The 576,716-nt window shown below is 34.7% G+C and overlaps 1 protein-coding gene, 1 long non-coding RNA gene and 1 pseudogene across 4 annotated transcripts; 1 reads left to right on the top strand and 2 right to left on the bottom strand.

Moving 5' to 3' along the window:
- Positions 1–143,569: 143,569 nt before the first annotated feature.
- Positions 143,570–413,222, bottom strand: Sema3e (semaphorin 3E). Of its 2 annotated transcripts, XM_047562567.1 has the most exons (18): positions 412,500–412,546; positions 305,309–305,359; positions 266,349–266,509; positions 244,137–244,196; positions 241,876–241,995; positions 199,824–199,917; positions 188,110–188,229; positions 186,889–187,031; positions 185,334–185,448; positions 184,847–184,916; positions 181,995–182,139; positions 178,338–178,560; positions 175,369–175,460; positions 172,544–172,585; positions 171,402–171,568; positions 166,724–166,791; positions 165,120–165,259; positions 143,570–148,084 (listed from the first exon to the last, which is right to left on the bottom strand). In XM_047562567.1, exons 3-18 carry the CDS (start codon positions 266,442–266,444, stop codon positions 147,632–147,634), a joined length of 2,148 nt encoding a protein of 715 aa, XP_047418523.1. In that variant the 5' UTR covers positions 266,445–266,509; positions 305,309–305,359; positions 412,500–412,546; the 3' UTR covers positions 143,570–147,631. The 2 variants fall into 2 exon arrangements, with proteins under 2 accessions (XP_047418523.1, XP_047418522.1); XM_047562566.1 differs by lacking the exon at positions 305,309–305,359 and having other exon boundaries at positions 412,500–413,222.
- On the top strand, positions 399,713–400,593 carry LOC124991782 (60S ribosomal protein L5-like; annotated as a pseudogene).
- A 134,985-nt stretch (positions 413,223–548,207) lies between the features above and the next one.
- LOC124991859 (uncharacterized) lies at positions 548,208–554,171 on the bottom strand. 2 transcript variants are annotated; one of them, XR_007109966.1, is made up of 5 exons: positions 554,086–554,171; positions 552,859–553,013; positions 550,464–550,678; positions 549,411–549,486; positions 548,208–548,283 (listed from the first exon to the last, which is right to left on the bottom strand). It is a non-coding gene; the product is annotated as an uncharacterized LOC124991859 (long non-coding RNA). The 2 variants fall into 2 exon arrangements; XR_007109965.1 differs by having other exon boundaries at positions 549,411–550,678.
- Between the last annotated feature and the right edge of the window lie 22,545 nt (positions 554,172–576,716).

Below are 576,716 nucleotides of genomic sequence, written 5' to 3'. Positions count from 1 at the left end.
AAAATTTATCCCAGCACATATTTATAATAGGTATGGTTTCTGTATGAATATAGATTATAGCATATGTTTTAAAAATTTCAAGAGGGCATCTATTTCTTACCAAGATAAAGAAATGGGAAACAAATTTACCCTATTGCATTGAATAAACAAAAAGAGGACAAAATATATATGAATAAATGGGTTTCAAGACATTAGACATTAGTCAATTAAGGACAGAGAGACCTAAGAAAAAGTCAACATTCTTACCTCTGGTGTTCCCTGTTTAGTGCCTTGAGAAAATTTCCAGGTCATAGCAAACGGAGGAGAAAACCAGGTACAGCCCAACAGAGCTTAAAATCTCCATTTAAAAAAAAAAAGTGCCCATAAAAATCTGATACATGTGATCAAGGAACAACAATTTTAAGAGGAAAACTTATTCCATACATAGTCATATTGTATTCAGGTTTCTCCCAGTAAACTGTGGACTGATAACTATTTGTTCTTCTTGGTAAGTCACTTCAATCTCTCTTTTGTAAAAATGAGAAAATAATAGCAATTAATTCATGGGTTATCTAGGAGTAAGTGAGCTACAAAATTAATAGGTAAAAGTTCACAGAATATAGCCTGGCATACATAAATAGAGGCCAGAGTTAGTAGTGGTACATTGGATTGTTATCTAGGTTCCTTGCAATCTACTCTTGAGAAACTTAGAGGTTATTTGATGGACATCAGGAGATATTGATATAAAATCAATAATTCCAATTCATTAATGATATGACAAAGTAACTTGCAATATGAAAATATGCAAATGTTTAAAAATATGCAAAAGTTCAATATGAAAATCCACCTATAATTTACTCTCAAATTCTTAATGGAGAAATATAAATACTGATATACTGTGTTAGCTTTTCATCACTGTGATCAAAATACCTGCAAAAAACAACTTAGAGGAGAAAAAAAATTTATTTTGGCTCATATTTTCAGAGGTTCAGTCCATGGTTGGCTGGCTCCAAGGCAAAAACATCATAGTGAAAAGGCACAATGGAGCAAAGCTGCTCTGCTTGTGGCAAGCAGGAAGCAGGGTGGAGGGTAAGGAGAAGATAAACCCTTGCATGGCAAACCTCCAGTGACCTACTCCTTCCAACTAGATCCCACCTCCCAGTAGTCTATTCAGCCAATGATGAATTAATTCACTTATGAGGTCAAAGCCCTATGATCCAATCATTGCATAGAACCCCACCTCTGTACTTTGTGCAATGGGTATCATGCTTTTAACACATGAACTTTTGGGGTACACTCCAGACCATAACATATATTATGGTAAGAATTTTCTGGGATGACATCTAAAATAATGGTTTTTTTGTTTGTTTGTTTTTGTTTTTTGCCGTTTTTCCTTAAAGTGTAACATATCTTCACTATTCTGCTCATACTTAGAAGATAAATTATTTGTCATGATTTAGTGGGGAAAAGCACACCTGTTTAAGGAAACAACAATGGATAGCAGTCCCTTTTCTGGTCTCTTTTGTAGAGACAAAAGAAGATGAATAAAATTTTGTGAGAAAGACTCTGCTGGTTATATAACCATATTGACATATGCTTTTGTCTAGAAACCTTGGAACCTTTTGAACTGAAAGCTTAGCTGTACAGAATGGATTAGCTGACAGGCAAAAGCTGCATGTTGTACTTGTTTGGGCATCTATGTAAATAATAAAATTACAAAGATTTGCTAGGTCCTTTAAAATAATTTCAAACTGTACATGAGGTTGAATGCTTTCGACATGAAGTGTTTACTGAGATTTGTTAGGAATCATGACAATGTATATGTGAATATAAAGAACTGAACCAGACTAATAAAGACAGCCTTTAATGTCTGTCTCTTCCCAGGAGATAGACAGATGGCTGTGTAAGGCTTTAACCTGGCACCGCTACCACTTATCAATTGTTGAGACTTTCAATTCTGAGCTTAGTATTAATCCCTTGTGTAAACAAAAGGGATTCTCTTTTGTAATTATACTCATATGTAATCTTCAGCTCTATTTATATGTAAAGGTTACCTGAAGATCCTTTTGAAATTATTTTTGTCAATGGAAGGCATTTTGAAGCACATAGCAATAACAAGAAAAATTAGAAAACATTTACTGTTTTTGTAGATAAAATCATATTGTAAGCTAATGTATTTCAAATATAATTTTTGTTTGTTGGAGCTATTTTAATGCTCTAGTATATAATCCATCATAAATGTGTTTTGCCAATTTAACGAATTCATTGGTGAATCCTCAAAACCAGATATAACCTCAGAAGTACTCATCTAAAAATATAATAATTCTATTTAAAGAATATGCTGGTGGATTTTTTCAATATAGATACTTGCTTCTCTAAACTCATTATATTGTGGAGTCCCAGTGAGGAGAGAATGTGGTTATTAACAGTAAGAGAAGCAAAGTCAAGGATGTCACAAGAGCAAGGAAATTTTTGCTTATTGGGTAGAATTGTGTTCATACTAATTGGACAATGGTCCCTCTGTGTAATGGAGTGATATATATTTTCATTTCTTCTCCATTCACCTATACTTCTAATCATCCAGCTGGCTTCTGCCTCAACTTCCCTAAAGAAATATTTGTCTTATGGTCACTGATGGCTTCCCTACTCAAAATTAAATAACTTCTGCTCAATTCACAATAGCTAGATTGTGGACCTAAACTAGATGCCCTTCAATAGATGAATGGTTAAAGAAACTGTGGTATATATATATACAATGAAATATTACTCAGCCATAAAGAAGAACACAAGTATGGCAATTGCAGGTAAATAGATGCAGTTCAAGAATATCATGCTAAGTGAGATAAGCCAATCCCAAAAAAACAAAGGCCGAATGATTGCTCTGATAAGTGGATGATGATACATAACAGGGAGTGAGTGGGAGGCAAGAATGGAGGAAGGATGGATTGTATAGAGAAAAAAGAGGGAGGGAAGGAAAAATAACAGAATGAGACAAACATCATTACCCTATGTATATGTATGATTTCACAAATGGTGCGACTCTACTTTGTGAACAACCAGAGAAACAAGAATTGTACCCATTTGTGTACAATGAATCAAAATAAATAAATAAATAAAATTAAATAACTTCTCTTTAGAATCTTTTTCCATGTGTTCTGTGATATATTCAATTCATTTCACTGAAAAGTGGTTTCTTTGGAGTGTATGACCCTGTACTACCATGACAAATACTATTTTGTTAGTTTTTCTCATCTCATTAAAAATTATTTGTTTTCTGTCTGATTCCCTTTTCCACTTCCATATAGCCCACAATTCTGTCTCAGAACTGCCATTTCAATTCTCTTCCTTACATTTCAGTCACTATGCATTCAAATCCCATGTTTCCTTTAACTTTCCCCAAATTTCTGTCATCCATAATTGAAAGTACATAAACTCATCTTTCCCACTTTCCTTAAAATGTATTCAATCACAAAGTCTTGTCACATTTTACTTTTATCTATTTCATCCTCTTTGTTCCCACTGAAATGACCTGAAACTGGATAATTTTCTAGAACCTAAAACACTAAGCATATTCTTCACTAGGTTCCTAATGTCAATCTCCCTTACAATCAATCTTTATTAAAAAATAATCCTCTATGAATATTTTCACATTTCTCCAAAGTCTAGACTTTCTGAGAAGAGTACTGACAATCTAGATTCAAGAATGACTGAATGTAAAGATGCCTTGGAAGTTAAAGATAATGAATTGCTCTGGAAAGATTTTAACATGTATTGCTATGGTGTGAACACTTGTGTCTCTCCCAATTTATACGATAAAATCTAATCTCCAGTGTAATAGAATAAAGAGGTTGGGGTGCTTACAAAGTGAATACGTCATAAGTATAGCTAGCACTATCATGAACAGAATTAGCACCCTGAAGTGACCCAAGAAAGCTTGTTTTTTCTTCTGCCAGTGAATATACAGTGAAAATGAACCATCTACAAATAAGAGTGATCCCACACCAGACTCCAAATCTGCTGGCACCCTAATCTTGGACATTTTTAGTCATAAGAAATAAATGTTACTTTTAAATCACACAGTCTAATGTGTTTTGTTACAGCAGTTGAAAGGACTAAGACATCTCTCAAAGTCGTTTGTTCACAACCTAAGGATAGTAAAACCTAGAGTGCTTTTTCATTCTCCCTCAGAATCATGTGCTTACTTCCAGAATAGTACCCTCCTTCTTCTTGAGAAGTATTTGTTTACTTGTTTTCATTAAAAGTTCTCTCTTGCTTTCTCTAAAGGAGGGATGGATGTGTTAGACTTCTTATAGAAATTCCAAGTTTCAGAATTTTGGAGTTCCTTCCTTGTGATGCACATGGTGCTGCATACACAAATAACATCGGGTGCTGCATATGAGGAACTGCAGTGTGGCACTGCTAACCAAGATGCTCTGTGAGGAAATGGTCTGCTTTCTGATCCATAGATAGACATCATGTTTCCTGTTAGGATGTTTGTTAATTAAATAAACTTGCTACCTTGAAAAATCTTGCCAAATAAATATTGTTTAAACAATAATCTTAGCCAGTTACTTCTTTGCATCACAGATTTGGTGCGTAAGCATCTTTCTCTTTTTACTAGTGTGCTTTCAAAATCCTCGCTGCTCTCCAACATGATTATATTAACTCTAACTCCAGTTGGTTTTGTGTTTCACAAACAAACATTTCATACTACTTCTTGGGAAAGTATCTATTTCCCTTTAATATGTGGTATTGTGCTAATAACATAGACTTATGTTTTTAAGGAAAAAGATAAAACCTGATGTATAACCCATATCATGTTCAGGATAAATAAATCAGAGAATTAAATGTAAAAAAAGACACAATAAAAATATCCTAAGAAAATATGAATAACTTCCCTGTGTAACCTTAGATTTAGATAAACTTATCCAACTATGATACAAAAGTTGAAAGAAATAAATTTAAGAAAGAAATAAGATTAAGAAAAATAAGCATATCAAAGGCATGCTAAGCAAAATAAAAAAAGTAAGAATCTACATTAAATTTTTATCTACTTACAAAGGTTTAATATTTCTAATATATAAAGAACTTTTGAAAATCAAGAAAAGCAAATATACAAATGAAGAAAACTTAGACAAAATATTGACAGGAAATGTATAAGCAAATGCTTTTTAGTAATATAAAATTGTTTATTCTTCATTGTCTCTAATGAAAAGCAAATAGTCCTTCATATTATTCCCTGTATTTAATGTCTTTTTTCCTTATGATTGCTTTTAAGATTTATTCCCTTTACTTTTTAGCAGTTCTAATATTATGCTACTATTGCAGTTCTTTTTATTTATTATGTTAATAGTTTAGAGTTTCTCTGATCTATGAGTCAGTTGTTTTTTTTTTTTTTTAACTCAAATTTGGGAGTTTTGGGCATGTTGAGTTTTTAATAGAGTTTTTCTTTTTCTGTACTAATCAGTACCTTTTTCCATCAGTGCCTCCAATTACTTATATGCTAAAGACTTCTGATATTGTCTGCCAGGTCTTTGGAGCTTCATTTTTTTTTTTTTTTATATTTTCAAATTTAATAGTTTCTATTGTTTTGAGATAACATTTGTTATTTTTTCCTATTTCCATCATCTGTTACGCTCTTTCAGTGATGTTTTCATTTTTTATTATTTATTTTTGACATTTCCATTTGATTTGTTTTACTGTTTCCATTTTCTGCCCCAATTTTTTTTATATTTATTTATTTTTTTTAGTTGTATACAAATGGGATACATGTTGTTTCTCTATTTGTACATAGAGTCAAGACATACCATTTGTGTAATCATACGTTTACATAGGGCAATGATGTTTATTTTTTTCCCTTTCCCCCCACCACTCCCACTCCTCTTTTCCCTCTATACAGTCCTTCTTTCCTTCATTCTTACCGCTCTCCTTATCCCTAACTCTAAACCTAACCCTAAACCTAATGCTAACCCCTCCCACCCCCCATTATATGTCCTCATCCACTTATCAGGGAGATCATTCGTCCTTTAGTTTTTTGAGATTGGCTTATCTCACTTAGCATGATATTCTCCAATTTCGTCCATTTGCCTACAAATGCCATAATTTTATCATTCTTCATTGCGGAGTAATATTCCATTGTATAAATATGCCACAGTTTCTTTATCCATTCATCAATTGAAGGGCATTTAGGTTGGTTCCACAATCTGGCTATGGTGAATTGAGCAGCAATGAACATTGATGTGGCTGTATCTCTGTAGCATGCTGATTTTAAGTCCTTTGGGTATAGGCCAAGGAGTGGGATAGCTGGGTCAAATGGTGTTTCCATTCCAAGCTTTCTGAGGAATCTCCACACTGCTTTCCAGAGTGGCTGCACTAATTTTTTATTAATAATTTAATAATATTTTCCTTTAATTATTTTAACATATTTATAACAGTCAATTTCAAATATTTTGTACTAAGATTTTTGCCTTCTTGGATTTGGCTTTTATTGACTAATTCTTAGTGCCTTTAATATGTCTCTTGAATTTTTATTAAAATCACTGGACATTCAATAACACATTGTAATAACTGTGATCCAATTTTAGTAGGAATCTCCTCAGAAAACTTGGAATGGAACCACCATTTGACCCAGTTTTCCCACTCCTTGGTATATACCCAAAGGACTTAAAATCAGCATACTATAGTGATGCAGTCATATCAATGTTCATAGCTGCTCAATTCATAATAAACTATGGAAACAACCTAGGTGCCCTTCAACAGATGAATGGATAAAGAAAATGTGGTATATATACACAATTTACAATATTATCCATAAAAAAGAATGAAATTATGGCATTTGCTGGTAAATGGAAGGAACTGGAGACTATCATGTTAAGTGAAATAAGCCAATCCCCCCAAAACCAAAGGCTGAATGTTCTTTCTGATATGAGGATGTAAACACACAATAAGGGATTGGGGGAATCAAATTTCACTGGATTAGACAAAGGGGAATGAAGGGAAGGAAAGGGCAAAAGGAATTGGAAAGACAGTAGAATGAATTTGACATAACTTTCCTATGTTCATATGTGAACACACGACCAGTGTAACTCCATATCATGTAAAATCATAAGAATGGAAGTTATATTTCATGTATGTATAATGTATCAAATATACTCTATTGTCATGTATAACTAAAAAGAATAAATAAAAAATTTAAAAAACACAATTTCAGCTGGAATCTGACTTACAGCAGGTCGCTTTGTACTTGAAAAGACTTGAATTTATAACTTTGTGAAACTGAATCTGTGAAAAGCCCAAGAAGTATCCAAGTTTCCTAAGTTGGTGGGACAGATTCAGCCTTCTAAGTGTCTCTCTTCTGGATCTTATTAAGACATTTTTAGGTTTTATTATGTGGAACTAAAGTAGGCACAGAACTTTGGTTCCTGTGCTTCATGGACAATGCTGAAATCTAATGTGTCCAGAGTGAGCACATTTTCTCATTGTGTACACTCTATTCTTCACCTCCTTACGTTTCTGGTGTAGTGTTTCTTGTCATTGCCTGCTTCCCATTATATTCTTTGTTTCTTCCCACTCAGTTATGCTTTTAAAAGATATTAAATCCAGCATATCTGTATCATATGTTTATCTCTAAATATCTAATCTGTTTCCAGAGAAAGAAGGCATCTAATTTCTTGGAAAAAGTGGTGCTTGCCATTGGGTAGAGTCTTGTGCTGGTTCAGAGCTTCCACATAATTCTGGATATCCAGAAGAGACAGAATTGGAAGGCACAAATGGAACTGGAGTTGAATATTCCTTGAACTAAGTATAGATGCAGATAGGGAAAAAAACAAAATCAACTGAGAGTTTAGAAGGGGCTGGAGTCAGGCAGAAACATTTTCTTCTAGTGAGAAAATGCATACAGGACTAGAATTGCAGTAGAATAAAAGAGAGCTAAGAATCTGGAAATTACAGTGGCAAAATTTTCTGCTAATTATTTGCAATATGTATTCTTATATAAAACCACAAAGACAATCTTGTTTAATTTTTTTCACCCTCTAGTTTTTGCATATTGTCCTGAATTATTTTTTCTACAGTTACTTTCTTTTTCTGACAGCTCAAACACATATATCTACACATGCCTATAATTTACCAATGCATATAACATTTTTATCTTCATCTTCTATAGTCTGAGGGAAGCTATAAACTCTCTTGAACTTTGCTTTTCCCATATATAAACTGAAAATAATGAAAACTTCCTAGAAGGATTATTATGAATATTAATGAGAGTGTGTAAAACTCTTAGCACAGTCAGCACAACAAAAATGGTAGCTACCTCTGTTGTTTCCTTAATGAAATTAAACATGATTGTGTACTATATTCTTCTAAATAGCAAATCCTAATTTGGAAAAAAAACAATAGACACGGGAAATATTTTAAAAAATTGTGACTTCTTAACATTCCTTGGAGTTGCTCCTACATCTATGTTAAAATTTCCTCTTAATTTACAATTTTAAACTTAGATATTTTGGGAGCAACTTCTTACCTAACATGATTAAATCAAAGGGTTTAGACCCAGAGGAAACAGAAATTTTATAACCCAACACATCTATTTTATACATAAACTGCCACTCAGAAAGATTTTATGTACTGCTGAGGAATTCCTATTTAGTCAGTGGACAGACAAAACTGGAACCATTTCTCCTGACTCTCTTTTTCAAAGTGATTTTCACTCCAAGGGGCTATTTCTTCTTACTGAACCCTAGCATTCATTCCATGCAAAGTATCTTCTGGCGTTAGCAGATTGCACCCACCAGGACAAAATACCCAAAATAATACTGACAGTTTTGTAGATTACAGGGGTACTGCAACCTCTACTAATATTCTCAGTGGAGCGTAAGTGATAAAAGAATAACCATTAAAGTTAATTATCTTAGAAACCTCTATAAATACTAAGAAAACACAAGATAACATCAATGGCTTATGCATAAACTTTAGCAATGCATCACAGGCATGGTGCAAGTGTTAATTTAATGGTATATATTTCTAAATGTAAAGCCAGATTCATTATATATAAATATTATAAGTGTTCATCCATTCATTTGATTTGGTTCCTTCATACATGAATACCTTGTGAATATATCTCATTTTCTAACAACAGTAGATTACACTCTTACAGGAAAAGTGGCAGTTCAAAATCATTTGTTGCTAAGGAGTACTCATAGGACCCAAAATGAAAAGGCTTACAAATCAAAGTTTACTGCAGATAGAAGTATCTTTGATATGAAGTAAGGCTATGCTTCACCACAAGGGTTGAGATGCAAGTTTCCATTTTCCCCTCTGTAAAGACATACTGGATACACTTATTGTTTGGATCAGGACCACTGGTGTGTATTCAGAACATCTCAAAACCAATAAGCCTAAATAGAGTGTCAGTTGTGGTTATCTTATAAACTGTGCTATATAATCAGACTCAAAGGCACAACTTTGTGAGGGGTCTCACTGAGACTAAATGAAAATAATCAATATTTCTGTGATCAATAAACAGAACTTAGAAGATGGTATAAACTTCTCTGGAATCCTTAGGATTGTGGTTACAAACAACTCTATTAATGTTCTTTTTACTTCAATAAACTAGATCAGGATCATTTGTGATAGAATTAAGCCTCAGAACACTATGCACTTCCTTTATTTGTGGTCAAAACCTTTTATGACAAAATAATCATTCTAATTTGGCAGCAATTACTTGCCATGCAACATTTTCTGATTAGATGGCATCTATAAAATACAAGTAACATACATATTCCAATTGTTTATAACAACCAGTGATGAGTTATATGAAGTTAAGCAGACAACAGAACCATCCAATATCAGCATAAATTTTCTCAAAGTTTTGTATTAACCTTGATTTCTTTTTACCTCCTTGATCTATATATATCTGCACATTAGTGTACACATTTGCTGAACAAAAATGATTATAATCAAATTATAATTAATTTATAATTAATTTATAATCAGTCAGGTCTACATTTCAGGCCAATTCTCCTTTAAAGCGATAATGTTCTGAGGGAGTTTTAATTTAATCTCCCAATACATTTGATCTTCAACATTAGTGATCATAGGTTTTATCAGGTTCTTCAACATTAACTTTATATATGAGCTCTGTACTATATTATATGGGTATTGAGCCATATTCTGAATTTATGGTTACAAAATAAATCAAATATTATTGCAATATAGCAATTTCATTCCTTCAAATATATTTTACCTTTTTAATACATCATATGCTATTTCTTATAGCAAATTAAAGGTCACATGTTAAGGCAGATTATGTGCCTCCAAAATGCCTATGTAGAAGCCCAAAGTCCAGCACTTTAGAATGTGACTCTATTTGGAGACAAGATCTTTAAGGAGTTGGGTAAGCTAAAAAGAGGCTGTTAGCATAGGTCCAACTCCAACATGATTGATGTCTGTCTGAGATAAGGACATTGGAACACTTAAGAAGACACTAGGGTTGCACGTGAGAATACCACATGAGTGCACAGTGAGAATGCAGCCATCTGCCAGCCAAAGAGAGAGGACTCAGCAGAAACCAAACCTGCTGACACCTTGATTTTATAATTAAAGTTCCAGAATTATGAGAAATTTATTTTGTTTAATTCACTTTATATGTAGTATTTTGTTATGGAATGACTAGCAAATTAATATACCTTGTCTCTGTTATTTTAAGATCCCAAACATCTTGATGAAATAACCAAACTTCTTTTGTCAGGTTGCATGGTTATCAAAGATTTATTCTTAGCAAGAGAGGGCCCAAATATCAAGATCTCATTTACCTGCCACAAGAAGCACATTGGTCCTATTCAAAATTCATCTGATACACAGGAGTTGAACAGGCATAGAAAGAATAGTTAGCAACCATTCATGGTCCTAAAACTATTATAGAAAATCCTGGTTAGCTGTGTTTTCCAGTTTAAATTTTTCATGGACTGGAAAGTCCATTAATCTCCTATAGATGCATACCTTGAGCTTCTACTGTGATAATCCTTGGGCGTTGTTCTTACTATAATCTCAGGTTCCATCTGAATCAATATACCTAAACATCCATCTTGTGTTAATGTGCAAGATCCTTCTATTTGTCATTTTAGAGTCTGCTATAATTAAAGGGCCCATTTTGTCACCATTAGTTTGTAATTCTAGTTGGTGTGTCTTGGACCTCCATTCTGGAACAGGATCATGGCAAGGTGACCTATTTTAATGTAGGCAAGTTTTGTTTTCCCCTGCAATATTAAAACCAACCTCCAAAAGGCAATTACTTAATTCTTGTTTCTAATCTTTAAAAGCTCTTTGATTTTTTTGAACAGGCCAATACTATTTGAACCATCAAAAGTGATGTTGCCATTTGGTACCAACCACTACAGAATGACAAGGAAATAAATTTAGGTCCAAATTTGTTGAAAGCAGTAGGACAAGGTCACCTGAGTAGCAGTCACTTTGTAACACTTTCCATAATCATTAGCATTAAAATTGGCTTCTCATTCTCAGGAAAATGTGTTTACCACCCATATTTAAATTGTTTCCTTTGTCAATTCTTTAAAACCCATTTTTCCACCACTTCTGGGTTTCCACTTATAATAATAGGACAAACTGCTAGATTTTCACTTAATATTATGACAAATGGGATCTTCTACTGTTATTAAAACTTCATGATCACAATTAATGGTCACACAATGTTAATTCAGATCATTATTAATTTGTACTTTCCCAATTCACCTGAATTCATGCTCCCACTGGATGCTTCATAGCACAGGTCCTTGAATAGAGTTATGCTTTGTGCAATGAAAACCAAAAAATATAGTTACACTGGTATGGCTGTATACAGCAACAGTCAGAGTTTCTTTCTATTTATTCACTGAGGCTATAGGCCACTCCAGAAATTATTCATTAGATTGGCCATTGGCCAGATCATTTCTTGATTCTTTAAAGGAAGAAGAAATTTTAGCAAGCAATGTTGTTCATCTCAAAGCACTTTTGAAGCTAAGTTAAGCCATTCTTTTCTTGTTCTAACGTCTACAGGGTTCACATGTTAGAGCTCTTTTTTAAAAACATATTCATTGTGTCTTCACTTGTCTTTTCTTTATCAATAATCAGATTTTCTTCAATTTAGTATTCATTTTATTCCAAACATTTACTCCTGAAGAAAGTACCCCTGATTTGGACATTGGTGAACCATATTGCCAATATCAAGATATGTTGAGCTAGGACTTCCATTCTGATCCATTTCCTATCTTAGGGACTCAGAATAAACATGAGAAATGAATTAGACATCCCCAACTTACTGTTATGTGGAAAAGAGACAAATGATTTCATAACGTTTTTTGAAAATTTTCGATGATATTCAACCCTGAATTTTCTTTTGGAATATTACCTGCCTTTGAGGTCCTTATATTAAGCTCAGTCCAAGGAGTACTAGGTGTGACATTGACAATAAAAAGTATGCTGAATTAAGAAAGATTTGTACATCAGTTCCTCTGTTGTCCCTTAGCTCATGTTTCCTAATTCTATCACAAACACAATAATTTATTGAATGGAGATATGTTTTTTGTTTCCTCAATTGAATTTGTTGGCAGAGTGTTCAACATTTGTAAAACAGCTCTTCAATCCTTTACCACCCCCTATATTTTTAAGAGGTTGTCTTAATTGTCCTTTCTCATTTTCTGTTCATTTGTTACAGTGAGAAGCACTAAGGAACAGGAAAAGACTATTGAATATGTTTTTTTTTCACATGCTAATGCATCATGTAGGAAATGAAATGAGTGCCTTGATCTAATGAAACATGAGTTGGAGGGCAAACTATATACAAAATTTTTATGTTACTTCCTTGATAATATTAACAGCACAGATTTTAGTTACTAATTTTGTACAGACAAATCCCGAGTATATTTTTTAAGACCTGTCAATATCCATTTTTATCCACCAGAGAAGAAGGTAAAAAGCCAAGGCAATCTATTTGTCAGCTATGGGCTAGACCTGTCTTGGAAATATTTCCCAGGGCGAACTGTAAATATTGTCTTTCATATTGGCAAACAGGGCAATTTTAATTAACAGATAGAGTATTAGCAGGACACAGTGATAATGTATTACTTACTTGGCTCTGCCTGGATTTCTCTCATTTGCACTCATTTCATAGACCTATGGTTATGATTTAGGTTAGGTGTTCCCCAAAATCTTATGTGTGAGACAATGCAAAAAAGTTTAGGGGTGAAATGATTGGGTTAAAAAAGTTTTAACCTAATCAGTGCATTAATGCCCTGATAGAAATTAGCTTGTTGGTAATCATAGACTGGTGGGGTGTGGCTAGAAGTAGGTCACTGGAAGCATGCTTTTAGGGTATGTATTTTGTATCTGGTGAGGGTCTCTCTCTCTCTCTCTGCTTCCTGGTGTGATGTCTTGAGCTGCATCCTTCCACCGCAGTCTTCTGCCATGATATCTTGCCTTACCTTGAGCCTCAAGGAATGGAGACAGCGGTCTATGGACTGAGACCTCTGAAACCGTGAGTGCTAACATAAACTTTTCCTTCTATAAAATTGTCCTTGTCAAGTCTTTGAGTCCCAGAAGCAAAAAAGATGATCAAAACACCTATCTTATCACTTCAAAAGATAGAACAGGGATATGAACTTGATTCAAGCACCTTCAGATTTACGCATAGTTTCTTTTGTGAACATCAACATGACCCTATTCCATTTCCCCTTAAATTTTCCATACCATGCCCCAGAGGGTAATTTCCTACCTGGAAATCCCTTTTATTGTCCAGCTAACTCTGGGCTATTTTCCAGTCTAAGTTGTAGGAACCACAATCCTAAGTTGTAGGATCTGTATAGATAACCTCAGATCCAAGGAGCTCAGGTGATGGTTGCATATACTCTGCTGGTCCTGTAGGGATATTTTTGTTATGTATGCAGTCCCAATATCAGAACTCTCAAGAGGTCTTACTGAGACTTGTTGAAAATTATCAATCTTACTTTTATCAATAAACACTTTTGACAAGCAGATATAAATTTTCCCGAAATTCTCAGGCCCATGATTACAAAAGAAAAACTGTTAATCAGTATATTTATGTTTTGTCCAGGGACCGTATCTGATATGTTTCTTATTTCAGTAAAACATCTGTTATTGTTTGGATCTGAAATGTCCTCCTAACCTTCATGTGTTGAAGGCCTCATCCCCAATGCAGCATTGTTCAAAGTGGGACTTTGGGAAGTGATTGGATCATTAGGGCTCTGACATCATCAATGAATTACTCCACTGATGAATTCATAGCTTGAGGAGCTATTGGGAGGTGGTGGAATCTTCAGGAGATGGGGCCTATTGGAGGAAATAGGTCACTAGGTATATGCCTCTCAAGGGTATATTTTGTCCTGACTTACTCCTCCCTCCTCCCCACCTTGTTCCCCTCCTCCTCCTCCTCCAACTCCTCCTTCTTCTCCTTCCTTCACTTTTTCTGCTACCATGAGTTGAGCAGCTTTTCTCTACCACACCTTCCTTTCTATAATGTTCAACCTTGCCACAGGTCGACAGGGGCTAAGTGACCATGGTTGAAGGCCCTGGAACTATGAACCAAAATAAATCTTTTCTCAGCTGGGTGTGGCAATGCATGCCTGTAATCCCAGTGACTGGGGAAGCTTAGGCAGGAGGATCACGAGTTAAAAGCTAGCCTCAACAATGGCAAGGCGCTAAGCAACTCAGTGAGACCCAGTCTTTAAATAAAATACAAAAAAGGACTGGGGAATGTGGCTCAGTAATTGAGTGTCCCTGAGTTCAATCCCCTGTACCAATAAATAAATAAATAAATAAATAAATAAATAAATAAATAATCTTTCCTCTTTTAAGTTGATTTTCTTGGGTATTTTGTAATTAATACCCTCTTCTAATCCCTCAATCTAATGATCATTAAATGTAATATATTATACTAATGTACCCTGAAAACTTTCTTGTCATAAGAATTATAGTAAGAAACTCATTTGACAATAAGCTACATTTGATGATAATATTTCAGGTATTGGCATACACATGTAACTTTTAAATGTTCTCTTCATTCTAGGATACCCATATCTAATTGTGTGGCTATTAATCATGTCACCAATTATGGATGACAGTGTGAAGAGTCTTTTTCATTGATACAGCAAAACTCATTCTGCTTTAAAATGGTTTGATGCACTACTGTTGGGAGTTCTATTTTCTTTTCTTCTTAGATATATAAGTATTTTAGCATTTACTGTATATCTTCAAATTCCTTGCCCAAAATATTTACTAAAAAATTTTAATAGCACATACAAAGACTTGGAAAATGTGCTCAGATACCTGCTCTTCTGGATGTCTTAATTCTAATCTTTTCTCTCTTTCTGCTTCTTGTTTTTTTTTTTTTCTTCCTCAAATAATATAGTCACTTTTATCCTTTTATCTTTTGTCTTAAATTAATATCCAGTTCATGACAACCATTTCACTTATGAAGTATGCCTTTATTGTGGGGTTACATAGGCACATTTTTTAAAAATGAGAACATCTAAAAAACTGAATAGTCCTCCTCATCATCTCATCTTTAACAATTTATAATAGTCAACTTCACCTTTTTCTTCTGTGAATTTCTTTCTGTTCTTATCCATATAATGTACCAATCCCTAACCTAGTGACTAAGGCAACCAAGGCCAAGCACTATGATTGACCAGGTTTTCCCCAGGTGACTGTTCCATGGTTGCCATAGTCAAACAACTGGGAATGGTTATTTGCCATTTCCATGGATAAATTTGCTCATAAAAAAGAAAGAGTCTGTGCTAGGCAGCAAAAAACATAGTTTCCATGGCTCTGTATATATAGTAAGATTGTAGTAGAGAGAATGTAGGAGTAGGAAATGAGATATGTTCACAGTAGGAAGATACTCAAACAAGTATTTGGGGTTTTGTCTTTTGTAATCCTATAAGTACTAGCTTGAAACAATAATTTTCTAGGTTTGACTTAACCTTCCTCTGAATTCATTTCTAAAGGAATAGTGTCTTTTTATTATCTGAAAAATAAAAAATCCTTAAATAAAATTTTAATTTTCTTATTAAACTGAAAACATGATGCAGATCATGCCCTGAATTAGGTATCACCTTCTATTTCACCATCTTTCATTCCTTACTAAGTACAGGACACAGAGAAGCTCAATGGAAAAAGACTGTGGAGTGGGGATGGAGGTTTGGGGTGGTATGGGGAAGAAAATGGGGTGTCTTATTTAGTTATTCAAAATGTATTTTCATTTTCTTTTGCTAACTTTTCTTGTGATTCATTAAAGAATTTGTTGGAAGGGGGCAACTGAATTATGGGTCTTGAACTGTCCTGTGACAGAGGCAATGCCTCTCTTGGGCACTCTTAATGTGAAGGCGTCAGTTTGAGACTGCCCAGTTGCTGTGGGGACGCCCTGTTCAGTAGGAGGTTCTGTGCCAGCCACAGAGCTATTTAGTTTGTGACCTTGAGGTTCAGATGCTAGCTGCTCAGGGGTAGAAAGTTATGGGCACAAGCTAGCTGATAATCATAATTGGGTTTCTCATACTCATGAGCACCACCAAGACCCAGCTTTTTCTCCATTTGTCTTTTCTCCATTCCCTCACTGCTGGGTCTGGGAACCTTGAATTAATGGTCATGAAGGATGTAATATTTGACATGAATTTAAACTTGAATTTAAACATGAATTTAAACTATATATGGTCTATAAGGGGTTTTATTATTTATGAAGACTATTACTTGAATATGATAATTGAAATTTATACCAAGGAGAGGAAATTAAAAAAGAGTATGGATTTTAAAGTAAAGCTTATAAACCATTGATTGCTTGTATACAAATATATATTTTATAGTAGCTTGAACAATATATTTTTCAATTATTTATTGTGGTAACATACACATTACATAAAGAAACCATTTTAAGATTATAGTTTAGTGGGAGTAAATACACTCCTACTGTTAGATAACCGTAACTACCATCCATCTCCATGACTGCTTTCATCTTGTAAAATTGAAACTACACTCATTAAACAACATCCCCATCTCCCTTTTTCTCCAGCCCCTGGCAACCACCAAGCTACATTTTGACTACTTTATCTCATATAGTTACAATATTTGTCTTTTTTGTGACTAGTTTATTTCACTGAGCATAATGTTCTCAAGATTCATGCCTAGTATAGTATATGTTAGAATGTCCTTCCTTTCTACACCTTGATGTGGTATTTCATTATAGGTATATAATACATTTTGCTTATTCATTCATCTATCAATGGACTCTTGGGTTGTTTTCCCATTTCAGCCATTGTGAATAATGTTGCCATGAAGATGAATTTAAAAACATCTTTTAGTAATTCTTTGGTGTATACCCAGAAGTGGATTATTTGCCCATATAGTTATCACATTTTTAACTTCCTGAGGAATTGCCACTCTATTCCCCTAGAGGCTATGCCATTTTACATTTTTATCAACAGTGCATAAATCTTCCAATTACTCCACACCCTTAACAAAACATTATTTTCTTTCTTTCTGCCTTTCTTTCTTTCTCATAGTAGTCATTCTAAAGGGTATGAAGTGATGTCTTCTTATAGTTTTGATCTGCATTTCCCTAATGATTAGTGATGTTGAGCATCTTTTCATATGCTTATTGACCATCTCTATTTCTTTTTGAGGAAATGTCTATTTAAGTCTTTTATTTTAATTTGGATTTTTTAATTTATTTGTTTGTGTGTTTATTTTTGGTACTGGGGATTGGTCCCAGGAATGCTTTGCCATTTAGCTATATCCCCAGTGTTTTCTACTTTTTATTTTGAGACAGAGATTTCAGAGGTGACAGTCTATGAGCTGTTAGCCCTTGTTATTTTTAGGCCTGGGGTGAGGCAGTACACCACAGCAGGAGTGTGTGGCAGCACAAAACGGCTCAACTCAGGAAGTTAAAGAAGAAAAGTAAGCAGCCTATGTATGACTATCTTCTTTGAGGACACTTCCCCAATGTCCTGAAACTTCTCAGTGGGCCCCACTTCTTAAGGTTTCCATACCTCTCGATAGGACCAAGCTGGGGTCCAACCCTTTAACACATTAATATTTGGAAGGCACTTCAGATCTAAACTATAGCAGTTCAACTGAGTAATATGCCATTTGCTATGAAGCTTTCCTAAATCAAGTGGAAAGAACATGGGAAAGAGATTGTGATTTGAGTTATTTCGAATCCTTTGCTCACCTAATGGGAAAATATATTTTACAGTAAAATTTTACAAATAAAAATAATGCTAGTTCCTACTGAAGAGTATGAGGCAGGAGGATTGGAAGTTTGAGACCAGACTCTTTCATACATACATACTCATATTTTTATATTTTCATTTATCTTTCATATATATACATATTCATATATATATATAATATGTATGTATTTCATCCAGTATTTTAGTGTCTGCATATTTCATCCAGTATTTCAGTGAACCATAGACTATTTATCCATTTACCTACTGAAAAACAACTTGGTTGCTTCCAAGTTTGGGTAATTATGAATAAAGTTGTTATAAACATATGTGCAAGTCTTTGTGTGGACATAAGTTTTCAACTTTCATATTGTCCTCTCATGTTGTTCTTTTCCCCACAGAGAATTGTGTTGATATAGAACAAAATATTAAGAATTCTTGGTTTTTAATTAAAACAAATCAACACCATAGAGACTATCTAGAGAATATAAACCTGGTTGCTGGAAAAGAATGCTACCATTTAAATAAGGAAAGAGGAATTAGAAGGGATAAGAAGGGATATATCCATATATATATGTGTGTGTGTATATATATCCTGGTGTATATCAATATATAACTATATGCTTGTGGATGTTGGTGTGTATATACACACACATAAATACACACTAATAGGGAGAAAGACATGAGTAATGATAAATTGACAGCTGAAAATATTTAACTGATGAATTAGGAAAATAGTTAACACATTTTTCCTGTTTTCACTAATTATAAGCATTACAACATTTCTTAGAACACATAAAACCACAAAGCAAACATTGAAAACTTACATAGCATCAGGTTTAAATTTTTTTAAATACAGAGATAGACATTTGCAAATCCATCACCTTTAATCTTTTTTATAATTTTTTAAAATGACAACTTGGTTTCAGGGTTTTTCAATCCTAATATTATATCCATTAATGCCACAAAAGAAAAACAGAAGCTAAAGAACCCTGTCAGAAAGTACACTTCTGCTTGCTAACATATTTTGGTTCATTTTTGTTGTTGTTGTTTTTGCCTTTTTGTTTTTTGTTTGGTTTTTTGCCCCTAGTAGAAGCTAGTAGCTATCCTGACCTCTACTTCATGATTAATGTATTATCTATTGTTCATCTGCAGAAATGAAGCACAACCTTGCTGCCTTTTTTAAAAAGCATAAAAATGGTTTCAGAGAAGAATTAGGAAAACCTTTAATAAATCAAAATAGTGAGATTGTAGACACGAATTTTAACTATTAGCAGCTTTTCAAAACCTGGAAAAAAGCCTCAAGAAACTGCACTCCTTGGTTGTGCTTATGAGGCACATGCCATGGAAGGAATTTACCTGCAGCTTTCTTATGAGAAAAAGGAAAATGAAGACAATCCTCCAAAGGGAATTTTCTTCTCTTACTTCTGATTCCAATTGACCCTTTTGACCAAAAGTCTTAGAAGAAAATTTTCTTTATTATTTATATTGTTTTCCTTAACACTTGAATCTACAATTTTGCAGTACATATCTGTACTCTTACAGCCTTCGGTACCAGTTTCCTCTTAGTCTGCAATAACAGTAATCAGTATCCACGTGATTATATACTCCCCAAGTCATATATCAGCACAAACCAATATGCTGAACAACTATGAGTATCAATTTTTAAAATAAGAGGTAAGAAATATTTTAATTTCTGTAAAACTTTGCAAGCAAAAATAGATTCTTATATATTAAACATTATTAAGTCAAATAATTTGTTCATTGTTAAATTGTGGTTCACAATTGATTAGTAATTACATAGGATGATTACAAAACTTATAATGAAGTAATATATCAACATAGCGAAAATTAAAAATCTGTATGTTTTAGGAATTACCTTACTGCATCTTCAGAGGTAAAACCTTACTTGTCTGCTATTATTTTAGGTGGAAAATGGAAACAATTTTTTTTTCACTGCCAGTGCCTTTATTAGGAGAGAATCTGTAATGTACAATATCATGATATTAAACTTTATTCTATTTTCACTTCGGTAAATGTTTTGAAGAAATTATTATCATGATCTTTTTATTGTATTTTTCTTTCCCATTCCAAGAAGGTAGCCAGATATATATACATATATATTTTCTATGAAATTGAAAATAGAAATTGTAGGAGTCTATTTTCTCATAAGATATTAAACTTACTATCACCGTAAAAAGCTACTATCTCTCTAAAAAGATAGTTTAATCATCCTGAGAATTTGAATCACAGTCAGTGATAGTCAAAATATGTCTGGGATCTCTGAGGGTAGCTGACACCTTGTAAGAATCCACAAGTTCATGAGATTCTCTTATTAATAACTACATGATAGGTGATATAGTTAGCTGGACCATAAATAGAATGTTTTTGCATATTCTTATGCTTCAACATTTTCTGTTTTATGATGTGGTAATTATTGATAAAATAGAAATTGCTTAAACAAACATTCTTTGGGTTCTTCAATAATTTTTAGGAAAGTAATGGAAAAGTATGATAACCACTGTATTAGGTAATCCAGAAGAGGAGGGATGAGATTGGAGTGTGTTTGTGGGACTGAGAGGAGTTAAAGTGAAAAAGAAAGCAAATGACAGGAAGTAGCAGAAATCAACTTAACCCAATTCCCTGGCTAGGTACCTGGAAATTGAGGTTGAATACTCAGGCCTAAGTATTCTAGCCCTGCCAAGAATTCCCTACCTTTATGAAAATAGATGGAACTGAGCAACCTGGAATATATATGAGCATTAAAATATATATAACTACCATGATGTATTAAAGTACAGAAAGTTTTTCTCCCTTTCTCAGATGACCTCTTTTGTTTATCCGATGACCTCTTTTATTCTTGTGAAAAATTTTTTTTCTGGTTTGTCTAGAAAGAAGAAGATTCTGGGTGCCTAGTCCTCACTACACAAGTTAGAGCTCCCCTTCCCTTTTATGCTGATCTGACCAGGAGGTAGTAATGAGACTAAGGTCTAAAAACCAGATGCTCTCTCCTGGGATTGTAAGCACTGAGTCACAGATACCAGGATGGAAAGACAATTTGGAGAATTTACATCATAGTGACTCTGCTGACAGTAGCAGGGGCAGTAGATGTCCCAGCTGCTGTGCTTCATGACTCATTTCAGGATTCCCTTTTGTCCAAGTCAAGTCTGCAGCCCCAATTTCCCACCTCAGCATTCCTCTCATAAACTCCTTTTTGCTTAAGTCTGTCAGAAATTTCTGTATAAGGTATACAGCCCTAAAGGGATAACAGCCATCCCCATTACAAACAAGCAAATACAAACACAAATTCCCAAACCATGGGCATCGAACATCTCGAACACTTTTATGGATGAGGACTTGGAGCTGGACTAAATTAATTTTTTTTTTAATTCTCCCTCTTTTATTTGTTCTTTTTAGAATACACATGACAGTAGTGTGATTGACATATTATACATACATGGAGTATAACTTCCCATTCTTGTGATTATATATGATGTGGAGTTACAGTTTTATTTTTATTATTCTCTTAAAATTTTTTTTGATTCATTATACACAAATGGGGTACGACTATAATTTCTCTGGTTGCACACGAAGTAGTCACACCATTCGTGTAATCATAACATGTACATAGGATAATGATGTTTGTCTCATTCTATTATCTTTCCTTCCCCTCACATCCTCCCCATCCCTCATTTCCCTCTACGCAATTCATCCTTCCTCCATTCTTCCCTTGTCCCCTCCTCCCCTCTGTTATGTATCATCATCCACTTATCAGAGAAATCATTTGGCCTTTGATTTTTTGGGGGATTGACTTACTTCACTTAGCATGATATTCTCCAATTCCATCCATTTACCTGCAAATATCATAATTTTATTCTTCTTTATGACTGAATAATATTCCATTGTGTATATACACCACAGTTTATCCATTCATGTAATCAACAATGTGAAGAGAGAGTCTACAGAATGGGAGAAAATCCTTGCCACACACACTTTAGATGAGCACTAATCTCCAGAATTTACAAAGAACTCAAAAAACTTTACAAATAACCCAATCAATAAATGGGCTAAGGAAATGAGCAAACACTTCACAGAAGAAGATCTACAAGTGATCAACAGATATATGAAAAAATGTTCAGCATCTTTACTAATAAGAGAAATGCAAATCAAAACTACCCTAAGATTCCATCCATCTCACCCCAGTTAGAATGGCGATTATCAAGAATACAAGCAACAATAGGTGTTGGCAAGGATGTGGGGAAAAAGGTACACTCATACATTGCTGGTGGGGTTGCAAATTAGGGCAGCCACTCTGGAAAGCAGTATGGAGATTCCTCAGAAAGCTTGGAATGGAACCACCATTTGACCCAGCTATCCCACTCCTTGGCCTATACCCAAAGGACTTAAAATCAGCATACTACAGAGATACAGCCACATCAATGTTCATAGCTGCTCAATTCACAATAGCCAGATTGTGGAACCAACCTAAATGCCCTTCAATTGTTGAATGGATAAAGAAACTGTGGTATATATATATATATATATATATATATACACACACACACACAATGGAATATTACTCAGCCATAAAGAATGATAAAATTATGGCATTTGCAGGCAAATGGATGAAATTGGAGAATATCATGCTAAGTGAGATAAGCCAATCTCAAAAAACCAAAGGACGAATGATCTCGCTGATAAGCAGATGATGACACATAATGGGGGTGGGAGGGTTAGTGTTAGGGTTAGGGTTAGGGTTAGGGACGGGGGCAAGAATGGAGGAAGGAAGGACTGTATAGAGGGAAAAGATGGGTGGGGGGAAGGGAAAAAATAACAGAATGAATCAAACAACATTACCCTATGTAAATTTATGATTACACATATGGTATGCCTTTACTCCATGTAGAAACAGAAACAACATGTATCCCATTTGTTTACAATAAAAAAAAGATAAAAAAAAGAATACAAGCAACAATAGATACGGATGTGGGGGAAAAGGTACCACATTGCTGGTGGATTGCAAATTGGTGCAGTCACTCTGGAAGGCAGTATGGAGATTCCTTTTTTGACCCAGCTATCCCACTCCTTGGCCTATACCCCCAGGACTTAAAATCAGCATACTAGAGTGAAACAGCCACCTCAATGTTTATAGCAGCTCAGTTCACAATAGTTAGATTGTAGAAGCAACCTAGATGACCTTCAATAGATGAATGGCTAAATGTAGTTTTTAAAAATAACATGGAAAATACCATTATCTATTAAATTATGTATAAAAGGAAAAACCTACCAATTTTAGTTGATTTTTTATTAATTTGATATTTTCTGTCAACAAATAACCTCTTTTATAAATGTATAGTTTCTGACTTAAATTCTATTTCTTAGACAATCCTTTTCTTAAGTGAATATGAAGATTATAGAACCCTGAATTAAAGATATATAACAGGGTAGCTGGAAAGAAGATATTCAACACACACACACACACACACACACACACACACACACCCTGTTACTGCTACTTTGGGCTATTTTCTTAATTTATCAACCTTCAATTTCTTTATATGTAATACAGCAATACCTATGCCATGGAACTTAAAATTAAAATAAGATATACATATCTACATATATTTTAGCTATTTTAATAGGGCTTAAAAGGATTCCATTAATGAGCATCAACATTCCCTTTGCAGTTCAACTATTACTAAAGCCTTTGAACTACTTTGTGATGGTTTTAATTAAGGTTCACTCACAGAGAAAAGGGACAGATAAATCCAAATGCAAATTCCTAGAAAGTAAAAGGCGCTCTATCAGATGACACAGAATGAACAAATTATTAATTTGGTTTTGGTACAATTTGAAAACCATTGAATTATAAATAAGATTTTTTTTCTTCTATTCTATATTTGAATTATATTATTTGAAAGGAATCTTACTAAATACTTATGAAAAGTAAGATAATTATTAAATAAGAAAGGTCATTGAGTAGGAAATACTTTGCATTCAGATTGGTAAAATTTTCTTGAAATTTAATAAGGAATAAAAAACAGCATCTTGTTGGTAAGATTGAACCATTCTTTTCAAAAAGAATTTTCTTTTCTTTTTAAGTAGAGAGAAATTTGAATGACTCATGAAGAAGCAATTTGAAAGAACAAAAAGGAGAAAAATGTCTTTGCTGAACTGAATAAGAAGTAAATTTTGAAAGAGGAAACAGGAAAAGATAAAGGTTTCTAAAATTAAAAAAATGTGTAGATCTGAGAAGGCTGGAGACATAATTTTCAAATTCAGTAACTTCTTAAACTAATTCAGTATAAAATGTAAGTTTTGTTACTAAATAATGTCAGATAAACTCTAGTAATATATGTGCTAGTATATGTTAATGTTATGCTTGTAATGTTATATCTTTGAATGACCTTAATACTTTTCTATTTGGAAATAAAAAATTATAAATCAGAATTAGTTGCTATGGAATAATACTATATTTTAATGCTTTTGGATTTCAATAAAATTTGATAAAATGAAGAAGCTATTCCAAAGTTTTCAGTATTGCACAATTTACTTCCAAGAACAGAATTAATGAAGTATTTACACAGTACTAATACTGTATTTATTACAGTATTGGAAAGACTATCTTTGGAGAATTTTTCATCCAGTGGAGATGGATATAGTCTAAATGTCAATTACTCTAGACCGGACAAGCAAAAGTATAAATACTAAAATACATAGTAAAAGCAAAGAGAGCAACTAACACAAAAAGGCTAAAAAAGAACTGAATCCCAATGATAGATAAATAGTCTTTGTGCTAACACAGATCTGTGCTCTCTACTTTTCTTTTCTTTCTGGAAGATTGAGCTTTCAATAGGCAGAGGAACTCTGCCAAATTAAAGAGAAACCAGAGGACTTTCTAATAGTGATGTGTCAACGTGAACGACTGGAATAAGTAAGAGTCCTAGGACAGTAGATCTCTTTGCTCTCCTTCCAATCCAACTATATGGGTCTTTTACTGAATGCGGAAATGCATGGTGCAACAAACACTTTGGGGTCTTGACTAGAAAGCAGAGAACGAATCTCAGGTTTTCTAATTCTCCAATTTTCAGCTGGAGAGACTGAGACTTGCAGTATATACAGTCTTAATGTCTTTTGAAACAGGAGGTAAAGTGAAAATAATTATGGAAGTAAGCTAGCTCAACTATTGACTGGGTTGGATCAAAATAGGTACTCATACTCAGTGCCCAGAAGAAGAAAGTGAGTGGCCATTTATGGATGAAAGTAATAGGTTCTTTTGGATTTGTTAAATGTAATCCCTCTTCCCCAAATTAAACATTATGAGATATAGTAAGGATCAGGAAGCCTGAGCAATAATCAAGAGAAAAAAAACTGAAAAACTTGACAGGTTTCAAAAAGAGTCCAAAATTTGGAATTATTAAAGATTTTAATATAAACATTTTACATAAATTATAGCAAAAATGAGGTTAAAAGGAAGCAAAGTAAAGAAACTCGAAAGAATTATAGTAAAACAGTGATAATAATAGTACTAACTAAACATACTAGAACAGAAAAATGCATCATTCGAATATGAAAACGTATTGGATATATATAACAGAAAATCTGACACAGTAGAAAAAAATCAGAATACTATAATACAAGGATAAAGAAATTTCCCCAATGTAAGCATACACAGAATAATGATAATATATCTAGCAGAGTAATGAAACAAACATGAGAAACATGTGGGATAAAAATCAAATGTTATGGTTTGACTTTGGAATATTACCCAAAGTCTCGGAGGTAGGGTGTTGGGGAAGTAACTGAATCATGAGGTCTGTGATCTCATCAATGGATTAATTCATTGATGACTCCATGGACTACTGGGAAGTGGGATCTAGTTGAAGGAAGTAAGTCTCTGAGGGCCATGCTTGAAAGGGTTTATTCTTCCTTCAACTTCTCCCCTCCATCTCCAGGATGACATGGACTGAGCAGCTTTCCTCCACAGCACTCTCCCATCACAATTTTCTGCCTCACCTCAGACCCAAAGCAATGGAGTCAAGCAACCACAGACTAAAGCCTCTGAATCTATGAGCCAAAATAAGTCTTTCCTCCTTTAAGTTGTTGACGTCAGGTATTTTGAACACTACAATGAAAAGCTGACTAAAATGTATTTTTTATTGTAATTCCATGAAATAGGCAAAAAGGATTCTTGAAATATTAATAGCTATATGTCAATATTGATGAAGTAGGAATCCACACAGTGGAGAAATTGAGTAAACCTCATCAAAATGAATTCAAAGAAAACTACACCTGGGACATTCATAGTCTAATTAGAGAAAAGAAAAGATACAAAGAAAATCTAAATGCAGTCAAAGAAGGAAAGACATTTATGGAAACAATGATAAGAATAACTTCTGACTACTCATCACATATGGTGGAATCCACTAGACAATGGAGTGCCAAATTGAAAGTGTTGAAATAAAAATAAAGACAGCCTAAAATTCTATACAAGAATATATAAATGAAAATAAGTACCTATTCAAATGAAAAATATATGTAAATGAAAATTAAGTAAATACTCAAAAATCTCCCAATGATAGTAGAATATACATTTTGTTCCTCAAGTACACACTAAACATTCTCCATTTTAAATTAAAAAATTAAGACACAAAAATGTCTCAATATATTTTTAAAAGATTGACATGATACGAAGTATCTTCTTGGACCACAGTGGAATTAAATGAGAAATCAGTAATCAAAGGAAGTCTGGAAAAAGTCACTAATATGTGGATATTAAATACCAAAGTGAACTGATAGATTAAAATGGAAATCACAAGAAAATTAGAAAATACTTTGAGATAAATGAAAACAAGAACACAGTGTACCAAAATTTATGGGATGCAGTGAAATCAGTTGTGAAGGAAATTTATAGATATGAACACCTATATTAAAAAGGAAGAAAGATCTGATATAAAAATCTAACCTTCTACCCTAAAGAACCATGAAAAGTGAGTAAACTCAAGGAAAGCAGAAGAAATAAAATAATAAAGAATAAAATGAAAACTGTTTTTTACAGCTTTGTCACTACTAATGGCAGCTCAATAGTATCAACAGCACTTTTGCCATGACTGGTTCTTAAATATACCACCAGTTTAAAGATTTTAATTATTTACATAATAATTATTTACATACTATCTACTCATATATATATAAATGTGTAACAGGCTCTATTTGTACGTTTTGTTTATCATGTGTGTTTAAAATATTTGAAGCCCTCAATAATTAATCAAGCTAGTTGGGCCTGGTGGTGTACCCCTGAAATCCTAGAGGCTGGGGAGATCCCAAGCAACTCAGTGAGACCCTATCTCTAAAAAAAAAAAAAAAAGGCCTGGCTGGGGATGAGGCTCGGTGGTTAAGCATCCCGGGTTCAATCCCTAGTGCCCTTCCCAAATAATAATGATTAATTAAGATAAATTTGCCATCAGAACTTAAATATTTAAGGGAATTTAAGATTCCATCATTGCTAAATATTTAAAAATTTGTTTTTAAAGTTTGATTTTACTAGATTATAAATTTGTTAGATCATTAGCATTAAACAATATGTCAATAGTCCCATTCCTTTTCACATGAGAGTACTCATACAATATGGAAAAGATCAGTATTTCAGAATGCATATCAGAGTTTAAAGGGTACTTTATATCTCTTTTGTTAAGAGTTAACTGTTCAACTCATCATTTCTTGAATCTATATATCCATCAATGCATTTAATTTTTTCCTAGGAAAACTTCACATCAACAGAAGACACCTTTTGAAGTATTGAAGACCATTCTCCCTAATCTGTGTTCTGATACCCTGTCCTGGATATGCACATTCTTCCACTAAGGTATCATTACCTCACCACCACCATTACTCAGAGTAAAATTGTAAATAAATTGACATATTTTGATTTCTAAATATTGATTCTTTTTCCATGACATAGAGAGATCAACCAAAATGAAACTGGAGGGTTAATAAGCTCTAATGTACTCAGAAGAATTCATTCTTGATTTTATAGCTTTAAATTATATGAATTCAATACTTAAAAATAATGCAAATTGCACACTGACATAGAAACTTAAGATAGTATGAAAAAGAAAATGAAATGATAGTCTCCTTTCTATCACAGTACTTCATTGTATAGCTCTACGAAAACTGGTAGGTTAGTATTTGTCAATATTCTTCAAGACATGTTCAATATTCTTTAAGAATCATTTGGTTCAGCTATCCCACTACTAGGTTTATACCCAAAGGACTTAAAATCAGGATACTACAGTGATGCAGCCACATCAATGTTTATAGCAGCTCAATGTACAATAGCTAATCTATGGGACCAACCTAGATGCCCTTCCACAGATGAATGGATAAAGAAAATATGGTATATATACACAATGGAATATTACTCAACCTTAAAGAAGAATGAAATTATGGAATTTTTCAGGTAGATGGGTGGAGTTGGAGGATATCATGCTAAGTGAAATAAAACAACCCCCCAAAAATAGGCCAAATGTATTTTCTGATAAGCAGATGCTGATTCATAATGGGGGAAAGGGGTAGGGAAGAATGGAGGAACTTTGGATTGGACAGAGGGGTATGAGGGGAGGGGATGGGGTATAAAGGTGGGAAGGATAGTGGAATGATATGGACTTTATTACCCTAAATACATGTATGATTGCATGGCTGGTGTTATTCTGCACCATGTACAGTCAGAGGAATGAGAAGTTGTGCTCCATTTGTGTATAATGTGTCAAAATGCATTCTACTGTCATGTATAACTAATTAGAACAAATTTTTAAAAAAGAATGTATTATATATAGTCTTTGTACACATATTGGAGAGTACTATACTCACTATATTTCACTTTTCTTTACTCAGCAAAATATAATGAATGACTTTCCATATTTGTATATAGTTTATTCAATTTTTATAGCTGCACAGGATTCAATTTTGTGGGTGCCCATTTTTTAAAAATATCAATCCCTAGATATTTGATATCCATCTATTGACATCCAATGAAGTAAAGATACGTGGTAATTGGTTAGTAGCACTCTTATTGTAATTTCTTAAAACATTGTAATGGTTAATTTGAATTGTCAACTTGACTGGATTAAGAGGCTGCTGGGTTTGTCAATGAGGGTGTGTCTAGGAATATTTGGCATGTGGCATAGCCAACTGAAGTGGAGACCCTCCCTAAGTATGGGCAGCACCATCCAATAGGATGGAGGCTTGAATGGAATAAAAGTTGGAAGAATAAGGAAGCAGATGCAGATGCAGGTTCGACTCTTCTTGAACGGGTTCTTGATTGCTGCTTCGATCATCTGAAGATATCAGACTCTTGCTTCTTCACTCTTCCAAAGCGGACTCTGCCAGTGATTCTCCAGGTAGTTTCCAGAAGCCTTGGTCTCAGATGAGGGTAGCGCTGTTCATCCTTCTTGTTCTGGGTCTTCCGCCTCTTGGACTGTGCAGCTGCTGGTTCTTCCAGCTCTCCAGCCTGCATATGGCCATTGTGAACTATTCAGCTTCTCGTTGTGTAAGCCAATCTAATAAATCCCCATTTATAATCATACTTCCTCTAGAGAACCCTGACTAATACAAACATTCTATTTCACATTTGCCTTTATCATATTTTAATATGACAGAAGCAAACTATGCTCCTTAAATGCAATTATTAAATTTGAACACATCCATAATATTTTAGGAAGTATGTTTGAATTTTTTGGTTTGCATCTAATCTTATTTTTTGTAAACATAACTATATTGAAATATCTCTAAAATAGAAGAAAAGAATGAGACAATGGACCTATGGACTAACTGCAAACAGTTGGGTTGGAAGGAGAGAAAATTAGGACTGTGCTAATAAGTTGAGTATGAGAGGCTGAATAGAGAGAGATCTATAGTATTTATGAGAGCAAAAGTGATGGTGGGGTTGCTGCTCTACCATGGAAATAATATTTTGAAAAAAGTGAAAAATTTGTGATTTTACATTCACAAATTTAAATCACAAATTTAAATTTAAGTTATTTAAATGGAAAAATACAAGAACATGGAAGTCTGGGGTGGGGGGAAACTTAGGAATGAACTATAAGGTATGGCGGGAGGGGAGCATGTGGTGGAGAGTCCTTTATACTGACAGAGGTCTACCCTGTCCTTCCTCTGTCTTCCTTCTTAGCAGCCAGGTTTTCCCTGGGGAAGTGACATTCATACTAATCTGTCTCTACATTTACCTAATGCTGTGACAGCCAGGCTGTTCGGGTAGGAATGAATTCACCCTTGATTCAGGGAGCAGACTATTTTTCCTAACTAAAGGACCCGTTTTGGTAACTCAAGACCAACAAACCAGCATAGAAATTGAGACTTTAGGCAGGAATACAATGAATGTGTATGTCCACCCTGCATGGGACACAGGTAGAAAGCCGAGAATTGCAACAGCCCGCAGCAGCCTTGAAAGGTGTCTCCAAGGCTGAAGCAGCACCTGGAGGAGTGCACTTCATAGGAGTCACAGTGAGCTGGCGCCAGAGCTCTGCTCAAACCACACCTGCTTGTATACATCCTTGGGGACATCAAGGCATCTAATCTAAAAATCCCCTTCATATTTCAGTCAGTTCGGTTTGTGTTGCTTATTTCTTAAAAGGGAAGGGAGGTGTGAGTAAGTGATAGGGAGGAGAGCAGGAAGTTAAATTTGACCTACTGTTTGCATTTGTTTATTTAGAAATTCTCTTGAATTTTTTGAAATAATTCCTCTTAAAAGGGACAGGAAAACAAAATTCTACTTACATGGCATATTTCTGAGTCTGCTTCTGTATGTATCTCTAATCTCCCTCCCTGTTTTTCTCTCAGAGCTGATTCTCAGGACTTCAATTTTTTTATATTATTTCCTGTGCATGTGTATATTGTAATGGAGATAACTCTGTAATTTTTCTGATTTTATTCCCTGTCAGATTACCTTAGCTTTCTATTAATTTGATCACTTTTCTGCCTCAAAATATTAATTGAAATTATAAGTTATGAAATCTATTCTATAGTAATCAACCAGTTTAGTGATACAATGGATGGAATCAGAAGAAAGCAACCTCAATAGTAACATTTTGCTATGCTTTTATATTTTGCTAGTAAGATTTTAAAATATGAATCATGAAGATGACCATGTAATAAAGTGGTTTATACACTGCTGAAGGGAGAGAATACTGAATATTTAAACAAAGCTTTTAGGACGATTTTCAAAGTTTCTGCACTTATAATGTGCCAAAAAGAGAAATGAAGATCCTCTGAGGAAAGGAAACCACAGAATTTAAAACTGGAGACCACTGCCATAGACTCTTGAGAATTATAGAAGAAGAGGTGCTTTCCAACTAGCTCTGCCTTCGACTCCAATGAATAAATAACATCCTCATGAATTTCACCAAGAAGTAAACAGAAAGAGTCTTTGAAGAATGAGGCAAAAGTGTCAGCTGTACTCCACAATATTTATCACTAAGCATTTATATTCTACATTTGTCAGCAAAGGTATATAGAAAGAATTATATTTTTTTGTTTCTTTGCTGTTGTTATGGAAAGTGTTATGATGCTAATACTTTTTTGATGATAATGACCTTGCATGACAAGAAGTAGTACAAACATGTCACAATGTATCCAGTACTGTTTCTGTATCTGCTTCTGTGTCCTTGTGATCAGTTATTAGCTGTGTCTCTTTCACTTTTAAGCATTCCTGGTTTGGAGGATAAATTATATGGTCATCCTGCTTAGGGGAGTTAATATTCATATATAAATATAAAGAAGGACAGTTAGAGGAAAGACCAATAATTGCCTAATAGAGGAAAGATGAATAGATACATAATTATCCCCTTTTTTATCAAAGTAATCTCCAAACAAATTATGCAACCATGGAGTTTACTGACAACTGAAAATCTTCATTCCTCCAATTTTCCTTCTGGGAAAAATATTTCTTAATTTTTATTCTTTATTATCTTAATACATGGCAAAGTACCAATTTTCTAAGTTAAAATAGTCAACTAGTTCTTGATTGAGTTAATAGTATGAATAGAGCCATCAAAGGAGGTTAAGAAAGGAAGGAGGATAGGAGGAAGGGAGGCAAGAGGAGTAATTTTAGCATGTAATCCACTAAATGACCTCATCTTAGTAAGCAACTTTTCAACTGTGATGAATAATAAAATAGTGAATAGCTCAGAGATAACCTAAAATGAGAACACATCCTACAGGAAGTGTTTCTTCATCTGATGAATGTTTGTACTCACTGTCAAGTGCCTAGCAATTTCCCCCTGCTTAATTAAATTGTACCCTGCAAAATTAAAACTAATACACAGCAGTTGTAATATCCCTTTGAGTCTCCTAACTCGAATGTATGTCCTGAGGACCTCCATCAAAACTTTTGCAGGTCACATGCGAAGCCCGGATGGAGGCTGTGGACAGCGTCTTCTGTGGAAACTCTATTGCAGCTAGTTTGTGTCTGTGTGTGTCTAGGAACAACATCCACTTGTACAAACTGAAATTTTATGAGTAACACATTGTACCCCAGGCCATGGATTTTATGTGTTTTATAGCTTTGACTCTTACACTGAAGATTTCACAATCTGTTTTATTTGTTAAGCATATTTCTTCTGTTAATCCACATTGTGGAGTGCATCCTCATAAATAGAGCTGCTACGATAGTCTTCCCATTTTACTTTCCCTCATTTGCTTGTATATATAAACAGAAGTAGGATGGAGAGCCACGAAATGCAGTGCTGCTTAGATGCCTGAGTGGCTGAAACGCTAGACTAAGGATGTTGCTAGGAAGCTGCGGCTGCGCCCACTGTAAATCAGCCACTCGTTACAACCAATCAGATAAACAGTCTTACACTGGATGACTAGGGGATTTTGAGCTCTTCATATTATTTGCTGAAGATTGCTTTCCTAGTCACATTTCCTTCCATTTGATTAAAATGCATATATTTCTCTCATCAGCTTATCTTGTCACATATTTCTGCATTGCTAAGAAATTGTCACAGAATCACAGGAAGGATGATGCCCTTAAGGAAGAATATTCATCCCATGTTTTCCTCATTTCTTTTAGCTTTGTCTTACAATGTAATTTCTCCCAAATCCTTGACCCAGTATTTGTGTGTGTGTGTGTGTGTGTGTGTGTGTGTGTGTGTGTTTCTCACCCAAGAAAGGTGTCTGTAGTTGAGTCAAAATTATTCTATTTAAGCCTCAGCACTGCTGCTTATGTGAAGTTGGTGAGTCAGCCAGCTGCTCGCTCCCAATCCTCTAATCTTAGGAAGGGTGACAGTGACATTTCCTGCACACTCTACCTTAACAACTCATTCTCAGAAAAAGAGGAAGACATTACAGGAAAAAGAATTATTGAAAAATATATAGTACTAGAAAAATGGAAGGTACCACAATACAGTTTTTGTATTTGCTTTAGTTCTTACCTTCTGAGCTACAGCACTGTGCAGTAGGATTTTCAGCAGTGATCACAGGAGCATTTGAAAATGTGACTATTGGCATGTGAAATGTGGGGAGTGTGAGTGAGGAAAAACATTTTTCGGTTTATTTAATTTTAGCTGATTTAAATTTAAATGAGCACATAGAGCCAGAGGCTACCAGATTGGACAGAACAGCTCTAAGGCACACAGAGGTTTTATTAGTTACTGTTTCAAACACCTGCAGATAATGAACCATGAGCCTAATGTGGTCGAGTCCAAAAGACATAGGATTTAAAGAGACCTAGATCTAGGTTTCTCTGGGGTAGACCATTTTAAAAACACCTCAGATTAAGAGATGCTAATGATCATATTTACAACTGCATTGTTAATAAAGCAACTCTTTATACTTGACTCTCATTATGAGAATACGTGTAAACACATACATGAAATTTATTTATTTATCTATATAGTATATTCTATTAGGCTCAGTGTTTAAAGTGGAACAGTGTCTGAGGCATCGAACTCGGGTATGAAGTTTTGACAATGACACTTTTACATGATGTTCTTTGATTTATTCTTCTCAAACATTTTCAATCATTTCCTCTCAGAAATAGAATGGAGTCCTGACTCTTCAGAATCTTCAAAATCTACCTCCTCTACATTCTTCTCTTTTTTTATCACTCACTAAGTCTTGATAGGCAACTTGACTATTTCTTACCTTTTAATGTGTTCAATAACTAATCGTCTGGAACCTACCATGTATAAGACACTTGGCTAGGTTAAGAACATACTAATAAAAAAAAGTACTGTGTCTGTCCCTCATGGTGATTCCACTCTAATAGGAAATAGTGTGAAAAAATAATTACATAATTTCATGCATAATATGAAGTTGGTATTCTATAACATAAAAATGAAAGGACTGATTGGAAGTCACACTGGTGCAACTGGTTTGTGAGAGTCCCAGAAGGTCTCCTCTTTGAGAGTGTCAGCCAACCCTGAAAGTGAGCAGCACTCAACTGGGATGAATAACACAGCATGATCATGTGATGGTGCTGCCTTTGCCTTTTCCTCCTTCTGAACATGATGAAATCCTGCTTGAATTCACATACTGACTCCTTTGGAAAAACGTCCCAGAACCTCCATTGCAACTAATCTCTCTGTGTCATAGCAGCATCACATTCTGACACCTTACATCTGCTTGTATTTCTGTTAATCTCCTTAGACCTTGAATCCCTCTAGAGAAACATTTTCATGTTTGTATTCTCTAGCATTTATTTCTTGTAAAGCTCTGAATACATTTGAGGGGAGCAAGAATGAATAACATAAACCCCTTTCCCTTTAAGATTTCATTAGAAAGTGGAGAGAGATACTGAAACGAATCTGTTATTCTACTTGACACAGGCTTCCATAGAAGCCTGACAAGGTGCAGTGGAATAATGAATAATAGCTTTTGAGAGGTAGAAATGGAGAGAAAAATAAGAAGCAAGTAGTCAAATAAATATTTTGTATATTCTGATAAAATTTAGTCGATGATGATTTTAAAAAGAACTAGTAGAACGAAGATGGTTAGAGACAGGTGAAATACAATAGAAAGATGTAATAAAAAGTAAAGGTAAGAGTGAGTTCAATATCTCCATGGAAATAAATCCACTGTCAATATTATTGTGTCCATCAAAGACAGCATTTCACTGTTGCTAACTAAATTTATAGCATGGGCAATCACTAACTTGATCCTGTTTCCTCTTCCATAAAATGCAGAGCTTAGATGGATGTAAGCAGTATTTTCTAAATGGTCTTCTATACAGCTTTTATTGATGTTAATCTTAAAAAATAATTTTGTGAAATCTGAATTAAATAGAATTCAGTTAGCTTCTTTACAATAGGTGTTCCTGGAATCTATCATAGGCTAATGAACAAAGTGACTCACTTCAGGGATCCATCATATGCCTCCCTCAAATGTATTTGAAATAGGAAGCTTGTGCATCATTTGTATACACAGTTATAGGTTATGATAAAAAGAAAGAAATTGGGCGTTATGCAATAGAATAACATAACATAACATAACTTAGGTTGTATGGCCTAGGAATACTTCTCTGAGCCTAGAAGTCTGATATGAAAAATGAAGCAAAATCAGTAGAGGAAGGGCAAATATTTCAGAATAGGCATAGTATGTGCAGATGCTCTAATGATAATAATTAACTTGGTTCATTCATTTTAGGTACTCAATGACCACAGTGAAATTGAGCCTTTGGAGCAAAGGACAGTGTCAAGAAAAGCAAAGTGACATAAGTAGACATAGACAAAGGGCACTCAGAGCTATTGTGCTTCTGGTTATTCAGTGCACTCCTTTCTTAAGTGAGAAAGTCTTGATAGAAAAAGAAAAGGTCAGCTGAATTGAACGGTGTACTTAATGATAGGATTGATTTTTTTCCACCTGTCATAAGTATATTATGTTATGACAAATCCATAAAAACAGTTCATAGTCTGTTACTTTGAGTAACTCCAGGAGCCTTAACTTAATTCTGAGGGCAATGGAAAGTCACCTAGTATACTTAATCAGAAAAGTAATATTCATTATGTAAAAATTCACTGTGAATTTGATTTAGAAACCAGAGGTGGATGTTTTTGCCCTAATGTTACTTGCCTTTGCAATCTAAAATGTAATGTTACCTGGTTCTGTTGACAAGTTGGACTCTACTTATATCTAATAGGAATGAAAGAGGAGTAAAAGATTCTCCTTTCCACAGTTTCAATGCCCATTTAAAAAGTAGGTACATAATGCTCAAAATTACCACCTTAATATTCCTATTTTTCATTTTCCCTTCATTTTTGTCTATACTGTTTCTATTCTATTCCAAAGTGGAGTGAATAAGATTCCTCTGAGCACGATCTTCTGTAGTTATATATTCCTCTTGACTATCCGACATTAAAATTATTCTAAAGCATGAATTTTAATTCTTGTATTTATTAGGACACAAGTTTTGAGCTTGGAAAGTTTTTCTCCTTCGATTTATATTACACTTATATTCTATATCGCTTTCCAATAACCTGGAAGCAAAGTGTTACTGTTCAAGAACTATGCCACGGTCTTCTATGCTTGTTTTTTCCTAAATAGCGCCATCTTGTGACGAAGGAAGTAATTGCTTGTAGTGAGTTGAGTATCTGCACATTCACACAAATTATCTGCACATATTTCACACAAAAATATATAAAGTCAGTGAGCAGTCGGGAATTTATATGATGTCTTGGTGTTTTATGTTATTTTCCATAAAACTGAAGTTAAAATTAAAAACAGTAATGCTTGCATTATTCAATGTTAAGAGCATTCAAAAATTTATAAACTTTATACTCAATAATATGCTAGATCAATGTGAAGGTAAGCTACAGGTTATATCATGCACTTAAGAATTTAGCATATCCAATGATAAAGTTTCTAGATATTTAATTTATTTTTCTTTAGTCTAATGACATCATAATCATGACACTTTCCCCAAATTCCTCCTCTGCAAGGAAGCTAAGGATATTTTCTTCATTGTCAATGCACAGTTCACAGTTTGCATGCAATTATTTTCAACTAAATACTTGCATTGCTTTATGGCATGGAGGAATTTCTTGCCTTATATGCTTTTGAACACAAGTTATGATTTAATTACCATGCTCCTTGCTCTGCTTAGCACCTTTGAAAAACACATTCAGAAAGGATTTAAATATATTTTGAATTCTACCCAGGAGAAATATTTCTGTATTAAAAATAGTAGAAAACATCTTATGTTAAATATTATTGAATATATGCATTATGTGTAATAGTCTTCCAGATTTTGTTATTTTAGTCACAATGATCTCAAATGCTGATATAAGAAGATAGCTTGTTTGGGCCTTCTAAAAGAACTGGATGGAATGGGTCAGCATTCCCCATTGAGTAAATTTTTAGTGAGTACACTGAAAGAGGAGGAGAAATTTCAGAATGTGCAAAGTGTTGACCATGATAACAGGAATGGTCGCTGGGTGCAGGCCTGTAATCCCAGCAGCTCGGAAGTGTGAGGCAGGAACATCGGGAGTTCAAAGTCAGCCTCAGCAAAGGCAAGGTGCTAAGCACCTGTCTCTAAACAAAATACAAAATAGTGCTGGGGAGGTGGCTCAGTGGTCAAGTGCCCCTGAGTTCAATCCCCAGTACCCCCAAAAAACAAAAAACAAAAGAACAGGAGTGATTGAAGCATTTTCCATTCTCTGCTGAAATAACATAAATCCTGATTAAATAAATAAATCTGATAACATTATAATAAACAATATGTTATAATTTTAAAGATATATTTTTATTAAGGAATGATTTACAGGTCTAAGACTTTAAGGAAAACAGCACAGGAAACTTCAGGAATCCTATGAGATTTTAAAAGAAAATTTTGATCTAACATCAAGGAAAAAATGTAAATTAATGCAGATCTATCAAAATCATTTTTGTAAGTTCCCTGGACTCTGGTTATTTCTTCTATACCAAGAAAAACAGTAATGCATGTATTAAAAAGTTCCTTAATTTCTACTCTTACACTATTTGTGGAGTGGAATTTTCCTATACAAATAAATGTGGGCTCTGCTACAAGAATTGAACAAAAGAGCACATTTTTCTAAAGAATTGCTTACTTATGAAGTCTTTTGATAATTCAGACATCTGGACAGCTGTGTTTAATTTGTACTTAGTCTAACTCTACTTGCATTCAAATTTTCTATAAAAAATTCAAAATGTAAAACATGCATACTTAATTTCATCTTTAAAAGATTTAACATTTTAATGAATCAGCTAATTTAGAAATGCAAGAATGAAACCTGGATTTAACTTGCAGAATTGCTGTAGGCATTCCTGTAGTTCCTGGGGGAAGAAAAATGATATGTTGCCCATATCTTAATCAAGCTACTAAAAGTTACCACCATGGTTAACAGTTGCTTCAAGTGAGAATGTAAATATCAAGTTTATAGAAGTTTAAGGCAGTGAGATTCTTATTTACTAACATTTCTACATAATGTAATTTTTAAATAATTGCAAAGCATGGACCCAAGAAATCTTTGCTAAAAAGCAACAGCTAAAAATCCATTGCTTTTAGGCAAGCAAAATCTCTTATAAAAGTGCAGATGTAATTATAATGAGCACAGTGAACTGAATGAGTCATTCAGTTTATCACATGAATTGATTTAAGGTGGCTCTCTCCAGTTATAAGAGTGTCTGCTCATAGGCAGCACATAAGACCGTCCCATCTGGGGTGTTAGGAAGCAGCAGCAGTAAGCATCCCTGGGCTTGGGAGTAACAACAAAGAGGTTTGAGGCAACCAGAAGTGTGTGGGATAGAGGTGACAGAAACAGAAATTGCACCAGCTTTCTGTCCGGTACCTCTGAAAGCCACTGCCTAAATTTAAACCCTCCAGTCTATTACAGACCAGAAAAAGCCTCCATTAGAAATTCAACTGTTTTTACAAAGAAGGAAGGGAAGGAGGAAGGAAGACATACAGACTACTAATATTTCATCTTTAATTATAAAGAATATTTTAAGCATCCTAAATGAATAGAATACCATGGGATTTGAAAACCAAGATAAACTCTTGACATTTCCCCTACACTTGTCATGCCTTCTCTTATCTTCAAAGATTTCTTCAGCTCTTTCCTCTGAAAGGCTTCCCAAAGCTTCTTATCTCCTTCGACTGGTCAACTTCTGTATTGTGTGAAACTACAGAATAATGACACATACTCCGTAAACCGGAGGGTTCTTCTTTACAAGAAGAAAAGTTTTGCACCTTTTACGTACATCCTAAGTACTGTGTAATCACTCCATCAAAATACATATCAGAGGTCTTCCAATTTTTACTCTTTAGGGTCAACACCTAGCACAGTGTTGAATGAATAAATTCTAAAATAGCCAGTATTTCCTAAGGCCCATCTGAAGGACACCAAAGTAGAAATAGGTTGAAACTGCTTCATCACAGTTGAAAAACTTAAAGTTTTTTCTATGTAATGATTGACTCAGTTATCCATCAATCAACTGATCCGTGACACCAAACTAAGGTTGATGTGGTTGGAATACTTGTACAACAATGTACTTAAATTTATTGATTTATTTTCTCTTCACAGATACTTACTGAGTTATTATGTGCCAGGCACTGTACTAACTACAGGACATATAATATTGAATCAAACAAAGTCTCTTTGTTCTTGAAATAAGTGCATGGGTCATTTTGATATTGCAGATTCGCTTGACCTGAATTTGACTCTCTTGAAAAAGTAGATGTAATTCATAAGTGGAATAAGCAAACATGCCCAATCTTTGGACTTAACAGTCTTCTCATATACTGATGGAATAAGAAGAGAAGAAAAATGCTCTTATGGATTTGATATACTTGATTTGTTGATTTTGGCTTATTTTAATTGGGTTTGGAATTACACAACTCATCACCAAGGCAACTTACTTGTGGGGTTACACACACACACACACACACACACACACACACACACATACACATGGTTAATAGTTTGAGAATATTAAAAACAAAGTATCAATATCTAGTCCTTTACATACTTATAATAAGAAAAATAGGTTTAAGAACAGGTTAACAATTTTACAGAAAATGAAAATGCACCAGTATATGTGCCCACAAGCCTAACAAAATCTGTCAAAAGATATTAGGAAAAAAATGATAAAAGACATGAAAAAATATAAATTATATTTTTAAACTGAGAAATGAGTTGACAAACCTCAGGAACAGAAATTTTCTAAAAAGCTGGAAAATGAAAATGAAGAAACATAACATGTAATGCCTTCAGGGAAACAAAAATTGAAATATTACTGTTAGTAGGGACAAGAAGTTCTAATGGGCTATTGCACAGCAGGGTGAGTATAGATAATGATGAGGTACAGTACACTCAGAAATCTAAAAGGAAGTATTTTGTGAGTTTTCATCATAAAGAAATGGTAAATGAGGAGACAGATTTAACCTGATTTAAATATTACACAATGTATATAAACATCACATTAGCCCATCAATATGTGCAATGTTTAAGTTTTTTGTGTATTGGTTAAAAATAAGTTTTACTTAAATTTAAAAGTTAAAATATTTTAATCTTAAAAATGAAGCAGATCCAAAGAAATTAAAAAGAAAGTATATATATTAGATGTATATATATTAGTAGTATATATATTATGTCTATAATATATATTAGTACCTATATATTAGATGGACAAAAATCTTAGGAATAATAGAAATCCTTGAAGATATAAAACAAAAGCAAAAGCAAAGAAACTAATATTAAAACTACAGTTCAAGGAAACATGCTTGAATTAAAAAAAATTTGTAGCTACTTAATAAAAGAACACTCTGCATATTTGAGAATGTTACTTAAAGTGCACAATACCAAGACATAGTTTATAAAATCACTGGGTATTAAAGGAAAGGAAAAAAATTCTTTTAAGTATCTAAAGAGCTCTTTGCTTTTGCAAAACAGCAAATGAGTCATAAGGGAAATAAAATTAGCTTGTCATCACTTTTCAACAGCAATTCTTAATGCCAGAAGAAATTAGAGCTGTATATTTAATTTACTAAAGGAAAGATAATGTGGACAAATGACTTTATGTGTACTAAAATTGACTTTCAATTACAAAGGTCATAGATAAACCTTGATCATAATGTAAGTCCTCAAGGAATATCTTTATCAAGAATCCTCCTGTGGCATTTACTAGAGAGAAAACCTCAGAGAATCAAAACAACTAGAGAGTCACTATGGAAAAACTTAGTGTTAAGCATAGAGTTACTAAGGGAATTAATACCATATAAGTTTTTTTGTTGTTGTTGTTGGTATGGGGGATTGAACCCAGGGTACTCGAACACTGAATCACATCCCCAGGCCTGTTTTGTATTTTATTTAGAGACAGTGTCTCACTGAGTTGCTTAGTACCTCGCTTTTCCTGAGTCTGGCTTTGAACTCTTGATGCTCCTGCCTCACCCTCCCGAGCTGCTGGGATTATAGACATGTGCCACTGTTCCTGGCAAATACCATATGAGTTTTAAAAGTGAAACAGTCATGTCTATATAAACCAAAAATACAGAGTATAGCTATTTTCAATGAACAGAAAATATCAAGATGTTTTATTATATTTCAAAAGTTTAATTTTTTTTCAGTAGGCTTATTAGTGGTTGTAGTGTTAGTACTGCCATTCTAAAGTAGTTGTGTGGGCAATGTTATAAAGCATTAATTCTAGGGAACTGATTCCTTTCATTATTGTATCCTTGAAAACCATAATTCCTGGTTGGAAAAATGGAGACATAGATGTAATATGGAAGGTTACATCAAAATGGGATAGTTCTGAATTTGAGCTGGAAAAATAAACTCATAAGATTTTTAAATTTTAATATTATATGAGTGTGTGTGGGTACATGGGTGTGCAGGTATGGTGTGGTGTTTGGGTTTATGTGTATGTATACCCTAAGATTCTTGTCTTGTCTATTAAACCAAACAGTAATCTAGGTTTGTGAATGTAATTAAAGTCCCAAAGAGAAGTCCCGGCTAACTAACCCAATCACATGAGCACTTTAAAAGCAGAGTTTTCTTCTGCAAGTTGTAAAAGATGTTGAAGATAAAAATATCAAGGAAGTTTTTGAGATGCCATTGCCATTGCTGACTTAAAGATGGAGAAGGAGACATTGAAAAAACTAGAATGAGGCCTGTAGGAGCTGAAAGTGACCAAAAGTGAAGAGATGGCAAGGAAATGGGGGAACTTGGTCAGATAGCCTGAAGGAATTGAATATGTCACCAACCTGAATAATTTTGAAAGCAGATTCTTCTGTAGGCCCTCCATATAAGAAAATATTATCATGCAATTCCTTTATTTCAGACTCCTTAAGACCCTAAGCAACAATCCCAGCCTTCTATCCTGGACTTCTACATTATGGAACCATGAGATAATAAATGAATATTATTGCTGACACATAATGGGGGGTGGGAGGGGTTAGTGTTAGGGTTAGAGTTAGGGTTAGGGAGGGGGGCAAGAATGGGGGAAGGAAGGACTGTATAGAGAGAAAAGAGGGGTGGGAGGGGTGGGGGGAAAGGAAAAAATAACAGAATGAATCAAACAACATTACCCTATGTAAATGTATGATTACACAAATGGTATGCCTTTACGCCACGTACAGAGAAACAACATGTATCCCATTTGTTTACAATAAAAAATAAATAAATAAATAAATAAATAAATGAATATTATTTTAGAATATGAAATTTGGGATCTTTGTTAGCAAGAGGAAACTAATTCAAAGTTGGAGCATCTTGTTACTCTGGAGAGAAAGGATGCCATCTGACTACTAGAGTCATGTTGAAAAGACTCAAGATCTAACATGAAGAAACTTCACTAGCCTAAGATGTGATAGAGTTTTTAATAAAAAACATAGTTGAATGTAGAAATTCAGAAAATAAATCTAAATCCATGTGAGCATCATAATAGTAAATAATTATTTATATGCAAGGGAAGATGGGGAAACAATTTCAGTTCTGTTTCTCTTTCAAGGAGAAAATCTAACATTTGTCTCCTCCCTGTATTTAAAATCTGTGAAAGAAGTAGATGAGAGAAGGAGTCCCTTTATAGAAATTTTTATGCTAGTGAATTATAAAGAAAGGATAGTATTATAACATCACTGTTTTACTACCTCCTAATGAATTACACATTGACTAGCAACATCTGCTAACATCATCATGCAAAGAGACAAGAACACAATGTTCCTGATGAATGAATATCACACTATCTATATAGTCTTGTCAAAGAGATTGGACTTGAGTCTAATCAAATATGTGGATCCAGTTGCTAACTATCAGGAAATACAAAGGACATATCAATGTGATGAATTGTACAATGAATTTCCAATCAGTAAAATCTAGTCCATGAGATGTTTTAAAATCAATTGGTCTGAGTGTTTCAGCAGCTAAACTGTAAGTAAATAAAAAAGATGTAAAGGGAAACTGAAGATTAAAAAGGAATAGAGACATGTTTAAATTTTAATATAATTCTTTCAGTAACACCAAACTGTATTGTAGAAATAGACATAGTAGATAAGATTGTGAAAGAAAGTTATAATAATAACTTCCTTGTATGTGTATGTGTGTGTGAGTCTGTGAGTGCATGCAGAGAGGGAAAGGGTGGTTATCATCTTGGGCCATAAGGACAGGCTTGCTAGCTAATTATAATGATATTTCCCTTAAAAGAATTCCTTAAAGCCTACATTTACTTATTTCCTTGGTGGTATCATATAAATATATATATTTATAACAAAGCAAACTTAAAAGACAGAGAACCTTCCTAGCATCCATTTCATTTTCATGTGGGTACATGTGATTGTCACTATGGGTATTATTGTATTTGGGTTGTGTCTGGGTTACAATTAAGAAAATAACTGGTATTTCCTGCCTACACATATACAAGCTGTGCCATATTGCTGATAACTCCAATTTCAGATTTCTTGCTGATGTTAATATAATTCACCTATCATTTTCCATATTAAGTCACATGTACTAAACATGGATAGTTTGATGACTAGGAATTTTTTTAAAAACAGGATGACATCTTCTGTTGCCTGCCCCTTACCCTCAGATTCCTCTGAGAAAAATAACCAAGTCAACCTGGAATTGCTCCAACCTTACTGCCTTCCTCTGTAATACAACCAGTTTTTAAGAGTTGTTTCCAATCCAAAAGACAAATCCCAGGACCTGGCTCAGGACTAGGCTGTGATCTTGTGTTTGACGAGTGGGACATTCTTAGGTTCCTCTGCAGTGTGTGCTACCCTTTCCATTCAGTCTAGTAGTGACTTCTTTAAAGAAGGTTCAATAAAATGTTTCAACCCTGGCTGCTCATTAAAGCCAACTGAAGGGACTTTTAGAAAATAGTCATTAGTCCTGCCCCAGACCAATTTAATCAGAATCTCTGTGGGTGGTAGTTTGTATTCTTTTTCAAAAGATCCTCAGGGGGTAGGTTTTGAAGTGAGTTATGACTGTGAACTACAAGACCAATTAGTTGTAAGAAAATTTGTTAATATAGCTAACTCTTTTGTGAAGTAATAAATTAATTTTTAAAAAAGGAACGGATTCTTTTATAATTTATTTGTGTTAACATTGTGCTTGTTAGTTACTCTTAAAGGAAGGCATCTATTAATATGCCAATATATGTTAAGTTGAAAGTACAGAATGAGACAACTAAAGAACAGGGTTCATTGTCTTATGGTTATATGGTTAAGTCTGAATCACTGCCTGATCAGAAAAACCTCAGGAGTACTCATATATCTTTTGCAACAATATGATTTAATTTATATATTCTTCACTACTATGAAAGATTAAAAAGATTTTATTTTCCACTTTGTTATGTGTTTATGGTCATGGTAACTAATTAGTACTGTAAAATAGAAGTATTGTGGTAAAGCAAAGCAACACAATTGTGTTTCTTCTTTCTTGTTAGATCAGTTGCACTAGAGAAGAAACAAATTTGATTCAGATTGCTCTAGAAGGCTCACCAGGCAACTTCTAGCTGGTAATCTGAGATAAATAAATTGAATACAAGTTGGATCAGTTAAGATACTTTTAGTAGAAAATAACACATTTCTGATTAAAAGTTACTTAAGCAATAGAAGTTTAATAGGTGACATGACAGGAAATCCAGAAGAGATTGTTCTAGACAGGAGTCAGTGATGTCTCACTTCTGGCCTGGCTTCTCAACATTTATTTAAAGTTCACAAAATGACTACCAAAGCATCATAACTTACCTGAGAGCATTCAGCGGAGGAAGAAAACAGTTTTCTCACTGCATACATTTTTGTATCACAGAAGAAACTCTCCAGGAGAATTCTCAATTTTCCTTAAGCAAAATCAGTCCAAAGGTAGAGAAAAATGAATCTCTTCATTTTTAATCTTTAAAAAGAGAAGTGACCTCCAACAGCAAGGAATTAATGTGATTGAAAATTGTGCTCAGTAGGCAATTGTGCTTCGTCTAAAATACAGGCCTTTAATAGTCAAACTGTATAAATTGAGTAAACAATTTTCTGCAATAATAAAAGTAAAATCACCAGCAAATTATAAAAGGAAACCTGCAGTGTCAGACTTTCTGCCTCTATACATCCATGTTTCTCAAACTTCAAGGTGCAAAGTACTTGTTAATGACTCCTGCCTTAGAGATACAAGCATGCAGCTCAACATAGGGAAGACTTCTATCAAGGTCAAGAAACAGATGGTTGTTCATCCTTAGCCCAAATTTTGAGAACTTTCTACACTTACGAATGTTAGATAGTAGCTAGCAATGAACAATGAAACACATGGCAGGATCACAAGTGTTCTTTAAATTAACTTAGGGTCTTCTTTAAACTACTTTCAAAGTAGATGAGAAAGAAAAGGGTGGTAGTTAATTTGTAGAAAATAAAGAGAAGCAAAGGAGCTAATGGGAAAATATGTCAAAAGAAAAGGATTAATGGAACTAACTCTTGACAGGGTCCATTGATGTTGATGTGAAGCTAGGAATTGTGGCTATAGGTCTCTCCATTTTTTGGAAGGAAGTTGCCCACACTAACAGGATTGACTTGTAGATAAAACCCTCACTAAATAGGATAGTCATCATGACAGTTCCAGAGAGGACCAACTAAGGTCAAAAACTTCAACACCTGACATGAAGGAGTTGTTGCACACCCGATTGGCAGAGTACAGAAGGTGATCCCCAGCTCTTCTGGTAAATATCAAACAGTAATACACTGGGAGACAACATGGTGTCCTTTTTCGTTCTCTGCTCAGAGATGACCCACTCTCTTTCTTGAGAGTGGTCTCTGCTTAAGCCTCATTTTCTTTTATTTTACTTTAACCTCACTTTCACTTATAATAAAATTCTCTTGCATGGCTTTTGGCATCTGACTTTACATTTTTTTTTTTTCCGTCGGAACACAAGAACCGAGGTTTAGAGTTTCAGCTCCCTGCTTTCCTGTGACATAACTACTGCTATTCCCAAAATAACTAACCTGGATCTTTTGACCTGTCTCTCAAGTTGCTGAAAACCTCCTTAACCTTGTTTATTCTAACCTAGTAGTCTGTAGTAGTCCCTGAAGTGGTTTTCATTTGCTGTTAGAGTTTACCCATAATTAGTTAATATGCCACATCACAGAGACTCAGTCATTCTGATTCAGGTAAATCTCTGAAAAACTGGTCACAGACCTGGAATGCTTCTGGCCTAATGCCTTACCATTATAAACAGAAAATGTGTGCTACCCCACTCTCTCACAAGTTTTAATTAATTGAAAACACCACAGTCCTCAGGAAGTCATATGCTCAGCATGATCCTGTGACAAGACAACTTATCAAATGACCCTCCTCCTTAGGAAATTTAATTCACCATACAGCCAAAATATTTTCTGTTCTTATTTCAAATGCCAATTTTTTCCTATTCTGTCTAATATAAGATGCCATAAAGGTCTCAAATCTGTGTTATTTAATGGTATAATCCATGAAGCATATCCAATGATTCTATGAAAGAAACAATTTTCTCATAATAAACAAATAAAATTACATCACTGACTTCAAAAGTGACTTGGCAAAGATGCCATAAAGAAGTTCAATCCATTTTCAGGCCTTACCACTGTGGTCCACTATTTTCAATGCCTCTATTTCAAGGTCAGCTGTTTTTCCTCTTATGTCTGTTATTCTAAATCCTGAAACTATGTATATGTTATTCATCCCTTATCCAGTTAGTAGTAACTTAGTAAACATAAATATTTTAATGCCTCATACTCTTTCCCAAAAGGACAATGCTCAGGAAAAAAAAAAAAAAAAAGTTAATTTAATTATGTAATCCCATAAAGAAGAGTTTTTTATGGACTCTAATGATCTATAGATTTCACAATTCCCTATGCTGATAGCTACCATAGTACTCACAATACCATCTTATTCTAATTTCACTCTATAATTGGTGCTATTACAGTGAAAGCAGGCATTATCTTTCATCTCTGTACCTCAATGCACAGCACACTGCCTGAAATTTAAATATTCACTCCAAGTCTTCCTCTTCTGCTTTTTCTTCCATGATGCAAAAATATTTTATATCATAGGAATTAATATTGTAAATATTACTGACTCACCTGTTTTTAGTTTTATTCTGTCTCAAAGAAGTGTATAATCATTTTATGAAAATAATCTAATATCAAGGCAATAAAAAACTCAATTTTATCTGATTTTGTTGCTGAATTATGCAATTTTATTTACTGTGCACAAACCAGTTCCCTAAGATTAGCTCAGTAATAACTTCTAAACTGCCAACTACAGGTGAGCTGCTTTTAGTTTTGAAGAGTCTTAAATTGATCACCACAGGATTTTTTTATCTTATTCATATTTAAATTTAATACTCCCATTTGTCTGATGAGCAAGAAATTAAAGTATTATTAGGCAGTGAGAATGCTACTAATCTCTGTCAGTTATTTTTTGAATTATGATTCATAGATTATTCACAGAATTCAATGGTAAAAAAATAGATTACATTGTTGAATGTGTAAAATACATTATTGTTAAGCAAAAACTAAACCCTTAGAAAAACCTGCAGGACTGCGTAGCTTAAAACCTGTGAACGAACATTTTAAAACTCTAACGTGGGTGAGAATATGTGGGTATGCAGATGATAATCTTGCATGCAACATGTCTACATGATGAGGTCAGTAATATATTGTAAGTGATTTTACTTAAAAGAACCCTTCAGCTTCTCTGTTAAATCATTGAAAAAAGTACTTTGCTACTAAAATGTGTTCTAAGAAGAGACAACAGCCCAAGGTTGGGGTGTAGGCAAGTTTTTCTGTTTTGCATGCCTGTGGGGACACAGCTTGGGTAACTGGAAACTTTCTGCCAATAATCCTAGGGTAGCAAGATTACGAGAAAGATTGGAGCTGGTTAAGATCAGGAAACAGGAAATATGGTTCCTTTCCTTCTTTCTTTTGTGGGTGTGTATGTGCATGTGCACTCGCACTGGGGCTTGAACTCAGGGCTTTTTCTATGCTGGGCAAGTGCCCCACTACTGAGTTCCATCCCCAGTTCAAGATGTATCTATCTTCTAATGTATACAACTATTAGACCAGGGCAGCTTCATGAGGAAGAAATTCGAAAAATGCCAGGATGACATTGTTCAGGAGGAAGAAGTAATAATAGATAGGTCTATGTACTTAATACAGGCAATTACTATGAAGATGTGATTTTCATGACTTGAAGGAAAACAGTTCCAACCTGAAATATGCAATATGCAGTCTGTATAAAATTTCTTTCTTAGTTTTGGAGGCAACCACTGAGGATGAATAGCATAAGTTGCTATTATTAATTTGACTAAAATATTGGATTTGTGGGTCTCTAAGTTACTTCTCTGTGTGCATATATAATTTGTAATTGAGAGTCTTCATAAAAGTTTCTCAAAGTACAGTTCTGCAGTCACCTATAGTAGATTCCCCTGGAAAATTCTTTTCAAATACCTATTCCTTACTTAGACTTGTGAAATTAAAAGTTTTGAGGGTAGGCATGGAAACCTGCATGGAAAACCTACATCAGAAAACAAATCATTCATGAGACTTAGAGGTTAACAAAGTTTCTGAAGAGACTTTTAAAAACAGAATGATTTAAAATCATTAAGATGGCCAAATGAAGACATCAGTTTGTAGTGAAGTCTGTACTGGGGGTTGGATGGAGAAGAGAGGAATGATAAAGTAAAAATGAACCAGGTTTTCTTGAAAGTGGTTGTGAAAAACACAATTTTTCTCTTTTCCTAGGGGGAGAGTGTGGGGACCAGATAGGGCAATGAAGAAAATATACCTGAACAAGTAGTGGTGGCTGTGGTATGCATGCTTAGGAGAGTTGATGGCTGTGACCCATTACATAGTTCCCTCTGTGAAAGAAACCCTACTATGGTGTTTGTTTTCAAACCTATTATGAGAAATAAGAACATATAAAATAAAATATGTATTTAAATTTGACTGATTCTTTAAGGGAAAAAATTGGTGTTTTAAGAGTGTGGTATTATCTTTGAGCCCTCCCCATTCAATGACTCATTATTTTGCATAAGTTTTATCACCAGTAGTAACTCTCAAAACAATATATAAGTTTAACTTAACAAACTCTACCAATCAGGTTAAGCAATTTGAATAAATTTGAATTGTACCTAATATCTCATATGCAGTTCACAATGCTCGTGAAGCTTCAGAAAGGTAAACACATTTTAAATATACAAAATACATAGCAAAGGTATTCTACTCCATTAAAATTTGTCACTGATGTTAAAGTTTTCTATTAAAGAGAAAGTGAGATAAAGGTGGTCCTGGGGGTAGCAGATCACTTGACATGTCCCTTATTTCACAGATTGATAACATCTTTTTTAATGTTAAATTTTAATTAAAAGTTAACCATATCATTAAATATAAAGAGTAATACTATCCAGATCATATTGCTCATTCTACTTACTTCTCAGGGGATTTTTACAACTGAGGAAAAAAGTCACAGATCTAAAATACAGCTATATAAACAGCAAGTACTTTTGTACCAGTACATATTATTGCAAAATTTTACTTTTGAGTAAGTATCCTTGTGAATGCTTATCCTTTCAACTGGATCAATAACCAAAAGGTATAAAATGGAAGAGTAAAAATGCTCTTCTGATTCCTACTAAGTTCCTCTTATTGAAACAAGGTATATTTTAAAAATATCTTCAGATACTTTTATATATTCTTATTTTACTTAATTTTTTCTAGAAAATAGATACAAACAAAATGAAAAATACAGACTTATTTCTTAATAAAAAATGGTTATATATGCTATTTTGAATCTTACATGTTATTTTAAAATCAACTTGAACCCAATTTAAGCAATGTTTAAACCAACTTAACAAACAGAATTTAATTCTAGAATAATAATAATAAAGTTCACAAATAAAACAGTAATGTGTAGAAAAATGCATCAAAGAAATTAATTTTGTTGGTGTTTTCATCTTCTTGTTTTTTCTGATTTATTAGTAGAAATAATAGAATTAAGAGAAATGCCCATAGTTCTGAAAATTTTCTTCCTTATATGAATTTAAAAAGAAAATTTTGAATAATAGCTGCATCCTTCTTCTATGTCATATTGTCTTTTCTTTGTCTCCCGTTGATCAGTCTACTCTTGCAACTAATATATTTGGAATATATCCATTGACTTGAGCCATTTTACAACTGAAAAAATTGAAGACATTTTTGTTTTAGATATCATACTAGGAATTGAGATTACTACTCAATGGTAAACTAAATTTTTTCTTTCTCTTCAATGTATACTAAATGATCCAAAAACCATAAGTGAAGAGTAAATTTATGTTGATCATTTTTAACAAACCATTTGAATTGTAAAATTTTCACAAGATATATTCACCTAAAAAAGTTACAAGATTTCTATGACAAAAAAATCTTGGTTCAACTTAAATGTCACTGTAACTCATTATTATATTTACTTTTATTTGTTTATTTTTCTTCATTTAACAAAGGAAATCTTGCTAACTCAGAGAAGAAATCCTTTCTATTCACTTCATCAAATCTATACACCCACATGATTCAGTATTTTATAGTCAGAAGGTGGTTCTTACTCTATCAAATATGAATATTTCCAGATGCCTCTGAATCCCTTCCAATTCAATTTTACTTCCTCTGACTTCATCTCTGTTTTGTATCATTATAGACTCTCCCTATTCACTGGATCAGTCAACATGCTCCCATCTTTAGAAGAATGCACTGAAACCCCCTCAACCTCATTCCACTGTCTCCATGTTGACCCCATATTTTAATTCAGCAATTACCTAGTTCTTTTTTACACTTTAGAGCATAATTTGGTACTTGGTCTTCTTCTCTGACCTCATCCATTTTCACTTTTTCTCCAGGAAGAAAACCCTTCAGCATACCTATTTCCATTTTATTGTTGAGTTTATCAAGACTTTCTCATAGAATCCTATCCCCTCTTTAGAATGTTCTTTCTTGATCTATTTTCAAAGTCTCCTTTCTAAGATATTTGTTCTCAGATATTATCCTTCCTTGAGTATCCAATGTAAGTTACACTCTCCTCCAGTTATCTAACATAAAATTTGTCCGGCCCTTACCACAATCTCCAACTCTCAAACTGATATCTTACTTTTTTTATATCTTCCCTTCTAGAATGTAATCTCCATGACAGAAATTTCTAGCACTTACATAGTGCCTACAACACTGAACAGATTGTTGATCTGCGTTCCTGGTGCTGTGCATGCAGAAAAAACATAGTCCTCTTTCCTCCAATATTTGCTAATATAAATTAAGGTAAACACCATATACATAACATACCTGGGCAACACAGAGGAGAATCCCTTACTATCACATGGAGTAATCATAGAGCTATGGTTTCTATTCTAAGTTTTGTCCATGAACTGAATTTGAGCTTCTGAGTTTGGAGAGTTCCAAAAATAAATAAAAATATAGCTAGTATTTTTATTTTGTTTTAAAATTTTTATTATTGGGAAGATTCTAGGCAAGAACTGATCAGAAGCATAGAAAGAGTTAGCAAGAACTACTTTAAGGCCCTAGAGATAAAAGTGTAGGTATGACTAGAGAATAAAAACTCAGTTTGAGGTCTAAACAATCATGGTGTATGAGTGGTGTTATCTGTGGCTTTGCAGCCAGCAGAAATGAACATATGAGAAACAGAATAAGAAAGAAAGTGGGGCAAAGACTGTAATGATCATAGTTGATGGACAGGTTATAAATATACATGAAAAACCCTTTAAGTACCTCATAGAAACAATGGTCTGACAATTTAAGAGGAACTTATTTCCAGTAATTAAACTGGTGAGGGATAAAGTTGTCTTAATTTATTAATTAAAATTAAGTACTAATGTGTTGGGAGGAAAGGGCTTAAATAGCCCCAAAATGTAAAGTCTATGGGCTATGCTGGTTAGGATCAAATCTAAGGCTCCAGTTTTATCTTTCATCTTGGAACATCATGACTTGTTTTCTTTGCTATTTCTGAGTGTGTTGTACCATCTCTTTCTTTGATCAATACATCACTATGTTAGTGTCACTTTTCTTGGAAAGGTCTGTTCTCTAAGGTTATCATCCTGTGAAAGACCAGTTGAAAGCAGAATTTCTTGAACAGTAATTTGTTACAAATGCTTATGTCTCAAGGAAAATTCTGGTAGGAAATTTGTCCTTCTGCCTATAGATCATTTTCTTCTATGTCTGACACAGACTTTAATGGAAGTATTTTCTCACGTTAAACTTTCCAAATATCCAGCAGATAATACATGAAAATCATTAGAATCTATCTTTAGCTTCCCATATCTGATTTTGTAGTATTTTTAAATATGTCAAGAATAAAACTGTTAAAATTTTAATATGTTCTAAACAAAGACTAAAACTGACAGTTTTTCTGAGAGTAAAAGAGAGCTGTCATAACCATGAAGGTAGAAAAAATAGGTATATGTAAATCCACATTTCATATAGTAATAGAATAACTATAGTTTAAAATATATAAACTTCATCATATTTAGCAGAGATAGTTCATATACTCACACTGCATAATTTCAGTCAAAATAATAGCTTCCTGATGCAGCACACAGAACAAAACTAATTTATACCCAGAACATCTACATTCACAATTCAAGAACAGTGCATCCATCTAATTAATGATGTAGAAAAAGAGACTGATCAGCTCCTTTAACTACACGATAAACATAAATTATGAAAAATGCTCTCATGTACGGTTTTTAATTCCTCTGGTTTTTAAAGATCTACAGGGTCTGCTATTAACTGGTCCTTCACTTAAAAGAGACTCATTACATCACAGTGTTCTCAAAAGAATAAAGTGTGTTGCCTCCAGTAAGATGCTTTTGACAAGGTATTGAGGGAAGAACAAGAGATAGATTATAGTCACAGTGAGCTAAGAAGTGGCCTTCTCCCTCTCTTAAAGTTTTCTTTAGAAAATGTTTTCAGCAGGATTGTTGGAAAGATCTCCTGAAAAAATGCCTAAAAAGATAGATGATACATAAACAGACCCAAAGGGAGTGTCAAAGATAACAGTGTGTTCTTTTTATTACAAGAGGTGGTGTACTTGGGGGCATTTATTTTCTATTGTGCTTTATTTCAAATAAACATATGTTTACATGTATATGTGTCTTTCCTACATTGTATACAATAATTATCTCAGAGTAACAAACTGAAAAATGAGAATGCAAAATTACATTACATATTAAAATTAGCACTATTTATAAACATCAATAAAAAAACTAGAAGGAAAAATACCATGGTGACACAATAAGTTGTAGAAATATAGTTGGGTAATTGTTTCTCTTGCCTTTAAATACTTCTCATAGTTTCAAATTTTCTATGCTATTTTTTCATATACCATTTACTTATTTGTTAACAGAAATGCAAAAATGAAACTGAGCAATTATGTCCACATAAAAAAACAAAAACTATGAATACATAAAAAGCTTTACACACTTGTTCATTGTAACTTTATTTGAAATAGTCAAAAACTGGAAAGACCCTGACTGTCCTTCAATTGGTGAAAAGTTAAAAAATGTTGTGCTCAAACAGAGGGATAGCACTCCAAATCAACAACATCAAGAAAAGATTGGGTTGGGGTGTAGCTTGGTAGTAATAGGCCTACCATGCATGAGGTCCTGGGTTTAATCTGTAGCATTGCAAAAGAGTAAAAATGAAAAAAGAAGAAGAAGAAGAAGAAGAAGAAGAAGAAGAAGAAGAAGAAGAAGAAGAAGAAGAAGAAGAAGAAGAAGAAGAAGGAGAGGAGGAGGAGGAGGAGGAGGAGGAGGAGAGGAGGAGGAGGAGGAGGAGGAGGAGGAAGGAGAAGAAGAAGAAGGAGGAGGAGGAGAAGAAGGAGAAGGAGAAGGAGAAGGAGAAGAAGAAGGAGAAGAAGAAGAAGGAGGAGGAGGAGGAGGAGGAGAAGGAGAAGAAGAAGAAGGAGGAGGAGGAGGAGGAGGAGGAGGAGGAGGAGGAGAAGAAGAAGAAGAAGAAGAAGAGAAGAGAAGAAGAAGATAAGAAGAAGAAGAAGAAGAGAATAAGAAGAAGAAAGAAGAAGAAGAAGAAGAAGAAGAAGAGAAGAAGAAGAAGAAGAAGAAGAAGAAGAAGAAGAAGAAGAAGAAGAAGAAGAAGAAGAAGAAGAAGAAGAAGAAGACAAACTATTGATGCCTGCAACAATCTGGATGCATCTTAAGGTCATCATGAGCAATGAAAAGCCAATACCCGAATAATTCATACTCTGTGATTCCACTTAGACAACAGTCCCAACATTAAGGAAGGGGTTATAGCCATCAAGAGCATATTCAAGGTTTCCAGCACTAGAGATGTTAGTGTGAATGACCATCAGGGGTGGCATGAGGTGATGTTCCTATGATGCTTTGTGTCTTGATTGTGGCCATAGTCACAGAATGCTACATGTAACAGCACAACACAAATCTATACACACTCATTAGTAATGTCAATTCCTGAGTTTATATTATGCTATGATTATGTAAAATGTAAACATTGGAGAAAGTTGGGTAAAGGGTATAAGAGACCATTCTGTACTATCTACTTTCTTTGCAATTTCTGTGTAGTTATAATTATTTCAAAACAAAAAGTTCACATTTTTTTTTGTAGTTCAACAATTTCTATAGTGAGCATTTCTTTCCTACTGAATAAGGTTTAATTTTGTTATTTAAAAAAAGGAAATTTAGTATGGAGAAACATTTGATGTTTTTCTTCCTTACTTCCTATTCTGGTTGTGACTCAACACAAGCAAAATAGAGTTAATTTAAAAAATCCATCACTGTATCATCAAGTTGAAATACATTACCATGACCAAGACTAATTTTGTTGAAACTGTAGGTGAGAAATAAATGTGTTTGGGGCTGGCAAATTACTCTATGCGAGAGTTATAATGATGAATAACACAGATTGTGTCCCTGATCTCAGAAAGCTTAGAGTATATAATTAAATAATACTTGAAAATGTTCATACCATCCATGAATGAAACAGAACTGAGATAATAAATCACAGGGGAATCCTAATTTAGGATGGGGCAATCAGGGAAGACATCTCGGGGGAGATTATATTTAAGCTGAAATTTGAAGTAGTCAGTCAGACTTTAATTAAGACACTCTCCAGGACATTAAAAAGAATTCTGCCTTTATAGAATGTGGCTTTGCCACAAGGCAGGAACAGATATTTGACACATTTCTGCAGAGTACTGCTCTCTCTCCCACATCTCAGAGTTCCTGGCACATGGTACACATGTGTGTTGAATAAATCCTTGAGTATTAATTCCATTTGTAAGCACATTACAGATGTGCAGATAGGAAAAAAATAATGAATTTACATGGAAAAAACACCCTAAAATTGAAATCTAAAATTTAAAAATATTTTACATAATGACCTCACACAACTGTTCTTATTATATTTTTATTTAAACTCTTTGCCCCATCTCAAATTTATTATTATTCTTTAAATAGAATCACCTACATCTGTCTTTTGGCTTTGCACTTCAAATAAAGACACAATGCAGTGTGCCATTTTTCATGGATTTCAATCTAAACAGAAATGTTATATGTATCTATCTATATAGATAGATGATAGATAGATATAGATAGATAGATATTTTTAATGTTACCAAGAGACAGCATTTAAACCCTAAGACAGAGTGCAAGGATATTAGTAAAACTGGTTATCTACTATTTATGTTAGGAGACAAATTCAATGCTAGGCCTGTTGGCTACTCATTAGTCCCCTGTCCCCAGTTCTTGGTGTCTACTTCTGAGTCATTTTGTCCTGGATCTAGAATCTTGCCTGATGATAAATCACTAGAGTTCAAAAATGTTGCTCACTCAGCTTCTGACTTACATTAAAGTGATGAGGATCTTTCAGACTCTGCTTTAATGCCAACTTTTAAAAAGAATGGGTCCTTGTTCTATTGCTAGCGGATATTTTTCTCAGTGAAAAATCCAGTCTATTGTGCAACTCCATTTAACAACTGGAAATACAGAAGTAGATTAAAATCAATAAACTTTAAACAAGTTGTGCCTCCACCTAGAATAATAACCTGATTGTTACTCATAAAAGAATTATAAGATTTACTGCCTATGATGCTCATCTAATGGAGGTATAATAAGCATGTTTTGGAAATTCATGTCACAGTGTAGTTAGTGCAGCTTACCACCCGAACACCACCACTGTTTCTCATTTCTCTCATCACCAAATACAGTAAGAAATGTTAAGAAAAATGTTAGATTGGAGAAATAATGTTTAGGAAAAGAGGATTTTTCTCCATTTTTACTTCTATAGTCTATTAGAGCCAAAACCATTTCTTTATTCTTGAATTTTTAAAGACCAATATTGTTTTTATTAAGCAATAAAGAGATTGGAAAGTTAACCTCACAGATTACTCTGAAAGCATCAGCACTTAGAGAAAATTTCTAAGAAAAAAATAGTGTAAGCAAATACAAACTAGAAATAGAAGGCAAATATAGAGGAAAATAACCATTCAATGACATTTTTACTCAGACATATATTACTTAAACCATGTAGCAATGGTTATTTTTTATGTCTTTTAATGTACCAAAGTGTTCCTTGTCAATAATACATCACTATCATCAAGCAGAAACACAAAGGAAAGAGGAGAGGTGATATTGGCTGTATCCTCCCTAATGTGATAGACTGTAAGTTCTAAAACAAGCCAACTTTAAAAAATATGCGTTTATGCATTCCTAAATAATGTAATATACTCTCGTAGTCCAAAAATAATCTCGTGTGATGATTTTACAACATCAGCATTTATATATAGATTACTGATTTAACAGTGATCTTAAAAATAAATCTAGAAAAGTTTTCTACTTTTTCTAATCTCATATATGACTTAAAGACTATTGAACAGAGTGATCAGAGTAAAATATCAATCTATCTCTCTAAGGCATTTAACAGAGTGTATTTTCTAAGATAAATTACTGGTCTATTAAAACCACATTAATACAGATAAAATAACTTTCTTGTTTCCAAGCCAGTTAAGGATCATTTAGGGTCAATTTACAGAACATAGTTTGAAGTGTAAATACCCTGGGGGATGAAAAGTGTGTGTACCCACAGTGTACAATCCTCTTATAGTTTTCTGTATTTTTTGAGTAAAAAGACAATTTAAAGCCCACTGAATATGAATCACAAACAACACACTTTAAAAAAATAGCTTATTGATTTACTGCAGCATGATACAACACTCAAAAGAAATGGCTCAAAAGGTGTCAGTGTCTCTTCCAGGGTTTGGACTTGTGCTGTGTTATTCTCAGGAAGAATAAGGAAAGTAGGGGCTAATTATTGATTGAATTCTATCAAGAATTGCAGCAATTCAGCAATTTATGATTATGAGGTGAAGAACAGAGAGGGATGGGGGCATTGGTGGAGAGAAGACAGTTCTAACTCAGAGAATTAAAAAAAAAAGCCTGGTCATTGCATACCTGGGAAAACATGAAAACATCATGTTCTCTTGCCCTTGCCCCTGTCCTTTTGGAATCATTGTTGATATTTTCTTAAGAATATTATAATCTGAATGATTACCATGTTACAAAACAACTCATTTTTATCAAAGCTCTTGTCCACATCCTTCATGAGTCACAAAATTGCAACAAGAAAACCAGTGGCAATTGCACATTACATAAATGATTCTGTAAAAATGGAACTAGATAAAATGGTTTTTAATATTAAAGCAAACCTTCTAAATGCATCATTTGTACCAAACTATGTGAAAGAGCAAACATAATTTTTATAACTCCATTGTCCTGACCTAAAGAAAATTACTTGTCCAAGATATAGTGCTCCATTTTAGAAAATGAGGATAATTATATCCACCTTGGTCATATTTCACAGAGTTAAAATAAAGTTAAAGAATCAAAGACCTATAAAGGATAAATACAATAATGATTGGATACTTATTTAGGTAATAAATATAATTGTAAGTATTTACACTTTGCCCTGAGAACTTCACATATATTAATTCATTTAATGCTCATACATAACTATTTTCTCCTGATAAAGTTGAAGTAACTTGCAAAATCATAAGCTAAGTGGCACACATGCTATTTAGGACAAAGATGTCTGTCTCCAGAGTCCCTGCTTGCTGAAGTTACAGATAAATGAAATCTGTCTCCTGAAAAGTATCAAAGGTACATATGTCTAGAGTCTGGGGCCTTTGTCTTTGTGATTCATTTCTAGTGAGGGATATAGTGTTGGAGTAAATCTACCTTAGACTTTAGACAGTGTAGAGAAATCTCCAACTATTTTCTCAGACTCAGCTATAACAAAATTATTGAAGTCTATAAATTACATAACTGTTTTTTCCATACATTAAGTCATGGAGTTGGGACTTGGTTGAGACTTTTCAGGAAGTTGGAGGTATAACATATACGGAGGGTGAAATACTGGATTTAATTTTTTCCTAGCATTCCCTTTTCACAATCTTTTTAATACAGACCATTCTATTTCACTCTTTGAATGGAATTTTATAAATTTTTGTTATAATTACAATAATACATTTTCTAAGAAAATTAGAATTTAAATAATATGACAACCAATAAGCATAAGGAACATTTGTTTTCCTTTATCTTCTTTAAGTAATTCAACTTAAAAAAATAAAGAAAATTGGGATGATAGTGTGCTATTCTATAGCAACTGCTTATTGAGCACCCCATTAAGTACCAGAACTTGTTCTAGATTCAAGAGAGATACCAAAATATACTCAAATCTCACATTCTTATGAGGAAATAGATATTACACAAATAATGATGGTAAATTAATACTATACATTCATAGGAACAAATAAAAGATGTATGGAACTGTCTTAACCCATTGGGTTCCAGAGAGAATATCTCAGAAATGGGTAACTTCTAAACAAATTTTTTTTTCTCACAGAAGGAGAGCTGGGGAGTCCTACATCAAGGTGCTGTCACTGTCCCAAGAGGACTCATTTCCTCAAAGATGGTGTCTTCCCATGGTGCTGGTGTCTTCCCATGGTGCTGGTGTCTTCCCATGGAGAAAGGGACAAGACAACTCATGGGGACCTCTTTTATAAGGACGCTAATCCCATTCCAGTGCCCTCAGGACCTAATTGTCTCCCAAAGACCACTCCTTCTAATATCATTGCCTTGGTGATTAGGAGTCAGCATATTAATTTTGAGGGGACATGGACATTTAAATCATAGCAATACCTAAAAAAACAATCAAGATTTGACATTCAAGGAAATAAACAAGAGGAAGGCAAAAAGATTTCCATGAGAAGGTAGCATTTGAGATGAGTGTTAGTGGAAAAGAATGAGGAAATCACTCAAAATCAAGAGAATTGCCTTCCAGAGAAAAGAAAAGTCACCTTTGAAGTCCTGAATCATCACAGTGTTGAACATGTAAGAAGGCCAGTGAAAGACTGAAAGAGCACTGGAGATGGGGCTGGAGAAGCAGGCAAGTTCCATAGCTGGCAATAAATACCAGAAACAGACGCTGCTTGGTGTGCAAGGGGATCTGAACTGCAGGCAGAGGCAATAGGGAAAGACAGAAGATAATTAACAAAAGAGCCTTCCCTTGCTGAAGACATGGATATAAAATATTCTGGCACAGCAGAGCGATATTTCCTAGTAAAGCTAAGTGATTTTTCTTACTTCTCTTAAGGTTCTAACTTATTGTCTTAGAAGTCCATATTCATAGCAGTTGGCAATTGGAAGCTGAAGAACATTACATAGTCATAAAAATTCATCTGACTCAGTTATTTTTAAATATACTTTAAATATAATTTAAAATATACTTTTAATATAATTTTAAATATACTTTTAAATATACTTTAAAATATATTTTAAATGCTTATTTTTAACATTTCTATATAAACTGTAAGATTTATAAGATAAACAAATATTCTGCAACATTTTTATAACAATAATTTATCCACTACAATGCTTGAATGCAAACAACAAAAATCAGAAATTATTTCCAAACTGAAATATCACCATTAGAATTTTAAAAACACCATTTGCAATGATTTACAACATAAAGCTAATAACTATCTACAAAACTGTAACTTTGCAACTGTTAAATTTGATAGTATTGCAAATAGAACAAGAATTATATAAAGACCTAATTACAAAAATATAGCTTTTTCTAAAATAAAGAAAACAAATTTTGTGGAGTAAACATAAAATAATGTATGAATTACATGCATTTTTATTTTACTGCTTATACAAACATTACAACATCTGGACCATCAACAGAAAACAAAGAAATGTACAATAATTTACCAATTGTTAAAAATTTTCCAACTTTCCATTTCAGTTTTTCAAAAATAGATATAAATATTTTGTTATAAATACATTTATCTACTTAAAATGATATAGTTTATTTAATAGTTTACAATGTTATTTATAACCACTAAATATTTGGATCCAGGACCTTGATATGCATACTTGTCTTAACCTCGCAAATATTAGAGGTTGGACTCAGGAGACCATTTATTATTTTACTGCTCAAACTAAGCATTTTAAGTGAAAACAGGCACTATTATTAATTATAGAAGAAATTCCAGGCAGAAATTAGGACAATCCCAAGCAAATTTGAGCTTTTCTGTGAAATCTGGCATACATTCACCTTAGCTATAAGCCTGGTAAGTGAAGGAGGTGGGTATTGTCAACTTACAATACATTCTTAAGGTTTCTGCATTTGCTAAGTAGCTTCAACCATACACTCCTTCTACTGTAATAATGCTCTTATTATTTAATGGTAGATTTATTTTCCTTACAAATTAATGTAACTTTCATTTTAGTACATCTGAAATCCATAATGAATAACCTAAAGTTAATGACAATATTTTATTTGAAATTTAACCTTGTTTTGTAGTGCCTAGAACACATCAGATGTGAAATATATGTTTGGGTAAACAAGCAGGAAGAGATGGGGGAACAAAATTGTATTCCTAGTATATTTGACACTGGTGGGAAACTGCAAATTATTTTAAGATTCCTTCAGTGACAAAGTTATTTTCTGTAGCAATTATGAAGTGAAGTCAATAAAATAATAGAAAAAATAGTATAATTCTTTTATTGAAATATGTATTACAAACCAATCTCAAAAAACCAAAGTACGAATGATCTCGCTGATAAGCCGATGATGACACATAATGGGGGGTGGAAGGGAGGCAAGAATGGAGGAAGGAGGGACTGTATAGAGGGAAAAGAGGTGTGGGAGGGGTGTGGGGAAAGGAAAAAATAACAGAATGAATCAAACACCATTACCCTATGTAAATGTATGATCACACAAATGGTATGCCTCTACTTCATGTACAAACAGAGAAACAAGATGCATCCCATTTGTTTACAATAAAAATAAATTTTAAAAAAGAAATATGTAATATATACAAAAGATATTTCCTATCATTCTTTACCCTCCCTTCTTCCATAAATATATGTATTTATGCATAGATATGAATAAATGAACACATAAATGAATAATAAATACCAAGTGCAAAAAGGAAATAAAATACTGATTAATATATCTAATTAATTCATTTTTATAAAATGGGGTTATGTATACCTACATATCAGTTCACTGAAGTGAAAACAACTCTACAGCTTAATAATGAGTAAGAACAAATTTTAAATTAAATCTCAACTTTAAACATATTACTTGAATTCAATAAAATATTTTATTATTGAACTAAAATTTTCACTTACTACAGAAAAGCATAATGCCATGCATTTTGCACACCTGTACTCCATTTCAGTGTTTAATTCTAAACAAAAAATAATTCCGAGTGACCAGACCCACATAGAATGACAGAACTGAAGAAACTCAAGGTTGTTTCCATATCTTTACAATAACTATTGTCACTGCTTATTTTGAATCTAGTGTTTCAACAAATAACTATTTCACATTAACTGGAGATGGAAAGGGGAACTGCAACTGAAGCCAACTTAAATGATACCCAATCATTATAAGCTTACTGTCCAAATGAAATCATATAACTGAGTCTATGTATGTATAAAGTGGGAGTTTTCTCAAGTTCCCTGACACATAACCTATAAGGTTTTTAAAAGATGAGAAAAAATCGAGCTGATTCAACATTTATTATTAAATCTGAGCAGTAAATACATCATTCTTTAGAATGTAGATCAACACAATCTTTTATCAAAGAAGAATAATTTACCACATTTTTAGAACTCATTAATTTTCAGAAGTGCAGGTGTATTGTGATTAAAAAAATAAACTAACTTTGAGTTGGTATTATTATTGATTTTATATAAAATTTACACCTTTATTGCTTGCACCTCAGCAGACTACTTTCTTTTCTTGACCTTTGGTAAACCATTGAAGAGAGGGAAGCAAAGAAAGAAGATATAATGAATGACAATAATCTTAATTAGTCTGTTCTGATAGACTGAGACCAAGAGCAAAATAAACACTGTAAAAGGAAGGCAGTGTTTTCCTCTATATCAAGCATAGCAGGGAAATAACTAATTCTTGAGATCTAAAGAGTTCCATGTTGAAATGAAAGCATATGTAATGTAATGCTGATTTCCTAATGAAATATATTTCTATATTGGTTTATTCCCCTGTGGAAAACAATCGGCATAACAGAAAGTTACTGAGTCCAATACCAAGGTTGATACATATGATTATGCACCCACATAACAGATTTTTGAACATTATGTCCATTTTAACATTCCTACTAATAGAAACAATAACTATGCTAAGACAAGGGAAGGAAGTAGCTGTTCAGATCAGTTTCTCATGGGATGCATTCCTAGCAAATAAAGTAATTATTTGCATATAAAATATAACATACAGCCTTTCGTATTTTAACAGTTCCTACATTCTTCCTTATGTCTGGAGATTTTATTTTCTTTTTCGTGGTGCTAGGGATCAAATTCAGGGCCTTGGACATACCAGGTAAGCATTCTACCACTGAGCTATACTCCAACCTGAAAATTTGCTTTTTAATCATGAAGAAAATTAAATATTGCTCACATCTGTGCCTGTAATCTAATTTTATGCATTTTGAGGGGGTAGATGTCACATAAAAGTATCAAGAATTTGTTTAAAATATAACAAAGTTTATAGGAATTAACGATTACTGAAATGGTTGCAAATTTTCCAAACAATCTGTGATAGATTATCAAAAATATAATCATAGTAATCTTAGATGTCATTAATTATAATACTTACCTTTCAAATTAGCCATAAAATGGTTATATGCTAATCAATTAATGAGTAATAGATTGAAATAAATAAGAGATTGAAAGTATGTGTCTGTCTTGTGGAAAATTATTACTAAAAATTTCCAAAGACAGGTATTTCATGAACATTATTCTATTGTCACCCAGATATCAGCTATTCTGAGAACAAGATATATTGACAAAATATATTGAAGACATAGAACAAAGACACCAAGATGCTAAGATTTTCCACCATGATCAAAATGATGAAAGACAGATATGAGCATTCATAGATCACAGCAGTCATCTCTAGGTATCAAATTTTTTCTTGCTTCTGTCTGCCAAAGGGTCAAGCTCCCATCTAAATCTGTCATCAATCACCGCATGATCACATGAATCAGACCTCAACTCCAAAGAAAGAGACCACTTTTTAAAAATCATAGTCAGATGTTTCATGCTGCCTCCAGACTTGCCCAACAGGAAAATGCAGTTGCTCCAGGGCCCTTCTACCAGACCACCACAGGACAGGGAGTGCCTAAGAGATCCTGACCTTCGGGAAGACATTGACCTTCCCAGGTACACAGACCTTCTTTAAGTAAAGAAGTGAACAATTCCAGCCCACTTACAATATCCTTCCTTCAACTTCTAGGTTTCATCTAACCCCAAAACCTCTCTGTCTGGGACAGTTTTACCAGTTTTGACTTTTCTACCAGGTTTATGGATTTGGGGAAGCTTCAATTTTCTGTCCTGAAATTCTTCCGTTCTTCTTTTGTGTAATCTTCTTAGGTGATTCATCTAGTTTTATGCTTTAAAGGAGTGCAAGCCAATTCAAAGTGCCTCTGACTGAAATCTAAATTTTAAAATGAATTTAAATTAGTTTATATTAAGATAAATTAAAAATTTAAATTGAAATTGAAAACTATCTGAGTGAGGAATTTAAACTTGATTTAAATCTAACAATTTAATTTAAATTATTTATTTTAAATTAAATGAAAATTCAGAAGCATCTGAAATGAGTTAGGAGTTAGCCAAAATATTCACCTCACATATGAAATGCTAACATTTCTAACAAGCAGGAGCTGAAAAATGGTTTGACACAAAGTTCAAAACAGCAGGGCAAGGTGGTACACACCTGTAGTTCCAGCAACTTGCAGGGCTGAGGCAGGAGGATTGCAAGTTCAAAACCAGCCTCAGTAACTTAGTGAGACCCTAAGCACCTTAGTGAGTTCCTGTTAATAATAATACAAAATAAAAAATAACTGGGGATGTAGCTCAGTTTAAAAGTACCCCCAGTATAACAGCAACAAACAAACAAAAAAAAAAAAAAAGAAAGAAAGAAAGAAAGAAAGAAAGAAAGAAAGAAAGAAACAGCCCAAAATAGTACACCAAAGCAAGATGACCAATAGGAATTATTTAAATGGGCAGCAGGATTATGACCTCAAATCAGATTTGTATTAACTTCAAAAATGAAATTGCATTTTGTGCAGGGGCATCGTAAAATAATGTAAAGTGAAATCTATTTCTACAGAAATAATAGCAATTCACTTACTCATGACAGTAACACAGTAACATATTATTCTGAATGTTTCCATCATTTCAGCTGCCCCCTCTGCGGCTGAACCTTGACTGCCACTGCAGTGAGATCCACAGGCTGGTAAATGCTCTTGGTGCAATTCCTCTAGCCCATACCATTTGCCTCATCACTAGGCACTTCCTGAGAAAGAAGTTCCACAAGGAATTTTCCATTAAAAACTGTAGTTCACTCCTTCTGAAGAGACCACTAAGAAAAGTTCATCTAGTCTCAAATCCCTATTCATGTCAGTCATTACCAGAAGGACCAGCCCCTTTGTGCTCTTACCCCAGCTCTCATCTCTAAATATGCAGCCTCCATCAGGAGTCCAAAGGCCAATTTCTTAAAATTTTGCTAGTTCTTCTGAAATTATAGTTTATGTTGAACAATACCTATTGGTAAACTATTTCCCTGATTCAGTGAATGGTTTCATCCTTCTTATCTGGTTCTTCTCTTTCTCCAAGAGACTCCCAACCCAGGGAGTACCATGCCTGGGGACTCTCCTGACTCAGGGATGTTTAATTGCCTTGATGTTTTAATAATCCTGCAGGAGAGTTGTCCTACCTAGCAAAGGTTTACACTGAGGAACATTGTGAGAATGCAAGTCGCAAAGATCCTATCTTCCTGGCATCCTTTTCATCTGCTCCTTGTCTTTTTGTTTATAATCATTATTTTGTTTATTCCATTTCTAGTACCATTTTGTTTTACTCTTGCTACTGTGGTTTGGATATGGTTTGCATCCATCTCCCTAAAGGTTCATGTACTAAAAGTCGGGTCTCCTATACCATGTTAAGATGATGGGGTCTTTAAGAAGTTTTGCCTCATAGAAGGTAATTACCTCAGTGGTGATGCTGCCCTCCTAAGGGATTAGTGTATCTTTTGAGGGACCCTGGTCAGTTCCTAGAAGAGGGGATTGTTATAAAAAAACGAACCTGGCTCATCAATCTGTCTTCCTGTCTTAGCATGTGTTAAGGTCAGGTTTTGTGTCCTTGTGACCAAAAGATCTGACAAGAACAACTTAGAGGAGGAAAAATTTATCTTGGCTCATGGTTTCAGAGGCCTGTCTATGGTGGGCCATTTCCATAGCTCTGGACTAGAGGTGAGGCAGAACATCACAGCAGAAGTATGTGGCTAAGGAAAGCAGCTAGGGACCTGGCAACCAGGAAACAGGAGCACTGCTCATCAGGAACAAAATATAAACCCCAAAACCATGCCTCCAGTGACTTACTAGAGATTCCAATTTCCTACCAGACCTTTCATATTTTGTTTCATGGAAGAATGCATGTCTTTATACATTTAATAAAAGAATGGCCTGACCTAAATTTACTATATTTTGTTGATCTGAAAAAAAATAAAATAAAAACAAAAAACCCTGGAACACCATACAAAGGGACTAATAAACTGTTGCTTATCTCAGCCTGCATGACTGTTTACTTAGTTTCCCAAATTGGGCAGCAAGGGGATTGGAAAAAAGACAGACATAAAGGAAGGAAAGAAAGAAAAAAAAAAAAAAAAAAAAAAAAAAAAAAGGACCCAGTGAATCAGCTAACTTCTGATAGAAGAGTGACCATAAGCAAGCTCAGTACATTTATTTAAACATCAAAAGAATTTATTGTGAGAAAACTTCTTCAAGATAAACTAAACAGAAGTCGAGGGTAATTCAACTTTATTAGGGCTTATCAGCTTATGCCCATAACTCACTACTTCCAGGCAGCTGGCATTTGAACCCAATGCTATGAACTAATAAGTTCTGTGGCTGGCACAGAATCTCCCTTAAGCAGGGAGTCACCATATCAATTGGGTGATCTTCAATTGTGCTTATGCACCAAGAAATTCCTAAGGGAGGTGGTCCCTTAGGAGGAGGGCAGTTCAAAAGACCCATGATTCCTCTGCCACTCCTGACAATCGCTCTATTCCAGGCACCTTAAATATTTTTTTCTGCCTAACTCCTTAAGTGACAAAATTCTAAAAATTTACTTTTCTTGTTTAAAATTTATTTTCCAAGTTATTGATTCTTTTGACTAATTCTGCCCTAAAAATAATTATAATGATAAATCAATTCATAAAATAGTTTAACAATTAACACCTTAGAACTAAAGATAATTTTAAATTTATATGTACATTTTTTGTTAAGAAGAGAGTGTTACAGTGATCAACAAGATTTCAGACACATGTTTATATAATATTAAAGGTCAATTCTAGAAGAAAGAAAGAAAGAAATATACAAGTTTGAGTTGGAAATAAGTGCTGTAAATTTCTCATGTAAAGAAGACCTTGTCTATGTACCAATGAAAGTTTTGGATTCCACTGGTTAGAGTGATATAATTGTTTCTTTTGAAACTTCCATACTACAATATGATGAAAATCTCAAATTTCAGCTTGAAAGTATAAGAAGAACTTTATGATTCTTTATATTCCAAATGCTGATCATGAACCAGCTATAGTGGTGCACACTTGTAAACCCAGTGATTTGATGGACTGAGGCAGGAGGATTGCAAGTTTGGGTTGCAAGTTTGGATAGCAAGTTTGGGTTCAGACTCAGCAATTCAGCAAGGCCCTGATCCACTTACTGAGACACTGTCTAAAAATAAAATTAAAAAAAAAAAATTGTAAAGAGCTGGTAATATAGCTCAGTATTAAAGAGCCCCTGGGTTCAATTCCTAGTACCACCACTACCACCCACCAAAAAAAGAAGAAAAAAGGAAAAGAAAAAACCAGGTTAATCTTTATTAAGTACCTATTATACACTAAAAGTTTTAAACTAAATTTTGTTTAGAATTCGAAACAAGAGAAAAACTAATTATAATGAGAATTATTTTTCCTTTCAGGAAAAAAAAAAAAAAAAAAAAAAAAAAAAAAACAGGGCAGATAAGTAAAAGTTTCCCCAAAATCTCCTAGCTTAGCAGTAGCACTGAAAGTCTGGGCAGGGAAACAAGTTTAACAACTTCAAATCCCAAACTACTTCCATTAATGAATACTGGGTTCTGCTTAGAAGAAAGCACAACCTGTGTTCCATCCTAGAGATTAAAGTACACTTCCCTCTGAAACAGACCAGCTTCTGCAATATTAGAAGGGAAAGAAAAACAGCATAAATATTTTCTGTACAGAACAAGGTCTTTGGGGAAATGGAAAAGGAATGGTCTGTGTTATGGTACCAGTGACCATCTCAGATCCCAGTTTTACCACTCAGTTCACTTCTCAAGCAGAGCTTTATCAACCTGGCTTTAACTCCATAGGACAGAACCACAATAAAAGAGTAAATTCACTCTATGCAGGTGGCTTGCTCCAAGTTTATCACTCCTCCAAAACCTTTCTTTTGCTCAATCTGCAGAGCCCCTGGGTAGTCTTTTTAATATATTTTGTACAATTTATAGTTGCTATTTGCAGAAGGATTGATTTGTCAGGATCTCAAGCCTTCATCCAGCAGTTTTTTTTATTTTCACTTCATCTAGAGATGATTTCCCCTAGGTCATCAGAAAATGTTCTATATTTCTAACATTTGAATTTCTATTTTCTATTAGTTTGATACTATTGTATTGTAAATTAAAATTATATGTGTGATCATGCATGTGTATTTTGTGTGTGACATTACATATATACACATACATGTATATATCTTGATTATTAAATCCATTATATTAATTTTTGTATGTATATTTCCATTATACATTTTATTACATAGAATAAGTAGATTCCAATCACTTTTTCTTCATATTTTTATTTCTATATTTTGAATCAGATTTCTTACTGGTTATGGTAGTTGAAATAATTTTACAGAACACAAATATTTCTATATAAGCAAACAAAATATATTCAAATCATGCCAAATTTTATTTCTCATTCTTGACTCATGGAATTAATTTTAATCTTCATACTATTGTTTAATTGTAGCAAATATAGCAGCTTCTTTTTTGTATTTATGACTTTAAAAAGAATATTCTAACTAATATTACCTTTATGGTGATTTTTATAGATAGCTTTTGGGGTTTTTCTTGACAATTTATGGCATTGTTTTGGCCTGTTTAACCATTTATGTGAGAAATGAAGGCTAAGTGTGGCCAATTTAGCTGTCTTTAAAATGATATACCTTTCTCTCCTTCAATTTAGTAATGTGATAAATTATATTAATGGAATTCCAATTGTTTATTATTTATTGTTTGGAATGTTATCCACATGCTAGTCTTGGACAAAGTCTTCTTTGTCATTAAGTTTTATTCTTTTAATAACCTGCTGTACTGGTTTATAGACATTTGACTTAGAATAAGTGCATTTGTCCCTCCACTCAGAAGAGTGGATGAAGGGTAGAAGAAATCAATTAAGGATTTAACATGACGAATCTGCCTATCTTTCCCACACTTAATTCTAATGCTACTATTTTTGAGGCAAGGAGAGGTGCCCAAATCCTGTAATGTGCGGTCTGCCATATCATTTTGGGTCATATATATTTCTCTGACCCAAAATTCCACTTTCCAAATTGTCCTGAAGGACTGGGATGGGAGACCTCAGGTTTGATGAGGAAAATTTCTACCGGTTGGGAGAGGATCTGCTCTAACTTTATGCTCCTTTTTTCTTTTCTCACAGTGCTGAACAGAATCAGAGTCCACAGACTTGAGGACACTTTGCAAACTCAGTGTCCATATTCTCTGATTAAATAACGTATTTTTCCCCTTTTGTCACTCAAGGAAAGAATTTGTATCCTGGAGATAGGTGACTTAAAAACTTTTGATAAGGAAGAATTAACTGGGTGCTTTGAGTTATGAGTCGGGTAGAGTTTATTTTAAAAATGTGCCTGTAGTTTGAAAGGTTACTTGAGAGAGCAATAAATAATCCTTTTATGAAGAAAATTCCTCTGTTTTGCCCATTTCCTTATAGAAGGCTGGCCCTCCAGGGAAGAGTCAACAGGGAAAAAAAGTAGATTAAGAGTAGTTAATTTGATCTATAGTATATCACAATTGGAATTTCAAACAAGCAGACTGAGAGATGAAGGATTTGCTAGGAACTAGTATAAAGAAGACAGGGTCTCTTCAAAGGACAGAATTCTGAATAAGAAGCTGGTGAGAACAGGCCCCTCCAGGAAAGACCTGAGTTTTAGAGAGAATATCAGAGGTGATAGGAGATATATTACTCATTTGGGCAACAGCAAAATGACTTTTGAGCAGTTATATCTAATGTGAAGTCTAAGTTTCAGGGGGCTATGCATTAACTTATGTCTTATTGCCCAATGGAAAGACTAAGAATGTGCTTACAGATGTGTACAACAAACTGCACTCAAAAAACATAATCTTAAATATTTTAATATTTGTTTTGTTTTCTAAAACACTTCTGGGAAAATACACAAGAAAAAGATAATAAGGGTTGACTTTAGATAACAAGAATATAGTTGTATGGGAAAATGCAATGGGAAGGAGAATTACCCTTCATAGTACACTTTTCTCATCTTTAAACTGTATCCCTATGTTTATATACCTATTAAAAATGTTATCATTGCTATTTTTTCTTTTTCTTTTCTTTCTTTTATTATTTTTATTTTTTTTATTTTCATTTTTCCAGTACTGGGGATCAAACACAGGGCCTTACACACTATGAAAGTGCTCTACCACTGAGGTACACACCCAGCCAAAAATAAAATAATTTAAAAAAGAAATCTAGATAGTTATGATCATGATGGGAATAGTGATAATGATGATAGTAATAATAAATTTATTGGGGCTGGGGAGATAGCTGAGTTGGTAGAGTGCTTGCCTTGCAAGCACAAGGCCCTGGGTTTGATCCCTGGTATCGCAAAAAAAAAAATAAATAAAATAAAAATAAATAAACAAATAAATAAATAAAATAAAATAAAATTATTGTATGCGATGACTAGAGTGTAAGTAAGTGTTAGATGTCTCTTTTCTAGCCCTCTTTACTAGCAAGTAATGAAATGAGGACATGGAGGTTATTATAAAAACATATCATATAGGTGAACCAGTGCTTTGTTGAATTTCATCTACTAATTTAATTCCCCCCTCTCATTTAAAAATGCCTGGTTGGGGAGAGCAGCATGCAATTTTCACTGGGACACTGCATTAATCCGTCAGATAAAGAGTGTGTGACATGACAGCTTTGTTAATGGTAGTTTCAAGAACTAAGGAAAAGGGTGGTGAACAGGTAAGAGGCAAAACCTCATGGAGAAAGGGTAAGAGCCTCACTGAGCAAACCAGGAATGGAAACTGATAATTCAGAAAGAAAGCCAGGCAAACAAAACTCCCTTAGGAAAACTCAGAAATCTCAGGAAGTTTGATGGATTTCCTTTACTCCCTTAAATTGAAGCTTGGATTGGTTTATTATATCAAAAGTGATATTACATGGCTGAATGATTTGAAGACACTCAGCTTATGCTTGTTTTTCCCTTACTTTAAAATTCTGGTTTATTTTTCTGAAGGCAAACCAGTTTGTCAAAGTTTCTTGTCACTAGCAGAATTAATGATAAATTACAATAAATATGCTCTAAATGGTACAGATCACATGTAAATTTTATAACACTTGATCTAAATATGGCATTTTAAAAATGTCTGCTATATTTTCTTTCAAACACTCCATAACACACAAAGTATATTAAGCTTTTTCTCCGATTTAAAATGACCTCATTCGATTAAGCTTATGTTAAATATTTGGTCTCCTACCATCACGATGTCTTTTTCACCTGAATTTCTACGAGTAAGATTACTTCATCCATATACTTGCATAGAGTTACATATTGACATCAGTGAGGAGTACATATTATCTTGCCTATCATTCTGTTGAAATCATTTTCTGTATCTTGTTACCCACTTACCTCAAAGGGTTGCAATGAAGATCAAATGAAATAATAAATGTAGAGCTATCTAATGTGTGACATAAAATAAAGATTATGAAAAAACTTTTTTAAAAATTCATTTCTCCATTTTCTGAGGGAGAAGTTTTAAGACAGATACCAGATTAGTCAGATGACTTGTTTTTAGTGGCACTAATGACTGAAGTTTCCTCTTTGATGGTTATACAAGCAGAATACTTTTATCAAAACTCTTGTTACTCTATTGACCAGCACAATGGTAGCACTCAGGAGCTTGCTAAAAGTGAAGAACTTCAGACCTTATCCCAGAATACACAGAATTTTGACTCTAAAAAAATTCCCCAGAAAATTCAAATGCACCTTAAATTAGGAAAGCTTGAGAAATACCGCTCTAGAAATTTCACTTGACATTTTTCTGAAAATGAAGTTTTTTTGTTTTTTTTTTTAACTTCATTTTATGTTACCTGCATATTGATATTGCTTGACTCATTCTCCCTTAAGCACACATTTCTTTGGTTTGGGATTTCTACTGAGTCACATGATCTCTCTGCCTTATTTACTTCCTTCAGAAACTGTATTATGTATGCAGTATGTGAAAGGTCACCCTCATTTTGCTTCTTCAGGAATGGGCTTAGATCTGTATTGTACAATTTTTATTTCATAAACCATCACAAGGCTATTGCATTATTTGTAAGTATAAGAGGTTTTAAAAATATCTAATGTATTATTTAGTATCTTGGAATAATTTAAACACTTGTAATTACAATCTATATTTAGTATAGGGCTCTTTCAATATTCAAGAAAATATTCAAAAATGTATACTCCCTATTGTGGCATGAGTGTATCTTCTTTGTCTACTTTCCCACATTTCTGTGTGTTTTGTGGCAAATACTCATCTGGAGTGTCTGAAAAACATTCTGGGTCTAAAAGGATACAAAACTTACCTCTTGAAATTTTGTGTGAGACTACCACATAGCAAGATAGTGCAATCATCTCTTACCATTGTTCATTTGGTATACCATTGTTCATTTGGTATAGATTTATTAGGTCCTTTCATAGTGGTTTCAGCTGTCCTCTCCCACCAGCCCTGAAACCCATTCCTGGACTTCTGGGGTTTTACCTTTTGTTTCTCTGTCCTCACCTCTGAGATCTTTTGACTTCCCCAACAGTATGTAAAAGTGACATGGAAGTGTCTACTCCTCTCTCTTCTCCTCCAGGTTCAACAAACCTGTGTAACTGTCCTTAGTCCTTGGGAGATAATACAGGGGCCACTTATGTGTCCTCCCTAAACTCTTTAAACAAAAGTATTTCCCCTTCTGCCAATAATGGAACTTGCTGGTTTTCTAAAAGATGTAAATGGTGATGACCACACAGACACAAGCCCTAGAAACACCACAAGTCACTTCCTAAGGAATACTTTGGGCCTTAAGGACACAAAGACCTGGTTACATTTACTGGGGAGAGAGCTGGGGAAAATATTTTGTTACAACCTGAGGAGTTTATAATAGTAAAAAACAGAGTTCAAGGTGATTTCTTAATTATCTTTTTCATTAAATTATCAATAAATCACCCAGTATTAGCTAATTTCTAAAATGCTTTGCAAATTTATAAGTGTATTAAAGAAAGTTGCATATTTTTTTCCTGGTAGGATTTCAAAGGCAACAAATATAAAAGTATTAGTCTTCTCTTAAAAAAATGAAGTAACCAAATACCATTCTTTACATTATATAGGTTACTACTATGCTTTGGATAAGTCCATATGTTCAAAACTTGGAACTCAGGATGGCACCACTGAGAAGTGGTGGACATTTGCAGAGGTAGGGACAAGTGGGAGGTCTTCAGTCATTGGAGAATAATGGAATTCCAATTTCTCTTTTCTCCTTTTTGGCTTCCTGGTTACCAGGCAGTAAGCAGCTTGCACTTATACATACTCCCTGCCACAATGTAATACCTTGCCACAAGCCCAAAAGCAATAGGTCCCACTGATCATGGACTAAAACCTTTAAACGTTGAGTCCAAGTAAACCTTTCCATTTTTAAACTGGTTATCTCAGGTATTTTGTTACAGTGATGGGAAGTTAACTAATATAGTATTTTCCTTCTTAATATATTTAAAGTTAATAGGATTCAAATTCCAATACATTTCACACTAGTTCTGAATCTCCCAGGCAAGGTCCAGACAGCTCAGCTACACCTGTGTCTTTTTAGTGCTTCGAGCATTCTCTCACATGTTGGTGATTCCCCAATACCACACCTACATCAACACTAGTGAAAATAATAACAATATTTCCAAGTCCTCTTTTAATGTTTGCTTTAGAATTTCCTTAATTTTAAAAGACAAATAATTTCTACTTTATCCTAACACTTATAATCACCTGTTATTATAATTATTATTTTATTATACCTTCAAGTACAGCAATGCTTTATTTCTTCTGTTATGGTTAAGCTCATTGAAGATGAGTTATATATCTGATTCCAAATTGTAAATACAGGGTATCTCAAGAGATTTATGTTCTATTAATTGGAGTCAGGGGAGAAAGCAGGTGGGGCACTCAAAAGGGTTAACTAAAGTAGATTAATTTTATATGTTACCTACAGAGATGTTGACAGAGTTTGAGAACCAAGAAGGGATGGTAAAATACCAAGGACTATGACAGGAAGGAGTTGTATGAGCTGTTACCATTCATAATCTTGAAAAAAGCAAAGAATTCTAAAGCATGGTGCTGCCAGAGCCCAGTGGATCTATGGAACAGGGACCACCTGATTGGATCAGTCCCCCACAGAACAACACAGCCTCAATAAGACCAAAACCTCAGTATGACAGCAGGAAAGGGGACTTCTCCAATTAATTTTCTAAGGTTCCAAAATCATTCTTTGCTCTTGCTCTCAGTTGTTTGACTGGTCTCTTCATTGTCTTCTAAAGATGAATTCTGCAAGTAAGTTATCAAGAATAACAGTGTCTGTTTCCAAGACCCAAGTATTCTTTATATGGGGTGTCATAAATTTGCTGCTAGTTTTACTACATCCTATAATTCAACAATCCAATCTCACAGGGTATTATTCCATGGTTGGGGCACTATTGAGACTCCAGTAGACAATTCCATTCTTCTGTTGACTAAGATGTTTCCAGGTAATGGAGCACATAATAACACTGGAGATTTCATAAGCCTGACCTCACTGCTGCGCATCTTTCAACATACCCTCAGATCCTTGATTGGAAGATATGTTGTAGAGGATTCCATGCCAATGACCGAAGCACTCTAAAAGTCCTCAAATGATGGTGCTGGCAGAAGAATTTTAGTTAGAAAAACCATATTGTATCAAGAATGCACATTTGTTCTCCTGAACTAAATTAATGTCCCCTCCATAATGGAGGTGATCCAACATAATAAACAAGGTACTAGTGGCTATTAACTACCTGAAAAATGGTGTTGAATCAGAGGATCAGCATTAGCTTTTACTAAACTAAAGGTAAGCAGTTAGCAGTAGTAGTTGCCAAATGAGCCCAGAAGAGACTGCATAACTCTTAATAGTCATTATTCTCACTTATACCAGGGAGATTAATTTCATGGTGATCTCCCTTCATGTCATTTGCAAAAGATAAATCCAGAACTTTTCCTGGATGCTTGTGCTCCTCTCACTATAGGAAGTTCTAAATGCCTTGGTAAAGAAAGGGTTCTCTTAGTCCTTCTAATGAAAATGATCAGAGTGTGGCTGAGCAAGCTGTACCTGATAGATCTGTCTTATTGACCTAAGCATTAGACTACTTTTTACTTGAAAAGTTCCATCATTCCATTTCATTGATTTTAGCCACTTCTATGAGTAGGATTCAAATAAATAGCACAATGGACATTTAAGACTACTCTAAGGTATTCTAGCTAACACATTAAATCTTGAATTCTGGAAAAAAAATCTTCATATTAAGAAGTTGAGTGAAATTCAACTTACAGTTTCCTTATTCTTATATCCTTAGGATATAATCCTACATAGGCATCCCAGTGTGCTGTAATTATGCAAAGTTGATCTCACAAAGGTGGACAGTAGATTACTGGTTATCAGAGTCTGGGGAAACTAGACAGGAGGGAGGGATGGGGAAAGGTTGGTTAACAGGTAGTAAGTTACAGTTAGGAAAAATAAGTTCTGGTGTTCTATTATACAAATGGTCACTCTAGATAATAATAACCTACTGTGAATGTTTAATAAGGTAAAAGAAAGTATTCTGAATGCCTTCACCAGAAAGAAATGATAAATGTTTGAAGAAGGAAATATGCTAATCCTGATTTTAACATTACATAATGTATACATGTATCAAAACATCACATTAGCCCACAAATATGTGAAATTTTATGTGTTGGTTAAAATTATTTTTAAATCTGAAAATAAATACAATGGTGTAGACTAGCAAGATGCTTCATCTTTCTGAATCATCACTATCTTCCTGAAGAAAGCATCACTCTTATTTTTCAGGACTATACCAGAAACTAACACTTGGAATTTGCCTTGAGAAAATAAAGAATATTTGATCATATATCTGGGAGGTGTCTGTTAATTAGAATAGTTATACTCCTGAGATAACTTATTTTGGTGTAGTCATGTAAAGTGTTTGAGTTTAATTTCAATTCTGAATCTGTTGAAATGCTTTTATCATGTGCCTCATGGTACTGCTTTCCTTATCAACTAGTGTCCTATGTTAACACAGCATTTCTCAAATTTTGTCTCTCATTCCTTTACTATTTTAAAAATTACTTATAACCTCAAGGATCTTTTATTAGGGATTCCCAGTGGTGTCCAGAGTAAAAATTGAGAAGCGCTGCCTTAGCACAGGAGACAAGATATGGTTGCATATGAAGCTAGCATCATAACTCTGCAACATAGGCAATCAAGTTTGGAGGCAGGATCTTCATATTTACCTGTCCTGGAGTCATAAAAATTACAAGATTCTTGGTCATTATAGAGTTCTTATTTTCTACCCATGCTTTGAACTGGGAGGTCAAGGTCCTAAATTAGTATTTTCCTTTTTTAATATCCCCAGTGCAATAAGAAGTAGTTATTCAACCCCATTATCTCTGGAATATCACTTTCCCCATGGAAATGAAATATCACAACCTCCTTGACTATTCGAGGTCTCTTTTTCTTCCAGATGAAGTTCATGATTGCTTTCTCTATTTCTATGAGGCATGTCATTGGGATTTTAATTGGAATTGCATTGAATCTGTATAGTGCCTTTGGTAGAATGGCCATTTTGACAATGTTTTGACAATGCCTATCCAAGAACATGGGAGATCTTTCCATCTTTGAAGGTTTTCTTCAATTTCTTTCTTTAATGTTCTGTAGTTTTCATTGTAGAGGTCTTTCACCTCTTTTGTTAGATTAATTCCCAAGTATTTCTTTTTTTTTTGAGGCTACTGTAAATGGAGTAGTTTTCCTAATTTCTCTTTCAGAGGATTCATCACTTATTAATAGAAATGCATTAGATTTACACATATTGATTTTATATCCTGCTACTTTGCTGGATTCATTTATTAGTTCTAGAAGTTTTCTAGTGGAGTTTTTTGGATCTTCTAAATATAGGATCATGTCATTAGCAAATAGTGACAGCTTTAGTTCTTCTTTTTCTATTTATATTCCTTTAATTTCTTTGGTCTTATTGCTTAGAACACTAGAAAAAATAGGAATAGTAGGAACATACCTCAACGTTGTAAAGGTTATCTATGCTAAGTCCACGGCCAACATCATTCTTAAAGGAGAAAAACTGAAAGTATTCCCTCTAAAAACTGGAACAAGACAGGGATGCCGTCTTTCACCACTTATATTCAACATCGTCCTTGAAATACTTGCCAGAGCAATTAGACAGACCAAAGAAATTAAAGGGACACAACCTCTTGATTTTGAAGTACCTTGCTATTGGAAAAGAGCTGCTGCACTCTTTGACACAGTATGTGGTTGTGACATCCAAAGCATGCCATGGATAACCAGAGTCCCATCTTCCCTGGGAACATGGCTATTCTTGTGCTCGTTAATATATAACTAGCCCATTCCAGAATTCCAATCACTGGGCTTATTTCCTGGAGCCACTCCTGGTACTGTATTAGGCAGCAAACTGATTAGGAAAGGGAAGGACCACTCAAAATTGTTTAACTGAAGAGAGTTTAATTAAGGAACTATTGTTCAGAGGCATGTGAAGAATTAAGAGAAACCTCTGCAGGGGATGAGACAAAGGTTCATCAGCACAAGAAGCATAGTTACAGAGCTTGGTGAGAGCTGGAGCTGAGGAAGAGCAGTCATAGGTCTTGTCCTATGAAAAACTTCAGAACCACAGCAGAGGGGGCAGAAGGAAGGATAACAAGTGACCTCAAACTCGCAGCTCCTTTGCTCTGACCTCCTTTTGTTGCCTATGTTTGTTTGAAACCACCTGGAAGCCAGATGAGACAGTGGAGCCTCTGTAGTGAAGCAAGAAAAAAAAAAAAAAGTAGACACAGCTTAAATCTCTTTATGGATGAAAAATTTAAGGTGCAATAGGCTCAAATATTTACATGGTAAAATGGCACTTTTAATTCAAGATCCATGGTGGACATAAAAAGTCTTTATAACTGTAAATATAAAATAAGTAAAGTCCTTCCAGTATAATTTTCATTTTCTAGTAATATTCCTACATAAGGTAAAAATATCCAAATAACCCAATACTGACAATGGTGGGGGGGCTTTAAGAATTGAAACTATTTTTTTTTTTTTTGCGGTACTGGGGATCGAACTCAGGGCTTTGTGCTTGCGAGGCAAGCACTCTACCAGCTGAGCTATTTCCCCAGCCCAAAACTATTTTTAATAAAATTTAATATCTTAGGGCAAACAACACAGATAATTTAGTCCTCCTGTGATTGTGCAAAGTGCAAATTCCTTGCTGGTGGCATAAAACAACGAATGGTTCAATGTGATCTTCTATTTGTTGAATGATAAGGACTTTTAGAATAAGAAACATCAAACACATTTATTAAGCCTATAGGTATTTAAGCAATTATATTTATCAAAATAATTTTGTATATTCTGTGCACTATGACTGATTATAAAACTTAACAGAGCACAGTTCCTCTGATTCCTTTCATGCTGCTATAACCTGTAATTGCAAACTTTCTGACAGTGAAAGGCATCACAGGTAAAAATCCATAAAAGGGATCCATGGATCATAAAATACTCAGAGACAGCTGGTTTTCCAGGAAGCAAAGAGCTGTACTACCTATTAAGATACCAGATTTTCAATATCAAAGTTGCTCTCTGGGCTAGAAATAACTCTCCCAACAGGTGTCCACCTCACCATTTTTGCTTTTCATATGTGATGAGTACAGAGGAAGTCAATAAGTCAGTGGAAAGAGAGAACTGTGTTTTACTTTCTTGGGATGAACAACTTTGTCAGCCTGACTCAGAGTTTTTACTGGAGTTCAAATTTAATTTTAAATATTTGTCAGAATAGGTATTTGCTATAAATAAAATATGTGATCACATTTTGTCAAGACTGAGTATGTTGAGTCCTTGGAGAGATTGTGCAGGTTGGTTTTATAGGTGCACAATAACACCACCTCCAACAACAAAGATGAAAGCAATATATCAAGAGAATGTTATTGAGCAGGTATCCAAGGGAGATGTTGAGAAAATGCTTGGAAACTACTGTTGAAAGAGAAGAGTTCTTAAAAATGTTTCCAAGTAATGATTTCTGACATCATAAGGGGTCTAAATTTACTACAGGGTAGACATCTTTGAGCCCTTTGTATCTTATTTAAGCAAAGTGCACAACAGAGTTTTGAAGAGTCAGTCTCTCTCTCTCCCCCCTCCTCCCTCCCTCCCTCTTTTTTTTAAAATATATTTTTAGAAGTTGATAGTCCCCTCCCTCCCTCTTTCTCTCTCTCACTCTCTGTCTTTCACAGAGGAGCTTTATATAGTATATCTCCTTTCTATACTCATATTGAATATCTTCACTGGAAAAGCCAAAATATATCTCACTGTCCTATACATGTGCTGAAGACAGTCTCACCTATATATGGTCACTAGAACTGGCCTCATTCACTTCTCAGGGAATGTCTTTAAAATGCTTAGAATGTTATTCTGTTCTAACATCAGGCCTTGCATTTGCTTTGAAACCTCAAGTAGCATACACTGCCTACACAAATGCCCCTTTGCCACCTGGCTCCAGCAGATCTTTTCAATCTCATCTCTCATTTTTACCCACTTTCATGTTGTATTCTAACAACAACAAATTTCTATAGAAACTTGAATTGAATACAAACTTCCATTTCTCATTTGTTAAATTCTACACAGCTTTTCCAAAAACTCAGATGCTTCTGATACATTTTACACTAATCATTGGATTGTTGTTCAGATCATGAACTACAAATTGATATTAAAATGTGATTAACTTATGTTCAGTATTTGTAACATTTTTCATAGAAAAGCTATTGTTTTATGAATTATAACTGCTTGGAAACAGGACTCTGCATTTCTATTCATTTTTCTGATCAGTTTTTCTACTTGAGATACTTTTCCAATTGTAATGTTAATAATGATGATGATGGTTTCACTAAAACCTTTATAAAATACTTTAGGAAGGGAATAAGCAACCAAACACATATGAAACAAACAGTTTGGGGGACAGAGATTCTGATATATCAATTAGATTGTATTTTTCATGTGCAGACATTCTATTGTCTTTGTGTATGTAAAAAAAAATTAAGGGCTATATTAATCAAGCATCCAAAAGATGCAAAGAAACAAAGAAAGACTTTAATTCATTAAATTTATTCTCTTTATCTTTACTCTTCTTATGATGACCATTGACTTTCTTAAATAAATGACCTTGATTTATTATCTATAAAAAGAGAAATTTAATTAATTCAAAGGTCATATAGTTTTTTTTCAGATACTGTCCTTACAGTAAAATCATGACTAAACAAGACAATTAGGGAGCATAATTATATGTATATGCACTTCTGGTGGGGAAAAACACAAAGCAAAAGAGAGCTCATTAATGAGGGACAGATGGTGACCATTGTCATCATGAATCAATCTTCCTGTGTTAGGATCTGTTGATGTTTCATCACATATATTGAGTCCTTCAGAATGGATATTTAAATTTAAGACTGTTTTTAAAATCTGTAAGCTGATTTTCTCTTCAATAGGTACTACTACAAAATATCAATTTAATGTCTATAACTTTCACCAGATATCTCTCTTAATTACACCCTTTAAAAACACAGAAGTCTCTGATAGGTCTGTTCAATAATAATAAGAGAGAAAAGAAATTAATAGCATTGAGTGACAACAACAAAAAATATTTGTGATGGCATAGCCTCTGCATCTCAAACAAAAATATACATTTAATCCTTAGACTCTGTAGTTATCTGTTCTCAGATACAGAGACAGAGAACAATGAATCATTGTCTCTTAGGTTACTCACATCATCTAAACAGTTTGTATGAGTGTGTGTGTGTGAGAAACACTGACATTGCTTAGGTTTTTTGAAAGGAAATACTGTCAAACACTTCACTTTGCTTAAATTTAAAGTATTTAACTCTAGATCTAAAGATATTTAAACTATAATAAATCTTTTAATTTACTACACTGTCAAGTAAGACACTTTCAAGTTTAAATATCATAATGGGTTTAGTCAACCAAGTTTGAAAATCAGCCATGGGTAGGTTCCAATGCCCCATCTTCTTTCTTCCAAAATAATGACTCAGTGGTTCAATAGGTATGTCCTTAGGGTACCTGAAGTACCCTAAGTCAGTCATTTTTCTTGACTGACCTTCACTTAGACAAATCATCCTCCATCTCAGGACTACTCTCTTGCAAGTAAAAAGTTATAATAAACATTTTTCAAATGATGCTCCAAATGAGAAAATTATATTCTCAAAGACTTATCAAAATGAGGTTGGACCACTAACTTCAATGTTAAGTACAGTAAATTCAAACTACCTCTGGTTGTGCATGAAAAGGACTACAATTTATTCCTGAGGATAAAAACAAGCTGCCAGAAAAGAAAAGATACTTTACATTAAAGCACCTATGGTAAAACTATATTAAAATTACTTATAGCACTGGAGCTAAGCTCTTTGAAGAATATCAACTAAAAAAAGGAGGACTGAAATAATAAGTGTTATTCCCCAGATACAAAACTATGAGACAAAAATGGTCATTTTGCATCACTACATGTGCCTTCATTCCTTCTTCACATTAAAAAAAAAAAAAAAAAAAAAAAAAACAACCCTTGGAAGTTCTGTTTATATTAGGCTTTTATCCCTACCCTGGCAAATCTACTTTTCTATTTATTTCTGGTTTAGTGTCACCAACTTACCTACTTTCCTCAGTGGGAAACTTCAGTCCTGTTCTGTTCTAGCTGTCTGTCACACTGACATTCAATCAGCCACTAAATCCTGTTGCTTCTGCATGGATCCCAATGCTACAACCTCATTTCAGGCCCTAATCATCTCTGCTCTGCATTATTGTGCAGACCTCCTATAACCCAACTCTTCACTTCAATCAAACCATCTGAGTTCTTACTGAAAATATTAATATGGCTGTGTCTTTAATTCTTATAAAATAAAATAAAATCTCCTTGGTATCACTTTTTTTTTCTCTCTTTTTAGTACTGGGAATTGAAGTGAGGGCTGCCAACATGCTAAGCAGATGCTCTATCACTGAGCTGCTTACTTTTTGTATCTAACCAACTGCCTTGTCTTTTCTTACTACTATTATTCTGCACCAGAAATAATGAGTTCACTATTGTTGCTATTATCTGAGCTTTCAAAAAACCCTAAAACCTCTGTTTTTGCACTTATTGGATTACTTATTTGTTTGTTTATGTCCCTGTTTGTCCCACTAGAATGCGAGTCATTTAATTTCAGAGACATTCTTGCTCCTATTTTTATTTTCTAGTCAGTACAATTCCTTATACATAACTGGTTCAAAGTACTCATGTTTTCATAATGTAAAAACTTTGATTTGGAGTCCCTTTTACTTGTGTTCATCATCCTATTTCATAACAAGTTCATCTTTGGCTGCTTCATTTTCCTTTTTATACATTTTTCACTCTGGCAACAAAAGGAAGTACAGCAATTCAGGAGGTAGTAAGTAAAAACGTAGCTGTCGGTGATGCTTTGGAGACAAGGCAGTGAGTGTTTGGTATAAATTAGAGAATTCAGTGAAATCCAGAGTCAAACTCCCTGACTTTGAAAATTAATTCTACAATTTGTCATTATTTGACTTGAGTGGGTTACTTGGACTATCAGTACCACTTCTTATTTTTTAACTGAGGAACATAAAACTTTGGAAATGTATGTATTAGGTCCTATTCTAAGTGGCATTGATGGACTGGTGAAGAAAGAAATTCTATGCCCTTGGGCATTTTGCATTCTAGTAACTAACTCAAAGATTCATTTGGGGAATTAAATGATATTATGCATATAAAGCACTTAGTACAGTGCCAGGTACATTGAAATGCAAAGCAAGCGTTATCCATCATTATCACTACCATCAACTAGTGATAGTGGCATCATTATTATTATTTTTTAATTGACAGTCTTGGTATTGCAGTAACAATGGTTTGTGTCATTTGGTACCTGTACTCCACACCTTCTATCCCTATTTCCAGGTATGCTTGTGTTCCCTTTTCTGCAGTTGGCTCTACCCACAATTCTTCCCTAAACATGGGATTAGCAGCTTTGATAGAGAAGTTATAAGAAGTTTTTGGCAGACACAGGAGTATTACTCAGAACAAGTTTCCTTGATGCTGAACCCATGCCTCTGCTTCATTTATGGTGCCTTATTTGGTGCCTCTGGGTTCCTGTAGGCAATGCTTTCTGCCTCAGTGTTCTGCCCCGTCTTTAACGTTATATACCATAGTTCCCCTCAGCAGGAGGTCACTGCTGATCCTGACCTCCACTATCTATGGTGCTTGAGATTTTGTCACTGCTTTGATTTGAAAACACACACTCTCCTGCAGTCTTTTTGTGTTTAGAGCACTGAATCAAAACGCTCTAGGTGACCAACGGCCAGTGTAAATTAAGTATTATCAGGACCCTATCATGCCAGGTGCCTACTTTAACCCTATTTTCTTTTAACTCTAATAGTAGCACTAATTGAGAGTTTACTTTAAATGCTGTGCATATAACAAGAACGCCTGTTAGGATGTAAATATTAGAGTCAGTTCATGACCTCTTGCTCAGGCCTTCTCTTAGGGCAATTCCATGACTGAGAACAATGAAGACAGTAGTGTCTGGTCAATTCTCCCCCCACAACTTTATCAAGATATATGGGTGTACAGTGAATGACACATAATTAATATATATAATTTGTGAGTTTAAACATATGTATACACTAATATCACATTGTTCCAGGATAATAAATATACATAATTGTGACAGCATTCCTTTGATGTAGGCATTATTAGTATTCCCTTTTTACAGAAAAAGAAACTGAGGTATAGAAATGTTAGACCATTTGCCAAAATTTTACAGTAACTATGGTACACAGGAGGAATTTGAATCCATTCAGTCTGACTCTACAGCCTGTTCTAAGCCCTTATGAAATACTGTTTCTCATCCAAAATGAGGATAACAAAATAGAGTTTCACAGCTTAGATCTTACACATAGTTCAAGTGTGTTTCATTCTATCAAATGAGTGTTTTAAAATACTGCCAGGCATGGTAGCTCATGCCTGTAATCTCAGTGACTTGAGAGGCTAAAGCAGGAGGATCACAGGACCAAGTCCAACCTGGGCAACTTAGTGAAACCCTGTCTTAAAATTAAAAAAAACATAAAAAGGGCTGGGGATGTTAGTCAGTGGTGAAACACCCCTGAGTTCAATCCCTAGTACTGCAGAGATATGAAAATCAAAGTACTGTATGGTAGATATTTGTCATTTGGGGCCATCTGGTGTCCATTTGTGTTTCCTCAAGCACTGTGACATTTTCTTCATTAAAGGAAGTCTTCTTCAGCTTGTGCAGTCTTAGAAGGAAAATGAGTGAGCATATTCTGACCTCCTCTTCAGCTGCTAAAGGCTTTACAATAGTCTTTTTTTCTTTCGTAAGCTTTTAATTTACTTCATTGATAAAGCCAAGGCATGCCCAGCTGACCTCAACTCCCAAATCAAATTCTCTTAGAGTTTTGAAAGTTGAATAAAATGTCACGAATTGAGGAGAAAACAAAACAAATAATCCTGTTCATTGATTTATTCATTCTGGCAGTGGTGCCTGAGCGAAGACCCTCCAGGGGTTCTTGCTGTGGAGACCTTCCCTTCTCCAAAGGAAAGTCCCTTTCCTCTCAAGTCTGGTTTTTGCTCTCGTTAGGTTCTATGCACGTGTTCATATCCTTATGATGAATTCTCTTCCTACTCAAATTATACAGAGCTGTTTTCTTTTGGTCTCCACCTGCTATATATTGTAGGTGGAGAATATCTAGTAAAGATAGGACTGCTGAGTTTCAGCAAGAAGTATTTTTCATTTTTTTACGATTCTGTTCCTTTCTTGGATTATTGATATTGGCTGCTTCAAGGCACCATGTGATTGTTTTGAAAAATTGGTACAGATAAAAAAAATGATACCAGATGAGAAGAAAGATCAATTTGAAAGATATATAGAATATTTCAGACACTAACACATGAAAAAAAAGGAAAAGGAAACAACCTCCGTGGTTATTTGAAAAACTGCAGTCCTGTTTTAAGCAGCACCAAATAGGAAATTCAGCACAATTCAATTAAAATAGCATGCCATGAACCTAGATCTATATATGTTCAGAAGAGTGGGTGTTAAAATGGCTTTCATTTCTGGAATGTGAACTCCAAATTCCACACTGGGGAGCAAATTAGAAATCCTCCAACTGTAATTAGAAAAGTTCTAACCACAGAATTCATCATGATGAAGCCTCCGTGATCAGACAGAGTAGTCTCCCTCCCCGTCTCCCTCAAAATGTTCATTATTCAAGTTAAGCACAGAGTAGCTGTAATCCAATGCCTAGAAAAAGGTTCACTTGCTGCTCATGCCAATGCCCTGAGCTTGTCTCAGGCCGTGGGAGCAGCACAGAGCCTCCATCCAACCATGCCTAAGTGACAATGTTCAAAGGATTAGTGAATATCTCTTTTAAAAGGCTTTGAAGAGGAGGCAGTTAAGAGCGAGTTATCACTCCTTAGAACTTCTGTGCGAACTCTATTGTCTTTATATCTTGGATGTCATAAAGTCCCCCTCAAGCAAAAACTATATTTGGTTCCTAAAGCATATCGCCCACTTAGAAATGAAAACATTAAAAATGAACATGACACGATTTAGGCATTAAAGTAAGAACATGAATATAAACAATTACACAAGTACAGAAATGCACAATAAATTAGAAACCAAGTTATAATCATAGATGAAAGGACTTTCTTATCCAATAATTTAGAGCTTCCCTTGTAAAAGGATGACTTATTACATACATGTATAGATGTCAGAAACATATTCAAATATACCACTTATTCAATAGGTACATTTATGTCTATGTGCAAAAACCTGATTTAAGGGATATATGAATTTATAAATATGACAAAGGAAAGTTGAAGAAACTTAATTCAAGGAAAAACAAAATTATTGGCATTTGTATAAAACAAATGATGCTACATGATATATAAATGTGGGTCTTGTTGATCTTTTTTTTTTTTTTGTAAATTTTTGGAGAGGATAGACAGTGTCATTCATGTCTACATTCTCAGTGCATCTTCTATATTGAACATTTAAGAAATCTGTTAAATATTTTATATTTTATACATAGTAAGGGTTATGATTTTAACATTAATTCAATCTACTAACCAAAATTTAAATAAATCAAACCATCAGAACTTACATGCAAACTCTATTTTTATAAATTTACTAGAATAATATATAAATGGATTTAGATGACAACTGTCACCTTCTTTTACTGTGGAACATAGACCAAGTCATACACATAGTTCTATGGATGAGAGAATCTAGGTGTTTAGACCCTAAAATATTGAGAAGCAGATCCAGGGAACTATGCTCCAAAGTTCATATCACAGAAATTCAAATATAAGACTTTAATATGCCTGGGCACAGTGATGCATGCCTATAATCAATCCCAGTGGCTCAGGAGGCTGAGGCAGGAGACTCTCAAGTTTGAAGCCAGCCTCAGCAAAAGCGAGGTGCTAAGCAACTCAGTGAAACCCTGTCTCTAAATAAAATACAAAATAGGGATGGGGATGTGGCTTAGTGGTTGAGTGCTCCTGAGTTCAATTCCTACTATCCCCCGCCAAAAAAAGACTTTAATATGTGGGTCACATTATGTTAAATTCTTTAACTTCACATTCGTTAAGTTCAGAACACTAAGTTACAAATATATTGAATTGTGGAAGATTTAAATTGAACTATAGATTTTTGTGGGTCACAAAATAGTCAAATATAAACAATTTCATTAAAGTAAGAAGTCCTGATAGAGAACAAAAGAATAACATAGAACTCTGAGTGGGAAAATTCTTCACAATATTGTTTAAAAAGAGAAGAATCATTTACCCTTGTGATTCAATAAATATATTTACATCTGTATGCATAATACTAATTTAAGGTATCTACAAATATAAATATGACACAGGTAAGTTTCTTACAACAACTCAAGAAAGAATATAATTATTAGCATCTGTATAAAGCAAGTATGAGGCACTTGACAGCACGATATGAATAGTCTTATGAAAAATGCAAACCCAAGTTTCTGTAGATGGGAAAGGACCACACTGAGCAGCTGCTATAACAAAGAATCTTGTTAGCCCATAGAAACATACAGGACCATAAATTGTGCTATGTGAAAATAAAACACATGATGAAGATGACAACCAATTCTTATCTAGATCAGCTTTGGACATCCCTTCCCTATAAGAAGAGGGTTGGGAACTCAGAATCCTCCTTCTCCACTAATAGACTTTTAACAGATTTCTCATTCTGCCACTTAGTCTTTATCTAGGGAAGGGATGCTCATGAATTTCACAGAGCTGAGTCACAAGTGCATTCTGCAAAGCAACTCTTCCTCTTATCTGACAGTCACAAGGCACTTACTCTGGAACCAGTTTCTGGTTCACGCACTTTCTATTATGATAACTGGGAAAATAAGCAGCTCATTACAAAGCCCATTCACTGGAAAAATTCTCAGCCAGACCCACTGATTAAACCACAGCACAAGGAGGGCTGCTCTATTTCCTGTACTTAACTCACTCTAGGTTATATTTATATTTCAAATTCAAATAATCTCTAAATGAAAAAAGTGGTATGATGTATTTTATAGAGGTCTATGAAATATCTATTTTAAAACATTAATAAACAAAACCTTTCAAAGGAATAAACATGATCATAAATGTTCATTTTGCAAAACTTTTATTACTGAATATCAAACTGGTTTATTACCAGTCAGTGGGAGGACAGATTCAGCTTAGATGCTTTAGAAACTGCAGGTGAGTTTTATCTTAGAAATATGCATCAAATATTGACTGTATTATGATTTCTTCTCATCATTGCTTTTCCAGGGTTAAAAATAGTAGCACTCTGACTGAAATTCTATTTTTGTTTGGTAATGGGGATTCAACGTAGGGGCACTTTACTACTGAACTGTATCCCAGTCCTTTTTACTCTTAGGCAGGGTCTCACTAAGTTGCTAAAGGTCTCACTAAGATGCTGAGGCTGGCCTTAAACTTGTGATCCTCCTGCCTCAGTCTTCCAAGTTGTTTGGATTACAGGTTTGGGGCCATCACACTGGGCTCTGAAACTGCATTACTGCCATATAAAGTCAACTGCTTACTTATGAGGGATTCATAGTCATTAGTTTTTTTAAATTTTTATTTGTTCTTTTTAGATTTACATGACAGTAGAATGTATTTTTTACACATTATATATACATGGAGTATAATTTTCCATTTTTGTGGTTGTACATGATGTGGAGTCACACTGGTTGTATATTCATATATTCATATATGAACATAGTTATGTTTGATTCATTCTACTCTCTTTCCCATACCCATCCCCCAACCCTTCACCAAACTCTGTCCTGCCCAATACAGTGACCAGCCTATTGTGTGTCAGCATCAGCATATCAGAAAGAACATTTAACCTTTGGTTTTGGGGGATTTTTTATTTCACTTAGCATGACAGTTTCCAGTTCCATACATTTACTGGCAAATGCCATAATTTCATTCTTCGTTTTGGCTGAGTAATATTCCATTGTGTATATATACCACATTTTCTTTATCCATTCATCTGTTGAAGGGCACCTAGGTTGATTCCATAACTTAGTTATTGTGAATTGAGCTGCTATAAACATTGATGTGGCTATGTCACTGTAGTATACTGATTTTAAGTTCTTTGGATATAAGCCAAGGAGTGCGATAACTGAGACAAATGATGGTTCCATTCCAAGTTTTCTGAGGAATCTCCATACTGCTTTCCAGAGTGGCTGCACCAATTTGCATTTCCACAAGCAATGTATGAGTGTACCTTTTTCCTCACATCTTTGCCAACATTTGTTGTTGCTTATATTCTCAATAATTGCCATTTTGATGGGAGTGAGATGAAATTTGTGTAGTTTTAATTTGCATTTCTCTAATTACTAGAGATGTTGAATGTTTTTTCATACATTTGTTGACCAATCATATTTCTTCTTCTGTGAAGTATCTGGTTCTATGCCCATTTATAGATTGGGTTATTTGTTTTTTTTTGGTGTTAAGATTTTTGAGTTTTTATATAGCCTGGAGATTAATGCTCTATCCAAGGTGCAGGTGGCAAAGATTTTTCTCCCATTCTGTAGACCCTCTCTTCACATTCTTGTTTCCTTTGTCCCAGCCATTAGTTTTAAGGCTGATCTTTACATGCCATACTGAGAGGAAGATAGATTTTACTCGGCAATGCATGTTAGCCATCAAATACTGAGGGAGTCAAATCTGGGTCTAGGGACTGAGTCTTACTAAGTTTTCACCCTTGCTGTTCTGTCACCTGGGCACATCCTTGAATCTTGCTAATCCATTGTCTTCCTCTGTAAAATGTGTGGTCAAAGTACCTCTTAGTGTGGCTGGGAACATTGAATGAGATAGTTGCTTGTGTGGGGTCTTGTTCATTGCAAGTGCTAGCCTTTCACAAAGAACTTCTGAGCATACTTTCACATAATACCCTTTGTTAGAGATGGGCACATCTAGGAAAACGGAATTATTTTCCTTTTATTTTTCTGTCATTTTCTAAGTGAAAACTCCTAATGAAACAACTTACCTGGGCAAATGGATATATGAAATATGCAAATTTTTCTCTTCTAAGGAACATAAGAATTTTGACAATTTTAATTAAAATGCCTAGGGGGATAACTAAGTTACTTTGGTGGGAATATGAAGAAAGTGCTTTGTGTCAGGTAGAATATCAAATCAAAAATATATCTGTCTGCTTGTTTTGCTGTTGAGGGCTTAAAATGGGAGGCAATATTATTTTTCCAAAGCCAATTAGTTTTCATAGAGATACCATCAAGCAACCTCAGTTAGAAAGAAGAAGAGATGTTTCCACTGGGTGTGCTCATGTTCATATGATAGTGACTAGAACCAGGACTGGACCAGAAAAAATGTGGGGCAGAGACTGGAATCAGCGTTCAAGGTAGAACATATTTCACCATAGCCTCTATTTGAGTGGGGATATTATTTCTAACAAAACACCTTGAGTTTCTCACTCATGATATCCTCTGAAGTCTTCAGGACTCTTTATTAAACTCATAATTTAAATTGTGAACAATGGAAGCTCCAAACACAGCAGCTTAACTAAGATAAAATTTTATTTCTTTCTCACATGAAAGTTCAAAAATGAAGAGTCCAGAACTAGGGAGGTATGCTTGCTCCTCTCAATATGAATTCCAGCCAGGAGTCCATGGAAGCAGATCTAATGTTTACTTCTGCCAGCAGGAAAAGGAAAGAGGAAAACAAACAACATCCTTTCTAAGGTAACTACCCAAGGCTTTGCACATAAAATTTCAACTTCTATTTAATTAGCTTCAGAGAAACAGACTGTCTGCAAGGCAGTCATAGCTACATATACAGCAACATGTGAGAGGATTCTATTATTCAAGGAAGAAGGGGAGAGTGAAAATTGGGGATGAACTCCAATTTCTAGGACAGGCTCCTTCCACAGTTAATGACTCTGTTTTCTATTACATCATACTTGCTTTGCTCAGTCAACTCTCTATGAACCAGTCTAACCAAGTTGTCACAACAGGTAACTGCACTGAACTCCAACTCATTTTACCCTTTATATTTTTGCTACTGGTATTCTTTCCTTGATTCACATATATCTTTCAAATTCCAGTCTATGTTTTGGTCAAGATTTGTAAAGGATTATGTCTACACATGAAATAATCCAGGACCTGGATATAATGAAAAACAATATGGAAGTGAAGCAAACCAAATGGAGACCTGCTTATCAGGCATGGCAAAGAGCTGGAAGTCTGCCTAGGGAGGGCAGTCAGACAATCCAACAAACTACAGAAATATCAGAATCATCTGTAGTAAAGAGGCATAGTTATAGGAGATCATGGTACTGTGGCTGTGTCCAATTAAAAAGTAAGATATAAAGTCTGTTGAAACCATGAAATTTTCCCTTATAGGATGAACCCTATGAGGAGGAACGGGTAAAGTGCATAACATTAGGATATATAAGATTTCAGAACATACACCATTATCGGCAGCTGGTAAGAAACAAGGCAAAGTAAAGTGAGCAGAAATTAGGATACTATACTATACTATAGTCTGAATGTCCCTCAAATTTTATGTGTTGTACCTTAATTGTCAATGTGGTAGCATTAAGTTGTGGGCCATTAGAAGATGATTAAATCATGAAGGGTTAGAAACTTTATAGAAAGACCAGAAAGAAGGAGCTTGGTCCCTTTTGCCATTCCACCTTCTTCCACAAGGATGACACTGCAAGGTGTCATCATGACCTCATGACACTAAACTGGCTGGTGACTTACTCTTGGGCTTCCCAGTCTCGAGAATTATAAGAAAATAAATTTCTGTTGTTATACATGATCTACTCTCAGGTACTTTGTTGTGGTAGCACAAATGGACTAAGACATGAGGAGTTGATCACAGGTTCAGGTATTGGTATCAGAGACATGAGAAGCTGAGGACCAAAGACAGAAACAGCATAGGTATAAGTGACCCAAAGACCTGAGAATTTTCTACTGATAATTCTCATATCCTTGACCTTCACATCTATCCTTTCCACTCTCTCTTGTCCATGATCTCAGTCCCTGATCTCAGTTCCTAGCTCTTCCTCTCCACCCCAATGGCTACTTTTTCACAAGTGCAACCCTTTAATTTTTTTAAGAACCATTTTTCACCACTATTCCTGACACTAGTTGATTTCAGCTGACCCCACTCCCTTGCTATAGCACTATAAATGTCCACTTCTGTTTTCTGAGAATACCTTTTCTGAGTCTTCTTATATCTGAGTTTTAAAACAAAAACTATGCCTCAGTGCTCTAAATTATTCTTCTATGCTGGTTAAGCAGACATCTAGGACTCCTATCTCAGAGGACTGTGGGTGTGGTTCAAAGTAAAAGGGTGGGAGGAATGATGAGGAACATGATCCACATACTCCATCTTTGGCACAGGTCCCACACTGGGGAGAATGACCTCATTTTTAAGTCTAAAAGAAAGTGGGACAAGAGAACCAACACAAATTCCTACTCTTGCCAGGATCTATTCATAAGGTGGTAACCTTCACTAAACTAGGGAAATCTTGAAAATGAAATAGTCCCATGGAGATGACAAAAAACAAAACAAAACAAAACAAAACAAAAACGCTCTGCACACAATAGGTTTGATTAATCGTTAAACCTTTACATTGAATCTAGGAAAACTTTTTGAAGCAGACACATTTAAAAGGTCTTTGAAGAAGTTTTGATTTCAACACCTTAAGATAGAAGAGAATAACCATAATGGGAATATTTTTCAAATATTAAAGGACATGTTTTAACTTTACCATTGTCATCTCCCACCTCATAGTATGGGTCATCAATTATGCCTCCAAGGCAGATGAGGTGGGTATGTGTGTTCTTTGACAGGCTCTAAAATGAGAAAATACAGAAGCTTGGTAACTTCCTAAGCTTCTGTGTCAACCAAGAAAGCACAATACTCAGAACTCCATTTAAACTGCAAATAGTAGAGTCAGCCCATGATCTCTTGCTACAGTCTTCTCTTAGGGCAACTCCATGACTGAGAATGATGAGACACTAGTGTCTGGTCAATTCTTTTCTTCCCCCACCCCAGATTTATCAAAGTATAATTGGTATACAAAGAATGACACATAATTAATGTACATAATTTGTGAGTTTAAGCATATATATATATATATATACTCATTTAAGCATATATATATATATATATATATATATATACTCATTCCAATCAGGGTAATAAACATGACCATCACTTTAAAAAGCTTCCTTGTGTTCCTCTCCCCTCAACTCCTGTATTTGTTGGTAGGAATACTGAGCATAAGATCTACTCTCTGAACAATATTTAAGTACATAATATTATTGTTGACCATAGGAATGTTATATGGAAGATCTCTGCAATTATTCATCTCCTAAAACTATAACTTCACACCCATTTAACAACATTTCCCCAACCCCTCCTCCTCCCAACCCTTGTTAACTACTATCTAATTGTCTACCTCTATACACTGGACCATTTTAAATGTCTCATATGAAAGGAATCATGTACTATTCTTCCTCTGTGTGGCTTATTTCACTTAGCCTATTGTCTTCCAGGTTCACCAATTCATCATATATGGTAGGGCTTTCTTCTTTTATAATGCTAAAATATATTCTATCATAAATATATGTATATATACCAAATTTATTTACCCATTAATCTAATAATGGCATTTAGGTTGTTTCTATGTCTTGGCTACCATGAATATTGCTGTAATGAATATGGGAATGCAGATGACTCGAGATATAGATTTTAGTTCTCCTGGATATATGACCTGAAGAAGGGCTGTTGAATCATATGGTCGTTCTGTTTTTCTATTACTAAGCACCACACATACTGTTTTCCTTAGTGATTGCACAATTTTACTTTCCCATCAGCTACATAAAAGGGATCCTACTTCTCCACAGCCTTGCCAATACTTCTTACCTTTGTAGAAATATATATATATAAATATATAAATGTGTAATATATATGATGTCCTAGAGGTGTGAGATGACATCTCACTGTTTTCTTTAAAAGCTTTACACTTTTAGATCTTGTTAAAGTCTTTAATCCATGGAGTCAATTTTTGTGTGCTGTATAAATTGAGAGTTCAGTTCATTCCTTTTTATTCATTGTCCCAGCACCATTTATTGAAGACTATTCTTTCCTTGTGTTTGCTCTTGGCATCCTTGTTGAAGATCGGTTGACCATATATGCAAGGGTTTATTCCTTGGATTTATTCTATTCTAAATTGTACATCTGTTTTCATACCAGTGCTACACTGTTTTGCTTATTATAGCTCTGGAATAAATTTTGAATTCAGAAAGTGTGATGTCTCCGGCTTTGTTCTTTTTGCTCAGAATTGCTTTAACTACACAGGGTATTTTGTGGTTCCATATGAATTTTAGAACTTTTTTCTATTTTTGTTGAAAAATATCCTTGGAATTTTGAGAGGGCTTGTACTATATCTTTGAATTACTTTTAGTGGTATGGACAGTTTTTAACAATATTAATTTTCCAATCTATGAATACAGAATTTCTATTTATCTGTCTTCATTAAGTTCTTTCTTTAATGTTTTATAGTTTTCAGTGTACAAGCTATTTACCTCCCTAATTATGTGTATTTCTAAGTATTTCATTTTTTTTTAAATTTGTTAAGAAATAGCAATTAAAATACACTTCATGTATAACTTGATGATTTGATATATATGTATATATGTGTATGGGTTATATATGTATACACATGTATATGTAAACATGTATATGTTACATGTATATGTAAACATCATGGTCAGGCTAATTAAAATATCCATTAATTCATACAATTAACATTTGTGTGTGTGTTGAGAACATTTATGACCTACACTCTCAGCAAATTTAAAGTATATAGGACAACTTGTTAACTATAGTCACAATGTTGTACATTAGATTTCCAGAATGTACTAATCTCACAGAACTGAAATATGTATTTTGTTCTATTTGCATTTTATTTTAGTTTTTAGTGTGAGTGTAACTGGGATTACCTTAATTTTCTTTTTTTTTTTTTATTATAAAATTGTAAACAAATGGGATGCATGTTGTTTCTCTGTCTGTACATGGCGTAAAGGCATACCATTTGTGTAATCATAAATCTACATAGGGTAATGTTGTTTGATTCATTCTGCCATTTTTTCCCTTCCCCCCCTCCCCTCCCACCCTTCCCCTCCATCTATACAGTCCTTCCTTCCTCCATTCCTGCCCCCCTCCCTAAACCCAACTCCAACCCCAACACTAACCATTCCCACCCCCCATTATGTGTCATCATCCACTTATTAGCGATATCATTCTTCCTTTGGTTTTTTGAGATTGGCTTATCTCACTTAGCATGATATTCTCCAGTTTCATCCATTTGCCTGCAAATGCCATAATTTTATCGTTCTTTATGGCTGAGTAATATTCCATTGTATATATATACCACATTTTCTTTATCCATTCATCAATTGAAGGACATCTAGGTTGGTTCCACAATCTGGCTATTGTGAACTGAGCAGCTATGAACATTGATGTGGCTGTATCTCTGTAATATGCTGATTTTAAGTCCTTTGGGTATAGGCCAAGGAGTGGGATAGCTGGGTCAAATGGTGGTTCCATTCCAAGTTTTCTAAGGAATCTCCACACTGCTTTCCAGAGTGGCTGCACTAATTTGCAGCCCCACCAGCAATGTAAGAGTGTACCTTTCTCCCCACATCCTCGCCAACACCTGTTGTTGGTTGTATTCTTGATAATTGCCATTCTAATTGGGGTGAGATGGAATCTTAGGGTGGTTTTGATTTGCATTTCTCTTATTACTAGAGATGTTGAACATTTTTCCATATGTTTGTTGATTGCTTGTATATCTTCTTCTGTGAAGTGTCTATTCATTTTGTTAGCCCATTTGTCGATTGGATTATTTACATTCTTGGTGTAGAGTTTTTTGAGTTCTTTATAGATTCTGGAGATTAGCGCTCTATCTGAAGTATGATTGGCAAAGATTTTCTCCCACTCTGTAGGCTCTTTCTTTGCATTGCTGATAGTTTCCTTTGCTGAGAGAAAGCTTTTTAGTTTGAATCTATCCCAGTCATTAATTCTTGCTTTTATTTCTTGTGCTATGGGAGTCCTGTTGAGGAAGTCTGGTCCTAAGCCAACATGTTGAAGCTCTGGACCTACTTTTTCTTCTATAAGATGCAAGGTCTCTGGTCTGATTCCGAGATCCTTAATCCATTTTGAGTTTAGTTTCGTGCATGGTGAGAGATATGGGTTTAGTTTCATTCTGTTGCATATGGATTTCCAATTCTCCCAGCACCATTTGTTGAAGAGGCTATCTTTTCTCCATTGCATATTGTTGGAACCTTTGTCTAGTATGAGAAAATTGTATTTATTTGGGTTTGTGTCCGTGTCCTCTATTCTGTACCATTGATCCACCTTTCTATTTTGGTACCAATACCATGCTGTTTTTGTTACTATTGCTTTGTAGTAGAGTTGAAGATCTGGTATTGCGATACCCCCTGCTTCACTCTTTCTGCCAAGGATTGCTTTAGCTATTCTGGGTTTTTTATTCTTCCAGATGAATTTCATAATTGCTTGCTCTATTTCTGTAAGGTACATCATTGGGATTTTAATTGGAATTGCATTGAATCTGTATAGCACTTTTGGTAGTATGGCCATTTTGACAATATTAATTCTTCCTATCCAAGAACATGGGAGATCTTTCCATCTTCTAAGGTTTTCTTGAATTTCTTTCTTTAGTGTTCTGTAGTTCTCATTGTAGAGGTCTTTCACCTCTTTTGTGAGATTGATTCCCAAATACTTTATTTTTTTCGAAGCTATTGTGAATGGGGTAGTTTTCCTAATTTCTCTTTCTGAAGATTCATCGCTTATATATAAAAATGCCTTCGATTTATGTGCATTGATCTTATATCCCGCTACTTTACTGAAATCACTTATGAGATCTAAAAGTTTTCTGGTGGAATTTCCTGGTTCCTCTAAGTATACCATCATATCATCAGCAAATAGGGATAGTTTGAGTTCTTCTTTTCCTATTCGTATCCCTTTAATTTCTTTGGTCTGTCTAATTGCTCTGGCTAGAGTTTCAAGGACGATATTGAATAGAAGTGGTGAAAGAGGGCATCCCTGCCTTGTTCCAGTTTTTAGAGGGAATGCTTTCAGTTTTTCACCATTTAGAATGATATTAGCAATGGGTTTAGCGTAGATGGCCTTTACAATGTTAAGGAATGTTCCCACTATCCCTGTTTTTTCTAGTGTTTTGAGCATGAAGGGGTGCTGTATTTTATCAAATGCTTTTTCTGCATCTATTGAAATAATCATGTGATTCTTGACTTTAAGTCTATTGATATGGTGAATGACATTTATTGATTTTCTGATGTTGAACCAACCTTGCATCCCTGGGATAAAACCCACTTGATCATGGTGCACTATCTTTTTAATATGTTTTTGTATGCGATTTGCTAAAATTTTGTTTAGAATTTTTGCGTCGATGTTCATTAAGGATATTGGTCTGAAATTTTCTTTCCTCGATGTGTCTCTGTCTGGTTTAGGAATCAGGGTAATATTGGCTTCATAGAATGAGTTTGGGAGAGTTCCCTCCTCTTCTATTTTCTGGAATACTTTGAGAAGTATTGGAATGAGTTCTTCTTTAAAAGTTTTGTAGAACTCGGCTGAGAACCCATCTGGTCCTGGACTTTTCTTTGTTGGTAGGCTTTTGATGACTTCTTCTATTTCATTACTTGAAATTGGTCTATTTAAATTGTGTATGTCCTCCTCGTTCAGTTTAGGCAATTCATATGTCTCTAGAAACCTGTTGATGTCTTCGAAATTTTCTATTTTGTTGGAGTATAGGTTTTCAAAATAGCTTCTAATTATGTTTTGTATTTCGGTCGTGTCTGTTGTGATATTTCCTTGTTCATTCCGAATTTTAGTGATTTGGGTTTTCTCTTGTCTTCTCTTTGTTAGTGTGGCTAAAGGTTTATCAATTTTGCTTATTTTTTCGAAGAACCAACTATTTATTTTGTCAATTTTTTGTATTGTTTCTTTCGTTTCAATTTCGTTGATTTCAGCTCTCAGTTTAACTATTTCCTGTCTTCTACTACTTTTGGTGTTGGTCTGTTCTTCTTTTTCTAGGGCTTTGAGCTGTAGTGTTAGGTCATTTATTTTTTGAGTTTTACTTCTTTTATTAAATGCGCTCCATGAAATAAATCTTCCTCTAAGTACCGCTTTCATAGTGTCCCAGAGATTTTGATATGTTGTTTCTTTGTTCTCGTTTACCTCTAAGAATTTTTAAATTTCCTTCCTAATATCTTCTGTTATCCATTCATCATATAGTAGCATATTGTTTAATCTCCAGGTGTTGGAGTAGTTTCTGTTTTTTACTCTTTCATTAATTTGTAACTTCAATCCATTATGATCTGATAGAATACAAGGTAGTGTCTCTATCTTCTTGTATTTGCTGACATTAGCTTTGTGGCATAATATATGGTCTATTTTAGAGAAGGATCCATGTGCTGCTGAGAAGAAAGTGTATTCGCTCTTGGTTGGATGGTATATTCTATAAATGTCTGTTAAGTCTAAATTGTTGATTGTGTTATTGAGATCTATGGTTTCTTTGTTCAATTTTTGTTTGGAAGATCTGTCCAGTGGTGAAAGAGGCGTGTTAAAATCACCTAGTATTATTGTGTTATGGTCTATTTGGTTTCTAAAATTGAGAAGGATTTGTTTAACATACATGGATGAGCCACTGTTTGGGGCATAGATGTTTATGATTGTTATATCTTGCTGATTTATGCTTCCCTTAAGCAGTATGAAATGTCCTTCTTTATCCCTTCTAACTAACATTGGCTTGAAGTCCACATTATCTGAAATGAGGATGGATACTCCAGCTTTTTTGCTGAGCCCATGTGCATGGTATGTTTTTCCCCATCCTTTCACCTTTAGTCTATGGGTATCTCTTTCTATGAGGTGAGTCTCTTGCAGGCAACATATTGTTGGATCTTTCTTTTTAATCCAATCTGCCAGTCTATGTCTTTTGATTGATGAATTCAGGCCATTAACATTCAGGGTTATTATTGAGATATGATTTGTATTCCCAGTCATTTGGTTCATATTTAAAATTTTTGACACATCTTGGTTCCTCCTTTATTTGACAGTTCCTTTAGGATAATTCCTCCCTTTGCTGATTTGCTTCTTTGTTTTTTATCTCTTCCTCATGAAATATTTTGCTGAGAATGTTCTGTAATGCTGGCTTTCTTTTTGTAAATTCTTTTAGCTTTTGTTTATCATGGAATGATCTTATTTCATCGTCAAATTTGAAGGTAAGTTTTGCTGGGTATAAGATTCTTGGTTGGCATCCATTTTCTTTCAGAGCTTGAAAAATGTTGTTCCAGGCCCTTCTAGCTTTTAGGGTCTGGAAATGAAAAATCTGCTGATATCCGTATTGGCTTCCCCCTGAATGTAATTTGGTTCTTTTCTCTCACAGCCTTTAAAATTCTGTCTTTATTTTGTATGTTAGGTATTTTCATTATAATGTGCCTTGGTGTGGGTCTGTTGTAATTTTGTGTATTTGGAGTCCTATAAGCCTCTTGGACTTGATTTTCCATTTCATTCTTCAGATTTGGGAAATTTTCTGATATTATTTCTTCAAATAGATTGTTCATTCCTTTGGTTTGTTTCTCTAAGCCTTCCTCAATCCCAATAATTCTCAAATTTGGCCTTTTCATGATATCCCATAGTTCTTGGAGATTCTGTTCATGATTTCTCACCATCTTCTCTGTTTGTTCAACTTTGTTTTCGAGGTTAAATATTTTGTCTTCAATATCTGAAGTTCTGTCTTCCAGCTGTTCTATCCTATTGGTTATGCTTTCTATGGAGTTCTTAATTTGGTTTATTGTTTCCTTCATTTCAAGGATTTCTGTTTGGTTTTTTTTCAATATCTCTAACTCTTTATTGAAATGATCTTTTGCTTCCTGAATTTGCTCTGTTAACTGTCGATTGGTGCGATCGTTCAATGCCTGCATTTGCTCTTTCATCTCATCGTTTGCTTCCCTAATCATTTTAATTATGTACATTCTGAACTCCCTTTCTGTCATTTCTTCTGCCATGCTGTCGTTGGATTTTATTGATGTAACATCTAGATTTGTTTGGGGCATTTTCTTCCCTTGTTTTCTCATATTGTTCAGGGATCAGTGGGTCATTAAGATATTGCAGATTTCCTCTATCAACTTATAATGTCCCTGAAGATTGCTAGTATATCCCCTCTTATCCTTCAGTAGCCTGAAGTCTTGGAGGAGGTTGATAATGCAGAGCTCCACGAAGAAGCTGCCTCTCTAGGTGTGGTAACCCTCAGGTGGCGTATATTCCCTGCTAGTGGGCGGAAGTGCCTCCACTTGTTGACCAATGGTCATCCAATGGGGAAGTAGACTGTGGGCTGAGGCAAGGCCTGTTTGTGCCTATGTCTCTGGCTTTACCGTCCCTGTGGGAAAACCTCCCCCGGCCGGGAAGAGTCACTCGGTGGGGACGTCTCGCTAGTCAGTTGCCCTCCTAGAGGTTCCCCTCAATCTACAACTACCTCCTGGGCTGGGCTGTCTTCTTCTGCAATGATCCCAGGGGCCCGGACCTACGTCCTGGGCCTGGGAGCCTCACCCTTCGCAGGCGAGTCTCCTTAGGCTGCCTCTCCCAGAGAATCTGCCCGCAGCCCTGGAAACTTCGCTCCGCCCCTAGGCGTGTCTCTGTGCGGCTCTTCCAGCAAGAAGCCACCTAGCTCCTGGGACCCTGCTCTGCACCAATCGCCTGGCTATGCAGCCCCTCCCCTGAGCCACCACCTGGAGCCCCGTACAATAGCTCCGAGACACAGAGACCCGCCACACACCTCCTCCTCTGGACAGCCGCCCGATTTCCGACGCAGTCACTAGGAATCCAAACAACTCACTTCGGGTCTCCTCCTCCCGCCAACCACCCGTAGCCCTAGGCAGTCACTCCAAGTCCAAGTGACCCGCCCTGTTTCTCCTCCTCCTCCTTGGGGTAGCCCCCCAGGTGTTCAGGAACGGTGGCTCCAAGACCAGGTGACTCACCACGCTCCTCCTCCAGGCAGGCCACCGGTGTTCAAGAGCGGTTGCTTTTAGTCCAATCAGCTCACCACTCGCCTCCTCCTCTGGCAACCGCCTGTGGTTCTGATGCAGTCACTCCCAGGCTAAGCATCCCACCGCTCTCCTCCAGGCAGGCCACCAGTGTCCTGGAGCAGCTGCTCCGAGTTCAAACAGCTCGTCACGCAGCTCCTCCTTTGGCAACCGCCCGCAGCTCTGATGCAGCCACTCCCAGGTCAAGCAACACGCCGCTCTCCTCCTCCTCCTCCGGGCAACCTCCCGGCACTCAGGAGCGCTCGCTCTGGGTTCAGACAGTTTACCACGCAGCTCCTCTTCTGGCAACCGCCTGTGGTTCTGATGCAGTCACTCCCAGACCAAGCGTCCCGCCGCGCTCCTCCTCTTCCTCCGGGCAGTCCCCCGGCGCTCAGGAGCGCCCACTCTGAGTTCAAACAGCTCGTCACGCAGCTCCTCCTTTGGCAACCGCCCGCAGCTCTGATGCAGCCACTCCCAGGTCAAGCAACACGCCGCTCTCCTCCTCCTCCTCCGGGCAACCTCCCGGCACTCAGGAGCGCTCGCTCTGGGTTCAGACAGTTTACCACGCAGCTCCTCTTCTGGCAACCGCCTGTGGTTCTGATGCAGTCACTCCCAGACCAAGCGTCCCGCCGCGCTCCTCCTCTTCCTCCGGGCAGTCCCCCGGCGCTCAGGAGCGCCCACTCTGAGTTCAAACAGCTCACCACGCAGCTCCTCCTCTGGCAACCGCCCGTGACTCTGATGCAGTCACTCCTAGACCCAAGCGACCCGCCGGGACTCTCCTCCTCCTCCGGGCAACCCCCTGGTGTTCGGAAGCGGTCACTCTGGGTCCAAACAGCTCGCCATGCAGCTCCTCCCCAGGCAGCCACCCGGAGCCGCAGCGGCTGCTCGAGTCCAAGCGCTATACTGAGCCGCCTCCTCTACGATGATCCCAGTTGTCCGTGTTTACCGCTCCAGTGGGGGGAGGGGCGTCTCGCCGAGCAACTCCACTTCACAAATTCCCTGCGTTCCGGGGCTACCGCCCCATCCGGGACGCCTCCCCAACAGGAGAGACTCACCCGGCAGCTTTGAGTTGGTCCCAAGTCTCTCACTATCTCCTCTTTTGAATCTTGCGTCCTGGAGCAGCGTGAAATGCAGCCGCCCTCTAGTCAGCCATCTTGGCCCGCCTCTTAATTTTCTTTTCATATCATTTATTGTTGAAACACAGTCACTGATTTTAAAATTTTATTACTTATAATTTTACTTAATTCCTCTATTACTTCCAACAAGTGATTCTGTTGTTATTGTCATTGTTGTTTGTGGATTCTTTGGGGTTTTCTGCAGACATGATAATGTCATCTGCAAACAGGGGTATTTTTTCCTTCTTTCTTCCTAATTGCTGTCTTCTATTTCTTTTCTTACCTAAGCTCTGTGGCTAGGACTTTCAGTACAAAGTTGAACAGAAGTGGTGAAGGTAGTCATCCTTGCTGTATTCCAGTCTTAGAGAAAAAGTTTTCAATTTTTCACTGTTGAGTCTCATGTTAACTGTGGGTTTTTCACATATGTCCTTTAATATGTGCAGTAAGTTCCTTCTATATCATTTTTGCCAATAATTTTTATTACGAAAGGATGTGCTGAATCTGTCATTTGGCTGTTTGAGAGCTATAGTACAGTCAAGAGACTCTTAGAAAGGTTCCTTTCTCTCTTCCTGTCATCCTATGATATACCCATGTCAGGCCAGTGATCATACTTTTAAGTTTCCACAAAACTTTCAAGAACCATATATGGAGAAACACAGCATAGGGAAGATATTCCAATCCATTGCAAAATCTTAGCCTAAGAGACTTGTGAGAATGAAGGAATATGTTATACAGGGTAAGTAAAAGTAAAGCTCATTCCATCAGGCATGGCAGATTGTGGATAGGAGAGGATGTAGGACATTTGAAGTATAAGGAAGGCACACGAATCTTCTGTTGGAAGAAGCAATCCAGTATGGGACAAAAATGTCCCTGCATGTTCTTATTAAATGTGGCAAGAATGCAAAGCCTTGACTATATTCCCCTGGTCTATTTCTTAGTGTTGTACTGGCTGCAAGAAACTTTGAAGGATTTTATAATGTATCCTACTATACAAAGTTTAATAGAAAAGCAACAGATTCTGGCCCCAAAACCAATATGTCTCAGCTATGACTCAAACCCAATGAGTGCTCAGTACTCATCTGGGCTATCTTGGGTCATTACCATGGAACTTGGGGTTGCGGAGGCAAGAGGAATCAATATCAAAATGATACTCATGCTACTTGCCATGTTATAATTCCTTTGTCTGATCTAAGAACCTCATGTCTTCAGCCAGCATCTGTGATAATAATAGGCTATTTTAATTAATTTGTAAGTTGGATAAAATCCTAGATCTAAAAGCTTTTTCCTTTCTGCTGTTACAAGCCCGGAATCCTGGCAACATGAGTAATTAGAAGAGGTCTCTGTGGGTGGAAGAACCTATATCCAAAATGGAAGAGTTGGAGAAGGTGTTTTATAAATTATTCATACATTGACTTAGAAAGCTATTAACATACTAAGTGGTCAAATGGACAGAGATGTGGACAGTCTCAACTCCCAAAGAACGCATGAGACTATATGAGTTGAAAGAAATGGTCAGAAATTCTTGCACTCCCCATGGAAAGAATTGAAAAGAAATCAAGAATGCAGGTCAAGGGACTGGGGTTGTGGTTCAGTGGTACAGCACTTGTCTACCGTGTGTGAGGCTCTGGGTTCGATTCTCAGCACCACATATAAATAAATAAAAAATAAAGGTCCATTGACAACTTAAACAAAAAGTTAATAAAAAGAATGCAGGTCAATTAACTTAGAAGGAAAGATAAAGGGGTACTACAAGTAGAATATCTGCACTAAGCTTTGAGTGAGGGGTATAGCTAGATCCCAGAGTAACTAAGCACCAGGGATTATGAAGGTTAAATCATGGAAGCCTTGGTAGAAGATGAAGTTTTTTTTATTCTACTTTCACATAACTTTTATTTTAGTTTCATATATAAGACATATGATACTTTTTTGTGTATGCCTTTCTTTCCTTAGCATTACATCATCCAATTCCCCCTATTTTGCTTACCATTACAGGATTTTGTTTTCATTTATGGCTGGGTAATGCACCATGGTGAATATATAACATACTTTCTGATGAATATGTTAAATTGCTTACCTACATTGCTGATTTTTCTCTTTATATGCATTGTTTTTTATTTATTTTTTCTATTTTTTTCTATTAATTATACATGATAGCAGAATGCATTTCAATTCATTATACACAAATAGGTTACAACTTTTCATTTCTCGGGTTGTACAGGATGTATAGTCATACCATTTGTGCAATTATATATGTACATAGGGTAATAAATCCATCTCATTCCACCATCTTTCCCACCCCCTGCCCTATCCCCTAACCTTATTCCCCACTGCCCAATCCAACATTCCTCCTTTCTTCCCTTCCCTTCCCTGTTATGTATCAGCATCCACTTTTCAGAGAAAACATTTGGCCGTTGGTTTTTTGGAACTGGTTTATCTCACTTATCATAATATTCTCCAACTCCATCCATTTACCTGCAAATGCCATAATTTTATTAATTTTATTCTTCTTTATGGCTGAGTAATATTCCATTGTGTATATATACACCACTTTTCCTTTAACCATTCATCTATTGAAGGGCATCTAAGTTGGTTCCACAATTTAGCTATTGTGAATTCAGCTGCTATAAACATTGATATGGCTATGTCACTGCAGTATACTGATTTGAAGCCCTTTGATTTTAAGACCACGGAGTGAGATAACTGGGTCAAATGGTGGTTCCATTCCAAGTTTTCTAAGGAATCTCCATACTGCTTTCCAGAGTAATTGCACCAATTTGGAACTCCACTGGCAACGTTTTAGTGTATCTTTTTCCCCACATCTTGGCCAACATTTATTGTTACTTATATTCCTGATAATTGCAATTCTAATTGGAGTGAGATGAAATCTTATAGTAGTTTTGGTTTGCATTTTTCTAATTACCAAAGATGTTGAACATTTTTTCATATATTTGTTAATTGATTGCGTATCTTCTGTGAAGTGTCTCCTCAGTTCCTTTGCCCATTTATTGATTGGGTTATTTGTATTTTTGGTGTTAAGTTTTCTAAGTTATTCATAAATTCTGGAGATTACTGCTCTATCTAGTGTGTGTGGTAAAGATTCTCTCCCACTCTGTAGGCTCTATCTTCATGTTATTGATTGTTTTCTTGGCTGAGAAAAAGCTTTTTAATTTGAATCCATTCCATTTATTGATTCTTGAGAAAATGAAGTATTTTAATGGCAGTGTTAATTCAAGTGAAGACTCAGCTCAGGTTGCCCAAGGACTGTCCAAGGCATGTGATATGAAGGCACATTCATAATGACTCATATTCAAGTCACACAAGATCACATATGTCTCTCTTCCCATATACTAATAAGTACTCTCACTCTCCTTCTGAGAAAACCTGAATACATATAGCCATCTGAGACCAAGCACTAGAGTCCAAAGGGGATTAAAGCCAACCTGAAAGGAATGTTGAAGTCATTTAATCACACTAAATTGTACTCAAAAGGGTTAAAATGTAGTTTTCCTGGTATTTAGATGTTGGGAGCTTTTTTTGTGTGAAAAAGGTTTAGGTATCTTTTTTTTTTTTTTTTGCGGTGCTGGTGATTGAACCCAGGGCCCTGTGCTTGCAAGGCAAGCACTCTCCCAACTGGGCTATCTCCCCAGCCCAGGTTTAGGTATTGATAAAGATAGTAAATCATGTTTCCTCTTCTTATCCAAGTTGTAATATGAGTGGATTTGTATCCCTATTTTATCACATGCCAGGAAATGAGAATAGCAAGGTAAAAAGGCAGATTTGGTGAACTTTCTCAGTTGTTACAAAACATTAAACATTTGACAGATAATGTGGGTGGGTGTCATGTTAGACATTTTGTCTAATTCTGTACAGAAATTGATTCCTTAGAAGTTATTCATTAGGAGGGTAATAAGAAAATGAGCTATTCAATTTGAAATTCCTTCAATTGAAATGTATATCTCTATGTATCAGTGTATCCTATATATAGATGTATGTATACACGTATGTATGTATGTATGTATGTGTTGCCGCCCGTAGGAACAATCTCATGGTGATTTATCGGAGGTGAACTGGAACTGAACTACTTCTATTATCTTTATCTGGGTTATTTCCTTGTTTGCTTGCTTATTCTACTAGTTTATAGAGGAAGAGAAACTTTGCTTACTTTTAGTTTTAGAGGAAGAGAGGCTTTGAGAGGATGAAAGACTTTGGTGAGAGGAAGAGAGACTTTGCTTAGAGGAAGAGAGACTTTGCTTGGAGGAAGAGACACTTTGCTTAATTTTAGAAGTGCTACTCTTTCAGAGAGGCTACGCTTATTGAAGGTCTACTGCTTCTTCTTAGAGGTGCATCCTGCATCCTGCGTCCTAAAGGTGCTTGCTAGAGGTAAGTGCTATCAGAGGTGCTTTCTATCAGAGGTGCTTCTTATCAGAGGTGCTTCCTATAGGTGTGTGTCTTATATACCTAAGACAGCCAATCAGTTTAGGATTAAGTAGGATGTTTGGAGCATGCGCCACAGTACCAATTAAGAATGAGGAACATCTGTTGACCACTAGAGCAGAGGAGACATTAACTGATCAGGCAAAAGTAGATCACGCTGTGTTAACACTAATTATGTGCCACCTCTTGGCCCAACGCCAGCCGCCATCCTAGGGCTACCTAAACATGTCTCTGCATGTATGTATCCATCTATAAAGTGTTAGAGAATGACATGAGGCAGAAGATTAATATTAAAAGTCTGTGTTGGGGCAGAATTTTGTTATGGGAATAATTTTTTTTTTGTAATAAAGAGAGCACTTCCCTGAATCAAATACGATATCTACCAAATGCCTCCAACCTGAAGTATGAAGGTATGTATGCAGCATACATAAAGTATCTCAGACTTCCACTTATGAGTTCTCTGAAAATATTCTGTAGTACTTTTTCTGCTATAGTGAGTTATATCATAACAATGTGGCCAACTGAATGTAGTTTCCAAGTCTTTTGTTTAGAAATGCTTTGACTTCTAGCCTACATATAGTGTAGCGAATCAAAATAAATAAACCTGCAGTGTTCCAATGTGTGTCCTCTTTAAATGGAATTAATAAGTTGAAGAAATGAGGCATTCTCACATTTAAAAATAACCTCCAAGTTGATTTTCAGATTGCTACCAAGAATGTATCTTCAGTATCACTCCTGATAAAATAAAAATAATACAGCATCCATTTATGCATAATTTTTAGGGATTAGTTTGTATGGGACACATTCTAGTTATTATAACAGTGTGGTTAATAAAATAAATGATAACCAAAAATGGGTTGCAAATTCTAGAAGATAATATTTCAGTAAAATATATTTACACTAAAATTATTTTGCATAAATTAAGTCTTCGAAGATTTAGATGATATTTTATGATGATATGACACAGAAAACCCTCCAAACCAACACTTAACGGCACAGGTTGTATTCTTCTGCAAGCTAGTTAACTAAAAAATGTACCATTCTTAAAAAAGTAATGTAGCATAAAACTACTGGATAACTTTGAGACCCACAAGAGACTTTTTGAGTGATATGCCCTGAAACATAGTCACCTATCATAACTAGGTTGAGTTGAGATCACATAGCACAGAGAGGAGGAGAAAGGCAGCTTTGGGTCATAGGTGGGCATTAGGAGACATGAAATGTGCTATAGAAAGCACTTTCAAAATTCATTTCTTTTTGTGAATAAAAAGCAAAACAAATACTGGGAAAATGATATAAAAAGACATTTGTCTCTTTATTTTTTTCCCTTATCCCTAGGAACACATTTCTTCTTTGTTACTTTAAACCTCTCAACCAAAATCTGACTTTTCCCATTCTAAAAAGATCAATAGCTCTTTCCTTTCATCCCTCTACTTCCCTCCTCTGCTCCCAACCCCAACCAAAAATGTGATTTTAACTGCTGAGTCAAGGTGACCCCAGATATTGCTTGTGTTATTTAAGTCATCTCAATTATGCAAGTCATGTGCGTTTTAAGGAAGGCAGAATGATAAATAAAAAAACATTTTTTTGACAAATTTTTAAAGAACTGAGTAAAAGGCTTTTATAATCACAGAATGTTTCATGCTTTGGGACAGGAGTAGACTATTATGTCTGGGAGTTTTGCCTGGCTCAGTCAACTAAAATTTTTTATAGTTCATTACTTTCATCAAAAACGGCCAGTGCAATTTCAATGGGAGACTCATCTTTTTAACAAATGATGCTGGGATAGCTGGATAACCATTTGCAAAGAAAAAAATCTTGAGAGTTCCAGCATACCCAAAATTAAATTCAAATGTGCTGTAGATCGTCATTTAAGAGTTAAGATAATAAAGCTTCTAGAAGGAAAAATTGTGGAAAAATGTAAATAATTTTGCATTTGGTAAAAATGTCTTAAATTCAACATAATATGCTTGAAAAGTCAGTAAACTGGATTTTAAAAGTTTGTTCTTCATAAGACACTATCATCCAAATCAATGAAAACACCCCAAAATGGAGAAATTTTTACAAAATCTATGTCCAACAAAAGCCTGTATATACAACATATAAGAACTCTTCAATAAGAAGGTGAACAATCCAATAAAATTGTACAAAAGAGTTGAACAGTCACATTTCCAAAGAAGATATTAACAGATGCTCAACACCATTAGTCATTAGGAAAATGTAAATTTAAAAAACACAGTGAGATGCCACTATATACATAACAGAATGGCTGAAATTAAAAAAGATCTGACCTGCCAAATATTGGTGAGAATAAAGAGAAAACAGAACTCACAAACATTGCTGGTGGGAATATGAAACTGATTGATCATTTTGGAAAACCATTTGACAGTTTCATTTAAAGCTAAGTACATATCCAGTATACAATCCTAAGTCTTCTCCCAAGAGAAATAAATGTATATGAGAAGTTTTATTTGTAATAGAAAAAAATGAAAACAATTAAAATGTCCTTTCAAGTTTTTCTTTGTCCATTACACTGGAATAGTACACAACGATAAAAAGGAATCAACTATTGAGATACTCAAAAACTTGGAAGAATCTGAAAATAATTATTCTGAGTTACAGAAACTAGAAAATTAGACGACTTGTTGTATATTGCCATTTTATACATTTCTACAAAATGCAAACTCTTACTAGCTTCAGAAAACAGATGAACAGTGTCTAGGCAGTGGGTGGAGGAATAGAGAGAAAAACTAATTTAAAAAGGGCAGGAGGAAACTTTCAAGGATAACAGATTCATTCACTGTCTTGATTGTGGTACCTTCCCAGAAGTACACCCCCCCAAAAAATATGCAGCTTATTACTTCTCATCAATTATATCGATAAGTCTGTAAAAAATATTTAAAGGGAATGCAGTTTGTTCTCCACACATTTAGTTTGATTTTTCTCAGAAAATCTTTTAACATGGTCTTTTCATTGAAATCCCATTTTATTAGATGAAAGTTATAAAGTATCCAAAGTCATCTAGTTCAAACACTTTATTTGCCTATTTAGGAGTTAAAATATGTTTTACCCGTCTTGAAGGAAAGAAACTAAGTGGTGTTTCTTGTTACCAATCAAAATGAGAACTTGAACTCAGATCTTCTGACTCATGCCAGGACTCCTTGCACATACTCTGAAGATTCTGTTGTATGGTCCTTGAGGCCAAATGTCCTAATGTAAACAGTGACAATGTTGCCTGGGAACAGAGAGTGCTCCATAAGTGGTTCCACTTCTGCCCTCTGTTCTCTAAGAATTGTACGAAAAGAAAAAAATGCTTTCTGTTTCGTGTCCATGTTTCCCCGTTTTTGATGCCATTGTCTCTAATGAATCCTTATCCACAATTAAACTATCTGCAGAAAGTTGACCCAAATATTAATGTCATCGTCTCATTAACTCCTACAGCAGAATTTTTTTCATCCAAAAATAGTAAGCGTTTAATTTAAAACTCTATATACTTAAGAAAAATTATTCAAGGGTGAAAGATCATAAAGAAGAAAATAAACACTTGCAATATTCAATGAGAAAGACCACCACTGTTAGCATATGGGTGTATTGCCAAAGGTTTTTGTTTGTTTCTTTTTTTGCTATCAAGTCTTTTTATATATGTTTATCTCTCTACATATCATGTGCAAATGTGCACTTTTATTAAATTGGAGATTATGTTATATATATTGGTATATGCAGAATTTTGAACATGTAGAATTGGCAACAAAATTACTAATATGTTTTACCTTGTGTGAGTATAACATTTTGCCAACATTTTGATTCTTAAGCAGGTAATTAACTCTTGTCAGTTCAGGAGATGGAAACACCTTACATGCACCAGTGCTGCTTAAATTTTCATTTTCAACCTACTTTTTCTCTCCTCAACAGATGATGTCTGCAGAAGATCCTGCTGTTTTTCCACTGAACAGCTGTCTCTTCCTCTCTCTTTCTACTAGGTATATTTGGTCTCCTAATATGGGGCTAGAAATTACCTTTTCTAGGTTCCCCAACAAAAGTGTTGACTCAAGTCTGGTGTGGACATCTTCCAGGGACTTCGTTGTGGTTCAAGTGATGATGAGCAGGTCATCTTCCCTGAAGTACAGTCTTTTGCCCCTGTTGTGTGAAAAATATAGATACTGAATATCTGCCTGAAGACAAAGACAATATTCAGACAGCAGAGGGGGAAGATGGAGATTACCTGGGTTTTTAAAAATGTCGCTCTGTCAAAGAATTAACCAACCCAGGAACTGCCTGTCTTTGAATTTCTATTATATAAGGGAACAAATATCCACTTCATTGTAAGAACTGCTTGGTGGGTATTTTGTTACATTAGTCTAAATGAGGCTATCCTCTGATTGATTTGTTCATTCATCCATTCATTCAGCTAAAGTAACAATTTTCTATGTTCACTTTGGGCTTAAGGGACAATGAAATGAGCAATCTGTAAAGATGCTATAATGAATGTGAATTTTTATTGATTGTAGTCATATTCTAATGCTTTGCCCAGATATATTAAGATATTTTATACTACATTTCATTTTATTGGAGGTACATTGTATCCTTTATAAGAAAGTGCAACTTTGATAATCTGGACTTTCTTTTTATTCTACATCTTCATTTTACCTTTAAAAAATCATACTGGTTATGTGTCTTGATCCATAATTTGATGGATTATACTAGCAGAGTTGTTCTTGAACTTTGGGTCAATGAAGCTATTAATAATTAAAGCTATGGATCTTGCTTCAGAACAAAATTTGGATACAATTTCAGGATATTCATGAATCATTTCAGGATAATTATGACTTAATGGGTTTATTTATTCATAATATAATTGGTTATTAAGTATCCATGACCAGTTTCTAGTACTAGATCCAGGGACAGGGTGGATCAGGTAGTTTCTGCCTGTAAGAAGTTTTCATAAAGTAAAGCAGCAATCACAATTCATTGCTGTAAGTGCTATGATAAGGATGACCAGAGTGAGCAATGAGACCACAAGTGATGATCACTTACTCACTTGGGGGATTAGGAAGGGTCAGGGTATTGAAAGCAATCCAGGAAATTCCAGCAGGAGTAAGGCCTCAGGTCAGAGAGGAAGACAAGGGAAAACAGAAATAAGTAAGGTAAAGATGATGGAGGGGAATAAATATGGCAGTGATTTAAACAGAGTTAAGTCAGGAGAGATCGTGAAGCCAACTTTAGGGGTTTGGGCTTTATACCATTGATACAGAAGCAATTGAGTGGTTTTGCAGAGGGGTAGGATGGGTCCAATTTGAGTTTTGCTTCTGGATGATGAATAGCTGAGAAGAACACAAAAAGACCATTGAGGAGTGCTGTCATTCAAATTCAGGAGAGAAATTTTTAGCATAATTTATTATATTTTTATTTTATTATTTACCCCAAATTCTCCCTTTACTCTTTCTGCCCTTTCAGGAAATGTACCATTTTGATTTATTAAGCTATTAGTTAAAATAATTTAGTCAATGTCATTTTTATTACATATATAATTATGCTTTCAAGCAGAAAAATACAAAGTTGGGAATTGTGATAATTTTCTGTGTATATAATATTAATTTTTCTAGGAAAATCTGTCTTTGGTTCTGATATATTTTCAAAAGCAATTTGGGAGTGCCAAGGGTAGATAGAGAGTCTATAAGGAAACATGGAGATGAAGATGGCAAAGCCAAGAGCTTAAGGTAATCTTCCTAGGCCCTGGAACCTAATGGAAGTTGCCCCACAGGATTTTGAAACTGCTATGATTTGGCACTTCCATTTCACCTACCATTTTCTCCATGTTTCAACTAGAATATTTATAAACTATTACTCTATGCCTGTCCCATCATCATGTTGGAATAAATAAATTCTCCTATACCTGATAGGTCAACAGATGGTTAGGAATCGGGCACCAGGAGTATATCCAACAAATCATATTCAGGGCTTCATCTGCACCTAATTTAGAAGATGTAGATCAGAAGAGTTTGGACTTTTGAACTGATTCTGCAGTAGGATGAGACTTCTGGTGACCTTGAGATTGGTAAATACAGTTTGCAGTTGGGAAGGACATGAATATTTGAGGAACAGGGGATGGACCATGGAATCAATGTTAGGAAGAATAAACCCCAAGTATGAACACAAGTTAATCTCTAAAACATGTAAATATGTCACGTTGCATTGCAAAAGGGACTTCATAAATATAATTAACATTACAAACTTAAAATAATGAGATTACCCCCTAGATTACCTAATTGAGCTTAAGCTAAATACATGAGTCATTTAAAATAGAAAACTTTCTGCAGATGGAGGCAGAGAAATATATCATAAGAGGAAGTCGGAAAGATTCTAAACATTGGAAGGCTTCAATCCTCCAATGCTTACAATGAACATGGAAGGGAAAAGGAGATTTCAGTCCAGAAGCACAGGGAATAGAATTTTTCAAGTATCAGGAAAAAAATGGAAACTGGATTCTTCCTCAGTGTTCAGCCAATTAACACATTGATTTTGGTTTGAGAAATCCTAGGCCTAGACTTCACCTGACACATGTTTCTAGACTCTAACTTTTAGAAATATGAGGTTAAAACAACAACCTGTGTTGTGCATTAAGATTCTTTTTAAAAACATAATTAAAATTAAAAAAAAAACCTCTTCAAGTATTTTTTTCAAAATAGGTTACATTTATGGAATCATCTCCAAGGGCTAATCCAGCTTTTTTGTTGTTGTTGTTTTGACAGGGAGAGTTGAAAATTGAGTTTATAATTTTGTTTTCCCATTTCTGAGATTGTTGCTACAAGTTTACAATCTCGGTAATTTACAGACTATTTTTCAACATTTTTCCCACATACCACTGTTTAGTTAACTTTAGTTATCTTTAGCTATTTTAGAGTACTTGTTTGTAAGCTCATTTTCAGTGTTCATGTTCATTCTTAATATCTGTATCTTCCTCTGTCTTTCCCCTGTGTGCTAGTCTGCTTGGGCTGGTATAACAGACAACCATAGTCTGGGAGGCTACGACAAACATTTATTTGTCACAGTAATGGAAGCTAAGAAATCAAAATCAAAATGTAAGATGATTCTTGGGGAATACCCTTTTCTATGCTTTCATATAATTTCTTTCTCTGCTTTCCTACTTTGACCTCACACGGCGAAGGAAAGTGTTCTCTTTCCTTCTCCTTATAAAGCCACTAATCCCATTGTAAGGGCCCACCATAATGACCTCACTAATCCTAATAATCATCCAAAATTTCCATCTTTAAATAGTATCCACTAAAGGATAGAGTTTCAACACATGAACTTGAGGAGGGGGATAGGGTTGCACAATTCAGTTCATAGAACCTGGCATGGGGATAGATTGTGCAAGGTCAGGAAGAGTAACCCCAACTAGGTCCACAGGTTATCTTTAAAATGTGCAAACATGTTATGTCACATGGTAAAAGGGACTTGGCAAATATAATTAAAATTACAAATTTTAAAATAGTGAGATTAGCCTCGCTTATCTGGGTGGGCTCCATCTATATATGTGAGTTCTTAGAAACAAACTTTTCTCCAGATGGAGGCATAGAGGTTTTACTTTTGCTTCTACATCCTCACCACACCCCCTGTACCATTAAATCAGAAAAGGGTCTTTGGCTATTCTGAGCTGCAACACTAAAGATGATATGGGACTAACACATTCTAGCAATAGTGGGACATGGATAGAAATAAGGAGGAAAAAGGGACGAGGTTGGTTTTGAGAACTGGGATGAGTCTATGCTCTGGCCTTACATGGCTTTACATGCAGCTTCAATTTTTCAAAGACTCAACCAACAGTAGGTACTAAGATTTCATGTTTCTGCAGCTTCCCCAAGCTGACACTTCCTCTAATGCCCACTTGGCATGTGCCAAACATTTTTTTTTCCATTTTGCAGAATCTAGGGGACCTGTTACCACTACTTTCTGATAGACATATGTCAAGTAGTCCAATCATTGCTTTGCATTTCTGTTCCATTGCTGGTCCATAGAAAGGATAACCTTCTTTTTTGTTCTCTCTCTCTCTCTCTCTCTTTTTTTTTTTTGCTTGTTTCTAACTCTCTTTCTCTGTCCATACCTCCCCTCCACACACACACTATTCATCATTGCTATATAATTGCAGCTTCTCTGAATCAAAGCACAGCTTTTCAATGCCTTCCTGATCAGGAATCTGAAGATGCATTATTAGAAGTACTCTTGACAGCATTATAAATAGTTGAAATACATTTTGTAAATAATGCTTTTGTTGTATTTCATGTTGAATAAATTAAAATGACAATTTGGAATTTTTCCGATAAATATTCTTGGAATACATACAATTCAATATGTATTTATCTGTAATACTATAAGATTATTAACACTGCTATGCTTTGCAGTGCCTGGTTCAGTGCCTCACATACATTGTTCTCATTTTTATTTCATTTATTATTTCATTCATAGATTAAAATATAATAATGTACACATTAATGGGGTACCATGTAATGTGTAATACATACATATACTGTGTAATGTTAAATCAAGTTACACATATCTATCTCCTCAAACATGGAGGCACCATGGGAAGCCTTGGGACTATCCCTAGGATCATGGAAGTTGCCTGAATATCCAGAGATATACAGATCTAGTTCCCAGATGATAATAGCCATGAGCAGAAGGCTGCTAGGATAAGTTCCCTGAATACTCAGGAAACTGCCAACATAGCCAGAGGGAGATCAGTTAAAGTTAAAAATTATCAAAGCCAAGGCAACAGGAAGTGGCCGCTCCCAGTTTTAACCTGCACCCATCCTGACCTGTGATCACAACCAGTGAGTGAAAGGACATTGTCTGAATACTGTCAGGACCTTCCATCAGAAATAGTCAACAGAGGCAATCAATGCCCTCCATTCACAACCCAGGGCAGTGGAAACTAGAACCCAGGTGAACCACCTGAATCTCTTCACTAGAGTACCCAGGGAGCAGGTACTTCTGTACCACTGAACACCCGTGGAAAATCCACAAGCAGAATTCCTGCACTCACAGGATCTTTACCACCACTAAAAGGATCCTGTAGAGGGGACCATGTACATAGTGACCCACAGCAATCACAATGACACTCCAGAACCTGCATCCTAAACTTCTGTACACAACAGAAACAACCAAGCCACAATGCTGCACCCTCCAGTAAGTCTGCAGCAGGACCCTGAGTTAACAATCCAGAACTGACTGGTGGGAGGTCCATGGAAACTAGGGAACTGGCTCCAGTGCCCCTGAACTTGGGAGAGATCTAGAATGATGGACATCTGCTAGATGTCCAAACTCCAATGAAATCCAAACCAAGATGCAACAAGAACTTTTTTTACCTTGGATGGTTTAGTGTAAATAACTGTAACATCAACTTTGATTGCATAAACAACTACTTAATTTGAATGACAGTTGTTATCCCAATAGCCAAAAACTTACCTCAACCCATTTGAATGTATTTCATCTAATGGTTTAAAGCATTGATTAGAATCAATCTTTCTATCTCTGTTTTTCTAGTTCTAGTTTATGCTTGTTCCTCTTGCCCCCTATTCATCCTCTTGCATTATCTCTACTATCTCAAATACCCACCATCCATTTCTCCTTTCCACCTTGGTGTAAATTTTTGTTTTATATATTTTTTCTCTCTCTCTTTCTTACTTTCTGTTTCTCCTTTTCCTTCTACTTTTTGCCCAATCTCCCTTCTGCCCCCTCTTTAACCCCTTCAAGTTACAGTAATTTTACTAAATTTAAAAACTAATTTTTGACCTATTCCAAACTTTATTACAAGTTTATACCTGAATTTGAGGGACTGTAGAGAATAGTAGCATCAAGTTTTTGTTTCTCATAAGATTGGACAGTACGAGGCTTGGTTCTGAAGTGATATAGTAAATAGGACTCAGTAGCATCTCTTAAAGTGGTGCTGATATTGGGATTGACAGAGGTCACTCACTGACTTAAAATACCAGTATCTGGATATTTATTCAACCAAGGGATTTTTTTCTGTGATTTTAAAAAAATTGTTCTTTTTAGATATACATGAGAGTAGTGTATTTTTACATATCATACATACATGCAGTATAACTTCCAATTCTTGTGGTTGTACATGATGCGGAGTTACAATGGTTGTGTATTCATATGAATACATTCCTTGTTCCTTTATTTTGAAGAAACTTTTTAGTTTGACACCATCCCATTTATTAGAAAAGTTATGTATGATTGATTCTATTGTCTTTCCTTTCCAATTCCTTCTCCCTTCCCTTCATTCCCCTTTGTCTAATCCAGTGAAATTTGATTCCCCCCACCCCTTATTGGGTGTTTACATCCTCATATCAGAAAGAACATTCTGCCTTTGGTTTTTTGGGATAGACTTATTTCTCTTAGCATGAGAGTCTCCAGTTCCATACATTCTTTTTTTTTTTTTTTTTTTTTTTTTTTTGCGGTGCTGGGGATCGAACCCAGGGCCTTGTGCTTACTCTACCAACTGAGTTATATCCCCAGCCCTCCAGTTCCATACATTTACCAGCAAATGCCATAATTTCATTCTTCGTTTTGGCTGAGTAATATTCCATTGTGTATATATACCACATTTTCTTTATTCATTCATCTGCTGAAGGGCACTTAGGTTGGTTCCATAGCTTAGCTATTGTGAATTGAGCTGCTATAAACATTGATGTGGCTGTGTCACTATAGTATGCTGATTTTAAGTCCTTTGGAAATAAGCCAAGGAGTGGGATAACAGGAGCAAATGGTGGTTCCATTCCAAGTTTTCTAAGGAATCTCCATACTTCTTTCCAGAGTGGTTGAACCAATTTGCAGTCCCACAAGCAATGTATGAGTGTACCTTTTCCCCCACATCCTTGCTAACATTTATTGTTGCTTATATTCTCAATAATTGTCATTCTGACTGAAGTGAGATAAATCTGAGTAGTTTTGATTTGTATTTCTCTAATTGCTAGAGATGTTGAGCTTTTTTTTCATGTATCTGTTGATCAATTGTATTTGTTCGTCTGTGAAGTGTCTGCTCAGTTCTTTTGCCCATTTATTGACTGGGTTACTCGTTTTGTGTGTGTGTGTTAAGTTTTTTGAGTTTTTTATATATCCTGGAGATTAATACTATCTGGAATGCAGGTGGCAAAGATTTTCTCCCATTCTGTAAGCTGTCTATTCATGTTCTTGTTTCCTTTGTTGTAAAGAAGTTTTTAGTTTGATATCATTCCATTTATGGAGTCTTGATTTTACATTTTGTGCTTTAGTAGTTTCATTGAGGAAGTCCATTCCTGAGCCAACATGATGAAGAGTTGGGCCTACTTTTTCTTCTAGTAGGGGCAGAGTCTCTGTCTACTGCCTAGGTCCTTGTTTCACTTTGAGTTTTGTGTACTAACCCAGGGATCTTAAGAGAAAGAAGCTCACAAAATAGTCCCTTACTTAAAAGAAGAAGTGAAAACTATCCCAATAAATGGGTAAACATAATAACAATATGAAAAAGCAAGGGAACAAACCATCCAAAACTGCCCATAATGCTTCAACAATGAACTCCATCGACACCACAGTGAAGAAAATGTCAGAGAAAGAACATTAGTGATTCATGTTAAAAAGTCTTAAAATCATTTCTTCTAGAATTTTGAAAAGATTAATATGTTATTGTTATCTATAGTCACCCTACTGTGCAATAGCACATGAGAACTTCTTCCTCCTATCTAACTGTAAGTTAGTACACATAATCAACCTTCTCCCATGCCCCCTGAACTCTCCCTGGCCTCTGGTACCACCATTCTGTTCTAATATTCTACACTATTTATCTTTATATGCATGGCTTATTTCAATTAACAAAATAGCTTCCAGTTCCATCCACGCTGTTGCAAATGACAAGATGTCATTCTTTTTTGTAGCTAAATAGCATTCCATTAAGTTTATGTACCACATTTTCTTTATTCATTCATCAGTTGATGGACACTTAGGTTATTTCCATTTGATAGTTGTCAAGAATACTGCTGCAGTGAACATGGGAGTGAAGATGTCTCTTCAACATACTGATTTCATTTCCTTTGGATATATATACCCAGAAGTGGATTGCTGGGTCATATGGCAGATGTTTTTAATTTTTTGAGAAATCTCCATACCATTTTCTATAATAACTGCAGTAATCTGCATTCCCGGCAGAATGTGCAATTATTCCCTTTAACTTGTAGCCTTGTGAGCACTTGCTATCTTTAGTCTTTAGATAATGGACATTCTTCTTTTAAGGAATGTCTATTTAGATGTATTGCCCATTTTCTTATTCAGCTTATCTATTTGGGGGGTTCTTTTTCTTTTCTTTGGCTACTGAACTTTTGGTACTCCTTACATATTCTGGATATCAACCCTTTGTCAAATATACACATTGCAAATATTTTTTCCCACTCTGTGGGTTGTCTCTACTGTGCTGATTGTTTCCTTTGTTGGGCAGAGCTTTTTAGTTTAATATCATCCCACTTGTCTATATTTGCTTTTTTTTCCCTGAACTTTTGGGCTTTTGTCCACAAAAGAATCCTTGTCTATTCCTATGTCCTTAAGCCTATTCCTCTATTTTTTTTTCTAGTAGTTTCATAGTTTCAGGTCTTATATTTGAGTCTTTACTTCATTTTGAATCAATGTTTGTAACTGGAGGAGGGCAGGCAGGTCTAGCTTCATTATTCTGTATGTGGACATCCAATTTTGTCAATTCCGTTTACTGAAAAGACAAACATTTCTCCAATGGATGTTCTTAACAGGTTTGTTGAAAATCAGTTGGCTATACATGCATGGCCTTAATTCTAGGCTCTCTATTCTGTCCCACTGCTTTGTATGTCAATTTTTATGCCAATAATGCACCATTTCTAATACTACAGCTTTGTGTAGCACGTTTGAAGTCAGGTAGTATAATGTGTCCTTCTTTGTTCTTTTTGCTCAAGATAGTTTGAATACCTGGGTGTTTTGTGGTTCCACATACATTTTAGACTTGTCATTTTTCTAGAATTTTCTAGTATTATAAAGAATGACATTGGTAATTTGATAAAGATTGCACTGAGGGGGCAATCCAAGATGGCGGCCTAGAGGGAGACTGCACCCCCAGTCGCTCCAGAACCCAGGAGTTAAGAAGGGGAGGCATTGAGAGACTCAGACTGAAATAGAGCCACGGGTGAGTCTGCCCACTGGGTAAAGCTCGGCCCGGGTGGCAGGCCCAGATAGAGGTGGCTTATCGGAGCCGGGCAGGGCAGCTAGAGTCTTCCACAGGCAGTCCTGCGCACTCCGGAGGTGGGCCCTGCACACACAGCCAGCTTCTCCAGGTTCCCGGAGCGGGCCCGCTAGTGAGAGCCTTTCTGACCAGAACAAGCTCCAAGTCCCAGAGCCAGTGCAGCACAGTGTACTCTGGCACACAAGCAGCTTCAGGGACCAGGATAGGGCAGCCAGAGACCTCCCCAAGTAGCCTGGACCCCTGCGGTGGGAGGTGCCTTTCAAGGCTAGCTTCTCAGACCAGACCGCCCAGTGAGAGGTTTTCTACATAGAACCAGCCACAAGCCCCCGAACCAACGGAGAGCTTCGAGCCACAAGCAGCCTCTGGGATCAGGGCAGGGCAGCCAGAGACCTCTTCAGGCGGCTCTGCCCACTCCGGCTGCAGGCTCTCTTCACGGGGAGATCCAAGATGGCGGCCTAGAGGGAGACTGGAGTTGCTCCAGAACCCAGGAGTTAAGAAGGGGAGGCATTGAGAGACTCGGACTGAAATAGAGCCACAGGTGAGTCTGCCCACTGGGTAAAGCTCGGCCCGGGTGGCAGGCCCAGATAGAGGTGGCTTATCGGAGCCGGGCAGGGCAGCTAGAGTCTTCCCAAGGTAGCCTTCCACACTCCGGCAGTGGGCTCCTCCCACACAGAGCCAGTTCCAAACCGTGGAACCAGTAGGGGGCTAGGGGCAGTTTTCTTCGGATGTGCTGCTTTATCAGATTCCTCCAAGACATCAGGCTACTGAAGGCTGGGAGGTGATACACTGGAAATCTACCGGGACACTATAAGCCAATAGCGGAAAACTGCAATATCTCAGGGTCCCACTGACAGCTGACCAATATGAGAAAACAAGGGAAGAAAATGTCCCAAACAAACCTAGATACTACATCAATAAAACCCAATGACAGCAGAGCAGAAGAAATGTCAGAAAGGGAGTTCAGAATGTACGTAATTAAAACGATCAGGGAAGCTAATGAGGAGATGAAAGAGCAAATGCAGGCATTGAAGGAGGAGATGAAAGAGCAAATGCAGGCATTAAATGATCGCACCAATCAACAGTTAAAAGACCAAATACAGGAAGCAAGATATCATTTCAATAAAGAGTTAGAGATACTGAAAAAAAAAAAACAAACTGAAATACTTGAAATGAAGGAAACAATAAACCAAGTTAAAAACTCCATAGAAAGCATAACCAATAGGATAGAACACCTGGAAGACAGAACCTCAGACATTGAAGACAAATTATTTAATCTTGAAAGCAAAGTTGGCCAAACAGAAAAGATGGTAAGAAATCATGAACAGATTCTACAAGAATTATGGGATATCATGAAAAGGCCAAATTTAAGAATTATTGGGATTGAGGAAGGCTTAGAGAAACAAACCAAAGGAATGAACAATCTATTCAATGAAATAATAACAGAAAATTTCCCAAATCTGAAGAATGAAATGGAAAACCAAGTACGAGAGGCTTATAGAATTCCAAACATACAAAATTACAACAGACCCACACCAAGGCACATTATTATGAAAATACCTAACATACAAAATAAAGACAGATTTTTAAAGGCCGGGAGAGAAAAGAATCAAATTACATTCAGAGGGAAACCAATAAGAATATCAGCAGATTTTTCAATCCAGACCCTAAAGGTAGAAGGGCCTGGAACAACATATACCAAGCCCTGAAAGAAAACGGATGCCAACCAAGAATCTTATACCCAGCAAAACTTACCTTCAAATTTGACGATGAAATAAGATCCTTCCATGATAAACAAAAGCTAAAGGAATTTACAAACAGAAAGCCAGCATTACAGAACATTCTCAGCAAAATATTCCATGAGGAAGAGATGAAAAACAGCAATGCAAATCAGCAACAGGAGGTGCTAGCCTAAAGGAATAGCCAAATAAAGGAGAAACCAAATCATGTCAAAAACAAATATGAGTCAATTGACTGGGAATACAAATCATATCACAATAATACCCTGAATGTTAATGGCCTGAATTCATCAATCAAAAGACACAGACTGGCAGACTGGATTAAAAAGAAAAATCCAACAATATGCTGCCTGCAAGAGACTCATCTCATAGAAAGAGACACCCATAGACTAAAGGTGAAAGGATGGGGAAAAACATACCAAGCACACGGACATAGCAAAAAAGCTGGAGTATCCATCCTCATTTCAGATAATGTGGACTTCAAACCAAAACTAGTCAGAAGGGATAAAGAAGGACATTACATGCTGCTTAAGGGAAGCATAAATCAGCAAGACATAACAATCATAAATATTTATGCCCCGAACATTGGCTCATCCACGTACGTCAAACAAATCCTTCTCAATTCCAGAAATCAAATAGACCACAACACAATAATACTAGGCGATTTTAACACACCTCTCACTGGATAGATTTTCCAAACAAAAATTGAATAAAGAAACTATAGATCTCAACAACACAATCAACAATTTAGACTTAACGGACATATATAGAATATACCATCCAACAAAGAACGAATACACTTTCTTCTCAGCAGCACATGGATCCATCTCTAAAATAGACCATATTTTATGCCACAAAGCTACTGTTAGCAAATACAAGAAGATAGAGTTACTACCTTGTACTCTATCAGATCATAATGGATTGAAATTAGAAATAAATGACAGAATAAAAAACAGAAACTTCTCCAATACCTGGAGATTAAACAATACACTATTATATGATGAATGGATAACAGGAGACATCAGGAGGGAAATAAAAAAATTCTTAGAAGTAAACGAGAACAAAGACACATCATATCAAAATCTCTGGGACACTATGAAAGCAGTACTTAGAGGAAGATTTATTTCATGGGGTGCATTCAAAAAAAGAAGTAGAAATCAACAAATAAACGACTTAACACTACAGCTCAAAGCACTAGAAAAAGAAGAGCAGACCAATACCAAAAGAGGTAGAAGACAGGAAATAGTTAAAATCAGAGCCGAAATCAACGAAATCGAAACAAAAGAAACAATTGGAAAAATTAACAAAATAAATAGTTGGTTCTTTGAAAAAATAAACAAAATTGATAAACCCTTAGCCACAATAACAAAGAGAAAGAGGGAGAAAACTCAAACTACTAAAATTCGGAATGAACAAGGAAACATCACAACAGACACGAGTGAAATACAAAACATAATTAGAAGCTATTTTGAAAATCTATACTCCAACAAAACAGAAAACCTCGAAGACATCAACAAATTTCTAGAGACATATGAATTACCTAAACTGAACAAGGAGGACATACACAACTTAAATAAACCAATTTCAAGCAATGAAATAGAAGAGGTCATCAAAAGCCTAACAACAAAGAAAAGTGTGGGACCAGATGGGTTCTCAGCCGAGTTCTACAAAACCTTTAAAGAAGAGCTCATTCCAATACTCCTCAAACTATTCCATGAAATAGAAGAGAAGGGAACCCTCCCAAACTCGTTCTATGAAGCCAATATCACCCTCATACCTAAACCAGACAGAGACACATCGAGGAAAGAAATTTCAGTACAATATCCTTAATGAATATCGACGCAAAAATTCTCAACAAAATTTTAGCAAATCGCATACAAATATATATTAAAAAGATAGTGCACCACGATCAAGTGGGTTTTATCCCAGGGATGCAAGGTTGGTTCAACATTCGGAAATCAATAAATGTCATTCACCATATCAACAGACTTAAAGTTAAGAATCACATGATTATTTCAATAGATGCAGAAAAAGCATTCGATAAAATACAGCATCCCTTCATGCTCAAAACACTAGAAAAAATTGGGGTAGTGGGAACATTCCTTAACATTATAAAGGCAATCTACGCTAAGCCCATGGCTAATATCATTCTAAATGGTGAAAAACTGAAAGCGTTCCCCCTAAAAACTGGAACAAGGCAGGGATGCCCTCTTTCACCACTTCTATTCAACATCGTCCTTGAGACTCTAGCCAGAGCAATCAGACAAACCAAAGAAATTAAAGGGATACGAATAGGAAAAGAAGAACTCAAACTATCCCTGTTCACTGATGACATGATTATATATTTAGAGGAACCTGGAAATTCCACCAGAAAACTTTTAGAACTCATAAGTGAATTCAGTAAAGTAGCAGGTTACAAGATCAATGCTCATAAATTCAATGCATTTTTATACATAAGTGATGAATCTTCAGAAAGAGAAATTAGGAAAACTACCCCATTCACAATAGCATCGAAAAAAATAAAATACTTGGGAATCAATCTCACAAAAGAGGTGAAAGACCTCTACAATGAGAACTACAGAACACTAAAAAAGAATTTAAAGAAAACCTTAGAAGATGGAAAGATCTCCCATGTTCCTGGATAGGCAGAATTAATATTGTCAAAATGGCTATACTACCTAAAGTGCTATACAGATTCAATGCAATTCCAATTAAAATCCCAAAGATGTACCTTGCAGAAATAGAGCAAGCAATTATGAAATTCATCTGGAAGAATAAAAAACCTAGAATAGCTAAAGCAATCCTCAGTAGCAAGAGCGAAGCAGGGGGTATTGCAATACCAGATCTTCAACTCTACTACAAAGCAATAGTAACAAAAACTGCATGGTATTGGTACCAAAATAGACAGGTAGATCAATGGTACAGAATAGAGGACATGGACACAAACCCAAATAAATACAATTTTCTCATACTAGACAAAGGTTCCAAAAATATGCAATGGAGAAAAGATAGCCTCTTCAACAAATGGTGCTGGGAAAACTGGAAAACCATATGCAACAGAATGAAATTAAACCCCTATCTCTCACCGTACACAAAACTCAACTCAAAATGGATTAAGGACCTCGGAATCAGACCAGAGACCCTGCATCTTATAGAAGAAAAAGTAGGTCCAAATCTTCAACTTGTTGGCTTAGGATCAGACTTCCTTAACAGGACTCCCATAGCACAAGAAATAAAAGCAAGAATCAACAACTGGGATAGATTCAAACTAAAAAGCTTTCTCCCAGCAAAGGAAACTATTAGTAATGTGAAGAGAGAGCCTACAGAGTGGGAGAATATCTTTGCCAACCATACCTCAGATAGAGCGCTAATTTCCAGAATCTATAAAGAACTCAAAAAACTCTACACGAAGAATACAAATAATCCAATCAACAAATGGGCTAAGGAAATGAACAGACACTTCACAGAAGAAGATGTACAAGTAATCAACAGATATATGAAGAAATGTTCAACATCCCTAGTAATAAGGGAAATGCAAATCAAAACTACCCTAAGATTTCATCTCACCCCAATTAGAATGGCGATTATCAAGAACACAAGCAACAATAGGTGTTGGCGAGGATGTGGTGAAAAAGGAACACTTATACATTGCTGGTGGGGTTGCAAATTAGTGCAGCCACTCTGGAAAGCAGTGTGGAGATTCCTCAGAAAGCTTGGAATGGAAACACCATTTGACCCAGCTATCCCACTCCTTGGCCTATACCCAAAGGACTTAAAATCAGCATACTACAGAGATACAGCCACATCAATGTTCATAGCTGCTCAATTCACCATAGCCAGATTGTGGAACCAACCTAGATGCCCTTTAGTTGATGAATGGATAAAGAAACTGTGGCATATTTATACAATGGAATATTACTCCGCAATGAAGAATGATAAAATTATGGCATTTGTAGGCAAATGGACGAAATTGGAGAATATCATGCTAAGTGAGATAAGCCAATCTCAAAAAACCAACGATGAATGATCTCACTGATAAGCGGATGAGGACATATAATGGGGGGTGGGAGGGGTTAGCATTAGGTTTAGGGTTAGGTTTAGGGTTAGGGATAAGGAGAGCGGTAAGAATGAAGGAAAGAAGGACTGTATAGAGGGAAAAGGGGGGTGGGAGGAATGGGGGGGAGGGAAAAAAATAAACATCATTGCCCTATGTAAACGTATGATTACACAAATGGTATGCCTTGACTCTATGTACAAATAGAGAAACAACATGTATCCCATTGGTATACAATTAAAAAAAAAAAGAATGAAAAAAAAAAGAATTCAAACAATATAACTTAAGTATAGTAAAAAAAAAAAAAAAAAGATTGCACTGAATCTGTAAATTGCTTTGGGTAATATGGATATTTTAATAATAATTATTCTTCCAATACAGGAGTATGTATGTCTTTGAACTTATTTGTGTCCTCTTCAATTTCTTTCATCATTTTATAATTTTAACTGTAGAGATCCTTTATCTCTTTGGTTAATTTTATTCATAGGTATTTTATTATATTTTGTAGTTATGGTAAAAAGGGTTGCTTTCTTTCTTTTTTTTATTATTGTAAACAAATGGGATACATGTTGTTTCTCTGTTTGTACATGGAGTCAAGGCATACCATATGTGTAATCATAAATTTACATAGGGCAATGTTGTTTGATTCATTATGTTATTATTTTCCCTTCCCCTCCACCACTCCCACCCCTCCCACCCCTCTTTTCCCTCTATACAGTCCTTCCTTACCATTCTTACCACCCTCCTTATCCCTAACCCTAAACTTAACCCTAACTGTAACGCTAACTCCTCCCACCCCCCATTATATGTCCTCATCCGCTTATCAGTGAGATCATTCATCCTTTAGTTTTTTGATATTGGTTTATCTCACTTAGCATGACATTCTCCAATTTCATCCATTTGCCTGCAAATGCCATAATTTTATCATTCTTCATGGCGGAGTAATATTCCATTGTATATATATGCCACAGTTTCTTTATCCATTCATCAACTGAAGGGCATTTAGGTTGGGTCCACAATCTGGCTATGGTGAATTGAGCAGCTATGAACATTGATGTGGCTGTATCTCTGTAGTATGCTGATTTTAAGTCCTTTGGGTATAGGCCAAGGAGTGGGATAGCTGGGTCAAATGGTGGTTCCATTCCAAGCTTTCTGAGGAATCTCCATACTGCTTTCCAGAGTGGCTGCACTAATTTGCAACCCCACCAGCAATGTATGAGTGTACCTTTTTCCCCACATCCTCGCCAACACCTATTGTTGCTTGTATTCTTGATAATCGCCATTCTAATTGGGGTGAGATGAAATGTTAGAGTAGTTTTGATTTGCATTTCTCTTTTTACTAGAGATGTTGAACATTTTTTCATATATCTGTTGATTACTTGTATATCTTCTTCTGTGAAGTGTCTGTTCATTTCCTTAGCCCATTTGTTGATTGGATTATTTGTATTCGTGGAGTAGAGTTTTGAGTTCTTTATAGAATCTGGAAATTAGTGCCCTATGTGAAGTATGAGTGGCAAATATTCTCCCACTCTGTAGGCTCTCTCTTCACATTACTGATAGTTTCCTTTGCTGAGAGAAAGCTTTTTAGTTTGAATCTATCCCAGTTGTTGATTCTTGCTTTTATTTCTTGTGCTATGGGAGTCCTGTTAAGGAAGTCTGATCCTAAGCCAACAAGTTGAAGGTTTGGACCTACTTTTTCTTCTATAAGATGCAGGGTCACTGGTCTGATTCCGAGGTCCTTGATCCATTTTGAGTTGAGTTTTGTGTACGGTGAGAGATAGGGGTTTAATTTCATTCTGTTGCATATGGTTTTCCAGTTTTCCCAGCACCATCTGTTGAAGAGGCTATCTTTTCTCCATTGCATATTTTTGGAACCTTTGTCTAGTATGAGAAAATTGTATTATTTTGGTTTGTGTCCATGTACTCTATTCTGTACCATTGATCTACCTGTCTATTTTGGTACCAATACCATGCAGTTTTTGTTACTATTGCTTTGTAATAGAGTTGAAGATCTGGTATTGCGATACCCCCTGCTTCGCTCTTTCTACTGAGGATTGGTTTAGCTATTCTGGGTTTTTTATTCTTCCAGATGAATTTCATAATTGCTTGCTCTATTTCTGTAAGGTACATCATTGGGATTTTAATTGGAATTGCATTGAATCTGTATAGCACTTTTGGTAGTATGGCCATTTTGACAATATTAATTCTGCCTATCCAGGAACATGGGAGATCTTTCCATCTTCTAAGGTTTTCTTGAATTTCTTTCTTTAGTGTTCTGTAGTTCTCATTGTAGAGGTCTATCACCTCTTTTGTGAGATTGATTCCCAAGTATTTTATTTTTTTCGATGCTATTGTGAATGGGGTAGTTTTCCTAATTTCTCTTTCTGAAGATTCATCACTTATGTATAAAAATGCATTGGATTTATGAGCATTGATCTTGTAACCTGCTACTTTACTGAATTCACTTATGAGTTCTAAAAGTTTTCTGGTGGAATTTCCAGGTTCCTCTAAATATATAATCATGTCATCAGTGAACAGGGATAGTTTGAGTTCTTCTTTTCGAATTCATATCCCTTTAATTTCTTTGGTTTGTCTAATTGCTCTGGCTAGAGTCTCAAGGACGATGTTGAATAGAAGTGGTGAAAGAGGGCATCCCTGCCTTGTTCCAGTTTTTAGGGGGAACGCTTTCAGTTTTTCACCATTTAGAAAGATATTAGCCATGGGCTTAGCGTAGATTGCCTTTATAATGTTAAGGAATGTTCCCACTACCCCAATTTTTTCTAATGTTTTGAGCATGAAGGGATGCTGTATTTTATCAAATGCTTTTTCTGCATCTATTGAAATAATCATGTGATTCTTAACTTTAAGTCTGTTGATATGGTGAATGACATTTATTGATTTCCGGATGTTGAACCAACCTTGCATCCCTGGGATAAAGCCCCCTTGATCATGGTGCACTATATTTTTAATATATTTTTGGATGCAATTTGCTAAAATTTTGTTGAGAATTTTTGTGTCGATGTTCATTAAGGATATTGGTCTGAAATTTTCTTTCCTTGATGTGTCTCTGTCTGGTTTAGGAATCAGGGTGATATTGGCTTCATAGAACGAGTTTGGGAGGGTTCCCTCCTCTTCTATTTCATGGAATAGTTTGAGGAGTATTGGAATGAGCTCTTCTTTAAAGGTTTTGTAGAACTCGGCTGAGAACCCATCTGGTCCTGGACTTTACTTTGTTGGTAGGCTTTTGATGACCTCTTCTATTTCATTGCTTGAAATTGATTTATTGAAGTTGTGTATGTCCTCCTCGTTCAGTTTAGGTAATTCATAAGTCTCTAGAAACTTGTTGATGTCTTTGAGGTTTTCTGTTTTGTTGGAGTATAGATTTTCAAAATAGCTTCTAATTATGTTTTGCATTTCACTCGTGTCTGTTGTGATATTTCCTTGTTTATTCCGAATTTTAGTAATTTGGGTTTTCTCCCTCTTTGTCTTTGTTAGTGTGGCTAAGGGCTTATCAATTTTGTTTATTTTTTAAAAGAACCAACTCTTTATTTTGTTAATTTTTCCGATTGCTTCTTTTGTTTCAATTTTGTTGATTTCGGCTCTGATTTTAACTATTTCCTGTCTTCTACTACTTTTGGTGTTGGTCTGCTCTTCTTTTTCTAGGGCTTTGAGCTTAGTGTTAAGTCATTTATTTGTTGATTTCTACTTCTTTTGTTGAATGCGCCCCATGAAATAAATCTTCCTCTAAGTACTGCTTTCATAGTGTCCCAGAGATTTTGATATGATGTGTCTTTGTTCTCGTTTACTTCTAAGAATTTATTTATTTATTTATTTATTTATTTATTTATTTTTTTTTTACGTTTACATAGGGTAATGATGTTTATTATATTTTTCCCCTCCCCCCCACCCCTCCCACCCCTCCCACCCCTCTTTTCCCTCTACACAGTCCTTCTTTCCTTCATTCTTACTGCTCTCCTTAGCCTAACTCTAAACCTAACCCTAAACCTAATGCTAGCCCGTCCCACCCCCCATTATATGTCCTCATCCGCTTATCAGCGAGATCATTCGTCCTTTAGTTTTTTGAGATTGGCTTATCTCACTTAGCATGATATTCTCCAATTTCGACCATTTGCCTACAAATGCCATAATTTTATCATTCTTCATTGCGGAGTAATATTCCATTGTATAAATATGCCACAGTTTCTTTATCCATTCATCAACTGAAGGACATCTAGGTTGGTTCCACAATCTGGCTATGGTGAATTGAGCAGCAATGAACATTGATGTGGCTGTATCTCTGTAGTATGCTGCTTTTAAGTCCTTTGGGTATAGGCCAAGGAGTGGGATAGCTGGGTCAAATGGTGTTTCCATTCCAAGCTTTCTGAGGAATCTCCACACTGCTTTCCAGAGTGGTTGCACTAATTTGCAACCCCACCAGCAATGTATGAGTGTTCCTTTTTCACCACATCCTCGCCAACACCTATTGTTGCTTGTGTTCTTGATAATCGCCATTCTAATTGGGGTGAGATGAAATCTTAGGGTAGTTTTGATTTGCATTTCCCTTATTACTAGGGATGTTGAACATTTTTTCATATATCTGGTGATTACTTGTACATCTTCTTCTGTGAAGTGTCTGTTCATTTCCTTAGCCCATTTGTTGATTGGATTATTTGTATTCTTGGTGTAGAGTTTTTTGAGTTCTTTATAGATTCTGGAAATTAGCGCTCTATCTGAGGTATGGTTGGCAAAGATATTCTCCCACTCTGTAGGCTCTCTCTTCACATTACTAATAGTTTCCTTTGCTGGGAGAAAGCTTTTTAGTTTGAATCTATCCCAGTTGTTGATTCTTGCTTTTATTTCTTGTGCTATGGGAGTCCTGTTAAGGAAATCTGATCCTGAGCCAACAAGTTGAAGATTTGGACCTACTTTTTCTTCTATAAGATGCAGGGTCTCTGGTCTGATTCCGAGGTCCTTGATCCATTTTGAGTTGAGTTTTGTGTACGGTGAGAGATAGGGGTTTAGTTTCATTCTGTTGCATATGGTTTTCCAGTTTTCCCAGCACCATTTGTTGAAGAGGCTATCTTTTCTCCATTGCATATTTTTGGAACCTTTGTCTAGTATGAGAAAATTGTATTTATTTGGGTTTGTGTCCATGTCCTCTATTCTGTACCATTGATCTACCTGTCTATTTTGGTACCAATACCATGCCGTTTTTGTTACTATTGCTTTGTAGTAGAGTTGAAGATCTGGTATTGCAATACCCCCTGCTTCGCTCTTTCTACTGAGGATTGCTTTAGCTATTCTAGGTTTTTTATTCTTCCAGATGAATTTCATAATTGCTTGCTCTATTTCTGCGAGGTACATCATTGGGATTTTAATTGGAATTGCATTGAATCTGTATAGAACTTTAGGTAGTATAGCCATTTTGACGATATTAATTCTGCCTATCCAGGAACATGGGAGATCTTTCCATCTTCTAAGGTTTTCTTGAATTTCTTTCTTTAGTGTTCTGTAGTTCTCATTGTAGAGGTCTATCACCTCTTTTGTGAGATTGATTCCCAAGTATTTTATTTTCTTCGATGCTATTGTGAATGGGGTAGTTTTCCTAATTTCTCTTTCTGAAGATTCATCACTTATGTATAAAAATGCATTGGATTTATGAGCATTGATCTTGTAACCTGCTACTTTACTGAATTCACTTATGAGTTCTAAAAGTTTTCTGGTGGAATTTCCAGGTTCCTCTAAATATATAATCATGTCATCAGCGAACAGGGATAGTTTGAGTTCTTCTTTTCCTATTTGTATCCCTTTAATTTCTTTGGTTTGTCTGATTGCTCTGGCTAGAGTCTCAAGGACGATGTTGAATAGAAGCGGTGAAAGAGGGCATCCCTGCCTTGTTCCAGTTTTTAGGGGGAACGCTTTCAGTTTTTCACCATTTAGAATGATATTAGCCATGGGCTTAGCGTAGATGGCCTTTATAATGTTTAGGAATGTTCCCATTACCCCAATTTTTTCTAGTGTTTTGAGCATGAAGGGATGCTGTATTTTATCAAATGCTTTTTCTGCATCTATTGAAATAATCATGTGATTCTTAACTTTAAGTCTGTTGATATGGTGAATGACATTTATTGATTTCCGAATGTTGAACCAACCTTGCATCCCTGGGATAAAACCCACTTGATCGTGGTGCACTATCTTTTTAATATATATTTGTATGCGATTTGCTAAAATTTTGTTGAGAATTTTTGCATCGATGTTCATTAAGGATATTGGTCTGAAATTTTCTTTCCTTGATGTGTCTCTGTCTGGTTTAGGTATCAGGGTGATATTGGCTTCATAGAACGAGTTTGGTAGGGTTCCCTCCTCTTCTATTTCATGGAATAGTTTGAGGAGTATTGGAATGAGCTCTTCTTTAAAGGTTTTGTAGAACTCGGCTGAGAACCCATCTGGTCCTGGACTTTTCTTTGTTGGTAGGCTTTTGATGACCTCTTCTATTTCATTGCTTGAAATTGGTTTATTTAAGTTGTGTATGTCCTCCTCGTTCAGTTTAGGTAGTTCATATGTCTCTAGAAATTTGTTGATGTCTTCAAGGTTTTCTGTTTTGTTGGAGTATAGATTTTCGAAATAGCTTCTAATTATGTTTTGTATTTCACTCGTGTCTGTTGTGATGTTTCCTTGTTCATTCCGAATTTTAGTAATTTGAGTTTTCTCCCTTTTTCTCTTTGTTAGTGTGGCTAAGGGTTTATCAATTTTATTTATTTTTTCAAAGAACCAACTATTTATTTTATTAATTTTTCCGATTGTTTCTTTTGTTTCGATTTCGTTGATTTCGGCTCTGATTTTAACTATTTCCTGTCTTCTACTACTTTTGGTATTGGTCTGCTCTTCTTTTTCTAGTGCTTTGAGCTGTAGTGTTAACTCGTTTATTTGTTGATTTCTACTTCTTTTTTTGAATGCACCCCATGAAATAAATCTTCCTCTAAGTACTGCTTTCATAGTGTCCCAGAGATTTTGATATGATGTGTCTTTGTTCTCGTTTACTTCTAAGAATTTTTTTATTTCCCTCCTGATGTCTTCTGTTATCCATTCATCATATAATAGTGTATTATTTAGTCTCCAGGTATTGGAGAAGTTTCTGTTTTTTATTCTGTCATTTATTTCTAATTTCAATCCATTATGATCTGATAGAGTACAAGGTAGTATCTCTATCTTCTTGTATTTACTAACAGTAGCTTTGTGGCATAAAATATGGTCTATTTTAGAGAAGGATCCATGTGCTGCTGAGAAGAAAGTGTATTCATTCTGTGTTGGATGGTATATTCTATATATGTCCGTTAAGTCTAAATTGCTGATTGTGTTGTTGAGATCTATAGTTTCTTTATTCAATTTTTGTTTGGACGATCTATCCAGTGGTGAGAGAGGTGTGTTAAAATCGCCTAGTATTATTGTGTTGTGGTCTATTTGGTTTCTGGAATTGAGAAGGATTTGTTTGACGTACGTGGATGAGCCAATGTTCGGGGCATAGATATTTATGATTGTTATGTCTTGCTGATTTATGCTCTAAGAATTTTTTTATTTCCCTCCTGATGTCTCCTGTTATCCATTCATCATATAATAGTGTATTATTTAATCTCCAGGTATTGGAGAAGATTCTGTTTTTTATTCTGTCATTTATTTCTAATTTCAATCCATTATGATCTGATATACTACAAGGTAGTATCTCTTATCTTCTTGTATTTGCTAACAGTAGCTTTGTGGCATAAAATATGGTCTATTTTAGAGATGGATCCATGTGCTGCTGAGAAGAAAGTGTATTCGTTCTTTGTTGGATGGTATATTCTATATATGTCCGTTAAGTCTAAATTATTGAATGTGTTATTGAGATCTATGGTTTCTTTATTCAATTTTTGTTTGGAAAATCTATACAGTGGTGAGAGAGGTGTGTTAAAATCACCTAGTATTATTGTGTTGTGGTCTATTTGATTTCTGGAATTGAGAAGGATTTGTTTGACGTACATGGATGAGCCAATGTTCGGGGCATAAATATTTATGATTGTTATGTCTTGCTGATTTATGCTTCCCTTAAGCAGCATGTAATGTCCTTCTTTATCCCTTCTGACTAGTTTTGACTTGAAGTCCACATTATCTGAAATGAGGATGGATACTCCATCTTTTTTGCTGTGTCCGTGTGCATGGTATGTTTTTCCCCATCCTTTCACCTTTAGTCTATGGGTATCTCTTTCTATGAGATGAGTCTCTTGCAGGCAGCATATTGTTGGATTTTTCTTTTTAATCCAATCTGCCAGTCTATGTCTTTTGATTGATGAATTCAGGCCATTAACATTCAGGATTATTATTGTATTATTGTGATATGATTTGTATTCCCAGTCATTTGACTCATTTTGTTTTTTGACATGATTTGGTTTCTCCTTTATTTGGCTATTCCTTTAGGCTAGTTCCTCCTGTTGCTGATTTGCATTGCTGTTTTTCATCTCTTCCTCATGGAATATATTGCTGAGAATGTTCTGTAATGCTGGCTTTCTGTTTGTAAATTCCTTTAGCTTTTGTTTATCATGGAAGGATCTTATTTCATCGTCAAATCTGAAAGTAAGTTTTGCTGGGTATAAGATTCTTGGTTGGCATCCGTTTTCTTTAAGGGCTTGGTAAATGTTGTTCCAGGCCCTTCTAGTTTTTAGGGTCTGGATTTAAAAATCTGCTGATATTCTTATTGGTTTCCCCCTGAATGTAATTTGATTCTTTTCTCTCGCGGCCTTTAAAATTCTGTCTTTATTTTGTATATTAGGTATTTTCATTATAATGTGCCTTGGTGTGGTTCTGTTGTAGTTTTGTATATTTGGAGTCCTATAAGCCTCTTGTACTTGGTTTTCCATTTCATTCTTTAGATTTGGGAAATTTTCTGTTATTATTTCATTGAATAGATTGTTCATTCCTTTGGTTTGTTTCTCTAAGCCTTCCTCAATTCCAATAATTCTTAAATTTGGCCTTTTCATGATATCCCATAATTCTTGTAGATTATGTTCATGATTTCTTACCATCTTTTCTGTTTGGCCAACTTTGTTTTCAAGATTAAATATTTTGTCCTCAATGTCTGAGGTTCTGTCTTCCAGGTGTTCTATCCTATTGGTTATGCTTTCTATGGAGTTTTTAACTTGGTTTATTGTTTCCTTCATTTCAAGGATTTCTGTTTGGTTTTTGTTCAGTATCTCTAACTCTTTATTGAAATGATATCTTGCTTCCTGTATTTGGTCTTTTAACTGTTGATTGGTGCGATCATTTAATGCCTGCATTTGCTCTTTCATCTCCTCCTTCAATGCCTGCATTTGCTCTTTCATCTTCTCGTTTGCTTCCCTGATTGTTTTAATTATGTACATTCTGAACTCCCTTTCTGACATTTCTTCTGCTGTGCTGTCATTGGGTTTTATTGATATAGTATCTAGGTTTGTTTGGGACATTTTTTTCCCTTGTTTTCTCATATTGTTCAGATGTCAATGGGACTCTGAGATATTGCAGATTTCCTCTATTGGCTTATAGTGTCCCTGTAGATTTCCAGTGTATCACCTCCCAGCCTTCAATGGCCTGAAGTCTTGGAGGAACTTGATAATGCAGTGCTTCCGAACAAAGCTGCCCCTAGCCTGCTACTGGTTCCAGGGCTTGGAGCTGGCTCTCACTTGGGGGGCCTGCTCCAAGAAGCTGGCCCTGTGGAAGGAGCCCACTGCTGGAGTGAGCAGGGCTACCTGGGGAAGACTCTAGCTGCCCTGACCTGCTCTGATAAGCTGCCCCTATCGGTGCCTGCTGCCCAGGCAGAGCTTCACCCAGTGGAGGAGACTCATCCTGTGGCTCTATTTTAGTCCAAGTCTCTCAATGCCTCCCCTTCTTGAATCCTGGGTTCTGGAGCGACTGGAGATGCAGTCACCCTCTAATCCGCCATCTTGGATCGCCCCGTGGAAAGAGCCTGTGGCCGGAGGGGGCAGGGCCACCTGGAGAAGTCTCTGGCTCGGATTGCTTTCTTGATTTCTATTTTAAAGAATTGGCTATTGGCCTATAAAAATGCTACTGATTATTGTAATTTGATTTTATATCCTGAAACTTTGCAGAATTCATTTATTAGCTCTAACATATTTTGGTGGAATTTGGGGGTTTATATGTAAAATGATGTCATCAGCAAGTAGTGAAAATTTAAGTTTAACTTTTGTTTTCCAATTTGAATGACCTTTGTTCCTTTCTCTTGCCTCACTGCTCTGGCTAGGACTTTCAGCACTACTTTGAGTAAAAAGTGATAAATGTGGGCATTTTTATTTTGTTCCAGATCTTGGGGAGAGAGAGTTTTCAGTTCTTCACCATTTGTTATAATGCTTGCCACTGGCTGATTATAAATGGTCTTTATTATGTTGGGGTGCATTCTTTTTATGCTTAATATATTCAGTTTTTATCAAATGGCTTTTAACATAGATCATATGGATTTGTCCTTCATTCTGTTGATATATCACATTTATTCATTGGCATATACTGGCATCCCTGGGCTGAATTCTACTTCATCATAGAGAACAATGTGTTGTTGGATTCAGTATGCTAATATTTTGCAGAGGATTTGTGGCCTATACCTTTGATTTTATGTTGTTCCTTATTTGATTTTAGTGTCAGGGTAATTATGGCCTCACAGAATGTGTATGAAAGAATTCCTTCCTCTTCTATTTATGGGAATAACTTGAGAAGAATCAGTTTAGCTTTTTACATATTAGGTAAAATTTGGTTGTGAAGTCATCTTGGTTCTGGGCTTTTCTTTGCTGGGAAGAATTTTATTCCTCATTCCATCTGGTTACTTATTATTGGTCTGTTCAGTTTTTCCTATTTCTCCATGATTATTCCATGTTTTATAGATTATTACATTTATTGGCGTGTAGTTGTTTGTAATAATCTCTAAAGATCTTTTGCATTTCTGTGGTGTCAGTTGTAATGTCTCCTTTTTCAACTCTGATTTTATTAGATTTCTCTTCTTTTCACAGTCTAACTAAGGGTTTTTCTATTTTGTCTATCTTTCAAAGAACCAGGTTTTGTTGTTGTTGTTGTTGTTTCATTGTTCTTTGGTATTGTCTTTTTGGTATCTACATCATTTATTTCTGCTCTGATCTTAATTCTTTCTTTCCTTCTATGAATTTTGAATTCAGTTTATGTCTTCTCAGTTCCTTGAGATGCACAGGTAGATTATTCATTTGAAATCTTTCTACATTTTTGATGTTTGCATTGGTTGTTATAAACTTCCATTTTCGTATTCTTTCTTGCTGTATCTCATAGGTTTTGGCATGTTATAGCTCCATATTCATTTATTTTAAGAAAATTTTAATTTCCTTCTTCATATCTCTCTTGAGCCACTGGTTATTCAAAAGTAAAGTGTTCAATTTCCATATGTTTGAATGGTTTTCAAAAATTTTTGTTACTGATTCCTAGTTTTATTGCTTTGTGATCAGAAAAGATACTTGATATGATTTCAACTTTAAAAAATTTGTTGATGTGTTTTGTGTCCTATCATATGATTTATCCTGGATAATCTTCAATATGCTAATGAGAAAAATGCGATTTGGGAAATTGTTGAATGGAACGTTCTGGTTATGTCTCTTAGGTTCATTTGGTCTAGAGTGCATTTTAACTCTGCTGTTTTGTGTTGATTTTCTGTCAGAATGATCTGTTACTTAAAGTAGGGAGTTGAAGTCCCCAACCAATATGTATTAAAGTATAGCTCTCCCTCTAGGCCTGTTCGTATTTGCTTTATATATTTGAATACTCTAACTGAGTGAATATATATTTAGAATTGTTATTTGCTATTGTTGAACTGACTCATTGTATAATGATAATTCTTGTCTCTTCTTAAAGCTTTTGCTTTAAAGTCTATTCTGTCTGATATAAGTATGGCCATTCCAGCTTTCTTTTGGATTTCATTTGCATGGAATGTCTTATTATATCCTTCACTTTCAATTTATGTGTGTCCTAAGAGGTGAAATGAATTTCTTGTAAACAAGATATAGTTGAAATTGTTTTTTAACCATCAGTGACTCCTGTCTTTTAATTGGAGAAGTTAATCAATTTATATTCAAAATAATTATTGATAGTTTTGTTGTAGTTCCTTTCTATCTTTCATCTCTATGACCTTTCTTTATGATTAAGTAAATTACTTTAGTAGTGTGTTGTGATTCCTAGCTTATCATTTTTCATTTGTCTATGACAGATTATTGCTTTATGGTTACCATGAGGCTTACAAAATAAAAACACCTTTTGATTATAACAAGCTATTTTTAAATAATTACAATTTAACATGATTGTAAAAAACAAAAACAAAATAATAAGAGAAAATAAACTAATAAGAAAACTCTCCAGTTACATTCCATTCCTCCTGACATTTTGGTTTCTGATATCCCATGTACATCTTTCTATATTACTTAGTGCTCAAGATAGTAATGTAGTAATTATTTTTAAATGTGTTGTTTTGTAGTCTTAGTACTAAATATATGAATGGTCTACACAATGCACTTATAATATTGGAGATTCTGAATCTGTTTGTATAATTATTCTTACCGGTAAGTTTGATGCTTTCTTATGCTTTCTTACTCATTAATCTTTCTTTCAGTTTAAAGAACTTCCTTCAGCATTTCCAGATCCATTCTTTCAGCTTCTATTTTTATAACAAAGTCTTTATCTCTTCCTTATTTCTAAAGGATCGCTTCACTGTGTATAGTATTATTCATTGATCAGTTTTTGTTTTATATTTTTTCCCTTCAGTGTTGTAAAAAACTCATGCCACTTTATCCTGTTCTGTAAGGTTTCTGAGGAGAATTCTACTGTCAGTGAACTGGGATATTTGTTTCTTTTATATTTAAACCTTGAGAATCTTCTCTTTATCTTTCACCTTTGCGAGTTTGATAATAAAATGTCTTGAGCAGATCCGATTCATTTGCTGGTGGCCTCTGACCTTCCTGTCCCTGGATATTTGTATCCTTCTCTAAGTTTTAGAAGTTTTCTGTTATTATTTCTTTGAATAAAGTTTCTAACCTTTGACCTAAATTACTCTCAATCCCCAATAATTTGAATCTTTGCTCTGTTCTGCTGTCCCACTGTTCCCATAGGCTTTCTTCATTCTTCTTTTTTCTTCTCCAACAATGTATGTTCAAGTTCACCAATTCTTTCTTGTTTGACCTATTTCAATTGATGACTTCTACTGTTTTAAATTTTTTTAAGTGTTTTTAGCTCAGGAACTTTTTGGGTTTTCAGATTGTTTTCAGTTACTTGTTAAGTTTCTCTTCAAGTTACTCTGTGTTCTCTTCAAGTTCACTGAATTTATTTAAAACCATTGTTTTAAATTCTCTGAGTTCTTCCAGATTGATCATAACTGGTCACTTTCTGGCACCTTATTTTGAACATTAGGTGAGGTTATGATTTCCTAAAATCTCTTGATGCTTCTTTATGTTCAGCATCATCTGTGCATTGAAAAAACTGGATAATACTTGGGTGTGGTGGTGCACACCTGTTATCCCAGTGGCTCAGGAGGCTGAGGCAGGAGGATTGGAAGTTCAAAGCCCGACTCAGCAAAATCAAGGTGCTAAGCAACTCAGAGGGACCCTGCCTCTAAATAAAACACAAAACAAGGCTGAGGATGTGGCTCAGTGGTCAAGCGCCCCTGAGTTCAATCCCTGGTACCTCCTCCCAAAAAAAAAAAAAAAAAAAAAAAAAAATTGGATATTTATTCCAAACTTCCTCATCTGGCTTTGTTTGTGCCTGTCTTTCTAGACATTCTAAATTGACTGCTTTTTTCTCTGAGTCTATAGTCACTTCTACTCTTTCAGCATTAAATCACACCCAGGTCCAGATTTGCCAGGAGTCTACTATTATTTGTGTTGCACTGTTTCAGTACTAGGGGAAAATATAAGCCCAGATTTGTCCAAAATATGCTGTTCATGTACTGTTCAAAAAGAAGCAAAAGAGTACCTATAAAAAGTAATCTGTCCCCACAGTCTCTTCCTAGGGTCAGAGTAGGCCCAGATACCACAACCACAGATACTGACCTATGGTCACACATTGCAGGATTCTGCCCAATTCTGAGCAGAGTCACTGTGGATGAACTAGCCCTAGGCTTTTAGCTCACACCTCTAGCCACCAATGCTGCCAAGCTGAGTTACACCCTAATGTCACAGTCTGCCAAGGCCAAAGTCCAAACTACAGTGGACTACCTATTGCTGAGGTGAACTTGTGGCCCAAGCCTGCTGCAACCAACCACAGGTGATGCTAACTAGAAGACCAACAGACTAAGGCCACATGCCTTACTCTAGCACTGGAGCGATACCAGGTGGTCTGTTCACAGGCAGGTCGGGGGATTGGGGCTGTTAGGGTCTGCTCACTGTTGTGTCCCATGAGCCTAGCCCTAAGTTCCAGGACAAATTTTTATGCTTGAACCCTGTCCCACCTCCAGTAAATAGGATCTTGCACCATGCTTGCTGCTTGATATTGGGGTAGTGCTGCTGAAGACAGCTCCTTGGCTGCCTAGGTTGACACTGAGTTGCACCTATGTCTCACAGCAGCAAGGCTTTAAACAGTCTTATGAATGTACTGAGGTCACACCATAACTGGTTATGAAGAACACCCAACCATAAGTCTGTCTCACTGGAGTGCAGGTCTTTGCCTGGTCCTAGAGTAGTTCTAGAGTACCATCTGTGATCAGTGGACTTGCAATTGCTGTCCTGTGGAGGTCTGGGGATGTGTGGTGAAATCAGACCCTTTGGGCCTCCAAAGCTGGCACTAAGGCTGAGTTATACCTGAGAGTCAAAGCTGCAGGGGCTGAACAGTCTCTGAAGGAAGGCAGTGTGTTCTGTGTCCTTTCTGTAATGGGTTGACATATTTGACTCCACGGAAATGTTATAGGCCAGGCTACATAGGCAATGACTAAACAGACTCCATTTTACCTTGAGACTCCACTTAATGTAGGAAATGCTTCTCCCATGGGAATGCCACACCTCTGTACTCAACAGTTGCTTAGCATGACTTGTTTGGCAATACAAAATGATGAAATGGCAATTCTTGTATAATGAAAAATTATTCTCTTTTTAATTCCTAGTTTCCTAAACAATGTACCATGTTAAAGGTGATGTCAACAGTGATTGTTTAGATGTTAGTAACCATTCTTTAGTTTGTACCTAAGTAAGGTCATTTTGACCCACTTCCCCCTCTAATGATTTCAGATCCCATGATGTTAGTTTGCAATTTTGAATCATAGCAACAGACGCTTATGATTGATGTACGGATTTATGGTATAAAAACCCCTGCAACCCTATGGTTGGGGCTGTTCTCCACATGCCTTACTTTAGCACTGGAGCGGTACCAGGTGATCTGTTCACAGGCCATTTTTGGGGTATTCTGAGACAGGCGGTCAGCTTAATAAAGACTCTCAAATTGGGACTTCTCAGTGGTGATCCCTGTGATCTTAAGTTGCGCCCCATAACACTTTCCAAGCCTGGAGCTGATGTAACCCAAACCCTGTTCTTTCCCACCAATGCTCAGGTTTCTGCCTCATGACAGTGAGGCTTACAGGTTCCTTGTGTGAACTGGGCCTGTCTTTGGGGACTTTGGTTTCTAGTGGGTGCTGGGTCTCACTGTGGCGGCACGGGTACTAGGCTTAGAGATAAAGCCTTGTGCTGGCTTTCAGGACGCGCTCCCCAGCAGGTGGAGCCTTGCTCTCTGGGCTCAGGGAAGTTAAAGGAGGAATGGCGGAGGCTCTTCGCCCCTGCCCTGACCCAGTTCCAATGTCTCAGTATCCATCTGGTGGTTGGGGTCGTGGGTCTCTGCCCAGCACCAGGTTTCACCATGGCGCGGGCGAGGGCGGTGTCTGGCACCGGGTGTCTGGCATGGGTCTGAGGCTGGACGCAATTCTCACCCCACCAAGTGCAAGGCAGCTCTTGACCCTGGGCCGCCGCGTTGTGGGAGCGGCAACTCTCCTTCCTGCCTTCTTCATGTGACTTCTCGTTTTATTACTCCAAATGCCGGCAGTATCGTCTCTCACCTGATTTCCTGAGTTCTTGTGATCAACACATTTGGTGAGAGAGAGATCTCCGGAGGCTCTCCTCAGTCGCTGTCTCGCTCCGCCTTCCTCAAGGACTGGGCATGTAGAGCGCATGCCCAACAGGTGCGAGGCCCCGTGTGATCTCCAGTGCAACAAGAAACAAGAAGACGGTTGCATGCTTTCGTTGCCTTTGGATAATAGGCAAAAAATTCCTAGTCACCATAACTGCATCTCTCCTTTCTCTTTGCTAAAGATAATATGCATCTAAAGAAGTGTTGCTTAGCATGATATTCTCCAACTCCATCCATTTACCAGCAAATGCCATAATTTCATGCTAAGCAAAATAAGCCAAACCCAAAAAACCAAAGGTCTAATGTTTTCTGTGATATGTGGATACTAATTCACCATGGGGGAGGGGGCTAGGGAAGAATAGAGTTACTTTTTATTAGGTAGAGGGGAGTGAAGGGAGGGGAGAGGTATAAGGGAAGGAAGGATAGAGTGAAACAGACATTATTACCTCATGTACATATATGATTGCATGACTGATGTGATCCTGCAATATATATATAATCAGAAAGATGAGAAATTACACTCCATTTATGTATGATCTATCAAAATGTATAAATGCATTCTACTGTCATGTACAACTAATTAGAACAAATAAAAATTATTTTAAAAAAGAGGTGTTGCAATGCTTTCATCAAATACTATACTAAATAAAGTAGGCCTGTAAGTATAGAGAATGAAAGTTTGAAATATGAACGCATTCAAAGCTCTCAGATACTATCATGATCTTCTTTCAAAGTATTGTAACTACTTAACAATTAAATTTGTTTCAAAAACAAAACTCTCAAAAAGAGGTTCATTTAACACTAAACCTCCTTTGACTAGTCTCCCTATGGTTTTACAAAAATATCAGAGAAGAGTAATTCAGTAACATTAAAATAGAACTTGAAACTTGCAAAAAATCATCAACACTCTAATAGCATTTTTAAAGCATTCATTTTCCATATCTCTTGAAGGTTGGGAGCTTTGATGAAGTTTTCCAAAGGAATTTCTGGCTGTTGGGCCTGGAAACATGGTGTGGTATAAATACATCGAACTGCTGTAAAGTAACGGGATTAATGAACCTTTTCCTTCTTAGGAAAGAAAATTAAATTCTTTTCTAAATTCTTTTAAAAATTGTTGGTCTGGCATTTGTATGTTTACTTTTAGGCTCAACATAACATATGAAATAAGTTCAATTGGCAGAAATATATAAAATACTCTTCAAACAGCATTCAAAGATTTGGTGCATATTTATTTCTTTTTCATCTAAGTTGAACCAAATAGAAATTGGATGTAATGGTACAAATTGTGTGACAGATCCATGTTATAGTCAAAGAGACACATTGCAATGGTCCCTGCAGCTTCCACCAGATGATTGAAAGTCTCATGGCTTATAATCAGTGAAAAGAAATAATATGGTACATGCTGTTATGGACCCTGCCAAGAAAATTGAAGGATACCATAGAGACAAAATATCCCAATACAGTGCTCCAGCTTATAACTAAGCCACTTAAACACAAACAGAACATGTTCAATTTATAACCTAAGTCAATATATAAAGCTATGCTCCTAACGAAATAAAACAAACATATGAGCTTAAATAACACTGCTACAATCAAAAACCTGTTCATGGGATATCTATTATTTATATTTAATTAGAAGGTTGCAAAATAAGTACTTCTTTTAAAATGTAACTCAACATGATTTTTTTTTGCTACAAGGGAAAAAAATACATGTACTCCATATTATCATTATAAGTATGGGACTTTCTCCTGGGATCCCAAATACAATATTAAGCACTTTTCTTAATAGGCTAAAGATGTCACAAAGCAGTTCATTTTTAAGGACAACAGTTGCCATGTTTGTTTCATGCCTAACACTCAAAATGATTTATTGTACTGTACACATTTTATAAATATTTATAATCACTATGAAGACATATAAAACCCTCTACCTGATAGCAAATATTAAACAGTCAGCAAAAACATCCAATGAGTTAACTAATTTGGAAAGGAAAAACAATTCTCTAGTGTGTGTTGTAGTGCTCGTATACACACATACGGAATTGTTTCTTACTAAACAGGCAAAGACTTTGTTTCCCCTTTTCTATATACTTTCTAGCGTTCATTTCCATGAACCTCTTCTCCAAATTGATAGGTTTACACCGAAATATCCAGTATATAACACAGAAGAAAAATATGTCAATGTAGAAAGTTAGCCATGGAAGAAACCTCGTAAGTAACAAAGTAAAATCCCTTTAAATTGTAATCCTAACTTATCTGATCTCTAGCTCAGTGGGTAACATTGTGTTGAGAGAGGAGACACCTTGTCTCATGTGGAGCATGTAAAGGTTCCCTCTCTTTGTAGGTCCTCTCCTGTAAAAGAGTAACACAGAAAGGGTGTGAAGAAGCAGGAGACTGACTACATGGAGGTGCCCTTTGGAAGAAGATTGGACGGCTGTGATTCCTTATCAGCTGATTGTTCCTAGAGGGTAGGAGTTCTTTTCTTCACCAAGCTTGTATCTGAGTGGGTCAATGTGAATCCTTAGCTCCTCCAAGCCTTGCAGTTGTCTAAGTATGTACCCTTCCTGAACTCAAGGAAGAGGAACCACTGATCCATTCATTTATAATTTTCCAAGTCTGAGCATTTCTCAAAGGGGAAACTGAATTTCAACTCAAATCCCAGACAGAACAAAGACCATAAACACGTTTTGTAGTAGTTTCAGGGCTCTCAAGAAAGAGTAACATAGATTAGTTGTTTTGTATTTTGTATTTAATTTATCTTAAAGTATGTGAGGTTTGAGTGTGTATGTGCAGGTGTGTGTCAGGGGACAAAGAGGGAGAGATATTAAGGAAATGAATGATGGTGGACATGGAATGTTAACCCTGGAAACCGTGCTCTTGGTCACTTCCTCTTCTTTCCCAGTTCTCAAGCTACTGCCATAAGTGAGTATGTGGCAAGATAGGTGGTATATGAAAAAAAAAAGTATATGTATATATACATATATAATTTGAATATAAATTTACATATATATATAAATTAATGCCCTCCCTAAATTTAGACCCGAACCCTCAAAATTGTCTTATCGGATTTATTTCAAGCTAGCATTTGCAACAAGTTATCTTTGGGTGGGATTTATTTTCCCAGAATCACTTTAAGCATTTCACATAAAATGTTTATTTTCTCGTTAAGAGTCATCTTATTTTAGCAAACATCCTGCATGTACATTTAACACTTAAGCAACTTTGTGAGATCCTGTCTCAAAATTTTAGAAAATAAGTGAAAAATGTCTGGGGATATAGCTCAGTGGTAAGGAAACCTTGGGTCCAATCCCTGGTATAAAACAAAACAAAACAAAACCCCACAAAACCTCATGTTATATGAAAAGAAAAGGCATTTTATCAGTCTTATTGTTTCAGTTGCCAAATATTTAATTTACAAGTGAAATCATCATCATCATTAATTGATTGTGTGTACCAAGATTAAAATAACTACTTATACCATGTCTACCTTACTTCTTTAAAAAAAAAAAATTCAGATATAGGAGAAAATTCTGCTTTTCCATGTCATGTGTTAATAGGAGAAATTTTTCAATAAACTTCTCTAATGAAAATATTTTTGCTTTTTTGCTCACTCTGAGTATTTCAGACACAAACTTTGCCAACGAACATGTGATCTGTGTTGATGGTTCTGTTTCTCCGAATTGGGTAGATTTTTGTTGAAATACTGTTTTTCAAGAGTAGCTTTCCATACAAGCTGTTTTCAATTATGGTTGGTGGGCAGCAATGACCTCCAGTGGATTTGTAGGTAAATAGCAAGAGGATTTTTCAGATGTCAATTTTCCATTTGCATTTGTTGGTGCTTTTGGAAGTTGGAGGTTTATCTGAATGAACTTTTAAAATTTCCTTGAAATATATATATATTTATTAATTTAAGACTCAAACTGTAAGCCATTGCAAGTACTCAGCACTACCTTCTTAATTATATAGTTAATAACTTTGAAACTAAAATAAGTATTATTTATATTTTTTAAATAAATGTTCACAATTGTTTTTATGTGAAATCCACTTGCTTTTACTTTTTATTTAAATGAAACATCTCATAAAATTCCTATTTCAAAAAGATAACTGGTAGATCTTTAAAGTAGAAAAAGGAAAGACTTTAAGAAATAAATATTTTCCAAAATACAAATTTTGGCAATACTTGTAAGACAAAGATAAAAATGTTCTGAAGATTTCAGTTGATAAATGAACTCATGAAACAATTTTCCTGTTAATAGAAAATAGAAAAATTTGATATCTAAGCGCAAAATACTCCCCCCCCGCCCCCCAATAAAACATTTCCAGAATACCTTCTAGGTCAGGGAAGATTCTTTTGAAAGCTTCAAAGTTTAAGTTTAAAATGAACTTTAGTAATGCTATATTTTAATTTTTGATATTAGCTCCATCTTAAAGCATGCCATAAGTATTAACATTGTTTTATTTCGGTTAGTTGTTATAATCTGCTTTCAAATCTTTCCTAGACAGTGAGGAGAAAAACAAGTATTAGGAGAATATACTGTTTCTTACCACAAGAGGGCAGCAAAAATCTTCTAGTTATTCTAACGCTTTGGTCTTTGTTACCTTCTTGAAGTTATCTTAGTTTCCTTCTTTCCACATTGTAGTAAAATGTAAAGAGTTCGTTTTCTTTATAAAAAAAATGGGTTTGTGAATGTTTCATGAAGGGCCTCAGCCTCAGAGTGATATTTTTCTTTCATAATTTACAGCAATGACAGCACACCTGCTACATATATATGTATGCTTAGACAACATTAATGCAATAATTCCTAAAAACTACAGAAATTCACATGAGAATGTTAAAATATATGATAGTCCGGGCATTTTATATCACTGTAGAAAGGAAACATTCAGAAAGATTAAAACATTTATATTTCTCATGCTTATGAAATTCTCTAGTTTTTCTTCAATATTCTAATAATTTTAAGTCTTCCAAGGGTAAAATCATAACTTCCATGGAAAAGTGGCTCAAACTCAAAACTACAGCTATGGTCATTTTTTTTTGATAAATATAATGTGAAGCCATTAAGCAATGCACTTCTTTAAAAAATTAGTTCCAGTCAAATGAGTATGTAGAATAATTTATCATAACACCTTTATAGTCATTTCTGTACTACAGAAAACTTAAGTAATGGAAAGAAGGTGAATGCCCTCTCTCTATCTCTTTCTCTCTCTGTCTCTGTCTCTCTCTCTCTCTCTTGTTTCAAATATAAATTCTTCAAAGCCAGCAGGTGATCCCACCCCATCAGGAGTCCAGCGTGTGCCTCGGTAGGCGATAGTGCTCCGGCTTGGAACGGAGCTTCTTTTCCTGTGGATTGGCATACTTCCACTTGGAGGGTGACATTTTAAGTTTTTTCCTCTTCTTATCGGTGCACCATACCTTTTCACAGTATTCTTCTACTCTTTGGAAGTTGCTGTAACCAATCAGCTGCAAGAATTCCTTATACCATGGTTTCGTTCCCTGTGGGATACTGCTTTGGGCAGGACATGGCATCCTGTGAGGCCCGTCTTCCTCATAGTCTTTATTAAACATTTCCTCCACTCTCTCCTCTTCCACCACCTCCAAGGTGATTTTACGGACGGTATGGACAAAACTGTGCTCTACTGTCTGGCAAAAATAGATCCCAGCATCTGATTTGCGTACCCTGAGGAAGAGTAAGCCCATCTCCATCTTAACCACTCTGTCATCTGTCTTCACCTGCAAGAACAAGAATGTAAATGGCACTTGAGTATTAGGAAGACACCAACCTATCATCCTTTCTGGAGGTTTTCCTCTTCATTATCATGCCATGAAATTTTAAAAACCATATAAATATACACATATATATGCACATATACATACATATGTGCACTAAGTAATTAAATCAGGTGTGTGTGTGTGAGTGTGGGTGTGGGTGTGTCCTGAACTTATTTGCATAGGAAACCACTTTACATCAATGTTCTTGAGGTCATCTCATATCAATAGATTTAAGAAGCAAAGGGAGAAAACTTTCTTCCTAATTAATTCAATCATTAGAAAAGTAATCCATTTCAGTATGGCACTCCAATTAGAGTGAAATACAGACACTTCACATTTATTTTTTAACATCTGTTTTTCAATGAACAGAGCAAATAACCCTTCAATGAATAGAGCAAGAAACAGGGACTCCTATGCCATCCAGATCAAAATGACTAATGTTTCCAAAGGATCTCTGTTCATTGACTCTCCTTAGGAAGGAAGGAAGGAAGGAAGGAAGGAAGGAAGGAAGGAAGGAAGGAAGGAAGACCCCATCAATGAATTTAGCAAGCATTCAGGCCATTTCTACAAGGTTGCCCATTAATGGAGATGAAACCTACTGTAAAGGACCCTACAATTTAGTAAACATTGTTTTAAAATATATTCAGTGCCCAAATATATCTTTTTTGTGTTTTTGACCTAATACATTTATGAACATTATGTCTATAAAGAAATAATTATAATTCAGGTAAGAGAAGCACAATAAGACTTTGAAGGAACAGCTCACATTTTGTCACCAATAATTATACTACTGATATATAATTTCCTATTAGGCAGAGCTAAATTCAAATATTGGTACCACCATTTATTAATTGTTTGATCCAAGGTATTTGTGTTTTTTCTAAGCTACTCCTATAACTTGAAAGATTTCTGTGAAGGTTAAGCAAACTAACTGAGGTGAGGATGCTTTGCACAGTATTATCCATGGTTACCTCTACCTTTTCTATGTACATTCTTCTAGCTAAACTTAAACGTGCTTTATTGCCTAAAATCTTAGATAATGATAGGGAATTCACAGTATACTGGCAGACTTCCTCTTTTAAAATACAAAAGTGAAAGAAATATGCACCTTTGTCAATATGAAAGGAGTTGCAGAGGCAACAACTACAATCAGTTGGCAGTAAAGGCCACTCATGATGTTTGTGATCTAGTGGTGTGTCCTGGCAGGACTGCCAGTCTTGATCAGACCTGCATAGCTCAAGGTGCAGTATGATTACCCAGGTGTGAAAACTGCTCACTTATAATGTGTAAAATAGCATAGTATAGTAAGAAATTGTATGGCTATAGACATTAACTCAAGAACTTCTCCAGTGAGGAACCAGGCAGACGCTCACAAAACCATTTTCACTGCATGAGAACAGTCTGTCCTATTGACAGGTTTGCTGATAATACCCTCAGCACCTGCTCAGGTCAATAAACTCTTAAGGGGCCTTGCCACACCTCCTGTCTAGGCCTTTGTGCAACTTGCTTCCACTATGGACCATCTCCATAAATTCACCAAAAGTTCTGTTGCAACCAGTGACCACAGCCTTCCCCGATCATGCTCACTCTGAAGAACAGCCTCCACTATTTTCAAATTTGTGACTGCATTTGATATGAATGGACCTGACTCCTTGAACACCCTTTTTGTGCATGTGTTAGACAAGCCGTTACACTGTCCTGGTTCTCTATTTTATTTCTTCTTGGTTTCTGCAGCAGATTTCCCATTCCTTCAATGGCACAATTCTCCAGTCTTCACTGATCTCAAGTTTCATTTCCATCCTTTTGACAACACCTTCTATTTCATTGCCTCCACCTTCTTCCCTAAGATGGTGCATCTTACATATAGAGCAGCCAGTGTTTTTTGTTTTATATTAATTGAAACACACACACACACACACACACACACACATACACACACACATACACCAAGACTTATATGATCCTTTACTACCTATAATTGGGTGTTTTTCCATTCAGACTGCCCTCCTCCATTTTCTATTCCCAGAATTCTGACAATAGGACCCCTATCCCCAAATGCTGATCATATGCACTTCTCTCTCCCTATGTCCTCAAATCCAACTCATCACAATTCATATCAACATTTTTTTCAGTACTGACCCTGGAAAATACTCTTTCTTCATTAGTTTTACCACAACATCAGACTCTCATGACCACGTCTTTGACCTTGCCTTGTAAGAGATTCCCCCACATATTCCTCTTCCCTGTTCCTACTATAAGTTCAGCTCACTTCTGTTTCAGGATCTTGCCTCTGCCTAGAGGGATTTTCCTAAGACTGGTTTCCTCTTATCCTGAATGAATGAACCATATGTCATCTTATCAACCAGACCCCCTCACACCCCTGTAAAAGTGTCTAACACCATGATTTCTCCGTTAACCTTTACACACACGAGCATGCAACAATACATGCGGATATTTAACAACAGTCCTTCAGTTAATTTTGTGGCATCTTTTCTCTTTCTTTCAATAAATGAGGCTCAACTTTAGAGCTCATTTTCCTTCCTCTGCTTGTGCACTTATTCATATCTCTACTGCTTGTCCAAGTAGATAAGAATTGGTCATTTAACCAGATCTTGCCTTTCTAAATCTAGAGCCCAAACTACCTTTATGCAGTGCTTCTCAAACTAGGGTTAGAGAGATGGGTGCTTTTCTGGAGACCAATGAGTTTTCTACAAGAATGTCTTATGTTAGTATGTTTATTATCACAATAATCAATATAAATTAATAAAGTGCAGAAGACATGTTTGGGTAACCCTAAGATGGCGGCTGGCGTTGAGCTAAGAGGTGGCACATAATTAGTGTTAACACGGCGTGAACTACTTTTGCCTGATTAGTTAATGTCTCCTTTGTGCTAGTGGTCAACAGATATTCCTCATTCTTTCTTGATTGGTACCAAGGGGCGTGCTTCAATTGTGCTAATCCTAAGCTGATTGGCTGCTTTAGATATATAAGACACACCTATAGGAAGCACCAGGGATAAAGGGATAAGCAGCTAGTAGTAGGGATAACCGGATAAGCAGCTAGCAGGACGGATAAGCAACGGTTAAGCAGCAACTCTGAATGATGGCAGAACGCAGGTTGCAGATTGCAGAACGGAGAAGTAAAGCCACACCTCTAGATAGCAGAGTGAAGGATGCAGGATGCAGGATGCACCTTTAAGAAGAAGCAGCAGAACTAAGAAGATATAGATCTCTTAGTAGTAGTCTCTCTCTCTTAAGCAAAGTCTCTCTTTCTCTCTTATGTAAAGCCTCTCTCTCTCTCTCTCTCCTCTCTAAGCAAGTAAGCCTCATTTCCTCTATCCTCTATAAACTAGCGAATAAGCAAGCAAGCAAGAAAGCAGTGCACTAAAGAGAAAGATAATAGAAGTAGCTCAGTTTCCAGTCCACCTCCGATAAATACCCGCGCAATTGTTGCTGCAGGCGGTAACAAATTGCCGTGGGCAGCGACAATAAAGTATATTTGAAATCAATGGATGATGAATCTCAGTGTTAGTATTTGTATTGATCATAATTGTTGCACCATTTCAAAGTTTTAACGTTATCCAGATACTAAGAAGAACAAAGGTGGATTTAATATGTCAATGACACATTCCACCTAAATGAAAATAAAACAGCATTCCTATGGTGTAACATACATAAAAAGTTAAGAAGTCACCTGAATAAAATGTTGGGTACTGAGTCATCAGTGCTACAAGAATAAAGTTTTATACACACACACACACTCACACATGGTAGTCTGTGTTCAAATTATGTTCATGGAGATAACTTTCAATGAAAAAACCATTATATTAAATAAGCATTTTAAGGATGTGTAGATTGGTTCTTTTTTTGTAAATTTATTTTTATTCTACATTTTAATAAAAGCTACAAACATAAGAGTGTGTGCATTGTTTATTTCTTGTGATTTTTTTTTTTTTTTTTTTTTTTTTTTTTTTTTTTTTGGTTTTGGTACCTGGGATTGAACCCAGGGGCACTTGACTACTGAGCCACATCCCCAGTCCTATTTTGTATTTATTTAGAGACAGGGTCTCTCAGAGTTGCTTAGTGCCTCATTTTTGCTGAGGCTGACTTTGAACTTGCCATCCTCCTGCCTCAGTCTCCCAAGCTGCTAGGATTATAAACATGCAGGCAGGAGGATCTTGAGTTCAAAGTCAGCCTCAGCAAAAGTGGGGCACTAAGCAACTCAATGAGACTCTGTCTCTAAACAAAAATACAATAGGGTTGGAGATGTGGTTCAGTGGTTGTGTGCCCTGAATTCAATCCTTGGTGTCCACCCTATCCCCCCAAATTTTCTTCTAGACTTAGTTAAACTTTCACTTTCTTTATAACTACTTTCCTTAGAGCTCAAAATGATATTACATTTCTCTTTTTAAACTCAATTCCACTCACATTTATAGTATACAAACTGTTATTTATAGTCTTTAAATAGTTTTTCTGTGAGCCTTTCATCTTTTCAGCCATATTAGAAATTTTTCCAGGCAAGGTCCTATCTTCTTATTCCTCTGAGTTATTGCATAATGAATAAAGTGCTCAGAACACAGTGAAAGAAGAGAACATATTAATTGTTCACAGGCCATAAACACTCAGGCAATGGGGAACACCCCTAAGAGTGTATGTGAAAGTCATTCACATCTTCTGGGTGAATCTAATAATAATTTGAAGAGGGAGAAAGCATGATTTGAAGAGCAGTCAGTAACTGGCTGTTTCACACACCCATAGGAAAGTATGGATCCTTGCTGTCATCTGAAAAAAATCTGCAAACAAGCTCAGTGAATAAGATCCTTGGTTGCCTCTCTTCTCTACTGTATCTCTTGTGAGAGTGAATGACATATGAGAAAAGTCATCTAGTCCAGTTTCTGGCATAAAGCAAGCAGTGTGTGGAAAAAAAAAAAAGAGAGAGAGAAAACTAAACTAGAAGTAAACACATATCTTTGACTACTGGAATTAAGGGTGCTTTTTTTGTTTTTAATTTTTTGAAGTCTGGTATAAAAAATATTTCTTTCATAATTGGAAGCTCAAGTTTGAGAAACACTGCATTATATGCATGTAAATTCGAGACTGGCCCACAGTCCAAGATTTGGGAACATGACAATCACCATGGGAATCACCGTATGTCAATTATTTTCACATTAGAAAGGGTGTGTTTTTCAGAATTTCAGTCTCCCTTCCTGGTTACAGTGCATTCACATTATAAAGTCAGGAAGAAGAGTTATTTTAACTCTCAGTCTGGTAGACCATATATTGTATAGTTTAAATCACCTCGAAAGTTAAATAGCTGAAAATAAAAAATAACTTAGAAATTTGTATTTGAAGTCCTCCCAAAACTTGATCTCTCCACTTTAGTTAATTTAGGTACCTCCAACATCAACTCTTGATTACAGAATTGTTTTCATACAGCTTGTTTCTTCTATGTCTGCAGACCAGATTTCCTTGGTCAAGAAGATGGTACATAATATATCATTTCTATCAAATATTCTTATACGCAATCTATATAAATACAGAATTTCTTACTGAAAGTGGTTTTAATATTCTTAACTATAAAGATTGATTCAGTATGTTCTGTAATGTTAAATAAAAAAAGTAATTGAACAAAGAACTTTGCACATCTGGTAGCTAGTCAGGATGAAGCAGCAATTTCCATGTGGATCTACCATATGGTTCCAAGCTTTCCATAGGAAAGGGACAGACACAGGCCAGGAACTGGTTTAATTCAGAATTTTTTGTTTAGTAATGAAATCAATTTAGTCAAGAAATAAAGTCCAGAAATTTATAAGTTTATTTCTTGTTTGCTTATCTGACCTCTCTTCAATATACACAATGGTTGACTTGCAAAAAATGTATTTAATATGATGGCATAAAAATAATATTTCTTTTACTGAAAGAATTTTCTACTATGAATCTGATACATACTAGAGGTGTTACCTCGTAGATACAGGGAGAACAGCTTACTCGTTCATTTGGGGAAATCTATGTGGAAAATAAATGTAGAACTGGAAACATTTTTGATTCAAGAGGATGCTGAAAAGTCAACATGAATAACTAAAAACCATAATGTGACAAAAATGTTACATTCAAAACATTTAAATACCATGCATGTGTGATTATCTCAAAATGAATCCAACTATTTTGTATATCTATACAAACATTAAAAACATCAAAGAGGAAATACAGGATATGTATATTAAAAATGAATTAATGTCTAGAAAATGTAAAAAAACCTGAGGTCAACATGCAGAGAAATAAATGAGGAAAGCATATAAATTGGAAATTGTTTACTAAGTTCTCAAATTCACATCAATTTTAGTAATGATCTTAGAAATAAAAATTTTAAAAAAGACACCACCTTTTCCTAGAAGACAAACAAATATTAGAGAAGTAGATGATACCAAATATTGGTGAAGATTTGGGGAAATAAACACCCAAAGGAATGACTTTGGAAATGCAGATGGTGCAAACCTCTGAATGCTAGTTGACAATACTTTAGGAAATAAACAATGTTGATTGCAGTCAGATCTACAGGGGGTTATTTGCAGAAATGATCACTAATCATGTGATAATAAAAGTTAGTGACATGGCGTGCTTCCCCTTAGGGGAATGACTCAATTAAGAGCAATGGGTGTGTGCTATAGGATGTTAACTGGCAGTCAGCAGTAATGAAATAAAGACCAACAGTAAAAGGGATGAAATGTAAATCATAGTGTTGAGTTTTAAAAGTAAGAGTAGAATAGGATACATAAAATAATAGATTTAGTTTTACAGTTCATGCACACTCCCATGTTGTATACCTGTTCATTATTGCTCATTGTTCATTATTATTCATCATAGAGGTGGACTCACTCCAAGCATTACAGTGGACACAGGGGGAAGCAGGTAGGCAAGTAAAGGAAGGGATCAGGAAAATAAAACCAAGCAAGACAGGAGGAGAATTTTGCAGACAGTTATGACACTGTGCCACAAACTAAGCAGTATGATTAACTAAATTACACATCTGAAGTAAACAACAAGAACCACAAATAAAAATTTAAGTTTAAAAAATCTCTAGGTTTTTGTAAAGATTAACCTGGTTTGGTAACAAAATTTTCTTAGATCTGTTCAAGCTTTAATATGCTATCATCACAGGATTAAGGATTTTAGAAATTCTGATCAAAATACACTAGTTTAAAGGGAAAGTTTTATTTAAAATTTAAAAATTTTTATTTAAAATTTGTATAGTAAGAATTCAGAATAAAGGGAAATTAAGAGGAGAGAAGACGGAAGTAAAGAAAAAGTTCAAACACAAAAGTGCACACTAGAAAACACTGTATAACTACTGTAACTGAAATATAATTCAACGTTAAATTTCCTAGTGACTAAATTAACTGGGAAAGTATGATAAGTCTAAGATTAGAAATGTCTCTAAACTATACTTTTAAAATGACTCCTTATGACAAGTCTATCATTTTTGGTATTGAGATCTCAGAAAAAATCTGTGTGTGTATTCTCATGAAATGAAAGAGAGGTGGCCAATGGAAGCAACACAATAAGTACATTTCCTTAAGCCAATATCTCAGTTTGAGGTGGAGATCAGATACCCAAGTGCATTGGCCCACAAGCTACACCACGTGGTTTAAACAATCAGGTCCAGATATACAGTTATATACTGCACACATTTTTCATTTTCTAGACCATACAACCAAAATTTAACCTGGAACAAGAGGAATTAGCAAGTGGACAGAATCAGTACTGGTTGTTTACTGCATCTTTGTGTACAGCTCTGGCCATATCATTATTTTACCTCATTAACTCAAATGTCCAAAATCAGAGCATTCTAGTGGGAGAAAATGTAGCTCTGTATCTGCATCCATAAGTCCAGGAAGATATATTTCATTTAAAAAAAAATACTTTGTGTTCTCTTGGAAAACTAGCAATTAAAACTCTATACCCACTTCTTAGAGCAACCATTTTCCATTACACTACAGGAGCTGTGTCTTTGCCACTACAAAGGGGAAAAATGAAATTAATGGGTTAATCTACTAATTTATCCAGAATGGAAAAGAATATGTGGTGTGTGTGATATTATAAAAATATTTTTGTCAAGGCTAAAATATGCAAATTTGGAATATTTAGTGATTGTAAAGAGATGCTAGCTTAGAAAAAGATGGGCATTTCTTAATAGGCTGAAAACAGAAGCATTAAAGCTACTAAACAGATGTTTCAAATGAGGCACTTTCTGTTATGAAAATAAGAAAAACAAGGAAATAATATTCACGTGGAACAAGCCCCCATGCTTTCAGCGCATTTGTATACAGACAGAAATGTCAATTTATGGCTCTTACTGGTCCCTCACACTCTTGACCACAGGTAGACTGCAGTGAAGACAAGGAAAACAGAAGCCATCTAGCAAATAAGATGGAAGAATAAAAATGAGATTTTACTTCATAACTTTCCCAGCTTGAATGACATAACTTCAATATTAAAAGGTATAATTAGTGAACCACATTAGTTTTGTTTTATTTTCAGAGAAGAACTGTCTCCATAATGCACTAGATTATCAAAAAAAAAAAAAAAAAAACCCAAAACAACAACAACAAAAAAAAACTACGTTTTAATTTAGTCTGTTTTAATTTAGTCTGTGCTAACACAGAAGCAATGAATTCTAAGTTAGGTGGAAGGAACCGCTGACTGATAGGATAACTAGACCTATTAGATTTCTCAAAGTATTTAATTGACTTTGATGAATTTAGTAGGTGGTCTATAAGCAGAGGTGAGAAGTGACATTTGACATAGAGTAAAAAAAATGAATTGAGTTAATTGCTATTGAAATTTTGAAGTTTTGGTGTCAATTTACACTTTCTCTTGGATTTTCCATAATAAACATGCACTTTGTGGCTTCTTTGAAATCTACATAATGTATTCAAAGGGTTATTTTAAAGTGATAATACTTTTAAAACACACAAATGTGTGGTTTCCCTTAAATAAACAATTCACTAAGGAAATATTAAGCAGTATCAAGTAGAAAGCAATTCTTCCACGCTTACCAAAGGATCAATATGATAAATCAGGATTCTGATCTTATGGACCAGCAGCTTGCTTAGTTTTCTTATGCCACCCTGGTATAGGCATACATATATTACAAATATTTGGTTTCCCTCGAATTTCTCCACAGGATATTTATGTAAGCTTGTTCAACTCACTCCTTGAACCCAAACTTGTTATAGTGTCATTAGGCTATATTATGATTTTGTCACTAAATAGCTAAATGCAAAAGTTCAGAAGAATGTACTTCACGAAATTCACATTATTTGGTCTAATTGAAAATTCACTACAATGAAATTTTAGCACTTAGCAAAAAATTTTAGCTCTTAGTTTTTCATTAATAGTTTTTTTCTCCAAAAATGGAGGTGCTTTTCAATAATACTAATTACTAATTTTGCAATAATATTTAATTAGGCTACAATGTACATGAATTTTCATTGAGTCCTTAAGTAGGGCCCCAAACCTTTCCTGTAATGAGCTATATAATGAATACTTTGGGGTTTGTGGGCCACATGGTCTCTGTTGTAATGATTTGACTGTATAATTATAAAAAGAAAATAGCCATAGATACTTGGTAAGTAAACGGGCATGGCAGTTTTTGAATAAAATTTTATTTACAAAAGAGGGAGAGAGTTAGATTTGAACCCTTTAATCCATTGTCAGAATCACAGAAAACTATGTGCAGGTTAAAAATAACATACTGCAAACTAAGAACATTCAAATTGTGTATATATTAAAGTGAGAAATTATTTACTAAACTTCCAAGTAGCTTGAAGAAAGTCGGGTTTTCCTTATGATAACTAAAAACTGGACACAATGAATTAACAAATATTTAAATCTCAGAAAAAAAGATGCACATTAAATTTCCCCTCATTTAGTCAGTTTGAAAATGTAGTATTTGGGCACTTTAAGGAAAGAAATATTTCAATTGTTTAACTAAATGCCTTAACAAGAATAAATTTCTTTTGTTAAGGATACTTGGATTAAGTTCTCACAATTGTTTTAGAGGCTTATAAATTTAAGCTTATAAAATTGTAGGAAAAGAGAGTTAATAAACTATGATAAAGTGCTGATTTAGTTGTATTTATAACAGTTTCTTCTGTGAACACACAAAAATAGTAACTTATGTGCTCTTCATGTAAATAAGATTTTGGGTTGGTATTTCAAACAAAATATTTGTAAAAATTTATGTGGCCACCAAATTGAATTAATGATTTAAAAGATCTTTGGAACAGCTAAACTTGGTTTCTAAGCATGAAATTACCTTATTTACTTCAATAAACTATTTTCTGTTCCCCAAATTCAGAGAATGAGGGGGTCTTGGTTGTTTCTAGAATCTATCCCTTAACTTTGGTCTGTGATTATATTCTCTCTCACATGCTTTTGATCTTGCTTCATCAAGTAGCTGCACATTTTCTTCTCTCTGATTAATTCCCATCAACCCAGCCACGTCACTCTTCTAAAAGTAACCGAATAAACCTTTCTGTTCCTTTCATCTCCCTTTGTGGACCTATTCTTCTTGTCCTAATCTTTTGGTAAGGTACACGACATGATGGTCTCATTCAGCACAGTCACATTTATCCCTTAATCTATTGCTACATGGCTTCTTGCCTAACCATTCCACTGAACTACACTCACTGGAGACTGGGGATTTATTTTCTGCACTTTTCAAAGGATACTGTTTATTACTTTATCCTATTCAATTCCTTGTCCCTAGATTCCATTATCTCATAATTCCCTGCCTTCATTGTTTCTAGGTACTTAAGCTATACTGCACTAAAGGTACTGCCAGTTACTTAACTTCATCTTATTAATGTACCTCATAATACTAACTTTCTTAGAGAAATGTTATGTTTTAAATAAGTTATTACATATAAAGTACTTAGAATAGCCCAGAACATGTACTAAGCACTACATGAATGTTAGCTATAATTATTACTTGTTTTCTAGTTTTGTACCATCTTTCAGAGTATATCACCTAGCCTTTCCTTCAATATAAGAATTTCCCTTGCTTACAGCATTAATTCAGTTTGGTCCTTAATTATCTGTTCTCCAAGGTTACACTATGCCAAAGGAGGCATCAGTTATTGTGGCCAAATTGAAACCAGCCTGTCTGGGCTCAAATGAAGGCTCACTTCATAAGCTATATGATTTTATACAAATAACTCAATCTCCTTGTGCTTCAGGTTTTTTTTTAATCTATAAAGGGGACAAGGTATCTATATCATAGGACTACTGCCAGGATTAAAAATATAAATATACATATAATGCTTAGGACAATGAATGGCAAACAGTAAGTTACACTATTCTTTGCTACACTATTCTTTCTTTTATTATATCCTTAAACATAATTAGTACTGCTTTCCTGATATCTATCAAACATCTCTTGCCATCTCAAATCTTTCTACTAATAATGGATATATCAGCAGGGAAGCTCTATGTGAATGCTGTAAGGAGTTCCCAATTGAATTGTGTCAAAAAATGAATTTACCATCTTTCTCCCAAACCTGCTTCCTAACCCCAGAATATCTGAATCATGTTACTGTACCATCAGTCACACAGTCACCAAACAAGGAACATGGGAATAATTTTTTATTGCTTCTCTTTTGCCTCAAATATCAAATTCATTCAATGTTGTGTAAAAATTTAAATCTGTCTTCTCCCTTCCTTCTATCATGTTATGCCTCCTTTTCCACCTCCTCTTCTTTTTTGGGGGTATAGGAAAATGAACTGAGGGTGCTTTAACACTGAGTTAGATCCTCAACCCTCTTGTAACTTTTTTTTTTGAGACAGGGTTTTATTAAACTACTAAAGCTGGCCTCGAATTTGTAATCCTCCTGCCTCAGTCTCTCCAATCACTGGGATCACGGGCATGTACCACCACACCCAGCTGGTATTACTCTTTAGTTCGTGTTGACAAACATCTTTCTTTGATATATCTTTCCAAATAGTCTTTTTGATATCTTGCTTATCTCCCAAATGTACTAGCTAGTTTCTAGAGTAATTTAAAGATTCATCTAAGGTGTTATCCTTGGTTTATATATAAACTGAAATGGATTCCTTGATCTGTTTACTCAGTTTTGTATCCATGTTTCCAGTCATGAACTCACACATAACAGTGTTTCTCATCTCCAACATATGTACTGTTTTCTCTGGTAGGTACCTTTTGCTTATCCTTTAAGATCTGGTATAAATATCTTCAAACACAACTACTGGTTAAGATGGTTTTCTTTTCCTTTGGACTCAACAGAACTGAACACAATATAATTATCTGTTCACATTTCTGTCTTCGCTACTAGACTGGGGGTTTCAAAAGAGCTCCTTTATGAATTATTAATCATCTACTAAGTTAGTTTTCAGTGTACATTTTTGGGTTCAAGACACCAATTACAGACATCTAAAGAGAAAGAAAAGAGCAGAAGGTTGAAAAAGTCTTCCATCTGAGATGTTAAATGCCTTCACAGTCTTCAGTAACATTGGAAATCAGGTGGCAAAGCATTCAGACACTTCGTATGTGAGGTAATCATTTTTATATCACTGAGTATTGAAGGCATGTGGCATATCAGAGCCACTGTTGTGTCTTAGAACATGAAGATTCATACTGTAATACCATATCCCTCAATGATTTCTTATTTCTACCCTCATCACTACTCTCACATATTATGTACTTACAGCAATAAAACAATATCCAAACTGATTGTCTTTTTGGTACAGAGGATTAAACCTAGGGGTTCTTTACCACTGAGCTACATGCCCAATTCTTTTCTTTTTTTATTTTGAGACAGGGTCTCACTAAGTTGTTGAAACTGGTCTTGCAAAGATGACAAGACTGGTCTCAAATTTGTAATCATCCATCTTCAGCTTCTTGAGTTGTTGGGAATATAGGCATGTGCCACCATGCCGGAATATAAAATGATCTTTTTAAACCAAATCCTGACACAGATTTGCTGACATTTACCTAATGACTTCCTATTTAATTCAGAAGAAATACCAACATCCCCTTACAATGACCTACAATACCCTGTGTAAGCTCTACCTTACCTCTGTGACTCAGGGTCATTTATCTCCCTATTGCTCACTCTCCTTCAGTCACTCTGAAAAGTCCCTCCACTTTTGTTCTATAACTATACCAGGTGCACTCCTACCTCAGAAGCCTTTGGCAACTACTGCTTTCAACATCTAGAAAGTCATTCCATCCTGTCACATACCCTATTATTTCTTTTCAACTTTCACACTCTTGGTGACTTTCTTGAGAGATCTTCCATAACTACCTCTTTAAAATTGTGATGTCTCTCTGCAAATAACCCCTCTTGTATTTTTCCCTTTACCACTACCTGATGCATGAAATATTGTTGTTACTTATTAATAGTAGTATCATTCATTATCTCACAAAATATAATTTCTATGAAAGCAGGATATAGAGGCATTTGATGAATCCATTTTAATTGATGAACTAAACATGTTTGTGGTTAAAAATCCAAGAAAGTGAACTAAATTGCTCTGAGTTTTATATCTACAAAAGATCAAATGATACAGCACATCTATTGTGACATACATGCCTCCTTCTACCCAACAGGTACAGAGTAGAAGCTTGAAAGGCACTCTGAGAAAAGAGATCTACCGACATGTAACAGTGGTTCAAGGCATCATAGCTTAACGTGGGGGCTGCTCAATTATGCCCGGGTTCTCAGACATCTAGACATGAGGAATAGTGCCCTTGTCACCAAAATCACAGCATCAGGTTCCACTAAACTCCAAAGAAGAAACACAGATATGATGATCAAGCTGGTACCAGGAACATTTTTCAAAGTCAGACTCCAGAACTTCTGTTATGAACAGTTTTCCATTTGTTCCCTGCCCCAAAGCATCTGAAACTGCATTTGGAATTCTGGTTTTGGAAGGTTTTGTGGGTTAGTAGAATAAACATAGAGGCCTGGATCTGAATTTATTTTTACTAGTGTGAGTAACTAGAAAAATTGTTAAACATTCTGCATCTCAGTTATTTCATTTGTAAACCAAAAAAAAAAAAAAAAAAAAAAAAAAACTAGAATGAAATGGTATATTCTATAAAAGGCACATAGGTATGGTTCTTGATACTTAAGATAATGAATGAATGTAAATTGTAAATTTGCCCAGTCTTGGATTCAGGAGTATTTGAGTTCAAACCTCAGGGGTATTACTGACTTTGTGTACAAGTTATAACTCTGAATTTTAGTTCTGCATGGATAAGATGGGGATAATTATGTCTAATATTCAGTTGTGACAGAGAGGGACAAGGCAAGGGGCCTACCACAGTTTCTGTTGCAACAGGTTCATATTAAAGAATAGTCACATCAATTAAAACTATTGTCTCTTTCCCTCAGGATATCAAAATAACTGATATGATTTGTAACCCCTCATATATTTATACTTATTTAATTTATAATTAATATACTCATAGCAACTAATTATAACATCATAATTAACCAGGTCATCCAGTTAAAGGAAGATGCATAGAAATATATCTATGCATAGTACATTGAAAATCAAAGTCCATAGAAAATCAGATTTTCAAAAATATTTATGAAATTAATAAAATACATAAAGATTGTGTTCCATATGTTGTATTTAGGGAAACAGGAAGCTATAAAATGAATATTTGAGAGAAATGCTTCAGAGTTTGCTCTAATGCTTTAGAGTTTATAAACTAGATAACTAAGTTTTTAGATGCCTTCCAGCAATTCAGTTATATAGAGTTTCCAAAGATTAAGCAAAAATTTTATCCACAAGAATAAGTTGTTTTTGGGTAATTTCAGAGAACCAAGTCTAATAGGCTTGGAGTAGAAGCTTGAGACAGGAACCCTACAATCAAACATTTCAACTCAATAAGGGGAAAATGCAAACACTCTATGGTCTGCAAATTAATGACTTATGGTTTGTAGCATCATTATTTTGAGCCTTGGTGACCCTTTTCAGGAGTACTCTTAAACAGACTTTCCCATAGGAGGTAAGAATTGGGGTAGGTGAACTTGGCCTTCACAATGGTCTAGATTTCATAATTTGACTACCTTATATATGCCTCACAGTAAATGAGGCATAGAAATGATAATAAATGCAAAATGGTCTTTAAATAAAACTTAGGACTCCCTTGAAAAATCATTCTGCTTTGAATATATGGCATATTCAGCCTTTGATGAAGTCAGCAATTTGTGATATGTATTGTTTTAGTTTGTGAATAATTTAATACACATATTCCTATGTCTATAGAAACCTGGATAATCTGATTATTATATAACTTTATGCAGAGAGTTAACAGGAAAATTCAAATATCTGCATGTATTTGTCAGTCAGGGAAACTTAAATGCAGTTGAAACAGGGACTAAGAATTATTGGAAAGGAGAACAGATTATATCAACAATATGAGAAAGAAACTGATAATTGAACATTGATGGATGCAGCCTGTCAAAATGATTTTGGTAAAGATTTCCAAATGAGGTAGATTATGGTGAGCTCAAAATTAGAAACAGAACGTACTGAATGAAGAAACCCACTGATGAAAGAATTACTTCTCTGTCTTCTGAATTCATTCAACTGGAGAAACTATGGAATATTCTCAGAGCCTCTCCTGCCAAGTGAGCTATACTGGAATTTTAAAAACCATTTTACCTCAGATTTGTGAAATGGAAAATACTTTAACACTAAATGAACAATTTAATTTAGCACAATAGGGTATAACATTTTTGAATATGTGTTTATTCTAATGATGTCATGAAAATGTAGGGGAATTTTCCTTTCCTGGTTGAATTTCTCTAATGTCTCCAATAGGCCTTGTTAAGGTGAGGTATCTTTCTCTCTAATGACCATCCCAGAAATCTAGGATTTACAAATTTAATCATCTCCAAAAATGTATTATGAGTGTACACCAAAAACATGTTGGATTTTTAGTTTCAGCAAAGACTATAAAAAAGTAATTTTTGAAATTAGTAATTTTGGCTTCTAATGATAAGTATTTAATCACTCATGCTAAAATGAAGTAGAGATTTCATTGCTTCACTGTCTATCAGAGATACACACTTATTTGTTCTCCCTTCTGCCCTATAACATGTCTCTAGAATTCCTTTCCCTTATTCAGCTTGCAACTTTCTCTTTATAAGAGGACTTTTCTCCAATATTCATCATGATCTATCTCCTTTTCATATAAACAAATGTTCTTCTACTTGCTATTTTATAATTCTACTTTTGTGAAAACTGAGCTCAAAATTCAAATCAACCTTCCCCGATTGCTTTGTGCCCTGGGTCTCTCCTTCTACACAGCCAGCTCCTTCCACACATTATTTTATTCAGTAACTGCTGGCAGACTAATCCATACATCTGCCTTATATGCCACCTGTCCTTCCTTCTCTAAAGCACTTAAATCTTTCTTCTCCCATCCTTTAGGTGATGTTGGAAATACTTCCTCCATCACTAAATCTACTTAAATGGATGAAAGAACTGATGCTTTGCCTTTCTTGCCAGTAGAACCTTTATATTAATGTCTCATATATGATTTAAAGTTTTATTATACAACCTGTTTAATGTTGACACGGTTGTTGTTTTAAACTTATTTTTCATATGTCTTAGTGATGACCAAGTTTTCCATTTCTCTGGAATATTGCCTTGGCTGACAAAATTTAAGACTATAATTTTGACACCAAGATCGCGAAGTTCTAAGTACTTCCTGAATAGAATTCCAATATCCAGGATGTTCAAAGTATTGATTTACAGACTCACATAAAATAACAATCTATATGTATATTTATTTAACATTTTTGTATGTATATATAAATCACACACAATAAAGAAAACTGACTTTTAAAACTACTCATGTAATACAATAGTTTCATTTTTAAGTACTTCAAATGATCTATTTACTGATCACGCACTCACAGCATACACTGTGATATGAATGTGTAGCTATGAATTACCTCCTCTTTTCTTGTTTCACGTCCTTTCTGTACAAACCAGATGACTTTTGCTTGTAAAGATCGTGGGGTACATTCCAGCAAAGTACTGTTGTTCTCTATGCCGTAAGCCAGTTGCTCTTCGGTTTTATCCAAAGCATCTCCTACAACAGGAATGTGAATACCAGACCTAAGACTTGATTTTACTAGTAAATAATTTTTAAAAAAAATTCTTTAATCAAATCCTTGCAACAACATGAATAACTAATTATCTACTGTACTTAAATAGAGAAAGGAATTTTTTTAGAGAGTGGCATACAAAATCTAGGCACTAAAAAGGCAATCAGACAAAAGACAACAACTGGGAATTTGGTTCCAAAAAGATGGGAAAATAAGGACAATGAGAAGGTGTATCAATGTTAAATTTATAAGAAATCAACAGCAGCATTCATTGATAGGGCAGGGAAGAGAATGTGAGTACCACATGTTCTCGCAAGGCATAAGACCAAATTCCTGGCTACAAAAAAAAAAAAAGCAGAAATCAGAAATCTTGTGTGATCTGGTACTACAAAATCACAAATGTAAGTGATATCCTGACAAGGGATCGCACACAGTATTGGGCTTCTCTGTAAGAAGAGAGTACACAACTGAACTAAGACCTTTATGGACTAGAACTTCTTGATTATATTTTATATCTTAGACTGCAACAGTTGTCCCAAGATTTGAATTCAAACAGCATGCAGGAAATTGTACCTACCTGCAATGGAGAATAAAAGCAACTGGATTTTTTCTTTATCACCAAGATTAATTCAATAGCTAGATACCAGCATTTTCCCCTATATCTGAGTCCTCTCACCTTCAAAATTGATCCCTAAATTTTCCCAAGATTAAAGCCATATCTTCTTTTGCCAGTGTTCCTAGGATTTGAGTCTTACTGACTCTTGAGTCAACCTGGGTCTAAGTTGCGCTGGACATGATCTCTGAATGTGGACGGAGCCACTACTGAGCTCCCAGTCACAATGCCCTTCCTCCTGTTACTTCCTGGTGAACTCAGCTACAGGAAATGCAGCCTGTTCATCATTCATCATAATGTGAAGAGCAGGAGAGTGTATTTTGTCTTGTTTAACTCCCTTGCATTTGCCTAAAGCTGAAATTTCCTCTCATTCTTAACCCACCAGACCACCACTCTTCATGGACCACTAACACTAGTTGTACGATTATTCTACTCCAGGAAATTTTTCCACTTTATTACAAACTTCATAGGCAAATTGACACAAGTTGTATCACATTTGATAAAATCAATTTTGAGATGAAGAGATGACTTCTGCAAATCACTATTCTAGTAGCGACATAAAGTAGACTACATTCTTGTTCTAGGGCTCCCTTGGCTTTGAGTTCTACTATCAAGTAGTCATTCCGATGAAATTTATTTTCTAATTATGAAAAATATCATATATCAAGTCCAAAAAATTTTTACGTCATGGAAGAAAAAAAAAAAACAGAAGCTTTCAAGAACATTTTTCTAGTACATACACATCACAAAGAAAGAGACACAGTTTAAGAACTGTACAGTTATCATCAATATACACTCCAAGTTACTCATAACAATTGATTTTTTTATGGATTACCAACAAATTGCTGTCCAAAGCATTGCTGAGCTGCATTTCCATGCCGCACATCTTGTCTGCGGAAGCGTCTGTAAGAAAGTAAATGCATTTTAGAGGATTTTCAGATTTCAATTTTCCAGATTTTAAAATATACCCAGTCACATTAAAGATTCAAGTAGTATTCTGCTATTGAAAACCTAATCAGTCTTGCAAAACAAGTATAAAACCCAAGTTTCCTCTTTCACATTTTTTCCCTTAATATTTTTCAATAGTAACATTCACCTAACACTGTTTTTTAAATGCTTACATAAGATTGAATTCTGGTTCCCTAAATAATAATTTAATGTTTCTCTTTAAATTATGTTAAAATTTTAATTCCACAAGACTTCGGTTTGAAAGGAGTGTCTTGAGTGGCAAGGGATATGTGTAGATAGGACAATAGGATTTGAAGCAGAATATTTATTTGAGTTAAAAATGTCATAAAACCCTTACATTGAATAAAGTTCATGTTAAAAATGACATTTGAATCACAGTATTTTATTCTAGTGCCATAATGATGAATTGGCACAAATGTGGTTTCTAGCAAAATGAGATAAATTTATAATATACTCAGCTTCCTCTTTTATTCAGATACCATAGAAAGTACATGCCTCTATTCAATATACTTGTGTGTTATACAGTTTAACTGGATATTCTGCATTTAGCAGAGTTAAAAACAATTCTTTTTTTTTCCTTCAATATTCCTATTAAACTAGGATCAATTCTAATACATTTTCTTATTGTATAAATTGTTTAGATACATAAATAAAATGAGCACAACATTCTAAATTCATAGAAGATTTCTAGGTTATATATCAAGTTTAAATTTTTAAGCATCTGAGTCATTAAACAATGGAAATTATCATTGTTAGTAATGGAATTCTAAAATCAAGATCTATGGTATATTTAAATTAGAGATTAAAATACAAGTATTAAATAAAGGTGGAAAATACTACTTGCTTCACATCATGGCACTTTTTCAGGCTTGAGGGGAAAACAGAAGGCAAAGCAGGAGTTTTCCCCCAGCGGGTAATGGTAAAGCTTTCAAAGTGACAATGAGGTGCTTTGACCACATGCAGTGATTGAACCAGAGTCACATCCCAAGGCCACCACCAACATATGTACCTTATTGTGTGTATCTCTTCCCTTGCCCTGCCCTTTTATGTCCTCGTTTGTAAAATGGAGTTGGTTAAATGACACCTATTGCTGTCTCAATTTTATTTTGTTCCAAAGTCTTCAAACAGGTGCTTTGGGTGGTAAATTAATGATAATGGATGCCATTTCAAGAGAAATGACTCACATAAGAATTCTGACCTTTTTATCCACTTAACACACATCAAAAGCTAGGGTGAATGAACATTTCCAGTCAAGTTTCAGGATTAGGAACTATATACAAGAGCATATTTTGTTTTGTTTTAAATAAAGAGATTGCTGGTTAGAAAACCTTCCCTAAGGGCCTGGGATTTTACAGATATCAAAAAGTGCCATGTTGAACATTCTATTGAGCTAGATTGGACAAAAGCTGAAGTAGAAAGTTTTATGCTGTTATATTATTCATATTAGTATGTACCACTATTATACAAAAGATAGCAGATCTAGACAAAAATTAAACTGTTGTTGCTAATTCTATATTTCACTGAGTATTACTTCAGTACTGGAAATCTAAAGCTTGCTGAATAATCATAAATAATGGAGCAAGGGTAAAAAAATGAAATGGGAAATAGTTCCCACTTTTTAGAGATGGTGTTTCATCCAGATTATTATTCTAGTGATGTGAGAATAAAGGGAATGGTAAGAGTGCAAAAAATTGTTTAAAATCATAGGAAACGTGCATGTTTAAAAAAAAAAAAAAAGACATAGCTTCCAGCAAGGTTTTAGTTCATTTTATATTACTACAATACAATTGCCCTTTATTTTAGCATTTTAAAAAATGCACATATTCATATCAGGGGTTGGAGAACAAGCAAAAGTTGCTTTTCAATCTCAACGCTGCATATTTTTCTTATATCTCTAGCCTTACAGAAACTTTTAAAGAGAACACTGAAAATAGACAAGCTGTAAGAGCAAAGGCGAGATAGAGACAGAGCTTTATAAATTATGGTGGGTTTTGGAAGATCATTCTAAACAAGTGGTTTGGATTGTGAATTAATGTTTTTCCCCTGTTGACTCATTTTCACTTTGTGAGCAGAAAAGTATTTATTTTAATGACCGGTTTTCAATTTCAGCTTCTATTCAGGTCTGAAGCAAAAACGATCTGCTATAAAAGCAAACTATTTTCCCATCATGTGCTGGAACTTATCCAAAAAATTCTCCTTCAGGGGTGAGTGATGGTTCAAAAGAACACTAACCACTGATAGATCTCCATTATGTGTCTGAACTAAATCATTTGTGAGCATGCTTCTGTCTGCAGTCTATTACTTCTGTCTAATATTTGCCCATTCCTTTAGCTTTTTCTAAGTTCCTTTATCCTTTTTAAAATATTAGCAGCCTTGCGGCTGCACAGTCTTAAAAGATGAACCATATACCAAAAAGTGTTCATCTATGGAAACTGTTCAGTTAAAAGTCACCATCACTCATACAAAACCTTGTTATTAAAAGCATTAGGTGCAAGGCTTATAAACATTTTTATTGTTCCTACACAATAATTGGTTTTATCAATTTTGTAAATTACCTTTATAAAATGACCTTTCCTAGGGGAACTACAGGAATAATAATGGACTATGTGTGTCAGAAAAAGAAAAGAATTTTTTATCTTTCCACCATAAAGAAATAGTAACTGAGGAGATAGATGTGTTCACTCTGATTTGATCACACAATATATGTGCACAAACATCATGATAACCCACAAATATGTACAATTTTTAGGTTTTTATGTATCAGTTAAAAATAAATATAAATAAAGATAAAAATATTCACTAGTATTAAATCTTTTTTATAAATTACCTTTTCACCCTGGAGTCCTACTTTTTCTTCCCTGAATCATGGAACTGCATAGTTTTCTCTAAGCATCTGTGCAAGGTATAGACAATTGCTTTTAACTTGAATCTCCTTATATTTCTACCTCTAAGACTGAGCTTACAGACTGGGCTATTTTGAAAACTGCATAAAGTATTATATTCCTGCACTAGGTCTGGAAGCTGACATGTTCAATGGTGAACTACGACATGGTTATCTGCAGTTCTATCCTTGACCTTAGGTTCTGATTTACTGTGGACAAGAGTCTGTGAATGTTTCTTCATAGCCCTTGCACATGGTACCATAATAAATCACTATTCAACATTGTCAAATAATAATATGGCTATATTTCTTCAAATATCAATAAGCATTTTATAAAACCAATTAATTTGCTCAATCCTTTTTTTTTTTTTTTTTTTGGTACCAGGGATTGAACCTAGCAGAGCTTTACCACTGAGCCATAGCCCCAGTTTGTTTGTTTGTTTTTAAAGTTTTTATTTTGAGACAGGAACTCGCTAAGTTGCTGAGGCCCATCTTGAACATGTGATCTTCCTGTCTCAGCCTCCTGAGTGAGTGGGATTTAATTTGCTCAATTTTTTAACATGACTGGCAAATTATTTAGCTCACTAATGTTGTTTGAAAGTTTCATTTCACTACTGGCTTATCATGTCTTTTCTTTTAATATTCTCTGGAATGTTAATTTAGCTCAGGTAAAATTAACAAAAGTTTTCAGTTAATGGAGTTTTCAAATGAGATTCTACTTTATATGTGAACCTATAAGATATAATTACACTAAACTGGGTTAAATTAAATCTGAAAAACATTTTTAAAAAAGTAACCCAAAGTTAAGTAGTAAGAATAAATGAAATTAATACAAACTACTTTTTAGTAGGGAAATTTTATATAGTTCTATGTTTCGCTTTATTTTGGTTTGGTTACTTTATCATGAGAAAAAACACTGCTTATTCTATAAGAAAAAAAAATATTTTTATTTATTTATTTCCCCAAAGTATTCACTATTTCATATGGCTTGAATGGAAAAAAAAATCTTTATTTTTCAAAGTACTTACTGAACCTAGAGTTCTCCCGTTAAAAGAATCCTGGATTTACCTTCTCTAACAAATGCCAATGACCTCATGAATTGCAGACCTTGGAGCTTGGAGGTCTTTTAAGTACCTTTCATTTGTGTTGAATTAAGTCACACATTTCATTAATTATACAGGTCATGAATTTGCCTAGGAGTTAAAATATTCACTTTCAAAATGAAATAAATGAAGACCAGCTGGTAGAGAAGACATGGGGAAACCTGGAGGATGTATTTCAGAATTTATTTATTTATTTTCTTTTTAAGTCTTTGAATCCTTCAAGAGTGGTGGCCTGCCATTTCCACATTTTAAGTTTATCTAAACTTCTTTCAAGTCTTCCAGCAAAAATTTTAGAAGAGGGAAGAGTTGATTCAAACCCAGGTGGAAAAATAAAATTCCAAAAGCCTATTCAACTAGTCCATATATACAAAAATGCACGAAAGTCATTTTCAGGAGTATTTCAAGTTTTCAAAGTTTACATTATGATCAAAATATATATATGATAATTTATTTAAATAAAAATATCATGGTTATTTTCATGGAATGGGTACAAAAAAGGCCAAATAAGCCTTAGTATTTTTCTGAACAATAGAAACACTCCATCAAGAAACATGTCCCACCTTTTTGCATGTGTGCCTATTGGGTAATACCGGGAACAGGATATGCCATCCCAGGCACAGTAAGGGTCTCGAGCCAGGCAGCAGTCTGCACAAGCACTTCCATACATGTCACAATGATGGAACCTGACTTGAGCCACAGCAGAAGAAGATCCAATATATAGCTGTTGCTATGGAGAGTAGAGAAAAGTCACTAGCAGAAATGGACAGCACTTAAACTGAGCTATTATACCCAAATTTCCACATTTATACAGTCACCTCAGTAAAAGCCCAACAATTGCTCTGAATAGATCATGGAAAATTGACACTTTCATTTTGCCATAATTTGAAATACTTTTACAGAATTAAATGCAGGAGTAATAAAATTGCTAGACTGAGCTTGCCAAGAACTCAAAAATTGTCTGTTCTTTTATTGGTTATCTAAGCAGAAAGACTCTTACACTATCTAACACTCTAGGTCTCCTTTTAAAGATCTATAAGAGCATTCAGTAAGAGATTGTATAAATAGTCCTTTAAATATTGATATAAACATTTAGAAGAGTAATGTGTCTGTGTGTGTGTGTGTGTGTGTGTGTGTGTAATGATAAAGGATAAGTTGTAAAATACACTAAGTGAGAAGGACAACCAGCAGCACATTTAATGTAATATGCTCCCATTTGCTAAACATGAAAGATTATTGATAAATAAATTTGAGGCAATATATGCAACAGTAGTTTGTTTAGAAGTTCACACCAAAAACTGAGTCCAGTGAATAGAAGGCAAGATGAGTTTCACTACACAGTTGTGTGTTATCATTATTACCATTAGTTTTGCAAAAAAAAAAGTGAAAAATAAACAGGGAATAATGTTTTATCATAAATGAGCATGAAGTTTCAGTCAAGTAAGATGTGTAAGCTCAAGAGATTTGCTGTATAACACTGTGTTTATGGTCAACAATGGGATATCGTACACTTTTAAAAATTCATTAAGAGAATAAATCTCATGTTAAGTGTTCTTACTATAACAAAAGAAAATAATAAAAGAAGAAAACTACAATTCATTCATATGGATGAAAAGTACTAATGTTCTTATATCCTTTGGCCTCAACTAATTTACAGAACTCACATATACACGTGAGTATACACATATACACATACACAACTTACTCTCTTAGAAGAAATCTCCATAGAAATAATGGGAACTGGATCCTGAAAAAAAAAATTCCTTTTTAAGAAAGGAAACAAAGGACTTTCTACCTTAACATGGTTATAAATCACCTGAAATCAAATTAGGCATAGGAGTGGTTCTATGCCTAGTAGCCTATTAGCTTTCATTTTAATAATTCAACATGTAAAGCCAACTAAACTAAAATACAGTTTTTAAAATTTTTTTCATATAGTGGAATAGATATACAGATGAGAAAAGCAGTGAAAATTTTAGCTGGTTTACTGTTTGTCTCTGGAATGTACTTTTTGCCTGTGTACTTGAATACTATTTGCGCTTTTTAACTCTAGTATCCTTAAATAAAATAATGAAGTCAGAATGTTCTTTCTTATAAAGTACATGAACCATTAAAAGTGAAATAGTTTTATTCCAAAATAGCTGTGATTGCTAGTAAACCCCAAGCCTAAACAAAACACTTTCTTGTTGGAGCAGTCATTGTGAATCGGTACCAATCCTGGATTCTTAGAACAAGATGAATAACCTCATTTTCTTAGAATTGCACCAAAGGAAGGATGACATGTATTATAGCTTTGAGAGTCTGCATGTGGTTTTAGCTGTGTTGATTCAGTGCGACTTTAAGGAGCACTTCGAAATTTCAATCAGTTCTCTAAGAGAAGGAATAATGGGCAGATGGAATCCAATCAGGATAGTTATCCTTTTAGGAATTATTTTTTGAAATATTTGACAGTCTATGTCAGTGGATTTTTAAAAATATTTTAAACCACAGAACGCTTTATACATGTGTGCATGATGCATTTATTCATTCAGGCAATGATGTTTCTTAAGAGTTTATATGAAAAACTATGGCAATGGATGCTGCAGATAATAGAGCTATGGACCCTCTCATAAAATGAAATCCTACAAAGAGGCTTAAAATGTAAAATAAACAAAAAGCATAGCTTCTCTGGCTAAAATAGGAGGATCATTAACTTACTGTGTGACACTGGGGAACATGGTCTCCAGACAGTCAAGGCAAAATGTACTTCTTTTATTAATAAAGTGTTTTCACATATATCCATCACCTACATATATGGACAAGTCCCATATTTGTCGATACTCTATTTGCAAATTCTCCTACCTATTAAATTAATTAGTAATTTCAATATCAACACTTGTTGGGACTCTCATTTATAGACATGCACATGCACAGTTCAGATGGTGCCCTTCTCGACTGAAATCAAGTTTCAGTTCCCGGGATGTAAATAAGTGACCTTTGCACTATTTAGTGCCATTTCTTTACATACTATGCTTTTCGTTAGTACTTTGCTGTATAAAACGACCTCCAAGCCCAGAGCTCAAGTGCCGTTTAGTATTTCTAAACTCAAAAAGGACTACATTGCATTTTAACATAGAAAATGTTTTCATACAATAAGCTTCATTCAGGGAATTATAGTGCTATTGACAGTAAATTCAGTGTTAATCAACTAAGTATATAAACAGAAAGGTATATTTTAATAGAAACATATATAAAACAAGTTTATTGATCACTTGAAAATGTTATGATCAGAAATTTGCAGGAACCTAACTCCATATTTCCCTTAGAAACAATGTGACCTCAAAGACCCCAAGTGCTGAAGAAAATGAGTCCTTTCAATGTGTATTTATATAATATATATTACATATGCACATATATACATATATTCATATATAATTGTTTTAGTCCTGTATAATCTTCAGATTGTTATTTCCTTTTTTAAATTTTATTTTATTTTATTTGTTCTAATCTGTTCTACATGACAGTAGAATGCATTTATACATTTTGATAGATCATACATACATAGAGTGTAATCTCTCATTTTTCTGATTATACATATTGCAGGATCACATCGGTCATGCAATCATCCATGTACATGAGGTAATAATGTCTGTTTCACTCTATTATCATTTCTTCACCCATACCCCTTCCCCTCCCTTCACTTCCCTCTACCTAATATAAAGTAACTCTACTCTTCCCTATCCCTCACCCCACCTCACCCTCCCGGCTTATTGTGAATTAACTTCCACATATCAGAGAAACATTTGACCTTTGGTGTTTTGGGTTTGGCTTATTTCACTTAGCATGATATTCTCTAACTCCATCCATTTGCTAGCAAGTGCCAGAATATCTCATTCTTCTTTAAAGCTGAGTAATATTCCATCGTGTGCATATATATATATATATATATATATACACACACACACACACACACACACATATATATACTACATTTTCTTTATGCATTCATCTGTTGAAGGGCATCTAGGTTGGTTCCACAGTTTAGCTATTGTGAGTTGAGCTGCTATAAATATTGATGTGGTTGTGTCACCATAGTATTCCAATTTTAAGCAGGTTGTTATTTTCTATTCTTTAGTGAATACTATATGTAGTTAATATTAAAATTAATTGTAATTAAAAGCAATGTGCTTGTCCTGCCACAATGTCCACAATATGAAAACATATTATTTTTTGTCAGTATTGATAGTATATTTGTACAAGATGTGACTTTGCAATCATCACTCTGTAATTCCTATGTAGTATCAGTGTTAATTTTTATAGTAGCAGTTTGTATATTAAAATTATTTTCATGCTACATGAAGACAGGTCTCTTCTTTTGAAATGTCTATGACAATGAAATACTGAAGGAATTAGAAATTTAAATCATTCCTCACTTCAATTTGTTCTGAATTCACAGCACACTTATTAGGGAAAAAAACTGACATCTTTCCAGTGTCTAAGTTGTAACTGTCTACAGTACATAAACTTGGGTATGTTATTTATTAAAAATACCTTGAATATCTGAAGTTCTTCCAAAATTACTTCTTCCATGGATTCTGTTTCTTGATTGTAAATTGTGATTATTTTCAGTACAATTCCAGTATCTGTAAGAGCAAAAGAACAGATAAACTAGAAGCTATGCCACAACCTGATTTTCAAATAGTTAAAAACTATATGGGATATAAATTCAAATAAGATGTGAAATCATAGACACATAAAACATTTAATTGCTGCCAGTTAAAAAACATTTGACTACCTATATATCCATATTATAAGTTAGAAAAATTAAAAACTTTATATGCCTGACTAAAAAAATAAACCAAATTCCCTCTTCACCTCTCTTTCTCTCTCTCTCTCTCTCTGTATATATATATATGTGTATGTGTATATATAAAAAAATATATATAGCAATTACCTAAATTTTCCACTACCTAAACAGAACAAAAATATTATTTTGAAAATACACACACACACACACACACACACAGACACACAGACACACACACACACACACACAGACACACAGACACACACACACACACACACACACACATATATTCAAGTAGTTTGATCCAAAAATTCAATATGTTCAGAAATCAAAATGTCTTTTGGAATTAATAAATATGCAAGATGCCATATTATTCTAGCTTCTTCTGAGGTGTGTGATGCAAGAAAATATTTTACTTAGGCTACTTTCATGCTAGGAAACTATTGTTTTAATCTTAGGAAACATTCTAAGCAATACACTATAGAAATAACATACACTTTTTGTTTGTTTGCTTTTAGGGTGTTGGGAATGAAACCCAGAACCTTCCGCATGCTAGGCAAATGCTCTACCACTGAACTACACCCCCAGCCCTCAATACACTTTTAAATTAAAAAAATCAAGTGTACACCATTGATAAAGGATATGAGTACTACCATACCAACCATTTAGCTTTCACAAGTGTACATTACTTTATAAGTTTATACTTATGCTTTAAATTTTCATTTTATATTTATTATTCATTATATTCTAATCTTGTTTCTTCCAGTGAAAACTTTAAAATACAACTAATTTAGCTACATAAATAATTTGATATAGTGTTGGAAATAACAATTCAGGGGAAAAAACTTTGGAAGTATTGATGGAAGGGTTTTTATCATATTTGAGTCATTTGTTGAAAAATTATCAAATCCTGTAACTGGGTTAATAAAACTGGATAGTAATTGAACTAGTGACAATTACCTGATTTTCCACTAACGAAATTTTGAAAACTAAGTGCATATTAAATAGTCCTCAATTATTATGTCAGGCGAATAGCAAAGATGAAGTCAGATAATTCATTTGCAACTACTAATTTTGCAATAATGACTATACATGATGTTGTATTAAAGCCTATGTCTGATAAGTATTGGGAGAAATAACTACTAGTTGTAAGATTTTCCAGTCTACTCATCACATACTCGTCAAACATTTTCTTTTCTTCTGAAAACTGGTGTTTTAATGTGATGCTATCTTTCATTTAAACATGGTATATATAATAGCACAACTATATATTTGATATTTCTGGAATCCTCTCAAATATTTTTGGTCAATCTGCAAGAAAGTAAGTCTTGGATTGTTACATTTATCTTCTGCTTTCCAGGGCATTTTAAAATAACATGCTTTGCTTAATTTTATCAAATATGCATCTTGTTTATGGAACCCCACTTTTTTTTTTCTTTTTTAACCTCTCTTGGAAGTCACTGTGAGTGAACTCATTGCCAAATAATTTTAGGTTTTCTAAAGAAGTATGGTACATTGATAATCTTGAATCCACGGAGCAGAGCACAATATTAACATTAACCTCTTAAAATAAGTAGATAAAATATAGCTTGTACCAGAGATCAATTTCTGGAAATAAGATTTATGCTTCCTTGCTTAAATCTTTCATTTTTTTTCCCAAAAAGGTATTATTGGACATGCCCAAGCATGGATATTAGTAACACAACTTCGTTCCTGTTTTAAGCATATGCCAATATCTCTTCAGAATTATATGTCTGTGATGGAAGTTATGTAGTGCAGAATTCTTACTCCTTTAAAGAGCAACTACTATAGCAATTATTATGCTGCATAAGAAGAAAGAAAAAATGATGGTTTTAATGAGTTTTACAATTACTATAAACCTTTAAAGTGTTTTTCAGAATTTGTTTCATATTACTCTGAATGTGAAATCTAGGTTCTTTTCCACAAGTTAAAGCAAATGTATGGCATTAATTGAAATTATAAACTTATTTGAAATTTTCACTTTAGCGTATTCATTATATTTCATCTTGTTAGCCCAGGATATTATAGCTTTGGAGGTAACTGTTTATCTGTATCACAGGTAAGATTTGGCCCCTTTGGTACAATTTTTTTTCTGATGGAGGTTGATAAGCATTTCTGTGATTATGGACTTGTGTGGTGTTACTATCCTAAGTTGTTTGTAGATTCATAAGCTCAGTAAGTTCGGTAAACTGAGCAGCTAAAGGCAAGAAGGGTGCTTTGGGACTCACAGGAGAACCATCCTTCCCATGGTACCCTTCTTCCATTATGAGAAGATTCACTGCAATCAACTTGTTCATGAACATCAATTATTCATTTCTTCAATTATTTCACATATTTGAATGTATTAAGTATTGACCATGTATCAGGAATTACATACTATAATAGCCCTAAATTCTCTCTGTTGCCATTCCTCACATCTGCAATAAGGATGACCATGTAATTTATTACCTAAATCATGACAGCCTTGACAACGAAAGTGGAAATAGTAATAACTATTCTCAGACAACAGGCATAAACTCTTGCTGTTGCAGTCGCGTGAGGACTCTCAATCTTTCTTATTTTAGATGAGTAGAGTGCAAATGGACTAATGGATCAACTGGATACTTGTTGCTAGGTGCTTTCTGAAATATTATTAAAGTTATTTTCTTAGGGGTCAACTGAAATGTCTTGATGTTTTCTCTTGTCTCTTTACCTGTCCCAATAAATAAGACATCATATTGGCCATCCTCAGCTTCCACTCTGTCCACAGCTATTTGTTTCAGATTATATTTTCCATCTGTTTTCACCAATATTGGTTTTTTATGAGCAGGTTTTATGGGCTGGTACATTAGTGGATGGCTTCTTGCAAATCGAATGGCATCATCAGGGTAGTCTTTAGTGGTCCCATACCTCCCTCCATTCACTTTGCTGGCACACTGAAATGCAAGCAGATTAGACAATTATTTTTGCTTTAAATCTAAAGAATAAATTTCTAATCAATTACAAGAAGAACTAGAAAAGTGAAAGCTGCTCAATTAATCAACTGTGCATTTCAAAGTATTTAGTAGCCATATATTACAGAAATAGACTCTGAATTAAAAATTGCAAAGGAATACCAAATTATTTTAAGCTTGCAGCCCTAAAAATATACCGAAAGTTGTAAAATCTTGGAAAAGTAAAACACATTTAATACCAGGAGAGTTTGGGGGTAGCAAAAGTCAGTAGCAGTATAAATGTTCAAATTAATTTTCCTGATTTAATTTTTAATGCTGTGAATTCAAATTTGAAGGTAAAGAATCACTCAGAAAAACAAAGTCTCTTCGTGGTGCTAAATCTTCTCTCAAACTAAGAATCATAACAACACAAAATATCTTTTCCATTTTTGACACTGTGACAAATATGACTGGTGAAAGTTCTGATTGACTAAGAGACTACAGAATTATAATGCTGTAACAGAAATCTATTCAAATTTCATTACCATTAATTACTGAGGAAAAAAGCTCTCCATGTGGTTCTACTATAATATCTATAAACTTTCATTATTTTTATATGAATTAGACACAATAAACAAAAAACTGCAAACATTTGTTACAACATGTTTTGATTTTTGAATCATTGAATCTAAAATTGCTCAACAGCACCTATGTAACTTCTTGGGATACCTTTAACTCTGTTCATTCATGCTTTTTTAAAAAATTTTATGTTTACAGACTGCATTTTGATTCATTGTACACAAATTGGGTACAACTTTTCATTTCTATGGTTGTATATAATGTAGATTCACACCATTAATGTAATCATACATGTACATAGGGTAATGATGTCTGTCTCATTCCACTATATTTCCTTCTCCCGCCCCCTCCCCCCATTTCCCTCTACACAATCCAAATTTCCTCCATTCTTATTTTACCCCTCACTCCCTGCCCCCCACTATGTATCATCATTCACTTATCAGAGAAAACATTCAGCCTTTGCTTTTTTGGGATTGGCTTATTTCACTTAGCATGATATTCTCCAGCTCCATCCATTTATTGCAAATGCCATAATTTTATTCTTCTTTATGGCTGAATAATGTTCCATTGCATATATATACCAAAGTTTCCCAATCCTCTATTGAAGGGCATCTAGGTTGGTTCCACAATCTAGCTATTGTGAATTGAGCTGCTATAAACATTGATGTGCTATGTCACTGTAGTATGCTAATTTTAAGGCCTTTGGGTACAGGCCAACGAGTGGGATAACTAGGTCAAATGGTGGTTCCAGTCCAAGTTTTCTAAGGAATCTCCATACTGCTTTCCATAGTGACCGCACCGATTTGCAACTCCACCAGCAATGTATGAGTGTGCCTTTTTCTCCACATCCTCGCCAACATCTATTATTGCTTGTGTTCTTGATAATAGCTATTCTAATTGGGGTGAGATGAAATCTTAAGGTAGTTTTGATTTGCATTTCTCTAATTACTAGAGATGTTGAGCACTTTTTCATACATTTATTGATCACCTGAATATCTTCTTCTGTGAATGGTCTGCCCAGTTATTTATTGAGTTCTTTGTAATTTTGGTGTAAAGTTTTAAAAGTTCTTTATAAATTTTGGAGGTTAGTGCTTTATCTGAAGTGCATGTGGAAAAAATTTTCTCTCACTCTGTAGGCTCTCTTTTCACATTATTGATTGTTTCCTTTGCTGAGAAAAAGTTTTTTAGTTTGAATCCATCCCATTTATTGATTCTTGTTCTCATTTCTTGCACTCTGGGAATCTTGTTAAGGAAGTCTGGTCCTAAGTCAACATGGTGAAGATTTGGGCCTACTTTTCCCTCTATTTGGTGCAGTCTCTGGTCTCATTTCTAGGTCCTTGATCCATTTTGAATTGAGTTTTGTGTAGGGTGAGAGATAGGGGTTTAATTTCATTTCGTTACATATGGGTTTCCAGTTTTCCCAGCACCTTTTGTTTAAGAGGCTATCTTTTCTCCATTGTATGTTTTTGGCAACTTTGTCTAGTATGAAATAACTGTATTTATGTGGATTTACTTGTTAATAAGGAATCCCTCATTTCATGCATTTTTCTCCAAAACCAGTAGCAAATTCAATGATTATCTTGATAAAATTTTCCACTTTAGAGTATAAATCCATTAGTTAAGTAATCAGATTCTACAGAGTGCATTTATAATGATTTGTTTTTAGAAAAAATCAAGCCATATTTCTTAATTGGCACAAAATTTTCACTTCTGTGTACTTTGATAATACATAATTGGAAACATTTTGGGCTATCTTAGAAGCAACTTAGTCACTTCCTCCGATCTCCTTAAGGCCAAGTGGTTTAAAAAAGTCTTTCCAGCAAAGCCACAGAAGTGGGTTTTCTCCATTTAAAGTGTAATTTTAATCAATGGAGTGAAATAAAATACACTTATACTTTACTGGAAGTAATAATTTTAAGCCAGAGAGAGAGAGAGAGAGAGTGATTATAACGGAAAGCCTTACACTTGTTAAGGCAAAAAGGTTTGTTTCCACTTTGGGTTTGGCTTTGCAAAAATGGTTTCTATTCAGTTTGAAAGTAATTATGGAATCAGAGTGGTGAAGAGATTTCACCAGCTGCTCATGAAAGTGTAGATGTTGACTTGTATGACAAGTTAAATGTTTGTTCCCCATGACTCAATCAGCACATAGTGATTCAACATTTTTCCAAACTAGTTGCACACAGGACCCATGATGTAAAATCATCACCATCATTATTGTCATCCTCATTTTCAGACATGTATGCAATTAAAAGCACAAAAGTCTGAATGTCTAACGGGGGGAATCTTATTAGCCATGATTCAGGTGCAAGTGGTAGAATGTCCAACACTCTACCTACACTTTGCATTGGCACTTATTTATTTCTAATAGGCCAACAAAGATATGAAGCAAAGTGTTAAATATTCTAAAAGCATAGAGAAAAAGCCTCTTTTAGATCTGCTAAATAACAAGTAACAAAAGAAATTTTGGCCTAGAGAACTTAGAGGTTAACCCAACTATTAGAATATAAAACCTGGACAGCATTTTCTTTATTAGAAATTACATGTGATAGTAATTCTTCTCAAGAGGCAGGGAGGAAAATATATGATGCTCATTTTATTGGATGTTTCCGAGTTCACCAGTACCCTTAAAAGTAAGATTTTTAGGTGCAATTATTTAGCCAAAATATCAACAATAATATTACTATATCATACTGCTACAATGTATCCATTGTTATTTTATTAAATAACAAGCATATAACAATATGAGACAGTTGTTTCTTTATTCTCCAAACATACTTTTTAGATATACAATTCCTTCATTGTTCAATTGTAAACCGTGGCAAAGCATGTGAAAAACTGATCAAAATGACTGAACTTACAGAACCAGGTCTTGGATACGGAACTTTTCCTTCATAGAGTGACCAGTGGTATTCAGGTCCTTCTTTATGTGCATATGGTCCATTAAAGGCAGCCCGGATGCTAGACATGTGATAGACACAAATAGCATGCCCTCTAAATATATTACTGAAAAAAAAAAAAAAGAAGTAATTACTCTTCAGGAACCAATAGCTCTCTTCATCAAATATTCCAATATACATAGATTAAAATAAAAATCTTTTGGGTAAAAAATTTGCAATTCCTTTAAACAGAATATTCTGGAAATATTAACTATTGCAATATTTTAAGTATTGAAACTTCAAAATTACCATTTCTTTAATTTCCTATTTATTACAGTTTAAAATTACTTTTAAAGAAATTACCATTAAAGAAATCTTTGAGTTCAATTTATTATTGTTAAATCTTATATTGTGTTTTTTAAATTTTTTGTTAAGGAAGATCTGGCCTTAGGGTAAAAAAGATTCATTCTCATGTGGAATTACCCATTTAAAGTTATTATCTCCTTTTTACATTGATTTATCTTCAAAGCAGTGTTCTTTTAATCACCATGCTATTAATATTGCTATAAGTTCTATCCACATTTTTTCTCAGTGTATGTGATGTGGAGAGTGATTTAATGTCTCCTGAAAACTTAGGACTCTGTTCCATTCTTTTAGCCAGGGGTCTCATAAACATTAGTATACTTACTGAATTCTTCCCTCTAGGTTACTGAAAACTGTGCTATTATGGAAAGATGACTGGATTGAATAAATGAAAGTTGAGAAAATTACTTAAATTCTATAAAATTCAGGTCCTTCACTTCCAGAACTAGTAGCAATTAAATGATTTTCTTGATAAGAATTTCTACTTTCAAAGGATAAAGAAAGCAGTTGACTAACCACAGCAAATTTTATTATGGGTATTTGCAATCAGGTTCTACAAAAGTATGTTTGTAAAAGTTTTTAAAAAACTGGCCATGTTACTTAATTTGTCATTATCTGAATGAATTCTAACATCTTCTGAACTTCTGTAATAAGAGAATAAGAATAATGTTGTGAAAGAGCTCTCTAAAATGCAAAATTCTGTTTAAATATAGTATTTCCTGCACTTGAGACACCTGTAGAACAGCAGTTTATGTTACTGTCTGAGGACATCAACTCACACATTTTAAAACACACCTTGAAGCAATTGCAAATGCCTGGGATATTGGAGAAAACTAGAGATAGTTTCTGAACTAAAGTGACAATAAGTCTTTGATCACCATTCCATGAATATCAACCTCTATGTCAGGTAACAGCTGGGAGCTTTTTTTCCTTAGATTTACATATCAGTTGAACAGTCAAAATGGAAATTATGGAAGAAAATCTTGTCTTTCTTTTCTCAGAAAAATCCAATATGCTATCATTTTGGAAAGTGGCTTATAAACTGATCATACTAACCCATTAAAAAAAAGTCTATACTTATTATCTCATAACTTGAGTTCACTGCATAAAGCCACTGAGTTTTCAAGCAACACATAAATTATTCACTGGCATAAGGAAGAAAATGAATTAAAAGAAAATTAAGAAACTTTTTATGGACTCTGATAACTGGCAAACTATATTAACTTATTTTTTGTTGCACCAAGAAATAATTGATAGAAAGTTATTTCCATGTTACCCTGTTACAGAAAAAGATCTCTTTACAACAGCACCATTCTTGTTAAAGGAGCTTATATTTTTTTCAAAGTGAGCATTTGAAATCACCTGCTTAAAAACTACAAAAAAGCTCTGTGGAAAGTCTCTAAGTAAAGTACAGTATACAGGGTCATGGAATAGTTTATGGACATTACAATGCAAATGGGAAACTGAGTAAGATCATTGCATCTCTGCCAAGAGAAGTGAGATATATTCTTTGTTTCTCACTCAAATCATTTTATCCACTCTCTGCCTTCTTTGGAAAGAAACTCAGGAAATTGTGTATGTAAATTAAGCTTTCAGCCAAAATAGATTCTAGTCATATCTTTTTCATCTATGTATCAATGAAATATTATTTCACTCTTCCATGGATACAAGAAACAGGAATGTAAAGGAAAAATAACAGATTATCATCTCTAAACTTGAATAGCATATTTGAAAGAGGGAGAGAAAATCATAAACGTATTGATAGTGAATCTGCACTGGAGGAAGACGGCCGGAATGAACAGGCAGGAAGATTGCTTAGTGACTAAGGAACCAAGGACTATTTCTTGGATATGACAATTGACATATTGGAGAACTGACACAAATCAATGGTGGAAGAGAAAGTCATTTCAAGCAAGAGAAGTGAGCAAATAAAAATGCTGAGATGAGACTTGGCAACGTAAGCACTGGAATCTGTCAAGGTATTATCTTGTCAAAAATAGAGCAATGAAGAGCTCACAGAGGGGGGAAAAAAACTTTCAAAAATGGGTGGCTAACCATTAATAGAGAACCCTGAAAGTCTGGCTTAGAAAGTTCCATTTGATAAGATAAAAGAATTATCCTAGTGTCTGAGACATTATACCAATATTGGACAAACTACATGAGGAAAAAAAATAGTCTTATTTTTTGTTGTAGAATAGAGAGGGAAGAGGTCAAGATACTAAGCACAGGCAGATGCTAGGGCACTGCATACAAACAGAAGAATCTGGTCTGAGGTTGTGGTTTTGAAAATGAGCATACGGCTGCAATCATGGGCAAACAAGGAGAAGCTGGTGATTTATAAAGAACAGAAAACAAGAATGACGACTGGGTCAACATCAACAATATTTCCAAGTTATATAAACCATGAAAGGAGAGTCTAGAGAGACAATTTTAGCTTTACATTGTTTATACTGACTATATAAATCTCTCACCTGGTAGTGTTAAACAGTCCAAATATCACTGGGTTCTTATGATCTCTGGTAGGTAGCAAAAAAATGTCCTCTGAAAAAGTAAAGACCGTTCTATCAGTTAGTTTTTAGCCCTCTTTGCATGCAAAGAAAACATTCACATGAAATAGTTTAGAACTTATTATAGACATAAATTTCCAAATACACTCAAACATAAATTTCCAAATACATTCAGACAACCATGAACAAAACATAACAGGGTGAATCCTTTCACTGTTCTGGGTTTTGGCTGACCACAGGGATGGAACCAGAGGCACTGACTCTAAACTAATTAGATGGATCTCCTGACATCTTCTGCCACCACCAGGTACCTGATCAAATGGAAAGAACAGAAACTTGCTCTATATTGGATACAGGTCAAATATTGCAAGAAACAAGTTTTTCACATGTACCAGAGATAATGAAAGCTATACAACAGAGATTAAAATTTAATTCTCACAATAAAACTTACCTAATTCATCAAAATACGTATCAATTCCATTCATTCCTGGTACTGAGCAAACCAGTCTTGCTTTCAGGAACGTGCTCCACTTATTCACCAGTATTCTCTGCCCTCCCACATCATTCTGTGAAAAAGAAAACATAGGTAAGTGGGCACATAAAGAGCTTTTACCAACAACAATTTTAGCATTATTCAATGTACAGATGTCAAGAGTTTTAACTTTTTTTCTATTAAAGAAAATTTAGCGTAAGCCTCAAATAAATACTAACTGTCTTTCCTATAGTTTCTGTTTTGCTTTGTTTGCTTTTCATGTTCTACCTTGTCAGCATACTGTCACTCTGGAGCAATAAATATATTTTCTTGGTATTAAACAATGTTAATATAGTAGTCTCTCCTAAATGAAGAAGTGGCTTTTATGACATTGTAGCCTTTATTATTTTGTTGATAAATAATCTGTATATATACATATTTACATGTGTGTATATATATATACACACACACACACACATAAAGTCCATATATAATACTTATGTATGTATGCATATAAATACCTTAAATTTATTCTTTGACTTTTGTAGTGCAGGGAATTGAACCCAGGTCCTCACAAATGGTGGGCAAGCACTGTACCACTGAGCCACATCCAAGCCCTCTTAAATCTATGCTTAAATTGATTCCTAATTAACAAATTTACATTTGTAATATTATTAGCACTTTCTAAGTTCACATTGCTACTTCAATTTGCTTGAATGTTCCAAACCTGACTGAAAACTCAAATGGCAGATTTTGTTTTCTATAAAATCAACCAACTGAGTTGTTTAAACACAATTGTGGATATTATTCAGATTGTGAACTAAAGAAACAAAAAAGATTTTGGTTAAATATATTAAAAAAAGAATTCAAACTTCTTTGTAGGAAGAAATAGAGACTAACTATACACTACTTACTATAACTATAACTTAACTATAACTCTAACAGACTAATTATAGACTGTTCTTAGTAATGGCTTTGAAAATGAGAAGAATCATACAAAATACAACCTCTTTTAAGATAAAACCTGCACTAGATATGAAGTTTTTATAGATGTGAAGTGTTATGGTTAGAAGTGAGGTGTCTCCCAAAGTTCATGTGTGAGAGGTTTAGAGGAGAAATGATTGGGTTATGAGAGCCTAATCCAATCAGTGAGTTAATTCCCTGATGGGATTAATTGGTAACTGAAGGATGGTATGATGTGACTGGAGGAGGTGGGTCCTTGTAGGTGTGCCTTTGGGGTATATATTTGGTATCTGGCAAGTGGAGTTTCTCTCTCTTTCCTGATCATCATGTAAGTCACTTCCCTCCACCTCACTCTTCTGCCCTGTGGATGAAATCCCAAGGAAAAATCACAGCAGTGAAAACACTGAATAAAATACAAAATATAAAGCTTGGTTTCTTAAATACTAATTTTGGATGCCTACAGAATACTAGACAATATTTAAAGCAAAAACCTACTATAAAATTTTTAACAAATGCATGGCCATAAATTGTGAGATAAGCAATTTTAATGATTGAAAAACACAATCCTCACCACACAAAGTCGACCCACTCTGGTGTATATCGCGTGGGCATTGTTTTCTGCCTCTAGGGCCTTCTCAGTAAAAAAGAAATATACTTTGTTGTCATCTCGATCTTCATTGTCAGGAATCATATATGAACCTACAAATTTTGGTTCTATAGGAGTGAAAAATGGAAGAAAATTGAAAGAGATAGAATAACAAAATAAGGTTATCCTAATAAATTACATGTCACCTGAAGTTTTAACTTTAACTCTCATCATTTTATAAAGAAATACATATCCCTTGAAAATTTTAACCAACAATATGAAAGAGATAGCTATCTCTATTTTATTTGCATGTCAACAGACATTTTTAAATTGAAAAATAAAAATGTTGGGGAGAGAAGAAATAGCTTTGAACAACATACACTGTAAGTTTAAAATGCATTCAGTGGAGGTACAGACTTGGGTGCCACAAAGATAATCTTCATATTTCCTTCTTCTGCACGTAAAAAGTGAATATAAATATAAGTAATGTTTTATAATAAAGAAGTCTATAATTACTTGTTTTAATTCACAAATCATCTACTAGCCTAACTCATGAAGATCATTTTAAGTTTAAACTGGGAAATGTTTATAGTCTAAGAGGTGTCAATAAATTGCCTTTGATTGATATAGTATGTGAAATATTTTAATGATAATATGCTACTTGTAGTGACCAGGTATTTTCAAGGTTCATAAAAATGTTGAAAATGAAAGTGTTCACCATAAAATGAGCTCCTAAACATACCAGCCTAAAAAACATAAATAATATTCCTTACAAATAATTCTGTTAGTGAATGGGTAGTGAACTTTCTAAAGTTTTGTATCTAAGGTGCCATGTGATCCTATTAAGACAAGAAAAGCAAAGAAATCAATTCATTAGAAATTATACCAATTGATAAGAATAGAAAAACCCTATTGAATGATGTATTTTTTCACTTTTCATATATTTGCTTTGTTTTATTCATGTAAATTTTGACTTGTAAGCATTACTAGGAAGGTAAATTACTTTTATAATTAAGACAATCCATGATGATATGAACTGATGGACACCTACCATATATTTTAACTCAAGGATACTGCTGAGAAAAACATCCTCGAATCTGTAAAAACTGTTATGTTTATATTGTAAACATCAAAGTGGCAAAATCATCCATGAATTCTAGGCTTGTTTTCAATTTTGATTTCCTATGTATCCTGTCTCAGTCCTACCTTTCAACAGACGCTCATCATCATGCTCAGTACGAATATGGGCCAGTCGCCCCATGCTCCGGAAGATGGCGGCATCTCTGCCCCAGTAGTCACTGTAGAGCCCAGCGAATAGTTCACTACCTACATGGATGTGTTGATTACAAATAAGTCAGTATTTCTCTATCTGAAAACAAAGTACCAACCACAATTACATTAAACACATCTGTTTCCCAAAACATATTGACCTTATGACATCAATGCTATTGTAGTTAAGGACATGGAAGGTACACTCAGACTACCAGGATTTGAATCCTGACTCTGCCACCTGCTACCTGAACTAGAGCAAGTTGCTTCAACTTTCTGTGCCTAGTTTCCTTCTTCTGTGAACAAGAAAAGGAGTAGTACTCAATTGAATTGTTAATAGCCAAACACTTGGAATAGTTACTGGCAAATGCTAAGACCAAATATTGGTGAATAATATGGCTTTATCTTATTTTACTAAACTTCTTTTAACCTTTATATCATCAGGTCTTTATTATTATTATTATTTTATTGCAAGTGTTATATGTGAGTTAGGTTATTCAAATTCTTTTTATATCAAGAAATTGCTAGTTGGACGTGGTAGGCTCACACGGGTAATCCCAGTGGCTCAGGAACCTGAAGCTGGAGGATACCAAATTCAAAGTCAGCCTCAGCAAGTTAACAAGGCTCTAAGCAACTTAGTGAGGCTCTGTCTCAAAATAAAAAATTTTTAAAAAGTCTTGGAATGTGGCCAAATGGTGCTTTTAAGCATCCCTGGGTTCTATCTCTAGTTAAAAAAAAAAAAAAAAATGAAAGAAAGAAAGAAAAGAAGGAAAGAAAGAAGAAAAGGAAATAAAAGAAATTACTGTCATTAACATGATTTTATTGTGGTAACTATAAAAATCTGTCAAAGCTGTATCTAAGTCAATCAGCTATTTAATTTATAAGTATATGGTTGAGTCGTATATGATTGAGTCAGGCAGGAAGGATATAAGGAAAAAGTTCAGGATTTAAACTGTCAGACAAGAGAATGACCGAATGATGTTAGCTACAACACATGGTGGAGGTCATAGCCTTAAAATTTGATGGAGGAATTACGCAGATGTATTCAGGATCTCAAGAAATGAAAATGTGTCTTAGGAAACAGAAAGAAAGGGATTAAAATTAGTTTAAGACAACAGAAAAATAATAAGAATGTAACCTAAATCCCAGAAAAATAGCAACCTCTTAAGTTCAGGGACTCGGAATCCCTTTTCTTCTGCATGACTATAAAAGATAATGAGTGTGCCCAGAAGTGGTACCAGAAGAACTGTCCTGGTACACGCAGCTCAGGTGTCCTGTGCTAGGCAAAAAGTTATGTCCAATAAGCAAATAATATTATATGATTGGAAACAACAACATTAATTTAGGGTGGTAATATTATTTTCTTAATGAGCATCACAGAAGTCTAGTAAGGGTTCAAAACAAATATGGAGATACAACAATGTAATCCAATATGGATGCTTTTCTGAATTCTGAAAATTTGAAATGGTACAAATATATATATATATTTGTATATATATATACACATGCTATTTAAAGTGTTTGAAGTCTAAAAGAATTCAAATTAATTGTTTTTCTAATTTAATATATAAAACTATGTAGTGAATTTAGAATTAAGACTATTATCATTACAGGCATAAGATTTTGACCAAATATATAAACAAAATTTTAGAGAACTTGAGTTTCTTACTCATATATTTCATTTATTAAATTAAAAAAAATTGTCTTAAAATTTATGAAGGATTTTATCCACTAAGGTAAAGCCCTTAAGACTTCAGAAATTTAATATATTCTATATATTTGTATTGTTATGGTTTGGACCATGAAGTATTGCCCAAAAGCTCATGTATGAGACAATTCAAGAAAGTTTAGAGTTAAATGATTGGGTTATAAGTAGCTTAAGCTAATCAGTGCATTAATCCACTGATAGGGATTAACTGAGTGGTAACTATAGGCAGGTAGGGTATGGCTAGAAAGGTGGGTCATTGGGGGATTTGTATTGTATCATGGTGAAGAGAGTTCTTATTTGTTTCTCTGTTTCATGGTTCCATGTCCTAAGCTGTTTCCCTCCACCACACTCTTCCACCATGATGTTCTGTCTCACCTTGGGCCCACAGCAATGAAATCAGTCATCTATGAACTGAGACCCCTGAAACCATGAGCCCCAAAATAAACTTTTCTATTTGTTCTTGTCAGGTCTTTTGGTTACAGCAGCAAAAAAAGCTGACTTAAACATGTATATTTAAAGTTTGAGAAAGTAGCCACTGTGTTATATATGAGGCCAATTGTAAGGAAATTTATTTTCGATTTGAGGTAACTATTAATTTTTTAAAAGTTATGAGGTATTCCTATAATAAGTTACTTTTTCATTTAGAAAAGATGAACAGTTCTAAATAAGTCGTTTTTCTGTTTACAAAATTCAGTTTGGATGTTCACAAACTATATAAGATACACATAAATGAAACCAAGGTTTATCACAAAGGAAGTGAATTCCACCATGGATGCATAAAACCTATATAGTAATACACAGATAAAATCTATATTTCCCACAAAAGAATTCACTTCTGAACTATATTTTTGTAAGAGGGAAAAGCCAATGTGGCAGAACACCAGCAAGGTAGATGGTGCACAGGTGCTCATTTTACTCCTCAACTTTTCTTAATATTTGAACATTTTCAAGAAAACAAGTTTAAAAAGAGAGATCGGTTTGTTGAGTCATCCCTTATATTCAACATATGCTAAGTGAAATGTGTGATAACAAAAAACTGAAAAATTTGGATATTAAATATTATTTGGTAGAGAAAAGTTATATCAGAACTCTTATTTCAGTAAATCATATTCTTTCTTGGTAACAGAAATGCACATTATACTTATCAAAGACAATTAAGGCTATATTCTCCAGAAACTGTAAAACTACATATGGAGAAAGAGTATTTTAAAACAAAATGCATTCAGTGATTAGGAACATGAACCCATGACCCGTGATTCAGTCTGCACTGCTTGATCATGGATATGAGAGAGAGTCACAAGGAATTCAAAGAACTCGAGAATAAACTCTGGTATAAACAAACAAGTTGTTTAAGAGATTTAATTGACTATTAAAATGCCAGAGTGTTTTTATTTATTACAGTTGAGTTATATGTTCCTTTTATGGAACATAATAAATATAAAGGCATAAATTTATTTTAAACATTATTTTTCTATCGTGGGCTAGGCTGAACATTTAATGCACGATTTGTATAAAGAGCAAGTTCCTTAAAAATCACAAGTTTCCTATTAAGTTTTTAATATTTGTATAACCTAATTTCTTAAAATAATTACTATTGCTATCAACTGTAGTATTTATATTACTACACATCAATTTTACTAATATATTTGTCCCAATTTAGAACTTTGTTCTAGAGTTTTGTTTTAATCAATGCTGTAAAGTTAACAAACAAGTACCCATTTTAGCCACTAGATGGCGAAACTATGATATCAAATAATACATCCACGCAGTTCATCTGCACAAAAGATGATAGATTTCCATTTTTGCCCAATTTCCCTTTTGGTACTCAGATAAAAAGAAAATCGTTTGTGAACAATTCAAATAACACAATATGAACTGTATGACTTAAACTTCAAAGCAACTAGACAGGTGCTAAAAACTATACACTATATAAATGGAACCAAATGTGTTTCTGTTGGAAATGTTAGCTTTTCCTCAAAAGGAAAGATTTGCCTTTCACCTTTCATATCTTATTGTCAATGTGAAGAAAAAAATAAATACGCATTACAATAGATAATGACTATGTTTGGCAAAATACTGTCCTAAGAAAACTAGGAAAAAAAGTACATGTAAACAATATATAATAAATTAGAATTAAACTTTAGGTACAAATAATACCTAACAGTAATTAAATGAGTAAAAATATTCAATATCATTATATAACTAATAATACTTACAGCAATTACATAGTATTTAATTTAAAAGTTTACCTTAAAATTATAATTATTTGGTATCAACAGAGAAAATTTGGTATTCTAAAAAATACAAAACAAATCTAGATAAATCATATTTTCAGGGACTAAAAACGTAAAGCTTCATATGAGGCCTGAAATATGTTTTAGGATTTCAAGGACTAGAGCACACCTACCTATGGATTTAGTGTTCATTGTAAATGGAAATAAGATATTTAATAAATGTATTATTTTAGCCATTAGACTTAATTGTTTTCTAATCTATTTTGATATTCTGAACCAAAAAAATTGATTTTTTATGGCACATATTGTTTTCATTTTTATAGCATTGGCTTCTGATGGTAATGAGTTTAGGTGGCCAAGTATGATTATTATTTTAAAAAACAGTACATTTACAAGGTATTTAACTTATTTTCATGCTCAATAACTATTTCTATACACAGATAAAAGAATAGTGAAAAGAAATCTCCATGGGAAATCTAGCAAACTAAGTCTCCAGTTCAAAATCTGCCGTTTGACCATGGCAAAACCATTCAATATCTCAAGATACTCTTCATCTGTAAAATCAGAGAGACTTACATCTACTTTCTTAAGCCTGCCAAGCAATCTGCACTCTGACTTTTTGGGGTTTTTTGTTTTTTACCTAGAATTCTGCACTTCCCTTCTTAGCTTATTCCCATTTTAATGGACAATATTGCTTACTGACTCCATAAAACTTTCCTTGACCAAACTTCTCTTGGTTTACTAATTCCTTGTTCTACTTAGCCCCCATGCCTATTCTTAGCATATACCAGTCATTGTACTGTATTTTAATTGAATCCTCATATGCTCAACACCATGTCTCACAAATATCTAGAATACAGAAGATGCTCAATGAACAGTCACTGTATCAATGAATGGCTTAATAAATTAATAATCAAATATATAATGTTCTTTTAAACTGTTAAAAGTCTATAACATGTTAATAAGCAACAATCAATATAAGATTCTGATTTTTCAGAATGACTTCAGGAACTTGAGGAGCATCAGAAGAAAGAATTTATATGGATAACTGAGTTTCTGAATTTTTGTTTCTAAAGGCTTATGTCACCTAATATTTCACATTACGAACCCAGGGAATGTTTTGTTCTAGCATTTGTTCCCAATGGTTTCAGTCTCAGTAGACATTATTTTGTGATTAAAAGACTGCACCCACTAAATTGCTTTTATAAAAGAAAATAAACATTGTAAATAATTCTAAGGTAAAGTATAAATCAGATAATTTCCTCAACTCCTTTTTTACAGTATGAACTCTAATTGAAGTTTTATTTAAACATAATGCACTGTCTTTATATTTCATGAAACTTTTGAACTGTATATTATCTGAGTTTTTATTCACCATGTTGGGATGCAGGATTTAAATATGTAGCAAGAAATGTTCACAGTAGCTATTCACCACCTCTCATCTCATTTCATTCAAGCACTTCTGCTTATGTTGCAAATACACATCCTACAATTCAAAATAATGTGAAACATTTTGCGTCATGGATTAGCACATGGCTGAAGACTGATTTAGCTGACTAACTTTAAAACTGAACTGTATAATTTTGTAGAAAATTATTTTACTCTGAATGCACTATTTTGCAGAAAGGACTGTGACACGCTAATTGCAAAGAAAAATAAAATGCACTTAAGAGGTAAGTATGGGTGAGACTGATCCTCATACTGCAACATCTCAGCTCAGATTCTCTGCTTGGGACACTGAAAGAAACTAAGAAGAATACGTGATTTCTTTAGGTATTTATTTGTTTGAACTTTTTGTATCTTTGTTTTGTTGTGGAAGATGACAAGTATAGCTGTCAATGTTGAGAAGGTCATTTCTGAGGCATAAAGGAAAAAAAATGTGTTTTCAATGTGTTCATTTGCATTTGCTAGTACTGATGTCTGCATTGAGTTTTCTTGGTGACAAACCAGTGACATTGATACCACCATGGTCAAACCAGATTCTTAAGGGAGATCAATGGAGCCTTGAAGAGGAGGATTTTTTCCTTGTCTTCCCTTCTTTTCTTTTCTTTCCTTTTTTTTTTTTTTTTTTCCATTTTGAAGAAACCATAAGCAAAGTATTCAAATAGCTCCTCAGAGACAAACGGTCATAGCCAGAAGCTACAGTAAGCATGTGGATAGTGGGCATTTTGCCAAAGGTGAGAGAACAGCAGCCTTGGAAAAAAAAGTCTCAGATATTCTTTAGGGACAGAAATATGGTAAGGGAATAACTTGAGGCCTAAGTTTCTGTACAGTTGAGGTGAATTCAAGAAATGAACCAGTACATTCATTTATTGTTAATACAAGTTATAATTATAAAGATATGTATTTTCTTCTTCACTGGATATTCTTAAATTAATTTTCTAATATTTATTTAGTCCTTTGTTCAAGGAATATTCATTCATAACTCTGTCCTAAATGTAAATATAGTTCATAGAATTGGTAATGAGATGTATATTCACAATGGTGTTATTATTCAAAGAAAGTTCAAAAAGAAAATATCAGTGGTTGTAAACTTTGTAATTTTATTTGCTGAAAATGTATCATAAGACAAAAGAAATGTAGAAAAAAATTTCACTGACTTCAAAGTATTTTTATGCAAGTTGTTTGTTGAAATAAAATTCAGAAATTGTTTAAATTGAAAAGTATCCTTAAAAGTGTCCCACTAACAGTTAACATCATGAAAAATCGCAGTGGTTTTCCTTTAAACATTAGCACCAGGCATCCTATCATAACTTAGGTGATTCATGCATGGTGGGATTAAATTTAACCTGGTAAAATAAAAATTTTAAAAAATGGCTCTAGGATTGAAAGAAGAAAGTATAAGGGAACCTAAAGTTACTGAAGGTATTATCAGCTTAATGAGAAAATCGTAATATCATATCAAATATAACTGATGAAGAGTCATTTCCTGACTGATCAAAGTGATATATGACATAAAGAAAATATTTCTGGAATTTTAATTTGGCCCAAACCCAGGAAATAATTCACTTATTATTTTACCAATAAGAATTTACTTATCATCTTAATTAGTAAAATAAATACATATCTTTGGATGATTTGAAATGCATAGATGAATAATGCAGCAGTTCATTTTAATGAAAAATTCATTGTTTCAACAAACTTTTTAAAAAACTAGGCTGTAATACTTTGTATAACTTAGTTGCTTAAAGCTGCTTTAAATACAACATTAGCAAGCACGCTGGGGGAGAATTTGACTCAAAACAGAAATATGGCACCTGGGATTGAGTGTGTATGCATGCCACCAAGATAAATTATGTTACTACAAAGTGGTATTTGAAGAACAAGCTTAATTAATATATGATTTCATAATGGTTGGTTTCCAAATATACAGAACATAGCTCAGTAAGGAGCTTGATTTGTTCTTAAATCCTCTTTCACATAGAATCATAAGTTCTTAACATTGTATTAGAATGTAAATCTAATAAAAATATGCTTATTAACTTATCTCTCCTACCAAATGATCTCAATATTTTTTCAGTTTTGCAATAATCTTTTACTCCAAGCAATCTTAGATCGACATAATTTAAATTGACTGAAATTAAAACTTTATCTAAAGTTAAGAAATTATATAGGACATTCTCTGCTTTGCAAGCAACATTTTTTTTCTTTGAGGACTTATAGTTTGATGAATATTATTACAAATTTGAGTGTGCTATCATAAAATTTGTCTTCATTAAAACAGGCATTAAACATTGTGGGATATACATTTAACAAGGAAACAGAGAGCAATGGTCTAAAGATGGGTATCTTTATGTTGGAGTCTTGTTTTAACCCATCAGCACAGAACATGTGTGGTCATAAAATACCACATTAATACATTCTTTCCCTGTCAGAGTAAGCTGCACTGAGCTTGCCAAATTCCAACTCAGGTAGCTCCATTTTTCCAGCCCACATTCCTACTGCTTTTTCAATTGGGTGAATTATTTTTACTTCCCCTCTTTTAAAGAGCTTCTGGCTCACATAGGTTATCAAGTTTCCATTCCAGTGGCTGCTGCATTTCCACAGTGAGTGAATGATCTCTCCAAGGTACTTTGGGATGAAAGCGAGTGGATAAATGTGAAGAATTATATTTTTATTTCTTCTCTTTGGAGGGATTATTCTATAACCTTCGTGTTTAGCTTGGAGGGCTCTTTTGATTTGATTTCTCTTCTGAATAAATGAAACAGCCACCCAGATGGCAAGCACTTCACATTTCAGCAAAGTGTAATTTGATTTGGAAGTTCAATGAAACTCACTTGGAAATGTCCCTCCAGTAATATTTCCCTCTTAAAAATTTCAGTTTTAAATTCCTGGCTTCATGTATAAATAAGCTCCAGGGAGACAAAATGTTGAGTGGCAGGGTGGCTATAGTAATTATTTTTCTCCATTTAAATAAAATATTAAAATGATTGATCCTCTCTTCTGATATTCTTAGGATTTCACTGTGGAAGCTTTATATACTGTGTAATTTTCAACTTTCAAATATCCTTTTATTAATATGAAAAATATTTCAAAAATTTTTTTTTTGTTTGTTTAGGTTCCTCAGTGAACACAGAAGGCCTATTCTGTGCAAGAGACAATATGGTAAAAGATGAGAAAGATTTTTTTATAGACAGTCAAATCTTGTATGTATGAAGATATAAAAATCACTAAAAACTTTAGAAAAAGATCGTATGAGTCTACCAAATGGATGCATTTTAATTCACATCCTGCCAATTTCTTTGGAACGTCTAGTATTTATGGATCTGGCATTCAACAAAAGTGTCATTCTTAAGATTTTGATTCCTACTAAGTCTACACTGACTTAGACAACTTTGTTTCCATATTTAAAGTCTCGTCTTCATACTCTGTTCACACACACACACACACGCACACACACACACACTTCACATGCACGTACATGTGCATAAATTGGTGTATAGGGGAACTCAAAATATTTTAAGACCATAATTCTTTAAAATTTTTCATTCTTTAAATACATCGTACATCTTTTTTCAAGTCCCTGAGGAAATTAATTACTATGTGAAATTCTCCTTTCAAGTTTTTTGAAATTATGAAGCCTAAGTCTAACTTTTCCCATTAATAGAGCTAACATGAGAGTTTTTCTTTTATGAATCAATTTATTTTGAAAACTTTATTTATTTATTTTTTTTGCCTGAGTACCAAGATTGGGATGGAGGAATGTAGGGAGTGGAATGTAATGCCCATCAAAATCAACTTTCTGAAAAGATAGTCTATTAAACAAATGGTGCTGGAAAATCCAAATGTAGCAAAACAAAATTAAACCTCTATTTCTCACCCTGCACAAAAATCAACTCAAAGTGGATTAAAGACTTAGGCACTAGAACAGAGACTCTATGTCTAATAGAAGAAAAAGTGGGCCCAAATCTTCATCATATTGACTTAGTACCTGACTTCCCTAATAAGACTCCTAAAGCACAAGAAGTAAAATCAAGAATCAACAAATGGAATGGATTCAAACTAAAAAGCTTCTTCTCAGCAAAGGAAACAATCAATAATGTGAAGAGAGCACTTAGAGAATGGGAGAATATCTTTACTACACATACCTCAGATAGAGCACTAATCTCCAAGATATATAAAGAACTCAAAAAACTTAACGTCAAAATACAAATAACCCAATCAATAAATGGACTAAGGAACAGAATAGGCACTTCACAGAAGAAGAAATATGAATGGTCAAAAAACATATGAAAAATATTTAACATCTCTAACAATTAGAGGAACGCAAATCAAAACTACACTGAGATTCCATCTTATTCTAGTCAGAATGGCAATTATCAAGAATACAAGCAATAATAATTGTTGGTGAGGATGTGGGTGAAAAGGTACACTCATACATTGCTGGTGGGACTACAAATTGATGCAACCACTCTGAAAAGCAGTATGGAGGTGCCTTAGAAAACTTGGAATAGAACCATGGTTTGACCCAGCTATCCCACTCCGTTTTATACTCAAAGGACTTAAAATCAGCATACTATAGTGATGCAGCCACATCAATGTTCATAGCAGCTCAATTCACAATAGCTTAATTATGGAACCAACCTCGGTGCCCTTCAACAGATGAATGGATAAAGTGGGGTACACATACACAGTGGAATATCACTCATCCTTAAAGAAGAATGAAAGTATGGCATTTGCAGATAAATGAATGGAGCTGGAGAGGCATTTGCAGATAAATGAATGGAGCTGGAGAGGCATTTGCAGATAAATGAATGGAGCTGGAGATGGAGAATATCATGCTAAGTGAAAAAAGCCAAACCCCAAAAAACCAAAGGCTATTTTCTCTGATAAGAGGATATTGATCCATTATGGAGGAGGAGGGTAGGGAAGAATGAAAGAACTCTGGATTATGCAAAGGGGAGTGAGGGGAGGGAACAGGGCATGGGGATGTGAAGGACAGTTGAATAAGATGGATATTATTACCCTATATATGTGTATGATTACACTACTGGTGTGAGACTGCACCATGTACAGTCAGAGGAATGAGAAACTGTTCTCCATTTATGTACAATGTGTCAAATGCATTCTATTGTCATATATGACTAATTAGAACAAATTAAAATATAAAATAAATAAAATTTTAAAATCAATGAATACATTCAGCATACACAAGAGCACATTAGCATCTGTGTCAACTCTAAATCAAGTTTAGAACATTTTGATTAATCATCAGTGACCAGTTTTAAGTGTTATTAGTTTATTTAGAATAGAAATCTCTTATTTTACACTATTTCACTTTCTGCAAAGATGAACTAGTATTAGTAGAAAAAAAATCCTCTAACTATTGCAAATGTAATAACAGAACCTTTCACATTTGTACCATACTATATCAGAATCTCTCAATACTGAGAAAATGGAATATTCTTATTAGCACCCATGTCAGGTGTCAGTCAGGGTTTGCTTTCTTCAGTTTTATACATAGGCACTCCCATCTGTCTCTACTACCATAGTGCTGGAGGATTTGACAAGTGTGCTGTTTTCAACCTCAACTAATATAAGAGAGAAAGAAAAATTACAATGCTTTATTGTGTTTACTTGGGTAGTTCATCTAATTAAATTGAATCAAATTTAAATATAGAACACACATTGCCATCTTATTTCATATCCCAGCATGTATATTTAGTGATAGTTTGGTCAGTCTCTGTAATTTATATTCTAAATTAAGAAAAATTTAGACAAATAACTTTGCAATTCTTAATGACTTTCTGATGAATTCCAAGGAAACTAGGAAAAGGAATTCAAAGAGGAGAATATTAAAATTCCCTAAATCAGAAGAGTAATTAAAACATAAAGAAGTAACATATGTTAAAACAGTTTGGTTTCTCTAGCTAAATGTTTATAAAACATTTTGCATTTATAATTGCATTTTGCATTTATAATTGCATTTTGTTAATAGTAAAATGACACTATACAAATGTCTTACATCAGGTACTCAATGACAATTTTTTTCGAGATGGGACGCACAGTTCACAGCATCTGCACTTATTTTAGAATCAAATTACTCAAGTTAGCGTGGCTTGAAATTGAATATCATTGCTTCTAGCACCAGTAAATAGATATGACAAGGCAAAGTAGATAAAGAAATACCAAAGAATACACTGACATTGAAAAAAAAGTTTGGAAATCATTCTGAGTACACCACCTATGTCTACAACAAAGATAATTACCAATTAAAGTGGAGATGAAGGAGGAGCTGGGATCAAAAGGACATCTGCCCCTTCCTCGTTCAGATCTGTGTGATTCCAGGTGAAACAGAGGATCCTGAAGAGAAAACCAGAAAGCCATTGTGAATGTGACAACTTTAACAGGAATTTAATTGCTCAGCTAAAACTTTAAACTTCAACTATTTACAAAACAAACAGGAGATCAGTAATGTCAAGTTATTTAGTAAAACTGAGCCCTTCTCTCATGCCTCTCAAAAAGTATGCAGGTGATGAAATGAAAGAAATCAGCAATTTTGATCACTCAGTCAGATAATATTAATTTATCTGAGATGTGTCAGTTAAAAATTATAAAGAAGTCAAACTTGATTAAAAAATTACTAAAATGAAGTTTCTATGATAAAAATAGAATTGTGGTTATATTCCAGAAATGCCTTACTGATTTTCTGAATAGTTTGGAAAAGGACAATGATAAAATTTACAATCAACAAGTCAGAATATTTAGTTTCAATAATTTTTATTCTTCATATCTTTGTATAAACATTCACTATTTAATCGAGAATTACTGCATAATTACTGCAATGTTTTAATTAATGCCATAATATATATACTATTTCATTTTTAATTTTTAATATATGTCTGCACATGAATAAAATATTATAAATAAATATTTGTAGAAAAATATATTGTTTTATTGGCTTCTATTTTAATCACATAACCACTGGAATTTTCTTCAAATATTCCCAGAATTTGAAATTCCCATTAACGAATTTTTTATAATTAACTTCCAATAAATGTACAGTAAAAGAAAGTCATTTAGGAAAGCAATAATGCAAATTACCTTCAAAAATATTAGAAAAACACTGATTTTTCAATAGAGCATTGCCCATTCTTCCCACAGTGGCATCTCATGAACAACCCTGCCCATCTGTGGGCCATGAGCCTATAAACAAACCTGAAGCCCCGAGTAACCTCTGAGAGTTGAGTGCACTCCTCTTGAGCTTGAACTTGAACTTGATTTTCCTCCTCATCCCATTTCCTCCACATTATCTGCTCTTAGTCTTGCCATTCTTATTTAACAACTTTCCTCTTTATTTGATACTCTAAATTCACCATCCTGATTCTGCCATTTCAGAATCTTTCTAGTACAAGCTGAGGCCACCTTACCCCCATGATTCTCCATCCTTGGATTTGAAACAAAGCCTATAAAATTAAATGTGATTCTAGACGTAGAGGAATGGTTAATTTATATTTTAATCAACCAAGTTTTACTTATTTAGCTATTTCACACAAACTAGAAAAAAGCAAGAATGGCAGTAAATAATTTGAGAGATGTTTGTGTTCACTTTCCACGAATGACAGTTTGCAAAGACATGAAAAAAGTTTGTCCAAATGAGAATTACAGGTTTCCCCACCTAACACCTATGCTGAAGGAGTTTTCAATTTTGCAGATCCATAGTATTATATGAAGAAGGAAGTGACCAAGAGTTTGTTTACCTGTTCAGTTACTGCCAATTTGTAAAATATTTGAAAAAATAGTAGATAGAGTAAACATTTTATATGTGTTCTAATACAATGAAATGGAAGGGTCATACAGAACTAATGAAGAGAGGTACTGAGCTGCTTTCTTAAATCAACTTTTAATCTCTAATTACTGATGAGGTTGTTTTCACCTAAGGGATATATTCAGACAGGTTAAACAATAAAATTGAGGTAGAATATTAGAGAAAAGGAAAGGGATCATGGGAAGATGAACAGGAGGGGAAGGACCTATAACCATGGGGTAGATATGATCAAAGTATATTGGCAAGTCCAAATATGACATGTTGAAACCCACTATTCTATATAATTAAAATGCACTAATTAGTAAGTTTTAAAGAAAAAAAAACAAGTACACTGTTTCATTGCTTATTTATTCAAGAATGTATAATACATTAATTTAAATTTAAACTGTCAAGTGGGTGAAACAAATAGAACATGTAAACTGAAAAATTTCTGTGACCAAGAGATTCACAGTTTGTAGAACTGCAAAGTTAGATAAAGGAAAATGAAGTAACAATTGTTTAGGTAAGTCACAATTTTTATAAGTAGAAATCAGAATCTAGGCACCTCGGATCCTCAGGTTATTCTAGATTTGTGTTGCTCAGCAGAGTCTGAGGTATCATGTATCTGATATTGGTGTGTTTCACTTTAAAAAGAAATTGACTCAATAGGAGGCTAGATTCACCAAAACTCCTGCAATCTTAACATTTTGAAAATAATTAGGTGGAACTTGGAATTATTCTGAAATTTTTAGTTATAGAAAAGGCACGTTTCTGTGTAATATATAATTCTATTTATGAAAACACGAACTCTTCTATGAAGCCTCAAATTTGACAGTGAGGATATATGAACACTGAATACCGAATACTGATGTACTCTTCAAGATCTCTACCTCAGCCCCAAACTCAGATGGACCTCACTTCACTTCTCACCTCTCCACAGATTTCAAATGCCTACTGCACATTTTTTGATTGATAAATCAAATAAATTGATTTATTTGCTTAGCCTAGGTCAACAGTGTTCATTTAAAAATAATAATAAGTTAAATTTTTTGTCTGCCTTTTGTTTATTAAAAATCCATATTTTTGAATACCTTAAAGATATAACTATTATTTTAATATTAAAAATGATGTGTTCTATAGTTTCTAATGTCTTAGCCCACAATTTTTTTTTTAAAAAAAGAAACTGTTAGAACATCCTTGCTTTAAATGTGTACCATTCTTAATGAGCCTAGGTATCTGACAACAGATACTCGATAAAGAAAATATGGTATACATACCATATGAAATGAAGCTCTTCTCAACCATAAAGAAAGAAATTATGTCATTCACTGGTAAATGGATGGAACTGGAGGACATCAAACTGGGTGAAATAAACCAGACCCAGAAAGTCAAGGGTCAAATGTTTTATTTCATATGTGAAAGCTAGTGAAAAATAAGAAGTGAAAAAAGGGAATCTCATGCAAAGAGAAGGGAGAACATTAGAATAGAGGAAGGGAATCGAGAGTAAATCGTAGGAGTAGGAAAGGGGAGGAACTGTAGAATGAAATTGTCGAAATTATGTGCATGTATAAATATATTACAATGAATTCCACTTACATATAAAATGATAATGCACCACTTTAAATAGCAAGAAACAAATAGAAGGAAGACCAGTAGAACAGAGGAAGGTGGTGGGGGTATGGTGAAGGAAGGGGAAGGGCATGTACTAGGGATTCAAATGGAATACACTGTGTTATATTCACTTGTGAATATGTCAAAATGAACCCCAGTATTACGTATATTGTCACAAACTAAGACATAAACTTTAAAAAATAAAAATTAATGAAACAGAAAAAATATGCACAATTCTTCTCACACACAAGAAATTTCTAAATGCTTACAGGATGTATTCATTTCATCCCTACATGATAATATGTGATTAATATTACTTCAGGGAGTCAAATAATGAAAAAATGGTAAATGATGTCAAATTAAATTTTAGATTGGGATTCTTCTTCAATTTGAAGAGTATTCATATGTATTTTAAATACTATATAATATGAAAAAATGATTAAAAAATTACTTTGAATATATGAAAGTTCTTGAATCCCTGTGTTACAATTTTCCATGGGTATTCTTTGATCTTTTCCAAATTTGAGCAATTTCTAGATGAACATAAAAATTGCTTCATTATCTTGTTGCTACATAAAATAGAATGGCTAACATTTTTAAATAGAATGTGTTGTGTCTTTCTATAGGAGTGTAATGTAAGTGCTGTCAATATTCTTTTTTTGAATTATGTTAGGCATTTAAAAATAGTAGCCTTTTAAAAGTACGTTTTTATTTTTACACTATATCTCTGTCTTTTACTTTATTTTGGGGTTACTAAATTAAATAGTTTTAACAATTATATGTTGACTAGTTTTTTGTCTTTTTTATTTACTTATTTGTTCTTTCTAGATATACATGACAGTCGAGTGTATTTTGACATATTATACATACATAGAATAAGTATAACTTATTCCAATTAGGATCTCTTTGTGGCTAAATATGGTGTGAACTTACATTGTTCATATATGCACATATAAGGATAAGAAAGATATGTCCCATTCGTTCTACTGTCTTTACTATTTCCACCGTCCCTCCCTTTCCTTCATTCCCCTTTGTCCAGTCCAATTGAACTTCTAATCTTCCCCTTCCTTGTTGTGGGTTAGCATCCACTTATCAGAGAGAAAATTCTGCCTTTGTTTTTTTGGGACTGGCTTATTTCACTTAGCATGATATTCTCCAATTCCATTCATTTACCAGCAAATGCCATACTTTCATTCTTCTTTATGGCTGAGTGATATTCCTTTGCATATATATACCACATTTTCTTTATCCATTCATCAGTTGGAGGGCACCTAGGTTCGTTCCATAGCTTGGCTATTGTGAGCTGAGCTGCTATAAACATTGAAGTGGCTGTGTCACTGTAGTATGCTGATTTTAAGTCCTTTGGGTATAATCCAAGTTTTCTAAGGAATCGCCATACTGCTTTCCAGAGTGGTTGCACCAATTTGCAGTTCTACCAGCAATGTATGAGTGTACATTTTTCCCCTCATCCTCACCAACATTTATTATTTGTATTCTTGGTAGTTGTCATTCTGACTAGGGTAAGATGGAATCTCAGTGTAGTTTTGATTTGCATTTCTCTAATTGCTAGAGATGCTAAGCATTTTTCATGTATTTTTGGACCATTCATATTTCTTCTGTGAAGTGCCTGTTCTGTTCCTTAGCCCATTTATTGATTGGGTTATTTGGGGTTTCTTTGGTGGTTGTTTTTAAGTTTTTTGAGTTCTTTAAGGAATTAGTCAAGAATGTGAGGAGAAAGCCTACAGAATGGGAGAAAGTATTTACCACCAGCACTTGTTGACTAGTTTTTATAACAAGTGCTATTATGGTATTTGACTAAAGTAAATTTGTGTGTGTGTGCAGTACCGGGGATTGAACTCAGAGGCACCTGGTCACTAAGCCACATCTCCAGCCCTATGTTATATTTTATTTAGAGACAGGGTCTCATTGAGTTGCTTAGCACCTCACTTTTGCTGAGGCTGGCTTTGAACTCACAATCCTCCTGCCTCAGCCTCTGCACCACTGCGATTACAAGTGTGCCCCACCACACACAGCTCTAAAGTAACATTTAGTAGTAAAGGCTAGTAATGGGCTGATATTTTTCATTTGAGTGATTTGAGATCTGAAGAATGGCTATGGTCATAGGCAACACTGCCCAAAGATATTTTGAGCCCAGCATTATTTGCTGATACAATTAACAGCTTCATCACAGCTATTTGGTTTCCTGTGACAAATGTGTGAGTGGCCTCAATAAATTTTATTTAAGAACATTATGTGCAATCACAAGGTTAAAGCATATTTAATTGATAGTCTGGAGAAGTTACAAGAAGTCAATATAGGAGTAAGTGGGAACTAAAATAATCTTTCACTTACTAAATCAATTCTTTATGACATTGAAAGAAAATACCTGTCTATGGTTAAGACCAAACAAACATAGAAAGTAAGTGTATGAATATATTGAAAAAACCTACTTTAAACCCATAAATCTTTGTTGATTATAAATATAACATTTCCATTGACTAAATCATGATATGGCTCAATTTATTGCTCTCTCAAACTTTCCCACCATTTCCTCTGAAATTCTTATCACATGACAAACAAATCCCTACAACCAGAGTAAATTTGCAACATGCTTCCAAAATATTTTCCATAATTGAATTACAACTACCATCATAGTCAGAATAATGAAGTCTTGAAGAATCTTGTCATAATTCCCAAAACCTGTGAGCAGACATTATGCAACTTGCTTTTGACTTTCACAGGAGACTCAGAAATAAGAGTTTGCTTGAGTCTCAGAGGAGACTTTGGACTTGGACTTCTGACCATTGCTAGAATGTTTAAGACTATTGGGACTCTTAGAGATGGACCAAATGCATTATGCATTGTGAGATCGTCATGAGCTTTTGGGGGCCAGGGTTGAAATGTTATGGTTTGAACCTTTAATTTCACCATAAAAAAAAAAAATGTGTTTTCAAAGCATGTTCCCTGATACAGCAAGATTCAGAGGTAGGACTTTAAGGCATAATTAGATCAGGGGGGCTATAACCTCATCAGTGGATTAATCCATTTGATGGATTAATCATTTGAATGGACTACTGGGTGGTAACTGTAGGCAGACAGGTGTGGCTAGAAGAAGTAGGTCACTGGGGGTGTGCCCCTGAATTACATGTTGTCCCTGGTTCTTTTCTTGCTCTGTTTCTAGGCTGCTATGAACTGAGCAGCTTTTCTCTGCCACATCCTTCTGCCATAATGTTCTGCCTCATCTCAGGCCCAGGGCAATGGAATCAGCCAACCATGGTCTGAGACCTCTGAAGCTGTGAACACAAAATTAGCTTGTCCTCCTCTAAGTTATTCTTTTCAGTACTTTGGTCACAATGATGAAAAACTGACTAACATAATCTTCACAATTGCTACTCACTAGTCTCTTGCATATCCCAAATCCACGTTTATGCTAGAAAATTTCCATGTTCATGGGTCTTTTCCATTTTCTAATCTTGGAGTTCCTGTCTCCTCAGTGTCATGATCTTCAGAGCCACTATGCTTCAGCCACACTGCCAGTGCCACACCAGGGGCCTTGTCATCATCTAGTGCAAATGCTTGAATGTTCTACTTGCCACAGCCTTTTGCCCTCTCAGCTTCTCTCCATGATTATTCAGAACATAAAAATACTCCTTGACCTTGCACAAGCTCCAGAGTTAGGGCCCTTCATTTAAAAAAGCAAATAAATGAAATATTTCTTCCCCTTCTTTGCCTCAGTCAGCCCTCACTTCCTCTGTCCAGCATTCTCTTGTCCATATGTTCAACTACCTAATTCTTAAACCTAGCCTAATGATTAGTGCTAGAGGACTTCATTCAAGAACAGCAATTAGTAGAGGCTCAGGAGAGTAGGGGGAGGAAAAAAGGGGTAAAGGGTGATCAATGAGTACTAAGTATACTTAGATAGGAGTAATAAATTCTGGTGTGTAAGGTGACTACAGAAAATTACAATGTATAGTATATTTTTAAAAATGGCTACAAGAATTTTTAATATTCTCATCACATGATAAATTGAATATTATATAATGCATTGAATACCAAAACATCATGCTATCCCTAAATATGTATCATTTTTATATTTTTATGTATGCAAAGTTTAAAAATAACTTTAGAAAGGAAAGGGAAGAGTAAAAGTATATGTATTCATCAATAAAGCAAATTTACTATGTTAATAAGTAATTACAGGTGGAGGACACCTGGAATGCCAGTGATTCAAGAGGCTGAGGCAGGAGAATCCCAAGTTCAAGATCAGCCTCAACAACCTAGTGAGACCCTCACAACTGACCAAGACCCTGACTCAAAATAAAAAATAAAAGGGGCTGGAAATGTAACTCAGTGGTAAAGCACTTGCCTAGCATACATGAGACACTGAGTTCGACCCTCAGCACTACAAAAAAATTAAAAAATAAAAAATAAAAAGGAGCTGAACATACTGGCACATACCTGTAATCCTAGCAGCTGGGGAGGCTGAGGCAGGAGAGTTCAAAGACAGCCTCAGCAAAAGTGAGGTGCTAAGCAACTCAGTGAGACTCTGTTTCTAAATAAAATATAATGTAGGGCTGGGGATGTGGCTCAGTGGTTGAGTGCCTCTCAGTTCAACCCCCAGTACCCCTCCTCCAACAAAAATAAAATAAAATAAAAGGACACTTGGGATTGGAATGTGACTCAGTGGTAAAGTACCCTAGGTTCAAACTTCAGTATCCAAAAAAAAAAAAAAAAAAAAAAGTTCATTTGTGAGATAATACAAGAACCTTCAGAGGTGAAATGATTGGGTTATGAGAGTTTTAGTCTAATCTGTGCATTAATCCATTTGAATAAATTAACTGAGTGTTAACTATAGGCAGCTAGGGTGTAGCTGGAGGAGGTAGGTCACTGGGTGCATGCCTTTGGGACTTACATTTGTTCTTGATGATTGAAACCCTTTCTGCTTCTTGGTGCCCTGTCCCCAGTTGCTTTCCTCCACCACACCATTCTTTCGTGATGTTCTACTTTGTCTTGGGCCCAAACAATGGAGTTATCCATCTATGAACTGAGACTTCTGAAACTATGAACCCCAAATAAACTTTTCCTACTCTAAAATAGATCTGTTTAGTAAGTTATTTGATAAAACTAAAGAATCCAGTCTTGACATTTCATGACAAATACTCAACATGATTTTTAAAATAATTTTATTGACCTTTCCAGCTACGATTTTGGAGCAGAAGCTTTCTTCTTACTACTCAAGATTCAACTTAATACTTTTGCAACTTCCTACAACTGAGTTGCATAAATTCATTGAAAGTAGAAAAAGGGGGAAAATAATTACCATAGACTAGGTAATACTGATAATATGACAGAAAGAAAGCAGTTTCCACATTTTTTGTTACTTTGCTTTGCATAAATCAAGCAACTTCAAAGTTAAATATATATTCAAGAATAAAGTTCCTCACATTATTTGAGAGTTCATTGTGGTCTTAAATATGTGTTTAATACAGTACACAATCCAATGAAATGCTAAAGGGCGAGTAATGTAATTTTCTTCCATGAAGTGAAATTCAGCCACCAAACCAACCAGAAAACTTGAGGCAAGATGACATTGTCAATGACCCCAAAGAAATCGTATTTATGGTTCAGGCAATGTGTAATGTTGGAGTTTAACCCTGTTGAGAATGTTGGTCACTACTTACACTGGATTTCCATTATCTATGTTTTAACAGCTGGAATTTCTGCCTGAGTAGGGTGGTTTAAATTTACAAGGCATTGCTAATATTAACATGTGGGCTGCACTTTTTGTTTTAGTGTGATAAGGAGAAATTTTTCAATGGGTCCTCCTGTGTTTGAAAATAAGCAGAACATATAGTTTATTAATGTAGGTGGATACATGTGTGCATCAGAAAAACTGTCTCTAATGTATGAATGATAAGACCTTTCCTTGGATGTTATACTTTTTCAGTCTTGAGGGGGCCCTTAGAAATCAGCAAGCCTATTGTAAGCTATTTTCAATAGGTTGGAGTCATTGTATATCAGGTGGTAAATGTGATGTTGATAAAATAAAATTATTCTCATTAATAATTTAGCTTCATGAATTAATACTATCATGCCTTCCTCAGTGCCACTGGGATAGTCTGAAAGATGTCAGAAAAAGACTAAAATATCCTGATTCAGAAAAAAAAAATCAAATGACTATTTTATTAGCTATTTCTAGTGGTTAAAGAAAAAGTAGTAAAATATAAAAGGTTCATTATATACATTTCTGTCAACAGTGAAAAACAAGCAAAGATGCAGTTTTCATTCATGAATGTCTAGGATAAATAACCATAGCATGCACTTATTCTTTACATAATGGCTACTTAGTAATGTGTATCACAAATTAATTTTGAGTGTGATTCACTCTCCTATTTGTTTTTATTTTCTTCTGCCAAGCAATAAAAATATTTACTAAAGAATATTTGAAGTCTTTCCCAAAGAATGGATAAACAAGCAGGAAAAAATTACAAAAAGGGAGTGGAATTGCTTGTAAATATTGTAACTTTGATAATTTTACATTTTAATTCCTTTCTTTTTAGGTTTTTCCTCTAAAAAAACATTTGTATAATACCTAAAATTTAGAAAACACATCTACACATATTATCTTGTTTCAGTCTCAAAAATAAGTCTATAAAGTAAGATAGGGTCAGAAACATTGTTCACAAATACAATTTTCTTTTTATAGGTGAGGAGTCAGAAATAGGGTGAGGCCTTGCAAGTCTCAGACTGTATCTGCTAACTTCAGTATTCCTTTGCCCAGTTTTAAGTACTTCACCCATCATTTAAAGGGACAGAGATATATCTGATAGCTGTGCCATTTGGACAAATATGCCAGTGTGTCCTTCAGGCTTAATTTCATGTTTCCCTTAAACCTACTTTTGCTAGAAAATAGCATTATCCTTGCTATCTACCTCTTCCTCATCATGTTTTCAAATAAAATCCTACCAGTTTCTCAAAAGCATATTGATGCTTCTTTTATTAAATGCAGGTCAACCTCTGGAATGGCAATTCAGGACCCTAGTGGTTTGATCTCAGGCTTTATCCCCTGTGACTCCTAACACCCCATCAAAGCTACATGAGCAGCACAACTTCAATGACTTTCTTTAAAAGTTCTATGCCTGATAGGACCCATAGCTCCTGCATTACACTTTACCTTTGGGGAGGCAGGGATTCACTACTCTTCTTTCCTGTTTATCCATATGAAAACATTCTTTAAAAGTAACTCCCTTGACATTCAAGATTTTTTCAATCGAAACTTCTCCCACAGATTACACTACCATATTTCTTGTAGCATTGTTCCACTGCATTGCAATTATATTTATGAGTAATAAAACAATAGTTTAAGAAATCTCTTCTGGGGCTGCAGTTGTGGTTCTGGTGTAGAGCACTTGCCTGGCATGTGTGAGGCACTCAGTTTGATTCTCAGCACCACATATAAATAAATAAATAAATATCCATTGATAACTAAAAAATATTTTTTAAAAAAGAAGTCTCTTCTGTTCAAACTACTCAGTCAATGTTGAATTTAAGAAGTATAAATATGCACTATTCCTTATATGGCTTATAAAAATTCAGCAGAATAGTCTCTCTAATTGACAATTTAACTATAGAAAAGCCAAAATGAAGAGGTGACTATTATTAGTATGTAATATAGTAGGGCATGATATTTTTCAATGTGTTAATTATATTTCAATAACTAATCACTACATTTTAAGAATTGATATGTATTAGACAAATAGTTAAATGACAGAATCAAAACAAAATGTCTCTCTTTAAATTAAAATAACTGATGTAGGAATTAGAATTTCTTGAAAAGTTAACTAAATTTTGTAAGAAAGGAATGTAGCTTAATTTGTTTGAGTTGAAAACATCCTTCAAATGTAAAGATTAAAAGAAAAAAAATCATAGGTATTATAACTAAGGGTTATTTTTGTTACAGGAAAAGCTCTAACAAATCAAGTAGGCAGTGTTATTGATGGGTAATTTACAAATGATGGTTTTGGCATTTGGTATTGACAAGTTATAATAATGAATAATGAATGCATAATTGGAAAACTTGTGAGAGTGTGTTCAGAGTCAACATGTATGAAAAACACAATGTGACTGACTGTATAGTAGTGGTCATGTGTAGGAGGGTGCCTATTCATTCTCCAAGTAGGAGATCATTCTGGGGAGATGCTCTCTCGTGGAACCTGGCCAATATGTGGTAAGAACATCAAAAGACTTGGAGAGGCCATTTACAGGTTCTCTGAGCTTCCTAGGGATACAGCCTGGAGTCATCACAGGACACTTGCCAGACATGTGAAGGAAGTCTCCAGATGAGTCCAGCCTACAGACAATTGAACACTCAAGCTAAGACCCTAGACATTATAGATCAGAAATAAGCCACTCCTACAGGACCTGGCTGAAACCCTAACCCACAGAACTCATGAACAGTTTTATACAATTGCATCTGAGTGATCTGCTATATAGCAAAAGATACATGAAGTATGAAGGGCATAGATGCAATATGGTTTAAAACTAGTCATTATTAACATAATAATTAATAATAACCAATGTTATTTATTGACAGATAAAATAGAAAAAAATAGAAACATGTTTATAATAATGTCTGTGAGCAAAAGAATGTTGAAAAGATGTTTTTATAAATTGTTAAAGGGAATGTGAAATGGTATAACCTTATGGAAAGTACTAATCAATAAACGTAAAAGATCTTAAAAGCATTGTTTCCTAAATAAAACAATGTATAACCAGTTTCACTGGTAAAATAAATGGAAATTAAAAACATGTGTATCAAGCCAGGCATGGTGGTGCACACCTGTAATTCCTGCAACTCAGGAGGCTGAGGCAGGAGGATCGTGAGTTCAAAGCCAGCCTCAGCAAAAGCGAGGTGCAAAGCAATTCAATGAGATCCTGTCTCTAAATAAAATATAAAATAGGGTTAGGGGTGTGGCTCAGTGGTCGAGTGCTCCTCAGTTTAATCCCCAGTACCCCCCCAAACAAACAAATATATATATGTATACATGCATATAAAAAACATATGTATATATGTGTATATACATATATGTGTATACATACACACACATACTCACATAGAAGCAGGAAGTCAGGTAATCATATATGCTTTTTCAGAGCATTAGTTAACACAATGATTTTGAACAACAATTTATCTATTAATTCAAAGGAGAACTCAACTATTTGACCAAGAAATCCTCCTGCCTAAAATTTATTCTACACCAAGAATAACATGCAATCCTTTCACTCATACATTGTTTATAAAAGGTAAAAAGACATCCAACATAAATGTACATCCATCAGAATGATTCAAAAAGTTACGGTAACTCATAAAATGGAATGCATATTCCTTATTTTATTTTTTCAAAGATCACCCAAGAGAACTATACTATCTTGGGGCTGGAATTCAGAAGTGTGGTTTGTAAAAATTTTACTATTCTTTTTATATTTTCCATGTCTTTGAATTTTTGTATTGTACATGTATTGAATTTATAAACACATAACTTTAAATATGTCAATTCTTTTTACCACTTATTTCTTGTGAAAAAGTCTGCATTAGAAAAGTGACCAATTTATACTATTTACAATTGAACATATATAAAAAGGAAAATAATTTGTAACTAAAAACAAGTGGATATTTAAGAACACTGTACAAATTCTTAATTACACAATGACATGCCTCTGCAGAAAGGGCATCAAACTACTACTGACCTTACGAGTTTGTTGTGAGAACTGAATGAGGTAATTTGTGTAAAAAGTGATTTGCTCCAAGTCAACAATAAAAAATTCCAGTGATTATCATTATTGGAGAATAAAGGCCAGAAAATTAAAAGTAATATGCATTTTGCAATGTTGCTTAAGACTAACACTGTCACAAAGGGAATTGAGTGTCCCATCTAGGTTTATATTCTCTGCATGTAGCCAGTGAACCAACCATAGGAACCACACCTGGACCACAGCTGGTTACAACATTGACTCTTGCCCCTATCTCAGATTTACTGACCCCAAATTTTCATCTCCACTTCTGACAAGCTCCTAAGACTTCTACAATAAAGTTGAAGAAGTAAAGCCTTAATAATGTTTCCCAATAAGTTATAAAATCTCTTTTGAATTAATAATTAGAGAAGGCTTGGTACTCTGAATGCTCATAAATATATCTATTCCATAAAAAATATACCTCAAAATTCTTTTTGAATTATAAGTGCATTTTTGTTTTCCATATGACATTGCTCAGAATTTTGAAAAATTCTAAAATTTTGAAGTTGAAGGTTTAAACAAGACTTTTAGAGGTTTTAGATGTTAATAGTTAATTGTGATAACACAAGACAAAGACAATGATTTCAAAATCTAGAAACAATGACAAAAATGTAAAAGGATGCAACAAAGAACAAATATAGATTTTGAGAGTATAGCTCCAAATACTTGACTTTATAAAGCCGTAGTGCTTAGCAAAGTTAGCTATAAGAATGGTTAAGTGTTTCACTAATAAAGTATAGTAGTATAAATGGTACCAGTAAATATGGTATTCTAGTCTACATATGGATGATCTCTATATATAAAAGCGTATATAATCCCAGTCTAGCTTCACATTTTGGATGAAATTTAAAGTTTAGTTGAATATTCCATGAGTTTTCTATTTCTGTATTTAATATTTTCTTTGCAGTAATTATCTATTAAGAAATTTATTAGGAAATGCATTATATGTTTTTATGTAACTACACAGAGAATTTAAATTTCTTTTTTTTTCAGGTTTTTTTTTGTTTGTTTATATATTTTTTTCTTTTTTTTTATTGTAAACAAATGGGATACATGTTGTTTCTCTGTCTGTACATGGCGTAAAGGTATACCATTTGTGTAATCATAAATTTACATAGGGTAATGTTGTTTGATTCATTCTGCCATTTTTTCCCTTCCCCCCACCCCTCCCACCCCTCCCCTCCCTCTATACAGTCCTTCCTTCCTCCATTCCTGCCCCCCTCCCTAAACCCAACTCCAACCCCAACACTAACCCTCCCACCCCCCATTATGTGTCATCATCCACTTATTAGCGATATCATTCTTCCTTTGGTTTTTTGAGATTGGCTTATCTCACTTAGCATGATATTCTCCAGTTTCATCCATTTGCCTGCAAATGCCATCATTTTATCATTCTTTATGGCTGAGTAATATTCCATTGTATATATATACCACATTTTCTTTATCCATTCATCAATTGAAGGACATCTAGGTTGGTTCCACAATCTGGCTATTGTGAACTGAGCAGCTATGAACATTGATGTGACTGTATCTCTGTAGTATGCTGATTTTAAGTCTTTCGGTATAGGCCAAGGAGTGAGATAGCTGGGTCAAATGGTGGTTCCATTCCAAGTTTTCTAAGGAGTCTCCATACTGCTTTCCAGAGTGGCTGCACTAATTTGCAGCCCCACCAGCAATGTATGAGTGTACCTTTCTCCCCACATCCTCGCCAACACCTGTTGTTGCTTGTATTCTTGATAATCGCCATTCTAATTGCAGTGAGATGGAATCTTAGGGTGGTTTTGATTTGCATTTCTCTTATTACTAGAGATGTTGAACATTTTTCCATATGTTTGTTGATTGCTTGCAGATCTTCTTCTGTGAAGTGTCTATCCATTTCCTTAGCCCATTTGTTGATTGGATTATTTGCATTCTTGGTGTAGAGTTTTTTGAGTTCTTTATAGATTCTGGAGATTAGTGCTCTATCTGAAGTATGATTGGCAAAGATTTTCTCCCACTCCGTAGGCTCTTTCTTCGCGTTGCTGATAGTTTCCTTTGCTGAGAGAAAGTTTTTTAGTTTGAATCTATCCCAGTTATTAATTCTTGCTTTTATTTCTTGTGCTATGGGAGTCCTGTTGAGGAAGTCTGGTCCTAAGCCCACATGTTGAAGCTCTGGACCTACTTTTTCTTCTATAAGATGCACTATCTCTGGTCTGATTCCGAGGTCCTTAATCCATTTTGAGTTTAGTTTCGTGCATGGTGAGAGATATGGGTTTAGTTTCATTCTGTTGCATATGGATTTCCAATTCTCCCAGCACCATTTGTTGAAGAGGCTATCTTTTCTCCATTGCATATTTTTGGCCCCTTTGTCTAGTATGAGAAAATTGTATTTATTTGGGTTTGTGTCCGTGTGCTCTATTCTGTACCATTGATCCACCTTTCTATTTTGGTACCAATACCATGCCGTTTTTGTTACTATTGCTTTGTAGTAGAGTTGAAGATCTGGTATTGTATACTTAGAGGAACCAGGAAATTCCACCAGAAAACTTTTAGATCTCATAAGTGAATTCAGTAAAGTAACGGGATATAAGATCAATGCACATAAATCTAAGGCATTTTTATACATAAGCAATGAATCTTCAGAAAGAGAAATTAGGAAAACTACCCCATTCACAATAGCTTCGAAAAAAATAAAGTATTTGGGAATCAATCTCACAAAAGAGGTGAAAGACCTCTACAATGAGAACTACAGAACACTAAGGAAAGAAATTCAAGAAAACCTTAGAAGATGGAAAGATCTCCCATGTTCTTGGATAGGAAGAATTAATATTGTCAAAATGGCCATACTACCAAAAGTGCTATACAGATTCAATGCAATTCTAATTAAAATCCCAATGATGTACCTTACAGAAATAGAGCAAGCAATTATGAAATTCATCTGGAAGAATAAAAAACCCAGAATAGCTAAAGCAATCCTTGGCAGAAAGAGTGAAGCAGGGGGTATCGCAATACCAGAGAATTTAAATTTCTAACAATACATTTGAGAAACTTCCATTCAAGTGATCACAAAAATTATCTGGGATCAACAATTCCCTGGTTGTGATACATAACTTATACTTAACAAAAACTATAATTAGCTCCCTAGAAAATAAATATTTGGATCAAAAAATATTTCTCGGGGCTCAGGAGATAGCTCGGTTGGTAGAGTGCCTGCCTCGCAAGCATAAGGCCCTGGGTTCAATCCCTAGCACCGCAAAAAAAAAAAAAAAAAATTTCTCTTACAACAGAACATTTAGAAACTATTGGCATACTATGTAGGATCAAGTTATTTTGTTCTGTGGGGCTAGCCTATCTATGCTAAAAAAATGATTTGCAAATGTAACAATAAAATTTATGCATTAATATTTGCTATGTAAAATGAAAACAATATTTTTAATTCACTAATACATAAACATACCAAAACTGACTAGCATCATACTTAGTTTTATTTTGAATAATATCACTGACTTTTTACCATTAAAAATAAAAATCTGTGTTGTGTGCACTTTTAAGAAAAATGTGCACAATAAATCAAATTTTCTTTTATCCTTCCTGATGCCAATTACCATTTTGTTACACATTTTGATGGAATGGCCTGCTCTGAGGATAGACTACATCGACTTATTACAAAGATAATCCTAATAGTATACTCATTGAAGTTTTTTTTTTTTTTTTTTTTTTCAAAAACAAGGGGCCTTTCAGCACATGTTGCATCCATTTAACAAAACAAATGTCAGACCTTGAAAAACTTCCATGATCTCTCATGGCCCTCCCTGGTGACTTCGGTGCAGGCCTCTGAGATTGGACACTTGTTCATCTCTGGGACCCTTAGCCAAAACAGTAATGATGATTTTGTATAATAATATTTCAAATTATCTCTACTGATGTATTTGTACTGTATGATTTATTATTACATGCAGGAGTCATAATATCAATGCAATAGTTATCAATATGAAACTTCCAGATTGATTCCCTGATACATATTACTATTCAAAAGTTAACTATTATGTTTTATGGTAGTTCTTGTGTGGGGGGTAGATGTACATATGCATGATACACACACACACACACACACACACACACAGTACAAATGGATTATGATGACTGGCCATAATAAGAAAAAAAAATGGTGTCTAATTGCATTTTCTCATAAACTAGTAAGAAGAGAAAGAGAATGAGGGAAAAGAAGAGGAATGAGACTGGAAACAGGAATAAGAACCAATATCTTTTACAGAGAGTTAACTCAAGATGCCCAAGCTGATAAGAAACTTTCTAGTTTGATCTTACTTAACTTTCAAACTGTTTCATCTTTTGCATTAAAAAAAGGGTTATTTTTTTGTTACCTCCTATGACTGTCATGAGAATCAGCAAAACTAATACATGTAAAAGTCTATTGAGAAACTTTAAGAATTAGAAAATTTTGATACATGATATAACCAGGTATGCAAAGAATATTGATTTGCAAGGGTTTATAATGATATATTTTCTGTTAATCTCAGTAGTACATAGTGCTGTTTACTCCTCAGCATTTTTTTCATTGTTGTTCTATTAATTTAAAAAGCTTGTTCTATAGTATGAGAGGCCAATGTAGTGCAAGAATGCACACTAATACAGGTAGTGTTTTAAAGCACCATAAATAAATGATGGATTATTCAATAAATGGTGTTTGGACAACTGGATTGCCATCTGGAAAAAAATAAAGTCTGATTACTACCTCATGTTCTACAGCCCTGTGGTCAAATTCCAGGTTAATCAACAATTTAAACATAAGAAATAGAATTATAAAATAGAAAAAATACTTTCATAATTTGTATAGAACATTGGGTGTGAAATATGCCTTTGAAATAAGACACAAAATCCCGAACACATGAAAGAAATATAGGTAAGCTCAACAACTGAAAAATGTGAAGAAAAATATCCTACTTCCAAAAAACCATAATCATTTTTTCACTCATTAAAAAACCACAAAGAAACAAAGCCTTTCTCTTTGTCTTATTTTGTATTTGATGTAAATAAGTCAATAAGAGTTCAACTTTTTAAAGTGAACAAAGAAAAAGAGCAGTTCAGAAAGAAAAAAACTCAAATGACTTCTAACATGAAAAATGCTTTCTCAATTGTAATAGATAAATTGTAAATTGAAATTAATCAAAGATACAATAAGCATCCTTATCTTCCTAATTATAGTCTCCAAATAACATTCCATATTTAAGCAAACCAGTGTTCTTAGAGAAAGACTGATCTCAGATCTAGAGCCATAAATGCACAAGATAGGTTTAGAATATTTTTCATTCTGGAAAGCATGAAAGTTTTCAAAACTATTAGGACTATGTTACAAAGACTTGGATGTCAACTTGAAGAGGTACCTAATGGACAAAAGGGGGTAACTTGTTCATCAGTAAGGATAAATGCAACAGTTGGAAATAAGCCTAAAAAAGCTTAAAAACATAAAAGTTGAATGTTGGCAATGTTTGCTGAAAACACCCTATAAGATCACATTAAAAATGTTATAATTAAATATCTGGTTCTTAGATTAAGAAATGTAATATTTCAGTTATTTCAAAGATCAGCATAGGCGACTGTATTATGATTATAACATCAGTTATGACTTTGACATTCACCTTGTGATCATCTGTGTTTAATTTTGGAAAAACTCTAATTTAATGGGTTAGAAAATCCACCACATATGCTTTGTAAATCCCTATCTACTCTAAATTTATAATCCATGTTGAAATAAAAGCAGAGTTCCACAATAAGCTGCTTAAGTAGCTTACCTGGGATTCTTTTACATAAACAAATTATTCAACAGGCAAAGCAGGTCTATATGTAAAAAGGTAGAATAAAATAAAATTTTATTGTTACTGGCATCATGGTCTAGATATCATCTTTTCATCTACTTAATAAGATGTCAAGAACTTTAGTGACTATAATTGGCCAATTTTTGAACAATACAGATGTGCTCTTACTGTATAGATAACTTAGAGTAAATTTTGTAGGAAACTATACTAGTTTTTGATATGTTTAACATAAACAGATATTGAACTTCTGATATTCCCTATACATTGTATAAATAATTGGCATGGCATATTCAATAAGCAATGGGTTCAACTACATCTCTTTCTTAGATAAAATATATGATCATAAGCATAATAATTTTCATATATGATATTTTATAATACATATGATAAAGTGTTTATATATTCATATATACAATATACAGAAGAAAACTAGAAATAATGATGAATAAACATTCATGTATACATTCATAAATTTAAGAAAGGATGAAAGTGATTATTTAGGCCTTTACTCATGACAAGAAAAGAACCATCTTGACTCCAAGTTAGCTAGCTTTAAGATCTGGGTTTTCTCTTCTGCACTGCTTTTCCTTTCTACCTTCTCTGGGTTTGACTGCTCTACTGTTATTCTGAACACACAGAATGGAGCAAGAATCAAAATTCTTTTTAGAGGACAAAGATGCTTTTTATAAAACCATGAATATCTACTTTTCATGGGAAGGAAGTCATAGTCCCTGTTTAGTATGCAGACAGTCTTTGGAACAATTCCTCAGTTCTAAATCCCTTGTTCCCTCTTACTTGGGCACATTTGAAAACTACTCAATCCTATGAGTGTCCCTATTGCTGACTGAGTCATACACAATCACAAAGGATCACAGTCCTGTATGAAGAAAAAAGGAATTGCTGGTAAAAGGAAAAAGAAATCCACCATCTGCACAGTAAGAACTGGACAGCTGCGTGCGAAAGGACGCTTTCTGCAACAGCAGAGTTGTCATTCAGCTCTGGCTGAAACCATACAGCTTTTTGAGTTAATAGTGTCAACAAAGGAAATTTTGAAAAATAAGGTTTATAGGCAAAGTCTTGTGATTATCAGAGAAGTCTAGGCTAAAGGCTTCATGAATTTTACTCAGGGGGAAATATTTATGTGAGGAAATTATCTATATTGTATTATGTTATTTTGCATACTAGAGAATATCATTCTAAAATATTTTCAAACCCAATAGTTATTAAATAATGCTTTCAGTTTCATGATTCCAGGTCACAGTCAAGTACTATACTTAAAATGGGATACTCTGCTCATTGACCTGGTCTTGAATGTGAGTTTATTTTCTATTTTCCTTGTTGCTTCCAATTCTTCATTTTATCAAACCACAAAAATTACTGTATAGTACAGAGGTAAAGGAGGCATGATGACATCTTTAATGTGCTTTTTCCTGTATGATTGATCTGAAGGCTTATGCCTCTATATAGAGTAAACAGAGGAGAAATACATTAAACTCCAAATCAAGTAAGCAGTCAGTATGTTTCAGTAGAATCACCTTATCCATGGTAAAAGAAGGCAGAATAAGCACAGTACCAAGTACACACTTCATGGGGGATCATTTTTCAATTCTAAGTGTACTTCATTGCTCAGTGCATGGCCTGTGCTGAGTTCTGCAGAGCACATTTAAATTATTTTTCCTAATCACTCTCCTTTATTGCTTATTACAAATCTTTAACATAAATATTTAAATGCATCTTCATCTTCCAAAAAATGTCACAGACAGAAACTACTTTCTGGGATCCAGATAGAACAGTACAATTAGTATAATGAAAGTCTCAATCTGCAAAAGAAATCCCCAGAATGAGGTATAAACTGTCATGAGAACATTAATAGACTGGAACCTACTTCTAGCCCTGGGATGGAGTTGTCTGGATGGGAGGAGTGGTAAATTTGAGGATGCTTTTCTGAAGAAAGAAAAAAACACCAGTTGGCTAAGATTTAAGATAAAGAACATTTCTGTCTCAGGCCTTAGATTAAGAGCATTCCTTGTTTACTGCTCTGCCACTATAATGAGAAAGAGAATTTTATCTTTGGTTAACAAATAGTTTATGAGATTCAGAGATATTAAGAAACATATCCAAACTCATGCAGCTACTAAAAGACAGGTCATATTTCCACATGTCTTAATCATTCACCTACAATGAGAAGGTATTCTAAAAGGAGAAAAAGTCATTTTATTCAAGGCTTAGGTGAGAGTGTGGGTAAGAAATTAGCAAGTAGTCTAGATGGACTGCAGTCAAATACATATAAGAAAAGATCAATAAGCAGGAAGGGAGGAAGAATGAGAAAGTATACAAGTGCCAGACTTGAGGGACACTGGCTATCTGATATAAGGCATTTGGATTTCCTTCACTTGACAAAAGGGAAAATCATGAATAGTTTGAAGAGACTTATCAATTGGCAAGGTTAAATTAACAGCAGAGATTTAGCTCCATTGAGGAGCAAGGAAAAAGGGTAAGGAAGCTAGTGAAGGCAGTCAAGGATGATAATGATTCTGGCATAAAGAAGAAAAATAGAAATTGGTTGTAAAACAATTTGTAGAAACAGCCAAGCTTATTTTGCAACTGAGTCAACCTGAAGAAACTGGGTTACAACTGAGGTTTTAAGCATGGGTGAAAAAGAAAAGAGCAAGATGCACAGCAGAAATGAATTGGAAGAATGAGTTTTTAAGTAGACTGTAAGTATCACATGTGATTTTCCTATTTGGATGTTTTTTACATGATGGCAGAAAATAATAAAAACCTGATTTCAAAAGATATGTTAGGACTAGTTATTCAGAATTATGAACTAACGTGATACCAGTGGTTGATGTCACTAGAGAAGTTAAGATGCAAAAACAGAAAAAGGAAACAGAAATGCTGCTGCTGGTGGATGGCAATGGCAGCTGATAACCACACAACCTGTGTTATTTACCAAGTCCTGTTCTAGGTGCTTTACTTACTGATTCAGTCTTCACAACAACCCTTCACACAAGGTGATACTATAAGCTCCATTTCATGGAGGAAGCCCCTGAGGCACAAAGCAGAGCAACTTACCCTAAGCTACAGAGCCAGTAGGAGACCACTATAAGACTCTCCTATGGGGGGAAATATACATATATATATTAGATATATGATTTATTTTAATAAAAACCACCACTAGCCACTATCATTATCAGTTTAAATTTTGCCCAAACCCTTTCAGGAAAGAAAGAGAGGAAAAAGTTCTGAAAGACAACTCAAACTAGTCATAATGAATTTGTCTGGGGAAGGGATTGAGATTAGGAAAATGTTCAACAAGTATTTTTAATTTGTCTTTCCTCTGAATTCTTAAGAAAGACAAAGGTAATGACTTGCATGACTCTAAGTAAAATAAAGAATAACATTGCTTATAAATTAAATCAATATATAATTATGGAGGTAGAATATAAGTAGATAAAAGCTGAAAATGATCTTCTACAATTGTAATATTTAACAATAGCCACTCGTGAAGCTATGTAAAATTTCCCTTCTCTTTTTATAGTATCTTTCTCAGTTTATTTAATAGAGCTCATATTACATCGTGTTTTACTTTGAAGTCAACAAGCAATGTTACATTTTATTTCCATTTCTTTAATAAATAATTTTTGGTGTCCTTTTGTTTCCAATGTCATGATATTTTGGATGCAAAACCTTTTGTTAGTCCTAAGATTCACTGATTTCATTTAAACATCACTGGAATGGAGAGATGTCTACTAGGTCTGGTTTTGACTGCAAATTAGGTGATCAAATTTCCATTTGACATGTCATGTTCACTTGGCTTTTACTTTTGCCCTTTCAAGTATTTACCCAGTGTAAATTTACATTATCTCAGGAGTGATTTAATCATCTAAAGGAAAGGAACAGGAGTCGTAGGGGAAACACTGTTGCTGCAAGGTGTGCTTACTGCCTATTTTATTCCTCTTACCTTCCTATTGGCTAACGTTGTTACCTCACAAGTCAGTTTTTAGTTTGTGTGTTTGTGTTTCATTTTGTAGCATTTCCGAAGACTCCTTTATGTTTGCGTTATCCTCCAGATCATACAGAGATGTATTTTCATCTGGCCCTGTTCCTGATGTTCCTGCGAAGTATTGAGATTTTCCACAATTTTCTATGCTTCCCAGGAGACAATGCTTGGTCAAGTACTAACTTAGGGTCTGGAGAGCAAATAAAATGTCCTTGAACTTTCTAGCACATAATAGCACTTTTGTCATTTGTAGCTTATGAGATATAAGCTTTTGATAAAACAGATTTTCAGCAGAAAATCAGCATGGAGGTGATTCTGAAGAGGTGAAGGGAGCAGGATATTATCTTTATCAGTCTGGAATCAAACAAAGTAAAGAACAATACAGTAAGTTTTAAGCAGAGTCCCTTTAATATAAACAATTATTAAGTGATGTTAGGAGAGTAAATATAAGAATGAACCAAGGGCTGAGGAAGGACAGACTTGGAAAGAGTATTGAGGGGGTGGTGAAGATCTCATTGAAGAATGTGTGAAAGCATCTGCTGGAAGGTGGAGAAGAGAGTGGTGTTGCCCAGTCAGGATTAGTTCATAGTGACTGGGTAAGCCCAGGTCACAAGACTGTCACCACTTGCCCAGTAGGGTGTTGCTGCGGGTACTGCAGGAACTTGGCATTGGCGAGGATTCCCTCTACAGAATCTAGCACACTTGTGTGACTTGGGCTTAGGAAACTCACTAGATGGCCAGATCCAAGAGCCCATGGCCAGTGCATGCAAGGTAGAGAAAGGGTATGGGGAGTAGACATGTGGATTGGCTAGGGCAGCAGGTACCATGCTGCCTCTGTCCAAGTGAACTGCTGTGACCAAAAAAGAAAGAAAAAAGAAAGCTGTGTCTGACAGGCACCTAACCTGAAGAAAACCACAGAACTAGACAGAGGTGAAAAAGTATACTCTAGACGTCTGATGAGGAAGCCAACCAGGAATGAGGCACACCTTTTCCTTCAGAACATCTCAGTGCCATCTACTGACAAAGTTTGTCATAATAGGGACTCATTCTGCAGAACCCCTTCCACCTTGTCACATGACATAACCTAAACCCAGTAGTAAAATCTCATTTCCTTTGTCATATTTTACTGTGTATAAGCAAGTTACTGGTCCTGCTCACTAAATGAGTGAATTCTACAAGGATGTGGGTCCTTGGGGAACATCATAGAATTTGTTCTTCCAATGCTGTATTCTAGATAACCACCAAATAATGGCAAAGACACAAATGTTCCTCAGTTGGTGAGTGGATAAGCAAATCATGACACAACCATGCTACAGGCTACTAGTCAGCAAAACAAAACAAACAAACAAACAAAAAAAGAGCAAACTATTTACAGACAACCACTTGGATGCATCTAAAAATTGTATACTAAGGAACAGAAACTACTGTCAAAGTTTTGTCAAACTACTGCCTTTAAAAGACAGTTCTCAAAAAAAATGCTATCAGAACAGATAGGTCTGTGATTGCAGAACCTGAGGAGACTCTGCCTGCAAACCTTGTTAGCAGTGAAGGTTAGGGACAATCTGTAAGTGGATAAAAATTCGTAGAATAAATGTATCAAATAAAAGTGAATTACACAAGATATAACATTAAATAATATTAAAGATAAAATTTTAAAACAAACAAAAAAGTTTGTGTATTTTATGTTCCTACCACAAAGAAGCATTAAGAGGTCCTGACTGAAGACATCACAACTGACTGGATATATTTTAAATTTTTGCTATTTTCATAGATGAAAATGTTTATTTTGTTATAAATTTGGTTACAATGAGCTTGCACATTTTATATACCTAGTAGGACACATATTGCTCTTTTGCTTACTTATCTTGATGTTCACTGTCCATTTATTTATTAGGTTCTTGATATATTTTTAATGCTTTATAGATACTTTTCAGAGTTCAGGATATTAATGTTTCACTTATTGCAACTGGTCCCTTTCTCTGTGACTTATGTGTTAAGTCTACTTATGATGTCTTTAAATACCATCTTTAATTTCTCCACTTAATCCAAGCATATCAATAATTTTTTTGTTTTGTTCTTAATATTTTCCTCTCCTGCTTAGAAGCTGATTAATAAATTATAAGTATGCTCTTGTACATCTTGTTTTAATTTTTTCTTTTTCTTTTTTAGTTGTAGATGGACACAATACCTTTATTTTATTTATTTATTTTTTATGTGGTTCTGAGGATTGAACCCAGTGCTTCACACATGCTAGGCAAGTACTCTACCACTGAGCTATAAACCCAAGCCCTTGTACTTCTTTTAATGCTTGATAATTTATGTCTTTGATCAAATACTACATTTAGTGTACTACAGAAATGTTTTTGTTTTGTTTTGTTTTGTTTGTTTGTTTTGGATAGAGACGAGAACATGCTTGTTTTTGAAAACTTATATAATCCCAAGAAATCCAGTCTAAGATGCCTGTGAAGACAGAGATGAGTTGGGTAACCCTAGAAAATGACCAAATTTGAAAGAAAAAAAAAAAAAAAACTCAGGAAATATCTGATAGAAAGCAGAGTACATTATATTTAGAAGTTGCAGTGAGGATGTAGATGTGAGAGACTGAGGAAACCAGAAGTGAATTACAAACAAATGAGACTGAGACTATCAAAGGCAGGAACCCACATCTTGGGCAGCTATATGATGATAGAGGAAAAAAAAAAGCTAAGACAAAACACAACCAATACTATAAGGCTGACACAGCAAAGAAGCATCCAGTTAATGTCCATAGTAACAGTAAATCCAAGAAGAGACAGCGTAGTGAGTGTACTTTTGTGCAGAAAACATACTAGTGTGGAGAAGGGAGGTGGATTAAGAAGCAGATAAAATCAGAAGTAGTACTCCAAGGACTGAATAAGAATTCATGGACAAAAACTCAAACACTTAGAACAGTGAAGAGTCCACTGGTGGCCTCTTCTTTATTGCTGACAGAAAAAAAAAATCACACAAAATCACACAAACAAACCATCATAGTTCTGTGAACTATAATAGGTCATAGCAGGATACTAGTAAGACAAACTACACACTGCTTTCCATGATTTAATCAACCATGGCTTTGTTCATTCCAGCTAAGAAAAGGTTTACCTTCACAGTCTGATAGATAGCCTACAGTTCTTTTCAGCAAAAGGTACAGGGAGATTTTTGGTACTGAAATGAAAGTTACAAATCTAAATGATGATTTATGACTTGTGTGGAAGAGGAAACAGTTGATGAGCAATTAGTCCAGAAAACTGAAATATCACATAAATATATGTATATATTTATATATGAATATCTATAAATTCCTATACATATACTTTTATACATGCAATCTTAAATTTCCAATATATATTGATTGAGCAATTCAAAAAACATTGAAAAATCATTTAAAGGCCTGACCATACCTAGTCTTAAATTTAAAAAGTAAACTTAACACTGAATTCTACTCAATCATATTTCATAGATTCATATCAATTCACCAACTAGCTGAAGATCTACTAAATAACAGGTTATAGATAAACTTTTAATGAATAATTTCTATGGCTACTGCCAGCATTATATTTGGACATAAAGTTGCAGAGATAGAAATGGCAGGCTATTCCTGAGAGGCACTCTGGCATTCATAAAGAAATAATTCATAAGGTTTGTCAGTAGAATTATAATCCAAAGGAAAAGTAACTTCACCCAACAAAGCTTAAGATAGTCATCATAGAGGGTGTGTGTATGATATGAGTATTAAAGGAGAAGTTAGGGTGCTTCATGCAGGGAATAAGAGTGTCTTCCAAGTGAAATAATTATCATGAGCAAAGACATGTGCAAGGAGAACACAATGTCTTTGAAACCTGAGACAAAAATCTTGTCTCTCTCTTAGGATAACAGGAGTCATTAAGGTGGTATCTCCTCCTCCTGTTTTGGAGATTCTCCCTCTTCTGTTAATCTGAAAGTTCACTCTTATTATTAAAGAAACTGTTATCTTACAGTGCCTCTAGAAAATTATTTTATGAATAGATATCCAGAAGGCATAGAGTATGTAGATGGAGTATTCTGGATAGAGATCAAGAATGGGATAAGATGTGGTAATCAAAAAATGGATAAAGATAAAACTTTGTGAAGAAATAAGAATATTGAAGAAAGCATGCAATATAGGAACATACAAACCAAGGACAGAATTCCTGCAATCACCAAGACTATATGTCCAGCAAGGCAGAATATTCGGAATTTTTTTTTAACTATGGGGGAAATGGTCCTAAAAATAAAAAAAAAAAGGAAAATAGAAATTTCAAGTGCTGTCAAATGCAGCAGAGAAGTAGCATGGGATGAGTAAAGTGAATACAAATTTGGCAACCAGAAGGCTTTGGGTAACAATGATGGCAGCCAATTTGGCAGAGTGATAGATGCACCTTGGCTTGAAGAGTAAATGGACATTGAGAAAGTGCAGATGGCAAGTACAGACTATTTACAGAGAAGGCTGGAGACAGTAATGTTAGAAAACAGCTTGGGGCCAAGCAGAGTTTAAGGAAAGCTTTTCTTTCATAACTTTTATTTTACAATGGAGAACATTAATTTTTTATATATTTTGGAAGAAAGGGAAAGAGATGGAAATTATATCTGGTGGATCAAAACAATGAAGAAATAAAAAGATATGATCAAGGGCATTGGTAGAATAAATAATCTCAAAGAGAAGAGTGAAGTCTTCAGAAACACAGACACACATAGCATGGAATATTTGAATTCAGATATACAAAAGAGGGAGAGGCTGAGGATTTTTACTTTATGGCCTTCATTTGCTTTTTATTATAGGAGTATATATAGAATGCTGAGGATTAAGAATTGTGTAAGCTGCATTGGAGGTATAAAGTTAACATCTCTGTGTACTTAATACATTCCAGTTCTTAGACCCACTGTTTCCTATATAGGACCTCAGAAAATCCATACGACTCTGGCAAGCTAGATTTTTTTTTAGTTATATTTCTATTTATTATCATTATCAATCATTATGAATTATAGATAATTGTATATACTATACTTTTTTATGGGAAGGCAGTGCAGTAGATTTGTTTAGATCAGCCTCATCACAAACATGTTATCAGTATTGCACTACAACATTATGATTGGCAAGGTAGATATTAAAATAGAGACTTCAGTTTACTGGTGAGGAAACTGAATCTGAGTTTACACATTGACCCAAGGTCATACGGAAATTGGGTAGCATAATTCAGACTTGAAATTTCATTTTTCCAGTCCCAAAGTTTGTGTTCCTTCCACTACAATCTACCTCTTCCAATCTCTAGAATAGCAGTGACTCGGGCAAAGCCTCCTGAGGAGACTATATCAGGATGAGACTATACCTTGTTCACTTTTCCTCAGAATGCTGTTCCAGAAATAAAACTGAATTTATGTATTGATAAATCAATTATTATAGACTACTCAGTCTGTTGAATGTTTCAGATATGAGAATTGAGATGAATATATGAAACCATTTTTAACATTTTAATCAGTAAAAAAGATGTTTCTAGAAAAAAAAAGACACCTATCACAGTTTCTATGTTTACTCTAGGTACAAAATGAAAAAGGTATTTAGGAAGATAGAGATAGGAAACTAGGGTCTTCATGTGCTCCCCAATGGTATTGATGAGGCAGTGAGTGCGGGAAAAGCAGAAGTCAGTAGGGTCAGTAAAAACAGGCACCAAGGTCACAGTGGTAAGTGACCTTACAACAGCTGGTTTTCCAACAGCAGGCTGATGAAGAGTCTCATTCTGTTTGAGGTTTTTCATAATTTTGGTTTTCATTTTTTTGTGAGCAAGTGATGTGATGAGCAGCACATCAAGGATCCTGTCTGCCTATGGAACTCCTCATTTTCTCTTTTTCTGCCTAGTTGTTTCATCTGTACAAGTGCCCAAAATAAAGTTTCTGGGAAACTAACAATGTAGAATTTTGAAAGTTAACACAATAACTGAATAAAATTAAAGTTTACTTACATTTAAAATGTGCTTTCATTTCCGTTTGGAAAGTAAAACCTGACAAAATTCAGCTTGCCTTCCTGGAATGAGCATTTTAATTAAGCCAATATTTTAATTAGGCCACCAAATTTAACTCTGTGTACATCTGTTCTATATCACGTCTGAGTTATCAACACAGGGTGTGACTGAATTTATAACTGATTTCACTTGACTACACTAATAAAATTTAGGTTGGTGGAGAGAAGCCAAAGTATAACTTAATCACCTAATAGTACTCAAATGTCTAACTGAAAATAAGAAAGTCCCACCCGACTAACATGTTTCCTCCTTGTAGTCATTAGGTTTCAAAGAGTGGCAAATCCATCTATAGAGTTGGAGAATTTTAACATCTTACAATTTTTTTTCATAATTTCTCCAGTTATTTTCAGAAGATTCTGAAAACTGAATTCATTCAGTTTAAAACCTGAATCCATTTGACAATATTTCCAAGGTAAAAAAAAGGCTAATGCAACTACTACAGAACATTCCCCATTGCAATATCACTGGAAAAAGAAAATAAATCATCTGGTTATATTATAAAAGTAAAATGTGAGAACTATAAGTATAATTAATTTTTGGCATGAGGTACAAAGACCAAATGCAGAAAGTCTCTGATTTCTCTTTGTAAATGACATACTGTATACACTGTCCTTTATATTCTTAATGCCCTTTATAAAGAGAATTACATCACAATATATCTCAAAGCTCAAAAGGTTTATTTTAAAAAGTTAACAAAATAGCTATTTTTATTAAGCATTTAACTTACTGCTGGACTAAATTATATGTGATTTTAACTTTTGACTATTTTAACATTTGGTATTCATATTTTATATTTAATTAATTTTACATACATATTTAAATTTAAATTCTCCTACTGACTCTAGGAAGACAATTTATTGAATCCTAATAAAATATCTAGTTAAATTTCACAGACACAAAATGAAAAAAAAAATCACATATTCCTGAATCTATTCTATATGCTGAGAATTATATGACACTTTTTTTTTTTTTCTGGACACTTTTTTTTTTTCTGGACTTACCTTGAGTGTCAAGCAGTTAAATGTCATGATCAGGATATAATGATTTTTATTCTCCCTCTCAATTTCTTGTTTCCTACCACTTCCTTACATATAATCCTATTGTTTCTTACAACGTATCCCGCAGGTTTTAGTACAACCCTTGCTTAAATTTCCTGTTTTAAAAGGCAAAAGAAAGGAATCATCATAGGAACTAAATTTCACTGAATATTTTCTCTATACAGAACACTGAACTGCCTATTTTACATTTTCTCCCTCATAAAATCCCTCAACAAATCGATTTGGCATATGTCAAAAATGCCCTCAAATGGCCAACTGAACACTCAAATCAAAAGTGACTCAAAAATCCTAAGCTTCAATAAACACATGAAAAGGTCCTCATCTTTCTGAGTCAGCAAAAAATAAATAAATAAATAGAGCCACAATGTGATACCACACACTCATCAATTTCACCAGAGAAATTACAGATGTCACCAAGTACTGCAGAGAATAGAGTAACTGGAAATATACATGAAATCAGTACAATGACCAGAAAATGGTTTAATAGTATTTACTAAAGTTGAACATATGCATCTTAGATGACCCACCAATTTCACTGTAAGCATACACTAAGCAAAAATATATGAAACATGATCACCAAACAACATGGCCAAGAACACTCATAGCAGCATAATAACAGAACAGTTGTAAGCAACCCAAATGACTGGAAAAAGAATGGTTAAATAAATTGAGGTATATTCATACAAAGAAATATTATACAGCAAGGATGACATATAAACTGAAACTACACACAGCACATATAAACCTCTGCAAATTATTGAGTAAAAGAAGCTGAGCACACAAAAATACATGCTGTATGTCCCAATTAAATAAATTTCTAAATGCAGTGAAAATAATCTATGGTGACAGAAATCAGAATAGCGGTTATATGAGGGGGTAAGCAACTAGAAAGAAGAATGGCAGGGACTGTGGAGTGCAGGTGCTCTTTCTTGACCTGGACACTGGTTATATAGATGTGTACCATGTTTTCAAACTAATCACATGTACATTTTTAACCTGGACACATCTATCCATGCATTTTAGAAGTCAGCAAAAAACTATAAAGAATATTTCTGCTCTATGTTTAATTTATGTTTTAAAGATCAGAAAAGTAAAAAAAAAAAAAAAATGAATGTCAGTTATGCTACTGTCAAACTTTTCCAAGAGTAGACACAATCTACATAATTAAAAGAAAATTGGAGAGAGGGACTTATAAATTCTATTTTATACACATTTCTAATATAATTAGATACGTTTAAAAAAAAAGAAAACAAAATGAGCAAAATTTCACCAAATTTAACACAAAATGAACCTTTTATATATTTACAAGGAAGACCAAAAATTTCTTAATTTGAACTTGAGTCTTTACATCAAGGTAAGAATGTAACAAACCCATTCATTCATTCACTCTTTCTTTCCATAGTTACTGCATAACTACCGGATAGTAAGTAACTTAAGGGCTTTAAGGCAGTTCATACTCCTTCCAGTGCTTGAAAGACAAATGCAGATGTCTGTGAGGGCCAGGTGGGGATGACAAACTGGCAGACAGGCTGGGTGTAAGCGTGTATTGTGCGAGCAGTGGGGTCTGGGGAATACTGTTAAGCACACGACTCTGTGTAGGGAATGGGGCAGCAACTACTTAGCTCCAACTGATCTTTTCATGTGGGTCCAATGGAAATCACAATTCACTATGTGAAGCCAACCAGTTTTAAATGTAAGCACTTTAAAAGAAAACAAACAAGAAACACTGGCTGGGACAAACAAAGCACATCTGTGCACTGAATTGGGCATATGGCTTCCAGTTTATAACATCTGATCAAACGAAAGAGATGTGAATGCGTGCTGGGCCCCAGCCATGAGCAGCTCATTTGCCCTTTAGGTGCCAACCACACAAAGCACCCCACTCATTCTCCTCTTCTGGAGCTCTGTAGCCTCAGGATTGCTGGTTTAAAAATAAATCACTTCATCAAGTACATTATGGTTTATTCTTACTATGAAGTACCAGGCAGTCATTTAAGTGAATGAGGTAAGTTATTAAATCCATATATAGATATAAATAAATGCCCTTGAAATATTTTGAGGAAAAAATCAACAAAATTAAAATTAGAAATGGAAGAGGTGGTGGCACAGAAGTCAGCACTGTAGTACTTTCATTTATTATTTTATTGTCTCCTTCCATGTATTCAAATTTTTTAAGTGGAAAAGTTATTATAGCAGAATTCACTGTTCCCTAAGGATTATACTTGCTAGTTCTTTAATTAGTTACAGTTCTGGTTCAGCCTAAGTCTCCCCTGGACCTCATTCCCCGGTGGCCAATGGGAAAGTCATTCAGCAAGACAAGCTTCATCACCCCACTTCTCTCTGGGCCTTCTCTTTGCTCACAGGCACGTGGTACTGGAGAGCAAGGTTTCCTGCTAACCCCCTCACATGCAGAGACTGCAAAAGTGTGAGCTGTATATGACATCTGTCAAGCAGCCTATCTGCCTTTCCAGTAGCTCTAATAAAATCATTCTCAGATGAAAACTAGGATTTTGTTTTCCTTCACACTACAAAACCATTTAACCAGCTTTTACTAATAAGATTGATGGCAGAGAAATGCCTGAAGGAACAATCCCTCTATTCTGAGACACTTTTAAATAACCCTGGGGATTTTAAAAATCACAAAAATAATACATGGCAAGCTTCTGAAAAAAGTGTTATGCTCACCTTTTGATGCCCTGGGGATTCTGTCACTGCCCTTCCTATCAGCTGCACTGAAACATATCTTGATTTCAAGTGCAAAAAGCAGGAGAAACTGAAGTCCCATTAGACAAGGTGTATAATTTCTTTTAAAATATTGGTTATCATTTAATCTTTTAATCCTAATTTATAAATGGTAAATGTTGATATGATGTGACATAAGAGCTCAAATAGCCTTCTTCACCTATTCAAAAATATTCTTGCTTTTTAAAAAGAGCTCTTGATATATTTTCTTTATTGGATAGTTACTATTTTTCTGTAAATAAATTCCTTTTTCACATTTCACTTTTAATATATACTAAAATGTGTAGTACATCCCCATTCTCTCTACTTGAAAAAATATTATTACCAGGCAATATCCATTTTTGTTGTTCTTAATTTCCATTAGACTTCTAGTCAAAAATGAATACATACACACACACACACACATATATTTGACATACCACTTAGTCTGCAGGATATAAAAAACTCATAGATGGAGATAAAAACAAAATATATACCTAACTTTTAAATTGGTAAAATATTTCTATATATTATCTTCATCTAAATGTATCAGGAAATTAAAGACCAGAGTGACCCTTTACAACGTGTGACCAATATGGTTTATACAAATGTCTTGCTATAAATTATAATCTGGATTACGGTAAAGCAGGGGCTAGTTTAATATATAAAAATAATCTGAAAATAAAAATGTTGCCAAATACACATGCACATTTTCACACATTTATTCTAGTCAAATGGCCAGACTAGACTTCTACAAATTATGTTTAAATTGTTACCTTTAAATTTTTATTGATCAATTTGCTAAACAGAAATAAACAAAGCTCTACCACAAATTCATTAAAATAACAAATTTAAAAATCGTTAGGATTTTGTAGGTTTATAAGCAAGAGTTGACTTTAAACAAAACTGTTAAGTCAAGATATGCATAATTCTTTGTAAAACACAAAGAATATTGAATGCATGGTATATTTTGTAAAACAAAATGCTAATATCGGACATATAACTCAAATGAGTAACTTCTTAAAACTTTAGGAACTGATACAAGTTTTGACATTTTTTTTTAACTCTGCACAGTATAAACAGAAACAATCTATTAAGTCACAAACATTAGTTAAACACCGGCAGGGAAAAAATCTCTAATTTAAACACTCACTCATTTGTAACATAGGTTTCAATGTATATTGAATACTCATGTTTTCAATATTTATTAAAAATAAGAATTCCAGGTTTAAGGGATCCATTGGATAATATGTAAAATATATGCTCTAAAAGATAAGCATTCTGTTATATTTACATAGTAACCTCTTACAAATGTTTACAGAGATTATGAACAACTAGAAAAACATATCATTTCTAGTCTATAAAGTACAATGTACTCTCTTAGTAAGAATACAGCTTTGTTGTAGTTTTTAACATATTTTGAAAGAGATATTTACTCTCTAGAGATATTTGTATAACCCTTATGATTTGAAGCCAATGATATTCAAATTTAAATAGCTACGCTGCTAACTTCTACACTAGAGAAAACTTATATCACAATCATGATAAAAATCATGAAATTCATTTTTAATTTCTTTTGGTGCAAAGTACATTTGCATGGCTAAATTTAGTCTGCATACTTAAAAAGTGATATAAATATGCTTTAAAAAATTGCACTAAGAAAGTATACTCCACACTTATAAAATATGGTATCAGACTACATTCAAAAGTGTCTCTCAAGGACAACCAAATATTTCCATGTTTGGGCGTACAAATTCTGGAGCTGATCTATATATTCACATCTTAGTCTGTATAGTATTTGCAAGGAGAAAAGCAGGTTTCTTTAAGGGGAAAGTTATGGGCAAAGTTCAGAAAAGAATGATTTTTTTTTTTTTTTTTTGAAACAGGATGTCTCCAAATTGCCCAGGCTTGCTTCTAACTTGGAATCTTCCTGCCTCAGCCTCCCAATTTACTGAGATTATAGGTGTGTGCTAGACATCATGCCTGGTAAAAAATGACTTCATTTTATTTATCTTTCAAACTGTGGTTCTGCCCTTGTCCCCTTCAGAAATGTCTTTAAATACACTTGTAATATGCTTGTATTAACAATCTTCCTTTCATATGTAAAGGATGTAAAGAATATGTTTAGAATAGATAGAGTGCTAATAGCAGACAAAATTCCACTTCCAGGTATAGATTCCCTGAACAATCCCTTTCCCTTGAGTGTGGGTGGGTGGGACCTGTGAAATGGTTGGAAATTTCTCCCTAGATTATAGTACTTTATATCATGGAAATGATGAAAGTCATTGTCAGGACTAAGTCATGTGGACAGAGAGTCTCCTGCTGGCCTTGAAGAAGTATGCCGCCATGTTATGAAAGGAACTACACATAAAGGAACTGAGGTGGCTTCTAGAAGCTGAGAGTAGCCCCTGGCTGAGAGCCATCAAGAAAATGGGAACTCAGTCCTGCAACTAAAAGGAACAAATTCCGCCAACAACAACATAAACTTGGAATGTGACCATGAGCTCTGAAAAGATCACAGCCTAGGCAACACCTCTATTCAGCCTTGGGAGACCCTGAGCTGTGGAGTCCACTGAGCAGTGGCTGAATTCCTGCCCCCCAGAAACTGTGATAATTAGTATGTGTGTTCTAAGTGGCCAAATTTTAATGGTAATTTGTTATACAACGTGGAAAGCTAATACAAATAGCAACATGTTAAGATCACTCCACTGAATCAATGTGTGCTCAGAGAAACAGGTTGTTAAATAATGAAAGCCATTTTAATTTTGCAGGAATTCCAAGGTCTTTGCCAATTCTCTAGAAATTTATGTTGTATACCTAAACCTATGCTTTTTATTGTCTGAACCTTTATATGCACCATGTAATTTCATTTTCTTTGAGACATGAGTAAAATCAGAGGTAGACATGCTGGTATTTTATGGAAAACTTTATATTTGTATGTCATTTTATTATTTAAAAAGTATTTTAAGACTTTTGAGACAATAGCAGAAAAGGCATACATTTTATTCTCCATAAATCCTCTCTTAAAAACAGATTCGACTAGGTTTGCAAAATCAACTCTCATCAGCAACACCTATAGAAAAACTGGTTCTCAGGATTTCTCCACGAGCCCCCAAATATGAGCATGCGTGAATGAATTTCTGATAGCTATAAACCACACAGGTCATTAGTATCTCACAGAAGGAAGCACAGGGAATCAACCAGGTTTTGTAGACCTTAGAAGAAAAGACTCAAATTTCAAATGCTGACTAATAGTGAAGTGTTATTTTAGAGTAGAAGCTGAAAGTAGTAGGTTCAACCTTGAGGTGACTACAAGTGGTCTGTGGGAAGAATGAAATTCAGTGAACCCTCAAAAGCAACAGGCTTACATCCCTTCCAAGAAGAAAATGCTGAAAGTAGAAAACAAATTAAGAAAGGCAAAAAGAGAGTCAAGGAATAAGCCACATCTAGATTCATAGCCAATACTTGCCAACATGAAGCAGAACCACGAGCTCTAGAACCTGAAGTTACATGTCTATTCTGACCCATACTTCCCTCCCAAAGTTCAGGAAGGGTAATTTTATGTAAAAGTAAATTGTCTAGTAGGAAAAAGATTCTAGTATAATCCAGTATGATGTTAAAAGAGAAAAAGAATAAGGATCATATTAATAGTACCACAAGTACTGAAAGCTCATCAAAAGACATGTCAGAAAACAGAACTGAAGTATTTCAACAGAAGCTAAAATACATTAAGAAAAGGATAGCAGAATAAGAGAGTAACATAGCTTAAAGTTAGAAACATTCAGAAATTCAGAGATGACATGATAGAACTTGGAAAAGATTTTGAAATAGAAAAAATATGTTGAAAGGAAACATAAACTAGGAGGATATAAAAGGAAAAAACAAGATATAATACCTTATGAGGAAAAAAAGTGAAAATAAAAATAAAGCATAAAAGAAATGATTTGATCCAGATATCACCTACCATGGGATATCATTTTTTAAAAAAATGATACAATGATCATGTTAATATCCTGTGTACTTCTTGAATTTTTTATTATACATTTATAAGAAAAGTTAAAATAATGAAATATAGAGATAAAAATGATTGAGGGAAAGTCGGCTTCAATCCTTTATTTTAGAACATCATGGTCTGCATCACATTTTATTGAACTCCTCTCTTAAATGACTCCAAGTCTGTCTTAGTCCAGTGGACACTGGAACCTATAAGACTTCAAACTCCGGCCATCCCCTCCTCATTCTGCACTACATGGTTCTTCTGTTTTCCTACAAACCCTCCTAGACACTCCTCACTAACCTTTGTGGTTTTTTTCTCCTTTGCCAGCCTCTCAAATATTGGTGTTACATTCATCCATTTTCTCTTTTTACTCATATTCTCCTTTTAAGCACGATGTCATGCTTGAAGATTTTAGCTTTCACACACATACATACATGTACATACACACATGCACACACAGTAAATTATCAAATCTGCACTTGTAATTCAGACCTCTGTCCTGAGAAACAGTCTTTTATACCTGTCAACAAAATTTCTCCACTGAATATCCTATGGTTCTCCTCCCTGAAAAATATGCTCTCCTCCCAGCCCTTCTTGTTGCCGTAAGGTATGCAATCTTACCTTCTTATTTGATAAATAAGTTTTTTCTGTCATAGTAATACATTTTTTCACTACTCCTGAATCTTCCCCATATTTCTTTTTCTTAACTATTTTATTTCTTAATACAATAGACAATATTACTGTGGTTATTCAGTTACTTCTTAATCTCTTGTCTTATTATCTATCACCTTGCCGAAACTGCTCTGTCTATACCACTGATGATAAAAACTTTATTTTCCTTTCACAGTGTTATTCTGAGTTCATGCTAACCTGATTTTAACATATCTCTATCTTCTCATTCTCTGCTTACATTGATATCAGACATTCTACTGTCACCTAAATAATGGAATTTTCCAAGTTATTTTGAGAAAGTGAGCAGGAGGAAAAAGAGAGAGAAGGAATAAGACAGAGGAGACAGATTTCCTCAGAGGAGACCATCACCCCTACCCACAGATTTCAAAAACTCAATACATTCTGATAACAACTTCTCCTAGCTCCAGACTCAATGTTTCAAATAATTATACATGGAAATAATAATAATACTGAGCTTTGTTATACTCTCATAAGAACCTACTCTGCTTCCACAGCTCCCTCTTGCTCTTAAAAGTTGCATTTCTTACCAATCAAAGTGAGATAAAATTTGAATTGTTTTTAATTCCCTTTCATCTGCAATATCTGATAAAATGCTGTTGAATAATTTCGCCTGATAAACCTTCAGTTTCAGGCTTCCTTTTCTCTGCTATTGCAAAGACATTGCTCGGTACCTCCGTATTCTCTAATAAAGACTCTTATAAAAGCCTTCTTGAATTTCTTTCTGCCTTTCATCCTTCCCTGCTTGAATCAATCCAAATATTATTAATGTCATGTCAATCAAGTACTCTGTTCAAAACTTGTTCAAGTTCTCTACACTGTCTTTAAAAATAACTTCTAAATACCACTGTGTAGTATTAAAATCCTCCACCAATTTGTCCCAGATTTATCTCCTGCTGTTCCAAAGCAACTAGATAAATATCTGCAGACCCATCCCATAGATGGCTGCCTCTGAGTTTTTTAATCAAAGTACTTGCCTATAAAGATTTGTAATGTTTCATTCCCTCATGTAAAGTGACATCAAGCCTCCAAATGGTGTGTTTTGGGAATAAATCTCTTAACTGCTCTTACTGTATGGTCACAAGTTCCTCTTATGACATAAAGGTAATTCTTCTCAAAATATATCATATTTGATGTTTAGATAATTATAAGAGAAATTATCTTGGTCATAAATATTTGAATATTGTTTAAATAATATTCAACCATATTAAAAGATTCTAATGAGTTAACTACTTAATTTATATTAAATACTTAGGTAAGTATATGAGACAAAATATTCAACATCATGCATGTTTCAGTTCTGTTAATGCTAGCACAACTTGTATGGACTAACTTTTCCACAGATAGTGACAAATTATGTTTTTTAAAAAAGTTGAAAACCAACTATTGAAGGCACTTGAGCTTAGTTAAGAACAAACTGGAGAGTTTTTCAGTTGAGGATATTCTCTCATTCATGTGGAGACAAATGGCAAGAACTCAAGTAGAAAGTCACAGATTTATCACCTTTTATAGTCATAGAGCCAAGACTTAAAGTATAGGATCGGTGAAAAATAAAGGAATATATCTAGAAAACTTGAAGAGGTCATTATCTCCCAAACCTTCCATAGATGCCTGAATTATATATGCAAGCAGACCATGAAAGTTGTGGTTAGAAAATTGAAAATACTGGCATCTGCCCATTGCAAGGGAGTTTTGAGTACAGTCCAGCCAAGTAAGGTACCTTCTAGAACAAAAAATCAACCCTCTTCAAAATAAAATAGAATTCAGAATCTTGAAAACACATAATCTATAATGTCAAGTACACAATAAAAATTACTATTGCTGCAAAGAAATACAAGATTCATAGTCAAGAGAAAAAGAAATTAAGCTAAACTGTTCTTAAATGATCAGAAGTGAGAGTTAGCATATAAGGACTTTAAAACTGCTGTTCAAAACGTATTTGAGAACTTTAAGGAAAATATAATCATAATGAATAAAAATAGTGTAGAATATAAAAAATGGAAACTACAAAAATAATTCTGGAACTGAAAAGTGTGACATGCATATGGAACATTTTTTTCTTATTTTTCACAGACTGCATTTTGATTCATTGTACACAAATGGGGTACATTATTTCATTTCTATGGTTGTGCACAATGTAGATTCATACCATTTGTGTAATCACACATGTACATAGGGTAATGAGGTCTGTCTCATTCCACCATTTTTCATACCCCCCTCTCTCTCATTTCCCTCTACATAAAGTTCCTCCATTGGAGAATATCATGCTAACTGAAATAAGCCAACTCCAAAAAACACAAAGGCCTAATGTTTTCCCTGATAAGTGGATGATGATATATAATGGGGTTGGGGGAGGTGGGGAGTGAGAGAGAAGAATGGAGGAACTTTAGATTATGTATGGAACATTAATGAGTTGAACTTTACAGCATATTGGAGATAAAAGCACAGAAAAAAAAATGAAGTCATCTGTGATACAATGCCTAGAAGACTAACAAATATACGTACATACTGGAGTTCAAATATATGCATACTGAATATGCATACTGAATATATGCATACACACACATAAGAAAAGCAAAGAGTGAATGAATGAAGCAGAAAATTATATAAAGACATAATGGCCCAAAATTTACAAAACACGAATTTATGCATGCAAGAACATTGGTATCCTAAGAATTATAGATACAATTTCCCCTGCCACCTCTATACACAAAGTCAAACTATAGAAAAACTGTTGAAAGCAAACATAAAATTTTGGAAGATAAAACAGTTATAAATAGATTAACATCAAATGAGTGAAACATTAATTTACATTTAAAAGGAGCTTAAAAGACAATAAAACATTTTCAAAATATTAAAAGAAAAAAATGTAACTATTAAACCAGAGTCCTATATCCAGAGGAAATATTCTTTAAAAATAAAGGTCTTCTCACATCAACGAAAACCAAGAGAATTGTCATTAGCAGTTCTACACCACACCATGTACACATTCTAACTTTGTACATTTATATATATATATGTATGTATGTATGTATATATAATCTGATATATATATAAAATTTGGATATAATCTAATCTTACACTAACCTGATTTGTCATCTACATCTCTGTCTCAATTTCTCCTATTATATCATTTGTATTTCTTTAAAATATACTGTGATGCATTTATGTATGCTACTGAACTCTAATCATGTATCATGGCAAGTTAACATTCAAAATATCTTAATTAATCATCTTCCCTGTAAGGATAGATAACAGCTGAAGTACCTCAATCAGAGGCAGTCTCCAGAGGCAGCTATTAAGTACTTTGGTATTACTAATTATATTTGTATCTGAGTCTTAACTAGCATAAGGAGTCTCAGAAATGATTTTTCAGTGTTGTAGTGAATGGCGTTTTCCTTGTTTGCTAGACACATTTTATAGTCAGTGCTGCCTCTTAATAAATAGAATATGAGTATCAAGGGCTATTTGTCTATAGAATATCTAGATATCTATTTTATCTGTGCCCTCTTTTAATGTAGGATTATGATTCTAACCAAAAAGAAAGGTAACGATTCCTGACAATGGAATATACTTCAAATACTTCATGGTAAAATGGTGATTACGATACTTCAAAGTGTAAAAATGAATAAGAGCAAAGAATCCACCCAGCTTGTAGAAACAGATTTCAAGGCTGGTTTTTGAGCCTGCTTGTGAGTAAATGTTATATATGAGTGGTAAAAGTCAGTTGAAATTTGCTTCAATTCCCATTTCACACCATATCACCTAGTGTTAGGGACTCAGGGAAAGAAATGTACATTTTTTTCCCACTAATATATATATCTTAAGTCAGCTTGAAATCCTCCCCTCTCCTCCACTCTTCAACTCACCTGTCTGGGAAAAAGTAGTTACAGAATCAACAAGTCTTTGCATGTCCTTTGTAAAATACGAAATGTAGAATTTATATATATAAATTATTTGTGTGAACGTTTGTGTGTATCTGTTATGGTTTAGATATGAGGTGTCCCCCAAAAACTCATGTATGAGACAATGCAAGGACATTCAGAGGCAAAATTATTAGATTATGAGGTGTGTAACCAAGTTAGTAAATTAATCCACTGATACGGATTAAGTACAGGGTGACCACAGGCAGAGAGGGTGTGGCTAGAGGAACAGATCACTGAGGGTGTTGTGGGGGTTTACATTTTGGCCTTTGTGAGCAGAGCTCTCTCTCTGTTTCTGGTTGCCATGTGGTGAGCTACTTTCTTCCACCATACCCTTTTACTCTGATGCTCTGCCTTACCTTGGGCCCAGAGCTATAGAGTCAGTGACTGTGGATTGAATCTCTGAAACCATGAGCCAAAATAAACTTTTCCTTCTTTAAAGTGTTCTTTTCAAGACTTTTGGTTATGGCAATGCAAAAGTTAATTAAAACAGTAAACATGTATATTTATCTCTATCTATATACTCTCACATATATTCCACTTTAATAAAAATATACATTAGAACACAATAGGGAACACGGTTTGATTTTAAGAATTGCTTTTTTATGTGAACAAATTAAGCAAATAAAATTGTTCAGTGAATGAATAAATAAAAAAATAATCAGTTCACAGATTTATAACTGATAAGGGTTTTAAAGGTCCAGAGAGCATTTCTCTATCTGGAACAAAAAAATCAGTGCATTTTTTACTATTTCTGTCTTTCTGAGGAAGAACTACTACAACCTTTGTTTTAAAACAAAGTTATTTTAAGTATCACTTTTATTGGTGGCAGTGAATGATATTATCTTACCTCCAAATGGTATCCAACTCTGATGAAGGCACAAAGTGGGTCAAAAGCTCCAGTACCACAGGTCAGAAGGTGTGTCCTATTATAATGATGTAAAACCCGAACATAATTTGCACATTCACTCTAAAGCAGAATCAAAATGAAAGAAATTGGTTAATGTGATACAAATGTTTAGCCCTTTTGGATTTTTGTTTTCTCTAACCCTTTATCCTACCTCCTCTTTTACCATAAGTTGCCTTCAGGGGAGGGTCAAAGGGGGCAGATAAGAAAAAGATAAAGGAAGAATAAACCAGTGACACACATTTTAGCACAGAAGTGTGAATTCCATTTTATAATAGAAGCAAAGCATTTTTCTTGTATTCTAGATCACAATTTTTTTTAAAAAAGCACTGCTTAGAAATGTATTCAGGCAAAAAAAAATGTGCATGGCAAAATGCTATTAATTTAAAAAATAACATAATGCTATTATTTTTAAAAATAACATAAACAATGAATCAACACAAGATTGGAAAACCAAATATTAGAGAAGGTTTCATTATTCAGAAGGAAATACATGCAGACTATAGGGCATTACAGAATTTTGATATCTGGAAAATATGACTTATGTCCTCAAATCCACAAATTCATATAAATCATTTCTAAGAGGATTTTCAAATAAATAGAAAACTAACCAATGGAAATAACATCTCACTTTTAAGGCATCTTTTAAGATTACTATAGCTGTGAGATTACTATCCATGTTTCAATAAGCTTTTTCTAGGAAGGATCAGACAGTAAACATTTCATTTGCTGGGCCATCTGATCTCTGGTGCAATGACTCATTTCTGCAGCTATAGCACAAAACAACCATAGGTAAAACAAAAATGAACATGTGTGTCTGTGTTCCCATAAAATTCAACAAACACCAACTACAGGCTGCATTGGACCCAGAAGCTTCAGTTTATTAACACTAGTTTTGAATGTAAGCTTTTTGAGCACAGAATCCTTATTTTACATATCATTGCATTCCCCAATCAAACACAGTATCTATAAGATACATGCTTAAGAACACTTTAATACACTAGTTATAGTGGAGTTTTATGATTAAGACATTGAATACCAAAATGTTTAGAATTGTTTTAAAACCAATTTGACTAGTTAATTCAAACTCCCTCTTGGAAAATTAGGCATTACTATTTCATTAAAAATAAATTAGGAAAGAAATACTAAACTCTTTAAATGTCAAATATTACTTTGAAAAAAATATATGAATCATTAAATGCAAAGTTGTATAAGGACAGGTTGTGATTTCAACACTTTAAGGTCTCATATAACAATATTAGGATGGAAAGACAAGCAGATTCACTTCATTGTAAGTGATTCTTATGACGTCATATGGATGTTCCTTTAAAAGAATAAGGAACTAAACTGATTGTTCGGGGCACAGATATATTATTTAATTTCCCACTCTTAAAACATTTTATTCTGTAAATGAGCCATGTTGTTGATAAAATCTGATCTTTCAGACATGATGAAAATATTCTGTCCTGAGATTTCTGTAAGTACTTGCTTTTCTTCTGTTGACACTGTCACCTCTTAAAGAGTGAGCCAATTAGGACACATTTTGGCTCAGTTGAGCTTAGAGTGACATGGTCTAAGAGTATGTTCAATTAGTCAGCATCATGCTGTGGGCTAAGGCAGCAAGAATGTGTTAACTCAGTCCTTGGCTATGACCCAGTTGCTACAGAGAATTAAGAACTGGGGCTCTGTGTTAGTCATTTAAATGGCATTTTCTTTCCCTAGTAAGAAAGGATAAGTTCAAAGAGAGTGAGAGATGCAGTCCTTCCTCCCAGATGTGTACTACATTAGATCAGCCACCCACTCCTAGTAACTGAAGTCCTTGCACTTCTGTTGCAGTGTGTCAGGGATGGTTCCCTTCACAAGTTTCACAGAAGCTATGCAGAAATGGGATGTTGCTTCTCATACTAGGAAAGACCCTAAAAATATTTCGAAAGCAGTAAAGCACATTTATTGCCTTTGTCTCCTCACACTTTGTGTTCTTGCTCCTCTAGAACTGGATGACAGCTCAGCTCCTTTTAACTCTACATTGAAATTAATTTTTATATAATTTTAGATTTACTATATGTATATATTTACATTTCTCTTCATAAACCAAATTGCATTTATGTTTTCCAAGACTAAATAAAATTTAAATGACTCGGTCCTTTGTACTTGATCAGGAATATATGTGACGATTTGTGCAATTTGCAATCAATAGTACTTACCGCATCTTTTCCTTTCATTATGCATTCTTCTATTTTTACGGCTGTACTAGGCCAGTGTATCTGAAAGAGAAGATAATGTACTATTATGGCATCTGCATATATAAATAAACCACACTGAAAAACCATTTCATTTTCTTCTACAATTCAATGTTTCCATTTTGTTCTGTTTCCTGAGAAGATAAAATAAGATGTTACCATCTTCACATAATTATTTGCACAATAAGAAACTTATCTTTGATTTTTTACTTCATCCTGTTCCCTCTCCCCCTCTCCATCAACACATGCCATAATCTTTTTGTAGCTTCAGTCCTTCAAGGCTGGTCACCCTTCAACCAGTCCTTCCCTGTATTTAACCTGCTGAACCCTCTGCCTTCAGTCTTTCTCCTGAACCCTACTGCACTTTTACTATGTAGCACAGAAACTGGTGTGTAATGGACTAAATAATCCTTGCTGAACAAAAGGATCAAGGATGAGTGACTCTTTAAATACTAATTTATAATGCATCACCTGTTAATACACCACACTCTATCTTTGATTCTTATTTAATTCATCGTTTATCAGTTTCTAACTGAATTTCAGAAAGTTTTCATTTATATTTCAAGTTTCTTGGCTTCCTTCTTAAAAAGAGAGTGTATCAAATACATCTTTTTCTTCTCTAGCAATAGCTAGCAATTTGCTGAGATCACAGGCAGAAATCCATTAGAACTTATTCCACCAATTTGACTGTGACATTTAATTTATCTTTAAGGAAATCGTTTTCTTTGTAATTTTCTTTTCTCAGACTCCTTTTCCCCTATTTTTGCTTAAACCGTAGAATCAATCATACTATATGCCAGACATTGTGCTAATAACTTTGTTTTTTCATTTTGCTTTGTAAATTCCTGTGCAGATTTTTGTTACAGTACTCAAGGCATGGCTCACTATCATCACTGGTCTTGAAAGACCCCTTTCTTATTTTGACTGTTTATTTCCATCCCTTTCCACCCTCTGCATTCTACTTACATTCCTCCAGGATATAACTATTTTATCTTCCTACTGGGTACATTTTTGTTTGTTTGCAGCATATATTTTTTAAGTATATACTACCGCTTTTGTGCATATGTTTCTAATTTATGTAAATGACATTGAATTTTATACCTTATATTTTATCATCCTTTTCACTAAGAACTGGGTTTTAAATAGTCTCCATAGTCTTCTGTGCCCATCTGGTCTGTCATTTCTGATTGTTTTGTAATGACTGGGGTATGCATCGCACACATTTTCTTATCTACCCTTCCAGGGATGAATGCCCAGATGGCCTCCAAATCTCTACCACATCAACATTGTTACCTTTTTGCACAAGCTTTCTTGGGATATGGGTAAGAATACCATTGGTATGTATAACCAGGAGAGGAATTACTGAGTGCTCAGGTAAGCAGACATTGATCTGCAAATGTAGTGTCAGGCTGCTGTCCAGAATGGCAGCATGTCTATACCACCAATCCAATATCCCCAATCCTCACTTGGCATTATCAATAGTATAATTTTTGTGCTAAGCATTTTAAATACAATATCTAATGTAATCTTTATCAACTTTATCAAAGAAATGGTATTATCCAGAAAGCTTCTTTAAAAAAAAAAAAAGCCTATTTCTCTATGCAAATCAACATAAATGTATATAGATGGAAAAAAAGGATTCTGATCCATTTGAGTAACTGTAGCAATTGGTAGGTTCCCAGATATTTCTTGTGCCTTGAGAACTTAAACTTCCTAGCTAATAGCTTATCCTCACATGTGGTAGGCCAATCACCCTCTCCCACCAAAATGAAAAAGCTCAGTCTGCACCCTTTCTTGTGTCCATCTCAGAATTCCATGGCAGCATCATCTCATGCTAATGTGTCATTTTTGTGGACTTTCCTGGTTAGATCATGATGGACTCTATCTTTGAAGGATAGAGTGTTCTCAACAGAACACTCTATATGTCTTGTTTTGTTTCTGTTTGTTTGATTTTCATTACTTCCAGTAAAGCGGGGTTATATCACAATTATTTGTTCCCTCCCTTTTTGCAGGCAATCACCTTATGTTGTCAAGTTAACATTATGGTGAAGGAGTAGAAATGTCCTAGCTAAGCAGCATGAACCTCTCAAAATATTGTTCATATTTTTACACATATCTTCTTCCTTCTTAGGATGCTTAAGGATCCTTAGGAGTCTTGGTTAAAAAGGATTCAGGTAGAGCCTACTACTACACAATGTTTATTCTTGACAGACTATTTCTAGCCCTCCTAGTAAGACATATTTTTTCTATCTTTAGCAAATTGTTCCCTTAAGGTCTCTTATCTTATATGTTCTCTCCCTATACCCATCACCATCCACTTTGTGCTCCATTATCCTGGAAAAATGTTCTGGTTATCAAACTAAACATTAGATGTTGCTGACTGAAGTTCATTTTGATTTAATGAGCAAACATTTATTTTCAGTGTCCAACTTCGAAAAGGAGAAATCCTGTGTGAAAATCCAGATTTTTGTTTTCTCTTTAAAAATTTGAAAGACAAGCAACACTGGGTGTATGCATACTTGTGGGACAGTATTCCATTGGCATTAACATCTGAAGTCTTCTTTCAATGGGGCAGGTATTCCCTGACTGACGTCAGGGTTTTGTTTTGTTTTGTTTAATTATGCAAATGGTCCCTGTAAACATTTTAGTTTTTGAAATTTGATGTTTATGTTTGAATTCCAAATATGTTCAAAATTTAAGGGGTTTTTGTTTTATTTTAAGCTATGCCCCATAAAACATCATGTATGGTAATTATCCAAACATAAAAGAGGCGATTCATCACTTAAAAACAAATACAAATGCTGCCACACAATTACCAGTGGGAACTTATAGTGGCATTTGATTATGATAATTATTATATGTTTAGATTTATTATCATAGAAATAAGCACTCTGTGGTTTGAATCGTAGGTATAAAATATCAATTTGATGTCTGTGTTGGTACACTGAGTCCGAAAAAGCTTCCTATTAACAATGTTCAGTATCAGTTGTTCTTTAACTTTCATAGTGCAGCATATAACTTTTAAATGAAAGCATACACATTTTTTTATGTTGCCACAGAAGAACAAATACAAATGATAAAAGTAGGGATATAAAATAAACCCTATTAAAAAAAAATAACTAAAACACACATAAAATTCTAAAATTGATTTTATCAGTGAATCCCTCAGTGGATTATATATGAGTCAGGAAAGATATCATATTAATATACCAATGTCAGTTTAGGTCATAGCATTGCCTGAGCCTGAGGAGAGTTGTAAACACATTGTGAAGTATCGATATTAGAATTAAAGCTGCAAATACTGTAGACTTTACCTGATCTACTATTTTGGGGGAAAAAAATGATCGCTCTGAGGGATAGATTTTTCTCAAATATTTCTAAGATCCATTCAACCTTGAGATTCAAGTTGGTTTGGGAATTATGATTTTATTGTGATGCATAAATTATTCAAATGGGTATTTAAGAATATGTACATGTATATATAGACTTTACATATAAAACAAAATGCAAGTTCATTTTAGGATCATCTGTCACTGGAAAGATTTTCATGATTAATTTACTTATCAACATGAATAAATTAGAGAACACCTCATCCATAATTCAGAGTAATGCATTATGTTCTTAATCTACTTATGTCAACAGGGATCTTCTTTTTAAAATATTAGCATCCCTTCTTACACTTTTTTCTTCATTATTTAAAATGATGACTTCTTTAAATTGTGTTTCCAGGCCATAATATTCTATATACTCTTAAATCACTGTTCATAAAGATTATTTCCAGGTAAACTACAGCATTTCTGTACATCTTTTGACAGCTTTTAGTCCAGACTATTTGAAAAGTAGCTCAATGCAAGGCCCTGGGTTCTATCCACAGCATCACAAAATAAATAAATAAATGAACAAATAAATAAATAATCAATCTGGAAAGGGAATCTCTTTCCAGGATAAATGGAGGATTTATTTCTTGATCAAGATAATAAAGATAATGTCTCTCTCTGATGTCAAAGGATGGACACATTTGCTAACAGCTCCCTTATAAGCCTCAGGTTTTTCTAAGCATGAGGTTCCTCAAATATAACCCTTTTCCACAGTGTGTGCAGTCTTCTGAGTCTGCTATGCATCACCCCCTGTGGGAGTTGGGGCAAGGAAACTGATGGAAACATGAAGCTCTTGCAGCCTGCTGTGCCTGAGTAATAGAGTCCTTTGTCTCTGACCTAGGAGTCTAATGTTTTCTGACAGCATCTAGGAAACGGTGACAGGCTAACTTGTCTTGAATATGAGGTAAAATTTCAGACCCTTCACAGTTTTGACACAAACAAAAGATAATATACTACGTGACGATGAAGAAAATAAATGGCTTTTCTAAAATTGTCAGAATATGCATTGTTCCTAGCAGCAAACCTAATAATGGCAATCGCTCTAAGGATGACAAAACTATTCTTTCAGGAACATTTACCAAGTGTTCCACAACAAAATCCTTTCCTGATATCTTTTCAACAGATATTTCTCCCCTCCTTTGAGCCCCCATAGTGTTCTTGTTTTCTCTAAGACTACGATGATTTGTGTACTTAATTTTAGCTCTCATATTACACTATAAATTACAGACGGCAAAGCAGTTACTTGTTTCTGTATGCCTACCAGGTCCTATCTGAACAATGCTTTAAACATACTCTCTGCTTAGTCAAAGTGTCTGCTAATTGACATGTATCAATCAACACACCTGTATCGCAGTAAACTTTGAGAGAGAAGATTCATTGACATGAAAATGTTGTTAACAAGTGGAAAGGAAAGGCTGTAGGATGTTGGCAATAATCTAAGCTTTCAAAGATAGGTAGGATTACTGAAGGCAGATAAAAGGATATTGACTGGATCATTCTGGGTAAATGGAAGGGAGAGAGGGAAATGAGTACACAGTGAACACTCACCACAGTGAAATCCAATACATGGGAAACTTTTACTAAAATTTTATTGTTGTTTGTTTGGGATTTTTTGTTCTTGTTTTTTTACCAGAATTTCAAAGGTTTAGGACTACAGTCAAATGTTAACTCAGGTGACAAAATATGACAAAGAAAGACTTCAGTGGAAATGGAGTTATCTTTTTAAAAGCCGTGATATATAAATGTTCTTCCAAGCTAGTAAGAAAAATGATTTTCTTCATTTGTTTTGGCAGTCAGGACGTCTTTTGGTTCTTCTCCAGAGTTTAGCATCTACAAAACCCATAAAATTAAGCTATTTGTTCAGCACAGAACATTTTTAAAGGCAGTTAAGCAACAGGGTGTCATGTTATTTCCAAATTCTCTATACCAAAAAAAGTACAAAAAGCAAAAGGTTAAATACACATCATTTCATCACAATGCCCTACAATATAATTTAATCATCCCACTGCACATTAACAGGCCATTTACTATTCTTGCATATCTCAAAGGAAAAAAATAAGCTAAAATATAAATTAAATTACAAAGTAATTTTTCTGTACTCCCTATTGAGTTTCATAATTATATCAGGATTAAGGATTTAACAGCTTATTGTTAAAAGATGTTATAACAGAGATTTAGGGTAGCAAAAACAAATTAACAAAGAAAAACTGTCAAAAAATATTCCCTTCTATTTTAAAAAAATTAAATAAAGTTATCCATTTAATGTAATCTATCTTCATAGAATATATTTCAGTGATTAAGACCCTATTATAATTTCATCTAATATTGTCTTCCGAATTCCATTATTTTAATGAAAATTCTTGTTTATATTTTGACTTTTCTTTCTACTTTTTTCATCTATGTACAATACCACCATTCATCACTGTACATTTTAATTATATATCCTACAGATATCATTAAAAGCCAAAAAAAATTTTTAATGCAGCACATTAAAGTAATCCTAATGGCTCATAAATGGTAGTCTTTAACCTCACATACATTATCAGTATTAGTGTTTATGCCTTTTCACTTAATTATAATTACTGTCATTATTCAAGTAGTTTATATGTCACAATTATAATCTTTTGGACTACGGACTAAATCTGTACACGAAAGGTCAATTCTCCAAAGCATCTGAGCTAGTAAAACATTATAACAACACAAACATTAGTGAAAACATTATAACAACACAAACATTAGTGACCCGATGCATGCCCCTTTTTATGGATGAAATTTTCTCAATTGCTGTCACTAATGTGAAGTATCATTCGACATTCATGCAAATTATATTTAATGCCTATCTTCCACTCAACAAAAAATTAAACTCTAGAATCCAAAATTTTTCAACTTTGATTCAATAAAGTTCAAAGAATGAGAAACATATACATATTTTTAAAATGGAATCATCTAGCAATGAACACTATTATATCTACAGATATCCAAAGTAAGTAGTATAATTTTAGTTTAAAATTGTAGGGGCGCTAATAGCTTCAGAAATAAAGTAAAAATTTAGAAACTTAGAGAAAAGAAAAACTGTTGATCAAAGTTTCCTAAATTGAAGCTTTACTATGAATTCTCATAAACTGTAGCTTAAATAAATGAACATATCCATTTTCAGAGTCTCCTAGAATGGAAAAAAGAAAATAAGGTTTTAAGGTTCAATTCAACTAATTGAACTAATATTGTATATTCCAGAGAATAATTTTGTTTGTCAGCAAGTCATAGTAATTCTCATATGCGTACAGATTGCAAGAGGTAAAGACAGAACTAAACAAGTTAACCTGTAACCTGGGGAGGAATACTGGAGCCTCCCAGGGCTTCTATCAACCCTTGCCATAAGCAAACAAAGGCATATGGTTTCTTGTAGGACTGGACAGTGTTTCTTCACTACTCTCACCAGCAGCTAATAGTTCTGGTAGTTCTTAGGCATTGCTGGAGTCAAGTGCAGTTGCACAAAGGGAAACACAGGGTAAAAAGCTCTCATTAGAGAAGGCTTGGCTAGCAAAACTAAAGGCACACCAAAGACCAATTAGAGGACAAGAACTTCTCCCCAAAGCAGTTAACCAGGTTCTCAATACTGTGACACAGTGGAAAGAACACAAGCTTCTAAGAAGAACCTGGTTTTAATTCTAACTGCTACGTAAGGGCTTCAGGGCTCCAGTCTCTTCCCTCCATATATCCAACATGCTCCTGCTAAAGTAATCACACTAGACTACAATTCTAATTATATTATGCTCACATTCAGAAATCTCCCATGACTCCTGCATTGCCTAGAAGATTAAGTTTCAACAGCATAGCATTCAATTTTCTTCATGAGCTAGTCTCAGCCATACTTTCACCCTTAACTCTCACTGTGGGTCCTGTTCCCATTCTCATGACCCACCCACCTTCAGCCAAGGACACAAGTCATTAGTTTCAAACTGCTCTAAAACATCTATCCTTCTTCCTTCTACTGTATTCCTAATGTCAATTTTTGCCAATTAAAATTTTATCTTCAAAGTTCAATCTTAAGATACATCACCTCCAATAACCACCCTCCATCCAAAATATATTAATACTGTCTTAGTATTTTCTTTTAACATATATTATAATCCATTCAAATTATGTTATATCACATATTTACCTATGAATCTTCTCTCTCATAAATATTTTAAAGTAGGGACTGATTTAGTCATTTGTGCATAATTTATTTCTCCATATATGTTTCTCAAATTTCATTAAATATTCCCTAAAAATTTATAATACTACTATAACTTTCCTGGGAATGACAGCATAATAGAATCATCTAGTTTAAATAATGATCATTATAATTATTTAGACAATGCTTAGTATTCTCTAGGTACTGAGTAATTCCTTTAAACCTCTCAAAAAAACTAAGGAAAACTAATTTGTTATCACTCTTCATGGCTGAGAAAACAGAAATAAAACTGTGGAAGGACTTGCCCTATAGCCCTCATCTTTTGAAGTGGTAGACTGAAGTTGGGAGTTGAGGCAATCTAGCTATAGAATCTGCATTTTTTACTATGACAATTGGGTACTTTTCAAAAGGTCTTAATAATATACATGAATTAAAATAAGTTGAAATTTAAAAATTAAATTAACATGTTGGCTTTTTAATGACATGTTTTGAAAAAAAGGTTAACTGTTCACTTGCACTTTAGTCTAGAAATGAAATTTTGATCAGAAAGGTGAAGTTAAGCCTTCAGAGAATACAGAAACACAAACAAATATACCAGTCTACCACTGCTTTATTGTAAATGCAAATCTGACAAGTATGAACAAAGAAATGAGTTTTTCTCTTGGATTATAGGAAATAATACAAAAACATTTCCAATATTCTTAGTTGCTATATGGGAAACCTTTACCATTTCTAATATCCAAGGAATCTGTTCTTGATAATACTAATCCTAGTTTTAGTTCATTAATGGCATTTCACTAATTTTAAAATACTATTTTATATTATCAGTTCTTGTAAAGCCACAGGAAATTATTTTGATATTTTTTTCTATTTCAATTACTAAATTGAACTATTTTAATTACTAAATAATTATATAAATATTGAGTTGTTTCTAATACTTTGCAGTTATTTCTCTTTATTTGACTTTCCTCAAGCATATTGCTGATATATCTAACATATTCTGAGTTATTGATGAATTACTTATTAACTCAAAAAAACAACTAATTTTGAATGTAATATGAGAATTTAATTCTGCTATGTATAAATCTGCTAATGAGAACATAAATAATGACATAATAAGCTGTCACTGTCTCTTTTGGTTGAATCTTGACATTATAAGAAGAATAAATAAATTGGGGGTGGATAGTATGAGAAGAAATATACATATTTCTTTTCAAATTATCTAGGCTGGAAGTTCTCCCTCAATACAGAACTGTAATCTAAAAATTGTTTAGTAAGTGAAAAGGAAATTTAATGAGAACTCTTTCAACAAAAGAAAGCAAAAGGCAATTCAAGCATGAATAAATCTGAATTCTTGTGGCTAGATCCCCATTCCAATTTAGAGACCTTGGGCTTTATCACAAACAGATATCTTATGAAGGTAGATCAGAAGCAGGATGATCTATAGGCAATCAAGCAAAAGCATCCACTAGGATGTTTTGTCTTTTCCTTTCCAATCCTCTACCCTTATTAATGTCCTGATATTGCACATTATGATCAGAATGTCTTGAGATGCTTTAATGTTTTTACTCAGATAAACCTCTCCTCTAGTTCAAAGCCAAAACTCCCTTTCCACTAAAAGGCTTTGGGCAAAGAAAAATAATAGTTTGCCTCTTAAGAAGTTTTTAGAATGCTACTGATGAGATCAGAGTTCTAAACTATTAAGTCTGACATTTTGTAAGGATTCTAGAGACTTTTAGAAAGTGATATGCAAAACCTACCCTTTTTTGGAAGTTGGGGGGATTCACATTAGAAAAAGCAAATGGAATTGTAAAGTTAAAAGTTTTAGAGTAAGGAGTATGATTTAACATCAGGACTGACTGTTCTATTTATTAGTGAAGGTGAAGGGTCTTTATGAATGTGACAAGGATACAACAGTGCAGAATTTCATTGTGAAAGAGTCTCATTACATGGTCTAGGAAACACAATGAATTAAATAATTATAAAACAGCCAGTTCCTAAAAAAATAATATAGTATGTCCATTAAATGATATGATCTCTCTTATTTTAAAATTGCATGGAAAATTTCAGTCTTATCTGTTTGCATATCCATAAGTTCTATTATATATATATATATAATATACAAATTATATATATAATAATAACTATTATATTTGTCCCATATAATAGGATCAGAATTTCCCAGGGTATATAGGGATACATAAATCTCCATCATTTCGCATTCTTGGGTGCATATTACACACACCTGAGAGGGATTTAGAAAGTACCACTATGTATTCCTCACTTCATTCTAGGGGTAGAGTCAAGGCACAGATATTATTTACAAGATTCTCAGGTGTCTACTAATGTGCAGCCAAGTTTGAAATTAGCAACACACTTTCATTCTTTCAATGCCTACATTCTTTGCATGCCTGCATCTTCAAAGATGAACATAACCCATCACCTACTCATAAGGAGCCATCTTACAAAGTAGACAGAGAGGTAAATAGCCCATTTTAATACAAATGTGGGAATAGAAATCAGACTGAAGGATAAGAAAGGGCCAGGATAACCCAAAAATCTTGTTAGAAGAGGAAGGAAACAGCTAGGAAGAAAAAAGCAAACTTAAAAAAAAAGGCAAAAAACAAATGTTTGAAGTCTATTTTAGATTTTCTAGGGAAGGGAGTATGTAAGGATGAGTCTGCATGAGCAAATGAAAGTGGTTTGATTGGCAATGTGTTAATGTGGACAAATGGGAAAGAGACCAAAAAGGTAGACAGGAGTAGATCATGAAGACCTATCTTTTCTAAAATGAGAAATGTATATTACTTCTACTCAGAGATTTTAGAATGCTTTATAAAATTGAAATTGTCAAGCAGGAGTTGCTAAATGGGACCTTAAAAAGGAACTCAGGGAATGTACTATCACAGAAATCAGGAAAAATACAGCATTATTTGCATTGGTTTGTATTAAAATTTAAAAATTCTGTCATATAAATGTTGGAAGCAAACTACAGTAGAATTAGTGGTACCTGTAGTTTCATTATCAAGAGAAATAAAAGGTATTTTGATGTGACTTTAAAGTTGTTGCAGTTATATCAAAAAATCATTAGTAATCATCATTAGTTTGAAATTATGAAATTTAAGAGATCTGTTGCAAGTTCTTATTATTAAACATTAATAAAGAAACTGTTATTATATCACAAGTTGTTATTTTTCATATTATGACAGCTATACTTCAATATATTTATTTTCTGTAAAATTTAAAGTGGTGATTTTTAATGTTATATATTTTTTAACAGAGCAATTTTTAAATTGGTGCATTATGATAGTACATAATAGTGGGATTTGTTGTTACATAGAATATCTTGATATATGCATTTCAATATTTTACTTTGTGACCCTACATATTTATACATTTAAGGGTCCATAGACTTTGTCAGAGTGCCAAATGGATAGATGACACATAAGAACTCCTGTGCAAAGCCACATTTTTATTGACTTTATAAAAGAGGGAGAGAGGAAATGATAATTCAAAAAGATAGCAAATAAGCAATTATTAAGAAGGGTTAGCAGATTCAGAGCATGTGAAGAATGAATGCCTTTCATAAAAGGAGACAAGAATATCTCCAGCGTAGCAAAAAAGGAGAAAGAAAGTCTCACAGAAACAGTAGATCCTTGATGAGAAAGTGAGCACCTATATACTTGATGCATTCATTTTATAAATAAAGTTAAAATTTAAGGTTATTCATCTTCCCTGAAGAGATCATCAGGGCTAATCCATCATGACATATCTCTGTTTACTATAGCACCCTAGGAAGCACTGACCCTCAACCCAGGCCAACAATCAATACTTGGACTCACAATTCATATGGCTCTCGTCAGCCCCCAATCTGACCCCACTCTTTTGAATGCCTCAAAATTTTGGTTACATCTTCTAGAACATCATTAGCAAAATCCCCTGTAACTTCAACCTTTTCCCCTCCATTCCTTTACCACCTTCTTGTAATTAACACCAGATTGTCCATTGAGAAAACTGTATTTCCACCAGGCATGTCCAAAGGTGGTGACTTTTTGATTCAGAACTCACAGTGAGGAAGATGTTTTAACTGATTCTTCTTGCCTTTTCCAGACTAAATTTCCTTCTCTTCAAATTCATCATTTAAAATATAATAACAAAAATGAAAACCCAGCTACTTGAAGTGCATGTCATCACAACCACACCCTCTATTACTCTCTTCCTGGAGTCATCTACCATCATACTTCATATTCACCTCCTCTTTAATTGATGATTTATTTTAAAACTTAGATTATCATCCTCTTCCCAACAATGACTCATCACTATCACTTGGGCAATCAGTCTTACCCTTAGCTGTTTCAATGACCTGATTCTTACAATAACTTCCACTTTATACTCGACCTCTGCAGCCCAATGTGGTAACATTAGCCACAACTAGTTACTGAGTCTTAAAATATGGTTAATGGTCATTTTATTTTAGTGTTGCTTCCCTAAAATATCTTTTCTTACCCACCTTGCTCTCCCTGTCAACCTCTTTCCTCTTTTATCTCCCAAAGCTGCTTTATTTTTCTTCATAGCATTTATCACCCTTGGTATTATAGAATGTGATTATTTTATTTTTTCCACTGTACTTTCTATTTTTATACTGTGTTCTGTAATAATGATAGTTATTAAAATTATAATAAAATTAAAATAATTATAAATAAAATTACAGTTGTTAAGATAGTAAAGTATTGATACAGAGACAAACAAATCAAGGGAAGGGTGTTGAGAAATAATGTAGATTGGGGAGATCAGCAGATGAAATGTGGGAGAGTATTCGGATCACTGGCAAACCTACTGCTAGAGGGAGTCGAACTTTGTATAAACACACTGGAAAGCTATTTGGCGTCATTTTATACAAGTGACATTCACATGTGCTATCACTAGCAATTCTACTGCATATATACCCTGGGAACTTCTGTGTATCTGTGCCTCAGGAGATGTTTACTAGAATGATCACAGCAACATGGACAAAGCCAAATACTATAAACCAACCGTCCTTGGATGCTGAAGGGATAGATAAATTATGATATGTTCATATGAAGGAAAATGTAACAGAGAGGTCAAAGTGAACAATAAGAGCTTATACATAGTACTCACTGTGTGCTAAACACTGTACTAGGTCCTTTCCAAAAAAAATTTTTTTTTTAATCCTCAGGGAGGACTAATGTTTTCCCTCCTACAAAATGCAGAAATAGGAGGTTCCAAGATGACTGACTATAGAGAGGCTGCATTCCTTGTTGCTCCATGACTCAGGATTCTGCAAGGCAGATGATGCTGCCTGCTGATTCTCTGCTTTTTGCCCCCACTCCCTGTTCCCTGGCTGCTATGGCCCACCTTTTGCCTGCCCATCACTTATTGCCCAATGTTCACCTGCAGATCACCCACTGCCCTCTGCTGCCTGGAACTCCAAGGTCAGAGTACTCACATGTTTGATTACATATGGCTACTGCCCTTTTGGAACACTGGTCAGGGCCTGGGAGTTTAGGGCCAAGGGATCTACAGATTTGCCGCTACCACATCTGCCATCTGGGAGTGTGGTTGCCTCAGACTGGGGACACCAACCAGGGCCTGGAGATCTACTGTCAGGGTACCTGCAGGTCTGGTTGCACCTGAGGTCTTCCTTCTGGGTAAGCCAGTGGCTGCCTTCTGGCTGCCTCTTTGCATGGTTGCTCCTTTGTGTGAGTATATCCCTGGTCCTCTCTGCAAGTTGAAATGGCATTGGGGTCTTAGGACTGAGCAAGGCAGAGCCTGGGGAATCTGCAACCCTGATCAGTCAGATTGCAGCTGGGTCTGAGTGGGTCAGTCTGGGCCTGGCAAGACTGTAGAAAGCCAGAGACTGAGGGCAGTTCCCCAGGAGGAGCACAGTTTGGAGAAACTGGAGGGAACCAGGCATTCTCCAGCTCATTGAGGTAGTGGAAGTCTTCAGGGACACTACAGGACTACAGGGTAGAAACTGTACTGCCTCTGTTCCGTACTGCTAAATGGGAAGACACACAGTCAACATGAAAAAAACAAGGGAACAAATCACTTCAAACAAACCAAGATGTTCTAGTAGTAGAGTTTAGAAAGTACATAGACTGATCTTCGAACTAAAGAATGGTATCAGAGAGAAAATACAGGAAGTGAAAGATCACTTCAATAAAGAGGCAGAGATTATAAAAAGAAATCAAGCAGAAATCCTTGAAATGCAGGAAACAATAAAACAAATTAAAAATTCAATGGCAAGTATAACCAACAGACTAGACCACTTGGAAGACAGAACCTCAGCAAATGAAAACAAAATATATGTTCTTAAAAATAAAGTTGACTGCATAGAGAAGATGGTAAGAACATGAACAGAACTTTCAAGGAATATGGGATAACATGAAAAAAAACAAATTTAAGATTTATTGGGATAGATGAAGGTATGGAGATACAAACCAATTGCATAATCTTTTCAATGACAAATGAGAAAATTTCCCTAATCTAAACAATGAAATGGAAAATCAACTACAAGAGGCTTATAAGACCCCAAATGTAAAATTACAGCAGACCCACTCCCAGGCATATTATAATGAGAATGACTAACATATAGAATAAGGATAGAATTTTAAAGACTGTGAGAAGAAAAAAAAGCAAATTTCCTGTAGGGGGAAACCAATTTAGATCTCAACTGATTTCTCAACCCGCACTCTCAGTGCCAGGAGGTCCTGGAATAATATATATCAAACTCTGAAAAACAATGGAAGACAACCAAGAATTTTATATACAGCAATACTAAGGTTTAGATTTGAAGATGAAATAAAAACCTTTCATGATAAACAAAAGATAAAGAATTTACAACTACAAAGCATGCACTACAGAATATTGTCCACAAAATATTCCATGAGGAGGAAATGAGGAAAAAAAAAAAAACCAATGAGGAACATAGCACAGGGAGGAACTACACTAAAGGAAAAGTCAATCAAAGGAGAAGCTAAATCAAGTTAAGAACCAAAAGTAAACCAAAATGACCAGGAATGCAAATCATATCTCAATAATAACCTTGAATGTTAATGATGTAAACTCATCAATCAGAAGACAAAGACTGGCAGATTGGATTTTAAAAAAATACCCAACAATGTATGTCTTCAAGAAACCTGCCTCCTAGGAAAAGACATGCACACACTGAAGTTGAAAGGTTGGGAAAAAACATGTCACTCACATGGACTATGTAAACAAGGAGGGGGCTCCTTCCTCATATCAGACACAGTGGACTTCAAACCAAAGTTAGTCAGAAGGGATAAAAAAGAACATTTCATACTGTGTAAGGTAATCATACATCAAGAAGCAAAACAATCATAAATATTTATGCCCCAAACAATGGAGCATCTACATACATCAGACAAACCCTTCTTAATTTCAAGAATCAAATAGACCACAACACAATAATACTGGGTGACTTTAACACAGCTCTCTCACTAATGGGCAGATCTTCCAAACAAAAATTAAACAAAGAAATTAAAAACTAAATAATACAGTCAATAATTTAGACTTAAATACTATACTTATGAGGTATTTCATCCATCAATGAGCAAATATACTTTCTTTTCAGCAGTACATGGATTCTTCTCTAAAACAGACCATATGACACAAAGAAACCCTTGGCAAATACAAAAATAGAAATACTACCATGCATTCTATCAGATCATAATGGAATGAAATTAGAAATCAACAATAAAATAAAAACATAGAAGTTACTCTGAAAGCACCCAGAAACCACTCTGGACGTGGGAGCCCACACAAGAGATTTTATTAAGCAGATAGGCAGAGTGTCTGTCCACAGGGGGAAAGAGAGAGAGAGAGAGAGAGAGAGAGAGAGAGAGAGAGAGAGAGAGAGAGAAAGAGCACTGTGCAAGAGCAAGAGCAAGGGAGAGAGAGAGAGAGAGAATGGTGGTGGAGCCATTCTTAAGTAGTCCAATTTTGCAGGCTAATAACAACAGACCAATGGCTGGTGAGGAGATTCACAGGCTACCAATCTGGACCAATTACTGTCTAGGAAGTTCGTGGGCTAACAATCTGGGTTGTAAAGTGGTGTGGGGGAGGGAGAATAATGGCAGCAGTAGATCTGATGCCAATATACTCCAACACCTGGAGACTAAATAACATGCTATTGAATGATGAATGGATAGCAGAAGAAACCAGGGAGGAGGGGCCAGGGTTGTAGCTCAGTGGTAGAATGCTTGCTTGGCATGTGCAGTGCACTGGGTTCAATGCTCAACACCACATATAAATAAGTAAAATAAAGTTCCATTGACAACTAAAAAAAAAAAAATTAAAAAGAAACCAGGAAGGATATAAAAAAAATACTTAGAGGTAAGTGAGAACACTGATACAACATATCAAAATCTCTGGGACACTATAATGGCAGTGTTAAAAGGAATATTCATTGCAGTGAGCTCATTCATTAAAAGAATAAAAAGCCAACAAATAAACAACCTAACATTACATATCAAAGCCCTAGAAAAATAACAGATCAACAGCAAAAGTAGAAGACAGGAAATAATTAAAATCAGAGCTGAAATCAATGAAACTGAAACAAAAGAATTCAAAAGTTGACAAAACAAAAAGGTGGTTTTTGAAAAAATAAATAAAATTGATAAACCCTTAGCTATACTAATGAAAAGAAAGAAAACTCAAATTACTAAAAAGCTTCTTAGCAAAGGGAATCATCAATAATGTGATGAGAATGGGAGAAAATCTTTACCATATGCACCTCACAGCATTAATCTCCAGGATATACAAAGCACTCAAAAAAACTTAACACTGAAAAAACAAATTAACCCAATCAATAAATGGGCTAAGGAACTGATACTTCACAGAAGAAATACAATTGATCAACAAACATATGCAAAAATGTTCGTCATCTCTAGCAATTAGAGAAATGCATATCAAAACTAGTTTAAAATTTCATCTCACTCTAGTCAGAATGGCAATTATCAAGAATACAAGCAATAATAAGTGTTGATGAGGATGTTGGGGAAAAGGTACACTCATATGTTGCTGATGGAACTGCAAATTGATGCAACCACTCTGGAAAGCAGTATGGAGATCCCTTAGAGAACTTGGAATGGAACCACCATTTGACCCAGCTATTCATTCCTTGGTTTTTACCCAAAGGACTTAAAATCAGCATACTACAGTGATGCAGCACATCAATGTTTATAGCAGCTCAATTCACAATAGCTAAACCAACCTAGATGCCCTTCAACAGATGAATGGATAAAGAAATGTGGTACATATACACAATGGAATATTACTCAGTCTTTGAAAAGAATGAAATTATGGCATTTGCAGGTAAATGGATGGAGTTGGAGAATATCACACTAAGTGAAATAAGCCAAACCCAAAAAACTGAAGGCCTAATGTTTTCTCTAATAAGTGGATGCTGATCCATAATGGGGTGGGGCGGAGGAGAATGAAGGAACTTTGGATTGTGTAGAGCAGAGTGAGGGGAGGGGAGAGGGTATGGGGATGGGAAAGACAGTGGAATGAGATGGACATTATTATCCTATATACATGTATGGTTATACTACCAGTGTGACTCTGCACCATGTACAGTCAGAAGAATGAGAAGTTGTGCTCCATTTATGTACAATGTGTAAGAATGCATTCTACTGTCATGTATAACTAATTAGAACAAGTTTTTAAAACATTCTCTTAAAAAAAATCCAGATGAAAAGAAAACATAAAACAAAAAAATGCAGTAACAGAGGCAACAAGATTATGGAATTTCAAGGTATTATATATGCAAATCTGGAATTTGAGCCTCAAAGTTGGGGTTATGCTACTAATTTACTATTCTCTCTCTATCAGCAAATAAGCTGGAAGCAGAAGTAACATGCTGGAATTCAAAAAATGACACTGAATGAAAAAATAGAAAAATAAGAAGCAATCCCAGAAGACTGCAACATACTATTGCATATCGTTTAACATAGCTCAAAAATACCAATGCCAATTAATATAGTGCATAGAGAACTTTTCATGTATGATAAAATAACTTCAAAAAATAAAAACAAGGTGTTGTGGTTTGGCTATCGGTGTTAATGCAGGACTATTCAGAGGTAAAAAGATTAGATTATGAGAATTGTAACCTAATGGGTCCATCCTAGTTTGAATGTCCTAACTGGGTGGTAACTATGGGCAGGTGGGGCATGGCTGGTGCAGGTAGGATGCTGGGTGTGCTCTTGGAGACTGTATCTTGTCCCTCTGACTCCAACCGTCTCTCTGCTTCTCAGCCACTTTGAGGTGAGGAGCTCTCCTCTGCCTCCATCCTTCCACTATGGTGTTCTGCCTCAACTAGGACACAGAGATGGTGTCAGTCCACCATTGGCTTAACCTCTGAAACCATGAGCCTCAAATAAACCCTTCCTCCTCTAAGTTGTTCTTGTCAGATATTTTGGTCACAGGATGAAAAGCTGAATAACATTCAAAGAAAAGATAAACATAAACTCCAGGGTAACAATTGCTTCCAGGCAGCAAAGGGATATAGGAAAAATAGGCAGAAGACAAAGTAGCCACCCCTGTAGTGGGACTGATGATAATCTCATTTCTGAGTTGACCAGTGGCTTTATATGTGTTTGTTTTATTATTATATATTCTAATATATTTTTGCTATTTATATTCTTTTATGAATCAAATTTGAATACATTTAAGAAGATAAGAAACTAAGTAAGAAATAGAAAGTAAGACAGTGATGAAAATGAGTTTTGGTCATATTTTCAAGATTTGAAGAGGAGGGTTTTGTATCACTAGGTTGATCCATGGTTAAGGTTGTGTGTGTGTATGTGTGTGTGTGTGTGTAGGTCTTCATGGAATGGTCTGCATCCTGCTTATAAAGAAGTGGACTAGTTGGAGTAGTTTTACTCATGATGATATTGGTTCCCAGGGGATATCTGTCAAGGTTTGGAGACATTTTTCAATTGTCATGGCTATGGAGAGGACTGTCACACCACTGGTAACTACTGAGTAAAGACCAGGGATGCAGCTAAAGATCCCAAAATGCACAGGACACTATCCTTTCCAACTAGGAATTATTCAAAATGTCAATACATATTATCCCAAGACTGAGAAACCCAGTGATAGAAAAGGCAAAACAACAGGAGGGATTAAAAGTATAATAGGCAATCAAACCAGAGAACCAGGTCCAGACAAGACAGGAGGAGGGCTTGGCCCATGAATATCTGTGAAGCCTGTAGACCACCCTATCTTAAGCCCACTGGTTTAGTGTCTGTGAAGTAGACCTCACTTTAACTCTACTGTAACTGAAAAGAAACACAAAGGGTCTATTGAGAGTTTTACTGCTAATCGTTCTGGAGAAACAGGCAGGACAAGTATACAATAAGTATACAATAAGAGTTTTATTGCTAATCGTTCTGGAGAAACAGGCAGGACAAGTATATAATAAGCTTTACCTCACCCTATAGGTGAGGTAAATCTACCTCCACATTAATAAAAGTGTAAGCCACAGGGCTCCTCCTAGAGACCTGCTCCAACTGTGAACCTGAGAGGGGCCTTAGCAATGATGATTTTATAAGTTTGAATTAACTGTATTACTTGAAAATTCCCCCCAAAAATGTATGAACTTTGGCCTCACAAAATGAGGATTTACCCCAAGTACAGGAAAGTTATTCAATTGAGTAATTTTTATAGCTACTCTCCAAAACACCCTTGCTAGATGCACCCTGAATCTCAATGGCCACATATTGCTCTATTTAGTTCCCTAAAAGGCAGTTCATAAAACCACATCACTCTCCAGGTCTCCCACTATTATATAGTTTTCACAGGTCATTTCCTCCATAACAGCCTGTCTTCTGGCATTAAAGGCCTGAGGGTACAATTAGGCCAAAACAATAAATGAGAATAAGTAGGTGATTCAATTTCCCCTACTCTGAAGGGGAATCATTTTAGAGTGGGAAGCTGCTATCTCTTGGTCTCAAGGTGCACATAGGAAACAATAGCTCAGAAAAATTGTTATGAGATTTTATGTACATGAAGTCATGTAAGAAGCTCATTATAAATGTGAATTCTAAGGATTCTCTTCCTAAGCATCCCATGATTCTGGTCCAAATATGGTAAAGAGCCATTTGCTCAACACAAATATTCTTAATCTTCTGGGGTGCCAGAACCCTTGGGAGATCTTTTAATAGTTATATACTAACAATTTTAATTTTAATAAAGGGTTCAATCTATGGCTGCCTTACTTATGATTCCCAGTTTAGAGATTTCTTTGTAGAAAATCAGAATATGTAGATGATATCACTGAGAGGGGGGGAAAAAAAACAGTAAGAATTGAAGTGGGGAAAAGACCATCCAAGGAATGAAAGAATATTCCATTGAAATTGGAAGAAGGTCCTGTGTGTGTGTGTGTGTGTGTGTGTGTGTGTGTGTGTGTGAATGATGTGCAGAAAGCAAGAAAGAAAAAGCAGTATACACATGTTTGAAGTCAAAAGAGAACTATAAGGAAATAAAATTAAAGGTGCTAGAAAAAAGGACTTAGGGTGAAATAGTTGTTTTTACTCTATCCTGCAACTATTAAAATGATAGTAAAAGAATTAAAATGGCATAATCCATCCACAAACAAGACTGCAGTGCACATGCCAAAGAAATATCAGCAACATTTTAGAAATGCTAAAACATATGGAAAAGTGTTGACTGGCTTCACACACTAGCAAAAACAGAAATCTAAATGCCTACAAGGTGAGGGGAGCCAATAAGCATGCTGGTTTCTGAAAAAGATCTTTTCAGAAATTAGAGGTCTAGAGAGTAAAAGGGGGATTGTTGTTGATATTAGGAGAAACATTTCAAAGTATGAATACTGAGCAGTAAGCCCAGACCATGGAGGGGGAAAAGTCTAACTTTATGGAGTAATAGAAAGAATCAAGAGCAGAGTGGAAGAAAGGAAAAATATCAGAGAAATCATGGGCATTTTCCAGAACTGAAGCCATGGGGTCTCACACAGATAGGTTCATTGTGCCCCAGCACAATGGAGGAGAAAAGACTGATGCTAAAAGAAATATAAGACAACTTTAAAATAAATATTAAAGGAGGAATTCTAAATGCCTGGGCTCAGGAGTAGGGTGGCAAGAAACAGTTTCCCTATAGAACTCTGAAATCAAAATTGCATCATACTTCTCAGTAGCTATACTGAAGCTTGAAAATGATGGAGCAGTAAATTTTCAAAATTCTGTAGGGTGAATCCAGTAGAATAACAGGGTAAGTTTCATTATATTAAAAAAGTGTAAAACTCTCAGTAGTTGATAAAAAAAATAGTGACACATATAAAAATTTAAGCACATAAAAAAGTGGTAATTTTTAATTTCAGGAGAAAGAGACTGTATAAAGAAGAAAGACTACATAGGCAAGAAAAGATGTGATAAACTATGTGGCTCAGTAGTGAATATTATACCCCTATTTTATAATAGTTTAAAGATATAATTATTATTTAACCAAAACTTGAGGTATACTATATTGGGAAGATGGAGGACAGGTAAAGGGAGGATTGCTAGTGAAATGAGGTGCAGATATTTGAATTGTGCTACTTCAACAGAAGAAAGTTACACTCCTCATCCTCCCTAAGGTTAATGTATACTGTCTAAAACCAACAATATCAATCAGGAACAGTACACAGATGTTGGCTTCTGGGATGGTGTTGGGATTGAACCCAGGACCTTGACATGCTAAGCACACTCTCTATGACAGAGTTATACCCCAACTCCTAATGCACTAAAGGTATATAGAAATACAGATGTAACAATCAAAAAAAAAAAAACCGCAAAAAGTTCTCTATGGATTTAAAACTGGCAAGGACCAAGGGATACTGCTCTTTGTCATATTTAAAAAAAAATAAAGACTTTAGAAAACATGGACATGGCCCATTTCCATGAATATAAAAATAAATCATAAAAAGTAGATTATATCACATTTATATTTATGCCAAAAACTATATTTCTTCAGGTTTCATGTAAATTGATATGAGGTTAAAAAATTTAAGTCAATTCAACCCTCAGTAAGTGTACAGTTTAAGAATAATTTTTCTCCTTTTTATAGTTAACCTTGTCCAAAATGTTGGACTTGTACTTATTTTAGTCCACCAGGTTTAAGGAGCATCCATCTGAATTAGTGCTGTTCTCTTACTACCAATAGAACAGCATCAGTATAATATCATATGCTGATACCACATATCCATATTTCTTCAAGCTTGAATATTAGAACAATAAAGGCCAGAGGCATGCTAGTAATTCAGTATGCTCCAACCCAATTCTCAGGACAGTGGGTGTGGTGACAAGAGCCATCATGCATGAGGAATGTCACATCACCAAGCAGAAGTCTCTGAATCTGTGTTAGAATATCTGTGTTAGAATCAGTGGTGTGTTAGAATAGTTCATAAATGATGATTTGTAAACCTTTCATGAAATGATTTCATTTCTTCTGAATTTTATTTTAATAAAGTCATCATTCAAAAATTTAAAGTGGTCAAAATGATAGAAAAAATAAGTCAAGTAACATCCTTGCCATTCCCCCCTTTTATTTCCCTCCTAAAATAGTTTGATGTTTCAATACCTCTCTATAGCCATCACTGATTCGCTCCAAGCTGAGGGAATACACAAGGTCCCTGCCTCCCACAAAGAGTCGCTCTTGATATTCATCCAGCAGCATTGTATGGAGATCAAGAAATCCAAAAGGGCTATGAAATATTGATGTTCTGTTCAGATCCAAGAGCTCTGAAATGCAAAGAGATAAGTACACTAAACACATGAGAAAATGCAAATGCCTCTACAACAAACATTTTTCTCCTGGCTCTATTTAAAGTTCTAACCCTTTTGGAACTGACTACTTAACAATCAAGTTATCATAAGTATAAAGACTTTGTATTTCAGTACTCAAAAAACCGTTAGAAATATATAGATCAACCTTCAGTGTCCATGGAGGATTGGTTTCAGTCCCACCCCCTTTGGTACTAAAGCCCAAGGATGATCAACTTGCTTATATAAAATGGCATAGTTTCTGCATATAACCTTTGTACATTCTTCTCTATACTTTAAATCATCTTTAGATTACATGTAAGACCTAATACAATGCAAATGCTATGGAAATAGTTGTTATACTCTATTGTTAAGGGAATAATGATAAGAAAAAGTCTTTACATGTTCAGTACAAACACAGTATTTTTTTAAAAATATTTTGAATCCATGAATCTATGGGGTGTGGATCCCACAGATATAGAGGATCAACTGTACAGTAGAACTAACAATAAAGTAAATGTGTGAAAATCAAAATCGTTTACCGATTTATGAATCTAAAAATTTAAATCCAACATAAAATGTAAGGAAAATATTCTATGTTTTTAAATACAGAAAAAAATCATCCTTGACAATCTTTAATCTCCAGTGCTATGTGGAAAAGTTATTTTATAACTTCTCTATGTATAACAAAATGCCAAATCTATATTAAACATTCTCAAAGTGTGTCCATTTAATTTTAGATGAACACCAACTCAGAAAAAGAATGTTTCTACTTGAAATTGGTATTGAAAGTCACATTCAAAATTGAAAGTACAACTCTATAAACTAACCAAAGTTACATACACCTACACTGAGTTACTAACAGTGGGGATTTGTTTTCCACCATTGTGATTTTGGTGAATGTTCATGCATTCATGTCTATGTCAGAAGTTGCCAAATATATGCTTTAGCTATGTATGTTTAATTTTAAGATATAAGAATCTGGCAAGCCTCTCATACATGTACATTTGTTTGTTGAAGGCGTGTAATTGCATATAGCAGTTCAACACTTAAGGTTGATAAAATTATACATGAATACCTTTGATAAAGAGAAAGAGTATGACCCCAAGACTAGACCATGAATGGTGAGGAGTTTCTGAAGAGGCCCCTTGGAAATGTTAGAGGATAACTTCCTTTTCCAAAGGTCAATGACAAATGTCTCTGACAGAGAAGGTGTAATATCATTGACCAGAACATTAAAATACAGATGATAAAGAAAATACAACAAATTTAGAGCATTTTATCCACTCTTCTTTATCTTCTGTTTGTGAAAAAGAAAAGATGAGGTTTTTTTCACCTTCTTTTAAAAATGTATTCCTTGTCTAAGTCTCAATCATGCTACTGTTGATGCCCAAGGTTTTCTAGAGTAGGATTAACTTTAAATTTATAGTTTACAGCAGAAATATTGTTAGAATTTAAGTATCTTTTATAAATTTAAAATTTGAGATGAGTTGTTTATTCACCTAAATAAAGAATCTGATAACAAATTGTGAGGGTGGGATGAAGGAAAAGTAGGTGCTTTATTTGGAGAGGAAAAAATAAGAAATTGACAGATTAGAATATCTTGAATCCCAGAAGACAATTTTTCCCCATTTACTAATTTTGTCAAGGTAAAAATCATTTCTACTGTCCGTATTAAGGTATTTACAAACAAAAGTAGAGTTTGGGATCCATTATCAAAACAAACATATAGAAGAAAGCTATCTGCAAGTACCACATTTTGTCTTTGTAAACATTTATTATTTTAGACCACAGAGTTGCCAAAACAAAGGCAAAAAATTTTGAAGATTAAATTTGTTTAAAAATAAAAGAAAGGTATAAAAGAATTCAAATATGAGGGCTCTACTCTAAAAATACTACCAGAGTGGAGTAATCTATGCCAATACTATTTTTGAAAGTTTGCACTGGAATAAGCGGCAGACCAATCAGTAAAGGGGCTACTCCATGAGTAAATTCCATCTAGGGATGATGTTGCCGACTTCTGATGAGATCATTAGTACCTCATTACCCTACACATGTGGCAAAATACACACTAACTTCTACTTGTTTTTATTAATTGCCAGTGTCTGCTAAGCTTATTACAATTGCAATAGTCTAAAGGTGGTAGTTTTTATTTGCAGTAATAATATGAATCATTAATTGAATCATCGATCTTATTTTATTCTGATGTATTAACTTCTCTTCTGACCCATCCAGGTTATGTATGGCCATATCTATACAAAGAGATTACACAGATGCACACATGTTCCTTTAGCTGCACAGATGGGAGAAAGCAAATGTAAAGAACTGAAGTGTGCAATAGAGTAATGCCAATTTTGTAAATGTTACTTTGAGTGGCCTTTACATTTTTTCCAAATAGTAAGCTACCACAGTGTAACAGTTTAAATAACCATTGTCTTTTATTTCATTGGTGGAGAAACTCGGGCGCCCAGAAATTCAATGAATATATTACAGGAATATACTACTGTGATGAAAAAAAAAAAGCATCACTCAAATTACTTTTAAAAACATGGGAATAAAAGCACAACAAATATATATGTCATAATCAAAACTCCTATAGACTGATAATCTGGAGAACCAAATGCTAGTCTTGGCTTTGGTTCTTATTGCCTATGGAACCTTGAATAATCTCTTAACCTCTTTAGATTGGTTTCCTCAAGTGTTAATATACCTTCAGTCTTTAAAATTCTTAGTTCTTTGAATTGTGTTTTTAATATGAAGTTGATAAAACAGTTTAAAAATAAACAAACCAACATGTATATGGTTTTACAGAGCCCTTCTAAGTACAGTGCTGGGTCTATGATTTTGGAAACTTAAAAATGGGAAGGAAAGGTCAATGAGCAAGTCTATCACATTTTCTATAATTAAGCTTGTCTAAAAGAAAGTATTAAAAACTCATTCCAAAAAACAAAACAAAACAAAAAAACTCATTCCCAACTTTTCATGTTGAAATGATTATAAGGTCAGATCATTATTTTTTTGTTGTTGTTGTTGTCATAAGGAATTTAGGAGACTGTGTAGCTTGATTCATTCATATTGTCTCAAAAGAAACTGCTGCCAAAATACATTAGGGTACATAAAGCTAAATATCATCACATGCTTTAGCCAATAAGTCAAGAAATTTCATTTCTTTTATGAATATATATCCTAGAGTAATTCCAAACTTAAAAAAAAAAAAACTTTAAAAATTCAAATACCAAAGGCTGAATGTTTTCTGTGATATGCAAATGTTAACTCACAATAATGGGTTGTGGGGAGGAATTGAAGTACTTTAGATTAGACAAAGGGGTATGAAGGGAAGGGAGGGGGAATGGGAATAGTAAAGGTAGAATGAATCGGACATTCCTATCCTATGAGCATGTATGATTACACAATCAATGTAATTCTACGTCATGTACAACCAGAAGAATAAGAAATTATATTTCATATATGTATGATATGTCAAAATACATTCTACTGTTATGTATAACTAATAAGAACAAATAAAAATATATAGAAAAATAAAGAATATTATGCCAAAAAACTAAACAAATGAATTTAGTTGTCTTTAAACACTTTTACAATGAGAGAAGTGCATTGAATACTTGTATTGCTCTTCACCCTGACCAATACCATAGAACAGAGCAGTGCCAACAGTTGAATTCCTCAGTGCAGACTTTACATAAGATAGATTATTTCATAATCATAACGTTTAGCAAAACATATCAGTGTAATGGTTCATATTTTCTTGTCTGTGATCTTTACTTTTTTGTAAGCCCTAAACAGTTCATCCCAACTGACTATAATTCTCTATCATTATTGACTTCGTCAGGAAAAGGTCAAGGTATTCATTTGTGGGTAAGCATTTGTGTTTTAGGCATATATCTGAGATAATGGACACAGAGCCATTCTGTTTTAGAAGCTTTCTTTTAAAAAAAATGCATGCATTTATTATTTATTTTTATTTATTCAATGTAAAATCTATTGCTGTACTGTATTCATTCAATTATTTAACTTGCTTATTCCCAAAAAGGATCTGAGATTTCTTGCACAAATATATTCAATCAAATAAACATGTTTCTAGGGAAGACAGTAAGGGGAAAATAGAGTTAAGATGAAAAGACTGGAATCAATTTAACAGTTAGGCCATCCTTTAGTATCTTAAAATGAATCTGTAAATTGATTGCAGGCTTCCTAAAATTCCAAGTAAAAGTCAGCATAATATAAACAAAACAAAACTATAAGTTGTGTATATGTACCAAGTTATACTCCATTTGTGTACAATGTGTCAACATGCATTCTACTGCCAAGTAGAACCAATTAGAACAAATAAAAATTAATAAAAAAAACTAGAAGTTGTTTATTCTAAAGGACTAAGAGACAGTTCTCCTGAGGTTGTTTAAAGGGAAATGCTGAAAAATACCATGGTGGACACTCAATATCCCTATGAAATAATGTGTCATGTCCCACAGGTCTGTTTGTACTTACAAGCCTTAATTAATAAGCCAACTGAACACATATCAAAATGCAGACTATCAAAAGTGACTTTATAGCCATTAGTGGTCACATTAGTCAGGATATGAACTCCAATGAACAGAGATCAAATCAGGGTAATGCAAACCCAAGGACAGGCCTATGGTAATGAGCAAACTAACAGAAGCCAAAAGAAATGATCTCCGAGGAGATGCTCCATCTTTGCTTCTTTTTAAAAATTTTTTTTATTTGTTCTAATTAGTTGTACAAGACAGTAGAATAAATTTATACATTTTGATAGATCATACATAAATAGAGTATGATCTCTCATTTTTCTGATTATACATATTGCAGAATCACATCTTTGCTTCTTGCTTGTCTTGATGTCACTATTCACTATACTGATTCTCAGGTGCTATTTTGTTAATTTGTTCATAGCCAAATATGTGTGTTGGCACCCAAATATATGATCTTCTAGCTTCCACCTCGCCACTGTATGATTATCATTCCTACACTTCTGAATTCAAATCCCTAAGGAAATGGGTATACAATTATTTCAGCAGTGTCTACAATTCATAGATTGCTGTCTTCCTCTAGATTGGCTGCTTTGTGATCAATTATTCATCTACAGTTAAATGTGGAAGTCGCATGGTAAATAGTGTGGTCCTTGTAATTTTGTGGGGCCAGAGCAGTCATTATGAAGCATATGTTTCAATTCCATAGGCAAACCTATCCAGTTTCTTTATTCATAAGTAAATTTATAGTAAAAAGTTTGTTATAGTCTGTATTTCTAGTATACCGAATAAATTGACCTACTGTTTAGAGATTTTCAACATACTCTTTTGCATGTTGGAGAATACCTGTCGCAAATAAAATTTGGGTTTTTCATTAATTGATCTTCCCTAATAATAACTAGATTGTCAGTCACTCACCACTACTAGAAAGGAGAGAATACTTTCAATTCCAATCTTATATACTTCATTCAATTGCAATTCTAGGAACTGAAATATATGCTTTATTTTTTAAAAGATCATTCTGAACATAAAATCAATTAATTAGATGAAAAGAGTAAAGTTTGATAAATCATGAAATTCAAAGGTTTAAAAAAAGCAGAAATAAAATTATTAAGGGAAAAATCTAAAGAAAGAACATACATATGTCATATGCAAAGGAATAAATTCTATTAGTTTTATTATATTGAAAAACTATTATAAAGAAACATGAACAATTATCACTGTGTTCTGAAAAAAGGATGTCATTAAAGAAAACACACAATTATGAAGCCATGTAAAAGGAATTAACTGTGCAAGAAAGTAGTATCAAAATATCACTTTATATAATATTTTTAAAAACTATAATAACTAGTGAAAATGGGGCTCAAAATATTGTTAGTAGGAGTCTTTTAGAGGTCCATATAACTTTTCCATATTGTACAAATTTTCTCCAGTAAATATGTATTACTTTATTAAAAATAAAATTTTATTTCATCATTAAAAAGGGAAGATATGGGAAATGAAAAATTTTATGCAACTAAATAACTTGTTGGATACTGTTCCTCCAGGCTTGACTTTCAAAGTGATAAAAATGGTTAATTAACACTCACTGAGCAGGTATATATCACATAAAATCTAAAGGCTAGACATTTATTATTTCATTTAATCACTGTGATACCTCCTCAGAAATACTAGTATCTCCATTTTCTGTATATAAAAAGAGAAGATTTTAATGATTCAGTACATAGCTAAGGTTATTTGGTCAGGGTTGGTTCCAAAATATGAACAAGGGACCTTGACTGAAGAGCTTTGGTATTAAAAATGCACATGAGCTGCAATATCTATCATCATTGTGAATTCACATCATTGTGTTCTGGTCTCGAAGTCAAAGGAAACAAAAGATTGACTTCTTAAAAGTTTGCTCCTTAATAACATTGACTTCATAATTTATGATATATAAAATATTATATATTATTCCTTATTAACTAGGGACTCCACAATCTACTATATGGGTGTCCTCATAGAAGCAACTAGGAAAAATCTGGTTTATTAAAGGATTGTAATATGACAGATTGAATGAATTTTTACAGAGCCTGAAATAAATAATGAGACAGAATGGAAGGTTTTCCAAACATATAATAATTTGGATTAAAATAATTCAAAATAATTTTATAGAAACATCATCAACAGAAAAATTCAGGATACTATGAATTTCAGTATTATTTACTATTAGTTTGTAATTTATAAACAGTCTCCAAAAACTATACAATTTTTTATGTTGCTTTTACTTATCAACTGGTAATTTTTTTTGTTTTTTAATTCTTACTTTTGAGAAAACGGAAATGTTTTTACCTGATTTACTGTCTAGTTTCAAAATATATATAAATATATTGAAAGGTTATGTGCATGCATACTAAAGGCAAAATAAAGGAAACCAAGAAGCTTTCCTTACTTCTTTGGATTTTTTTTTTTTTTTTTCTTTTTGGGGTTAGAGCCAATACTTTTAAGTCATATTAATGATCTGAACTCCAAAACATAGTCTATGGACTTGGCATATTTACTAAGCAAGGGCTAATGTCTTTATCCCTTTGCACTACTGCAAGCTGTCTGAATGAAAGAAACAGAAATACAGGAAAGGGGAACAAAGAAACTCTAATCCCAGGTAATCTCCAGAAAACACAGTACAAATAATGGACAGTGCTGACTCAGTAAGAAGGAGGGAGCTCATCTTGAGTTCTTCCTACTCTAAAAATAACATGAATTACTTGGGGAGGGAAGGGACAAAGAAACAAGAAGAAACTGAAATGCACCAACTCGGAGTTCATCCGGAAATTTTCTAAAGAGGGAACTAATTATTATAGCTAAGCTGCATGCTAATTATCAGCTGTCAATGAAGATATACACTCAGGATTTAGTCATTTCCTCTTATGGCCTTTCTTTGTAACCTGCAAAGGACTTAGTTTTAAAACTCACTGACATAAAATCACTACAGAGACAGGTCTCTACACTTCATCAAAATATATTTTAATTCCACACTTCCATGTGTAAGATGGGGGAGGAACAAGTACATATTTTTCAACTCTCAAACAAAAATAGATTTCCAAGAGAGAAGGTGTTTCCTTCTTAAATGTACACTTTTTATTCCACTGTCACCTGCCAAGTAAGGACTTCCTGAGACCCAGGACTATAACTAAACTTGTCATTACTTTCTGAATCAATTATTTTATTCCATATGTGTCCTAAAGTTAATTCAACTGAAAAATATTGAATTGCATATACATAGTAAGCATTATTAACAAAAACAGTTCTAATGAAAATAGCCATTAGAAATTGTTTTCAACTTCTTAATGGTAAAAAAGGAGACAATTTCTTATAACATGTTTTGATGATTTTGACAGATCTGACTGATGATCACTAATGGTTTGTAATAATGCAGAAGCTGACTGTTGAAAAGCAAGAAATTTAAGAGTTAGGGGTGTAACTCATTGGCAGAATGCTTGCACTTGTGAGATCCTGGGTTCCAGCACAGTAAAACAAAACAACACACTACACAATTAACTTGGTAAAAAGTGTAACAGGAGATGGCTCAATGATTTATTGATTGCTCTGTTAGCAGTGGGTAGCCTTTTATCTATTCCCTGATTCTTTTTCACAGTCGTTGGTATATGACAGACATTGAAGTGCTCCAAGATTTTCCATCATAACCACTTCTAATAAAAGTAAACTTATTCAAACATATGTAAGAATAGCCTACTGTTAAACCATCCTTTATTTCTTCAAAGAAACGATTTACTCAGAATTTTGATTCTTTGTGTTCCCATCCTAGGTAGATTACAATCATCCAGTATTATGCATTGGTCTCTGAACTCCTCTATGAACAAGAGGTCACCACAGGGCAAGTGTGTGCACAATTATTATCTCTGTATTACAGGTGTGCATGTGTGTGTACTTAAATTATTTAACCGAAGAACATCAAAAAATATAAAATAATACTCCCTAAAAGTCAATAATTTAAAAATTTATTTATGATTGCCAGGCAATGTTTAATTATGAGTATATTTTATTTCATCAGAGGCCAAAGGAGCAAGTACTATGTGAACAGCTTCCACAACTGAACCTATACTCTGGAAGTACCAGAGTTCTTCCTTTAGCACCCTTTAGGGCCTTGTAAACTAGGGTATGTTGTTCTAGATCTAAGGAGAAGGCAAAGCTTTCAAGAGCAATTATGAAATTTACTTTCAAAATACCAAATGTTTTTAGGATGGCATAATTGCCAGAGAGGCAAGAGAGTATGAAAGGAAGGTTTGAAGACTATTTATCTATTTATTTATTTAGTTTTAATAAGCAAGTGGGGTGAATGGTAGTAGTGAAGTGCATTGCAGAGATAGAAATTTGTGGCCTAAATGGAGGAGGGATAGATATGAAATTTTATACAATTAAAGTAAACATTTTTCATTCAAGTTTTTTAGGATTGGTATAACGGATTTTAAATAAATTTAGGGAAAAATTAAATATATATCGAACTTCCATTGTGGTAGGAACAATATTAGGGTTTTGGAGAAATATTAAGAATTGATATAAACCTTTAAAAACACAAATCAAATTACAGTGTCACTCATTTTTTTAAAATTTCTGTAAGTTAATTTTAGTATTAAGAGTTTCCACTTATATACTTGATAAAACTGGGCACATTTACTTTTTTTTTTTAAGTAAATGCATTTTATGGTTCAAAACCCAAAAGAACATAAAGATTAATAATGATAAACTGCCTCTCAGATGAGGTCTCCTCATCTGGTTCTCACCTGGTTCTGTCTTTTGTCTGGTTCTGTCTGGTTCTCAATCCTCTGTCTTAAGGGGCTTAATTCTATTTTCTTGAGCATTCTTTAAGGTTTACCTATGCATACACAACAAATATGATGTATAGATCTTGGGCTGGGGATATAAGTTCAGAGAAAGAGCACTCACCTAATATGCATAAAGCTGTGGGTTTGATCCCCTGCAACACAAAATATATAGTTCTTTATAAACTCCCAACTGTTATGCACAAAGGGAATAATAAAATAAGTCCTCTTCTGTACCTTGTTTTTCTTGACTGAAAATATCTTGGAGGTCTTTATGTATCAAATCTAGAGAGGGTTCAGTTACATAGTATTCTACTCTTGGATAACCTATGGAAAGCATTTGAATTCTTTCAAATTTTTGCTATTAAAACAACACTACAAGGCATATATATGAGTATGTCAACTCACATATGTGCAAGTATATATGTAGGATAAATTTTCAGAAGTGAACTTAATGGGTCAAAAGACATATGAATTTGTAATTTTCATAAATATTGTCAAAACTACCTCCACTGGGATTATATCAGTTTAAAATTCCACTACTGTATGTGAGACTGAATGTACTTTCTTAATCTTAACAACCATATAATTAAAGTTTAGAATTTTTTTCTGGTTTAATTGGGGAAATATAAATTTAATGTGAATTTTTGTTTTAGGTAAAGTTAAGCATCTTTTCATGTATCTTAGGGTATTTTTGTTTTATTTTCTGTTATTTCTCACAGCATCCATTGCACATTTTTAACACTGCTCAACAGATATTTAAGGAATTTTCAAACTGTTAAGTTTTATGTTACATGAAGACATGATTGACAGATGAAAGAAGATGGGTCCTTAAATGTAGACAATTGTGCTTCAACTATGTTAGAAAGGTATGTTTAATGTGCTTTTTTTTTTTTTTTACTTCAATAAACAGAGCTAATTCTCTTTTTTCCTCATTAAATCTCTCCTTCCATACTGTTAATTCTTGTATACCAAGGATAATTAATTAGTTTGGCAATTAACACTTTTTAAAAAGCTGCAATTAAAATCACATATACAATATTATGAATCAGAAGGATCATTCTCAGTCTTCTAGAGTCTGAATTTGGATAAAAGATAAACTCCTAGGCACACCTGTTCATCTGAGAGGGTACATGGGAATAAGAAAGATGTAGTTTTGCTCACAGTGGAACATGATTCTTCCATTTGGAAAGAAAAATTACTCACTCCAAATCAATCTTTAAACCCCATACTGGAGAATACATTGGTTTCTGGACATTAAAATTCTTACAATAAGAACTCTTAAATATTTAGTCAAAGCAAAAGTTAAGGAAGCAAAGAATATGTGTAATTCTGTAATGTTTTCCCATAATATTATCCATTAGAAGTCCTACAAAATGCTCTCAGTGTTATACTAGTTAGTATGCTATAGGTATGATCATCATCCAAACACCTGCTTTTCAAAATGTTTAAGTGGAAATTGTGAATGGCCTATGGATACAGAGTTTTGGTTATATTTATTTATTTACTTATTTTTTTAAGTTAGATGTGTAAGTAGAATTCATTTTACAGTAATATTTTTAAAGACAGTTTTTCTGGAGTGTGCCCTTTCACAGATTAGCCCTCACATATTTTAACAAGAGAATACTACTGTTTTATAAATTTTCTGCATACTTTTTCTTAGAATTAGGTTTGAGACAAATGGATAATTGCTTGCTTCATCATTAACACATATATTCCACATTTCTTTCTTCCATTACTTTCCAGAATGCATTCTGTAAGATGCCTTCCCACTTGGGAACAAAAGTGACTAATGGGGCTGAGGATGAAACTTAGTGTTAGACCCCTTGCTTAGCATGTGCAGAGCCTTGAGTTCAATCCCTCCATACACAAAAGATGACCAATGTGTATATAATTGTAATTATTCTAACTAGTTATTATTTAAATCATAAGTACATTCCAGTTTTATCTTAATTCAGAAATGTTCTGTTATAAAACTAATGTGTTCTCTACAATCTGTATTTTAAATTGAAGCCATGCTAAAAGTTGAATATGTCTATTATGTATTTCTTCATTTTGCATTTGATCTTTTTAGTGATAAGAGTAATATATATATAATTTATTAATACATAATATAATTTCTTATGTTTTGTTGGAATTTTGTACCTTTCTCTAACAACAACTCCACTGATCTTTCATTTACAACATGTTTTCTCCAACAAATAATCCATCACATAATGTCAAAGCATATAAAGTAAAAATGGAGTTACATTTCTGTATGTCCTTATGCACTGGGTCAAGTACTTGATATCTGAAGTTTTTCAAAGTACTATGACTCTCACACTTTATCTCCTTTCTTGATAAATGTCCAATTCTATAATAATTTAGTTAACTGCCTACTTGCTATCTTCTCTTGAGTCTAACAGACTTTTAAATTTAGCAAATGCAGAATTAGTTCTTGATTCCCATGAACAAACCAACTCCTCTCCCATTCTTCTACTCTGTAATTCGTTCTTTGTCCATTGGTAAAAATATAGGATTTGTCCTGATTCCTTTTTCTCTAAAACCACACTATCCATCCTTAAAATCACCACAACAACCATGTAGCTGAACCACTAAAAGTGCCTCCTATTTTCCTGTTTCTACTGTCCATGTCTCCTGAGACCACCATCATTTTATTTCACAGTAGCGACAGTGACCCTGTCTTTAAAAATGCAAATGGGGCCATGGTATTGCTCCTTCTGCTTAAAACTCTCCAACTGCTTTGCAATGCTCTTATATTAAAATCTTGACTTGATCTATCAGTTACCTCCCTCCCACTCTGGTTTGCTCCAATTTCTCTTCTGCTCACAGAGTTGGGCTGGGGCTTTGGAACATGGCCCCTGCTCTTCCTTCTGTCTCTACTTATCTGGCTCCTCGTCTACTTTGGTTCAGCCCTCCCTGAAACCTTCCCAGTCTAAGGAACCTAAGGTCTCACCCAGGCACTCTAAGTTGCACCACTATTTTTAGATCCTTCATTGTATGAATGCTACTGAGCTTGTTTTTTTTTTGTTTGTTTGTTTGTTTGTCTTTTCTTTTATTTATATTTTCTCTCTTCTGACAGGAAATAAATTCTTTAAAAGCAATATATTCTTTTTTTAAACTCAGACACTATGATATCCCCAAGACTTAGGCCAGCATACTGTTTATTCAGTAGGCACTGGATAAAGATATATTTAATAAACTTTTCTGATTCTCAACTTCCCCATTGTAAAGTGAGGATGAAGATCATAATATCTAATTAGCAGAGATCCTGTAAAAATCATATGATCCAAAATACCTAATGGGCAGATGATAAATAGGATTTTTTTGTCCTTTCTTTAATGTTGACTGAGTAGCAGACAAGGGCAATGAATGAAAAGTTCCCTTGTAGCAATAGATATCTCTTAATTGTTTTCTGTCAGGTTGACATGATTACTCTCAGAGCTCATCATATAGGCTGAAAGTAAATAGTAAATGTCATAAGTGCACAAATATTATGATCAGAATAAACAGCTAGTGTGTATTTTAAGTTAAAAATTTTAATTTCCTACCAACAAAAGTCTGAGTTAATTTTCTATTCTTTTTGATCCACACCCATGTCAGCTTACAAGCAAAAAATTGTCTTTATTTTCCCAGGAAATTTGATTCATTTCTTTATTATTTACTTATTTATAAAATCAATGTACAATAAATTATGCAATTCTATCTCCACTTTACCATTGAAATTTAAATTCTAAGTCCCAGAAAAGCAGTCAAAAATTGTTCAGACAATTTTTACTATTATTATTAAATCTCAGATTTTTATGAGTTTCCCGGTACTTAACTGGTTAGTTGTTTTGTAAGGATAGGTACAAAGCTGTCAAATTCTATATAGATGTATATTTTGACATGGTGTTATAGCATCAGAGCCAGACAGTCTCTTTATTCTCTTCTCTTGACCTTTATTAAGATCCTTAATCCCACATTCATGAAAATAAATTCTTCCCTCAAACATATCATTTAATTCTGCTAAACATTTTTTCTCAGAAAAAAAAAAAAATAACTTCCACATGTACTGACAAACATTCATTCCTTTAACAATCTGTAATTTTAAGACTGACATATTACCATAAATACTGTATTATACAATATAGTTTGGTACTTTGTCTATTAACATAGTTATAAAATGATGAAATTGTAACTGAATTTCAAATCCAGAAAGAACGAAGGGTAATTTTGTAATTTTTATATCCTTTTAATTCAATGGAAACTGAGTCTACTCACTTAGATTAAATGACAAAGAAAATAACACTGTTGGTAGATATATCTAGACAGAGAAATGAGTTTTGTTTTATTTATCATTATTTCATTGGTTTGGAAATGCTTCCACTAACAGCTCATTCAACTCTTAAGTGACATGCCTCAATTACTACAGCGGCTGCCATGTGAACCGGATGCCTCCAGTAGGTAATAGGCCCCCTGGTAGGTGGGTTCTCTTCAGATGTGCTAACTAAGAGAAACATGAAGAGAGAAGACAGCCAATGCTATGTGTACCATTCCCTGATGACTTTCTTTCACAAAAAGTTACCTTAGTGACTAAGCTGCTAACAAATTCTTCTTCTGTTTTCCTTTTCTGGCGGTCCTCAATTAGCATTGATTCACTTCCTAGAAACCCCTGTTGTTTACAACCTGTCACAAGGCAAACAGCACCTAAGAAGACCACCCATATTTCCTCTGGAAACCGGGAAGGGGGGCAGGTTATATTCACAGGAAGGCTGAGTGTGGTAGGTACTGTGTGAAATACCCAATCTGCATAATTTCATTTACCCTCCGGCTCTCTAGCAATGGAGGCATTGGGGTCTCCATTTTATAGACTTGGAATCAGGCCCACAGAAAGACAGAAAACTGCCTAAAGCCACACATCATTTGAATATTGGTATTTCTGGATCTAAAGCATCATTTTGTTTCTTACAAGTGATCATAACAGGAGAGATAGTATAAATTATATAGTGGTTTCTTTGTGTACAAAGACTAGTCATAGGTTTTTTAATGGTAATTTCCAAAGGTACATTACAGATATTTCCCATATTTCATGCACTTATCAAAAAATTCTTATTCTTAATAAATAATCATTGCTCCAGTTGGAGGTAGGCACTTTTTAAAAATCTAGCCTCAGTCTTTTCTCATAGCACATCTCGCTCATCCTAAAGACCATCTGATGACAGTTATGTTGCAAAACCCAATCAAAACCAACAGGAAAAGAAGTAGGCACAGAGACTCCAACAATACAAAGAAAGATTAGGTGAAAATAAAATGAATTTCCTTAGAAATAAAAGTTAATTTCCTTTTAAATAAAAGTTAATTTAAGTCAAAATACCGGTTTTTGTCCCAGCATTAACACTAAATATATCACTATGGAGGAACTACATTTTTAGGTATTGAATTCCCTATTTGTAGAACTGGAGGAGTGGATGCAATCATCCCTAAGGATCCTCTGTTCATGAACTATATTACATCATAAACTATATCATCTCCAATAGGGGAGAAAATAAATTAGAAGTTTCTAAAGTAAGCTCTCCAGAATTTTTTAATGTACTAATTCTTACCAAACATAAGAATTGCAGAATCAATTCTACCAATAAAAAAAGATAAGGATGTCAAGCATACAATTGCATATCTGTTGAGTTCTTGTGAAGCTGTCAGGAAAGTATACTGCTATGGACACAAAAAGTAACAAATTTATTCTTACTGATCTGTTTTCCTGTCATTTTAATACGTTCAAACATAAGGGGACAGCAAGATATCACATATATTCTAACTTCATACCTGCATCACATACTTATTTAGAGAGTAAGAAAATTTAACTTAAGACATGCAAAAATTAGAAGTGAAAGATTTGACTAAACCTTTAGAAACTAAAATGCATCACATTCTTATTCAGGAAACAAGTTGGCAATTGTGAACACAATTCCACACACTGAAAACAAGACAATGGATGACAAATAAGAAAAAGCTTGCAACATTCGGAAGACATTTTTATAGGATAAAATAAAATATCTAATACAGAACTCATTGGATAAAATTTAAACTATAAAATGAGTTCTAAATAAGTAATTTATTAACAGAGTAAGTTTAAAGAATGAGATCTTAAGTCCTGTCTTGAAATTGAAGATCAGGTCCTTACATTTTGTATTTTATGATAGGACTGCCAATCATGTCCTTTGAGAATCAATTGAATTTCTGAAAATATCATTCCTACCAACTGGAGGCAGGAGTAAAATGCATGAACACATAGCTGCCCTATCCCCAGCCCCTGACTTTGTCAGAACAGATGCCTGTACCCAGGTAAGTGGCCATCCATCATCAAGTCAAATATGATCTTAAAAATTCTTGGATCCTTCTGGCAAGGTCACTGCCCCATCTGGAAAAAAAAAATTCCATATGAAATTGGGAACAGGAGGTCAATTTTCTTTTTCTGCCATTACCAAGAAAAAGGAGACTTTGCCACTGGAAGGGAGCAAATGCATTAACCCCCATGACGGGTAGCCCCCCTTCAAAGGGGTGATGCAATTCATTACAATACTTGTGGTTAATGATTGCTAGCATTTATCACCTTAGAACAGTGTACATGAGAGAAAGAGGGACAACACAGAAGAAAAACGCTAGAGACAGACAGCTGAAATTGAATGTTGGGAGGGAAGCAGAAGCAAGCAGGCAGGGTACAGATCTACACTTCGACAATCTTTTTTTCATTTTGCAAGAGGAAAAAGAAAGATGACAAATAAAACTGACACAAATAACCTTGAGGAATGATTGTTTTAGTTTCAGTTCTTAAGAGAAATTTATAAATTAACAGACATGATATTGAGATATTAAAAACTGAGTCTGTCTGCTTTTGTTAAACATGGATTTTAATTCTCAGTCTCCTGATTTTCTGTATAAATATTTTTAAAACTTGCTTGTACCTAAATTTTTAAGGACCTTCAAACTGCTAAAATACTTAAACTGAGAACATTTTACAAAGTAAAAACATTAAAGGATTACCTAGTTTACTTTGGCAAAAGCAAGATTACTAACAGAAGTTGTTGCATCCATAAATCACTTGCAATATTTACAATAATTACCTCATTTATATCTTTCATTTTCTCTTATATGCATAGTATGTGTGACATCTTAGAAAGTATTCTACGATAATAATGTCTACAGTAAATTAAAATTTTAAGATGGCAATTAGCACATTTCCTTTAGTTAAGAATTTTAATGCATTAGTGGCCAACTGCCATGGGTAAAGTAATAATTAGTTTTCAATATAATTGACTCTTTGGCTTATGTAATCAAGGAGACACCACATGTGCAACTAAAATAGAAGAAAAGAAAAATATATATATGTATATATGTATGTATATATGCATGTGTGTGTGTGTGTGTGTGTGTGTGTGTGTGTGTATAGTAGTAGTAAATTCTCTGAACTTATTGTGAACAAAAACTTGTGTTTGCAGGAAGGGATAATGTAATGGGCAGGGCTGCCTATGTGGCATAATTTGAAGAAGTGTAATGTATGTGGCCTCTTGGGCCCAATTATTTAATCCTCTGCCAGTTACTCCTGTCATTAAAGTTTTACAACTTCTATATTTCTGACTTTAAAGAGAACCTATTAAATTTTTGAAACCCCTGGGAGTGATTATACCTTAAACCTTTATCAACTAATAATGTGGCTATGTTTGAATATTTGAACTGGCTCTAGCAAAATATAACATTAGATGAACCTAGAGGAAGGTGATTTCCAAGCAGGACTACAGGGTAACATTAGGTTAGGGATGTATGTGTATTTGTTGAGGGCAGAAGGCAGCATGCTGAGGTTGACACAAATACAAGCTTCATGGTGTTGTCCTGAAGGGTCAGGCTTCTAGGTCCTAGCACACACATTCCTATGTTGCCAAAATAAGGAGACCAGAGTCAGCTAAATTGTTTACTTCTATCTCAATGTTCTGGAGGCAATCAGACACACTCAGTGACACATGAGGTTATGTGTGAATGTTGTTACAAAAGTCTACATAATATGGCCAAAAGTTTAATTTGCCCCCCTCAACCTGGCAGGAAAAAAATTGTTATTTTTAAGGAAAATCCAGTGTTCTGTGTGGAAGATTTCTTCATGCTAATTTTGATTCTGTTTCCATTTCTTCTAGAGCAGTGGTAATCTACCTTGGTTGCACACTGAAATCCCCTAGAAGCTCTGAAAATGCTGATTCCTAGGTCCCTTACCAAAAGAGTATGGTGCATTTGGTCTGGCATTGGGATTTTCAAAAATATCTCCATGTAACTTTAATAGAATAATTCTGCTAAAACTCATCTATTAGATAAAGTACAAATGCTGAGTTCACATAATCACAGGTTTATAAGCATGTAGATTAGTGAGAAAGAATTGCCAAGATACCAACTTGCCAAAAAAATATAGTCAGTATCTAATCCTGAATCAGTAAAAGAAAAAAGTAAAAATAATTCTGCTTGACATTACACATATGATCAAGAAGAGGTGAGTAAAAAATATTGTTTGACTATTATATAAATATATTAATAATGGAAACAAAAAATGTTAAGAAGCACATTCCTGAGAGTTGGTCTGCATTTTGAATGGCCATTAAGCCATCTAATAAAAATACAAGTAGATCATTCATTAGATATAATCCTGGCCAATCCATACTATTTTTAATTAAGAAAGTAATAAATGATTATTTTAGAGTGACTAGAAAACTATTAATAGGCCGTTTCTTATGTGTATATTTTCTTCAATTTGTACAGGAATAAAAATTCAACTTTGGCAAGAATATCCAAAATCTACCAATTTCTTTTGGTCCATATCTTTTCACAAGAAGATTCTAACAATTGTGCACTATAATTTCCTCATATTTCTAGAGGTTTTACACATTTATTTGATTTTAACAGGTCATTTTAGAGTAGTAAACAGAAAACCGATTCTTTCAGAATCCCTCGAGACAGATATTAGAATGATGTACTTATGTGCTTCCAAAAATTTTCCTTTACACATTGAACCCTGAAGAAAGGCCATGCATTTCAAATGTTACTAATACATTCCTATTCTCAAAGGAGAGATTTTCTCTCTCTTCTTTCCACAGAGAAATACATTCCCATTTTTTTTAAACAGGAAGTGTCACTTTTTAATTTATTTTTTCAAGTTCTGAATATTTTTTATTTGTTCTATTTAGTTATACATGACAGCAGAATGCATTTCAATTCATTGTACACAAACGGAGTACAACTTCTCATTTCTCTGGTTGTACACGATGTAGAGCACACTATTCGTGCAATCATACATGTATATAGGGTAATGATGTCTGTCTCATTTCACAATATTTCCTATCCCCTGCCCCCTCCCCTCATTCCCCTCTGTCCAATCCAGTGTTTCTCCATTCTTTCCAGTCCCCCGCCCCTGGTTATGTATCAGCATCCACTTTTCAGAGAAAACATTTATTTGACCTTTGGTTTTTTGGGGATTGGCTTATCTCATTTAGCATGATATCCTCCAACTCCATCCATTTACCTGCAATTGCCATAATTTTATTCTTCTTTAAGACTGAGTAATATTCCATTGTGTATATATACAGTTTCTTTATCCATTTATCTGTTGAAGGGCATCTAGGTTGGTTCCACAATTTAGCTATCGTGAACTGGGCTGCTGTAAACATTGATGTGCTGCATCACTGTAGTATGCTGATTTTAGGTCCTTTGGGTATAGGACAAGGAGTGGGATAGCTGGATCAAATGGTAGTTCCAGTTCAAGTTTTCTAAGGAATCTCCATACTGCTTTTCTGAATGGTTGCACCATTTTATAAACCCACCAGCAACGTATGAGTGTACCTTTTTCCCCACATCTTCACCGACACTTATTGTTGCTTGTATTCCTGATAATTGCCATTCTAATTGGAGTGAGACAAAGCCTTAGAGTAGTTCTGATTTGCATTTCTCTAATTACTAGAGATGTTGAACATTTTTTCATACATTTGTTGATCAATTGAGAAATGCATTTTTTATGAACAATTGTACTTTTTTTTTCTCTCTCAGTGCCAGCGATTGAACCCAGCTTCATGCTTGCTAGGCAAGTGTTCTATTGCTGAGCTGAACCTCCAGTCCAAGAAATACATTCTTGATAGGACTATTGCATTTTAAGTGCAAGGGTTTTCATGTAAAAAAAAAAAAAATAGAGATTTAAAAAAACTATTGAGATGGAAAAATATTTTGTAGCACACGCAAAACTGGGACTTGGAAGCTACAAAGCAAATGTGAATTTTTTTAAGGTATTTATGTACATATTCTATGAGGTGATTAGTTTACACTTACTGGCATGTCCTTCATATGGCCCATAAGACACTCCTCAAATAATGAGTCTACTTTGTACAATGTTTAAGAAAATAATTACATTTACAATATCAGGTATTTAACAGAATGGTTGAACCTAAATATTTCAGTTGGCAGAAATTTTATTTTTCAAACATGGTGTTTCCCCATTCAGATTTATGACAATTAAAAGGGAAATAAACAACAAATGTTTGTGTTTGTTCCATAAGTTGGATTTTGAGCAACTGTCAACTTTGCAAATTTTTTTAGTAAACTTTTTGTGTGTCTTGTAGTCTATAAAGTTTTTAAGGCCTTGAGGCAAGAAATCTAGACTGTCTAAAAAACTTCAGGTCATGCTTAATTTATGTAGCCATAAAATGATAGTGGGGCACTCTATGAAATGTTGCCAGTTGCTGTGATTTGCATTTTAAATGTTTCCCAAAGGTCCAAATGTTAAGTTCTTGGTCTCCAGCCTGTAACACTATTGAGAGGTGGTGGAACCTTTAAGAGATGGGACCTAATAGAAAGAAGTTAAGTCACTGGGGGATGCCCTTGAAGGGGATATTGGAACCCTGGCCTCTCCTTTCTTTTTCTTTCATATGTCATGAGGTCACAGCTTTACACATTCTCCCCATCATGATATTCTGCCTGACACATGCCCACAAGTAATGACCATGAACTGAAACCTCTGAAAACATGAGCCCAGAATAAACCTCTCCTTCTTTTGATTATCTTGGGTATTTTGCCACTGTCAGAAAACTGACTAAACACAAATACTAGAGGTAAATTTTTTCTTTGGATTAAGTCTTAAATGTGTTTATTTTACAATGATAAAGTAGATATTTCAGTACATCAAGATACAGAGCACCATCAAATGATTCTAATGCCATGTTTTTTACTGAAAGCAGTGTTCAACAACATTTAGGTAATTCCCAAGGATTATGTCCTCTACTCAGTAGATGAGTGTTTTTAAAAATCTGAGATGATCTAGTCCCCCAGCACCATCAACCTGCAGATTAATGCTTCTAAGTGAGTAAAGGTTTGGATCAATCAGTTCTCTTTTCATCTAAGAGGCTGGAGATAAGTGGAAGGTGTCCATCTATTTTTTTCATAGCAAGTTAGATAAAATGAGATCACTGCATGTTGCAACATATGAAAAGCAATAAGATTTATATTATGTCCGTTTTGATACAAAAGATAAAAAGTCACAATTTGCTAATTTCATTTATCACTAAGAAAAGGAAAAAAAAAATCAAATCTTTATCATTGACAGGAATGCTAGGAAGCATTATAGTCCCATAAAGATAATTTGTCCAAAAATGTATACCACTTAAATTCCCATGGTTAATTCAGCTCTAATGATCATCCAGGTAGCTGATTTTGCCTTTCGAAATTCATCCTTACATTAACTTCTTGAAATTAGATGCTTAGAGGAAGCAAACACACTTCTCAAAGAAGGAAAAGTCTTCGGAGAGGGAGAGACCAGGCTGGTAAGCCCAAAATAGCTGTGTATGCACTGTTATGGCTAAACTTTTTAATTTAATCTCCAACTAAAGAACTCAAGAACTGGAGAATGTTTGAAATACAGGCTGTGGATTAGCGGCATTCATTTACTGTGTGCATAGACACTGGTTAAGATAAGGCAAAGAGATAGCCAGTACATTCCAAAAAGGCATTACATTTTATTCTGATACTCTGTAACTTCTAAAGGAAGGTGGGGGGGGAATCTGATAATATATCTTAAAAGTAACTGTGTTCAACATTAATTTGATCTTAAAAAGAAACCCTAAAATACATGTCAAATTTCTTTACAGTTACAAATTATTTTGTAATTATAAAATTACTTTTCTTTAATAGTACCTGAAATTAGTAATTTGCTATCTGAGGTTTGTATATAGGAGAAAATGTGCTGTAAAAGAATGAGACTCATAAAAAAGCAGTCACAATAAATTAGGTAAATAAAATGCTTAAAATATCACAACATAGTAATTTCTGAACTTTGTGAAGATATGACATATATTTGCCTGCCTTTTAATTCTGGTATAATATATCAATAAAAATGTAACACACTAATAGTATCAATATAATTTTAAAACTTTAATATATAAGCACAAAAACATTCTGAATTCAAACCTTTCCTTCACTAACGGAAAGTATTTTTCTCAGTTTTGTACATAAAGATCAAAGCTTGAATAAAAGCTAAATGAATAATGTGCAAATTCTTTGAAATAGAGTGAGGAGTTTATGTTTTTGAAATATAAAAGGGAAAGCATCACATCAATTATATGGAAGTTTCTATCTGGGTATTGGACATTTGTTTTAATGAATTCCCATTCATATTTGGTTGTTTCAGTTCTTTGTTTTTGGAGTTAAGCCCATGTTCACTCATTTCCAATTAGGTAGATGCATCTTCCCTGGTAATAGGTGGCTACCACATCACAGCTTTCTAGTTTTCAGTCTCAATTAAAAAAGTGATAGTGAGTCTTGGCTCAAAATCAAGGCTGTGACCTCTACAACCATCACATCTACTTTAATCTCCCACAGCTCTGTTCCTTGACAAATTCCCTGGACAGCATAATTACCCCTTCCCACAGCATTTCCAAATGCTTTATGCATAGTTCCCAGGGGAATAAGCCCAGAGGTGCCATAAATGTTTTAAGTTAGAAGTAAAAAAAAATTACACATTTTCTAAAAACAGAATATTAATGAATGCAATTATTGCTCCAGGTGAATTGCACAAATACATTTTAAAATCTTATACATTTAGTTACATCCTTTATAAGTGAAGAAGACCTTGCCACAAAATTGAGTCTGTGAAATTGTATTTAAGTCATCTTGTATCATTAAAAGCAATGTTGCCAGATCTTCTTTTAAAAAAAAATGCATACAAACATACACACCTATACATACACATTCATATATAAGAGAAATGATTTTGCCAGGTATCTATAGTATGCACTTTTAGATAACGAATAATTACGTTGTGTTTTAGAAGTTATAAGATTAAGTTTTTCAAATGTCATTAACAGATTATACATATTTCAAGTAAACGCTCTACTATATTGATCAAGTTGTCAAAATCTCTTTAAGGTTATTAGTAAATGTACCACAGGTTCACGTTCAGAATTATATCAACAAGTTATTAATATCTTTACAGTTTTTTTCCCTTAAAGACTTTGTTTTCTTAAAACATGAAGAAAATAAGAAAAACTTTATATGTTGTTCAATGTCACTGCATACCAAACTTTAAAGTATACATTTTATTGGCTGACAGAATGTTAGGGTAAATACACAGTCTAGGTTCTGTTTCAGTCTTTATTTGGAAACTACCCAGCTGCAGAAGGAAAAAAAAAATCCCTAATCTTATTCTAAGGGGGAAAAAAGATTAATGAAGTAAAGTTAGATTTACATGGCCATTATTAACTAGTCATTCTGTAACAAATTGTGAGTAATTAAATGGAAATATGCTGCTTTCACCTGCATCTGTAAAGGTTTTTTTCTTTTTTCTTTTTTTTTTTCTTTACAGAAACAGGGAAGCTAGGAAGCAGAATGGTGAAAAATTCCATTTTGGATAATTTAATAATCGTATTTACTTACAGATTTTCACTTGCCAATAGGTATGCATTTTTTTCTTGTATGCATATATACAATAAGTAAAATAGGAAGAAAAACTATTTTCCCCACATTTTAGTCTCTCCTTCTCCTTGAAACAACCACTGTTGCCAGTAGAAGCTTGACTAATTGAAATATGCTTTATTCTTGCCAAGGCAAAGAGGAGACAATTAAGCAAGCAGCAGCCTTGGTCAGAGTGGGGAGTGGGGAAAGAGCTCACAGTGGGCTACCCCCTTCAGCACCTCCTCCTCCTCTTTTCCTTCTCCTTTGCCTTCTTACTGCTCCAGGCGGGGGAGCAGAGGCCTCCCAGGAAACCTCCTGCCTTGCAGGTGTTTTACTTTGTAGACCATTTTTAAAACTCAACAATGGACTTTATTTTTGCAAGGAAAAATGTCCTAAATTCCAATCGAATGCTATTTGAAATTATTTGGGAAGTTAAGCATGAGTTGTTTTCCTTTTGTTTTATGGAGTATTCAAAATACTAGTAAAAATTATCAAGAAAATTAGCAGATCTCCTTAACCTATTGCCTCCTCATCCATCCTTTCTGTCCTGCTTGGAGTGGGGAAGAGTTTGAGATTTCCTCCCAGCACCATCCTCCTGTCCCAAAACACTTCAGAAGTCCACAGCTTGCCTGCCCTGTGATTGTCAACCCATTTGCTTAACCCTCACAGACTACTACAGGAATGATTATTATCAGGAATCTTCAAGGTGAATTGCTCACCTCAACCGTGAGCAAAGCCCCTATGCATTTGATATATTTATTCCCCAAATACTGATTCTCTACATAAAACAACTGGTTGTCATTGATTCTCTTAGGTTAATATACCGACATTTTTATATAACATGTCATAAACCAACTACAAATTCATTTTCTTCTGCTTAAACTTGGGTCTGCTCATTTAATAAATATTTCTTGCACCAAAGTAATTTCTAGGTACATTAATAGGTAAAATAGTCAGAAGACTGACTTCACAGTCTCCCTTTTCTAAGTGAAACCCATTTTCTCCTTTAAAGAGAAAATATTTCTTTATAAATAGGCATTTAGATGATTACATAAATTTAAATATTATTTTAAAAAATACAAAGAAAATGTAAAATCAGTAATCTGTTCAATTTACTGATTGTATTTGAAATAATCATAATAAGGTTGAATTATTTAGGAGAAATGTTCATTACAAATAAAAATAATACAACTTTGAAATCTTTCAATATAAACTTTACACAAACAGGAGTTTCTATTATTTGATTTTGACATTGCTGAGGGATAGTATTTAGTTAAGTGAAGAAGATAAGTAAATAGAATGCAAATTTCTAATAACTATAAATTATGTAAATATTTAGAAAAGACAGAATACACGTATTATAGTCATTAAAGCCAATGTGTTCTGATATTTTCATTGTATAACTTTAACACTACTTGAATAAATGACAAAATACTACTGTGTGGAAGCAGAAGCAGGGAATTAATATTTCCTTCCTCACTTTCCACATTAAATTTTTAACTGTCACAGAAGCCAAAAATGCTTGAGAGTTTGTTTTTATCTGCACCTTCCAGTGAAACTTTAATGATAGATTTTAGTAATAAAAGTAAGAATGTACAATCACAGACATGATACAGGCATGTCTTGAGCATATATAGCATATAATATGTAGTATATACTAGTATATACTATATATAAAGGGAGCTTGTTACTATCAGTGAAATGCATCTACTCCATAGAGTGTTCTACTTCCTAGAATACAATTTACCCTTGTGACTACCAAAATAAAAGAAACCCCACACATCTTTAGTATTCCTATAGCAAGTCGACCTTACTCCTTTCAGGGTCTACAAGCACATGCATTTAAATTGAACATCTGCATTGACGGGGAAAGACTTCAGCAATAGCCTTGATGCTCCAAATCATGTGTTTTTGCAGCTGCCTTATGCTAGACAGAGCATGAAAGACTTTGCTCTGTGGCCTTTACACACTCTATTCTCCAAATAACAAATTGGCTCTGCAGAGACAGAGGAAGAACTAGCAATGAAGTAATGTCATTTCAAGAGCTTGCACTAAATTCATCAACTACTCTGAATGCTTTATTCACCTAAAGGGAGAAAATCATGTTTTTAAATCTAATTGTGATTGTACCCCAGGAAATGCTATTTTGCCACATTCTCTCCAAACTGCAACAAGGATCATAGAAAAAAATTAATAGCTCAGTACAGAATTTGCAATGCACCAGCTACCTGCTCCTTCTCGTCAGTCCATCCACTCCTGGAGAAATAGAATATTTTACTTGCCTACCTATTGCCTCACTTTTATCATGCAGAATGGTGAAGATTAGAGAGCGATAGAAAAAGCCTGAAGCAAAAAAATTACTGCAATGTGAGGTGTCCCTCTGAAAGGCTCCTGGGTTAATGCAGAAATATTCAAAGGCGAAATAATTGGACTATGAGAGCTGTAACCTAATCAGTCCATCCTCGTCTGAATGAAGCACCTGGGTGGTAACTATAGGCAGGTGGGGCATGGCTGGAGGGGTTGGGTCACTGGAAGTATGCCCTGGAAAGGTTCATCTTCCCTGCAGTCCCATCTCCTTGTCCTCTTTACTTTCTGGCTAGCCAAGAATGGAAGAGTGCTCCTTCACCACACCCTTTCACCATGATGTTCTGCCTCATCAGAGGCCCAGAGTAATGAACAAGGATGACCATGGACCAAAACCTCTGAAACAGGCAAAATAAACTTTTCCTCCTCTAAGTTGTTCTTGCTAGGTATTTTAGTCACAGCAACAAAAAGCTAATGAACACAACTGTCATAAATAGAAGAGAGAAAAAAGAAAAGGCAGGAGAGAGAAAATATAATCAATGTATACACAGAAATAACCTTCAGAGATCAAACATCAGGTGCCAGCAATGTTCTCCACTCACAGTTAGGCAATGGAGAATTAGATTTCTTAGTTTTTAGCTAAGTGAGAGTTAGAGTAAGAGTTGAGGCTGGAGTTGTAGCTCAGCGGTAGAGTGCTTGCCTGACATGTGTAAGGCCCTGGGTTTGATACTCAAAACCACATATAAAAAATAAAATAAAATAAAAAAGACCCATTGACAACCAAAAAAAAAAAAATTTTAAAGAGTTATTTGAAAAAGGAGGGCATAAGAAAATTTTAGGGAAGTCAGAGGAAAATGAGAATGTGTCTATACAACAAGAATCATGGTGTAGAAGAATTGTTTAGGGAGGGAAATAAAAGTATATTTTGCAGAGTTAATTCCACTGGGAGTTTGGAAATCCCAAAACTATTCTTTCCATCAGAGGTAGTGTGTGTGTATGTGTGTGTGTGTGTGTGTGTGTGTGTGTGTGTGTGTATGTGTGTGTGTGTGTGTGTGTGGGAGAGAGAGAGAGAGAGAGAGAGAGAGAGATGAGGAAGCAAAGATAATCTACAAAATGAACAATAATTTGAACAAGTCATGTGATGATAGAAATATAACCACCGTGAATTAGGGATGGATTTGTAGTTAGTATGGAAGAAACAGTCTCAATTTGAGAAGAATTTGTGAGGAACAGGTTAGAGAACAGACAAGGCGCTTGTAGAAAATTGGCTGGGAAACACTAAGATTCCACTGAAGAAAAAAAAGTAACAATGTGTGTTTTGCCAACAAGTTCATTAGTCCAGAAATAAGAGATAGCAGATGAGGAAGTAGTTATAAAGCATAGATGAGGAAAAGAAAAAGCACAAGACACATAGAGTGATGGGAAAATGAAACTGGAGGTTGGAGAAAGGTGAAAGGACCTGTATAATCAGGAAAGAGGCCGATCAACTGGAAAAGTTGAATAGAAATGGATGTACTTTTTCGTCTGACCTGGGTTCTAACTAGCTCATGTTCTTACTAGTCCCTGGATTTGAGGTCAATGAATTTTCCTCATTTTATCTCAGTTTCCTTATTCACACAATGAAGTACTTGCCCAGCAGAATTGTTGCAAGGATTAAGTGCAGTGATTTGTGAAACAACAAAATAACCTGCTGTTATGTTCATTAATAAAAAGAGAGGTAAAGGTGTAGCAGAAGAGCTCAGAATGCTAATGGTGACCCCTTCCCTGAGCAACTGACTGTTGGCCTTCCTCTTCCTGGTGATACCCAGAAATCCTGCCTTCCAGACTCCAGCACATACAGCCCTTCCTTCCAGGTAAGTTCTTACATCCCCTTTCTACTCTCTCACAGCGAATTCAGTCCTTGTTTCTGCTGGGCTCTATTTCTCTGCTTCACAGAATAATGAAACTTCAGTGCAGTTCTTTTTTACTGGTAAGTGTCTATCTTGCCTTGGATTTCAACTATGAACTCTAATACAACTTCCTCTTTGCACCTAGGGCAATCTTTCTAGAATCTGACTTGTCTAATATTCTGTAGAAAAGCTAATTTTTTTTTTTTTTAGCCTGACCTACCCTTTCTTTCAACCTAACTTTATTTTCTAGCATAATCCTATAAATATGTCCTCTAAAGGTAAATATACTAAATTATTTAACATTCCTAGAAAGCATCATGTCTTCTCATGTCTCTGTGTCATTTCTGGAGTCCTCATCTTTTTCCTGTCTCCTTGGTAAAATCCTCAAGACTTGTACCTAACCCCCAAAATATCCACCTTTCCTCACAATAAATAACCTCTCCTATGAGTGCCATAACTCTGGATCACATCTCCCATTACAACACTGATCACAATGAGTCCTTTTAAAAATAGTTTTGTAGTTGCTAATGGATCTTTTATTTTATTTATTTATATGTGGTGCTGACTATCAAACCCAGGGTCTCACACATGCCAGGCAAGCATTATAGCACTGTACCACAACTCCAGCCCCCACAATGAGTCTCAATCATTAACTTCCTTTACTTTAGATCCTACAAAACTATGTGAGTCTTGGGAGCTATATCTTACTGATTTCTGTATGCATAAAACCTGGCATAAACAAAGATGATAATATCTATGACATTGAAGCCTCCTTAATGTGCCAGATACAATTAACCTACAAACAACTCCATGTGAGATATATCATTCTTATCATTGCCAATTTAAACAACCACAACATAGAGAAGTTAAGTAACTTGCCCAAGGTCACAAGCTTTTAAGGCATGGACTAGGACAGGAACCAGGTTATCTGACTAGGTCAATCTCCCTAAATACTACACTAGTACCAAGCTTATCACACAGTAGGTGCTCAATAAATATGTGAGTGATGGATGAATGAGTAGTACATTTGAAGAAGACTTTTAGTAAAGTCAGAACTCATATTCATTTGTCATCTTCACTGATAGGATGTTATCTTTTTTGGGGCATTTTCCCCATCTCTCTATTCTCTATAAAATAAGCTCTGACACCACTCTGCACCAGAGAGCTTGAATTCATTTAAATATTTATTGCATGCCATTTACAACTTTTCTTTCAAGTCATGCCTAAGAGAATACAGTTAAAAAATTGCATTCATTAGGAGAATGGGGAATCTCAAGAACAGCCCGGCCAGACAGCTGCTCCCATCTCAATTACCAAGCTCCTTCACCAATGAAAATACCTTGGAGAGAAACATTTGGCAACAGAATCACTGTTGATTTTCTACTTTTATTCTTTCCTCTCTCATTATCAACCAACACAAAAGTTCATCCAATTTCCCTGACATGTCCTGCTTCTACCACCACTTCCATTCCACCAGCAGAAAATCAGAAGTGCCAAGAGAGATGAAGAAGACTGGGGAGGATCCATGAGAACAGGTTCAAGGCTAGGTCTGTAGCAACTTAAGGAACAATATCCGTCTGCACCAGCAGTGACTGATGACTACACTTTACTTAAAAAAAATCAGTGCAAATGAAGCTTTTCCAATACAGAAACTACTCACAGGTACAAACGCGACAGAAATTATTGCTGAGACATGGTCACTAAAAGACAATTTTAAGCCAAATTTAGGACTTGCTGGTTAATTACAGCAAATTGGCAAGTCAAGGTCTTTGTAACTGGTCAGTTCCCTGCCATAGAGTGTAACTGGCCAGATACATGCTCTAGGATATAAGCTGGAACGTTGCCAGTGTCGCTGGCTGGCTCCCAATAGTCAATCTGCCTTGCTTTGTTCGACACTCTACAAGTACGGGGCATTCGGTTGTGGGGTGAATGAGATGTCAGCCACATGGCTAACTCCCTCTTCTGCAGTGTGCCTGTAAACAGAATGTTTTCATTGCAGTTAATGGATACTTTGGTCCCTGTTCTGGGAAGCACCTGGACTTTTTAAGGTTTTTCAGATCCTATATATAGGTGTACAAAATATTAGTGGAAGTTTAATAGGGACCTTTCTACTAGCAGTTCTTGCCAATGAACATTTTCTTTTTTAATCATAGTCCTTTCTATAGTGTCCTGGAGACAAATCTCTACCTGTATGTGTAGAATACCTAAAAATAACCTTGTCACCAAGACAAGCAACATTTATGTTCAACGTTGTGAGGTAAATTAAGGCACGATTCTGTTTCGATCTTTCATAGTTTATAAAAATGAATATAAAAATTATATATAGAATGACTAAGAAATTGAATTATTGTTATTTTCAGTTAAAAAAAGATAGTATTAGAAATTATTATTAGAAAATTATTTCTAAGTTTCATTTTGTTTTATCTTTTCCTAAAGAAAATATAACGTGTTTAAAGATAAGTTCAGAAATATAGTACTATATTAGTCTACATGGGTTGCTATAACAAAATACCATGGACGGGAAAGCTAAAAACACAAAAAAATTATTTCTCATATCTCTGGAGGCTCTAAAGCCCAGGATCAAAGGTGCCAGCTGACTTGTTTCCTATTGAGAGCTGTCCTCCTAGCTTGCACATGCCTGCTGTTTTGCTGTGTCCTCATGTGGCCTGGAGAGACAGCAAGCACTCTCCCATCTCTTCCTGTAAGGGCTCTACTCATATGACCTAATGTAACCCTAATACTTCCTTAATCTAAATATAGTCATATTGAGGGCTTAGGGATGCAATAAATTTTGCAGGGATACAATTTGGTTACTGCAGGTGCTTTTACAAAAATTAAGCCACATATTATCTGAGCTAGTGATGGTAGGAGGGCCCTCAGGGCAGAGGTAAGAATTTGATTTGTGTGTTCTATTAAAGAGGACATTCTCTGTACCTGCTATGAAGATGTTAACACAGAAATAGTATGAAGAATGTTGGTCAGCAGTGTGATACAGATGTACCATACAGATGTTTCATGGTTGATTCTTGAGAAATGAGAAACCAAGTTTCTCCAAAATTTCAGTGCTATTTTAAGCAATAATTTTAGTCCAATATTCTTGTGAGTGGACTCCATCTACATATCCTCCAATCATTTTTTTCCATTTTTCTTTGTTTTGATGTATTCCTCTTAGAGGGCTTTAAGTCCTGAAATTCTGTATTTGGAGCCATCTATAGATCACAGCTCTCAGCTACTGGAGCTGTGTTTTCAACACAGCGGAGAACCAGAAATGCCCTAGAATTTATGCCATTGCATAGTCTCATATGTGCCAGGTACAAGGATATAAATGTCCACATCCCTTTCCTCAATCAGGGCACCTCTGGTAGTTAAGTTTCTTGTGGTATCAGACTGAAGTTTCCCTCTATGGCATTTTGCCTAGGCTCATATCCATACTTGTCTTTTCCCACGAATCCTTAACCTCATTCCCCAACTTTGCCAGTCTCTCCTGGAAGCACTTTCTTTATAAGTCACTTGAACAGTGATCCTCATGCTAGGGTTTTTATTAGCCCCTTTTCTATTGCTATAACAAAATATCTGAAGCTTCGTACTTATAAAGAAAAGAAGTATATTTAGTTCACAATTTGGGAAGGTTGGGCAACCTCATTTGTTGGGCCGCTAATGAAGAGCCCCTTCACCAGATCACAACATGGAGAAATGGAAAAGGAGCCAGTTGTATGCAGAAGCAGCCAAATAGGTAGGTTCTCTTCAATTTAAAACACGAGAACTCGAGGTCCTGAGGAAAATATGTTAATCTCTTTGGCATGCAGTGCCCCAGTAAACTAATCACCTTCTTCTAGGCCCACCTTTTTAAGATTCTACTACTCCTAATTCCACCACATGGGGGGAAAAGTCTAGCACATGCACCCTTGGCAGACAAATCACATCAAAATCATAGGGTCTGCAGGGAATACAACCTAAGACAGTTTTATGATTTAAATCTGGAATATCCCCCAAGAGTTCATGTGTTGAAAGCATGATCCTTATGCAGAGGTGGGTCTTTTAGGCAATGATTGCCATGAGGGCTCTGATCTCATTAGTGGGTTCATCCACTTAATGGGTTAATCCATTGATAGCTGGATGGACTACTGGAAGCTGGGACGTAATAGGAGGAAGTAAGTCACTGGTGGCATGCCTATCCAGCCCCCAACCCCGCTCTCTTTCTCTCTCCCCCTGCTTCCAGGCTTCCACAAACCAAGGGCCTTTCTTCCCCCATGCTCTTCTGCCATGATGTTTCTGCTTTGGAGCCTCTGACCATGAACTGAATCCTCCAAAACCATGAGGCAAAATAAATCTTTCCTCCTCTAAGTTGTTCTGGTCAGGTATTTTGAAAACAGAAATAAAAAGCTGATTAATATGGACAGTAATTGAAAAAACATCTATGACATCATTAAGAAGGTACAACAGGGATAACAGTATATGCTAAATGTGATCACCTTTTAGTATGACATCTTCTAGTTGTCTTTCTGTTATTAATTCAGTAATTAATCCCTCATTCTTTGGTTCATTGTCTCATTCAGAACATTTTTCCCTTGTACTTTGCTTAACTCAGTCAGACTGAGATACTTTGGATTATTTGACTTCCAAGTGTTTTCTAGCATTCCTCAGTGAACCTCTAAGCATCGTTCTCAGGATTAATGGAAATGCTGTTAGAAAGGTGGAGAAATACAAATCCGTAACTTTTAATCTACCACTTACAGAGATATGAATAGTGCAGGCTAACAGCAACACCAGCATAAAGAGGGGGCGGATCCAAGAAAACAGACAGCAGGATGGCAGATGGCAGTGGCAAAAAGAGTTAGAGGGAATATGCCAGAGATGAGCCTCAAAGATTCCCGCTCCTGCCAACACACACTACACACTCCTCAGTGTGGCTCTGCCTCCTGTCCTTTAGGGTCAGTGGTATTAAGGATAGAGGTGTCTGTCTTCTACTTTCCTGACCTCAACTCTTGGTGAATTGAGACTGAACACTTTCGGCATGTGCTTGTAGAGTAGTTAAGTCAAGTAAAAAGAAGTATTCAAGGAAGAGGTTAGAATATGGGATGGGAGAGAGTCAGAGAGGTTTTTTTTAAAAAAATATATAGCAAATTCTATTACAAATAGATAACCCTATCTTTCAATCATACCAATCCACTAAAACTGTGTACAGAAAGATAATCCAGTAATTGTCCCCGTCAAATGTATTGCTAACTCTCCTACCAATACCTGTTCTCTTGTTCGGAGGTACTTGTTCCTGCTAGCCATTCTGTCACTTGAACTGTCTACTCTTGAACTCCTGATACCTCTCTGTGTGTTCTTCTCCTTCTCTGGCCAATCAGTTTCCTTCATGGATATTTCTTGATAGACAATGGTACTGTTAAGTCTTTTTTCCCACTTTATGTGTTTTCTTTTGGTATATCCACATTACATTGCTATGATTTCAAAAGCACATCATGAAATTAAAGGAAATAACATAGATAATATTATTATCAAATATCTTAATAATATTCTAAGATTAAACACTTCATTATTAAGGCAAGGAAATGTCTTTTCTTATATTCCCATAGCTTGAGAACTAGAAGGCAACCAGAAACCAATTTCTGAATAAATAACATATGCAATCAAAAAGTAGTTTGCCCATGTATCTTTTGAAAACATGCTATATATTCATATTTTTAAAAATTTCACAAGAGAAATGCTATCTTTCTTTAATCATGTTCATGAATTATAAAACCATTTTCTGTGCTAATTAAAATATTACTATTAGATACACTTCATACCCTATGTGAACCCTATATGAACCAGCAACATTACCTTAGTAATAAACAGAATACAGCTTTGGAGAAAATTCAGTTTTTTACTTATTCGTAGCTAAGTGTTCTTTACAAAAGTAGCAATAATAATTCTCCTTCCCTTTAACAGGGAAATCATATAAGTACAAAAGTTAATAAATACTAATGGCATTAATAATGCACCTGAGGTACACTGAAGGAGTAGATAATCTGGAATCTTCCATAGCTAAGAAATAAAAGTAAAATTTTTTTAAAAAGTGAAATAAAAAGGCTAAACATATCTCTAGAAAGCTGGAAGTTAAAAATTTGAAAGCTGAGAAATTTCTGATATCTGTTTGTGCATTTAGTCAGAGGAAAGGGTAATTCTGAGTTGTTTCATTACCCAGTAAGTTAGCAATTCTAGGAATTCAGAGAACACATTTGTGCAGGAGCCACACCACATTCCTAGAAGCAGGTGGTGTGTTTTATGAATTTAACCACTCACTGCACATGGTATAGAGCTGTGGGGTCTTGGACTATTAAAATATTGTGACTTTTAAAAACTTTATCTATGAACAAAGTTATACATAACATGAAAATATTTTCTTTCTTTCTTGTCTTCTTTTAATCCTGGAATTTAATATTCTATTTTAATTTTTAAAAAAATCTGCTTAATTTTCCATGTTCATATCATGCATTCAACTCCATTTCTCCACCTGCTGTCTAAACAGCCTCTCAACTTTCAGATGTATCAGGTAGTCTGTCAGTTTCATCAGCCTAGGAAATCTCTTCTGTAGCCTGTGCCCAGCGGCATCATGGACTGCCCCCCATGTATTGGGACAAGCTTCCATCCTGAGATTTTCCTCACTCATTCTGGAGATTATTTTTACTCCTACCTAACCTAAATCCTTTTCTCCTGGATCTAGTCTTCCATGGTTAATTGTCCTATATTGGTGGAGTACATCATCTAAGAATTTTCTAAGGAATGGTACATCATGGCTAACTCTTTGACAACTTGCATGCATGAACTCTGTTGATCCCTTCCTCTGATTTAATTGATACTTTGGCTGGATATGTAATTAGACATTGGAAACCATTTTCTACTGAAATTTGAAGGAATTCACCATTGTCTCCTGTATTCTAGGGTTGAAACTATGAAAAAACAAAGCAATTTTAATCCCTAAAAATATGTATCTTATTCATTTTCTCTGGAACCTCATGAAGCCATATATATATATATATATATATATATATATATATATATGGCTTATATGTTTTGTATATATAATGAAGACTTCTATATATATAATATACACACACACATATATTTTTTTTTCCCAAGGCTTTCTAGAATGTTGTGATAACCTGCTTTGGTATGTTTGCATTCATTGTACTAGACACTCTCAATATGATAATAAATTTCTTCAAGTACTCAGAAACTTTCTTCAGTGACTTAACTAATGATATCTCTCACATATGCCATTTTCTTTAACTGTAATGCTTATTCTTTGAATTTGTGGTTTGTTCTCAAATTTTGTTTTCTCATTTTTAAAAAATTATTTTCTTCTCCTGAGATATTTCCTCAATTTTATTTCCAAAACATCTTTTGAGATTTTATTACTCTTCTCATTCTTTAAAATTCAAGAAGCTGTTTCATTTTCAGTTACAGTTTAAAATAGCAACTTGATCTTGTTTTGCAATATCTTCTCTAATTTTTATGAAGACATTCTCTGCCAATGTAGTTTGTGTTTCCTCCAGGTACCTCTATTTAAATTATTTGTCTTTATATTTTATTTTAGAAGCTGTTTTCAGCTGTCCAATGTTTGGTCTGTATGCTTAAGAGAAGCTTAAAAAATGGAAGCTTTAAGCCCATAGGTAAGGCTTTTATTAATTGTGAGATTGACTATAGAAATGGTTAATAGTATATTTCTTTTAGGAAGCCAGGTATCCGTATATTACTTTAGACTGGTAAGATTTCTCTCAGAAGAATATTCTTCTTGTGTTTCTGGAGGGCTGCCAGCATTCTGAGCTTTAAAAGAAGAAGGCCAGCTAGTTCCCAGTCTGTGGTGGGTTGGACCTGGCATGAACTCAATCATAAAGACTATATATTTTTTCCCAACTTTGCATTCCAGGACAACATCATGCTTGTAGTTTGAAATTGGGCATGGTGGTATTATCTGTACCATGGAAATCAGAAAATGGTACAAATCAAAGCTCTTTCTCCCAAGATAACTGGTTATTGAACACACATAGGTACACTGCATATCTAACCTTTCGCTTGATTCCAGTGCTGTCAGTGTGTAGTCCTTCAGTGAAAAGATGCTGTTCTAGCCAAAGAAAAAACTTTCATTCTTTTCAGAGTTAGGGAAAAATGTCGATGAGGCAGGAGATCTGGGAATCTATCTACATATTGAACAGATTTCCAGCCAAAGATCTGAATCTAGACTTTACCCTAATTTTCATAGGTGCTCGAATTTCTGAAGTTTTGGGGAGTTCTATGGAGCAAATTATGTGTTTTCCTGATTAATGTCTCTTTGGGCTTACGATTTATTCTTCTTGGTTCTATCAAATCAATTACAATTGTAGTCATTCATGTACTATTTACTTTCCAAAATTGTTATTATTCTGTCACTTGTACTTTTAAAATTATTTTATTGTTGCCTTAGGAGGACTATGGAAAATACAAAAAGAAATGTATGTATGTTGCCAACTATCTTTATTTTAAATTAACCATTTTAGAAATAAATCATTTAACATTAGAGTATGGCAGGGTCCTGTGCTACCTAATGGCATGGATACCAGTGGATCCGTTCTGGTTATCTCTAAACTCCTGTTGTTGATTAACTGTGACACCCAGAAAGATGTGTTCAAGCTAACCCCCATACTTATGGATGTGGCTTTCTTTGGAAATGGTGTTTTCCTATGTAATCATGATAAGGTGAGCCATATTGGATTAGACGGAGCTCTTAACCAATCACTAGTGTCCTCATCAAAGGAGGGAAATTTTGAGAAAGAGAAAGAGGGAAAAGGCCAAGGGACAGTGGCAGCAAAGAACAGAGTGATGCAGTGCAAGTCAAGGAATGCTGAGGATTGCCAACAAACACTCTTAAGTTAAGCACGGGCAAGGAAGCCTTCTTACCTACATCCTGCAGAGGGAACAAGGCACTACAGACTTCATTTTATTTCTTTTGTTTAAAATCACTCAGTTTGTGCTATTTTGTTAAGACGGTGCTAAGAAACATATATCCAATAGTGCTTTGCTTTCAACCTCTGCTTTCTTTGGAGTGGATAAGCAAAGAATGAGAAAGGACTGTGAGGCAATCGGTACTAACACAATCCTTTCACCATTAAACTTTGATCTGAAGGAAAGCACGGTATTTAGGTCCCTGCTTCTGTCTACATCTTCCCAATTTTTTCAGTTATTCAAGAATTCGTGTCATATATCCTAGTGCAAAGACCTCAGAAACACATGTTCAATTGTATTTGTGCTTAAACACTGGAAGCTATCAAAGGCACAGATATTAAGAGTAGCTTTTTTTGTTTAAATATTTTGTCCTTGAAATTGAAGAAGTTCAATTACAGCAGCAAAGATTAATAATTTCAATTATTTCTTGAGCCAAAATAGTTCTTTTGAAATAATTTTTAAGCTTAGTTAAATCATTAGTGATTAACAGTTACAAATCACTAGTAATTTGGGGGATAGCAAACTAAATCATTTGTGTCAATTACTATAAAAACATTTACATATTATATCTAAAACCTAAGTTCCCTGCCTAAAGGAATTGTGTTATTACAAGTCTTAGTGGTTAACAAAAAAAAAAAAAGAAGAAAGAATAAATTCATTGTTATGAGGCAGTAGACCTTTAAAGCAGCTCATAATCTTTGTCTGTGCCTACAGTGAAAATGATTATATTTAATTACTGAACTTACATAATATATGCTTATATGTAGTTTTTGTCAGAATTCTTATAATAATACTCCCTTTTGGAAGATGAAATTAATTGTCATTGAGGTTAGTATAATGAAGATTTTAATATAAACAAAAATAGTCTGTAAAATATTCTTTAATAAAAATAATCTTTAGTGAAAACTAATCTTTAGCAACAGTGCACTTAAACATTTCTAACTTTGGAAACTTTAAAACTAAAATAAATGTTGAGGAAAGAACAAAAAACTTAAATATTCAAAATCACAAATTAGCATCTAGTATTTTCCATCTCTTTCTTGAAAGTTAAAACAGAGCCGGGTGTGGTGGCATATGCCTGTTTTTCCAGCAGCTCAGGAGGCTGATGCTAGAGGATGATGAGTTCAAAGGCAGCCTCAGCAACTAGTGAGGCTCTTAGTATCTCAGTGAGACCCTGTCTCTAAATAAAATTATAAAAAAGAGTTGGGGATGTGGCTCAGTGGTTAACCACCACCATTGAGTTCAATCCCCAGTACCAGAAAAAAAAAAAAAAAAAAAAAAAAAGTTAAAACAGCAACACAAAATTATCAGGGATTGAATAGAAACTAAATTGATAGAATGTGCTCAGTAAGGCTAGTTAGAATGTTCCAGAAATTGGGCGGTGAAAATGACTGAAGTAGTAAATGGCTAACTGCAAATTTTAAGCTGCCATCAAAATTTGGCATAAATAATATTGCTAAACTCGTTTTATAACTTCAATTTGTTATTCACTTTTCTATTAATTATTCACTCAATTATATATACAAGCAAGACTAGATAGGTACAACCTCACTATGAAGGCTTATTTCTATCTAAATCTTCATTGTTGCAAACATTTTCACTTACTACTTCATTTGCAAAACATGACTGACAAAATAAATACAATGTATTTAAAATGATTAAGTTCACAAGTCCTTTTTAAAAATAAATCTTTAAAAGAAATACATTTCAAAAAGACAGAACAAAAAAGAGTAAAATGCAATAATTAGTTATCTCTATCTTCAGAGTTTTTAGGTTTTTTTAATGCACTATACTATTAAGAGTTTAAGTATGTGAAAAATATGCTCAAGTGGTGAAGCAAATACTTTTTAGATAATAAGAGTTTTAGGTCTTTACAAAAATCTTCCAGACAAAATTGAGATTAAAAGAGTATTCAAGTTGCCTATTTACTCTCATTGAGGGTTATCATTGTGTAGAGCATTTGAAATCACTCACATAGTGATCATTGGAATGTACCATAAGTGGTTTACAGTAACTAAAGAATTTTAAAGCTACCTGGAAAAGCAGCCCTTCGGATGACTAGAAAATTACATGCTTGATAAAAGGAAAAAAAGGCCATGGCACTTCTACCACACTGCATGCTCTTTATGTATAACATTATTTCCTAAAACTCTACCACAGTCATTTTTTTGAACAGATTTGCTTTGCTTTCTCTAGGACCTTGCTTTTCTGCTAAGGGTGACTGATTCAGGAAATCATTACTCAAGGTATAGAAGAGTTAATAGCTGTCACAGTATACTCATGGTAATTAGTGAAAAACAGAGCTGTTCCAAAAGGTTAATAAATGTATTTAATAAAACATACACAACAGCATGTGATAAGGAGATTCACGTCCTCATGGAGACTAGATCCCACCTTCAAAAAAAAAAAAAAAAATCACATTTTGTGAATCCAGATAAAGTCTGCATTCAAAGGCATTTTAATTGTAAAGTAGGTTATGGGTAGGTAGGTGGCTATACTGAAGTTCCAAGGGATCAAACATTCATTACTGAACATTGGCCAATAAACCTAGGATTTACTGTTATCTACAAAAGGGTCAAGACAAATCTAAATTAAGTGGAATCCATGAACTGAAGTGCTAGACAGGAATACTGAAGCAGAAGCCAATATAACTATTCCCCTGTGAAGGAAATAACACTCTAATTGGACTAAGCATTTTAAGAAGGAAAATTTGAGGGTTGCTATGTTCTCCTTCTTTCTCCCTGACCTCACCTCTCCCAGTCTCATACTTGATTAGATTTTCTGCTCTCCATCTGTAGTCAGGCCCATTTAATGTGGTGAATAACAGCTGCCAGCAGACAAAGGACTGTATCTGCACAGTCCCTTTTGCAAAGGGCTAGAGAAAGCTCCCCTCCTCCTCTACTTCAGGGAATTAAGGGTTATAACCCTGATTATACTGACAAGGGTTTCATGTCCACTCTTTGAATCTAATTTTACATTTCAGGGGCACAAATTTGAGTAATTGACCAATATGTCAAGAATATTGAGGTTTTATATATCTCAATCATCAGCCTTGTTAAGCCTATGTGGATTTGTAGATTTAATCTACATGGATGTGTATCTCTCCAAAGAAAAGGAGATAATCTTGGTTGAAAAGGAAAGGAAAAACATCTGCCCTATTCTAGCATGCTTATTCCCTGAAACCAGATGAACAAATGAAATGTGCAAAAGGAAAAGATTATTAATTTGGGATTACCCAGATGTCTAAGCCTTACTTTGTAAAACTGGGAACTAGCACTATTATAAGAAAGATAAATTTCATACCTTCATTGATCTAAGGACCACCTACAATGCCCTGCCTCTTAAAGGTGCCACCACCTCCTAGTACCACCACCCTGAAGACCAAGCTCCCAGCACATGAACTTTGGGGACAAACCACTTGCAAACCATAGCAGCTGATGGTGTGTAGGTACAATTAGGTTATCTAAGGATTGGGTCAGGGACTTAAAAAAAGTGATCCTGCTTGGAAATTCTTAAGAAAGGAAGACTTGGAGAAGGTAGGATACAGTTATTATCTCCCAGCTGCTTTTCTATTCTCGGGTAGAAATTTTTAATACAGGATGTGCTGCTCTGAGTTATCACTTTCAAAATTGCTCTATACCTTAGCCCCACTATGCCGATTCATGTTAGTTAATTCCATGATTAGTCCACATTTAGTAGTTCTCTTAGTTCACACTTAGTAGTTCTCTTGTACCACATTCCAACCCTAGTTTCTTCATTAACTGGCTTGTTAAAGTGTTGCCTCCCAAATTGTGAATTCTTTAAACAGCTAGAACACTCAGTCACATTTGCATTTCTCACAATGACTTTCATGGGGTGGGGAGGGGAAATTGGGTATCTATCAGATATTTGTCAAATAAAATAAATCATCAGAGTTCTACTCTAGATAGAGGTTTTTAAGAGGTAGGGGAAGAAAGATAATTATAAATTGGTTCTCAATTAAGTGTCTTAAAATGAATGAAAACAAAAATATAGTCAGATGTAAGGGAGAAAAACATTATATACATGATTATTTTAGGTATAATTATTAAATATCTTTTTCAAACATTTTCATTATATATTAGAACAAAAATACAGAAAGAAATATAATTAATTCAAATAAGGCTACTACCGTCTGGAAGTGGTTTGTCCATCAAAGTTCATGTGCTGTGAACTTGGTCCTCAGGGTGGTGGTATTAAGAGGTGGTGATACCTTTAACAGGTGGGTCCTAGTAGGTGGTCCTTAGGTCAATTAAGGATAGGCCATTAGGATGAAGGACCCAGTCACTCTCTTGCTTCTTATTGGGCAATGTAATCTCTCCCTCTCACATGTGCTCTATGTGATAGTCAGGTTTATGGGGTTAGCCTTGAAAAGCCTATACCATTCTGTTTGGACTTTGAATCTCCCAAACCCTGAGCTAAATAAACCTTTTTTCTTTATGAAGTTAGCCTGCCTCTTATATTTTGTTATAGTAACAGAAAATGACCTAAGACAGACAACATAATTGGAGAAAACTGTCATTTTTTGTTCAATTTTCAGAATCCTGTTTCAATATTTAAAAATTTCAAATTAACTGTAAAAGTTAAAGTATCTTGAATCTTAATCAAAAATTTTTACAAAATAAGATCAACACATACTCCTTCATACTCTAAAATTACCATATAAAATATTAAGTATATGTATTTTGCAATCTGATAACATTATCAGATTTACATTTAGGTTTTATTCATTTAAACAGTATATGCTGCCAGCTTTTCTTGGTCTGGGAATAATGCAGTAATCACAAGAAATGAGGTCTCTATTTAAGTGGAATATACATTTCAGTGGATACAGATCTCAATTTCATGTTGTTGTTTGCTTACAATAAGGCTCCTGCAACTCTTCTGAGGGCTTTGCAAGCAAGTATTAACTTGTTCGTGCTTTACAACGGCTCTGTGAATAGGCATTTTTTTTTTCATTTTTACAGATTAGGGAACTGAATAGAAGGGTTAACTCATAAATTGTCTTAAGTAACCAGTAGTAGAATATAAACCAGGTGTTCTGACTCAAAATACGTTTTATAGATCAGTTCATAATAATGTTTCACATGCCCCAATAAAGATCAGAAGTAACTTTCTTAATGTCATCTTTATTGACATAAAGAATAACTAGTCAATCCCTTGATTATTTTTATTTATTTAAAAATATATGAGGCTCTGGGTTCAATTTCCAGTAAAACACACACACACACACACACACACACACACACACACACTTGTCAATCTATAGAACAGATAAATACTGAATTTCAGTGCCCTATGAAAATGCCTCACTTCTACACAGTGTTCCCATTGTGTGACCAACTTGGCTTCTAGGCACATTCCTTCCGTCTTTCCTTCTGCCTGATGATGGGCACTATGATATGTGATGGACACACTCCTTCAGAAATTAAAGAATGTATTTCTTCAATTTTTAAGAGTGCTACATACAGAGTTCAGCTATCAAAACTTTCAACATATGTCTCAGCTGAGGAGAAGAGTCATCTTGCCCAAGGTCAAGGTCCTTCCCAGGGTGGCCCACATCCTATGTCTGGTTCATGTGTCCAATGCAGGACAGCCCTAAAGGACTTCCCCAGCCTTAGAGCTCCCATTAGGTTAAGGCCATGGGTGAGACTGCATCTCCAACATTTCCTCATTGTCTAATCTCGGTTTCTTCCCTTTCTTTCCATGTGTCCTTTGAGGCTCACTCTCCAATAAACTTCCTGCATGCTAACCACTTTCAGACTCTATTTAGGGAACTCACTGTGCAATGCACACCAATGTTCATTCCAATTTGCCAAATTTCAATCTGGTGAAAAACATTACAGATAAACCAAAATATGCTGGATTATGAAACAGGGCCAGAAAGAAACACAGAGTAATTATTTATTTATGTCCTTGACAAGCAGAAACAGGATGCAATTCTATTGAGAAATAAAAAGAAGCCAAGGGTTACTTTGTGCTCATTCTTTTTCTTCTGGGAAGTGCTCTTCCATTGCTGTACATTCACAGTCATTTGGGTAAAAGATTCGAGCTATGTTAGTGCTTGAATTTTTGAGTTACTGATTTTCCATGTTTCCAAATCATTTTGGTCACTCTAAATTTAGTCTCAGTTTAGTTTTAGGCATAGAAGTTGTTCTTCCAGCATTCTTTTTCCTTTTAATTCTCCCCAAGAGATAAGCAAAAGAAGCATACTTATTAAGCATATCAGTTTTCATCACTGTAAATGAAAATGCTCATGTTGTTTTATGAAATATTTTAAATATTTATTTTGGATAAATGTTTTTAATATTCATTAAATTTTGTATTCAAAGAAATGATAATATTATGATAGTTGTTTAGGTTACAGCTTCAACAGAAAATAGTACTACTTTCAGCTGAAATTAAATGAGTTTTATCCAGTGTATTTTCAGTTTTTCAATAAGATTATCAAACATTTTCATATTAACTTATTTCTTTTGTAATTTCCCCCAAATTTTTAAAGAACATGAAGTTAAAATGGTTGTGCAAAGTATTTATGCAGGAGAATTAAAGAATATATTCAATGTTAGAGAAGCAGTATTACAGCAAACACTGACGTTTTGTTAATGATCGTTTGTAGTTCTAACTCTGATGCTTTTTATTTGTGTGGCTTTGTTAATGATCGTTTGTAGTTCTAACTCTGATGCTTTTTATTTGTGTGGCTTAGCCACACCATTGAAACTTGGAGCTCAAAATTTCTCCAGTAACATTTTCAATCTGCTTAATCTAACTGTAGTGTGTCTGTGAAGGTTCAAATAATACGTTAAAATATTTAAAAACAGAGAACACTGTATAAATAAATGTACTCTTAATAATTCCCTTGATATGTCACACAGTGCCCAAATGTATTTTAAAATGCATCTAGAAGTTATTTAATGTCACATAAACTGTATCTTTATGAGCCTGTGGTCATGTTTACTGATGCTCAGATTTGCCTCCTTCTAAGCCTTTTGTGCCTTACTTTCATAGTTTCAGAAAAAGGAAATCACACAATTTTTCTAGGTTTCTACTTTGCTAGCACAGTGTACTCATCTACACATTTTTGCTCTGACTCTTCTTTCCTAAGCCTTGAAGCTCATACTTCTTACAATAGGCACTGGCTAAATATAAATCATGGAAGGATCTTGCCTGGGAATACTACATGTCCAGTAGAAAGTAGGAGCAAGGGTTATTTATTCTACATGAAACAATTTCCAAAATATATTCCTTCTAAAAAATTTGAGGTTCTAGACACTATAGCAGAAACCCGTGTTTTGTGGAAATATATACATCACACACAGGATATACATCTGTACATACACTAATTTTTCACTGAAATTACTATGAATATCCTTAAGAAAGAAAATACAGTACTTGCAACTGTATCAACAGTTTTATTTTGGCACATACTGTCAATAAAATACATTGAAAACACAAAATCAGCCTGTTCCAATATTTGCTTAATATTACAACAATTCCTATAACTCAGTACTTAAGGATAATGTTTTGTTTATTCTAGTATAAACATCTAATTTACTTTGTAAGAAAATCAAATAAGCAGCAAATAACTTGGGAAAGTTCATAAACCTTTTGTTTTGTTTTTAGGGAATAAGATAGTGTTTTATGTGTCTGCTTTTTCACTGGAATATTCTTAGAATAGACAAATCAAATATCCATATTTTTTGTTTGAATGACATTTATCAACTTATCTAAAATTTATTTTCCAATTTAATACAGTTACTAAGTATGAAAATGCATAGATTTTAAGATGCCAAACAAAATACTTTACAGAGGAAATATTTCACTTCTTTTTTCACTAAAAATTATGGGAGAAAGATAGTACTATATTGTATGATTTCTCTTTGATTAATTGGAACCATCTTAAGGCTGAAGATTGGCACTTATGATAATAATTTCAATACAAATATTTGCATTCCACTGTTGCATAGGGAGATCCTCTGGAGACTAGACATTTGACTTTTGACTCTCAAACCAACATATATGAACGTGACTTTTCAAAATTAGCATGTATTTCTGACTGTTATTTCTTCTGGGCAAAAATGTACAAATTAAGGAAACATGGATGGAGATATAGCAATATGGATACTTAAAACAATATTTTATTTATTTATTTGTATTTATTTTGAGACAAGATCTAGGTTTCTCAGTCTGGCCTTGAACTTGGCAATACTCCTGCCTCGACTTTCCAAATAACTGGGATTATAGGCACACACCATTGTGCCCAATGACACTGATAATTTCTAATTTATTTAATCTCCTGTTTTTTCAAAACTGGCTGGATCAATGAAATCACTTCCTTGGGAGCAGGGTTCAAGCATCAGGAGTTCTTTGAAGTACCCCAGATGATTCCCATGTGTAAACAACTTTGGGTAACACCATTTTAGAGGGTTTTCATGAGATGGTCTTCAGTTTGTGAGGAATATGGTTTCACCATTTATAAATAGCAATAGTTTTATTAACTTTTCATATTAAATTATTATATATTTTACTAATATTTCTTATTTTAGTGTATTATCTAGAATTTCCAAGTGAGGTTCAATAATAATAAAAGCAAGCACCTATTTTTTAAAAAACTGGCAGTGGTTTTAAAAACTACTTTCAGACCCTATTAAATAGTCCATAACCCACAGTCTGTAAATCAACTGCTCTAGAGCAGGAGTCAGCAAACTAGAGTCCATGAGCCAAAGCAAGTTTGCCACCTGTTCTTGAAAATAAAGTTGTATTGATAGCAACCAATCTTATTCATTAATGTATTATCTATGCTCAATTTCCTATAATAGTGGCAGAGTTGAATAGTCATGCCAGAGACTGTATGGCTCACAAAGCCTAAGCAATTTGCTGTTTTATAGAATGTTTGCCTACCCCTTTTTTAAGCTAAATATTTTGCCTTGGAGAGTCAGGATTAAGGTTAGAAACAATGAGGTTAGAAAAGGAATGAGGATCTAAACTTTAATGTTCCAAGTTAGGGACTGATTAACTCTGGGGCAATAATGAACCATGTCCATATAGGAATGAAGCTCTGTACTGATCAACAGTCTCCTGCCAGTTTCTGAAACCTTGATAATAGATCTCATTAAGCAGGGATAAAATTATATCTTGTTTCTTGTTCATTTCTAAGCTCCAGTGGTTGATGTTCCCTGAGAATACACTAAATGCGAACTTAGACTTCACCTAATTTTGACTATGAATCTCCTGGAAGTTATAACCTCCTTCTTACTTTTAAAGACATAACTTTGGACTATGTCCAAAGGACATTTGGTTCTACCCAAATAAAAGTAGGTGGCTTTTCCTGTTCTCTAAGAAGAGGTGATACTGCGGAACCTGCTTCCTGACTGAAACTACTGTGGTTTTGACAGTACATAAAATAAACAATAAGCTCATTAAATCAAAGGTGGCCAAGAAATCAGAAAAAAAAGCTGCTTTTTTTCCTAAAAAGTAATGCTTAATTCATTTACCAAATAGACATAGTAGTAAATATTTATACTATTAATCTACCTTTTAAATATATTTTGCCTTAGGTAATCACCTAAGCCATAGAGTTTTTAATGGTTATTTTGATTCTATTGATGCTTGTTTGAAAATCAGCATTAAAGAACCTGTCATTGACCTTGAGAATAATTACTAAAACCATTATTATTTTGATGTTAAAATCTAAAATTGAATTTTTATACCTTTTCAATACCTTTTCATATTCTAAAGCTATGACAAGAAAAATACACTGGAGGCAAATGGCCTCAATGAATTACTTTAGTGTTTTATTTTATTTATCAGATGGATTTTATTAATGAGAAAAACAGAAAGATCTTTACAACTGCAAGAGAGTAGATAAATATATTTACCATAGAAGTAGAAGTCCTATGAACAGTTTATTAAAAAATGTCCAAAGGAAAATGATTCCAAATCTATATGATTCAAGCTGCAATAAACATAAAGAAAATAAAGGTGGTTTCCAAAGAGAATGACTGCTCGTCAAGAGTGAGATGTGAAGAATGCAGAAAGATTAATAAAACCAAACAGGGTCTCATTAATCAAACATCCCCAGGTGGCACAAATGATTTGACTTGAATTTTCCTTTATATACACCAATGATAGAATCTGCTTTTTTTGTGAAGTAGTCGAAATGTCAACTTGATAAATGGATTAATTCTTTCAAAAGTACCCACTTGGTTGTTTGTTTTATATGTTGATGAATGTACATGGTAAAACCAAGATTAATTATTTGCCAAAAATATAAATAGAATTTGATCTCTTTGACCAAGAAGATTGGAGGGTTTTGTTTTGTTTTTAATGAACTGACTGAAAATCATCTTTTAATTGAATCCCTGTTTAAAGGGATGAACATCTAGGGGAATGTTCATTACATGGAATGATTTTAGTTTACCAGGAAATGTCCTGGACCAACAAAACCATTATCTACTACTAATGCCAAATGTGAAGTTTCTGAAAAATAGAGAACAATTTATTATTGAAATAGTATAATTGCTTCTATATATTAGGTTAGAAATATTAATATTTCACTTAAATGGCACTATTTTCCCTGAATCTCCTGAAAATCATGATAAAGATTTTGTTCAAACCTATATAAAGCCAAACTAAACAAATAAAACAAAACCAATTTTTAAAAAATCATGCCCATGAATGAGCCCAGTGGAATTTTAAAAATGCAGATGTGTTGAGATAGTTTTTTTTTTTTAAATCCACCACAAATTTTACAATGAAAATTTGGGAAAATTAGTCAACAACAAATTACAAACACTATTACTAGTATTGCCAATAATATCCTTGGGGACAGTGACTTTACTGGCATCCTGGTAAGGAATCCCAAAGAGGATTAACTTCTGTGGCTAATCTTATCACAAATGTTCTATAAACAATGGAGTATTATTCAGCCATAAAGAATAATAATATATGGCATTTGCAGATAAATGGATGGAATTGGAAAATATCATGCTAAGTAAAATAAGCCAAGTCCAAAAATCCAAAGGCCAAATGTTTTCCCTGATAAGTGGATGATGATACATAAAAGGTGTACAGGGGCGGGGAGTAAGAGAGGAATAGAGGAACTTTTAGATTACGTAGAAGAAAATGAGAGTGAGGAGTGGGCAGGAGTATGAAAGATGGTGGAATGAGACAGACATCATTACCCTATGTACATGTATGATTACATGAATGGTATGAATCTACATTGTGTACAACCATACAAACAAAAGTTGTACCCCATTTGTGTACAATGAATCAAAATGCAGTCTGTAAAAATTAAAAAAAAATACAAAACAAAAAAATAAAAAAATGTTCTATAAAAATACCCAATACTTAGTTTCTATTTTATTCAGACTTACATATTGATATGGACAGGATTGTGTTCCCCCAAAACTCATTTGTTTATCCTTTACCTCCAATGTAACTGTATTTAGAGACAGGGATATTAAGAAGAGAGTAAGGTCATTAGGATGGGGGCCCTATTTCAACAGGAAGATCTACATCCCTCCCTTTCTCTTTCTCTCTCTCTTGTGAGTATCAGTAAGAAAGCAGCTTTCTACAAGTGGAATATGCTTTTACCTGTTGCTTAAGACAGCTATGGTATTTGGTTATAGTAGCCCTACCTGACTAAGATATGCCTTTTCATAGTTTCAATCAATAGTCAAATATTTAAGCAAATTCTTCAAAATTTGTTATGAAAAATAGCCATGCCTCTGTGTCACAGCTCTCTGCCACTTTTATCCCCAATTCCGGAGCAGTGGTTCTTCATTTCTTCCATCAGGAGCCCTTTGGCAATGTCTAGAGACATTTGTAGTTCTCACAAAGTATGGGAAGGGGAAGTTGCTACTGCAACAAGTGGGTAGAGGCCAGGGTTGCTTTCATTCATCCTACAATACACCAGATCGCTCTGCACTTCAAAGAATGATTTGGCCCTAAATGTCAACTTCAGCATCTCTACCCTAGAGGAATGTTGTGTACCTTCGACTTTCTAAATAATAGTATTGTTTTCCTACTTCTCAATTTTCCCAGTTTTAAAAAATAAGCAGCTTTACTGAGATGTAATTCATATACCTTATGAGTCGTCCATTTTAAGTGTACAATTAAGTGGTTTTTGGTCTAGTCAAGGATATTTACAACCATCACCACAGTTAATTTTATAACATTGCCATCACCCCTCTCCCCCCAAAATCCATATCCTTTAGCTATCCCCTGTATAAGATAGTGGGTTCCCCCCCGCCAAGTCCTAAGCAACATTAATCTACCTTTTCAACCAATCTCTATCAGTTTCCCTGTTCTGGAATTTCTTATGGATGGAAATCATATAATAAGTAAACTTTTGTGACTGGCTTTTCTCACTAAGCATGTCTTTAAGATTCATACAAAGAGGAGCAGTGTTCACTTCACTGTGTGGATATACCATGTTTTCTTTCTCCATCCATAGATGGATGTGTTTCTGCCTTTCATCTGTTATGAATAATGGTACCATAAACATTTCTATTCAAGATTTTCTGTGTGGACACACGTTTACCTTTCTCTTGAGGATGGATCTAGTGGAATTTCTGGGTTACAATGGAAACTCTATATGTATTTAATCATTTGAGAAATTGACTGTTTTTCAAATACAGCTGTACTAGTAGTATACAAGAGTTCAGATTTCCCACATGCTCTCCAACACTAGTCATCTAACTTTGATTCTAGTCATCCTAGATGGTGTGATGTTGTTTTGATTTGCACCTCCCTGATGACTAATGACATTGAGGATCTTTTCATGTGTTTATTGCCCATTGACACAGGGAAATATCTATTCAGATTTCTATTTCTCATCCTGTTTGACCAACCCCAGCAAGCACAAGCATACTTCCTATTCTCCTTCTCCCAATATATTGAAATTGTTAAATCAATATTTAATTTTACATTACTACATACAGAATAAAAAATAAAGTATAAATAACTTTGACAACTGAACCATATTATTATTTCATAATATTTTCCCTCTCTGGAATAACTGTTCTCTTGTTTTGTTTGCTTAGTTTTCTATGTGATTCTTACTACCATATTCCTGAGTTCTTTTTAAATTCAGCAATCTCCTCTTAATAAAACAAATTTTATCTTCCTGGAGATACATCTCTCCTAGAGCCACCTGACATGCTTTAGGTCAGATATATAATAAATATCATTTGGAGATCTTTTTTCACAATTTCCTAGGGGTTCTCTTCCCTATCCCTTATGTTGAGACTTGTTCTCCTCCATTACTTTATTTTCATCTTCTTGGTTTACACTTTTATTTTGGAGTTGAACCTATCCTCAGTAGCTGTCTGAGTAAACATAGGAAACTATACTATATGAACCTATAGTATACACAGGAAACTACTGTAAGACTTTACTTCATTCTCCACTTTTTTTATTTAATGGATAATTTGGCTAGGCACAGAATTCTGACATGGAAATGATTTTGCCACAGAATTTAGAAGAACTTGGTTTACTCTCTCTTGGCTTACAGTGCAGCTACTGAGAAGTTCAAAACCATTCTGACACTTGATCCTTTGTATGAAAGGGATCTTTTTCTCTAAAAGTCTTGGGAATATCCTATTGGTCTCAATGCTTTGAAATTTAATGGCAATGTGTCCTAGTTTGAATCTCTCTTCATTCTTTTTACTATCAATTCTAAGGAATAATCTTTAAATATTTTATTATTTCCTCTTCTCTGTCTTGTTTGTCTTCCTCTCTTTGTCTTTCTGTTCTTTTTTCTTAACTGAGATTTCATTAATTCTGTGTCCAACACTCTGACTTTTTTAACTGTCATATGTTTAGTGTACTCCTCTAATTTTTTAAATTATATTATTTGTTATTTTATGGCTGCCATGAGTCTTCTTTTCTCTGAGGATGTCCCTGAGGTTTCTTTCCTTTGTTGTTTAGTTTCATCACATTTTCATAGCTGTTGTTTTCTAAAACTTCCTTTTTATAATAAATTTGAATCTTTGATTTAATTTGGATTCATTATTATTAAAGTCTGGTGAGACTCTTGATAGCTCACATATAAGACTTGGACTCTAAAAAGTTGATTAAAAGCTCTAAGTGGGTAGGCAAGGCTTTTCAACCAAACATAGGCTCACAGGATGGTTTCGTTTGGAAATACTCAAAGATGCATAAGTTCCATTCATCACAAAGGATTCTTTTAACCTTTCTATCTTGGATAAAATCTAATACCAGATTCTGTGAACCCAGAGGAAAGAAAGATGAAATTTCAAAATGCTGTAGTAAAAGTTCTCTTATCTCTAGATTTTTAGAAGAGATATCTGTCCACTCGACTGTGCTGGTATCCTCCAGTCAGAAAGCCTAGACTTCATCCTCTTCAGGTAATACACCTGACTTTCCTGATGATATAGAAAGCAACAGATATCTGGTTATAGAGAAGGGAAAGAGAATATGATGTTCTAATTACTTTTTAAATGAAGTTTCAGCTAATCTTTCTATACAGAGTCCAGTTTTATCCCAATTTTAGAGAATCTGGTGCTTCCAATTCCTAAATTTTGTGTTATTTCTTGGTAGAGCAATCTGGATCTAAGTCTTTACTCCAGTTTGGGATTCAGCTTTCTTGTCTTGCTAAATCAATTTATTCTCACCTGCTTGGTTTTCAACCTTCCAAATGTTATTGCTGTTAACTCTCCCTCATTCTCTTTCAGAAAGTCATCACTGCCACATTTCCCTCCCTGTTCTCTTTTCCTAATATTTTTACCAACTTCTCCTTTGGAATTTCTACATTTAATGAGATTTGGGGGAAATGTGCATGTTCAAACTGTCATATTTAACACAAAGCTTTCTTTCCATGTTTTCAACTCTTTTTTTCTTAGAAGATACTGGAGAACAAAACAAATCAGTCATTTTACTAACACTTTTTTTTTTTTTTTTTTTGCATAGAGGGATCTGTATATCATTTTAGATAAATAATAGCCCACTATACATAATCTTTATCTAAACATTAATCCACTGTTAAGATTTGAATCTTAAATGTGTCCCAAAGGCCCATATGCTAAAGGCTTGGTGGCCAGCCTGTGGTGCTTTTGGGAAATGGTAGAAACTTTAGGAGGTGGAACCTAGCAGAAGAAAGTTAGGTTACTGGTACCATGGCCGTTGAGGAGGATATTTGGACCCCAGCCTCTTCCTCTCTCTCTATGCTTCCTGGCTGCAATGAGGTGAGAAGCTTTGCTCCACCACCAGTTCCATGCCACAGTATTTTGCTTTCCACATCACCCTGCATTCCCGCTAAAAAAAACCCCACTAAAATAGAGTCAAGTGACCATGATCCAAAACCTTTGAAACCATAAGCCAAAATAAGTCTTTCCTTATCTCAGGCATTTTGTCACAGAGATGGAAAGCTGACTAACACATATAGTATGTCATATTAATCTGGGGTTATGTCATTTGAAAGTAAAATGGTACTACTGGATTTTAAATTGGAAATAAGCCAATACATATTAACCTTTGAATATATATGGTTAAAATATACTAATCATATTTCTATCTTAAAACCTGCCTTACTTTGTGTCCAAAACATAAAGTAGAACATTCTATCCATTCAAAACACATCATTCTAAAAACATACAATACTTTAATAGGTAGATATAAATACTGATATTCTATCAGATATTCTACATCTGCAATTAAGAAATATAGGAATATATTATTTAAAGCAATGTTCTCAAGGTTGACTCACAGATTATTTTCTATAAAAACACAAAAATTTAAAATACAGATGTGGGTTCCTTAGCCTCACTCAATATCCTCTGTGTATGGATTTCTGAGGGTAGAGTCAGAAGATCTACATTTTTATTCAGCTTTCCAGGAAAATATGAAGTACAATAAAATTGAGGATCAGATGGAAAGAAAAATAATGTATTTAATAAAGTTATGGAATTAATTTTATCTGTAGGTTTTAACGAATTCATGTTTATACAGCCCACATGGCCTTAAAAAAAGTATTTTTTAAATATATCTGTTTTCTGGAAGAAAAGGCTTGATAAAGTTGTGTCCAGATGATTCAGAGGTCACTTTCTAGGACATAGTTATGTCATAAGAATTAAAGAAGTGGTGAATTGATTAGACTCTCAATACAGGGAAAACTAATACTTTCTGATGAAATTAAATTAAAACTCTCTTCAATTTATTTGGGGTTGTGGGGAGGGAGGTTCTGGCATTCGCTTTACCTCATTAGTTTAGGGAGAAAAAGTACTAGAACCTAAGATCTCTAGACTTTCAAATATCATACTGACTTCCTTTCTAGAAGCACTGGTCAGGACTCGCCTCTCAACTCTTCAAAAATCCTCTGAAGTAAATAATGAAATTATGTCATTTGCTGGTAAATGGAAGAAAATGAAGAACGTCTTGATAAGTGAAATAAGCCAGACCCAGAAAATCAAGGGTTAGATGTTTTCTCACATAAATGAAAGTTGTAGCAAAATAAGGGAAAGAAGCAGCAGGGAGTAGGGGAAATAGGATGTTATAAAGATTTAGGGAAGATCAATGGAGCAGAAGGAGATGGAGAGGGTGGGAAGAAGGACTGGAAAGGGAAGGAAATACAGAAAGAATTTAACAAAATCATGTAATATGCATATATAAATATACCACAGGGAATTTCATCTTTATGTACATGTAGAAAGACTCAAAAATAAATTAGCACAAAGAAGATCGGTAAAGGAAGGAGAATGGAGGAGGGAGAGGGAGGGAGGGAGGATGGGAACTGAAGTCAAATACCATGCATATATGATTTCATCAAAATGAGTTCAATTACTATGTATAACTAAAATGTTCTAATAAAAATAGATTTTCTAAAAAACCCTTTGAAGCGATGTGAAGGTTGTGAATAAAGTTTCTATCTACCACAAAAGCAGGGATCCTCTCTATAAAAAATCCCTCCTATTAATCTTCAGTATTCAGCACAGTGCCCAGCACACACAGTAGGGGTTAGGTAGTATTTCTTTAATGAAGGAACAAATGAACTATACCTGAACATGAGGAGTTAGAATACTAAGAAACAGGAGATATTACTTAAGGAAGATGCTATCAACCAGCAAGTATTGTGAGCTTAACTCTCGACATCGATCTTCCTCTACAAAAATAGAGGTCATTGTCAGCCCATCTGAGAACCATTCTCAGAAGCCAATGAAGCATTAACATGATAATAATGGGAGATTACTGAAAGATGGTGATTTGGGTTTAACTTTGCCTTCTCCAAGCAGATGGGTAACTTAGGGCAATCAATGCCATATTGTCAGTCAGTGCAGGAAAGCTCAGGACAGACCTACAGCCTACCCTATCTCTCACCCTTCAGAGAAAGTGGAAAAGAACAGCCTGATTCTGGTATAAGCTCTGGGAAAGAATCTTCAAAGGACGGAGGCAAAATCACCAAGTGACGAGGTGGGTTGGGGTTTTGTGGGTCAGAAAGAATTTGTTCCTAAAGAGCAAATAGAAGACTTCGTGAAAACATATACCGTGGAAAAAATCCTGAAAGAACCAGACTGAAGAAAACAGAATCTATGCAGAGCGTGTTGGAAGAGCCTGGCAAAACTTGAGGCTGCCACTATCAGTCATATCCTTACAGGATTTAGTTCTCAAGAACTATTCCTGTGCCATGCATGGCTCGGTGATAGCGAAGAAGAAGGCCTCATTGATTATATAAAGTAACAGAAATCCTTGAGGATTCTTGAAAGTTAGTAGTCATTGGAATTGAATGCTTCCTTGAACTCTTTATATTTACAAAGTCTTAAAATTTTAACTTCAGGTGTTTCCACATATAAGACAACATCATTTTGCTTTGTATGTAAGGACTTTACAGAGCTTGAAGCTGAACAATCAAAATAAAGTGCAAAAAGAAAATTTGTTTCAAAATCCCAACTCCAAATAAGATGCAACAATTGATCCCACAAAGCAGCAGAAGGGACAGGGATCTTGTTTCTGTCACAGACTGTTCTTACCTTTGACTTAGAGTTACTTAGTCTTATCATTAGCTTAAAAACTTATCTCTCACACTATATTGTACACTCCTAAGCAGCAGGGTCTAGATGGCAACTTACTTGTTCTCATGATACATTTCTTCCTCTCATCCACTATAACTAGTCCATAGTAGATGTTCAAAAACTTTCTAACAAAAGCTGAAGTTATAAATTTCAAAATGTAATCAGAGAGCAAGTGCAGGAGTTTGAATGAGGCATTTTTGTTAAAAATAAAAAAAAAAAAAGAGTGATACCTTAGATATGTGCAGACTATAAAACTTAACTATTCCGAAATCTTTGAGAGGTTACTTCCTATGTTAATATGGCCCTCAGCTTTTCTGTTATTCCTACTTATAGTATGGTATAAGAGACAATATGGAGTGTGTGTCTGATAATCAGTAGTTATTGCTGATAGCATTCCACTGATAAAATACCTAGATAGACTTTTGGTTTGAGGACAACTGACACAAACAAAGGTAAAAAGATTCAAGAAAGGTTTGTAGTTAAACATTGAAAGGGCACAGAGAGCAACTGGAAAAATAGATCCCAAATAGCCAATACTATGAGATATTCTACAAAAATTATTGAAATTTAGGAAAAAGAAAAAATTCCTTCAGGAATCTAGGGAAAAAATGACTAAATTGCTTATAAGAGGAAGTAATTGGATTGACCATAGCTTTCTTGAAAGAAATGCCTTATGCCAAAAGAGAACTGAGTGACGTGTTTAATATATTCATGAGAAAATTATCAGTCAAAGATTTTATGATCAGACACATTGACTTTGACATGCAGATTCTGGAACAACCAATAGGAAAATGGAAATATTTAGAGATTATTGTTCCTATGAACCCATCCTGAAAAATATATTACAGAAGGGTCTTATAAAAGAAACTCACACACTCTTTAGCCTTTTTGCCCTTTAGTCTTCTCTCATGTTAAGACATAATGTTCCAATCAAATTGTAAATTAGATTAAATATATTGCCTTAAGGACCTACTAAAGAATGTGCCACCAATCTTTAAGTGATAGTTGCAATATCCTTGTCAAAAAGACAAAAATCAATGTTGACTTAAACATTTTCTTTAACAACTGTCTTGAGTTTTTTTCCAATTTTTTTTTTTGTTTTTCTCTTTTTCTTTTTTTTTTTTTTTTTCCCCCTCTCTTTTCCATTGAGGAGGGCTTTTACCCTCCCTACTCACTGAGAAGTATTGACTTCGTGGTACACATTCTAAAGCATTTCTGATTTGAATATTTTTGTACATTTTTATCAATTATTAAACCTTCTCTTCTAATGAAAAAAAAAAAAAAAAGACAGAATGTTCCTCCCTTCCAGAGGATGCAATATTCAAGGTGCCATCTTGAAAGCAGAGAGCAGACTTCACTAGACACTGAACTTGCCAGAACCTTGATCTTGCACTTCCTAGGCCTCTAAACTGTAAGAAATATACGTTCGTTCATTTAAAAAAAGTCTGAATGGTGTGAGTCTACAATGTGTACAACCATAGAAATGCAAACTTGCACCCCATTTGTTTACAATGAATCAAAATGCAGTCTGTAAAAATTTAAAAAAAGATTTTAATAAAAAAAAAGTCAAGTTATTTGAACAAGTCAGTCAAACAGAAAAAAAAAAAAACTACCTCACAAACTTCAGTTTTCATGAATACTCTGACATGTCTAATATGTTACTCTGAAAGTAACAATGTAAAATTGAATGATATACTTTTGTTTTTAAGAGAAAAACATGCATTTATATCAAGGCCACAAGAACTAAAATACCTTTTCTATGACTCCAGAGAGCCTGCATATGTGTCCAGACTCATATTAACTCATGTTTGTATTTTGGTTACTCAATATGGTAAAGTTCCAGCACCTGTCATCTTCTTAACCAGCTCTTTGTAATGGGAGATGTGTGTTTTAATGGTTATAGACATTTAAGGTGAAATATGTGTGTAAAAATGCTTGTAGGAAACTGACGAGCTAAGACAGTTCTATTGTAACTAAAACGGTAAAATGAATTCCTCCTGGCCAAAGAAGATGACATAGATGGAAAAAAGGTGAGGAAACTGGTTAAATGTGGCTCTTTTCCTAAGCAGATGAATAACTCTATTTTCCTATAAAAGGAGGCACTGAACAACACTGACTTCAGGTTGAATGCACATTTGGCTAGGTCTAAAAAGAGGAACCACAAGCTGCACTCAAAGCTTATACCACTTTAGTTTCATACTTCTTCATCAGCTTACTTTAACCTTTAGCTATTAGTTAGGTCAAAATTCTTTATTCATTGTATTTTCTATTTAGCCTTCCCTCCTAAAAATTACCTTCAATTTTTTTTTCCTTTCTCTTTCACAGATTCCTTTATAATAAAGTCATTAACAAAAAAATTTTACACAGTGCCAATTAAATCATATCCTGAGATTTCATGAGACAGCTTGGAAATGGCATCTGTATAATTGCCTAGTTGAAAATACTAAAACTTTATGGGCCTTTAATGACAGGCTGGTTAAAATATGCTTAAGAGATGTCTGTAAATGCTTTATATTGTTTCCTTCCTTATTTCATCATTTATTTAAAACCATAATTAAAGATAATGGAGAACCATAGTGCTTGAACAAATTCAGTGTATATTATATCAAAAAATAATACTGCTTAGAAGTAGTGTTAATTCTTCACTGGGGCAACAGCACATATAAATAATAATCAATTCTAAATCCCAAGTTGATGACTATTTACTTGTATGATTTGTAGGAGACTAGAGAGCTCCACTTGGGAGGTGAGAAAGCTTCACTGGTGACAGAGAAGGCTCTGTGCTATACGTGTTCTGAAGTCCCAGTTAACATAACGAGAATCAGGTACTAAATATACATGCACTTACATGTGCACTTTGTCCAAAATACTTTTCATGCATTATCTTGTTAATGATCATAACAATTCAATATGGCAGATACTAATTATTTTTATGGAAAAACTGAGACCTAAGGTTTCATTAGTTTCCCCAAAGACATATTGCCAATAAATATACAATTAGAACTGAGATTCCAAGACAAACATCCCCGCATCTAAGCTTTGAAGCTGGCTTTCTTAACCACTGACCCAACAGGGTTTTCATGCTCTAGTTTCATAAAATTTATATTTAACCTAAGTGGGACCTTTCACATAACTGCCTTATAGTTCCTTAGGCTAGTTATGTGTTTTTGTAAGTCCCAATCTAATGATTTCCTTGACTTGGACAAGATATTTACTGAAAAAAATAAATCGAATGTTTAAGGTGGCTTTTTTTTTTTTTTTTTTGCGGTACTGGGGATCGAACTCAGGGCCTTGTGCTTGCGAGACAAGCACTCTACCAGCTGAGCTACCTCCCCAGCCCCGAATGTTTAATATTTTCTGAATTCACAAAGATTATTGTTACTGGATAAAAGCATCTTATAACCTTGGTGCCAGTTAATAAACATTACTAGTTGAAATAATAAATGAACTTGCAGCATATGAGCATTAATAAGAAACTTAACATCTGCTGGCCTGCCAAATTCAGCAACTTATTTATAACTGGTTACTCCTGAAATGAATATTTAAAGATGAAATTTTATTGTTTGTTTTCCCCATTTAGCATACGGAATGTTTAGAATTGGTAGCCATAGCAGAATAAACTAGATAGGAGCCACAGTCCACTTGCAACAATGTTCCAATGCTAAGATGGCAAATGTTCTTCCTTTGTCTTCAAATTCTCTGAAATCAAGAGAAATGCCTGGGGACATGGCCTCACCAGTTTCCATTGCTGTTCATTTTGGGTTAGTTGTTCCACACTGCAGTAAATTTAGTATGTCTTCCATATTGACAGAAATCTCCTAATTCCCAAATGCCTACTGGTTTTACTTGAATGCTGTTAATCATTAATCTGTTTTTTCTTCTTTTTTTTTTTTTTTTTTTTTTTTGCAGTACTGAGGATTGAACCCAGGGGCACTCTATCTCTGAGCTACATCCCCAGTCCTTTTTATTTTTTATTTTTTTATTTAGAGTCTCACTAGACTGCTGAGATTCTCACTAAGTTTCTGTGACCGACCTCAAACATGATATTCCTGGGATTGCAGGCGTGCACCACTGAGCCCGACTTCCTCTACTAATCTCACAGTTTTACATCCAGCATGATACTCTTTCTTGGCATATTTTTTTAAGTTTTTCTTGATCAGATTATTCAAGATTTTTTTTAATTGGCAGAAATAGTGGAGAAAACAAACAGATGAGCCAATTAAAGCTAAAGCAAAGGGTAGGCCATCTCAACTTCCAGCTGTTTGTTACATTTGACAGGGTTTCTTTCCCTTTTCTGCACATGGGCCAGGAGAAAACTGTATGTTAAAAGTATTTTCCACTAGTATAATGTGTGTGTGTGTGTGTATATGTGTGTGTACATGTACAGATATATGATATTTCCAATAAGACTATTATAATGGATCAACATTGGATAAGATTAGAAGAGGCAGAATTACACATAATACTTTAATTTTAGAAAAAAGTTCATGTTTAGCTGATAGAATCAACAGTATCAGAATCTTTTAATGCTCCACTAAAGCACCGAGATTTAGAAGTTGTTGTACCATGAATAATTACACTCTTATTGGATAATTTAATAACTTAGCCAGTTTATACTGGGTGTTTGATGGAATATGTTAGATATACTGTAGTAAGAAATGTGCACACATGCGCATGTGTGTGTGCTGGAAAAGAAGGGAAATATAGTGAATTTGGGGACAAGCTCTAGAGCTAATGGGAGTGTGAGTTAGGGGATACCCCTTAAGGAACAGGCTAGTCTAATGGTACCCAGGGAGAGAAAACTGGTAAAGACGTAGGAGACCAACAGAAAAAAAAAAAAAGAAAAACATTTCCTATGTTACAGTTTTACTCAAAACAAGTCTTACATGAATTTCTTTTATCTCCAGTAGCTAATTAGGATTTCACTTTAGGGTCAACATTATATTTTTATCAATATGTAATTATGTACTTTGAAATCCTTTTTTATTAATGTCTCTAGGATATTTCAATGTTACCCACTGAGGCCTGGAAGGTCTTACATGCCAATGAAAAATAAATCAGTGATACATAGTATAGTGTGCATTTGAATTACACATGTATATATCTGCTGAGCAATAAAGGTATGACTGATTTTTGTGCAAACTCAAAGCAAAAGAGTTAAAGTAAATGTTATAGAATCCTAGATCAAAATTGTATTGACCAATATATTGTACTCAAAGTTATTTTTTTTAATTACATGGCAAAATAAGTTCAAAAGAAATTAAGCAATCATGTCTGATAATAAAACAAGGGTGGCAGTAATTGAAAGCTATAAGCAATTCAAAACAAGGTGAATAAATTGTCCTTTCTAAAAATTCAACCACTTATCTATGATAATAAGACCAACAGTTTTGGAAAACTACAAATATAAACTGGACCCAGATATTCTTATTAAATACTGAATTCTAATAAACATTATAATTTAATTTTTAATGTTTTGTTTGTAATCTTTAATGAGTCATAATTTGTGTTACTTTTAATAAAGCAATTGGTCAGAGTGGAAATCACAGTGGTAGAATTATATGTTGTTCATCCATAAGCACAACATGAAGTCCCACATTGTGAGAACAGTTCCTCAGGATGCCATCCGCAGAATCACTGCTATATAATCATTCCTTAATCTTTCTCCAGTTTGCAAAATTGCTGCTAGAATTTTCACAAAGTCCAGACTTTGTGCAACAACGCCATGAACTCCAATTTTCTATATGGATGTGATTTCACAATGGAATCCTCATTCTGCCACTTCCACCTGCCTAAATAAGGGTGGTAACTTAGGGTAGTTATGTTGGGATGGTCTTCTGTAATCAGACATATTTTGCTTTAAATACCCAACAAAGGAGGAATGTATGGTATCATATTCTTATCAAATCATAATTGAAGATTTATGTTTAACCATAGAAAACTGACTGCTGGCCAGAACCTCTTGGTTGCTGCTAGAGATGGTGGTTAGTAGGTTTGTCTAATGCAAACACAGGCCAAGGCAAATTTTCTTCCACCCACAGTTTGGGAAGGGTACATCCTGCCTTTTAGCTGCCAGGTGAGGCAAGCTGCCAGACTCCAGTAGGCTTACCATGGCAGACATATGAAAAAGCTCACCCACTCTGATGCTTGAGTAATCATCAATCTTTCAACAGAAAGTAAAATACACAGGAATGAGGAATCGGTAGCATTTCTCAGTCTGGATGAGGCTGCCAGATCCAGAGGGTTGAACTTTGCTACCCTCAGTAGAATATCCGCTTCCAAATCTGGTTCCAGTGAGTACAAGGGGGGCTCACAAACTAAAGCTTTAGTCTCCTCTATTTCCTGTCTTTGTTCCAGGGTTAATCCTTCTCTACTCCAGTCTTAACACACTATATTTATCCCTAGGCCTTTCCCTTTCCTATTTTCACATCTATGTTTAAGAGCTTTTAGAAAAACAGAACTGGGATGAACTTGATCACCTTTCACACCCATTTGATGCTGTAATTCTGTCAGTAATTAAAAATCTTTAATGACATTTTCTCCACCTTGGAGTTCTAAGACAAGATTTTCATTACTTACTAGAAATAAGTCAAAGTATAAGCATCTGTGACTCACTATTTTCCCAGGACTTTCTTCTCTATAGAAGTTATGAATATTAAAGTACTTTGGGTATAAAATATTTCATTATTTATCTAAATCAAATTATTTACAACTCAGATTCTACTAATCAGGAAGGGCTATACATGTATGCATTATTGAGATAATTCATCTTCCTAGAGAAACTTGTGAAGACCCTCCAGGTCTTTCATACCCAGACTGAATATTTAGTGACAAGGTCCTTTGATCTTTGGTTCACCTAATCACATCTAAAATGACTGTGACCTCAGAAAGCACAGTACCTTAAGAGTACTTGAGTTGCTTACTATGGTAATTCCCAAACTTGGGCACTGGATTCCTTCTGAGACTGAGAATCCTATTGCCTACTGCCCTAATACACTCTAAGTACACCACATGCCATGTTCCTCTTGGGTGTGATCGCATCACTGGAACAAGGGAAATGAAGACAGCAAGAGTCCCCCATGCTCCCAGGTTACCTCATGCTTTGACCCCACCTGATCAAGGCACTCTTCTAAGTGGTAGGTTTGATTCCTATCTCTCCCTCTCTGAGCATAAAACCTCAATATTTAGGTTTGGGGAAACAAAAGCAAGGAAAGGGGTTTAATTTCAGTGACTTCTTTCAGCCTCACATAACACATATCTCCAAGACAAAGGAACCCAAAAACCTGGTTGCGCTCTAGGAATTTGCAAGTAGGAAAATAGAAATAACAAAGCAAACTAGTATCTCACTTTAATATATTTCTTTTCCTAACAAATAAAATATTTTGATATTGAAATATATCTCCCACCACATAATAAAAACTCACTTTTCAAGTCATATGGAAACATTCATAACATGATCACCATCCAATTTTTCTGATATCCCCCTTTTCTTCTATGCATTCACTATATTACCAAGTTCATTCAGCTGTGAATGCTAAATAATCATATTTGGGAGTTTCACATTAATAACTGTCTTTAATTTACAACATTTAATCTCATTTAATCCCTCAACAAAGTAATACTATCCTCCTTATCTCTAAGTTTTTAAGCATTGCTATTATATACTAAACAGGTTACAATTACATGTAAATGGAATAGCTTGTCAGAGGGAATTGATTTAGAGACCTTGTTTTATCACCTATTAATCAAATCCAATGATAATTTTACTATTTTGGAAATTTGCCACTACCTGCCTTCTTTGACACACAACCACAAATTTTTAATGATTTATTTTTATTCTTTTTATCTACTTTATTTTTATATTATTCTTCTTATTAAAAATGAATGGAAATTTTCTTATTTTTTATCAATATCTACTGAATAGCTACTATCTCTATATGTATATATAGTGTGTTATTTACCTTTCTTTCATCACATATTGTTTCATCAATATCACTATTAAAGATAAAATACTATTTTAAAATGAGTTTTTCCACTTTTTTCCATCTTCTGTGAGATCCCAGACAAGTGCTCTTTTGTTCTCAGTATCCACATTAATTTCAGTATAATGTGTTTTCTCATTTTCCCAGAACATAATCATGAGATCAAATGCCCTTCTGTGCATTCATTGCCTTGTGATCTTCAGCTCAGCAGTGAATGGGAAATGATTATACTTAGAAGTTTTCCTTTTCAAAATCAGGGAGCTTTCCTAGTTTAAAACAAACTACCTCAACCATCCACATTATTAACATTGGCATGTCTGAACACCTCCCCTTTCTCTGCAGTGAATTTACTCTAGTCCACTATTTTTGTAAAGACCACAGTTTTATTTACACTGTTTGAGGTTACACAAATCATTTCACAGAATATGTTAAGGAAACATTGAGAGCCAAGAAAATCAACTGTCTCCATTTATCTCACACAATATTAAATACATATGGTATTGACTATACAAGTCACCTATCATTTGAAGAAATGGCAACACCTACATTCACAATTGCCTAAGACAGATTCTATTTTACATTGATCCCAAATCCCTGATTTTAATAACTGATCTAACTGTCTTATCTTACTTTCTTTGTTCTATTCAATTCCAGTAGGCTAACTTCTGAGTGTCTCTGTATGTGTGTGGTACCCAGCAATATCAGTGGGATGCTTACACATACAGAATGGCATGACCAGGCATTACTTAATTTCAGCAGTTCACACTTCTCTTCTCTAAGTAAGAGGAATTGTCTTCACCTTTGTTTATTTTTAAAATTATGACATATCTTAAAGGTAAACATAATAACACATTCTAAGTAGAAGCAAGAAATTATTATCTGACTGGTATTCCATTCATTCACTGAGGAAACACATGATCACTGAAGGGAAATTTTTGTGACTACACATTATATTACAGAATAGTTTCAATATCTTATTCTATTATTGCAACTATTCTTTTATCTTCAATTCATCAAAGATTAATTTCTTTATTAAAGTAGCTTTGATGAGTGGATTATTATAATCAACCATAATAACCATAATAATGAATCCTTGTTACTGCATAATAGACTGGCAAATATATAAAAGCCCTAGAAATCAACAAGAAAAATACAAACATCCCAAAAGAAAAAATAAGCAAAAATGATTTCACAAATTTCACAGAAAAGGATTTCACAAAAGAGGATATATGAACATCAAAAAACCTATGAAAATTTGCACCCTCATTAGTTGCAAGAGAATAGCATATTTAAAACCTCAATAAAATAATGAGACCCAACATATTGACAAAAATAAATAATTCAGATTATACTAAATTTTGGCAAACATGTGAATCAAGGGCACACACAACTATTGATGGTGTTATAAACTTGGATAACTTCAGAAAAATTGACATTATCAAAACCTTCTTTCATATGCCCTATGGTCTAGCCATTCTGCATCTAAGGATATGCCCTAAAGAAGCTGCTGTATTCTTCCACTGGAGATGTGATAATGTTCATAATGTCAAGTTATTAATACCAAAAAAAAACACAAAAAACAGCCCAAACATTCATCAAAAGAATGGGTTTATGGCTTTAAGAATTTTGCTTAGGGGCTGGAGTTGTAGCTCAGTGGTAGAGGGCTTGCCTAGCATGTGTGAGGCCCTGGGTTCAACTCTCAGTATCATGTATAAATAAATTAATAAAATAAAAGTCTATCGACAACTAAAATACACTTAAAAGAGAATTTTGCTTAAAATCACTATGTGACAATGAAATATGGTTAGTCTCAACAATGGGAAAGATTCTTATAACATTGAGTAATACAAAACGTAGCAGAAGAACATGTAGTATGATACCACTGTTAAAAAGTAAAAAGCAAAGCAAAATTAAACTAGTGTCAAAAACTTTAAAGCAAAGGATAAGAATGGGAAATATACAAGAAAGGAAGGAAGAAGATGAGACAGGAAAAGAGCACACAGAGGCCATAGAAGGGGAACTGTTCTAGATACAAACTGTGCAATAGATCACAGGTATATATGTTTTATGAATTATAATTTATATCATTTACATGTGATAAAATTTATATCATTTACACATGATAAAACATTGGAATGCATGAATGAATACCAGAAAACTCACAGTTTCCTTTTCCTGGAGCTATTTATAAGACATGATCAACAGTAATTTCAGAGAAGGGTTTCTTAAGCTCAACAATACTAACAATTAGGAACAAAATTTTGTGGTATGTTGGGGCTGTTTTGTTCTTGGTAGTACATTTAGAGGCATATCTACCCTTTACCCACTAGATGCCATTAGCAAACCCCAACTTGTGACAACCAGATATTGCCAAATATTCCCTGGGAGTGATACTGCACCCATTTGAGATCTATTGTCTTTTAGGAATAATGTATGTGTGATTCACATGAAATCATTCTGCAATCACTTACAATAGAGAACTAAAATCCCTGGTGCTCCACTGTTAAACACACACACACACACACACACACACACATACATACACACTATGTCATATTGTAAACACACCAATTTTTAGTACGTCATGTCTCTATATTATATATAAAGGATGAATGAATCTCAAAAAAATATGCACTTTTGATGCCCTGCCCATTTTGCACCTGAAAAATATATATACTCTTATCACCCCTTCATGAAATTGCACACATTTTTTTTTCTGTGAAGAATGACTTCTATCTCTGCTCAAGTTACTGCAATCCTGACTCAGAAAGCAAAATTAGTCTCATTGCTCTTACACGCATCCACATCAGCCCCTATAGACTTCCACCACTGCAATCGTTAACACTGTGACAATTCTGTATACATATTCATGTAAGCGCAAGCGCAGTTTTCCCCACTAACCATTCTCAAGATTGGCACTCTGTCTTCTTTATATTTATATTACCTAAATATATAATCAGTTTATAATCTGGCCTCAGTAATCAATCAACACTTGTCTGCTGAATAGACATGGCTGAATAGCAAATGAGTTAGCATAGGAGCTTTGTTTACCTAAAATCCAAGGACTAAATTGGTCAGTTCTATCACTAACTCAATATTTTTAAAACTGTAAATCAAGCAGATTTTGGCATTATTTTGCTCAAAATTCCAAACATATTAAGCTTTCATTTTTATGCCTTTGTAAGTTTATTGTCATATGGAGAAAGATGTCAATTCCAATTTATAAATTAAATAGAATATCTTGAGTGACTCATCATTGAAGAACTACTATGTCTCCTGTAGATGAAAATTTTTGTTTTTATTATAAATTTTTCAAACATAAATAAGAGTTGAAAGAAAAGAGCTACAAATTGTTAAATTATTCAAATCTAAGATTATCAAGATTTTGCCCTACATTGTCCTTTTTGAAAAAAGAAATTTTCCTTCCTGAATCATTAGTTAAAAATTTTGTATATCAGAAGTATTTTACCTCTATATACTTAAGTATGCCACTCTAGTGAGACTCTGTCTGAAAAATGAAAAGAGCTAGAGTTGTAGTTCAGTGGTAGAGTGCTTGCCTAGCGTGCTCAAGGCCCTGGATTTGATTCCAGTACCTCGAAAAATAATAATAATAATTAGTTTTTTTTCCAGTGCTAGGGATGAAACCCAGGTCCTCATGCATGTAAAGTAACCATCTACCACTAAGCAACATCTTCAGTCCTCACAACAGATTTTTAAGAGAAGTTAAGAAATAAATATAATGAATCTTTTCTGTAGCATGAATTTAAGATAAAATCATGCCCTTGAATGTGGATGTTCACATTTTAAGACCAAAAATAATGATTGTTGATTTTTAAACTAAGTATAAAAAATCCATATTTTCGGCGATCCAAAATGGTGGCCTAGAGGGTGACTGCACCCCCAGTCGCTCCAGAACCCAGGAGTTAAGAAGGGGAGGCATTGAGAGACTTGGACTGAAATAGAGCCATGGGTGAGTCTGCCCACTGGGTAAAGCTCGGCCCGGGTGGCAGGCCCAGATAGAGGTGGCTTATCAGAGCCGGGCAGGGCAGCTAGAGTCATCCACAGGCAGCCCTGCGCACTCCGGCGGTGGGCCCCGCCCACACAGCCAGCTTCTCCAGGTTCTCGGAACGGAACTGGCCCGCTAGTGAGAGCCTTTCTGACCAGAACAAACTCCGAGTCCCAGAGCCAGTGCATCGCAGCGCAGCATACTCTGGCACACGAACAGCTTCAGGGACCAGGATAGGGCAGCCAGAGACTTCCCCAAGTAGCCTGGACCCCTGCGGTGGGAGGTGCCTTTAAAGGCTAGCTTCTCAGACCAGACCGCCCACTGAGAGGTTTTCTACATAGAACCAGCCACAAGCCCCCGAACCAATGGAGAGCTTCAATCCGCAAGCAGCCTCTGGGATCAGGGCAGGGCAGCCAGAGACCTCTTCAGGCGGCTCTGCCCACTCCGGTTGCAGACTCTCTTCACGGGGTGATCTAAGATGGCAGCCTAGAGGGTGACTACACCCCCAGTCGCTCCAGAACCCAGGAGTTAAGAAGGGGAGGCATTGAGAGACTCAGACTGAAATAGAGCCACAGGTGAGTCTGCCCACTGGGTAAAGCTCGGCCCGGGTGGCAGGCCCAGATAGAGGTGGCTTATTGGAGCCGGGCAGGGCAGCTAGAGTCTTCCCAAGGTAGCCTTCCACACTCCGGCAGTGGGCTCCTCCCACACGGCCAGCTGCACGGTGCAGGCCCACAGTGAGAGCCTTTCCGCACAGAGCCAGCTACAAACCGTGGAACCAGTAGGGGGCTAGGGGCAGTTTTCTTCGGATGCACTGCATTATCAGATTCCTCCAAGACATCAGGCTACTGAAGGCTGGGAGGTGATACACTGGAAATCTACCGGGACACTATAAGCCAATAGCGGAAAACTGCAATATCTCAGGGTCCCACTGACAGCTGACCAATATGAGAAAACAAGGGAAGAAAATGTCCCAAACAAACCTAGATACTACATCAATAAAACCCAATGACAGCACAGCAGAAGAAATGTCAAAAAGGAAGTTCAGAATGTACGTAATTAAAACGATCAGGGAAGCTAATGAGGAGATGAAAGAGCAAATGCAGGCATTGAAGGAGGAGATGAAAGAGCAAATGCAGGCATTAAATGATCGCACCAATCAACAGTTAAAAGACCAAATACGGGAAGCAAGAGATCATTTCAATAAAGAGTTAGAGATACTGAAAAAAAAAAAAAAAAAAAAAACTGAAATACTTGAAATGAAGGAAACAAAAAACCAAGTTAAAAACTCCATAGAAAGCATAACCAGTAGGATAGAACACCTGGAAGACAGAACCTCAGACATTGAAGACAAATTATTTAATCTTGAAAACAAAGTTGGTCAAACAGAAAAGATGGTAAGAAATCATGAACAGAATCTACAAGAATTATGGGATATCATGAAAAGGCCAAATTTAAGAATTATTGGGATTGAGGAAGGCTTAGAGAAACAAACCAAAGGAATGAACAATCTATTCAATGAAATAATATCAGAAAATTTCCCAAATCTGAAGAATGAAATGTAAAACCAAGTACAAGAGGCTTATAGAACTCCAAACATACAAAATTACAACAGACCCACACCAAGGCACATTATTATGAAAATACCTAACATACAAAATAAAGACAGAATTTTAAAGGCCACGAGAGAAAAGAATCAAATTACATTCAGAGGGAAACCAATAAGAATATCAGCACATTTTTCAATCCAGACCCTAAAAGCTAGAAGGGCCTGGAACAACATTTACCAAGACCTGAAAGAAAACGGATGCCAACCAAGAATCTTATACCCAGCAAAACTTACCTTCAAATTTGACGATGAAATAAGATCCTTCCATGATAAACAAAAGCTAAAGGAATTTACAAACAGAAAGCCAGCATTACAGAACATTCTCAGCAAAATATTCCATGAGGAAGAGATGAAAAACAACGATGCAAATCAGCAACAGGAGGCGCTAGCCTAAAGGAATAGCCAAATAAAGGAGAAACCAAATCATGTCAAAAACAAATATGAGTCAATTGACTGGGAATACAAATCATATCACAATAATAACCCTGAATGTTAATGGCCTGAATTCATCAATCAAAAGACACAGACTGGCAGATTGGATTAAAAAGAAAAATCCAACAATATGCTGCCTGCAAGAGACTCATCTCATAGAAAGAGACACCCATAGACTAAAGGTGAAAGGATGGGGAAAAACATACCATGCACACGGACACAGCAAAAAAGCTGGAGTATCCATCCTCATTTCAGATAATGTGGACTCAAACCAAAACTAGTCAGAAGGGATAAAGAAGGACATTACATGCTGCTTAAGGGAAGCATAAATCAGCAAGACATAACAATCATAAATATCTATGCGCCGAACATTGGCTCATCCACATACATCTAAAAAATCCTTCTTAATTCCAGAAATCAAATAGACTACAACACAATAATACTAGGCGATTTTAACACACCTCTCTCACTACTGGATAGATCGTCCAAACAAAAATTGAATAAAGAAACTATAGATCTCAACAACACAATCAACAATTTAGACTTAACCGACATATATAGAATATACCATCCAACAAAGAATGAATACACTTTCTTCTCAGCAGCACATGGATCCTTCTCTAAAATAGACCATATTTTATGCCACAAAGCTACTGTTAGCAAATACAAGAAGATAGAGATACTACCTTGTACTCTATCAGATCATAATGGATTGAAATTAGAAATAAATGACAGAATAAAAAACAGAAACTTCTCCAATACCTGGAGATTAAATAATACACTATTATATGATGAATGGATAACAGAAGATATCAGGAGGGAAATAAAAAAATTCTTAGAAGTAAACGAGAACAAAGACACATCATATCAAAATCTCTGGGACACTATGAAAGCAGTACTTAAAGGAAGATTTATTTCATGGGGTGCATTCAAAAAAAGAAGTAGAAATCAACAAATAAATGACTTAACACTACAGCTCAAAGCACTAGAAAAAGAAGAGCAGACTAATACCAAAAGTAGTAGAAGACAGGAAATAGTTAAAATCAGAGCTGAAATCAACGAAATCGAAACAAAAGAAACAATTGGAAAAATTAACAAAATAAATAGTTGGTTCTTTGAAAAAATAAATAAAATTGATAAACCCTTAGCCACACTAACAAAGAGAAACAGGGAGAAAACTCAAACTACTAAAATTCGGAATGAACAAGGAAACATCACAACAGACACGAGTGAAATACAAAACAAAATTAGAAGCTACTTCGAAAATCTATACTCCAACAAAACAGAAAACCTCGAAGACATCAACAAATTTCTAGAGACATATGAATTACCTAAACTAAATGAGAAGGACATACACAACTTAAATAAACCAATTTCAAGCAATGAAATAGAAGAGGTCATCAAAAGCCTACCAACAAAGAAAAGTCCAGGACCAGATGGGTTCTCAGCCGAGTTCTACAAAACCTTTAAAGAAGAGCTCATTCCAATACTCCTCAAACTATTCCATGAAATAGAAGAGGAGGGAACCCTCCCAAACTCGTTCTATGAAGGCAATATCACCCTGATACCTAAACCAGACAGAGACACATCGAGGAAAGAAAATTTCAGACCAATATCCTTAATGAACATCGACGCAAAAATTCTCAACAAAATTTTAGCAAATCGCATACAAATATATATTAAAAAGATAGTGCACCATAATCAAGTGGGTTTTATCCCAGGGATGCAAGGTTGGTTCAACATTCGGAAATCAATAAATGTCATTCACCATATCAACAGACTTAAAGTTAAGAATCACATGATTATTTCAATAGATGCAGAAAAAGCATTCGATAAAATACAGCATCCCTTCATGCTCAAAACACTAGAAAAAATTGGGGTAGTGGGAACATTCCTTAACATTATAAAGGCCATCTACGCTAAGCCCATGGCTAATATCATTCTAAATGGTGAAAAACTGAAAGCATTCCCCCTAAAAACTGGTACAAGGCAGGGATGCCCTCTTTCACCACTTCTGTTCAACATCGTCCTTGAGACTCTAGCCAGAGCAATCAGACAAACCAAAGAAATTAAAGGGATACAAATAGGAAAAGAAGAACTCAAACTATCCCTGTTCGCTGATGACGTGATTATATATTTAGAGGAACCTGGAAATTCCACCAGAAAACTTTTAGAACTCATAAGTGAATTCAGTAAAGTAGCAGGTTACAAGATCAATGCTCATAAATCCAATGCATTTTTATACATAAGTGATGAATCTTCAGAAAGAGAAATTAGGAAAACTACCCCATTCACAATAGCATCGAAAAAAATAAAATACTTGGGAATCAATCTCACAAAAGAGGTGAAAGACCTCTACAATGAGAACTACAGAACACTAAAGAAAGAAATTCAAGAAAACCTTAGAAGATGGAAAGATCTCCCATGTTCCTGGATAGGCAGAATTAATATCGTCAAAATGGCTATACTACCTAAAGTGCTATACAGATTCAATGCAATTCTAATTAAAATCCCAATGATGTACCTTGCAGAAATAGAGCAAGCAATTATGAAATTCATCTGGAAGAATAAAAAACCTAGAATAGCTAAAGCAATCCTCAGTAGCAAGAGCGAAGCAGGGGGTATTGCAATACCAGATCTTCAACTCTACTACAAAGCAATAGTAACAAAAACGGCATGGTATTGGTACCAAAATAGACAGGTAGATCAATGGTACAGAATAGAGGACATGGACACAAACCCAAATAAATACAATTTTCTCATATTAGACAAAGGTTCCAAAAATATGCAATGGAGAAAAGATAGCCTCTTCAACAAATGGTGCTGGGAAAACTGGAAAACCATATGCAATAGAATGAAATTAAACCTCAATCTCTCACCCTACACAAAACTCAACTCAAAATGGATCAAGGACCTCGGAATCAGACCAGAGACCCTGCATCTTATAGAAGAAAAAGTAGGTCCAAATCTTCAACTTGTTGGCTTAGGATCAGACTTCCTTAACAGGACTCCCATAGCACAAGAAATAAAAGCAAGAATCAACAACTGGGATAGATTCAAACTAAAAAGCTTTCACTCAGCAAAGGAAACTATCAGAAATGTGAAGAGAGAGCCTACAGAGTGGGAGAATATCTTTGCCAACCATACCTCAGATAGAGCGCTAATTTCCAGAATCTATAAAGAACTCAAAAAACTCTACACAAAGAATACAAATAATCCAATCAACAAATGGTCTAAGGAAATGAACAGACACTTCACAGAAGAAGATGTACAAGTAATCACCAGATATATGAAAAAATGTTCAACATCCCTAGTAATAAGGGAAATGCAAATCAAAACTACCCTAAGATTTCATCTCACCCCAATTAGAATGGCGATTATCAAGAATACAAGCAACAATAGGTGTTGGCGAGGATGTGGTGAAAAAGGAACACTCATACATTGCTGTTGGGGTTGCAAATTAGTGCAGCCACTCTGGAAAGCAGTATGGAGATTCCTCAGAAATCTTGGAATGGAAACACCTTTTGACCCAGCTATCCCACTCCTTGGCCTATACCCAAAGGACTTAAAATCAGCATACTACAGAGATACAGTCACATCAATGTTCATTGTTGCTCAATTCACCATAGCCAGATTGTGGAACCAACCTAGATGTCCTTCAGTTGATGAATGGATAAAGAAACTGTGGCATATATATACAATGGAATATTACTCCGCAATGAAGAATGACAAAATTATGGCATTTGCAGGGAAATGGTTGAAATTGGAGAATATCATGCTAAGTGAGATAAGCCAATCTCAAAAAACTAAAGGACGAATGATCTCGCTGATAAGCGGATGAGGACATATAATGGGGGGTGGGAGGGGTTAGCATTAGGTTTAGGGTTAGGTTTAGGGTTAGGGATAAGGAGAGCGGTAAGAATGAAGGAAAGAAGGACTGTATAGAGGGAAAAGAGGGGTGGGAGTGGTGGGGGGGAAGGAAAAAAAAATAAACATCATTGCCCTATGTAAACGTATGATTACACAAATGGTATGCCTTGACTCTGTGTACAAATAGAGAAACAACATGTATCCCATTTGTATATAATAAAAAAAAATCCATATTTTCTTTTAGATTGCAATAATAAATTCAAGTCACAGTTGCCATATTACCAAGAAATAAAAATTAAAAATAAATTAAGTAAATCCACAAAGAAAAGTTGAAACCAAATAACTTGACATCAGAACACCATGATCCTCCTGGCTTTTGGTATAGGTATATGCAAGCAATAATGTTTCCAAAATCTCCACAGAGCAGAGTTAATCTTTCTGACATTTTAGAAATGTCAATACATTTTAAAAACTAAAGGGGAAAACGGTATTGGAGCTTTTTTGTTTTGTTTTTGTTAGCCAGGGTACAAAACTTACTGTCAACAATTTCCAAATCCAATAATGTAAGAGCAATTATCTTGCCATGGAGGAAAAGAAGAAAAATCCCTTATGCATTATTCTTTTTAAATTCCAGACTTTCACTTTATAACAAGATTTAAAACACTTTAAAGTCTTGGTCTTTGCATAGAAACAATTCAATCCAATAGAAAAATTTTAAAGGTAAGTGCAGAAATCATCCTTCCACAGAATGGATACAGCCTGGAATTTCATGAACAAAGCACTACGTTTTTTATTGTCATTTATCATAAAGCAAATATTTTGCCCTGACATGAGGTACAGGAGTAAATCTAATGGTAGTTAGCTTTCTATATCAGACAATTTGAGAAGATTGATGTATTACTTTGTCCTTTTTCTTCCTCCCACTTAAACGGATCTAAAAAACAAACACTGTAGTAGAAGTAACAATATTTTCCCACCAGAGAGATTAAAAGTGTGTTTTATTAGTTAAAAAAAAGTTATATCCTGAATAAAATTTTTTCTCCATTATTCTAATTCCTTTCTCCCAGCAGAAGCAAACATGTTTCCCATGTAGAAAACAGGACCTAAAAAAGTTGAGGTGTAGAATAATTATGATTTTCCCATGTCTCTGCAAAATCAGTAAGTGAATGTGTTCATATAGGCTTTAGAAGATATAAGGGACCCTAGAAATATTCTACTGTAATTTTTTTTAAAAAACTGGATTTCTATATTGCTTCTGGGTCATGCCTTCTCATTTTTTCCCATAAAATATACACTAATTTCTATCATCTTTTCAGCAAATCTTACTTGCCCTCCTTTCAAATTCATGCTTGGTACCATGGGTCATCTTATTATAAACTTGTCATCCATGGATGTACTGAAACTACAAACATGAAAATGCCTCCAGCATTTTCCTTGACATCTTCTTTATTAAATTGCAGGCTTTATAGTTTCTGTCTTGCTTCCTATGATGGTGCTTAATCCAAATTCTAATGAATGATAAAGGTAGCTCCAATTGCATTTTGCTGTGATTTTATTCCAGAATGACAAAATTTTTCACATAGGTAAGATGAACTTCATAGGAAAAAAAAGTACATCTGTCCCCCCACCCTGAGCATTACCATCTTTTCTTTAGGTAACTATTGACAATAATTTGGTATATATTTGAGGAGAAATTGGCTTTCCAGACTGCCAAAGGATATTGCATGAATGTGCTCAATCTGTATTATCCTTAATAATATTCATTAATTCAACTGCTATTTATTGAGGTCCTTACCAAATACCAGGCAGTTTTAAAGCAGTTAAAAAAATAAACTATTAATGTTTCATGGTTCTTATATTTAATGAGAAAATCATTTAGAAAAAAGACTTAGACATTGAGGTGGCAGGAACAAATTGTAAATTTTAATTACTATTTTAATAGTTTCTGCACTGGAAGCTTTGCAGGTACAAGTAGCAGCAAATACCATCTGGGGAGCTCATGAAGGTTATTGCATGATGCAAATTTATAATTTGATTTTTTAATTAGTCTGTTGGAATGATCTGAATCCAAAATCCATGCAGAAATTTAATTCCTAATGCAACAGTATTAAGACGTGAGGTGATTCGGTCATGAAAGTTACTTTCTTGTGAATGGATTAAGAGCTTATTAAAGGACTAGAGGGAACTATCTAGACTCTTTTTGACCCTTCTGCCCTTCCAACCCTCTGGTCAGTGTTTAAGGTTCCATCTTGGAAGTAGAGACAGGAGAGGGGGAGGAGGCTTATCACACACTGAATCTCCCAGCACTTTGATCTTGAACTTCCAGACTCCAGAACCATAAGAACTAAATTTCTATTCTTCATAAATTACCTAGTCTCAGTTATTTTGTTATAGAAGCGTGAATAAGTCATTAACAGAGTTTATGAATTACTGAAGTGTAAAGAATATAATATATTAAATATCAATAAAGTCATGTCAATACCTTTTATTTGCAAGTGAATTTGCTTTTTATTACTGAATTTATGTAGCAAGTATATTATCATGTTTCTTCAATTAGATGCTTTTTTATTAAAATGAACCTTGCTAAGTTTTATTGTACAGGTAAAAGTTGACTAAATGAATCTATAAACAAGACATGAAATGAAAACCATCACTATAATACATATTGTAAAGTATCAATGGTATATATTGATTAAACATTTAAATCAATTGACAAAACATCAAAATAGGGTTTTTCTGTAATTGATGCTGTTATAGGAAAATAACTTTATTAATTATAATTTATATCATAAAAACTTCATTGCTCATTATCTTTAAAAAATAGGAAACATTCATTAATTTTGTGTACTAGATATTAATGAACTGTCAATAGATACAGTTATTGTGAACAAATATTAGGTATTATTTGGCAAGTTATTCAGGAAAATCCTTTTAGAAGTTTTTATAAATTAAAATAATGAGTTTAATTCTATTTTTATGTCAGTAATAATGCTGCCAATTGCATAAGCAAAAGAAATAAATTTCTATTTTGCATTTTCTTTTGAAACACAGGATTAGTGCTACTGGTAGCGATGTCTTGCCTTCAGCATGACTGTCAGCTCTTCATGACTGTAAGTTCATCTATTCCTCATCTTCTCTCCCTCAGAGTTATTCTGGCAGAGATGTGTAAGGAAAACTCCAGTTTTAATCCCAGGAATAGGGCATTAGCACTTCATTTGAAATGTACACAATGTGTCCAGGATAATTAGCTGCTTATTTGCACATATGTCCAAGAAGTTTGTAAAATGCAGTAATGGGGCTTTTCTACTTGAAAATTGTTCAGAGAAATAAGCACAATTTTCTGTGTATTAAAGTGATAGAAGAAAATTGAGACCTGGGTGCAATTAAGTTCACCATTGATTATCTAAAATACAGTCCTAATAGTGGTTTTTCATGATATTTGCAATCTAGCAACCTGAAAAAGTAGATGGAATGAGGTAGACAACTTCAGTAGGAAGTCGGGGGGAACCCCTGATATAACCAAATATATGTTTTTTGAAAAGGAAAAATTAGAAGAAATCAGCAAAGGTATGCCATTTCATCATGAGTAATAATTCAGGTAACTATTAATGTGGGGGGAAAACAGCCTTGATTTTTCAAAACAACATCTTTTTCATATTGTTTTAATTCACAGAAATAGTCCCAAGATTTTATTGAATAATTTTGTGGTCTTCTATGCTATTGGCATTTGGCTTCAAAAGCCAAATATAGGCTTGTTCAAAGAGCATTTATTTAGTAATTTCCCTTTTAAATTTGAAAAACAACATTTGAGGATGGAAAAAATATTATAGAAATATACATTTATCTACTTTTCAAATAGTACAGTTGTCATATTAAGCAACAGGAAAAAAATAATAGAGCTACTAATATTAGCAAAGATGTATTCCAGATGGGTTTCTTAAATTAGGGTTATACTTTAGAACTGAACCATGTATTTTAATACACTTTAATAAAAATACATTTGGCAATCAATGTTACAGTGACAGACCACAATAAAATGAGATAATAACACTTCTATTTTAATAATTTAAAAATGGGAGATTGAAACTCTTATATTTAGTGTATTAAGAATATCTAATAATATGTCGTCTCACTACAAAAATCACATTTTCCATTTTTTGGTGGGGAGAGGTATTGGGGATTGAACCCAGGAGCACTCGACTACTGAGCCACAATCCCAATCCTGTTTTTTATTTTATTTAGAGACAGGGTCTAACTGAGTTGCTTAGTGCCTCTCTATCGCTGAGGCTGGCTTTGAACTTGCAATCCTCCTGCCTCAGGTTTCTGAGGCGCTGGGATTACAGGTGTGCACCAGTGCGACTGGTTAAAAATCACATTTTCAACAAATGCAAAATATTTTCTTTGGTGAAAAATAAGAAATAAACTAATCAACTATAAGCTACCACAAATTTGGCTCTCATTTTTGTATTTTTTGTATTAACGACAGCTAACTCTCCAGTGGAAAATGACGTTTATTCTACCTCATTCATTTCATAGGTTTCAAGTAAAATACATTTTTAACAAGCTTTATGGTTAGTTGAAGATTAAAGTTCATTTTGGAGTTTAATCATAAATAAAGCAACAATAACTATCATCCTACTTTGGATCAATTGTGATATAACTGAAAAAGTATTCCAGCAAAAGAACAAGTCCAAATCCTACTAGAACTTTTGCTAGCTGTGCAACTTAAGGAAAGTGATCTGCTTTGGTGTTACGATCTTCTTCTGTAAAAAGCATACCATTCCCTAACACTATTTGACAGGATTGAAAGGTTCTAGCATCATGCAAAAATAAAAAGCAACCATTAGTGAAAGCTGAACCTTAATATTTTAATTAAAAGCATATTTGCTTAAATATTCTCAGTATTACTACTGTTAGGAAATAATAGTTTAAAACTAGAAGAAAAATAGTTGTATCAGGCATTTCACGATATAAGATATTCACACAGTAAGTAAGTATACTGCTGTAGTTTGAGAGTCACCTATAAAACTCATGTTGAAATTTAATTGCCATTGTAACAGTATTAAGAAGTAAGGCCATTAAGAAGTGACTAAGCCATGAGGATTACCCTCATAAATCTATTAATATTATCAGAGGAGCAGATTAATTATAAAAGTGCTCTCTCTCCCTCTTCCTCTCCCTTTCCCTTACCCTCTCCCTCTGTTACACACATTCTTGCCATGTGGCGCTCTCCACAATGTCATGGCACAGCAGGAAGACCCTCACCAGATTCTGACACCTTGATATTGGATTTCCCAGTCTCCAGAATTGTGTGAAACAAATTTCTTTTATTTAGAAATTACCCTTTTTGTGGAATTCTTTAGCAAAAAGTGAACTAAAACACCTATGAAAAAATGCTCAATGTTATAATTCACTAGGGAATGCAAATTAAAAGAACACTGAGATACTACTAACAAACCTATTAGAATGTCCAAATCCAGAACACTGATGACAGTACATACTGGTGGAAACGTGGGGGCAAAAGGAGATCTCATTCACTGATAGTGGGAATGAAAGCACAGTATAGTCACTCTGGATGACAGTTCAGCAGTTTCTTATAAAACTAAACATACTGCCATCACATGATCCAGCAATCACTCTCCCTAGTATCTAACTAAAGCAACTGAAAATTTATCTCCATATCAAAACCTACACACTGATGTTTGCAGCAGCTTATGCAGAACTGCCAAAACTTGGAGGCAAACAAGATGTCCTTTGGTAGGTGCATGGTTTTGGAGAAAGAAAAAAAAAACAAAAACAAACAAACAAACAAAAAAACTATGGTACATTTAGACAATGAAATGTTGTTCAGCCCTAAAAAGAAATGAGATAGCAAGCCATGAGAAGTCATAGAAGAACCTTAAATGCATGTGGCTAAGTGAAAGAAACCACTCTGAAAAAGCTACATAATATACAATTCCAACTATATGAAATTCTGAAAAAAGCAAAAAGTCAGTGGTTGTCCAGTCTTTACAGAAGAAAGAGGTAGATAATGGAGGATTTTTAGGGCAGTGAAAATACTCTGTAGGATGAACACATGTCAAATGCACATTTGTCTAAACTCATAGCAAGTACAGCAGAACAAGTAAACCTTAATGTTAACTATGAATTTTAGGTGATTATGATGTGTCAATATAAGTTTAACAGTTGTAACAAATATACCACTACCATAGGAAGGAAATACTGATGATAATGGGAGATGCTATGCATAAACGGGGGTAGGGACATATAGGAAATCTCTGTATCTTCCTCTCAATTTTGCTGTGAACTTAAGACTATTCTAAAAAAAAAGAAAAAAGTCTTTAAAGAAATCATGGCATATTGTCCTGTTCACCTAACTGTTTCTTATGTGGAAAACTGATAGCTTAAATAATTCTTGCCCATAGAAATGCAAATTAATTATATGCAAGTGATGGTATACAATTGATTATTGCTTTGAATCTATTGTAAATTCACTTTGAAATTCCTTTCCCTGGACATGTGTAGTTGTTTGAATGCTCCATTAAACCTACTATGTTTATCTTACTACTTCACTTTAATAAGTTAAATTTTGATATATGTTCATTTGTCAAATTATATATATTGAGATTTTTGACTCTTTAAAAGTATCTTTTTAAAATATTATTCATTTTTATTAGTTCCTGGGTATAATCCCCAGCACCACAATCAAAAAAAATTTAAATATTTCCCATTTTTAATAAATTGTATGACTACGTACCAATGGATTTTGTACAGTAGGAAAAAAAATTCTCAGAAGATTGTTTTGAGCATGGCTTCTTATTCCTGTCACATTGTCTTTACCATTAATACTAAATAATTTTTAGACTTACTTTGTAATAACATAACACTTCTTTACAAATAGTTTAAAATGGAATTAAGACACAGGACATTTTAGAATTTCATTCACTGGAATTACTAATCTAGAAATACTAAAAGAATTATAATATATGCCATGGAAATTTCAGTGCCCTTTAATTAAATCCAATAAGAATGTTAGAAACTACATATATTCTCATAGAATTAACAAAACCAATAGGTTATTAAGGAGTTTGTATTTACCAAACTGTTTACAAGATTGCCAGTGTGAAAATAAAAGATAAGTTGAAAGTTAGCCTTGCTTTTCTACATGACAGATATTAAAACTCATCTTGATTACAATTCATTTTAAGTGTGTTTTAATTTTCTACAACATAATCCAGAAAAATTATTCATTCCTCTATCCTCCATGTGTGATATCATACTTCCCATGAATTTCTCCTCTGGGTTCTCTTAGAAATTTGACTGCCTCCTTCACTTCTAAAATAGTTTCACAGTTTTCCCAGGTTTTTGCAAATACTTAAATTTTTTTCTTGCTTGTGTTTAATTCTGTCTGACTCCTAATTCCTGATCATATCTTTCTCTGGCAGATAACTTTTTTCTTAACAGTTTGTTCTCAAGGAATCAATCAATGCTTTGAGTTAAATTGGTTTTTAAATCATCTGACCTTTTTGAAGGTGTCCTATTACATAGTCTCCTGATTCCTCAAAGTTGCTAATTGATAGCATTTTTCATTTGCTTTGGAAATAGTGGATCAATCTAACCTGTAGCTGATAAACAACAAATTAAATTTAAAAGTTTATATATTCATTTGAAGTTAAGTATTCCAACAACATGCTAGCAAAGATGATGTTTTCCAAGACCCTATTGCTAATGTACATAATAGCACTGAAGATGGAATTAACATGGTATATCATGGAAATCAGACATTTTAGCTGAGATAAATGGTGAAGAATAGTAAATAAGATCTGAAAACTGACTTTTTCAAAATAGTTTTCAGTACAGAACTCCTTGTAAGAGACTAGCACACCCCAAATCCCCAGTAAGCTCATTATTAGCCTGGAGGGGGCATATATTCAATGGCTTATGCCAGATTTCTATGAATATTTACAGTATGAAAAATATAATGCCAAAGGATAACCCAGCATATTCATAATTCATCAGTATGACATTCCATTTTTAGTTAGAGTTAATGAATATACATATTTGAAATGGAACCCTTTCAAAGGAAATATTCAAACAGTGCATATTTAAAAGAACAATCTAAAGGCACAGAGTTTTCTTAACCTTAATTTAAAATTGAAATCTTTGGAGGATGATTTTTGGTTACAAAGACACATTGTGTGTGTGTGTGTGTGTGTGTGTGTGTGTGTGTGTGTGTGTGTGATTTTTTGGTAGAAAGTTTCAAGTTTCAGTTAAATACTACTTCCCAGCACTGATTATAAAATGCACTTCTACAATGTCATTGAGTGGGGATGTCAGCATATTTTCCTAGCTAGCTTTGGCTTCTGCCTGGAGGCCTTTGGAATCTCAGGTGAACTTTCTGTACCAGAGCAGGGATTTCTAGAATCTCTTTTTTGAATTAAATGTATAAAATGACCAGGATGGCAGAGCATTCTCTTAGAAAGTCATCCATAGGTTTAGAGATGGTTTGGGTGTCCCCCAGAGGTTCACATGATTGGTGGTTTTCTCTCCATGGTGGTAGTATTTAGGTGCTAGGGAACCTTTAAGATGTGGAACAGACACTGGAAACCCTGCCCTTGGAAGGGATTCAGGCAGTTCTCTGAGAGTGGTATCATAAAAGCAGCAAGGCCTGGCCTCACCCAGTCCCCTGCTTCCGAGTTCAGGATGTAATTTTTTCGCTCCCACTCCTGCTCCTGCCCTTGCTATCTGCAATGAGCTGATGCAGCCAAGGGAGGCTGTCACCACTGAGTGAACGCTTTGCCGTCTGGACTTCAAACTTCCAGATCTGTGAGCTAAATAAAACTTCTTCATAAGTAGCTGTGCCAGAATTTTTCGTTACACTGATGAAAAGCTGCCTAATATAGTCATATTCTGCCATGACTTTTCCCTGGGACTGACAAAAACTGATGGTTAAAAGAGGGTCTCTCTATCCCAGAGGATGTTCCTTTGAAGCCCAGTTCTTCTGTAGCACACAGAATCTGGTTTTGTCTGACAACACTGGCTTCTAATGCCTTTAAAAGTGGCTGTTATTTGCAACTTATTCCAGAGGAAAAAGTCTTTACTTCATAAAGCATGGGCTTTTTGATAACGTGAAAAGAGATATATCCAGTCTATCTCCAAAAGAGGGAAGCAACTGGAGAGTTATTTTACAGATAATGAAAAATCTTAGAATATCCCAAGAAGAGGAAAGAAAATACAACTATGGCACAGGAAAGTCACTAACAGACCCGATGCTCTCAAGGATGGTGAAACATCTTCTGAGGGCAATTCTCCTCTCTACCTACTACCATCCTTATTTACTCATAATTTCCACAGTCTCATGATTTGGGCTGATTCCATTCACATCATAGTTCCAAACCCACTGAAGATGGGCATGTTGGTGTGTTTCAGTTTAGATTCCTCAAAAATCAATCTGGTCATGACCCAGTCTGGGGATTGAGTACACTTTGCAAACAGGAACGGTGTTTCAGATACAGTGTTGATAAGGACAGGCCAGGTCCTTGTCCTCATGCAGTTTCCAATGCCATTATTATCACTTGTAATAGAATGTGGTCATTTAGAGGCAGCAGGACTGTAGGAAGGGCAAATTTTCTATGAATGGACTGTAGACAAAGCCTGCAACCAAATTAATCCCTAATATACTTTCCCAGTTGCTTTTACTTTTGCTACTGCTGTGCCTCTGTTTCTAATGTTAGTATTGTTGCTTTTATTGTTTTGATGGCATTTTATACTCAGAGGCTACTACTCTTAACCGGACATCCTCTATACCATTGGCTCCCATGTGGTTCCTGGACCAGCAGTGTCGGTAGCATCTAGGAATGTACTAAAAATGCAAATTTTGGATTGATCTCAGACCTACTTAATTAGAATCTCAGGATTTGGGATCCTTGCTCCAGGTTTTATGAACGTTCTTTCTGATGCATTTCCAAGTCAAAACTACTGCTCTGTGCCTTTAATCCAAATATATGTGCTCCTTTATTCTATCTGCTTCCTGATGACTTCAATGAGCATGCTTTTTAATTTTTCCTAAATACTTGTCATTCCCATTATATAAATACATAGCTGTTAAAATGACTCTCACATCCTCTTTTAGGCTTCCTAAACATGCTAAACATGTTAAGAAAGTTTCAATATCATTTTTATTCAGTTCTTAGGCACTTTTTATATGATTCTCATATAAAGTAGATGTATGCATTCATAGACTATATATTTTCAAAACTGAAGTTCATACCTTAGGTATCAGTATATATCCATATATATAAATGTTTTTCTTTAAAATTTGTCATACAAAAAGTGATATTACCTGGCAAAATTTGCCTTCTTGGAGTGGAGAAGGAAAAATCTAGCCTGTTGTTATTGCTCTGACATTGGTCTGGTCAGTTATAAAAATTACAGGAGGATAAAGACATTTTTATTATAGCATAAATAATTAGTACCCTTTGTAATTTTCTTTGTTTTTTTTTGCAATGAATTATAACCTCCAAAACTAGAGAGTTTTAAATTGCTTAATATCTTTTGTGTCAGTTTCTTCACCTTACCTCTTTAAGAAACTAATTAATCTGAAATAAAGATATGTGTACATATGCTGATTCAAAATATCCTTTTAGGTTTTTCGTGATAATGAAATTAACTGGGCCAGGGATATAGCTTAGTTGGTAGAGTGCTTGCCTCGCATGCACAAGGCCCTGGGTTCAATCCCCAGCACTGTTAAGAAAAATTAACTACTTTATTATATATTATATATCAGATACCACACTCTTCTAAGATTCTCATTTTATATAAAATTTTAATCCTATAGCATTTATACAATAAAATTATTTTAAAAGCTCACATCAACTTATTACAGGTTATTGGAAGTCATTCTTTTAAAAGCCATGTAAATCTTTCAGAAAGGTTTTTAAAATAGACTATAATTATAAATTTTAGAGCTATGTCTCCTTCCTCTGATTAGTGCTAAATGTTTTTATATGTAAATGTTAAGACTGCAACTTGATCTTTAAATATTAACCTTGACTTCTCCCAGTTCTTTGCTAAATATAAGTGCAAACCAAATCCTCAAGGATTTGCATTAAAAAATCTTAATACAGAATTTTTACCGCTCACAGCTACTTCTGTCTGAAGGTCATCTCAAGTTTGTTCTCAAAACTATTTAGAATTTAAAAATAAAGCTATAGAAAGGGAAGAATCTTGTCAAAATGATTTTCTAGAAATTGGAAAATAAAGCTAAGTTTAATTTTTTGCCTTTAGGAAAAGGGAGAAAGAATTAAAAGCAATGGAAATGTTTAGGGCCACTGGAGAGAAATCTCTGTTTTGAAGAGATTCCAAAGACAAAAATATATACAATGAGAAAGGGAGACGATATTTTGAGGAAAAGAGAAGAGGAAGATATAAAGATTAAGAGAAAGACAGGAGAGGGAAAGGGAGAAGGAGAGAGAGAGAGAGAAAGAAAAAATAAGAGTGAGGTAAATAACAATTACCTCCCTAGTATCTATTCTTTCAGGTAATCTTTACCCACATAAACACTTAGGTTTAGCCATGTGACTTTCTTTGTCTGCACATGATAAAAACAAACATTACAAGCAGAGATTTGAGAAGTTTTTGCCTACTGGAGTTCCCTTTCTTGCTGAGCTTATAACTTGGTGACACTAGTGAACAAACCCGTGTTAACATGCTGGACAATGAGAGACCACGTGCAGAAGAAATGAAACACCTCAGCCCACAGTCAGCCAACAGTCCTCTAGCTAGCTATCTGCCAACAGTCAGACATGATGTATCAGGCCATTGTAGGCCACTCGAGAGCCAGTCACCCTGATAGCTGACAAGAGACACTTGTGAGATAGGCCCAGCAGAGATCAGTTAAGCCATCACAACCAAAAGTACTGCCCTTCGGAACCATGAGCTAAAGAATCTTCGAGCTTTCAGTCACTAATTTTTAGGTTGGACTGATAGACAACAAAAGCTAACTGGTGCAAAGAACAGTGAATGAAAATGAAGAACAGTAACCTCAGATGAGATTAAAACTTCCTACTTGTTTATTTCTCCACTAAGTGGTTCATTTTAGTTGTTGTTCTCAGTATAGGTGACAATTTACTTCCCTTCAAAATGTATCTTAGTTCAATAAAATAAAGTGTATTTTTATCCTGCAAAATATCTTTACCCAAAAAAAACAAGAAATAAAAACAAACCCACACCATCCTACTACCAAATGGAGGAGAGTGGCAGGAGGATGGTGGAACATCTTAAAATTGTTCTTTTGACAAAAGTACATGAGAATATTGTCACCTGCATACAAGACATTCAAAGATCACAGCTTGCATCACAAAACATGACTCCAAGAATAAGCACAATGGAGCCTTTAACACAAAGTGAAAAGGAGTAATTTGTATTATATAAATATTACGTATTAACTTTACATATGCCAGAGACAAGTTTTATTGGTTCCAAAATAAATTAGACAAGTACTTATTAAAAGTGATTTTCAGTATGCCTGAAATTTTGCTGATATTTATGTTTTCTACCTTTTTGAGTTTTAAAGTACAAATCTCACATAAAATGTTTGTTATAACTTGGAGTGATAACTACCTGGAATAGCTGTAATGATCTGCTCTCAGTGATAATTAAATGTTTCTTTCTGAATCCCATAAACATTAAATATATAGTGTATATTTACTACATATATTATATATAATTTATTATATATTTATATATAATATGGCATGTTATATATTATATTGTATCAGATTATAAAATATATATTATAAATATATAATAATCTCTTACCTTTGACTTATCAACCCTTTGATTAATTGAAAAGTAGAACTTTTTTAATCTTTTTTCATGTTTGGGATAAGAAAATACTAATTTATAACTCCTTAGTGGAAGAACAGAGATACAGACCATGAGTTTCAGCATATAATTGCATCAAACCTGTAAAAGATTAAACTGAGCTATTTAAACATTATACAGAAAGTATTGTTTTTTCGTTTGTTTTTTTTTGGGGGGGGTTTTAAAAATATATATATGTTAGTTGTAGGTGGACACAATGCCTTTATTTTATTTTTATGTGGTGCTGAGGATTGAACCCAGGGCCTCAAGAGTACTAGGTGGGCACTCTATCGCTGAGCCACAACCCCAGCCCCAGAAAGTATTGTTCATGTAGCTCTCACATGTTTATTCAACTAATTTTAAGTCTGCAGGTAATATATAAGTTTACAAAGAAAAGAGAATTCCAAGTGAATGATGTCACATTACTATCAAATAATATGTACTGGGATATATAATGACATATAAAACTATGGAAAGATACAAATATAAGTAAATTAGGTTGTAAGGATTACTATAAACATGATGCTCAACTGAAGGTTTATTTCTCAAGGCCTCCATTTTCTTATAATTTAAATTTTTAATATGCATATGCACCATACCATGCTCATTTATTTTTTAATTTAATTAATACTCTTTAGAACCTTATCTATTATCGGAGTTATGACAGTTAATATTTTTATACCTCTTATTGGAAAATTCCAGACACATGTAAATATTGAGAAGCCAGTGTAGTAGGCATAAGAGAGGATGAAGAGTGTACACTTTAAAGTGGTCAGCAATATCCCAGTAAAAATTAGGCTTCTATTTCTATGAAGGAACAAGAATATGCCACAGGATAGACAGCCAAGAAATGGGTAAAGTTTATGAAGTCATTTCTAATTAGTGGTCTTTTACTTTAAGTCAATTTTCCATGCAAATGTGGCATTTCAACATCTCAAAGGAGTGTGTCAAGTGGATTATGTTGAAAGAGTATGATGATCTATATCTAATAGTCATTTTCATTTGATGAAATTTCATAAAATTTCCAAGATGGTTCTAAATTTCTTTTATATCATCATTTCATGATTTGTAAATTAGATTCAATATTTGCTCACTTATGCAATATAAACTTTGTATTTGCCTTACTTATTATACATTACCCATAATCACTATTCAAAACACTGTAATTAAATCTTAGTTTAAATATAGATATCTTACATTAGCATTTATATAAACATGTATTATCACATAATGAGAATATGCATGGATGGCACATTAGATAGACATAGGTGGTCCTGTCCTTTTCTCAGTCTGTAATAAAAGAGCTGGACATACTTTATATAAAAATTAAGGAAACTGAAGTTTAAAGAATCCTCTAATAGATTCTGGAAGAATATAGTTTCTTATGTCCACTTTTGAAGACAATTTAAAAAACATGTGTTGTAGGTTTTCCCTCTGTATTATAGTTTGTCATTTCTATAAAAATAACTATTTTAACTTGTTAGAACAATAGCATATGAGTAACTTGCCAAACTAAGATGTAACTCTAAAAATAATAGAAAATAATGCAATGTCCAAGACATAATCTAGTAGTCATAGAAATTACAATAAGTCTAGCAAGAAGTCTTTGGTCAGTACTGCATTTGACAAGTAGGAGAAATTATGTAATATGATATGATAAGAGGAATAAAACTGTTTGGTGTTGGGGTTTCTCCCACGTCCCCCTTGAACAAGGGAAAGGTGAACTGCCAGAGGACAATGTTGGCTATAAATCAATCAATTACTCATAAACTATCTAATCAATAAACACACAAGAGTCAATATTCTTTTTAAATGAGAGGGGGCATCATGGATCAGGCCATACCAGATCTGGCCTCTAACAACATGGAGTAGCCCACCACTCCTTTATCTATAGTAACATAGGTAAATGGGCCCTGCACAGGAGAGATTTCTTTTGTGATGGACAGGATGGGGTGGAGTTAGGGAAGCCAGTTTGCTCAGGGAAATTATCATATAACCAAACAGTTAACCACTCCCACGGTCACATCCACCCCCCCCCCCCCACCCCCCCACCCCCCCACCCCCCCCCCGCAGCAACCTGCAACAGTCCTCTATGGGAGTCAGGCCTCAGTGTCCCATGGCTCAACCAAGTCTGAGTCTGCTGGATAAGGATAGCTCCTCACAGTTTGGCTAAGTGAATTTCATCCTAATAACCCTTTAGTATATACAAACTTGATGAAATTGAAATGGAGAAAAACAGAAAATAAAGTATGGGCAGATTGTGTACTTTTTGGGGGGTGGGGTCCTGGGAATTGAACCCAGAGGTGTTTCACCACTGAGCCATATTCCCAGTCCTTTTTATGTTTTCATTTTAAGACAGGGTCTTCCTAAGTTTCTGAGGCTGCCCTCAAACTTACAATCTTCCTGTCTGAAACTCCCCAGCTATGCACCGCCATGCCTGGCTGTGTACTCATTTTAATTGTAGATGAAATGTGAGATAGGTGTCAAAGGTTTTAAGACAAAAATAGAGAAAAATTATCATTAGGAGATTGATATAGAGTGGTACTACTATTATAAATAGCTATGAGGAAATATATCTCAATTCAGAGGATTAGAAATAACATAATATTTTGCTATTCTCTCATATGTATCATCAGTATAAATTGTATAACAGTTTTTGTCTAACAAATTTATTCCTTAAAAATAAAAGAATAGTAAAAATGTCTGCATATAAAATTTTATCTTAACTTTGACATTGCCCTTTTTATTTTTAAAGGACATAAGCTAAAATACATTGGTTCTGAGGAACAATATGTAATCCAAATTATTTCTAGAATTTTAGAAATACCTAAATATTAAGTTGGTGTAGGCACATCTAAGAAAAAGGACATTACCTCAAAATTGCTACCTTTCCAGAATTTTGTAAAAGATCACTACCACTAACTATGATTATGACAGCTTTCTCATGAGAAAGCACTGCATGAAATAATAAAATTGTTTCATTTACTTCCAAGGAGTTCTCTTAGAATTTTGGTATTTAATTTGGTTTAATAGCTACACTGTGTTAACATTGCTATGCCAATGATTTTCTTTTACTATTATGGTCATTAAAAAACAGAATCTAAGGTTTAGTCTATTAAAAGACAGCATTCAACACAGAAAGATGTTTTTAACATTAATAAAAATTCCTAGAATAAATGACTGATTATTAAAATGAAAGCAAAAAAAATTATTTTTTTCAACTATTCCAAAACAAACTCCCTTAAAAAAAGAAAACTTAGAAATCAAAGATTCACCATAATAAAAAGCAGATGACCTCAGAAATATCTGCATAAATTTGATTAAATGTAGACATAACAAAAGTGAATCAAATATTGGCCCATTAGAGTTGTGGGGCTTTGTAAATATGTGAATGATAAGAGTCCCACAAGTTATGGAATCAATTAGTACCATGATTTGAATTAATCAGAACTATACATAAAGTCAATTAATAACTATTGAATTGCAGAACTTAATAAAAGAAGAGCAAAGTTTGACGATGCTTTATTAAGATGTATAAATTCTAGAAGATATTATATAATTTATTTCTCTCATCAAATTCTGATGTCTGTTCATTTGCTGTCATGTGCCTCACTTCCTCTCTCACAGTCTCGTTCTCCATTTAGATCATGAATATTTATTTGTTGTATTTGACAAACTGAACGATATTCCACCTGTCCAGAATGCACTTCCAACTCTCCATATAGTTCACTGCAACTCATTCACCAAGTTAAGTTCCTTAACTTTTGAATATGACAAACTTATTTTCTGTCCTTTCTTAGCCCTCTTTTTATAGTATTTATGCCATTGAACAATAATTGTCAACTTATACAACTCTCTCCTTTTTTCCTTGATAGGAAGGCCTATATTATTTTAATTTAACTCATCTTCCAAGCAAATTTAAGGCACTAAATGCCATGTATATTTGATTAGTGAATACGGTTGGCAAGAGAATTTCTTTAAAAATTATTTTACCTAACAATATGTTGAATTTCATGTCAGAACCAATAAAAACGTGTCTTTATTGTTGCCTAGTTTATTAATTCCCTGTATGATGAATTTGGATTTGAAGAACACAGTTAACATTATTAAAATAGTTAAAAGTTTCATAAATTAAGCTTTGAACATGTTCACTTTAAAACTGACTTATTATCTCAGTCTTTCAAAAATAATATCAGAATACTTTGTCACTGCATGTGGTAACTGGAATTAAGACTTAGAACTTGAAAAAATTATTCATCTTTCTAGGGCTACATATTGGTTGATGTCCTTAACTCTTCAAATATCTTTTAAAATAAAACTCAACATATCTCCTAAGTCCCTAATGTGTACTATTCATTCATTAAAGATTCCAAAACTGGTTTTAAAAATGTTTCATACAAAGTCTGTTGTAGCGAATTGCTGCACTGTCCATAGAAACAGTTGTAGCCACAAATCTTGGATTATTTTTCTTGTAATTTAAACTTCTGTGTTGCAAGAAGACAGAATTGAATTCTATCACATTTTCCCATTTAAAGGACCTGTCATAATGAATAATATTTCCACTGAGCTTTTACTACAAATATGTCTTTTTTGGCTTTATGGTATATTTATTTAATTGGTACAGCATTTTAAAAACTATAGGCTTTTCAAACTGCTATTTTTATGGTTTTCAATTTAATAAATTAAATTTTTACCATGAAAAATTAATGATTCAAGTATCAGTAGCCTAAATTTAAAAGGAATATGATACAAAAGGACATTACATAACTTTGAATCTCTGCAGTCAGGAATTTGATAAAAGTTATTAAGTAACCAAGTGATCATTAAACTGCTACTGGAGTCAGAGTGTCAGAAAATGAATTGGACTAAAAGTCCATGTGGAATAATCTGTTATAGTGTGTAGGTTGAAATGAACTGGGAATGTTCTTATTTCATTCACAAACACAAGTTTTGTTTATAACTGTTAATGAAAGAAAATGGTTGGAAGACTTTTCATAGTAATAGAAAATTCTGTCACCATTTCAGAAGTGGAAAGTAACTGAATTAACTGCAAAATGCTAACACTATTATTCTTCATGTGCTGTGAAAAGAAATAGACTCACACTTCTAAAGAATACTAACGTGTTTAAGGCAGGTCTAATGAGGGGTCATAACTCTCCACTAACCCTTAACTTCCAAGTCATGGAGGGAACACTGCTTTCTATTGCAGTCATAGATGAAAGTATTTTTCTCATACACAAAAGGAAGAAAAATAGAATACCAAAAAATTAAAAATTATATTAAGATAAATTAGATATCTAAATATAAAATTATATGAATAATATACAAATAAAAAAATTTTTAAATTTAATAAAATGTATCTCATCATGAACAGTGGAATTGAAAACCTATTACTTGAGAGTTTTGCTGAGACACAAATGACACTAATTTAGACTATTCAAGACAGTCAGGTCACATATTTCCCTCTTCTATCAGTTGAGTGAGTTCTGAGACCAGGAGTTACTCTGCTGTCTTGACTTAAATTTCTATAAGTGTTCAGGTTGAAGCAGTAAAACCCTTGCGACAAATAGCTAGGGAGAGCAAAGCTTCCCTGCTGCACAGACCAGGACAATAAAGACCAAAATTTATCAGTGATAAATTCATTTCTTTTTGGATAAGCAAATACAGGAAAAATAGGATTGTATGGTAAGAATGCTAAAGAAATTATTTTTACATTAAATTTTCTTTAATAATGAAACTGATAATTCTAACATTTATATGTGTGTATGTGCACGCATATATATATGAATGTTAAAACATAAATAATGAAAAATAAGATATTTAATTTACTTTTTGTGTATATGTATGTAGACACAAACGATTAGAATTGGGGGGGTTTGTGGAGATCTTCTTATCTGAGCTATTTATATTAATCTTATAGTAACATTATTTTTCTGAATTTGACATGAAAAGTCTCTTAATATTAGAAATACTTATTGACAGGTATTCTCACAAGTCCCTGCCCATTTATTAGTAAATCGTTTAATCAAATAATATAACTTTTTGTGCAATATTTACAAAGGTCTAACTTATTTGTAAGACCACATACTGTTAAACTGCTGTCTTTTCCTTCTGGTGATACTGGGGATTGAACCCAGGGGAGGTTTAACACTAATCTACACCTCCAGTCCTTTTTTATTTTTGAGATAGGATCTCAGAAAGTTGCTGAGGCTGACATCAAGCTTGTAATCTTCCTGCCTTAGGCTCGCAAGGTGTGCACCACCATACCCAGCAAAGTGATGTGTTTTTTAAAGTCTTTCACGGTTATCTTTGAAGTTCAATATGTGAGAGAATGCTGAGGAAGGGCTCATCTCTGATGGAGGAGGAACACTGCTGAAACTAAAACCAAAGAATGAAAGAGCAAAAGGGCTAGGGGACATCCTTCTGTACCAAATACAGCTTTTTATATGCCTAACATCAAAGTATTCCTTGTTTGGCTAGTCACTAGATTCCATCCCCTGCTCAGCAGGAAATTTCTACTGTTCTATGCCAGTCACCCATTTCTTGTCAGTGACTGGTTTCAATTTTGGCATGACACCATTCTAGACAATGCATTTAAAGAAATTCTGCTTGGGGTTTCTGTGAAATTTCCTCATAATTAAAAGTAGCCAGACAAGAGGTAAATTGCACTTTTATTTTCATTATGATTAAATAAATGGTTGGGTGTGATGTTTGATGCTGTCACAATCACTTTGCACCTAGGATAATCTGACTTGAGGAGCAAGCTCAGGATGGTGTTCTTAACAACATTGTTGAGCCTACACAGTTGACATCTGCAAAGAGAGACTAGACGCAGATTATGTAGTCTTTTATCTGAATTTTATTCTATTTGATTTCATAAATTTCCTTGTTTAAACCATTGTTGATAGGGCTTTCTATTATTTGCATATAAGAACATCCTAACTTCTACTTCAGAAAGAGAGGGAATTAACCATAGGAAATTACTACATATTAAGAATAACAATATTATCCATGTAGTAAATTTTTTTCATATTTTCTTTCTCAAAGATATTATAATCCACATTTTACAAATTAGGGGGCTAAATATCCAGTAAGGGATTTACTTGCCCAAGTTATTCAGCTCATAAATATCAAGTACCAAATTCAATCTCAAAAATCATGCCTTCTATTAATTTACATCCCTAAAAGGACCTTGTAGGTTTTTTAGAACTCATCAATTTATTTCCAAACCAATGATTTACTGCCAAATTTGTAAAATGATAAAGAATTCAACACTAATTTCATGAAAAGGTCACTCCTTGGAGGGAAATTGTGTATTATAACCAAGTGAATTTGAATGTTGGGAACTTTAAAACAGGGTATTGGGGCTGGGGAGATAGCTCAGTTGGTAGAGTGCTTGCCTCACAAGCACAAGGCCCTGGGTTCAATCCCCAGCACCGCAAAAAAAAAAAAAAAAAAAAAAAAAAAAAAAAGAAAAAAGAAAAAAGAAAAAAAAAAAAGGGAAGTAAAACAGGGTATTGGGTGCTGGCTCAGAAAGAAGAACTAGCTTGGAAGTTTTCAATCAGTTCAGAAATATAATGCAAAGTTAACTACTGTATATATTTCCCCACTTTCCTCCTAGGTATGTCACTCCTCAGAATAGCCACAGTTTCTAGTTCCTATTGTTGAATACACATAGCAGCTTTAAAAAAAAAAAAAATTACAGTCTAATCTTCATATATAGCAGAGTCATGCCATCATGAAGTTTGAATACTGACAGGTAATTTTAAATTCTCAAAGCCCCTCCACTGATTCTTTTTCCTTCATTCTCTCTATCCTCTAACTCCTACTTTGGGAAGCAGCAAATATAATCTTCCCTAAAAGAACTTAAGTCATTTCTCTGCTTATACTTGTGGAAAATTCTCACTCCTGTTTTGCAAGAGTCTGCATCCTCTGGCCCTTCCTACCACATGGTCTGTGACACTCCCAAACTAAGCATGGTTTTCAGTACTTAAAGAAGACGCTAAGTGTTCTCTGGCCTTGGGGGCTTTGCACGTGTTGCTCCCTGTCTGGAAGTCTCCTACTTGGCTCTTCTTGTAGGTGGGGAGGCCCTTCCTGATCAGTCCACTATTCTCTCCCACAGTTTTCCGCTGCTTTCATAGTGCTCACAAAAATTACCGATCATTTTATATGTTTGCCTTCTCTTTTCTTTGTTGTTTGTCTCTCTCACTGCATGTCTGTTCCCTGAAGATAAGGCTAGCAACTCATCTTCCTATTTTTAAACATTATATCTTGATTTTGTAACACAATGTCTGGTACTCCATAGATGTTGAATAAGTGAATGGATTGAACACCCATTAATCCAGACAATGTGTATTTGTATACATGGCTATTAAAGAAAAGAAATAGAATTCTATGTAAAGCATTTATAGTTGGCCATATTTAATTCAGGTATTAAGACACCAAAGATTAACAAATGGCTGGATCAGTCAGCTCCCTCTGGAAATACTTAAAGTTTTTATGCATTTCTCCTCACTGTATGTATTTCTATTTTGCATCTCAGCTATTTGTATTAATATATTTTCTATTTTATTAATTAATAAAGTCCAAGAGAACTTTAATGCTTTTTTTTTTTTTACCTTAAGTCCTGTTTAAGGAGAATTCAGGGCAAGCAAGAGTTCTACCACTGACTAAAGCTAACTCCAAAATTGTGGTAAAATTTAAAAAAATTAATTTACCCTAATTCCCTGTGCCTAAAAAAATGATCAATAAATGATAACTGTAGTAGGTTGAATGGTATTCCAAAATACATGTTCATATTTTCAGAATACAAGAAGGTGACCTTAACTGGAAATGCAGATGTTGTTAAGGATCTCAGGATGGCATCAACTTAAGTCCAAGAACAAATATGCTTTTAAAAGAATCAAACAGAAACACCAATTTAAAAAAATGTTAAAAGAAAAAAAAAAAAGGAATCAAAGAGAGAATAGAAGAAAACCAAGTGCCAAAATGAAGACAGAGATTGGACTACTTGAACTTGTGTTACATACATTATAAAAAGCAAATATATCACTGCACAGGTGCAAATAAAGAGATAAATGCATTCTCAAGGTACTTTGGACACTTTCATACATCAGTTCAATTTTATTGAATCGTTTTTATTATCTATGAAATGATGGCATTGGGCCAGATAAGCACTTATGAATCTGACACTACTTTACCTTGAGGGACACCTGGAGTGTCCCGAATCCTTATTAATTTAGCAAATGTAACATTTATCAGCAAATGTGCCTTTTTCTAGGGAGAATATACATAACTTTCAACAAATTTTAAGTGGGGTTGAGACCACAGAAAAACTAACAACTTCTATTCTGGAGCATTGTAAAGGTTCTTTCCATTTGTTATATTGATATATTTCAGGTTCATGTCGCTTTAAAACAGACAGAGATTTGGCATGCTATTTTAATCAGTAAGATCCTTCCTTTGGATCAAGGAAAGCAAAAGAAGGAACTATAATAAAGGTTGTTTTAAGTAAACTTATCTTCCTCTAAACATTATAATAAAAATCTACAGGTTTCCGTTTTCTTGTGCACAGTCTGTCATTACCCACCATGCTCCAGCAAAGGAAATAATCCTGTAGTCAACAGTATAAATACAGACTCCAGGTTCCTTGAGCTCTGAAATTGCTATATTCAAGTTAAAGGGTCAGAGATGCATGAAGAAAGAGAAAAGAAAGCAAATGACAAATGCAGTTTCCTTATTTCTCTCAGCACAAGAGTCTTTAAGGTTGTGCTTGCTGTAACAGCCATATTTCTGCATTTTGTACACTGAAGGTTATAAAATACAGGCTAGGATGGAAATATATCTGAGATGAATTAGATGCTATGATGTTCTTTGAAATTACTCTCTTTTATTCCTTTCTGAAGTTTACCAAATGGAAACTGAAGGACTTTGATGTCATTGCACAAATCAAATGTCAACAGCACAAAGATGTAATTAATTGTATGTTAACATTCTTGTAAAGAAAGTATACATGTCCGTAAATCCCTCCAAATTAACAGAATTGTATGTAACTAGTGGCTTGTAAGAAATATGGATTTTCCAGTAGTGCCTCTTGAGAGTTAAAGTTAGTTTTTAGTTTATTCATCTGACACATATATCAAGAATATGGGATATGTAAATGCATAATTAGATTAGAACAAGGTGCATTCTAGCATATGAATTCACTGAATTTGGCTAAGGACAGTAAGTATACCTTATTATTTGTAAAATATAGCATAAAAGTTACACTGTAATTTATAAAAGTATGTATGAAAGCTGTCCTCTTAAAACTCATCAAACTATCCTTAAAAATTATATATTTTAAGTGATTAGTTTCCCCCCAAAATGAACTTTGCTGGGGTTTTTTAAAATAGGTTGAGTTAACTGCTGAGTGAGGTAATAGTGAACAGTGATTAGGAGTGTAAATTCTTGCATCAAACTTCCTAGATTAAAATGTTGTCTCTGCCATGTAAAATTTTTTTTAATTTTCAGGCTGCATAACTCTCAAATATTAATTAGGTAATTAAAAGGAATTAATTATGATGTTTAGTAGAAATATAATGTTTTAGTAGAAACGGATAACTAAACCCTTTGCAAAGGAATGCAGATTATGTAATTATGTCCAAAAGTCCCAGTTAGTCCAAGCAATGTATCTGTATGCATGATGGATAGTGCTGACATGCTGTTAGAGTTAGCTAGAGTCTCATGATTCAATTGCATTTCAATTACATTCACAACCTATATTTCACAATACCTATCACATATGTAATTAAGTTTTTTCCTCAATCATAAATAGTAATTTATCACAATATATATTCAGTTCAAAAGTCTTTTTCTCACATCCTTAATTCAGCAAAATCATTTTGACTTCATTGACAAAAAATGAAAGACTTCCAAGAATAGTCAGATGCCACTGTGAAATTTACTATCTGATCTGGGGTAAGAGTCTTATGCTTGCTGGACATGGTTTCCTTATATGTAAATGTTCATGATTACAGAGGTCAATCTCTCAAATCTAGACACTCACATGTACTATGGTAAAAAAAAAAAAGTAGTTTATTCTTTCATAAGTAATTTGCTTTCAACTTTATTAAAAGTTATTTTATTTAATTTACTATGTTTTATTCATAGTATGAAAACCAAAGTAGTCTTCTAGAAAAATAAAGTAGGTCTGAGATATGCAAAAGTCCAAGAATCTCAGGTATTTTGTTGACTGAAAATCAAGTTCCCAAAAACTGTATATTATATAGTATGATTCTATTCAGGAAAAAAATAAAAATAAACTAAAAAGTACTCATGTATATAAAAGCTTACAAAACATGGTCATGTTAATACATGTATAATGTACACTCAATTATAAATACATATTTACAAATACATGAGATGGTATAAAAATGTTTGAAAGTATGCATATAAAATATTTTAAAATAATGATCATATAAAAGGAATGGATAGGTATTTCAAGTCAAGATATGCAACTGTGTTGTGTAATTTTTTTACCCAAGCAGATATTAAAAAATTATTTAATTAAAATATTACTTTCTTAATCAGTAAATTTCATGTTTTCATAAACTCTCATACTTTCATTGCTATTAGTTTCATTTGTTTTCATGTATATAATTTATATTTGGTATAAAAACTATAATATTTATACTAATACTCTTATCTGATTATTCTTAATGTTAAAATTCTCTGTTTTTTCTTTCCCATACATTTAAAAAATGAAAGATTGTTTATGGTTTTAAATATAAGAATAAAAATCCTGTAACTGAATGTCTGGGCAGGTGGGCATTAAGAAACTGGCATTTAAAAGCAGTGAAATGTTTCCCACTCTGGAGAGAATTCAACTGATCTGAGGAGCCTGGTCAGAGAAAGAGAGGATGTTCAGTTAATGTTAAGTCTGTGACAAATAACTCAAATATTAAATCAGTGTCACCCATTCATCTTGATTGACGATGATTATTATAATTATTATAGATGCATTTCCTAACAGTTTAAAGGTGTTAGAACCTTTTCCTTCTTTCTGAATCATACTAAACTTAAACTGTGTTCCTAAATGTACTAAATTGCAGTTCACATTTGCTTTGGATTATACTAACATGAAAACTAAATGAAGGTCATAATAATAATATTAAAAAATATATAAAATCTTAGCCACAGTCCCACTAGTATAATTTCTGGAAAGCTCATCCCCCAATCCCCAAGGCTGCTTTCTGAAGCTCCTTTGGTATCTCTTGGCTGCAGCATCCTGCTCCTCAGATACTCCAAACAGAGGCCAAAAAGCTTATGAGTCTCTGTGGTGACATCCTCTAAAACTTCCTAAGAATGTGGCTTTCTCACCTCCCTCATCTCTGAAGGCTCAAGGAAATCAAAGTACATGAGTTGGAAAGAAGCAGAAATCCTCCTCGCTCCTGTGCACAGTTCCATCATTAGGTCAGAATCAAGTGCAGCCTTTGCTCTCAGAGTACTTTTTTGACTTAGTCAATTATTTTCTTAAATTAATTGTAATTTGACTCCATCTTTATGATCATGGTTAGGCCAGAAGTTAATCAGATTAACAGGATTTCCTGTTGCTCTCAACACTGTTCTTTTATTCAAACTTTTAACAAATAATTATTCCTTATTTGTTTTACATTTCACTCATTTTTTAAGAGGGAGTTTCTTTCCTACCTGGGATGATCTATCTAGATTTTATGTAGATTATGTCTATCTGGATTATAATTATCTATGAGATTAATAATTGATCTTGTTCTGAGAGATTTAACAATTTGAACTTGATAAATTTAATTTCAAATGCAGCCCATCCAGTTACTGGTTTTCATGTAAGTCAGGTCAGTCTGTTTGTGAAATGAAACCTAATCTGCCCTCCTCATGAGAGCTCTAGACCAGCACTACCAATAGATAGAATGTAAGCCACAAATGTGACACACATATGCACCTTTACATCTTTTGAGAGTTACATTAACAATAAACAAAAAAGAATCCAATAAAAATAATTTTAATAATGTTTTCACTAAACCAGTAAATTCAGGATACCGTTTTAACAGTAACCAATATAAAAACTTATTGATATTTATCTTTATTAAATCTAGCATGTATTTCACATGTACAGCATTTCTCAATTTAGGTACTACACTTCAAGTGTTCAACAGCCACATATGGCTAATGGCTATTTATTGCATATTGCAGATCTGAATGATCCAGAAATGCTTGGTTTGAAAGTGGTTTGGTGGCTTAAGTTTGGTATAAATACCTTCTTAAATATCAAACATCTGTATACTATGTTTGATCATGAACTTTCCACCTAGTGAGAAATGGCTTCTCAGATCACTGATAATAATCTGGCATTACAGAAAAAAATAGAAATTTTTTTAATTCCATGAAGAAAGAATATTTCTTTTCAGTTCAATTGCTTTTATAATATACCACACAGCTAGGAAATTATTTTCTTTGTTTTTAAATTACAAGACTAACAACACATTCAATAACAAAAGTCAGACACCTAAAATTATATAAATTTAAAAAATAAAAAGTTCTCTCCTAATAATCCCTATTCTGTTCCCTAGAGTTACTCAAGGATTACTAGGGCTTCATGTGGTACTCCTTTCTGAATAAAAGAAATGTTTAGAAAAAAGGTAGTAAGTGCCCGCATTCATTTACAGCTTTCTATGTAGCTTTTCTTCCCTTAAGTGAGAACTAGTAGAATCATTATCGACATATGGTACATAAACATACATGATGGTTACCAGAAACATGAGGTTGCCTAACCTGAGCCAATGCATGCTCCTTCTTTCTTGATAACAGAGCCCCTATGGAGTCTGAGTGTTCACTCTTACCATTGCCATGTGCCAGAGAAGCATTAAAAAGTACAATATAGATTAGTCTAAGCCAACTAGGTAATTGCAATTTCCTAACAATGACTGACTTTGCTGCAATTATGTGATATAGCTATGCATGGAAAGGAATAGCCATTTTCTGTGGACTTTATTGTCTACCTACGAGACCTGCAGTCATGTTGGGGCTCTGAATGGCAGCCTAAGATATCAAGAATCAGAGGACAAAATAATGAATAGAACCTGTATTCTTGATATCACTGCAGAAGTGGTGCATTCATGGAATGAGCAATAACCTTCTTATTTTTAACTCATCATTAGTTATGTTTTATGCTACTTGAAATTTAAAGCATCTTGATACAAAACATCAAGGAAAATGTTTTAGAAAGCATGAAATTGGAATTGTTTTCATTAGTGAAATAAGAACTTAAACCACCAGTTCTTGAGAAGCACATTTTCATTTTGATAATTTATTCTCTGTGTCATCCACACATTATAACTTAAGAGTTATTTCCAAAGAAAAAATAATCCTCTAAAGAATATATAAATGTTTAGTTTTACTGCCAGTAAAAATAAAACTGACAAAACTTAGATAAGCAAAATGTAAACACCCCATCAGAATTGTTTGTTTTTAAATTCTTTTGTGTGAATGCAAACCTTTATTGGATTATAAATTAGCATGAGATCTGCTGCCAGTAGCAAGACACAGTTGTATGTTTTTATACTGTGGTAATTTTGTTTCTGTTAAATTACTACAGTCTGCACATTGCTTAAGAGTTTCTACAATGTCCATATTCCAGTTTCTAAGAAGGGATAAGACATTTATTATGTTCATTAATCTATCTATATACATTTGTCATATATTGTACGATATTTAACAAAAATAGTTTTATAATTGGTAGAGGTGGGTTGAAATGATCTTTCAACATTTCTATTTAATAAATAATTTTTACACATAGCAAATAAAGAAATAGTTTGAGTAAACTTAATGGGATAGGTTCAAATTAATGTGATCCTATGTTAAAATGCAAATGCATATTTTAACACTTTATAAAGAGCTAATAAAAACCTTTACTATAAATTTTAAAGATACTGTGCATAATAGTTTTTATTTTAAAAATACCACTTGTATGTAAAAAACTGAATTTAGAACTCAATTTCTTTGCAGCTCCAAGTGGAGATTACTATTCAATATTGACTCATATTTCATGCTAAGTGTGGATAAAAGTTAGATGAAATGAATAAGCATATACCTAGGGTTCTTACAATGTCTATCATGGGTATAGTTATTTGCTTGCTATATTTATAAAGCATTAACTATTTCCGAGTTTTAAAGTACTACTGAGTCAATCCTGTATTCTTAGTATTTTCTCTATATAACTGTAAAATAATAGATCTAAATGTACCTTGTTTTTTCTATCTCCTCCCTACCATCAGTCATTAATCAACTTAAAAGGCTTGGAACTTCTTTTCACACCACTATAATCTGTAGGAGTTTGAATTATTGAAACATGATAATTGAATACAGAGGAACATATTCAATTGGAAGAGGAAGAGATAGGTTTGGTTTGCTCCCCAGGAGCAAGTATTTAGTAGTAGGTATTGCTTGCTCATTATAGTAGACTACCAAGGTAATGTTGTCTAAATTATGGATAACCTTTTTATGAAATTTACTGTCTAGTGGTAATCTATCAAATATGGATCAGGGAGTGGCAAGATCATAAAATCAAACCTCCATATTAGTAATTATTTCTCAAACTGATGTTTGAGAAAGAGGAAGAGAGAGAGTTGAGGAAGGAAAGAGAATTTTAGAATCTGGAGACCTCTCAGAAGAAATTCATAGTTGACTATGACAAAGTTGTCATTGAGGGACTGTAAAGGAAAGCAGAGATTAAAAGAATATTTAGATATACAAATAGAGTTTTTAGTAACTGTGCATAGAGACTGAGAGGCAGTGAAGAAGAATCAGAGTGACTCTGGGGTGTACAGACTGAAGTCACCACAAGGAGAATGGTACTCTTAACTTAAAAGTTAAGATGCAGGGAGAGAAACAGGTCTAGGTTATATTACAATGGACTCTACTTTGAATAGAACAAATTTGGTCAGCCTAGGTTTATCCACACAGAGAAAGCCAACACTCAGTAAGATACATGGGTCTAGAAATAAAGGTCAGTTCAGAGCTACAGATAAGCAACCAACTGGTTCTCATTGCAAAAGAAATGTATCCCTATATTTTTAAATGTACTACAGATACAAAGAGTATAACATGTAGGGAATATGGAAGTTATACAAATGCTACCAATTACATTCAGATTATTTTAAAAACTATATTTGAATGATAAAATGGCATATAAGTAAAATATGTTTTATTTCACGTTTGTTAAAAATTATGTTTGTATTTGGAGGTACACAAACCAGCTGTGTTCTTTTTTACATTATACACACCACTGAGTTTGTTGGCTGAGATTGTTTCATATGGTGAACTGTGCCAAAAATATAAAGAACTTTGCCAGCTTATTCCAATTACAGATTGCTGTTTTCCCAAAAGCATGGAGTATTTTCACCCTCTGTCAAAAGACACTCTTTTGTTTCTGCTTTTCACATAACATTTTGATAACATTTTGTGTGTAAGGAGGTGAGGTGCTTATGTGAGAACAATTTGAATTTGTTCTGCCAGCAGGACGCTTATGTAATGCTTTGTTCCCTAATGAGGGCACCTGAATCTTCAAATGAAACTACCAGGTTTCCAGGTGCAGGTGATCAAATTAGGGGTGGGAATCGAGCCAAATATATGTAAACAAAGGAACCATTTCCAAGGATGCTGACTGAACGGAGTGGAAAAGGATCAGACTAATCAGTGATGGAATTTAAAGGACTAATAAGTTAACCTACTGGGTCTCACTAGATTGCTGAAATAATTGCAGCACTTTGCTACAAGGAGGATGAGCACAAACCTTCTCAGTTTTTCTAGAAGGGCATGGATTTCAGATAGACTGTCTTTTGTTTCCATATTAAAATACTGATTTATTAGTACCAGATCATTGCATAATTTTTATTCTGAAAAACATATTATAGTAGACAGTGTACATTGCTTCCTGATGTTCATTACCTTTTCCTAAGAACTTGATGTGTGTCTCTCCATTTAAATCGGCTTCCCACACTCAGCACTCCACTCTCGGCTCTTGGGTAGACACAGAAGTCAAAAATCCACTGATCAATGATTGCTTTCAGAAACTCAGACTAAAACCAATGGTCTAAATGATTCTCTTATTATCTGTAATTTGTTTAGTAATGAGTATTATACCCAATGTATTCCAGTTAGAATTGGGGGAGACAGAGTTTCCTGGGAACTTATGGGGAGGACAAGTTCTTTGCCTACAACAGCAATTGGTAGATCTCTTTGTGAACACATTTTTGGCCTCAAATGTCTGTAGCTATCTCATTCTGACTATGAGGACAAACTGGCTTGTAAAGAAGGCTAACCCAAAGAAAATCCAAGTGAAAGAACCCAGAGTTTTGACTGAACGTTATATTGATTGAGTACCCCCTTACTGTGTGGATTTCCTCAGTTAAAGAAGTAATTAAGACAACTAAGTTGGTTTCTCTGTTAAAATCAAAAAGATCCTAATAGTAGTATATCTCAAGAGTAGTTTTTCACAAGTCCATGACATATAAAATGGCTGCTATTTTCCTTAACATCATGTATTTTATTTTGTTTCAATATCACTTTATATTGAATGAAGAACTGCCAAAAAAAAAAAAAAAAAAAAAAAGCTATATTTTTTCCTATATATTTTTCACCTGACTTTCTCTAATGTTAAAATCTGACCATGGCACAATTATCAAAACTAAGAAATTGGCATTGGTACAATACTACTAACCAAACAATAGTCTTCCTTTGGATTTCACAAATTCTTTTGCACTAATGTCCATTTAATGTCTTGGGATCCAATCTAGGAAACCAGATTATATTTAGTTGTCACATCTTCTTAGACTCTTCTATTCTGTGCGTTTATTCTTTCCTTCCCTTCTATGACCTTGTCTAAAGAATACTATTCAGTTATTTTGAAACTGTTACTCAGTTTGGGCTTGTGTGATGTTTTCATAAATAGATTAAGGTTATTATTGCAAAGGATACCACAGAGCTGCATTGTATCTTAGTGTTTCATAGTAGGGAGTTCATGATTTGGTAAGTTATTCAGGATCGCCTGGTCATTGCCATTTTCTGCCAGGTTTCTCCACTGTGAAGTAACTATATTTTTTCTTGTACTTAATGTATTTTAGGAAAGGACATTTTATAACTATGCAAATATCCTGCTTCTCAAACTTTTGCCCACTAATTTCACATGAATCCTTGTGTTTTGCCTGCAGCAATTAGTATTGTAATATTCTTATGGTGAGGCTTAGCAACTGACTTCCTCAACAAGACTCCTAAAGTACAAGAAATAAAATCAAGAATCAATGTTGGCAAAGATGTGGGGAAAAAGGTACACTCATACATGGCTGGTCAGACTACAAAATGGTGCAACCACACTGGAAAGCAGTATGGAGATTCCTCAGAAAACTTGGAATGGAACCACCATTTTACCCAGTTATCCCACTCCCTGGTATAAGTCCAAAGGACTTAAAATCAGTGATGCAGTCACACCATGTTTACAGCAGCTCAGTTCACAATACCAAAGTGAAGGAACCAACCTAGATGCCCATCAACAGATGAATGGATAAAGAAAATGTGGTATATATACACAATAAAATATTACTCAGCTGTAATGAAGAATGGAATTATGGTATTTGCTGGTAAATGAATGGAACTGGAGACTATCATGCTAAGTGAAATAAACCAATCCCCAAAAAAACAAAGATCAAATATTCTCTCTGATATGCTGATGCTGACTCACAATAAGGTGGGGTGGGGAGAACAGAAGTTCATTAGATTGGAAAAAGGGGAATGAAGGAAAGACAGTAGAATGAATCAGATAAACTTTCCTATGTTCAAATATGAATATGTGACCAGTGAAACTCCACATCAAGTACAACTACAAGAATGGGATCCTAATTAGAATGTTGTACTTCATGTATATATAAAATGTCAAATTCTACTGTCATCTACATCTAAAAAAGAACAAGTAAAATATATTCTCATGGTGATTTTTTGTTTCCCTCATTTCTTCTACATTTTTTATTGGAATGATGCTGTAAGTAATAGTTATCCCTTCCCTCACTTACTTATTTGTTCAACTTTTATTCTTGTTAGTATGGGCTCATTGGTATTTGTACCATTCATATCTTCCAATATTTTCATTATTTATCTTATTTCTCAAATTGTTCCAGCTTTGGTCACAGTGAAGTTTTTCAGGTGGGTTCTTGTATCTTTTTGACACTCTACCTACCTTTTCTTTTCTTTACTTCTTTGCTTTCTTTAGCCCATCAATGCTCAAGGTTCATCTTATAGTTTCACTGCTTGAGTCCAACCATTCCAACAAAAGACCCCAGATTTCTTTTAATGGAGAAAGGTATTTACTGAATATTCTCATTGCTTCTTAGGTGTTACTCCTTCTAGGCTTTCTCAGTGGATAAAGACATAAGATACACATGTATATTAATGCATTCAAACATGATTGTAATTTAACTATATAATATATAACCAAATAAAAACAGAATGCTTTACTTCTATATCTATCCGTGTCTGTTTATGTTTGTGTTTGTGTGTGTGCATAAATCTCTCTCACACACACATAAGAATAATTGTAGGACTGGGGATATAGTTTAGTTGGTAGAGCACTTGCCTTGCAAATGCAAGGCCCTGGGTTCAATCCCCAGCACCGCCAAAAAAAAAAAAAAAAAAAAAAAAAGAATTGTGAATCTGGACTCCCCAGCCCTCTTCCTTCACCTGCTTTTCCAATCTCTGGGCAGATGTTTCTTACCAGATTCCAGATTCCTGGTGCTGAGTTCCCCATTCCTGTTCATCATCCTTCCAATTTCTATCTAATACCCTCCCTATGCCCTCTGATCTCTTCATGACACCTTGGACCTTCTTATATTTATCTGAATCTCTGTGAATCTTTTGACAGTTCCCTAAGTTTGTCCTAGACAGAGAAATAATATCAGTTAGGTTAAATAATCTAACTAACTGAAAACAACAACTTCTTATGAGCAAGGATTTAGTAGCTTACTCTGCTCTCTCACCAGACAATTACTCTTCCAACAGCCAAGTGCTCTGCCCTGTTTATAGCTTGTCCATTCATCACTCAATTCTATGACTACACTGTTCTCAACAAATCAGGGGACTGTGGGCCAGACCAACTGGGAAGGTGACTATATGGTACCACTAGAAGAAAATACTAATACTCACCTTGCAGAATCATCAGTGCAGTGATCTATTTCATAGACATCACCATATAATCACAATCTTGGCTCATCCTGTTTCTCTACTGATACTAACATTGTGGTTCAAAAAGTCTCATGATCACAGTGTGCCAGACTAAACAAGGACCTGACTAAGACATTTGAAGTCATGATCTAAGCCCAACCAAGATCTTTGGTCATATAAGTCTCAGGCCTTATATCAAAAAACTTCATATATCTTTATGATAATCATTTTTGCTAACTTAAATGTATCACAGCCAAAAAGGACCTTTGGTAATACTCATTCTTTATAATCTTCCAGTTCTTTGAACTCTCTAGCAAGGCTGCATCATATCTGTTCTGTCTTTGAATTCAGTTCATTATATCTGTCCACTTTATTACCTTGACTGTGCTTTGGCCCATACTTCCTTTGCTACCAGCTTTCAGTCATTGATTATGACTTCCATGAACTCTCCTACTCTAGCCCTAATAAGTTTTCTGATTCTCTTTCCCATTTCCAATAAGCAACTGATGTTTCATTTATTGGACCTATATGCACTATTTTAAGCATATATAAAATTACATAGCACAACCATAATTTCCTTTATTATTATTGCAATAAAACTAACACAAATTGATGGAAAACTCACTCTGTAAGTAGTATAGAGCCCTGCTGTTGTAATATAACATCAAATCAAATTCTGATAGCCCATGATTACTCCCAATATTCCTATAGAACTAACATTCCACAAATAAAGAGAGAATTATCCTAATGGAAAACTTATGAATATGTATGAAAGAAAGTGGGTTCAAAGTAACTTAGATTAAAAGGATGGTATGATGCACTTGGTGGTGCTTTTCTAGAAATTAATAGGAAGATGAACAGTTGAAAGTGCAACAAATTTTCCACTGTTATTGTTAATCCTCATAATAATATATCAATTATGGCTTCCAAAAGGTTCTCACATAAACTAGACTTTTGTCATGAATATGGAGGTTTATGATAGTTGACTTCACTGAAGCTGAGCATGCTAGAGCAAAGGTAGATTAGACTAACCTGTAGTGGCAGGGCTTAGTGTGAATAGCACAGATGGGCATCAGGACTATGTCAAATCTTAAATGCAATGAGATCCTGGAGCCAGCATTTCTCTAATATTTTTCTGGACATCTCAGCTTTTAACCATATCAAAATGTAATCATTTTAGAGATCCTTTAAAGACTACAAAACACCATGCTGATAAATTATGCCATTTTATTCTGTTGGTCAACTAAATGAGTTAGTGAGAGGAAACATTGAAATAAAACACAGAAAGAATGAATACTGGAGGCTTTTATAAAGTGAACTTGAGTTTTATTTATTCATTCTTTCCTTGCCCATTATAGATAACTGGGTCAGTGTTTATGTATGAAATATCAATGGTGAGATGAGGCTATTATACAGACTAGACTACTCCCTTTGGAAGTATGCTGTGTTAATAATGCTTGCAGTTTGTTGCTCCAAGCACTTGCAGAGTTTAAACTGGGAGAAGTCCAACTTGTCTTAAAGGGACCAAATGCTCAAAGCCAATTAGATTCCTAAAGTTTCACTGCAACAATAATTTACCACCAAAAATCCTGCTGTGACACCCCTTGGTGATCTGATAGCATCATACATATCATCCCATTATATGCCATATGTTTAATTGTGTGCTAATTTTCTCATTAGAACCAAATCAGTATGTTATGTATCTTTATATCTCTAAGACAAGGTACAGGGCACTTAATGTATGCCAGTTAAATAATTAATAAGCAGTAACATTGTAGAGATTTTTCTTTATGAACATTTACTAGAAAAAAATGTATAGGCAAAACAAATTAAATTTCCCTAAATACTTATTTTTTATCATATTTCAGAAAATAAATGTCAAACATGAAAATTTTAGGAACTCCTTTTTACTTTGAAACATGAAATTAGATAAGGTTCTATGATTTTTAAAGCCTTACTAAAGTATTAAGGACCTATTTTAATTAAATACAGAATGATGTCATTGTAACTCACTAATACTTAATATTTTCCACTTCTAGCCCTTTTCTAAAATAGTAAATGTAGAGGAAACATTAAGTTACACATAATACAATGTCCCTTTCATTAAAGAGCTATGGAACTCTTTTTTTTTTTTTTTTTCCTTTCTGGAGGGTAAAGTATTTTGTAGTTAAACAAAAGTACAAAACTTCCTATGTGGATATGAGACACAGGAGAGAGGCTATTTAATCACTTTAATCTAATGAATGCCAAAACAGTTCATTTATGCTGTGAGTTCAAATTCAAGTAACCCACTTTTGCTCCAGCATTGACTTACAGCCAATAGACTTTCATGACTGGTCCTAATGGCAGTAAAATTAAGTTGATTTCTACATAAATAAATATAGTTCTATTCAAGATGAATAAAATGGAAATGAGTACACACACTGCATATACTACTTAACAGTTAACATTTAGACAAATATGCAATTTCATAAAACTTATCAACGCTATTAAGAAAAATCATCTGAACTTTTGAATAAGATAAGCAGAATAAACTATTGTTTGAAAGTGCACATGTATAGATTTCCAATCACATTTTTCAGTCAGCATAGAATGAGGTCTTGCTAATGTCAGTGACTGTGTGTGTGCATGTGTTTCTGAACAAAAAATAATAAATATAATTGTTTTTGGAACTCCTTTCCTTAAATTTAAGAGGTAGAATCCACGTGTCTATAAAGAAAGCAAGCTTACTTTAAAATAGGTATTTTCTGTACAATAAGCATATTTTAAAATAGATTTATAGAATACTTAATTTTAGATAATGATCATTTTCCTGTTAGTCATAGTGTATGAGGACACTAGAGATTAGTTTGAAAGCTCCTAAATAGGGCTCTCAATCTACTCTTCCTCTTCATTCTTCCATCAGATATTTTCTACCGACTGGGTAATAGACTGTTTTCTAGGCCTGTTCCATGTTTATCTTGCTCTGGGTCTTTGTTCATAAAAATTCAAAATGAAATAGGCTCCTTTTGCTCCCATCTCAATCAAAATAAGAATATTCCTTCAAAGTCCATCTCAAATAATGTATGACTTACCTTACAATTAAAGATCTGGGAATTATAAAGATCAGGAAATATCAATTATTTTAAATACAGAAAAATTTCAAGCAATATTGAGACAAAACAAAGTAATAATTTTTTTTTTTCCAAATGAGGTCATCACCTTGAATAAAAAAGGATAACTAGGAATGAGGTTGTAAAAAGAATATTAAAAGAGAGATTCCAAAGGCAGTACTAGGAAGGAATGGACTAGGCTCTAGAGAGTTGTGGTAGGTTAAATAATGGCCTCCCTCTAATTTTGTTTCAGGATAGGAACAACAACATAGTTTTTGCTTCCATCCCTGCCTAACCATGTGGAAACAATAAAATACTTTTATCACAATTTATTAAAGTAGAAATGTGAGAAAAATAAGCCATATTCTCTGGAGTTTTGAAATGGCCACAAATTATTAATCATAATTCACCACCATATCAATTACGAATGCCTTCACAAAACCTTCCTTAATGCTATATCTGAAAATCTTTTCTTTTTCTTATCTTTTCTTTTTCTTTTTTTTTTGGTTCTGGGGATTGAACTCAGGGGCACTTGATCACTGAGCCACATCCCCAACCCTATTTTGTAGATTTTATTTAGAGATAGGGTCTCGCTGAGTTGCTTTGCGCCTCGCCATTGCTGAGGCTAGCTTTGAACCAGAGATCCTCCTGTCTCAGGCTCCTGAGCCACTGGGATTGTAGGTATGCACCACCACCCCCGGCTGAAAATCTTTCATGTAGCACTCCATACACTTCCAATTAGCATGTCTATCTCCACTGCCCTCCCCCTCCCAAAAAAGATGAGCTCATCTTATCTTGAGGGGTCAAAAGCACCTGACACCTAAAAGGATTCTTAAATATTAGTTTTATTTTCCTCCTGTGGTTCTCCTTCCCTTTGGTTTGCAATGTGTCTGTAGTACTGTTTTTTGCATGTCATTCACACTTCGTTACATGGATTATTTTTCTCTTTACACTGTAAATCCCTTAACAGCTAAAAGTACCCTTGACTTATTTGATTGTCAAATGTAGTGAGGATACTGTAAGAATTCAATAAGTATTTGTTAAATTAAATTGAGCTGAAATTTTGCACACCAAAATGTGTAGTTTTTAATTGTTTTATGCAGAGGTCCTTGTTCAATCAAAATTAATTATTTTGTTTAATATTTCTTCAATAAGCCTCCAACACAACACTATATTTCTCTATGATATGCCATTAACTTCTTGGTCAAATCCCCTATTTCTGGGAATAATAAAGCTCTTAGTCAGCAATGTAGTATGAAAGCATACATCTAGCTCTTACCTGATTTTGAACTAAGAGCACCCTGAAACTATGTGTCAGTATGTGTGCTGGTTTATTCTCAGCTCTTCCTGAGTGTCTTAGAAAGGTGAAACATAAGAGAGAAAAGTGAAGTTAAAATCTGAAACCTTGTGGCAGATCCTTTGCTGTTTTATATCATGAATGAAAATATCTGCAAAGTACTATAAAATAGAAGGGATGAGGAAGCTCTGTGTTCTTATTATGGCATAAGAGTTAAGAGTACTTAAATAACTCATAACTGCAAATATAGAAAAATGGTACATCTTCTGGGCACAATGGCACATGCCTATAATCCAGTTGCGCAGGAGGCTGAGGCAGAAGGATCACAAGTTCAAAGCCAGTCTCTGCAATTTAGCATGACCCTAAGCAACTTAGTGAGACCCTATCTCAAAATAAAATATAAAAAGGTGCTGGGATGTGGCTCAGTAGTTGAGTGCCCCTGTGTTCAATCCCCAGGCCCTCCCTCCCAACAAAAAAAAAAAAGAAAAATGGTACATCTTTTCAGAATAAAACTATATGCTTCTGTAAGCATTCTATTAACAAGTTGGGAAAGTACTTTGTTCCTGAGTTTAAGGTTTGTTGTTTATGAAACTGATTCTTGTAATATAAAGCCGATACTCCACCTCCCAACCACTTGTCAATCTGTGCTCTGCCTGCCTCTTACGTTACAGGAATCCGGCTTACGCTGCCACCATTTTCCTGCTTCCCACGTTACGTCCTAACATGCTAGATAGCTAATGGTTCATCAGTCAGCTTGCAAGTATTCTCCTCCGCTACTGGTTCCTTCCAGCCTAGGAGATTCCAATATCTGGGAGAAGCACACACGCCATCTTCTCTTTTTTCCTTTCTTTTCACCCTGAAGCAGACGTGTTAGTTGTCCGCATAACAAAATCTCTTGCGTGAGACCTCGTGTCCACAGTGCATTTTTCTGGGAGCTATTGGCGAGCCGCAACTGAGATGAGCGAGTGGGCGGCAGTTCAGCGGGAGTGCGCAGCAGCGGCTAGAATCGCTGGGGGTCCCAAGCTGCCTTACATCTGGTGCCGAAACCTGGGATGGGTCCTTCCACTACTAAGCAAGCGGAACCCCATCCAATGCCCCAGTGCCTGCAGATACAGGCTCACCTTCCATTTACCTAGAAGCCCAGTTTTCTACATGCAACACCGGACTCCAAATTGGTGAGTTCCCCTTAGGTAGATCCCCTAGACCACTTAAACACACCTCTGCTGACCTGAGAAGCAACTGTTGAGTATCTAGGGCTCTCGAGGCTGCTGAGGTGTGTGGGTACCCCCAGCCACGACTTTCAAAGTTAAGGTTGGTCCCTATAGTGGTCTTATCTGCCGGGTGGATTCCTGATTTTATGGTGCTGAGATTCTCTCTCAGGGTTTGAGGCTTATTTTCTCATCACGCTCGAAATCCTAGCCAGGTCCTCAAACTCTCTTGGCTACTGCCCGGTAGACACTGGTACTGTGTGAAGACCAGACCTGTGTACTACCTTCTCGTTGCCTAACACGTGGTCGTGGGATGCCCGATCACTAACTTAGGTGTTTTTCAGTCTTCGCCATGGGATCTAGGACTTCCACCCCGGCAAACTCGCCCCTGAGATGTTTATTAAACAATCTCAAACACCTTCACCTGTTCCCTGAATTAGAGCCAAACTGTCCTTTATATAGTAAATCAGAATGGTCTATTTATGACACCCTAAATTCTAACATTATACTAGGTATAATTATATGCATAATTATACTACTTATAATTAAATACATATGTGGGCGACCTGGTAAATGGAAAGAGACTTTTCCCCTTCATGTTTTTCCTTTCTTTCATGCTAAATCTCTTTGCTTTTACTTGGACTGACCCTTTCACTTGAGTTTCTTCTCAGCTAACCTGGACAGTTCTCCCACAGGGTTTCCGAGACAGCCCTCATCTCTTTGGTCAAACACTATCTCATGATCTTGTCTCTCTCATATTCATTTCCTCCTTTCTCTTACAGTATGTTGATGATCTTCTTCTATGTAGTCCCTCTCTTGAGGACTCCCAAAGGGACACAATTAAGCTTTTAAACTTTCTGGCTGACAGGGGTTACAGAGTTTCTCCAGCAAAAGTGCAACTTTCCCAGCCTCAGGTTGTTTACTTAGGTGTCAGCCTCTCACCTGGATTTAAGGCCATCACTGCAGAGAGAAAAGCATTAATACAGGACATGCCCACTCCATCCACCAAGGAAGAAATCCTTTCCTTTTTGGGATTAGCAGGATATTTACGATCCTGGATCCCCAATTTTTCCATCCTGGCAGCTCCCCTATACGAGGCTTCAAAGGGTACTCCCACTGAACCTCTCCTCAACACAGTGAAAGCCCTTTTCCAGACCTTAAGGAAAGCCCTTCTTCAAGCCCCAGTCCTACACCTCCCTGACTTAACCAAACTATTCTACCTGTTTGTCTCTGAGAAAAGTGGGTTTGCCCTGGGGGTCTTAGGACACATGTTTGGTCCCACTTTTGGACCAATAGCATACCTGTCAAAGAGGTTAGACCCCACTATAAGGAGCTGGGTGCCATGTCTTAGAGTATTAGCTGCAGCATTTGTCTTGATTCAGGAATCAAAGAAACTTTCCTTTGGGGCTCCCACTGAAGTGCTCTCACCTCATCATCTGTCTAAGCTTCTTACTTATAAAGGTCTGCAAATGCTACCACCCTGTTGGGTGTTGGCCTTGCAAACTGCTCTTATCGAGGACTCTTCCATTTCCTTTAAAACATGCTCTCCTTTAAATCCAGTCACCCTCTTACCCCTGCCTTCCAACATACATGCTTCTGCAACCCATAGCTGCCTTGAGACCCTGGAGGAGTTACTCCCCTGCCCCTCTAACGTCCAGGAAGGGGCTCTATGCAACCTTACTTTCATATGGTTCACTGATGGAAGCTCTTTTCTCCATGAAGGGATTCTGATGAACTGGATATGCCATTGTCTCTCTTAAAAAAGTGATAGAGTCAGGACCACTACCCAACAACACCACCAACCAACAGGCAGAACTAATTGCCCTTACCCACGCATTCACCCTCGCAAAGGGAGAATCCCTCACAGTCTACACAAACTCCAAATATGCTTTTCACATTATCCTCTCTCATGCTGCTATCTGGAGAGAGGCCTTCTTACTACAAAAGGAAACTCCATCACCAACTCTAGTTACATTCTAAAACTCCTTGAGGCTGTTCACCTCCCAGCAACTATAGGCTCTGTACATTGCAGAGCCCATCAAACAAATCAATCATTCATCTCTCCAGGTAATAACAAGGCAGATGAGGAGGCTAAAAGGGCTGCCCTCTCGTCCATGCCAGCCCCTATTATGGCTCTCCATGATCCTTTGCCTCCACCACCCCCCAACAGGGAAATACTTTCCTACCTCCATTGTCTGTTTCACCCCAACCTTTCTTCACTCTTACAATTTGCTAAAACTCATCTGCAACTGTCCTCCTCTGATATCTCATTTCTGAAGGAACTCTCCTCCTCATGTGAAGTCTGCCTGCGAACAAATCCTACAGCTGTCAGGCCCCCCATTTTTCTGACTCACCAAGCCCATGGCACCAATCCAGGGGTAGACTGGCAAGTTGATATCACTCACATGCCCACAGTAAGAAAATCTAAATACCTATTGGTTATGATAGACACCTTCTCGGGATGGATTGAAGCCATCCCCACCTCCAAGAAAAGGGCAATAACTGTCTCTACCTTCATCCTTCATGAAATCATTCCTCGCTTTGGAGTGCCTACTTCCTTCCAGTCAGATAATGGACCTGAATTCATTTCCCAAGTCACCCAACAACTTGCCAAGGCTCTCGGGGTCCCTTGGCATTTACATATTCCCTTTCACCCAAAGTCATCAGGCAAAGTAGAAAGAGCAAACCGAACTCTTAAAAATGTTTTGACCAAGCTCTCTTTGGAACTTCACCTCGACTGGGTTAAACTCCTGCCCCTTGCTCTTCTGCATCTTTGTTCACTCCCCAAAAAAACCAACTAATATTTCCCCTTTTGAGCTAATGTACGGTCGTCCCATCCTGCCCCCTGGCATAGTGCCCCTTCCTTCCCTTCTTCCTTCTCAAACATCCATTCCTCTCCTAAATCACATTCGAGCATTTCTATGGGGTTATGCTGACTCCACCCTACCTAAACCTTTATCTGACCTCCTTACCCAACCTCTTCAAATAGGAGACCAAGTTCTTATTTCTCCTCCTCAGGAAGCTACAATCCCTCTATCTCCCAAGTGGCAGGGACCCCATACAGTGATCCTGGCCACACCAACATCTGTCAAGGTAAGAGATCTACCAGGATGGCTACACATTTCTTGGGTTAAGCTCTATTCTCAGTCCACTAACCCCTCTCCAGTTCCTAACTCACAGGCTTCTTCTAACCAATACTCGGCCACTCCTGTGGGACCCCTTCATCTCAGACAGAAGATCATGAAGCCCTCCACCCTCTCTCCCATTCCAGAAATTGGGAACCAGACAACTGAAACAGCAGACAACCACGCCCAGCCATGAGGACTGGATTCCTGTTTGTAATTTTCCTAACTGCTGAATTTTTTTTCCAATAGAATACCTGCTGAAAAAGGGGAGCCCCCTGTCCTTTTACTTCCATGTCAACTAATCAGCTTGTATTACAGAAATATCAGTATCTTGCAGAAATCGGAGCCCGGCTACAGGTGTGCCCCCAGAGGAACTATCAAGTCCCCAACTCTTCCTGCCATGATGATCTCTCCCCTGAATCAGCTCTACATCCACACTCAGCAGGAAGTAATTACAGAAGACTAACCTTCATCCATGTACCCAAAAGATTTTTTTTATAAAATCAAAAATGGGGGAATGTAATATAAAGCCAATACTCTGCCTCCCAACCACTTGTCAATCTGCGCTCTGCCTGCCTCTTACGTTACAGGAATTTCCGGCTTACGCTGCCACCATTTTCCTGCTTCCCACGTTACATCCTAACATGCTAGATAGCTAATGGTTCATCAGTCAACTTGCAAGTATTTCCTCCGCTACTGGTTCCTTCCAGCCTGGGAGATTCCAATATCTGGGAGAAGCGCACATGCCATCTTCTCTTTTTTCCTTTCTTTTCACCCTTAAGCAGACGTGTTAGTTGTCTGCATAATAAAGTTTCTTGCGTGAGACCTCGTGTCCGCAGTGCATTTTTCTGGGAGCTATTGGCGAGCCGCAACTGAGATGAGCGAGTGGGCGGCAGTTCAGCGGGAGTGCGCAGCAGCGGCTAGAATCGCTGGGGGTCCCAAGCTGCCTTACAATTCTAATACTAGCAGTGAGATTAATCTAGTTATATTTAAAGTACAAAGAAAATGACCAAAAGCTTAATAGTTCTCTTAAAAAAGCAAACATTTTTCAAATTCTTTATGCCTCATTTTTTTGTCTGCTGTATTTCTTTGCACTCTTCTAAAATATTGTTTAAAAACCTAGCCACTTTATCTTTGTAGCTGTTTGTTGCAACACAACAGTACTTAAAACAAGTATTTATACAAATATTTTCATGTTTTCTTTGGACTTGGTTGTTCGTCTTGAACTTGTGTTTTTTTAAAAAACTGTAAGAAAACTAGATGCCAAAATTTAATAATCTCTACATCAATTTAATTGAGTCAGAAATTTCTTCAAGTAAAGGAAGTGAAGAGATTAATATCCTCTATTGTATGGTAGAAAACTAAAATTGTTCTAAAAACACATAGGAGCATTTGTTGTTTACAAGTTAAATACAGTACATTTGCAAAGCCTTTTCTTTTTTTTTATTTTTTTTTTGGTGGTGCTGGGGATTGAACCCAGGGCCCCATGCTTGCAAGGTAAGCACTCTACCAACTGAGCTATCTCCCCAACCCCTGCAAAGTTTTTGAGAAAGAAGGAGATAGGAATGTTAGACCCTACCCCCTTAAAGTGAAGCTAAATTAGTTTAACAAATAATATGCATATGGGGAAAATAAACTCCTTATTTCAGATATTTTATTCCACTTAAGTCCTATGTCTGTAGTTTGAGTCAAGCTGTGTATTACTTGTGAAAATGTACCTGGATATTAAGGCTTTTAGACTAAATCCAAGTAAAAAATGACAGAATTTTTTGAATTTGGTTTTACACTTAGGAAGAAATGCATGGAAAGTTCTCTTTTTAACCTTTAAATATGTAAGGAGATGAAATTTTAAAATTAAGAACAATTACACAAAAAATAAAAATTTTGACATAGCAAATATAATATTTTGAAACTAGGATTCCCAATATCCTATAGGGAACAGTCATCATTACGTGTTCTCACTGGCATTCAGCATTCTGTAGGTAACTGTACTTAATGAAAACATTGAAAACTGCCACCTAAGATATACCTCAAGCTGCAAAATCTTTGAAAGTCTTGATTTACAGAAGGAAGAAAACTAAGTCATTAGTGGTTCTTCCTGCAAAGGCAACCAAAAAAACACCATTGAACTGATAATGGGTTATTCTTAAAACTTCAGCACCTCATCTATTATGGAGAAAAAGTGAGACTTTTAAAAATCATATTAGAAATTATTGTTTGAATAAATGTATTTTTCTAATTGCATATTATATTTTACAGATATTAGATGATAGAGTAGGATTTGCTAAAGTGAAGCTTCCAAAAACTGTTTGAAGTTAAAGCCAAAAATAATGTAATTTCACAATCTTTGTGTTGTATTTTGAGAATCTGAAATGTAATGCAGAATATGATAAGTACCCATTCTTAATGTTAGAGCCACACAAACGGCACAGTGTCCAATCATACCATCATTTCTGGTTGGTGCAACTGGAAATAGTCCAGGAAGACTGAGCTTCTAAGTGAGCACTCAGAAGTGCTATTTCAGCCATTGCAATGATGTTGAGGACTCCTACTGAGCTAATTTGTCTTTCTATTTGAACCCCCAGTGAGAAATGACCTAGGGCTGTACTTACATAAGTTGAAAAAAAAAAAAGCACAGATTCAATCAGTCAGTTATTGTGTCCATGTTACAACAAATAACACCATTTAATTCCTTTTTTTTCAACTTAATTCACTTTCTCTGAATGTACGAAAATCAAAATTACTGGAGGTTTTGGGATCATGTTGTTAAACTAAATTTCAGGAAATAATGTTTTAAATATATTTTCCAATCAGTGAGCATGGTCTTTAACCTTGGAATTTTATTACTGTACTATCTTGAAGAGCTCTTGCCTCACATATATTAATCTTAAGGGGAGGAGGCTGCTTACATTGACTAAATTAGATAACTGCAGTGGTTCACTCTCATTTTCATCCATATATATATGTATGTATATATATATATATATATATAAAACTTCAATATTTATATGCACAACTTTTAAAAATATGGGAGTTTTATATCTATATAAAATATATATAACTCCCATATCTTTAATAGTTGGATTTTTAATGTTATAAAAATATGAATTCACTTGTATGTTTATCACTCGTTCACTTTTTATTCACTCAAAAAGAGCTACAAAATAAAAGTACAGATTGCTATCAGTGTGGTCAAGCTGGAAGATCAATAGTAATTCTCCTGGAGCAGTGAATTTGGAGCTGAAATTAAAGAATAAGATGAGAAAAAAGAAGGATGACAAAGGATTGATGTGTACAGTCATGCTCAGGCAAAGAGGCATTTTCTGGGGAAGGCTGGTGAACTAGAGGAAATGGTGGGGAAATGGCATGGGCCATTCGGAGGAGAGACCACATTTAAGATTTTTATACTGAGAGCAAGGAGACAGCACTGAGGAGTTTTAATTAGAGGTGTGCTATAACCAGATTGAAATTGTTTAAATATTATTTTAGCTTCATTCAAGAGAATGAAAAGAAAGAGAGCAAGAATGGATTCTTGGTGAATAAGTAAGAGACGATGGCATTTGTCCTGGTTATATGTTAGTTTGTTTCCAGGATACTTGTATCATTGCTGTTTTTAATGCATATTACCATATTTTTAATAGGATTAAAAGAAATTGGTAAAAAGATTGAAAAAGTTATCCAAAATCTCATGACATCTAAAAGACAACTTTTGTTTTACTTGAGTTTTTAAAATTGTTATCCAAAAATTATTTTAAAATTTATAATTTTTGTCCAAAACATTACAAAATTTATTTTATATAATTTAAAACACAAAACATATAATTTTGCTTTGCTTTTTTTCATTAACTTTATAATAAACACCACCTCTCTGTTTCTACCACATATTATACTCCATCAAGATGATATGTCAAAATTGGTATCACCTAGCTTCTCTTTGGGGTTCAGAGCAATATAACTTGAAGTTCATGGATATTTGAGGTTATCTCATGGAAATTCATGAATTGCTTGAATTTGGATGTCATATTTTTAGTGTCCATGGAAAGTTTTGATTTTTTTTTATCCTGGAGAATTCACAGTATTCATTAAATTTCAAATAGCCTGTAACCCAAAATGGTTCTGGGTACATTAACACATTCAAAGTTGGTAAGATCCCATCTCATCATTTGAGATCCAAGTGAGAGAAAAGTAGGCTGCAGTACTACTTGAAAAATAAAATCTAATTCATTTGAAGGACTCAAGGGAAGCCTTCCAAGAAGTAAAAGTAAAGCCATCTGACAAATCTCTAAGTATTAAGAAAGTATAGTGAAACTTCAAATTACTAAGTATTGAAAAAGGAAATTCAAACATTATGCTGTATGTAATTTATGCCTACACGTAGTTTTACCTCTCTTTAAAAAATATTTTAAACACTGATGTATATTTTATCATATAGCATAACCATAAAATTCAGAAAGTGCTGCATTAATAGGACAATTAAGTCTGTCCCCTACTTTATAGTGAGATATTTAACAAGGCTGCTTAAAGAGAGAAATTCTACTTAATAACAGCAAAGGTTTATATTAATTAGAAAAAAAAAAAACTATGATATGGCTCAGGGTACGATGGATACTTTATACATATAACTACTCTTTCTCAAAACTTTCCTTAGAATTACTCCTTTCAGAGACAAATGATTGAGTTGTACAGCACCTATATTATGTGAAAACTTTCAGACAATTAAATGGTTCACTTAATTTACTTTTGATACTTCATTAAGACAAACTATTCTAAATACAAGCAAATGTTTTATCCTTCAGGAAACTATTAATAGTTTATGTAGTTAACAAATTGTGCTAATCTAGTAATACTTGACTTTAAAATTGCTGTATCTTGAATACTATGGCCATTGGTGATAAATTTGACAATGAAATGATAGATCTATTTATAAAGCCAACTTATTCTCATAACAAAGCTTTTTTTATTTAACATTCATGAAAAAGTCTTACGTGAAATTTACTTAACTTTATTACTTTCTCAACTGAAATTAATATCCCAAGTCAACCAGAAACCACATTTTATTCAAAATGATAGTTAAATAATATGCTGTGCATTTTTTTACTTTCTAATGTATTTAAGCATTATAATAATAAAATAATTCAATATTGCATATTGAATTATTTTATAGTGAACTGTAAAACAGAATTGATATACTAAATTTAAAGATAAATTACAGATCAATTATTAAAAATTAGGTATTAAATTCCTGACAGAAATAAAGCGTAAAGACTTTTATTAGAGAACATACAATTGTACTACAGATTGGCAGAAATTACTTTAGTGTGAAAGCTAGAGGATGAAAGATGTATAGAGCTTGCATATGCTAGTCCCTCCATCCCCCTAATGTTCTTATGAATACTGAGTAGTTTTCTACGCAAATATCACCTTATCCGAGATTCTCTCCCTGAGTACCCTTTGTAAAACAGAATCCCTAACACAGTTTGTCCTCCTAAAACTGCTTTCTTTATTATTTATTTTTATTCAGGGTACTCCTCAATAACTAGGTATATAAGGGTGAGTGTGTGTGTATGTGTGTGTGTGTGTGTGTGTGTGTCCATACATAGTTTCTAGTTTCTTCCTCCACTGGAATATCCAGTTCAAAAATGACAGCAACTTTGTTATATTTTCTGTTACATGCTCAGAGTCTATCACAGTAACCATACAGCTCCTTTCTTAACTATATGCTTTCATGCTCTCAGTAAATACAGTTTTAAGGCTGTACCATTTCAGGTTCTGTGATATAAACTTTAAATATAATATTTAAATTAATTTAAAAAACAATCCCTATGCAGGAAATGGATACATTTTACAGATGAAGGACTCAGACTTAGGTAGTAAAATACCCAAGGTCACACAGCCAGAATTGAAGTGTTTTTTCCAATTGATGAGAAAAATAAGCAGCAACTAAAGTACCTACCCAGTCCTAACTGACTTTCCAATGCTAAAAGTAGGTCTTGATAATTGTATGTTTGCCCAGCTTAAACTTTCCTTGCCTAACGTTAACCCTGGGTTTTAAAGAACAGGGTGCTCCAGTGTCACTATGGGTGGGTAAATTACATAAATATCTATTTATGGGATAGATGCCCTATTACCCTGAAGAACAAGACCTGTGGAAACTATACTTTGGAGTTCATGTAATAACTTTGCAATAAGGTATCTCTACATCCTTAAAATATCAGTATAGCAACAGTAAATGTTTTATGCAGAAAAACATAATGACTAACCTACTACTAGAAAAAAACATTTTGATATGGTAAGTGTAAATAATGTTTTGAAACCCATACCCATAATTCAGCCTGCCATATTAAAAAAATACAGACAGAAACTGGATTTGAATCTAGTTTTGTCATTTGTTAGCTACATAGCTTTACTTGGGCATGGCATTCAAATAATTGATCTTCTTTTAGCTCATGTGTGAAACATGAATAAAAATATAAAGATGTTTGGAAAATTAGAGACACTGCCTCTAAAGCACCGAAACACAAAGTAGATGTTTAATGATGGTAGTTTTTACTTATATAGGGAAAACCATCCTGACACCATAAGTACTCTATAACCTGAAAGCAGTGAGACTCTGGTGGACTTTTTTTACATCCCATGAATCCATTTAACCTGTCCTCCCTTTCTCCTCATCCTCCCATTAATAAGAAAGTGACATACAGAAAAAAATTCTAAAGACATACAGAAATAATACATGGGAAAAAATTATCAATTCTCCTTTGTGAGTCAGATTGTATGACTGCTTAACATAGCCTGACAATACTGCACTGTTTTTAACAGAATAATGCAAAACAAAAACAATATGAAATGACTACTGTTTTTAGAAAATACTCTTTCTTTACTCATTTCATCTAAAATTGAGCTAACAAGGAGCCCTATTTACCATCTGCATACAGAAACAGGCTTACTCTAAAAGAACAAGCTTTCGGGTCTAAAAATAATCCACATTAATATGATTAATGATGTTTTTGAGTTAAGATTATATCAGTACTATTCTGCATTTCATATTATTTGCAGTCTACAACATTTTGGTTGTTTCATTCATAATTTTTCAGTCCTAACTTCAAGATAATAAAATTAATGTGGAAATCAATAATAAACAACAAAATAGTACTTTTAAAAGGATAATAAACACAAATTTCAAAAGTCAGTCTTTAAAGCAGTATACTTGTAACATAATTCTACCTTTTAATACATATATCTTTCTTGGTTGCCACTGAAACTACATATTTCATCTTAGTTTCTTATTCATCCCTATTTAATAGCAAGAAATTTTCTTTATAATCATTTACCAAAAAAATGCAACAAAAATTATTTCTAAGGATGTGGCATCTTTGAAAGAATCTTAAAAACAAATAATATTCATTCTTTAAAAAAAGAAAAAAAATTCCAAAAATATCTTTGAAGCTCCAAGTGAACTAACATGTGAGGTAGAATTTCTATGTATGTGAGGTAGAATAGAAATGATTGTTTTCTCCATCCTTCAGTCTTTCTTGCCTTTACTAAGAGAGTAGAAAATCTCCTTGTTCCTGAAAGTCCCAAGTGATTAACAATTGTACCCATTGCATATTAAGTCACCATACCCTGTACTTGTTTATTTTTTAGTTTGGATTTTGGGGGGTGGGGGATGTTGTTTGGTTGGTTTTGGGTTTTTTGTACTAGAGATTGAACCCAGGGTCTCACACAAGCTAAGCATATGCTCAGTCATTGAGCTACACCCTCAGCCTCTCTCTAATGCACAAAATAAGAGAGAAATAAAGAGTTTAAGATATAATAACATAGGTAAGTTGAGCTCCTCACATTTCTTCTTGGTGCTAAAATTCAGGAGTTAACCAGGCAGCCAGACTTTATTCCAGATTCAGCACTGTGGACAGTCAGCCAGAAGCAGTTTTCCTGTTCAAATATAACAGATGCTGTGTTTCTTCCTTGTAAGGGAAGATTTTTACCACATCTTGAGTAGAAGGAGTTGGCATGGCACAATCTGTTATGCTGAGTGACACCTGAACATAATTTATTTGTGTGGAGAGAAAATAGTTTGCTTAGTCATGTCTAGTAGAAAAGATGTTTTCTTCACAAATAAATGTGTTACTAATTGTTAGTCAAGAAAAGATAGTTTATGCTTCAATAGAAAACAACCCCCCAAAATCTTACTAGCTTAAAACAACTTTCATTTCTAGCTCCATTGATGCTTCCCAGGCAAGCAGGTCTTCAAGGGGGTCCCTGCTTAGAAAGTAACTATGGGACGTAGAGTCACAGTGGCTCCATCTTGGTACACGTTTTTGTAGTTGCTGAGGCAGGAAAAGGAAATGTGACACATCACACTGCCAGGTTCAAATCTGACAGTTTTTGCACAGAAGTGGCATTTATCAATTCTGTCTTCATTTAATTGGCCAAAGCAAAGCCACATTAACTTCAAAGTAAGCAGGAATGTGTAACAAAGAATGCCCAATGAAAAATGAAGAGACTAGCAAAAAAGTTTGAATATTCCACCAATTTCAAAAGTTTAAGTAACTTTCTATCCATTGTCCTTAAGTAAAAGATTGGGTTGAATCAACACAAACTTAGTGATCATTCATTATACACAGAATAATGTACTATATCCCATGAGGATGATAAAAAGGAATTAAGACACAGCTCCTTCTTTAACATAGTTAAACAATACTACCATCACTAGCCTCTCATCATAGCTGATGAACTGTAGCAACAGGAATTGAGCATTATCTCTGTGCCTATCACAGTTCAAAGGCTTTTGCAGCACTTGTATATCTTATATCACTTCAAGTAGCCTGCGGTTACCTTCCTTATTATCCTTAACTTGAGATTTGATTCCTCCAAATAGTTCTAAAATGTATATTATAAACAGGATTCAGTTCACAGAAGGTTGGTTTTTAAATTTCTGACTTAACACACAGTATGGCACTGAGGGATCTGGAAACAAATAATGATGATCAGGAAAATGCAGGGAAAATATGACTTTGGACTATAGCTCAGAGTAAAAACAGGATCCAATGGGCTCTAGCCATGCATGAATGTGGAAGTCCCTTGAAGTTGGCAGGGGAAGAAATGTTTCAATTTTTTATAAAAGGAAATTTATGAGCTAAAACTCCATGAAAGTTTTAAGGTTATAAAAGCAATGTCATTAATGATGTCAGGTTTGCAGATACCTAGCCACACTTTTCCCACCTGAATGTACATTATAACCACTGTGATCTAACTCTCCATTGTTGTAAGTGACCCGTACAATACTTGAGAGAACAATACTCAATGGTACTTAGTAGAAGAAACATGGGGGAGTTACCCTAGATATTATAAAGAATGTGTTTTCTGTAAGCTTTGTTAACCATAAGCCAAAGCTAAATACTAAGAGCTATTGTGGAATCTCTCTTTCCAGAGGACTTTATTTACTAAATGGAATTTTTTCATCAGCAGAGGTTTTGAACAATCCTGCTTAAAGTTAGTAAAATGGATTAACTTAACTAAGAAAAGAAAAAAAAAACCTTCTGTAAGTACTTGTGGTGGGTTAAATATATGCCTTTGAAGAGATTAGACCATGAAATAGATAACCTATTGGGATCTCTTCTAAAGTTTTGTTTCTGTGATTTAAATAATTCTGTTCAGTTGCAGATAAATACCTGCAGTGAGTCTATTTTCTTAACCTTCTGGAAAATGGAGTATATATACTGCAAAAATCATTCCAAATTATGATAATCATGATGCACAATATAGAAACATGTGGATTACTACAAAATTTGATCTAACTAGGGCATTTGTCATTTACATCATGTCCTCTTTTACAAAAGAAATATATCTTTTTTTTCATTTTCTATTTTTGTATAAGCAAGTTCTAGAATAAATAGAATACTGAACATCCTAAAAGATAACTAGCTCTGAGATGGAACAACTTACCAGAATAGAATAAGTAATATATTAAAATATTTGAATTCTTATTTTTACAAAAATCACAATTTGTCTCACTCCATACCTCTTAAGATTCTAACAACAACAACAAAAAAAAAACTGGTGGAGTCTACTTATTTAGTGGTATTCCCCATTCTTTTTTCAAAAATTGTGACTTTTCTCTAAAAATCCACAACTTCCCACTTCAGTCTTGCCTTTTTGCTTGAGCTTACAATGCCTCCCCACTTGGTTTCTCTTCATTCAAGTCCTCCTTGTCCTTCAAGATTTGGATGAGATCCAAGAAACACTCTTCCAATACTCTATTCATATACTACTTACTTTGTTTTAATAATTAATTTGGTTCAAGTTTCAAATATATATGTTAAGAATTATTGTTTTAAGTATAAACACGAAGTATAAAATATATTTTAGAATAAAAATTAAAGTATTTTGTGACTACAAATTCCTTTTCATCAACTTATTTTTATATTTTTGGTGTTTCCTATGTAATTTTCACTTACATCAGTATTTATGTATAATCCTCCTTTGAGAATGGCTCATTCCATTTCATGAGCATTAATATATGTCCTATGTAGGCTAACTACAAAGGAATAAAACTGATTCCCCAAATACTTTTCTATAACCAAATCACAGAGTATAAATAGCTTCCATTTCATTTACTGGAATCTGTAATTTGCATATGTTGGTAACTAAGTGATTTTATGAAAGAGGAAATTGTAAATCACTATTTGATGGGCTTTTTAAAAGTTACTTCACATACAAGATCTTACCCAACAAAGATGCTGATCTGAAATTCATGCAAAGTAAAGTAGTGCTTAAAAAGTGTTTTTTCACCAGAATAAAGCAGTATCAAACTAAAAAAAAAGATTAAGTATGTGGATATATAATTGTGAATAATTTTGTCATTATCTATGAATAGACTGTTTATCTCTTAAGCTAGAAAAAAGATTCTTTTGTGAAACATATGGGTCCTTTTCCACATTTCTGGTATAGAATTTAAAAGATCAATTAGCCATTGCACAGTTCCGTCCTCCATACTTCATTGGGTTCTTGTTCTTTTCTGAATATTGTAGTGTTTTTGATGTACTGATGAATAAAATATTGTCTTTACCATCGACAAATTTATTCTAAGGAAATTAATAAGTAGACAATTACAAGTCAGTTAGTGATATTTATAAAGTATGCTCAGGTTGCTACTGAGGTTAAGGAAACTCTGGTAAAGGCATATCATGTCTAAATCAAACCCTAAAGATGAGCAGACATTAACAGTAAACAGAATGGCAGTGATTAAGGAGAGAAAAAGAAGGGGTATTGTAGGAAGCAGAAGCAGCATGTACAAGGGCCTGGAGGGAAGAGAAATCTGACAGGTTCAGAATGTCTTAGATTTCAATATCACTGGAGAGTGAACTCAAAAACGATATATAACAAGAAAGAAGGGGAGCTGGGTGCTGTGGCACACACCTATGATCCCAGCAGCTTGGGAGGCTGAGGTAGGAGGATTGTGAATTCAAAGCCAGCCTCAGCAATTTAGTAAGGCCCTAAGCAACTTAGTGAGAATCTCTTTAAAAAACAATTATATATATAAAAAATATATGATATTATATATATTATGTATATGTTAAAGTATATATATTAAGATATATATATATAAAAGCATTGGGGATGTGGCTCACTGGTTAAATGCCCCTGGGTTCAATTCCCAGTTCCAAAAACAAGAGGGGGGTACTTAGTATACCATGGCAGGAAGAGTGTATTTTATCTAAAAAGCAATATGTATTCTTGCATTAGAGTTGTTTTGATATTGTAATGAGAAAGACTTGCATTTTTAATGATCACTCTTATTACATGATGAAGAATAAATGGGATTGGTGGTAAGATATCAGTCAGGACACTATTAACAATAAAGGAGAAGGGGAAAAGTGTGGGCCCAGAGAGCTATAAAAGGGTACAAGAGACAATAAGATAGTAGACTTCATTGAACTTGATTACCATCTGACTCAATGTAAGTAGCTGGGCTATTGGTGGGTAGACAGCTAGTGAGAAAAGGAATCAAGATCAAGGGTCACTAAACCTTTCTAGAACGGCCTGGTAGGTGAATGCACGTACCAGTTGCTGAGACAAAATCACAGGAGGAAGAAGCATAATGAGCAAGGGAGTGAACACATCCAGTGCAGGGTAGGCTGACTCTGAGAGGATACAGAAAGGCTCGTTACTACAGATTTTAAGTAAATAAATAGGTATACAAGTCTCAAATTCATGAGAGATATCTGTTTCCCAAACTTCATCACTTGCATTTCCTTTTCCTTCTTCCCTCTTGTGACCAATGTGGAACCTCACTACACAGCTGGCTTCCTTCTTTTGGGGACAAGTATGTTTACTGAGTTCATATGTAGATACTACTATATTCTGGTAATAAGTTTTATTTAATAATATCAGTCACTATATCCTCAGGTGTACATATAATTAGAATGGTCTTACCAAGGTAAGAGTAACATACAGAATCTGCTCACCTACACTTATTTAAACAGTGCTTGATTTAAGTATTGGTAAAAATTGTCTCTAAATTTTTCTCTGTCCTTCAGTTAAAGACTTTTTTTTTGTCATTAAAATAAAATAGCTCGGACTAGCAATGTAGCTCAGTGGTAGAGAGAGCACATGCATAGCAAGTTAAGGCCTTAGGTTCAATCCCCAGCACCACAAAATAAGTGAGTGAATTGAATAAATGAATGATAGCTTTATCAACATTTTAATTATAAATGCCCAACATGAAACATATTTGACTAGGCATTAAAAGAAGTAAATTAAATTCATATGCTGCTACCCAGAGATAAACCAAATGAAATACAAAATTTTTAAAAATGTTCTCCATACATATACATGCATATATATTTTGACAAACATGAAGTTACATAAGACATAATGCTTTACCAGATATTTTGTTTTCCACTCTAAATGATACTGTTGTCACAGACATCCACACTTGTGTTATATATAAAGATACATGTATACAAACATCCACACATGTATATGTACATGTATACACACATACAGAAACACACATATATTCATATATACATACATTTTTATCTATGGTTCAAAGGTAATTTAAATGCTTATGTTCCTATAGATATTAGAACTTTTTTTAGAAAATTGTAACTATCGGAATCATATATATGCATATATATATGCAATAATGTTTTATATATGCAATATATGATTCTTAAATATATACTTTTATGTATATATTAATACTCTTATGTATATGCATGCATTAACATGTGCATATATATGTTCATGTGTATACATATATTAACATAATGTATATATATTCTATGTATATACATATATTGACACAATATGTGTATATATTACTGACATGTGTATATATTCTATAATAATATATAATAAAATGTATTAATATATAATATATTTAATGAGTCTTGCTAGTCATGTCGTTTACTCACTTTTGAATAATTTTCCTTATTTTTGTTCTGATCTTTTGTATTTTGTTCACTGATTTTAATGTGTTTTTGAATTATGTATACTAAACAGACAAATCAGAACTGACATATACTTAATATTGACAATGTGAATAAGTCTTACTTTGAAGAAATTAAGCCTGTTAAAATACTCTAATGTCAAGATGAGGCTAGAATAAGAATATGGCGGATTGAAATGAAGCATCAATATTACCTTAAATTTATACTAGGAGATTGCCAAAACACCTTCTCATCCGAAATGCAATTTTATGTAAGGAATTGTACCATGTAGATAAACAGATAAGTGCATAAAAAGATATATCTACTAATGCTCACATCAATATAAATTATACCATAATAAAAAAATAAAGCTAGAAATGACCTGCAACAACACAATTATCGTACTTTCAAACAAATGTACATGAATTAGGGTATATTTTTAAAAAAGGAATAGTGTGGGAGAATGTAAAAAGATAAAAGTATATCTCTAATCTTCACCATGGAAAGCACTTCATGGCATAGATAAAAGCAGATTAATAAGCGATGTACAATATGAACCCATTTTTATAAAATTACATGAGTAACCAAATGCACTGCCACATCTTTGGAAGGATGTTTATAAACCAAAATATCAACAACACAGTGGGATTCATGAGTATGCATTAAGATTTTGGATAGTTCTTGCATTTTCCCTTAATTTTTATTTTCTTTTGCTTCACTATCAATAAAAGCAATAACATATATCCACATTATAAATCTCTATTTGAAAAAGTGTAAGGTCACATCTAACATGAATTAAAGTTTAGAAATAATATTTTCCATGATATTTAGAGACAGTTATTCTTTATTTACCACAGATAGATTAATTAGTTCAAATATAGTTATTTCTAAACTTAGAGAAAAATGGATTTTGATGGTCACTATAATGATGTGAGTGAGGGAAAGTGATTTTTATCACTCCATTTCCTTATATTGGTAAGACTGTCACATTAAGATAGAATACGTAACAAATTTGGACCAATCTCTTTCATCATCACATAAACTTAAAGGAAAAATATATTCAAATATGCTTGAAAGCACCTGAGGGCAATTTCTAACAGTTACTGCAAAAACACTCCAGAGATATCTTACCAAGTAAATGTGATTTATGGTACAGCTATGAGTCTGCCACTATCTTCTAAGATTACACAGGCATCTCTATCACAATGCACAATTTTGAAACATTCTCAGTTATTGTAGTACGAACTCTATTTGTGGAGATACGCATATAGTAATTAGTGATATATCTTATAATGATGATGTTTTATTATTCTTAGAATGTTTCTTTTTCTATGTTAAAAATTCCAGAAAAAGCACAAACAGCTCATAAACTGGTAATATAGGAAAAAAGCATCTGGTGAAGTTAACCCTACAACAAAAACGGAATAAAAGCTACAAAAAAGTCTGATTAAAAACAGGAATTTTTAAATTTCAAGTAAACAATGATATTTTTAACATACATAACTTCGGGAGAATTATTTTACCGCCACTTAAATGTGTGACTTACAAAGAGTTAATGAAAAAAATTATTCTGAAAAAAAATCATATGCCTCTTTTTTTTAAACACAGGGCTTGCTGCAAATACCCAGAAAGACTGGCAAATCTACAAAATGACAGCAAATTAAAGTTACAAAATTAAGCAATCACAGCTATGATGGTATTTTAATTCTGTCATTCTGTTATGGTGACCATTCCAGATTCTTTTTAAATAAAAAATTGTTAAAACATTTAAAAAAGTCTCCTGTTTATTTTAGCTATGAAGAAAGATTCTGTGTTGTTTCTTCATATTAAAAAATTTCAAATTAAACTTTCATTAACTATAATTATATAAATAATTTTACAAAATTTATAGAGAAAACTAGCAAATGACATTGAGTTTTGTACATTTTCCATAAAAGTCAAAACATATATTTTATATATTCTAATGAAAAATGTTTTAAGTTTCTTCCACATACTGACATTTTAGATTCCATAATTTGTATCTTAAGTTTTGAAAATACTTTAACAGTATTACTATAACTAATTCAAATTTTATCATTTCTGACTAGGTTTCCTAAAATCAATAAATGTGAAAATGAATCTGAACAAATTAAACAAGGACACACATCAGCAGAACTAGTCCCTGAATCCAGGAGTGTCCTTATCCAGAACTTGTGCCTTTTCCAGGGCACCACGTGCTGTTACTATGCTTAGGGTTCACACTGTGGACTGGAAAGAGTAAAAGAGGGTTTTCTTAACTTAAACAAATAAACCACACACATGAAATAAAGGAAAGAGTTGGCTTAACAAAGTCTACATGAAAGCCCTTAGAGGAACTGACAGCAATCTCAACATAAATGAAGGGAACGGCATATTTGCCAAATAAGCTGCTGTCAACTCAGGTGGCTTTAATAAATAAAAGTCACCAGTTAACAGTACCACTGTTCTATGACAAGGCTGCCTCCCTGGGGTATGAAATGTGATGCTCTGTTTTAAGAGGGATACCAACAAACACAACATGACCAGAACACAGACAGGACAGTCAAGATAACCATGGAATTCCCTTGTAACAAAAGGGCATGTAGCCACCCTGAAATACTTGGAAACCACTCATGACTCACATCCTGATGGTATTCAAGAAAAGAATTAAGACTAAATGGTGGAAGATGCAGCAAATCAGATTTGGGATTATATAGGTAAATACTTACCTTTCATGAGAATATTTTTAAAAATGGGACAGACTTCCCTCTCAGGTAGCAATTTCCCTTTCTATGAAAATTCACCACTTCAAAATGATAAATGTGCACGACCACCTATTTGAATGGCATGGACATGATTACTCCAGAATATACAGTAATCGCTAAAATTCCTACATTCAAAGAAACTCTTTAGTTTGGGTAAGATTACATACATTTTCCTAAACTGGGGACTTTTTCTAATTAGTGATTTTATTTTTGTTTGGAGTACATACATAAAATGCTAATTGCACTTAATGGCCTAAGTGCAATTATTAGCTTTTCCATTCAGCAATTATTCCTCTCTCCTTCCTTCTTTCCCTGCCTTTCTCTCCTTCTATCTCCCCCTACTTCTCATCCTTTTTTTCCTCTTCCCATTCTGATTTTCTTCCCATCAAACATCTACTTAGCAATTACTAAATGCCAGACACTATTCTAAAAACACTAAAATGTTTTTCATTTAATTCTATCACAACCAGTGAGATAGGTGCTATTTATCATCCATATCTTTTGTCAGAGAAAGTTTACGTAACATTCAAGATAACCTAATAGATGTAGTTCCACCACACCTTTTCCCAAATGATGCTTAAAATTGAGGGGGAAAATAACAAGGGGCAAAAGGAACCAAAGTCCCTGTCCTGAGCAGTCAGATTTAAGTCATAGCCAGATGAGGGAAACATTCTAGAAAACATCATTCATCTGTTTTTTAAAAGTTCAGCAGAAAGAAAGATTATAAAATTAAATGAAATAATAAAGTTAGGAATGGACCCACCCCAAAATTATTTAGATGCCAAAGTAAGCCAATCCCAGCTGTTATTCTTTACTCTGGCTGCCATCCTCAGCAAGAGCAGCATGGGGGAGTGTGGGCAACCGGCTGGAGTAGCAGCTGGGCCTATTTGTTAAGAGGAAAAAATAGTCAGTGAAACAAAGGGAAATTTCAGTGGTTAGCAGTGTGAATGGAACATTGGAGCCTGGATAGGGGAGCCTCAAAAGTGAAGTATAGCAGTGCTGTTAGCAACAAATTGCAGTATTACACAAACCATTTGCAAGGAAGGTGCTACTCAGAAGTGTCTTTGCCGGCCAGGTTTCCCCACCCACAGCAAAACTTAACCAATAGTAATTTTGTGTTCAAATTTTTTTTTCATAATGACACTATTCCAGACATTCAAAAATGAAGCAATTCCAAGGTCTGTTCTAACTATTCACTGGATATAAATCAGGCACTAAAAGAATAAATGACATTTTTAACCTAGAAAAACATAATGCAGTTATTATTTCTATGCTAATATAGAAATGCAGATGTCTAAAAGTCATGTACTGCAAAACATAATTTCATATAATAAAATCCTAGCATTGTATTTACTTTACATCCTCTGAGACCAACACTATGTTTATAGCACCTAACATATTTCTTAGTGTTTACTGATTTAACAGTGTGTAGACCTTCTTATTTATATTGATTGTCAACTCTGTATTTCATCTTTATTTTTTCCATTTCTATTGATTTTTAAGGCTTAGAGAACTTTCTTTTTCCTCCAGATATGAAATTCTTCTATAATCCTAAAATACATCAGACTTCAGTTTGGGCATACACATTTTGGAGCAAGTATAAAACATTTGGCAAAAAAATCTGTCAAAAGCAGTGCCCAGTACATAGCTTTTGTCTTACTTTTGAGAAATAGAATGACGAATATGCAATTTGATTCTTTTAATTGGAAGCATAATTGACCTAACTATACTATTTTCTTCTTCCTATGGTTACTTAATTATTATTTAGAGGGAATTTTGCTTTGGGGAATTATGAGGAGATCAAAGAATATTAATGTGTTATAGAAATTTAAACACTGAATTCTCATGAGTAACAATTTATAATAAAATTGATACTTTGGGTGACTTGTGGAATCCATTCTACTAATCCATATTCTAACTTCTCCTTCCCCTTTCTTCTTTTTGAACAAAATAAAAAAGAACTATTTTGCTTTCCCATATTAGTGAAAATGTGCAATGTTATGGGTAACTCAGTACATTCACAGATAAAATTACAAGATTTGCATTTAAAAATTTTTTTTTAAATTTATATTTTAAAAGTGAGTGATGTGGCTATTTTAAGACTATATCATACGATTAACTTGAGTTAGTGTAGACCCTAACTTATGGCAAGCTCAGTATTCTCAGACTCATTCTAAGCAATTATAAAGTATTTGCCAGTTACCATTTATCCAAACAGATATATGTATAACACATGTATTGTTATAAGACCTGAAGCTTCTTTTTCCTTCCTTTGGTTTTTTTGTTTGTTTGTTTCTTTGTTTGTTGTTGCTTGGTTTTGTAATTTTTCTTGAGATAAGGAAAAGTAGTTATGTCACTTTCATCAGGAAGAAAGCTATTTTCAATAGGAATCATTTTTACTTTCCATTATTTTCCCAAATATTTTCTTTAAAAAAAGCTTTTTTTTTTGCTTTGTTCAGAATAATAGAAATGATTGTTATCTCTCTCTATATATAAATTATTTTGATAGCTTCACTTTAATTTCTAAATATAATCAAGTGTTTCCCATTTCCATTTTTATTTACTCCTTATAAGTACCAAGGAAAAATGTTTCTTCTTCTGAATTGACATTATTTACATTTCTGTTTATATACATTGGTTTACATTTTTATGCAAGTGTATTGTAGTTAATTAGTTCAGTGTCAAAAAGAAAAAAAAAAAAAAAAAACAGGTATCAGAACATACAGAAATTGGTTTTTCTCCCCTGTAGAGCTGCTGGGTCTGCAGTTCTGAATGGAGCTGTGAACCTGGGTCTCTGTTCCACAGGATGGGGTTTGTTAAAGTTGTCAAGAACAAGGTCTACTTTAAGAGATACCAATGAAATTTAGAAGAAGCTCAGAAACACTTCGTGATCCAGTACAAAAATAAGTACAACTCACCCTAATACAGGATGATAGTTCGTGTAACTAACAGAGATATCATTTGCCAGATTGTTTATGCCTGTATAGAAGAGGATATGATAGTCTACACAGCATATGCCATGAACTACCAAAATATGGTGTGAAAGTTGGCCTAAGAAATTATGCTGCAGCATATTACACTGGCCTGCTGCTGGTCCGCAGTCTTCTCAATAGGTTTGGTGTGAACAAGATCTGTGAAGGTCAAGTGAAGTGACTGGAGATGAATACAATGGGGAAAGCACTGATGGTCTACCTGGTACCTTCACCTGTCATTTGGAAGCAGGCCTTGCTAGAACTACAACAGGCAATAAAGTTTTGGGGACCTTGAAAGGAGCTGTGGATGGAGTCTTGTCTATCATATCTCATAGTACCAAACAATTCCCCGGTTCTGATTCTGAAAGCCAGGAGTTCAATGCAGAAGTACATCAGAAGCACATCATGGGTCAGAATGTTGCAGATTATATGCACTATCTAATGGAAGAAAATGAAGATGCTTACAAGAAGCAATTCTCTCAGAATATAAAGAACAATGTTACCCCTGACATCGAGGAGATGTAGAAGAAAACTCATTTTGCTCTATGAGAGAATTCAGTATTCAGTCTATGAGAAGAAGCCCAAGAGAGATGTTAAAAAGAAGAGGTGGAACTATCCTAAAATGTCCCTTGCCCAGAAGAAAGACTGGGTAACTCAAAAAAAGGCAAGCTTCCTCAGAACTCAGGAATGGGCTGCTGAGAGCTAAACCAGTTTTTCCATGAAGTTTTTTCAGATAAAGATAACAAACCTATTGAACAAGCAAATATATATATGTTGGAAACTGATTCTGATAAATTAAGTACAAGTATGACAAACATTTTTCATTTCTTAGATATAATAAATTTTAGTAAGATAATTTTAATTATTTCTTTCTTAAGTTAAAATATCTTATGTAAGCTAAGTTTCGCTATAAAACTTACAATTATTGTTTTTTCATCAAAACAAAATCCTCTTGCTTTTGGTCATTTAGGCATTCTTCAAAAATGAAGGTGGTGAGTAAGTTATTACTCTCACAATTCTTTCTTTGCTTTTTGCTTATTACAATAATCATGTATTAGTTCTTTGTTTCTTCATTTTATCACCAGGGGAATGAATGTGAGGTTACATTGGACATTAGGAGATCATGACTAGAGCAAATGAGAAGAAAAGATAAGTGATATGTGACACAATCATGTGTATGGTCAAGTGAATTCAAACCACCCTCTGCCAAAACCTCACACTGTGTCTTTCAGTAATATGCAAATATTTTCTGAATCATTTTAAGCAGTTCTGGATTTCTCTTCAAAACTTTCCAATAGAAGACCTCACATTTTGGAGAAGGAGCAGAAGTATTCTGTTTTACCCACTGACCTTCTGAATGTTCCCTAACCCCATCATTTCATTTTTTTTGCCATCTCTGTTAGTAATGTATATGCATTCAGGAAAAAAAACAAATTAAAATTGGCAAAACTGATGCTATTATACTTAACAATTAAATTCTAGACATTAAATACACTAGATAAATACATTTGTTGGGTACCTAAAGTTCAGTAGATTCTAAGAATCCAAAGTAGGATGTGACATGCCCCAAGAAATCTGATAAGTGAGACAATACATGACTGTTGAGATGCAAATGATTAGATTATGAGAGTGGTACCCTCTCAGTGAACTAATCCATTCAATGGATTAATAATCTGGAAGGACCAGCTGGGTAGTAACTATAGGCTAGAGGAAGTAGGTCACTGGGGGTAGCACTGATCCTAGCAGCTTTCTTCTACCATGATATTCTGCTCACTTGGACCCAGACCTATGGAGTCAACTGACCATAAACTGAATCTCTGAAACTGTGAACCAAAATTAACTTTTCCTCCTCTAAGTTGTTCTTCTCAGGTCTTTTGATCAGTGATCAAAAGCAAACACTATAATAAACAATATGATACTGTTTTCAAAGCAAACAATATAATAAAACAAACAATATAAGTAAAACTGACAATAACTAAAATAAACAATACTGTCTTAAAATTTTTTTAAATTCAAAATCTACTTGTGAATTTGCAGTAATCACATTACTCATACAAAGAAAATGAGAATCTCAAGTCCATATAGAAACTTTGGAAGAAATTTAATTTAGCATGAACAAAGAACATGTATCATATTAGTGGGTATAGTAGAACTATGAACCAAAAGGAATTGAGTTCCTTAGGTGCCTAGGGGGAATGTGTTTCTGGAGGACACAGGACTGCATCTAGTGAAGACTATGGGAACATGGCAGGAATGGTTCAAAATGGGCCAAAAAAGCAAATCATTGGCTCATAGCTTTTGGCCCACCCTTCCACTACTCAAGACTGAGTTCAGTTTCTGCTTTCAGTCTCAACTCCAAAGTTCCATAGACCCTGTCTTAACATGTAGTATATTAAAAAAGAGAGAAGAAAGAAGAAAGAAAGAAAGAAAGAAAGAAAGAAAGAAAGAAAGAAAGAAAGAAAGAAAACTAGATCTCAAGCTTCTAGGGAATAGCGTTGGGATAAGGCTGCTGTGTGTGTGTGTGTGTGTGTTTGTAACTCCTTATTTTAGAACTGTTTTAGATTCAATGAAAGATTATAAAGTTAAGTCAGAGAATTCCATATTCAGTTTCCATTATTATCAACAGTTCACTATGTGGAAATTTTATCACAGTTAATGCACCAATATGGATACATTATTATTAACTAAAATCCATACTTCATTAAGATTTTCTTAGTTTTTACCTAATAACCCTTTATTATACCAGGATCCCATTAAGGATGTAATATTACATTTACAAAACTGTGTTTTTATTCTTAAAATCCTACCCAGATACTCAGTATCTATAGCATTGATAAAGCTCACCAAATATTCCTGAGACCAGAGAATGACTGAATGAACATATCTTTCCTAGAAAGACATAGAGGCTCCTAAATTCCTAATGGAAAGGGTCAAAATGTATAGTAAAGACATGGAGCAGCGAATGGCATCCTAATGTCATTAGTCCAGGAAAACTTCCCTCTAAGAGATGAGTTTTTGAATCTTACAAAATGCTTATACACAATTGACTACTATTAGATGTTTTCTTATCTGAACTCAATAAAGCATGATGCACCACAGTTTACATCATCATAATCATTAAAAACATGCTTAAGATACAAGCTAAATTTTGATCCATAATGGCATACACATCATATTTAATTTTTAAAAATAAGTAGAGAATGTCCTTACAGTTAGACATCTATGAACGTAAGTGTATTTATCAAGATCAAAGCTATCATTTGGATGTGTAGATGACACCCTTACCTAGGTGATGGACCTCAGGGTGGGGGGAATGGAAAACGTAAGGCATCCTCTCTCCTACTTGGTCCTGCTTCTCACACTTGAGTGTTCACTAACAATCCCTTAGAGAGTTTGTAAAATGGAAATTCCTGAGGTCCAGTATTACTGACTTCATAGATAGACCTTCCAGAGGGTATAGATGCTTCCAGTCCATGGGCCACACTTTGTGTAGTACTGGTTTAACACCAGTTTCTATCTGCTGTCTGCCATAGCTTGGGGGGGAACAGAAGAAAATCACAGTAACATCATCACCTCTGCAAGGAAATTCAACAAAATCTTCCTTCAAGTCAAGTATTTAGCAGTAGTTCTATCTCTAATAAAAATAAAATTCACCTTCATAATTTCACCCTTCTGACCAAAATGTAGAAACAAACTAAAAAGTAATTTTTTTTTTTTTGTTTAAAATTCAGTAAATAACAAACACTCATCCTTAACTACCGGTTTTATAAATGAGGTGATTGAGGTTTTTATTCTGTCCACAAGATTCTTATAAAAAACTACTCCTAGACCACAAGGAACTTAAAAAGTATTTAAAGACAATTATAAAAATCAATGAATATTATAAAATATAATAAGACAATCTCATACATTTATGTTGTGATACATTTGAATTTTTTCTGCAATAATCACATGGGATAGTGTCCTTTAGTTTCTCTATAATCATAAAAAAAGAAAGACTCAGCCATTCAGTGATTTAGCAAGAATACACAGCATCAAATAAGATATGCTACAGATCCAAACCCAGGATTTTGAGATTGTGAGTCCCTACTATTTCCACTACAACATGCTGTTTCCTAATAAAATTTTCAAAAGTATTTTGGAAAAACCAGACATACAGGGAGGTCTGTAAGAAGAAGAAAGGAGTCTTACATTTCTAGAATTGGAAAGAACCTGAGACATCACATGGTCCATAATAAACTTTTTGACTCAGGAAAAGAGCAATCAGGAGCAGTCAATAGCTCTATGTAATGCCATGAGCACATTTCTGATTGGTCTTACACCCACAGTGTATCTTGAATTCAGAATTTAAAGCCTTCCTCCATTCCCATCACTTCCTAGGAGGAAACTGTTGGGAGCAAAGGAGTCAGTGTCCCCAGCTGACCCCTATTTCCTTCCTCTTTTATTCCTATTTCTTTGCTGCTGTTCTCTTCTGTTTCTGGAGTTTGGTTATGTGGAATCACCACTGAGACTTACCTAGGGATGCTGTTCTCCCTGCTCTATCCTGTAAATAAAAGCTCATTTTCATTTGGGTTTTCCTAAGTCAAAGCTCAAAACAGAAAGAAAACAAACAATAAATGCATAGAAATAGATAAGTTTACATCAATAATATTCCAATTGACAAGTAAATAATGTTTAGTTACAGAATACTTTGGCTGGCAGGTTTGACTCTCTTCTTTTTCAGCACCCTACCCTTTCTTCTCCCCATTACCACAATCCCATGATGCCTGTGAGCATCAGCTTCCTACCAGAAAAACTGGGCTGAAGAGAGGACATGATGTCAGGTGGTTATTAAGCTCTCCATTTAATATTTCATTACCTCCTAAGTCACAGATATGAACAAATTTTGAATGCCAAATGAGTAGAACCTTTTTTAAATTTAAACATATCTTCGAGTCATCAAATTAGACAACAGAAATGTAACAAATATTGAAAGCAAACTGAGGCCCAATGAATATATATAATCCACTGCAAATGTCTACTTTCCACTTTCGGCTTACAGTGGGGAAGAAATAAAAAGCATCTCTCTGGGAAAAAAAAAAAAAAAAAGTAGGGGAGGAGGAAAGAACAGGAGAGGTGGTGCCAACCACACGAAGAGGTAGTCAAAGAATGAAGTGAGAAGAGAAAGCAAGGAGGAGGGGGGTGATAACCCAAGAATGACAAGTGCATGGAAAGTAGACTTCAAAGAGGGAGAAGACTGAGTACAGATGAGAGTCCAGAAGACTTCTGAGGGCCCTGCTGTCTCACTAACTGGAGCACTAAGGGGAAAGAAGGTGAACAGCCAGGGAAAGGCCCAGCCCTTCTCCTAATGCATGTTTTACTAAAGGAGCCATAAATAGCTGCTCAGGGTTCTTCATTTCCCTTGGTACTCATCTTACCCCAACCCCCATCAGACTGTCCTTTGAGAAGCACAGCTCTAAATCACTCTGACTTATTCATGTACTCACTCAATGGGCATTTAGTGAATACCTACTAAGTGTCAGAAACCAGGCCCTGTCCCAGATATTTTTGTCCTGGGAAGGGCAGAACAGAGGACTTTCTTTCACTTTCAAAGCAAACAACACATGCTGAGCTGATAGCTGCTTATAGGACACTGTTTAGTTTACCTCTGTTTAGTGTGGTCTGGTCTTTGTAGTATTAGTTCTATTGTGCTTCACAATGTTGGGTCCACAATTACCTTTGTTGGTAATGGTTTATTTTGCAGATTTGGTCTGTTTTCTCCAAGATTCCAGCAGATAAAGTTCCAATTTTCCTTAAATTATTAACAAAATAATTCTACAGTAAACAACAAATGTGAGAGATCCCCATGACTCTAGCTCTTCTAGTTACGTACTCCAAAAAGTAGTTGGCTTTCATGAAAAAAAATCTTTCAAGTAAAAATCTATGGCAATTAAGATCATCCCTCTTTTTAAATTGTAAGCTAATAATTAGTTCATGATTATTGCTTAGAGTAAAAGAGAAAACCAGCATAGACCAATTATTTCTCTGAATCTCCTCTGATTGATTTATGAAAAGCTTCCTAAGAGTTAAGTATTCTGCCATAATAATTCCCACTATCTCTTGTAATGTTTTCAAAGTTCTGCAAATTATATGTTACAGTGTTTTAGAGATGAAGAAATTCATACTCAGAAAACATAAGTAACTTACTCAAACCATATATCCACAATCCAGATTCAAAGTGGGTATCCCTCTCCAAAGTCTAAGGCTTTCAGGTCACCAAAATTAGGATATGAGAGGGTCTGGTAATAACTGAGTTAAACTACTTTCTATGTTTATTGTTCGAAGTCTATGAGCCAAGTCCTTGAGCTAAGAGCAGTAATGCCTGAGAATTTAGTTACAAGGAAGAAAAGTGGAAATAATGTCTAAGTGTCTGAAATTAGGCAAGTCAATAGATTTTTCTTTTTCTTTTTTCCATCTCTCTGTGGAGGTAAGATTACTAGGAAAAAAGGGGTTCTAGTAAAAGGTGGAAATATGAACCAAGCATTCAAACTCTGGCTGAAAATTTCTTGAGTAATCCTGTGCCTTGGCCACAACAGGGCCTTATGAAGGCAAGTTATCAATTCCAGAGATGTCTATTTTTGAAATCATTGCATTCTTAGACAGAAAATATTCTCACAATATCAGAGATTTTCTGTAACACTTGGTTTAAATGTGGTATTGACATATCTTTTCCACTCCAAGTCGAGAATATCCTGCCTATAAAATGCCCAGTCTTGTCACTGTCAGCCTTATGATAACTATAGAGAATAATGCTTGCATTAGTCTAAGGAATAAGTAATGATATCAATAGTTCCTCTTCTGCTTCAAATGTTATTTAAAACTATACTGTGAAAAATTATTATAAAAATAACCAACGATCATCCTTTGTATAAAGGATGTCATGTCAGATGTCATGCTAAAAACTGCTAACAACATTGTGGCCCTGTCTATTGAAACTAAGAAAATAATCTAAATATCCAGTGTGCACCCTTTGGAAAATAAGTAGTATAATTTCAGTTTTGTTCCGTTTTTAACTCTGAGACTGAACTTACAAGATCACTTTAACACTGCGGTTGCTACGCATTAAGGGGCATGCATGCATGCAAAGTGCCATTTCTGGATTCCTGTGGACTAAATTCCTCTACTAAACCACAGAAGAGCTAAAGATAAAGGAATAAATCTTTGCATACTCTCCTACCAAGAAATCCCTGTGTTGACTCCTGTAGATACAATTGAAGAAATAAAACTGACTCAATAGATTGTTAACAATTTCCATCCATAACAACGAATTTCATGGTTTGGTGTTTCAGTGCGTGATGACAAAACTGAGGCCATAGAGCTGTGATGTGATCTCCCCACAGAAGGAAAAAAAAAGGCCCTCTCCTACTCTTAGGAAGAATGACAAATCTGACATGGAAAGTAAAATAACATATTTTTGAAAGAATGTTTCATTATAACAATATAACTACTGCATATATTTATTAATCAGATTAAGAACAGGTATCAGTTATATTTCATATATAGAACACTATCCTCACAAAATTGTTTAAAAATAGTTGTACACATAAATTATGCTTCAATCTAAATTTGTACAGTTCATTTATAAATTCAGTTTACTGCTTTTCCTAGCTTTGATCTCCCCTCATTCTATCTCTGTACCAAAGGATAACTGTTTTCCTTCCATAATATGCAACATACAGATAAGAACTGAATAATTTATAGAACCATTCAGGGACTTTTGTAGACCTAAATGCATAGATGTGATGCATGGGCAATATTTGTAGCAAGTATAAAAATATTAAGAATAACATCCTTGCATAGACCTTTTCTACAGAAAGCACATTTTGTGTACACCAAATGCAACAAAATATATTGCAATTCTTTACATCTTACTAGTATTTTTCTTTAATATAAACTGTTTGTTTCTTAATACTTCCACCACTTAACTGTCAACTGTCACTCCCTGGTGGAGTTTTGGTTATGTAGGTTAATGTTTACACCTGGGCCCTGTTTAATGCTTGTATTTATGAATCATGCCTTATGACCAGTTTTTATTTATTTATTAATGCCCAGGAATGTGTGGACCAACATCACTATTGATAACACTTAGTTATTGATTGAGGAACCAAAACTATGAGCTGATTCAAGAAAAACTGACTCAGTCAATGAATCATTTTTTATTTGTTCTGGATAGAAAATAAATACCACAATCTCCAGGATGGTCATTTAAAACTTTTATTTATCATTGTTCTCTTTTAGAATCATATGTTAATTATTTTCTTGTAAATGAGAGAATTCTAATAATGTGTAATATAGAATGACTTTGTGTAACAAAAGTGTCTATGTATACAATTTTAGAGCATTATTAGAGTTATATAGACTAGGTTCATTTTGACATATTCACAAAGGCATGTAACATAGTTTTCTCCATTTCAATCCCAATTCTACCCTTCTCTCCCTGACTATCTTTCTCTACTCTGGGGACAAAACTGTACTTTAATGGCAAAGCTTATGGCCAGTGATTACTATAAAATATATAGATAATGTAATGATCTTCTAAGTTACTATAAATAAAACAAAAGGTATGAAAGACGGGATTCAGAGTGATTGTAATCTATCAGGAAAACCCATGTATTCTTATGCTATTTAAGATCAACTTCTCTTTTCTATATTAGCATCTTTTGAACATTTAGTGAAATCTAAACTCAAGTCATTTCCAAGGACTACTCTCCTTAGGATAAGTTTCTTTCCAACATTCTCAATTTACATTTGTTTTCAAGAAACATTAATAATATAAATAAATTTTAGGCTATAAAGTCCATTGATAAACATTGTTGTTTCACTTGATCCTCTCAAAAGCTCAGTGAAATATACTGGGAAAGTTTCATTCTACCTCTATTTTTCAATTGAGGAAACTGAGGCACAGGCAACTATCATTATTATAAAGAGAACTAAAACTAGAGTAGAGAACTCTGATTTCTAATCCTGAGCTCTCAGAACAAGTCTGTATTCAAATAATTATAGAACCCAGAAACAGATACACTAACATTCTATCGAACATTTTATGTGTATTGGGATTCAATACTTAAATTTTAATTTATAATGTCATCATATTTAAGGAATGCTCTTCTGCTACAACCATGCCTTTTTTCAACTGTCTCTTTACCAAACATCCCAGGAGAACATTCTCCTCTTAAGGAGTCCTTTTTGGTGTCTGCAACTGCATCCTTCCTTATGGAAACTCTGAACACCTACCCCAGCTGCCAAATCCCCATGATTGAATTTCCTTGATTGAATTCTCCCTTGATTGGGGCTTTCCACATGTGCTGGGATTTCTTCTTTGACACAGGTCTTTGCTCATTTATTTTTCCTTCTTTGAACTCCATTATCAAGAAGGTTATTTTTATCTTCCCTGTAAACTTCATTAATGCAGGATGGTGAAAGATAAGGAGAGAACAGATATCAATGAAGGGAAGTGTCTGAATTCAACTAGGACTCTTCTCCTTTCACTCTTTTCTTGATCTAGCATGAGGATCATAGCTATTTTTCAAGAAAACTTTGGAATCAGAATACTACAAGTTGGTATTAATGACACTGGTATTACCCTCTTTAGCTTGGATAAAGTTACCTATAGTGCATAATTATTCATGAACTTTTGAAAATTTGCCTGGTGCAGTCATTCTCAAGTCAAATCTTGACTACAATTCACATCAGAGCAGGACAGCATCTTGCCATTTTAATCACAGCTATATTTTAATTGGTTAACTCAATTTATTTTGTACTTATACAATACATTAATAGATAAATGTATTACCCAAACAAGAGTAATTATCTTGTCTTTTCATCCATTAGCATATTTTCTTAATATCAAGGTGGGTTGGGTTATCCAGCAAGAAGAGGGAGGAATTTAATGTGATCCCATTGCAGGAGGAATGCAGTGGGAAATCTTTTAAGATGCTGCATATCTCATACTAACTTTTGACTTTATCTTCTTCCATTTCTGCCTTTTCGCCTCTATACTCTTACCGGCCCGACTCTCAAGCTCTGTTTAAGAACATGTCATTTACAGAAGCAAAGGAGAAGGGAGGAGAAAGGACAAGGGGAATGCTCTGTACATTTTTCTGAACACATATTATATAAATTTACCCAAGTTTTATGTAAGACACTTAAACTTTCTCCTTCTCAGGAAGAGACATTTTTGTTCTCAAATGCCATCTTGAAAGTGGAAGAGAGAAGAAAAGTAATTGCCTTGTTCCCATATGGCCAAATCACAGCTGTGAAAAGAACTATTGGGTTAGTCCAATAGACCACCTCTAGGGAGACTTCTGGATTACCCTGCTGGGATCAGACAGCACCAGAGAGGTGCTGTGTCACATATACCCAGTGCATTTTACTTGAAAGACTATGCACTCATTTATAATTCCAATCATCTAAATTTTCTCACTACTAGAAATTCACTGTTACTAACATCATTCAAGATAGCACAAGATTAATTTGAAATAGACTATTCCTAGTTTTTTATACCTCTGAAATGTCTACTGAATCCAGAGTGCAGAGAGTAATGAGCTGTTTATTGTATTAGACGGAGTTTTCCTGCTCTGATACTCTGCATGCGTTTATCTTTTCTCTAAGGCACCTGTGGTTCTGCAGGCATTTGCTGCTTCAGGTTGCATTGTAGTGGTAGGTGCTAACTAAATTGGACAAGTAAGAACATTCTGTTTGTAGGTAATTCTATACTGTCTTTTATAAAAGTACAATATTGCACATTTTTCAGTGGGTTCTATGAAAGCTTAAGGTTAAGGAAAACCAAAGGGAAATCTCACGGGAGTTTTCAGTGTACTACACACATAGATACTAGCAGTTCTACTCCCACACCATATGATATAACTCATAAAATCAATTACATTTATTTCTGTGATTAAGAGAGACATCATAAAGAAGAGTTTGGTAACAATATAATGCATAGCATTTATTTTTATCAGAGAGTTTTCATATGCTATGACCAAATTATAAGCTCTCCTATGAAATACCAAATGAGGCACCTTGGAAAATATATTGATATTAAGGTACCAAAACTACCTTTGTAATAAGGTATAAAGATTAATAGTAGGCACAACAGAATAGTTGCTGGACAAAACTGGCAGCTTGTCCACTTGTTTACATAAGAAAAGCAATCAATCTTTTAGCCTTATTTTTTGTCATCCTCATTTGTCCATATCCCATCACATCAAATTTTCAGGTCTTGATATAGTTGATCACACTTCTTAGAAATAAATATCATGCTACATCTTTCAAAATCAAAAGGTTTTGTGTTAATGCTGGATATTACATTTTAAATACTTTAAAATTTAGTGTCACTGTGTTTCTTAAATTTATGTTATCTACTAGATAATGTTACAGGAATATATTTAAAATAAGAAAATACCCATAGTTTTAACCATTCTTATAATGAGAAAATTCTATAATCACCATCACTCTAACCATTGCCCAATAAAAAAGACAAAAAGACCATAAGACCATTCACATTATATAAATTTGAGGCCTCCCTTTTTGTTCCACCTTCTGGTAAATGTTTTACCTTTATTTGGAAAATACAGGGCTTCTATTCTCTCCATTGTTGGGAATAATTTAAAAGCTTACACAAGTGATAAATGGTTCTTATGTAATCTTTATTATTGTATCTGTTATCTCCTTTAATGGTTGGTAATAATACATATGTCTTTCCTAGTAATTGATTACAAATTTCTTTTAAGTCAGCAAAGGTCACTCTCTCAGAGCCTGGGTTGCATTTTTTGTTTGTTTGTTTACAGGAGGAATCACCAAACCTATTTGTGACTGGCTTTTTACTGAGCCCCAAGCAAAACCTGTCTTTTTATCATTTATTTATGAGTATAATGTTGCTTTACAAGACATAATTGCAGGATAAAATATTTAAACACACTGATAGAGCTTCAGTAAAGCAAGGTGAATTTGCACTAAGAAAGAATGGATTCTAGTGAATACTAATACTTTACTAATAATTTAATTTACAATGATTGCAGGTAAACTCCATTTTTTTGTTTTGCCACACAAACATATTTTAATAATGAAGTCAATGAGAAAGGTAATTTATATTAGTTGTTAGTCATTTAAGTATGTGGTGACGATTCTGTTATCATGAGTAGGACATCATTTTTCTCTTCAGGAGTTCTCTTATCCTCAACAAAAACCAAATAGTACTTCTATTTCTAAAACCTTTCCCCAGTAGTCCTGTTGCCCATTATGCATGCATTGGTATTTAAATACCTGCTGCTAACTTGGTGGATTCAGTCTCTTGAGGCTGTTGCAACCTGTTTATCTTTCTGTTCTGTCCACTAGTGAGTGAACTTAATATTTCCAAGACAAAAATAACATCTCTAAGTTGGCCTGTGATTTTGCACTATTTTCAGATAAGGTAAGTGAACCGTATTGATTACAGGTACTTAGACTTTTAGGTGACTTTTGCAATACAATGTTTCAGGTGCACTCTAGAGGTCTTGGCAGACCATGAACCTGTGTTAAATGTCTATATACTTTTACATTTTTTTAACAAAAGGATCTGAAAAGGTAACCTACCTTTATGTGACAGGCGTAACCGGGGGTAGGGGGTATCGGCTGCGCGACCTCCTGGCCAAAGCTCCAGTAAGTGACCCCACAGGAGCAAGGTGATAGCGCGTCCGGCGGATGCCATGCTGCGGTCTCAGGGTGCAAGCCCTCCGGAACCTCACTTTAAGGCGGGCTTGAGTTTTACTTAGGACTTCCCTCCAGGGGCAGCGTGCGAGAGGCTTTGTCAGAAATCGAACGTGTTGTCATCAGAAAGCACAGTTCCAAAGTGCCATTTGTCAAGCTGTCTTTGGACACGTAAAACCTTCCTTTCCTCAGGACAGTTGTTTAAAAGCCCGGAGCAGGAAAGCATTCCGAGGAGCGCGTCTTCAGAGCCATGTCCTGCCTGGAGCTGTCTGCGGTAACTACGCCGCGGACCCGGGAAGAAGCTGTATTTTTCTCAGTCACCGGCAAGCGTTTCATTGAGAAAACAAACCCAGCACACGCGCTACCTTCCCCCGCGGAGCTCTCCCCTCCGACTCCCCGAAGCCTCTCAGGAGTCAGCCTCTTGCACCGACTTGCCAAACAGATAGTTTTAATTCACGTTTCCCCTTGCTAATTAAAAACAAGAAGTGCCATTCCCTCTAGGAGGTGCGGGATCCACCCAGCAGGGATGCCGTCTGTCAGTGCGCTGTGTTTACAGCAAAGTTCAGGCAGGGTTGAGCGGCTACTTGCTGTTTCTAGGAAGTATTTCTGGTCCACGTGCCCAGCGCCCATCTCCCTCCCATTTATATCTGGCCGCACGTTACTCAGCGTCTACGGACAAGTCAGCGTTTGGCTGGGTGGGGGCGGGAGGGGTGGAGAGCGGGAGTGGGGGGTGGGGTGGAGGGAACCACATATAATACTCTGATTATTTAGAAATATCTGAGGCAAGGATGTGGCCTCAGGAAGGGCTCCTAAATGCTCACTCACCAAGATTAATCCTTGAATAAATACAACTTCATTCTTAAAAGAATCTATTTGTAACCATCCAGTACCCCAATCAATTTGTTCACTGTTTCCACAGTCTTTTTTCATGATTAAGGTTCCTGTATTGCTTTCATCTTAGAAATGTTATTTTTAACTCCTTCGAGGAAAAAAAAAGTGTTTGAAGAGCCTGGAGGAGAAAATCATCTGTAATTATTTCATAGGTGAGAATCAAATTATTTGCTCAGGGAAATTCTTCAAGTCAAAAGTACATTCTCTTCCCCAAAGCAAAACATAAATATTACTTCAAATTTAAGAAAAAAAATAAATTCTCAAGTAATGATCTCTTCAGTAAGGTACCTGGTAAAGTTGAGATTGTCTACCCAATGGTTCCCTTGTAAAGCAGTTATTAGAAAATTCAGGATGGAAACTACCTTAGGATTCAACTGCTGTGCACTTTCACAGTTTATTTTCAAGACACTGTGTTTGTGTAAATAAGCTTAACACAATGGGTCAACTTTACAATCTACTTTCAATCAATCTCAAAAACTAAACCAAACACTCTGGAGTGGTTGGCATGGAAATGAATGGCATTATTTCAAGATACCAATGAACTGGAATAGATATTTGATTTGATAGTTAATAATTAAATGATAAACAAAGGGAATCAACAATGATAACTTTTTCTGTTTCTGTATTTTAAATGGTCATGAGTACAGACACATAATTTGAGAATTATGTGTTTAAAATCATGTGATTATAGTAAAAAGATAACTCAAGTAAACTCAATATTTTGCATTATATATAAGCAAAAAGTACAGCCAGTTATTCTGTACCATTTTTCTAAGTATGATGTGTTCTTATACAAGCAGAATATATTTAGCAAAATGTAAATGTCATTGGATATTATAAATAATTAGATTTCCAAAGTCTACAAAAGATAACAAATTCTAAACTTTATTTAACACTAAAGCAAATGAAGTATTTAGAGACTTTTAACCTGGGGTGGTCTCTGAAGGCGCTTGCATGTTTTAAAAGCCAAGCTGATGAGCCACAGACCTAATTGTGATATACTGTATCTTCCAAACCCTCCTTTACTTTCTTCCAGAATTGAAGAGTAAATAGCAGTTTTTATATGCATTACCTAATGGCAGGACTCGGTCGAAAGTAAATATGGTACCTATAACTTTTATTAGAAATAGCATCTCCATACAATAAAATTATACTTAAGATTGCACAATGCTTGTCCTAACTCTGTTACGGAATTGAGGCAATATAAGACATTACAACCAGTTCATTAAGACATAAAGTCACACCATTAAATGCCAATGGGGGAATATACGCTATGAATGTCAAGGTTTGTCTTCAGTTTCATATATCATCCTTTGGTTTAGGTTAAGGCAATTCTGAAGTACACGCCAGAACAATGAATATCTTTGGGTTCCTCAAAATGTGTTTTGGTTTATTCGTGAGTCATCACCATAATTGCATATTCCCTTTAATCTTCTCCATGTCCTTCTCTCTTTCTATCTCACACAAAACATACAGATGATATTAAAAAAAAAAATGCCTACTTAAAAAAAAAAAAAAACACTGAGCATTCAGAACTATTCATAGCCTCAGGTCTCCCCCATGTGAGCTTTTTTTTTTTTTTTTTTTTTTTTTTGCATGATGCTGGGGATTTGAACCCTGGGACTTGTGCTTTAAGGACTCTACCAACTGAGCTATAGCCCCAACCCCATCCCCATGTGACTTTAACCACTAGCTTTGAAATAAAGGAAAGAGTCTTTGGGACCAAAGTAGTCATTCATACCATAAAATGAAACAAGAATAATCTTCAGAAACAGGGTCACCATATAATTTATCATCTAAATAATATAGTTTTGAAAGTAAAAGTCCCTTCTACTAATAATTATATAAAAACCTAGACTATTGCAGCAAATCAGGACATCAAAATCACACTACTTGGGAGATTTCTAGACACATTTGGAAAATTGAAAATTTTATACCTTTGAAGATGGAAATGTTTAAGATGACTTACTGGGCCAGGGGTTTAGCTCCGTGGTAGAGCTCTTGCCTAAGATACAGGAGGCCCTGGGTTCAATCCTCAGCACCCTCTATCCCACCCAAATCAACACTTAACTTACCATCAGCAGTGGGTGAAAAGTTTGGGTAGACTGAAGATCTTTGGGATTAGCAACAATATCTAGTGATCATATTTGATTTGAGAAGAGCCAGGCTACTGGCTTGAACAATATCTAGTAACATGGAAAACTAGTGAGAAAATGTCATTAATGAAGATATTGCCTGTCAGGTGGAATGTCTCATTCCAAAATATTCCATTGTTGCTCTTCTTACACCATTCTATGAAGAGAAATCTCAATCTGATAGTGAGAGAGAAAGGGGGGAAATTGAGTACTCACCAAGAGTCCCAGGGTGCCCCATGGGGGGGTGGGTTCTGTCACTATTTCCACAATTTTAACAGCAGAAGAGAGATTGGCCTCTGGAACAATTCTTCCCTGTGGTCCTAGACTATCTGTTGTTGAATCCTGTTGAATACATAAAAGAGTAGATTACTATCTCCCACCCTGAACTTTTACATACAAAACTATTTTACAGAGGTTCCTTTAGGCCAGTGTTACACAAATATTAGACATTCATTTATCATATTCACCATTTTTATTATAATAGCCTAGTGTAATTAAAATTCAATTTAAATTTGTATAAAATAAAACCATTGTCTCATAGTCTAGATGTCCTGCTAATATTTTTCAAATACGTGCAAAAACAAACAAAATTGTGAATATTTCTCTCTATTCCACTTAAAATTGCCTTGCATACCTTGACTGTACTCACCAATATCCTCAAAAATATATATCCCCTCTTTCCTTCCTTTCTGGACATATGGAACACTGTACTTCCCAGTCCCATTGGCAGTACTCGAAGCCATTCAGCTAATTCTAGTCAAAGAAAGATGAGCAGTGGAAATGGGTATGATAGCTGAGCTGAGGGAATGAAATAGGTACTCCTAAGAAACTCTGTTTCTCAAATCCTTTCTGTAACAATGGAGGGGAACTTAACATTGCAATGGTGAAACAGGAGACTGAGCATCTTAAATTATTAAAATCACCATATAGAGGGCAGTTGCCCTATGAAATTACCCAGACCACCAGTGAATTTTATATGAGCAGGAAATAAACATGCCATGTTAAGTTACCTGATATATTAGTTACCACAGCATAGCAAATCCTCCCTGGCTAAATGCACACACTTTCCCTCATGTGATTTTGAAATCATGCTTTTGGACAAACACATTGTATCAACAAGTCACAGGTACTGTATACCTTTACCTGTCACTATGACTTATTTCAGCTGAACTTACCAATATGGTCATGTGAAAATGTGGGTACTTGGGGTCTAAGAGGTTAAGTGATTTCCAGTGTCGCTTTTACAATGGAACAGGATATATGCCCTTAGCTTTTCCAATTGAGCATTGTACACAAAAATATTCTCATAAACATCATTTGTAAGTGAATAGCATGGGACTTTACTTCAAGAACATTATGATTAAGACCATTAAAAAGTCAAACTATCATAATAGCAATGATGATGAACATTTTTAGAACTAGAGATAAATGTTGTCTATGGTAGCCATGGAATTTCAGCTTCACTAATCCCTCTTCTACTCCTGCTATTCCAGGGATGTCCAGTCTGGAGCATCTCAAGTGTCCCTTCAATATGACCTGCTGTTGCAGCTGCTGCCACCATTGTTGCTGTTGAATTTTACAGACCAAGACTTCTGCTTCCTTTACTTGTCATTCAGTTCTGATGCTTTATATCACATAATTTGTGTCTGTATTAACTATTTACCACATTCAGTGATTAAAGAAGGTGAGAACAAATTGATACTTAAATTACCCCTGATTTGTATCCTCCTGCCTATCGTTCTAGAGAATGGCATCCCACCAACTAGTACCATCCAGGACCCAAATCTGTTACCTGCCTGAAAGAGCCTTGGTTGATTTTTTTTTTCTGAGGTCATCATCCAGATGATTGACTAGTCAATACATTGGCTTTGTATTTTCATTTAGACCAGTTACTCTGAAAGAAGAAGAAGGAGAAGGGGCAGGAGGAGACTCAAAATGTGAGCAAAAATTTCAAAGTCTTCATTTCTCACTTATACTAGATTTATTCTCATTTTCTTTTAGGTTCTTGATAACAATGAAGAAAACCAGAAGAAACCTTTGACCCAGTATGGTCTTTAATGGGCTTTAATCAAAGAGCAATGTTTCTCATGCCTTTTTGTGGTAAAATGAAATTACTATGGATATCATTAATTCTGAAAATCATTTAATTCTTAGGTCCTGAGACATTTCCTACTTCTTCTTTTTGGTTATAAAGAATTCCTTAAAAAGACAGATCTCTAAATTTAAAAATATATATAACAGGAACATTCATAAAATACTACAACTTATTGCTTGCTACGAGTGTTGAAATATATATATTTGTGAGTTTTTGGTGGAACCCACGGTGAATTGTTTGTAATACGTTACTAGTACTCTCAACATCTACTAGTATACTGTGAACCAATTCCACTTTAACAGACTAAAGATAATGATTTTTGTTAATTTGTTGTTTTCAATCAACTAGGCACCATGCAAGGCATATTCACCTATAATCCAATTAAGCTCTAAAATCAACCCTGTGCAGCAGGAATGATTTTTATTGCCATATACACATAAGGACAATGTAGGACACAGATGCTTGGTAACTTGCTTGAGGTAAAATACCAGCAAGTGGCACAACTGCCATTTAAACCCAGATTCCAGTGTCTGGTTCTAACCATTACATTTGTATTTCAGAGAATATTGTTTAGGAAAAACTTCAATGGTTCTTCCAAATACTACACTAGCAGGAATCTATCTCTCATACATGTTGATAATAAACCATATATAATTTTAAAATAAAATCCTTTCAAGGCAGTTTAGTCTTCTCTGATTGAGCTCACCAGATAAGGTCTCATATTCCAGGTTGTGTCTAATGGCAGAGTACTGGCCTTGTAAGCTGCTATGTCCTTTTGACTTGGTAATCAGGTAAAACACTGGAGCTAACTAAGTACAACAGGAAAAATAATTGAAGAATAAATTATTAAGAAAATAAATATTTTAAAAAGAAAAATTTTCAGGTAAAAATGGTTATTCTTATTTCTGAATACATATACACACACACACACCCACACATATATATACACATGCTCACTCACACACATACAGAGAGACACATTTTCTAGTTATGGTTAAATAAAAGAAGTTTCTGAGAAAAGATTTAAGGGTAATAAATCACTTATAAATAGTTACTGATGTTTATATTATTTTATCCAAAAGATTCCAACACGTTCAAACAATGTTATCATTAATGTACCTGAACTAAAGGCAACATTTTATAAACCAGCCACTTAAAAATGTACTTAGTATGAGACAAATAATAAATGCCATAAACTCAGTCAAGAATTTATTTATCCACTGTTGTCTCTAATTTTATACTAGTCTTTAAGACCACCCATATTTTTTTTTTCTTGGCAATAAGTGGTCTAAATTTTTAAAGGTCAGTTGCTGAATTGTTTAATTTTTAAGAGGAAGAGAGGGAGGGAAAAAGGGAAGGAAGGTATAAGTGATAATTCAATGCAATTATTTTTTAGTTTTTCTATTCTTTATTCCAGTCTTTAGACCCCTTTTATTTTCTCCATAATTTCCTTCATGTTCTATTGCTAATTCCAGACCCAAACCAGTTGGCATGGAATGATTTATTCCATAAATATTTACTGAGAGTAATTGTTTGTAAGGTACCTTAGGTGTGCTTAAGATATTTAGAGATCAAAAATTAATGTTAATTATTAATATTAATCTTTTGGATCACTTCTGTAGTTTTCACTTTGTCTTGACAGAGGATACATGGTCAATATGTAAGTATAAAGTGGAGAAAACAATTTTGTTCCACTATAAAAGAAAAATAGGAAAGTTTATACAAAGCCAATGCAATTACACATTAGTCACTTGGCAAGAAACTAAGCAAAAAGGCCAATATTTTGTAAAGTTTTAGTATCTTCACTTGTCATATAATTGGCAAATGCATATAAAATCTCACAAATCACATAAAGCTGCCATCAACTCAATGAATATACCTGTTTCACATTAAAATAAATGGAAACAAACTAACTTTAATGTTGTAAAGAATATGATGAAAAATCAGAATATTTAAAATAAAACATATTTTGGCTTTGAAAGTGAATTTTAGAGTTCAAAGGAAACACAATGACCAAAGGAAAAAACTGGTAGAAGTCATATGAAGCTTCTTTTTCCCTCAATGACTTTGTTTCCTAAACACCATTCCAAATAACCATCTATTAGAGAGAGAAAACAACACATGAAAAAAGAAAGGGACATGTCTGTGGATCCATTGGTGAGATCCAAAGATGAAACAAGAAATCTAAACTTCATATTGGTGTCACCTTTTATTTAACTTTACCATAATTTCCACAAATGATTTGCCAAAATTTTATTGTATATAAGCCAGATTTTACATAAGGCAGGATTTCAGGTACAGTGTCTTTTTATTTGAATCTGTTGTTTTATTATTGAAGTTATTTTTGATGGGCACTGTTGAACATTATTTTGCATTGCCTGGTAGTCCTGAGTTATGTCCCAGTACATAACGCTAGCACCATGTGGAGGTCAAGACTGGTACTACATGTTTTTCAGTTGTCAAACATAATTGCAAACATTACTGCTTACAATTTGTTTCCTATTGCAAAATGAAGAACATGCTTTATCCTGTGAGAATGGGATAGTTTATATTCTGAACAGAGCTACTTTCCATGGTTGATAGAATAGGTCTTGCCAGTTAAGAGTGAAAAGATTTGGATGTTTTTAATAGAACATTTAAGACTTAAGTGTTAGATTTTCTTTTCAGGAAAATATTTCATAACAAATGCTCTTTAATTTTGAAAAAAAACCCATAAATGTGTCAGAAATGAAGGTGATAAGTAGAAAAATATGTCTTCTGAAAATATGTTGATTAAAATTTAACAACCCAGTTGAAAATTTGATAAGTTTGGAAAACTATATTTAGCCAGGCCTGATTCATGACAATCATGTCTCATACCTAAAGCATTTCTAATATTACTATTGTATGGTAGAATGATGTCTTACATGTTTTATTTATATAATCATGTTTATAATAGGAAATAAATATTGCAAAAATATGAACAGAAAATATCAACTACTCTAAACCTTAAATTCATTCCATTTGCTTGTCAAATGATAAAAACAATATATTTCCCCAGAGATCTAAACAGAAAGAATATTTTCAACCTAAAGTTTCACTACTAAGTGGGCTAAGAAATTAACTTGTTTCCAGGGATATGTTAGTGCATGTGCATACACCTATGACTAAAATTAATTGCAGGAGATTTCACTGCATTGCTTAATGATCTGAAGGTGGATCACTTATTAATGTAAGAAAAGGTATAAAAATGGAATTTCAATAAAAATGTACTGTGACATTTTTAATAGCTAAACAAAAATCTAATTAATGCATCAGTTTCTTTAAGTTTGATAAGCTTTATGCAGATATAAGAAACAACAATGCATTTCACAAATAAATGTGAAAATCAAATTAAGATTTCCCAAGTGATGTAAGTTTTAAAACAAAAGAGTCTATTGATTATTCTCAACAAAGTGAGCTTTACAGCATTAAAAACAAGCCATATCATCTAGTCATTTCTGGCAATCTAATAAGAATTTATGTTAATTTATTCAAATTCTCAGAATTCTATGTCCCGTATTTTTTTTAAAAAAACTATAACAGTATTATCAGTGACATGAGAAACAAATAAATCAAGTGCGAATTTTCCCTGTTCTGAACAAGCAGTCAAGTTGGTTAAATTTTTCTATGAAATTTTTCACCTTTCCCATTATTCAGTACCCAGTTCCTTACATTAATTATTTTCTATGGGATCAAATAATTTTTCTCTGTTGTGTAATCCTTAATTTCATAAACAAATGCATCATTTCTCATCTTAATAATAAATCTTCCACTAACTTCCCTTCTCCTCCACCTAAAGACTCACATCTGAACTCAAAATTTTGATCAAATTCTTTCAAAATATTGTCTGTATTCTTTCTTCATTTGTTCACCTCTCATTCTCTCTCAAATCAACTGTATCAGTTAGAACTTTGTTTAGATGCAGGTGGTAGAAAACCCAGAACAACAGTGATTTCAATATGATGAATCTGACTTCTTGCAAACACAGACCAGGTTAATTCCAGGGCTTATGTGACTGTGTTATGATCTTTACTGATGTGAGCACTTTCTATCTTATAGTTCGTCCCTCCTCAACAGGTGACCGCCATCTCATAGACCAAACTCCAGCCCTCACATCCTCTTTGCTGGCAGTAATGATTGGGAAGAGAAGAGATGAAGAAGGTATATCATGTACATGTTTTTTCTTTTTTCTTTTGTAGTAGTGGGGATAGAACCCAGGGCACTCCAGCACTGAGTTACGCTCTTATCCCTCTTTTTAAATTTATTTTTTATTTTGGACAAAGTATCCCTAAGTTGCCAAGGAAGACCTTGAACTTTAAATTCTCCTGCCTCAACCCCTTGAGTGGTAATTCCCTCTACATTTGAGGAACCTTGCTAGAAGCCCTCATGTTTCTAATCTCTAAATTTTTGAATGCCACAAAAGTTAGGACCTAGGACCTCATCTGTTTTCCATCCATGGTCACCCCTTGTGATGGATTTGTAATTTGTCAACTTGACCAAATTGAACTAAATAGCTTTCTGAGAATTCCCTTTCTTATTGTTTCAGGTTAGTCCTACTCAAAGGGAGATTCTTGGTTGGAGGGTAGAAGGGAAAAAACAGATTTTGCAACACACACATGGTTGCTTTTGTGTTGGTTTAGATAGCAGCTGTCAGGCCTGCAATTGTTCCGCCTTCCAGTAACCTCCTTCAGGTTTTCCATCTCCTGGGCCAGGTGTTTCTGTAACTTCAAATCTAAGGGCTACCATTTTTGTACGACACCTACATTACCAAAATCAGAGACAACCAGGATTGAGGTTGGTTTCAGTCTGTCTTCACTGGTTTCTTGTTCATACTTGTATGTCAGCTTATTCTTTCTTTCACCTAACTTTCATCTCTCTCTTCAGACTATCTGCCCTGTGTACTTCAAATTCCAGCATTAGGTATGAAGACTTAGAGGGATTTATGAATCAGCTTCCACAGATGCTTATGGTTAAGTTCCTGGAACAAATCCTAATTTATCTCCTAGAGATACTGCTTCTTTGAACCATGACTGGTACACCTCTAGAAATCCCACCAAAGACCATGGCTTTTCATAACATCTAAGTGCTGTCAATCCCACATCTACATCACTAAACTCAACCACTCAACTTGTCTCCCAAGTTCCAAATCTGTATATCAAGTGCTTTCCAGACATCTCTACTTAGATATTTAATAAACAACTTTACCTTAAAATTTTGAAAGGAGAACATTTAGTATCTAACCTGCCCTTTACTGCCTCCATCTGTAAACCTACTTCTACCTTCTCAATAAATGAAATGTTTAGGTCCCTCCCATGAATGGTTTCCTGCTTCATATAAATCCTAATAAAAGTCAAATCCTTCCAGCAGCCTACAAAGTCCTTCTTGATCCTGGTCCCTATTATGTCTGCAACTTTATTTTTCTTTTCTCACTCACTCTACTTGAGCCACCTTGACAATTTCCTTGATAGTTTTGCACCTGGCTAAGCACACTCTACCTGGTAAGCTCTTGACTGAGAAATTCATGTTTTACATCATCACTTTCTTTATTAGAAGTCAAAAAGAAAAGAAGATATAGTTACTAAGAAAGTGAATACTAAATAAAATTAATTATACTTTATAGTGCTTAGCATTAATTGTTTATATTTCAACTATCTACAAATACCTATAGTGATATTTTTACCTGGAAAAAACATTTTCTATAAGTGCTACTTTTTAAATTTTTAACATTTGAACAATAGGTTAATTTTTTTCTCTTAAAAGAAAGCTACCTCTTTTCAGTTATTTCCGAAAATAATCCTACAAAAAGCATAATTTTGGGGGGGATTTAAATAACTTAGCTCTTGTGTCATTCCTAATGTTTTATATTTTCAGAGAGGCATTGAAAAAGATAAGGAATGTCCCCTGGGTACTGTTGAAGTGATGTAGGTACCAGGGAACCCAATACCCTTCATCTCCATTAATGGAGAAAATGACCTTTGCAGAAAGACAATATACCCTAGAATAAAAGAGAGCTGAGATCTCACAATCGATGTAAGAATAATCTTAGCTCATTCTCAACATGGTTAGAGTGTAAAGGAGTAAAAAATACTTTTGAAAAACAGGTAAAGAATTAATTCTGCAAAGAATATTTATATAAAATCTATTATCCTAAAGAAATTTATTCTTTAAGAATTTGTTTCTTTGTAAAAAGATTCATTAAGAAGTTTCTAAAAAATATTAATGCTGTTTCTTGTAGTTTAGTCCATAGTCCCTGAATAAAAACCGAGGCATGCATGCATCTCAATGTGTGATAAGCATTTACTACAGAGGAAAAGAAAGAATGAGTGGGAGTTGGGAAAGGGGAGGGAAAGTGCTCGATATCTTGATTGTGCTGATGATTTCACAACTATACTTATATACATATACATAAATATTAAACTGCACATACTAAATATGTATATTTCATTGTATATTACTTATACCTCAATAATAATTAAAATTAATGATTAAATATTAGGCATAAATTTTTGAACTTAATATTTTCTAGAATTATAAAGATGAATATTATAGAAAATTTTTGAAAGGAAAATCATGTCAAATCATCTCATTCTGTTCTAAAACTTGGCTTTCCCACAACATGTTATATTTTCTCCTTTCAGAAGAAAATTCAAAGCAACAAAATGTCAGCAACAGACTCTTATACATTTCAGATGTTCATCTTTAACATCTAGGTATGTGTTCCATCAATCAAAAAATCCTACAATCATTTAAATTTTGAGTGGATAGCATAAACCTGCTCTTCAAAGCAGGGCTTACTTTTTAGGTCATAATTATATCACCTATAAGATGGCAATCCCCCTAAGTCAAGTAAGGCATATTTTAAAAATAATTTTCAAAAATCATTTCATATTAAAGTATCCTCCTTTTCAGCATTTATCTGTACTTTAAATAACTGTTGTGAAATAATTTGTCACATGAGAGATACTTTCCATTGTTAAAGACTTCCAATTAGATATTTGCAATATTTTGAAGAAATAAAAATAAAAAGACAATTTTAGGATTTATATAAGCTAAAAAGAAATAGCTTGATCATGTTCACCTTGATTATTTTTATAATTGCATTTAGATTGCTTCTCTCCAAAACCAGGATTGTAGCCTAGGCGGTTTGCTGTTGTTTTTTTACAGGGAGACTTAAAAGTTATGTCTGATCTAATAATTTGCTGTTCTCATAAATAAAGTATTAATCTCTTATAAAATCATGAGGATTGTATCTTGGACAAAAGTGATTGTATCTTGTAGGTTGTGAGCTTATCCAGCCACTGTAGAAATTTTATTGAAGTAAGGCGATCCTCACAGAATCAATCCTAAGAAGATCTTTATTAAGGAACAAATAACATATGCATACATGCAAATGCACAGTTTTTCTCAACAAATATGATGAAATGCTTAAAACCCAGTTATTAAGTTGAATTATATAAAATAATCACATTTTTGGAATTTAGGCAATTTAAAACTGTTTATCATTTAAATAATGTCCACTATCCAGTTCTTTCCATCTCAAATTTGGAAAGCAATAAATTATTTTTCTAATAATAAGAAATATATCAGTCTCATCTTTTTCACTCATAACACAAGAGAAGAAAAGTCAGAATTGAAATAGTATAACTTTTTGCAAAAAGCCAACACAATTACATAATTTATTTCAGTGTTTTAGTACTTTGATGTATTCTTTGTCATCATACCTCTTTAAAGATTTTTACTTCCAAATAGGAAAGATCCCATTATTCACATTATTTATTTTTCTTGTCCTACTGCAGTAATGTACAATAAATATTTTAATAACTCTTTCATATGATCATAAATGATTTCTTTTTTAAATAATTTCTTATTCACATAAATTATTGTGACTATAATAGTTTTAATGGCTATCCTTGCTGGTCATGGTGGCACAAGCTTGTAATCCCAGCGGCTTGGGAGACTAAGACAGGAAGATCTCAAGTTCAAAAGCAAGATGCTAAGCAACTCAGTGAGACCCTGTCTCTAAATAAAATACAAAATAGGGCTGGGGCTGTGACTCAGTGGTCAAGTGCCCCTGAGTTCAATCTCCAGTACAAAAAAAAAAAAAAAAAGGCTATCCTATGCGTAGCTGTACAGAACTTTTATTTATTTATTATTTCAGGAAGATAGTAAAATATCTTTTCATATCTTATACTTAAAATAAAAAGCTTTCTAAATATTCATTAGCTTTGCAATGAAATATGTATCTAGTTCTCTTCCTTTCCTGCCCACTCTTCCTGGAGGTGATCCCTCAATGGATACCTTTATTCATCTTCTAGACTCTATAATTAGACAGGCCTATAACCACTGCTTTTTTAAGGTTTTCTCATGTTAAACTGAGTAACCATTACTCATTCTACTCACATTCAGTCAACCTTGTTGTTTTTTCTACTGCTCTTTTAATATATTAAAGCCTAATAAAATGTGACATGTCGTTATTCTAGAATATTAGCCTGTCATTTAAAATCATGTTTTTTGGAATCCCATTTAACAACATGTACAAAGCAATAGAAATAGTATTAGGTAAGAAAATTAGAATATAAAATTGTATCTATAGTAATATTTGCATGCATACAAAAATATCTTTTTGTAAATAGAGTTTAGCAGTATGTGTCTTTGAGGAAAATGATTTACATAATTTTAAATCTTTCTCTTGTAATATTTAATATTCTTTGGAATAAGCATATATTGCACATACACCTTGCATATATAGCAAAAGGTATTTGTTCCTTGATGTGATTGTCTTTTTACTGTCATTTTGTCTTTAATATGGTTTTCAGATATTTGAAACTAGATTTCTTCTATTTGCACTTTTTCTTTTGGGCTTTCAGATATTCTGTTTCCCCTGCATACATCGTCACCTTATGAAAGATAACTGGGCTGAAGTTCAGAGGTCCTTAAGCTATAGATCACAAACTCAATCTGAGAGTCCATAGTAACCTAAGAGGGTTTTTACATTTTTAAATAGTGGGAAAGAGTTGAAAGAATATTTTGGATGACATTTTAAAATTAGATGTCAGTGCTCATAAATAAAGTATTCTGGAACACTGTCACACCCATTTGCTTATGTGTTGTTTTACTGCTTTTGCACTATAAATTCAGGGTTAGAAAAACTTTCTAGAGAGGAACTACAGAGTTACAAACTCTGTTCTCTGTTTAAACTTTCTAAATTACTTTCTTTTCCCTTAGGCTGGTATGGAAAGGATGGAAAGGGTTGAGCAGTTCAAACAGAAATGCATGGCTCACAAAAGCCTAACTGTTTATTATTAGGTCATCTACAAAAAGTTTGCTGACCTTTGTTCATAATCTTTGCTTCCTGTATTGTAAGTGCATACAGATCATAAGAGGAAGCTCGTAACGTGCAGATTCTGACTCTGGAGCCCGAAAAATCTGCTTTTAAACAAGCTCTAGAGGATGTCAGTACTGCTATTCCAACCACAATACAGGTGGCAAAGTTGTCGATAGGCACATTAATTTAATATGCAAAAGTTCTAGTTATTAAAACCCAGGACATTTTCCAATATGTGTGTGTATAAAAGAGATCTCACATCAGCCTTTAATTAAAAATCAATACAAATGAACCTGGACAGATTATAAGTAACGATAGGGAAAAATATATAACAAGTGAAATAGTGAAATGGTTATAGAGCATTGATCGCTAGCATATTTTTAGTGGAAAATTTCTGTTTTACCATACATAAAATTTTCAGTACACTGACATAGAACGTGAATTGAAATTTTCTAATTTTCTAATGTAGCAATTCATATAATAATCAAAATATAAAACATGGTATGTTCCAACAAAAATATAAAATTTTCTGTAGTAGCACTAAATATACATATAAAATCTACAAAAATTGTTAGATTGTAATTTTTAGTTCTTTCCGGTTTTTGAGAACATTTTCCCAAACTATTTTACAAAATAACAATAACAAAAAGTAACTGGGTAACTTATTCTAAGTGTTGGTTGTATGCTATAGCAGTAGCTCTAGGCCACTTTCTCACCATTGATAGAGGGACAAAGTAGGCTATTGTGTTGGAAAAGCTTTCTAGAGAGGAACTACAGAGTTACAAACTCTGTTCTCTGTTTAGACTTTCTAAATTACTTTCTTTTCCCTTAGGCTGGTATGGAAAGGATGAGTTTGTGATTACTTCTCCTTGGGAGGTCCCTTTGTCCTTATACTAGTAAAACCAGAAAAAGAAGGTCTGACATGGCCAGTTTACAGCAGCTCTTCTCTAGGGCATAGAAGACAGGTTCTTTTACTTGGGTCAGGATTCCTTGTCTCAAGTTAACAGAGAATGTTGTTCTAAGGAACAAGATTAAGAAAGAGATCAGTGAAAATTTCAATTTAGACCTTAAACCAGAGAGATCATAGAAAGTTTATCATATTTGGAGATCATAAAAGCAAATAAATCAACAAATACATAAATGTATGTTTCCATTTATTTATTTTTTTTTATTTTTATTTTTTTACGTTTACATAGGGTAATGATGTTTATTTTATTTTTCCCCTCCCCCCCACCCCTCCCACCCCTCTTTTCCCTCTACACAGTCCTTCTTTCCTTCATTCTTACTGCTCTCCTTAGCCTAACTCTAAACCTAACCCTAAACCTAATGCTAGCCCCTCCCACCCCCCATTATATGTCCTCATCCGCTTATCAGCGAGATCATTCGTCCTTTAGTTTTTTGAGATTGGCTTATCTCACTTAGCATGATATTCTCCAATTTCGACCATTTGCCTACAAATGCCATAATTTTATCATTCTTCATTGCGGAGTAATATTCCATTGTATAAATATGCCACAGTTTCTTTATCCATTCATCAATTGATGGGCATCTAGGTTGGTTCCACAATCTGGCTATGGTGAATTGAGCAGCAATGAACATTGATGTGGCTGTATCTCTGTAGTATGCTGATTTTAAGTCCTTTGGGTATAGGCCAAAGAGTGGGATAGCTGGGTCAAATGGTGGTTCCATTCCAAGCTTTCTGAGGAATCTCCACACTGCTTTCCAGAGTGGCTGCACTAATTTGCAACCCCACCAGCAATGTATGAGTGTTCCTTTTTCACCACATCCTCGCCAACACCTGTTGTTGCTTGTATTCTTGATAATCGCCATTCTAATTGGGGTGAGATGAAATCTTAGGGTAGTTTTGATTTGCATTTCCCTTATTACTAGGGATGTTGAACATTTTTTCATATATCTGGTGATTACTTGTACATCTTCTTCTGTGAAGTGTCTGTTCATTTCCTTAGACCATTTGTTGATTGGATTATTTGTATTCTTCGTGTAGAGTTTTTTGAGTTCTTTATAGATTCTGGAAATTAGCGCTCTATCTGAGGTATGGTTGGCAAAGATATTCTCCCACTCTGTAGGCTCTCTCTTCACATTTCTGATAGTTTCCTTTGCTGAGAGAAAGTTTTTTAGTTTGAATCTATCCCAGTTGTTGATTCTTGCTTTTATTTCTTGTGCTATGGGAGTCCTGTTAAGGAAGTCTGATCCTAAGCCAACAAGTTGAAGATTTGGACCTACTTTTTCTTCTATAAGATGCAGGGTCTCTGGTCTGATTCCGAGGTCCTTGATCCATTTTGAGTTGAGTTTTGTGTAGGGTGAGAGATAGGGGTTTAATTTCATTCTATTGCATATAGTTTTCCAGTTTTCCCAGCACCATTTGTTGAAGAGGCTATCTTTTCTCCATTGCATATTTTTGGCCCCTTTGTCTAGTATGAGAAAATTGTATTTATTTGGGTTTGTGTCCATGTCCTCTATCCTGTACCATTGATCTACCTGTCTATTTTGGTACCAATACCATGCCGTTCTTGTTACTATTGCTTTGTAGTAGAGTTGAAGATCTGGTATTGCAATACCCCCTGCTTCGCTCTTGCTACTGAGGATTGCTTTAGCTATTCTAGGTTTTTTATTCTTCCAGATGAATTTCATAATTGCTTGTTCTATTTCTGCAAGGTACATCATTGGGATTTTAATTGGAATTGCATTGAATCTGTATAGCACTTTAGGTAGTATAGCCATTTTGACGATATTAATTCTGCCTATCCAGGAACATGGGAGATCTTTCCATCTTCTAAGGTTTTCTTTAATTTCTTTCTTTAGTGTTCTGTAGTTCTCATTGTAGAGGTCTTTCACCTCTTTTGTGAGATTGATTCCCAAGTATTTTATTTTTTTTGATGCTATTGTGAATGGGGTAGTTTTCCTAATTTCTCTTTCTGAAGATTCATCACTTATGTATAAAAATGCATTGGATTTATGAGCATTGATCTTGTAACCTGCTACTTTACTGAATTCACTTATGAGTTCTAAAAGTTTTCTGGTGGAATTTCCAGGTTCCTCTAAATATATAATCATGTCATCAGCGAACAGGGATAGTTTGAGTTCTTCTTTTCCTATTCGTATCCCTTTAATTTCTTTGGTTTGTCTGATTGCTCTGGCTAGAGTCTCAAGGACGATGTTGAATAGAAGCGGTGAAAGAGGGCATCCCTGCCTTGTTCCAGTTTTTAGGGGGAACGCTTTCAGTTTTTCACCATTTAGAATGATATTAGCCATGGGCTTAGCGTAGATTGCCTTTATAATGTTTAGGAATGTTCCCACTACCCCAATTTTTTCTAGTGTTTTGAGCATGAAGGGATGCTGTATTTTATCAAATGCTTTTTCTGCATCTATTGAAATAATCATGTGATTCTTAACTTTAAGTCTGTTGATATGGTGAATGACATTTATTGATTTCCGAATGTTGAACCAACCTTGCATCCCTGGGATAAAACCCACTTGATCGTGGTGCACTATCTTTTTAATATATATTTGTATGCGATTTGCTAAAATTTTGTTGAGAATTTTTGCATCGATGTTCATTAAGGATATTGGTCTGAAATTTTCTTTCCTCGATGTGTCTCTGTCTGGTTTAGGTATCAGGGTGATATTGGCTTCATAGAACGAGTTTGGTAGGGTTCCCTCCTCTTCTATTTCATGGAATAGTTTGAGGAGTATTGGAATGAGCTCTTCTTTAAAGGTTTTGTAGAACTCGGCTGAGAACCCATCTGGTCCTGGACTTTTCTTTGTTGGTAGGCTTTTGATGACCTCTTCTATTTCATTGCTTGAAATTGGTTTATTTAAGTTGTGTATGTCCTCCTCGTTCAGTTTAGGTAGTTCATATGTCTCTAGAAATTTGTTGATGTCTTCGAGGTTTTCTGTTTTGTTGGAGTATAGATTTTCGAAATAGCTTCTAATTATGTTTTGTATTTCACTCGTGTCTGTTGTGATGTTTCCTTGTTCATTCCGAATTTTAGTAATTTGAGTTTTCTCCCTCTTTCTCTTTGTTAGTGTGGCTAAGGGTTTATCAATTTTATTTATTTTTTCAAAGAACCAACTATTTATTTTGTTAATTTTTCCGATTGTTTCTTTTGTTTCGATTTCGTTGATTTCGGCTCTGATTTTAACTATTTCCTGTCTTCTACTACTTTTGGTATTGGTCTGCTCTTCTTTTTCTAGTGCTTTGAGCTGTAGTGTTAAGTCGTTTATTTGTTGATTTCTACTTCTTTTTTTGAATGCACCTCATGAAATAAATCTTCCTCTAAGTACTGCTTTCATAGTGTCCCAGAGATTTTGATATGATGTGTCTTTGTTCTCGTTTACTTCTAAGATTTTTTTTATTTCCCTCCTGATGTCTTCTGTTATCCATTCATCATATAATAGTGTATTATTTAGTCTCCAGGTATTGGAGAAGTTTCTGTTTTTTATTCTGTCATTTATTTCTAATTTCAATCCATTATGATCTGATAGAGTACAAGGTAGTATCTCTATCTTCTTGTATTTGCTAACAGTAGCTTTGTGGCATAAAATATGGTCTATTTTAGAGAAGGATCCATGTGCTGCTGAGAAGAAAGTGTATTCGTTCTTTGTTGGATGGTATATTCTATATATGTCCGTTAAGTCTAAATTGCTGATTGTGTTGTTGAGATCTATAGTTTCTTTATTCAATTTTTGTTTGGATGATCTATCCAGTGGTGAGAGAGGTGTGTTAAAATCGCCTAGTATTATTGTGTTGTGGTCTATTTGATTTCTGTAATTGAGAAGGATTTGTTTGACGTACGTGGATGAGCCAATGTTCGGGGCATAGATATTTATGATTGTTATGTCTTGCTGATTTATGCTTCCCTTAAGCAGCATGTAATGCCCTTCTTTATCCCTTCTGACTAGTTTTGGTTTGAAGTCCACATTATCTGAGATGAGGATGGATACTCCAGCTTTTTTGCTGTGTCCGTGTGCATGGTATGTTTTTCCCCATCCTTTCACCTTTAGTCTATGGGTGTCTCTTTCTATGAGATGAGTCTCTTGCAGGCAGCATATTGTTGGATTTTTCTTTTTAATCCAATCTGCCAGTCTGTGTCTTTTGATTGATGAATTCAGGCCATTAACATTCAGGGTTATTATTGTGATATGATTTGTATTCCCAGTCAATTGTGTATGTTTCCATTTATACTGTAGTTGCATTCCTGGAAATTTTGGCATATTTTAAAAACATGCAAAGATAAATTGTATGTAAAATAAAGTAAGAGTCTAGGTTCAGATTAATTATAAATATTTCAACTAAATGAATATTAAGCAAGATATTCCAAAGTTATGTAAGTAATTTTTTCTGGTACCAAATTGTCCTTTTATTTGTGAGATGGTTACCATCCCTGATTGTCAACCATCAATGACCTAGAGTATCCCCCCAGTAATTGCTAAATCAAAAATGTCCCCATAGGCCATCAAACACCTCTGGTGAAACAAAACTCATTAAGAACCTATGCTGTGGGAGGCAGAGATTGGAGTAATGCATCCATAAGCCAAGATACACCAAGCATTGCCAGCTGTCACCAGAAGCTAGTAGACAGGCATTGAATAGATTCATACAGTCCTTAATAGGAGCCAACCCTGATGACACTCTAGCCTCCAGAACTGTAGTGAAATACATGTCTATTGTTCAAACTCAACAAACAAACAAACAAAACCTATGCTGTGGAGCAAAGAATCAGAACTGGTAATCATAATAATAATTAGGTTTTCAGGATACATTCCCTTTAACTCTTCTGGCAACAGCTTTATCCATGGTTGCTTCCATTAAAGCCCCCTTTTTAAATAATTTCAAAGGTATCAGACTATATATATATTCAAATTTAGTATTAATTTGGACCTATTGCCTACCTGTTCAATTAATTTCATCATTTGTGTTAGCATCTCAGTCGTGAGTGCCAACCTTCAGTGTTTGTAGTTTCTATCTTGGGTGTGGCTTACAACTCATTTTCTTCACTTACTCATTCAATATCTATGAAGCACATTTCTATACCTAGCACAGTGACTAGCTTTTCCTTAATGTGTTTCAGCCTTTAAATCAGTGAAGGACTGTTAGACTATGTTATGCATGGAAGTAAAATTGGACCATTTTTCTTAATGAATTTGTTCTAATTTTATAAATCTGTCAACATTACTTTCAATTTATTTCCATTAATTCTGTGAAAATGATACATTTCATGTGCTTGGAATTCTTATACACAAGAACACTATTTAACTGCAATTGATATCTGGTCTTATTTCTTTACATTTTAAATAGATTTCTATCTGAAGATCTGGATTAAATTTCCACTGTACATGAGACACCTGAATGGGTAGCATAAGAAACTGATTATACTGCTTTTCTTTATAGAATTTTGTATTTTCTGGGAAATAAGCCAGAGTCTGAGCTAACTCATCTCTAGTACTTTGAATACTTTACCACATACTCCCTTGCAAAATCTTCCACAAACAGTAATAAAACATGTTCCTCCTAAATAACTTGATTTCCATTTAAATATAATTATAGATTCTAACATTCATTCAGAAATATCTGAGTTAGAAGTTTTAATTCCATTTTATTCAACTTCTAAAGTGTAACCAAAGGTTTTTTTATTTTTTTTTTTAATTTGCCATTCTTATTATGTTTAATTTTTTCTCTCTTTTCTTTTTCCTTCACATTAAAATAAATCAAAAGAGTCCCCATGCCAGGGTGGTTTCTAAATGGAGATTTAGAGTAAATTTTTCCCACTTTTTGCAATTTTGAATTGGGCTTCCAAGCTGATTCATAAGTCTAAAAGCAGTGCAGAATTATTTTTGCTTTTCTAAGTCAGAAGTCACTTTGACAATTTTAAGAGCATTTTAAATGACTACTTTGACAACCTGGAGACCAAGGAGGTTCTCACAGCTCTGGAAATGGAAACAGCTGGACTGGTTAAGTGGTGGTGATTCAGTGTGAGTCACAGGCCCACACCCAAGATGGAAACTACAAACACGGAAGGCCTCAGAAATCCTGAGAGTCAGGAATCCCCTCTAGGGATCACCAGTGTCTCTGACTGGCCCGGGTTTCAGAGAGTGTTTCTAGAGCCTCTTTGTCCTTCCACGGTTCCCCATCCTTTTCACCAGAATGTACAGTAATAAGTACTGTACATTTCTAATAAGTACTGGAGAGTATGAGTAATTGCAGAACAAATTAAATTATGCCTAGTACACACTTGACATGACACAACCCCAAGAAAACATCAACCAACCCATTCTTTCCTTTAGTCTGGAAGTCTGGAGGACTCAAGATATTTCTGGAATCCCCAAGGGATGCGTAGTATTTCATTCTTCAAGTGCAGGCAAAAAGACTTAATGAGGTACAACTTAGAGGATATACAGCACATTTCCCTGCCCACTTTAGTACACTTAAATAAAAACAATGGCTAAGAGTGGCTAGTGTTTACTCTGGCCAGAGACTCTATAAAACATCCTTTGGGCTTGCTTGACCCTCCCCGCCATGATTTTATATAACTCCTCTGTGAAGTGGATGTTGTTATTATTCTCATGGTTATGCAGTTTCTCATTGGTGGAGCCAAAATGTGAACACAAGATCTTTGACTTCAGAGCTCAAGTTCTTTCCAATGATGATTAAAAATCAATTATACATTTTTTTCCTGAATAACTGATTTAAATTTCAAGAAAGTATGAATCATCACTGTGGAAGATTCACAATACATTCAACAAACATATTAAGCAAAACTGTGTTGAAGCACTGTTCTACTTATTGAAAATTCTATAGTGAGTAAGAAACAACCTAATGGAGCTTATGTTCTCATGCAGGTGCAAGGACAATAAAAAAATGAGTAACATATATTGTATAAGCGCAATACAGAATAGTATCAGAAAAAATTAGATTGTCAAGATGACAAAATTTAAATCCACTGGACAGTAAAGATCTCCCCAAGAATTTAATGATAAACCAACTCCTGAAGGAGGTGAGAGAAAGAAGCCTTCCATCCTTGATTCAACCCAACCCCCAGTCCTAGGGAAAGGCTCTGAGGCAACTGGAAGTATTGCTAGGCTAATCTAAGAACAGCAAGGAGAAGGGTGGGCTGTAGTGAATGGGGAACAAGGGAGAGTAGGGGAAGATGAGACCTGAGAGATGAGGAGGCAGGGAAGTGGAGATTTCTCAGAAAAGAACAAGTGATTCTGTTTTTAAGCAGAGCAGGTAGGTATATAATATGATTTATGTTTTTGAAAGGAGTTCTCTGACTTTTGCATTGAAATGGAGTGAAGGGATTAGAGGTGGGAGAGTGATTTAGCTGACAGAACTATTGGGAAACTGTTACTATAACTCTGGAAAAAGATGATGTTTGCTTGGGCTAAAGAGTATTGAAAGGGGAAATGATTTGGATTCTGGACATATTTTGGAACTGGTAGAATTTGCTATTCAGCTGAATATGTGTTATAAGGTAAATAGTTAAGGGTGAACATACAGAAGAACAGAGATATATTAACTGAAATATGTAAAGTGGTAGGGATAACAGATGTAGGGTTTTGCTAAGTAAACATGCTATAGGAGATGAGGAAGTTGAAAGAGTATGCAGAAGACTGATCCTAATGATGGATCATAGGTTGGAAGTGGGATGCAGGGGAATTATAAAATGAAGGAGGACTGGGAAGGTCAGACTGTAGTACTAAATGGGCAATTAATTTAATCAACATAAACTCTGTTTGCCTCAAGTCAAAAAACTTAACTAGAATGTACCCTAGCAGAGTTTGGAAAAGAGACTAATTCCTACGACTATCATATACTGTATCTTAATATTACCTTTAGGTAATCTTTGATTTCTTAAAATTGCTTATTTCAGAATAACATGATTTTCTAAATAAAGAAAAATTAAAGCTTTCAACACAAAATACTTGAGCTATCTGTATCTGACTATTTGGAATATATTTGAGAATTCCTAGACTAAAACAGATTGTCCCATGTTAGCAATCAAAGCATACCTTCTGGGCCACAAGTCATGAAATTATAAAAAGATTTTTAAAATTAAATAAAATGTATTAGTACAGAGATTTAAAGTTTAAATTATAATCCCTCTCATTACTTTTAAAAATGGAACATGAGCTGAAATTTTGAACTATTAATTTAATAATTGACAATCTTTTATTAAATCATTTTACAAATACCACTTAATTCTTACAAAGTAGATTACAATAGCATTATATTTTCCTAAAGCATTTATTTTAAGTGAAGTAATGTAAATAGTTCTCACAAAATACAGCTATTTGATTTCTGAGTCTATCATAAATTAATGGGACCCTGATAATTTGCATAGAAGTTTTACACAATGGATCACTGCACTTTTAGATTTGCTGTGATTCCTTGAAGAGTTTGGAAAATGTATTCATAATACTGTTCCCCAGGAAGAAGATTTTATTTATGTAAACATCTGCATGCTCAATTTCCTTACAGAAACATGTGAGTTTCCCTATTTGAAATATTTTTATAAATTTAATTAATAATAATGTAGAATTTATGTGCCCAATATTAGTTTTTAATGCTATCTCTGTTATATATCATTGGTGCTTATATTTTATATTTCTATTATTCTTTCTTCAAATAGATTTCATTCTCACCATACTACTAATTTATTGATGATGGAAACATATTTGAAAAGCAGTAGATATTCTGTTTTTGCCACCTATCCCATGACATATTTTCTAGGAATATTTATGTATGAGTGAAGATTACACATGTAAATTATTTATAGTATTTGTGATTTGTCAAAGTATGTGGAATTTTTTTTTTCTTTTCCCTTAATTGTTATAAAGGGCTGTACAACATTTTGTATTGACAGAACGGATTTCATTGAGCAGAGGAATACATTAGCCACACATGTTACTTTTGAGATACCACATAGCTCACCTTTCCAAAATATGACTGTCCCAATCCACTGAAATATATACCATTAAGCCCATTTCTATTGTGTGTCCCTTCACTGACTTTAGTGTTTCTACTAACTTCACTGGAGCAGAATAGTGAGTTCCTGATTTTAGTGACATACGGCATGAATTGGAAATCAAAGTGAAGACATTGAATTTAAATAAAATGACAGAAAGTATAAGAGTTTATTGATTGCCCAGGGTATCAATTCCTTCTGGGAAAGAAGTTGGGAGGAATGTGGAGGTGGATCAGAGAAAGCTTCCAAGTCAAGAAGGAAGGCAACTATTTATAGTGGAAGGTGAAGAACTTGATGAAGCTGGATATCTAGGAGGGGATAAGAGTAGAGATAGTCCTTGGAGAGTCTGCCAAAAGCGTTGAAGTTATCTTCCATGTAATTTGAAGAGGAGAGTACGTTTAGGGTTGTGTTTTACATAAATCACATTGGTAACTTTGAGGAGGATATATCTGAGAAGAGGAACTTCAGTAATAGAAGACTGTTGCAAAGATCTAGGAAAAATAACATGATTTTGAGGAAAGCAGCAACAGTAATTGGGAAAAGAGAATGTATTTATGAACATGTAAGAGATAAAGTCTCCTGATCATCATTATTTAGAGGAAGGAAATAAGCAGAGAGAGAGTTATGTCCTGGTTTTCCTACCTGGATGATGGGGTTTTTCCTGGCATCAAATAAAAAATAAGAAAAAACACAAAAGGAACTGTAGAATGATGCAATAAATTCTGTTAATGTTGCTAACAGGACATACAGCAGAGATCTAAGAAAATGGGATGCATTAAGAATGGATCAGGAGGAAACTCCCTGGAGGGTGTTGATTGACAGTAAACCAATCTATTAATTTTACTTAGAACACAAAAGTGAAGCTGTGAAGATGGTGATGACTATCCAGCAAGAGAAAGTGTTAAGAATAGAGATTGGTTGAGAAAGAAGTCATGAGAATAGTAACATTTAAATTTTAGACAGAACAGACCTGTAGGACTAAATAAGTAGAAACCAAAGGTAGAGCATAGAAGATCCAAGGGAGGAGAGAGAGATTTCAAGAAATAGAAACCAACATTAAACAGAAACTAAATAACACAAGAAATTTTGGCTTTGACTTTGGCAATGGCAGGGTGAGAGTGATTGTCACTAATTTGCTTAATGGTGCAGTCATTCACAGTGCACATAAAAGTCAGGTTATAATTATTTGAAGATGATCAAAAGTTTTGGATTCCCATAAACCCCAGATTTTCTCAAATAAGCCTCACCTTGATCTTACTTTGTAGATAGCTGCTTAGGGTCTTTGGGATGGGAGGGCTTTATGATGCTTATCACTGTTCTTAGCAGTTGTACAGCCAAAGCTTTTGGGCTTAAGATGCAAAATAGTATCAGGTTGTTATGTAATGTTGCAAATTTTTTTCTTTTCTTTTTTCTTTTTTTTGGTACCAGGGATTGAACTCCAATCCTCAACCCTATTTTGTATTTTCTTTAGAGACAGGGTCGCAGTGCGTGGCTTAGCACCTCACTTTTGCTGAGACTGGCTTTGATCCTCCTGCATCAGGCTCCAGAGCCACTGGGATTATAAGTGTATCACAGCACCCAGATGCAATTTCTTATTAATTGGAACTAAACTATGATATTCATAGAAATAGTTTCTATTAAATGAAAGTTTTTGTATAGACACATGCTGTGTTATTTCTACCACTAGGAGAGAAAAATGTTGAAGTATATATATAATTGTTGGGTTGATGATTAATGTACAACATATAAAGTTGTTACAAAGTAATTTCCACTATTTATTTAGGAAAGATAAGCTTGCAATTTGTTTTATCCCTCCTCAAAATAATCTGAAAGAGCTAATGATAGTAGTTTCTACAATTTTATTGTCTTTGAAAATCTGTGCAGTTGTTATCACTCCACTTCATGACTTTATAAGCTGAGGGTATGATCATTTGCACCTACTGACAAACCTCATGAACACCTACATGGCAGAAATCAAAACCTTTCAGACTGTTTGCTTTTATGGTCCCTCTGAGGAAAATCTGCATCTCCAAATTTAGCCTACTTGGGTCCTTAAACTATCCTGAGAGACTAAGAGAAAGCAAAGGTATTTTTTTGTTTCTTAGTGAGAATTCTATGTTATGTATCAATTCTCTTTTAACAAAATTCCCTTAAGAACATGCAGCCCTTCCTCATCATTTTTAATAACTACCAAATAAAATGAAATACATAAACCTTCAAGGGAGAAGATGTAAATTATAAAATTGGGGAGTTGTTTCAATCTAAATATCTTCATATTTGGTGAAAATTGTTTAAGTGTTGAAGAGTATAAATAATTATTTTACTACCTACTGCTTTTACAAATATTTTGGGGTCTTCGGTAAGAACAGTGCACATTACACGTTTTGCATATCTAAACTCTAGTCTGTTAATGTAAAATTTATTTAATCTTGAAGTAATATGTGCCACCAAACCTAGGAATCATATTTTTCAAAAAGTATTATATTTTTGTCATAGTCAATAGAGCATTAAATAAAAATTTAAATAGATTTGGTAGGAATAATTGCCTATTTTTATGCTTCCCCTCCTCAAAAAATTAAATTGATCTTCACTGCCACATCACTTAAAATTCTATCCACCCTAATGCGAGTTAGTGGCTATCTTAATAAATTCTCAAGGACTTTAAGAGTTACAGGAAATCATACTATTTCCTCAATATTGAATTTTGAAAGAATGAAACTCCTGGAAATTAACTGGGGTGGGGAATACTTGGCTTGAGTTCCTTAAGAAATGTAGGAAAGTGCCCTAGGCTTCTATATGTCTCAAAGAAGGGGAAAGGAGCAGGTGGCTAGATGGGCTTGGCATATTGCAGCACAGCTTCTGTGCTGATGAGGTCTAGGGCTGTGGAAATCACCTGGGTGGTTTCAGCAGCTGTGATCTTGGTGAAGTTCTGACACACGTTCTCCAGAGGAGGAATGGATGGAATGTGGATTCTCCACTTAACCTAGGGTTTGAAACAGCAGGGAGCTCTTTACCATCTCTAAGGCCTCAAGCAGTTGAATGCACTCAAGACTTAAAGGGGTGTGTGTGGGGGGTGGGAGAGTTTCTCATAAATCAAAGTGAGGACTCTGCACTATTGAAACCTTGGTGATTGCATTGTCTTGGCATTATTTCAACATTATATTTTAAAAACAAAACCAAGAAAACAACCAGTTGAGGAGTAGGGGAGAATATAATAGAGTACACTGTCTAGAAGCCCATCTCTGAATTTGGCATGGGCCAGATCCTTTACTTATTTTTTTATGGTCATAAAAAAATTAAGCATGAATAACATTTACCTAATTATTTGGAAAGAAAATAGCAAACCTGAAGGCTTTACAGAATCAGAGGATTGGTATGCATTAGGTACATACCAGGAATAACTGCATTAACCTCAAGAGATAATTTCACCTCTCTGGGCTTTACTTCCTTTGTCTGAAAAATGAAGAAATTGGACTATGTGTTTAAAATTCTATTATTTTAAATTCTTAACTTTTAAATTCTCAGTACATGTCTGTTTTGAATGTTATTGGTATTGCATGATTTCCAAATTGTCATTTGGTTATTTTAGTTTTAATTATTTTAAGCATAAAGCTATTTATGCTCAATGCAAAAAAAGAAATCAGAGAACTATTTTACAAATTAGAAAAACATATATAACAATTATTCTGAGAAATATACAATAAACTTTTTATGTATGTAAGCATATACTTACACACATACACATGTAAAATTAATATTAATTTATTAATATTCATGCTGTTTCATTACCCACTTGAAACTTAAAACGTTATGTATATCTTCTAGAACTGTGTAATTTTACTAGTATATAAAAGGTGCATATTTACTGCATGTATATTCTGTGTAAATACCATCCTTTATTTAGGAAATCAGAATTATATTGATGGACATTATTGATATCTATTGATGATGTTCAGAACATTTGCAATTTATTGATGATGTTTAAGTTGGTTTTCCTTCTGCTATTATAAGCACATTTAACACATAATCATGAACTTTTTAAAGAATAATTCCCTAAGGAAAATTCCAAGAAGTTGAATTGCTATATTAAAGGCAAGGTGAATGTGTGTTTTAATGTAATGGTTATTATTTTTTAGTTATATACCATGTAAAAATTCTATAAAAAGCTTAAAATTGTGATTAACCATAATTTTAGTTTAGGATTTCTTTTAAGTGATCTTTTCATAAATGTGTCTTTTAATAATGAAGAGATTAAGTGCAGGTATAAGAGTATATTCTGAAAGTAATAGTATATTTATCATTCCCCAGGGTTTTAGAAGCAAACAGACACTAAAACCCAGACCTGTTTCCATTCAGTGATCAAGGGAGACATATACTAAGCAGGCCCCTTACTCTGTGTCCTGGGACAGAGGTGTGTTGGGAGGTGGCATTAAAAAGCCATCAATTGTTCTGTCCTGGGCCCATATGCATTTCACTGTAGCTCTTTTTCACATACTGTGGGTGAGTAATCTTAGAGAATTTTAATAGAATAAAACTATGGAACGCATAAAAAAAACTATGGAACACATAAGTATAATAATTTTTATTACTTTGATACCAACCTACAAATATACTTAGCATAAACTAGTAAAAATTACCATTTTAAAATGCTCTTCTATCAGGTATTATGCTCTGTGCTTCAAACATAATTTCATTAAATCCACAAGATGAAAGAAAAAGAAAAAAAAAAAAAAAGGAAGCAGGAATCCCGCACTTCATAGGCTCCCTTGTGTCTATGTAAACATGAGGTATTAGTGAGATGGACATTACCCTCAGTGAAGAAAGCCAGTGACAGAAAGACTCAAGATCCTACTTAAATGAAGTATATAAAACATATTCATTGATTCAAAGAATGGAGTAGTGGTTACTAGGGATTGGAAGGAAGGAAAAATTGGAAATTACTAATCAAAAGGTATAAACTTTCAGTTAAACAAGTTTTGTTTTGTTAAATGAAGAAATTGAGACATGTCCAAGGTTAAAAAGACAGTGGAAAATTGGAATTAGATTTGAGATACTTCTCATTATCCCATTATTTCTCTTAACTTGTTGTCTTTAATTTCTACAGAGTTTATGGAGCATCATGAATTGATCTCAGAACAAGGGTCACCTGAAACTCACCACTTATATTACATGAACGAAAAGAGCTACAACTTTGTACTTTTCATGTCTTCTAATATTTGTTTAATCTCATATATTCCCAACCTAAAAACAACAGATATAGAGTGAGCTGTATTCCTCGCTCTTTTTCTACCAAATTTGTGAAGGGTGAATTGCCCTATTGGCTAATTTTTCTCTACTCCAGTTCCCTGGTTTCTCAGCTAATGTAATATTATCTATCTACTCTTATTTAATCATTATGTGTGTTTTTGGTCATTAATTATTTAACACCTGATTTTTTTCCCACTAAAAGCCCAAAGCATTTTTGAACATTATTACTAATCAAAAATTCTTTCCTGGAAGTTCATGGGGAATTAGAGGAGTTATTATATAAGATTACACCTTTGTTTTATAAAAGATGCATAATGTATTAAATATCTTGTATCATGCAAATCTTGGTAGCAATTTACAGAACTTTTGTATCCTTTCCCAGTCATATAGATTATTTTTTATTTTTTAAATAGTTGAAAAAGATGGAATCAAAGAAGTATTATATGATTTCCCTAAGGTTATTTAGCAATCCAACTGTAGAACTGTACAGTTTAGCTTAAACTGTACAGTTGAGTTAAATTAAAATAAGGGAGTGCTTTTTAAAAATAAAACTGCAAGAACTTTAATCAGCAGCATAGACTAAAACTACTTAATGTATACTAAATAAAGATTTTTTTTTTTTTACCAAAAGCCAATATTCTGAATGTATATAGTTGATTTTGAAAGACTGCATTTTTCAATCATAAAATAACCTGAGATAAATAAGATTCACTCAAGGGGATTAAATCTATTCAGGCCTGCTCAAGTTTATGGAGCAAGTATAATGGAGAAAGGCTTTTAGAAGGCTACTTAAGTGAGTCATTTTGATCTTTTTTGTCTTGATTGCTCTTTATCTTTAGATAGTTTGCTTCTCAGCTTTGGTGTTGAGTTAAAAAAAAAATTCTCTTTCTTTTTTAGTTTGCCTTTATATTGTGCTTGTCTGCTTGTTTTAATAACAATCCTGTGTCTTTAATATTCATTCCAAAGTGTATTGTATATACTCTTTGTTTAAATAGTTAGTTCCAGAAATATTTAAGAAGACTTTTCTACCTAAAATAAACATTTTGAAGAACCATGTAAGAGTAAGAGAGATGATGAGTAGTGTGTTTTGTGTTAAGCATAACTCTGGCTAAAAGGGTGAAATCTTTGCTACATTGTAAAAATAGGCTCAATCTCTCATTTAAGCAAATAATGTAGTTGCCTGAAAGTCTAAAATACCCATCTCATCCAAACAGAAATCAAAAGGCTGAAATATGCATGGCATTTGTTACTTGAATTCCTATTCCTTTCTGCGCTGGAGTGTTACATGGCAGGTAAGTTGTGCAATGTAATGAAATGCAAAACAAAATCAGATTATAAGGAGAAATATTTAAAATTTGACCTAATACTAAGATGTTCTTATTGGAATTTATAACATTTATTTAGTGCAGAAGAGAAACCTATCTTAGAATATCTAATACATGTAACTGATTCTTGATTCTTTAATGATACCTTAATATCTTAAAAGTCCTAAGTAGAAAAAAGTAGAAATATTACAATACTTGAGATAAAGAACAAAACAAGACTAAATAATGTATTTTTTAAGATGTATAGTAGTATGAACAGTTGATCTTAAATAAATGCTAATTCATTTTGGAGCTATCTATTCAAAATCTTCAGCTTTTCATGGCAGTGTTCACTACAGAGTTGGGAAAATGTAAAAAATAACCTAAGAGTCAGTGTCATAAGAAATCTTATAGTCCTGACTCTGGAGATATTTAAGTATATGAAATATATTGCATGGTGTGTGTGTGTGTGTGTGTGTGTGTGTGTGTGTGTGTTTCTCATTTTGCTTTGTGGTCTTTTTTACAAAAGTAGCTGTAAGTTCTAGTCTTGCCCTCACTAGACTCCAGGGGCTTATGTCGTGTATGTTTAGTGTGCCGTTTGCAGGATATTTCTTTATCCTGGCAAACAACCTAAAGCCTAAATGTTTGACCCATGACCAAGTGTCTCTTTTACAGGAAACTTGTTTATATTGCAAACATCCTTGTGGCTCTTATCTAACCGTGTCTAGTTTTATTCTTATCAAGATAACCCTTCTCTAACAGAAACCTGATTGGGAAAGATGAGGCCCAAAGGAGACAACACAACAAATCATATGAAGTAAAAGAAATAGTTTATTATTTGCAGATTCCATAAAGAAGAAGGCAGTACACTTCCAAAGGCCCTGAGAAAGGGGAGCCATCCCAGATATGTTCACCAAGTGTGTGGGAGCAAGAAGGAGGAGAGGGACCCCAAAGTCTTTACTGGGATCCAGGATATCACCCGAAACAGAACTGGGGGTGCACAGCATATCTGTGCAGTCCTTGCTTGATGTGGGGTCAAGGTAGAAGTCAAGTAAGTTGGATCTAGTTGTCCCATAGGGAGGTAGACACCAAGAGGAGGCTGTATAAGGCAGATATTTGTATTCATCACACTAAGGAACTGGTAGAGTTAGGAAACTGTGTCAAGAGTGACTAAACTTTACTTTTGTATGGAAAAGTCCAACTTATATTCAAAAAGGATACAAAATAAAGAAATTAAACAGAATTATAGGAACTCACCATATTGCATGTGTGTGTGTGTTAGAGAGAATTCAACTGTACATGCAATTTATATATAAACACTATCAGAGTCCCTGATTGGATTAGGTAACTTTAGGATGCATTCTAATCTTAAAAAAAAAGAGCTGCTTTTAAAAAAAGTTTATGTTATATAGAGTAGCTATAGTATTGAATGAAAAAATAAAATGATAAATATGTATTGGGATCATAATACATTATATGTTGAAAATCAATATTCAGCTTTATAAAAATAAAAGTAGTTTTTTATTATTTTGTTATTATTTACCAAAGCAACATTCAATATACTCTTTTCTAAAGGAAACAAAAACATATGGTTACTATGAAAAATGAATAGTATATAGTATAAAATGTATAACTCCATTATTTCACAAAAATTCCTAAACTTGTTAGCCTAAGCTAAAATTACATATGGCAAAAAAATCACAGCTAGTATTAACATCATAATTTACAACTATTGTGTAAAATTACCAATTTCCATGTGGCCACAAAATTTCACACCATTGTTTCATAGATATATATCTTTTCAAATAAATATAACAAACTGGATATTTATTGTCACATTCCTGTCCCCATTAATTTAGAAATGTATAGAAAATTCTTAAAGTCCAGATTTTCCACTCAGCAAATAAATGTGAATAAATTATTTTTTAATTATCTTAATGTCAATCTCAAAGTAATATAAATAGTATATCTAGTTTCTTTCTATTTATATAAGGATTTATATTATCCTTATATTTTAAAGTCAATTAATTTCATGATTAGTTAATAATATATCCACCAAAAAAATTTTAGAAGTTTATTCTTTGACATTCTCTTTAGGAATGTATATTACCAGGAGCCAGAAGATATGGAATTTGATCTCAGTTCTGCTACTAAGTTATTGTGCAGTTTATTATCAATCAACTATTCTTTCTCTGCTTCAGTGCCTTCAATCATGAAAAAGATGATTTGTAGTAAATAATCTCTGAAGTCCCTTCCATCTCTAGAAATCTCTATAAATGAGTCAGTTTCTGCTCTCAGAGAGTTCACAGTATTTTGGGAAAAGACAATAGTACAGAAGTATTGTAATGGATTGAAAATATCTAGGAATGGTAGAAGGAATTACTTCTGGTAATAAGAAGCCCTCTTGAGCACATAACATTTGAAATTGAATATGAAAATTAGTAAGACATCGTATTTCAAATAAAGATGACAGAATAGATTATTTCAGGTAAAATGAAAACCATGAGAGAAATTGTGGAATTTGGAAAACTTATAGTACCTATAGGATTTTGTAGGTCAAAAGAAGTACTTGAGGGCTGGGGATATAGCTTAGTTATAGAGTGCTTGCCTAGTATGTGCAAGGTCCTGGGTTCAATCCCCAATATTACCAAAAAAAAAAAGTACTTGACAGATCAATTTATGAAATAATTGAAGTTCAAACAAATTATAGTAGTGGTTCACATGGTATGAAAAATGTCAGTGTACTTTCCTGGAAGGTTTAACAGATCCAGCAGCACTAAGGAGAGTTGCTTGCAGTACCCCATGGCAACATGGTTCCCATGGCTATAGCATATTTGGTCATATTGTGTTCAGGATACAGTAAAGTGTGTTTCTTTCCTTGATTCTTACCATGTGAGCTATATGTAAGACTCTAAAATTCTAATAAAAACAAGGCTTTTATGGTATAGTCTTTGGACAAGCATGTAAAAAAAAAAAATCCAGAAATTTGCATGAGTACAGGAAGTTTTCCAGTATCTAATTCTAGAATAAAGAATTCTGTTCACTATATATAGTAATACTTTACCCCTTTCTTCCTCTTAATCTTTCAAGCTAAATCCTTGCCCACTTCCTCTAACCTCCAGTCTACTTCTACTACTCTTCAACTTCTAAAGTTGAAAAAAATCCTAGAAATGGTTGGTATTGGGACTCAGAAAATTACACACTAAAGTACGATGTTTGGCATGCTAAGTACAGTCATGTGTCATTTAATGATAGGGATACATTCAAAGAAATGCATTGCTAGGCATTTTTGTAATTGTGTGCACACCATAGTATACTTACACAAACTAAGATTACCATCACATCACCAGGTTGTATAATCTTATCAGAACTTTGAGGTCCTTCACTAACTGGAGCATTGTTACACAACACATGACTGTACTTGAACTAATGGAAATTGGATGGTCTCAGAAGAAAAGTCTCTTTTACTCTTCCTGCCTACCTGTCTAAACGTTTGTCCCTCTTTTTTCCCATAAGAGAGTCAGAAAAATGTGAGTTCTTCTTCTTCAAAATGAATCATAGAAAGTAGAACTCTCTCCCATTAAAGCAAGCTATCAAACCAAGAAAGGTCTTTCTCTTTCCTTTCTCTCTTCTCCTTCAAAGGCATTCTGGAGGGGTTCTGCTCTCTGGGAGAAAGGAATGCTACAACCCAGAGAGGCCAAGAAGAATCTAAACAGACAGGCTTTGCTTATCTTTCTGCCCCAGTCTATTATAATTAGATCATACCTTTTTTGTTCAATCACATTTCTACCTGGCTGTACATTCTTCATTGATCTTAAGCATAGATGTGCATGATTTTCCCTGGGTCTTTTGGGTCTTCATTTCTGTAGGCTCTTGTGTCATGTAAACTTTGATCAAATAAAAAATGTTATGTTTTTCTCTTGTTCATTTGTCTTTTGTTATAGAAATGTAGGCTGTGACCGGTGAAATGCAGGAGGAAAGATGTCACAGCTTTCTGTGTAAACATTGGCAAAGCCCTAGAAAAGAGAGGGGCACAGAACAATTAGTACAGAAGTAGGCAAAATGGGGGAGACTATGTATAGGTAAATAAATCTTGCCCCAGACTGCCTCCTGTATTCCCTCATTTCATGAACCTTCATAGAAGGGCTCCATTTTTTATTGTTCTATCTAGAAACACTTTCTATTTGTGGTTTAATACTATCTTCTTCTCTATTTACCTAGATGCCTATGGAGGTACTTACTTGGTCTCAAAATTCCCTTCTTAGAAATCTAGGAGAAGAGGAATGTGGGGCTTCCTGACAGATGTCATTTATTATTATTTTTTATTATTAATAACATTTAATATGATTTTCCTCCAATGTCTGTGATCTTAGCAGCAAGAGAAACTTAATGTATGCTCCTTCTCTCATAAGGGCAGATTACATAGATACCACTTGAAATAAAAAATAAAAGCGAAACCCACTCAAACTTTTCAGCTGTTTAAATATACACATTGGATTGAACCAACACTAACTATTTTTAAAATTCGAGCAGGTCAGAGCACAACTGGTAAGAAAAGCATACGTGTCAGCCTGTCCACCACAATGGTAACTAAAGAATGGGCACAGTCTCCTACCTTGCTGAAGATGGTGCTGGTGGTGGCAGTGGGGAAGAGTCCCTTGCCTGGACACAGAAAATGTAATTCCAGTCATTAGGACTTTGCTCGTTGGCCAACAATTGAAGAGGATACGCATACATTGTCACTTTGAAAGACCCAGACTACCAGAGAGTCCATACTCCAGGACTGAGCCCTGTTCATGAAGTTTCTTCCTTAGCACTTACTGGCTTCAAGGATAGTAAGAATTTCTGAGAGTTCACTGGGGTTACATAGAGGACAAAGGCTGAGACTAAGCTTTCAGGTACAAATCTGGGTCACCTATTTTTACTAGCCGAGCCATGCTGCTCTGCCTTTGGGAAAAAATACCGCTGTGGCAGTTCTTTCAGTCTTACCATAGACATGTTAATTATATGGTTATGATTTAAAGACTTAACTTCATCTGCCGACCAGTTGTCATTCGGGTTTAGTAGGGCAGTGAAACAGTCCTCCATAGAAAGGATGGTGCTGTTAGATTCAAAGCGGTGGATTTTCTACCATGCTGAGCCTTTGAATGCTTTCTTACAAAAACCTGCGAATTGCCTCCTTAATCTACAAAAGCATACCCCTGGCCCACCCATGGTAAAGACCCCCCAACTCCTTTCCTGGTATAATTCCTCAACATTTAAATCACAAAAGATCCAGAAAACCAGCTAGCAAAGACAAAAATCCTCAGAAGACAAGGAGAGGTTGAAGAGCAGAGAGGACAAACAGCAAATTTTCTTAAAATGGGAAGGTGAGGAAGGAAATCTTCAGAACAGGGAATTCTCTGCAATTTGTAGTGGAAATTAAAGCTCAGAGGATCTTCAGGCTGATGGCAGAAGGACAACCTTTGAATGTCAGGCCAGAGCAGTTAGATTGCTTCTGAATAAGAATAAACTATTGATTATTGTTATCCTTTCAAGTGTGAGAGGGAAAAAATGAATCAGACAGATGTGCTTCAGAAGGAAATTCATAGGACAGAATAAAACAGAACTGACTGGAATTAACCAACAGCTGGGATGATGGCACAGGCGAGGAGTAAAGAAAGACCAAGTCTGGCTGCTGACAGTGAAAATTAAAACAAAGTGAGATAATTGAAATAAATGAAAGATTGTGCATAGATAAACTTGAGAACACCGTAATATATTCAATAGGTTAAAACTTGGAGGCAGGAGTCAACCATAGTTTTAAAGATTTAAATAAGTTGACTTACTATTGAAATGTGCTGTTGATACATTGAGAGGAATTTGGAGGATTAATCTTGGGGACATTGCCTTCCCATAGGACTTGCAAGTATTCCTCATACAACAGGGCTCTTACTGATCCTCACCGGTCTCATTGTCACTTCCAGATCATGCTACCTCCCTCCTTCCTATAGCATGCAATTTCTCATGTCATCACTCTGTACCACATTATTTTGCCTTCTTGTTACAGCTCCTGGGTTATAGCCACTTCATTTGTGAATATTTTAACTGGATTTACTAAAGTTCCCTCCAACATTATTCCTCCTCCCCTAATTCTGGGTAATTTCAACTGCTTTAAGAAAAATTGCCTTTGATACAGCGTTTGTTACCTATGTGCCAGGCACTGCTTTGAATATTTTACATATGTTGGTTTAACTCACATAACAACCCTATAAATTAGATGCTATAATCATCACCTCCATTTAGCAGAGGTTACAGAATAATTAAGTAAATTGTCTATAGTCATACAGCTAGAAGTCCACTTGATTTGAGTCTAGGTATTAAGGCTCCAGAGTCCACATTCTTATTTACTCCAAATTATCGATGGGTGAATTGTTTTCAGCTTCGAGATCTCCTCTCAGTCAACAACCATACTCATGACCTTCCCATTGCTTCTCACTTCTTCAGTTACATCTCTGACCTTCTCTATAATTGCAAATCTCCTTAATCTCACTTTCAAATTTCACTTTCCAATTATTACCTCTCAAATTTCAAGCTGCAAATTAGAACTGAATAAAATAATCATTTTACTCTGTTCAGACACATCGATTGTTGCCCCTACCATTTTTTAAATTTAGCTTTTAATTTTTTACAGACTGCATTTTGATTCATTGTACACAAATGGGGTACCTAATTTCATTTCTATGGTTGTACACAGTATAGATTCATATCATTCATGTAATCATACATGTACATAGGGAAACGATGTCTGTTTCATTCCACCATCCTACCATCTTTTTATTGTCACTTACTCCACTATACCTTTATTTTCCTCCCTATCTAGCCTAAATTTCAAAGTCAATCTTTATATACTCTTAATGTACACATAACTCTCATAACCTTCCCCTTCCATATAGTTGCTTAACCAAACCATAATCCCAATTTGATTCAACATTTTGTCTAACCCTAGCCAACACCACCACACAGAGGCCTTCTTACTCTACATCTGGCTTTAACTCCAGTTGATCATGTATTTCACTCTGACCCATGTATTTCTTCCTGAAACATAACGGATTCATTTTCCCCTCTCATAGTTAAAATAGTAATGATAATCAGTAGTTTGTTTTTACTTTACAATACTTTAAAACACCTAATTACCTTAGCCTGATAGTCATAGTCTTCCTTCTGAAGACCCTCTGAGTTTTACTTCTCATTATAATTTATAGAGCGTATCCAGTTCTAATGACTTCCTGCCTCACCTTACTGGGAGTCTCCATGACTTAGGAAAGAAAGGACATGGCAGCATCAAGATTAGACCCACAATTTGGGTCAGAAAGAAGGGTGTATATATGAGTTAGGAGAAAAGTGACTTCATCTTACCTGGAATGCAGCCTGCAGTCAGGGTTGAGTTGTAAAACTCCAGATACCACACTATTGGTTTTGTCTATTTTCAGTTTGCTGGAAAACTACACAGGAAAAGCTGGCTAGGGTTATTCTGGAGGAATCATAGTGGTTATGAAACAAGATGGTTGCAGTCATGTCAAGCAGTCATACAACTGTTGTCACTAGATGGGAGGTCCCAGAAAGTCTGGGGCAGACCTCTACTGAGTTCAGGACTCCATTTCAGAAAAGAATTAAAGACAACTCAAGTTTCAGAAAAGAGCGGGAGATATTTATTAGAAAACAAAGAAGAATGTATACTCTCAAAGGACAGAATACAGGTAATCTAAAGAGCAAGTAGGCCACCAGGGCATAAGGTTTGGATTTTGTTAGGGAATATAATTAGGTAAGATATATATGATCCAAAGGGGCTGGGTTTCTTTCATGGCTGGGATATACGGAGTAATATTGTGTTTCCCTATTAAGAGGTCTGGTCAAATGTGTAGATTTCCGTATACATCAATGTCTCTGTTGGTTGGGTCATTAACCTGGTGATTGGGACTCAGTATTATGGTTCAAATCAAACATTAGCCCCTAGCCTCACCAGGTTAATGGTTTCTTTCTATTAGGTCTTGTTCCTGTTTTGCTACATTCCAGACAACTTACAGAAAGTAGAAAGTTACAAAGTATTTTATGGGCTGTGCAGTGCATCCTTATATTCTAAACCTTTTCTGTCCCTTAGGTTCCTTTGTCCTACTTATGAGCTGATGAAGTATTATTTATCGTAGATCTTAACAGGGGCTTTTTTTCCTTTAGAGGCTCAGTGTTCTCTCTGTACCCCTAAAATTTTTACTTCACTATGTAGACATTTGCTCAAACAGAAAATACAAAAGCAATGGTGGGAAAAATTGATTTTATCTTAGCACAATTAATGTAACGGTATCATATTGTAGAAGTCATTAACAAGTACTTTCAGTTTAAAAAAAAAAAACAGTTAATTAAGAATGTCTTGAAAGAAGCAGTTAAAATATTAAGTCTCAACCTTGGAGTGTATGTATTTTTTAATATGCTCTGAGGCACATGAAGCATTTCTACTACATACTACAGTTTCATAGCTGTCTCTAGGAAAAGGATTTGCTTTGTTTATAAATGGAAAACCATTTTTGTTTCAAAGAACAACTGATGGGAAAATTGTCATTGCTCATAACTGAGTATTTGGCAGACATTTTCTTCCAAATGAAAAGTATCTTCCATTAAAAAAAAAATATGACATCGGTTGTTGCCAATGGTAGATTTTGAGTTTTCAAATTAAAATTAGAATTGTGGACAACTTGCATTTGACACCAAGAGCTTCCTAAAACTTAAAAGATTTTTTTTTTTAACCACTGATAAAATTTGGAGTAATATAAATGAAAAAAAATTTAGAAAGACTATAATAAAACATTTCAACAGTTGGAATATTTGCATAACTCAGTGAGCAAATATTTTCCAAATGACCAAGAAGTGATGTTATATAGTCATGCATGCATGAGTAAAAAAGTCAAAATGCAAGATGGACCAATGGACTTCAACATAATAGAGTACAAAATGTTTATTGATATGGTTCCAGTTTTCTTATTGCAACTAGCATTTAAATGACTACAGTTTGTTGAGTATGGCAGAGTGACAAAAAAGAATATCCACTATTATCTAAAAACGTGATTTCTCCTTTTTGCCACCACATATTGTGAGAGGCTGAACAGCTATGCAAGTGACCCCTTTCTCTCTCAGCAATTGTTTACACTCTGCCTGCTCAATGCAGGCAGCTTTTCCCATGCCCAAAATCTACTTTATGTTTGCATCTTGCTTGCTGGTGGTGCAGGGGCCTCTGCTCCCTTTACATGGTTTCCCTGTTTCCGCCCATTTTCCTCCAAGTCTCAATGCAGAGACTATGATAATCTTGTAAATACACAAATGAGACAATATCATGCCTCTGCTTTATTCCTTTATCTTTTCTCCGAATCGCTTGTTCTAAAAGCTCATCTTGAAAGTGGCCTAGATGCACACACACAGGATCTGGTTTGCTGTTGGCTGCCTGACTTCCTCTTCTGTTGGTCTCCCTTTATTCAAGCATTGCAGCCACACCGAGGTTCTTGCTTGTGCTGAACACCTGAGCAGCCTTCTACTTCAGGGTCTCTGTATTTGCCCTCCCCTTGGCCTGGAACACTCCTCCTCCCTATGTCCCTGTAGTTGACTGTCTCGCTTGTTAGGTCTTTACTCATGTAGTCTCAGCAGGAATACACATAACTACCCCTTGTAAAATTGTAACTCCATCAACTCCCACATTTACTCTTCTCTTTCACAGAGATTTTACCATCTTCTAGTGTACTGTATCATCTATTTTTTACTTTAACTTTGTAATATGAGCATCACCATTCTAAAACATAAGACTCAATAGAAATTTTTAATTATTTTGTACACTGCTAAAATCCATGAGCCAGAGACAGGTCTGATAATAGATGGGACTTGATAAATAATATTTTATTAATTTGATGAACCAAATAAGCACTCTTGAGGGTCTACTGTATACAGACACTGTGCTAGACTCTGGGGATGAAATGATGAAGAAGACATGGACCCTAACAAAAGAGCTCAGTGGACAATGGGGAGATTTAGAGGATATGGGTATAGAAGACATAATGTATACAGTAGAAAGAGGATTAGAGAAAATCGATTTGCTCTGTGTGATTTGGGACTGTATTTTCATTCAACATTTTCCCTTTAAAATTCATAATGCTTTCCTAAATGACATTCAGTTTTAAATAATATTTTTACAATAAACAAATCTATAACTATATTCCAAAGAACATTTATGATCACGTCTAATATATTGAATCATGTTGATAAAATGAATACTTAAATAATTTTGAATAGAATTTTGGAAGAATGACTGCCATTAGAAGTATTTCCATTAGCATTACAATAATAAAAATCAGCTATTTACCATAGAAAATCAAGGGCTAAACAATCAACAAGCCTGTTCAAATCTACAAAATATTCCTATTTGGAAACATAATGTGGTTGCCAAGTGTAACACTCCTTCTGACACATTACTTAAATTATGTGTGAATTGCTGGGTGTGATGGTGCACACCTGTAATTCCAGTGGCTTGGGAGGCTGGGATAGGAGGATCACAAGTTTGAGACCAGACTCAGCAAATTAGTGAGGGCCTAAGCAACTTTGGGAGACCCTGTCTCAATATAAAACACAAAAAGGGCTGGGGAAGTGGCTCAGTGGTTGAATGTCCCTGGGTTCAATCTCTGGTACAAATAATAATAATAATAATAATAATAATAATAATAATAATAATAATATGTGAATTATATATATAAGCAAAAGTGACTTGGCTTAAGAATTTAAATGCCATCTTTTTTTTTTCCTGCAACATGCGACTAATACTTTATAAAATTTATAATGTTTTCCAAATGATATTCAGTGTGGGAACAACACAAGCTGAAATGGCATTTGTATCCTGTCATAGGTACCCTTATGAGCAAGGGTTTTAAGCAACTAAAACAAATTCTGAAAGCAGTCATATCTTTTACTAAATTCTTCTGAAGGATAATTGGAAGATGTTGTTCAATATTGAAATGCATATGGATCATTCCAGGCAAAGAGGTGTTAGACAAAGTGTCAGATGAATAAAATAAACTGGAAGATTTTTATTGTTGGCTAAAAGTCTAGAGAAAATGATGATAAAATTGTATGAGAGTTAATACTTTTCTGTTTATTTTTATTCACATTACCTAATTATGAATCTGAAAATCTTTATAACTCCTCCACATTTCCATGTAAAAATATTTTAATCCTGTTCAATTTAATATTTTTAATTGTACTGTCTCTTTACCAGGTGTCACTTTTGAAGCCTTTAAAATTTTAATTCGTAATATGTATATGAGTTGAATATTAAGTAATTTTATTCTTTGCTTTGGACATTGAGAGGGAAAAAAATCCAAGCCTCAAATTTAAGTGTTTTTGTTTACATTTTTAACCCATAGAATTCAGTTCTGTTACTGTTTTTCTGTTAATTCTCTGTTATAACAAATGTATTTATTATGACATAATTATTCCAGAAGGAAATAGGACAAGGTCCATTGAATAGACTGCATTTTTAGAAGAGGGATAAAAACAAGAATTACCCATGCAACTAGTTGTTTCTATACATAATTTCTCATCACATCCATTGGCATTTGGAAGTTGCTTTATGGGAAACAATTTATTAGGTATCAAATGATTTTCTCAGATTTTCTCTAATGAGAATACATTGATAGCAAATGATTATATATAGAACTCCAATACTGTAGCAAACAAATAGCTTACTGTGCAAAGCATGAAACTGTAGTTAAAGAAATAGAATACTGCTCAAAGCTCACCCTTCTGCACCCTGGACTATGTTGACTCCTTTGACTGGCTTATCTCTTCTCCCACACTTACGGCCTTCCTATCCTTTCATTTATTTATGTTTTATACACTTAAGCCAAAAGGAGAATTTTACTGGGAGGATACTAAGGCATCTAACAAAATTCAGGAGCTATTAGACCTAGAAGCAAGAATGAGAAAGCCATCAGTAGCCCAGTAGTACTTACTTTTCATTTCTTGTCTCTACTTCTCTTTGGGTAGAGTTTCTTTCATCCATCTTCCCAGGATGGCTTTCTTGGCTTCTACATACAGATAACAGATGATACCCATAATTCTTGAATTTACATCCCTCAGCTCAAGTTACACCCACCTAGTCTGATTAAGTCCAAACTCCCAATTCCTAGGAGAGAACATCTGGAGCAATTCAGATCAGGGATTTATTTATGTTCTAGTCAATTGTGGCCAGCAGAGAGGATATAATAATAGCAATATGCTTGTCACGGGTAAATCCCTGGGGAGGGTGTGGGGAACGAAAGGGCGAGTCTTAGAAGTATACTGTAAACCTTTTACTTGGCTAGCTTCCTATGAAACCATCAAGGCCTAATTTGGGTGTCATCTTCTCTGGTTGAATCCTTCTACTCCCACTACTATCTACACACCTGGGAATAAATGAATAGACTTTAGGGATTCTAGCCCAACATTCATCTTGTCTCTTTTACCCATTGTACAGACACTTTATCTTCCAGCTTTATATCTCTAGTCCTACTTTGTATTCATCATTCTATGCTATGGTAAGAACCATAAACATTAGTTGAATATATATGTTAGAGTATATATTCAACAAATTCATAGTTGACCATGGTTATTTTGCTTGTTTGCCCAATACACACAGCAAATATGTAGAATCTCATTTTTTTTCCCCCTAGAACTGTCTTGCTACATTGCTCACGCTGGCCTCGAAATCCTGAGTTCAAGTAATGCTCCTGGCTCATCCTGAGTAGCTGTAGTAGATGAGAGTCTCAATTTTAAAACATAATGGAGTCTAGTCTGTTTGTAAAAACAGCTTTATTGACCTACAATTCTCATACCATATAATACCCTCATTTAAAGGGTACAAATTAGTGGTTGTCAGTATACTCACAGAGTTGAACAACTATCAATATAGTTTTAGAACATTTTCATCAACCCCCAAAAAGAGACCTTGCACCCAGTAGCTGTCATTTCCTTTCTCCCTCCACTCTCCCCTCCCTAGACAATCACTTTCAGTCTTTATGGATCTGCTTATTCTGGAGCATTCATAGAAATGGAATCATACAATATATGGTCTTTTGTGGCTGGATTCTTTCATGTGGCATGTTTCCAAGATTTACCTATATTTATAGCAATATCAGTAATTCATTCTTTTTTTATGATGATACTTTTCAGTTGTGTGGCTACAATATTTTATTCATTCACTCATCAGTTGATGGACATTTGAGTTTTACCACCACTAGGCTATTATTAATAATGCTGCTATGAGCATCCACATAAACTTTTGTTTTAATTTATTTTGGGTACATATCTAGAAGACTTAAAGTAGAATTGCTGGATCATAGTCATTCTATGTTTAATTTTTGAAGGAATGCCAGACTGTTTTCCAAAGTTCGATACCATTTAATAAAAGTTTCTGAATAGATGTTTATCTAAAGAAGTTACATAAGTTGCCAATAAGCACACAGAAAATACTTATATCAATATTTATTAGGGAATTGCATATAAAACTCACAATAAGATATCACTTTGGATCTGTTACTGAAAGCTCAGTCTTTGTTCCCAATGTCAATCCAATAATGAATACATGGTTTTGAGAAAAAGGAAAAAAAAAATTTATTGCTTTGTTAGCAAAGGAGAAATAGAGAATTCTTGTCCTGATGCTATGATTCTGCCCAGCACGGGGAACAGGGGGGTTTTAAAGTGGTGAATCAAAAGCTACTTTCCACATGTTCTCTGACCAGAGTTATAATTCATTCATTAATTTGGGAGATAGTCCTTTCTGAGATCTTCTGGTGCCATCCCCAAAGTCTGAATTACTTCATTCCTATGATGGGTGTATACTCAAGGACAGATAACTCTGCCTAGGATAGGGAAGAAAGGTAATCCTGTTTCCCCTGACATTAGGGAAGGGGAAAAGATTAGGGAGGAGGATGGAAGAGGAAGAGAAAGAAACATGTCATTTTAAAAATAAGTCACAGTGGCAGAGAAGCAAAGGCTATATTCAAAGCATTAAGTGGAACACTGTTACAGATACACTAGAAAGACTATAATTAAAAATTTAGATAATAACCAGAGTTTGCAAAAATGTGGAGAAATGAGAAATTTCTGTTTTATATAAACTCTCACTCTGCCATAATACTCAAATTCTGCAACTATCCAATGAGATTATTTATGAACCGACCACTCTCAAATGATCTATGCCATCCTGTTATTTAGTTTTGACATTATTTTTAAAGGAATAATGCCTATAGATATGAAAGATAAATCAATACATATAAGCTATAAACATTATAGCACCTTAATTTAAGTTTTGAAGTTGTTTTTGAAGAAATAGATACACTTGATTTTTAAAGAGATTAAAATAGTGTATAGTGTAATTACCAAATAAGACTCTTTCCATTACTAACCCTAGCTCCTCAATACCTCTCTCAGCAAAAGTCTCTACCAATGTCTTATTTTCCAAAAGCATTTCAACATCACAAGTTTTCAGTATAAATACTCTTTAAATTTTTCACCAATGGTAACATTCTTTTTTTTTCTAGATGGTGATAGACCTTTATTTTATTAATTTATTTATATGTGGTTGTAGAATTGAATCCAGGGCCTTACACATGCTAGGCATGCGCTCTACCACTGAGTCACAACCCCAGCCCTCTCACCAATGGTAACATTCTACTCAGACTATACTACCTCGTGCTTTTCATTTTTAAGCACACACAAATTCTACTTTTAAAATGTGAAAAATACAAAATTTACTGTTCAGAAATTGCATTGGAAATTGCAAATGGATAGCAGATTTAATTATGTTTAAAAATATATGTAATAAGGAAAATGACACCAAAATTTAAAAAAGCAACAAAATATTTGCGGCAAGTATGTTTTACTTTTTTATTTTAACAACATATCTTGAAAATTGTTATTGTTTATTTTGTGGTGGTGGGGATCAAATCCAGTTCCTGTTTTTGCTAGACAAGTGGTCCACAGTTACAACCCCAGCCCCCTAAAAATTATTCTTTATTATTTCTTTTTCATTCATTATAATGACTATATGGTATCCTTTTTTATGATTGTGCAATAAAATAGATCACTGGAATTTCAATACTATTTTATAACCCATTTAAAGATGGTTTATATATATTCATCTTTCATTCACACCTACTGATATCTATTCCCTTTGTATTTTTATTTTGCACTTTTCCTTATAAAATATGTATAATATTGTTTTCTACTTTTCACTCAATGAGAACATAATGACATATCCCTTAAAATAGTGGAGGGAAGAAAAAAACTTTTGTTTTTTTAAAAAAAATATAGGAAATAACATATATTTATATTTAATGTGTAACATAATTTTATAGAAAATATAGGTCTTTATTATAAAATTATAATTGATATAATTTGCTTATATATATTATTTATTTATTTTGGTGTTGTTGCACATCATATTTTTTTAATTAAAATCTTTTTTATTTTTACAGACTGCATTTTGATTCATTGTACACAAGTGGGGTATGACTTTTCATTGCTATGGTTGTGCACAATGTAGATTCACACCATTCAGGTAATCATATATATATACATGGGGTGATATTGTCTGTTTCAATCTACTATTTTTCTGTCCTCCACCCCTCCCACCCCATTTTCCTCTACACCATCCAAAGTTCCTTCATTCTTCTCTTCCCCCCACCAACCCCCCTAGGTAAATATTGTCATGCACTTATCAGAGAAAACATTCAGCCTTTGGTTTTTTGGGCTTGGCCTATGTCACTTAGCATGATATTTTCCAACTTCATTCATTTACCTGCAAATACCATAATTTTATTCTTCTTTATGACTGAGTAACATTCCATTGTGTATATATACCACAGTTTCTTTATTCATTCATCAATTGAAGAGCATCTAGGTTGGTTCCACAATCTAGCTATTATGAATTGAGCTACTATAAACATTGATCACTGTAGTATGCTGATTTTAAGTTCTTTGGGTATAAACCGAGGAGTGGGATAGCTGGGTCAAATGGTGGGTCCATTCCAATTTTTCTAAGGAATCTTCATACTGCTTTCCAGAGTGGCTGCACCAATTTGCAACTCTACCAGCAATGTATGAGTGTGCCTTTTTTCCCCACATCCACACCAACACTTATTATTGCTTGTGTTCTTGATAATAGCCATTCTAATTGGAGTTATATGAAATCTTAGAGTGGTTTTAATTTGCATTTCTCTAATTACCAGGGATGATGAGCACTTTTTCATATATTTGTTGATCACCTGTATATCTTCTGTGAAGTGTCTGCCCAGTTCCTTAGCCCATTTATTGATTGGGTTCTTTGTATTTTGGGTGTAAAGTTTTTTAAGTTCTTTATAACCTTTGGAGATTAGTGCTCTGTCTGAAGTGTGTGTGGAAAAGATTTTCTCCCACTCTGTAGGCTCTCTTTTCACATTATTGATTGTTGCCTGTGTATGATCGCCCACCGGCCGCTGGGACAATCACAACGTGTACGCTCTTCTTGATCACAGGAACCAAAAGGAGTTTATTCCACAAGTCTCAGACTTATATCGAGAGCATCAGCCTGTCAGAGAGTAGACTACCAGGAAAGTCAGCCTATCAAGGAACAGTCTCCAGGCAGATACCAGGATCGCCTCATGTACAACAGCCAACCAGAGTTACTTCCTAAAACTTGTATATGAGTGCAGCTATGTCTGGCAAGCTGCCAGGCGCCATCTTAGAGATCAGGCCATGGCGCATTCTGGGGTCCTCAGAGCCCGCCCCTGACACCTGTGCTGAGGAAAAGCTTTTTAGTTTTAATCTATCCTGTTTATTGATTCTTGCATTTATTTCTTGTGCTATGGGGGTCTTGTTAAGGAAGTCTGGTCCTAAGCCAACATGTCAGAGATTCGGGCCTACTTCTTCTTCTATTTGGTAAAGGGTCTTGAGCCTAATTCCTAGATCCTTGATCCATTTTGAGTTGAGTTTTGTACAGGGTGAGAGATAGGGGCTTAATTTCATTTTACTGCCTATGGATTTCCAGTTCTGCCAACACCATTTGTTGAAGAAGCTATCTTTTCTCCGTTGTATGTTTTTGGCATCTTTTCAGTATGAGATAACTGTACTTATGTGGTTATGTCTCTGTGTCTTCTATCCTGTACCACTGGTCTATCTGTCTATTTTGGTGCCAATACTATGCCGTTTTTGTTACTATTGCTCTATAGTAGAGTGTAAGGTCTGGTATTTGTGATACCTCCTGCATCACTCTTCCTGCCCAGGATTGCTTGGGCTATTCTGGGTCTTTTGTTCTTCTAGATGAATTTCATGATTGCTTTTTCTATTTCTGTGAGAAATGTCTTTGAGATTTTAATTGGAATTGTGTTAAATCTGTATATACATTATTTATATGTAGAATTTAAGAAAAATTTCCTAAATATGTTCACATACATGATTCAGTGATTTAGACTTAACATGTTAAGGTATCCTACTTACATTTTTTTGTACTTTTAATATTCTTACCTTAAAATTTAACATGCAAGTTCTATTGGTCATTGAACAGAAACAGCACTGTAGGTATTTCCTAAGGAGATTGCTTAAGAGGCCCAACAGGACAAACTGGTGGGTGGAATTCCAGGAAACAGACATTGTATGATTGTGATCACGCAGAAATGTACAAGAAACTGAGAAGCCCAGAAAATCCAGACAGGAGGGTTTTAAGCAATACCAAGTGGCCCTGCCCCTAGGTCACAGGAAATCAGTCTTTTTACTTGGAGTCCCTGCCACATTGCCTCATGCATGCCTAGTCCTTCAGATCAGCACATGTCTCTCCACTTCTTTCTAGTACTGTGTAATATAAAATCGTTACCTCAGTGAACTACTGGGTGACTGAATAATTACTCTTTTAAAGATATTTGAACTATTAGGTTAATAATATGCCAGATAATAATTTGAGTGTAACAACTGCATGGTTTCAAAGGAATGTTGATGATAGAATTCAAGTCCCTTAGCAGGATGTCTTAGCAGGAGGGCATATCCTGACTTCTGTCAAATTGGACCATATATAGAGTAAGTTACTTCACATTCTGTTCTAATTGCATATACTCTCTCTAGTTTTCTGTATACTGAAGATGTTTCTCAATTCATTTGTGTTGAATTAAGGTGCCTAATACCAAAAGATATTGCAATTTGACATTTATAGTTGTTAAGTTTAGTATTTCAGCTCAGTAATTCATATTTGAAAATCCTTTATTTTATGAGAACTCAAGCCTATAAAAAAGCTACTTAAATTATACTTAGAAAGCTTATCAGGGCAGAAGAATTACAGAGTTCTTCAAATGGGAAAATGCTGTCAGGAGGTTACATTATTTTTCATTAGTTAATACAAAAATATAACAAATTATATCATACTTTTGTATTAAATAAATGATTCATACTTTCATGTTATGTTATTTAACTTGATATATTTTATATTTTAAGAAAATTTTAGATAATTTTTGACATTAAGGTACAATTATGAAGTGTAACTTCTTTGTGATAACTAAGGAATTCCTAAGTATTCTCTCTTTCTCTCTCTTTATACCCGAATTAAACCTAGTGGCAGTTAAACATTGAGTCACCTCTTAGCCCTTTTTATCTTTTATTTTGTGACAGGGTCTTGCTAAATTACTCAGGGAATCACTACATTGCTGAGGCAGGCTTTGATCTTGAGATCTTCCTGCCTCAGCCTCCTGAGCTGCTGGGATTATAGGCATGCGCCACCACGCCCAGTTTAAGTATTCTCTTACTCTGACAACCTTTCTAGAATCCCTAATGATTTAAAATTCTGATAAATTTTGTCACTTTCTACATAGATTTAAAAGTTTCTTCTTTGCAATTGTGTGTACTCTAAAATAGCCTTAATCCCAAGTAAGCAGCAAAAAAATGAAGTCTTACAGAATCTATTCACCTAGTAGGCAATAGTTAAAACATTTTCATGAGTTAATAAAAATATTTTATGTCTTCAGAGCTCCTCTTCAGGTTGCTGTTACAAGTAGTTCAGATAGAACTGATTGGTGAAACTTTTATTTTTTTGTACTGGAGATTTAACCTATTAGTGCTTAACCACTAAGAAACACCCCCAGTTCTTTTTATTTTTTATTTTGACACAGGGTCTCACTAAGTTGTTGAAGTCCTCACTAAATTACTGAGGCTGGCCTTGAACTTGCAATTCTCTTGCCTAAGCCTCCAGAGTTGCTGGGATTACAGGCAAGGGAAACCAGACCCAGATGATTTTTGAAACCGTATTGTTTATAGGTCAAATCTGATTGACTCTTTCACCTTAATATAGCTCTGAAAATGTACTGGTCAACTGATTTGTACACTGACAAGTACAAATATATATCATCAATAATTCTGCATTAAAAACACAAATTCAGAATGTTGTAAAGATGTTGACATAAATCTTTAAGAGTAGCGATGAAAGTTAATCTCTCTTATTTTTAAATTCATGCTGATTGATTATTTCTTCAAATGAAATGGAGTGCTTGATTTTTCCAGGCAATCATATTTATTACCTAAATCATGGTCCTTCTATTATTTTTAATTAAAAATATCTTAGTGTTTTATATTTCAAACAGAGTAACGTGTTTTGTGACATAGGAAAACAATTCAGTATAAAAACATAAGTATGCAGATTGATCATCTCTTTCATCTCCCTCCACTTCTATACCACAGATGTAACCAGTGTATAGAGCCTCTTGTGACACTTCAACCATTTTCATTTGCTTACTCAGTTTATAAGGCAGATATACATTTATGGGTATGTTTATATTATCTGATTTTATACTCCACATCTTATCCTGTACCAGATTAATTTTTAAAAAATATTTTTAGGTGTAAATGGACATAATACCTTTATTTTATTTATTTATTTTTATGTGGTGCTGAGGATCAAACCCAGTGCCTCATGGCTCCACCACTGAGCCACACCCCCAACCCCTGATTAATTTTAATTAGTGATAAGTCATGGACATTCCCACAGCTGCGTGTGCTTATCTATTTTATACATAGTCTCATATAATTCAAAAAATATGCAACAGCTCTGAATAGGAACTACAAAGCAAAGCAAATGTAAAGACAAGGGGCTAATAAACATAAGAAAAGAGAATAAAACATTAAATTCATGGTACTAGGGGAAAAGCAAATTGAAGTAAAAAGATTTCTCTTTGCACCCATCAGATTGGCCAGTATGTGAACAAGGGAGGATGCTTGTCACAGATGAAGATGCAGGGGAAAAAAGAAACTGCAGGATTCCTTAAAAATAATCTGATAATATTTATAGACACTTATACATTTGGACACATATATCCATGTGCCTTTTAAATTTGAAGATTTGTAGCTTACTATGATTTTAAAATTTTCTAGAGTTTGTGTCCTTAAATATTGCCTTTCACCCATTTTCTTTATCTTTCATTCTCACTCCCCTAAAAAATGGATTTTGGACTTTTCCAAACAATTTTTATTCTTATTTTTTAATTTTTTTTTTTTTTCATATCAAGGATTAAACTTACTGAGTCACATTGTTATTGAAAGCTTAGTCCTCAAACCTGATGCAAATCTAATAAGGAGGACAAGGTTTTGAGAAAAAAGAAAAAGTTTTATGGCTTTGCTAACTAAGGAGAAACATAGAGGACTTCTGTCCCAGAATGCGATTCTACCCATCAGGGGAAACGGGATTTTTAGAGGTGAATCAAAGGCTACATTCCACATATTCTGTGTTCAGAGTTGTAGTTCACTTGTTAATTTGGGAGACAGTCCTTTCTGCCATCTGTTGGTGCCATCCCCAAAGTCTGAATTGCTCCATTCTTCTGGTGGGTGTGTGCTCAAAGACAGATAACTCTGCCTAGGATGGAGAAGAAAGGTAATCCTGTTTCCCCTGACATTAGAGAAGTGGCTGGAAGAGAAAGAAACATGTCATTTTAAAAATAAGTCACAGTGGCAGAGAAGCAAAGGCTATATTCAAAGCATTAAGTGGAACACTGTTACATTTCCCCACTGACAATTTCTACATTCCATTCCATTTCTATGGGTAAATGGGTGATAAAATCTCCAAACTGCTTCCTGCTGAGAAGACAAAGTTGGGAGGGAAGTGACCCAAAGTCCTAGTTCTCTATCAGGTGGAGCATGGACAGTTAAAGGTATTCTGCATCATGGCAGTCCAAAGGTCCATGGTGGCGGTTGGTGGGTAAGTGGATACGGCATATATAGGGCAAAGACCATTCTAGGACAACAGTAAAGGCAGCAAAGTATTGATTTTTTGTAAACAATCAATTGCAAAAGCAATTAGTATTTCAGCCACTCTCTGAAAACCATGAAGACAGTAATTCATAATGCCAGTGAAAAACAGATTTGGTTTATCTTTGTAGGAGGTTAGGAAGATTTGTAGGTCTATGAGATCAGGCTGAAACTGACTCAGGACTGACTGTACTAGGACTGCCAGCACTGGGTTTAAAGAATTTTAATCTTTTTTTAACCATTTCTTCTGATGTCCTGCTATCCTTGCACACCAGAGGCAGTGCTTTTTTGTACCTTTAGCTTAGTTTCTGACTGTTCAGACTCCTTATCATGTAACTGCATAAATGCCTGTATATACAGAATATTTTCCATATTCCTTACCTCTGGCAGACCAACTTCAACTGCAAGATTTATAATAATCCAGAAAACTATTCAAAGACCATATTGCATTAGAGTAAAACAACTTTCTCTTTGTAATACAAAGCTGCTCCCCCGTCCTTTTCCGTTGCATCACAACCTAGCTTGTCAGTCTGAAAGCTGCTCTCCCTGCCCTTTCTGCTGCAGCCATTTTCCCTGCCTCCCAACTACTTGTCAGTCTGTGAACATCCTAGCTAGTTATTGGTTCATCAGTCAGCTTGCAAGTATCCTTCTCCATTATTGGTCCCCTGTTAGCCCAGCAGAATTCAACTGCTTAGTGATAGCACCCCACCATCTTTTCTCATGCTTTTTCTCTCCTACTCATTTGCTTTCTCTCTCCTCCTCACTTTTCCACTCTCTCTAGCGCACGCCCTTTCTCTTTTCCTCTCTTTTCCTCTCATTTTCTCTCTTACCCTGCAGGGAGACACTCTGTTTGCTTAATAAACTCCCTTATGTGATTTCCCATGTCCAGCATGGTTTTCGTGGGTTTTCTTACACTCTTAGGTAGGCTTATGCATATATGTTGTCTGTTCGGCCAAGATCTTTCTTCCCAGGAGACTACTGGTAAGATCCACATAGCATGACCCATGTCTTAAAAAGCCAGAAACAGATACAATAAAAGAAACACAGAGACAGACAACCAGAGAGGATCACTGAAATCATGACTGACAGGCAGGAATCTTTAAAAGAGACAAACTTGCACATACAAATTTCTTCCACTTTCTTTCTGACAGACAACTCCAACTGCAAGACTGTATCATAATTCAGAAAGCAATTCAAAGGCCAGATTGTTACAATAAAGCATCATATTTTTCTTAGACGGGCTTATACCTATAGGTCACCCTTTATTCCACTTACTTTATCTCTGACAGACCAACTCCAGCTGGACAATTGTACAAAAGAGAAACAAAGAGATAGCCAGAAAGGATCCCCAGAAACATCACTGACAGATGGGAACCTCTGAAATAGACCAGCCAAGATCCTTCCCAAGAGACTGCTTGTAGGATCAACATGGCATTGCCCATGTCTTAAAAGGGGCAGTAAGAGATACAAATAAAAACACAGACATACAACCAGAGGGAAGTCACAAATCCATAGTAAACAAACAGATGAGAACCTAGAACAGACCAGAAGGAAGTAAATATCCTTAGGTTTTTGAGTCTTGCTTAACCATGACTCCTATACCAGTAATGCCACAGATGTTCCCATGAAGAGGGACCAGATACTCCCACAAAGAGGAACCAGATGTATGGAAGCAAGGGTCTTGGTGTTCACACCAGGGACTTACGTGATGGCCCAGGGTGTCATGATTTTAGTAGGTTCAGTTTCCTTTTTCTCAAAGTGGACCAAGATGTTGCAACCTGTCTTATTCAGGGAGAAAAGGTAGAGTTCCCCCCGAAGCAAAAGGAATTTTGACAGCTGCTAGGATGGTCCCTCAGTCCCTCCCTTTACTCTCAGGAATGGCTCCTCTGGTTCAACTGGAGGCAAACTCACCATCTCCCAACTCTCCAGCAGTTGGCTCTCTATATGTTCACCAGCCACCTTGCACCCTCGGCATTGAAGTTAGGTTGCTTGGAGTGCCAGGCCTGTTTAAGAAAGCAGAGTGAGGGCGGCTCTTGGGTTCCCTCAGAGTCACCAAATTTGTTAGCAAAAGTTCTGTCCTTGAACCTGATGTCCATTACTTTTCTAGTAAAGGAGAGTCACAGAAGTCTCCTGGTCCAACGCTGTGATTCTGCCCATCAGGAGGAAAGCGGGGGGGGGGGGGGGAGTTTAAAAGAGTTGAATCAAAGGCTACATTGCACAAGTTCTCTGACCAGAGTTGTTATTCAGTTGTGAATCTGGGAGACAGTTCTTTCTGAGATCTTCTGTTGCCATTCCCAAAATCTGAATTACTTCATTCCTGTGTGGGTGTGTGCTCATGGACAGGTAACTCTGCCTTGGATGGGGAAGAAAGGTAGTCCTGTTTCCTCTGACATTAGTGAAGGGGGAGAGGTTAGGAGAGAGGAAGAGAAAGAAACATGTCATTTTAAAAATAAGTCACAGTGGCAGAGAAGCAAAGGTTATTTTCAAAGCATGAAGTAAGCACTGTTACAACATCCCCAGTCATTTTTATTTTTATTTATTAGTTTGAGACAAGGTCTCATTAAGTTGCTTAGGGCCTCACTAAGTTGCAGAGATTGGCTTTGAACTTGCAATCCTCCTCCCTCAGTCTCACAGGCTACTGGGATTATTAATTTATTTTGTTGTGTTTTCATTTACCTTTCACATCTTTCCTCCTTGATTGCTGCTTCCTTAGTCATTTTCTCTTTTATTACATGATTTCTTGTTTCTTGGCTTTTTTTCTCTACTGAGGTTATTTTTGTCTATAATCACTGAATTTCTCATATTTCTGTGGTTTCAAATGAGTTTTTTAATTTTTTTTTTAATTTTTCAAATGAGTTTTCATCAAATCTATTTTCATCTTTCTATATCAATATATAGAAATAATTTGAATATAAATTGTAGATGAACTGAAGACTAGCTCATCTACTGATCTCATTTTATCACTATTACCTTTTCTTTTTTTTTCTTTTTTTCTGGTACTGGGAATTGAATTCTGGGGCACTCTACCACTAAGTCACATCCCCAGCCCTTTTAAAATTTGATCTTGGGACAGGATCTCCCTAAATTTCTCCTGAACTTGTGATCCTTATGCCTCAACTTACCAAGTTGCTGGGGTTACAGGCATGAGCCACCAGGCCCAGCTTTAATATTATTTTCTAAATGATTTAGTACTTTTATTTACTTTGGTACACATTTTTCCCATTTGGTTTTTTTTCCCTGCCATTAATAAATTCATATTTCCTCTTTTACTTTGAACTTTTTTTCTTGGCTAGTCTTATTTGAATATAATCCTTTTCTTCTCTTTTCCTCTTCCTTGTGTATTCCATGGTTCAAAATCAGGAAAATACATACCTCCATGCCTCTTATCACATGACCTATGAAACTGTGCTTTCAGAGATAACTCTGCTCCCTTCCCATAATAATAGCATGGCAACCAGGCTTCTGGTTGAATGAATGCTGCTTCTTGTTAATTTTACTAATAGCAAGGAACTTGTTTCTAGATCAACAATGAACAAAGGTTTTGTACTTGACCCAAAAGTACAGTTTATCTTCTCAACCCATAGAAGGGGCCTGATTCTGAATCCTTTCCATCTGTAGGACAGGTTTGTACATCTTCTGCAGAGGATTTAGGATCCGAATGCTGTTTCTAGCATTCACCCTGTCAGTGAGTATAAGCTTCTGCTGTGCTCAGAGATGTGTATCTCCACTCTGTGTCTATGCAACAGACATTCTACTATCTATCTGTTTCTTTTATTGCATTGTCTTTGATATTGTTATGGTTCAGATATGAGGTGTCCCTCAAAAGGCTCATGTGTGAGACAATGCAAGAAGGTTCAGAGGAGAAATGATTGGGTTGTAAGAGTCTTAACCCAATCAGTGATTTAGTCCACTGATAGGAATTACCTGAGTGGTAACTGAAGTGGTAGGGTGAGGCTGGAGGATATTGGCATTGGGGCATGGCTTTGGGTATATATTTTGTGTCTGTAGAGTGGAGACTCTCTCTCTGCTTCCTTCTGCCACACTCTTCTGCCATGATGTCCTGCCTCAACCTCGACCCCTGAGGAATGGAGCTTGCTGGCTATGGATTGAGATCTCTGAAACTGTGAGCCCTCAAATAAACTTTTCCTCCTTCAGAATTGTTCTGGTCATATCATTTAGTCACAGCAATGAAATAGCTGACTAAAACAGGAATTTTTAAAAAATCATACATATCTTTTTAAGTGATGAAACTTTATGTTTTTTCCCCTCTGTTTTATCATAAGGATCCTTTTCTGAACCAATTATTAAAAGTAACTTTAAATATATTTGATATTTGGATTGTTGCTTTTCTTCCTTTGTATTCCAAAAGTTAAAAGAGCAAAGTCAGAAGTTGCTTCATTTCAGTTGTTAAAGAGTTGGAGTATGTTTGGATTGGTTGAGGTAGAACAAAATCATCAATGTGTTCAAATGTATATAATATTATCTCTTTGATGGCCTCCATTAGTCATATGCACAGATCTTTTTGCTATGATCTGATGCATATTTATCCTATTGTTCTAGTTTCACGGGGGAAAATTAATACTTCAAAACACAATTGTAAAACAGCCATCATTTTTTGTGTTCAATTCAAATTTTGCCACTGTATTTCAAAGACTGTAAACTGATTTTATTAGAAAATTTACCATCTCAAATGATTAATTTTTGTTTATTTTTATTCCACAATTGATGAACTACTAAGCTCTTCTTAAGAGAGTCTGTGTTTTCTGAAAAACTTCAGATGTACAGTTTGGGAATTGAATATTAAGAGTTTGATTTTAGAATTATTTCCTCAAATTAGAACTTGGGCTCTGGAGGCAGGTTGCCTGCCTTTCAATCTTTTCTCTGTAACTTACTGTATGAGTTTAGGAAAGTTACCTGTGCTGTTCCTCAATTTCCTAACCTACACCTTAATAATTATATTACCTACCTCATAGGGTTATTGTGAATTTTAAATAAGCAAACTATATGAAAGTCTGACACATATTATGCACGATGTAAGTCTTAGCAATTACTATTATATATACAGAGAAATTTAGAAAACTTGTCATTCATGTAAGTCAGTAATCTTCATTTGACAAATTTCATAGTGGAGATACCATTAAAGGAGACTTACGTTATCAATCATCCATGGGAGTTTTGATGATTGTGCTTGGTATTTTTGCAGGCTCATCAACTTACTTTAAAAATATGAGCAATAAATACATTTTCTTCAGTCATCTCCCTTGTACTTTGGGTCCCTCATGAGCTCATCCAGTTTTGTTGATGTGTCCACATGGGGCATTTTATCCGTGGACATTTAAAGTTGGCCATAACCAACAATGTCTCTGGTGTCTGCTCCCTGTGGATAAGGGACTGACATTTGTGTTTGCTGTTATCACTGCAGTGCCAGTCTCCTATTGCTTTGGAATTAGTTGCCCTAAGTGCAGCCACTGTTCTACTACTTCAGACTGTCCTAATGAAGGCACTGAGGTGACCCAGTGCCCGGGGATGCCTGCCACAGCATGCACTTTAATAATGCTGTGTTGTGATATCCACACATCAAGCCACACTGCATTATTCATCACTGTCAGGAGACTTCAGCATTGTGTTAAGTTTCCAAACATCTCACACTGACTTTGTTTGAAAATAATCCTTGAATCTTTTATTTATAGCTCTTCTACCCTTAAAACACTTATGTGAATCCATGGGAAGCTTGGACTAGGATACAAACCCCATGTGAATTTTATTATGGCATATTATAACTTTCAGTGCTTCCTATTATCTATAGATGAAATTTCCCTCTCTCAAAATTCTTGTCTGTCTCTGAAAGAAATTAAAGTCCTTGAACCAACTTCCATAGGTGATCTAAAGCAGGGATTCCCCTAATAGGAAATAGTAGCAAGTTTCTTTATAAGAAGCTATTGCTTGTAAAATACCCCATGCTACAAAAGGCAGTTTATAGTTCTGGTTAGGAACATTCTTATTTCTTTGAAGGCATATTGGGATTTATTGATATAATAATTGCCTAACATTTTACAAAAGATAGATATGAATTAAATTGTTCTTAATCATAGGCACATCTTAATAAAGGTTTTTAGGGTCATTAATTTTAATGACTTTTGCATTATTTCTACTGCAAAAAATAGTTAATTTCCTACTGTAATTAGTTTTTAAGTTGGTTACTATGTTAGATGAAATACATTTTTGCTGAATATCTTATAATTTCCAAATTTTGATATGAGACTAGGAAGTGGTCTTTTAGGAAACAAATAAGGTACATATTAAATTACCCATGATATTGAGGTAACACAAGTCTTTAGTTTTTCATATGCAAGCCTTAAAAATTTGTTTTTCAACCTCTTGGTTTATGACATCACAGAAACTTTCAATGAAATTAGAGCCTTGTAATTCTTCACAGGGTGCACTTTTTCACTGCATAATAAAATAGAACAACTGTGTCTGTACCTTGGGTCCTATTGCCATTCAATAAGAATAGTAATTGTGCAAACAAAAACTTTAATTACTTAAAATATTAAACTGTTTAGATTATTTTTGTATGAATAATAAAATTAATTGTGAAACTAAGTCAGTGAAACCATGTACTCAGAGTTACAAATAATATTGTTTAAAGTTGAAGTAAAGCTAATCATTTGTTTCCATGCAAACCTATTTGTTGAACAGTCAATAAAATTCAAAGAACTTGACTTTTGCAAACCAACACTGTCTACATGGAGAAAGGTGTTTACTGCAAACTGCCTTCTCTTTTGCCAATTAGCACCTACTAGTGATTCAGAGTCAGAGACCCCTGCCAAGTGAAGTGTTTACTGAGAATTTCCTTCTTGCTGATAAAGTACAAAGAGGTTTTATACATTTTGTAGGTTTTTTTTTAATTGAGAATGATCCAATGTGGCATTGTAAGTAATAATATTTCATATGGAATAAACACTTGTAAAAAAGCTAGTTTCTATCATTTTTTTCATTAATTTTTTAAAATATTGATAAAATATTACTAGAATTTCAGGGACTGAGTTTTTTTTTAACACAAAAACTCTTTTAAGAATGCTTTGATTTTTTGTGTTGATATCTTGCAATTATAGCAATCTGATTACCATATTAATGTTAAGCAATTAGTATTGCAAGTGAAGATTTGCAGTGTGGATCCTTTTAACTGGATCTTTAAAAATTTTACAATTGACCTCTGACAGATTTTTTCTTTCATTTGTGTTGAGGCTTTTTTGGTGGGTCTGAGTTGTTACGATTACAATATGTAGTAGTCAGGATGTTTAATTGTGTAGTAAAAGAATAGCAATGTTAAGTTGCAGAAACACAATTATAATCATTTAAGTAGGTTTTATACATACAATCATGTTTTATATAATATTTTAAGCTATAGAATAGTTTAATCTGTTTAATAATGAGCTGTATAACTAGGTTCTACTGTTTTAAGCCATTATGGACCAAGTTTCAGTTTTTATTTCTCATTTAAGAGTTAGTTGACTTTCTAGGATCATTCTGAACCAAAACCAAAGACATGTCAAGGAAAGAAAACTATAGACCAATATCCCTGATGAACATAGATGTAAAAATACTTAAAATATTACCAAACTACATTCAAAAATGCATTAAAAGATTGTATACCATGAGCAACTGGGTTTCATTCCAGGAATGCAATGTTAGTTCAATATACACAAATCAATAAATGTAATTTACTACTTAAATAGAATTAAAGACAAGAATCACATGATCATCTTAATAGATGCAGAATAAGTCTTCAACAAAATTTAGTACCCATTTGTGTTAACACACACACACACACACACACACACACACACACACACACATATACTGGAGAAACTAGGGATAGAAGGAAATTACCTCAACAGTAAAAAGATATATATGCAACAAACCTGAAGCCAACATCATACTGAATGAAGAAAAACTGAAACCATTTTCTCTAAAATCAGGAACAAGACATGAATGTCCACTCTCACCACTCCTATTAAATATAGTTCTTGAAACTCTAGCCAGTGAAATTAGGCAAGAGAACATTGCATTGAATCTGTACTGCTTTTGGCAATATGTCACTGTTGATAATATTAATATCTAGAAACTTTGCAACTGCCAGAAGAACACATAGGGTCAACCCTCCAATGCATTGACACAAGCACTTACTTAACAAGACACATAAAACTCAAGAAATAATACCAAATGGGTGACATAAAATTAAAGAGCTTCCATACAGCAAAGGAAACAAGAGCATGAAGAAAGAACCTACAGAATGAGAACATATCTTTGCCAATAGGGGATTAATATCCAGAATGTATAGAACTTAAAAAACTTAACACCAAAAAAGTGAAATAACCCAGTCAATAGGGGGATAGAAGAACTAAACAGACACTTCTCAAAAGAAGAAATACAAACAGCTAATGAAATATATTAAGAAATATTCAGCATCCTTAGCAATGAGGGAGGTGCAAAACAAAACTCCATTGAGATTTCATCTTACTTTGGTCAGAATGACAATCATCAAGAACAAAAATAATAGTGCTGTTGAGGATTTGAGGAAAATGTTCACCTGCACACCTCGAAAGACTGGAATAGAACAACCGTATGATTCAGCTAACTCACTCCTTCATATTTATCCAAAAAAACTTAACTCAGCACACTATATTGATATAGGCATATCAATATTTATAGAAGCACAATTCACAACAGGAAAGCTATGAAATCATCCCAGGTGTTCTTCAACAGAGAAATGGACAAAGAAAATGTAGTATATATACACAATAAAGTTTTATTTAGTTATATAGAAGAATGTAATTATGCCACTTACTGGAAAATGGATGAAATTGGAGAACATGCTAAACTAAATAAGCCAGACTCAGAAAGTCAAAGGTCAAATGTTTTCTCTCATAAGCAGAAACTAGAATGAAATAAGGGGGGAAAGATGGGTTATTTGGCTCTGATGAGGATAGATGGGGACATCAGTGGAGTAGAGGAAGGAGATTGAGGGGGAGAAAAGAAGGATGAAAAAGGAGGAACTGTGGAGTAAAATTGTCTATATGAAAGTACCACAGTGAATGTCACCTTTTTATATCTACAAAGCATTATTAAAAAGGCAATAAGTAAAAAGAAGGAAAACCAGTAAAGTAGAGGAAGGAGAACAGGGGAAGGGAGGAAGGGAGGGAAAGTGGATTAAAATGTAGCAAATAATATTCCACTTCTACTACTATGTGTAACTATAATACATTAATAAAAACTTTAAAAAAATAGTTGACTTTCAATTGGAAAAGAGTCTAGATTTCTTTTTCTTTTAAAGAAATATATGTAACAAATATAACAAATGGAATAAACAATTTTGGAAATATTTGAAACTGGTAGTCTAAAGTAATGATTAAAAAATATAACTAATTTTTAAAATTAAATGTGTTTTCTTCCAAAATATCTTAATTTCACCAATTATATTGGTATGTTTCAGTGAAGCATAACATTATAAATATAATAGCTCCTCTACAGCATATCAAATATCCCATAGTCCATATATTATAATGGACTATAATACATTTAATATCTCACATTATAAAGAAAGGAATTTTCATTCAACCATTACTCTGTTAGTTAAATATTAGCCCATTTCCTGTTTTATAACTTCACTAATTTTTTGTTGCTGTTGAGGCTTTCAGTGTATGGTCCAGTCTACGAATTCTTTTCAAACCAAGTGATAATATGGAATTATTCTTATAAAACAGAAGTTTCTCATAGGAGAAACCCAAAGGAACTTGGCAGGACAAAATATAATTTTAATTACCGCAATTGTTTTTCCTGGAGTTTCATTGCACCAAGAGTGGGCTTTATACAGAAACTGATCAAGCACATTTTTGGGTAAGCTTGGAGCAAGCTGTCACAACTAAAATGTCGAACATGCCCATTAAGATCCATATAACTTGAAGCCTGGCTATATATTCAGTATTTGGCTCCTAATCTTTCCAGTACTATGGGTCAATGAAAGATAAAATTACAAGCAATCTAGTTTTGCAGATCTTAATTGACTTTTATTTGCAATTCTAGAATTGTGCAACAGTTCACACCATAAAGTGATTTAGAATGCTCCACCCCACCATATGTGCAGGTCACATTTATAGCCTGAGAAAAGGAAATGACATACAGAAAAAGAAGTGAGGTACAAAGACAGGGGGATTGATTGTAACTGACATTTGACTTATTTGAATGTGGTTTGAACAGCTGGCTGCCTGTGATTGGCTGAAGTTCTGCAGTAGTCATGGCAGAGACATAGCTAGTGGTCACAAAGACAAATTCCTAAGTTAGGTTTTCCTTTTATTCACCTACAAGTTGCAACTCTGTATGTCAGGACCTACAAAAACTAGTTTAAATTTGAATGCTTTAATACATTTATTTTTTCATTTTGAGAACTATCAAATAAAATTGATATTTTCTGTTTTTATCTCTCTATAATGTGAATTAATTAATTTGTTCAACAAACATTTAGTAATATGTATCAGTCACCATGCTAAGCACTAAGAATGTAAAAATAAACCAGATCTTTTCTGTCAAACTCTCACATAAACTTTGGAAGGGAAGACAGATATTTTATAGATAACTATAAAAAAATTCGTATGGTCATTTATAATAAAGATATGTGCAAAGTGGGAGGTATGTAAGTGGGAGATAATAAACAAAAGACACACGCTTGAGAAATAGCCAGGGTGCTAAAGGCAGTTTGATATATCAGATGAGTGAAAACAATGTTAAACAATTTTATTGGGATATAATTCACATATCCTATAATTTACCCATTGAAAGTACACAATTCAAAGCATGGAACAGAGTTGTACGACCATCACCTCAATCTAATTTTAGAACATTATAAGATATATTCTTGAAAGACTTTAAAATTATTATAAATATTTGAAATTTAATTATCAGTATAGAAGAAATATTTGAGTCATATTTGGGACTAACTGCTAACAACTCTGTTATGAATTACTTGGCATATTTCAAAGACAGTTATAGATAACAAGCAACTTAAATTTTTTTTCTTTTATATTTATGGTGACTAGATAGGCTGACTTAAAAGAAACAGTTTTCCAGCTTTAGTAACAATCAATATGCCACCTGATAAAAATGGAATCAATTGAGGTAACATAAATTAAAATATAATACATTGTTTTACAATGTTTAGAAGAAAGATGAATTATTTATTATGGAATATACAGTTATCAAATTCACTGTCAGATCACACCTTACTTAATAATCAAAAAGTTATTTCCTGATTAAAATTTTTTATCACACCATGATATTCACTTAGAGTTTTCTCTTTTAGAATACTCTGAAATAATTTTAGTTCATTTACATATTTATTAAATACCTGTAATTTATTAAACATCTGGAACTTTAATTTTAAAGTTAATTAATTTTAAAATTAATGAGGCATTCATTTCAAACACATACATACACTATTTCAATTAATACATGTGGATAATCTAGTATCCACTCGAACTGATGTAAAAAGTAAGTTGTATAAGCCCTTTATATATAGATTTTACTTCTGTAGCACAATAAAAATATAAAAAATTATACTTCGGTCATATCAAACCCAACTCATCAACAAATAAAGGGCTAAGGAAAATATTAAAGATCTTCCCTGTCCATGTGCTTGTGGTGACCTCTGTACATCCTTGATGGAACATCTAAAGAATGCTGAGTTCTCTGTAGGTTTGGCTCAGTCATGAGAACTGAGTCATTCCCCTATCACAAGGCTATCACTTCATCCCTTCAGGGATCTGGCCAGTCCTTGCAGGTCAAATGTCCTTGATGGAATCAGTAGGTCACACAGGTTGTTAGAACAGAGCTTTCTTCATTGTAACTTGTATTTAATAGGAGCCCCACTGGAAATAAGTCTTTGGCATCTCACCACGGAGAGTATGCTCTGCCTCTGGGACTTCCCAGTTGGGACCTTAAAAGCTGCCCCAGGACTCTCTGGCTACCTGACTTCAGGTGTTGGTGTTTTACTGATATGGTGATGTATTTGCTTCTCTTTCTCCCCTTTCACTTTTGCTTTAGTTTTAGCTCTCAAATTATTGTTCAAATAAACACCATCTTGCATAAAGAGAGTGTCTGGAGTGTCTTTATTGCCTATCAGATCTGATCTGCTAAATTTAGCAACTGCAAACACATGTAACACTTCAACGGTACCAGAAAAAGAGTGTAACACAAATTTGGAGAAAGAAACTAAATTGTGCTTTAGTTAAGATTGGCACATTAGAATACTTCAAAAATAATGTGAATTAAAAATAATTCTTTGAGAATTGAATTGTCTTTTAGTAAACTGTTCATTTAATGTATCACATATCACTGAAATCACGTTTTCTTGAATGAAGAAATTCATATATAGCTGTGCCATCTATTTTATAGATGTCAGATTCATCAAATGATTCATGAAAATTCTATTGGACTGTCAACACTAGATTTTATAAGTCATCTATTGTTTAGTAGCTAGTTTGTCAGTAAGAATGGATTAACTGAAAAGCATAAAGTAAAAAATGTGTTGGTATAAAGCAGTTTATTCAAAAATATACATTTGTAAATATGAAAAACAAACATTTTTGTTATTGAAAACCTGTAACTTAGAAACGTGTCATTTTTATTATTAGCCTTATAATTTTTAAAGGGTCACAATAAAGTCTTAAAAATTTCCTTCTTATGAAATATGCCAAATAACTTATTTTAATAACCTCTATACTAAAACCACAGGAGTTTTAAAAAATTACAGTGACCCAAAGCAATAGTAAAATATTAGAATATGAATCTTTCAAGGAATCTTTGTGTATATATATATATATATATACCCTATATATATATATATATATATATATTGATATCTGAATGCCATGCACACCTCTTTGGCAAGTTCATTTCCATTCTGCTTAAATATGGGAAATGTCAGCTGTGTGACAATCTGCAACTCCTGACCTAGTCTAAATTTTCATACTGAGTACAAACATTCTCTAGTTTATCCATGAGGCTTTAAAAATGTGATGCCTAGAACTAAATAAAATATTCGACATCACTTACATTATTAGACATTGTCATGCAGATCTGCCATCAGCACCATATTTTTCTTCCAGAATGTATCACCAGGGAAGGGAAAATACAGTTATATACATTTCAATTTATGCCTTTCAGGATACAATATGCCTACTAATGGTGTCATGTAACGTGGTTTTAGAGAATTTGTAGAGTAATTATTTTCTGTTAATATTTATTTTTTAGTGGCCATGTATATTAGAAAACCACTAATACATCCTTTTATCTCATAAATGTTGTATATAGGATAATATCAAAGTGGGATTTAATTTTAGTGAGTCAATTTATAGGAAAATATTAAAAGTTAGTACAGTTAAAGTGAGGTGAATAAGTGAAATTTGGCAGAATGGGTTCCTGCTTATAATTGTAGTTCACCTGTGACAGAGAAATGCCTTTTCAGGACAGGGAAGGGTTGGAGTAGGAGAACATCAATTTTCTAAAGAGGCACATTGTTTAGATTTATTGAACTTTATACATGATTCCCTTTCCCATGAGTTTTCCTGCCTCAGAAACTCAGAACACAGTATGAAAGCAAGTTCTTTAGGGCGGAATAAATCTGGACTAATGAGGAATTCTCTCTCCATAGCCAAATCACAGTGGAATCTTTCTATAAAACACAAATGAGCAGTAAGTCCTACAGAGGAAGGCATTTGATGGAAAATTTTTAGAGGATGGTGGAAAGCATTCAAGAGAAGCAATTCACTCTTCAAAATTTATTCATTTACTGATTCTTAAGGCAACAATTTACTTCTTTTTGTTTCTGTTTACTATTGCTTTTCATTGGCAGCAAATGAAGGAATTTTAGACTGGGGATGATGCTTTAATGAGTATTACTCCCTCATTTGCAACCACGGTGTCTTTGAATAGGTTATTCTGTTCATTCAGAGGACTGTCTCAAGACATCAACTCACATGATCTGTCAGAATTTCCTTGCCATTTCCCAGTGACTAATTGGAAATCAAAAGCAATTAAACTAGGAATTAGATATTTGGTAAAATATCAATTTTATATACAATAATTTTATATGAAACATGAATATTTAAGAAAATTGCATAGGGCAAAAGACATGCCCACCACAGGCAAATCAAATTACCTGATACAGAATCATGAGATAAATAAATGGTTGTTGTTTTAAGTCACTAATTTGTGGAGTGGTTTTTCAGACAGTAAAAGTTAACTGCTATGAGACTTATGTGGTCAATTTCATATTCTGAAAAGAAATTATCTCAGCAAGTCAATGCCTGGAAGTAAGTAAAACTCTCACAATAGCTTAAATCGTACAAAGTTTGAGTTAGATCGGAGGAATCAATTCTGTTGTCTTTTGCATGCCATGTTGACTATAGTTAATAATAATATGTTGTATATGTCAACATAGCTAAAAGAGAGAATTTAAAATAGTCTCACTGCAAAGAAATATGAATGTTTGTGGTGATGGATATGCTTATTAGCCTATTTTAATTATTTTGTCATGAATATATGTAATAAAATATCACAGTATGCCACAAATATATACAACTGTATTTGTCAATTAAAACTTAAAAAGAAGCAAATGAAAGGAAAAAAAAGTATAACAAAAGAATAGTGACATAGAATATGGATTTTTAGCCTGCTTTTTATTGAAGTTAGAAATAAGGTCTAAAATATGTTGCTTTAGTCAGCTTTTTCACTGCCGTGACCAAAAGACCTGACAAGAACAATTAGAGGAGGAAAAGTTTGTTTTGGGACTCAATTTCAGAGGTCACAGTCCATAGAGAGACAGCTTCATTCCTCAGGACTGGAGATGAGCAGAACATCATGGTGGAAGGGTATGGTGGAAGAAAGCAGCCCAAGACGTGGCAACCAGGAAGCTACACTCCACTCTTTAGGGGCAAAATAAATACCCCAAAGACATGCCCAATGACCCATCTCTCCTCCAGTCACACCCTACTTGCTTACAGTTATCACCCTGTTAATCCTTAACAGTGGATCAATGCACTGATTAGGTTAAGACTCTCACAACCCAATCTTTTCACTTCTAAATTTTTTTGCATTGTCTCACACATGAGCTTTTGGGGGACACCTAATATCTAAAGCATAACATATGTATTGAACTAAAGAAGGATGACAGTAAATCAGTATAGAAAGATAACAAAGTAAATCTTATTTTCACATTGCACCTAATTTAGGAAAATAGAATTAATGATCAAGGAAACCAGTGGCTATTATTGGAAGATGGAGACATCCTAAAGCAATAATCTAATGGAGAAATAACATTACATAGAATTAGCTCATGGAAATTACAACAAGGGCACATATACAATTTTCTTAGGGAAGAATTTTTATGGATTAATGATTAACTTCCTTTTTAGAAAGAAGAATAAATCATGTTCTTACTTTCTGATCTCAATTATTATTGCTATTTTAATAAGATGATATGAGAGTATTCTGAAAAAGGGTGATCTTGAAATCATAGCAATTATTGATAACAATGACATAATGAAGACAAAACAATTTTTTTTCACTGTTGGAAAATAAGTTATGTCACTATCTACCTCTAGTATGCTTCTGTTATTAAGCCAGCATCTAATTTATATGAGGTTATAATGGCAATTCTACTAAGCAGTCCCCAAAAGCTCTTATTCTTTTATGATCATATATAATGTGAACGCTAATTTTATTATAGACTTTCAATTGCTGTGTAACAAACCACCCCCAAATAATGGCTTAAAAGAAAAACAACCATTTATTTTGCTCACTAGTTTGGGTTTTCTTTGGGCTCAGGTCTCTCACTTGATTACCTTAGATAGTGGCCGGGGTCATCTCATGTGTTCTTCACTCATGTATCTGGTACCAAGAAAGACCCTTAGAGTGAGAGAGACCTCAGTAGCCATCTGTCTCCCCCTTGATGTAGTACATGTGGCCTATCCAGGGAGGTCTACGGCTCCCAGAGAAAGTGTACCCCAGAGAGATCAGCAAATTTGCATGGCCTCTTTCAACCTGGTCTCACTGTGCCACTGTGTTCCTTGTGCTTCATTTGGTTGTCATGACATTTATGCAGGCCACATAGTTTCAGTGGGAGAAAGCGTAAGCTCCATTAGTCAAAGAATTCACAGATTTTTTTTTTTTTTTCTGATACTGGGGATTGAACCCAGAGGTACTTTACCACTGAGCTGCAATCCCAAATCCCAGTTTTTCTTTTTTTTTTCTTTTAATTTTGACACAGGTTCTTGTTAAGTTGCTGAGGTTCTCATTAAATTGCTCAGGTTGGTCTTGAACTTGTAATCCTCCTGCTCAAACTTCCAAAACACTGAGATCACAGGAGTGTGTCAGCATGCTTGGAGTTTGGGGATATTTTTTAATACCATTGTATATTTATATTTCTGTTTATCTTTATATTTACATACCTTTTCTTTTGCCTCCTCTCACTGCCAATATGTATACCATAGACATACTGTGGGAACTGCCCATCTGTTTGTATAAGATCAAGGATCATGGGTTCATTTGCTTTTTGTTGTTGTTTGTTTGGTTTTTGGTACTGGCAATTGAACCAGGAAGGCATTACCATTGAGCTACATCTCCCAATTTTTTTTGCTTGTTTAAATTTTGAGAGAGAGTCTTGCTAAGTTGCTTAAGGTCTCACTAAATTGCTGAGGCTGACCTCAAACATGGGATCCTCCTGTGTCAGCCTCCTGAGTTTCCAGGATTACAGTTGTGTGCCACCATACCCAGCTCATCTACATTTTTAATATTATATACAACATTTTACTTTTCTTCTTCTCTATTTAAAAGTTACTTAGCAAACTTTTTAGAATGACTTATTGAGTATATGTGTCTTGCTTTCAGCAACATTGTCAAAATAATTTTACTTTGACAATGTATGAAATCTGTGGAAGAGTACTTGGAAAATATTGTTGGAATAGTTTTCCTTACAAATGTAAAAATGACTAAAAGAGTCAAGAGAAAAATTAGTAGCACTGTCCTAGTGAAAAGATGTAGACTATGTTTCCTTCACAGAACAAAATCTTTACCTTTTATTGAATAAAGTGAATTAAAAACTTGTCAAGTGTAAGAATGAAATTCCGCTAGTTCCTTAATTATAAGCTTATAGTGACTAATTAGATCAGTGATTTCCAGCATTTAGATCAGTGATTTGAAAGCTTTTTTGCAGTATTGCTTTGATGTATAACATATTTAATATCTTTCCTTAGCATTACTTTTTTTAAATTTAAAATTAAGCAAATAATTTGTGATTTATCTAAAAGAAATAGATAAGTAGAATAAGATCTCACCTACACCTGGGGTAATTTTCAATTTCATATTAAGGTTATATTTGGGTTAGCCAGATTCTAAGAAATTATGTTGGGGAAATAGTAAATAATTTTTCTGTTTTGTTTTATATCCGTATAAGTTGTTAACATAATAAAATTTTGGAAATGGAATAAATTTTAAAATTGAGCATTTTTCTTTAGTTAACTGACAAGCATGGTGGTGCATACCTGTAATCCCAATGACTTGGAAGGCTGAGGCAGAAGGATCCCAAGTTGGAGGCCAGCCTACACAATTTAGTGTGATACTTTCTCAAAAAACAAAAATGGCCAGACATGTAGCTTAGTGGGAGATAGCTTCTAGGTTCAATTCCCAGCACGACAAAAACCAAACAAACTGACAGGCAAATAATTATTCCCGCTTTCCTTAATATAAATCCTGCATTTGTGTTAATAGCCAGAGTGTAAGGGAAAAGAAAAAAAAAAGTAAGTGCGAGGGAGATTCTTTTATACTTTCCCTATCCTGTCTAGACTATATAAACCGTTAACTATTAATATGTGAGCAATGTATATTTAATGAGAGAAAAATTCTATATGAATAAAGAATGTAGCTGACACAAGCACTTAGTACAAATGTAATTTAGGGCTCTTAGGAATAGATGGGTGGATGGATGGACAAATAGATTTATCTATTATTTTGTGGACAATAGCACTCAATTTTTTATTTTCTAAAACCTTAAGCAATGATTTGACATACCAGAAGAATCACACACACAGCAATGCAGATCTTCATCATGGAGTCAACCTCAGGAAGTTACACCTGTATTCATCCACCAACACTACCCTGCATTAGGACCTCGGTCCTACATTCTTGATCTTCTCTCTGGATCTTCCTCCCTCAATAATCACTAACATGGAATCCTAAGTTTCACACGCCATAGTCCAGTGGCATTCCATGACTTTCATCCTGGCACTTGCTATAAATTGTACTTATTCACTTGTATGATAAGTTAATCAATGTAAGATCATAAATTTCATGAGTGCAAGATCCATGTTTGTTCAGCTTAACTTTTAAGTTCATTTCCCAGCAGGGTGTCTGGAATAGAGTAGGTACTCAATAAATATTGTTGAATAAAATGATGACAGTTTCGTAGACAGTTTTAACCCTGGAGGAAAAGCAGAGAGCAGCTTCTTGATGCACTACATAAACATGGTCATATCATAAAGTTGAATGCAAAATAAAACCATGAGTAGACGACAAAGTGGAGAGAAGGAAGAAAGGAAGGGGAAAGAGGAATGAAGGAAGGCTGGCTAAGCAAATCCTCTTCCCTCTCTCCTACTCCAAATACATTTTCCTTCTCTTCATGACAGAAGGTCGTTTTGCTCTGGAGCAAGGTCTCTGTTACACTTAGACTCTTGCCCTCCCATAGGGACAGTAGGGATTTCAAGACAGGGAGACAGGGGCACTCTTGCTTGATGATTACATTTCAAATGCTTGGCTCCTAGATCCTTAAGAAAGACCATCCTGGGTTGTAAAACTGGGAAGAGGCTTTTAAAAAGATTTACATGTCAAAGAAAGAGAAAGAATTTACAAGGACGAGTTTTCTAAAGACTCTAAGAAATGAGAGGTCAGGACCTAGAGTCAGAAAGAATTCTATTTAAAGTTCAGTGAAAGCAGGGTGTGGTGGCACAGGCCAGGCAGAGGATTGCAAGTTCAAGGACAGCCTCTGAAATTTAGCGAGGCTCTAAGCAATTTAGCAAGAACCTGTCTCACTATAAAAAATAAAAAAAGGGCTGGGGATACAGCTCAGTGGCTAGGTATCCCTGGGTTCAATCCCTGGTACGTGCATACAAACATACGTACATAAAGTATATAGAATCAAAACCAGCTGTTTTAGGCACTGATTTTACTATATGGCTTTACTTTTCCCCCCACTTCCATCCCTAGTTATCCTTCCCTATGATTTCTTTCCTTAAGAGTCTTAACATATGTGTGATCCCCTGTAGCTCAGTGGTAGAGTCCCTGGGTTCAATCCCCAGTACCAAAACAACAACAAAGGACAGTCTTGGTCACCTTCAAAGATGAATTTCCTCACCCTAAGTCCTAAAAGTGTTCTCTTGGGGTTAAGTCTTTAAGGTGTCCCCATCCCACAGTAACTCCAGTCAGGATTCAACAAAGGAAGTTGAGGTTGCTGAGCAGTCCTCCCAACCTCGGCTTGCATCCTTAGCCCATGAGCCAGGGCTGCTCTTCTCAGGGGTCACAGAATTTCATTCCCCCCGACCCTGAAATCTTCTACCCTTATCAAAGTGGATTTCCTCTTGGCTCTTGAACCCCTGGAGGCCTCTCTCCAGCCAAAGGGTTTGATGGAAAAGCCTCTGGACTTAATTCTGAGGCTGCTGTTTCTCAGCCCCACCCTGCAGAAAGCATTCCTTTCTGTTACTCACCTAGAAAGTTCCTAAAAGCAGAAACTCTTGAACTGAGCTCTGAACCTTTTATCTGTTCCGCCTCATGTCTGGAAGTTTCCCAGCCTGACTTACTCAAGCTTAGGTATCTAGTCTTTCAGCTGACTTTTCACTGCTGTTGACTCAGTGAGGCCTCAGCTGAAAGACCGGAGCCTAGCCAAGTAGGACTTCTTGGCTGGGCAGTCAAAAATTCCCTTCCTTCCTGAGTTTGCTGCAGAGAACTGATCTTTTTTCCTGCTGCCCAGGAAACTCACTGGTTTGTGGTGTTTGTGTGGTCTGGTAGGCAGAGATCAGAGCTCCCCATGGTCTCTGTGTGTGCCAAGCAGCTGGTAGCAGCCAGGGGACCTGTTTGTGTCTCTCAGCCCACGCTGTCTCTGAAGAAGCCATGAGAGTCAGTTAGGCCCTAGCTGCCAGAGAAGCCCTACAAAAAGTAAAATCTTTTATACTGCCTTGAATTTTCTGAGCAAATATTACTTCTCATACTTCCCTACCAGGAATTCATGGGTGGAAAGAGAAAACGAAAGTTCTTACTATTCTGTGATTCTGTGAGATTCAATGATCTCGCACCCATATTTTTTATACCATTGGCCCCTACAGAATATATGGTTTGATGTTGCTAGGCAGGGGTGGTATGGTGGTGGTATGGTGGTGGTATTCATTTCTTTCTTTCTTTTTTTAGATACTGGAGATTAAGGTGCTTCACCATTGTACCACATCCCCAGCCCTTTTTTTATTTTTTTATTTTGAGACAGTCGTAGTTGCTTAGGGCCTCTTTAAATTGCTGAGGCTGGCCTCCAACTTGCAATCCTCCTGACTCAGGTTCCCCAGCTGCTGGGATTACAATTGTGCACCACTGTGCCAGGCTGGTATTCGTTTCTTTATCTTGCTTCTAATATGTAGAAGACAGATTTGCTTTTTCCAGTCCTGAGCTACAAGATTTCTTACTCTGTAGGGAATAGAAAATAATGAGGAACATGCCAGTAATATCTTTTACCTAACCTTCCTCCAAACTCTGCCACATAAGTCAGCTTTTCCTACAACAAGAATCCTGGATGAAGTCCTCCTTTTTTGTAAGGTAAAGAGGTAATTTTTTTGTTTTTGTTTTTGTTTTTGTTTTTGGTAGAATTGTCAGAAGCAAAAATTGTTCATCATACATTGAAATGCCCTGATGTAATTTTTCTTTTTCATATGAGAGAGGTTCAATACTGAAAGAGAATAGAGGTGAAACAAAGAAAAGAAAAAAGGCTGGAAGTATCATGAAGATGAAGATGGGAACTTTTTTTTTTGGGTACCAGGGATTGAACTCAGGGGTATGCAACCACTGAGCCACGTCCCCAGCCCTATTTTGTATTTTATTTAGAGACTCACCATTTGCTTAGCGCCTCACCATTGCTGAGGCTGGCTTTGAACTCACAATCCTCCTGTTTCAGCCTCCAAATACACTGGAATTACAGGCAAGTGCCACCGACTGGGCAAAGATGGGAACTTTTGATTTAGTGACTGTAAAAACAGAATCTGAGTCTAGTGAAAACAAATATACAGGCAAAGCTTTAATGCAGGCCTTAAACAGGGAAAAAAAAAAAAAAAAAAAAGTCAAACAACCAATCAAACAAACAAACAAAACAATGGGGAGAGCTTATCCTGGATGTGAAGGGGACAGCCATGATTGACCATGAACCAAAATTGACCATGAACTTATTGAAAGATTGGGGTTGGAAGGGTCTGGCATTTGTATGATAATTTTATGATAATTTATTTAGGAAGCTTTTTTTTTTTTTTTTTTGGAAGAGACTCTTGTAATATCTCTTGGCACCACTGGACACTTGGTATATATGTTTAATTTGATTAGTAATAGGAATGTGAGAAAAAAAAAAAGAACACAATACATTGTAAGAATAGGGGAATAGAAAACAAACTCAGTAATAGATCATCAATGGAGGCCTGAGAGTTCATCTGCCACTTGTCCCCTGTTCTGGTCCCTGTCTCTAAAGAACTGATGACTTACCTGACTTTCTTTGCTTACACTTCAGTTTTATAAAAAGCTATTTCTACCACCTACAGACCTGTATGTGTGTATAGCTGACGTGACCACAGCATTCAGTTAATAAAATGTAGTCAGAGAGGGAAGGGGCCCTTTATTGAAAAACATAAACAAAGATCTAAATAGAAGAAGAGATGGGATATTTGATGTAATAGACATGTCAACACTTCATGTTCTTGTATATACGTACAGGATGGAATTACAATCCATATACTAATGTTTTTTTCACAGAGATTGGCAAGTCATTCTTAAATATGTATGTAATATTAAAATGCTAAAGTGAACTAATATATTTTTTAAAGTAGAATAATGGTGGGAGGACACCATACAGATATTAAGTTTTCCTATAGTGCTATAATAATTGGAACATGAAAAATAAAAGAGAATATGTAATTTAGAAACAGGTCCATGAAATAGAGAAATTAGGTATGACTGGGACAGCATTCTAAATCAGTAGAAAAGCATAGATTATTGTTAAAACAACTGACTATTCAGATGGGGAAAACATAGATCTTCACTTCATACCATATTCAAATTCCAGGTAGATTAAAAGATGTAAATTTAATTGTAAAAAGTATAACTTTATAACTTTCAGAACAAATATAAAAATTTTCTGATAACAAGTTAGGGAACAATTTCTTAAATAAGATTCAAAAGTGAAGACCATTTAAAATTTTTGTATTAAATATAAAATAAGACACATCTGTTTTAGGTAACAAAATTTTTATTTTATTTTATTTTCAGTACTGGGCATTGAACCCAATGGCAGTCTACCACTGAGCTATACCTGCAGCCCTTCTTTTTTTTTTATCATTTTTAATTTTATTTATTATTATTATTTTTTTTTGTGGTGCTGGGGATTTGAACCCAGGGCCTTGTGCTTGCAAGGCCGGCACTCTACCAACTGAGCTATATCCCCAGCCCCTTCTTATTTTTTATTCTAAGACAGGTCTCCCTAAATTGCCCAGGCTTGTGGAGTAATATATCCCCACTGATGCAAAATACAAAACCCTCAAATGATTGGTGGTTCTAGGAGACTAAATGATTGGTGGTTTCCAGTGGTGTGACACGCTGATTGAGTGCTGATTGAATAGGTGCTCAATTAACGAAGAAGAAGCTTCTGCAATAAATGAGTCAGCAGCTACAAACTCGCCTGCTCTTTCCTGGCTCCCAGTGGTGTGTGGTTATTGAAACTGCGCCCTTCACTTATACAGCCCCCGCAGTAAACAATACAGGCTGACCTTGGATTTGCTATCCTTCTGCCTCAGATTCCCAAATCTCTAGGATTACAGAGACCTATATACCCAGCATAATTTCTAATTTTTTGAATTGATTCTTGCTACCTGGGTGTGTTCACCTAGAAATCATTTACTCACACTTAAAAAATTTGTGTATTTTTCTTAAACAAGATTCAGTTAAAACTTTTTTAAAATTCAGTGTAACAAAGACACAAGTTTAAAAAGTTCAAAAGAAAGCCACACCCCTAAAGAAGCTATGCTCAATACATACACAAATAAAAGTCTAAAAACCACATCAAAGAACTAAAGAGAAGATTATCATCTACCCCTCACATACTATCTATTGGCCAATATATTTATGAAAAGATAGTACCTTCTGTAGTTATTGGGATAATGCAAAACAGTAAAGCAATTTCATTTCACATTCATCATATTGAGATAAAAATTAGAGTTGTTTACTATCAACTTTCTGTGAGGTTAAGGACATACTACTATTGAGAGTCACAACCATTGTTGTGAATAGTTAGCAATGTGTAGTGAAATTGCTATAGTTGGGCAGGTTGTGTAATACATAGCTCTCAGGGGCAGCGTTCACACAGATTAAAAGGTAAATTGCGCTCCTTGCAATGAACTGTTGTAGTCCTGCACGTACACCTCAAATAAAAAGACACCAAAGTTATACATATATAATTATTTTTTTATAAAATATCACACATGCACAAAGAGACAAGTTCCGTAACTGTTTACAGCAACATTTTTATTAGAAAAGCAATTTCTATCAGTAGGAAACTGATAACAAATTAAACAATTATCCCTAATGTGAAATAGTATGAGACATTAAAAAAAAATCTCAACACATATTCATGGGTGGGTCTTATAAACATAATTTTGGATGAAGAAAGCAAATGTTAAAAGTGTAATTTATTTCTACAAAACTTGAAACACATATTTATGGACATATACATATGCATTGAAAATATAACAACATGAATTAAAAAAGACATGCATACATTTGGGATAGTGATTTTTTTTTACAAAAGGAAGGAAACAAATTGGATGAGGAGAAGACATTCAATCAAATGTAAAGCATTTATTTTTGAACAATTGTTTGAAACGAAAATGGCAAAACTGTGAAAGCTTGTTATGTGGCGGAATGAGAGACATCAGTATTTCATAGTGTTCTTTCTTTTTAACTATGGAATATTTCATAATTAAAATAAAAAAATTTTAAAGTTGGAAGGGGTTGATTGTGATTTTTTTTATGGAAGATGGAGTTAAGATGAAAATGTGACATTGGCTCAGTTTTCAGGCTTTGGTGTTTATCAAAGTAGGGCCCCCAAAGGCACAGATTGTGGGAACCCAGAGTTTCTGAGTTAGTGTCATCAAGAATGTGTATTTCCTTTCCTTTCTCTCCTTTTTTTTTTTTTTGAAGAAAATCACTTTATTTTAATTAATTCCCAAAGAACATCAAAACAGTTGCTTTAAGGAGGCCCCACAAATATTTGCCCAGCCCCCAATTCTGTACCAACTCAGTGAACTTCCATACAGTTAAAATATGCTCTTATTGCTATTCAGAAAAAATGAAGCTATTAAGTGAGATTTTACATTACGGTTTTACATTTCATATTTTCACCATCAATTACATTTTTATGCTAAAGCAACTTGGTTATCAGAACCAATTTTTCACTTCTTCAGTTTGCACTTTTGGATTAAACTAATCCATTTGCAATTCTTCTCTGTTTCAGCACCCCACTGAAACACAGAGTTTAACATCACCCTAGTTCTGGGCACACTCCAAAAATTGTTTTATCTCCTTAAAGGGCCACCAACCTGCTGTTTTTTGCTGGCTAGTTTCCCCGAGGTTCCTGGCAAGTGATGTCAGGGTTTAAGAGCATTGCTTCCTCCACTGAAGCCCCCAGTGATGGCATGACCCAGTGTGCGCCCCACAGCAGAGCCCACAGCCACACCAGCTGCAATGGTTGCACTCTAGCCATTAGATTTGGCTGACGGGGTGCAGCAGCAGGTGAGCCAACTGCAGATGATGGGGCTGCTGCTGGTGACTGAGCTACTGGCTCAGGAGGTACGGCTTCAGCTTCCAAGAGGCATCCTAAGCAAGGTGTTTCGTTGTCTAAAAGTGTCAAACTGCAAAGTGCCTGGCAACTTCAGCAGAGAAGGCAAGCAGAAGCTGAGAAGAATGTGTACTTCTGACAAGTTCCTTGCTGATATGGCTGCTGGTCTGAGGGCCACGCTTAGAGAACTTCAAGTTTAGTGGATGGGCCATACTGATAAAAGCCTTGTTACGGGAATAGCAAAGAGAATAAGCGTTGCTTTCTGAAGAAATACTTAATAAGAGACATTTGTTTATGGTACAGCTGTCAGAAATTAACTTAACGAAGGTATAAAGTTATGTGGTCATTTCCTTAAATGGTATATGTTTTGAATATTAGAATCAGAAGTCACTTATGATATTGAACAATATGAATATTGGCAAATTGTACCAATTGCCTACTACTTGATATGAAACATTACCAAACTGAATTTATTGGTTTAATGGCATCATAATTTGTCCAAAATACACTTTAAAGTACAAGTTACCCTGTAAGTACATATAAATACACATACTTAGAAATTTGTATTGACCTTTGAAGTTTAACCACTATTTGATGTTCAGAAAACGAACACAAATGGATATTTGATAAGCAATTTAAATAGCTTTCTTTTTCTTTCTTTTTTTTTTTTTCTTAACAAAACTGAGGTTCTAATTTCAATATCGCATTTGTTTCCAGTGCTAAGAAAATTTTAGGGCTTATTTCCATTTAACTAAATAACTCTCTGGGCTATCTATGTCCTTTGGGGATTAAATATGCATGAGAATTGCTCTAAGGCTTTCCATCAAAACCCATTAACAGACATGTAGCCCAGAGAGGTTCCCTTACATCTGACATTGCTTAATGCACTTTCAGTGTTAAATGGATGTTCCAAAACTGAGTACTAATTTTTTATAAAGAAGTTACTTATGTGGATTTTTATTTTATTGATATTATTTTTATGCCTGAAATTCATCACCATGAGTTGAATAGAATCTATATGCCTATTAATTTCTTTTTATCTGGAGGCATTTCAATTGACATTACAAAATAATGCTTTAAAGCAACAACTTGTCTGGTGAAATTTTTTTCTCTCTTAAAATGTAGGTAAAGAAATTCATGTCATTTCTGTCTCTCCTTCTTATTAAAGTCTTTCTAACTTGATTAGAGAGACAGTAACTACCCTGTATGAATCTGACACTGGGTCTGTTTGGCAAAGCATGAAAATTACCTGTGAGAATTTGTTAAAAATATATTGACAAGGGGGTTGGGGATATAGCTCAGTTCATAGAGTGCTTGCCTGTCAAGCACAAGGCCCTAGGTTCAATCCCCAGCACCTCAAAAAAAATATGTATATGTATTTATATATATGTTGACCAAATTATACTGCTACATTATGTGCACATATGAATATTGAACAACAAATCCCACAATCATGTACAAATATAATGCATCAATAAAAATATGGAAAAATATATAGGTTTCGAGATCATATCAGGTCTAACTCACCATGTCAGGAAAGATCCAGAAGTGCCATTTTTATTTCATCATTGCCTGACTTCTTTTGGGACAGATCTGCCTACAGAGGATACTGAGGAATCCTAGAGGACCTTTGGGAAAATGGTCAATGCTTCTAGGAGGCCCTTGCCTACATCAAGTGCTCATGCTGTTGTTTTCCAGTTGCTAATGCCTTGTAAAATACTCACTTCTTCTCCTTCTGGGCCATAGTATCTTCCTAGGCATAGAACAAGAAAAATGCCTGAGAAGCAAGTGAAGCCTGAAATATGTAACATCAAGGATGACACTGGCCCTCATAAAAAATAGTTGTCCTTCCATGTTCCAGCTGTATCTGTCTTCACAGCAAGGTTTAAAAGAGCCTCCTTCCTTTGCCCAAGGCAGTACACCTGCATGAACTTTTATTACCTGTGAGTTGTGCCTCTCATGCTTGTAATCTCTTGACAGTTTCACTATCATTGCACCTTCAGGTTTATTTGGGTCACAGGTAATAGTGTGCTTCCCTTGTAAACTCTAGAAGCTTTACCGGTTTATGCTTTTCAAGACAAAAAGATGAGACAGATGTAAGAGATGGCATTGATTAAAGGTTTTTAAAAAATGGACTCTTCATTGATTTCCCTTTTTAAAAATAAATCTGACCCAAACCAAAAGTATGAATGACCAGTGTGAGACTTTTATAAGACTCAGTGCACATCCTGATTCCTTGTATTATGTCATTATTTCGAAATGGACTGGATATGTTTCTAGTTTGTGCTAGGCTAAGGGTCTTTAAAAGTACAAGATACCATCAACATCAGAACACCAAAAGTAGCAGCAGCAGCATTATATTATTACATAACATTTATTGAATGCTAATATTTTACTTAGCAAAAACTTATATAACACACACTAAAGATACTTTACAAACAGAATAATCAAAACAGACCTATGAGGTAGGTGATATGCTGCTTTAGTAGATTTAGTATTTTTTTTAGCAGGCACCTAAAATATAGATTAATATTGTTTCCATTTTACAAATGTAGAAGGGATAGTTTATATTTGTGGTTTTATAATTCTTTCTACTTCCAACCTGTTGTGATCTCTCTCTCTCTCTCTCTCTCTCTCTCTCTCTCTCTCTCTCTCTCTCACACACACACACACACACACACACACACACACAACACACTGAAGATGACAAAGAAATAAAAGAACCATATTAATCTTGGGTAATGGGCTAAGTATACAAGTCAGAATGTTTGCTGAAAGGATATTTATTCATTTTAGTTTTTAATTTGGAGGGGAGTAAAGAGTTTCAAAGCAAAGTTCTCTCTCCTTTTTTTCTGTGAACACATATTAATTGTACAAGTTAATGGGTTTCACTGTGACATTTTCCATACATGCATGTGTTGTACCTTGGCCATATCTCCTCCTTTTTCTATCCTCTTAAACCCTCCTCCTTCTTATCCTTCCCATTCCCTAATAATCTCCCTTTTCTGCTTTCAGGTCATTATTATTATTTTTTTTTCAGTTTCCACATAGACAACATATGATACTTGTCTTTCTGGCTTATTTCACTGGTAATGATGTCCTCCAGTTCCATCCATTTTCCTGCAAATGACATGTTCTCATTCTTCTTTATGACTGAATAATACATCATTGTCTATATATTACATATTTTCTATATCCATTTATCTGTTGGCAGGCACCTCACCTGGTCTGATTCCATATCTTAGATTTTATGAATAGTGCCACAATAAACATGGGTATACAGGTATGCTGACTTCATTTCCTTCAGGTATATGCCCAGAACTGGCACAGCCAGATCATAGGTAGCTCTGTTTTCAGTTTTTGAGGCACCTCGTGCTGTTTTCCATAGCAGCTGTGCTAATTTGCATTCCCACCAAAGGTGCATGTATGAGGGTCCTTTATTTGTGAGAGGACATGTAATATGTCAGGAGAGTAGGAATGAAGGAATCACTTGGACAGTTTGAGCAACAATTTTAAAGATGTATAGCATCACAACCCTTTCTTCTGCCTTGAGAATAATTTAGTTCCCTTTTAAACCACAGCATTGCTCTTTGATCTAGCCAGGGAGCCTGAGGGAAAGAGACACCCGGGAGGAATTCAGCACCCTCAGTGGCTGTGTTTATGCAAACCGGAGAAAGACACACACTCAATTGAGCAAAACAGCCCTAGAGAATGATGTAGTCTGAGGAGTTTTTGATGTATTTTGGATTCATTAATATGAATATTTGTTCTGGCCTGCAGATTTGAGATATGACAAAGCCCAGAGCTGTTGGCCTGCAGGGCATTTCTTCACCCCAATTAGGTTGCTATTGTTCTCTGATGCAGCAGATATTTCTAAATGAGTTTTAGTTGCATTAATTATCTTCCTACTTTGAAACCTTATTGTAGAGTTGTGAGAGCCTTTGTTCATAAGTTTAAACATGAATAAATAAATATTGGTTCTTCAATTACTACACTAGAAATGAAGAAATATTCTAAGGGAATAGTAAGATAAACTATTCTTGAACTGTTCTTCCTCTCTCCCTCCTTCCCTCCCTGTCTTTTTAAGTTAATCAAAACTTTCATGGTTATTATTCCCTAATGACCTTAGAATAATTTATTTTTCTAAAGCAAGACGACAGAACAACATTGCAGTCATCCTTACGTGGCATTTTCCACACTATTTTCTCCACAAATAATGGAAATACACACGTACCTTACGTTAATGCAGTACTGCAAAACCAAGTAGAGAGTATAAAAGTAAATACCTAACACCCCTTTTAATAGTAATATTTTCAAAAATTCACATCTTTGTACATAACCAGCTTTATTGGTGAGTACCAGTTCTCTCTAACCCCTGTTCTCCACCATTAGACATCAGCACATATAGGAAACAGAATTCACTCTGATTTACTCTCCACTTTAGATCCTCACTTCTGGAGTTGTTATGTCCAGCGTAGGCTCTGTAGTGGAGGGAGCATGACACAAGATGGGGAAATGAGGTTACTCAGGTTGGAATATCAAAGGATGATGATTTTCGAGCACACAGACTGTGATCTCCATCACCCCTGAGGTTAGAAAAGGAAAGAGGAGCCTTAACCCACAACCTAAGAGGATTATGTTGGATGTGTAATCATGGCACATCAGAAGTGGTAAAGGTCATGAGATCATCTAGTGCAGCCCTTTCTTTTAGAGAGGAGGAAACTGAAGTCCACAAAGGGAGGATCTTGGCGTACGATTCCATTGTAGGCAGGAGAGGAAAGAACCTGTGGCCTTCGCCTCAAGAACTCTGTCTCCTGTCGGAGGAGGCAGGAGATGTGGGATGGGTACCAAATGGGATGATGGGCTGTCTGAGAGTGACAAGATTTTACAAACAATCCAAGGGACAAGTAATTTATGTTTTTGTATTAACCATCACAGAATATTTACATATTTCACATGGCCTCAATAAAGATAAAGGTAATATTTTCTTTTTTTCTCTCTTTGAGTATGGAAATTTGAATGATTCAATCATTCAGAAAATCATCTTGATTACAGTGTCACAAGCCATCCTGAGGAGAAAAATATAGTGGGCTGTTTCTAAGCAATCTACAGCTTAGTATGATGGTTCCCATTATGTAAATAATCACACATACATTTACTTATGGAAAAGTTTTAATAAGACTGGAAAGACAATGCTGCAAATGTTTCATAAAACTAAGTGCCTTAAAATATTATCATTCCTACCTTTTAGGGTCAAAATCCCATTCATTTAATTTATGAAATGATATTAAGATTAGATTTGCTATTGGCATTTTATTACCCTGATTTATTTAAACAAAACTGTCAAGTGGGATGAATAGGTAATTATAATACTGAAAAATATGCAGTGATAGAGGTACAGGCATTGTGGAAGAGCTCTGAGGACAGTTTAGTTACTTTTGACAGAAAAACAACATTAAATGAAAGAGCTGTTGAACTCAAACCATTCCACCCAAGTTCCAGAGTAGGATACATGAGTTGAAGAAAGGTATGACTCTTCCTTTTTAAGATTTTTTTTCTGGAATTATAATTCTCATAGGTCTGTAGTCCTATACAGCTGCAGGACAGGCTGAAAAGTGTATTTGCTTAGCCAGGCAGTAAGGTGTCCAACTAAAGATGGGAATTAATTACTAAGAATTAGAACCAAAGAAAATGGCTAAAGAAAGACACTCTTGATTTGTACCTTAGGCATAAACCCAATTATGGAAAATGAAAAAAAGTGTTCTCTGGGGATGTGCTGATAAAAACTAAAGACAAAGTTTGGATAACAAAGATCATGAGGAGAAAGGATAACAAAAACAACAAAGCAAAAATGTGTCCTGGAAAGAAGTCAGGTAGGACTTGATATTCTCAGGAGGAAATAGTAATGAAATATGGTTATAACAGAATTAAGATAAAAGAAGTGAAGGGATAAACAGTTCAGATGATAGATTGCTTTGTATATTACATTGAGGATTTCAGAACTCTTATGGCATTAAGTCTTAACTGAAAGTTTTAAGCTAGAGTGTTGTCATGTTCCACTAATGATTTAGGGAGACAGGATTGAATGGAAAAAGACTGGACTCACAGCAACATGTATTAGGCTTTTGCAGGAATTCAGATGAACTTTGTGGGGGTCTTCTAAGGAGATAAGAGCTAGATTGACATGAGTGGAATCCAGGCATTTTGCAACTGATTTAGCATGTGATGAATGATTGGGTATAGTGAATAAAAGGAGTCTTGAGAGGAAACACTTTAGCTTCTGTTTTGGATAACTAGATGCCTAGTGGAGCTGAGGCAGGGGCAAAGGGCAGGTGGTCAGTGTAGATTACAAATGATCAGGTTGGAAAGATGAGGGTTGAATATCAAAGAAAAGATACTTGCCTGGGCATTTCTTGGGTATTTAATCTTCAACACTCGAGGAACAAGAACTCAATCCTGATTTCCAAGACCTGTATCAGAACTACTCTCTGAAGAAATATATGCAGAATTATAAGAAAAATTGGTTCTATTTTATACACACTTAATTTTAGACACCTCATAAATCACCAAGTGAATATGTCTAGTAGACTGTTGAATATTATATCTGGGACTCAAGATAGGTATTTGTGTTGAGTTTGTATTTTGTTCATCTTTATAGAGATGGAAGTTGATGGATATCTTTGAGTAACTGATAGTGTAGGAAAAGTAGAAATAAGATAAACACTAGTCCAGAATTCTGAGAAACATCTATAACAGAAAAGTCCAAAATGGCAATAAATAGCCCACTGGGTGATGAAAAAGGATTATTCCTTTCTTTTCATCTTTTTTTCCAACCTCCCCCCCCACCCCCCCGCCACACACACATACACAGTTCTGGGATCAAACCCAGGACTCACACATGCCAGACAAACATTCTACTGGTGAGCTATATCCCTAGCCTGATTAGTCCTTTCTTTAGGAAGAAAACCAGAAGACTGAACTGTGACAGAAAAAGAGAAAAAGAATGAACACTGTGAATGCCACTGGGGTAAGCAAGTAAGCAGGAATTTTATTCAAAAGGAGAGTAAAAGATTCAGAACTTTTGATACAGTGCACTTGGGTGAGGCAAGAGTGCCGTTCAAGTCGGCACGTAAGGAGAAGTTGATAAGCTCCTCCTGATTAATTCTTCACTGTTACTAAGGATGAGGGCATTGGGGATTGACTCTTGATATCTCAATTGTGTCACGCCTGTAGGCCAGATTTCACAGTCACTCTTCCCTGAGAGGGAAACTTACGCCCTTTGAGAAACAGCTGTTTTGCAACAGGTCAGGTGTGGTTAAATGTTGATCCTCTGGCTTGCGTCTTGTCAACCAGCACGGTCCCTTCTCTATTCTATCTCACCCCACCCGCTTCTGATAAGAATTGGGTAATGACTGCTCTAGTTGCTTCAAGCTGAGGCGGGCTACGTGAGATAGTTGGGGTTTCCATTTCAGGGATGTGGGGTTGATCAAGAGGTTCATGGTAGAAGTATCTGCACCTGCTACTTAGTAACTGACTCCTTCTATTAAGGGGTATTAAAAAGGGGCAGTGAAGATCCCCTTGGTGGCTGGTCCAGGGGTTCATAATAGAAGTCTGTGTGAGGTTTCTTTGTGACTGAGAGGAAGAGATTTTTGTTATTGGTGAGACACAGGATTTTGTTTAGTGAGCACAGTTTTGATTAATCTCTGAATGAGACCACATATGCAGGGGATGATGTAGCACCTTATGGTTAATACTCCAAGAACTATGATTAAACGATTTACTACAGCATATCCAGTTTTGCATTCCCCTTGTTCCACGAATGAACTTTTAATTGTGTATATAGTAAGATCTGGATTGCACAGGGGAAAACTTTGAAGGTCTCTCCAGACTGAGTAATCTATGGCTGAGGCTTGTGGACAAGCACGTTCAGGGTTTCATTCTAATGATTCTGGAAGAAAGGTGGCTGGGTTTAAATTTAAGCAAGTCCTGGTATTTTGGAAGAGGGTTTATCTGAGAGCCATAATCCCCCTTTAGTAATGAGAATTCCTGCAAGGTCATGAAACGTGCATGCAGTAAGATCCCTTCCTAGGGTTATCTTAATTGCCTCAGGGACCAGCAAGGCTACTGCAGCTACCACTCAAAGGCAACGGGACCATCCCTGAGATACCATATCAAGCTCTTTGCTGAGATATGCTACCAGCTGTTGAACTGGTCTGCTCTTTTGTGTTATCATCCCTAAGGCCATTCCTCCCCTTTCTTCATAGATTACATTTTTGCTCTGTAGGCAAACTGAGAGCAGGGACTTGAAGACCTCTTTTAGGGCTTTGAAAGCTTGAACATATTCTGCATCCCATATTAGGGTTGCATTTCCCTTGCATTGGGCTTCCTTAAGGAGTTGATAAAGAGATTTGGCTATCTCTCCACAACCAGGGATCCAAAGCTTACAATACCCAGTTATCCCCTGGAATCTTCGGAGTTGTTATATGGTCTGGAGTAGAGAGCATCGTTCTATTGGGGTAATCCTCTCTTCCCCTAGTCAGCAAATTCCTTGAAATAGTAGTAATACTAGATATTAAACCTGCGGTTGGCATAGTTGGGCTTTCTTTTTCAAGACCTCATCACTACTATCAGCTAGGTAATTTAGGAACTCTGTAGTGGTCATTTTATGTTATTCCTGGGTTGTAGCACATAGGATATCATCCACATATTGAAGGACAGGTACAGATGACCTGTTGTTGAATTTTGCTAGATCCTTGGGAAGGACCTGCCCATCAAGTGGGGGCTATCTCTGAATCCTTGGGGTTAACACTGTCCAAGTTAATTGAGATCTACAACCTGGCTTCTCAAAAGCAAGAGATAGTGTGACTGATTGTCTAGGGGTATACAGAAAAAGGCATACTTCAAATGTAATACAGTAAACCAAGCAGCAGCCCTGGGATCTCAGATAACAAAATATAAGGGTTGGGCACTACAGAATGAAGGGGGATGACTGCTTCATTGATTATCCTAAGGTATTGGACTAGGCCCCTGTTTTAGTAAACTTTTTTGCTGTTGTGACTAAAAGACCTGACAAGAACAATTTTAGAGGAGGAAAAGTTTATCCTGAGGCTCATTGTTTCAGAGGTCTCAGTCCAGATAGACAGCTCCATTCCTCAGGGCTCAAGGAGAGGCAGATCAACATGGCAGAAGAATGTGGTGGAAGGACACAGCTCATGTGATGATCAGGAAGCAGAGAGAGAAACCCTACTTGCCAGATACAAAATAAATACCCCAAAGGCATACCCCAGGGACCCACCTCCTCCAGTCATATCCTACCTGCCTTTAGTTGCCATTCAGTTAATCCCATCAGGAGTTGATTTACTGATTTGGTTAAGGCTCTCATAACTCAATAATTTCTCCTCCAAACCTTCTTGCATTGTCTCATATATGAGCTTCTGGGGGTCACCTCACATCCAAACCATAACAGAGTCATTCCCCATTTTGGCTTTGGATTCCTAAAATGGGTGTATTTCAGGGACTATTGCAAGACACCAAGAGTCCCTGTTGTTTAGGTTTTAAATTATCTCCAATATACCTCTTTTGCCTCTGGGTGCAAGGGGTAAACTGTTTCTGGTGTGGGAAGATGGAGGGTCCTTCAGAGTTATTTTAACTGGAACTGCACTCTTTCCTTACCTGAATTTGCCCTCAGTGGCCTATACTTCAAGGTTTATATCACATTCTAATAGAGGTAGACATAGTGACCCTGGGGTCACAAATTTATGGTGATGGAGGCCTGAAATTTTGAGGGTATATCTCTTCCCAATAATGGAGTAGGGAATTCTAGGACTATCAGGAATGAATGAGAAAACTTCACTCCACTATAGTCACAGATTAATGGGGGAGTAAGATATCTAGTGATAGGCCATTCAGACATTTCTCACACCATCACAGTCTCAGAGAAAAGAGGTCCAAGGCAAAAGACAAGTACAGAGAACCTGGTGCCAATGTCCAGCTCTCTACTGAGAAGCACACCCAAGGTTCATGTGTGGTAATGGGAGTTATGGGAGTCAGTAAGGTTGACCTTGGGCCTCTTCAGGCCTGGTTGGGGAAATCTGGTCCCACAAACCTGCATTCCTGGGGACATTCATTCCTCTAGTGATTGCCTTGACAGATAACAGGGTCTTTGTGGTGGTCACTTAACCTGTTGGCATTCTCATTGGTAATGTCCCTCCTTTCCATAGTGGAAACAAGTTCCTTTTGTGGCTTGAGATTCATTCCATTTACCTCTCTTAACACCCTGAAAACTTGCGAGTCAGATGTCATCTGGATCAGGGCCATATGCCAACTTTTGTAACTTCCTCCAAATTTCTGGGGCCAAGTGAATAATAAATTTATCCTTTAAAATTATGTAACCCTCTGTGGATTCAGGAGTCACAGTGGTGTGCTTTTCCAATGCCTCCCTGAGTTTTTCAGAAAGATTGCAAGGTTGTCCTGAGGACCTTGATAGATCTCAGATATCTTAGAGTAATTCATAGCTTCTGCCTTGACCTTCTGAGAGCTTCAAAGACCAAATCCTGAAATGTCTTACTTTCCAAACATCTTGTCATTCATTTGGATCCCATTTGGGATCATTCCTAGAAACAGCCCATGCCCAGAGGAATAATTAGATTTACTCCTAGTCTGTGTTACAGGGACAGGACTGAGATATAGATCATCTCCAGAATGCTCAGCTGCCATTAAGAAAGTCTTCTTTTCACTAGAGGTCAAAGTTTGGATAAGTAGTAACATGGTTATTTAAGTAGTACCTAAGTAGTAACTTAGTTAAGGTAAGACTGAACATCTTACATAAGTTTTGGAGCACTTAAATGTGTTTATCTGTATCCTGTGAGAACTTCCCTCAGGTCATCTTTATTTGCCTCAGGTCTTGAAGGGAAAAAAGGAACATGGCCTTTGGTTGGTCCAAATTCCCCTCCTGGTATTTCCTGAAGAGGCAATGTGTTTTTTCCTCTTCTAGGGATGGATGATGGGGGTCCTGAGTAGGGAAAAAATGAGGGAAGTTGGCAGGAATTATTAGGGGTTTGGGATTCTTGGGATTTCTCTGGCTTTTCTACCCAGTAAGTGTCTTCTTAGACTTAACTTTTATCATGGCAGCAATTGTAGCTGGGTCTAGCTTACACTACTGACATAATGTGGGGTTCTCCCTCAGAGCAAAAAAGGCCTGAGCATAGGGGACCTACGACCATGTTCCTATTTATTAACAAAAATCTAAGCTGCCAGACATTATTAAAGATTTATACTTCCTTCCGGCAGCCATGATTCTCCATCAGAGAGTTTGTACTGAGGCCACATCTAACAGTAAAAGAAAATCAGGCACTTTTCACTGAGCGTTTGTGAATCAAACTTTTCCCAGTTTTTCAGTAGGCAATCTAATACTGAACCTGGCACTTACCTTTGAGGCTGAAGCTCCCATTTGAATAAGATGAAACAGAACTCGGGTATCTGCACCAGAAGAACTGCCCACTCTCTTAGGGACATCTCCCCAGATGAGTTTCTTGGCAGTTGGCAATCCTGCACCCTCACTATAAATGATTTGCTGGATTTGTTGCTAGCTTACCAGCTAAGTTGATAGTGACATGTGTTCCTGTGATTCATGTGTCTACAAAATTGGTGAGCCTAGTGAATATGAACTCTCAAGTAAGGTCAAAGGAAACTATGTAAACCCAGGGTCATCAAGGACAATGGATAATATTAAAGGGGGCTTTTCATTTACAATCTGGATCTCAGGGATGCTAGAAGAAGTTTTCTTAGAGGACCTCCTGCCTTCCTCAAGGAGAAATTTGAGAAAGAATTTAATTAATAGACTGTGAGCCTAATGGGCTTGGAGATGCCCAGAGGGATTGAGTTCAGCTTCCTTTGAGGGAGGATGTATGAGAATGTGTCTCTCTAGATCCCTAAAGAACCAAAAGAGATGGGTGCCTCCCCTACTCTTACAGGTAAATAAACTGGGGAGGTACTTGGCGGCACAGAAACAATAATGGGGGTGTCTTTGGCATGTCTGCCTCTCAATTTCACCCAAATTCTGGCATCCAAAGGCAGGCCAGGATCAGGGGCCACTGTCTACTTGCTCCAGTCACACCCTAAGCCATGACATCTACAGAAATGGTTCCGCAGAGCCTAAGATGTCCAACCTGCAGGGCAGGTGACTGGGAACTATAGAAACTGAGAATCCTGATATTTGGAACTGGCAACTGTGCTAATCACTTTTAGGTACTGACGGGTGCCCAGTTTTCCTCCAAAGGATAGTTACCTCAGTGAGGTGGGTGATCCTGGACCAGTCCGCAAGATGTTACTAGCAGGAGTTAGGATTGGGTTCATGTTCCACAGAGTTGAAGGATGAATACCAAAATGCTGCTGAGATAAGCAAGCAAACAGGAATTTTATTTAAAAGAAGAGTAAAGATTCAGAACTTTTGGTGCAGAGTACCTTCAAGTCTTACAGCATTCATTCTTTTAAAGAGACAAAAGGAGAAGTTGACAAGCTCCTCTGGGTTGGTTCTTCACTGTTACTAGGGATATGCACTTTGTTGATTGGTTCTTAATATTTCAATTGTCCCCTAGCCTGCTGACCAGATTATGCAGTTGCTCTCCATGAGATGGAAACTTATGCCCATTGAGAAACAGGAACTGGTTTATGAAGTGTTGTGGTATGTTAAAGTGGTCATTCTCCTGCTTGTCTTCTTGTCGAACTTTACCGTACTTTCCCTACCCTCAACTGCCTCTTCTTTTCTATCTCATAAATACAGATAAACTTGTCATTTGGGAGAGGAATTTGAGTCATTCTCTTACTATGTTTCTAACTTCTTCTGAAAGAGAAAAGGCGAGCTTTTGAGTTAGAAGTCTTACTGAAGAAATGTACTTCAGGTAATTTAGGTACATGTACCTTTCCTCAAGCAATCAGCTGAGATTGTATTCAATTGAAAGTAAACAGGTATCTCATTGGCTTAATGAAATACAGATGTGAGATTTTCTCACACCAGGGGCTGATGTTGCTGATCCTGAAGTCACCAAGTCCTTCACGATTCACCACAGGTGACTTCCAGCCATCTGGTCCAAGATTGTTATCTTTCTCCAGGTTTTAGGCAAAAAGAGGGGAAGGAGGAAACAGAAGAAAACAATCAAAAAATAAACATAAAACTTGGTGCTGTGGTGCTCACCTGCAATCCTAGCACTGAGGAGGCTGAGGCAGAGGATCACAAGTTCAAGGACAGATTCAGTCATTAGCAAGGCCCTAAGCAGTTTAGTGAGATGATTTCTCAAAATAAAACTAAAAAGGATTCACAATCAAACAAGACAAAAATCTCTTTGTTCATTTTTTTTCAATTACACACTTATATAGGATATGTCTCTCAAAGTTCCATTCATTAAACTTCCCATATCTCATTGACCAGATCCACACATCATGTGTTCACTGATAGATACAAAGATTTTGAGGACTTATTTTTAATTTTATTATTGTTATTTTCAACACTATTTGATGATATTTACTTTATCTAGTAATACTTTTTTGTGTGTTTTCCTGGAAAACAAATACACTTTTTCCAAGTAATGATGACTATCATGTACTTGGTATTCTGTACACAGAAAATGCTTGAGTGAAATAATGTTAGCATTGGTAGAATTAATAGTTTCTCTTTTACCCTGATACCACTTAAAAACAAATAAATTTTTCAGCACAACATTAGTTAATGGTAACTTGTCTAAAGATTATTCTATTTTTGTACATAGGTAAGCATAGTTCAATATTTGCCTATGTGATTACAGAGTCAAAATTTAGAAAATTCCCCCCCCCCTTTTTTTTTGCTTAGAATTAATTTGGATATTTTAGTTTAAAAAAAAAAAAGAATAAATTTTACTTCTTTTACTAATTTATGGCACTCAGATATATTCAAAGTTATTTTATTATACCAACTTATGTTCTGTACTATTTGGAAGTCATGTGTGAAACTTTAAAATTCATCAATTTCTGCAATTCTTGGCAGTTGTTGCAATATAATCTACAAAGTGAACAGAAAACTCCATAGTTGCAAAACCATCATTCCTAGTAATATTTTTTTTCTGCCTTACAAATAGTTTAATGCCAAGCTTATGTAATGGTGTCAGCAACAATAAAATTATTCAAGAAATAAAATACTATTTGACAGTCATTAATCTCAATTTTGAAAGATTAAGTGTAAATGTCTAAATTAGTATCAACCTCTTTTTTCTCTGAAATATGTAGCCATGTAAGCCTCCAAAATTTGAGGGACAGTTTGTTTTTTTTTTATTATTTTTTATATTATATTTTATTGTAAACAAATGGGATACATGTTGTTTCTCTGTACATGGCGTAAAGGCATACCATTTGTGTAATCATAAATTTACATAGGGTAATGTTGTTTGATTCATTCTGTTATTTTTTTCCCTTCCCCCCCATCCCACCCACCCCTCTTTTCCCTCTATACAGTCCTTCCTTCCTCCATTCTTGTCCCCCTCCCTAACCCTAACTCTAACCCTAACACTAACCCCTCCCACCTCCCATTATGTGTCATCATCCACTTATTAGCGATATCATTCATCCTTTGGTTTTTTGAGATTGGCTTATCTCACTTAGCATGATATTCTCCAGTTTCATCCATTTGCCTGCAAATGCCATAATTTTATCATTCTTTATGACTGAGTAATATTCCATTGTATATATATACCACGTTTTCTTTATCCATTCATCAGTTGAAGGACATCTAGGTTGGTTCCATAATCTGGCTATTGTGAACTGAGCAGCTATGAACATTGATGTGGCTGTATCTCTGTAATATGCTGATTTTAAGTCCTTTGGGTATAGGCCAAGGAGTGGGATAGCTGGGTCAAATGGTGGTTCCATTCCAAGTTTTCTAAGGAGTCTCCACACTGCTTTCCAGAGTGGCTGCACTAATTTGCAGCCCCACCAGCAATGTATGAGTGTACCTTTCTCCCCACATCCTCGCCAACACCTGTTGTTGCTTGTATTCTTGATAATCGCCATTCTAATTGGGATGAGATGGAATCTTAGGGTGGTTTTGATTTGCATTTCTCTTATTACTAGAGATGTTGAACATTTTTCCATATGTTTGTTGATTGCTTGTAGATCTTCTTCTGTGAAGTATCTATTTATTTCCTTAGCCCATTTGTTGATTGGATTATTTGCATTCTTGGTGTAGAGTTTTTTGAGTTCTTTATAGATTCTGGAGATTAGTGCTCTATCTGAAGTATGATTGGCAAAGATTTTCTCCCACTCTGTCCACTTTTAGTCCAATCAACTCACCACTTGCCTCCTCCTCTGGCAACCACCTATGGCTCTGATGCAGTCACTCATAGACCAAGCGACCCGCCGCACTTCTCCTCTTCCTCCGGGCAACCCCCCGGTGTTCAGAAGCGGTCATTCTGAGTTCAAACAGCTCGCCATGCAGCTCTTCCTCTGGCAACTGCCTGTGGCTCTGATGCAGTCACTCCTAGGCCAAGCGACCTGCTGCGCTCCTCCTCTTCCTCCGGGCAACCCCCCAGTGTTCAGGAGTGCTCGCTCTGAGTTCAAACAGCTTGCCACGCAGCTCCTCCTCTGGCAACTGCCTGTGGCTCTGATGCAGTCACTCCTAGGCCAAGCGACCTGCCGCGCTCCTCCTCTTCCTCCGGGCAACCCCCCAGTGTTCAGGAGTGCTCGCTCTGAGTTCAAACAGTTCGCCACGCAGCTCCTCCTCTGGCAACCACCTGTGGCTCTGATGCAGTCACTCCTAGACCAAGCCACCTGCCGCGCTTCTCCTCTTCCTCCGGGCAACCCCCCGGTGTTCAGAAGCGGTCGTTTTGAGTCCAAACAGCTCGCCACGCAGCTCCTCCTCAGGCAGCTGCCCAGAGCCCCAGTGGTTGCTCCGAGTCCAAGCGCTGTGCTGAGCCGCCTCCTCTACGATGATCCCAGTTGTCTGTGTTTACCGCTCCAGCGGGGGGAGGGGCGTCTCGCCAAGCAACTCTACTTCACAAATTCCCTGCGTTCCGGGGTTACCGCCCCATCCGGGATGCCTCCCCAATGGGAGAGACTCACCCAGCGGCTTTGAGTTGGTCCCAAGTCTCTCACTATCTCCTCTTTTGAATCCTGCATCCTGGAGCAACATGAAATGCAGCTGCCCTCTAGTCCGCCATCTTGAAAAACCCTACAGTTTCTTTTTCATAAGTAACTTTTCATGTTTTATAACTGCTATATAATCAAGCCAACCCTCAATTATTCAACATGCTTTTTAAATCCTATTTATATCTATTTACAATTAGATAAAGGAAATATTTGTTGGTTAAATTGGCTAAATTTTCTGAGACTCATTTACAAATGTCTAAACTCCATTTCTATTTTGCTTTGTCTTTGTTTTATTTCATTTTTGTTTGGTTTAAAATCAAAATCCAGTTTAATCACAGGTAGATAGCCTAAATCCATTCTAGTAGGATCTCCATATTAAAGTAACTGGAGATAGTTATTTAAGTTCCATTATATCAATAGATATGTATATTTTACTTAGTTTCCAAAAAATTAGATCAGTATCTTCTTTTGCAATTGAAAGTATTTGTGTATAACTAAGTATGATTATTCTATGGGTGTGTGAGAGAGCAGCAGGCACGGAGTTTCTCCTTGTGTTTTGGTTTTTCCAGTTTAGTAAATTACTCAACAGGACCAAAAAAAACCAAAACAAAACAAAACAAAATAACCATTGAGGAGTGAGTCATTTTGTTTGAAGTAAACTCTTTCTGTTTTTAGAATATGGCACATTTTGTCTTTCCTGCTTAGAAAATGACTGCAGTTTGTAAGTCAGATCTGAATTTTTATTTCCCTGTTGATTATAGAAGTTTATAAATTAATATCACATGGGAAATTCAGCTTATAGTAAAGTGACATGTACACATCAATCCTGATGTGAATAAAATAAATTTCTTAGTAGAGAGACAAAAGTCTAAGATTTAAAAGATGTTCCTCTACATAATCATATATTTTCTTTAAGAATGATCCTTTTAGAATTGCATTTTCTGGTAACAAATTTGCCTTTGAAGAAGTGATATTTTAGAATAAACGTTTATAAAATATTGAAAAAATTTTTATTAGGTAATATATATACAGAATTCAAGAGTAGGCTGTAAAATGATGTACATCTAAACATTATTCACCTCACTCCTATACAGAGTTTTTCATATTAACTGTTTATGTATAATTTTTAAATCTTTAACCTTCCTGGTTTTCTTAGGCATATTAAAAATAAATATTTATTCTTATTTTCCCATTTTCCACAAAGTGTGATATGCATATTGACTTTTTCTCTTTTAAAGTATAATTTCCATTTTATTTTTTTTCCAGAGGATAGTTTCTCTGCAGCTCTTAACGTGGGCTTTGGTGGAGATCCTGGGGCAGCACCCACAGGTCTAAACCTGTGGAGTGTTTGGGGTGTTTTATAATTTCAGGCTTCCCTGGAATCCATTCCCAATCACCTTGCTGGGAATGGCACAACACATTCAGTAAATACAGCATCACATGACTCCAGACATATATTAACATTTAAGATATTGGCTTCAGAAAAGTCCCTGATGGCCTTATGGGGTTACAAAGACAAAGTTCCTCATCTGGCACAGTTTTTGCAGGAATAGGCTTCATAGGACTGTGGTACTTTTGGGCACAACCACTCTCCATTTGTCCCTTCCTCCCTTCCTTCCTTTCTTCCTTTCTTCCTTCCTTCCTTCCTTTCTTCCTTCCTTCCTTCCTTCCTTCCTTCCTTCCTTCCTTCCTTCCTTCCTTCGTTATTCTTTTCTTGGAAGTGAGGATCTGAGGAGAGGCATACTGTTTAGAACACTTTTTTCCTCCTCAACAATTACATCACGGAGGTCTTTGTTTCATTTTTTCTTTTTTCTTTTTAGATATATGTGACAATAGAGTGTATGTTGACATGCTATACATATATGGAACATAACTTATTTTGATTAGGATTCCATTCCTGTGGTTGTATATAATACGGAATTTCACTGGTTGTGTACTCATATACACATGAATATACAGGAAAGTTATATCTTATTTATTCTACTGTCTTTCCTACTCCTATCCCCCTTCCCTTCCCTTTATTACTTTTGTCTAATTCAGTGAACTTCTATTCCCCTGCCCCTGCCCTACTTATTGTGAATTAGCATCTGTATATCAGAGAGAACATTTGAACTTTGTTTTTTGGGGATTGGTTTATTTCACTTAGCATGATATTCTCCAGTACCATTCATTTACCAGCAAATACCATAATTTCATTCTTCTTTATGGCCGAGTAATATTCCATTGGGTTTATATACCACATTTTATTAATCCATCCATCCTTTGAAGTGTGTCTGGGTTTGTTCCACACCTTAGCTATTGTGAATTGAGCTGCCATAAACATCGATGTAGCTGTGCCACTATAGTACGCCAATTTTAAGTCCTTTGGGTAAATGCCAAGGAGTGGGATAACTGGATCAAATGGTGATTCCATTTCATTTCCAGAGTGGTTACCAATTTACAGTCTGACCAGTAATTTATGAGTGTACTTTTTCCCCAACATCCTCACCAACATTTATTGTTAAGTGTATTATTGATAATTGTCTTTATCACTGGAGTGAGATATCTCAGTGTAGTTGTGATTTGCATTTTTCTAATTGCTAGAGAGATTGAACATTTTTGGTATATTTGCTGACCATTTGTATTTCTTCTTCTGTGAAGTATCTGTTCAGTTCCTTTGCTCATTTATTGATTGGGTTGTTATTATTATTATTGTTATTATTATTATTATTGATGTTTTTATGTTCTTTGTATATCCTGGAGACTAATGCTCTATTTGAGGTGCAGGTGGCAAAGATTTTCTTCCATTCTGCAGGTTCTCCCTTTGTATTTTTTGCTGTTTCCTTTCTTGTGAAGAAGTTTTTTGTTTGATACCGTCCCATTATTTGATTCTTGATTATACTTCTTGTGCTTTAGGAAGTTGGTTCCTAAGCTGACATGTTGGAGAGTTGGGCCTACATTTTCTTCTCTGGTCTAATGCCTAGGTCTTTGATCCACTGAGTTTTGTACAAGGTGAGAGATGGAGGTTAAATTTCATTCTGCATATGGATTTCCAGTTTTTCTAGCACTATTTGGTGAAGAGGATATCTTTTTTCCAATTTATGTTTATGGTGCCTTTCTCTAGGATGAGATAACTGTATTTATGTGGGTTTGTCTCTGTGTCTTCTATTCTATTCCATTTGTCAGTCTGTTTGATGCCAGTACCATGCTGTTTTTGTTACTATAGCACAATAATAAATTGTGATACCTCATGCTCACTTTCTCACTGAGGATTGCTTTGGTTATTCTGGGCCTTTGGTTTTTCCAGTGAATTGCATGACTGCTTTTTCTATTTCTATGAAGAACATCATTGGAATTTTAATGGAATTACATTGAATCTGTATAGTGCTTTTGGAAGTATGGTCATTTTGACAATATTAATTCTGCCTATTCAAGAACATGGGAGATCTTTGCATCTTCTAAGGACTTCTTCAATTTCTTTCTTTCAAGTTCTGTAGGCTTCATCTCTTTTGTTAGATTGATTCCCAAGTATTTTATTTTTTGAGGCTATTATTAATGGGATAGTTTTATTAATTTCTCTTTCAACTGATTCCTCAATGGTTTATAGGATTGAAGTTGATTTATAGGTGTTAATTTTATATCCTGTTACTTTGCTGAATTCGTTTATTAGGTCTAGAAGGTTTCTGGTAGAGTTTATTGGGTCTTCTAAATGTAGAATCATGTCATTGGCAAATAGTGATAGTTTCATCTCTTCTTTTTATATTCATATCCCGTAAATTTCTTTCTTTTGCCTAATTGCTCTGGCTAGGTTTTCAAAGACTATGTTGAAAAGACATGGTGAAAGCAGGCATTCCTTCTTGTTCCTGTTTTTAGAGGGAATGTTTTCAATTTATTCCATTTAGAATGAAGTTGGTCTTGGGTTTATCATATATAGCTTTTACAATGTTGAGGTATGTTCCTGCTATCCCTAGTTTTTCTAGTGTTTTGAGCATGAATGGATGTGTAATTTTGTCAAATACCTTTTCTGCATCTTTTGAGATAATCATGTGATTCTTGTCTATTGATGTGCTGGATTATAGTTATTGATTTCCATATATTGAACCAACCTTATATGCCTGGAGTGAATCCCACTTGATCATGGTGCACTATCTTTTTAATATGTTTTTGTATGCAAGTTGTCAGTATTTTATTAAGAATTTTTACATCTATGTTCATCAGGGATATGGTTCTGAAATTTTCTTTCCTTGATGTGTCTTTGTCTACTTTTGGTATCAGGGAGATACTAGCTTCATAAAATGAATTTGGAAGGGTTCCTTCTTTTTTCATTTCATGAAATAATTTGAGAAGAATTGGTGTTCTTTGAAGGTCTGGTAGAACCTAAGAAGTCATCTGGTCCTGGGCTTTCTTTGTTGGTAGGCTTTTGACTGCTTCTTCAATTTCATTGCTTGAAATTTATTTGTTTAAATTTTCTGTCTTCCTGAGTCTGTTTGGGTAGGTCATATATTCTCTAGAAATTTGTCAATATCTTCATGATATTCTAGTTTGTTGGAATGATTATTTTCAAAGTAGTTTCTCATATTGATCTGTATATCAGTAGCATCTGTGGTGATATTTACTTTTTCATCAAGAATTTTAGAAATTTGAGTTCTTTCTTTTTTAGTAAGCTTGACTAAGCATTCATCAATTTTATTTATTTTTTGAAGAACCAACTTTTTGTTTTGTTGATTTTTTGAATTGCCTTTATTTGTTTGTTTGTTTGTTTCAATTCCATTGATTTCAGGTCTGATTGTAATTATTTCTTGTCTTCTACTGCTTGTGCTGTTGATTTGTTTTTTTCTTTTTCCAGGGCTTTGAGGTATAATTTAAAGTTATTTATTTGGTGACTTTCTATACTTTTAAAGAATGTGCTCAATGCAATAAACTTTCTTCTTAGAATTGTCCAGAGAGAGGAGGAGGAGAGGCCCGGCGGGTCGCTTGGGTCTAGGAGTGACTGCATCAGAGCCACGGGCGGTTGCCAGAGGAGGAGCTGCGTGGTGAGCTGTTTGAACTCAGAGTGGGCGCTCCTGAGCGCCGGGGGACTGCCCGGAGGAAGAGGAGGAGCACGGCGGGACGCTTGGTCTGGGAATGACTGCATCAGAACCACAGGCGGTTGCCAGAGGAGGAGTTGTGTGGTGAACTGTTTGAACTCAGAGCTAGCGCTCCTGAGGGCCGGGAGATTGCCCGGAGGAGGAGGAGGAGCGTGGCTTGTTGTTTGACCTGGGAGTGACTGCATCAGAGCTGCGGGTGGTTGCCGAAGGAGGAGCTGCGTGACGAGCTGTTTGAACTCGGAGCAGCTGCTCCAGAACACTGGTGGCCTGCCTGGAGGAGGAGAGCGGTGGGATGCTTAGTCTGTGAGTGACTGCATCAGAACCACAGGCGGTTGCCAGAGGAGGAGGCGAGTGGTGAGTTGATTGGACTAAAAGCGACCGCTCCTGAACACTGGTGGCCTGCCTGGAGAAGGAGCGTGGTGAGTCACCTGGTCTCGGAGCCACCGCTCCTGAACACCCGGGGGGCTACCCCAAGGAGGAGGAGGAGGAACAGGGCGGGTCACTTGGTCTTGGAGTGACTGCCTAGGGCTACGGGTGGTTAGTGGGAGGAGGAGACCCAAAGTGAGTTGTTTGGATTCCTAGTGACTGCGTCGGAAACCGGGCGGCTGTCCGGAGGAGGAGGTGTGTGGCGGGTCTCTGTGTCTCGGAGCTATTGTACGGGGCTCCAGGTGGTGGCTCAGGGGAGGGGCTGCATAACCAGGCGATTGGTGCAGAGCAGGGTCCCAGGAGCTAGGTGGCTTCTTGCTGGAAGAGCCGAACAGAGACACGCCTAGGGGCGGAGCGAAGATTCCAGGGCGGCGGGCAGACCCTCTGGGAGAGGCAGCCTAAGGAGACTCGCCTGCGAAGGGTGAGGCTCCCAGGCCCAGGACGTAGGTCCGGGCCCCTGGGATCGTTGCAGAAGAAGACAGCCCAGCCCAGGGGGTAGTTGTAGATTGAGGGGAACCTCTAGGAGGGCAACTGACTAGCGAGACGTCCCCACCGAGTGACTCTTCCTGGCCAGGGGAGGTTTTCCCACAGGGACGGTAAAGCCAGAGACATAGGCACAAACAGGCCTTGCCTCAGCCCACAGTCTACTTCCCCATTGGATGACCATTGGTCAACAAGTGGAGACACCTCTGCCCACTAGCAGGGAATATACGCCACCTGAGGGTCACCACCCTAGAGAGGCAGCTTCTTCGTGGAGCTCTGCATTATCAACCTCCTCCAACACTTCAGGCTACTGAAGGATAAGAGGGGATATACTAACAATCTTCAGGGACATTATAAGTTGATAGAGGAAATCTGCAATATCTTAATGACCCACTGATCCCTGAACAATATGAGAAAACAAGGGAAGAAAATGCCCCAAACAAATCTAGATGTTACATCAATAAAATCCAACGACAGCATGGCAGAAGAAATGACAGAAAGGGAGTTCAGAATGTACATAATTAAAATGATTAGGGAAGCAAACGATGAGATGAAAGAGCAAATGCAGGCATTGAACGATCGCACCAATCGACAGTTAACAGAGCAAATTCAGGAAGCAAAAGATCATTTCAATAAAGAGTTAGAGATATTGAAAAAAAACCAAACAGAAATCCTTGAAATGAAGGAAACAATAAACCAAATTAAGAACTCCATAGAAAGCACAACCAATAGGATAGAACAGCTGGAAGACAGAACTTCAGATATTGAAGACAAAATATTTAACCTCGAAAACAAAGTTGAACAAACAGAGAAGATGGTGAGAAATCATGAACAGAATCTCCAAGAACTATGGGATATCATGAAAAGGCCAAATTTGAGAATTATTGGGATTGAGGAAGGCTTAGAGAAACAAACCAAAGGAATGAACAATCTATTTGAAGAAATAATATCAGAAAATTTCCCAAATCTGAAGAATGAAATGGAAAATCAAGTCCAAGAGGCTTATAGGACTCCAAATACACAAAATTACAACAGACCCACACCAAGGCACATTATAATGAAAATACCTAACATACAAAATAAAGACAGAATTTTAAAGGCTGTGAGAGAAAAGAACCAAATTACATTCAGGGGGAAGCCAATACGGATATCAGCAGATTTTTCAATCCAGACCCTAAAAGCTAGAAGGGCCTGGAACAACATTTTTCAAGCTCTGAAAGAAAATGGATGCCAACCAAGAATCTTATACCCAGCAAAACTTACCTTCAAATTTGACGATGAAATAAGATCATTCCATGATAAACAAAAGCTAAAAGAATTTACAAAAAGAAAGCCAGCATTACAGAACATTCTCAGCAAAATATTCCATGAGGAAGAGATAAAAAACAAAGAAGCAAATCAGCAAAGGGAGGAATTATCCTAAAGGAACTGTCAAATAAAGGAGGAACCAAGATGTGTCAAAAATTTTAAATATGAACCAAATGACTGGGAATACAAATCATATCTCAATAATAACCCTGAATGTTAATGGCCTGAATTCATCAATCAAAAGACATAGACTGGCAGATTGGATTAAAAAGAAAGATCCAACAATATGTTGCCTGCAAGAGACTCACCTCATAGAAAGAGATACCCATAGACTAAAGGTGAAAGGATGGGGAAAAACATACCATGCACATGGGCTCAGCAAAAAAGCTGGAGTATCCATCCTCATTTCAGATAAAGTGGACTTCAAGCCAATGTTAGTTAGAAGGGATAAAGAAGGACATTTCATACTGCTTAAGGGAAGCATAAATCAGCAAGATATAACAATCATAAACATCTATGCCCCAAACAGTGGCTCATCCATATATGTTAAACAAATCCTTCTCAATTTTAGAAACCAAATAGACCATAACACAATAATACTAGGTGATTTTAACACGCCTCTTTCACCACTGGACAGATCTTCCAAACAAAAATTGAACAAAGAAACCATAGATCTCAATAACACAATCAATAATTTAGACTTAACAGACATTTATAGAATATACCATCCAACCAAGAGCGAATACACTTTCTTCTCAGCAGCACATGGATCCTTCTCTAAAATAGACCATATATTATGCCACAAAGCTAATGTCAGCAAATACAAGAAGATAGAGACACTACCTTGTATTCTATCAGATCATAATGGATTGAAGTTACAAATTAATGAAAGAGTAAAAAACAGAAACTACTCCAACACCTGGAGATTAAACAATATGCTACTATATGATGAATGGATAACAGAAGATATTAGGAAGGAAATTAAAAAATTCTTAGAGGTAAACGAGAACAAAGAAACAACATATCAAAATCTCTGGGACACTATGAAAGCGGTACTTAGAGGAAGATTTATTTCATGGAGCGCATTTAATAAAAGAAGTAAAACTCAAAAAATAAATGACCTAACACTACAGCTCAAAGCCCTAGAAAAAGAAGAACAGACCAACACCAAAAGTAGTAGAAGACAGAAAATAGTTAAACTGAGAGCTGAAATCAACGAAATTGAAACGAAAGAAACAATACAAAAAATTGACAAAATAAATAGTTGGTTCTTCGAAAAAATAAACAAAATTGATAAACCTTTAGCCACACTAACAAAGAGAAGACGAGAGAAAACCCAAATCACTAAAATTCGGAATGAACAAGGAAATATCACAACAGACACGACCGAAATACAAAACATAATTAGAAGCTATTTTGAAAATCTATACTCCAACAAAATAGAAAATTTCGAAGACATCAACAGGTTTCTAGAGACATATGAATTGCCTAAACTGAACGAGGAGGACATACACAATTTAAATAGACCAATTTCAAGTAATGAAATAGAAGAAGTCATCAAAAGCCTTCCAACAAAGAAAAGTCCAGGACCAGATGGGTTCTCAGCCGAGTTCTACAAAACTTTTAAAGAAGAACTCATTCCAATACTTCTCAAAGTATTCCAGAAAATAGAAGAGGAGGGAACTCTCCCAAACTCATTCTATGAAGCCAATATTACCCTGATTCCTAAACCAGACAGAGACACATCGAGGAAAGAAAATTTCAGACCAATATCCTTAATGAACATCGACGCAAAAATTCTCAACAAAATTTTAGCAAATCGCATACAAAAACATATTAAAAAGATAGTGCACCATGATCAAGTGGGTTTCATCCCAGGGATGCAAGGTTGGTTCAACATCAGGAAATCAATAAATGTCATTCACCATATCAATAGACTTAAAGTCAAGAATCACATGATTATTTCGATAGATGCAGAAAAAGCATTTGATAAAATACAGCACCCCTTCATGCTCAAAACACTAGAAAAAATAGGGATAGTGGGAACATTCCTTAACATTGTAAAGGCCATCTATGCTAAACCCATGGCTAATATCATTCTTAATGGTGAAAAACTGAAAGCATTCCCTCTAAAAACTGGAACAAGGCAGGGATGCCCTCTTTCACCACTTCTATTCAATATCGTCCTTGAAACTCTAGCCAGAGCAATTAGACAGACCAAAGAAATTAAAGGGATACGAATAGGAAAAGAAGAACTCAAACTATCCCTATTTGCTGATGATATGATTGTATACTTAGAGGAACCAGGAAATTCCACCAGAAAACTTTTAGATCTCATAAGTGAATTCAGTAAAGTAGCGGGATATAAGATCAATGCACATAAATCGAAGGCATTTTTATATATAAGCGATGAATCTTCAGAAAGAGAAATTAGGAAAACTACCCCATTCACAATAGCTTCGAAAAAAATAAAGTATTTGGGAATCAATCTCACAAAAGAGGTGAAAGACCTCTACAATGAGAACTACAGAACACTAAAGAAAGAAATTAAAGAAAACCTCAGAAGATGGAAAGATCTCCCATGTTCTTGGATAGGAAGAATTAATATTGTCAAAATGGCCATACTACCAAAAGTGCTATACAGATTCAATGCAATTCCAATTAAAATCCCAATGATGTACCTTACAGAAATAGAGCAAGCAATTATGAAATTCATCTGGAAGAATAAAAAACCCAGAATAGCTAAAGCAATCCTTGGCAGAAAGAGTGAAGCAGGGGGTATCGCAATACCAGATCTTCAACTCTACTACAAAGCAATAGTAACAAAAACGGCATGGTATTGGTACCAAAATAGAAAGGTGGATCAATGGTACAGAATAGAGGACACGGACACAAACCCAAATAAATACAATTTTCTCATACTAGACAAAGGGGCCAAAAATATGCAATGGAGAAAAGATAGCCTCTTCAACAAATGGTGCTGGGAGAATTGGAAATCCATATGCAACAGAATGAAACTAAACCCATATCTCTCACCATGCACAAAACTAAACTCAAAATGGATTAAGGATCTCGGAATCAGACCAGAGACCTTGCATCTTATAGAAGAAAAAGTAGGTCCAGAGCTTCAACATGTCGGCTTAGGACCAGACTTCCTCAACAGGACTCCCATAGCACAAGAAATAAAAGCAAGAATTAATAACTGGGATAGATTCAAACTAAAAAGCTTTCTCTCAGCAAAGGAAACTATCAGCAATGCAAAGAAAGAGCCTACAGAGTGGGAGAAAATCTTTGCCAATCATACTTCAGATAGAGCGCTAATCTCCAGAATCTATAAAGAACTCAAAAAACTCTACACCAAGAATGTAAATAATCCAATTGACAAATGGGCTAAGGAAATGAATAGACACTTCACAGAAGAAGATGTACAAGCAATCAACAAACATATGGAAAAATGTTCAACATCTCTAGTAATAAGAGAAATGCAAATCAAAACCACCCTAAGATTCCATCTCACCCCAATTAGAATGGCAATTATCAAGAATACAACCAACAACAGGTGTTGGCGAGGATGTGGGGAGAAAGGTACACTCTTACATTGCTGGTGGGGCTGCAAATTAGTGCAGCCACTCTGGAAAGCAGTGTGGAGATTCCTTAGAAAACTTGGAATGGAAACACCATTTGACCCAGCTATCCCACTCCTTGGCCTATACCCAAAGGACTTAAAATCAGCATATTACAGAGATACAGCCACATCAATGTTCATAGCTGCTCAGTTCACAATAGCCAGATTGTGGAACCAACCTAGATGTCCTTCAACTGATGAATGGATAAAGAAAATGTGGTATATATATACAATGGAATATTACTCAGCCATAAAGAATGATAAAATGATGGCATTTGCAGGCAAATGGATGAAACTGGAGAATATCATGCTAAGTGAGATAAGCCAATCTCAAAAAACCAAAGGAAGAATGATATCGCTAATAAGTGGATGATGACACATAATGGGGGTGGGAAGGGTTAGTGTTGGGGTTGGAGTTGGGTTTAGGGAGGGGGACAGGAATGGAGGAAGGAAGGACTGTATAGATGGAGGGGAAGGGTGGGAGGGGAGGGGGGGAAGGGAAAAAATGGCAGAATGAATCAAACAACATTACCCTATGTAAATTTATGATTACACAAATGGTATGCCTTTACGCCATGTAGAAATAGAGAAACAACATGTATCCCATTTGTTTACAATAAAAAGAAAAAAAAAAAAAAAAGAATTGTCCAGAGATTTTGATATATTGTATTGCTATTCTCATTTACCTGTATTTTTTTTTATTTCATCCCCATTTTCTTCTGTTATTCTGTCATTTAATAGCAAATTATTTCATCTCCAGGTGTTGGAGTAGCTTCTATTTTTTAATTTTATCATTGATTTCTAATTTCATTTCATTATGATCTGATAGAAGGCAAGGTATCATCTCTATTTTTTTTTTTTTTTTTTTGTATTTGCTAAGAGTCACTTCCTGGCCTAAGATATGGTCTGTTTTAGAGAAGAAACCATGTGCTGCTGAAAACATGTATTCAGTCATTGATGGATGAAATATTTTATATATGTCTATGAAGTCTAAATTATTAATTGTACTTTTGAGTTCTATAGTTTCTTTATTTAGTTTTTGTTTGGAGGATCTATCTAGTGGTGAGAGAGGTAAGTTAAAGTCACCCAGTATTACTGTCTTATTGTCTGTTAATTCTTGAAATTGAGAAAGGTGTCTTTGATGTATGTATACACTCCATTCTTTATGGCATAAATGTTTATGATCGTTATGTCTTGTTAATTATAATTCCCTTAAGCAGTGTATAATGGCTTTCTTTGACCCTTCTGATTAATTTTTGACTTGAAGTCCACTGTATCTGATATGAGGATAGAAACCCCTGCTTGCTTGTGAGATGTGTGTAAATGATGTTTTTTCTCCATCCTTTCCCCTTCACTCTGTGTACGTCATTGACTATGAGGTGAGTCTCTTAGACAAGGCATATTGTTGGGTCTTGTTTTTTAATCCAATCTGCCAGACTATGTATTTTGGTTAATGAGTTGGGTCATTTACATCCAATGCCATTATTGAGCAATGATTTTTATTCCTTATCATTTTGATTTATTTCTGGTTTTTAATATAAGTCAGTTTCTCCTTTGATTGACTCTTCTTCTAGTGTAGTTCCTCCCTTTGCTGGTATGCACTTTTATTTTTCATAACTTCATCATGAAATATTTTATTGAGAATGTTCTGTAGTGCCATCTTCCTAGTTGTGAATTCTTTTAGCTTTTGTTTATCATGGAAGGTTTTATTCCATCATCAATTTTGAATCTTAACTTTGCTGGGCATAGTATTCTCAGTTGACATTCATTTTCTTTCAGAGCTTGGTATATATTATTCCAAGACCTCCTATCTTTGATGATCTAAGATGAGAAATCAGATGACATCTGGATTGCTTTCCCTCTAAACACAACCTGTTGTTTTTCTCTGGCAGCCTTTAAATTTTTATTCTTATTCTATAGTTAGACATTTTCATAATAATGTGCCTTAGTGTGGGTGTGTTGTAATTTTGTATATTTAGGGTTTTGTATGCCTCATGTATTCGACTTTCCATTTCAGTCTTAAATTTTAGGAATTTTTCAGATACTATTTTATTGAAAGGATTGTTCATTCCTTTGGTTTGTATCTTTGAGCCTTCATCTATCCCAATAAATTTTAAATTCAGTCTTTTCATATTATCCCATATTTCTTTTTTTATTTTAATTTATTTTTATTGTAAACAAATGGGATACATGTTGTTTCTGTTTGTACATGGAGTAACAGCATACCATTTGTGTAGTCATACATTTACATAGGGTAATGATGCTTTTTCATTCTGCTATTTTTTCCTCCCCCCCCACTTCTCCCACCCCTCTTTTCCCTCTATAAAGTCCCTCCTTCCTCAATTCTTGCCCCCTCCCCCCATTATGTGTCATCATCCACTTATCAGTGAGATCATTTGTCTTTGGATTTTTGAGATTGGCTTATCTCACTTAGCATGATATTCTCCAATTTCATCCATTTGCCTGCAAATGCCATAATTTTATTATTCCTTATAGCTGAGTAATATTCCATTGTGTATATATACCACAGTTTCTTTATCCATTCATCAACTGAAGGACATCTAGGTTGGTTCCACAGTCTAGCTATTGTGAACTGAGCAGCTATGAACATTGATGTGGCTGTATCTCTGTAATATGCTGATTTTAAGTCCTTTGGGTATAGGCCAAGGAGTGGGATAGCTGGGTCAAACGGTGGTTCCATTCCAAGTTTTCTAAGGAATCTCCACACTGCTTTTCAGAGTGGCTGCACTAATTTGCATCCCCACCAGCAATGTATGAGTGTACCTTTTTCCCCACATCCTCTCCAACACCTATTGTTGCTTGTATTCTTGATAATTGCCATTCTAATTGGGGTGAGATGGAATCTTAGTGTACTTTTGATTTGCATTTCTCTTATTACTAAAGATGGGGAACATTTTTTCATATGTCGGTTGATTGCTTGTACATCTTCTTCTGTGAAGCATCAGTTCATATCCTTAGCCCATTTGTTGACTGGGTTATTTGTATTCTTCATGTAGAGTTTTTTGAGTTCTTTATACATTCTGGAAATGAGTGCTGTATCTGAAGTATGATTGGCAAAGATTTTCTCCCACTCTGTAGGCTCTCTCTTCGCATTGCTGATAGTGTCCTTTGCTGAGAGAAAGCTATTTAGTTTGCATCTATCCCAGTTGTTGATTCTTGCTTTTATTTCTTGTGCTGTGGGAGTCCTATTAAGGAAGTCTGATCCTAAGCCAACAAGGTGAAGATTTGGACCTATTTTTTCTTGTATACGATTCAAGGTCTCTGATCTGATTTCAAGGTCCTTGATCCATTTTGAGTTGAGTTTTGTGCAGGGTGAGAGATAGGGGTTCAGTTTCATTTTGTTGCATATGGATTTCCAGTTTTCCCAGCACCATTTGTTGAAGAGGCTATCTTTTCTCCATTGCATATTTTTGGCACCTTTGTCTAGCATTAGAAAATTGTATTTATTTGGCTTTGTGTCCGTGTCCTCTATTCTGTACCACTGGTCTACCTGTCTATTTTGGTGCCAATACCATGCTGTTTTTGTTGCTATTGCTTTGTAGTATAGTTGAAATTCTGGTATTGCGATACCCCCTGTTTCATTCTTCCTGCTAAGGATTGCTTTAGCTATTCTGGGTTTCTTATTCTTCCAGGTGAATTTCATGATTGCTTGCTCTATTTCTGTAAGGCACATCATTGGGATTTTAATTGGAATTGCATTGAATTTGTATAGCACTTTTGGTAGTATAGCCATTTTGACAATATTAATTCTTTCTATCCAAGAACATGGGAGATCTTTCCATCTTCTAAGGTCTTCCTCAATTTCTTTCTTCAATGTTTTGTAATTTTCATTGTAGAGATCTTCTACCTCTTTGGTTAGATTGATGCCCAAGTATTTTATTTTATTTTTTTTTGAGGTTATTGCAAATGGAGTTGTTTCCCTCATTTCCCTTTCAGCTGTTTCGTCGCTTGCGTATAAAAATGTTTTAGATTTATGTGTGTTGATTTTATAGCCTGCTCTTTTGCTGAATTCATTGATGAGGTCTAGAAGTTTTCTGGAGGAGTTTTTTGGATCCTCTAAATATAGAATCATGTCATCAGCAAATAGTGACAGCTTAAGTTCCTCTTTTCCTATTCATATCCCTTTAATTTCTTTAGTCTGCCTAATTGCTCTGGCTAGAGTTTTGAGGACAATGTTGAATAGAAGTGGTGAAGAGGACATCCCTGTCTTGTTCCAGTTTTTAAAGGAAATGGTTTCAGTTTATCTCCATTAAGAATGATATTGGTCATGGGCTTAGCATAAATAGCCTTTACAATGTTCAGGTATGTTCTTACTATCCCTATTTTTTCTAGAGTTTTGAGCATGAAGGGGTGTTGTATTTTGTCAAATGCTTTTTCTGTGTCAATCATATGATTCTTATCCTTAAGTCTATTTACATGATGGATTACGTTTATTGATTTGTGGATGTTAAACCATCCTTGCATTCCAGGGATGAACCCCACTTGATCGTGGTGCACGATATTCTTAATATGCTTTTGGATATGGTTTGCCAATATTTGTTAAGGATCTTTGCATCTATATTCATCAAGGATATTGGTCTAAAATTTTCTTTCCTTGATGTGTCTTTTCCTGGTTTGGATATGAGGGTGATATTAGCTTCATAGAATGAGTTTGGTAGGGTACCTTCTTTTTCTATTTCCTGGAATTCTTTGAGAAACATTGGAATGAGATCTTCTTTGAAGATCTTGTAGAACTCGGCTGAGAATCCATCTGGTCCTGGGCTTTTCTTGGATGGTAGGTTTTTAATGGCTTCTTCTATTTCATTGCTTGATATTGATCTGTTTAAATTGTGTATGTCCTCCTGGTTCAGTTTGTGTGGAGCATATGTCTCTAGAAATTTGTCAGTCTTCGGTAGATTCTATTTTGTTGGAATACAGATTTTCAAAGTAGCTTCTCATTATGTTAGGTATCTCAGTGGTGTCTGTCGTGATATTTCCATTTTCATCACAAATTTTAGTAATTTGAGTTTTCTCTCTCCTCTTTGTTAGTGTGGCTAAGGGTTTGTCTATTTTGTTTACTTTCTCAAAGAACCAACTTTTTGTTTTGTCGGTTTTTTGAATAGTTTCTTTTGTTTCAATTGATTTCAGCTCTGATTTTAATTATTTCCTGTCTTCTACTACTTTTGCTGTTATTCTGTTCTTCTTTTTCTAGGGCTTTGAGCTGTAATGTTAGGTCATTTAGTTGTTGACTTTTCATTCTTTTCTGGAATGTGCTCCATGCAATGAATTTTCCTCTTAGTACCACTTTCATAGTGTCCCAGAGATTTTAATATGTTTTATCATCATTCTCATTGACCTCTAAGAATTTTTTTTTATCTCCTCCTTGATGTTTTCTGTTATCCATGTTTCATTCAATAGCATATTATTTAGTCTCCAGGTGTTGGAGTAATTTCTGTTTTTTATTTTGTCATTGATTTCTACTCTCAGTCCATTATGATCTGATAGAACACAAGGCAGTATCTCTGTTTTTTGCATTTCCTAAGGGCTGCTTTGTGGCATAACATATGGTCTATTTTTGAGAAGGTTCCATGTGCTGCTGAGAAGAAAGTGAATCCGCTCATTGATGGATGGAATATTCTATATATGTCTATTAAGTCTAGGTTATTGATTGTGTTATTGAGTTTTATGGTTTCTTTGTTCAATTTTTGTTTGGAAGATCTATCTAGTGGTTACAGCAGTGCGTTAAAGTCACCCAGAATTATTGTGTTGTGGTCTATGTGATTCCTGAAATTGAGGATTTGTTTGATGTACAGGGATGCACCATTGTTTGGGGCATAAATATTTACTATCGTTATGTCTTCCTGATTTATGGTTCCCTTAAGCAGTATGAAATGTCCTTCTTTATCCCTTCTGACTAATTTTCGCTTGAAGTCCACTTTATCTGATATAAGGATGGAAACCCCCGCTTTTTTACTGAGTCCATGTGCGTGGTAGGTTTTTCCCCTTCCTTTCACCATTCGTTTGTGAGATGAGTCTCTTGCAGGCTGCTTATTGTTGGGTCTTTCTTTTTAATTCATTCTGCCAGTCTATGTCTTTTGATTGATGAGTTTTGGCCATTAATGTTCAGGGTTATTATTAAGATATGATTTGTATTCCCAGTCATTTGGCTTATTTTTGGTTTTTAAGTTGGCTTGGTTTCTCCTTTGAGTGGTTTTTCTCTACGGTAATTCCTCCCTTTGCTGACCTACATTGTTGTTTTTCATTTCCTCCTCATGGAATATTTTGTTGCGGACATTCTGTAGTGCAGGCTTTCTATTTGTAAATTCTTTAAACTTTTGTTTATCATGGAAGAATTTTATTTCATCTTCAATTCTGAAGTTTAGTTTTGCTGGGTATAGGATTCTTGGTTGGCAACCATGTTCTTTTAGAGCTTGAAATACGTTGTTCCAGGCCCTTCTAGCTTTTAGAGTCTGGGTTGAGAAGTCGGCTGCTATCCGTATTGGTCTCCCCCTATAAGTAATCTGATGCTTTTCTCTTGTGGTCTTCAAAATCCTATCTTTATTTTGAATGTTAGGCGTTTTTATTATAATGTGCCTTGGTGTGGATATGTTGTGATTCTGTGCATTTGGTGTTCTGTAAGCCTCTTGTATTTGATTTTCTATTTCATTCTTCAGGTTTGGGAAATTTTCTGATATTATTTCATTGAATAGGTTGTTCATTCCTTTGTTTTGTATCTCTGTGCCTTCCTCAATCCCAATAATCCTTAAATTTGGTCTTTTCATGATGTCCCATAGTTCTTGGAGATTTTGTTCATGATTTCTTACCATCTTCTCTGTTTGGGCAACTTTATTTTCAAGATTAAATATTTTGTCTTCATCATCTGAGGTTCTGTCTTCCAAGAGGTATAGTCTGTTGGTGATGCTTTCCATTGAATTTTTTATTTGGTTTATTGTTTCCTTCATTTCAAGGATTTCCGTTTTTTTTTTTTTTTTTTTTTTTTTTTTTTTTTAGAATCTCTATCTCTTTGTTGAAATGATCTTTTGCTTCCTGCACTTGTTCTTTCAGCTTATTGGTATTATCATTCATTGCCTGCATTTGCTCTCTTATCTCATCGTTTGCTTCATGAATCATCTTAATCATGTATAATCTGAAGTCCTTTTCTGACATTTCTTCTAACATACTGTCATTGGATTCTATTAATATAGAATCTAGATTTGTTTGGATCATTTTCTTCCCTTGTTTTTTCATGTTGTTCATGTATCTTCCCCTCTAGCAGTGCAGATCTGGGGTATTGCAGATTTCCCCCTATAGGCTTATAGTGGCCCTATAGGTTTCCAAAGCCCTATAGGTTCCCTTTCTTTAAGGGGAGATCAATATTAGCAGTGCCCAATTCAGACACTATGCAATCCTAGACCAAATAGCCCCTATGAGGACAATAACAAAATTGTCATAATAAACAGAATGAGTTAAAATATCTTCAATAAAACAAACAGATTTGCAATAAGGTCTGCAGTTTCTAATGGAGGACAAAGAGGATGCAGAGGGATGTAGAATGTGGCTGTTAATGGGATAAGAAAAGATTATACAGAAGTTCTAGATAATAGAAAATGTGAGAGTGTAATCAAAAGAAATTGGATGTTAGCATGCAAAAAAGAGAGAATGAGACTCTGAGGGAACAGGTAAAGAAAAGGAAAAGAGAGCAAGAAAAGTAAAGAAATAAAAACTTAAATTTTTTCTATAAGGAGAAAAAAGAAAATCTACAGTATAACAGTCATATAGTAATGAAACCTCCCAGTGTTCAGTAGCCTGATGCATGAGAGGAACCTGACAATGAGCTTCAAGTCTCCAGCAGGTGTCTCAGGATGGGATTTGCCCCACCTAAAGATCAGAGCTACGGCTTCCAGGATTATCCAAGATGACTGCTCTGGCTTCAAAATGTTTTGGCGAATGGGGAGCTGCAGCTCAGGGTGTGAACGTGATCAGCTGGAAGTTCTGGAGGTGGGGTGCGGTTGGTCAGGCAGGGGTCCTGGAGGTCCGGTGTGTTTTGTATGGTTGTGGGATACTGAAGGCCGGGTGCAATCATTCTGTCTGGGTTCCCAGTCATAGGGCGCAGTCAGTTGGTCTGGGGATCCTGGTGGCAGGGAGCAGTCAGTTGATGTGAGGGCCCCAGAGTCAGGGAGTGATCGGTTGGGCTGAGGGACCCTGGAGACAGGGCTCAGTCAGTCTGGTCAGGGGTCCTATGGGGTCTGGCTGTTGTCTCAAAATGGCAGCAGCCATGTGTAATCAAACCTGCAGGTACTGTAACAGTGAACTTCCAGGCAACAGCAGGCAGCTGGTGCTCCACTGGCGGTCAGCGATCAGTTTGCTGACTGTTGTTGGACAATTGGGAGGTGAACCTCGTGCGTTGGGTGATGGATAGGTGTAAGGCAGGCAATGGACTGGACAGAGGCAGGCAAATGGCAGATGATAGGTGCCTGACAGTGAGCAATCTGCAGTCAAAAAAGGCGTCGATATAATGGCAGACTGCAGGTCATCACAGCAGACAAATGGGGGTAAACACCAGGGAATCAATAAGCAGCAAAAACTGCCTCACCAAGAAACAGATAACCTCTGCTTGAAACCGGAGTTAAGGAACGCAGCCTCCCTCTAGTCCACCATCTTGGATCCCTAGTCCAATCCATATTTCTTGGAAGTTCTTTTCATGGTGTCCTAACATCTGTTCTCCATAGTCATCTCTATTTTCAAGATTATATATTTTGTTTTCATTGTCTGAAACTTTGTCTTCTAAGTGGTTTAGTCTGCTGGTGAGCTTTCCAATAAAATTTTAATTTGGTTTATTGATTCTTTCATTTTTAGGATTTCTGTTTGATTTTTTTTCAGAATCTCTGTTATTTATTGGAATGATCTTCTCTTCCTGTATTTTCTCCCTAAGTCTCTTCCTCCCTGAAGTCTCTCCTTATACCATCTTTTACCTCACAGATCAATTTAACTATGAAAATGCTAAATTCCTTGTCTGTTATTTTTTCCACTGTTGTGCCATTGGATTCTGTTACTGAATTATTTTGGTTTGTTTGGGGAGATTTGTTCCCTTGCTTTTTCATGTCCATCTAACAGTATGGTTTTGAGGCAGTAGAGTTCTGTCCATCTAACAGTATAGTTTTCAGGCAGTAGAGTTCTGTCCTGTGGACTTAAAATGTCCCTGAAAGTTTCTAGTATCTCACAGTTTAGGGGGAGACAGAGAATAACAACAACCTATGCAAAAAAATATACAGCACTAAATCAAATAATTCCTGCTTTAGCATCTAAAATGTTAATTGTCACAATAAACCACAATGATATGATCAATTATTGCTCATATTAAAAGCAATAAGTTTAAATAAGTGTTGAAACTTTCAAATGGTAAATAGAGATAAAAGTGATGTAGGGTGTGATGATTGTGAGGGAGGAGGAGAAAAAGGAGAAATAAAAAGTAAAATAAGAGTGAAAGAGACATCAATAGAGATTGACTGTTAGCAGAGGACATGAGAGAAAGAGAATCAAGTGAAATATAAGTGAGAGAAAAAAAGTATAAAATAAAAATTAAAAAGCACATAAAATAAAAATAAAAATAAATGAATACAAAGAACAAAAACCAATAAATATTAATCAAACATTTTAGTTCTCAAAATACTGATTCATGGAAAATAAGTGCCTTCAAAAATGCTAGGAATGAGAAAAAAAGAAAAAGATATGAATATGTGTATATGTGTCCATCACAATTAACTGAGAGAAGAAAAAAAGAAAAGAAGAAAAATGGTATTGCAATGAAAAGTTAAGAAATTGTTTCTGTTGAGGTTCAATGGATTCTCAGCTTCCCTTTCCAGCTGTGTTAGGTGGGGTTGCTGGAGTGTGAAAGGAAATCACATAGATGGATCTCCTGGGGGTGGAATTTAGGCTTAGGTAGGCTCCAGGTTTTTCAATGAATGATTGGTCTGAAGATTTTAAATCAGTGCACCTCTGAGGCCAAGCAGTTGCTGGACCATGATGGGATACTCTTTCCCAGGAAATGCCCTGAGTGTCACACGTGTGGTGGAGTGACTAATCCTTGTTCTCCTCAGTCACTCATGAACTATGTGTTTTCTGGACTCTTGGGTTTGATCCTCAAACTCAATCAATTCCTCCCCTGCACTTTTGAATTCCTTTCCCAGTCAGGTGCATCTCTCCCAACTGAGTGGCCTGTCTGGGGTTGGGGGGAGCTGAGTGGGTTTCTCTGACCCATATTCCCCTGTACAAATCCCTCTCCATGTTTGATTTTTTCCTGGTCAATTAGGGACATTCCATGCTCTATAGCGTGGGTTTCCCAGGCCAATATTAGTTGCCAGGATTCAGTTCCCTCAGTTACTAGCCCCGACGCTGCAGCTGCAAAATAGTTCTTTCTTCTGTTCTCCCTGGCAGCTGGGAGAGATGCAGTATATTGTGCATGACACTTTCTTGTTAACCTGGCAATGCCTTTGATCTCCCATCTCTCCCTACTGACACACCTCAGGCCTCCTAAAAATGCGGGTTTCTTTAATTGATGTATTCCTCCACTATTTTTGTGTGGGATGAGGATTGCACTGGCAAGGGCTACTCAGGATATCCAACCTCCTGAGTTCCCTGATCTGCTTTGAGTGCCCCAAATTAATTCCTAGTATAGATTCCTCTTCTCACCTTGCTGAGAAGCTATGTGTCTGATTTCTTGGTTTCACACCATGGAGCAACCAGGAAAGCAACCTTCTCTAATCCTCCATTGTGAATCTTCGTGGAGGGCTTTCAATATCAATCCTTTCATGGAATTTAATACAAAATGATTAAGTATATAATTAGCATGCACTCTGGCTAGAAAGGAGTGAAAGAAGGAAAATTCCTGAGCTGTTCATAGATGTAGTACTAAAATTATTATTACCAAGGGAATAAAATTATTCATTGATTTTTTTTTTTTTTTTTTTTTTTTTTTGGTACCAGGGATTGAATCCGGGGCTACTTAACCACTGAACCACATCCCCAGTCCTTTCTTAATATTTCATTTAGAGATAGGGTCTCACTAAGTTGCTTATGGCCTTGCTAAGTTGCTGAGGCTGGCTTTGAACTTGCAACCCTCCTGCTTCAGCCTCCCAAGCTATTGGGGTTACAGGTATGTGCCATTATGCCTTATTATTCATTGACTTTAACACAGGGTAATGAATGATCAGATTTTCCTACTCTACAGTTTTATAAAAGTTAATCTAAAATAAACATCAATCTTATTTTTAAAATAATGACATATTTTAAATGTTATTTTAATTGTACCATAAATCTAATTTAATAAACAGGTAACATTCTCTGCTATTTTAAAGAAATTACTTAATGAAATATAAGATAATGGGAAGACTTTGAGCAGGTACATATCCGTCATACAGAAAATAAGAACAATTGTAAAAATAGGAGGTGCTATAGTCTGACTGTATCTCCTAAAATTCCTGTGTTGAAAAGTTAATTCCCAATGCAAGAGTGTTGGTAGGTCTGGCCTGGTGGGAACAGTTTTAGGTCTGAAGAATCCTCTTGAATGGATTAATGTCACTATGAGAAGGGCTTTCAGCGATGAATCTCTTTTCTTTTGCCATTTGAGAACACAACATTCCTCCTGTATGGAGGATGAAGCAACAAGGCTCCACACTGAAACCAGAGACTGAATCTGGCACACTGATCTTGGAATTCTCAGAGTCTGAAAGTGCGAGAAATAAGTTTATGCTCTTTATAAGTTACTCAGCCTTTGATGTTATAACAACCAAATGGCTAAGACATGAAGAATGAAATTCTTCCTTATACAAGCCTTCATTTAAAGCAGTTTTCATTATTTAAAGAATCACACATTTTGTATTTAATGCTTAATGTGTTATGTTTTATTTTTACCACTGTGTATTTTTTATAACGTTAGTAAAAAGAGGCAGACCTAAACAAAAAATGCTGTTTATTATTAGGGAAAAAATACATAAAAGATTTTGCTATTTGAGTATAATTGATTTTCATTTTTAATATTGGTTTTAAGACATTCCAAAAGAGGAAATTGGCCTAAAATTAAGTGTATAAAAATAAATCCAGAATATTGAATGAAGCTAAAACATAAAGACTAGACCTCAAACTTCTCAAATTAAGAAAGATAAACTGTTTGACTAACAATGTTTAATGAAGATTAAGTTTTCACTACAAAGAAATGACAAGTATTTGGGAAGATGGATATATTTTATGTTTCAGTAAATGTAGACAGTTTGTAAAATTTCACTATATATACCAACTTTAAATTTAAATTAGAAATTAATCGAAGTATGTAATCTGAAAAATAAGCATGGTGAGAGAACTGGAAAAGAAGTTTTTCTTTTCTTTTTCTTTTTCCTGTATTCTGCAATCAAGAGAGGGTTGATAATTTGGGACATAATGGAGATATTAGATAATACAGTCATTACTGGGTTTCCAATTAAATACATGTTGACATTGAAGCCCTCTCATAGAATAGAGGGCTTCACATGTACAGCTAGAATCTACATGTTCTCTTATGGCTAAGAGATCTAGAGGGAAATCAGGTACTGTTTCCCAAACTCCTAAACCATGAAGTATTCTGGGAATTTGTCTTTTCTACTCTCAGGGAAAATAATCAAGGTGGGTTTCTGGACCTGTTTTTAAAATCCTCATATGCAAAGTAAATGTTCTCCATAAAGCATGCATATGATGATAGAAAATCTTTATCTCTGTCTTCAATAATGTTGAAAGTCTGGTTCAACATTTTAAGTTCAATTACCTATGCAAAATAATGCTTTTTTCCTGGAAATTCAGATAGAGATAAGAAAGTCCTTTGCCAAATTAAGTATTTTGCTTTGGCAAAGTACATATTGAGTTTTAGACAAATTTTTGTCCTATTTTTAAATTTAATTTACTCAGTTCTTGTGGCTTTCTATGTATTAGAATGCTTGGCATATTGTTTGAATTTACATATTATGCAAAAATTTTATATACACCTAGTTTATAGTATACATCGTAGAGATTATTTGATTAAAATAAGAGCATTGCCTTCCTTTAAAATACCACAAAATTCTGCTTCTCAACAAATTCCCTACTTTTTATTAACTTATGCTTAAATCTCTAGTAGCTTTTGTTGAAGATAAAAGTCTCATTCCAGAATATTTAATCAACATTGATTTTTCAACTTTTAAGCAGCTCTATTTTATCTAAAAGTCAATTCTGTTGCTAGTTGGACAGATACATCCTTCTACAGGCTATTATCACTGAAATGCAAATGAAAAGATAGGTAAAAGAACAAAGGTAAGGCGAGAGACAGGGAAGTGATGAATATAAATAAGCCAGCATTCAAGATCCCCACCTTCTTACGCTTTCTAACCTCTTAGGCATGGTCTCAGATTTTCCAGCAGACAGGTCTAATCATAGCACTGAAAGTAAGTTTGCACATTATAATTAAGTTTTATCTGCTTTAAATACCTCTTGTGTTGTGGGACTTGACCTGGTCAATGATGTTAGGTTTTCTTCGCAGAGGCAAGTCTGTTTTCCAGAATCATCCAGCACTGTGGCCTAGTCATGCCAGCTTCTTTGCTTTTTTGAGGACCAAAAAGCAAAACCAAAGAAAAACAAAAACCTGACAAATAATAACAAACCAAAATAGGCTGCTTTCCCAAATCAGTTAGTGGGATGGACTATCAGATTCATTTTTAGGGGAGGAAATCCTGACACCATCATCCAATGTTAACTATAAATGTACAGTGAAATGTTAACTATAAATGTACTAAAAAAAAAGTCTGTACTTGTGTATCAATTTCCCACAAAGATGTAAGGAAAATTCCTACATAACACTTCACCTGTTTGTTGTATAAAATTAATAAATCTAATTTACCACATTGATTTAAAATGTTTTGCTCTTTGTTGTGGATAAATTTTACTTTTTATTGTATCCCATTATGTTGCTTGTGTATTCTCTGATAATTAGTACTTATTTTTGTCTTTTGTTCCTAAGAGTTGAAATAAACCAGCATTTCAGTTCACTGAGTATTGTCATTATCAATTGATGCAAGACTGTTTTCTCCCTGATTCCCCTCTTCCATTTCTTACATAAGCCTTTTCTCTTATATGTTTGCTAAATGTCCTTAAAAGTCAGTAAATTATTAGCTAGACTTAGTTGCATACCCCTGTAATCCCAGCTAAGGAGGCTGAGGCCAGAGGATCACAAAGCCAGCCTCAGAAACTTAGCAAGACTCTAAGCAACTTAGCAAGATCCAGTCTCAAAAAATAAAATGAACTGGCAATGTAACCCCTGTGTTCAATCTCTGGTACCCAAAAAAAGGGGGGAAAAATTAAATTATTAAAAGATGTATAATAATATTCTCTTTTTAACTTAGATGAATGTTTTATTTCTTTATTCACTAAATACTGTTTCTGGGATACATTTATGTTGCTGTCATGTATTTAGCTTCTTTTTTAAAAATATTTTTATGAGTTGTTGATGGACCTTAATTTTATTTACTTATTTATATGTGATGCTAAGAATTGAATTGAACCCAGTATCTCACACATGCTAGGCAAGCACTCTACCCCTAAGCCACAACCCCAGCCCTGTATTTAGTTTCTTATACAGCATTGTATTTCATAGTATGTGTTTACCATATTTTCATTTTCCATTTCCCCAGTAATTTCTCCTAGGTAATATGGCTTCCACAACCACAAATATTGCCCTGACAGACTCATATAAGTTCCCATGTGAAACCATGTGAGAAGGTTGCTATCATTTTGTTAGCTCTTAATATGTTTACCACACATACTTCAGAATTGCAGTGTTTCTCTTTCTTCCACCTTTGTGAAGTGATTCTCCTGACCTTATTCCACAAGGTAATTGCAGTGTTTCTCTTTCTTCCACCTTTGTGAAGTGATTCTCCTGACCTTATTCCACAAGGTAAACTGGCAGTGTGGGAGACAGGTAATGACCTGTAGTTTGTGCCTCTCTTGATTGAGAGGAGTCACATATGGACTTGATGTAGTGACTACAACACATTACCAAGAGACACTGGGCTTTGAGGTTGATACTCTGACCACATGAAAGTTTTGGATTGGCTGTAGCTTGCCTGTTTGAGGGAGAGTAGACCAAATGACCAGAGGGATTATCATTAATACCCTTCATGAAATATCTCTGGCTTTCTGCCTTTCGGACAAATGATAGTGTGGATCTATGTGATAGAGGTGACATCTGTTACTACTGGCCAATCATTGAATTGTTGGTGAGATCCTTCAGAACATTCTTCTCATCTACCACACTGAGTAGTAATATTATGGATCATATTTGACAGTCTGTGTGAAGATGTGAAGACAATATCAAGAAAACCCTCCATGAGACTCATAATAGACTTACAGTGTGAGTAAAAATAAATCTCTATTGGTTTAAATTGAGATTGGAAAGCTTTTGTTACCAAAGCATAATCTAGCCTATAATTTCTGCATGTTAGCAAGCATGTACCACTGAGCCATATCCCCAGCTTTTAACTTGTTTTTATAGCTTTGAGATCAGAGTTAAATTAGTTTAAAATATGTTAAATATCTTTATTTTTTTCTATTTTCACAATATTATGAATATGTCAGAAATAATTTGTTTATTATTGTTCAATAAAACTCATTTGGGCTTTTAGAGCACTTTTAAGATCAGGTGTTGATTTCACTTTCAATTTTTTAAAAAAGATATCCATCTACTCTAGTTTCCTATTTCTCGTTATGCCAATATTACAATTTTATGTTTTCTAGGACTTCTTCATTGTTACCTAGATTATTAGATTTATTAATGTGTAATTGTTTTATATTCTGGAACATTTTAATTCTTATTATCTAGAGATATTTTCCCCTTTGTCATGTAGTTTATATCTTTAGATCATCTTCCTTTTAAATTTGATTTCTATTGCTATAACTTTCTATTTTTTGTTTTATTTTATTTTAGTTTTTATTAAAATCTTTTTTATTTTTACAGACTGCATTTTGATTCATTGAACACAAATGGGGTACGACTTTTTCATTTCTATGGTTGTACACGATGTAGATTCACACCACTCGTGTAATCATACATATACAAAGGGTAATACTGTCTGTTTCATTCTACTATCTTTTTGTCCTCCACCCCCTCCCACCCCATTTTCCTCTGCACCACCCAAAGTTCCTTCATTCTTCTCTTTCCCCTGCCACCCACCTTGTTATATATTGTCATGTACTTATCAGAGAAAACATTCGGCCTTTGGTTTTTTTGGGGCCTATTTCACTTAGCATGATATTTCCCAACTTCATCCATTTACCAGCAAATGTCATACTTTTATTTTTCTTTATGACTGAGTAATATTCCATTGTGTATATATACAACAGTTTCTCTATCCATTTGTCAATTGAAAAGCATCGAGGTTGGTTCCAAAATCTAGCTATTGTGAATTGAGCTGCTATGAACATCAATGTGGCAGTATCTCTGTAGTATGCTGATTTTAAGTCCTTCAGGTATAATCCAAGGAGTGGAATAGCTGGGTCAAATGGTGGGTCCATTCCAAGTTTTCTGAAGAATCTCCATACTGCTTTCCAGAGTGGCTACACCAATTTGCAACTCCACCAGCAATGTATGAGTGTGCCTTTTTCCCCACATCCTTGCCAACACTTATTATTGCTTGTGTTCTTGATAATAGTCATTCTAATTGGAGTTAGATGAAATCTTAGGGTGGTTTTAATTTGCATTTCTCTGATTACTAGGGATGATGAGGACTTTTTCATATATTCATTGATCACCTGTATATCTAACTTTATATATTTTATCTATTTTCTTCAAATATTTTTGTCATCTTCTCTGTCTCTTTTGTCCCTCATCTTTGCTATTTTTATCATTTCTTTTCTTTCTTGTTTCTGTGACTCTATTCTATTATCCCCCCTCTCCATTTTTTATTTGAATGCCTGATGAGTCTTGTTTTACTTGTTGTTTTGAATTTCCTATTTTGTGACATAAACTTTTAAAATTGTAAATTTCATTTTCAGTGTTCATTTAGTTGTGTTCCATCATCTTGGGACATAGTTTTATTTTGGTCATTGTTTAATAGGTAGTTTGAAATCTTTAATTTCCTTTTTATGGTTTCCTTTTTAATTAAACATATCTTAACAGTATTTTAACCTATTTTTATGACAGACTTTAAAAGATATTTAAAAAATGTATCCAGTAAGTATTTGTTGAAAGTTTTTTGTGTTCTAGTTTTGGGTTGCATAAGGTAGACAAATACCTGTCCTTGTAATGCTTACATTCTACTGGGGGAAAAAAAAAAGAAAGAATAATAATAATATCAAATATATCATTAAGCAAATTGTGTAGTATGTTAGTATGTCGTAAGATTTTCAGTGTTATATCAGGAAATATAGAGATGAGGAGGCAGCATTGAAAATCAAGATGAAAAGGGGCTTGCAATTTTTAAAAGAGTAATCGAAGTTGAGTTTTTTTGATAGAATAATAGCTGAACAAATTTAAGTTCAAGTGGTGGAATAGAAAGGAAACCAGTGGGGCTGGAGTTGAGTGAGCCATAGGGAGAGTTTATTTTTTCATGATGTGATATATAAGTTGAAATCATCTGAGAAGAGAAAGTAAGGGAGATATTGGAAAGTACTGCAGGTGCGTGGTTTTAGGAAAACATGAAGGTTTGGAATTGTTGTTGTGGACTACAGATGAAAAACTGACCAGGGAGCCATAAAGGCATTTCTGATCAAGGCTGAGGACCCAGGTCTGATTCAAGACAAATCACTGCACACATGGAATTTTTCCCAATATGCTGATTGGCTCAAAAACTTGCCATTGGACTGATCAAGAATTTTAGTTTCTGATTGACGGTAGAAGCAATGGTGAGATTGAATGACAGTATCAACTCAGCTTCATAGAAGTAAGTCGTTTTGTGTAGAAAAGGAGGGAATTCTTAGATGATGGACAGGTCCCCTGAAAAAACTGAAGTATGATGAAGGCATGTGTGAACACTTGTGTGTTTTTTGTTTTATGATTTTTTTTTTTAAATGCCAGAGTAAGAATAAGAAGCCTTTTTGCTTTCACTTGTGGTGGTGAAGGACTGCATTGTCAATAAGGTTGATTTAGAAACTCAGGTACTAGGAAGAAAGTGAAGTGATTTTTCTTTCAGGAAGAAAATGAACTATTGGTCATTTTCTTACTCAGGGCTGGAATTTCTCATCTTCAAGGAAGGACAAACTGTTTTGTTGTTGTTAAGGACAGGGTTCAATCTAGCTTTTCTAGTGGACCATCAAATCCCCTCATTATATGGCAGGGCTAAAATGAACAATTAGGTCATCTCAGTAAATAAGGAGAGAAGAACTCATGAAGAGATACTGGATTTGGGCAAGGAAAAGGAGAAAGAAAACTGGAGGTAGGGGATGTGAAGGACGACTGGGCCTCTTTTCTCAAAGTGATTCTGTAAGTGGTGGCAGAGAGCTAGAGCCTAGAGCCTAGGAGCTGTGCTACACCAGAGGACTGACTTCATTTCTAGGGCAGGTGCTCTATCATGTTATCCAGAAGACCTACATGTGCCCTACCAGTCATGTCAGTGGGCTCGAAATCCCATCTTCACTTTGAAACTTCACATTCCTGACTCTAATCACATTAGAGCACTTACCTAAACTCTTCTGGGATATAATTATCTCTAGAGAACAAATAGATATCCTTAGTTTCCATGTCTGTGTAGTATACTGACTAAAAAGGTCATATAAGTACATGTTACTTCTAGTATTTTTTTCACATTTTTGGAATAGAAGATTACAAGATGCTAGAGTGTAAAATGATAAAGCAGTGAACTCCTCTGGGAATTTAACTAAGAAGTTGTTACATGTGATACAATGTAATATATCCTCCAAAACTTATATGCATACTTTGATTTTCTTGTTCTGTTGTTCTAAAATCTATTAAGTGTCAGACTGGAAAAATTGAATGTACATCTCTAAATTGAAATCATTGGATAAAATTGTTTTAGAAATAGATATTAAGATACATATTTAATCTTTCATTTTTCATTAATCTCAAACTATGTGTTAATTAAGCATTTGTGGTTTTTTAGGCAAAATTTCATTTCATCTAGCTACTGTAGTTAAGTTTCATATATGAACACCTGAAAGAATCTTCTTAGTCAAAAAGCCTTCTTCTTAGTCAAAAATTGATACATTATCAATATGTACAACTAAAATGCACCAAAATGTGGAAAAACAAACAAAAAAAGCCTTTATGATAAAAAGTTAATGCTGGCAGATCAGGCATAGCCCTCAACCTTAAAATTTATTAATCTAGAATCACAACATTTTAATGCTATATCATTTAGATTAGCATTTTAGTGTTATCATTTTTTCACTCATGCAGAGAATTTTTTTCATAACATCTATATATTTTTTTAATAAATCTTCTTCCACAGTCTGTGTGTGTGTGTGTGTGTGTGTGTGTGTTTAACCAGAACCACCCAAAACACCCTAATCTTAGATGTTTAATAGGACCTCATATTAGGCTGTGTTCTTTTGGTAAATGAACAATTAATTCTAGTCTATCTGTTTAACAGGAACTTTCTACGTGGTGATGGCTCATATACATATTTTTTATTAAAATATTTTCCCTTCCTTTGAAGTTTTAATAGGGCATATTTTATATTTTAAGCTTTATTTATGATTAATTTCATTTTGTTTAATTAGCAGAAAGTTATTTCTCACATACAGAGCAATGATAAGTGTCTCATGTCAGTTGTTGGTGCTAGTTATTAGTGCCATAGTTTGATACATTTTCTTCATATTATAATGGAAGGATATTGCAGTTGTGCAAGCCCCTTTTTAATTATTTGTCAAATAAATGCAATCTCTGAGAAGATGTAATCTATGAAAAGACAGCAAATGATCTCTAAAATAATTTAAAATTCCTATTATTAAAATACAGCTGTCCAAATGATTTTTTAATTTCTTTTCCTAGCATGCTATAATTAAGATGAAAACTAATTGACATAATTTTAACATGTTCCAATTCTGCAGTGCTAATTTCCCATTAAATATAATAACCACTCAGAAATCTAGTCAATTAAATCCACCTACATTAGGATGGCATTTCAGACTTTTTCTTTAAATTGAAAAGTCTTATGTAGTATTTAGAATATTATAGTTGTTAGAAGTGTAATTGTAAAAAAATCTGTGAATTCCTCAACTTTTATATTTATGAAAAGATGCAAAATATTGAAAAAATAATAGGTTGAATATTCAGTTTTGGGTTTCATAGCTGTGATCCAAAATAACTTTTCTAGGTTAATTTTCCTCCTTCTTTTCTTCCTTTCTTTCTTTTGTACCAGGGATTGAATCCACAGGGATGCTTCACCACTAAGCTACAACCTCAGCCCTTCTTGTGTTTTATTTTGAGACAGGGTCTCATTAAGTTGCTTAGGGCCTTGCTAAGTTGCTGAAGCTGGTTTCGAACTTGCAATCCTCCTGCCTCAGCCTCCCACGTCACTAGGACTACAGGTGTATGCCATCATACTGGGCCAATAGGTTAATTTTCATATTGTTATTAGAAGCAATGGGATGTCCAGACTGATTCTGAGTATTGATCTAAAATGAAGACCTTTCTACTCTCTAAAGAACATATAAAAATAACTTTGATTCTTGACTCTCAACACAAAGTATATTCATAATCAATCTGTTGATTCATTTCTTAACTGGGTCTTATCATATGTGATTCAAGAAAGTACATTGTTAAAAGTTTCCACTAATAGTGTGAAAACTTTGGTGGGATTTCATTAGATTGAGTCAAACTTTTCTTTTTTTAAAAAATTTTTATTTGTTCCTTTTGTCATGTATAACTATACATGACAGTAGAATGTATTTTGATTTATTATACATACATAGAGTGTAACATCATTCTTGTGGTTGTACATGATGTGGGGTTACACTGGTCATGTATTCATATATGAACCTAGCAAAGTTCTGTCTGATTCATTCTATTGCCTTTCATACTTCCATCCCCGCTCCCTTCCCTTCATTCCCCTTTGTCTAATCCAATAAATTGTATTCTTCCACATATCCCCTTATTGAGTCTTAGCATCTGCATTTCAGGAAAAACATTTGGCCTTTGGTTTTTTTGGGATTAGCTTATTTCACTTAGCATGATAGCCTCCAGTCCTGTCCATTTATCAGCAGATGTCATAATTTCATTCTTCTTTATGACTGAGTAATATTCCATTGGGTATATATGCCACATTTTCTTTATCCATTCATCTGTTGAAGGGCTCCTAAGTTGGTATCAGAGCTTAGCTATTGTGAATTAAGCTGCTATAAACACTGATATGGCTGTGTCCCTATAGTATACTGATTTTAAGTCCTTTGGGCATATGCCAAGGAGTGGGATAACTGTGTCAAATTGTGGTTCCATTCCAATTTTCTTGAGGAATCTTCATAATGCTTTCCAGAGTGGTTGAACCAATTTGCAGTCTGACCAGCAATGTATGAGTGTACCTTTTCCCTGACTTCCTCACCAACATTTATCATTTAGTGTATTCTTGATAATTATCATTCTGACTGTAGTGTGATGGAATAACTGTGTAGTTTTGATTGGCAATTCTCTAATTGCTAGAGATAGTGAACATTTTTGCATGTATTTGTTGACCATTTGTATTTCTTCTTCTGTAAAGTGTCTATTCAGTTCCTTTGCCCATTTTTAATTTGGTTATTTGCTTTTTCAGTGTTAAGTTTTTGTGTGCTTTGTATATCCTGGAGATTAATGCTCTATTTGAGGTGCAGGTGGTAAAGATTTTATCCCATTCTATAGACTCTCTCTTCATATTATGGATTGTTTCCTTTGCTGTGAAGAAGCTTCTTAGTTTGATATCATCCTGTTTATCAGTTATTAATTTTACTTCTTCCATTTTAGGAATCTTGTTGAGGAATTCAGTTCCTAAGATGACATAATGGAGAGTTTTCTTCTAGTAGGCACAGGGTCTCTGTTCTAATGCCTAGGTCTTTGCTCCACTTGGAGATGAGTTTTGTACTGGGTGAGATAGCGGTTTAATTTCATTCTACTACATATGGATTTCCACTTTTCCCAGCACCATTTGTTGAAGAGGCTATCTTTTCTCCAATGTGTTTTTATGGTGCTTTTGTGTAGTATGAGATAACTATATTTATGTGGGTTTGTCTCTGTGTCTTCTATTCCATTGGTCTTCATGCTTGTTTTGGTGTCACTACCATGCCATTTTGTTACTATAGCTCTGTAGTATAATTTATTTAAGGTCTGGTATTGTGATGCCTCATGTTTTGATTTTTTTTTTTTTTTTTTTTTTTTTTTTTTTTTTTTTTTTTTTTTTTTTGCTGAGGATTGCTTTAGCTATTCTGGGCCTCTTATTTTCCAAATAAATTTCCTGATTGCTCTTTCTATTTTTATGAAGAACATCTTTGGAATTTTAATGGGAATTGCACAGTGTAGTAATGGCCTTTGGTAGAATGACCATTTCTACAAGCTTTTGTAAAAGAATATATTCTAAGATTTTGGAGAGTGACCCTTCTACATGGAATAGTTCTTTGATCCAGTGCATCAAGTAACAAAGTTTATAATACCTCACAAGTGAGAAGCTAAAAGTTCAAAGAGAGATGATTTGTGCTTAAAGTTTTTTTTTTTTTTTTTTAACACTGGCCTCTAGTTTCATAGGGCTTACTATAAGCATGTAGAGGTGCCAAGGACTTGCTTCTGACATGGCATACATTAAAATCCACCATCACTAATTTAATGTGAATTCCCCCAGTAAAAATACTAATTTCTCAAGTTTGCTCTATGTAGAAAATAAGATAAGCTACTATATTAATTATATTAATTTCCTAGGGTCATCTTAACAAATTACCACAAATGAGATAGCTTGAAACAATGGAAATATTTTCTCTCACAATTTGGGAGGCCAGGAATCCACCTGAATTTTGAGAGTTGGCAAGGTCAGTACCTTCCGATGACTTTGAGGAAGAAACTGTGCCATGCCTCTCACCTACCGTCTAGTTGTTGCCAACAATCTGTAGCATACCTTGGCTCATGGGCCCATCATTACAATCTCTGTTTTCATGTTCACGTTGATTTCTTCTCAGTATCCCTGTAGGTCACTTTCTGTCTTGTAACAGTCCCAGGATTTAGGACATGACATAATCCAGTATAAATTCATCTTCATCCTTGTCTTAATTTCATCAATAGAAATTCAGTTTTCAGGTACCATCACATTCTAAAGTCCTTGGTGGACATGAATTTAGTGGGGGCACTACTTAACCTATATCAGATATGGAAAATACTTTGTTACGGGTAAATACCACCTCTGTTTCTAATTATTAAGACTATCTAAAATTAGAATGCTTTTATGGATCAAGCATAGTTCATTAATGCACTCATTTGAACTCAGAAAGTCCTATGAAGCAATGCTGATATTTTCCATTTACAGAAAAGGAAGTGGAAGCGCAGAGAATTTGAAGATGTTTGCCAGTTGTTATAGTTGTTAAAGAGCGGAACAACATTTAAATCCAAATATTCTGACACAGAGCTCTTAACCACCAACATATTATAAAGAAGGGAAGAGAAGGAGAAAAAAGGAAAAACAGACAAACCAATAATTTTGGAATGACTAGTATGTCCAAATTCATGTGTTAGGAAATTTACCCTCTATAAAAGATCACTCATTTATGTTTTATCATTATTTCCTAATTTCCTTTTAAAAGCCTGGCAGTTAATAGAAATTTGTTCAAGGTTCCACAGCCAGTAATATGTGTTTTCAAAGCTCACTCTAGCCTACATACTTTGCCATCCATATTCTGGGAATAATGTGATTTGAGGACCTTCTCAGAATTAGTGACTTTCTTCATAGATTAACTTCCCTATTCCTGAATATAATCTACTGTGGAATTATTAAAGGAATTGATTTCACTTTTCCTAAATTTATATATGATTTAATCCTATTTTTCCAAGTTTAGCTACTAGTTTATAGAAAATTCTGGGATGTAATGCCAGTACTTATAAGTGGAAAACAACAATTCATATTTTACAGATTGTGGGGAAATAAAAGATTGATAGCATTAAATGAATTTGGAAAAGCAAATATATGTAAAAATGACTATTATATTACTCTATCATACACATGCAATACTAAAGCATGAAGACATGTTTGCCTCCAATTATAAAATTTTAAAGTAATGATTGAATTTTGCAGCCATGTAAAATATGAATATGCAATGGAGCCAATTTCTAGTTTCATTCCCATGAATTTAAAATTAGAAGTACATGCTTATAGACATTTTCAGATTGACTATTTTAGAAACCAAATGGAAGTCATGGAGAGTGAAAAAATCTGATTTTTTATAATGAGCTTTTTATTAGGGAACACTGACGAATAAAAATATTCAGCAATATTTTTCTTTTAACCATTTGTACCTCATAATTCATAAATAAAAACTGTCTTTTAAATCCATCTGACAAGATTTTATGCTACCATGTATTTTATATCCAACTGGCATCAGTACCACACAGCATATTATCTTATCTTTGCATTCTTGGCATTAAAACCCTCATATATTTTGTGGAGAATGTTATGTTAGTAGAAACAGGGCAATTAATTTGAAAAAAAACCATTAATTTTAGTTTGAAAATTCCTGAAGAATCATGCCAATCACAATAAAAAGGAACAAAATGAAAATAACAATTTTATGGAAATCAAAAGAAAATAAAGTAGAATAATACATTTATAGTTCTTACTTTAATGTGGTCATTTGTAAAATAGTATAATCTTGTGTCATGTTCTCCTGAACAGAAAATAGATTCTGTAATATATTCATTGTAAGATTCAAATGAAATGCTAAAGGTACAGCAGTTTTGTGTCAATTATAATAAAACCATTCAACCTTTGTGATCAAGGCCACATATTGAGAGATTCAAATAATATAACAGTGAAATATTTGTCAATGGAATGATGCAGACTTCACTAGTTAATACAAAATTAACAAGAAAATCAATATATAAAGTTAAATAATATAATTAAATGGGATAAAACTATAATTAATGTAATCAATACATAAGCTTAAAAATGATTAGTAATTCTTACCATAGGAGTGTACACAGTAAGATAGTTTCCTTATCTTTTTCTCAGAAAAATCATGTTACAAGTTTCAAATTTTAGTGTAAGTTTTATCCTGTGAATATTAATTTATAGATATTTAAAATTTCTGACAACAAAATAATGAAAAAGATGCTCAAAAAGTATATTAGATTGGATTCCTTCCAAGGCAAATGCTGATATAGTTTATCCTATGGTACACTTTTTAGAATATTTCCTTGGGATCAAACTTTTGGAAAGAGAAAGGAGGGGATACAGTTGAACTTCACAGAGAGAGAGAGGGTGTACATCTGCCCATGTGCTTCAGGCTATTCCAGCAAGGAGCGTCACAGATTATATAGCCCAACTGACTTGTTCCAAGTTGGGTCAAGATTGGGAGCTTTTCCTACACCACCTCCAGACTGATGGATATACCTTCATATCTATTAGCCATTGACTCATGGCAGCTGTGGATGGAGCATAACCTTGAGTGGAGCATTGTGCTGCAACTGAGGCCATCCTGAAAGAGCTGGCAGCTGTAAGCTGTTCACTGATAGCATTCTCTGAGACTCTGACAAGTCCCTTGGAAAAGGTCCATGAAAAAATGCTCAGTATCACTAACCTTCAGAAGAATGCAAATCAAAAACATGATGATGAGTTGTCACCTCACCTCAGCAAGTGGCTTATCAAAAACACTAGTGATAACAAATGCCGGTGAGGATGTGGAGAAAAGGGAACCTTTGCACATTTTGGGAAACATAAATTGGTACAGCCATTATGGAAAATAGTATGGAGATTTCTCAAAAAATTAAAAATAGAATTACCAGATGATCCAGCCCTCCCAGTGTTAGCAGCTGAAGTTGGCATGTCAAAGAGACGCCCCTGTTTATTGCAGCAGTACTCACAATAGCCCAGAAAGGGCAACAACCTAAGTGTCCATCAACTGATGAATGGTTAAAGAAAATGTGATACACAGACACAACAAATGCTATTCAGCCATAAAAAGAATGAAACTGTCATTTACAAGAAGGATGGAGTTGGAGATCATCATGGCAAGAGAAATAAGCTAGGCACAGAAAGACAAATATTAGATAATTTTACTCATACGTAGAGTCTAAAAACATTTATTTCATAGAAGTTGAAAATAGAACAGTAGTTAGCAGAGGCCATGGGGAATAGGTGGGGGTAGAGTAGAGAAATATTGATGAAGGGATACGGAGTTACAGTTAGATAAGAACACATTCTGTTGTGCTATTGCACAGCAGAGTGACTATGATAACAATGTACTGACAATTCAAAAAAATAGAGGAAAAGATTTTAGAAGTTTTCAACATGAGGGCAGGATAAACATTTGAGGATAAGTATGTTTAATGTGATTTATACAGTGTAGACGTGTACTGAAATATAACATCTTATCCTGCTAATATATATAATTTTATGTTGTATGGATCAGTTATAAATACATAAACAAAGAGATATTAGTGTAACTTCTTATTGCCCGTTGTGGTGACTTACATTATCTTTTAAAAAAAAAAAAAAAACTGTATTGCTTCATGAAACTTCTCAGACAAGGACAAAAACCTTAGCAAGGTGAGTTAAACATTTAAGGAGAAATGTTGACAGGTGATAAATTATAGATTTCATTTTGTTGAAACATTCTGTCTATTTTTGAAGGCCATTATTTCATTAGGGAAACAGTTTAAAATTAATGTATCTGTTGTGTATAATAGCTAGAAATAAATACACTATATAAGTCAGGTGGTTTGGATTTTTAAGCTAATTTAGACAATTTGTAGGGTGGAAAAAATGAGGATGTGTGTTTGTCTTGACTTTCAGGAAAATGTTTGAATGTTAGTTTTTGTTAAATGATCATTTAAGATTTATGGTTCAATGAGTCTTCCAGAATGCCACCAAAGGCTGTTGTGGAGTTCTGCTTCTACTTTCCAAAGGACAGTGGAAAGTGTGTAGCTGTAATCAACAGCATTTTTGGATTCAGTGAATTGGAGACCATTAATCACATGATTTCAGAGTGGGGATTTAGAATTAAAGAGCATGAAATAAAGTTGGTGAAATGGTGGTCCACAAGCCAAACCTGCCTGTTATCCACTTATATCACATACATTATGAGGTAGTTGCTACAGATTCGATTAGTTGCTATTTCTCTCCCTGTCTGGAGAAGAATTATACTTTCCAACCTCACAGACATTAGTCCTGGCCATATGACTCTTTTGGCATGCAAAATATTATTGGCTTATTTTGGCTTTAAGAACCACAGGATGATTTGCTACATTTTCTTTCTCCTCTCCTGCATTTCTGTCAGACTGCAATGGCTATAACATGTAGTATGAAATTAGGAGAGCCAACCTGTGATAGGTATGTAGGATGGATGAGAAATAAACCTAGTTGCTGTAAATAATTCATATTTTCAAACTGCTAGTTACTACAATATAACTTTACATATTTTCATAGATTAACCAACATTTATAACACAAAAATTGTAATTTTGATCTAATTGTGCCGATTGTTTCAGCACTAGTGCTAGTATTAGTAGTGGCTATCCCTTCAAGTTAACAGTGCATTCTTCAATTTACCAAAGTGTCCAGAGAGCTTTTGGTTATACACCATCCTTTGTAGAAAAGCAGATTTTTAGCTTGCTGTAAGACTTTCCTTCTCAATCCAATCATTTCATGTTCATTGTGAATTCAATTTGAAACAGTCATATAATATTACTTGAAATTCTTGAAACATTTCCATTAATGTTAGAAATAAAACAAATATGCTCCACCATTGTTATATAACATTTTGTTGGAAATGTTAAGCATTCACACACAGACACATACACACACACACATACACATACACACACACACACACACACACACACACACACACCCCTGATGAATACGAGAAAAGATGAGGCAAATTTCTTAAGGTTTACAGAAAGCAATTGTCTAAAAATAAACACAAAATATTTAACATAATTATTAGAAGTAGCATGGGAGAACAAATATGTTTTATAAGAGGAAATACATCAAATTCTAACATTCGCTCTATGTGCTAATGCAATATAATAGAAAAATAAATTCACCAAAGTAATACAGTGCTGAAAAGGGCAGGAAGGGGAATGGAGAAAGGATTGTTAATGGATACAGAAGTGTATTTGAATAGGAGGCATAACTTTTAATGTTCTCTATCACAGTAGGGTGATCAATTAATTTATGTATTTAATACAGTTATAATAAAAATCTAAATACTATTTTAGGAACCATGGCAAATGACTCTAAAATTCTACTGAGATACTACTGAGACAATAAAAGTGAAAAAACAGCAGAAAAAATTATGAAAGATAAAAAATAACATTGATATAAGTCAAAAATTAAAATAAGCAATGAGTGTGATATTGTATTAAAAGATAGAGAAAGCAATGAAAAAAGAGAGACCCAGACCCATAAAAACTAGAGAATTTAGCATATTTTTGAGGTGGGAATTTTAATAATGAATGAAATGTGTAAGTGTAGTATGACTTTGTAAGCCAGTAATTCCCCAAGGAAGGAACCACAAAGCTTACACTCAATTACATAAAAATGCAGACCATGGCTTTTCCTGTGGTAGTTAAGGAACCATTGCAGTTTCAGGGATGCATACTTCTTTATTAGGATCCCAGAAGAAGAGGGCTTCCCACTGGCATGGTCTGAGATAAACTCTAATTTGTTCTGATTGGGCCATATGCTCATCCTAGACTAATCACGGAAGTGAGAAAAGGGTTCTCTGATTGACTGAAGTTTGGTCACATGAATCTCTTTATGCATCAGTTTACCTGAGTCAAGGACCTGACTGTGGTAGGAAGGCAAATTTCTCAGAGTTCTGCTCCTGGACAAGTGACAGCTAGGTCACACTGCTAGCCACTTGTCCATAAATGACTATGGACAAGAATGACAACTTAGCAGAAATTTTCTTCACTTTGATTTTTAGCAAAATTAAGAAAAAAACCCTCAAAGAAAGAAAGGAACTGCTTAATGCCTCTGGGTTCCTTGTAGAGGCATGTTTGAATTTTCATATACAATGTGTGGCAGTCTGCCAGTAGAGGCACTGTGAATTTCAGCGCCTCTTGAATTTCAGTGCCTTTACTGGCAAAATTACACTATTAACCTGTTGAAGGAGACATGCCATCACCTGGTATTCTACCTGCTCTTATGCAAAGGAACTTTTTTGCCTCCCTATATTTTCATACTCTATGTTTAATTTCTTATTGTGTCCTTGACCTTCCCTAGAAGATGAATTGGCTTCTGGATATTAAAGGCATGTCATTTAATGTACACCAAAAGACAGAAGTAAAAAAAGAAGAAAAAAATAGATGAAAAATAATGGCACCAATAATGAATTAACTAAATTAGTGAAGCACTGAAGTATTTTTCATTTTGATTGCAGTGATTTTAAAATTTATGCTATTCTAATTGGTTGAGAAGATAGAAAAATAGCTCCTTTTATATACTGTTAAAGATATTTTAAATTGGTGATCTTTGTGTAGGGCAATCTAGCATGAATTTATCAAACTTTTTTTTTTTTCCTTCTCTCTGAGAGGCTGGGGATTCGAACCAGTGTCCTCGTACATGCTAGGTGAGCGCTCTCCAACATGAGCTATCTCTTCAGCTCCTATCAAACTTTTAGGAGTAGATTTTCCTTAAAATATTAATACCTATTTTACTAAAATAGTATTTTTACTCTTGGAAAATTTGTTTATAGAAATAGATACATATAAATATGCACATATTTGAAACATAAAATACTTTTATCAATAATTTAGGAATTGATGTGAAAAACTAAACAGGAATTTTAAAATACTTGATTGACCTACATTATATTTTCATAGAAAAATATTTCCTTCTTCCTTAATTTTTAATCTGAGTATTTAAAATTGTTATTGTTGATATTTAGAGTTCAATTTGGAAAATGAGTGCTTATCTCCAACTTTACTTAGATTTTTCCAAAAGGTTCTAGAGTATTTAATCTAAAAAACTGTATATGTCATTAATCAATTATACTCAATATACTTTGAGAAAGTCTATATTGTTAAAATTTTAGAGATATATACCAATAGAAATATGTTGTTAGATTTCTTCATTTTGAAAGAGAGCATCTGGGTAATATAATGTGTTCTATTTTATAAATTTATGAGGTGGTATTGGAAATATAATTCATGTTCAGGCCTGCAAAATACTGGAATCACATATATTTTAATGAAACACATGTATTATGTAATATAGTTCATGCATATTATTTGGTACCCATATTGGTAAGCCCTGAATCACCAATTTTTTACAGTAAGTTGAATGGCAAATATAAATTACATTATTAGCCATTATGACAATATTAACTCATAAAACCTTAAGATTGTGTAAATACTATCCAACAGTTCATTTTGCATAAAACGACTTGATAATTGGATGCAGATGACAGTTTAACTCCCAGATAATCAATGAACTAAAACAACTCAAAATCTAAAAATTTAGCAGATGCACATAGACTATCTTTTTGGCTGATATTTAAAATGAAAAATCTTAAATTTGATATGAACATTTTCTTTAATGGTAAAGTGAAATGTACATTATTTAATATAAAATTTTCTTAAAGAATGATAAAATTATGGCATTTTCAGACAAATGGATGAAATTGGAGAATATCATGCTAAGTGAGATAAACCAATCTCAAAAAAACAAAGGACAAATGATCTCACTGATAAGCGGATGATGACACATAATGGGGGGGTGGGAGGGGTTAGGGTTAGGGTTAGGGAGGGGGGCAAGAATGGAGGAAGGAAGGACTGTATAGAGGGAAAAGAGGGGTGGGAGGGGTGGGGGGGAAGGGAAAAATAACAGAATGAATCAAAAAACATTACCCTATGTAAATTTATGATTACACAAATGGTATGCCTTTACTCCATGTACAGAGAAACAACATGTATCCCATTTGTTTACAATAAAAAAACAATAAAATAAAAAGTATTGAGTCTGAGAATCCTAGGGTCGTGATTTTTTTTCCTGAAATAGAAAAAAACAAGTGTCTTTAGTTCTAGGAGGGTGGAATATTTTCATATCTATTTTAAGTAAAATAACTCATTATTCTTAAAATAATTTTCAAGTCCATGTTTTAGAAATTGGATTATTGCTATTAGCAAAAATACTTTTTTGAAATATTTTCTCAGCACAATTATTGAAAAGATGGTCTTTCTATTTGATTTTGATTAAAGGAATGCTGTTAATTCTTGAAGAACCAAGAGGAAATAGTTAGGTTGTGTTACTTTACTGGATATTGCTTCTAAGATCAGTCTGGTTGACTTGCTTAATGACTCAGGCATTATCATGAAATGTTTCCAAACACTACCACCCATACAGAGCAAACATGCTTTCCCAAATGCTGCTCTGCATGATCAAAAGCCCACATTCCATTCATTGTTCATTATACTCTTATAGGGTTATGTCAGTATTTTACAGTGTCAATTGAAACCCTTTCATCATTAGCCAAATGGTTACTTAAAAAAAAAAAAAATGAAGCCGTCGGAATTAGCACATAGTTTAGTTTTAAATGAAAAACTGAAATAATTTCCAAGTTCAAATTTCCAATTCAGATCCACATGAGAAACTTACATTATGCGCGCACACACACACACACACACACACACACACATACAAACACAAATCCTCATTTATAAAATTGCAAAATATATGGAGTTCTTGCTTTAAGAAGCCTTAAATCTTTGTACAGGGTTTATCAACCACCATTATCACTTCGATACCCCTCCAAATGTAACAGACTCTGCTGGACCTAGATGTAGTCACATCCTGTAAGAAACAGCATCTCAGAAATGCCAGGATTTGGATCATAACTGCTTTCCCTGATAGTCTTGCTGGAAGGGGGTGGAAAACATCTAGTAATCATAATATTCATTGAACATTTATTATCACCTAGTATTTTATAAATGTTGTATATTTTAGATACAACACACAAAAATCTCTAAATTTAGAAACTATTATGAATCTGGTGTTTTTTTTTCATGAAATGATTTTAACAAATTATTTTCCCATGTTCAATGCATGATTGGGTCATAATTTACACTCTGATCTGCCTGTCTCCAGAGCCACTGTTCTTAACAACTATATAGTATTACCTTTGATAAATAACAATAATCTGTGCTCCTGTTGATAAATACAGTGCTACGAAAGAATACCATTGTAGATTTTTTCCTGAAACAATGCAGAATAAATTATATATTTTAAAAAAATTTTGTGTCATTCACCATGCAGAAATTTTTCATAAGAGTAATGACATTTGAACATCATCTTCAGATAATTAGAAGTTTAACATACAAAAAAATAAGCTGGGATATTTCAAGATAAATGTATATCTTGAGGAAAGATGCAGGTATGTTTGGTGAAGCATAGTCAATGAGGATAAAAAAATAAATTGTATTTATGTGGACAGTTGCAGATATTCGTTTTTGCATTCTTTGTCTTTAATAGCCATATAATCTCATGTATTTTGGGGTAACATATACATAAATAATAATTATAATGTAATTTGATAATTCTAGATTAAGTGTGTTTAAAATGCAAACAAGATTACTAAGGAAGAGCCATTAACTTTTCCATTACAGTACAGTGTGATTTTTGTAGATATGGGAGTATTTGATTATTTCCGTACAGAAAACAAGGAAAAAAGGTCAATCTAATCAGAGAGAAGCTAAGCAAAGAAGTGAATGTTTGAAATAGCATTTTGGATGGAGAGAATGCCTAAAATGTCTCATGTATGTAGACCCATTGGGGTTCATGGAGTGGGGAAGAGATAAAGATTGTCAGGTGGTAAAATTCAAGAAATCCTATGTTTAAGAAATAACATCATATTTGCATTTTAGGAAATGTGGCAATATGGAATTTGTGACGTGAAAGAGATGTAGAGCGGAGAAAACAATTAGAGGAAAGTTAAACACTGGTACAGATTTGAGATGGTGAAACTGGCATTAGGAGAGGTATTGGAAATATGAGATGCAAATTGAGTTAGAAGTGCATGGACAGGGCACGAGTCATAGGGAGAGTGGGTGAGTTCGTGGATGACACAGAGGACCAGCTATATAGGAAAAAAGTAGGCATCCAGGGTCCACATAGGGGGATGTGCCCATGCCATGATTGTAATAGTAAAGTAGTGAATACTGTGCCTCCCTTACAGTGAGGCCCGAATTTGCCATTTGTGCTGAGAGAACACTTTCTGTAACCTGCTAGCTCATCACTTCATAACTCTTCAGTGTAGAAGAATCCTCTTTGGCACAAGTTTGTTTTCGGACTCTTCTCAGTCTTCACCAGATTTACCCTCATGAAGCCAATCTTTGTATTGTTTTGGGACAGTCATAATCCTCAGAAAATCAGAAAGTGAATCTTGTACCTGATAAGTGAATGAAAACGAAAGTATCTTCAACCTCCCCTTCCAAGCATTAATAAAATCAATTTAATTTTTCTTCATGAACTAAGACAATGAAGATAGATTAATACAAAGGGGAGGGATGGGTAACACAATTCTTTTTACCCTGTAGAATTTTAATGAAGATGAAATGCTATAATAGATATGAAAGGAAAGATACTTTATGGACTAATAGAAACTCAGTTTTTTTTTTTTTTTCATCACTCATTTGGCACCTGTAATGTATTGGTTTCTTTTGCTACTGTATCATCAGTTAAACTGGAAAATTCCACGATGGTAGCTAATTAGTGATGAGTGCTGAACTGTGTCTCTGTTTCCTATAAGCGTCCAGTATCGCCTTACATTGTAGGTTCACAGTTTGTGTTTATTGACTCATCCTACGAAGTCTTAAATGTGTTTGGTGGTAAAATATCATGAAACTTGAATAAATTAGGGAAAATGTGAAGGGAAACATTGACTTCACTGTCACTGTTATGACTACTTAGTCATATAAAATGCTCAAGGAAATTTTCTTTGACAGTGCCAAGCAAACAAATATAGTGTTAGTATAAAATCATTTCTGGTTTCTGAAGAATGACACTTCATTATACAATCCAGATCTAAGTTAGCAAATGATCTTGCTCTAAATTTTTTCTTTTCATTTTTTTTTTTTTTTTTTTTTTTTTTTTGGTACCAGGATTGAACCCAGTGAGCCACATCCTCAGCCCCTCTTTTTAAAAAATATTTTATTTTGAGACAGGGTCTCACCAAATTGCTTAGGACCTTGCTAAGTTGCGAAGGTTGGTTTTGAACTCATGATTCTCCTGCCTCAGCTTCCTGAGCCACTAAGATTATAGGCATGCACCACCACACCTGGCTAAGTTTTTTCCTTGATATGATGTAAAACTCATTACTTGCTGGCAAAGCAGGAGTTTAGTGTGGTATGATCTCATTACATCAATTAATGAGGAGGTAGAAGTTAATTTTTACAGTTTAATTCAAAATATTTACAAATTTAATCAGAAGTCAATTTTCAATTTTCTGTAAGAAAAAGACAAAAATAGTCATGGCTTCATAATTCCAAGTTCAATGTCTTCTATAAAACTAGTGAAGTGATTTGATTCTGTAGTTAAGAATAACAATTTAGTTCTCTACTAATAACTAGCATATACTTAAAATGTGTTCTAGTTAAGTTGTGTCAAGGCAGAAGGATGATATAACTGTTATTTATTATTTAACACATACATCACACACACACACACACACACTGTTTAATGATGAAACATAGAAATAATAAAAATAATATTCAGAAAGGGGAAGAGTAGAAGACAGATGGTGGATATTAGTCCATTACAATTCTGAAATCCCAAAGGGAAGACATTGTGAAAATCTCCAACCCTGTGCATGGGAGGTAGGGTACACCTGTATTAAATTCTAATTTATATCCTCAAATGTATTATTTTATCCATAATTCTTTGATTGCCCATTTGCAAACTTATTTTACTCCTTTACTCCTTGGCCATAACTGAAGAGAAGAGTGAATACCTTCCTTGGGGCTGAAAACCCTTCAGAGTCTTCTTCAGACCATAGGAAATTGATTTCTCCAGGGTTATTACTATTATTATTTTTGTTATTTATTTGCTTTAAAATAAAATAAATCATAGCTCCTTTAATCCAAATTTCTGATTTTTTGGTAATAAAATTCTCTTAAATCAGAAGATTGCTGACTTGCTTTATTCTAATTTTGCAAGTAACCCCCTAACCCCATCCCCGAAGTTCCAGATGTAGTTCTCAAATTTCTTCATTTCATTTCCTTTCACTAACTTGTCTCTCTCTTAATTTAATGGTAACCACCTATTTAGAAAAATCAGTGGGAAGGCCATACATATGCTTATTGATTTTAGCCTTGATTTGTTGTGTTCTGAAATATTTTACTGCATCTTTGTTATTAAATCCTTTTAAAATTACATCACCAATTTCTTGGAGTTATAAGCAGCTAGCTTTCCCAAATATGGGAGGCATGAAACTTCAGGGCTCTTTCTTTCATTTTATTTCCATTTACAAAATGGTCTATTTATTCTCAAGTTCCTTTCTTTGATGGCAATGCTTTGTTAAAAGTAGTCAGTAAAATTCAAAGAACACAAATTTAGTATGAATATACTAACAATCTGATGGTATTTGGAGGCGAGGCACAGGAAGGTAGTTGGGTCATGAGAGTGAAGTCCTCATGAATGGGATCAGTCCCCTTTTAAGAAGGCAGAGATCAAGTTTGTTCCTTTTCCACGATGGTTTGTGTGGACACACATGAGATATCTGTAGTCTGCAACTCAGAAAAAGATAATTTACAATTTGATTTAACAAGTTGATTTCTCTTTAGGTGTTTTGAATCTGTGGACTATAATTTTGAAAAGCTTTTTTTTCTTTCCTGGCTGTCATAATGAGTTCTTAAACATTATAATTTTCATCAATTTAGCATTGTTGACTTTAGTGTCAATCAACAAAAAGTCTTTTTGGTTTTCTAATGTTCATTCCTAGTGTCACAGTGATATTATTTAAAAATTATATATATATATATATATATGTATATGCACACCTTCATATATGTGTGTGTGTGTGTGCATGTGTGTATATGTGAAAGTGTGTTTAAACATTTTCCCAACTGACTGGAAAGCACAGTAACAATGTATTTTTTAGCTTAAATCTAAAGTGATCATTCAATCTTAGGTCCTAAATCCTAGAAGATCACTCCCAAAATGTAATAGTTATAAACCAAAGAGGTCCGTAATTCAGTTTTTAAAAATATGACTAAGAGAAATGATGACAATAATAATTTCAAATGAGCAAGATTTCATATTAGCATTTCTTAAAAAAAATAAAGGTAAAATCATACCAACCCAGGTCTAAGAGAAACACTGTAGACAGACTGAATTTTGGGATACATGATTCAATGCTTATCAAAAATGAAAAGTTACAGGGATTTTATTTTTATTTATTTAAATGGAGGGATTTATTTTTCTTTTCTATTTTCACCCTCTGACTTATAATGCTGAATTCTTGACATATTTTATTAGATTATTTTACAGAATCGGTAACTGAAACATGTATTCTGAAACTATGAAAACTATTGAATCCAGTTTTATTAAAGATCATAATATATTTAGTTACCTCTAATATTTCATAAGAAATAAAACTCCCCATTCTTTTATAATAGCAAACTGCAGAGTAATTTTGCACAATCAATAGTATGCATCAGCATATCTGCTAAGAATGTGTGAAAGGAATAGGGAGAAATTCCCTCTCTTATTAATAACTTCTTTACCAGATTACAAAAAAGAAAACAACCAAAATAGTATCACAATAGTAATAGATCTCCTTCCAAAGCATGAACTTACCACTGGTTTCTCTTTAATACTATTAAATCAGAATATATGGGAAGTGATTTTCAATGGTCACTACTGCTGTATGTGTAGAAGAACACTGATGTCAAAAGCAGAATATTCCTTAGGGAGGTACCTTTCACTGGGCAAGTGTGGGCATGGCCTGGGAGTCAATGTTAATATTATTCTTTCAAGTGTTTTTAACGTATATAAACATGACCTTTTATTGACTCATTTAAGACTCTTAGTGGAAATTTTCTAGTTCATGTTACAATAACTGATCTTTAGGGATTCAAGGGGGCAATTACTCAACTAAATAAAGTGATTGCTTTTCTAATCTGCTCTTGTAATGTTTGGTTAACATGTTCAAAACAAAGCACATAGTGACACTATTGCTCGTTTCCTTTTTCTCATGAGTCATATGGGACTATCAATGAATTCCTGTAGTGCTATTATAAACTGAATCTTAGAGATGAATTATGTTTGAACTTCTGTGCAAATATCACAAATGTGAAGTTGGGAAAAAAATTGAACAATGTTATTTTAATATTCCAATTGGCAGAGCACATTTTTTTCAAGACTCTAAGAAGGAACATATTTCCCTCCTGATTTTAAATTTATAATTAAATTTTCACGTTCCCTGTTAGACCAAAGAAGCATAAAATACTCAGGGAGCAAAACCATTAAAGATAATCTTCATGCATATCTGAAAGACACTTTCTTAGGGCTTCAGGTATCAGTACTGAGTATGATTTTTTTAAAGTGAATATTCTGGAAATAACCCTCACTGTCACAGAACATTCAATTTCAAAGCAGAGGTATGATTTGAAAAAGGTTGAAGAGTTTTGGATCGTGTAACCAGAACAGAGAAACCTTATGGGAAAGTTGGGAATGTATTCTGACACTTATTCAGAGACACATGCAATAAAATATCAAATTTAGTTTGCTAAACTCCAGACAGATTGTGATAGAGATGAAATATCAAAATAGCAAGGACACATGGATACAAGCCACTTGACTTCTCAGGGATATTCGTTTAGGATTATTTTAGGAAACCTGGAAAGTTAAAATTACTGTTTACTCTAACAGTAAACAGCCCTCACGTTCATGTGCGCTCTCATGAGAAGTCTCATTTACTTATGTGATTTTTACTACTATCCATAACTGATGATTCCAAAACTGTTCCCCTTCTCTGAGCTCCAGACCAGGCCATTTCTTTGGTGCCCTAAACTGAACTTTTTTCCTCCATATTGTATCTTGCCAAATGTTCTGCCTCTCACCAGTATTCAGTTTTCTGCCCTCCTTGAAGGTAGCAGTCATCCTCACAGTCACTTAAGCACAAATCTTTGAAATAAATCAATGGGGAAAAAGTGAAAACTATAGAATTAAAAAAAATGATTACTTTGGCAGATAAAAAGGATATATTGTGTTATCTGCAAGGGATTCAAAATCCATGGACAGAGCAGATATTAATATATTAGTGCACTATCATCCCTACAGAAATTCTGGTCTTGAAAGTATGACTTCAAATATGAATTCCGAGTTTGCTTCCCCAGAGCAAGGGCCAATGGACACTCAAACTCTTTGTCTAGACAAAAATCCTTTAAACCAGGCTTCCATCTCCAGAGAGGATTTTATACATTCATCAAGAACCAGCTTGGAAAGGCCAGTCCAAAACATTCTTCCATATTATGGAAAAGATACAATTCAGTCTATGACTTTCTTTTCCATGTTGGAAAGTGGCCACAAGGGGCATCAAGGGACTTTTAGCAGTTAGAGGAATTGAAGAAAATAGGAGTGAGAGAGAAAGCAAAGGGAATATTCAACAGAATCATCCATGTAGATAAATCCTTCTCTGGGCATTGCTGGAAGTGAGACAATGACTAAGAGTCAGGCCCAATATTATATATTCCTTGGCATCTCAGAAAAACTGAGAAGGACTTGGATGGCCTAACCACAAGTTCCCTTTGCCACTCAGTCCCTTACTCTTCAACAACTCTGGTTGTTGGCTAACCAAACAGTCCTCCTTTCCATGAGGACCAGGCTCAGTTCCTGCTTATTTTTGAGTAGCAAGCTTTGGTTTCCCTACCAGATCTTCAAATTATTCAAATAAGCCAATTTCGTTCTGTGGAAAGTGGCACCTTACCTCACTGATACTATAAAACACGCCTGCCACAGTCTCTGGCAAAGCTGCTGTGTGACCCTCGGTGGTGCGTGGTATCTGCTTTCTTCAGGATGTGAACTCGTAGGACTCATAAGTGCTGTCAAACATTGTCTTTCCAGTGGTCTGTGTTGTGTTCAGTTCTCACCATAACCCTAGGATGGAAGTCACTCCATCACAGAAGGAAGAGGAGGAGGAAATTGAAATGGAGTTGTGTACTAGGTTTGTGGGCAGATCCCATGGGAATAAGGATTTTTGCTGTTCCCATTTAGGGCTTAGGAAAGATTCCTGCACTGAAGAGGAACAAAGTGCATCAGAATGAACTCAATGACAGAGTGTGCTGAGACAATGAATCCTAGGTGATAAGCAGGGAAACCAAAGTTCCCCTGCCCTTCTCACCCACACCTCTCTGTCCCAGTCTGGCAGCTTTGGCTGAAGTGTGCCACACAGATATTATCTGCAAAGTGTGCCACAACATGAAAATTTTGGGTGACGCCAATTGGAGAGTGGAGTATTTTTGAATGTTAGTAATTATTTGTCAATATTATAAAGTTGTGGGTTATTATTTTTATCTCCAAGCTGCTTCTTTCTTGGACTTCTGTGAACCAAAAGCTTGAGTTTTCTCCTACTTTTTTGCTCTTGTTTTTTGAACTTTCTTCTTATAATTAGTCCTTATACAGAAGGGCCCAACATAGCTCTGTTCTATGTTTTTTTTTTTTTTCATTCTTGAAGCTCTTGTTCACTCTAGTGGCTTCAGTTACCATTTCAGACAATTTTTTGCTAATATCTCTCTGGTCCAGATCTTTCTTCAACTTCAGACTATACATTCCAATGCCCTCAGAGCATATTTAGTTAGCTGTTTCAAGATACTTCAAACTCATGTTTATTGTACCTGTATTCTTGGACTACCTTCTTATGAGTTCATCTTTTCAACTTCTCAATTGCCACATACTTAATTTCTTCTTTGTACCATTATTAGCACAGTCATTGCCCAAGGCATAAAAATCTTTAAGTCACATATTAGTCACATCTCCCTGAATCCACTTCTGCCCTATGCAGTTCATTCAGTTCTCACATTGTGTTCAGAATTTTTTATTAAATATGTATATCTGTTCACATTATTTCCCTGCATATAACCAGCTGGATCCTTAGCAAAAATTACAATGCCTTCCATTTGTCCATTTCTGCTTTTATCTCTCTTATATATTTCACGGTATCAGCTTTCTTCTTTTTGCTCTAGTCATTGCATGTTTCTTTTAATTTGTTGAGCACAGTAATTTTTTCCACTTTGGATACAATTTTCCCTCTTCACCTTTATCGTGAACAACTCTCATCAGGACTCAGAATAATTGTCAGTGTGTAAGAAAGTCAGACTAAGATAGGCTGTTTGGTTAAATCTTACCAAAGTACCTGTGCTCCCTTGAGTGGCATTTATTTTATTTGGTAGTATCTTTTTTAAGACTGGATTCCCCTCCTTCCGTGTCAAATTATAAAACCACAAATCATAAGATAAGGGATTATGTCTGTTTTTCACCATTTTGCCCATAGTAAGTTTTCAGTATTTATTATTTATTGAATTAATAATTGAAAGACTATATTCCCTCCAAATAGAAGGGAAATGAAAGGATCAGTGTTGCAGTTTTAGGAGTTGAATTAGGAGAAAAAAATATCATGGAGCAACTGATGGCAAAATCAGGAAGCAATTTGCACAGCCATATTGAGATGCACTTCTCTGCCCTTTCCAGTGAATGCATATTTTGTCATGTTTTCCCTTACAATTTCCATTTTTTTCTAATGTGATCATTGTTCACAATAATCACTGTTGGAGTATAGGAAAGTTATTGATTTATGGGTGTTGATCTTGTATCCTGCTACTTTGCTGAAGTCATTTATAAGCTCTGGAAGTCTTCTGGTGGAGTTTTTTTTTTTTTTTTTTTTTTGAGGGGGGGCAGTGGTTCTTCTGGATATATGACCATATCATCAGCAAACAGAGATAGTTTGACTTCTTCTTTTCATAGTTGTATCCATTTGATTTCCTTTTCTAGTCTGATTGCTCTGGCTAATAATGTTTTGAGAACTATATTGAATTAGAGTGGTGACAGTAGACAGCCCTGTCTCATTCCTGATTTTAGAGGAAATGTTTTTAGTTTTTCTCCATTTAGTATAAAGTTGGCTTTGGGTTTGACATAAATGGTCTTTAGGGTGCTCAGGTAAAGTTCTCAAATTCCTAGTTTCTCCAGTGCTTTTAACATGAATGGATGTTGGATTTCATCAAAGGACTTTTCTGTATCTATTGAGATGATCATGTGAAAAGAAATCAGGAAAACTACCCCATTTACAATAACCTCAAAAAATTAAATGCTTGGGAATTAATCTAACCAAGGAGGTGAAAGACCTCTACAATGAAAACTATAAAGTAGCTAAGAAAGAAATTGAATAACACCTTAGAAGATGGAAAGACATCCTATATTCTTGGATAGGCAGAATCAATATTGTCAAAAGGGCCATACTACCAAACGCAATATACAGATTCAATGCAATCCCCATCATAATATCAATGACATTCTTCAAAGAACTAGAAAAAACAATTCTTAAATTCATTTGAAAGAATAAGAGACCCAGAATAGCCAAGGAAATGCTAAGCAAGGAAAGCAAAGCAAGAGGCATCACAATACTTCATCAGAAATTATAGTACAGAGCCGTAGTAACAAAAACAGCATGTATTGGCATCAAAATAGACATGAAGACCAGTGGAACAGAATGGAAGACATAGACAAATCCACATACCTATACCTGTTTGATATTTGACAAAGTTGCCAAAAATATACCTTGGAGAAAAGATAGTCTTTTTAAAATTGTTTGTTCTGTTTAGTTATACATGACAGCAGAATGCATTTTGATTCATTGTACACAAATGGATAGATGAATGGATAAAAAAACTGTGGTATATATACATATGGAATATTACTCAGTTATAAAGAAGAATAAAATTATAGCATTTGCAGGTAAATGGATGGAGTTGGAGAATATCATCCTAAGTGAGATAAGCCAATCCCAAAAAACTAAAGGTTAAATGTTTTCTATGATAGGTGGATGCTGATTCATAATGCAGAGGGTAAGGGAAGAATGGATGAACTTTGAATTGTGCAGAGGGAAATGAAGAGGGGAGGGGGCAGGGGATGCGAAAGATGGTGAAGTGAGACAGACATCATTACCCTATGTGCATGTATGATTGCACGAATGATGTGACTCTACATCATGCACAACCAGAGAAATAAAAAGACAGTCTTTTAAATAAATATTGCTGGAAAAACTGGATAGTTATATAAAGAAAAGTGAAATTAGAACTCTCTCTCTTACCCTGCACAACACTCAAATTGATCAAAGACTTAGGAATTAGATTAGAAACTTTATAACTACTAGAAGAAAACATAGTGTTAACACTCCATCATGTAGGTTTTGGCACTGACTTCCTTAACAAGACCCTCAAAGTTCAAGAATAAAACTCAGACAACAAACTAAAAAACTTCTACACAGTAAAAGAAACAAGAGCATGAAGAGAGAGCCTACAGAATGAGAGAAAAACTTGGCCAACTGCTCCTCTGATAGGGGATTAATATCCAGAATATACAAGGAACTCAAAAAACTTAACACCAAAAAACAAACAACAAAAACAAAAAGCAAAAATACCCCCAAAGCAACCAAATAACCCAGTCAATAAATGGGTAAAAGAACAAAACAGAAACTTCTCAAAAGAAGAAACACAAATGGCCAACAAATATATGTAAAAATGTTCAATATCTTTAGCAATTCGAGAAATTCAAATCAAAACTACATTGAGATTTCATCTTACTCCAGGCAGAATGGTAATGATCAAAAATAGAAACAATAAATTCTGGTGAGGTTGTGGGGGGAAAAGGTACTCTTATGTATTGTTGATGGAACTGCAGACTAGTACAATCATTCTGGAGAGCAATATGGAGATTCCTCAAGAAAGTAGGAATGGAACCACATTATGACCCAACTATTCTACTCCTTTTTATTTTCCCCAGAGACCTAAAATCAGCACACTATAGCAATACAGTCACTTCAATGTTTATAGTAGCCCAATTCACAATAGCTAAATTATTGAATCAACCCAGATACCCATCAGTGGATGACTGAATTAACTAATTGTTTACACACACAGACACACACACACACACACACACACACACACACACAATGGAGTTCTCAGTTATGAAGAAGATTGAAATTATGGCATTTGCCAGTAAATGGATGAAAATGTAGGGTATAATGCTAAGTGAAATTAGCCAAACTCAGAAACTCAAAGGTCAAATGTTTTCTCTTATAGGTGGAAGCTAGAGTAAAATAGAGGAAAGGGGGAGGGAAGGACAGGATAATATAAAAAAAAATCAAATAAAAATTAAAAAACAAACAGAAGGAAGTCTAGTAATGTAGAGTAAGGAGAATGGAAGAGAAAAGGGAGAATGGGAAGGGAAAGGGGAAGGGAAGGCCGAGGATTGTGAACCAAAATTGATTTCCATGCATGTCTGCGTTTGCCTGGATGAACCCAACTACTATGTATAATTGTAAAGCTCTAATAAAAATAAATAAATAAGCAACATAAGGAAAGGAAGCAAAATATTCCTACTAAAATGTCTCGGAGAGTAAAAAGATTCAGTTCTCTTATTGCTAATCTTTAATATGTTTTTAAAATTAAAAATAAATTTAGTTGTAGATGAACACAATACCTTTATTTCATTCATTTTATTTTTTCTGTGGTGCTGAGGATCAAACCCAGTGCTTCACACATGGTAGGCAAGCACTCTACCCTGAGCTACAACCACATTCCCTATTTAATGTATTTTAAAGCAGTTCTTGAGAAATGTTTCTAGGAAACAATACTTAATAATAAATGTAGTTTTAATCATTCATCAGAATTTTAAATATTATAATTTGTAAAGGTATAGTTATGTTTTCACATTCTTTCAAAAATAAGATCTTTATAAAAATATGTGAGAAAAATAGGTCAAGAAATTTATTCCATAGCAATGTTTTCACAATCCTGGATATATAATTTTCCAGAAAACCAATAGAAATGAAATATTTGTTTGCATTTTCTAATTTAAACATAAGGGAAAAAATCCATTAAGCACAATACAAACTCTCACATACACAAGAACACCACACCAAGACTCCCCTTCTTTAAAATAGAAATGTAATTCCTTATCATTTACAAAATTCTTAAATTTAAATATTTACTTAAATCTTATTAAAATTATTGCATTTAATGGAAAGTTGAATAATTGCATCTTTACATTTATTTGTAAAACAAAAAAGTAAAATCACTAGCTTTCTCATCAAAAACCATTAACATTAACTTTTTTTGAGTAAACTGAAAACAAAATGATTGGATATCCTATACTATAGTCATACAATACTCCTTTTGTTCATGTAAGTGTTTTTAAGTCTTTGCAAAACATTGTGTGTACACATAAGGGCATTATGAAAGGAAGAAAAAATTTTGAAAAAATTCCATTGTATATCTACGTGCATTCCATGTTAAACAGTCATGGTTAGTACAGTGTGTGTGTTTTAAAACAGGTGGGCACTTTTATAAAAGTGTTGACCTTTGAAATTATTAGATGGAGAGTTATTTTCGCTACAAGCTGACTTTGGTAATACTGTTATGAACTTTGGTTTTTTCTTATATGAGAGTTATTTTAGTTCCTAACTTTGATTATTTCTTATATGAGAGTTATTTTTGTGCCTAATTCTTTCCAAGCAGGGAATTTATTGTACTCATTTTCATACTCCCATACATAGAATACTCTTCTTGGCACTGAGCAGCTTCTCTAAAAATATTTGTATTGATGTGGTTTAAGGACAGCAAATTTGAAATTGTGGTCCTCCTAATTTTCTGTTTCTTATATTGTAAAAGAAGTGAAGACTCTCACATCTATAACTTTAATCAAGGGGTTAAGCAACTGATTGTTAAGGGAGAATGCCTGCTTGGCAGAATGGTGATTTGGTCTAGCTGAAGACAGAAGCAAGTATTTGGGGAATTTTATCTTCTGTTTAACAGAAAGACATATGTAGAAGGTTACTCACCTTTAGATGGCATGTAACGTACAGCACTATTCTCTTTGGGTGACTAATATTAAAATGTATACATTTTATAAATTGAATTGACAAATTAGACTTGTACAGAGATTTTATATGGATTATTTTAGTATTAGTTGAAACTACAGTTTTAGTAGACAACACATTTGTATTTGAAGAACTTTTATTGATAAATGATTTTTATTAATTTTACAAATATCTTAACTTGTTATTTATTTATTTATTATTTATTTATTTATTTATTTATTTATTTTTTGTTGTGCTGGGGATTGAACCCAGGGCCTTGTGCCTGCCAGGCAAACACTCTACCAGCTTAGCTACATCCCCAGCACCTTAGCTTGTTATTTTTTAAAAATTCCATTTTTAAAAATTTTAAAACTCACATTGTTATCATTTAGAAAAAATAATGCTTTGGGTCTTTTGTATCTAGTGCATTTAAAAACTTATTCTTGCTAATCTTTAGCTTCTAATTTTTAAAATAAATTCCATATATTAATAAATGGCATGAAAAACATCAAAATTTTAGATGGACCAAACAAAATTTTAGGATACTAAATTACTTATATATTTAGTTGTGGCAACAAACATAAAATATCATTGCTAGGCATAAAAAATGTCGTTAAAGCCCCCTTCTGTGCAGGACAGAATGATTCATGACTCTCATATGAAAATGCTTCTGAAAATAGTAATTCACTTTGGAAAGAGGGACAATAAAGAAAAAATAAGACAGTGTTTCCCCATCAATTTTGATGTTTTTCACCCCTTTTTAAGAAGTAGCTCTAAAATAGTGAGTTTAAGAGCAAGCAATTTAAGAAGGAAAAGGCATTTCGGCTGAAACATTGGAATCTCCTTCAAAAGTTTTCTTTTTTTAATTCTTTTTCCTTATTTGGTGAGCCTCAGATTTAACTATTAGAGAAAAAACTTACATAGATGGGAAAGGAGCAATAAGAGATTATGACTAAATTCTTTTGAAAGCTGGGAGAACCTCACTCTGTTTTAAAGTAGCAGTATTGTCTGATTTTTACATAGTATTTTCTGCTGGTTCTGAGCTAGTCCTTCCTTTCTTTAAGGTTTTTTTTTTTTTTTTCCCTTTTCTTTCCTCCTCCCTATCTCATCTCTTCCCCTTTGTTTCAAGCTCAAGAACAGTTTAGCATATGCCAATTTCAACTCCCCAGCCTGGCTACCTGTGATGATACTGTCAACTGCAATTGTCCCACCAACCACGCTGCAGACTGTGAGAACAACATCTCAGAACTGCAGGCACCATAATTCTTCTACTCCTAAAAAGACTGGAGATTTCTACCACCATCTTATACCATGAGTTTTACCCAGTGACTTAGGTGAAAAAACTCTTTTAGGTTGATCTCACTGATCTCACAGATGCTTAGTCTCCATTGGAAAAAAAAGAAGAAGATTGGATCACAGGAACTCTTAGCAGGAGACAAAATTCTGCAACCCACACCCTCCACGGCTCTTTGTTCAGAGAAATCTTCCTGTAAAACATCAAAGGAGCCTCACATTCCTTTTTTCAAACTGAATTCTAGCAGATCCCAAGATCACTCTTTTGAGGAATTCTGTGGTGTCTGACACCTGTGATTGTGTGTCTGTCAAGTTGGTTCCCTAACTAGCACAGACATTTTTTTTTTTCTGCTTGTCTTGGAAGTAGAAAATTTCAGATCTGTGTAAGCAAATGTGAATTTTATTAGACCAATAGAAATCCAACTGATGGAAAATCCCAAATGAATATCTGAACTGAGAATGATTGTGGGCAGGGCTGAAGGTTGACTCAGGATTTTTCTTCCATTAGTTTTATGTTCCAGTGCAGATTAGCAGATTGGGATAAACAAACAGACAAACTGTAGGGTAAAGGGAATAATGAAAGAAGTTAATCTGCACCATCTATATACTGAAGACAATTTTTTCTTTTTTTTACTGTCATCTGGCTAAGTTTCTAACTTTATTTCCTGAATCGGGAAGTACTACTCTCTGAATGAATTAATATAAATATATTTATTCACATAATCTTGTGGTTTTTGTAAAGTCCTCATCAGAAAACACTTGTTAATGCATTTTTGCCTACAGATACCTGGGCATAGAACTTAATTGAAAATAATAATCATGATTTCTATGCACTTAATGTCTGAAGAGATAAAAAGACCATTTCCAGTGTCTTATACTAAATTACTATATTAAACAAACACACGCCAATGTAGACATTATTTTTCTGTAAATATTATCAAGTTGTTCTGTGTTTATGACTCTTTATGAAAAGAAATAAAACATCACATTAATGGTAGTAATTGTTGCCTCTATTACCAAACAACATTATTTGTAATTCCTTACTCACTTTCCTGGAATACCAGATACTGGTTTGTAGAAGATCTTTTGTTTATTAAGAAGAAAAAATTAAATATTTACAGCAGCATCCTTTCATTTAGGTAAAGATAATATTATGTGAAGGTGAGGGGATCCAGGTATGGAGAAGCTAAGATGAAACTGAGTTGTTTCATGTAAGACATGGGTCAACATAGATACGATGGGTGTGAGATGATTATGGGGGTGTGTGCTTGATGAAGACAAGGAAAAGGGTGGCAGGACAAACAGAGGAAAGCTGTCAAAGGAGTCCCAGAAAGAGATGGAAAAGGCATTATTTATGATAGATGAAATGATGTATATGTGTGGTGTTAAATAACCATTTGGTAATGAATATTTATATGGCACTAACTATGTGGCAGACCCTGTCCAAACATTTTACATATAGTCAATAGTCATTGGTTAAAATAGATGTATGAATTAGATAAATTATTTCCATTATGAAGATGACAAAACTTGAGAATGAAAAGGTTAGATAATTTGCCCAGTGTCAGTAAGCAAGTAAATGGCAGGGTCAGGATAACAAACTAGTTTCTGGAGTTAGAGACCCTGACCTGGATGCTACATTGGTTTCTTTTGGGAAAAGAAGAAAACTACATCCTGCTATCAGGTTCACACATGGTAAACATAGAGTTTATTCTCTCAGCCCAAGCATATCTTGCTGTCAAGTACATAATAATACACATAGGGAAGATTTATTGCTGAAGTCTTTGTGCTTCACTTATTTAAGAACATTAGTTCTAGCTAAATAGTAAGCTGTAAACTAAAAAATAATCTGAAAATTGATTTCTCTAAAACAGCTATACAATTGCTTTTGGTTTCATTTATTCTGTGTCTTTGAAAATCTCATGGTGTTTCTTTAATATGCCTGTAACTGAGCACGTACACCTTTTAGACAGTTTAGACCTAGAACTTGATTATTCTTACTACATTCCTTTTTATTATTAACTTGTAATTAGTCATAAACATACTGGGAACTTTTACTTTTAGTATAGATTAAAGGCTATAATATTTATTTATAATCTGTAGTTTACTAAATTTAGTTCTTATTATGATAAGTAGAAATCTGATATTATTTTTTCTTTTATTAAATAAATCACACACTGTAATTAGCTTACTGAGTTTATTCTACAAACATGTCCTTACATGAAATCCTTGTTTTCCCTGGAGGTGGTAAAAAGAATTAATTACAATCAGTACCTTATCATCATTGTTCTGACTAATATCAGAATTTCAAGACTAGGCTCAGAGATACTTATTCTGAAAGACTGCTCTTTTATCAAAAAGGACAGCATGCTATAGAATTTTATAATTTTTAAAGGTTAAGAAACCTGTAGTTATTTTTGCTGTTTTTTTTTCCTTTTATCATTCTCCCTTCATCTCCCCTCTTTTTTGTTAACTACCTGGCTAAACACGATTCAGAAAGTTCATTTATTCTCTTGGGAGACACACTCTTTCAGTGCTAGTCTGAAGGGCAGTGTCAGGGCTGACTAGCACAGGAGGGGAAACTCAGAAGGACATATCTTATCAGGGGCTGGCTGCTGAATGTAGCCTAATCAGATGGCAGATGTTGTAAGTAAATCATTGAGACATCTACCATCAGCCACCTGTGTATTTTCCAGTTCCCACCGACTAGCCATAAATTAGTAGGAGTGTTGACAAGTCTGTCGACAGTGTCACATGCCTGCAGTGACCAGGCTTTCATCTTTTCTTAGATAAACAAAATAGAGATCAGTCTTTATATGATTAGTAGTTTAAAGGAACTACTTTATTTTTTAACTTGCAAAACAAATGGAATCTGTCTTTATTAACATTTTATAACCAAAAGATCCTATGTTCCATAAGAATTTAAAAATCTAAATCTTATTCAAATAGATTGTTAAGTAACTTAATAAGATCTTGCATGTGAAATATTTCTTAAAAAGTCAGATTATTCACCAAACTAAATGCACGTGACACAGGAAAAAATAATACATATTCACAAATGTTAAACTCTATTTATTAAAAAGAAAGAATATAAGATCTGCTAATAAATTAAAGTGACTCATTCCAGGGTGTTGATGTTGTTACCTAATTTTTACTCAACACTCTAAGGGTTTCCAGACCGTAGGTTCATTTTCATTATGCAACAGGAAAAAGGAAAAGGCATTCCTCTGCCTTCTTCTATTAGGAGTTTGTTTTCAATTTTTATAGCTCAAGACACACCTGTACTGCTACTCATATAAGTAAGTGTAATATATTACAGTCATAACATACCTCTGATGGTTGGTATTTGGTTCCCAAGGGATTATCTAAATACTAAGCCTCAGAATTTGTGTACCAGGAGTTGCTGCTGCTCCTTCACTCCCTCTCTCCTGGTCCTTTTCTGATAGCGCCTAGACTTGATCTAGTGGGATTAGTCTCAAAGGTCCAATAATGACATTAAATTATAGGCCCAGGGGCAGAAAACCATTTCAGCCATCAAATTTCCTCAAGATTGGCCTTGCTTCTGTTTAGTGTTATACTACTCTTGAAGGTTTCCCTACCAGTGAGCAATTCCCCTGAGCCAGGAAAATAGGTCTGTTCTTTGGTTAACAAAATTCTTCCAATGTTATGTTGTAGTTCTAGTTTGTGTGCTGTGATTTGCTTGGCATTGACCTTCCTTTCAACTCCCAACAGAACTTCACTTAAGTCTCTCTCACATCACTTACCTTACTTTGCTTTTTTGTTACAGTTTTACTTATTTCTTTGAATCATTAAATGTTAAGAGCAAAGAGGGAAAAATAGTAAATCTCACCCCACTCTCTTTTTGCATACCCATGCCAGGTCATTAATTAAATATTTGTGACTTTCACTTAACTCTTGCTTTGGTGTGTGTTTATAATCTGGAGAATTTCAGGTTGGATATTCACTGTGTTGTTGTTCTAACTGAGTAGTTGCCCCCTGCCCCCCCCAACACAATAAGGTTACTTGATTCCTTAATTTTGAGATTAATATTTTAAAAAACAGCCTACTTTACATTCATCCCAAGGTTTGTATCTTGTTTGTTAAAAAGTCAGATTAGTCTTGTTTGTGTCATTCTGGTCCTAGAATGTGCAAATTATATCTTATTATGCAATTCCTATTTTAATGGTTGTTCTTATATTCTTTTCAATAGTTTTGTAGTAACTATGGTTATGTGTCATGAGACGACAGAAGGAAATACTGCAGGGTCCAGGGGGCAACAGAATCTTGATGTCTCACAGAAGATGAGAAATGAGGAACTCCCCATCATAAAAGAGGAGAATAGGTGCAGAATTAGCTCCTGAGAGAAGTATCTTGGTTTTGTCGAAAGTTAAGGGGTCTAATTCAGCTCCCATTTACTAAGTATAGGATAGGAAGATTAAACATGCCCTTTATCCCATCTGAAAAATCAGTAGAGTAAATATACCTCAAAAAAGTTATTGCAGGGATTAAATCAGAAAACATTTATTTAACACATTTTCTAAGGTTCTGTCACATGGCAAGCTCTGCTTGGACTATTATCTAAACCATTTTGATTAGTTATGGATCAAATATGTATCCAGTTGGCACAAAGCCAGAGAATAGTGCAGTAAGGTAACCAAAATAGAGGAACCAAGGGTTAAAAAGCAGAAAATGTTAATTTTTTAATGATCCATAATGAGTATACAGAATAGTAGGTTTCATTGTGACATATTCATACATGCACAAGACATATCTGAAAATGTTAATCTTATGAAAATGCATTACTAGCTATCCTTTGCCTAAAATACCTCTCTGGTTGATATAAGTTAATTCTGAGAAAACCCATCATAGTAATTGGAGATCTCAGTGATAGAGCTGCATAGGTAGGAATGGATGTCTTAATACTGTTTGTTTGTTTTTGTGGTGCTGGGGATCAAACCCAGGGCATAAAAAACACTAGGCAAGTGTGCTACCATTTGAGTTATAACCCCAGTCCCTAATTATTATTGATATTGCAGATAGAATGTTGGAAAATAAATCCAAAAATAGCTTTCAAATAAGATTCTCTTTGAATATATACATATATCTTTACATTTTTTTCCAACACCAGTGTCCAATCCTCCATATACCAACTGGGTGTCTGAAAATTCAATTTGATTTAATTCTGACACTAGCCAGAGTTAGCACAGATTTTATAGGTTAAGGACTCTTTTCATAACACGACTTCAGTTCAAATGCCTATTGCTAGTTCTGGGCCTCCCATAATTCTCACAACTAGTTATAAACCAGGAGTTCCCATGAACCCTTCTCAGGATCAATAATTTGCTAGAACATCTCACAGAACATAGGAAGATATTTTATTTACTACTACTAGTTTATTATCAAGTGTATAATTCAGGAACAACCAGATAGAATAGATCTGTAGAGCAAGATTTAGGGGGAGATGTGTGGGGCTTCTATGTCCTCTCTGGGCATACCACCTCCCAATATTTTATTACATTCACCAATCCAGGAGCTCTGCAAACTCCATTGCTTAGAATTGTTATGATTTCATCAGGTAGGCATGGTAACTACTAACTCAATCTCTAGTCCCTCCTTCCTCCATGGATTTTAGGGGATAAGACCAATAGGGGCATGAGGCTGAAAATTTTATGCTTATAACAAAGATTTGGTTTTTATGGTGAGCAACTCCATACTGAAGGTACTGAGGTATTGGCCAAGGTTTGTCTCATTAGAACAAAAAAACCTCATCTATTACCCAGAAGATCCCAAAGGATTCAAGAATGCAGTGTCAGGAAACAGGGATAAAGACCAAATGTATATATTTTATTTTGCCATACCTACATACACACTCACATATGCTGTTGTTTTTAGGATAAGTCTAATATTACACATGTGAATAAATCTCACCTTGGATTATGAAAAATAATAACACCTAACTGAATTAATCAATGGATAGGCCAAGAACAAGAAATTCTTGACAATATGTCAAATGAATGTGCTTGGTTGTATTTTCTTAAATAACTGCAATTTTTATAATCCCATCTCTTCTTACAAGGTAACTTTAACTATTCCTCAATGAAGATATAGGTCTCTGTTTCCTCCTATTAATCCTGATGAACCACATGAGGACTTTTTGATTATTTCAAGCAGTAGAGTCTGTGGAAATGATGTTATGTGACTTCTGAGCTTAGGTTATAAGGACACAGCTTCTACCTGATTGGCTAATTTGTTGAAGTCATCAACCATGCTATGAGGAAACCCAAAGAAATTTATGTAGAAAAACTCAGATACACAAGAACTGTCTCCTAGTTCATTGCCAGCAATGATTAATGTCCAAGTTTTTTTTTTCTCTTTTTTTCCACAGTCTTAGAACTTCTGTTTTAGGTCTTAGACATTTCAGAGTACAGCCAAGCCATCTGTGTTGTGCCCTGTCTGAATTCATGATCCACAGGATCAAGAATAATGTTTATCTTATACCACTAAATGTCTTATACCACTAAACGTTTATCTTATATCACTAAGCTTTGGGTGAATTTATTACCTGATAATAAGTGATACCCCAAATTGGTTATAAACAGATGTCATCCAGATTTCTTAAGTAAAGGAACAATTATGTAAATTTAAGAATTACTTTATGTACAAAACAGGATGAATATGAATAATTATTAGTAAATCATTGTTATAACATGTCTTGGGAACTGGGCAAGAGGAGGTGGTCAACATATATAGTGTTATTTTCATGCATTTATTCACTCAATCAATGTTCATTATTTAATTCAATTTACATATATATGCACATACATGCGCACAGATACACATATATTTGCACACACATATCTGTATGCATGACTCTAGGCACCAAGAATATAGAGAATGAAAGAAACAAACAAAAATCTTTTCTCACAGAGATTGTGCACTTTATAATAAATGAACATGTAAGATAAAAGTTCTAAGGAGAAAAATAAAATGAGAGGAAAACAAAAATTGCAAGGAGAGGAGAAAGTGGTGGTGTTGTGACTTTATATACTGCAACTAAGGGCAACCTTCATGAGTAGGCAAATTTAAAGAAGAGAGAATGAAGGGAGTATCACGGATGCTACGTGTAGGTGAGGAAATGAGCTGTTGCATGGGTAAAGTGAAGGAAAAGAAATTAGTGAGTGGGTGTGGAGAGCAGTGACTGAGATTGGGGGTCTCTGATGACCTCATGACTGTGGCAAGTCTGGTGCCTGGGAATGTTTCTGTGCGAGGGCGCAGGATGCCTAGCTGCTGTGGCAATGCCCTGCATTAATAGGCTCTGTGCAAGAGTTCTATCAGCTCTGACCTTGATATCAGGCGCAGTTTCTGGGAAGGAAGGAATTCTTATGCTAGACAACTACAATGTTTCACCAGCTCCACATCTCAGGTTCCTGCCCATCTTAACAATGGACTTCCTTTCTTTTTTTTTTTATTATTTATTTATTTTTTACAGACTGCATTTTGATTCATCATACACAAATGGAATATATTATTTCGTTTCTATGACTGTACACAGTGTAGATTCATACCATTTGTGAAATCATACATGTACATAGGGTTATGATATCTGTTTCATTCCATGATTTTTCACACCCTCCCTCCCTCTCATTTCCTTCTACATAATATAGAGTCCCTCTATTCTTCTTTCACTCCCCCCCCCAACCCCATTATATATCATCATCCACTTATCAGGGAAAACATTCAGCCTTTGGTTCTTTGGGATTGGCTTATTTCACTTAGCATGATATTCTCCATTCCATTCATTTATTTGCAAATGCCATAATATTACTCTTCTTTATGACTGAATAATATTCCATTTTATATATATATATATATATATATATGTATATATACACACCACAGTTTCTTTATCCATTCATCTAGGTTGGTTCCACAATCTAGCTATTATGAATTGAGCTGCTGTAAACATTGATGTGATTGAGTTACTGAAGGATGCTAATTTTAAGTACTTTGGGTATAAACCAAGGATGGGATAACTGGGTCAAAAGGTGGGTTCATTCCAAGTTTTCTGAGGATTCTCCACACTGCTTTACAGAGTGGTTACACCAATTTGCAACTCCACCAGCAATGTAAAAGTGCCTTTTCCCTCACATCCACACCAACATCTATTATTGTTTGTGTTCTTGATAATAGCCATTCTAATTGAAGTAAGATGAAACCTTAGAGTTGTTTTAATTTGCATTTCTCTAATTACTAGAGATGTTGAACACTTTTTCATACATTTATTAATTGCCTGTATGTCTTCTTCTGTAAAGTGTCTGTCCAGTTCATTGACCCATTTATTGATTGGGTTCTTTGTACTTTTGGTGTGAAGTTTTTTAAGTCCTTTATAAATTTTGGAGAAAAGTCTATCTGAAGTGTGTGTGGAAAAGATTTTCTTCTACTCTGTAGGCTCTCTTTTCACATTCTTGATTATATCCTTTGTTGAGAAAATTTTTTTAGTTTGAGCCCATCCCATTTATTGATTCTTGCTTTAATTTCATGTGCTTTGGGAGACTTGTTAAGGAAGTCTGATCCTAAACCAACAATGAAGATTCGGCCTACTTTGTCTTCTATTTGGTGCAGGGTCTCTAGTGTAATTCCTAAGTTCTTCATTCATTTTGAATTGAGTTTTATGCAGGGTGAGGGATAGAGGTTTACTTTGATTTTACTGCATATGAATTTCTAGTTTTGCCAGCACCATTTGTTGAACAGGCTATCTTTTCTCCATTGTATGTTTTTGGCTCCTTTGTCTAGTATGAGGTGACTACTTATGTGGGTTCGTCTCTGTGTCTTCTATTCTGTACCATTGGTCTGTCAGTCTATTTTGGTGCCAATACCATGCTATTTTTGTTACTATTGCTCTGTAGTATAGTTTAAGGTCTGGTATTGTGATACTTCCTGCTTCACTTTTCCTGCTCAGGATTGTTTGGCTATTTGAGGTCTCTTATTCTTCCAGATGAAGTTCATGATTGCTTTCTCTATTTCTATGAGGAATGTTATTGGGATTTTCATTGGAATTGTATTGACTCTGTATAGCGCCTTTGGTAGAATGGCCATTTTGACAAAATATTAATTTTGCCTATTCAAGAACATGGGAGATCTTTCCATTGTCTAAGGTTTTCTTTAATTTCTTTTTTTAGTATTCTGTAGCTGTCATTGTAGAGGTCTTTCACCTCTTTTGTTAGATTTATTCCCAAGTATTTTATTTTATTTTTTTGAGGCTATTGTGAATGGAGTGGTTTTCCTAATTTCTCTTTCAGAGGATTCATCACTTATGGACAGAAATGCATTAGATTTACACATATTGATTTTATATCCTGCTACTTTGCTGAATTCATTTATTAGTTCTAGAAGTGTTCTAGTGAAGTTTTTTCAATCCTCTAAATACAGAACCATGTCATCAGCAAATAGTTACAGCTTGAGTTCTTCTTTTCCTATTTGTATCCTTTTAATTTCTTTGGTCTGTCTAATTGCTCTGGCTAGTGTTTCAAGCACAATGTTGAATAGAAGTGGTAAAAGAGGGAATCCCTGTCTTGTTCCAGTTTTTAGAGGGAATGCTTCCAGTTTTTCTCCATTAAGAATGATGTAGGCTATGGGCTTAGCATAGATAGCCTTTATAATGCTGAGGTATTTTCCTAATATTCCTATTTTTTCTAGTGTTTTAAGCATGAAAGGGTGTTGTATTTTATCAAATGCTTTCTCAGCATCTATTGAAATCATTGTGTGATTCTTAACTTTAAGTCTATTGATGCAATGAATTACATTTATTGATATCTGGATGTTGAACCAACTGTGAATCCCTGGGATAAACCCCACTTGATCATGGTGACCTATCTTTTAAATATATTTTTGTATGCAATTTGCCAGTATTTTGTTAAGGATTTTTGCATATATGTTCATCAGGGATATTGGTCTTAAGTTTTCTTTCCTTGATGAGTCTTTGTCTGGTTTTGGTATCAGAGTGATACTAGCCTCATAGAATAAATTTGGAAGGGTTCCCTCCTTTTCTATTTCCTGGAATACTTTGAGAAGTACTGGTATTAGTTCTGCTTTAAAGGTCTTGTAGAATTCAACTGAGACTCCATGTGGTCCTGGGCTTTTCTTGGTTGGTAGGCTTTTGATGGCTTCTTCTATTTCGGTGCTTGAAATTGATCTTTTTAAATTGTGTACATCTTCTTGATTCAGTTTGGGAGGATCATATGTCTCTAAAAATTTGTCAATGTCTTTAATATTTTCTATTTTGTTGGAGTATAGATTTTCAAAGTAGCTTTTAATTATGTTATGTATTTCAATGGTGTCTGTCATGATCTTTCCTTTTTCATCATAAATTCTAGTAATTTGAGTTTTCTCTCTCCTCTTCATTAGTGAGGCTAAGGGTTTATCAATTGTGTTAACTTTTTCAAAGAACCAACTTTCGTTTTGTCAATTTTTTGAATTGTTTCTCTTGTTTCAATTTCATTGATTTCAGCTCTAATTTTAATTATTTTCTGTCTTCTATTATTTTTGGTAAACACCAAAATCTGTTATTTTTTTAGGGCTTTGAGATGTAATGTTAGGTCATTTATTTGCTGACTTTTTGTTTTTTAATGTATGAGCTCAATGCAATAAACTTTCCTTTTAGTACTGCTTTCAGAGTGTCCCAGAGATTTTGATATGTGTGTCATTGTTCTCATTTACCTCTAAGAATTTTTTTTATTTCTTCCCAGATGTCTTCTGTTATCATTGCATCATTCAATAGCATATTATTTAGTCTCCAGGTGTAGGAGTAGTTTTTGTTTGTTATTTTATTATTGATTTCTAATTGCATTCCATATGGCCTGATAGGATACAAGGTAGTATCTATTTATTTGTATTTACTAATGGCTTCTTTGTGGCATAGCATATGGTCTATTTTGGAGAAGGATCCATGAGCTGCTGAGAAGAAAGTATATTCGCTTGATACTAGATGAACTACTCTGTAAATGTCCATTAAGTCTATATCATTGATTGTATTATTTAGTTCAATAGATTCTTTGTTCAGTTTTTGTTTGGAGGATCTATCCAGTGGTGAGAGTGGTATGTTAACATCACCTGCTATTATTGAGTTTTGGTCTATTTGATTCTTAAAATTGAGAAGGGTTTGTTTGATGTACATAGATGCTCCATTGTTTGGGGCATAAATATTTAAAATCGTTATGTCTTGCTGATTTATGCTTCCCCTAAGCAGTATGAAATATCCTTCTTATCCCTTCTGACTAACTCAAGTTTGAAGTCCACTTTATCTGATATGAGGATGGAGACCCCTACTTTTGTACTGAGTCCATGTGCATGGTATGTTTTTCCCCATCCTTTCACCTTCAGTCTGTGGATGTCTTTTTCTATGAGATGAGTCTCTTGAAGGCAGCATATTGTTGGGTCTTTCTTTTTAATCCAGTCTTCCAGTCTATGTCTTTTGATTATTGAGTTTAGGCCATTAACATTCAAGATTATTATTGTGATATGATTTGTATTCCTGGTCATTTGGGCTTATTTTTGGTTTTTAACTTGACTTTGTTTCTCCTTCAATTGACTTTTCCTTTAGGGTAGTTCCTAAATCTCCTAACATTGCACTTTGCAACTGTGGATTGCAACTATGAGAAGCTACATAGGATGTCCTAGTTTCTGTAACTTTCCTGAATACAAAGAATGGTTGCATAGTCTTTAACCTGATAATGAGACATATATAAAAAAAGACTGCTGGCATAACTCTTTAGATCTACGTCTCTATCAGAGAGAAGAGCTCCACCTGATCCCAGCTTAATCTTCAAGATCTGCATCTGTGAATCTTTAATTTCCAATCCCCCTTCACCCCTTCCCGGACCCAAGAGTTTGCTCATGCTGGTCATGATAGGTAGGGTTGGAATGGAGTGCACAAAAGGCAGAATGGGAACAGATAAAATCAGAGGTAAGGCAAAGGACAGGCAGGAGATGGATTATTGGCCACATTTAAGCTGGGGTTGACCTGGGCTTTCTTTAAAGGATTTATGAAATGTGATATGATTGGACTTAACATTTTAACATGCCAATTTAGCTATGTTGGGAATAGATTTGGGTAGGGAGGAAGCAGGAAGAATGTGAATGAAAGATCAGTTTTGAGGCTGTTGTCACCAGAGAGAAATGGTTGGGTTTAGTCCAGGAAGGTAGCAAGGAAGTAAGAAATGATTATGTTTTGAATTTATTCCAAAGGCAAGAACAAAAGAATTTCAAATGAATCAAATGGGGAATGGGGACAAAAGAGAAGAATCAAAGGTAATTTCTAATTGAGCTACATTTGAGATAAAGGAACCTCAAGGAGAAACAAATTTCTGGAGAAAAAATTCAGGAGTTATCATTCAGGACAAGTTTAAGATGTCAATTAGATATTCAAGTGGGAAATTGAACACTCAGCTGATTGTAAGTTTGAAGATCAATGGAAAGATCTGAAATAGAGATAAAAATGTTTGAGAACCATCAATATGTAGATGTACTTAAAATCATGAGACTTTTTGAGACCATTAAGGAAAGGAATACATATGGAAAACTAAGGATTCTGGAACCAAGGCCTAGGACATTCCAACTTTAAAGGGGAGCAGAAACCAGCAAAGCTGGAGAGTGGCCAACAGAAGCCAACAGAGTATAGCCTACCATAAGGGAGATGAAGAAATTAGTTCAGACAAAAGGAGTAATCAACTATGACAAATGCTTCTGACAGGTGAAGTAAATTGAGGAACCATTGGATTTAGTAATGTAGAAGTCATTGCTTTGACAGAAGCTGTTTTGAAGAGATTTTAGGGGTTAAAGGCTAAGGGGCATGGGTTAGAGAGAACATAATAGGTATTAGAAAGAGTGGATCTAGATTTGCTCTAAAAGGGAAATAAAAATGTAATCCATCACTGGTGGGTAAAAAAGGGTCAGCAGAGAGTTTTATTTACTTGTTTTTCATGATGAAGGAAATGATACCATGTGTGAATAATGAAGATTTTATAATGATGGTCTAGTAGATCCAGTAGAAAGGGAAATACTA

Source organism: Sciurus carolinensis, chromosome 8 (assembly GCF_902686445.1).
Source record: "Sciurus carolinensis chromosome 8, mSciCar1.2, whole genome shotgun sequence".
NCBI lineage: Eukaryota > Metazoa > Chordata > Mammalia > Rodentia > Sciuridae > Sciurus > Sciurus carolinensis.
This window is presented reverse-complemented; position numbering and strand designations above follow the sequence as displayed.

Bases quoted from the DNA above. Each gene is read 5' to 3' on its own strand.
- Sema3e (XM_047562566.1), bottom strand. From the start codon at position 412,614: ATGGCATCCGCCGGACGCGCTATCACCTTGCTCCTGTGGGGTCACTTA. The intron at 166,792-171,401 runs GTGGGACATGTT...ACTTTCTTACAG, and splicing joins ATAGGCACACATGCAAAAAG to ACGCTTCCGCAGACAAGATG. The intron at 165,260-166,723 runs GTAATCCATAAA...TTCCTGTTGTAG, and splicing joins CTTTGGACAGCAATTTGTTG to GAGATGCTTTGGATAAAACC.